General features: G+C 50.0%; 5 protein-coding genes and 1 long non-coding RNA gene across 25 annotated transcripts; 4 read left to right on the top strand and 2 right to left on the bottom strand.

The window, feature by feature from the left end:
* Positions 1–12,531: 12,531 nt before the first annotated feature.
* On the top strand, positions 12,532–306,012 carry PRKAG2 (protein kinase AMP-activated non-catalytic subunit gamma 2). Of its 9 annotated transcripts, none has more exons than XM_043464194.1 (16): positions 12,532–13,134; positions 99,098–99,169; positions 104,591–104,723; positions 201,167–201,378; positions 246,169–246,238; positions 265,771–265,877; positions 280,530–280,611; positions 281,637–281,695; positions 289,315–289,360; positions 291,036–291,090; positions 292,362–292,488; positions 295,215–295,380; positions 295,886–295,923; positions 297,374–297,520; positions 300,591–300,684; positions 304,842–306,012. In XM_043464194.1, exons 1-16 carry the CDS (start codon positions 13,021–13,023, stop codon positions 304,871–304,873), a joined length of 1,554 nt encoding a protein of 517 aa, XP_043320129.1. In that variant the 5' UTR covers positions 12,532–13,020; the 3' UTR covers positions 304,874–306,012. The 9 variants fall into 9 exon arrangements, with proteins under 9 accessions (XP_043320129.1, XP_043320127.1, XP_043320128.1 ...); XM_043464192.1 differs by having other exon boundaries at positions 104,444–104,723; XM_043464193.1 differs by lacking the exon at positions 12,532–13,134 and adding an exon at positions 68,114–68,269.
* A 28,080-nt stretch (positions 306,013–334,092) lies between these two features.
* RHEB (Ras homolog, mTORC1 binding) lies at positions 334,093–386,476 on the top strand. Its single transcript, XM_043464188.1, has 8 exons — positions 334,093–334,495; positions 365,829–365,900; positions 372,109–372,176; positions 377,679–377,761; positions 378,398–378,454; positions 378,562–378,609; positions 379,250–379,331; positions 385,966–386,476. The coding sequence occupies exons 1-8, from the start codon at positions 334,444–334,446 to the stop codon at positions 386,056–386,058; spliced, it is 555 nt and encodes a 184-aa protein (XP_043320123.1). The 5' UTR covers positions 334,093–334,443; the 3' UTR covers positions 386,059–386,476.
* A 17,272-nt stretch (positions 386,477–403,748) lies between these two features.
* CRYGN (crystallin gamma N) lies at positions 403,749–410,032 on the top strand. Its single transcript, XM_043462484.1, has 4 exons — positions 403,749–404,302; positions 406,334–406,582; positions 408,225–408,370; positions 409,782–410,032. Exons 1-4 carry the CDS (start codon positions 404,282–404,284, stop codon positions 409,915–409,917), a joined length of 552 nt encoding a protein of 183 aa, XP_043318419.1. The 5' UTR covers positions 403,749–404,281; the 3' UTR covers positions 409,918–410,032.
* A 14,819-nt stretch (positions 410,033–424,851) lies between these two features.
* LOC122438888 lies at positions 424,852–428,122 on the bottom strand. Its single transcript, XR_006268678.1, has 3 exons — positions 427,994–428,122; positions 426,993–427,042; positions 424,852–425,319 (listed from the first exon to the last, which is right to left on the bottom strand). It is a non-coding gene; the product is annotated as an uncharacterized LOC122438888 (long non-coding RNA).
* On the top strand, positions 427,745–453,276 carry WDR86 (WD repeat domain 86). Of its 10 annotated transcripts, none has more exons than XM_043464187.1 (7): positions 428,340–428,492; positions 428,693–428,979; positions 439,754–439,895; positions 442,843–443,245; positions 449,503–449,638; positions 452,271–452,374; positions 452,653–453,276. In XM_043464187.1, the coding sequence occupies exons 2-7, from the start codon at positions 428,817–428,819 to the stop codon at positions 452,818–452,820; spliced, it is 1,116 nt and encodes a 371-aa protein (XP_043320122.1). In that variant the 5' UTR covers positions 428,340–428,492; positions 428,693–428,816; the 3' UTR covers positions 452,821–453,276. The 10 variants fall into 10 exon arrangements, with proteins under 10 accessions (XP_043320116.1, XP_043320117.1, XP_043320119.1 ...); XM_043464186.1 differs by lacking the exons at positions 428,340–428,492; positions 428,693–428,979 and adding exons at positions 434,045–434,909; positions 451,953–452,089 and having other exon boundaries at positions 452,653–452,959; XM_043464181.1 differs by lacking the exon at positions 428,340–428,492 and adding an exon at positions 427,745–428,054 and having other exon boundaries at positions 452,271–453,276.
* Positions 453,277–456,936: 3,660 nt separating this feature from the next.
* Positions 456,937–488,742, bottom strand: NUB1 (negative regulator of ubiquitin like proteins 1). 3 transcript variants are annotated; one of them, XM_043464174.1, is made up of 15 exons: positions 488,590–488,742; positions 485,489–485,606; positions 478,449–478,616; positions 476,706–476,764; positions 475,672–475,742; positions 472,801–472,983; positions 472,518–472,609; positions 471,195–471,301; positions 465,652–465,838; positions 464,721–464,828; positions 463,926–464,078; positions 460,761–460,907; positions 459,020–459,115; positions 458,198–458,375; positions 456,937–457,974 (listed from the first exon to the last, which is right to left on the bottom strand). In XM_043464174.1, the coding sequence occupies exons 1-15, from the start codon at positions 488,658–488,660 to the stop codon at positions 457,796–457,798; spliced, it is 1,917 nt and encodes a 638-aa protein (XP_043320109.1). In that variant the 5' UTR covers positions 488,661–488,742; the 3' UTR covers positions 456,937–457,795. The 3 variants fall into 3 exon arrangements, with proteins under 3 accessions (XP_043320109.1, XP_043320111.1, XP_043320112.1); XM_043464176.1 differs by having other exon boundaries at positions 459,020–459,094; XM_043464177.1 differs by having other exon boundaries at positions 488,472–488,600.
* Positions 488,743–499,735: the final 10,993 nt, after the last annotated feature.

The following is a 499,735-nucleotide window of genomic DNA, read 5'->3' as shown; positions in this document are numbered from 1 at the left end:
GGCTAATTTTTTTTTTTTTTTTTTTTCCTATAAATAGATAAGACCGGTGAAGGGGCAAAGAGTAGAGACAGATAATCACAGAAAGGGAACCGTAAAGGAAATACAACTGTACAGAAAGCTGTTCACCCGCATTCACAACAAGAAAGACACAGAAAAATACAGAGACACCACTGTCACCCAACAGCTTGGAAAATACCAGAGCTAGAAACTATCCTGTATTGGAGAGGGCCTGGGGAGATGGATGTGTGCACACGCTGCAGGTGGGAGCCGGGATCGGTGGACTGCTGAGAAGGACCAATCTCCTGTCTGTGGAAATGAACAAGGTGCGCACACACACTCGGCCCCAGCAACCCCCATCTGAGGACGAACCCTCACACCAACTGCCAAACGTGTGAAAAGACGGGTGTGCAAGCACTCCAGCCCTGGAAGCAGCCTACGTTTTCATCAGGAGGGGATGGTTTAAACACACATAATGTGATTAAACCATAATTGCGACTAATCGGGTACATTTATACAATGGAATGCCATGAGGCTGTTCCCAAGGATGCCTCAGGGCTCTGTAAGCAGACGTGCACGATGCTCCAGACGTGTTCCTGAGTTAGAAGCAGCACAGAGCTCTCCATCCCACTCGTGGGGGGAACGTCTGCAAGAGCCACCCTGCCACTCCCCACCTTTCCTCTCTCAACATCCCCCCGCCCCCCACACACACCTCTCCCGCCGTCCAGTAGTACACACACCTCTCCCCCCGTCCAGTAGTGGCATCGCTTCCTAGTCCCAAAGAAACTAGAGGTGGTCAGGAAGACCTCCCCCCACTGCTCTGGTCTCAAGGTGGGCTGCCCTCTTGTTGGCAAACAGCACCCCTCCTGCCTGTCCCAGCCTTTCGCTCCCGAAGTTTCTCCTCCTCTTTTCTGCATCCTCAATTCCCGCCCCCTCCCCACTCCCGACAGAGACGGAATCGTGACACTGGCAGAGGAGCACGCTGTGACATTCTCCTTGTCCTTAAGACAAGGCAGCCCCTCTCCTGACCCCCGTTCCTCTCCCCCCACCACCTGTCTCTCTCCTCCCCGGGGAGGGAAGCTCCAGGAACAGTCGTCCACTTTGTGCTGTGTCCACTAACTGGTCCCTCTCGAACCCACTCCACAGGGCTGCAGTCCCGGCCAGTCCGAGCTCTTGTCCAGGCTTCCAGTGGCCTCCGTGTCACCAAACCCTACAGTCATCTTTCTTTCCCCTTAACTTTAAAAAAAAAATTTAAGTATGGTTGACTTATAATGTTGCTAGTTTCAGGGGTACAGAAAGTGATTCAGTGATACACAGACATGCATCTGGGCTTCCCCCGTGAAGCGAGTGGTAAAGAACCTGCCTGCCAATGCAGGAGGCATTAGGAGATGCTGGTTTGATCCCTGAGTCAGGAAGATCCCTTGGAGCCTCGAGGAAATGGTAACCCTCTCCAAGATTCTGGCCTAGAAAATTCCATAGACAGAGGAGCCTGTCAGGCTACAGTCCATGGGGTCGCAAAGAGGCGGACACCCCTGAAGTGACTTAGCACACACACAGACATGCATCTGTTCTTTTTCAAATTCTTTTCCCATTTAGGTTGTTACAGAATGTTGAGCAGAGTTCCCTGAGCTACACAGGAGGCCCTTGTTGGTGACCTGTTTTACACACAGCGGTGTGTGCCCGCGGGCATCTTGCGTCCCCGTCACTCACAGAGCACTGACCGCTCTTCCCCTCCCCGGACGCTCTGTCTAGTGGTCTCTGGATCCACCTCTCCTGGTTGTCTTCCTAATTCTCGACTGCTCCCTCGTGGGCCCTTTGCTGGTTCCTCTGTATCTCCCCAAACCTCTCCCCTGGAGGGCCAGCTATACAATCCTCACCCTTTCTACTGCTGTCTACACTCTTGCCCAAGTGTCTTTCTGCTTCATGGCTTGAAACACCAGTCTTTGGTCGATGACTTTTCAACGCGTGTCTCCAGCCAGATGTTGCCCTGGTGTTTTCCCTCTGGTTTTTCCCCGGGTGTCCTACAGGCATCTCAGATTAATTGCAGCTAAAAGCAGACTCTCCACTTCCCAGCCCTTCCCAGGAGATGGGATCATTCCACTCGCTCAGACACCCCTGAAGTGACTTAGCACACACAGAGACTGTTCTTTTCCCATTCTTTTCCCATTCTTCAGAGCCATAGGGCACGCTTTCTCTGCCAGAACTCACATCTAGCCTGTCCACACATCCTGGGGATTCTGCCTTCAAAAATCTATTCGGAAGCGACGACTCACCACCCTGCTGCTCCCGTCCTGGCCTGAGCCATACATATCTCTGGTCTGAAGGTCAGTGACAGGTCCTCACTGGGCCGCCCGGGTCCCTCCTGCCGCTTGGTACAGCGTGTTCACGTGTCGGCCTGGCTGGTCCTTCTAGTTGGCCCCGTCTTGTCTCGGATACAAGTCTCCGAGCACCAGCCCCCTGTCCTCTTGCCCACGCTGGCCCCCCTGCCCTCCAGAGTCCCTGTAGCATCTTCCACCCCAGCTGCCCACTTCGTTCAACCCCACGGCTGCCAGATTTCTGCTCAGGGGTTCAAGGTCAGAGCCGTAGTCGAGGCTGCCTAGTGGCAGCTGGACCTGGTGGAGTGGGAGCCATGGAGGATGAATACACTATCCAAGACGCCACCCGAGGCAAAACAGTGGGGGAGACGAAGTCCCTCCTACCCTCCAGACTCCTCCACCACCTCCTACTGGCTGAGTCTGGCCAGACACCTGTTGGCCGAAGATCCAGGGCGTGCCCTTCCTGGAAACACAGAGGAGGCTGGAGAGGGAACCTCTAAAAGCAGAGGCAGTGACCCCCCCCTCACAAAACACACCCCCATGGAAAACAGCAAGTCTCCAGGAAGGCTGCAGCATCAGAGTGAAGGAGTGGTTAAAAGGCACAATGCCCTAGATGCATCGGTTCTTAAACTTGGAAAGATAAACCAGAGATTTTGGAACTACGGTTCTGTGCTATGGAGACGTAGGTGCTCCTTGAAGCTCAGCTGGAAAGAGCTGCTCTGTCGGCCTCCAACCACAAGGGTCACGGACAACGTGTTGGCCTCAGGGTACAAGCCCTGGCGCCTTGGCAGTGAGCCCCGCCCGCCCCCAACCCTGCACTACACGCCAGGACCCTGGGTGCCCAGAGAAGCTGGTGCACCCACCTCCGCCAGATGCTGGGAAGCCCTGAGCCATGGGTGAACGAGCTACAACCGCAGGAAAAATGTTCTCTCAGGCTGGTCAAAGAACAATGAGCACTGTAATTATGCTTTATTTTTTGACCTAGAGGGTAAAGGGCCACAGTGAGAAGGGAGAGGAAAAACAAGCCAGTCCTTTGGCACCAAGATGCTGCCGGGAGTGTGTGTTGCAATGATCTAACAGGAGCTGACGCAAGCCCTCGCTCGGCACGGAGTTTTACTTGGAAAATCGCTCTCTCCCATCCTCTCCCAAGACCTCATGCAACTCTCGGGAGTTATATTTAGGAACATTTTTACAAAATGCCGCTCTGACCCACAGGCACAAGGAGGGCTGTGTCAAAACCCCTGTGTCCTTAAGAGTCTGCCAGTCCGTCCAGAGCCCTTGGACCAAGCCTCTTACGGGCTCTGTCTGGGCATCAAAGGGGCACTTATTGATTATGGAATAAAGTGCTACAGGACAGGGACAGGGGTAGAGGCTGGCAAGGTGAAGCATGGGTTTGCCTCTGGGTGTGGCTGGGCCCTCATAGGAGGAACATGTCTAAGAGCCAGATGATAACCGTGGATCGCAGTGGGGTTCAGAGGTCAGCAGGTCTGAACACACCTGGAAATCCAGGCTCCAATCTGGTGCTCTGTTCCACAAATGTGACCAAGCCTAAAAAACTGCAAATACATTTGTTCTGGAATCTTGTTGAAAAGCTATAACTGGCACTCTCTTTCTTTTTTAAGATAACCTTCCAGCATCTTTTCTTTGGCCACACCATGCGGCATGCGGGATCTTAGTTCAACATTCAGGGACAGAACCTGTGCCCCCGGCAGTGGGAGCTCGGAGTCTTAACCATGGGACCACCAGGGAAGTCCCTGTAACTGGCATTCTGGCGGCCAGGGGGCACCAGCTGCAAGTCACATGAAGGGATGGTAACAGCAGTGCTCAGAAGTGTCCCCCTGTACAAGTTCACATTCAGATTTGAACCTGCAATACATGAGGTTTGGGGCCAGTCTAATTCCCCAAGTGATTTCATCTGCTTGGGAAATTATTACAATTGATTTACATTATTTAATCATGTCCAAAATAGATGGGTGAGTTAGAGGTCAGGAAGTCAGTTTTGAGCCTCAGTCAGATAATAGTGGTAAACTGATGCTTTTGACCTGTGGTGCTGGAGGAGAAGCCTCTAGAGAGTCCCTTGGACAGCAAGGAGATCCAACCAGTCCATCCTAAAGGAAATCAATCCTGAATATTCATTGGAAGGATTGATGCTGAAGATGAAACTCTAATACTTTGGCCACCTGATGTGCAGAGTCGACTCATCAGAAAAGATCCTGATGCCAGAAAGATTGAGGGCAAGAGAAGAAGGTGGCAACAGAGGATGAGATGGTTAGACAGCATCACCGACTCAATGGACATGAACCTGAGCAAATTCCGGGAGACAGTGAAGGATGGGGAACCTGGCGGGCTGCAGTCCACCGGGTCGTAAAGAGTCAGACAGGACTTAGCAACTTAACAACAAACATTTCTCAGGATTAATCTGTGTGGTTATGGTGTGTTCAAACCTCAGTACTAGGTTGAGAATGAACGCAAACAGATCTTTAGTCAACTTCGTTGGCCCAGGGAACCCAAACCCACTACGCTGATGGGAGGTAATGCCAGATCACTGGGACAAAAGTCACACAGAAAACTGTAAAGCAGCCATTGGCGGGACCCAAGATTTCATTCCCAACTAATGCTGTTTACGTGTCGATTACCTACAGTCAAGGAAAGGAGCATAATCGCTGGGGTTACCTATCCTTTTATTCAGCAAATAAACCCTTCCCCCCGCATAGCACTGCATGGATGCACAGACCCTGCTTGTTTATCTGCCTGTGTGCAAGCACAGAGCTGGTCAAGACAGCAGGCAACTCTCCAGAGAAAAGACAGGAACAACAAGTCTGCCCTTGGGAGAATATTGCCACACAGTCTACCTTCACCTTAATCCACCGTACTTCTTGGATTCCAGGACTGGGACAGCCTCGTGGTCAGAACATTGCTTTACAATATTTCGTTATGGGTGAAGAGCAATCTGGAACACAGATAACAGAGCAGCTTGCCTGGGTCCTCCCCGGAAAAGCAAAAGGGACCCAGGAAAGGGCTGTCAGGAGAGGTGACGTCACAAGACTGCCCCATCTGCGGTCCTGAGTGCCTGTCTCCTCTTCTCCCCTCGGATGGAGAGTCACAGCTCCTGCACCAGGGAGCGCAATCTGTCACGAGGTCGTCCAATCAGTGGCCAAATTTAAAAGGGAAATAAAAACTGGAATGTGACCCTCAAGTCTGGTTTTCATGATCAGATAACACCCGCACCCCCACCTTGGAATCCCATCAGTGATCAGAGCATTTACAGAGTCCTGATTCCAAACCTTAGGGTTTCACTTTCCCTAGAGTTGCTTTTGCCCAGAACTGAGTCACTGGTGTTCTGGGCTACATAGACCACCATTCTCCCCCCAACTCTATGTCAGAGGCATAGAAGCTGATGCCTGATGCCTAGTTAAGATGCTCAATCACTTGTCCAAGGTCACCCTGAAGGAGGTTCCTCAGTAGTACTCAGTCTTGAGCAAAGCTTTTAAAAAAGGAGGGGCCACATTTTTTAATGTCTTCCCAGAGGATACAGCAAATTAAGACCAATGGACAGAAGTTAAATGGACAGCTAAGCGAAGCTGACAGCAAGTCTCAGTTTCCCTCAGCTGTAAAATGCCGAGGAGAGTTTTCTTGGGGGATTTTAACAGAAATAGGTAAGATAATTAATATGAACCACCTAACACAATGTCTGCTATGTAATAGGTAATCAAAAAGTCCATTCCTTTCTTCCTCCTGACAGTGGAATATAACACCCCTGAATACAGAAATCCATCAAACACAGAAGTCCATCTGTCTACACACCCTTGATCTCCAATATCCCCTTTACTATTACATTACAAGTGTACAGGGCAGTCTTTTTTTTTTTTTAATGTATGTATTTGGCTGCACCAAATACATTTGGGTCTTAGTTGCAGCTTGCGAACTCCTTGCTGGGGCATGTGGGATCTAGTTCCCTGATCAGAGATTGAAGCCAGGCCCCCCGCATTGGGAGCGTGGAGTCTTAGCCACTGAACCCCCCAGGGAAGTCCCTACAGGGCAAACTTGAAATCCATGAGTACGCCATGGATGCTAAGACTTTCTAAGCTGTCAATGCTCTACTGAGATGACTCATCGTTTCCAGAGTCATTTCCATTTACATGGGATATTAATAGACCAAATGGAAAAAAAAAAAAAAAAAGCAGGGGGTGAGAGGCTGGGTAGGGAATAGTTAATCTAGAAAACTAAGCCAAGTGAAATTAAACATCCCGTAAACTCCTTATCCAGGGTTTGTTCTGTGAGGACTTGTACTCGGCGTGTTTCACTTCTCAACTAGAGCGTCGGTGTCCTCAGGGCAGCATTTAAGTGATCTCTGAATGACATGCTGCCCCGGCTGGGGAACAGGTGGCACCATCACGGTGGCCAGTGTGAGGACCTGGAGCCTGGAGGGTACATCAAATGTTCAGGGGATGTCAGTCTGGGGAGTCAGTGGTGGTATAGCAAGTATACCAACACGTGTTAAAACAGGGTTAATAACGTCCTCTCCCATACATAAAACACCCTGGCAATGGCATCTAGTATTAACCAGAGGACCCAGTGAAGTCACTCAGTCACGTCCAACTCTTTGCAACCCCATGGACTGTAGCCCACCAGGCTCCTCCGTCCATGGAATTTTCCAGGCTAGAGTACTGGAGTGGGTTGCCATTTCCTTCTCCAGGGGATCTTCCTGACCCAGGGATCGAACCGAGGTCTCCCGCATTGCAGGCAGACGCTTTACCGTCTGAGCCACCAGGGACACCCCTAATATTAACAGGTGCCATGGATCTGAAACTCTCACTGCGAGCAGCCCAGACAAGTCATGCCCTAAACGGACACATCTTCAAAACACCAGCTTTCCCTGAGAAGCTCTCTCTTAAACCATCTGTGGGGGAAGGACCAGCGGTCTTCTGTTTGCTTGTCTGTTTTAAATTTTCAATTCATCACGCAATACTTCCGAAAAGTTCAGTTAAAAAAGGGACTTCCGCAGACATCGGGAACAGGACACTGTGGCAGAAGGACAGGGAGGAATGGATTGGAAGAGTAGCGCTGAAACATACACATTACCATATGTAAAACAGATAGCCGGCGGGAATTTACTGTATGAGGCAGGGAGCTCAAACCCAGTGCTCTGTGACGACCTAGAGGGGTGGGACGGTATGGGAGGTGGGAGGGAGGGTCAAGAGGGAAGGGACATGTGTATACCTGTGGCTGATCCATGTCAGCGTATGGCAGAAACTAACATAATATTGTAAAGCAATTACTCTCCAATGAAAAATATATATTTACAAAAGGGATTCCTAGAGCAATAAAATTAACCGAGACCTATAAAATACAATTGGGACACAATACATGCCTCCATTAAAGAGGCCTTAGAAATCTTCCACGGGCAATCCCACTCCTTACGGAAGAAAGAAAGTGCCCTGCTCACAGCCACACCACTTCTCAGCGGCAGAGCTGGGGAGGACTCAACTCTTTCTCTTGGGACATGGAAGCTGGTCCCCTGACAGCCCACGGCCCTGGCTAACCTCTGCTTCTCACCCTTCCATCACATGAGGATGAGGCAAATGAGGCTCCTGCCCTGGGTGTGAAATTTAAGGAGGTGCCCCCACATCAGTCATGAAGATAAATAATATTTCAATGTAGTAATTTTTTTTATAGGCAAGTCTATGCTGTGATAACAAATAATTACCAACATCTCAGTGACCCCATGAACTGGCTCCTCTGTCCATGGAATTCTCCAGGCAAGCATACTGGAGTGGGTAGCCTTTCCCTTCTCCAGGGGATCTTCCCAACCCAGGGATCAAACCTGGGTCTCCTGGATTACAGGCAAATTCTATACTGTGTGAACCACGAGGGAAGCCTACAAAATGTCAGTGGCTTAATACAATTGACTCAAGTCAATGTAAGCTGGTTGCCCTCCTCCCTCTTACACGGAACACATGGCCTCCAAGATCACGGCAGGAAGGAAAGGGGAAATGGGGGAGACATACTAACTCTTCACTGCTTGACCCAGTGGTAAAACTACTAATTCTACTTACATTTCTTTGGCCAGAATTAATTACATATTCCTACCCTAACTGCCAGCGCATTAGAAAATGTAGATAATCACATCTATTATGGAGATAATCATAGATATTTGGCGACCACTAAGAGTCTCTCCTTGATTTGGGGGGGGGGGGAAATTATATCTATAAACTTCATGTTATACCACCCCCCAAGTCAGAATTTTACATAGACAGGATCGTTAACAGTGCTAAGCTTGGCAATACTGGACCCTACAGCAAAAGGTAAAATCAGTAATGCTGCCTTTACATAAAATGTTTCTCTTTGGTTCAGCATCCATTTGATTGCATTAATTCTGCAAAGGGAGTCATAGGTCAGGGTGTTCAGAAACAGTTGATGTCAGGGTTATCACAGTGAGGCTGTGGTTTGGGCATGCCACATTTAGCTACCGGCTAAAACAACTTGCAGCCAGGTGAAGGACAGAAGGGGTTCCAGGAGGCACCCCAACACAAATCAATCACTGTGCTCCTTCCATTCTATGTATGATTGATAGAATTTATGATTGATTATACATTTTCACTGATTGGAAGATGTATGATCAACGAATTAATTGCTTTTCAGAAGGAAAAAAAAAAAAAAAGACAGGTAAGGGACTTTTCAGGTCGTCCAGGGATTAAAAATCCACCTTGCAATGCAGGTACTTGGGTCTGATCCCTGGCTGGGGAGCTAAGATCCAACATGCTGTGTGGCAACTAGTGAGGCCGTGCGCCTCCAGCAGAGAAGCCCACAGGCCGCAATGGAAAAAGATCCTGCCTGCCGAAACTAAGACCTGATAGAGCCCCAAATAAATGAACACCTATTTTAAAAATGACTGGTAAGCTTCTTCTGACACCAACTATAAGAAACACCCAGGGACATTCCTGGTGGCAGAGTGGATAAGAACCCACCTGCCAATGCAGGGGACAGGGGTTCCATCCCTGATCCGGGAAGATCCCACATGCCGTGAAGCAACCAAGTGGGAGAGCCATGACTACTGAGCCTACACTCCCAAAGGGGATGCTCTGCAACAAGAGGAGCCACCACAATGAGAAGCCCCTCATACCGCAACGAAGAGTAGCCCCCCCCCCAACCTGCCGCAACTACGGAGTGAGAGTTGGACCATAAAGAAAGCTGAGTGCCGAAGAATTGATGCTTTTAACTGTGGTGTTGGAGAAGACTTTTGGGAGTCCCTTGGACTACAAGGAGATCCAACCAGATCATCCTAAAGGAAATCAGTCCTGAATACTCATTGGAAGGACTGATGCTGAAGCTGAAGCTCTAATACTTTGGCCACCTGATACAAAGAATGGACTCACTGGAAAAGACCCTGATGCTGGGAAAGATTGAAAGCAGGAGGAGAAGGGGACGACAGAGGATGAGATGGTTGGATGGCATCACCGACTCAATGGACATGAGTCTGAGTAAGCTCCGGGAGTTGGTGATCAACAGGGAAGCCCAGAGTGCTGCAGTCCACGGGGTCGCAAAGAGTCGGACATGACTGAGCAACTGATCTGAACTGAACAGAAAGCCCAGGCAAAGCAACTAAGACCCAGTATGGCCAAAAATAAAGCAAAAACAAACAAACAAACAAACCCAGATTAAAAAAAAAAAAGAAAAACACATGTGGAACAACAACAAAAAAGATGGGGGGACTCTTAAAATGTAGGCAATACAGTAAAATGTTTTAAGATTCCCAGGCAGAAAAGTCAACACTCCAACCAAACTCAGAGAGCAAATGAATATTTTATTAATGAGTGATGGGGCAAGCCCACGGACTAGCCCAACAGGATCCTCTGTCCATGGGATTCTTCAGGCAAGAACCCTGGAGTGTGTTGCCATGCCCTCCTCCAGGGGATCTTCCCGACCCAAGAATTGAACCTGCAGCGCCTGCAATGCAGGTGGGTGTTTTTACTGCTGATCGGACCGGGAAGCCCAAAATGCTGGGGCATATTTACTCAAATCAACAGACAAAAGTACCTATTCTAACAATCCAGGCACAGCCCATTAACCATGACAGGCCTCAGGCAAAATGCTCAGTGTGAGAAATAACAGGGCAGCCCTCATTCTGAATGGATCCCAGGAGGGCCCTCCCCAAGGCTCCCAGATTTCCCTCCTGCCCCTCCTTCTCCTTCCAAAACCAGTTCTCAGCAAATGGAGTCATTCCCTTGCCTTGGCCAGTTATTATTGTGACAGGGATTAAAATATTAAACTGAAGAGATGGAATTTAATGACAACTGGAGAATCACCCTGCGTGGGTCCGGGTGGGCTTTATACATCAGGTAGGCTGAAGGCCCACACTTGTCTCTTTCTAAACAGTGTTTCCAGCGTTCAGTGGAATAAGGCAGTCATCTCCCTGAGTTTCCGGAAATCCTCCCCCGCAGCCAGCCGTTCAAAAAAGGTCAAGGCGAGAAACTCCACACCTGATGGCCAAGTGGCTTTTGAACCCAGTTGCGGGCCCCTCCAGGGCACTGCAACCTTCCGTCCAGAAAGCTCCCCAGGTGGCGCTAGTGGTAAAGAACCCGCTTCCCAGTACCGGAGACTCTAAAGACGCGAGTTCGATCCCCGGGTGGGGAAGATCCCCTGGAGACGGGAACGGCAACTCACTCCTGTATTCTTGATTGGAGTGTTCCATGGACAGAGGAGCCTGGGAGGCTACAGTCCATGAGGTCACAAGGAGTTAGACACGACTGAAACCACTTTGCGGCAGCAGTCCAGAAAGCTCGGCTCTGGGACGGAAGGGTCTTCAGCGCCCCCGCTCCACTCTGGACTGGAGAGCCGGGAGGGGAAGGAACCCTCCAGAAGCCCTGAAACGGGCTCAGAACGTCTGAACCAGGCACCACCCAGACTGGGGGTGGGGGGGGGGATTTCACACAAGCGGAGGAACTCGGACTGGACAGGGAAGCAGGAAGATAGGCTGGACGAGGGTACCTTGTAGCTGGTTGGGGGGCACCGCCTGCGGCGCGTCCCTGAAGCGGGCCCACCCTCCTTCCCGGGGGAGACCTGTGCGACCCTCCGCACCTGGACAGGAGGGAAGGCCATCTCCTCACAGCCCCCGGGGCGTCCCCAAAGCGACCTGCGTCCTCACACCACTGATGGCCGGCCGGGAGCAGGAGAGCTGACGTCAGCGTTCAGGGCGCTCGAGAGGCTTTGGGGGCCACCCTGTCCTCAGAGCCGCGAGCAGGAAGGCAGGCGACTCTCTACCGAGGACTCGCCCCACTTCCAGCCGGGGTGGGGGAAGGGTCCGGGGTGCGCCTTGGTTGGGGTGGGAGGGGTCACCCCGCCACCCCCAGAGAACCCCCGGCCGGCCCGGGGCTACGCGTGGGGCTGAGACCGCGGCAGCACGTGGGCGCCTCGCCCCGCGTTTCCAGCCCTCGACCCCCACCATTTCCTCCGCCGTCTTAGCAACCCCGCGTGCCCCGCGGCGCCGGCCTGCGGACTCCGCTCCCGACCCTTACCGCGGGTCCCTTGGTGAACCTGAAACAGCCGGGAGCGGGGCGGTGGGGGGTGGCAGTGAAAACCCGCACTCCGCCCGCGACCCCGAGTCGCACCTGCTCGATGCGATCTCAGCGCGCACGCCGGCGGGCAGGGCCCCAGTTTTCCAGACGCACGTGCTGGTCAGCGCGCATCCCACCGAAACCCCCGCGCTTCCTCCGCCGCCGCCGGGTCTGCGGGGCACGTGTGCGTGTTTCAGAGTGTGTGTGTGGTGGGTCACGACCGACACTGGGGGGGGGGGTGGTCTCCCGGGGTCAGAGTGGGTCCCGCGCCGCCCCGGCCGCAGGGGACCACAGCCCCCCGGGCTACAGCGCGCGGTGGCGAGGGGAGCGCGCGGCACGCCGTGCACTTCCTGTTCGAAGCGCGCCGCCATCCACCGCCCCGCGCCGCCAGCCTGCGTCCGGGCCAGGCCCGGCCCTTCTCGGAGTCCCGGGCCCCGGAGCGACGGAGGCGGGGGGACGGAGCGGGCGCCCAGGCCTCCGCTCCCCGCGGGGCTCCCGCGCGCTCTCCGGCCCGCCGCCAGCAGCCGAGCTCGCCGCCGCGCCGCGGTCCAATTGCGCAGAGTCTCCGCGTTTGCACCTCCTCTTCCCCTCCTCCTCCTCCCTCCCTCGCCCAGAAAGGGGGACGGACCTCGCTCCAGGCTGCGGGCTGGTTTATTCTGCGGCCGAGGCTCACGTTAATATATATAGCGTCTCGCTCTCGCCAGATCTTCCGCTCAGGCTCAGGCAATAGGAGGGCTGCTTCTCAGTGTTTAACTGCACCTGCCTGTCCGATTACCTCTGGGAATCGGGGAGTGGCGGGGAGCCGGGAGGGTGGGAAATGTTGCCTCGCCTTGCCAAAGGAAGAAAACTTTGTCACCCGGCGGGAGCCCGCTGCCACGCGTAGCCCGAGCCAGGACGGCCTCGGGCTTCGGTTCTGCCTCGGACGATCCCGTAGGAGGAAGCGGACACGTGAACCCGGCGGTCCCGCCGACCGCCACCCGCGGCGGGCCCGAGGTCCCTGCCCCACCTCCCTCCCGCGGAAGTCCCCACGCGGTGTCTTCAGGCGGGAGGGGACAGTAAACAGCGCCCGCGGCCGACGGCGGGGGCCGGGCACGGGGAAGGAGAGGACCGAATTCCAGGAACGGGTCACCCGGAATTAACTTCGGCTTAAAGTTATGGGAAGCGCGGCCATGGACACCAAGAAGAAGAAAGATGTTTGCAGCCCCGGCGGGAGCGGCGGCAAGAAAAACAGCAGCCAGAAGCGGCGTTCGCTGCGGGTGCACATTCCGGTGAGTCCGGCCCCACGGGGCCTCCCGCTCGCCGTCCCCCGCGGCGCTCCGAGCCGGCGCGGAAGCGGTTAACGCGGGCGGCCCTGCCGCCGTGCGCGCCCCTCCTGCCGTTCCGGGGACGGCTGACGGCGCGGGGCCGAGCTGCGCCGCCGGGCTGGGGCTCCCTCTCCCGCCCCGCCCGCGTGCCGCCCGAGCCGGGCGACCCACCGTCTGCGGCCGGGCGGGCTGGGCGTAGCCCGGGATCCCGCCGGGTGCGGGTGCGGGGGGCGGTGCGTAGGGTTGTTTTTGTTGAAGGAGGACCGTGTGGATTGCGCTCCGGGGAGGTGGAGCCGCGCGCCGCGGCTGGGGACCGACGGGAGGGGCGGTGGGTGGGGACAGCGGGGGAGGGGGCGGCGGCTGTGTAGCTGCGCCCTTAAACGGACCCCCCCCTCCATCCCGCTCCCCAGCACCCAGCTCCTCATCTTCCCTCGGGTGTCTCTGGACCCGGGGCGGGAGGCTCCTCTGCAGCCGGCCCCAGTGCCTGACCCTGGGAGCACATTTCAGGCATTTGGAGGCTCCAGACCCCCTAAGGCGTGCAGGGCCCTCGCGAACTTCAGCCCTGGTCACGCCGGCCGCCGGGCCGGACTTTGGCGACATCGATCAGTCTGCAGCTTGACTTTGTCCGGCTGGAGGGCGTGGCGGGCTGGGGTCGTGCGCCCACCCTGCGGTTTGCCTGCCCCTGGCCCCCCCGCAGCCTTCCCTAGCCACTCCATGGGTGGGTGGATGGGGGGTTGGTCTGATGCTGAGCCCCGCAGCCCTTACCTGCACCTGAAGGAAGCCCCCAGCTGGGTCACACCCCCAGCCTTCACTAACCGAGTACACATGTGTCCAAACACACACACAAGAGAACTTCGTGGAGGATGTAATGTTGATGATGGGTCACCGGTCTTGGGCACAGGGCTGCCTCCCACCTCACCTTGTTACAGACACCTCCTGGAAGCTAATCCTTCCTGACAGCCCCTGGGGTAGGGTGGGGGAGTGAGGCAGGGGAAGGTGGGGTGCTGGCCAAGCATTTTCTGCTGGGAACTCTCTTGGGCACTTCACTCCGGTGTTTGTTGACTGCGCTTCCTTCCCAGTCCTGTGTGCAAACACTGGCCAGGAAGGTCAGGTACTGGGGGAGCCCCAGACATCTGATGGGTACTTCAGGGAGCAGCCCCAAGTTGGGACAGGTGGCCAGCCCTCCCTGGCAAGGAAGAGCTGAGGGAGCAGGTGACTGGGCCCAAGCTTGCAGTGTGACCACCAGGGTGGTGACCCAAGCTTGCAGGAATAAGCATGCCTTTGAAAAAATAAACATCCTATTTGAAAATGAGATAGTCCTGTTTACATTCCTAACGTGAGATATTTTGAGCCATATTTGTAAATGAAAAGTTAGACACCAGTAGGCGAAGCTTCCCTCTGGTAGTCTTCACTTGATGGAGCCATTTAACCACTCAGCTTCTCCTGTTTGTCAAACAGATAATAGCTTTGCTTTGTCCCCCTTTCAAGTCTGTTGATATAAAATAACTCGCGGGAAAGCTCATACCAGTGCAAACTGTTATATGAATGTGTGGCTATTACACTTAGATCAGAGCATCTACTTTAAAAGAGAGAAAAGAAAATGACAACTAGTGCCCAGGCCATATCCTATTCAGGCTGGTCTCAAATGGGCACACGTGTGTGGGGCGAGCTCCGGAGGGGTGGAGGGCAAAACCCAGAACCCCGAAAAGGACCAAGCAGCCAAGGTGTGACGGCGGAAAAGCCGCCATAGAGTTGGAATCCTCTCACCAGCCCTCCTGCTGCTGGTGATGACTTTGGCTGCTTTAGACGTCGTTCTTGGCCTGATGCAGCCCTTACAGAAAGTACCGTTCACTCAGTTATTCCACAGCACGTGGGCTGCGCTCCTTGATGGTGAGATCCAGGGGGAAAGGAGAGGGCCTCTGTCTGTGCTTTCACAGGGCCTGCATTTACTGTGTGTTTGGGGGCAGGGGCAACCAAGAGGGTGTTGTCACTAACAACTAGTAATTACCTGTGGGTCCCTGTGCTGGGCTGGGTGAGAGTTACATGCCAGCTGGGAGAATGTGGCATTCAGACAGATGTTTGCAGATGACAGGTTGACCGGGGCAGGCGGTACCTGCTTTCAGAGGGGAGAGAAGGGAGAGATGGCAGGGCATTGACATGTTCAAAGAGACTCTGCGCCCAGAGGTGGTAGGCAGGACAGAGAGGTGTCAGGGGCATGGCGGGGGATCACCCCTGCCAGGGAACCAGCTTGAGCCCCCCTCTGGAGTTGGGATGTGTGGGGCTGTTTCCAGATCTAGCAAAGGACCCCTTTTTCATGGACGAAAGGGTTTGAGAAATCAGGGTAATCGGAAATACGTGAAGGTCAGATCAAGGAGAGCCTTTTATCGGCCTTATAAGATTTAGCAAGTAGAAATACTAAATGCCCAGTTAAATTCGAATTTTAAACACTGAACAACTTCTTAGTGTACGAATGTGCCAGGCACCATTTGGGATAAACTTATACTAAAAGAAAAACCGTCCGTTGTTACCCACAGTTCCACTTTAACTGGCCTCCTGTGTCTTCTCTGGGAGTGCTTCCTGGGAGTTAGGCCCAGGAATGAGGATGCCCCCCCTGGAGCCCTTGGGAAGCTCAGTAGAGGCGATGGGTGTCCTTCCTGCTGCGCCCAGAGCCCACCCGGGGTTCCCTGCAGCCTTGCTGGACAGCTCCACTCCACACCACGGCTGCTCACTGTCTCTCCGCCCCTCAAGGACGCCTCTTGAATAGTGGCAGCTCGCTCAGCCTGAGTACAGGCTGGAGTGGGAATGTCGGGGTTGGGATTATGCCCTAAAGGGGCAGCCCTCACCAAGGAGGAATGCAGGTGGGGGAAAAGGTTCTATCTTGGGTTCTGTGGAGGCCTCCAAGGGTCCCAGCAGGACCCAGCCCCGGTTGCCCAGAGTGGTGGACTTAGCAGTCATTCACCTGCTCTTTCTGTCTGGCCTGACTTCCTTGCCTTGCCTCCCCCGTTCCCTGGGATAAACTACTGAATCCAAGTCATTGTCTCACTGTTTTGAGGGGGAATTTCAAGTCAGAGGCTTCCCTGGTGGCTCATACGGTAGAGAATCTGCCTGCAGTGCAGGAGACCGGAGTTCGATCCCTGGGTCGGGAAGATCCCCTGGAGAAGGAAATGGTAATCCACTCCAGTATTCTTGCCTGGAGAATCCCATGGACAGAGGAGCCTGGTGGGCTCCAGTCCATGGGGTCACAAAGAGTTGGACACAACTGAGCGACTTCACTTCCACTTTAAAGTAAGAAGCAATTAAAAGTGATGACGACACCACTTCACGGAGCAGAGTTATGGGGACTGGGCTGGTGTCAAAGGAAGCGATCAAATGCTTGGGTAAAAAACCCAGAGATCAGCATTTGAGGGCTTGAACTGTAGTAATGATAAGAGAAAACAGACAGAGGCAAGATGGAAGATGGTCAGCTGTGGTGGCTGATGGATGGCAAGGGATTGAGCTGGCTTTAGGATTGCAGGATGTTTGGTATCAGGAGCCGGTTCTTGGGGGAAGATTGTGAGTCTGTCACAGCCCAGGTGGACTTGAGCAGCGAATCAAAGGGCATCACTTCTGCCGCCTCCCCCAACACCTGGTGGTCATTGGTGTTCGTTTCCCAGGATGCTCGGGATTCTAAAGAGCGGCTCCTGGAAGATACCGTGGCTCTGGCAGTCCAGTGGTGGGGTCCTTTGGTGGCGGCCAGTGACACTAACTGTGGTGTCCAAAGCAGCTGGGCTATTTTTCTGAAATGGACATGACTGGACTCAGTCTCCAGCCTCACATCTGATGCGTAAACAGAACTATGACCAAGGATGTTGGGGGAGATAATTGCAAACCTCCATCCTAGGCTCTTTAATCTAGATCTTTCTTTTTAATTTATTTTACTTCTTTGTTTTTTACTTTGTAGTTTTTTTTGGCTGCACTGGGTCTTCATTACTGCAGGCAGGCTTTCTCTGGTGATGGTCAGTGGGGGCGTCTCATTGCAGTGGCTTCTCTTGTTGGGGAGCACAGACTCTAGGGCGTGTGAGCGCAGTCGTTGCAGCTCATGGGCTCAGTAGTTGTGGCTTCCAGGCTTAGTTGCTCTGAGTCATGTGGGTTCTTCCCGGCCCAGGTATTAAACCAGTGTCCCCTGCATTGGCAGATGGATGCTTAACTACTGGACCACCAGGGAAGTCTTTTAATTTAGATCCTTAACCCTCTTTTACCCTGCTGTCCTGCCAGCAGCATAGCACATGCTGTGCCCTGAGATAATGGAAAAGAGGAATCAACTTTAGGGGATAGACTAAGGGCTGAGGTGACAGTGGGTGGTGGAGACCCACAGTTACTAACTAAAGTAATTCACTAACTGAATTCTGCTGAAGGGAGAATGGCCCTTGGGCCTGATAGAGGGTGTTGCCTTGCTTGGCTTCGGTCTCGGAGTGGGTCACCTTTGGGGGAGACCCTCTTAGATCTTGTCTGGGCAAAGGGGAGGAGGGAGAGGAGAGGAACGCCTGTGTGCAGGCTCCTCTGGGGCTGCCCTGGGCCTTTAAAAGTAGCAAGACAAGCGTAGCGTTCAGAGTCGTGGTGTGCTGGCACCTCGCCTGGGTTCGCGTTCCTCCGCCTTCATCCCTAATGGAAGGCAGGAGCAGTCATCCAGGTGGTGGGAATGCTTTTAGAAAAGAGCTCATTAGAAGCCTAGCTGTGCCTGGCGACCTGCCAGAACCCTCTGCCCGAGCAGCCATCGCTGGGAGTTACCATGTGCTTTCCTCCTTTCTGTCCGAGAAAAAGAATGTGCCCTGTTAATGCGCAGCCTTACTGTAAGTGGTGACCGCTGGCTGTCTTTTTGACCGTCTTATGGGACCCTGGGACTGTTCACAGGCCAATGATGGGGTAGGAGGCCGGGGGGCAGGGAGGACTTTGGAGAGAAGGACCCACGTGGGGGCCCGTGGGGACACGGAGGCAGCTGGGGGAGGTCAGCCTCGGTCCGAGACAGTGGCCCGATACTTACTGCTGCCAGAGTGCCCAGCCCCTGCATCTCCTGGGAGAGGGGCAGCAGAAATCCGTGTCAGTCCCCAGAGACAGCCTAGAAATAGAGCCAGGAGCAGCTGGCCGGCCTCAGAGGTCATGGAGACCCAGCGTGGCTTGGGCCGGTCGCTGGGGACGTCTTTGCTTGTGGTGTCTCCCGAGGGAAGCCTCGCGCTGCCTGAAGCCCAGTGCCCTTCTCCTTGTAGATGGGCCTGGGACCAGTAGCCTCCATCCAGCCAGATTCTCTCTGCTGGGCAGGGCATGAAGGAGGGGGCCCCGCCCAGGACTGGGAGCTGCCTTCTACCCCGCGCAGGACTGCTCACTGCCCACCTCGCCGCTGGAACTTCCTGGACTAAAGCCTCGGTGAAGGGAAAGCGGGTGCCGTGCGGCAAGGTGCGGGGGTGTGTATCATCTTTGGCCTTGACCTTGGTCAGCGTGTACCACCTTGAGCACGATGGGTTAGGGTTTAGGACAGTGTTTTTCAAAGTGCAGCTCACGGACCAGCCTAAGTCAATCCTCCCAGTGTTTGCTTAAAATGTACATCCTAGGGCTCAGTCCAGAGCTGCTGAATCAGTGTCTCTGGGGCGTGAGACCTGTGGTTCTTTGTTTCTGATAAGTTTTCTGGGTGACTCTCAGGCCTCCAGGGATTTAACAAAGAATTGCTTTCCAACTTCCTCAGTGTGTGGGCTGTGACTCTTGCGTGTGCTGAGTCGTGTCTGACTTTTTTGCGACCCCATGAACTGTAGCCAGGCGCCTCTGTCCATGGGGTTTCCTGGGCAAGAGTCCTGGAGCAGGCTGCCATGTCCTTCTCCAGGCCGGTCGTCCTGACCCAGGGGTTGAACCCACATCTCCTGCATCTCCTGCACTTGGCAGGCAGATTCTTTACCACTTGAGCCACCGGGGAAGCCCCCTGCCCCCATGTTATTCTTTCTATCAGTCTGTCCATCCCCCCATCTAAGTATCTGTGTAGCTATCCATCCATCTCTCTAGCATCTGCACTCTTCCACCTGCCGTTGAGAAGAGAGACTCTTGGCTGCTGGCGGTAGAACAAAGGTAGAGTAGTTCTGGCTCCCAGATAAAGATGAGTGTCCAGACAGGCCCCCAGCCCGAGTACTCGCTGGTGGTCCAGCCTCTTAGACCTCACTGCATTGTTTCCTGACTTTGCCCCTCAGTGGCTTGATGCATTTTGGGCACCCTGAGCACAGGCTCTTACAGGGCCCAGAGCGTGGTTTTGGAGGAGGCAGGGGAGTCAATCATGGAGCCCCCGGAACTGTTCTGTGTGGCTCCGGGGTTTATGAACGAGGCCTGGCTGTCTCTCTGCAGCTCGCAGGGTGTTGGCTGGACTGACTGTGGGGTGGGCTTCATGTAGCGCGTCGGCTGAATGCACAGCTAAGCACAGTCCAGCTCTGGGCCTGTGGGGGGCACGGGTAGGCAGATAACAGACATAGGGGTACCCTTCCCGGAAGATTCCACCCTACAGACTACGCGTGGATCTCCATGGACCAGCTCACCTAGTGACCTAGGCAGAGCACCAAACACGTGGATTTGCAGAATCACACATCCAGTGACTCACAGGCTGGATTCCCTGTCTCATCTTCTTGTCCCCACTTACAGCTTGTCCCCAGCTGAGAACAGGTGCATCCCCCGTCCCATGGTTGGTGACCCTATCGTCACGTCTAGCCTCTGCTGCCCTGGGCCCACTCTTTCCTAGCACCTGTCTGTGGAGGGTTCAAGGTCCTTGTGTAAACCGGGCTCTGAACACTGCCTTGTGGCCTCATGATAAATGTGATCATTGATATCCTGGGTCATTATTGCGCCAAAAGGACATCGTGAGTTCTGTGGTTCCAGCAGCAGCGGCGGCCCCACACATGTGTGTTCAGGGTTGTGTCTTTCCACACATCATAAACTTGATCTGGTTCTCAGCACTTCACCGGTATCTTTCCCTGCCTGTTTCCTCCTCCAGTAAAAATCTAGCAAAACTGTCTTCTATTACTGATCTGCCCCCAGGGGTTTCCCTTTTGACCCAAGTCTGACTCCAGAAAAACTGGAAGCACGTCTTAACTTGCCAAGGGCTTTTCACCTGCTCAGACTTCATTCTGTTTAACTTCAGCACATCAGCTTGTGTCTTCTGAAACCATCCAGACACGTAATTGTGCTCTTCAACGATGCTGTTTCTTTTTTTGTTTGTTTTTTGATGTTCATTTATTTGGCTGCCTCGTGTCTGAGTTGCAGCATGTGGGATCTTGGTTGCAGCAGGCAGGATCTTTTGATGTGGGGCACAGACTCCAGCTGTGGCACGGGGCCTCGATTGTCATCTCTCGGGCTGAGCTGCCCTGAGGCATATGGGGTCTTCGTTCCCCAACTAGGGATCAGACTCACGTCCCCTGAGTTGAAAGGCAGAGTCTTAAACCACTCAGCCACTAGAAAGGTCCCACAGGATGCTGTTTCTTAACTATCTGTTTTTCTTCTACTTTTCCCATCTTGATATATTTAGCTCACTGCCAGCGATGTCTGTTTCTGGGCACTATTTCACTTTTATGGGGTTACTCAGGTCACCAAACAGGCCACAGACCCTGGAAGAGCTGGGTTAGAATGGCCTTCCTTCCCCATTCTCCCCCATCCACTACCCCCTCTCTGACCCAGAACAGTGGGTATCAACACATGTGAATGCCCGTGACTCCCACCTCTTTCCAGACAGTGGCCCAGCCCATCTTGATATCCCTGGACAGCAAACCGAATGTCAGCATGTGGTCAGAGGCTTTAAGATAAGGGACAGACAGTGGCTGATGCTGTGCTGAGCACTGGAGGTGAAGAAGTCCTTCATTTGCTTGGTCAGTCGACCGTGACCTTGCTGTCAGACGGGCGGGGGAGCCTCAGGGGAGAGGCTGCGTCCCCATGGCTCAACCCCAGGGAATTCTTAGAGAGACCCCCACTGTGCGCTGTGTGCAGCTGAGCAGAGGAAATGGTTGAGGGCTTGTCAGCCGGGCTTCCCCTCCAGGGAAGGCTGGTTTAGCCCCGCGTCGGAACGGTTAACCCCAATCTCGCTCATCTCTTTCTTCCTCTGCCTGCTTTGAAAATGATTTGATCCGCATCCTTCCCTTCCTGTTGACAGGAAGCCCTTCTCTGCCAGCTCACGGCTTGTCACACACCCATCAGATATCATCCGGGCTTTGGGGCTCGTGCCAGAGCCTCTGTGTGTTGATATACTCTGACCTGGCAGCAAAGTCGCTGATGAATGGACAACAAAGATCACTTTGCTCTGGGTCACCCCAGGGGTCCAGCCTTTCTTCCAGGTGGCTGAGGCCGGGTCTTAGCTGTGGGAGGCATGCAGCCCTGCCCACCTCCTGCGGGGACCCGTCGGGGGCTCAGTGCAGAGCTCGGCAGGTGGTCCTGCGGGACCTCACTGGTGCTGGGTGGGGGGGGACTGGAGGAAGGATATGATGGGGCCAGAATTTTAGGATGTGGGGGCCAGCTTCTCATTTGGAAGGAAATAGGGGGGTAGGTTGCTGGGAGCATATTTACAACTGGGCACCTTTAGAGCTGGAACTGGGAAACCCGTGAGCCCATTTCTATCTGTTTCCCAGGTCTCGTGCTAGACGTTGAGGATACAGAGGTGAACGGGATCATAGATGACTTGTGTCTCCTGAAAGATGATGTAATCCTAACCTCTGGTAGCAGTGACTGTGACCTGATTTGGAAGTAGGGTCTCTGCAAATGAAATGGCTAAGTTAAGCTGAGGTCAATAGGGCTGGTGTCCTTATAAAAAGAGGAAAATATGGATACAGAGGAGCTTACCCTGGTGGCGCTAGTAGTAAGGAAGTCACTGGTCAAAGCAGGAGACATAAGAGACGCGGGTTCGATCCCTGGGTTGGGAAGATCCCCTGGAGAAGGAAATGGCAACCCACTCCAGTATTCTTGCCTGGGATAATCCCATGGACAAGAGGAGCCTGGCGGGCTACAGTCCATGGGGTTGCAAAGAGTCGGACACGCCTGAAGCGACTTAGCACATGGATACAGAGACACAGAAGGAAGATCATGAGAAGACAGGCAGAGGTTACAGAGATGCTGTCATAAGCCAAGGATCCCTGGGGCTACTGGGGACTGAAGAAGCAAGGGAGGGCCCTCCCCTGGGGTTCCGAGGGAGCGTAGCCCTGCCCACACCTTGATTTCAGCCTCTGGCCTCTGGAACTGAGAGAGAATTTATATACTTTTTAAATGCACATTGTTCGGGAATTTCCCTGGCGGTTCAGTGGTTGAGTTTGCCTTCCAATCTATACTGGGGTGTGGGTTCCATCCCTGGTCGGAGAGATAAGCTTCCACAAGCCTCAGGGCCGAAAAACCAAACCATAAAACAAACAATATTGTAGTAAATTCGGTAAAGACTTTAAAAATAGTCCACGTCCAAAAAAATCTTTTAAAAAAAGTCAAATAGACTTAAAAAAAAAACACCCACCGTTTGTTTGTGGTACATTATGGGGCCCCAGGACCTCATCCAGCAGAGTCCCTGCCTTCACAGCACTGTTGGGGTCAGTGGTCATTGCGCGGTCATCCCCGGGCATTCTTGTCCACAGGATATTGTGAGCACCCCAAAGCACTTTCTTCCTCCTAGCAATTTGGACGGTCCTTGATGGGTAGTGCCATTTGTGATCAATATTACTGATGATCAGATACCCTCTGGGACGACACATTGTCATCAGATTTAGCAATACTGATGGAGCACTTGCTCAGGATGCCAAGTGTGTGCTTGTATATAAGCTGACTCTGCTTATCTCCGAAATAACCCTGTGAAATACTATAACCATCATTATCAGTGTTATTTTCCTTATCACAGAGAAGGCAGTTGAGGCTGTCCACAGCACCCACCTATTCTAGTACAACCTGCCAAGAAAGCTGTGTTGTGTTTAACCTGGGTTTTTGCCATCCCTGCTCTGCCCTGCCCCCGCCCCACGTTGATGCCCGTGAGTGGTCCAGGCAGCCTGGGGTGGGAGGCAAGACTGCCGGGCAGGACAGACACCAGCCCCAGGATGGGCACAGGGAAAATGAAAGATCTGGTCTGCCTTCCACAGGTTTGCCCTTGGGGTTGACCAGGGGTTTATTTGCTCCCTTTTACAGAAAGACATTGAAGCCTGTGATTTACCCGTCTCATCTAGAAAATAATCTGCCATTTATAATTTCATAGATCTTATTTTGTAGTTCTTTCTCATTTTGTCATTTTTTTAATAAGAACTGAATATTAGGATAAACAGCAAAGCAGGAATCAAGACCTTCTGTGCTGGGTATTCTTTCAAACGGCTGCAGGGCTTCTTACTGAGTTACCAAACATTTACCAAAAGCCCTCTGTCTGCCAGGCACTGGGCGGGGCTGAGAGTAAAACTATAACCGGGACGGGCTCAGCCCCCACCTCACAGGCTTAGTGCCTACATCCGGTGCTCCGGGCACAAGTCACCATGCAGGTTCACTTTTGCCAACAAGTACCCCAAATCACAGTGGCTTAAAAAAGCAAGCATTTATCCTTCTCAAACATATATAAATATATAAATAATAATGAATAATGTATGCAATAATCAATGTTAATCTTATTACTATATATTTATATACTATATGTTGTGTAGATATAATTATATAATGTGAAAAGTGAAAGTGAAAGTCACTCAGTCATATCCGACTCTTTGCGACCTCATGGACTATACAGTCCATGAATTCTCCAGGCCAGAATACTAGAGTGGGTAGCCGTTCCCTTCTCCAGGGGATCTCCCCAACCCAGGGATCAAACCCAGGTCTCCCGCATTGCAGGCAGATTCTTTACCAGCTGAGGCACCAGGGAAGCCCAATTACATAATCTAATTATAATTATGTGTAATATAGAATAACATATTGTACTTTTCATACATTATAACAGTAACTGTTAATTAAATATTATTTTATAATATACTTATTACTATATTGAGATTTTAAAGTGTTAGTTGCTCAGTCTTGTTTGACTCTTTGTGACCCTATAGACTGTAGCCCACCAGGCTCCTCTGTCCATGAAATTCTCCAGGCAAGAATACTGGAGTGGGTTGCCATTTCCTACTCCAGGGGATCTTCCCGACCCAGGGATTGAACTCAGCTCTCCTGCATGGCAGGCAGATTTTTTTACCGCCTGAGCCACCAGGGAAGCCCAGGATCTTAAACAGGTTGATGTGTGATAGTATTATTGTTTAATAATATGTTATTAATTGTACAATTGCTAGATAGTATTAATAATATTCTTTGTCATACATACTACAAAGAGGATTGCAATCTAGGGTCTACACTTGGCTTGGACACCAGGATCGTATGGAAACTGCTTCGTCCCCAGGACAAGTGAGCACTCAGGGGCTGTGAGTGAGGTTGAGGAGCCCAGGTCCTCCGGAGGCTGGTATTTGATAGCACCCCCCCCAACCCTCGCCATCGGCTTTCATCACTAAGGAGAGGTGAGCCTCGGGGGAGCTCCTTTGCCCTTGGGGAGAGGCCAGTGCCAGGAGAAGGGAGAGGTAGCTTTTCACCGCTCTTCTTTGCTCGTTAGGTGTATTATGAGATTTCTGAAATGACCTTGGAGCACAGGTAATAGAATACTCTCGGCTCCAAGACAGAGGGAAGTGCCTGGGCAGCAGTATCCACCTGGGTTAGAGGGGGAGCCGGGCAGGGAGACCACCCCAGCAGGCACGGAAGTGGCCCGGAGCTTGCGTGGTGGTCCGGAGCAGAGAGGTCGCTGGTCACTGCTGCGGACCATGGAGGAGGCAGGCCCCAGCGCTCCAGGATGGGCCACGGTGGCAAAGCAGGCAGCAAAACTCAGGTTTTCTCCTGGAGGAATGTCAGGAAGAGAGGAGGCCCTCCGGGCAGGTGGGCCCTCGGCACAGGTGAGGGTGGGGGGCACTTCTGGGGAGCCTGGTCCCAACTGCCTGGCCTGCGGGGAGCTCTGCAGGGGTGTCTGCCCCTCGGGGTAGACAGAAAACGTTTTCAAAGCAGCTCTGTTTTACGCTGGCTCGAGTCAAGGCTGCGGGCAGTGGTGAGCGATCGTAGAGTCCTTTCAGCACAGACCCAGGCTCCAGGCTTGCACTGCTGTCTGCTCTCCTCCTCTGGACATGGTGACCTCGGTCTTCAGGAAAGGCTCAGAGCACAGCTCCGGAGGCTGGGTGTGTGGGCGCTGCATTTATGACCGTAATAAAATATGAAGAAAGATGGAAGAAAGAAAGATGGCGCTAACTCGTGTCCGACTCTTGCAATCCCATGAACTGTAGCCTGCCAGGCTGCTCCATCCCTGAGATTCTCCAGGCCAGAATACTGGAGTGGGTTGCCATTTCCTTCTCCACAGGATCTTCCCAACCCAGGAATTGAACCCAGGTCTCCCACATGGCAGGCAGATGCTTTATCAACTGAGCTACGTGGGATGCCCCAGTAGAATATGAGTTAAAGTCAAATGGAGGCTTCCCTGGTGTTCCAGTGGTAAAGAATCCACCTGCCAATGCAGGGGACCACGGGTTCGATCCCTGGTCTGGAAAGATTCCTCGTGCCACGGAGCAACTAAGCCCATGTGCCACGACCACTGAGCCTGCGCTCTAGAGTCTGTGAGCCCCAGCTGCTGATGTCCATGCTCTGGAGCCTGTGTTTTGCAATGAGAAGCCCGTGCATTGCAGTGAAGAGCAGCCCCCCACTTTCTGCAACTAGAGAAACCCCAGGTGCCACAGTGAAGATCCAGCACAGGCAGAAATAAAATAATAAACCTTTAAAAAAGTGAATTGGACATTTAGGGTTCTATTCCTTGTTTAATGGTGAGCTACCTCTCAGTGATGTCCCTGACCTTCACCTAAAAATTATTTCAGCCAGTGCATCTGTGCTGCTTCTCGCTTTGGTCCTTCTGTGGCAGGGCAAGGAAAGAAAGCCAATGGGGCAGGGGGAGAAGCTGGACGCTGGGGCAGTCACAGCGAACTCCAGCTGAGCCCCTTGGGATGGAGATGGCCCTTCAGGGTTGTCCAGGATCGGGGCCACGTGGGGGCCAGACCCTCATTGCCTTAGCTGGACCACGTGCTCCTTTGAGAGCGGCGTGCACTTGCACCTTCATCTCCCAGCCCCAAGGAACCACTTCGCACAGGGACACCTCTGCCTTGATGTTGGTGATGAGAAACTGCAGACGCCAAACAGCGAAGCCAGAAGGCTGCTGGGAGAAGATGGTGGGTGCAGATATGGAACCTGGCAAGCTCCACCTGGGGGTCAGGACACCCCCTGGGGGCTCCCGGAGTCTCTCCCGCCTCCCCCACCCCCAGAGGAGTCGCTGGCCCTGGAGGGTGTGTGCTCCCATGGGTTGGAATGCGACCACCTTGAAGAAGGTGCTGAGCTGCTGGCCTGCTGGGGTGAATGTGTGTGTCTGTCCTCATCCCCTTGGGCACCCACCGCTGAGGCTCGCCTGGGGATTTTGTGCTTCGATTCCAGAGAGTGTGGAGGGCCTTTGGGGCCCCTTGGGCTTCAGGTGGGGTCAGGGGCTGGGCTCCCCCAGCTCATCCCCGGGTGAAGTGGGATCAGGGTTCTGTGGTCATGGCCCTGGATGCCGTGAGCCACTCTCGGGTGAAGCCTGTCTGTGCTTCTGACTGCCACCCCTGCTGTTGCAGGCGTGGGCTGGAACCCACTGCAGGAAGGAGGGGAGGAGGAGAGCTGGTGATAGAGCCAGGGGAGGGCGGAACGGCCGGGGGTGGGACGGAGGAGCCCAGTGGGGTCACAGGTGGGGCGCAGAATCGGGGGAGGAGAGTGGATTTCTGTAAGTTCTGGTTATGCCCTGTCGCAAAAGAGGAAGGTGAGATGCTTTTTTAGCCTGTTTTTGTTGTGGTTGTGTTTTAAAATTTTTGTTGGAGTATGTTGTCTTAGTCCCTCTTTTCAGTTCAGTTCAGCCGCTCAGTCATGTCCAACTCTTTGCGACCCCATGGACTGCAGCACGCCAGGCCTCCGTGTCCATCACCAAGTCCCAGAGTTTACTCAAACTCATGTCCATCGAGTCAGTGATGCCATCCAGCCGTCTCATCCTCTGTCGTCCCCTTCTCCTCCTGCCTTAAATCTTTCCCAGCATCAGGATCTTTTCCAAGGAGTCAGCTCTTCGCATCAGGTGGCCAGAGTATTGGAGTTTCAGCTTCAACATCAGTCCTTCCAATGAATTTTTTACGTAGTAGTGCATATGTGTAAATCCCAGTCTCCCGGTTCATCCCACCCCTCTTTCCCCTCTTGGGGTCTGTGTGTTTGTTCTCTACGTCTGTGTCTCTATTTCTGCTTTGCAGATAGCCTCCTCTGTCATACAGAGTGAATTAAGTCAGAAAGAGAAAAGCAAATATTGTATAGTAATGCATATACGGAACTTAGAAAAACGGTTCAGATGAACCTGTCAGCCTGTGTTTCTGTCTCCTGGTTCTGCGGGTCTCTCCTAGAGCTGCTAGACGTGCCAGCGTCTGCCTCCTACCTCCCTCTCGAGGCTGGGGTCTCCTCCCAGGCTGCACGTTAATAGTTCTTCTTTAGGGAGGGGAGAAAGCATTTGATGGGGGGAGATGGAGCCTCCTCAGGGGCTGATGGGCCCTCCCGGGGCTAGCATCCTGTGATTTTGTGATGCCTGTGGACACTGCAGATGCCTGACCACCGACCGTCCCTCCCAGCCCTCATCGCCAGCAGCAGGGCTGGGGCCCACTGTGGGAAGAGTCTTGGGCCACGTGGCAGACGGGGGTGTTCCAGCCCCAATCCCGACGTGGACAAGTCCTGTAAGCCCAGAGTCCCTTCTGCTACACGAGATGGCTGTCTAATTGGGCAACAGAGGATGACACGGCTGGATGGCATCACTGACTCGATGGACATGAGTTTGAGCAAGCTCCGGGAGATGGTGAAGGACAGGGAAGCCTGGCATGCTGCAGTCCATGGGGTTGCAAAAAGTTAGACACGACTGAGCAACTGAACAACAGGCCTCAGAAAGCTCGGGGAACCAGCGTCTGCTGAGGAGGGGCAAGACACTGGCCAGCATCTCTCACATGTGCTGAACCCTGGACTGAGGCGGGGTGCATGCATTCCTGGCACGTCAGCCCCCTGTCCTCACCCGGAGCCAAGAGGGGTCGGATGACATTGGTTTGGAAGGCCCAGACCCCAAGGAGCCCAGAGATCTCCTGCAATCCTGAGATGGAGTCTGCCAGCGGGAGGCTGGCACCCCTCACAGATCCGTGCAGCAATAGGTCGACAGCATGGCTCCTGAACAAGAGGGGTTGTGGGTTTGGGGACGTGGGTCCACTCAGCTGGTTAGTGGCTGAGCCAGCGCGGCAGAGAAGAAGCGCCAAGTGTCACAGACCCTCAGCGTCTGCCCGAGTGAGGCCGGCTCAGGGCTGGCCGCCCTTCTGGGCACGAAGCTGGGGTGCCCCTGGGGTCACCCGCTTCCCATCCCAGGGCCTCGCCCCGCGAGCCCTGCCAGCAGCTCGGCGAAGATCCGGAGGAGGGCTTGACTCCACTTTCAAGGTCAAGGTCGCAGTTCGTGGCTGCCCCTTGTTTTCCTTTCCTTGTTTCCAAGGGGAGCCAGTGTCTTCACACCCACTCCACACGCAGCCCTTCCCGGGGAGCGGCTGGAGTCCTGGATGGCGGTGGTCTTGGTCTTGCTGGGGGGCCCCCCTCAACCACCCCACAGTTCAGCTCAGGACCAGCTTTGTCCCTGAGTCCCGAGTGAGCGCTCACTGGTGCCGGGGGGGTGGGGAGGAAGTCTGCACTGGTGCAGCAACCCTGCCCCCCCGCAGCGTCCTCCACACCCTTCTGTAAGCCTCGGGGGTCGGCTTTTCCCGAATCTGTTCCGTGACCGACATGAGAGGTGCTGGCCAGTGTCTGGCCCCTCCTCAGCGGACGCCGGTTCCCCGAGCTTTCTGAGGCCTGTTGTTCAGTCGCTCAGTTGTGTCCGACTCTTTGCCACCCCATGGACTGCAGCATGCCAGGCTTCCCTGTCCATCACCATCTCCCGCAGCTCGCTCAAACTCATGTCCGTTGAGTCCGTGATACCACCCAGCCATCTCATCCTCTGTCATCCTCTTCTCCCCCTGCCTTCAATCTTTCCCAGCATCAGGGTCTTTTCTAACGAGTTGGCTCTTTGCATCAGGTGGCCAAAGTATTGGAGCTTCAGCTTTAGCATCAGTCTTTCCAGTGAGTATCCAGGGTTGATTTCCTCAGCTTCTGAAAACTCCCCTGGACCGGCGGGGGCTGGATCTGCCATTTGTGCCCCAGTCTTGCACGAAGAGGGGTCCTAGAGGGAGATGGAGGCTGGGCTCCTCTCGCACTCCCCCAGGCTCCTTGGGGGGAATTTCTGTTCCATTAGCCATTCCTCAAAGCGCCCAGAGTGTCCCTTATCTCAGACACTCCCTAAAGAGCGTTCTGGCTTCTACCAACCCACCTTTGAAGCTCGAAGCGAACCCATCTCACCTTTAGAAAACTGAAGTCGCAGGACCCCCAGCAGTGTCCCAAAATAGTTACAGCATTGCCCCGCCTCCAGTGGGGGTTGTTGCGGTCCAGGAGCACCGAGGAGGCGGGACTTTGGTGCCTCTATCTCCCCTTCCCCCCCCCCACTCACGGGAAAGGAGCAGGCAGAAGAGGAGGGGAGGGGTCATTTAGAATCTCAACGTTGGGAGGGGCGTGGCTTTTTCAGTGTTCCCTGAGGACCACCTGGTCCAGTCCCAGGAAAGTATCATTAAATACCTAGCCTTTGAAATGGCAGGAGGCGCCCAGGCACACATCCACATAACTGTTGCACTGTCCCCATCTTTCTTGAAGCTACAAGCAAGCGTCTCAACCGCATGCTCACCACGTGTCCTGTGTTGGGCTCCTGGGTGAGTGGACTCGGGTGGAGGTGTGCCCTGGGGGTGTGGCTCACACACCGGGGAGCTTTGGGGTCGACTCCTGGGGAGGGAAGGAGGCAGGATCAGACAGGGGAGGGGCGGAGCAGTCACTCAGGCCACACCCCCAGCTGGAGCTGCGGTGGTCAGTTGTGCAACCGATGAGGGCGGTGGGCCTTGGGTGAGGCAAAGCTTGAAAGTAGCACTGCCAGCAGCCGGGAACGAGCCCCCCACCCCTGAAGAGGGGCCCCAGAGGAGCACCCAGCACAGCAGACCCTCCTTGGAACGGCCATGGGGCCACCTGCTACCCTTCGTCTCCCATGCCTTCCGGCCCAGGGACGAGAAACAAAGGTCAGGGTGGTGCTGAAGGTGGAAGAAGGCATCGTGTCTGCCTCCATGGCCCCATGGAGGTGGCACCTGGTTCGTGTGATTCTCAAGGTCAGCCTGGAAGGGGAAGGACGGAGGAACAGTGACACACAGCTGCTAAGTCACCTCAGTCGTGTCTGACTCTGTGTGACCCCAGAGACGGCAGCCCACCAGGCTCCCCTGTCCCTGGGATTCTCCAGGCAAGAACACTGGAGTGGGTTGCCATTTCCTCCTCCAATGCATGAAAGTGAAAATTGTAAGTGAAGTCGCTCAGTCGTGTCTGACTCTTCCGCGACCCCATGGACTGTAGCCTACCAGGCTCTTCCGTCCATGGGATTTTCCAGGCAAGAGTACTGGAGTGGGGTGCCATTTCCTTCTCCAAGTGACCCATACAGATAGCCGATATTCACTGAGTTAGCCTGCCGGGGCACACTTAGGAGGCGGCTTACCTGAGCCCCGCCTATGAGGCGATGCTGCTGATGTCTCCATTCTCCAGGTGGGGAAATCTTTGCAGCAGGGACCAGCCTTCTAAGCCCAAGCCATCTGGCACCCGAGTCCCCAGGCTGAAAAGCCATGCCCCACAGCCAGCTGACGCCGGGAGGCAAAGAGGGCCCTTGAGGACTTGGACGGCAGGGATGGGGGTGTTTACCTCCAGCCTCTGACAGGCAGATCGTGGACACATGAGTCTGTGGTCTTGCACCTGCAGTAGGTGATGAGGCCACCTTGGGCACAGCTGCCCCGTGACGGGCGGACCCCCAGCGTGGAGCTCTGGGGACCTCAGTGGTCTGCAGGGAGCCAGCAATGAGGGAAGAAGGATCCTGAATGTCACCGGCCAAGGGAGATGACTTTTCCCTCCTCTGTGTCCTCCCGTGGACATGCCTGTGACGCCCCTCTGCCCAGGCCAGGTCCCGAATTTTCTCACCCTCACAGCCTCTGCTTCTGACCTCCCCTCATCCTCAGCACACGCTCTTTCACAGCCATCATCAGTCTTTGGCTCATTGAGACTTGCTGGGGCTTCGGGTTTTTTTCCCCCCCGGGGCTTCCCAGGTGGCGCTAGTTGTAAAGAGCCTGCCTGCCAGTGCAAGAGACACAAGAGACATAGGTCCAGTCCCTGGGTCGGGAAGATCCCCTGGAGGAGGGCATGGCAACCCACTCCAGTATGCTTGCCTGGAGAATCCGATGGACAGAGGAGCCTGGCAGGCTACAGTCCACAGGGTCACAAAGAGTCAGACATAACTGAAGCAACTTAGCACACACACTCATGCGGTGTTTTTTTCTTAATGCTGTCTTCCAAAAATTCTACTGATTGGTGTCTTTGGATTCCCTAAGAGACCATCTATCACAAAAGTCGAAGAAAGTGGACTGATGCGCAAGACTCTCGGCTGCAAAATTGAGTTTCTCTTGCTTTTTCCCTTTTCCTTGTTTTGTCTCCTCCTTTGCATCTCTTTTTTGTGCCTTGTTTTCTTCTGTCTCTCTGTCTTCTGCCTTTTCTCATCCTTTTGTTTCTTTAGAACTGGATTTCACCAGGCTTGAAAAACCTGCTGTCTGACCTAATTCCCTTCCCTGAGGTCGCCGCCCCAGCCGAGAGGCACCAGCCGCGTCCCTGCAGGGACGCTGTCCCTCGTGTTTCTTGTTCTCAGACCGTTAGGTCACCTTGGGATGGAATCATGACGTATGCGCTTCCCAGGCAGTGTGTGAGGTGCTCCGCACCACGACAGTCTTGCTCACGTGCTTTGTCATTTAACTCTTCATCCGCTCCGCCTGGTTCGAGTGATTGCACCCATTTTCACAGCTGTGACGGCTGAGGCTCAGGTAGGCTGAGCAACTTGCACCAAAGGATGTGGCCGGTGAGGGCAAGGCCAGTGTTTGAAGCAGGCGGCTTTGAATCCCAAATCCATGCTTTTTGTCCTGCAGACTTATCTTGCTCGTGCTCCAAGTCCTTATCGGGTGAAGCAAAGACAGACATGCCCTCCCAGAAGCTGTCTAAAGTTCCAGGAGGCCCGCTGCTCCCTGGCGGACAGATGCACCTGTCCCCCATACGTGCTCCGAGGACCCGGCCTTGTAACGATGGTGACAAGGAGCTGGGGTTCTGTGACCTTGGTTTTCCACCAGGAGCCTCCTGGCATCCCTGAACCCAAGTTGCTTTATTTGTAAAATAGCACCTGAGGCTGGTAAAGGGCCTCAGAGGACCTGGCATGTTGCAAACTGGAATGAATCACAGTTATTCCGACGTCATCCTCTCCCTTCTCTGGCTGTGGTGTTGGAGAAGCCCTGAGAACAGGCCAGGGGGCCGGGCTTGGAGTACAGCTCGCGCCAGGCCTGCCCTGCTTGTGGCGGCTGGTTTTCCTTCTTGTGTTATTCCGTTCATCTGACTGCGTTGCAGCATCCTTTTGGTGGCGAAGGCAGGGTGTGAGTCAGTATCCCTGGAACCTGATAAATTCTATCTAAGCAAGCGGACAAGTCTTCTCGGCCCGTCTGCTGGGCGGGGGCGTGGGGGGGCCCGTTCCCGGTCCCCTTCCTTCTGCCTCCCGTCTCCCTCCCGCGTCCCGCTCCCCCCCTGACAGCACAGCCCACGCACGCCTGGTCTTCCTGCTGCTTCCTTGGCGAGCGTGTCCGCCCCGTGGGCAGTGGGTGTGGATGGTGGTGTGTGTGGGTGGTGGCTGTGGACAGTGGTGTGTGTGGGTGGTGGGGTGTGAACAGTGAGGTGTGGACAGTGGTGTGTGTGGGTGGTGGGGTGTGGACGGTGGGGTCTGGGCAGATTCTGCTGTGGTTTGGGGGCCAGAAGCCTCGTGGTTTTGCAGAAGAGCCTGGATTGGGAGCTGGGCAGACAGTCTTGGTTTGAGTTGCATTCATCCCATCTCATGCTTATGTTTTGACGGAGCAGCATGTGGGATTTTAGCTCCCTGACCAGGGATTGAACCTCTGGGGTGTGGACAGTGGGGTGAGGGCAGTGGGGTGTGGATGCTGGGGTGTGGACAGTGTGTGGATGGTGAGGTGTAGACGGTGGTGTGTGTAGATGATAGGGTGGGGACAGTGGGGTGTGGACGGTGGGGTGTGGACGCTGGAGTGTAAACGCTGGGGTGTGGACAGCGAGTGTGTAGATGGTGGGCCTGTGGACAGCAATGTGTGGGGGTGGTGAGGTGTGGATTATGAGTGTGGACGGCGGGGTGTGGACCGTGGGGTATGGGGGTGGTGGGGTGTGGATTATGAGTGTGGATGCTGCGGTGTGGACAGCGAGTGTGTAAATAGTGGGCATGTGGACAGTGGGGTGTGGACAGCAGTGTGTGGGGGTGGTGGGGTGTGGATTATGAGTGTGGACAGTGGTGTGTGGGGGTGGTGGGGTGTGGATTATGGGCGTGGACCGTGGGGTGTGGATCATGAGTGTGGACGGCGGGTTGTGGACCGTGCGGTATGGATTATGAGTGTGGACGGGGTGTGGACGGTGGCTGGGACCCCATTCAGCGGCCTCCCTCTGGGGTGAGCAGAGTCCTGGCCATCACGATCTGGCAGAGAGGCCGTGTCCTGCTGGGACCCTGCCCTTTCTTGCTGAGAGCCCCGCGCATCCCTGGGCTCCGTGGGCTCCTGGGCTCTGGGCTGTCCCTTAAGGCAGCGGTTTGGGAACCACAGGTGGCGGGGCCACGGCACAGACAGTCCTTGTGTGCCGAGAGCAGGAGGAAGGGCGCTGGGAGCCGAGAGAGCTCGGCTGTGCAACCTGAGACCCCCGTGCTACCGGGGGTCTCACTCCACCCGGACGTTAAGGTCCACGCAGCCCGGGGGCTCATGCATTGGGGGTCCGCCTTTGTCCCCCGCAGGCGGGGGAGGCCGGATCCCCCCGCCTGACCCTTGCAGGACTGGCACACGGCCCTGCCTCCACAGGCCCCCGGGGGAGGGTCTGGGGTGGGCGAGGGGCCCAGGCGTGGGGGGCAGGGCTGCGCCTTGGGCTTCCCGGGTGCTGCTGCTGGAGGTCGGGGCACACCCCCCAACCCCAGCCTCACAATCAGCCACCGGGGAGCATGTGCTGGGCCTGGGCCTGGCTTGTGCTGTGGTCTGGGGGCCGGCAGCATCGTGGTGTTGTGGGAGAGCCTGGATTGGGAGAGGGACAGTCTTGATGTGAGTCGCACTCGTCCCTTCTCGTGGTTTTCTTTTGATGGAGCCACGTGTGGAGTTTTTAACTCCCCGAGCTGGGATCGAACCTGTGCCCCCTGCAGTGGATGCTCAGAATCTTAACCCCGGGACCCCCGGAGCCATCCCATCCCTTCTCTTTTCTGTGTCCTGTTTCCCCCGTGGCAAAAGCAGATGATAACATTAGGTTAAGCCGTAGCAAATAGCCAGTCTTTCACCCTTCTTTTTTTAACCGAGAAAATGATCATTTTACAGAAGTCACCCTAACATCTGACCTGTCCACTGTATAAAATTGTTGAAATTTTCATGTGAAAAATGTATCAACTGTTTTCAAACAGCTGGTTTCAGAACTGAATTCTTTTCTTGGCAAACCCCGTCATTGTGATTTTTTCCCCCTGTTGCTGAAGCAGAGGGTTTCTCTTCCTCTTTCTGCAGCCTGGCCACAGCCTCTTTCTCTCCTTCGCCAAGATGCGGGGTCCCGGGCCCAGTGCACGGCGGGCCGGGGCCTTTGTCGGCCTTGGGATGGTCGTCACCTGTTTTTCAGAAGCTGGAGAGAAAAGGTTGTCATGTCTGCATCTCCTAGTGCAAGCTCTGCAGACACGAAGGGCCCACTCCGGAGACACTCGGTGCTCGGGGAGCCCTTTGAGGCAACCGCTCCCCCACCTCCAAAGGGTGGAATTCAGTCTAGTTCAGAGTTGGAACAAGTGGTCCAGAGCCCCTGCCTTCCTGAGTGGCCCGGGCTCCCTCCTCACATCGCATGCCTCCTCCTGGCTGTGACGGATGCTACATGGGGTCCTGAGCTGGGGACCGGGGACCAGCCTGGGGTCCTAGCTTCCTGGGCACGGGGGTCAGGATCTGAGCTGTTTCTCCGATGGCTGATGGCCGAGTGCCTCTCCCACGCCTGTCCCCATTCTCCTACAAGGCAGGAGTGCTTCTAAGGCGATGGCATCACAGGCGAGGCCTCTGGTCTCCAGGTCAGCGTGCGCTCCTGGGACACAGTCTCCATCCTCAACCTGGCTCCTCTGGGCCCCATGCCTCTGTGACCTACTGCATCCCATTGCCTATGATGGAGCGCTCCCCCGCGCCCTGGGACGGGGCTGGGCCCTGGGAGCCGCGGTGGAGGAGGGGGGTCCAACCACTCCCACACCCCCAGGGGCTCCAGTCCCCCACCCGTGTCTTTCAGGAGCCCCCGCTTGGTCTGACCCGGCCCTGGCAGTCTGCAGGCTTTGTGTGGGGTGCCTGGAGTCTGGGCCATCCGTCTACTCCCCTCGGGGACAGTTGCTTAGACAGGGAGGCGCAGGAGACCGGGGAGGCCCTTTTCCGTCAGGCCCCACGTGGGGCCAAGTGGGAGGCTCCTCTGAGCTGCCTCGTGGTCGTCCCGCTGGGGAGAGGGGAGGCTGACCCCTGACCCGGGCGGATGCAGAGGGGTGCGTGGCCCCAGGTCCCCCCATGTCCACACCCCTGGGGGAGCTGAGGATTTCAGGGTAGAGGCAGCAGGTTTGGAGTTGCACTCGGTTCACGGAAGAGAACCAGGCAGAGTGAGACATTTGGATGTGAGTGCGGGGCAGGGGCGACCAGTGAGCGGAGGACGTCCCATCCTTTTTTTCCAGAAGCATCCATGCCTGCTACTATTCGCCCCGGAGCTCTCCCAGCGTCCACAACCCAGCGCTCCAAGCTGTTTCCTCTAGGGCTCCGCAGGACGCCAAGGGTTAATGGTTAATGGCTTGAGAGAATGATGATGAAACCAAAAGCCTGTAATTTTTGCTGAACAGGGGAATACGGAAATTTCCATTTGTAGCTGACTCCAGAGAGAAACATAACATCAACTTCAGAAAAAAAAAAAAAAAAACAGCTTGCCCACAGCTGAGCTGTCGCGATGGCCCGTCCCAGAGCCGGGCGGGGCGGGACCGAGGCAGGGAGCGGCTGTCATTGGCGGAGGCCGCTGCTGGCCAGGGGGGTGGCGAGCGGCTTCCAGAAAAGGGGAAGCCTCTTGGCCAAAGCAGAAGCCACTTGTTTGCCGAGGCTCCGAGCTCACCGGCCTCAAACGGGGAGGGGGAAACTCGTTCTTAGCAAAATGCATGCCCGAGCGCTTTGACGGCAGGAAAACTCACTCGGGCTCCGGAAAGCTGTGGGCTGGCCTTTCACAGGAAGAGGCACCGTGCATTGTCTTCACCAAGCTGAACCCTGGCGCTTGCTAGGTTTCTGTTTCTTTGCTTGGCCTGTGTGTGTTTTCAGTATTTTCCGATGAGGCCATTAGAAACCTGTCAGATGTCAGTTGTTTCGGGGCGGCGGGGGGTGGGAGGGGGGAGATCTCAGATGCAGACTTGCGGGGAAGATAAAGTGTTTGACAGGATGCCTGGCTCTTGTCCCTGGAGGGACCTGAACCGATCTGGTCCTTTCTGGCTTCTTGGGGTAGAAGCAGGTGGCGGTCACACCCTTGGGAGGCTGAGCACCTGGCCTGAGGTTGAACAGCGGTGGCTCCCCGGGGATTCTGTAAGGGTGTCAGTGGCCTCGAGGGTCAGGCCTCACCACGCATCCTCCCTGCTCTCAGCACCAAAGGAGACGGTGACTCACATTGATGGTGTCTCTGTGTTTCGCTGGGCTTCCCTGGGGGCTCAGTGGTAAAGAATCCACCTGCCAATGCAGGAGATGCTGGTTCGATCCCTGGGTCGGGACCATCCCCTGGAGGAGGGCATGGCAACCCAGCCTGGTATTCTTGCCTGGAGAATCCCTTGGAGAGAGCAGCCTGGTGGGCTACAGTCCATGGGGGTCACAGAAGAGTTGAACACGACTGAGCCATTAAACAACCACCATGGTGCTTCGCGGCAGGTAACCAGGCGAGGTAGATAGACGGGGGCGGGTGAAAGGGGCTCTTCAGGGGCAGGACACAGGGTGTTGGGGTGTGGGGAAGGAGCACAAGCCATCTTAAGGGTCTTGGAATCTGACTACCCAAGTTCAAGCCCAGGCTCAGGAGGCCTTTGCTGAGTGCCGTGCCCAGCAAGAGGGTCACTTCCAAGCCTCGACTTGCTGCCTCCAGGTGGAGGAGTGTCCACTTTAGGCAATCTGAGTTCAGGACAATTGACCTTTGGCCCTGGGTTCCTCCTTCCCTTTCCATGATGAAGTAATACCGTATTTGCTAATCATGTCTTCACAATTTAAATAAACGGGTGGATCTGGTCCCTTCTTCCCGGACAGGCTTTCTGATGGTGATGCGGATTCTCAGCCTCACTGGCACGGCCCCCGCCCCCCCTGCCCAGGACCTGCCCACCGCCCGCCAGAGCCTGTGCTCCCAGGGCCGGGTGCCCTGCAGCCCAGCGATGCCCCTCTCTGAGACGGCCACACTGTCCTCTGGGAAACAGCGAGATGCTGGGGGGTGGGCCTGGAGCACATGCCCCAGACCAGAGCACACTCACAATAGTAGGTATTAGGGGCTGAAGCCTGTGTCCCCCAAGTATGTCCACGTCCTCACCGCCTGCGAATGGGGCCTCATTTGGAAACAGAGTTGTGGGCAGGTGGCATTAGTTGTGATGAGCTGAGCAGAGGGAGCCCTTGTTCCAAGATGACTGGTGTCCTTATGAGAAGAGGGGAGAGGCACCCACGGAGGGGATATCCCCTGTGGGGATAGAGGCAGGAGGCTGGACTGACGCAGCCACAAGCCAAGGATGCTGGCCACACCGGAAGCTGGAAGAGGTGAGGAAGGACTGTCCCCCCCAGGTTTTGGGGGTGCTGTTTGTTGTTGAGTCATGTCTGACTCTCTGCAACCCCATAGACTGTAGCCTGCCAGGCTCTCCCATCCCTGGGATTCTCCAGGCAAGAACTCTGGAGTGAGTTGCCATTTCCTTCTCCAATGCATGAAAGTGAAAAGTGAAAGTGAAGTCACTCAGTCGTGTCTGACTCTTAGCGACCCCATGGACTATAGCCCACCAGGCTCCTCCGCCCATGGGATTCTCCAGCCAAGAGTACTGGAGTGGGTTTGCCATTTCCTCCTCCAGCAGATCTTCCTGACCCAGGAATGGAACCTGTGTGTCCTTCATTGCAGGCAGATTCTTTACCACTGAGCCAGCTGTGGGACCTGGGGCGGTATCCCTGCTGACACCTTGACTGTGGACTTGCAGCCTTCAGAACTGGGAGAGGACACATTTCTGTTCCTTGAAGCCACCCCGTTTGTGGTGCTTCTTTAGTGTGGCCCCAGAAGGTGAAGCAACAAGGCTTCCTGCTCTCCGCTCATCTAGACAGACAGAGATTTGGAGAAACAGGCTCGGGGCCCAGACCACGGCCTCCCCCACCAGGCTTTGCAAATCCTGAGATCACTTGGATTCTTGTGGATGGTGGGCGGACGAGTTCAAGGAAAACGGTGCGTTGCCAATTGCCTACACGGCAAGCGCTGGGCAGCCAGGAAGTGTCCCCAGGAAAGCCCATACTGCACAGCTCGGCTCCAGGCCCGGGAGCGGAGATTGGGGGTTGTGGGGGGTGCCCCGGCCTGCCCACCCGCTCAGCGCAGCCGTATCACCCGTCTCCATCAAGGATCCCACAGAGCTTCCTAAACAGTAATTAATTGCCATCCAGAACTCCCCTGAAGAAGCCGCTGGGAAGAGGGCCCGTGGGAGCAGGGAACCAGGGCCCTGGGCCTGTCTGGACCAGCTGTGCGCAGCCCGAGGCCCCTGCCCCGCCTCATCTGCCTGCAGGTGAAGATCAAACAGGATGAGGGTGCAGGCTGAATTCAGACTGACCCTTCAAGTCATTTCTAGATCTCGTTTATGGATCAAAAAATAAAAGAAGGTGTTTGTCCAAGCACTCGTCCGGGAGGCCAACATGCAGCAGGTGTGCCCCTCGGCCTCGGCTCTGCAGCGGGGCTGGAGGTCTGAGGGCTGCGGGCTGCAGCGGGCGGTCAGCACTGGATTGAGGAGAGCAGCCCTGACCGGCCCGGGGTGCAAGTGCTCCCCCCGCAGCCCGTCTTCATCTCTCTGATATGCTCACCTGTACCTCTTCTTCGCATGCCCTGGGACCCAGAGGAAGGAAGCGTTGCGTGGGATGGGGTGGGGCTTAAGAACCACTGAAACAGCATCCCACAGCCCAGGGACTTCCCCGATGTTAAAGCATCTGCCTCGAATGCGGGAGACCCAGGTTCGATACCTTGGTCGGGAAGATCCCCTGGAGAAGGAAATGGCAACCCACTCCAGTACTCTCGCCTGGAGAATCCCATGGACGGAGGAGCCTGGTGGGCTACAGTTCCTGGGGTCACAAAGAGTCGGACACGACCTTGCGGCTTCACTTTCTTTCACTTTCCTGGTGCCCAGGACGGGGAGAGCCTGGCCAGCCCTCCCAGAGCACTCGGCACTTGGCTGCTGGCGTTGACTGACCTCGTCACTTTGGGAGGAGATGGGGTCTGAGTCGTCAGGAGGTGATGGGGCTGGGCCCGGGGGAGGGGGAAAAGGGAGGGGGCCAGTGGAGGCAGAGCCTGAGCAGAGCCCCCTCCATGGGGCCAAAAGGGCCAAACAGGACCGGCCCCTTCCCCCACAGAGGCGGGGGGAGCACCTAGAGGCCACCGTCCCCATGAGGATGTGGCTCAGAAACAGGAACAGAGCTGCCATGCGGCGGGAAGGTCGCCGGGGACAGATTCGCCTGATTTGTGTCCCACCTGGCTGGCCCTTTGCCCTGGCCAGTTAACTCCAGCTGCCCTCGGCCAGAGGGGGAGCCCCAGGGGCTCGGGGGTCCCGTGGATGCTTTGCTAGGAGGAGTGTTCCCGCCAGCCCAGCTCGGTCGACTGCCCGGTATAGCTGGCGTTCCCTGTAGGATGCTGCTGTGAGCCCAGCGTGACACCAGACACCCAGGGGCCCCAGCTCAGGGCCACAGCCTTCCTGCAAGGTCCCTGCGGTTTCCTTTTCCATAACCATTTCAACTCACTTTTTTCCTCGAAGGCATCCCCGCTGTGGGCACGGGCTGTGTACCCAGCTGTCCCCTCCCCAGCCTTTTACCCCCGTGGCCGCCCACTTTTACTGGTATGCGCCTTGATGATTTTGCTGAGAACAATTTTGTTTTTTTATTGGAGTCTGGTTGATTTATAATGTCATGAAAGTTCAGGCCTACAGCAAAGTGATTCAGTTATACATATATGCATGCTTTTTTAGATTCTCTTCCCATAGAGGTCATTACAGAGCCTTGATTCAAGTTCCCTGTGCTACACAGTTCAGTTCAGTTCAGTAGCTCAGTCGTGTCCGACTCTGCAACCCCACGGACTGGAGCACGCCAGGCCTCCCTGTCCATCACCAACTCCCGGAGCCTACTCAAACTCATGTCCATAAAGTCGGTGATGCCATGCAACCATCTCATCCTCTGTCATCCTGGTCATCCCCTCATCCTGTGCTACACAGCAGGTCCTCATTAGTTGTCTGTTTTATATATAGTTCTGTGTGTATGTCAGTGCTAATCTCCCAGTTTATCCTTCACACCTCCTCCTTAAACCTGGTAGCCATAAATTTTTCCCACTTCTGTGACTATGTTCCTATTTTATAAATCTCTCGGTCCATCCATGGTGGGCAGTGGTATTATTTCATTCTTTTTTATGGCTGAGTAGTACTCCATCGCACCACATCTTCTTTACCCATTTTTTTGTTGTTGATGGACACTTAGGTTGCTTCTATGTCCTGGCTACGGTGAATACGGTATATGGTGCTGCTGAATGTTTTTCTGCAGATATATGCCCAGGAGGGGGATTGCTGGATTATACTGAATGAACTAAGTTATACAGACAAAGACAAACGCCATATGATACCACTTATATGTGGAATCTAAAAAAAAAAAAATGGTACAAATGAACTTATTTACAAAACAGAAATAGAATCACAAATGCTGAGAACAATTAAATAAGCAGCCGGGGACTCACGTTTGTGTCATTAAAACACAAAGACCCTTGAAAACGATTTGGCTCTGGTTCCCAACTGTGGGCCTCACATGCTCCAGTCGTGGAAACATCTTAGGAGCAGAGTTGGGAAAAGTATCAATGTGTAAAGTGCATCAGAACATACTGTTTATTGATACCTGTGGTGATTATAAGAGTAGGATTTATTTTACAAAGTTAACTAGAAGGATGCTCACTTAGTTATGCATATACACCCCCCCACACAGGTACATATACAGGCATGTACACGTACATGGATGTACACACGTACATATACAGGTATGTACACACATGTGCTTCCATACATGGGCTGAAATGCCACCTCCCTCCAGCATCCTGAGTTACTTACCCCTCAGGGAATGAGAGGCAGCTTTGCAGAAAAGGCGTATCCAAAACTGCAGCAATTTGCACCTGCACAATTTTTACCCCTGCCAACACAGGAGACACAAGAGATGGGAGTTCAATCCCTGGGTTGGTTGCTGTCTCACATTAGCTCCCTCTGATTGCCCTCAGGGCACTCAGGCCCGGTCCTTACCCTAAGCAATGCCGCCCGCTCCTCTCCGTCCCACCCCCACTTGCTGGTGGCGGATGCGGGCGTCTGGGTTACTTTTCTGCTGGGAGTTGCTTTTAGGCATGTAATCTGTGGCTTTTATTTATTTTTCCTCCAAGTTAGGTTGCCCTCCGAGATTCGAAAACTTCCCCCAGACCCGCCAGCGAGAGGGTTTCCTGGTGTTTGGAAACCTTCTCCACTATGACTCCCTTCCCGGGACGGGTCTCCATTCCCAGCTCTTTTGTCTCTCTGTTTATCTTTTATATTTTGTCCTACCTCCTTTCGAAGACGATGGGCTGCTTTTCTGGGCGCCTGATGTCCTCTGCTGGCGATCAGAAGTTGATTTGTGGAGTTTGCTCAGTGTTCAAATGATCTTTCGATGAATTTGTAGGGGAGAAAGTGGTCTCCCCGTCCTATTCCTCCACCATCTTGGCTGCTCCCCCTATCCCTGGGTTGGGAAGAGCTCCTGGAGAAGGAAACAGCAACCCGCTCCAGTATTTTTGCCTGGAGAATTCCATGGATAGAGGAGCCTGGTGGGCTACAATCCATGGGGCCACAGAAAGTTGGATGCAACCAAGCACACACATACACACAGCAGTGGTTTTTGACCAAAGTCTGTCCTTAATAGAAAGACCCCAAGACTGGCAGAGATGGAAAACCATCATGGTAAAAACCAATCCGTAAGCACGGGTGACCGGTGTCCATCAGGGCGTCACCTGACATTGTCTTGTGGGCGTCCCTGCTCTGTGCCTGAGCTGGGGGCCTGTCTCCAGAGACCCTGCTGGCCCTCCGACCAGAGGACAGCTCTCCTCTTTGCTCTGGTGGCCACATGCGTGGCTCTTGGGAGAACCTGGCCCCAGAGTGAAGGGACAGGGTCCTGATCTGAGACATCGGGGTGCTGCTGGTGGTTCCGAGGAGACGAGCTTGGGGACCCTGCCACTGGGGCTTTGGAAGGACTCTGACCTCTTAGATGAGTCCTTTTGCCCACCACTGTGTTTTGGTGAGTGCCTCTCCACTGTGCCCCCCGACCTTGGTGACTGGTGGATTGGCCCCCTCCTAGAGCTTGGGCCCCACAACAAGAGAAGCCACCGCGATGAGAAGCTCGCGCACTGCCAAGAAAAGGAGCCACTGCTTGCAGCAGCTGAAGAAGGCCCATGCACAGTAATGAAGACCCAGTGCAGCCAAAAGTAAATAAATATTTTTAATCAATTATTTATTTCTGGCTGCCTCACGCGCCCAGCCAGGCATTGAGCCCATACCCTCGGCAGTGAAAGTGCAGGGTCCTAAGCCTTGGACCACCAGGGACTTGGCCAGCAGATAGTGATTGTGGGTTTACCTGCTGCCAGGGACTATTTTCAATGCTCTGGCTGTCAGCAAACAAAACTGTCAGAAGCCCCTAACTCCGGAGCTCCCATTCTAGTGCAGAAAGAGAGATAATCAGTAACAAAAATTCGTGCATTTCAAGCTGTAGACCATGGCCTACTATAGAAATAATGGCAACAACAACAACAATAACTTACTTATTTAGTGCTTACTTTGCGCCACGCACTGTGATATTTTCTCTTCCATCCTATTTTGTCTTTAAAAAACTGGTGTGGGTGTGGCCACTAAAAGTGGGTGTGGCCCACTTTAGATATGATGTAACTTTGTGATCCCCTGATAGGGATGCCACTGGGCTGGCCTCTGGAAACCGCTGAACTCTGGCAGCCTCACCTAGGTGGAGGGCTTCTCGCTCTCATCCGACCTGCCTCTCTATCCACATCCCGCATCTCCTTCAAGTCACAGCTCCTCTCTGATTTCCAGCTACGGACGTCACAGAATGGCAGGCCCAGGAGCTGGAGAGGTGTTAAGAGATGAGATGTTAACTTCATGCAATCTCCCCATCTTACGGAGGAGTAAGCTGAGGCCCAGAGGTCACAGGGAGGCTCTTGAGTAGTGCTGCCTGAACTCCCAGACCCTTCTTTTCCCCATTGTCCCCATCCCATCCCTGGGCATGTCCATCCTACAGAGTGTAATTCTTCAGGGAGACCTGGGGAAATGGAGGGGTTGATTTCTGGGCTCAGTCTTCCCTGACCTCCCTTTACCTGCACCCCCCATCTCCCCCGCCAGCCTACGGACCCCCAGCAAGAGTCAGAGGTCCAGGTTTAGGCCTTGGAATCTGAGTTGTTGAGAAGTTTCCCAGCGATCGTGTCCACGGCCAGATGTAGGGTCGAGGCCTCAGGTTGGAGTGCCTGGGTGGTCACTGCCGCCCCTCCGCTGGCTCTCCGTGGCTACTGTGAGCCTCCCGGGGCCCCTGTCCCCTCCTCTGGATGCCCAGCCCGGCTCTGAGAGCGCCTGTGCCTTTGATCCTGGCCCGACCATGGACAGAGATGTGGCTGGGTGAATTTCCATCTGCTCCTAACCCTGCAGGCTTCCGTCCAGGTGTTTGAATTGGGTCCAGGTCTTCCTGACCTTGATTCTGCAGTCTCCCAGTGAATTTGTTAGTTTGTTTGGTAATAAGCGGTTTCAATTTCCAGCGTCAGCTTTCTTGGGAGGCCCCACCCCAGTGTGGCTGGAGACAGGCTGCGTGACCCCAGGTCTGGAAGAAGAAGAACTCTGTTTCCTCTCTGTGGATGCACACCAGCGAGATAGCAAACTCTGCCCCAGAAATATTAGTGTTTTGATGACATAATTTATTAAACTTTTGGGGACGTGACAACAGGGCCACACAGTTCAAAAACATAGTAACAGCTCAGCCCCCGGATCGCTCAGCCTCTGACGACTTCCAGGCCACGGTCCCTAGGAATGGCAGGCACCCGGATTCTTCTCAGGAACCCCAGAACTCGAGTGAGGGCCCTGCTCAGCCTGTGCTGCCACATGGCATCCCCGGGCACCAGTCCTCTGCACAGGCTCCAAGCAGGCATCTCTCTGCAGGACAGCATCCCCCCATGCTCGGTGACGTTGCAAGTGTAACAGCGTTCCAGCCAGGAGCGTGGGTCCAGTCGTCCCTCTCTTGGCAGGAGGCAGCATCTTGCTTACACCCCTGTTCCCTGGTTGAAGGAATACATAGTGTATGCATGCACTATGCATATTCCTATGAGGGAATACATAGGTGATGCATTTGGTAAACTGCAAAGCAGGGTTAAAACACAAGACATGAGTAAGGTACGATGAAACCTTTTGGAATGGCAAGTGCTGCTATTCTTACACATAACGGGCGCCCGAGTAGAATTTGCTGAATGAGAAGTGAGAAGTAGCAGGTTCGTGGACAAGCCTCGTTCTCTGGGGAAACTGAGGCCCCAAGAGCTAGGGCGGGGGTCATGTCCAGGACTGCAGACAGGGTGCCTTGGCTGCAAACCAGGGTGAGAACTGCCCCCTCCTCCACCCATGGCTTTCCCAGGCCTCCTGCCTCCAGAGGTGTCCACTGGGTTCTTCTTTCTTTATATTTTCTTTATCGCCTCCGGTCTGGCTCATGCCTGAAAAAAAGTCATGATGTGTTTGATTCTTTTTAAAAAACAAGTGTTTTTCTAGGTAGATCTTGGTCCGGGGAGCGCTGGGTGGGGCTCAAGCACAATGTGTCCCGCTCCTGGAGGTTTAGGGAATGACCTGATTAATGTGTCTGGTGGCTGCAAGGCTACGGGCTTGGCGCTCGGAGAACCACTCTCTTTTCTTGGTGACCTTGCCTCCAATTAAGTCAAGCAGGACGTGTCCAGGGACCGCGCCTGCCTGAGACCAGGGAGACAGCCTGCGACTGCTTGGGCCCAGTGCGTGGTGGGGACAGAGGGGGGCTGGCGGGGCCGAGCCTGGCAGAAAGGCTGTGCCCAAGTCCAGGGACCCCGGGCGCTGTTTGGCCACGGAAACCGTGCTGGTTGGGGGTACGGGGTGCCTCGGCCCCGCTGACCCAGCCCAGGGACACCTTGGAGGCAGAGCTGAACTCCAGCCTGTCCTGTGGGTCTGCGGTCAGCGTGTCATGATCATTGCTTCCAGAACTAGAGGAACACTGGTGAGGAGGGAGGCGGGCAGGTGAAGTTCAGGTTCTAGTGTCTCCTACCCTCATAACCCACCACTGCTAACTAGCCCAGGCTTTCAGAGTCCGTCCCGAATTACCATCCTGGTCGTGCCCTCACCGACATCTCTCCTGTCTCCACTTTGCCAGGAGATGCGCCATTAGCGCCTATTTAGTACTGTTGCAGGGAGGTGGTGGGGAGACCAAGAGCTCCGTTTCTGGGAAGGTCTCCCGTTGATCAGCTTTACGCTTTAGCAACCCCTTTCCCCACCCCACCCCCATGCATCTAGCCCAGGGGAAAAAATGCCTCTCTGCCCTGTCCCTCGAGGAGGGGGCCTTCTGAAGGCAAGAGGATCGAGGGACGTTAGCTACAAATAGCTTCATACATTTAGTTCAGTTCAGTCGCTCAGTCGCTCAGTGTCCGATTCGTTGTCACCCCATGGACTGCAGCACGCCAGGCCTCCCTGTCCATCACCAACTCCCGGAGTTTACTCAAACTCATACCCTTGTAGTTGGTGATGCCATCCAATCATCTCATCCTCTGTCGTCCCCTTCTGCTCCCACCTTCCATCTTTCCCAGCCTCAGGGTCTTTTCCAGTGAGTCAGAGTTTCGCATCAGGTAGCCAAAGTACTGGAGTTTCAGCTTCAGCATCAGTCCTTCCAATGAACACCCAGGACTGATTTCCTTTAGGATGGACTGGTTGGATCTCCTTGCAGTCCAAGGGACTCTCAACAGTCTTCTCCGACATCACAGTTCAAAAGTATCAATTATTCGCTGCTCAGCTTTCTTTATATTCCAACTCTCACATCCATACAAGACTACTGGAAAAACCATAGCCTTAACTAGACGGACCTTTGTTGGCAAAGTAATGTCTCTGCTTTTTAATATGCTGTCTAGGTTGGTCATAACTTTTCTTCCAAGGAGCAAACATCTTTTAATTTCGTGGCTTCATACATTAGCAGCATCTTAAAGGGAAACAATCAAGGTGTTAGTGCTTCAAAGTTCACGGCCAACAGGGTGGAAAAAAGTACAGCATTTAGCTCTTTCCAGATCCCTTCTCAACTCTCCTCTCTCTTCCCTCCTCCCAAATTTGCACTTGCCCCTCTTTCCAAAATGGCTCTCGTTGTTTAAAAAAAAAAAAATCATTTGATGCTCTCTGTGTATGTGAATTCTGCGTGGACTGTTTCTGTGTGGCTGTTACCCATGTCTCCACGTCAGCTGTGGAGCATTGCAGATGCTCTGGGAAGCCGGGCTGCGGGTACCACCAGCAGATCAGGAGCCTCGTCTGGGTACCATCAGCTCCTTGCTCCCGGAAGCGGCCTTGTTTTCCCCACTTTTTTCTTCTATAATTACATCTTCCTGCCCACTTTGTTCCTTCCCCCCCCATCACCCCTGAATTGGCTCCCACAAGTAACTGAAGGCCATTTAGAAACATTTGTGGTACTGTTTGAAAAAATTCAACTCTCTCCTTAATTAAAAAACATTCAACATCTCAGCCCCAGTTGGAAGGGGCGTGGACCCTCCTGGAGCTGTGGGAGAGGAGTGGCGAGGCCCTTATGTCACGTCATCCGTCTGTCTTTTTATTGTTGTTGTCGTCGTTCGGTCGCTGAGTCGTGTCCTGCTCTTTGCCACCCCAAGGACTGGAGCGCGCCGGGCTTCCCTGTTCTTCACTATCTCCAGGAGTTTGCTGAAACTCTTGTCCGTTGAGTCGGTAAGGCCATCCCACCATCTCCCCCTCTGTCATCGCCTTCTCCTCCTGCCCTCAGTCTTTCCCAGCAGTGTTGCAATGAACATTAGCATGCATGTATCTTTTGGAATTTTGGTTTTCTGCAGGTATATGCCCAGGAGTGGGATTACTGGATCATATGGTAGCTCCGTGTTTAGGTTTTTGAGGAATCTCATACTGTTTTCCATAGTGGCTGTGCTAATTTACATTCCCACCAACAGTGTAGGAAGCTTTCCTTTTCTCCACACTCTCTTCAGCATTTATTATTTGCAGAATTTTTGATGGCCATTCTGACCAGTGTGAGGTAATACCTCATTGTAGTTTTTATTTGCATTTCTCTAATAATTAGTGATGTTGAGCATCTTTTCATGTGTTTATTGACCATCTGTATGTCTTCTCTGGAGAAATGTCTATTTAGGTCTTCCACATATTTTTTGATTAGGTTGTTTGTTTGTTTGTTTTTTATATTGAACTACGTGAGCTGTTTGTATATTTTGGAGATTAATCTCTTGTCAGTTGCTTCATTTGCAAATATTTTCTCTCATTCTGAGAGTTGTCTTTCCATTTTGTTTATGGTTTCCTTTTACTGCAAATCTACAGGAATCAAGACAATGTGGTACTGGCACAAAAACAGAAATATAGATCAATGGGACAGGATAGAAAGTTAGGAGATAAACCCACACACCTATGTCCATATGATCTATGATTTTGCAACATACAATAGCGAAAAAGTCTCTTCAATAAGTGGTGCTGGGAAAACTGGACAGCTACGTGTAAGAGAATGAAATTAGAACACTCCCTAACACCTACACAAATATAAACTCAAAATGGATTGAAGACCTGTCATGCCAGACACTATAAAACTCTTAGGGGAAAACACAGGCAGAGCATTCTTTGACATAAATTACGGCAAGATCTTTTTTGACCCACCGCCTAGAGTGATGAAAATAAAAACAAAAATAAACAAATGGGACATAATTAAACTTAAAAGCTTTTGTGCAGCAAAGGAGATCATATTTATTTTTAAAGGGACTCTCTCACTCCTGGACCAAAAGTCCTATGTAATTACGAGGTATTGTGGCTGCTGCTGTTGCCGACTGAAGGATCTGGAATTAAATCTATTTTCGCTTCTCCTGTTAGAGTCAGGACAGCCTGATCTCAGGATGTACGTGAAGTGCTGTTTTTAACATTTTACAGGCAAGACTTGGGCACTCCAGTTAGGGCTGCAGATTGAGAACTAAGTTATTATGATATTAAGTGTCTCTCAGGGAGACAAGCATAAGAAACTTTCTGAGAGCTGCTGTTTGGGGTTGAATTGAACCATCTGGTATGTTGGAGCCCTGGCCCCCAGCACCTCAGAACTTGGCCTCGTTTGGAAATATGGTCTTTGTGGATGTAATCAGTCAAGGTGAGGTCACGGTGGAGCAGGGTGGGCCCCTAATCCAATATGAGTGTGTCCTTATAAAAGGGGAGATTTGGAGACAGGGCGGGTGCCGTGTGAGGATGGAAGCAGAGGTGGGGGTGATGCATCCCTAAGCCAAGGACCAGGGAAGGTTTGAGCGGCTCCAGAGGCTAGGAGGAGGCCTGGACCAGCTCCTACCTGAGTCTCAGAAGGAAGTAACCCTGCCGACACCTCAGTCCTGGGTTCCTGCCTTTAGAGCTGGGACAGCTGCGTTTCTGCTGTTTGAAGCCACCATCACAGTCAGTTCTAAAATATTTTCATTTCCCTGCTTAGAAACCCATTATATATATATATATATATATTTGCTCAGTTGTGTCTGACTCTTTGCTTGGTGGACTGTAGCCCACCAGGCTCCTCTGTCCATGGGATTTCCCAGGCAAGAATACTGGAGTGGGTTGACATTTCCTCCTGCAGGGGATTTTCCTGACCCAGGGATCAAACCCGCCTCTCTTGTGTCTCCTGGATTGGCGGGTGGATTCTTTACCACTAGCACCATAGACAGGCCTCAGGGCTTTTGCATGTGCAGTCTCTGCTGGAAAACTCATTCCTGAAAGAATCCACACGATGAAGTAAGGGACAGGTCCAGTCTCTGACTGTAAGGGAAGGAAAATCCTCTCCTTTGCTTCCACAATCACAGCTCGTCTCCCCAAACCCCCTCCCGACCCCTTCCCCCTTCATTTTGGTTTCCTGTTTCTCCTTTGCTCTCTGCTGCAGCTGGTCTGTTCGTTCAGGGCCTCCTTGGGTGGCTCCAGGGTTCTCAGCCGGATGGGCGGTGTGTGCTCTTCTCCCGAGCCTGACCGAGCTGTGTGCTGGGGGAGGTTACGGGCGAGCACACACAGGGGACACAGCTTCCATGGTGAGGAGGCGCCTAAGCATGAGTCATGAGCCCTGGTGCAGGCATGCGTCATCGGCCATGGCTCCCGCGTGCGCGGTGCGCAGAAATGTGCTTCTGTTTAGGCATCCCCAGGTTTCCCCCCGGGAGGGTCTCACCCATCTGCGTGGCCCCCAGCAGCGGATGGGAACGCCTGTTTCTCTTAGGCCTGCTGACACCGTGTGGGTGTGCGTCTTCACTTTTGCCAGTCTGGAAGGTGAGAGATGGTCTCAGCATTGTTGCTGGTGTTGTGGTTTCGTTGACCCTCTTACACCTTCTCTCTCCCTCTAATAAAAAGCTTTGTTGAGATACAGCAAAAATTCACCCGTTTAAAGTGCACAATTCACAAAGTTGTGCAACCACCACAGTCAATTCTAGAATAGTCTCATCTCCCCCAAGAGAAACCCCTTACCCTTTATCTCTTCTCCGTACCCCACTCCATGCCCCCCACCCCCAGCCCTGAGCAACTCTGTCTGTGTAGATTTCTCTCCTCTGGACTTTCACGTAAATGGAAGCATAGAACATGTGATCTCTTGTGACTGGTTTCTTTCCCTTACAATAATGTTTCTGAGGTTCATCCATGTTCTAGTACAGTCGTCCCTCGGTTTCTCTGGGGGGACTAGTTGCAGGACGCCCTTCCAATACCAGAATCTTTGGATGCTCAAGCCCCTTGTATAAAATGGCACAGTGTTGTCATCCAACCGATACTCATCTTCCTGGATACTAGAGATGATACTTATGGTACCTAATATGATGTAAATGAAGATGCAAATTCAGGTTTTGCATTTTGGAACTTGAATTTTTTTCCTAATAATTTTGAGCCGCCACTGGTTTGATTTGTGAATGTGCGACTGATGGATGGGGAGGGCCAACTAGCTGTGTGTGTCTGTATTGCTTTCCTTTTGTGGCTGATCAATATTCCAGTGTGTGGGTGATTGTACATCATTCTGCTTATCCCTCTATCAGCCGAAGGATATTTGAGTTGTTTTCAGCTTTTGGCCTTTAGGGATATTGCTGCCATAGACATTCATGTTTAAGTTTCTGTGCTGCGGTGGTTGTTCAGTTGCTCAGTTGCGACTTGCAGCACGCCAGGCTTCCCTGTCCTTCACCATCTCCTGGAGCTTGCTCAAATTCATGTCCATTGAGTCAGTGATGCCAACCAACCATCTCATCCTCTGCTGTCCCCTTCTCCTCTTGCCCTCAATCTTTCCCAGCATCAGGGTCTTTTCCAGTGAGTTGACTCTTCGCATCAGGTGGCCAGAGTATTATATCTTATTGTAGCTTTGACTTGCATTTCTCTAATGACTAATGTTAAGCATCTTGTCATATGCTATTTAGACATTTGTAAATCTTCCTTGGAGAAATGTCTATTCATATCCTTTGCCAAAGTTGGGATGTCTGTTTATTATTGAATTTAAGAGTTCTTTATATATTCAGGATACAAGTCTCATCAGATATATGATTTGCAAATATTTTCTTTCATTCTGTAGGTTGTCTCTTCACTTTTTTAGTGGTTTTTCTTTTGAAGCAGACAAGTTTTTAATTTTGATGAAGTCCAATTCTGTTTTTTCTTTTGTTACCTATACTTTTAGTATCTTATCTAAGAATCCTCAGAACACCCCAAGTGACTTATGTATTGGTAGTTTCATATTAATGTTTTAATGAAGTCAAAAATCCTGAAGGGAGGGCGAAAGAGTTGAGATAAGGCCATTGTCAGATGTAAGTTTCCTAAATCTGCAGAAATTCCTTTCTTTCCCTCATATTTGCTTTCCCATGTTTTCTAGCATTGTTTCCTCAGGGAGATGGGCTTTTTGGGTCAGTCTTTTTTTTTTTTTCATGCAATAAACTAGATGAGATGGTTGGATGGCATCACTGACTTGATGGACGTGAGTTTCAGCAAACTCTGGGAGATGGTGAAAGACAGAGAAGCCTGGAGTGCTGCAGTCCATGGGATGACAAAGAGTCAGATACGACCGAGCGACTGAACACAAACTCATTCTTTCAGCAAGCCTTTGCTTAGCACTTCCCGTATATCAGGATCTGGATTGGATGCATAAAGTATCAGTGCCGCTTTCTGAGACCCCCACCCACACTTGTTGTCTGGGACTTGACGTTCACCCCCGTGCCGGATCGAGACCCCTGAGATGCAGGTCTTCCTCACAAAAGCGTGGAGACCCGTGGACATGGGGTTGCACTCATTCCAGGCTCAGGCCTCCTCCTGGGCAGCAGGTGCTGGTGGCTCCCTGTTGAAGGAGTTGATGATGCCCAGAGCCCCGGGATCCACTGAGATCCTGCCTCTATTCCAGCGTGAGCTTGAATCCTTGACTCACATCGACCTGCATTGTTACTCCTGTGTTTTCTGGGCAGGATGCCCGGAGAGGGAAGCGGGGTGAAGCTGGTCCGTCACATCTGTTGCAGAACTGGAACCCGGCATAGCCCGAGGTGCGTCCGAGGAACCGCAGCACTGACCTTGTCTGCCCTGGGGTCCCCGGGAGACCCCTGGACGCAGAGCCAAGCAGGGGATGGCGTGGCAGCCGCTCTGGAAAAGGTGACAGCCATCCAGGTTCTACTAAGGCCCTCTCAAGACATTTCTCTTGGAATGTGTGCTCAGAAAAGCTGAGCTTCTATCTAGGAACTGATTTCTTCTCTATGTAAAACAGAACAATCTGTACTCCATTGTGCTTTATTTTTCTTGGTGTACAGCAGTGACTCAGCCTTGGCTGCTCATTAGACTCACCCGTTGTTGTTATTGTTTAATTGCTGAGTCGTGTCTGACTTTTTGCGACCCCATGGACTGTAGCCTACCAGCCTCCTCTGCTCTGTCCATGGAATTCTCCAAGCAAGAATACTGGAGTGGGTTGCCGTTTCCTTCTCCAGGGGATCTCCAGCATTGCAGGTGGATTCTTTACTGTCTGAGCTACCAGGGAAGTCCCGGGACATTTTAAACTCCCAGGACCCAGCTGCAGTAATTTAAATCCATTAAATTAGAAACTCTGAGATTGGACATTGGGGTTTTGTTGTTTGTTAATTGCCCAGGTGACCTGCATCTGGGATTGAGAGCCAGTGGCTACAGGACATTTGGAACCAAAGGTCCCGTTTGACTTTAGTTCTCGCCTGCACACCTGCTTTCTCTGTTTCTCTGGCTTTAGTTTTCCATCCTGGGTTGTTTCTCATCCTGATATCTCTTGGCCAGTGGACAAGGAAGGTGGCCTTTGACTGAAATATGGCCTTTCCTGGCTGTGGGCTCTGCCAAGATGCACATTTGTGATGTTAGCAAAACACTCTGCCGAATGAATGGATGAGTGAATACAGTAATTAAAAAGCAGGAGACTAAATGGAGTTGCAGTGAAGTTTTATCTCCAAAGTGGCATTTTATGAAAAGCAAGTTTGATTTGAGGAAGAGGAAGAGGTACATGGAAAAAATGTAAGAAGAGTCATGTTATGAAAACCCTCAAGGGGCTTCTAGACATCCGCCGTATATTCGACTCCTGGTATTTATGTTTAATTTCATCTTAAAACTTTTATTTTCACTTATAGCAATTATTTTTTTTAAAAAACATTTTTTCTTTGAAGTTGAAGTGCTTGTTCTTTATTTTTTTAATGTCTTTTTGTTGTGGGCCTTTTTTATTTTTATTTTTTTTAAGTCTTTACTGGATTTGTTACAATGTTGCTTTTGTTTTATGTTTTGGTTTTCTGGCCTGAGATATGTATGATCTTAGCTCCCTGACCAGGGATCGAACCTGCACCTCCTGCATGTAAGGTGAAGTCTTAACCACTGGATTGCTAGGGAAGTCCCTATGTTTTCTTGATAAACACAAATCACTGGCTTCCTTCTTATTCAGTGATTGTTGTTGTTCAGTCATGTTGGACTCTTTGAGACCCCACGAACTGCAGCACGCCAGGCTTCCCTGTGCTTCACCCTCTCACGGAGTTTGCTCAAACTCCTGTCCATTAAGTCAGTGATGCCATCCAACCATCTCATCCTCTGTCGTCCCCTTCTCCTCCTGCCCTGAATCTTTCCCAGCTTCAGGGTCTTTTCCAATGAGTCGGCTCTTATCAGGTGGCCAAAGTACTGGAGCTTCAGCTTCAGGATCAGTCCTTCCAATGAATATTCAGGACTGATTTCCTTTAGGATGGACTGGTTGGATCTCCTTGCTGTCGGAGGGATTCTCAAGAGTCTTCTCCAACACCACAGTTCAAAAGCATCAGTTCTTCAGCACTTGGCCTTCTTTATAGTTCAACTCTCACATTGATACATGACTCCTGGAAAAACCATAGCTTTGACTAGATGGACCTTTGTTGGCAAAGTAATGTCTCTGCTTTTTAATACACTGTCTAGGTTGGTCATAGCTTTTCTTCCAAGGAACAAGTGTGTTTTAATTTCATGGCTGCAGTCACTATCCGCAGTGATTTTGGAACCCAAGAAAATAAAGTCTGTCACTGTTTCCATTGTTTCCCCATCTATTTGCCATGAAGTGATGGGACCGGATGCTATGATCTTAGTTTTTTGAAAGTTGTTTTAAGCCAGCTTTTTCACTTTCCTCTTTCACCTTCATCAAGAGGCTGTTTAACTCCTCTTTGTTTTCTGCCATAAGGGTGGTGTCATTTGCGTATCGAAGGTGATTGATATTTCTCCTGGCAATCCTGATTCCAGCTTGTGCTTCATCCAGCCCGGCATTTTGCATGATGTACTCTGCATATAAGTTAAATAAGCAGGGTGACAATATGTAGCCTTGACGTACTCCTTTCCCAATTAGGAACCAGTTCTTTGTTCCATGTCTGGTTGCTTCCTGACCTGCATCCAAGGTTTCTCAGGAGGCAGGTCAGGTGGTCTGGTATTCCCATTTCTTGAAGCATTTTCCACAGTTTTTTGTGATCTACACAGTCAAAGGCTTCAGCTTAGTCAATGAAGCAGAAGTAGATGTTTTTCTGGAATTCTCTTGCTTTTTCGATGATTAGGGTAAATTTTTACATTAGAAATGAAACAGAAAGAGAGGAAGGGAAAGTGTGAGGGGATTTCCTTAGCTACCAAAGAGCTGGGAAATAGAGGAAATGGGTGAAATGAGTGGATCTGGAAGAGGGGAGAGACACAGAGGAGGATGTGGATGGGTATGGAGCCGAAGCCAGGGTGGTGGATACACTGATATGCCCAGGACCTCACAGGGCGGGGGAGGAAGGTGGAGGGCAGCAGGAGAGGCCACCTACCTGTTAGGGTGACCCTCTGTCCTGATTTGCCTGGGACCAAAGGGTTTCTAGAGATGCGGGACTATCTGTTTTAAAACCAGGACAGTTCTTCTGGGCAAACCAATGCTGGTTTGCCCAAACCAAGAGCACCTACTGGTTGCCTGGGTACTAATTTTTGTTTGGTGGCATTGGGGACAGGAAGGGGCAGTGCAGGAAGTGTGACCTGGCTTCCAGTGACCCGGATTTGAAGCTCCAGTGTCTACAGTTCTGGGCATACCTTTACCTAATCTGTTGGTTCTCGGGGAAGGATGCCCCAGACAGAACCGTAGTGGGGAGCGTGGGCTGTGAAGGAATAGGGGTCCAGAGGAAATCCACAGAGAGAGCAGGGCGGGAAGCGTCCTGTTCCGAGGCAGTAGGCTTAGGCCTTTATTTATTTGTTTGTTGTTATTTATATTTTTTGTTTTTTTGTCTGTGCTGCATGGCCTGCAGAATCTTAGTTCCCCAACCGGAGATCCAACCCATGCCTCCCGCAGTGGAAGCACAGAGTTTCAACCACTGGACCACCAGGGAAATCCCAGCTCTTGGGCCTTTTAGACAAAAATTCTGTCTCGAGTGTGTTTTTCCTAGACAAGCCCTTGCTTGAAGGGCGGACTTTGCCTTTTCTCTTTGTGTCCGCCTCACCTGTGTGCCTGGTATACCAAGTGTCCAGCGCGTACTTGTTGAGTTCAACCCAGCCGAGTGGAGGTCTGACATAGACATTAAGCGTTATGAGTAGTTACAAAAGGATCGGCGTAGCCTTACTTAGGATATCCTTGAGGGGCTTCCCTGGTGGCTCAGTGGTAAAGAATCTGCCTATCAACGCAGGAGACACGGGTCCAATCCTTGGTCCAGGAAGATCCCACATGCTATGGAGCAGCTAAGCCTGGTTGCCACAGCTACTGAGTCTGTGCTCTGGAGCCCGGGACCCGCAGCTGCTGAAGCCCGCACGCCCTAGAGTCCACGCTCTGCAACAAGAGAAGCCACCACAATGGAAACCCTGGCACCACAACTTGAGAGTAGTCCTTGGAAAAATCCTGAGCAGCCACAAAGGCCCAACACAGCCAAAAATAAATAATTTTTTAAAAGGTGTCATTGAGGATACAACACATACAAAGTATTAACACGTAGAGAATAGCATGAAATGAATTTGTTGAAGAAAACCAAAGCTGTGTTGTGTTTGGGTTCAGGGCTCGCTCTCAGAGGACCCCTCAATCCAAATGGATTCAGATAGCACAGCAGGGCGAGCAAGCCATGCAAACCACTTGAAAGTACAGTAATTTCTACTGAGGTTTTATAGGAATAGAGAGTAGATGCAGAAAAATAGAGTGTGTCAGCCGAATACCCTAGGGTGACACATGACTCCAGCCTCAGCCGTGAGCAACGGCAGACGCGCATTTCTCTCCCATCTCTGCGTCCAGCACGGGCAGCCATGGCTTCCAGTTTGTTCTGGGAACCCAGGCGGAAGACGCGGTTCCTGTCTGAGTCCTTGTCATCAGAGGGATGAGGGGCTATCAGAACTCCGGACAGCTCCTGAAGCTTCCCTGGGGAGGGACACAGCAGCATTTCTGGGAAAGGCAAGCTGCACGGCTGGCCTGCTGTCCATGGTGGGGGCTCCACAGGGAGGCGGCTGTGATGTTAGCACGGGCTGGTCACAATTTCGAGAGCACTGGCCACGTATTATGAGTTAGCGCTGTCTCCCCTGGGATTCCAGTCTTCTGACGTCACACGCTTGTCTGCAGTCTATTTCGCACACCTGATGTAATGCAACCACTGTAACCCAAGCACATGTGTACCCTCTTAGAATTTGGATGTGGGATTCAGGCACAATGACACGTAGTGGGAGGCCAACTAGGACACAGTACAGCCTGTATTGGGCGCTTTGGCCCTAGCCTGTTACCAAAGCTTCCAGCTCAGAAGTTTTCCCCGTCTTAGAATATTATAAAGATTCAGGATTGAGGGCCATTTACTGCACTGCCCATGAATAACCAAAATCTAAGTGCCTGTTGCTTTGTTGTTGCTGCTCAGTTGCTCAACGGCGTCCGACGCTTTGCGACCCCATGGACCGCAGCACGCCAGATGCCTCTGTCCTCCACTGTCTCCAGGAGTTTGCGCACATTCAGGTCCATTGAGTCGGTGATGCCATCCAACCATTGCATCCTCCGCCGCTTGGTTTGAATTCGGTCAAGTGATTGCCGCTTAGTTTGCATTAAATCAACACTGGATTCCTTCTTACAAGGAAGACGCAGACTTCTGACTTCATATTTCCTTTCTTGGGGACTTTGTGACTAGGAGGGCCCCTGAGCGGTCTTCTCCCTGTGCTTGCTTGCCCATCTTTGCAGTGAGGTGCTGGACTGCACCATAGGCTCTTAATTAGGGTGTGTCTCAGTCCCCCCGTTCTCAGCCCCAGACATTCCGATTCAGCGGTTCTAGAGGGGCCCTGGGCAGCCATGTTTTGAGAAGGCGCCCCTGCAGACCCCGATGTGCCCTCTGGGGTAGGGGCCGTTAGACCAGGGACTTAGCTGGGGGTGGGCTCCACCTCCCTTCCAGCTCCCAGCCATGGGGGAGGGGGTCCTCCGGGCTCAACCTGGGGGTGGGGAGGGGGCCGGACCACAGCATCAGGCTGAGGAAGGCTTGAGAACCAGACCAAGGGTGTCATTTCTTCCCAGCCCCCTCCCCAGCCTTGCGTGTCGCTGAGGCATGAAGTTTCCGGGGAGACAAGGCCTGTGATGGTCTGGAGGCTGAGGCTCCGTCTCCTTGGGCTCTGCTTTCCTGTCTACATGGAGGGGTCTGTGTCCACCACGCACCTGGCACGTGGCGGGGGCAGCGACCGCAGACAGAGGCCAGACTGGGCTTCGTGGTTCATGTCATAGAGCCTGCGAGGGCGGCCCCTGCTGCTGGCTGCCCCCCGTCCCCGCAGCACCCGCGTGTCGTTTGGGTGTCCACATCCTGGTCACTGAGCCTGATGATGACGTTGGGCCCCCGAGATGTGACCTTCTCCCTCCTCGTGAGCAGGGCCGTCTTGCGGTGGGGAGACTGCCATGGGTCTGCCCCAGCCCCACATCACAGGGGGTGGACGGTGAGCTGGGTGGTCGGGACCTCGAGGGTGGTGGTCGGGCTCCTTCCTAGAGAAGGTGGAAGATGAGGAGTCTCTGGAAATGAGAGCAGCTTTAGAAGCTAAGTGTGAGGCAGGAGACAGAAGAATCCGATCAAAGCTGTCATTGTTTGTGCTGTTTGATTCACAGAACCCAGCATTAGGCTACTTCATGTAGAGCCTTTTTCATCAACTATGAGTAGGTGCAGCACTTTGGGGAATTCCGTGAAAGGGTCCCCCCTCCAGGACTTACCTGCCCCAGTATCCCAGACTCCACCTCTGTATTAAATGATGCATGGCCACCCACTCCAGTATTCTTGCCTGTAGAATCCCCATGAACAGAGGAGCCTGGTGGGTCCATGGGGTCACAAAGAGTCGGACATGACTGAGCGACTAAGCACTTAGTAAGTGGTGACTTATCCTCAAGGCCTGAGAAGTGGACTGATGGTAAAGCCAGCGGTGCCAGGCCCGCACACGTGTGGTCGCTGAGTCATCGCTTGGCTCTGAGACTGCAATTGTGTCTTTATAAAGGAAGGGACTCTGGGCCAGGTTAAGTAGGAGGTCACTTAAGGTCGCAGAACCAGAGAGTGGGGAACAGATCCGACTTCGATCCCGAGGCCAGCAGGTCCCCACACCTCCCCTTCCCTCTCCACCCCATCTCCCGTCCATCCCCCTGACCCCGCAGTATAGTACTGACCTCTTTAAATAGCTGAGTTATGTTCTGTTTAGGAAGACAAGGAATTCAGTCAAAAGAGACCACAGGGTGAATGGTTCCATTTATAAGAAGTGTTTAGGGATTTCCCCGGTCATCCAGTGGTTAAGACTGCTCCCAATGCAGAGTGTTCAATCCCTGGTCAGGAAACTGGGTCCTGCATGCTGCAACTTAAAAAAAAAAAAGATACTAAACACGGGAACGAAGATCTGACATGCCGCAACTAAGGCTTGGCACAGTCAAATAAAAAGGAGGGGTGGCACTTGGGTGCCCAGTAATTGACTATTTAAAAAAAAAGAAGTGTTCACAAGTGGCAAGTCCACCGATACCCAATGTAGATCCGTAGTTGCTGTGGGCTGGGGGAGGAGAGGAGTGTGGGAGTGACCCCTAGTAGGCACGAGGCTTCTTTTGGGGTGATGAAAATGCTTTAACATTCATTGTGGTGGTGGTTACACAGGTGTGTGAAAGACTTAAGACCATTTATCGTGCACGTAATTGGCTGAATTGTATGGCATGTGAATTCTATCTTAATAAAGCTGTGAAAAAACGAAAGAGCAAGTGGGTGACTGTCCTGGGGCTGCCGTAACAAAGCATCACAAACCTGGGGGGGCTCGGAACTGCAGACATTTATTGTCTCCCAGATCTGGGGTGGGAAGTCTGCAATCAGGTCATGGGCGGGCCATGCTAGGGGTGGGCAAGACCGTGCTAGGGAACGTCTATTTCAGACGTCAGTCCTAGGTTCACGGCGGTCGTCTTCCCTCTCTACATGTCTGTGTGCATGCATACTCTGTCACTTCAGTCGTGTCTGGCTCTTTGCGACCCCAGGGACCAGCCGGCCAGGCTCCTCTGTCCATGGGGATTCTCCAGGCAGGAATACTGGAGTGGGTAGCCATGCCCTCCTCCAGGGGATCTTCCTGATCCAGGGACCGAACCTACATTTCCTGCAGCTCCTGCATTGCAGGTAGATTATCTTTCGCTGAGCCACCAAGGAAGCCCTACATGTCTGTATCTGTGTTTGAATCCCCCTTTTTATAAGGACACCATCATAGTGAACTCGGGCCCACCCTACGCTCTCACTTTAACTTGATTGCTTCTGTAAAGGCCCTATTTCCTAATAAGGTCCTGGGGGTCAGGGCTCCCACACATCTTTGAGGGGTATGAGACTCAGTTCCATATGATACATTCTGAGAGACTTCTTTTCAGTTCAATTCAGTTCAGTTGCTCAGTCGTGTCTGACTCTTTGCGACCCCATAGACTGCAGCATGCCAGGTCTCCCTGTCCATCACCAACTCACAGAGTTTATTCAAACTCATGTCCATTGAGTCGGTGATGCCATCCAACCATCTCATCCTCTGTCGTCCCCTTCTCCTCTCACCTTCCATCTTTCCCAGCATCAGGGTCTTTTCAAATGAGTCAGTTCTTCGTATCAAGTGGCCAATGTATTGGAGGAGATCAGTCCTTCCAATGAACATTCAGGACTGATTTCCTTTAGGATGGACTGGTTGGATCTTCTTGCAGTCCAAGGGACTCTGAAGAGTCTTCTCCAACACCACAGTTCAAAAGCATCGATTCTTCAGTGCTCAGCTTTCTTTATAGTCCAACTCTCACATCCATACATGATCACTGGAAAAAACATAACCTTATCTAGATGGACCTTTGTTGGCAAAGTAATGTCTCCGCTTTTTAATATGCTGTCTAGGTTGGTCATAACTTTCCTTCCAAGGAGTAAGCATCTTTTAATTTTATGGCTGCAGTCACCATCTGCAGTGATTTTGGAGCCCCCCAAAATAAAGTCAGCCACTGTTTCTTCATCTATTTGCCATGAAGTGATGGAACCGGATGCCATGATCTTTCTTTTCTGAATGTTGAGCTTTAAGTCAACTTTTTCACTCTCCTCTTTCATTTTCATCAAGAGGCTCTTTAGTTCTTCTTCACTTTCTGCCGTAAGGGTGGTGTCATCTGACTTCTTTTAAAAGTGTTAAATGTGTTCTAAGTTTCAGCTCAACTTTTAGTGTTTATTCCATTTTTAGAAAAATTAATTGACAGGGAATCTTTGTAGCCAACAAATCTGGGTACACGAACCTTCCTGTTCCTACATCTTTCATAGGAATGCCTGCAGGCAGGGGCCCGGGGGCGGGGAGACGTAGGATAGCAGCATCTGGTTTAAAAGGATGAGGAAGGACATAGGGAGATGAGCCCAGCTTGTCTCAGAGAAGGCGTGCTCGAGGACCACGGTGACAGAGGGCGCCCTGGACAAAAAAATTGTTTTGTGCCCAAGGTGATTTGTGTTGGTTTCAATTAGTTCAGGAAGACGGGGGCCTATTTAGCACTAGCCTGGCCTTCCACCACCACCTGAGCAGCCCAGACCATCTGTTCAGCAGTGCCTTTGAGACAGTTTGAGGTCACAGGCTTCCAGAACTGGAGCATTTGCCTGAGTCTAGCCAAGCTCAGCCTGTCAGCCCCTTGACTCTGGATGAGCCAAGTGTGCCTTCTGGCTTCAATGGAAGATCTAGTTTCTGGAGCCTTCCTGAGCCTTCCAGAGCCTTGGCAGCACGTCCAAGATGTATTAGTTGCCCAGTGGTGTCCTACTCTTTGCTACCCCGTGGACTGTAGCCCACCAGGGTCCTCTGTCCGTGGGGATTCTCCAAGCAAGAATACTGGAGTTGGTTGCCATTTCCTTCTCCAGTCCAGGGACCAAAGAGGGAGCCTGACCAAATGCCAGGACCCTCCAGGGCCTCTGTTCACTTGCTGCTTCTTAGCTCTCCGCCTCAACCTTGCTCCTTGCATGAAGTACTTCTGTTACGGCTTCCATCCAAAGCAGCCACTTCCTTCTGGACACTATTATGGTGGCCACTGTCCACACTGCATGAGGTGCTGCAACGTTATTCCTTGTCTCCATGACCTTCCTCCTGGCCAGGACTGAGGTCCACGAGACGGGGGAGTCTCGTCTTCTACTTGTCTTGTGTCCCAGAAACCCAGCCTGAGGCTGACATGTGTTTGAGGGTCCCCTGGATACTCATTGTGAGGAGGGGGGAGGGCCTTGGCGAGATGGAGCTAGAGCTGTGGTGGACGGTGGAGACCCCCTGCAGATGGGGGTCCTTTGCGAGCCCATCCTGTGTGTTTAACTGCAGAGGCAGAGAAGAATACGGGGGGCTTCCTTAGTGCCACGCTGCTCCCGTGAAGGTGAGCACGCTGTCCTCCCGGATGGCGGCCCCCCCGCGTCTCAGATCTGAGGAGCTTCCTCCTCGGTCAGCAGTGACCTGGATGAAACATTCAGGTGGAGACTTGCTGTGTTCAGAATCGTGTGGACTCCCCTGGAGCCCTGGGCTCGAGATGCAGGCGGGAGGAGCCTGCAGGAGCCTGGGAGGGAGAGTCTCTGTGGCCGGCGGGGGTGGGGGTGGGCTTCGCGAAGACCCCCGCAAGCCCGAGAGGCCCGTGTCGGCTGTGACGGGCAAACGCCTGAGCCTGTGTCGCCTGTTCACCCCCTAGTCCATCCGCGCTCCTTTCGTGTGCCTCGTCCTTTCTGGCTGCCAGCAGGAATGGCAGATCCTTCCCCGTCTACCCTGCCCTCTGCACCTTGCACACCTGCGCTTGTCTGGACTGAAATTAGGGGAGAGGCCCCTGCGGGGCCGTGTGAACAAACCCGGTGTTCCAGCAGGCGGGGCTGAGCTCCTTCTTGGCAGGTACAGGGGGTCAAAGTCCAGAGCACCCGAGTCCTAGGCCTGGGCCTCTGGGCACCCAGCCACGTGGCCTCGGGCAAGTCCCTGCCCAGTGTGGGCATGCAATTTGGAGCTTGCATGGGGTGCGTATATTAGTCTCTCAGTCGTGTCCGACTCTTTGTGACCCCATGATCTGTGTCCCGCCAGGCTCCTCTGTCCATGGAATGCTCCAGGCAGGAATACTCGAGTGGGTTGTCATTCCAGTCTCCTGGGGATCTTCCCAACCCAGGAATTGAACCTGGGTCTCCTGCTTTGCAGGCATATTCTTTACCAACTGAGCCCACACCAGGGAAGCCCGGAGCTTGCACATGTTCCTCATTACTTGATGGTGGTGACCCTGTGATCCGGCAGGTGATGTGCTCCAGATGCAAGCGCTGTAACACGTGTGTGTGTGTGTGTGTGTGTGTGTGTGTGTGTGTGTGTGGTCAGTGCACTTCCATGGAGGAGGGCCTCAAGCACCCTGCTCGATGTTCACGGCTCAGGGGAGCTTGTGACCCAGGAGCACGTCCCCCTGTGGGGCTCCAGGGGTGAGTCTAAAGACCTACGAGAGTCCAGGACAAGGCTGTGAAAGATGGAGAGACTGTTACCCTTTGGGGTTGGGGTTGGTTTGTTTCTGGTTCCTCTCCATTAAGATCAGGGCATGAGATCCCGCTGATTCCAAATGTCTTTGCAGTTCAAGAGTTCTGGAACTGCTGGTTCTACCTGGATGGAGGTATCAAGGGAGTGGCTGAGTGGCAAAAGGTTCTGAGCCAATTTGGCTGCTTAGGAAACACCTGGGGACTTTGATAACTATCAGTGGCCTCTGGTACTGGAGGTGGATAGGGCCATGTGTTCCCCTACCACCCCCATCCTGGCAGCCTCAGTGCCGGGTGATATGTTACAATGAGAGGAAATCTTTGATCTAAGTTTGCTAAACCCTTACGGATGGTTAGGAACTACCTACTGCAGCTCAGAGGCAGTCCTGCTGCCCTTCAGTAGATTCACTCTGAGCAGAACTCAGAGGTGTCCTTGGGGCGGGACTGGCCGACCCAACAGCAGAGTTCAAGCATCCAAGGCCCAGGATGTGGGCATCGTGGCCTCGAGGGCTGCGTGTGTGTGTGTGTGTGTGTGTGGCAGGGGACTGGCTGGATTCTCTGACTGCGTGTGTGTGTGTGTGTGTGTGTGTGTGTGTGTGTGGCGGGGGACTGGCTGGATTCTCTGACTGCGTGTGTGTGTGTCTGTGTGTGTGTGTGTGTCTGTGTGTGTGTGTGTGGCGGGGGCGGGGGACTGGCTGGATTCTCTGACTGCTTTTCTCCAGGCTGCTGCAGCCCATGCCGGCCTCCTGAGCCAGCCCTTGCCTTGACACCACTCATTTTGCCAGTGAGAAAGAGCTTTAACCCTCCCTGAGCTGATTAATATGTCCTCTGCCATAGATGTCACTAAAGATGTTCCAGGTCCCAAGTGGCCCTCTTCTGCATGTTGATTCCTCATTGGGATATTTTATTTTACTTTTTTTGAAGTAGAGTTTATTTACAGTGTTTCAGGTGTGCAACGAAGTTGTTGTTCAGTTGCTAAGTTGTTTACAACCCTTTGCGACCCCATGGACTCTAACCCACCAGATCCTCCTGTCCATGGGATTTCCCAGGCAAGAATGCTGCAGTGGGTTGCCATTTCTTTCTCCAAGAAAGTGATTCAGATATAGGTAAATACAGGTAGATATATGTATTCTTTTTCAGATTCTTTCCGTTATAGGTTATTACAAGATAACTGAGTATATCATAGTTCCCTGTGCTAAACAGTAGGTCCTTCTTGTTTATCTATTTTATATAAGGTAAGTCTTTCTTGTTTATCTATTTTATATATAGCAGTTTTTATCTGTTCATCCCAAATTCTCAATTTATCCCTCCTTCTTTGGTAACTATTAATTTTAGTGTTCTGTGTCTGTGGGTCTATTTCTGTTTTGTAAATAAGTTTATTTGTACTTTTTTTTTTTAAGGATTCCACCTATAAATGATATCATATATTTGTCTTTCTCTGTCTGACTTACTTTACTCAGTAGGATAATCTCTAGGTCCATTCCACATAGCTGCAAATGGCATTATTTCATTCTTTTTATGGATGAGTAATTCCATGGCATATATATACTGAATCTTCTTTATCCATTCATCTGGTGATGGATGTTTAAGTTGTTTCCATGTCTTGGCTATTGTAAATAGTGCTGCTATGAACGTTGGGGTGCATGTATATTTTCAAATTAGAGCTTTCATCTTTTCTAGATACATGCCAGGAAGCGGGATCGCTGGTTCATATGGTAGCTCTAGTTTTTTGAGAAACCTCCTTACTGTTCTCCATAGTGGCTGCACCAATTGACATTCCCACCAACAGTGTGGGGGGCTTTCCCGGTGGCTGTCGGGAAGATCCCCTGTAGGAGGGCATGGCAACGCACTCCAGTATTCCTGCCTGGAGAATCCCATGGACAGAGGAGCTGGTGGGCTGCAGTCCCTGGGGTTGCAAAGAGTCAGACACGACTGAGTGACTTAGCACACATGCAACAGCGTGGAAGAGTTCCCTTTTCTCCACACCTTCCCCGGCATTTATCATTTAGACATTTTGATGATGGCCAGTCTGATTGGTGTGAGGTGGTACCTCACTGTAGTTTTGACTTGCTTTTCTCAAATGATTAGCAATGTTGAGCATCTTCTCATGTACCTCTTGGCCATCTGTAAGTCTTTTTTAGAGAAATATCTCTTTAGGTCTTCTGCCCATTTTTTGATTGGTCAACTGGGAAGCCACCAAACTCCCCTAACGTATTGCATAGTGAGCAGATGCAGGAGCGCTGGCCACAAGCTGTGTGTAGAAATGGGGTTCCAAAGTCAGATGTCACAGCACTAACATCCCTGCTTGATCTAGAACATCTCAGATGTCATTGCAGGTGGATGGCCAAGCCAGTGCCATTCCAACACCATGCCATACCAGTGGATGGCCAAGCCAACACCAAGCCATCACCATGCCCTGCCAGTGGATGACCAGGCCAGTGCCAAGCCAACACCATGCCTTGTCCCCTCTTCTGGCCCCCCCACTTCCGAGTGAAATACAAGTGTGGTTAGTGCAGCCAGGAGCCAGGCCCTTGGCCGAGGTTGGACCTTTTTTCCTTCTGAAGCATCTGACTGACGGGCTGATTTTTGGTTGTGCCAGGCCTCTGTTGCTGCACAGGCTTTCTCTGGTTGCGGTCAGTGGAGGCTGCCCTTCACGTGGTGCACGGGCTTCTCCTTGCAGTGGCGTGTCCTGTTGGTGGAGTACAGGCTCTAGGCTCGCGGCTTCAGTAGCTGTGGTGCACGGCCTTGGTTGCCCCGCGGCATGTGGGATCTTCCTGGAGCAGGAATCGAACCTGTGTCCTCTGCATTGGCAGAGGGCGTGACACACAGGCCCAGCGCCGGGCAGATCTGGACTCGGGGCTGTGGGTCCCTTTGCTGTTAGGGCAGGGGTTGCCCTCCTGCAGTGGCGCCCGGTCACAGGACTGAGTTTGCACGCAGCGTCTTGAGTTTCAGACTCACAGCCCAAGATGGAGTGGGGCGCGGCAAAGGGCCTGTGTTAGATTACAGAACACTCAGACTCTAACCCTGGGCTGTCTCATCGGGGCTGGGTGGGGGCGCGCTGACGCGTGTGTGACATGTGTCTCCAGCCTTCTGTGTCCCTTACAGGGTGAGGCAATGCTGTGCCTCATTAGCGATTCTCTGGCCGCATCCCTTACGTCGCTTGCTTCTTGGACGTCGCCGCGGTGGTTTCCTCACAGCACCACGTGGCCCTGTCTGAGCAGCCTGGACGAGACGCCCCGCCTCTTCTTGTGCACTCACGTGGCATCTGGGCCTCCTCTTTGCTGCAGATGCGCCTTGTGCCAAAAGCTTTTTTTGCAGTTCAGATTTTCTTTGGGATGGACTCCTCAAAGGGGAATTCCCGACTTGAAGAGTACAAGCTAATTCTGCTTATTTTTAATTGCACATGTCATAGACCTATGCCACAGAAATGCCAGGAGATTCAAATGACCAAAAGTAAACAGATCAAAATGGGGTGGGATGTGAACCTGTCAGGACTGCAGGGAAATACACCGGTCACTGAGTCCCGGTGTTGTCACTGGTTTGTCGGTAACCTTGGCGTCTCAGCCTCCCTGAACTGCATTGTCCTTATTCGTACAATAGGTAGGGTTTTACCCAGTTACCTCTTGTGCAGGTTGAGATAGCTAGCCCTTGAGAAATCAGTTCCAAGAGACAGGCCAGGTCATAACCTATAGATGCTGGCGAAGCCTGTGGGGGATGGTGAGGTCCCCTGATGCCCCTGGGTGACAGGTCAGCCCAGCCCACAAGGTCAGAAGGTTGGATGGCTGGTGGGCCTGGCCCAGCACCCTGGAGACCCTGAGTTTGTCTGGTAGGTCATACGGAACTTGTGTTTGGGGAGGTTTGCTTACTTTTTGTTTTGGTTTGTCCTTTTGGATCTGGTGAGGGTGCTGAGAGTAAAGTTTGGAAAGAAGTGTTTAGGGGGATTGATTTGGGGGCAGTGAATCGTGGGGTGGGGGAATGGGAGACAGGCAGGAATATTCCGGAGACCAGCCGTGGGGCTGACTACAGTCTTCCTGGGTCTTCCGGCCTTGCCAACATGGTCCCCTGGGGCTCCTCCTTCCAGAACGCTGACCTCTACCCTCTCAGGAGAGTAGGTGGAAAACCTCAGAGTCTGAAGAAGTGTGAAGGGTCAGTGGAGATTTTTGGAAGCGAGAATAAACACAGGTGAAGACATTGGCCATGTCTGTTTTGGCACCTTGGCGGCCAGAGCAGAGTGGCCTGTGCCACTCCATCTCTTAATGAATATTCCAGGTTCCTGAGACTCGGGCTGGCTGGTGATCAGAACTGCAGAGAGTTACCCGCGCCCCGTAAGTCATTCACAGGCGCTTGCCTCCAAACGTAGCAAACCTTTGGACATTTTTGGATGGGGTAGCCCATTTTCCTGCCATCGCCAGCTATTCCAAGCAAAGCTAATTAGGCGTTTTTGCCTCAAGCTTGTTTGTATGCTTTGGAATAAAGCACACAGAAAATAAAACAAGCCCAGCTCACCCCGTGAGGCTAGTTCCAGAACCAGCTGGAGAAAATATTGTGATTGGCCGGGTCTCCAGGGGACCCCTCGCCCCCGTGCCTGGGGAGGGGTGGCCGCAAGGCTGGCTCCGAAGTGACCGAAATGGCACCAGCTTTTTGCTAAACCGTGAGTTTACGCTGCCCTCTGGTTCCAGAAAAAAAAAAAAAAAATCCCTCCCACCCCAAGCCGATGCTTATTTTTGTCCAAATGCTTGCTCACCCGTTACCCCTCCAGCAGCCCTGGGAGATGCGGGGAGCAGGCGTGTTCCTTAGACTGTTTTCTCAGAGGAACGGGGCCTGGGCTGCGGTTGCGGAGTGTCCATGCTCAGGTCTGAGATGGCCTGGACGTCCTTCCGGGGACACCAGTGTGACCGCCACCAGGCAGAAGGCTAGTATACTTGTGATCCCTGGAACAGGAGCTCCCCCGGCACACGGGGGAAGCATGGGCGGGTGAGGAGGCAGGAGGAGCCTGGGGAGAATGTGGGCAGGAGCCTCCCCAGTGGTTTCTGTGGGAAGGAGCAGGCGGGGCAGGTGAGCAGGCAAAGGGTTGGTGAGTTTGAATCACTTCAGCTCCGGGTCGGGGGGTACCTCTGGGTGCAGGGGCCGCCCCCTCGTTGTCTGGTACCTGCTGGAGGTGAGAGCCGCGGAAGAGGTGAGGGGTGTGGGCTTGGTGTCTCGCTGGTTTTGACATGAAAGAGGGGAGTGGTTTGCTGACTCTAGGAACTGGTGGAGCCCTGGGAGGGCCATTCCCTCCAGGGTCAGCCAGGCCCCGGACCTCAGAGCATCAGAATGACAGGGAAGCAAGTAGACTCGGTTGATAACCTGGCAGGGACCACATGGCCTGCAGGTTGTGGCTTTGCAGCTGGTCTGGTCAGGGCTGGAGCTCTGGGGTTTCCAATGGGAATTCCACTTGCAGGGCCTTTCGGAAGGGCCTCTGCTCTAAGTAGGGGAAGGGACATTTGGTTCGGCCTGGAGGTGTTTCATCGACTAAGAGGCTCCCCAGGAACAGAGGGAGGATTCAGCATCCGTCTACTTGCCAGAGAGAAATAAAACCGGCATTGTCCGTATCCCGAGGGCAGGACCCCCCCAGGGGCCCAGGTTCCTGGAGCCATGGTGCAGTTCCGCCCCCCACCCCGAAGGGAGACAAGAGCCCTGCAGGGGCTGCGCTGGGAGCGGACCTGGAGCTCAGGGCCACCGACTGCAGCATCCATCGGCAGTTTCCCCCGCCTCCCTCCGTCCACTGCCTGTCTTTTTAAAAGACCTGGCTGAGTCTTCCCTCCCTCTCCCTGGACCAGGGTAGTGAGGAGTCGCCTCCCTGCATGCTCCCCCCACCCCACCCCGACGCCGCGGTGGTCATGACAGTTTGCTGCAGTCCTGTCAATGGGGGGACCTGCCCCACGCCGCCTGTGTCGTGAGCCGCAGCGCGGGCTCCAGCCATCACACCCGCCGCCCGTGCGGCTCCGAGGACTGGGGACACACCCAGCCCGCTCAGTCCCCATCTGTTGCAGACGTGCACCCGGCGGAACCCTAGAAATCGCCCTCGCTGAGGGAGCTGGGAGCCCCCTTCTCTGCCTGTCTCTCTCTCGGGGAACCTTGGGAGCCAGCGAGGCAGCAGGATTTTTTTTTCTCCTGAGCTGGGGGCGCTGTGTCTCCCCCATCGCTTGTCAGCCAGCGCGTCTCCCCGCGGCCGCCGATGAGCACCCGGGAAGGGGAGATCTCCTGGACCGCTCGGGGCTGAGTAAGCAGACCTCCGGAGGAGCTGGCTGTCTGAGTGCGTGCTGGTCATTGCGGTGCCTGGGTGTGCGGCTTTTGCTCTCTCGTGATGCTTTGTCTCCTCTGTATGCAAGACGGATGCTGAATTCTCGCTTTGTTCCTGGGGAGCCTCTTATTCAATTAAACACCTCCAGGCCGAACCAAATGTTCCCTCCCCTACCTGGAGCTGTGTGTTCCCTCCTTACATAACTTTTTCTTGGAGGTTTAGAGAATAACTCGTGAAGGTGGCATGTGAGTGTGTGTGTCTGTGCTGTGGGGGGAGCGGGGGAGGCAAATTCATCTCTGTTCCTCCTCTGAGTTTGGTCCCTCCTCCCCCACCCACCTGAGTTCAGGGTCTCCCCCCTCCCCTCACTCCCCTCCCATCCACCTTAAATCTCCCTGGCTGAAATCTCAGCAGGGTCTGACTTCCCTCCCTGCCCTGAGTCACCGTTTATTGAATCTGTCCCAAAGGGAAAAAGGGTCAGGGATGCTTGGGGACTCTGGGGCACCCGCCCCGTGGTCGCTTGGAAGGCTCTTGACCACATAACTCATGTTGGTCGGTCTCCTGCCCGTGGAAGGTGAGCTGTGAAAACTGTACTTGTTGTTTTAACTTCTGGGAAAGACATTGAAAAAACAGAAAATAGGAGGTGAGGGGGGTGACCAAGAAGGGGGGAGGAAGAGAGGAGGGACAATGTCTTCACCCTGGTCTGAACTAAGACTGGTCTGTTCTCTGCGCGAAGGAGGAGGGGGGAGGCTGAGAACCCCACGCCTGGACTGTGGAGCCACAAGTGGAGCTCCGGGCTGGAAGGGGCTGGTCCGGAGACACGGCCAGCTGGCCGGGCCCTCCACTCGTACTGAGGTGCACTGCTCCGAGGTCGCCACTGCTGTTTTTGTTTGGGGGTCCCCCTTCCCTAAGGCAGAGGCTGCACGAGTTATGTGTGGACAGAACTTGAACTTAGGGTCAGTGATGGCTGGTGACTGGAGAGATGGGTGGGGTGGGGTGGGGGGTGAAACAGAAAGAAGCTTGAGCCCCTGCTTCTGCGTTTATAGCTGAATGGGGAGGAAAGTAGGCGTGGGAGATGATTGGCGACTTGGGGGCTCTGGGGAGTCAAGCCCCAGGTCTCGGCCGATTCTAGGTGATGAGAGGGCTGAGGGGCGGTCTGCACAGTTGGGAGAGTGACTTGGCAGGTGCCCCCTGGGCCTGGGGGTGGGTCCAGGGGGTGCAGACAGAAGGGTTCGGCCAGGAGGTTCCTGTCCAGGGGCAGGGGAGACCCCGGAGCATAAGCGGAGAGGACGCTCAGGTGCTGGTAGGTTTGACCAGGTGAGAGGCCTGCAGGAGTGGAGGGGAGGGAAGGTGGGTTGTGCAGGACGCCTGCTGGGAACGGGGAAGCCGGGAGAAAATGGGAGAGACGGAGGCAGTGAGCTTGAACCAGCCTCCGTGGGCTCTGTCCAGCCTCCTTCACCAGCCCAGGGGGAGGCATCGTAACCCAGACCCTCAGGACCCCCGCGCCCCCTCCCCCATCATCTCCAACTGCTTCCTCAGTTTATATGCAAACTGCCAAGGGCTCCATCAGTCTAAGGGGTGGGGGGAGTACTCTGGTTTTTTTTTTTTTTAACCCAATACTAGGCCTATGAGACACGTTATTCAGCTCCTTTTTATAGAAGAGGAAAGGAAAGGTTAAAAGATTAAGTTCGTGCAGGGAAGATAATTGAAAATCTAGGATGTTTCAGGTTCTTAATCTTCTCTCATCTGAAGTCACAAGGGTGGAACTGGCATCTCTTTATTGAGGAGTTGGGGGGGTGGGGAGAGGAGGGTGTCTGGGAGACTGAGGCTGGGTGGGGGGACCTCATCACAGGCTGTGGGGGTCCTCCTTAAGGCTGGTCCCCTGTCTGGTATTAAAATAAACTTTAGTGAGACAACCTCTTGAATCCTACATGCCAGGCACTGGCCGTTCCGAGATGAGTAAGGCATGTGGTCGTGATATCACCAGTTCATGGTGCTGGGCAGCCAGGGAGCCCTGGAATGGAGGTGTGAATTTGGGGTTCTCACTTCAGCTCAGCTGTTTTAGTTTTCTGGAGTAAACGCACTTTTTAAAATTGAGATATAATGGGCATACAACATCATATTTGTTTCAGGCGCACAGCACAATGATTCAGTTATTTGTCTGTGATGTGAAGTGATCATCACAGTAAGTCTAGTTAACATCCATCACCATTCATACTTACAAGAAGTTGTTTTTCTTGTGATGAGAAATGTCAAGATCTACTCTTAGCAACTTTCAAATATGCAGTGCAGTATTACTCACATATAGGCTCCGTTGTTAACTGTTGGAATCCTTGCATTTTTCCAGTCCCTCACTGCTCTCCTAACAACAGGCCTTCTTCCTTTAATAGTCTTCCAGTCTCTCCTCCGACCAGACGCGCATCCCCTCCTGGGAAGCCCCTGAACCTGCCCTCATACTGCGCCCGTGAGCTAGTATAGATTGATGCCTATACTTTTTGTTTTTTGCCTTATTTTGTGTTAAGTTGTGTTCATATAGTTCTCCTAGGTTGACTTAATTGATAGCACCCTTTGGTCAGCTAGAGATTTTATTAGAAGGATTGTCTTCATCAGTCAGTTCAGTTCAGTCGCTCAGTCGTGTCAGACTCTTTGCGACCCCATGAATCACAGCACACCAGGCCTCCCTGTCCATCACCAACTCCCGGAGTTTACTCAAACTCATGCCCATTGAGTCGGTGATTCCATCCAACCATCCCATCCTCTGTCACCCCTTTCTCCTCCTGCCTTCGATCTTTCCCAGCATCAGGCTCTTTTCAAATGAGTCAGTTCTTCACAGCAGGTGGCCAAAGTATTGGAGCTTCAGCTTTGGTCCTTTCAATGAATATCCAGGACTGATTTCCATTAGGATGGACTGGTTGTCTTCATACCACCTCTTAAACTGCTAATAGCTGTTTACATTTTGGGAAATATTTGTTGACTATGTATTAGGCGCCAGGCACTGTGTTGGACATTTTCATGGATGTTCACGATATTAAATCTCATGACAATCTTGGCCTCATTTTACCCATGAGGAAACTGGAGCTCTGTGAACTTGAATCATTTGCTGAGGTTGCATGGCTAGTACATGGCGTGCCAGGGTCAAACTCAGGCCCTCTGACTCCAGAGTTGCCCCCTCCTCCTTCCGGGGGTGTGTGGGCCCTGTCTCCCACTATGGGGCCCAATCTCGGCTCCCATCATGGGCAGTGACTTAGCAAGAAACTGAGACCGGACCTACAGGCCAAGGACTTGCTGGAGAAGCCAGCTGCCCCTCCTCCTTCAGCCCTGTGTCTGCCTGGACCAGACTTCTTTCCCATGAGCAACTTAAGGCCCCAGAGCCCTCCAGGCAAGGATACTGGAGTGGGTTGCCATTTCCTTCTCAAGGGGATCTTCCTCGCCCAGGGGTCGAACCCACATCTCTTATGTCTCCTGCATTGGCAGGCGGGTTCTTTACCACCATCTGGGAAGCCCAGGCAGGTAATAAATGCTCAATAAACAGCAGGCCCCTCCCTCTAGGTGGCGGTCAGTTGTGGGTGTCCCTACTGAGCCCGGCAGAACATCTCCACAAAAGGCCTAGAAATGACCTGGTTTTCCGAGTTCTGTGGGTCTTCTCGATTGGATTTTTCATCAGGAAGTCGAGGCTGGAGGGCTCTGGGTTCTGTTGTGTTCACGCAGTTCCCTGGTGATTCCTGTCCGGCCCCTTCTCCATCTGTCCTTGGTGACATGGACGCCCAGTCCCTCCCCCTCCCCGCCTGTCCCACATGGACAGTTGACGCCCTCGGGTGGGTCATCTGGGTGTCTGCCCTGAGGGTGACGGTGGCCTGGTTTTCCTTGAATCTTAATTCCTTCCTTGAGTTCCTTTGGCATCTTTCATCCTAAGATACAGCCCAGTGGAAGGTGGGGGGAAGGTCGGATTTTACTCCGCGGGCGAGGTGTGTGTGCTGGCATTTCACTGTCTCGTCTGCTTCTCAGGGCGTCTGCCATCTGCCTGTGCTCGTGGCTCCAGCTCCTTAGAGCCTTGCTGGGCGGGTCCCAGGAAATAGGAGAACAGAGACCCGGGCAGGCGGCCCCACAGCACCCCGCATCTGCAGGCAGCCCATGGAGGGTTAGGGGTCCAGGCCAACCAGGGCCAGGGAATCGGGGGTCAGCGCTGGCCCCCAGCCAGCTCCTCCTCCTCTTCTGGGTCCGGGGCTCCCACGACAGGGTCTCACCGGCTTGAGACCCAGTCACGGAATGGGGGCAACTCAGCAGACTCATACCCCACACAGCAGGCGTCTTTCTGGACAGGCAGCTGCGTTGACTCAGTCATGTTCAGAGTCGCGTTTTCATGACTGGAAGTATACTTGGGGCTGACGCTTATGGGCATTTGGGGTGTTCTGAGATGCCCAGCGTGGAAGGAGGAATAGGGTGGGCTGTGCTGGGGAAAAGGTCATAAAGAGACAGAATGTTCTCCTGACTTAGGGTGTGGATGTGCATGTGTGTGCGCGCATGCTAAGTCACTCCAGTCATCTGACTCTTTGCAGCCCCGTGGCCTGTAGCCCACCAGGCTCCTCTGTCCATGGTATTCTCCAGGCAAGAATACTGGAGTAGGTTGCCATGCCCTCCTCCAGGGGATCTTCCCGACCCAGGGATCGAACACAGGTCTCCTGCAACTCCTGCCTTGCAGGCTGGTTCTTTACCTCTGAGCCCCCGGGGAAGCCTGGGGACAGTGCATGACCCTCCAAATAACTGGGACCAACAAACAGACTCTTCCATGAACCGTATTGGGTATGAGACCCCCTCAGGAGGGGAAAAGGAGGGCAGAACATGAGGGGCGATGCAGCAAGGCCAAAAGGCTCCCTTCTGCATAGAAGCAGGTCTGGCCCTGGGACGGGTCTCTGAGGCTTGGGCTGGTTGAAGTGGAGGCTCCTTTGCTTTACAGAAACCGTGGGCCTCTGCCAGGTAAATCCTGCCCACCTGTTCTTCTGAAAGATGGGAGACGTGGGAAGGCATTTCTAGAAATACTTTCACCAGTAAGGATTAGAAGGGTGATTCCTCTTTATTCAAAAATCAACTATAATTCTTTACCTGCCATTGCTAGTACCAAACCCTTTCCTGGCTCTGTGGTACAGAATCCATCTGCCAGTGCAGGAGTTGCAGGTTCGATCCCAGGGTGGGGAGGGTCCCCTGGAGAAGGAAATGGCAGCCCACTCCAGTATTCTTGCCTAGAGAATCCCATGGACAGAGGAGCCTGGCGTGTTACAGTCCATGGGGTCACAAAGAATCAGACACGACTTAGTGGCTAAACTACAATGCCAACAACATCAAACCCTTCCCTACCCAGCTTTGGCAGCAAACACGCAATTCTCCAAGGTGAGTTTCTGGATAATGGAAACTCCTTCCCAAATAGAGCACTTGAGCAGCCAGGTGAGCCCTTCTGTGTTAGAGTTAGGGCTGAGCTGGAGAAGGGGGGTCTGGAGGTGCCCTTGGAGGGGTGTCTGCATTTTACCAGCGAGCGAGGCAGATGTGCTTTGATGGCTGGGAAGACAAACATGGGAGGGAAACTTCCAGAAACCGATGCTGGCGAGAGACCTCCAATGGGGGTGGGGGTCAGATAGGAGGGGAAGGGTGAGGGTTGGGGGTGGACAGGGCAGCCACGGATCCTGAACAGGGCTGGGGTGATGGCCGGAAGTGCCAGGGGCTTCCTGATACTGCAGAGACTTGAGGCTGGGTGCAGGCGGGAAAGGGCCGGATGGGGCTGGGGGTTCATCCGTTTTGAGTGGGCTTTCTGCTCGGATTCCCTGAGCCCTTGGCCCCTGGTGGGGCTTGGCCCTTCCCGCAGGCCCTGGCCAGGCGTCTCCCCAGCACGCCACCGGCTTGGCTTGGAGCTCGCTGCAGACATCTGTCACCACCCACTCGCTCTGAGTCATCCACACTTATCTGCTTAAAGCACAGAGCCTTGAAATGCGCTTTCCAGGGGAGCCTTCCAGCACAGATCCAACGAAGAAGGAGGGTCCTGGGGAGGGGGAGGGACGTGGGTTAGGGGTCCTGAGAGCCCCTTGCTGCTTTCCTTCCGTGGGGTAGTGTCCAGTCGCCCCTCCCAGCCCCTCCCGGCCCCTCATGGTCTCACTAGCGGCCACCTGGCAGCCCTCCCCGAAGGACTCGCTCCTCTTCCAGGCTGGCTGCCTGCACAGGGGGCACTGGGCCCGCCTGGGGGGCTGTCAACCCCACTCCCACCCCCGGGAGAGGCTCTGAGGGAGGCTTCGGGGGGCTGGGGGAGGAAGGGGGCGACAGCGGCTACTCAGTCTGTTTGTCCTCCTCGCCTCGGCCCGTCTTCACTTCCAGACCCCCAGATTTCAGCCAGAGCCCCAGGTGTCTCTCCAAGTGTGCCCCGCTCCTGCATGGGGTCTCTTGGGGGCTGGCCCCGCCTGCTGAATGTAGGTTCCCCGCAGAGTGGTCTGGGCCCTGAGGACCAGCTTTGCAGGAGAGGAATCTGGGTGCATGAGTTGGAATCAGCATCTCTCCCTCCTGCTCGTTTATCTAAAAAAAAGAGAAGATTCTAGATATTGCCCGAAGTCCAGCCTGGTGCCAAGTCTAGCGGTTCCCTGGCCCTCCCCTCAACTCCCACCCCCATCAGTCTCTAATTTCACTCAGGGAGAAAGATAAGGAAATCACTATCAAAGTGCCAGAACACAAACAAACAAACAGAAGCAAAAAGGCAGAGTATTTTTTCACTGATTCTAAAGGCCTGCGGGTTAATCCAGGGTCCTGTCTGAGCTGGTGGCCATGCCTCCGCTGGATCCTAACTGTCAAAAAACTGACATCTGGTGACACGTCTTGAACGGTGACACCAACCTGACATGGCCCAGGCTCTGACCCCAGAGGTCCTTCTGGGTCTCAGTGACCACCACGGTGACATATCTGGAGTCCAGTGAGTGGAGATGTCAGGTGGAGATAAGCTGGCTGTGGGCATCGCTCTTCACGTGTTTAAATAGCCACGTGTTCTTGGTGCTCGGTGATCCTACACTTCGTACTTGGCAGGCGGGGAAGGTGTGGTTTATGGAGTGGGGAGTGGGGAGTCATGGCCTCAGTCCCAGAGAGCCGCAGAGCACCCCTTCCCCGCTCCAGGGCTCCCCAGCCTCACTCAAGCACTTTTCCTGTCTGTCTGTCTCCATCCCATCCTAGGCCTTCAGGGTTTTCTGCTGAGATTTGTTGCTGTTGTTTGGCTGAGTTGTGTCTGACTCCATGGACTGCAACACGCCAGGCTCCTTTATCCTCCACTATCTCCCAGAGTTTGCTCCAATTCATGTCCATTGAGTCAATGATGTCATCCAACCATCTCATCACCTGCCGTCCCCTTCCTCTCTTCCTCTCAATCTTTCCCCGCATCAGGGTCTTTTCCTAGTCAGCTCTTCCCTTCAGGTGGCCAAAGTGTTGGCGCTTCATTATCAGTCCTTCTGATGAATATTCAGGGTTGATTTCCTTTAGGATTGACTGGTTTGATCTCCTTGCAGTTCAAGGGACTCTCAAGAGTCTTCTCCAACACCACAATTCGAATGCATCAATTCTTTATGCTCAACCTTTTTTTTATGATCCAGCTCTCACATCCATAGGTGACTACTGGAAAAACCTAGAGATTAGCTAATCTTCTGAGATTACCAACTCAGAGAAGGGAGTAGTTTAGTGAGTTATCTCTCCTGGTTATTTGAATGCAGCCTGGACCCAGATAAGGGTCAGTTTTCTCTGATTTCACTGTTTGAGATCCACAGTTAGGATCCAGCTGAGGCACGGCCAGCAGCTCAGATAGGACCCTGGCTCAGCAGAGTCCCCAGGCATTTAGAATTAGTGAAAAATACTCTGGCTTTTTGTTTTTGTTTTCTGGCACTTTCACAATGATCTCCTTATCTTTCTCCCTGAGTGACATTAGAGAAAACTGATCTTTGAAGCACCTGTTTCGGTTTGGGACATCTCGTGCTTGGGGATTTACCCTTTGGGAGAAATGGGCTCTTGGTGTCCAAGGGCTCTTTCCTCCCGGCTCTGTTTGTGGCTGCTGTGTGTTTGAGTGGGTCCTGGAAGGTGGAACGCTGGTCTTTCAGGTCCCAGGTAAGGGAAGAAGGGACAGCCGCACCCTCTCTGATTTGCGTGGCAAGGTGCTTTGGCATCAGGAGGGCCACTGGAACCGGAGACTTTCTGCTAGAAAATAATATAACTGGTCCATAACACAGAGCACAGTGCTTCCTGGAAACTCTACTCCCACTGCCTGGAAAAGCGCATTCCGTCTTCCAGGCTTGGCAACGCGGACATCGTCCCTGGGTTCTGGTGACTGCTTGTCTTGCTTTTTCTCCCCTATGGTATAGGGATGGCTGGTGGTTCACCGGTCACTTTTTGGCCAGCTTTCATGACCTGTGGTTTACATACAGTGAAATTCACCAACTTTAAGTATATAAGTAGGTTGGGGGTCAGTATGCAGTCACACGACTACCAGAGCAATTGTGGGACAGGACATTTCCATCACCCCCTGAAGGACCCCCCAAAGGTCCTTCAGATCCCTCTGCAACCTGCCCCTTCCCACCCAGACTGAGGGTGGTTCTGTGTCTTCCCCATGAATGCCTTACCTGTGTTTCTAGCGCCACCCCCGACACACAGGGGCTACTTAACGGATGTCTAAATGGATGAACACATCAGTGGCTCTAACAGATATTTAACAGTCTCCTCTGAGACTCCTTCTGGTTCCTCCCCCTCGCCCTCAGTTCTGAAAGACGGTCTAGCAGGCTTTCGTTAATAAATAATTTCTGCATTTAGTCATTCCTGATCTCAGCCTTCTGATCAGCATTAGATAATCAGTGTTCCCAGAGCTGATGAAATTCCAGCTAAAGGCCGAGACACGCTGTTCTCATGGCCTGTGCTGTCCCATTCTTCGGAAGACTGGACGCATTGCAGGAGCATCTGTGGCTGCTTTTTGTCACCTCCCATCCTAGACCGGAAGTCACTGACTTACCTCACCCCCCACCTTCCTTGGTTTTGGGGTTTTTTGTTCATAAAGAGGAAGCTAGCACTTGAGCAATTTAGACACATACCCAGAGAGCATCCCCAAAGACTGCTTCAGTTTACAGGGACTTTCAATTTCCCTAACTCATCACCAAGGGGTCAGAGCCCCTTCATCGTGCCTTCCTGAGCTCTCCTTTCTCCTGTAAGTTCGGGATGGATCTTGCCATTGTAAGGGTGCCATTGAATCTGTCCCTTTCCCGTAACCAAAGCTGTGAGGAAGACAATTCCATGGCCTACCCACTGGGTTCAGCGTTAAAAACATTTTGTCCCTAAATATAATAACATTTACCCATAAAATCAGTCATTCATTTTAGAGTAATAGCTAACAGTTTCCAAGTGATTGTCATGCATCATTATAATCTCTTTATTGCTGTTTTGTTGTTTAGTTGCTCAGTCATGTCTGATTCTTTTGTGACCCCATGGACTGTACCCCACCAGGCTCCTCTGTCCATGGGATTTTCCAGGCAAGAATACTGGAGTAGGTTGCCATCTCTCCTCCTGGGGATCTTCCCAACCCAGGGATCGACCCCATGTCTCCTGCATTGGCAGGTGGATCCTTTACCATTGCACCACCTGGGAAGCCACATAGTCCTTTTCTGTGTTACTACAAATGTATTGTGTTTACCTCTTTATGAGTTTGAGTAAGCTCTGGGGGTTGGTGATGGACAGGGAAGCCTGGCGTGCTACAGTCCATGGGGTCGCAGAGAGTCAGACACGACTGAGCGACTGAACTGAACTGATTTATATGCTCACTCATCATTGCACAGGAACCCCTATGACTCCCATTTTAGAGATTAGAAAACTGAGAAATTAGCTGTCGCAAGATTATATAGTTTTCTGGTCATCTGTTGCTATTTCATAAACCGCCCTGATTCTTAAGGCTGTGGTCTGGGATCGCCCGGGTCTCGGGGCCGCCTCATCAGCCCAGCAGTTCTCCTTTGGGGTTCCTCAAATATTTTCAATGCAGTGGCCCTTGGGGCAGAGTTCTCAAGGTTTTTTCACTGCCCCATCTGGTGCCTGGGCCGGTTTCACATCCCTTTCTCCACGCTGCCTCTTCACGTGGCTAGCTCGAACTTCCCCAGAGCACGGTGGTCTCGGCGCAGTGGGACTTATAACACAGCAGCTGGTTTCCCTCAGGGAAGAGTCCAGGGGATCCAGGGATAAACTTCTTATCACCTAACTCAGAAGCCTAACTGACCCAAGTTGTTCTTCTGTGCTTCCATGTTGCACCAAAAATTGTGTGTGCTTAATCGGTCAGTCGTGTCCGACTCTTGGACTCCGTAGACCGTAACCTGCCAGGCTTCTCTGTCCATGGGATTCTCCAGCCGAGAATACTGGAGTGGGTAGCCTATCCCTTCTCCAGTGGATCTTCCCAACCCAGGAATCAAACCGGGGTCTCCTGCATTGCAGGCGGATTATTTACCAACTGAGCTATCAGGGAAGCCCAACATAGATGCAAATAGCATAGGTGCAAATGTAGGTTACTCAGATGCAACTTTTCACTGATCCAGCAAAAGTTCCGCGATCTGACAGCCTTGGCTGTTGGTGATGAGGCTGTGGGGCAAACAGATGCTGTCCTACACCCCAGTTAGGAGAGTGGAATGGTCCAGACCTAAGGAGGCCTGTGACGGTTTCTGTCAGGAATCAGGGATGCCGTACCCTTTGAGCAGCGGTCACATGAACCTAGAACCATGAAGAACATCCAGTTTTCATTGCAACAGCCTGTGATGTCGACAGGGCCTGGTGAAACTAGAGCGTCCCATGCAGACGGACACACCGCAGATACTAGAAAACCCTGCATGCTGACGTTGAAAGATCCCCAGACAGATACAGTGATGGACAAGGTGTGGAGCAGAATATATAATATACCAGGGAGCCCCTTGTATTAGGAGAGGGGACTATACTTGGTATTTACACTTGCATGAAGACACCCTAACTGGGTGTGCAGCTGAAAGTGGTCCCTTTGGACGCACGCTGTGGATGGAGACATGGGTGGAAGAGCCCAGCTTTTCAAGCCTGTGTCACTTTGTTCTGACTTTTGAGTCACTGTGAGTTTTTTTTATCCACACACAAAGAATCAGTCGGATGACATAGCTGTTGCCCTCAGAGTGTTCATAACCTTGACAGAGAGAAAGTTTGTAACAACAGATGGACAGTGCTTGAGTGGGTCGATTTTATTTTCCTATTTTTTAAACCTTTTATCTTGGAGTATAGTTGATAGTATATAACTCGGGATATAGTTGCAACCATGTTTCAATAGTTTCAGGGGTACAACCAAGTGATTCAGTTGTCCAGATACACCTGTCTTTTCTTTTTCAAATTTCTTTTCCCAGTTAGGTTGTTACATAATATTGAGCCAAGTTCCCTGTGCAGTCCTTGTTGATTATCCATTTTAAATATAGCAATGTGTGCATGTCAGTTGAGTGGATTGATTTTATAACCTTTTTTTAAAAAAAATAATTTTGTTTATTTTTTTACAGCTGTGCTGGGTCTTCTTTGCTGCCTGTGGGCTTTCTCTAGCTGTGGTGCGCGGGGACTACTGTCTAGTTGCGGGCTTCTCATTGTGGTGGCTTCTCTTGTTGCAGAGCCGGGCTCTGTGGCATGCGGGCTTCAGTAGTTGCAATTCCCGGGCTCTAGAGTGTAGACTCAGTAGTTGGGGCCCATGGGCTTAGCTGCTCTGCGGCACGTGGGATCTTCTGGACCAGAGATCGAACCTGTGTCTCTTGCATTGATTGGCAGGCAGATTCTTGACCCCTGAGCCACCAGGGAAGCCTGACTGGGTGGGTTTTAAATGCAGCGGGCTGAGAGGTCATTTCCAGTGGGCTGGACTGCCAAGGCCTTGTGAATCTGTCAGACCCACGCTCTTTCTAAAGGAGGAAGAGGCGATGAGTGGGTGAGAGAAGGGCAGGTCAGCCCCAGCCAGACAGCCTGGTGCTGGCCGGCGCCTCTCAAACCCCAGGGTGGAGGAGGCAAGCCACCTCTGCTGGCCCTGACGGTGGCTTCCTGGACTCCAGCGTGAGAATCGCTGGCTTACAATTGTATTCCCATCGAAGTATTTTTAATTGCAAATTGTTACCCACCTCCTGTCCTTCCTACAGGAGCAGCTGGGAGCCTGCAGTCTAGCTGAGGGTCTGCCTGGGGCTCTGCCAAGAGGCCCGTGGTCATCGGTCCACACTGGGACAGGAGCTGGAGTGGTCACTTCATGCCTCGTCCACGGCTCTGAGTCCTTCCTGAAGGCAGGGGGCCAGGTTCCTGGCACATGCCCAGACTCGGGGCCCTGAGCCCGAGGGGATCTCAGGCAAAGAAGATAAATGAGGCGAGGGAAACCTGGAGAAGGAACTGCGAGCTGAGGTCAGGAAGCAGGAGGGCGGGAGGGAGGCGTGCAGACCCACATCCCCTCTCTCAGGCCAAGCCGGCCATGGGGTGCTGGCTTCCTGACTGCTACTTTTTAAAGATGATTTGTATATAATAACCTTGAACTTGTGGGGGTCGTGGGCCCGGTTGGAGGTGGGGGAGGGAGAGAGGAGTCCCAGGCCCGGTGCAGGCCGCAGAGTAACCAGGAGGAAGCGGGTGGAAGTCTGGGTGGTGGCCTCGGTGCCCTGGGATACCAGGTGATGAAAATGACACCTCCCTCCCCAGGCCGGAGGGTCCACAGGAGGTTTCAGCCAGCAGGGTCCCTGCTCGGGGCTGCTCTTCCGCCGGGGCCAGGCACGCAGCGGAGAGGACTAGCCCACATGCTCTTCTAACTGTGTCCTTTGAACCATGAAAGCGGGGCTGCATGCAAACCAAGAGGGGACCACGCGGAGCCTCTGAAGGCCCCCCACAGCTCTGGGTATCCCCCCCCCCAACCTGTGGCACTTCCCACTCTTTGTGGACCTGCCCAGGGATGAACCAGTCAGTTTACAACAGATCTCTGGGAAGCATCAGCTCCCCACGTCATCCTGGAAGGCCAGAGTCCACTCACTTTGGGCCCAAAGACTTGGGACGTGAAGACCTGTGTTTTGCAAGCAGGGGGAGGTGTCCACAAGAACTTATAGGTACAAAAGGCAGAGATACGTCCAGAGGCTTCCAGAACCAAGTGATCAAGAGTGAAAACGGAAGGCCTGGTGATGCCCGGAGACATGCAATCCCAAGGGGTCCTCTGGCTGAGGAACCTGACCCAGAATCTTCCGTGCCTGTCTCAGTGAGAAATAAAGATCCCAAACTATCTAGGAGGGACCGGGGGACAGTCAGCCCCCGACCCCCTGGGTGGCCTGGGGACACATCGCAACACACGAAGATACACTGGGACCAGGTCTTCCTAAGAGATCATGGCTTTTAACCCAGTTCCTAAGATGTGGGAAGCAGGCTGTTTTTTCCCTCCCTTGAAAAAGCAAAGCTGCAAACAACCCCTGTGTTTTGTACCTGACTCCCCGCCGTGGCGGCAGCTGATCTGGAAGTTTCTGCTTCTCTGGTGACTTTGGCCTCACACCCGGCATTTTTCTTCCCTCTCCTCCTTACATAACAAGCCCCCCTCTCTTGAACAGAATGGGTTTGTTGGCAGCAGAAACAGAAACCCCAGCAAATCCCTTGTTTGGCTCCGTTAGCGCCATGGTCTGTATCCTTGAGTCCCCGACTGGGACCCACTGGTTACTCAGCGCCCACGGGGTCTCCAGCCCGGCCCTGGGATCTGTGCCCCCCACTCACTCCCTGCTCCAGACATCCTGAGGCTGCCACCAGCTTCCATCTGGAGCCTGCTGGCCAGAGCCCTCGCTCCAGGGTCCCTACGGCCGGCTTGGCCTGAGAGAGGGGATGTGGGTCTGCACGCCTCCCTCCCGCCCTCCTGCTTCCTGACCTCAGCTCGCAGTTCCTTCTCCAGGTTTCCCTCGCCTCATTTATCTTCTCTGCCCGAGATCCCCTCAGGCTCAGGGCCCCGAGTCTGGGCATGTGCCAGGCAGCTGGCCCCCGGCATTCAGGAAGGACTCAGAGCCGTGGACACAGGATGAAGTGACCACTCCAGGTCCCATCCCAGTGTGGACTGATGACCACGGGCCTCTTGGCAGAGCCCCGGGCAGACCCTCAGCTAGATTGCAGGCTCCCAGCTGCTCCTGTAGGAACGAAAGGAGGTGGGTGATCAAGGCCCAGAGCGGTGTGTGATGGGTTGGCAGGTAGAACCGAGGACATTTCTGCCTGTTTGCTGCTGTTAATTTTTTTTTAATTAAGAGACTTTTGGGTGGCAGTTTTAAAGTTACAGAACAATTGAGCAAAAAGTTCAGAGAGCTCCGTGTACCCCTTTTCCCTCCCTGCCAGCATCCCCTGTTGCTAATATTAGTGGTGCATTTGTTACAATTGATGAGCCTTTATTAATACACTATTATTAACTGAACTGGAGAAGGGAATGGTAACCCACTCCAATAATCTCGCCTGGAAAATCCCATGGACAGAGGATCCAGGAGGGCTACAGTCCATGGGGTTGCAAAGAGTCAGACACGACTGAGCACATTAGCTGAAAGTCATAGTTCACATTGGGCTCGCTCTTGGTTTTGTACATTTTATGAGTTTTGATGAATTTATAGTGACACGGGTTTCCCTGGGGGCTCAGCTGGTAAAGAATCTGCCTGCAGTGCGGGAGACCTGGGTTCGATCCCTGGGTTGGAAGGATCCCCTGGAGAAGGGAAAGGCTACCCACTCCAGTATTCTGGCCTGGAGAATTCCATGGACTACAGTCCATGGGGTCACAAAGAGTCGGACACGACTGAGCGACTTTCACTTTCACTTTCAGGGTTCAGGGCCAAACACGTCCTATCTTGGAGGAAGAAACTGAGGCCAGTGGAGGGAAGTGCCTTTCCAATAAACGCAGCTGGCTGGAAGTGAAATCTATATCCGGGCCTTCCTCAGAGAGGGTGTGGGCTCGGTTCAGCTGCTTTTTTTTTCAACAACAGGAGCTCAATTAGTAAAAAGGACCAAAAAATACATTTTACAAAATAGCTAGCCGCTTGGCCATTTTGAGTGTCATTACTAACCTGCCCTGTGTCGGGGCTTCCCTAGTGGTCCGGCAGCTCAGCCTCCGAGCTCCCCGCGTAGGGGGCCCAGACTCAATCCCTGGTGAAGGAACTAGATCCCACAGGCTGCTGCTAGGAGCCTGTATGCCGCAACTGCAGACCCCACATGCTGCAGTGAAGATCAAAAGTCCCGAGTACCGAAGCTAAGAGCCGGTGCAGCCAAATAAATAAATAAGCAAATCCCCTACCTAAGGTAGGGTCCTCAAACCCTCCGGGGCCGCTGGGTTCCGTGTGTCCCCAACACCCACTGTTCCACCTGAGAACGCTGGTTTCCCATGTGGGGTGGCAGGACGTGTGCCTGGCGCGTGCTTGATGGGGCCCTGGCAGGCCCTGCCCCGGGAGGAAGGGGAAATGGGCAGACACCCTCTGCTGGACCCGCTGGTGTCCACATACCTGCCGCACTAGGCTCTGATGCCAGCGCCTGGAGCCCTTCTCTGCAGAGCGCCTGCCAGCCTTCCGTCGGCCGGAGGACACCGAGGTTTTTGTGGTTCCCGAAAGTTCCAGGAACAGCTGCTCACCCTGACGGCCGTGGCCACAAGTGAAAAGGGATCCCAGAAAGTGATAAAGTCACAGGAAGCCAACAGTGACAAAGAACAACCTGGAACGAGAGCTTTGTCGCTGGATGCCAAGTTGCCAAGAGAGCTTAAGTTAGAGGAGGAAAGTGGAAAGTGAAAGTGTTCGTCGTTCAGGCCTGTCTGACTCTCTGTGACCCCGCCAGACCTCTCTGTCCATGGGATTCCCCGTGGACAAGGCAAGAACAGTGGAGTGGGTGGCCATTCCCTTCTCCGGGGGATCTTCCTGACCCAGGGATCAAACCTGGGTCTCCTGCACTGCAGGCGGATTCTTTACCAGCTGAGCCACCTGGGAAGTCAAGTTAGAGAAGCGACTTGTGTAATAATTATAACTGACACCTACCCGTGCGCAGAACAGCCAAGCCCGTGCCGGGGGGCTCTGCACGGTTACTCTGTGGGACAGCTGATACCTTTTTATGTGACGGAACCATAAACTGGAAGTTGAAAAATCACCTAGAGAGCACGGTGTGATGGAGAACTCTGCTCAAAGTGGCGCGACCAAGGAGGCGGTTCTGGCTGGCTCGTGACTCTTACCACGTGGCTTTGAGTAAACCACTCAGCGCTCCCTGGACACCTGTTTCCCCACCTGTAGTGGAAGGGGCCTGATGGGGAAGATTTCTGACCTTGTCCAACAGCAGCGTCCTATGACTGCATTATTTCCTTGGTTTAGTTTTTTTTTTTTAATTAGGTTTAGACCCTTGGGAGACCTGGGGGGTCTGCAGCAGGCCTGGGTCAGGAGGGTACAGGTGCTGACGGATACCACTCTGGAAGGGCCTGGTGGGTGATTGCCCCCGGGGCCGTAACTGCTGTTCCAGGTCTGGGGTAGCCCGAGGGTGCTGGGGTTGGCAGCACCCACGGTGGGTCAGAGCAGCAGTGCCCACTGCTCAAGGCGCCCGGGTAGGGATGGATGGGGTTGGATGAAAGGAGAGGTGGGGAGGCGCCTGCCGCCCATGACCGTCACCAGATGTGGTTCTCTGTCTCTGTTCTTTGTGCATATTTCTGGCCACAAAGTACAAAAAGAGGTCAGAGGGCTTCAGCCAGGACAGAGGGAAGCAGATGGGGCCATCTTTGTCCACCCTCATGACGTCTAGCAGGACAGGGCTCGGCCACTCTCTGAACTCTGCCCACGCTGCTTCAGAGCTCATGCAACACCCGATTGTTCAGACATTTTTGGTCCACAGTTCGGTAAGACGTGTGTTTTATCCAGAGGTCACGTGTGCCTATGTGTGAATAACCGAAACAAAAATTTTCACAATAAGATGCACTCTTTATTTTATTCTAATTTATATTTTGGCGGTTGTATAATCTACTAAATTGATGTCATGATCCACGATGGGTTGGGACTATCTGTTAGAAAACGGGCTAAATGCTTCTGGAGTGGTCAGTTCAGCTCAGGCTGAAGGTGAGAGCGAACAAATAAAAGCACCCTGTTTGTTATGCTTGCTTAGTACCCAAGGGTGCTTCCTTGTGGTTTTTCTTTTTTTCCGAGTCTTTGGTGTTTGCTGCTTCCTTCGAACTCCTTGTACTTTTCAGTGTATAGCATGGGGTCACGTGGCCGGTGGGGAGACATGGGTTTGAGTGGACGAACCCTTGGGCACCTGTAGAAATGATCAGAAAGAATCTTTTGATAAGCGGTTTTATAAATATAGACGTTGGATGTTCTCAAGATTCTGAGCTTAAAAACTGTGTGGACTTTGGCTCCTGGGCCAAGCCCCGGAGCCACCCTGGGTAGGTGGCTGAGAGCAGAAACTAGGTCTCTAAACCCTGACGCTTGCGTAAGAGCCCCCTGCATGGGGGAGGATGTGTCTCAGAGCCACCAGCAGCGCTGTGACCTTATAAACACGTTCCCTGAGTGCATAGTGTTATTCTCATCCAAATTTTCCATCTTGGGCTTCCCTGGTGGCTCAGCTGGTAAAGAATCCACCTGTAATGTGGGAGCCTTGGGTTCGATCCCTGGATTGGGAAGATCTGCTAGAGAAGGGAAAGGCTACCCACTCCAGTATTCTGGCCTGGAGAAATCCATGGACTCTCTAGTCCATGGGGTCACAAAGAGTTGGACACGACTGAGCGACTTAAAAAAAAAAGAAAGTTGGTCTTGAAGCACAGACCAAAGCCGGTGATATTTCTCCCCGGCAGTGCCCGCACTGCCCGTGGGGAGCAGGCAGGTGGGTGGGGAGGCGGCCGTTGGGGACTCAGGCCCAGAAGCATCCCCTTTTCCCTCGTGGTTGCTATTTTTCTTCCTGGAGAAGACTTAAGTTGTGGGGGGCCCAACGACCCGAGTCACCCAGCTGGCCATGCAGTGGGTGGTACCCACAGAGGGTTCGATGTTCAAGGCTACCACAATCTCGGTTGGTGGTTTGGCATTTTATTTGTGGGTAAAGAAACCCTCCCCAGAAACCCAGCACCTGCCTTTGCAGACCCTATCTTAAGGCTTGTCCTGGTAAAATCATGGAAATTATAGAGTTGAAAAGAGCCCTTGAAATTACAGGCCATCTGTCCTCTGATAGGAGGATTCCCAGCTGGCTCAGTGGTAAAGAACCCGCCTGCCGGTGCAGGAGACACAGGAGATACGGCTGTGATCCCTGGAGCAGGAAGATCCCTTGGAGCAGGGAATGGTAACCCACTCCAGTATTCTTGCCTGGAGAATCCCATGGACAGAGGAGCCTGGCGGGATACAGTCCATGGGGTTGCAAAGAGTCGGACACTACTGAAGTGACTTAGCACACACACAGTGACCCTGATGCTGGGAAAGATTGAGGGCAAAAGGAGAAGGGGACGACAGAGGATGCGATGGGTGGATGGCATCACCAACTCAGTGGCCATGAGTTTGAGCAAACTTGGGAGCTAGTGAAGGACAGAGGAGCTTGGCGTGCTGCAGTCCATGAGGTTGCAAAGAGTTGGACACGACTTAGTGACGGAACAACCACAGTAGTGTATATCTCTTAGTCCTAAATTCCTAATTTATCCCTCCTCCGCTTTCTCCTTTGGGAACCTTAAGTTTGTTTTCTATGCCTGTGAATCTGTTTTGTAAATAAATTCATTTGTATCATTGTTTTGATTCCACATATAAGTGGCTATCATACGATATTTGTCTTTGACTTACTCCCCTTAGTATGATAACCTCTAAGTGCATCCATGTAGCTGCAAATGGCATTATTTCATTGTATGTAAATGTGCCACATCTTCTTTCTCCTCTCTTCTGTCGATGGACACGTAGATTGCTTCTGTGTCTTGACAGCGGTGAACAGTGCTGCAGTGAACATTGGGGTGCATGTATCTTTTCTGTCTTTTCTAGACATGAACCCAAGAGTGGAATTGTTGGATCATATGGTAACTCTATTTTTAGTTTTTTAAGGACCCTCCAGGGTTTTCCAGGGCTTCCCTGATAGCTCAGTGGTAAAGAATCTACCTGCAACGCGGGAGACCCCAGTTCGATTCCTGGGTCGGGAAGATCTGCTGGAGAAGGGATAGGCTACCCACTCGAGTATTCTGGCCTGGAGAATTCCATGGGCGGTATAGTCCATGGGGTCACAGAGTCGGACACGACTGAACGACTTTCACCAGTGTTTTCCATAGTGGCCGCACCAATCACCAACAATATCAGAGGGTTCCCTTCTCTCCATATCCTTGCAGTGGTTACATTGTAGCCTTTTTGCTGATGACCATTCTGACCAGCAGGAGGTGGTATGTCATTGAAGTTTCAGGAAGGACCTCCTGTGGTATCATCTGATCTTGTCTTCACAGCGCTACCCGGTGATACAGAAGGCCCGGTAGCCTCATTTTACAGATTGAAAAATGAAGGCCCTTGGAGGCTAAAATGATTTGCTGCACACCAGAAGTGAGGGGCTTACTGAGGGGAGAATGGGGGACTCTTGACCGCTCTGGTCTAGGGCTTCTGGAGCTCCTTGGTGTTGAGAAGAGTTTGCTGCCTGCTGCTGTTGTGGAGCTGGAGACCACGGGGGGCGGGGTGGGGGCAACTCCCTTGAAGGGGGGCAGGCGGCAGATTTCTGCCTTTCTCATGTCTCAGGGCTTCTTTCTTGGGAGGAAGGCTGCTGCTGCTGCTGCTAAGTCACTTCAATCGTGTCCGACTCTTTGCGACCCCACGGACTGTAACCCACCAGGCTCCTCTGTCCATGGGATTCTCCAGGCAAGAATACTGGAGTAAGCTGCCATTTCCTCCTCCTCCAGGGGATCTTCCCCACCCAGGAATCGAACCCGTGTCTCCTGCGGCTCTTGCATTGCAGGCCGATTCTTTACCAATGAGTCACAAGGGAGCCCTGCCCGCTGTGGGGCTAACACACGCTCCCTTGTTCAGTAGGCGCCAAAGACCCAGGGCAGGGAGGGAGGCCCCAGGCAGCTGCACGGATCTGTGGGGACCACCAGGTGAGGGGAGGAAGGAGGGTGCCCGCAGGAGGAAAAAATCGTGGCTTTCTTTTCTCTTTCACATCGGGAAGTCTCTCAGACTGCAGTCAGAAGCCTTGATGTGCTCTGTGGAAAATAAAGAGTTCTGGAACTTCTCCCAGAGTCAGATTTAGGCTTTCCTTCTCATTTGACCTCTTATCTGCCCTTGTTAGGGTTAGGGTTAGGGTTAGATGCTGAAGCTGAAACTCCAGTACTTTGGCCACCTGATGCGAAGAACTGACTCATTGGGAAAGACCCTGATGCTGGGAAAGATTGAGGGTGGGAGGAGAAGGGGACGACAGAAGATGAGATGGTTGGATGGCATCACCAACTCAATGGACGTGAGTCTGAGTAAACTCCGGGAGTTGGTGATGGATAGGGAAGCCTGGCATGCTGCAGTCCGTGGGGTTGCAAAGAGTCGGACACGACTGAGTGACTGAACTGAACTGCCCTTGTTGCTGAGTTCCAGCCATTCAGGGTTTGTTCCTTATTTTTCTGGAAGTTATGTGACTATTCCCAGAGGCTGTGTGACCCTGGCTGTGGTCACCACCTCCTACATTAGCACCAAGAGATGCCCATTCGGTGGACGGAGGAATGGAGCAAAGTCAGTCTTTGTGGAGAGGCCTCCCTGGAGCCTCCCACCTGAGGGGCTCACCACGGCCTTCATCACAGCCCCGACAGCTCGGGTGCAGATGAGGCTGGTGGTGTGAGCACCGCCTCTATGTGGGTGACAGGAGGTTGGGGGCATAGGCTGGGTAGGGAGCCGGGTACCCGTGGTTCTGGGGAGGCCACTCAATGTTTCCAGAGCTATGCCGAGTGTCTGCTGGGATGCCCCCTGACATTGGTACTAGTGACTCGGGTGCTAAAGATTGAGCGACCTGAGGAATCACTTAAAAGACGAGAGGGTTAGTATTCAGGAAGCAGATGAGTCAGAGCACACACAGTTAGAAAGCCAGAGCCTTTCTGGCGGGAGGAGGGTTTGGAGGAGAATGAAAGTGATGAAGGCGTCCAACTCTTTGCAGCCCCATGGACTGCAGCTCGCCAGGCTCCTCTGTCCATGGAATTCTCCAGGCCAGAATACTGGAGTGGGTAGCCATTCCCTTCTCCAGGGGATCTTCCCAACCCAGGGGTTGAACCCGGGTCTCCTGCATTGCAGGCAGACTCTTTACCATCTGAGCCACCAGGCTGTAGATCCGCGTATATATATGTCTGAGTCCCTTTGCTGTCCGCCTGAAATTATCACAATATTGTTAATTGGCTATACTCCATTATAAAGTAAAAAATTCTAATAAAAACATCAAAAGCCAGAAATGCATCTGGATCGTAACCCGTTCAGCTATGAAGCATCACTAGGGAAGCAAGGGACACCCCCTCAATACCCCCCCCACACACACACACATCGAGTCTGGGGACCCTGCCCTGCGCTGGGAGGACAGTGGAGAATATCTGGTAGTTTGAGAAAAGAAGAAAATTATTTTGACAACAAGCCCTGGAAGATGAGAAGCATTTTATTCTCAATCTAGCAGTAGTCCCTTAAAACTCTCCTGATCCCGCCTGCTGTTTAGCTCCACAGTTAAGAACAGAGCATGTCAGTGCTAACAGGCATCTTCTGAAATTATCTCGTTAAACCCTTCATTTGAGAGCTGGAAGACTGGGTTCAGGCGTGCCCAAGATCCCCGGTTCCCCAGATAGTAAACCACAGGACAGGGCTGGAGCACCCAAGCTCCACCTCTGTGAACAGGTCGTGTTCTTACGTGCCCGAGGGATGCAGGCTTGTCGAGCCCACACAGCGCCCGGGGCCCACTGTCCGCCTGGGTAGCGTCAGATGCCAATGGCGCTCTGTGGCTTCAGGTCTGCTCGGCAGGGAAGGAGCACTAGACTGTCTTCCATGTGTGCCCTCCCCGGGAGGAGTCAAACCGCTGGAAACTGCACGGGAATGTTTGGTGTGACCCTGATGTTTAAAAGCCCTGGCTGGCCCTCAGGTGCAGGCCGCGGCCCCTGACCTTGGCGGCCTTTCTGTTTGTCCTGTGTGTGCACTTTCATCGGGGCTCTTTCCGGGGGAGCCCAGCTGCAACAACAAAGGAGTTTTGTAAGACAAAGCGTCAGAAATGCTGAAAGGGCAGAACTGCATCTGATCGATAACACGCTTGCTGTCAAGGCTCTGAGACATCAGATGGTTGTCAACAGTATGGAAAAAGGTTGGGATAAGAGGCTGGGGGAGTGGGCGAGCTGTAAATGAGACCCCAGACTATACAAAATGGGGTGATTGCATCTGGTGGTGGGACGCTTGATACTTTTCAGTCCTTTGCAACATCAGCATGAATAACTTTTTAAAAATCTTCTGTTGAAGTACACTTGATTTACAGTGTTGTGTTAGGTGAATTGCTTTAGATTAAGATGTAGAAGACCTTAAAGAGACAGTATCACACGCTGCCTTGGGAGTGAACCACTGAACCGTACCAAGTCTCCTCCATCCTTGCTCGTCCCCTGGGACCTCACTGTGCCAGGGACGTGCACTTTGCACGGAAGAGCCCTGTATCATCCCTGAAGAGCCCTGCGTATCTTCTGATACCCAGTTGTTTTGTCCCTGGAGCGGAGTCGTCCCAAGGAGGTGGGAGGGTGTAGGTAGAGCTCTGAGCTGGGAGCGGGTGGACCTGGTTTATAGAACCTGTTTGCCATGGTGCACTTGTCTGCCTTGGGCAAATGGCTTCGCCTTTCTGACCCCTTCATATCTTCATCTGTAGACTGGTGTGAAACCACTTGCCTTTCCTACTTGTCTGGGCTGCTCTGAAGACCATATGAGGCAGAGACTCAAAGTTTTTAAGGATGTGAGAATGAGTGAAAGTGTTAGTTGCTCAGTTGTGTCTGACTCTTTTTGACCCTGTGGACTGTAGCCTGCCAGGCTCTTCTGTCCGTGGTATTTTCCTGGCAGGAATACTGGAGTGGGTTGCCATTTCCTCTTCCAGAAGATCTTCCCAACCCAGGGATCAAACCCGGGGACATACCAATGGCAAATCAACGACAACCCTGCTGCTGAGATCTTTGGCTTTTGCCTGAAATTCTGAAGAAGGGCAGGGATGGGGGATTAATAAATAAGCTACTTTTCAGGTCAGCTCGTATCCTGGGGATTTTCTCAAACCTGCGACTTTCCTCTTTTGTCCTGTCGTTTTTGCGACAGGTGACTTTATCAGCCTGAATCCTGAAAATGCACTTTCCCCAGGGACCCCGCTGGTCCTCTCCAGAGCACATGGTCAGGATCTAAAATACGTGTGCAGCCAGGGACTGTCCCCGAGGGCAGAGCCATCTCTTGGTGGCTCAGTGAACTGGCCACCCCAGTGCCCAGGGAGGGTCTGAGCGCCTGCCAATGGGGAGAAGAAATTCAGAGATGGCCAGGGGTGGCCACAGCAGTGAGACCCAGAGGGTCTCCAGTGGGTGTTTAAATGTTTAGAAGCCCCGGGCAAGCTCCCGGAGCCTGGCCTCCTGGAACTTCACCCAAGCTAAGTGACCAGGTCCCACTCACGCACCGGCCAGCAGGCTCGTCGTAGTCACAGCTGCAGTCGGAGATTTTCCCACACTAGTCTCCGAGGCGCACCCTGTTTCCTGGTAAGCTGGGGGAGGTGAGATTAGAATCGTGGAATGTGGGGCAAGGGAGCCTTCCAGCAAAGCCCGCCACGGGTGCCAAGAGGCTTAGCTATGGGGATGCTCGACCGAGCGAAACTCCCTGCGTGCTGCCGCGGTCGCCCTGTGAGCCTCTCCTGGGCTCACTCATGGGCAGGACGGGTGGTGAGGGGCCCAGCCCGGGGTGGGATGAGACCCCATCCCGGCCTCAGCTGTCTCAAGACCGTCTTGTCCCGAGTCACTTCACTGCCAGGGCCTCGGTCACCGGCATGTGATGGTTCCCTGAGGAGTCAATGGGCATGTGCCCGCCGGGCATCTGGGGACGGCCAGGCTGAACGAATGTCCCAGGGTGATGGTTATTGGAAACCACAGAGGAATGTACTCATTAAAGGGGGAGGTAAGCGCCCACACCTGGTTCCTCTTCCTCCCCCGTGAGCTGTGACCACGAGGCCTGCCCGCCGGCCAGCCGGCCCCTTAACACAGCCGGGCAGCCCCCACGCGTGCTGCCCAGGCAGGGGGTCTTCCGTCCAGGAGGTGATTCGGAGACGCCTGCCCACCCGCTGCACGGGGCAAACGCAGGGCACGGAATCGCAAGATGAAGACTTAGCCCTGGTCCTGGACCCTTCACAGTCCGGTGAGGAATAGACTGATAAATGATCGTAATACAGCGCTGTAAGGCCTGCTGTGAGGTTCAGGGAGCACAGATAAGAGAAGAATGGATTCTCCCTGAGGGTGGGTCCCGGCCGGACCAGAGAAGGCGGCTGCACTGGGCTTTGCAGGCTAGTAGGAGCTCACCCTGTGAGCCAGGATCGGGGCTGGCTGGGTGGTGAGGAGGAAAAGGCTTGGAGCTTCAGAGGCAGTTGTCAGCTCCACGCTAGAGGCTGGCTCGGCCCTGCAGGGGCCCAGGTGAGACAGGGTCTGTTGTCCCAGGAAGGGGGTTGGCTGTTGGCGAAGGGTGACCTTCAGCTGCCATGTTAGAGGGGTTGAGATGGTACTCCAACGTGTCCATACATACACAGCCTGTTTAAAACACCATAAAGAGCCTGTCTGGGTGCCTGATGAAAGGAGACAGGGTATAGAGTGTATCAGAAATCAGGCTGTGGAGGTTGGCAAGTCCCTCCAGGCCTGGATTAGAGGCTGTGGGGCCCGGCAAGATCTCCTGATGGTGAATCACCCGTGGGAAGCCCATGGCTCCTGCCTGGGCGGAATCACCGTGAAGCCTGCCCTGCACCGCAGACCAGCCGACTCAACCCGTGCGGTGGGACCCCGGCTCCCCAGGTGACTCTAATTGCAGCCCGCTTGAGACGCTGAAATGAACCACCCCAGTGCGGGCTGAGTCTGGAGTCTGCTGTGTTCTTAGAGACTGCCAGCATGTCCCGGTGGACTTGCTGTGGGAGTCATTGGCTTGGCTATAGTGGAGTGGAGGCCCTGAGGCTTTAGGGGAGGGGCCCGCATTATGAGGCCACAGTTTTAGGAATCACTGTTCTGGCAGAGGTTTGCAGATCGCTTGAAACTAGCTAAGTTGAAAGATTTGTTGGAGAACAAAGAGCAAACCCAAAGGAGGGCTGGGCAAAAGGAGGTGCAGACCTGGACCCCTCAGCAGAGCCTGGGGAGGGTGGGAGGGCTTAAAAAAGCAAGGGTGCTGTGCTTAGCTGCTCAGTAATGTCCGACTCTTTGTGACCCCAGGGACTGTAGCCCACCAGGCTCCTCTGTCCATAGAGATTCTCCAGGTAAGACTACTGGAGTGGATTGCCATGCCCTCCTCCAGGGGATCTTCCCAACCCAGGGATCAAACCCAGGTCTCCTGCATTGCAGCAGATTCTTTACTGTCTGAGTTACCAGGGAAGCCCAAGAATACTGGAGTGGGTAGCCTATCCCTTCTCCAGGGGATCTTCCTGACCCAGGAATCAAACTGGGGGTCTCCTGAATTGCAGGCAGATTCTTTACCAGCTGAGCTAACAGGGAAACCCCAAAAGCAAGGGTAGGTACACAGAAAACTATAAAATGTTGCTGAAAGAAATCAGAGAAGACGAATAAATGGAGAGACATCCCATGTACGTTAATTGGTAGACTTAATATTGTTAAGATGTCAGTATCACCCAAATTCATCTACAGATTCAATGTCATCCCTATCAGAATCCCTGTTTCAGATATAGAACAGCCATCCTTAAATTTGTATGAACTCTCAAGGGACCCCAAGAAGCCGCACTATCTTAAGAAAAAGAAAGGAGCAGAGTCTCACATTTCCTGATCTTATTACAAGGCTACAGTCATCAGAACAGTGTGGTGCTGGCATGAAGACAGACTTACATGTCTTACATGAGGACATCAGCTTACTCAGAATGGCATGAGATTCAAAATATACGAATTGCTTATTTCTGGAATTTCCCATTAAATGTTTTCGGACCCCAGTTGACCTCAACTAACTTAGAAACCTTGGAAGGTGAGACTGCTGATATGGGGGGAGGAGCTTCTGTAACTCAGAGTGGATCAATGACTTAAACATAGGGGCTAAAGCTATAAAACTCTTAGGAAATGGAGAGAGAAATGGCAACCCGCTCCAGGATTCTTGCTGGGAAATTCCATGGACAGAGGAGCCTGGCAGGCTTCAGTTCATAGGGTCACAAAGAGTCAGAGACGACTTAGCAACTAAATAAGATCATGCTAAAAATATTTTCAGGAGTAAAGGATATTTTCTTACCTCCACTGTTGCTTTAAAAGTAGCATTTTAAAAAGATGAAACTAATATGCCCAAACATTGTTAATAAAAGACAAACTAAAAGTTATTATATGTCTAGGGCTTCTCTGGGAAACAAACATTTATTGGCTTCTAATTTAAAATTGTTAATTTTATCAAATGTGATTTGACTTTGGTTGGCCTTTTATAGTTTACATAAAGTTGATTTTCCTCAGTTCTGTGATTTTGATATTTCCCACATTGAGCAAATAAAAAAGTTTGAATTTATTTAAAAAAAAAAAAACTCTTAGGAAAGAACATAAAGGAAAAGCTTCCTCTATGACGTTGGATTTGGTGATTTCTTGGACATGACACCAAAATGAAAGTGTTAGTCGCTCAGTCGTATCCAGCTCTTTGTGACTCCATGGACTGTCGTCCACCAGGCTCCTCTGTCCATGGAATTCTCCAGGCTAGAATACTGGAGTGGGTTGCCATTTCCTCCTCCAGGGGATCTTCCCAACCCAGGGACCAAACCCAGGTCACGAGGCCAAAAGCAGAGGCAGCAAAGTGAAAATAGAGAAATTGTGCTACATCAGAATTAGAAACTTCTGTGCAACAAAAAACACAATCAACAAAGTGAAAAGGCTACCTATAGAAGGACAAAAAATACTCGCAAATCATATATCTGATAAAAGGGTCATATCTAGATTATGTAAAGAACTCCTATCAACTCGGCCGGCCAGCAGCCTGGTTTAAAAAATGGTCAAAGGACTTCTTGAATAGACATTTTTTCCAGAGAAAATGCACAGATGGCCAACAAGTCTGTGAAAGGATGCTCAACACCAGTAATCATTAGGGAAATGCAAATCAAATCCTCATTGAGATACCATCTCACACCCATTAGGATGGCTAAAACAGCAATAACTAAAACAAAGCAGAAAATAACAAGTGTCCAGTGAGGATGTGGAGAAATTGGCACCCTCATGCACTCTGGGTGGGGGTATAAAATGGTGTGGCTGCTATGGAAAAGTATGGGGGTTCCTCAAGAGTATTAAAAATAGAATTACTGTATAGTCCAGCAATTCCACATCTGGGTGTATACCCGAAAGAACTGAAAGCAGGGTTGCAGAGATATTTGTACACCTGTTGTATTAGTTTGCTAGGGCTGCCGTAACAAAGTGGTACAGACTGGGTGGCTTAAATAGCAGAAATTTATTTTCTCACAATTCTCAAGGACTTCTAAGTCAAGGTCAAGGTGTTGGCAGAGTGAGTGACTTCTGATATCTCTTACCTTGCCCCATAGATGGCCATTCTCTCTCTTGAGTTCTTATGGTCTTCCTTCTGGGTCTGTCCTAATGGTCTCTTCTTCTATGGACACAATCATATTGGATTGAGGTCTTATGGAGGGCCCACCCGTATAGCTTCATGTTATCATAATTCAAAGACTCAACAAGTACAGTCACATTCTGGAGTATTGGGGTGGTGTAACTTCAAACCTATACATTTTGAGGGGCACACAATTCAATCCATAGTTCCTGTGTTCATAGCAGCATTAGTCATGGTAGCCAAAAGGTGGAAGCAACCCAGTTCAGTCACTCAGTCATGTCTGACTCTTTGCCACCTCATGGACTGCAGCACGCCAGGCTTCCCTGTCCATCACCAACTCTCGGAGCTTGCTCAAACTCATGTCCGTCGAGTCGGTGATGCCATCCAACCATCTCATCCTCTGTTGTCCCCTTCTCCTCCTGCCTTCAATCTTTCCTATCATCAGGGTCTTTTCCAATCCCTTAATAGATGAATAGATAAGTAGAATGTGGTCTGTCCATACAATGGAACATTACTCAGCCATTAAAAGGAAGGGAATTTTGTCACATGCTACAACATGGAGAAACCGAGGACATGATGCGAAAGGGAATAAGCCAGTCACAAAAAAGACAAATACTGCACAATTCCACTTCCATGAGGTCCCTAGAGCTGTCACATTTATAGAGACAGAAAGTAGAATGCCAGGGGAGGGGTTGGAGGAGGGGACTGGGGAGTGGTTGTCAAATGCCTATGGAGTTTCACTTTGCTGAGAGGAAAGGGCCTTGGAAGCTGTTTGCGCAGCAATGTGAATGTGCTCAAGTCCTCTGAGTTAGAATGACTAAGATGGCAAATCTTGTGTTTGTTGTTTAGTCGCTAAGTCATGTCCAACTCTTTGCGACCCTATGGACTGTAGCCCGCCAGGCTCCTCCATCCATGGTATTTCCCAGGCAAGAATACTGGAGTGGGTTGCCATTTCCTTCTCCAGGGGATCTTCCCAACCCAGGGATCCAAGCCCCATCTCCTGCATTGGCAGGTGGATTCTTTACTACTGAGCCACGAGGGAAGCCCACATCTTGTGTTACACGTATTTTACTGCAGTTAACAAGGAAAAAAAAAAAAGAAGGTTCGGGATGCGGGCAGTTTCTCCTGGGAGAGGGCTGCCCAGGTGGGGTTTCTGCCTCGAGTGGAGGTGTCCACCAGGCAGAAGACAGGATGGAGGAGGAGACGGTGAGGGTCTCATCGTTTCAGACACGATGAGTCTGTGGCAACTACCCGCGCCCCACAACCCCCCAAAGGATATCTCTCGGGCCACGATGTCATCAGGTTTTTCTGAATGCTTTGCCCCAGCAGCCAGCCCCCAACACACAGCCCTGTCCTCGCCCCAGGAGGACGCACATCCTCGGGCCACGTTCGTGCCAGGAGATGGCGTCTGGCCCATCGGCCACTCCCCAAAGCGTCCACTGGGCTCTCCCTTCCCTCCCCAGCCTTCCTCCTTTGCTCTCTCCCTCCTGCCCTGCGGTCCGGGTGCCTTCTTCCTGCTCCTTCCCTGGGGGGTCGAGAGGGAAGGTGGAGAGCGGGCTGGATCCCCGAGGGGGGCCAGGGCAGGCATCTCCAGTGCCTCCTTCCACCTTCGTGGCCGTCCACCTCCCTCCATGGTGGCTGACATTCGAGGAGGACTCAGCAAGGGGCTGGGGATACACCCAGAGCCCCACATGTGGCCCCAGATGTGGCCAGGTGGGCCCCCGAGGGTCCCGGTCACTGACCACGTGCCCTCTTTCCATCCTAGGACCTGAGTTCCTTTGCCATGCCGCTCCTGGATGGAGACCTGGAGAGTTCAGAAAAGCCTCCATCTCGTAAGGTAAGGCTCCCTTCCTCTCAGCTTCTCCCAGCTCACCGGAGGTGCCGTGGAGGCCGGACTCGCTCAGTTCAAGCCCGAGACAGACTTCTCCTCCCTGTGCCCCTGGCTGCAGCTGAGCCCAGCCTCTCCCTCCAGGCCTCACCCCTTTCTCTGCCCTTCCCTCGGGGCTCCTCCCTGGCCCCTGGATGCCCCAAAGCAGACAGAGGTGATGCTGAAGAGTTAACGTTGAGCTCAGCGCCCCGAGTGCCTGAGATGCTCACGGGCAGAGAAGAGATGGAAAATCAGGGAAAAGCGGGTCATGGAGCCCGGATGTCTCTCCCCTTTGCAGACAGGAGTCCCTCCTCCCGCCCCCGTCCCCTCCTTCCCTCCCCCCACCCCCACCCCCAGCCCTCAAGTCCTTCTCTGCCTTTCGTCCTCTTTCCATCTTTTCCTTTCCTCTCGTTCACCTACCTTCTCCCCTCTCCCACGTGTCAATTTTCCCTGCTCAAGGTCGGTGGAGGGCCGGCAGCCCGAGGCGTGCGTGTCCTGGGATGGGTGGGGTGGCCGTGGCAGGAACGGGGAGGTCGAGGCAGCCTGCGGTGGGGGTGAGTGCGGGGCGGAGGGCTGGCAGGAGGCCCAGCGGTCGTGCCTTTGTGGGGAGCGCTGCAGGCGGTGTCTTGAGAGCAGAGGGTGGTAGACAGACTTTCCCCCAGTCCTCGGGCGGCCTCACAGCCGGGCTGGGTCCAGTCCGGGCTGCCTGGCGCTCACTCCAGTGTGTGCAATGCTGCGTCCGGACCCCATGCAGTGGGACTGGCGGGCAGGCTGTGCAGGGGAGTGTCCCGGCAGGACAGGTCCTGCACCTCCCAGCTCGTCTCTGCATCTTTGTGCCCTGTGACTGAGATCCCCATCTCCTCAGGGAGTTGAACACCTCCTGTGGCTACCAAGCTGAACGTGGATGGGACCCAGGGTGGCTCCTCCTCCACGATCTAGGGGCTGTGGGTGAGCTCCCCTTTCTGGGAGCTCTTGGCTCAAGGACGCCAGCCCCCAGGCTCCCAAGCATCAGTTGAGATGGGAGTTTGTCCGCTCTCCCCACCAGTCCCCCCGCCTGGTTCCCCTGCCCCCAGAGGGGGCAGCTCTTTGTCACAAAAGACATCTCAGGATACACGGGCTTCTATTCCCCTCGACTCTGCACAGTTCTCTGTGCAGCTCCCAGGCCAGCATCGAGAGGAAGGTCAGTGCCTTTGACGTCCCCGGATCGTTCAAGAGCACTGCGGTCACTCTGGGTCAGCCAGGGCGGCCGGGGCCTGGGGAGTCCATGGAATGCCTGGCAATCTGCCACCCCCCACTCCCCCAATGGGTGACCATGAGTTTTTCCTGTCTGTGTCCCTTGATCCTGGGACAAGGAGCCTAGCCCCTCTGTTAATCTTTCCTGGCAGCTTCCCTGAGGTGTGACCTGGGACAGGACCTTCTCTGTGAACCTGTCTCCCCATCGGCAAACCCAGGCTCATGACAGTGCTCACCTCTCTTGTGAAGATGAAACGAGCTCATCCGTAGAGCAGACACCCATGGGTGCCTGGCCCAGAGCAGGTGCTCAAGGGCGGTCTGGGAATGCGGCTGTGATTCCAGACATCCCCCCTCTGGAGCACTGTGGAGGGGTGCACCCACGTCCTGTTTATCTGAGCCGTGGGGAGCATTGCACTCAGCCGGGCCCTAGACTCCTGTCCATCACTGGCTGTGTACCACTCCTCTGGCTCCTCTGCTGAGACCACCAGCCCCCTTTCTGGAGCACGCGGGGGCTCTGGCTGGGACACCCCACCACCAGCTTGCTGGACGCGGCCTCTGCCTGCCAGACCCAGCCTCCCCACCTCCCTGATCCGAGATGGGCACCACGGGAGGGTGTCCCCGGCCTACAGACCCTCCCGTTGAGGTTTTGTTTCACTCAGCCCCCCTTTCTCTGGTGCCCCTTGCCTGTGACCTCCTTCATCCATGCCCGTTTCCCACAAGCTCCGAAGAGGCCCCCAGCAGTCGGCTGTCAGTCACCACCAGGCCAGCCCTGCCCACCCTTCACCTTCACCCCTGCACCTCTCTTCTCCCCTCCTCTGCGTCCTTGGGACACAGCTGAGACCTGAGAGTTGGGGGACTGGGCCCTGCCCCGTGGCCCCCCCTGCAGCCGTGGACAGAGGTGGGCCTGGCAGCCCTACCCACGGCACCCTGAATTCCCATCCATAGCTCTGAGGAGCTGGCAGGCATTCGGGAGGCTCTGGGCCCTTTGTTCATCCAAACCCAGGGAAACGTGCCATTGCGTTAGCAAAGTACCATCTTAGCTGCATCCTGCTTGAAGGCACGGGCTCTGTCCCTAGGGTTCTTACCCCCACCCGCCCTGCAGGACGCAGACCCAGAGGCCAGGTCTGCACCTGCCTTCTCATGGCCACGGCTCAAGACCAGTCCTTACACTCCCCGTGGACAAGGCTGAGCTGGGGCACCATTTTTCACCATGTTGGGGGGAAGGTCTGCTTTCTGGGGCCCCCTCCTCAAGCCGACGGCTGAGGCCTGGTTCTGGCGGCCTGGAATTCTGAGCATAGGATGGAATCCCAGTGTGGAGAATCCTGGGGCTCCACTTGCCCTTCAGATAGGGTTCAGGCCGGCACCCGGGCCCTGTGAGACTGGCCGTCCAGTGGCAGTTGGCCTAGCTTTCCCCTGTGAGCTGTCTGTGGTGGCCCAAGTGAGTGGCTGTTTGTCTGTCCTCACAGCTCCACCTCCTCTTTCCCCAGCCTGGGGACGTCTCTGGCCCTCAGCCTGTCCAGAGCCCATCAGCTCTCAGCACCTTCTCTGGTTTGGGGCCCCGTGACCCACAGTGTCCCCTTTTGCAGACTCTTCCCTTTCTGGTTCACTCCCAGGCCAGCCTCACCTTCCCTGCTGTTCTCCATGGCCTCACGGGGACCCTAACCTTCCCCACATCTTGTTCTCTGCGTGGAACGAACATCAGCCTTGCTCAGCCGTTCCTTCTCCCCAGGCTGAGCTCACTGTGCAGTGTGGAGGGGACATTTGCGGAGTTAATGTGACTCCCTGCCTCTGTCCTCACACTTGACCTTGACTCCTCTTCTGTTTCACATTGCCAGGCTGCTCCTGCTCCTGGCCATTTCTGCTGCTCCCGGGAGGTATGTGGGGCAAGGGGCAAGGCCAGGGGCCTGAGGCCCCACCCACCACTGACCAGCGTTGTGGCCTTCACTCTGTCCCCAGTTGGTGCCTTCTCAGAGCTCTGGGTTCAGGAGTACCCAGGGGGTGATGGTGGCCAGCCTCCAGCATGTCGGCCCTAAATGACTGTGCCAGCCCCTTGCTGCAGAGCCTCCATGATGCCCCCTCTAAGGAGGCTCAGGCTCTCAGACCCCACGTGGAGTGAGTGAGTGAAAGTCGCTCAGCCGTGTGCAACTCTTTGCGACCCCCTGGACTGTATAGTCCTGAATATTCTTTGGAAGGACTGATGCTGAAGCTGAAGTTCCAATACTTTGGCCACCTGATGCAAAGAGCTGACTCATTGGAAAAGACCCTGATGCTGAGAAAGATTGAAGGCAGGAGAAGGGGATGACAGAGGATGAGATGGTTGGATGGTGTCACCGACTCAATGGGCATGAGTTTGAGTAGGCCCCGGGAGTTGCTGATGGACAGGGAGGCCTGGCGTGCTGTAGTCCATGGGGTCGCAGAGAAGCAGACTCGACTGAGCGACTGAACATCAAGCCCAGCTCAGGGCGCCTTCTAGTGGTGGAAGCGCTCACAGGGTCCCGGGCCCGGACAGGCGCCCCAGGTGGACAGAGACACAGAGGCCGCCGTCGTACCTCCCTTCTCAGCACATCTGGGGTCCACCTGCCTTGCAGAGCCCGGGGTCTCAGCCTGCTAGCCAACTCCCGCCAGGCTTGGTCCTTGCCCCAGCACCCAGCGGACAAGTGGTTTTCCTTTCCTGCGGCAGAGCTGGGTGGCCCGAGGCCCTCTGGCTCCTGTGTTGCAGGGGACAGCAGGGGACAGCAGCAGGTCATGTGCAAGGGTGGTTCCCGTGGGTCGGGTCTGGCTGGTGCCCCTTCAGACGGCGCGGGGCAGGCCCCCTCATTCCACCCGGGAGGAGACCCAGGCTTAGCGAGTCTCAGGAACTCCTCCTGCTAGCCCAGCAAGGGGTGAGCGGGTCAGACCCAGGCGCTCAGATGGGAATGAAGTGAAGTTGCTCAGTCGTGTCTGACTCTGCAACCCCGTGGACTGAATAGGCCAGAATACTGGAGTGGGCAGCCTTTCCCTTCAGGGAAAGAATACTGGAGTGGGTAGCCTTTCCCTTCTCCAGGCCAGAATACTGGAGTAGGTAGCCTTTCCCTTCTCCAGGGGATCTTCCCAACCCAGATCTCCCGCAGTGCAGGTGAAATTCTTTACCAGCTGAGCTACGAGGGAAACCACAGAATACTGGAGTGGGTAGTCTATCCCTTGTCCAGGGGATCTTCCCGACCCAGGAATCAAACCGGGGTGTCCTGCGTTGCAGGCGGATTCTTTACCAGCTGAGCTATGAGAGAAGCCTTTCAGATGTGAATGCCAGGTCCTAAACCCACCAGCAGGGCACGTTAGAAATCCCTCCAGTCTATGAGTTGAGTGAGTTGGCTTGAAGACGGAGTCTAGCACTTTTTCAAGCCATGACTGGTGGTGACTTCAAGTCATGGCTCAAGTGAGCCTCAGAGGTTTTCAGCCTCATTAACTTTTTTCCCTAACCTCTGCGGTCACTCCAACGTGGAAGCTGCTTGGAGATGAAAACTTCGTCCCTTCCCACACCAGGACGGAGCCCCGGACCCCCTGACTCTCAGGTCATGGGGGTCTGTGCTCCCTCCTTTGAGGAGGGGCCGGAGAACATTATTGCAGGGAGGTCAGACCTCAAGGACAGACGCGTGTTCTTGAGAAGTGAAGGGCAGGAGGCGGGGCTGCGGATAGGACAGGGGGGAAGAGGCCGTGTTTGAGGCTTCACGGATGCCCTGGCTGTCCTCCCCACCTCCAGGAAGCCCCCTTGCGGAGAGCTGGCTGGAGGCCAGGGGGCTCCCAGGGCAGTGTGGCCCAGCCTGTGGATGGGTCGTCCCTGGGTCCCGTCCTGCCCGCCCCCCGCCCAGGCCGCCCCTTGTCTGTGCGAGAGCCTGGTGGGGCTGTTCCTCAGTCTGGGTGTCCTGGACCCCCCAGCTGGGTGGCAGGGGACAGCGGAGGGGGGCAGGTCCGCACAGGCCGCCATCTGGGCTCCGAGGGACCTCACCCGTCTGTCTGTCTGTCTGTCTGCAGGTGGACAGCCCCTTCGGCTCGGGCAGCCCCTCCAAAGGCTTCTTCACCAGAGGCCCCCAGCCCCGGCCCTCCAGCCCCGTGTCTGCGCCTGTGCGCCCCAAGACCAGCCCCGGCTCCCCCAAAACCGTGTTCCCATTCTCCTACCAGGAGTCCCCACCGCGCTCCCCACGTCGCATGAGCTTCAGCGGGATCTTCCGCTCCTCGTCCAAAGACTCCTCCCCCAGCTCCAACCCATCCACCTCGCCGGGGGGCATCCGGTTCTTCTCTCGCTCCAGAAAAAGTAAGGCATTGATGCTTTGGTTCCAGGTGGGTGCAGGGCTGCGGGGGGAGCCGCTCTGGGCCGCGGGGGACACCGCCGCTGGCTGGTGGCTGTAGCGATGCTGAGCGCGCGTCTGGGTCCGTCCCTCAAGAACAAATTGAGCTCCGAAACAGCGGGGTTCCCTGGGGTCCCTTTCTTCCTGTGCTGACCCCCACCCGTCGGGCGTGGTTTGTGGGGGTTAATGCAGACATTGCCATCTAGTCGGGCTTAAGACAGCCACATGGAATGGTGGAAGTCAGGAGTGGTGTGAAGCTAAGATTCAGCCCCGTACCCTGCTGTGGTCTTTCCCGGGGTGGACCACAAGCCAGAGGGATTTGGGTCTTTGGGACTCACATTTGGGACCACATTTGAGGGATTTGAGGCTTCTTTCTGGCACATCCTAACTTTGTTTTGTGCCCTGGGTAGCTGGGGTTCATCTGTTAGAGAAACAGGGGCAGGAAGTGTGTGTTCAAGAGAGAGTTCTTTAGGCTCATGAGATTTTGTGATCTAAGGATAAACTATTCTCCACTGAGCACAGTTGATTGTAATTGGAAATATTATGGCAAACCATAAAGTTGTTGTTATTGTTTAGTTGCCAAGTTGCGTCAGACTCTTTGTGATCCCCGTGGACTGTAGCCCACTAGGCTCCTCTGTCCGTGGGATTCTCCAGGCAGGAATACTGGAGTGGGTTGCCGTTTCCTTCTCCAGGGGACCTTCCTGACCCAGAGACTGAAGCCGTGTCTCCTGCATTGGCAGGCGGGTTCTTTACCCTGGAGCCACCGCCAAACCATAAAGCAGATGGTTCATTTTCGCCTCTCCTGTGTCTCAGGGCATCTCCCTACTCGTTACGACTCTCCCTGATGACAGAGGAAATTCTTGTTCAGGGAGACGGTGATTTGGGAAACGTGCCTGCCCTTGGGCGTCAGGTCTGGAGTGGTCCTCCTCTGTCTCTGGCTGCATTTGCAAGAGGACCTGTAGGTCGGAGCTGTACTCTGTCCACAAGGCCAGCACCAATGTGGTTTTCCGTCTCTGTGACTCACGAGGAAGGGTGGGGACCTCTTCTTTTGGTGGTTTGGGGTGTTGCTCCTAGCACCCCTCAAGTCATCCCCGTGATGACTGAGCTCGAGTGTAACTGTACAGATGTCCTGTGACGCGGTGATCCTCACGCAGACGATGCGGGCCACGTGCGGTTGGGAACCTACATGTGAAGCCAGAGAGGCAGGTGTGTTCTAGCCCTGATGTCCCAGCGCCCCAGAGCACATCCCCAGTTTCCTCGACAGGGATCCTGAAACTCTCCACTACTCCATCACGCACCGCCTCTCAGAGGAGGGCGGTCAGACCAGACCTTCACCAGCTGTCCTATTTCTCGAATCGGGCCTGGGTTGGTTACAACAGAACAAAGTTGTATTAATTTTGTGGGGGCAGCGATGACAGTGTACCCCAAATCAGGTGGCTTAAACAACAGCAATTTATTCTCTCATGGCTCCAGAGGCCAGACGCCAGAACCAAGCTCTCAGCAGGGCCGTGGTCCCTCTGAAGGGGCTGGGGAAGAGTCTGCTCCAGGCCTTTCTCTCAGCTCCTGGGGTTGCCAGCAGCCCTTGGTGTTCCTTGGCCCGCGGAGGCGACACTCGGCGTCTGCCCCCATCACCCTGGGCATGTGGCCGGCTCCCGCCGGGTGTCTGTCCGTGTCCACGGGCCGCCTCCCTCCTTCTGAGGACCACAGTTGCTTTGTATGATGGGCCACCCGACCCCAGGATGACCTCCCCCAAATCCCTTACATCTGCTGTGACCTCATTTCCGCTTAAGTTCCCTTTTTGAGGTTCCTGGAAAAGACATGAATTTGGCAGGGGGGACACCTGGCGGCTCAGACAGTAAAGAATCCGCCTGCAATGCGGGAGATGTGGGTTCAGTCCCTGGGTTGGGAAGATCCCCTGGAGGAGGGCATGGCAACCCCTCCAGTGTTCTTGCCTGGAGAATCCCCACGGACAGAGGAGCCTGGCGGGCTGTAGTCCACGGGGTCACAAAGAGTCAAACACGACTGAGCGACTAAACTTAGCACACACAGCCATCCCACCCAGCACATGGTGACATCAGAAAAGCCAAGACCTTCAGGTCACCTCACTGGCTGGGGAGTGGAGGACTGACCTGTGGGCATAGGATGGTCATCCTGTTAAGGCCAGGGTCACTTCTGAAGGCAGAAGGGAGCAGCCAAGATGCAGAATCTGGGAGGTCTGGGGGAGCCTGCAGGTGGAGGCATGCCCGACCTTCAGCTCCTGGGCTGCCAGGAGTCCATGCTGCCCATTTCTGGTCAGTGATTTTAAAGACCATTCGGTGTGCTTGGCTAGAAAACGTGCATGCATGGGAGCTAATTTGCTTCAGTTGTGTCCGATTCTTTGCAGCCCCATAGACTGTAGCCCGCCATGTTCCTTTGTCCATGGGATTCTCCCAGCAAGAATACGGGAGTGGGTTGCCGTTTCCTTCTCCAGGGGATCTTCCTGGCCCAGGGATCAAACCCAAGTCTCTTATGTCTCCTGTATTGGCAGGCGGCTTCTTTACCAGTAGCGCCACCTGGGTAGCCCAATAGAAAACACTCGGCTGCAAAGGCGTGTTATTAGCTGCTGCGCACCACGTGTGGCTTGTTAAGGCTTCTCTGCGTCTGGCTGCTGTCTGCGGCCGGGGCGCAGGAAGGTGTAGAGTGACCTGTGTGAAAGTGAAAGTCGCTCAGTCGTGTCCGACTCTTTGTGACCCCAGTGGACTGTACAGTCCAGGCCAGAATACTGGAGTGGGTAGCCTTTGCCTTCTCCAGGGGGATCTTCCCAACCCAGGGGTCAAACCCAGGAGTAGCCGGGGCTGCTGGTAAAAAGACTCTCGTTGATTAGGTCGGGTGCGGGCTCAGCTTCCTTAGAGACACGCTCTGGGGGGCAGGTGTTCGGACCAGGGACAGTAGCCTGTGATGTTGCCCTTGAGGCACAGAGCCCACGACCTTGACCTTCCCCAACCGGAAACCAGCCCTGTCCAGCCCGCTGATGACGCCTGAAGGTCGCGGTCCGTATGCAGGCAGAGCATGTCCTGCTTCACGGGGTCCTCCCCTTGGGCCCTGGTCCCCTGGTTTCCCCATCGCGCTTAGTGTGAGGCTAGCGTGGAGGGCGTACAATCTGTCTACTCTTCCTCCTGCTTGAATCTATGTCCACGTCAAGGTGCCCGGACTGCCCCTCACTCCCACTGCCCCGGAGCTGATTTAGTAACCCTGAATTTGAGAGTAACACCCTCGGCCTGTGTGAAGGGTCTTGTAAGCGGCAGCCCATGGAACGTGCTGTGAAAAGGTGGAAAGATGTCGCGGAGACGCTTTGTCACACGAGGCCCCTGGGAGAAAGTTCCCGTCTCGGTACCAAGAACAGCTGTCCTTCTGAGCAACTGGGTGGCTTTTGTGTGTCACAGACTGTGATGGTATAACTACCCCATTTCCCGTCTGCATTGTCTGCTGGGAATCTTAGAACTGAGTCTGTACCCAGGGCGTTAAGAGAGTGTTTCTAGCCTGGTTTCTGAATCCATTTTTGGCCGCCCCCCCCCTCCCCGCATCCTTTTACTATCCCCTCCAACTTACTTTAAAAAAAAAGAAAACAGTTTATTGGAAGAATTTGAGTGTATTTATTCCGAATTCAAAGAGGAGCTGAATGCTCGCGACTTAGGAAGGGTAAGAACCAGGCTGGTTCTGGGAGGTTCGGCGGCCAGAATTCATGGAGATACAGAGAATTCCTAGTCTTTGCATCTCTCCACTGACCGCTCCAAATGCCTCATCCTAGGATAGCTGATCAGCCCAGTTGGGATCTCTGAACCAATAGGGTACTGTTGAGGGGGGAACTGGGAGGCAGGGTCAAGCAGCTAAAGCAGAGTGACCAGCAGCCCGCCCTGGAGGTGGGCGGAAAGTTCCAGGAGGAGGGGCCCCGTTGGCAGCCAGGATGCACCCACACCACTCTCTGCGTCCACTGCCCAGCCTGTGTGCACACGCAGCCTCCCACGTCCACGAAGATGCCCTCATTGAGCTCAGTCCAGTCACCCCACACACGGCGGTCAGCGTCCCCCTGCTTCCCTGATCGTGTCTGAGCATCACTGCTAAGGATGTGGGTGTGATGGACCAAGCTGTCCACCTCAACGTGATGAGACGCCCGTTTCTCCTCCAGAGCTGTCCGCGCCCTGTCCTTCCGTCCTGTGACTTCCGGGGGAAAGTTAAGATTCTCCACATCAAGAACTGCAGCAGAATTCCTTTGCTGTCTTTCTCTATCGTCTGTTGACCAAAACCTAAAAGTCTGTGTGTTGACACAGGATCTAAAGGTGCAGCAGACTCCCCAGGTGACCCTCAAGCGTGGTAAACATCATTGTTATTCAGAAAAGGGGGGAAGATAGAAGTCCTGCAGAGCCATTTTCAAAGGGAAAGAAAGGAAAAGGATTCAGTGACACATTAAGAGCGAGAGAAGATGGCAGGGGCTTCTCTGGGGGCCCAGTGGCTGAGACTCTGTGGGCTCCATGCTGGGGACCCAGCTTCAATCCCCTGGTCAGGGAGCTAGATCCCAAATGCGGCAACTAAGACCCAGTGCAGCCACATAAGTAAATAAAATATATATATATATATTTTTTAAAGAGAGAGAGCGAGGAAATGCAGACAGTGGCTACAGTTCCGAGTGCTCCGTCTGCTGTCAGGACCAGCGAGGACCTCGGTTGGCTGGCGCGCTCTCCCCAGGAGGAGAGCCAGCGCTTTGCTCTGCCAGGACCCTACCCCTTGGAGGGGTTCTTGAATGCCGTGGCTGTAGCCTTCCCCTGGGCTCCTGGGCCAGTGGCGTGTTGATCTCAGACTTGTCCTGGGGACGCTGGGGTTTTCATCACGCTCAGCCCAGCCCCACGGTTAACTGGCAGCAAGCCTAACTCCCTTGGAGGATCAGGGTCAGCCACCCCCAGCAAAGCAATAACCCACTGTCCGCCTCTTCCTCTAGGAACAGACGACAGCCCGGGACAAAATCCAGCCTGAAACCTTTCTTCGTTTTTTGCACATTAATCACTGAGATACAGGCACACCCTCATTTCTCGCCCGTGTGGCTCTTTGCACTTGTAACAGCAGACTCGAGCTGCTGTCTCTGAACCACATGCCCCATAGGGTAGAGCACGTTTACATCTCGTCTTCAAGTGAATGTCGCTCAGTGGTGTCCGACTCTTTGTGACCCCATGGGCTATACAGTCCATGGAATTCTCCAGGCCAGAATCCTGGAGTGGGTTGCCTTTTCCCTTCTCCAGGGGATCTTCCCAACCCAGGGTTCGAACCCAGGTCTCCCGCATTGTAGGTGGATTTGTTACCAGCTGAGCCACAAGGGAAGCCCCACATCTCGTCTAGTTCCTAAGAAGTCTTACGTGGCCATGAGGCAGTAGAAGCTTCCAGAAAATACCGAAGCTTATCTCCAAAAGGAAAACAAAGATTTCTTACAACTTGGCTGAGGATGGCCTTGCTTTTGAAGGTGAGGAAAGGGAAATGCATGTCCATCTGTTCATGAACTGCAAATAATAAGGTGAAAGTCTTTAAAAAAGAAAGAAAGAAAGAAAGAAAAGCAGGCTGGCATGATCAGCAAGGCAGGACCTCAAGAAGGACTGAATCTCATGTTACTCAACTTCACTCCCTAATCATTGATAGTAATTGTCCTTGTCTGCTGTTCTCATCGTACGTGAGCACTGGGTTTTGTTCTTCCATGTGCATATTTGTTTATTTTACTTATTTGCTTGTTAACACTTCACTGATACATTAGGTGCATCAAAAAACACACACAAAAACTTAAACATTTAAAGGAAAAGATAAAAGTAAGCAGAAGATACAGTTGCCACACTTCTCTTTCCACATCCAGGGCACCATTTGGCATGCACTCTGGGATGCAAACACCCCAGCATGGAGACTTCGGTGTCCCAGGTGTCAACATTCAGGGTTCACTTCCCGGATGTGCAGACAGGAAAAGCAAGATTCTCTAGATTAGGCACTGTAGTGAATATCCTCGGTGTGCTTTCTCTATCGTCTGTTGGCCAAAACCAAACGGCATTTCCACATCAGACAGTTCCTCCTAGTTCAACACACGGCAAACACGGAACCCAGGACAGGACGTGCAGTGGCACAGAACGCGTCTACGCCCTCAGGCTCCCGTGGGACCAACTGACAAGGCTCCGGGGGTGGAACTGGTCATAAATGGGGCACGAAAGCGGGGAACGGCAGAGAAAGGACAGGAGGAAGTTCCAGGCAGGCCAGCAGACCACAGGCTGCGGGGAGACAGAAGGCAACTTTCCTGGGCTGCAGGAGAGACGCTGCGCTCTGAGAGCAGAGCAGAGGTGAGGAGGGCAGGTGACCCACGTGGGGTGACCCAGGGCCGCCTACGCTGGGAGAGACCGAAGGCCAGTGGAGAAGCGAGCATCAGAGGATGAGACGGGTAGACAGCATCACTGAGCGAATAGACGTCTGAGCAAACTCCAGGAGACAGCGAAGGGCAGGGAAGCCTGGTGTGCTGCAGTCCACGGGTCGCAAAGAGTTGGACACGACTTAGCAACTAAACACGTCACCATTAAAGAAAACACAAAAACTTCAAGTTGACCACAGAACAGCTAACAACCCTTACAGGCCTCCATAAAGGGGAGTACAGACCAAACTGATGCTTGGAGAATATCATTAGGGCCGCTTGTGCAGAGAGTGAGACGGGCTCGTAAGGAAATGAGGCCACCGTCCTAGTCCAAGGTGGCTTGGGACCCAGACGAGGAACTCGGAGCAGTGGAAGGGATGGTAGGAACAGAGAGGGGTGGAAAAAGTATTAATGATGAGACTCCCCTGGCAGTCCAGTGGTTAAGACTCTGCTTTCCAATGCAGGGCGTGTGGGTTCGATCCCTGGTTCGAGAGCTAAGATCCCACATTCCTCATGGCCAAAAAACATAAAATAGGAGCAGTACTGTAACAAATTCAATGAAGACTTAAAAAAAAAAAATTAACGGGGTATAGAAAGGATGGAGAAGAAAGAGGGAAATGAAAGCGTGAAAGACGGAACCCAAACCTTGCGCATTCTCGCCACTCAGGGCTTGTTCGCTGACAGTAGTTATCGGTACTGACAATGCGAGACAGCGGCTCCTTGTCCAGGGCTCCCCAGAGCCTCCTCTTCAGGGCTCTCTTAGCTTGGGGCTGCCACAAGCCAAGAAGCCAGAGTGTAGACAGATGCCCACGTCGGTCAGCACCTCCTGGAGCCTGGCGATGTTCGTAACAGCCATGGCCAGCGACAGGAATCACGACGTGTAGAAGATGATGAGGAAGAAGGCAAGCGACTGTGGGGCTACGGTGTGAGCCCCGGAGCTGGGGTCACGCAGCGAGAACATGAGCGAGAGGGTGGACGCCAGGGACAGGAGGAGCAGAACCGACCACCGGAGAATCACATGGGGCAGAGCGACGTACAGAGTGATGGTCCATCACCTGTCAGCCATGGTATGGTTTCCATAGGGACCCTGGGTGGCAACCATCTGCCTAAGGACCAGAGGCCTCGTGGCGGATAAGATGACGGAAGAGCTAGACAGGATCGGGCACCCAGCAGAAGCCGGGGCACCGACCAAGAAACCCTCTGCTTGAGCCAGAAGAAGACGGGCTGTGAGAAGGAGGCGATCTTGGCACAGCAGAAGACCGCAAGACAGGCAGTCAGCCAGAAGGTGAAGCTGTTGATGAAGCTCCAGGAGATTTCGAAAGAAGTTTTGAAACTAACACCAAAGGAGTTTGCGAGGTTGTTATGGAGGGCCACCCTGTGGAAAAGACCCTGATGCTGGGAAAGATTGAGGGCAGGAGAAGAAGGGGATGACAGAGGATGTGATGGTTGGATGGCATCACCGACTCGATGGACATGGGTTTGGGTAAACTCCGGGAGTTGGTGATGGACAGGGAGGCCTGGCGTGCTGCAGTCCATGGGGTCTCAAAGAGTCGGACATGACTGAGCGACTGAACTGAACTGAACCCTGTGCAGAAGGAACTGGGAGGCGGCCAGGCAGGCCACGATCGTGTCACCTGCGGGCAGTGCCCGGCATCGCACGTGTTCCTGGCTCAGCACCGTAACTATGAAGCCATCCTGCAGTGTGGCAGCCAGCGACTCCAGGACAAAGCTGACCTTGGAGATGGGCGTGGGGGAGGGCAGCATCTTCTCCAGGCACTGGGACTCACCCACGGGGAGACACAGCCTCCCTGGTCAGGCCACGCTGTTGAGACTGCAGGCCCAGAGGTGCTCCCCTGGGACTCAGGCAGACATGCAGCAAACGCCCCCCAGCCCCACCAGTCCTCCAGGAATTGAGAAGGGGACCTCTGTGATTTCCCTGGGCAGACAAATCCCTCCCAGCTCAATGATACCCCCGTGTCTGTTTGCATAACCTGTATTTACCTGCTCTTCATCAGAGCCAAATGTAGGGAAATGTAACAGAAGAGAGGCCATGGGGTGATTGAAAATACCCCTGTGTTGTCCTTTATTTCTCACCACACTATTTCTTTCCTAGTATTAGTCACTCAGTTGTGTCTGACACTTTGCGACCCCATGGACTGTAGCCCACCAGGCTCCTCTGTCCATGGAATTCTCCAGGCAAGAAGACTGGAATGGGTTGCCATGCCCTTCTCCAGGGGATCTTCCAGACCCAGGGATCGAACCCAGGTGTCCTCCATTGCAGATTCTTTACCACTGAGCCACCAGAGAAAAGCATTTATTTCTTAACTTTTTCCTTAAAAGTTCACCAGGGAGGGTGACTGGGCGGGGAGGCAGCCGTGTGTGCAGCGGGGGTGGGCTGGGGGTGGCCGATGCAGAGGAGGACCAGGCCTGACCCCCACCCTGGGGCCCTCGGGTGTGGCAAGACGGGGAGGGTGGAAACTAGTCTGTGTGCAAAGTCTGGACCATCTACGCTTCCTTTCACGGCGAGGAACAGTAATCCCTCCCACTTTTGAAAGTCTTCTTTGAGAATGGCCTTCAGAGCCACGTTCATTTTTTAAAATATTGGTGATGGGAAGTCTTTGCCTTTGGAAGATGGATTTCCTTTTTGTAAAGAGATCTCTTTGGGCCGGCAATGTTTGGGGTCAGAAGTTGAGATGAAGCTGCACTGGTAGAAACCCATGAGCCTGGCGCTGGGTGGGGACAGGACACAGGCTCCCGCGGGGCGTGAGGCCAGGGCTCCACCCTCGGCTCCGCTCACGGCTTTGGCTGCAGCAGCTGCTCGTTCTTTCTCCACTCTGGGTGCTCAGTGGCGTCCTTCTGACATGACTTCACCATCCACACAGTGAGGTCCGGGACAGTTAATGGTTTTCCTGCTTTGACTCCAGTGAAGGATCGAGGGTAAGACACTTGTCAGTCGCTCAGTCGTGTCTGACTCTTTGCAGCCCCGTGAACTGCAGCACGCCAGGCTTCCCTGTCCTTCACCATCTCCCAGAGTTTGCTCAAACTCATGTCCATCGAGTCGGTGATGCCATCCAACCATCTCATCCTCTGTCGCCCCTTTCTCCTGCTGCCCTCAATCTTTCCCAGCATCAGGGTCTTTTCCAATGAGTCAGCTCTTTGCATCCATGGCCAAAGCATTGGAGCTTCAGCTTCAGCATTAGTCTTTCCAATGAGTATTCAGGGTTTATTTCCTTTAGAATTGATTGGTTTGATCTCCTTGCAGTCCAAGGGACTCTCAAGAGTCTTCTCCAACATGTTGAAAGCGTCAGTTCTTTGGTGCTCAGCCTTTTCTATACGGTCCAACACTCATATCCATACCTGACGACGGGGAAAATCATAGCTATGACTGTACAGACCTTTGTTGGCAAAGTGACAGACATTAATAGAGAGTATTTCTTCAATGTGGGTCCTGCTTCCTTTTTTCCCTCCCGTTGCGTCCAGTGAGCAGAGTTGGGCCCAGGAGGACTGCAGGACGCCCTGCCTATGCCAGGCGGCTCTATAGGGTTGGCCCCGGACCTGCTAAACACATTGAGGCATTGCTGCCCACACGGGTCTGTCCCTTCCCCTCCAAGGCCGTCTAACCTGTTGGTGTTCGAAACAAGGCCCAGCCCAGCGTTGGGCCTCTGGGCTCAGAAGAGGGTCCTGGCCTGAGCACCAGCGGCGCCTTATCCTGCAGATTAGGTTTTGGGGTAACCGTTTTGCTGAAGAGTGGGTCAGACATCCCAGGAGGGGCAGGAGTCTCTGGCCCTGGCTGTTTACCACCCGGGGCAGGAGCTTGTCCATCTAACTGGCCTGCTCCCACCCCCTAACCCCACTCCCTGCCCCCCCGACTGCCAGGGCACTGCCCACCAAACATGGACTATTCAAACCCAGTCCACTGGCTCTCCTGTCAGCCTGAGGTTCTCAGGGAAACCCTGGGCCCTTTCTTTCCCCAGCGGACGTTTTGGCTCAGAGTCCTGGTCTGTGTCCAGCAGAGGCGGCTCTGTTCCTCATCCTGGGATGCTACAGATGGACGTTAGCAAGCATGTGGGCTGTGGTCACTCTAACACTGCCCTCAGACAACCGGCAGGGACCTGGCTTGGAAGAGAACCCAATGCAAACCACCCAGGGTGAAAACTGCTGACACTGGGAGGAGGAAACGGTTTCCTGGAAAGTGGGCCTCACTTCTCATGTCCACACTACCCTCCCTCGGCATCCCACCCACCACCACTTCCTCCAGGAGGTCTGCTTTTAAAAGAGCCGTCCTGCCAGCCCCCTCCCATCCCAAGAAGAAGGAGGTGGATTGTGACGCGTGCTGTTGTTTGCAAGAGAGGTGCTGGGAAAACGGAGCCTTCAGGTACCACCAGCTGCCTTCCCACCCTCCAGTGAGCTCATGTGAGAGGCAATGTCGGCATCTCAGTTCTTCCAGATGTTGGTCTGGGCTGGGGGCTGCACTTGGATTTCCATCGTGCTGTGACTCACGTGGCATCCCAGAAGGAGATGAAGCTGAGTCTCAACTTGCCGTTGGGCACAGTTCCTGGAGGCGCATGGACACCCTGTAGGCTCTGCACCCGACGAGACACTCAGAGCCGTTATGGCAAGACTCGTCCTCCGAGGCTAGGAAGGTACCTGGTCGTGGCCCTTGTGGTCATGGTCAGCATCAGGCTAGCAGGTCAGGAGTGCGGGAGTCACGTAGAAATTCAAGGCAAGTTAGCAGGCCAGGGCTTAGTTGGGGAACTGGGCAAGATAGCCGATTTCAATCTAGAGACGGTCATCCAGGGTGACGTAAGGCAGAAAGAGAAAAGCAAGCATCCCATATTCACGCATATATGCGGAATCTAGAAAAATGGTGCAGATGAACCTATTTGCAAAGCAGAAATAGAGACACAGGCGTAGAGAACAAGCATGCAGACAGACTCCGTGGGGTGGGGGGAGAGAGGGGGTATGAACTGGGAAGTTGGGCTTGACACATGCACGCTACTCTGCATACAGACTTAGCTGATGAGTGCCCACTGTGTAACGCGGGGAGCCCTACTCAGCGCTCTGCTGTGACGCGGAGTAGACACACGCGTGTCCGTGTAGACGCGTGGCTGAGTCACTCTGCTGCGTCACAGCAGAAGCTAACGCAACACTGTAAAGCAACTAAACTCCAATTTTTAAAAAAACTGATTTCAGACAGGGTTAGATGGATCATAAAGACACAGAGTTTCATTTAACACTTCTAGTAACTGTTGCGGGTTTATCTGTGTCCTCTCAACAGAGATACATTGAAGTTTCACAGCATTTGGGCCTGAGGGTAGGCCAGCTTGCGGCAGGGTCTCTGTGTTCACCCACAGCCCTCGGGGGGCTCCAGCCCCTCCTGGCCCCTCGCTGAGGCCACGTTGGGACCACGCCATGGGGCTTCCATCAGGGGCTGACCGTTCCGGGCAGATGGGAGGTCTCCCGTCTGCAGCTGCAGGGCTGGAGGCACAGAAGGTGGAGGTGATGGGGCCGCAGGAGGCGAGAACACAGATCTGTGGCCCGGGGGAGGGGGACACGGTCAGGCCCCCGCCTTCCTTGTGTGAGACTGTGATGTCAGCAAGAAACCCTTCTGAGGTCACACTGCCGAGAACCCCGGGCTCCGGTCCTGCTGTGGCACCGAGTGGGGCCATCCTGACCCGGGCGGGGGGACGGAAGCAGATGGGCGCTAAGGGCTGGCTTCTTTGCTTCACTACAGGAGAGACCTGGATGCACTTCTAGGCGGAGCAGAGATGCATGGGCCTGTGAGACGGGCCTCCGGGCTTGAGTTGTAGACAATCTGATAACCCAGTGAGGACATGTTGGCTTCCACATCCCTGGCCTCAGGGTGAACCAACGGGATGTAAGCAAAACCCTGCAAGGGATCAAAGCAAAGGTGCCTCCTCCCGCCCACAAAGAGGGATGTCCGTGGGCTGATTCCCTCTCCTCTTTCTTTGTGGTGAGAGGCCACGACTTCTTGGCCGTCTAGGGACCACGGCGGACACAGAGGATGGTGGGCCGCCAGGGGGGCAAGGTCATGGAGCTCGGTACTTTAGATAGTAGATGTCCTGGTAGTTTAGTCTGTTCTACGTTGTGTGTTTCGATTATGATGTCATTAAAGTGCCCTGACTAAGCTACACGTCTCCTTGGTGACAGAGGTAACGTTTGTCCAGATGGCAGTTAAAACAAACTGGAATATTCCAGAATATTCCAGACCCAGGGCTGAGTGGGGATGGAGGCAGATTGGAGCTCAGACAGACTTGAATCCCTCACCCCCGTGGTAAGAGGGGAAATGGGACATATAAGGAGGAGGTAGGGGCGAGATGGTTTGGGGCAAGACGTGGTGAGGGATGAATTCTGCTAAGTGACCACGACTGAGCCAGAGGAGGGGCCAAGTGCAGGTTAGCAAAAAAGCATCATTATGCATGCCAGCACCCTCCCCTCCCCACCCGCCAGCCTTTTACCTCCAAAACGCTCCCTTGACCCGCTAAATAAGCTAGCAAGCTTATCAGGCCACCTTTGGACGATGTCTTAGATCTGAGTTCTGCCTTCTGTAAATTCACTTTTTCTAGGTTTTCTCTGTACCATTCCTTCCATGTCGTTTCTTTCTTTTTTTTTTAAATTGTTCTTTGATGGAGACAAATGAGCTTCTTTTTGGTCTGTTTGTTCATTGATGGCTCCCCAGGTCTTTGTCGCTGCTCTCAGGGTTTCTCCCTAGCTTTCTCTGCTCCCCAGGGGTTGTGTGTGGACGTCTCATCGTGATCCTCCTCCTGTTACAGAGCACGGGCTCCAGGTGTCTGGGCTTCAGCTGTCGTGGCTTGTGGGCTTGGCTGCCCCGAGATAGATGGGAACTTCCCTGCCTAGGGATCGAAGCGGTGTCCCCTGCATTGACAGGCAGATTCTTAAGCACTGGACCACCAGGGAAGTCCTGCCTTCTTTTTTTTTTTTTTTTTCAAGTTTACCTTTGAAAAGCTTCGATGACTTGAGGCTCTGATGGGGTGGCCGTCCCTGCTAAGTGCGGATTTCCCTCGGGGCAGCCGGTCCCCCAGGAAGCACTGAGCAGAGAAAGAAGGTCCACGTTAAATCTCTCCCATATTCGAGACAAGACGGGGTGAATGTGTCCGCCTTTCACCTTTCTCTCCTGAATGTTTCTTGAAATCTGATTTCCCACAGAAAAATGGGCGCGGGGAGCAGCTCTGGGTCCCAGGGCAGGGGGCCCTGGGAACAGCCCTGCAGCCTGCAAAGCTCCTGGGCCTTTCTGGCTTCGTGTCCAAGTGACCGCTAGAGGGGGATAGAGCCCCGTGTGTGAACCAGGGGACGCGGCTGGACCCACTGTTCCTGCCTGCGGGTTTCCTTGTGCTTAGTCACTGTCGTGTCCGATTCTCTGCAGCCCTCCAGGCTCCTCTATCCATGGGGATTCTCCAGGCAAGAATCCTGGAGTGGGTTGCCATGCCCTCCTCCAGGGGATCTTCCCCACCCAGGGATCGAACCCAGGTCTCCCGCATTGGTAGGCGGATTCTTTACCATCTGAGCCACTCCCAGACAGAAAAAAAAGGGCGGACGTTACAGAGCAGGCCAGCGGACCTCACCCCTGACCAGCCTGACCCAGCCTTTTATAGGGGAGCAGTCTCACACTGAATATTCATTTGGTCCTTATTTGATGAGAGCTTGCTGAGATCCTGGGCAGCAGGGACACTACACGGGTGAGGGAGATGCTGAGAGAACTGTTGCTCCAAGAGTGAAACAAGGGGAGAGGAGATGGCTCTTTAAAGCAGGACCTTCAGGAAAACTGATACAGGGGCATCTGAGTGGAGACGGGATGGAGCCAGGCGTGGCTGGGCAGATGCATGAGGCAGGTGTGTGGGGCAGGTAGGGGGGTGTAACAGGTGTGCCTGGCCACGGGGACAGCAATGGAAGTGTCCAGAAGCTGGGGTGGCCTCCGAGCCTACAGGGAGCAGGAAGTGTGGTGGGAACCACGTGGGGAGGGACCGGGGGGGGCAGTTGGGGTTGGGGGCGCAGGCCAGCCCGGGACCCTGCGGAGTGGTCCAGGGGGGTGTCGGTGGGGGATGACTTGCTCCATGGAGGGGCTCGTCTGGCTGTGCAGAGAGAGATGGTGGACACAGGTGGGGTGCCCAGCCGGGGCTGCTGAAATAGACCGGAGGTCAGTGACCACGTCCTCTGAGACCTCCCCTCACCTGGCCTTCTCCAGAAAGCCTCGCCTGACTGTTCTCGCCTGGAGCAGTCTGCCAGGCTCTCAGATAAAACTTAAGTGATATCTTAACTTTCCCCGTCACCCTCGGGCTTGGACCAGCTCTCGGGGAAGGTTCTGGCAAAGGTAGTCCAACTACGATGCGCATTAAGGACGTTCAAGACTGCATCCTCTGGAGTCACTGGCTTGTTTAGTGTATAAATGAGAAGGGGCTGTGGCATCACAACCAGGGGCAAAGGAGTCCCTGGCTGCCCAGTGGTTAGGGCTTCCCCTGCAGGGACACAGTTTCCCTCCCGGGTCAGGCAGTTAAGATCCTATGTGCTTCTGCGCGGCCAAAATAAAATAAAATAAAAGTTAATAGTGATTCCAAAAAGCAAAAACAAAACAGGTGCGACAGGTGCTTTTTTTGGAAGCAGTGGTCTTCCCAGAACCCATGATCGATCGAGCTATGTTAGCTGCTGGGGTGAGACCAGGGCGCTTTTGCTAGCTGCCCCACCCCCACTGAGCAAGAGATGGCATCATGTCCCACGTGGGCAGCTGTCCACCCCGAGTGACCGCGGCTGACGGACTCGGCCCCGCGGGGCACTGGGACATTTATCTCTGTCCTGGGCTGTGCTGTGCTAAGTCACTTCAGCCGTGTCCGACTCTTTGTGACCCCGTGGACACACCAGGCTCCTCTGTCCACGGAACTCTCCAGGCAAGGATACGGAAGGGGGTTGCCATGCCCTCCTCCGGGGGATCTTCCTGACCCAGGGATCAAACCTGCGTCTCCTGAATTGGTAGGCAGGTTCTTTACCACTGTGCCGCCTGGGAAGCCCCCCTAGAAAAATGGTGTTGAAAATCACAGACTTGGACAGCCTCCTACTTTAATAACCCCGAGGGCTTCTCTCAGTCCTGACTGTGGGGTCTGTAGGACAGACAGGCCAAGAGGAGAAGGTGCAGCGTGGACCCCGGGACCCGGGGCTGGTGCAGCCCAGCGGGGAAGCGGGAAGCCTGGGGCGTTCAGTGAGGCCATGAAGCATGGTCACAACCCTGGTCTGAAGCTGCTTTGTTGCAGCCCGCAGTCAGAAAGACATTTTATATCGTAACCCAGCACAGTCACATGGACGGCTAAAAACCATTTCTCATGAAACAATATTTACCCTGGCCTCTGTGCGCTATTTTCGACTCGACTCTCATTGTTGGTGGTACCAGCACGTCGCCTCTGACCCACACGGCGGGGTACCCCAGGGGGCAGGCGTGGGGCTGTGCTTGCACTTTGGGAAGTGCCACCCTAGAGGGTCATAAACAGCAGGATGGACGTGGATCGCCTGCCTGCAGAGCGAGGAGTCTGGCTGGGAACTTCGGGGCCCAGAGGACCAGCAAGGTTGGAAGGACGCGCTGGGGTCTTTGCCAGAGATGCCAGATGCTTGACGTTTGAACTTGTTTCTCAGACCAGCTCACAGCCGCGACCCAGGCCATATGTACTTCAAACACCCTGAATACATTTAGTTTTCTGTTCATAGTTAAAATATGAACGTTCTATTGTGGATGACCCTAATTCTGGGTTATTCACATCTCACTTCTTTAAACCCCGCTCCTGGTGTGTGGGTCTGATCAAAGGATGTACTGAGAGCCGTTTGAAATGCGAATGAGCTTCCCAGGAGGTTTACTGAACTTGTAAAACTTGTGTGCTTCCTTACTCCTCTCCGCTTTGGATCACAGACCGCTCTTCTTTTCTCTCCCAGCAACTGGAGTTTATTTTTCAAATAAAAGTCTGTTTTCCTATAAAATGCCAAGAGTTTTGCACTGTGTGTGGAGGAATGAACTTGGGCTTTTAAGCTTTTAGTTTGGAGCCTCCGAGTCTCCGATTCACATGCCAAGGGCTCAGGGCCCGTGTGCCCCAGTCTAGAGCAGGGTCAGACGTGGGGGATTTGGTCCCTGGCACTTGGGTCTGGGCATCAAGGCTGGTTACCCATCAGAACCTCCACGCCAACACCAATCCTCTCTTGGAGAGGCTGTTTCAGTGACCAGCAGGTTGGAACTTGTCTATCAACCTGGTTTTGATGACGCCATCAAGTTTTTACTTAAAGTTGGTTTGAATAGGACGCTTAAAACTTGTTAACTCAAAACACAGTTCTTCATGGAGGTTTCTTAATGAAATCCTTTGTAAAAAGGCCTATCATAAGTATCCAAAATCACCACAGATGGTGACTGCAGCCATGAAATTAAAAGACTCTTACTCCTTGGAAGAAAATTTATGACCAACCTAGACAGCACATGAAAAAGCAGAGATGTTACTTTGCCAACAAAGGTCCGTCTAGTCAAAGCTATAATTTTCCTGTAGTCATGTATGGATGTGAGAGTTGGACTATAAAGAAAGCTGAGTGCTAAAGAATTGATGAACTGTGGTGTTGGAGAAGACTCTTGAGAGTCCCTTGGACTGCAAGGAGATCTAACCAGTCCATCCTAAAGGAAATCAGTCTTGAATGTTCACTGGAAGGACTGATGCTGAAGCTGAAACTCCAATACTTTGGCCACCTGATGCGAGGAGCTGACTCATTGGAAAAGACCCTGATGCTGGGAAAGATTGAGGGCAGGAGAAGGGGACGACAGAGGATGAGATGGTTGGATGGCATCTCTGACTCAATGGACATGAGTTTGGGCAAACTCCAGGAGTTGGTGATGGACAGGGAGGCCTGGTGTGCTGCAGTCCACGGGGTCGCAAAGAGTCAGACACAACTGAGTGACTGAACTGAACTGATCATAAGTATCAACTTTATTTTTAATTTTATGTAATGCTTGTAATTTTTAAACAGATGCAACTGAATGATGACGTGATTATAAGGGTGAGGGAGGAGCTGAGAAGCCAAGCAAGAGTCGGGGGGGTGGGGCATCCAGGGATTCATGATGACCCCTCTGCGTCCCTGGTGGGAGAGGGACTGGGAGTGACCCCTGTCTGGCAGGGTTGGGGTGCGGGGATGGGGGGTCAGATGCACTGCCCAAGGCCTTGCCCTCCCCCAGCCAGAGGCCAAGGGTCACCCCCCTGAGCACCCAGCAGGGCCGGGCCCAGTGAGGAGTGGGGAGGGGTGCCAAGGGCGAGGTGCCAACCCCCAGAGATGCCTCTGGGTGATGTACGTGCCGAGGCCAGGATGGCAGGGCAGACTGCCCAGGTCTGTCCCCCAGCACCACCGTGAGGAAGCCCCTGTCAGGGCACCAGAGGCCGAGGTTCTTAGTGGAAACTTGGTGTCACCCCCACACACAGGAATCAGTTCTGGAAGGATGTCCTCGTCATCCGCCCAGCCCACGGCTTCCTTCACCGGATCCCCATGTTTGATGCTTGCTGAGCGGGGTCTTCATGCCCACGCCAGGGAGCTGGGAAGGCCCCGGGGGAGAAGATGCCAGGAGACAAAAGGCGCCCTGACCGCTGCCTCGAATCGGCTCAGAGGTGGTCAGCAGAGAGCTTCACCCAACAGCTTGGCTGTGCTGAGTCGCTTCAGTCTTTGTGACCCCATGGACGGTAGCCCGCCAGGCTCCTCTATCCATGGGATTCTCCAGGCACGAATACCAGAGTGGGTTGCCATGCCCTCCTCCAGGGGATCTTCCCAACCCAGGGATCAAACCTGGGCCTCCTGCATTGCAGGCGGATTCTTTACAGCTGAACCCCCGGGGAGTCGCTCAGTTGGGACCCACGGATCGCAGCCTAAATCTCTATCCTCCCAGCCCCGTACCAGGACAGGCAGCCTTCCCCTTCTCACCCATTTCACACGTCAGCTTTCTGGCCCGCCCGCTGACCCGTCCTCTGGCCTCCTGGACCTGACGTTCTTTGCTTCTGCACATTTTCTTCTCCTCTAAGTTGGCAACCCTTTGGGGCTCTTGGTCCCTCCTGGTATAGGCACGATCCCAGGCCTGGGCTCCTCCCTGGGGGTCTGGCAGCCTCCTGGGAGTGGCCTCTGAGCATATACAGGTGAGCGAATACAGGTTTACTCTAGTGCAAACCATGTGCGCTCAGCCGTGCGGCTGAATGCTGTAGACATGGGGGTGAGAGCCGGGGAGGGTCTCGGGGCTCTCGGACCCCGTGGGAGCCACCCTCGGAGATGATGTGGGGAGGGGGTCTTTTAAAGCAAGGTTGGTAAACCAGTCCATCCTAAAGGAAATCAGTCCTGAGTATTCATTGGAAGGACTGATGTTGAAGCTGAAACTCCAATACTTTGGCCACCTGATGCGAAGAGCTGACTCATTGGAAAAGACCCTGAGGCTGGGAAAGATTGAAGGCAAAAGGGGATGACAGAGGATGAAATGGTTGGATGGCATCACCGACTCAATGGGCATGAGTTTGAGTAAACTCTGGGAGTGGGTGATGAACAGGGAGGCCTGGTGTGCTACAGTCCATGGGGTCGCAAAGAGTCGGACACGACTGAGCGACTGAACTGAACTGAACTGGTAAACTCTTCCTATAAAAGGGACGTGAAAGTCACTCAGTCATGTCTGACTCTTTGTGACCCTGTGGACTGTAGCCCTCTGTCCAGGCTCCTCTGTCCATGGAATTCTCCAGGCAAGAATTCCTGGAGTGGGTAGCTTTTCCCTTCCCCAGGGGCTCTTCCCCACCCAGGGATCAAACCTAGGTCTCCCGCATTGCAGGCAGATTCTTTATCATCTGAGCCACAAGGGAATCCCCTTGCTATAAAGGCCAGATGGGAAATGTTTTAGGCCTTGTGGGTCACCAGGTCTGTGCTGCCATGACTCAGCCCCAGATTGAATGTAAACTGTGTCCCGTGAATGCTTATTTACAGAAGCAGGCGGTCAGCAGGGTTGACCCCCGTTTTAACAGATGGCGGCCATCTCGCCCCCTTTTTGACCCCTCAGTGCCTCCCCGATCCACTCGAGTGAAAATCTGGTCTTGCCACGCCCTCCATGCTCTGGCCCTGGGCTGGCACTGACCGCAGCCTGTACTGCCCACCTGGCCTCCTGGCGACTGGGTCCTCAAAGGTGCCTGGCTGTCAAGGACCAGCCCCGCAGCCCGCTCTGGACAGCTCTGAGGCTTGTCCCCACTCCAAGCTTTCTAGGTGGGAGGGCCTGGCTGGGTCTTCGTGGCCTCTGCACTTGGCCCCCGGCCCAGTCCTCCTCCTCCCCTCCTTGTGGATGTTGATCCGGAGAGCGTCCCTAAGGCACACCCGCCGCTGTCCATCTCAGGTGTTGCCCCGCCCTCCGCTCTCGCCCTGATGTCCCGCTTGACAGCGGCCGTTGGAGGGAAGGCAGGGCAGACTGGATGCATGGATGAACAGGTGCACGGGCCTGGAGACGGGGTCCGGGCTCAGGGTGAGGCTGCCCGTGAGCTGGGAGAGGAGGCAGGCCCCGGGACTGCTGGTGGCCACTGGTCCCCACGGCCCTGGCCCCGCTGGTTGTTTACAATCTGAAGCCACACGAGTCCTACCCTGCGCCCCGCTGAGCGAGATCCTCCCTGCCCGATCCCGGGGCTCAGGGCCCCATCCTCGGTCCACCGCCCAGGCGAGAGCCCTCTGGATCCGGGCAGCTGCTTAGGTCCCGATCCCGTGGCTCTGCAGACTTCAGAAAAAAAACGTGACTCATCCTGCCTGCCCGCAAAGAAAGGAAAAGTATGTGTGGCATCCGAGTTTCCTGAAAAGTTCAGCCAGCGCATGGCAGAGCTATGTGGCCGGGCACCCGTGTGGTCCCCGGCGAGAGCGCCCTCTGCTGGCCACCACGCAGAGAAACACGGACCAGCCTGCTTGGGTCGGGCTGCAGGGCACTGCCTTCAATGTTGTCATCTGGGAGAAGCTTCGGGGAAAAAAATCTCCTTTCCCTCAGCAACCTGTAGAGCTCTCCGGTCCTCTCGGCGCTGCTCTGGCGATAATTCTATACCATGCGACACAGTAAAAGGAGATGCCCTCAAACACTGGATTTTTTTGTTTTTAGATAACACTTCTTTTAAATTTATTTATTTTGGCTTCGCCAGGCAGCATGCAAGTTCTTAGTTCCCCAACCAGGGATGGATCCAGTCCTCCTTGCATTGGGAGCATGGAGTTTCAACCTCTGGACCACCAGGGAAGTCCCTACATTCTTGCTCTGACTGCTTCTTTAAAAAAAAAAAAATAGTTCTGTGTATTTATTTTTGGCCCTGCTGGGTCTTCGATGCTGTGAGGGTTTTTTCTCTGATGGAGGCAGGCAGAGGCTGCTCGCTAGTTGTGGTGGCTTCTCTTGGCTGGGGAGCACAGATCAGGGATCAGGGATTGAACCCACGTTCCCTGGTGGCTCAGCTGTTAAAGAATCTGACTGCAGTGCGGGATACCTGGGTTCGATCCCTGGGTTGGGAAGATCCCCTGGAGAAGGGAAAGGCTACCACTCCAGTATTCTGGCCTGGAGAATTCTATGGACCGTGCAGTCCATGGGGTCGCAAAGAGCCGGACATGACTGAGACTTTTGCTTCACTTTCCTGCATTCGCAGGCGAATTCTTTACCACTGAGCCACCAGGGAAGCCCATCTCTGACTATTGGTTAATTTCTCTTTAAAAATCATGTTTTATTTTGAAAATCTCAAACTTATATAAAAGTTACAAGAACAGTAGAAAGCGTTCTCCCACCCCTTTCATCTAGATGCCCCAGTGTTAACGTTTTGTGACCACATTTGCTTATATCCGCTCCCACTTCTCAATCAAATATGTATTTGTGTGTGTGTATATGAAATCTGAACCATCAAGAGCAAGCTGCAGTCACAATGTCCTTGGCCCCTAAATACTTCATGTCTTAAAAACAGGGACATTCTTCCAATTGCAGTTTAACTATCAAAACCAGGAAATTAACATTAATACAACTGTCTTCGCTAAGCTGCAGACTTTATTCTCGGTTCACAGATTGTCTCAGTGATGTTTTCAGAAGAGGAGGCCCACGTCCCACGCTGGTTCGGGTGTCCCGTCTCCTCCATCCCTCTTGATTTGCTGCCCCCAATCTTGTCTTTGTGACATTTTTCAAGACCACACACAGACTGTCCTTCTCTCTGGTTTGTCTGACGTCTTTCCCTCTGGTTTGTCTGATGTCCTTCACTGTGGTTTGTCTGACGTCCTTCACTGTGGTTTGTCTGAAGTTTCCTTGGGATTCAATTCAGGTTGGCTGGCTGGGCACGAGGCTATGCGTCCAGTGTCCTGTGCTGGCCTCATTGTGGGGAGCGTGGGATGCCATGATGATCTGTTCTGGGTGTCACTAACTGATCACTTGGTTAGAGGAGGCATCTACCCCAGTTAAGAAAGTTATTCCTTTCCCCTTTGTAAGCAGTAAAGATTTCATGGAGATCTCCTTTAGAATTATGTAAATATCTTCTTTCTCATCCAGCTTTCACTTGCTGATTTTAGCATCAGTCATTTATTCTGCCTGAATTATTACTGTGGTGGTGGGCGGGCTATTTTCTTACATGATCATTAGTTCTATGTTGGTTGGAATTCCTATGAAGGAAGAAATTTTCCTTTTTGCCTTATGTTTGTAGGCACGTATATATCATGGGCTCATGTTTTAGTCAACAGGTTGCAGTTTGTCCTATCATATTCTGATGTTCAGATTGTCCTGTTGGCCGGCAGGAGCCCCTTCGGGCTGGTCCCTCTGTCCTGGGTCTGTCCCCAGCAGCACACTCTTGTTGTTCAATCACTAAGTCATGTTCATGCACACACTTCTTATTTTCTGCAGCAAAACCGTCCAGCCTCACCTGAACTTTCCCCGCCCCAGCCCTCCAATCAGCCATTTCTCCAGAGAGTCCTTGTTATTTTCAGGTGATGAATAGTATTTAGAAATAAGGGCCGAAGTATGTTCATTGCAACTGTGATATCACAGCTTCTAGGCCTTCTCAACAGACATGCTGGAAATACGCTTAATTTAGGAGAGTACTTAGATAAGATAAAGAAGGTGCATCCACGCATCCACATGGTAGAGTGTTATATCGCTGTAAAAATATATAAACATGGTATCTTTGAGCTGATATAGCAAGAAACATGAATAGAAGATTCTCAGGAGACATGAAAGTGGCCCCTCAACAGCACTTAAACATCAGTAGGAAATCTTTCCCTAAACCCAGGTTGTATTGGGTTGGCCAGAAATTCCATCAGGAATGACAAGGAGCCTCTTTTCACTCACACACATGTCTTCTTTGGAAAAATGTCTTTCATTTTTAACTGGGCTATCTTTTTGTTACAGGAAAACCTGAATGAGCTTTTTGACCAACCCAATAGAATTTACCGTTCTTTTCCTCTAGTATCTACTGTAGTTGACCTCTTCTGTTCTAAAACTTTTTCATCACCCCAGCAGAAACCTCGTACCAGTAACCATTGCTCCACACTCACCCTCCTCCACTCAGCTCCTGGCCACACGGATCTGCTTTTTGTCTATGGATTTGCCTGATCTGGAATTTTTGTTTAAATGGAATCACACAAAATGTGGCCTTCTGTGCCTGGCTTCTCTCACTGAGCATATTGTTTTGAAGATTTGTCCATGGTGTAGAGTATGTCAGAACTCCATTCCTTTTCGTGGCTGGATAATATTCCATCCTGTGGACAGACCACGTGCTGTCTGTCCGTTCTTCCATCAGTAGACGCTTGGGTGGTTTCCTCCTTTTGGCTTGTGTGACTAGTACTGCCATGAACAGTCACGCATACATGTTTTGTTTAGACACCTGTTTTCAGTTCTTTTGCGTAGATACCTAGGAGTGGAATTTCTGGGTCATTTGATTATCCTGGTTAACGTGGTAAGGAATGATGTAACTGTTTTCCACAGTGGCCACACCATTTTACATTCTCATCAGCAACGGATGAGGGTTTTCACTTCTCCATATCCGCTCCAACACTTGTTATTTTCCATCTGTTGCTGTTATTAGTATTATTGCCTTCCTAGTCGATCTGAAGTGGCGTCTCATTGTGGTTTTGATTTGCTGTTCCTTAATGACACTGAGCATCTTTTCACGTACATGTCTTCTTTGGGAAAACGTCTATCGTTTTAACTGGGTTGTCTTTCTGTTGAATTGTAGGAGTTCTTTGTATATTCTGGATACTAGACACTTATCAAATATATGATTTGGAGATATTTTCTCCTTTTCTGTGGGTTTTTTCACTCTCTTAATAGTATCCTTTGATATGCATAAAAATGTCTTAGTATTTATTTATTTGACTGCACTGGGTCTTATTTCCGGCACTCGGGGTCTTTAGATGCAGCTTGGGGACTCTTAGTTGTGACGCGTGGGATCTAGTTCCCTGAGCAGGGATGAAACCCTGGCCCCTGCATTGGGATTGCAGAGTCTTAGCCACTGGACCACCAAGGAAGTCCTAAAAAATTTTTAATTTCGATGACAGCAAGGTTTTGGTGACCAGAATTACTTAATGTGCTGCTCCTTGGTACCTGGCCTGTAGAGACCCTCAGACTTGTTGGCGTGAAGAATGGGGAGCAGGGCCCCAGGAGGTGGCTGCCCCTGACCACAGGTCAGTGATTCCAGGAATGAGCCTCTCCAGGGAGGCTGAGAGGCCAGGCCAGGCCGGTGGACGAGGGCATTGTCGCAGGGTCACCCACCTCGTCAGGAAAGGCTGGCTGAGGGCCTGGTGGTCACTTAAAGCCTTGAGTGAGGGAAGAGAAGAAACAGCAAGTTCTCTGGAGCATCTGTGTCTGGGTTTCATCTTCTGACCCTCGAAGTTTTCCTGCTTGACCGCAGCGAGTCGGGTTTCCTCCCAGCATTTCTGTTTGGTAGAGAGGGCTGCAAGGCCTCCTCCTCTGCCCACGCCGTCCTCCTCACCCTCTGACCCCGGAGGACCCTCGACCAGCTCCAGGTCACCTAAAGGCCAGGAAGCTGGGCTCTAGGACATTGGTGAATGACAAGTTCTCCTAGGTCATCCCCGAGGACAGGGTGGGCTAAAACGAGAGCCGATGGCCTGGGAGAGGTGCTGGTTCCAACACTGTCCCTCATCTTTGTTTTTTTAAGCATTTGCTAAAACAATTGCCTTAAGAGGTGCTTTGCTGATTTTTTTTTTCTGCTGAAAACACTAATTGCTGTTTGTTAGATTTTGTTGTTGTTTTTCTTTTGTTTTCTCCTCTTTACATTTTAGTTTTCAGTGAAGTAGTTCAATCACATGGTTTTTTAAAAAAGAAAAATCAAGGAATGCAAAATGATCGGTATGGAAAGGTCCTAGCCCCACTCCGCCAAAAGCCATAAAAGACCTCTTTAAATTATGTACGTCTTCAACTGTGGTACAGTTTTTTGGTGACAAACCTTGCATGTGGTCTTATCACAGTGGGGGATGAATACTGTCTTTCCCACATCTTCCTCAATTTCCCTCTGTTCTCCTTTTCTTTTTCTTTTTTTAAAATTAATCAATCTTTTCTTTCTATCACCCCCTCAGGAATCTTTTTAGGCATTTTAATCACCCCCTTACAATTTTAATAAAACAGATATACTACATATTATTTGTGTTGCATGAAACTGTGCTTTATATATAAAAAGAGGCTGTCCGCCCACCACCCCAAAGTCAGTTTTCACCACCTTAGAGACAATATTGCCCTCAAGGAGAATGATGCCGTCAGCAGGGTTTGAGGTGAGAGATGTCAGTGATTATGGTAAGATCTGATTCACTGAGGGTGAGGCCCACCTGAATCAGCAAACGATCTAAATTATAAAACATCTTTTTTATATTTGGTTAACCTCGAGAACCAGCATGGAAATGAACTTCCTAGACATCAGAAACATAGGCCTTTGAGCACCCAAACCTGCATCTTTTCAAGTGTTTGGTGCCTCAGACACTTTGCAATTTTCTTATTCAAAAGATACTAATTATCATCTCACTCTTTATCGACGACCTGGGGTCCTTACCAGATTCCCTGGGATGGACGCGTCCTGCTGCCCCTGAGGTGTGAAGACTGTTTGCAGACTTACAGACTGAAGGGCCCTTTTTTTTTTTTTGGTAACTTTTGGCCACGCCGCGTGGCACGTGGGATCTCAGTTCCCTGACCAGGGATGGAACCTGCACCCCCTGCTTGGAAGTGGAGTCTTAGCCGCTGGGGTACCAAGGAAGGACTGAAGGACTTCTGGCCACCCTGCCCCAGGTCCTTCCTTCCGCGTTCCTGCTGCACGCTTTGCGGTGGAATTTTGCCTTGAACAGCAGCACCCAGGCTCTCCCTGATCAAAACGTGCTGCTAAGAAACCGGGGTTCTTTGTGCGTGTTGTTTGAAACGAGTAAATGATCAGGAGGAAGGTCCCTTGGCTCCCCATTCGAGAAATGCAGTGCCTTTGGCTCGTGAGCGGGGGTTCTGTGCGAGCACCTCTGACTCAGTTCAGCTGGAAGAGGAACTGCAGACACGTGGTGCTCCCAGTTCACGTCCAAGTGCTCCACACTGTCCCCCTTGCAGAGCCCGGGCAGCCAGCCCTGCGCCAGCCACTGCGGAGCAGAGGCGGCCTCGGAGACGGGCTCTCCAGGTGAAGCCCTGTGAGCCCCATGGCAGCCCTCTGGATTGGTTTAAGGTCCAGACGATGCTGTTTGGTGTTTAAAACGCTCTGCGGCTGACAGGGTGTTTTTCCTACTTTATCTCATTTGGTTTCCCTATGACATGGGCTCAGGCTGTATTGTGATTTTTTTTTTCTTATGGGAAGAATGAGGGTGAAGAAGCCGAGCAGCTCAGAACTGATGCCGGTAACTGCGTTGCGGTGCGGTGTCTGACCCGAGTCTTGTAAACCTTTCTGTGTATTGTCTCGGGGCATATATGTCACGATTCATAAGGAAATCTTTCATTTTTCAAGCAAATCTCCACCCAGGCCTCATATTCTAAGCTAGTGGTTTCCAGCTGAAGGAAGTGCTGAAGCAGGAGGGGTTCTCCTACGTGATCAAGTTGCTTCAGTCATGTCCGACTCTCTGTGACCCCCTGGACTATAGCCCACCAGGCTTCTCTGTCCTTGGGATTCTCCAGGCAAGAATACTGGAGTGGGTAGCCATGCCCTTCTCCAGGGGATCTTCCTGACCCAGAGATCGTATCTGCCTCTCTTGTGTCTCCTGCACTGGCTGAAGACAGATTCTTTACCACTGCAACACTTTTCAAATTTCTCCTGAAAGCCCCGGATTCCAGAAAATGGAGATGGTGCTTGGTTGCCTGGGAGACAAGGGCCCGGGTAGGCCGCACTGTGGCTTTCTGCCGAGCCTGTGAGTTCACAGGTCTTCACCCCTGCACAAGGGTTTTACACATTCTGGTAGCCTTCTGACCTCCCTAAGACATAACTTAGAGGAAGAAGTAAACAGAAAAGCCAGACCCTCGACCTCTCGACCCTGTGGAATCTAGTGTTTGCAAGCCCTTGCTCTGTGGCCTTGGGTCCGGGCTTCACCCCGGGGCCAATTTGAAAGCTGGAGTCAGAGCAGATCGCATCAGCTCTTGTCTTTGGAACCATCAGAGCCTTTGGCCTGGTGAGAGACCCCTGGGGCACTACAGGGCCCACAAGAAGGGATTCAGTGAGGCACGCGCTGGGTTCTTCCGTGGAGCATTAGAGTTTAAGAACACCTGGGGATTCCCTCCTGTTGGGGTGCTGTACTTTGGCGTGCTAAAAATCATGACTGCCGTTGGTTTTTGCTTTTTTCTATCCTTTCCGGTATTTGTTTAAATCAAGCTGCCCCTGATGTCACTGGGTTTAGACGCCACTGACGTGACTTGAACTATTCCAAGTCGAGGTGCTTTGTCTTTGCCGGAAAAATCACCCTCTCGTCGCTCAGAGTTCCAGGAGGAGCCGGGAGGCGTGCGTGACAGTGGGCGTGTGGGGCGACATGTAGGCATCTGAGTCGGGGCAGGGACCGTCGCCCGGGAGCCTCGGCCTCACAAACAGCTCTGGGGACGAGGAGAGGAAGCCCCGGGGAGGTGACACACAGTCTCACTCAGAGTCAAGTGCCGCGGTGACCTTTAGAACTTTCCATGAAATCTGACACGGTATTTTGCAACCAGCCGGAGAGCGCCAGCAGCTCTGTGCTCCCTGGTGTGCGGCCCGCCTGCCGTCTGAGGGGGCCCCCCCACCAGAGCCTCTTACATAACTGGGGTTTGGTTTGGCCTGCGGCCTCTCAGGGGTCCTGTGCTTTTCAGGTACCGTCACGTGACCCGCAAAGCTTCCGAGTGCATTGGCAGTGGGTCCGTCTTCCTTTCCTTTTCCAGCATCGAACCCAGAAGAGGCAGCCTGGTGGGGTGGGGTGGGTGGCTGGGGGTCCCAAATGCCATGAGATGAAAGTGAAAAGGTGAAGTCGCTCACTCGTGTCCGACGCTTTGCCACCCCATGGACTATACAGTCCATGGGATTCTCCAGGCCAGAATACTGAAGTGGGTAGCCTTTCCCTTCTCCAGGGCATCTTCCCAACCCAGGGATCGAACCCAGGTCTCACGGGGGGAGCAAACTGGCGGGATGCCAGCCCAGCTGTGCCGCTGGTCCCTAGGGGGGATCTTGGTCTACACGGGGTGCACCTGCCTGCCAGCAGCCCTCCTCAGCCCTGCAGGCCTGGACTGGGGGCCCAAGATGAGGGTGTGTCTGGACACGGGGGTGACAAGCAGGACAGGTCTGCACGGGGTCTCAGCCCCCCACCTCAGCCTCGCATCCAGGCCTCCAGTGACCGTCTCGGTGAAACGGAGTCAACGTGCTCCACCCAGCTATCGGCTGCTGACCTGGGAGGCCCGTTCCCACAGCACAGGGGACAGGGGCCGAACCAGGAGGCAGCTCTGTCCCAGTAAAGGGGTCCACCCTGGGCTTCCAGCTGGAGCTCCGGCAGGACTTGTCAACTGTCCGTGTGGACACTGTGGACGATGCTCAGCACCCTTTGGCCCTCTACCCGCCTGCCCCAGCGTGTGCATTAGGAGGCCCTGACTGCAGACAGTAGCCGTGGAGACAGGCCCACTGTCCCCCACCCCCATCAGAAGGCCAGGCCGGCCAGGCTCCCCGAGGAGCTGTCCACCCTCCCCTGGATTTCTGGCTGTCCCCTAATAATAACAGTAAGGAAAAATGAGAAATGTTCAAGGCTGAACCTCCCTCGGCAGTGGCGCCTTCTCTGAGTGCTGAGTGGTGTGCTTCTCTCCCGGAGTTTGCTCAAACTCATGTCCATCAAGTCAGTGATGCCATCCAACCATCTCATCCTCGGTCACCCCCTTCTCTTCCTGCCTTCAATCTTCCCCAACATCAGTGTTATTTCCAGTGAGTTGGCTCTTCACATCAGGTGGCCGAAGTATTGGAGCTTCAGCTTCAACATTGGACCTTCCAATGGATGTTCAGGGTTGATTTCCTTTAGGATGGACTGGTTGGATCTCCTTGCTGTCCAAGGGACTCTTAAGAGTCTGGTCCAGCACCACAGTTTGAAAACTGTCCTCATTACAGTTTGAAAGTCTCCTATTCCAGGCTTCCCAGTATAGCACCAAGCAAGAGAGTGATTTGTATAATATACTCCAGCAATACATTTTAAACACAGTTTCCGGGACTTCCCTGGTGATCCGGTGGTTAAGATCCCACACTTCTGCTTCAGGAAGAGTGGGTTTGATCACCGGTCAGGAAACAAAGGTATCCAAGTGCCACATGGTGGGGCCAAACAAAATAAAACACAGTTCCATCGTGGAACCCACTAGTTCCTTCTTTTTCAGCCCTTCCCTTTAAAAAATCCCCCAAGTGTGGAAAGCATTCCATGAGGATGTGTTCTTGCCGGCTGAGTCACAATCCCATGAAGGGCTTCACCTCTCGTTCATTTGGGACCATCGGCGGCGGAAACCATGACGAAGGGGTGTTTGGTCTTCCTGACAGTGGCCGCAGCTCCCAGCCCCGAGGTCAGAGGTCCTGAAGGAAGGGTCCTTGTCACTCAACCTGCAGCCTGAGTGTCGCCTCACCCTGTGTGGTCTGCACGCATCTCAGTTGTGCAAAGGTGTTGTCCCAAGCTAAGGAATTTCAGGCAAATATGAATCAAACAGGGAGACGCAGTGCTAAGAGAGCCAATTGTAAAATGTCTGGGAATTCTGCAAGCCCATCCGTGCCCCACCGGTGCCCTGAAATGGACCAAGGCGGGAGGTTTGCACCACAGCAAGTGGCAGACCCTGCAGTTTAGTCCTCCCTGCCCCCCACCCCACCCCAGGGCTGCCTGATCAGCATTTCCCGCACGCCCTGTGTCTCCACCCTGGAAGTCCAGTGTCGCCTGCTGCCTTCTTCTCTGCTCTTGGGTGAAGCTGACCCTGGGAAGAGCATTTTGAGTGAGGTCAAAGGTACATGTCGGTGAAGTCCGGGTCTCGCTGGGGCCTTGTATCTGTCGTCAAGGTCGTGGTGTCTGGCATCATTTGTTTTGTTATTGTTGTTCAGTCACTCAGTTGTGTCTGACTCCTTGTGACCCCATGGACTGCAGCACGCCAGGCTTCCCAATCCTTCCTCATCTCCCAGGCTTGTCTTAGAGCTGCATTTAACCCTGCTCCTCAGCTCCATCCATCCAGAGCTCCCCAGGGTCCGTCCTGTGGGACAGAGAACTGTTCTGGGCCTCAAACGACTTTTTGCTCGATCAGGCCAGTTCTACTGTGTCTTTTCAGAATATTCTGTAGCCATCTCAGTCACAGAACCGTGACCCTGAAGGACCCGGGGATTCTTTCCTCCACCCTGCCTGCACTGCATGCCCGGACTCTCCTCTCCGAAGGCATCAGATGCTCCTATGGGACGAATCCAGAGTTGTGGAGCCCAGAGCTGGGCAGCAGCAGTGGGCTCTGGCCCTGCAGAGACTTACTCAACTTTATGTGTTTATTTTTTCTTGGCGTATAGTGGCTTTACAGCGTCGTGTTGGTTTCTGCTGTATAGCCCAGTGAGTCAGCTCTGTGTGTACATGGATCTCCTCTTTTTCTCATTTCCCCCCCCGTTTAGGTCACCACAGAGCACGGGGTAGCGTTCCCTGTGCTACAGGAGTTTCTCATTAGTTATCTGTTTTATGTTGTTCAGTCGCTCAGTCGTGTCCGACTCTGAGACCCCGTGGGCTGCAGCACGCCAGGCTCCTCTGTCCTTCACCATCTCCCAGAGCTTGCTCAAACTCATGTCCATTGAGTCGGTGATGCCATCCAACCATCTCATCCTCTGCCGCCCCTCTCTCCTCCTGCCTTCAGTCTTTCCCAGCATCAGGGTCTTTTCCAGTGAGTCCATTCTTTGTATCAGGTGGCCAAAGTATTAGAGCTTCAGCTTCAGCATCAGTCCTTCCAATGAGTATTCAGGACTGATTTCCTTTAGGATGGACTGGTTGACTCTCCTTGCTGTCCAAGGGACTCTCAAGAGTCTTCTCCAGCACCACAGTTCAGAAGCATCATCTTTCCGGCGCTCAGCCTTCTTTAGTATCGATAGGGTATAGATCTCAGTCGCAATCTCCCAGTCCGTTCCATGCCCTCTTGCCCCCTTGGAGCCCATACGCTTGTTCTCTGTATCTGTGTCTCTCTTTCTGCTTTGCAAATAAGTTCATCTCTACCATTTTTCTAGATTCCACATGTATGTGTTAATATACAACATGTGTTTTTCTGACTTCACTCTGTATGAGAGTCTCTGGGTCCATCCACATCTCTGCAGATAGCACAGTAAGAGTTATTCAACTTTCAGTAAAATGGTGTTAGTAATACTTGCCCCATAGGTTTCTGGGGATGATGAAATAAATTCATATTCAGCACTCCAGCTGACATATGGTAGGCACTCCCCAAACAGTATTTATTATCTTACTAATTAAAATATAATTCTTAGAGGACAGGAATGTCTTTGAATTTTTCATAGCACTAATCCCCTCCATCAGTATCTGTCCTGCTCATTTGGTAGAGGTTTAATAACTACTTGGTGAGTGAACGGCTGTATAAACTATGTACAGAATCATTGTACGTGCCCAGGTTGCTGTTTATTTCCCTCACGAATTTAAACTCATTCTTCCCTTTTAGTCGCTAGACTTTGAAGTGTTTTCTCCTTCTACATAGTCTCTCATATAGTATAAGAGTCTTGCATTGTTTTAGACAAAGCCTTTCATTTTTCTTTTAATCAAATATGTGTCTTTCTTACTAGAATTCTTGTTTAGCAATCTTTTCTAAGGAAACTCTGCTTTGTTTCATTTTTAAACCAGAAGAACATTTCCATTTTTTTTTTAAATGCTGAATTGATTTTTTAATTTTTCAAAATACTTTATTTGTTTGGCTGCACTGTGTCTTACTTACAACACATGGGATCTTTAGTTGAGGCATGTGGGGTCCAGTTCCCTGACCAGGGATAGAACCTGGGCTCCCTGCATAGGGAGTGCAGAGTCTTAGCCACCGGACCACCAGGGAAGTCCTTGAATTGATATTTTTAAAAAGTGAAAGTTGCTCGGTTGTGTCCGACTCTTTGCAACCCCATGGACTATACATAGAGTCCATGGAATTCTCCAGGCCAGAATACTGGAGTGGGTAGCCTTTCCCTTCTCCAGAGGATCTTCCCAACCCAGGGATTGAACCCAGGTCTCCTGCAATGCAGGCAGATTCTTTACAAGCTGAGCTACCAGGGAAAAGTTAGATTTCCTCTTTTAAAAAGAGAAAATCTAAATATGAAACTTCGAAACCTACCTTCTTAGACTTTTTCAGAGCTTAAGTTTGGGCTACCATATTTAACACAGATAACAATCCACTACTCCACTGAAGAACCCAAGTGGAGGTGGGTTTTGCGACTTGTTCTGTGACTTGTAGGTTCCTCCACAGGTGCAATGCTGGCCCAGCCTCTCCTCTCTTCTCCAGACCCCCCAGCCCTCAAGGCCAACTCAAGCTCTGCTTTCCAAGCAGGGTCATGTGATGGCCCCTGTCTGTCTATCCATTTGTGCTGATGACACTGTCCATTCTGGCCACTGGCCATTGAGCACATTTCGCTATTTTATGCAGTTAGTATTATAATTTTATAATAATAGAATTATTGTCTCTCCAAGTCATTTTCACATAGCTTGAGGGCAAGACCTATTTCCTCCATTCCTTCAATGCATGCTGCTGCAAAGATTTGATCACTGGATCTCCATCAGTCTCAGCAGAAGGAAAACGCAGGACCAGGAGCCATTAGATGTTCAGACTTCTGGAAGGAGATGAATTCCTAACATGAGCAGGTCTCGCCTAGGTTTGAGGAGGAAGCTGGGACCAGAGACGAGGAGTGACTTTCTCAGGGTCACAAAGCTAATTAGTGGCAGGTCCCTTTAGTCTAGTGAAGGTATCAGCAAAAGGAATTGAACATTTTTTCCCTGTCTTTTTAAAGTTTTATTTTTAGTTGCAAAACACATGCACACTAGAAGTTTCTTGTTTTTATTAGGGCAGGGGTTTGGCTTAGGGGTCAAGGAAGTTGGAATTCTAACCACTGGTTACAGGACTTGGAGCAAATCATACCCCCTTTCGGAGCCTCGGTTTCCCCATCAGTCATGGGAGGCAGTTGGATCGCATACTCTCTAAAGTCCCCTTGGGTTCTGTCATTCTGCAGTTCTTAGCAAGTCCACAGCTCAAACTGGACATGAGCTTGAGACCCTCCTGGTGGGTCCCCGGAGACCCCGTGTCCCCTCCTCAAAGGCGGTCCTTGCTTCTTTCATCTCAGGGAGCCGCGAGGGGAAATAGATTCAGGGACTTCCAGCCCCGGGGACCTGCGGCTTCTTCAGCGAGAAGCAGCCGAGCCTGCTGACCCCGGGGAGCCCTGGAACACATGAATCAAAATAGTTGTATGATGTCATGTCATGATGGGAATGCGCTGTGGCCAACCGGTGCCAGGAATTGTCTGGACCGGGTGGTTTCCTTTTACAGTCTTTTTAAAGGGACCTCGGCAGACCCGCACATGACCGGCCGGCCTTGCCCTCCTCTGATTGCCTAGCTCGTCTTCCCTCCCTTTTTTTTTTCGTTTTCAGGAGGAAAAAGCCCCGAGCGCCTGAGTGTGTGGCTGACCTTAACTATATAAACAGACCTGCCTGGGCTTCCGGGGCAGCTTCTTGCCTACTTAAGGGCAGCGGCTGCTCCAGCTTTGCCGCGGCCCCAGCGGGTGGGTGCAGAGGTGAGGACCACCCGGCCTGTCTGGCGGCTGCTGGCCCCGCGGGCGACCCCTCCGGCGTTGGCTGGGGGACCCCAGGCTGTGGCTGTAGCACGCAGGTCGTGTCTCTGAGCTCCCGGGCCCCACGCCTGCCGGCCCATGCAGCGCCCCTCCTGGCCCCCAGGCACCCGGGGCTGACGCTGCCCCCTGCGAGTCCTGGCATGCTCACCCGGCCCGGCTCCCCATGAAGCGGTTTGGCAGCCTCAGAGGCAACAGAAAGCACAAGGACCCAAGCCGGAGCACCGCGAGGCGGCAGTCGGAGCCCCATGGCCTTTGCGGTAGGACACTTCCCTTTGCCCAGTCCTCTGCTGGTCGCCAGGGCCAGTGTGTGTGTGTGTGTGTGTGTGTGTGTGTGTGTGCGCACACACAGCCACCCAGGTGACAGCTGTGTGCGGGTGTGACTGTCAGGCAGAGGGGACAGATGGGGATGTGTGTCCTTACAGACAGTCCTGCCCCCTTGCTGTCCTGAGCTGCTCAGCAGTGCTTTCCCCCAGGCTGTCTTCACTAACTGGCCCTGATGAGGTTGAGTGATCAATGGGACTGGCGTTCATTTCGGCAAAAGCAGCGGCCTGGGGAAAAGTAAGAATGGACCGGAACTGTTGTTGGCGGCTGTGAAGTACTAGATGTGCGTGTGTAGAGAAAACTATCCCCGAGATCACAGAGGATGCCTTTCCCTCGCCTCCTTGGCCCCACGGCTGTCATCGGGTGGTCAAAGGTTAACGTGGGAGGGAAGGGTTAACGCTTGCCTTGATTTTTGTCCCCGGGGCTGGGGGTGGGGTGGGAGGGAGAAGCTCCTTGTGTGATCTCTCTGGCTTCTGGGACCTTCTGCAGCCTCTCCAGGCTCTACAGGGGGCCGGGACCAGTGTGCCTGGCGCGTGGGGTCAACCATCTACACTTCAGTCGTTACAGTGACCTTCGGGTTTGAGGGAGGCACCCTGTCTGGCTCGAGTTGGGCAGGTGGGTTTCAAAGCAGCCAGGGCTTCCCCGAGGCTGCCCGCTCAAAAGTAGGTGGTGGACTTCCTCAGAATTGGGGGTTTGCCTGCCCTGGAGGCTGCTGCTTGTGGAACACAGGATATTTCTGAACACTCCATCCTAAGACAGAATAGCAGCCCCACTCACACAGCCCAGTGGTAACCAAGATGGGGAAGCTGACAGGTGCACTAAATTGTGTTCTTTGGGTAGAAGGCAACATGGTAAGTGGCCAAAAATAATCGTTTTGTGTAGTAGGGAAATGACTTTGGCAAAACTTCTTGGCAGTACATGGAAACTGGAATATAGGCTTGCATGCATGTTCAGTCTCTTCAGCTCTGACTCTTGCAACCCCATGGACTGTAGCCCACCAGGCTCCTCTGTCCACGGGATTCTCCAGGCAAGATTACTGGAGCAGGCTGCCTTGCCCTGCTCCAGGGGATCTTTCCAAACCAGGGATCGAAGTTGGGTCTGCCTGCATCTCCTGCATTGCAGGCAGATTCTTTACTGACTGAGCCAACTGGGAAGCCTGGAATATAGGCATACCTCATTCCATTGCATTTTTTTTTTTTTAATTAAAGGTTTGTGGCTCCCCTGTGTTGTCAGATGATGACTAGCATTTTTTTTAAGCAGTGAAGTATTTTAATTAAGGGATGTACATTGTTTTCTAGACATAATGCTGTTGCACACTTAGTAGACTACATTATTGTGTGATCATATATGCACTTGGAAACTGAAAATCCATGTGGCTCCCTTCACCATTCTGATATTCACTTTATTGCAGTGGGTTGGAAACTGAACTTTCAGTATCTCCAAGGCAGTGCCTGTAGTAAGAAAAGAAAAAGGTAAACATAAAACCTACTGACATCGCTTGCTACACCCAGTTTACAATTACTTCCGGAAGCTTCTAATGGGCCTGGTGTGCCACTGATAACCCTGGGGAGGATAAGTAAAGGAGACAGCAGCTCTGAAATTCAGGGAGTTTTCAATCTTGTGAAGGAATTAGAGAGCAGTGCCTAGCCTGACATGGCAGGGGAGGAGGTGGGGGATGACAGACACCCTGGGCTTAGTTGCCATCATTCAGTTGCTCAGTCATGTCTGACTCTGCGACCCCATGGACTGCAGCACACCAGGCTTCCCTGTCCATCAGCAACTCCCGGAGCTTGCTCAAACTCATGTCCATCGCGTCGGTGATGCCATCCAACCATCTCATCCTCTGTCGTCCCCTTCTTCTCCTGCCCTTAGTCTTTCCCAGCAACAGGCTCTTTTCCAATGAATTGGCTCTTTGCATCAGGTGACCAAAGTACTGGAGCTTCATCTTCAGGCTTAATTAGATGTGGTTTGAAAAGAAGACTCTTCTTTTAAATAATAAAGTGATAAACATTCATTTACTATAGAGCTAAGTCTAAACCTGTTATTTAACTAAAAGTCTGGTTTTGCTCATGGGCATGGGTGGGCCCATTAGCAAAAAAAGAAAAAAAAATGCCTGTTATTTGCCAGACAGTGGTTTCTCCCTTGTGTTTTAAATCTGTCATCCTGTTTGTTCTGCTTCCGAAATCAAAAATAATATTTGCATGTTGACCAGGCTTTACAAGTGCTCACATGCAAATACCGGCTCTGACCGCAGGGTCAGGAAAATCAGAGTGTCTTCTAGAACCTTCCTCTGGGTTGTGGGATAGGGCCCATGTATCCAGTTTTCCTTTTGTCGGAGTCCCAGTGTGAGAGCAGCTGAGCCGGGGTAGGCAGCAGGTGCTGGCCCCTCAGTCACGTGTGGTGTGGGTACATCAGAGGAAAATAAAACAAAACAGAATGTGGACCGAGCATCCTCCCAGCTCCCTGCGGGCCGCCTACCCCTTCCCCAAGACCAGACTGAACCACTCCTATCTGAAACCATCCCAACTGCCTATTCAGTGACCTCCGGGCTTCTCAGGGACAAGGACCACGTCCCCAAGGAAGCTCTCCATCCATCTTCCAACCCTGATGCCTTGAAGCATCATAGGTTCTCACTAGAGAATTGCTGGTCATGGGATGGATTGAAATGGGGTCACTCCACGGATACTCCTGGTTCTCCAGCAGCGTTGTTTCCGGATTTTGCTTTCTTTTAATTCCCTTCCAGCCGATCCCTTTCCTCCCTGCAGTTATCCTTATGTGGGTGCGTAGTCGCTCCGTCGTATCCAACTCTGTGCGAACCCATGGACTGTAGCCTGCCAGGCTCCTCTGTCCATGGAATTCTCCAGGCAAGAATCCTGGAGTGGGTTGTCATTTCCTCCTCCAGGGGATTTTCTGGACCCAGGGATCGAACCCCCATCTCCTGTGTCTCAGATTCTTTTCCTGCTGAGCCACTGGCGAAACCCTGGAGTTTAAGAATTTCAGAGAACTCTTCTTTCTTCTTTTAAGAAAGCTTCCATGAGGGCTGTGAGAATGTCTGTCTTTCACCCACCCTCCGTCTTCCCCAGATCAAGGGAACGTAGGTGGGGCCGATTCTGTGTGCTCTTTGGCCGCTTCTGTGGCCCCGTCAGTCTTTTCTGGGAGCCACTCCCTGTATCCTCGGTTCCAGTTCAAGGTGGGGTCGCTCCTCACACACGTGCATCTCCCTTGTTACACACAATTGCACACACACACACAGCCATTCTTGTCGCTCTTTTCTTTCTTTCTTTTTTTTCCTTCTAATTTTAGCTGGGCTGGGTCTTTGTTGAGGCACATGGGTTGTTGTGCATGCGTGGGCTTAATTGTAAGCCCATGTAGTTGTAATGCATGGGCTTAGTTGTCCTGCAACATATGGGATCTTTGTTCCCTGACCAAGAAATCGAACCCACGTCACCTGCATTAGAAGGCAGATTTCTTAACCACTGGACCACCAGGGAAGTCCCCTCCTAGGCTCTTGAGCAGCCAGAACAACCACAGGAGGGAAATCAAGGCTCGGCAGATCGGAGGTTACTTAATCCATGTATGTTTGCCCCTGGCTGGCATGTTTGTTTCGAAGCATGTGGCTCTGGTTGGAGTTTTAAATACTTCAAGCCTTGGAGTTTAAACACTTCAACAAAATGCCCCAGAAAGTTCCGATTTACGAGAAGCTTACCCCTTTTGGCCCAGAGCTTAGGGCCCACCCAGCCCCCCACCCCACTACAAAGCTCAGTAGGCGCCTCCTACTCCAGGTGTCAAACTCTGTAGGCGAATCCAGCGATGGTTTGGACTTAAGCCTTCAATTTCGGCCTCTTTGGTCAACAGGGATCCAGATGACATGGACAAAGTGCGTGTAGCAATAGTAATAAAAATGTAAAAGGCAGATTAGGAAGGGATTTTGCTCATCAGTTCAGAAAGCTGACTGTAGCAACTTTTCTACCATCTCTAGTGAGAGGCGAGTAATTAAACAAAAGCCACCTGGAGCCTTAAGAGGACCCTTCTGAGGGCCAGCACTAGAGCCGGGAAGCCCCTGGGTGCGTCAGGAGGGTGTGTGCCCACGCGGCTGGAGTCCAAGGGACACTGGAGACCAGAGCCCCCGACAAGTCTTGTTTTGCACTGAGCCTCCTCCTCCGTTTAGCCCTCCTTGTGATGAATGTGCAACCACTTCTGGAACGAAGCTCCAAGGTTCCTCCTGCCCGAGTTCACACATCATCCCAACGCTGCCTGTCCCAGTCTCTCATCCCCTGTTAATGCCAGCGGACCCCGCAGCGGGCTGTGCCACTGCAGGGACTGTGGGTCATCTTTGCCTCAGCAGCGGGTACGGCTGTTGTCCTGCCTCCCCTCAGTGTGTCCCCACCCCGGGACCCTCTGCTCCCTGCCCGGCCCCTTGTCATCTCCGTGCTGCTTCTGGCTACCTGCCTGCCCACCCGGATTCCGGTGTCCAGATTGGGGTGGCTTTGAGAGAGCCTAGTATTGTTTCGGTCACTCATTTGAATATATGAATTTAGTTATTTTATGATGGAACATTTCAAGCATCCACAGAAGGAGGGAGAATGGAGGAACAGTGTCCATTTTCAGGCTCAGTGGTGAGAAGCGCCCTGCCAGTCCCATGGACAGAGGAGCCTGGCGGGCTACAGTCCACGGGGTCGCAGACAGTTGGGCACGACTAGCGATGAACACTTCCACTTTTGCTTCACTTTCTGCCAGTCCCACCAGCATCTGAGCGGCTCGGTGCCAACACTGGGGGTGCAGACACCAGTGCACCCTCCCGGGGCAAACCACCAAGGTGGTTCTTTAAACTGTGATAAAATAGACAGGGAATGAGGATGGTTAGGTAGCATCACTGACTCAGTGGACTTGAGTTTGAGCCTAACTCTGAGAGATAGTGGAGAACAGAGGATCCTGGCGTGCTGCAGTCCCCAGGGTCACAAAGGGTCAGACACAACTTAACGACTCAACCACTACAACAAAACAGACGGAATGTAAGACTTAGCACCTTACCCATTTTTACCCATACTCTTCACTGGACTTAAGCTCATTCATACTGTTGAGCAGACCATCACCACCTGCATCTCCAGAACTTCCCAGCGTCTCCAACCAAACCTCTGTCCCTTTTAACAGCTGTCCATTCTGTCTGCCCCCCTAGTCCTGGAACTCCCCCTCAACTTCTCCTTCCTGCCTCTCTCAAATGACCGCTCCGGGTGCCTCATGAGTGGAATCACGTGGTGTTCCTCCCTTGTGTCTGGCTTGTTCGACGGCTGAGCGAGTGTTCCTTTGCGATGCCGGGTCGTGGTGAGCGCTGTGGAGGAAAAGGCAGGACAGGGGGTCAGGGGACAGGAGGAGGCGCCGTGCGGACCCCCGGGGCAGGTCCCTCCAGACAGATGGAAGGCCCAGGCCCTGGGGAGGGAGACCCTTGGGTCCACGGGCACCGAGGGGCCAATGTGACTGGTTGGCAGGAAGCGGGGTGAAGCCCTTAGTTGGGGCCCCAGCAGGAGGGGAGGACAAAGGCAGGTGAGGGGTGAGGGGGCGTGAGATGAAGCCCCGGGGGTCTTGAGCCAGCGCTGCTGGGCTCTGGGGGCTGGGGCCTTGCCCAAGGCCATGGAACGGTGAGGGCAGAGCTGGGGTTATGAGCCTATGTCCCCACCCCTCCACAGGACCAATGCCCACCCAGAGCGGCTGGCCCTGGCTCCCAGCCTCTCTGCCGAACCTGTGCCCACACAGGAGACCCTGGAGAACCTGCAGCTCGTCTGCAAGGAGGGGGTTGGGGTATCAGACCCTGTAATGTCTGGCAGAGGCGTTTGGGATTCAGGATCGGTCATCCGGGCTAGAAGTCAGAGGAGGCTGGCTCACCGCCTCCCGCCCATCGTCCCCACCCCAAGCCCAGCTGGAAGGGTTCATCTTCCTTGGCCCAGTTTTCCTCTGCGTGGCCATCACCACGCTGCATGGCCGTCACCACACTGCGTGGCGGCCCTGGCCCGGCCTCCAAGGATGACAGGTGGAAGGAGAGGCCCAGGCATGGGGCTTCGCGGGGAAATCTTGGTTAAGCACTTCCGGCTTCATCCGCCCCCAGGGGCTGCCCTGGATCACTGGCGAGTGGGCCAGTCACCACCTGACAGGCGGGCACAGAGCGGCGGGGTGTGCGTGTCCTCACTGCACGCCTGTTTCCCAGTTGTGTCCCCCTCCCCGGGGTGGAGGTGAGGATGGAGGAGACAGTGGCAGCCAGCCTTCATCTCAGTGCCCCTCCCTTCCCCAGCCCCCAGCGGGACAGACTAGGAACATTCTAGAACCAAAGCCCGAGTGATGATGGAGACGGTGAAGTGGGTGCTTGCGGGCCGCCTAGAGGAGGCATGGTTCCGGGGACTCCTGCTTCTGGGCAGAGAGCCTTGACACCAGACACGGCGAGTCTGTGATTCCAGGACTGAGGGTGTGTGTGAAGACCAGGGGACCCGATCGCAGAGCCTGGTGGAGTGAACAGAGGAATAAGGGAGAAGGAAGCAAGGTGGGAGGGGGTGGACCTCACAAAGTGACCCCGCACGGTGATGGAGACGCCTCAGGGCTGGAAAGCCTGGCCGGGGTCAGACGACACCTGCTCTGTCACCTAGACCCTCCCGCTGGGACCTGGTCCAGGGTAAGTCTAAGGGCCCAGGGGGCTCGGCACCCAAGAGAGCATCATGTGGGGCTTCCAGCATCCAGAGCAGATTGAGAACCTGGGACATTTAAAGAGGAGGTGATTTCTGTCCTCAACTCATTTGTTGAGGTTGTTCAGTCACTGAGTCGTGCCTGATTCTTTGCAGCCCCAGGGACTGCAGCACACCAGGCTTCCCTGTCCTTCACCATCTCCGGGAGTTTGCTCAAACTCATCCCTATTGAATCAGTGATACCGTCCAACAATCTCATCCTCTCTCGTCCCCTTCTCCTGCCCTCAATCTTTCCCAGCATCAGGGTCTTTTCCAATGAGTCAGCTCTTCCCATCAGGTGGCCAAAGTTTTGGAACTTCAGCTTCAGCATCAGTCCTTCCAATGAACATTCAGGGTTGATTTCCTTTAGGATTGACTGGTTGGATCTCCATGCAGTCTAAGGGACTCTCAAGAGTCTTCTCCAGCACCACAATTCAAAAGCATCAATTCTTCAGTGCTCAGTTTTCTTTATGGTCCAACTATCACATCCATACATGACTCCTGGAAAAACTGTAGCTTTGACTAGATGGACCTTTGTCAGCAAAGTGGTATCTTTGCTTTTTAATATAGGTTTGTCATAGCTTTCCTTCCAAGGAGCAAGTGTCTTTTAATTTCAAGGCTACAGTCACTGTCTGTAGTGATTTTGGAGCCCAAGAAAATAAAATCTGTCACTGCTTCCACTGTTTTCCTCAACTCCTAGTTTGTCTTTAATGATCGAGAAGGAAAACACACATGGTCCAGACCCTCTCGAGAACCCGAGCACCAGGACGCCTCTGGGACTGCTGCTGCCCTTGGCCCTGGCCTGCTGGCCTCCATGGGTGTCTCCTGACCGTGGTGGTGGGCAGGGGGTAATCCCCAGGGGGGAGTGTGTCCCCTCCCAGGGAGGCCCCAGCTTAGGCCTGTGTGTGGCCTGTGGAGTCCAGGGTGATTGGTGTCCCCGGAGCTGTGCGGGGAGGTGGGGTGTGGTCCTCCAGCAAACCCAGGCTGGAAGCAGGGACATGCCACCCGCCTGGGCACCAGGGCCAAGGGCACTGCTGAGACACGTGGAGGGCTCAGAGGGCATTTTGGTGACTCAGATGATGACAAGCCTCTGCCGAAAGAGGTAGCACAAACCAGCTAATACTAGAGACTTCACAGATGCACAGCAGATGCATGAGAAAACTGCCAGGGCTCATCCTCGCCTGCGTTCAGCTGTCCTGCCGCTTTCATGTCCATGATCCAAATCCCTGGGCTTCGCTGCTGGCTCAGTGGCGAAGAATCCGCCTGCCAATGCAGGAGATACGGGTTCGATTCCTGATCCGGGAAGATCCCATGTGCAGCGGAGCAGCTAAGCCCGTGGGCCACAGCTACTGAGCCTGTGCTCTGGCGCCCGGGAGCCGTCACTACTGAAGCCTGAGTGCCCTGGAGCCTCTGCTCCAAAACTGGAGGAGCCACTGCAATGAGAAGCCCAACCACGGCATCAAAGAATAGGCCCCGCTCACCGCCACTAGAGAAAAGCCCGAACAGCAGTGAAGACCCAGCACAGCCAAAAAGAAAGAAAGAAAGAATTTGTTTAAGAGTCCAAATGCCCCCAACCCAAGCGCCTGCCTCCTAGAGACGTGTGGCTTTTGGGGGAGATGAGGCTGAGAGAAGGAGGACAAGCCGCTGCCCGCTGAGTTCCGAGCCCCAGGCCTCAGGCCTCGGGTTGTCTGCCTCCCTCTGCGCTCATTCCTGGGAAATCAGTCAAGTGCACCTGTGCTTGTGCAAGGGTTTCTGAGAAATGCCCTGTTAGTCAGAATCAAGTGCGTGTTTTTCCTTGCAGCTTTTCTGTAGACAAAAGATTTCATCTGGATGGGTATGGGGAGCCCTTCTCACATCTGCCAGTGCAGAGCAGAGAAAGGAAAAGACCTGGTGTAGAGAATGGGGAGGTGTATTTTCATTTTTTGTTCATTAACTAGTTGGCTGCTCTGGGTCTTTGTTGCTGCTCATGGGCTTTCTGTAGTTGCGATGAGCAGGGGCTACTCTCTAGTTGTGATGCCTAGGCTTCTCATTGTGGTGTCTTCTCTTGTTGCAGAGCACAGTCTCCAGGGCGTTGGGCTTAGTAGTTGTGGCACATGGGTTTAGTTGCCCCTTGGCATGTGGAATCTTCCGGGATCAGGGATTGAACCCATATCCGCTGCATCGGCAGGTGAATTCTTAACCACTTGGACCACCAGGGAAGTCCCAAGACGATGGGGAGGCATATATTTAAATGTCGGTTTCATTGTTACTCAGGTACCGTGAGGCTGACAGGTCAGGAGTGGACGCCACGGAAAGGCCGTTGGTCACTCCCAGTTCCCAAGAGGAGGGGGCACAGCCTCCCCACCCCCATGCCCTGCAGGACCATGCAGGGAAGCTCCAGGGTCAGTGGAGGGGGTCGAAGAAGCCAGGGGAAAGGGTGGACGGGAGCCTTCATTGTGGTTTCCGCGGGAAAGACAAGGCCAGGCAGAGCAAGCAGGGTTGGGATGGACTAGCTGAATCATTTCAGCAGGTGCTGGGGTCTGGGGGCTGTCTGTAGTCTGGGACCTGCCCCTGGGATGATCAGGCAGGGGGAAGTGCCTCCTAGAGCATAAGCACGAGCTGCAGGAGGGCGCCTCCCAGTAGGACTGTGGATTTGCTTGTTTGCATACGAAAGGCAGTTTCCCTGCAAGGGAGGGGCGGGGTAACCCCGGGAGGGGCAGGGCTCCCCCGGCAGCCAGGCCCCAGATGCCAGACCAGAGAGAACACAGGAAATAAGAAAATGCGGTCAGTACAGGATGCTGCTACCCCCATAGTTCTCACCTGTTCTCTTTGCCCATAATTTCAAAGTGTTTCTGCTTGCACTGGGGGGCGACCTGCCTGCCCTGAGACCCCAGCCCCCAGCACGAGGGGAAGAGGGGCTGGTGTCCCCAGGTCCAAATGCCCCGGACTCCTAGTCTGGCACACCCAGCAGCTCAGGTCCCCGAGGAACAGGGTGAAGGGCTGTCTGTGCCTGGCGGGTCTCCTTCGGGTCCCCCATCCCATCTCCAGACCTCAGAAAATGCCCGTGAGTGACTGCAGACCAGCTTACGGATGCCGCCTACTCCTCCCCACCCCCCCACCCCCCACCACACTGGTCATCAGGGCCGGTCCATCAAACAACCACGTGCCCACCCTCAGTGTGGCCGACGGACGCACGGCAAGTGGGTTCTGAACACACACGCTGCTGGGGATGCTCTGTGGTCACTTCTGCGTGGAGTCTGGGAGTCCCTAATTGTGGTTGTGTTTCTGGATGAAAGTGATGGGAAGGTGTGGCCAGGCCAGCACAAGCGTGCGCTGGGGTCTCAGCATCACCGGTGAGCCTTGGGGGGCCCGCAAGTCACCCCATGTGGGGGTCACCCTGGAGCAGAGCCCCACTCACGATCTGACGCCCTGCCCAGGGTCTGCCCACCCCCAACACTGTCCCGTGTGTCCTCTCTGCCTGGTTCTGCACCCACCTGGGCCTCAGACGTGAGCATCAGACCCTCGGGGCTCCCACCTCCTGCTCTATGTCTGTGGCTGTCTCTGACGTTAAGGTTGAATTCACCGAACACGTCTATAAAGCTCCTACCTTGCATGTGGGTGTAGCTGCTGGGGACCGTGGGGAACAGGATAGGTGCTGAGCAAACACGCGTCCGTGGTAATTAAAGTGCATAATGAAATATTAAAGAGTAAGCTGAGATGTCAGGAGGATCGGTTTCGGTGTGCAGGAAGGCTGCTGTAGACAAGAACAGGCTCTGAAGCATTAGATCGCAGCCAGTGGGGAGGGGAGGGGAGGGAAGAGGGGGCAGAAGGGATCCAGGTGGGAGAAGCCGTGTGCAAAGGTCCAGGGCAGGTCTGGCCTGGCACGTGGAGTGCCCCAAAGGGGTTCCCAGAGCCCAGGAGGACTCGGAGGGTCTCCGACACCTGGAAGGCCATCCTCAGCGGGTACCTCTCAGCCCAGCATCGCTCTCGGACGTTCGGGGAAAGTGGTGGCCGTCACCGCCAACTGACCGCCCTGCTTCTGATGTCCCTGCTGAGATCAGAGTGGCCGTCGCCGAGGCAGGCCCACCTTTGCAGAATCTACCTGACTCGTGACTGGTTTGTCGGCAGGACAGGGAAGGGAGCAGATCCACTCCCAGAAAAGCAGGTTTTCTCTCAAACAAGGCGCAATGGCCCTCTGCTGCAGGTTCTCCCGTGCAGCCCTGGCAACTCCTAACACACCTCTGCTTCTCCAGTCTGCCCTCGTTGCAGGCTTCTCTGGGTCACGTGGCTGAGAGGGGCCTTCTGGCTCCACGATTATCTTCAGAAGATAAAAGAAAGAGAACCCCACCAATTGTACTTTTCCTGCAGCTTCTCCTCTAGTTCCACAGCCCTGGAGATATCCTCCTACAGTCGTGCCTGGGCTCTCCAGAACCTGCCTTGAGAAAACTCAGCCCAGAGCCTGATGAACCTGGCTGGGCTGTTCTCGTTAAACTCCTGGGCCGCAGAGACTGTCTCATTCTCTCTGCTTGTGACAGAATCTCTGATCGTCACTCTGATTCCTGCTCCCCGTCTTCCTCAGTCGCAGGACCTCGGTTTCATTTCATGCCATTGCGTGTGGCTCAGTAGGGCAGGTGACAGTGATTCAGTGAGCTATATGGGCAAGTGTTGTTTTCATTTAGAAAAACTCTTAAAAAGGGGGAGAACTGGGAACTTCCCTGGCTGTCCAATGGTTATGATTCCGAGCTTCCACTGAAGGGGGCGAAGGTTCAATTCCCTGGTCAGAGAGCTAAGATCTCACAAGCTGCTAGGTAGGACAAAAAAAAAAAAGAGGGAGGAGAAGTAAATTCCCTTTCGTTCCTTTTACCTCCCTCCTGCCTTGAATGTAGATGTGAGGGTTGGAGCTCTGCAGCCATCTAGGATCATAAGGTGACTGCTGAGGATGCAAGGAATAAGGTTAGTGGAAAATAAAGATAGAAGCCTGGGTTAACATTGTGAAGCTGCCATACTAGCTATGGACTGCCTGTCTTTCAGACATCTTTTTTATGTGAGAGAAGAATAAACCTCTTTCTTGCTGAAGCCTCTCTTATTTTGGATTTTGCTGTTAAATAAGGACAAGCTTAACCGAAACTGATACAGCCTAAGATGGAACTTGATCCATACCAGGCCCTCGGCAGCTACTTGAGGACCAGGCAGGAGATCTGTGTGGGTGTGGCTCCTTCAGACCCAAGATACCGAGGCCCAGGTGGGTGAGGGCTGCCGAGACAAGGAAGAGGACGTGTCTCTGTGGTCATCCCATGGACCTCTGTCCAGCTCCATTTCCCCTAGAGCTGTGTGTTCACTGCACTGCAAGAGGACTCTCTATAAGGAAACGCTGATATTCTAAATTTAGGCTAAAAAAATTAGGCCTGTGGGTGCTTTATACAAATGGGCCGTTTCTTTAAATTGCTGTGTCCCTTTCTGTGGACATATTTCATCTTTTAAAATATGATTTCGTTTGAGACGGTCCCACTGCAGAGAGAGATGGATGAGCTATTCCAGCTGAAGGTATAAAGGCAAATTCACACCCAGCTTTTGGGCCACCATGGTGAGCTTGAGAGTAGCCATGAAGTCTGGACTCTGTACCAACATGGCTTTTTAAAAGAAAATTTTTACAGTTAACCGTAGACTTTTTTTTTTAATGTGTACTCATTTATTTTTTTTTGGCTGTGCTGAATCTTCGTTGCTGTGTGGGCTTTTCTCCAGTTGTGGCAAGCAGAGGCCACCTCTGGCTGCGGTGCGGGGGCTTCTCACTGCAGTGGCTTCTCTTGTTGCAGAGCACAGGCTCACAGGCTTCAGTGGTTGCCTCACTACCTGTGGGGCACGGGCTTAGCTGCTCTGTGGAATCTTCCCAGACCAGGGTTCGAACCCATGTCCCTTGCATTAGCAAGCAGATTTTTATCCACTAGGGAAATCCAACCATAAGCTTTTTAAAATCAGAATACAGTTGGCATTCAGCACTATATAACTTCAGGGTGGACAGCATACATCATGAAATTACACAGTAAGTTTAATGAACATCCATCATCGCGAATAGACACAAAATAAAAAAAAAATTTCCATGTGATAAAAACTTTCACGATTTCCTCCCTTAACGACTATCATATATAACATCCAGCAGTGTTAATTATATCTTCTTTTTTTTAAATTTATTTTTTAATGGAAGGGTAATTGCTTTATAGAATTTTGTTGTTTTCTGTCAAACCGCAGCATGAATCAGCCATAGGTATGCATATATCCCCTCCCAACCTCTCTCCCATCTCCCTCCCCATCCCACCCCTCTAGGTTGATACAGAGACCCTGTGTGAGTTTCCTGAAATGAGTTATATTTTTCTCATAACTGAAAGTTTATACCTTGTGGCCATCTTCATCCAACCCCCCTCCCTGGGTTTCCACCCTCGCCTCTGGTAGCCACCTCTCTGATCTCTTTCTGTGAGCTTGTTTGTTGTGGTTGTTTTTAAGTGTTTACTTATTATTTATTTATTTGACAGCCTTGAGTCTTACTTGAGGCTGTGGGATCTAGTCCCCTGACCAGGGGTTGAACCCAGGCCGCCTGCGTTGGGAGAGTGGAGCCTTGGCCTCTGGACCACCAGGGAAGTCCTCATTTCTTTGGTTTTTCTGTTGTTCAGTCGTTCAGTCACGTGTGACTCTTGGCGACCCAACAGACCTCGGTCAGCAAAGTAATGTCTCTGCCTTTTAATGCACTGTCTAGGTTTGTCGTCGCTTTTCTTGCAAGGAGCAAGCGTCTTTTGATTTTGGTTTAGAGGTATAATTGCCTACAGCACTGTGTTAAGTCCAATGTAGAGATTCACCACTTCTGTACATTTTTAGGGGAACCCCCCAGGCCACCCCGGCCTTGGCCTTCCTTGCTGTGCTGTGTCTCTGGGGCCCATCAGTGGATAAGCCAGACGCCCGCAAGTTAGCCCCTCTGATAAGTGTTATTTATTACACATGTGTCAGGCTGGTCTGAGAACGACGTGAAGATATTGGAGGAGGCTCACTGGCTTGCACGTAGGCAGAGGTGAGGGACGCTTGCCTGGAGGGGGCCCCCAGGACGGGCACTGGGGCTAAACACTCAGGGGCTCAGGTGTGAGCCGGTGGTGGGGTGTGGCGGGCGGGTGGCATCTGCTCTGGATGTAGGGGTGAGGCTGGATTGGTGGAGACTGGGGTGGGGGGGTCTTGCCTAGTCAAGGAAACATCTAGAAAGAGAGGATGGGGCCAGACTTTAGAAAAACCTAGAATGCCAGGCTGGAGGGTGAGCTGGGAACAGGGGCCCCCTGGGAGGGGGTGTGAGCAGGGGCGTCGTGTCAGGGGGGGTTGGGGAAGGGGCTGGTGAGCTGAGACTCCACCAAGGGGAGCTTGTCCCTAGGGAGCAGAGCCCTCCGGGGCCTCCGCTGCAGCTCCTCCTAGCCTCCCCAGGGGCTGCAGGGATGTTGAGCCCTGAGGCAGCCCCCCCACCTGAATGCACTCGTGGGCAGCCCTGTAGCTCTGAGCCTGGCCTCTTGCAGGCGGGTGTCTCCCGGTGCCGGCCAGGTGCAGACCCAAGTCGCCCACCTGGAGAATCGGACCTGAGCAGCATCTAGGGGAGAGCGGAAGGCCACGTGGGAAGGGGCTGCCCTGGCCTGGAGGGTTGGGACGTCCCCGTCGTGAGTTATCTGTGTTGATGTCCCTTGCGTAGCTGCCTTGACATTTCATGTTCAGTCACTCTGTTGGGGCAGGAGGCGGGGTGCAGTCCTGCCCAGGGAGAGACGGGCACCTGGCGCCTCAGCCACCTCCAGGCATCACGCCCCTCCCGCTGCTGACTGTGTGGGGGGAGCACAACCTCCCTGCTCCCCTGCAGGGCCAGCAGAGCATCCCCTTCTCCCCCACCCCCCAAGGCTGCCCCCTACCCCCCGCCACCGGCCGTGACTCCTGGAGGAGACTGAGCCCAGAGTCCCCTCTGTTCTACCTGCGTCTCATTCCTGGGTGACTCAGCCACTCACGGAACAGCCGGAGCCGATCTAAAGGGACAACAGAAGTGGCCGAGCCTAGAGGTGGCCTCTGAGCAGCTGTGGCCACAACCCTGGGGAGGTGCCCCAGAGAGAGGGGGGAGCGCCGTGCCTTCAGGCTGGCGCCGGTGGACCGAGCACCCCCAGGTGTGCTGAGCCTGGGGAATTACCCTCCCCTCCGCAAGCCTTCCAGGGTCTCCCTTCTGCAGGATCACCCCCAGCAGGGCCCCAGTGGTGGGCGTGCAGCACTTTGGAGTCCACCCGTCCTGATATCTACACTTGAATTCCTCCAGCACCGAGTGCCTTTGACACCACGTTGTTGATTCTTGACTAACAATGCAGCAAACCTGTAAAACCTTGTTCATGTAAATTTTGCTACATGTATGCCTGCTCAGTCGTGTCCGACTCTTTGCGACCCTGTGGACTGCAGCCCGCCAGGCTCCTCTGTCTGTGGGATTCTCCAGGCAAGAATACTGGAGTGGGTTGCCGTGCGCTCCTCCAGGGAATCTTCCCCACCCAGGGATCGAACCTGGTCTCTTGCATCTCCTGCGCTGGCAGGCGGGTTCTTTACCAACTGTGCTGCTACCGCAGACGCTTACAGAATCATGTCCATCGTAGGTGGTGAATTTGCACAGTCCACACATACTCGTGTAACCAACGTTCAGACTAAGGGACAGAACATCACCAGCCCCCCCAGAAGCTTCTGCAAGGTCCCCACAGGCACGCCCCAACCCCAAGATGAGCCTTGTCCAACTTTGACCTTTATGTGATGGGTCCGCACAAGGTTTCTCTCTGTCTGGCTTCTTGCACCTGAACGCCAATGATGCGGCCCCGCCCACAGCGTGGCTGAAGTTCATTCACTTCGTTGCTGGGTCCCTGCTCCATCCTCTGCGTAGACCACGCCTCCTCCACCCCCGCCTGCCGGTGGGCGGATGCTGGTCTCCAGTCTGGGGCTCTGATAGTTCCCGCTGCTGCTGTGCCCCTTCTTGTATGTCCTCCTGCCTTTCTGTTGGACACATGCCAGGTCTGCGGCAGGAGAGCACGTGTACGTGCGGTCTGGTGCACCAGCCTCCTCTGCTCATCGCCCAGCTCCACGCCTGGGCAGGTGTTCTCCTCCCCTGGTACCTGAGCTGCAGCATCCCCAGGAGGCCCCCTGGGGTCCCCTGAAGGCTAGTGCCCGGCGCCCCACACCCTGATCCGCTTCCCCAGCAGCGGGGACTCAGGCCCAGCTTGTTGACCGCACACGGTGAAGGCAGGGCAGGCCGGGACCTGGTGGATCGGGAGGAGTTGTGGTCTCTGAGGCCCCTTTCTTCCTGGGGCCCAGCGTTCGGGGTTTATTTGTGACTGAGAACTGTAGCAGGACCTGACTTGTAACCACCAGCTGTTGCTATGGCAACTCTTCACTTACACCACTAAAAATAGATCCTCTTCATCCCTGGGATAGAAAAAAATCAAAGAAAATCGAAGTAGGGGAGGGCCTGTCTGCTCAGCTGCGGGCCCCCAGACGCATTTTGAGGTGCAGCAATGTAGCTCTTGGGGTCCCTTTAACTGCCCACCTAAGAGCAGAAAGTGCTGGGGGTTCGGGGGTGGCAGGTCCACCCTGCTGGCCTTCTCCAGGCGGTGGGGACACTGGCGTCGCCCCTGCCCTGACCTTGTCTGTCTTCTCCTTTGTAGGCTGAACCACAGAAGTTAATCCGTAATTATAAAGTCATTTCTCTTGGGCTTTACTCGCTGTCTTAATCTTTAATCTCAATTTTTCTATGGGATTGTAAATATTTTTCAGGGTCAAGGACTTAATTAGTAGGGTGGTATGAGAACTCGAAATGCTGTCCTATGAGAAACAGTTGAAAGAACTGGACATGTTGGCACGGGCAGAGGGACCTTGGGAGGACCGGGTGGAAACAGTCTTCAGATATTTGTCTTGGTGTCAAGGGACTTCCTTGTTCCTCTCATGCCCCAGGAACACAGAACTCAGCTCCACAGACGAAGAAATATCCCCCCCGTGAAAATATGTATCTTTCTTTCTATTGCATTTTTTAAAACCATGAAAGTAAAAGGACAGTTCAAAGCGTTTCTGAGCTGGGGAAAGTCTCCATAACGACAAGCCTGCATAGCACGCAAGTGGCTTTGTGGGTCTCTAAGGGGCACAAGGCTCTGGGGTGGGGGGTGTTGCTCCGGGCGGGGGTGCCCAGTGTGGATAGGGTGGGGCCCAAGTTAGCTGCACTCTGTCAGCCTGCTGGGGTGGCCGTCCTCGAAGGAGGCTGTGGACACTCAGGGTGTCGTCCGGGGCTCCCTGCCCTGCACCCCGTCGGTGCTCAGCTGCGTGCCTTGTTACCGCTGGGAGCGTTCCAGCTGAGGGTGAGGTTTCAGATGGGATGGGAGGTTTATGGAGACGCTGAGGTCCTAGCTACGCGATTCTGGTGGGAGTGGAGCACAGATGTGGGTGAGAATGAGTGATCAGCTGGAAATGTGGCATGGTGGTGCAGAGAGTAGCCCCCGGTGCATGGGCTGAGGCCAGGCAGGGGCACTCAGGAGCCTGGGCTTGGGCCACTGCTAGGGAGACCACCCCCCAACTCTGCTCCAGTGGAGCCCTGACGATGGCAGGCGGTGATATAGCCACTCCTTTTTCTTCAGTCTTTGATTGTAGCCAAGATAGCCTAAAATGCACCATCTTAACGTGTCTGGTTCAGTGGAATTAAGCACTTTCACACTGACGTGCGACCATCACCACCATCCATCCCGAACCTTGTCACCTTGCAAAACTGACCCTTCGTCCCCAGTTAAACAGCAGCTCCCGTCCCCTGCCCGACCACCGTTTTTTCTGTCTTCATGAATTTTTGACTGTTCTTGGAAACTGGTGTGGGCTTCCTCAGTGGCGCTAATGGTAACGAATTGAGATGCAGGAGACGCAGGACTCGGGGTCAGTCCCTGGGTGGAGAAGATCCCCTGGAGGAGGGCATGGCAACCCACTCTGGTATTTGTGCCTAGAGAATCCATGGACAGAGGAGCCTGGCAGGCTGCAATCCGTGGGGTCACAGAGTCGGACATGACTGATGGAGCATGAGCTCAGTATCCTCATGTAGTGTTTGAACTTTTGTGACTGGTGGTGTATCGTGTGTCAGAACGGCCTTCCTTTTTTACGACTGAATAGTATCCCATTGTATGTAACTGCTGCGGGCCCTGACCCATTCATCTGCTGTGGACGTGGTCTCTCCCCGCCTTGATGGCTAGCCCCTCGAGACGCTGACGGCCTGTTCCTCTCACCCTGGACGAGCTCACTTCACCTACTGGTGAACCCTCCTGGGGCTGCACGTGGGCCCACGCTGAGAGGGCCTCATGCCTCCCCTGATGGGCGATGAGGAGGTACTGCTGGGGATCAGCCCCCAGGAGACCTTAGGGGCAGCCCCGTGCCATGTGATCGGAGGACAGCGAGCACCCCCAAGGCCCCTCATCTGATTTTCTCAAGGTACCAGCTTTGGTCCCCTAGGGCTCAAATGGTAAAGAATCTGCCTGCAATGCAGGAGACGTTGGACCCAACCCAGATTTGTTCCCTGGGTCAGGAAGATCCCCTGAAGAAGGAAGTGGCAACCCACTCCAGTATTCTTGCCTGGTGAACTCCGTGGGCAGAGGAGCCTGGCGGGCTACAGTCCATGGGGTCGCAAAGAACCGGACACAACTGAGCGACTAAATTTCACTTTTCACTTTGGCCCCAGCATCACCCTCCGTCCCATCGACCCTCCCAGAGGCTCTGCCTTGTCAGCCTGTGCTATTTGGCGCCAGCACCCATGCAGGATTTGGCTTATCAACACTGAGCGATGGTGATGGGTGAGGACTGGTTATTCAGGCGAGGAACTGTGCAGTGGTCGGGAATGCTGGGCCGGGGAGCTGGTCTGAGGACACAGGGCTCTTAGAAAAGATGGCGGAGAGGGCCCAAGAAGCCAGGAGAACTTCCGGGAAGAGGCAGTGGGCCTTGGAGACCTGCCTGGTGTTGTCACAGGAGAGTGGGGACCAGCCCAGCCTTCTGAGGGGAGAGGAGCATGGTGGCCTCCTCAGTTAATCCCGAGGCTTGCTGCTGCTGCTAAGTCACTTCAGTCGTGTCCAACTCTATGCGACCCCATAGACGGCAGCCCACCAGCCTCCCCCGTCCCTGGGATTCTCCAGGCAAGAACACTGGAGTGGGTTGCCATTTTCTTCTTCAATACATGAAAGTGAAAAGTGAAAGTGAAGTTGTTCAGTCATGTCCGACTTCTAGCGACCCGACCCCATGGACTGCAGCCTACCAGGCTCCTCCGTCCATGGGATTTTCCAGGCAAGGGTACTGGAGTGGGTATCCTGAGGCTTGAGCCAGTTTTAACAGACCCAGAGCCAAAAACGTAGACTACTGTCCTTTCTCCAGCCTTCCCCGAAGCTGCCTGTGGCTTCTTACCAGGGCGAGCACATTGTCAAAAAGGTGAGAATTAGGCTCTTCAGAGGTGAGTGGACATTGACTCTGAGCTGACGCGAACCCCAGGAGACCCAGAGCACTGCTGTGTCCCACCCACGCCCGGCCGGAGCTTAGGGGAGGATGAGGGCCGGGTGACCAACAGAGAATTTCTGCCACTCCCTCATGGAGGGTGAAAGCCTTTCCCCTCGGCAGACCTCAGTTTCCTGGTTTCTGGAGGCGGAGACCTGGGAGAGGCGGGAAGGGAGGGTGTGGGGCTGAGGCTGCTGGAGGCTCAGAAGCAGGAGCTGTTGGAAGGTTCAGAGGCGTTTGGGGAAGTGAGGAATGTTCTGTAATCAGAACCAGTGGCCCGCGTCTATCTAATCAGCGTGGGTGCGTGTTAGCAGCACATCCAGAATAAGAATGTGCCCATGATGGGCCAGCCTAGGGGCGGTCCTGGTGTTGAACTGCTGGCTGACGGGGGACCCGAGGTGCCCGCTCTCTGTCCCCGACCCTCACTGGCATAGAACCGCGAGAGCATCTGTCTGTCCCCACCAGAACCTTGCTGCTTTCAAGAGGACGAATGGAATCCCTCTGTCCCTCTCCCCACTTCCTATCTGTCATTCATTTATGAGCCCCTAAGAGGGGCCGCTGGGAGGGAGAGCCTGCGAGTGACTGACAATATATGCCCGTCCCGGGCAGGTGTGATGCCCAGGGCAGAAAAGGTGCCCTGGTGTCTGGGGGAGGAATAGACGGGCCGGTGCAAGCAGAAGGAACAGTTTTCAAGCAGTCCTACCACCTTGTTGGCCCCGTCGAGCGCAGGTCTTTAGGCCGCCCGGCCACAGGTAGGGAGCAGCATTTAGCTTTGCTCAGACAGGACTCGTGCCAAGGACAGTCTCGGGGCCCCTGGCCAAGATGCACAGCCTTTGTGCTGTGCCCACAGGAAACTGAAATTGTTAGTCGCTCAGTCGTGTCCGACTGTCTGCAACCCAATGGACTGTAGCCCTCCAGGCTCCTCTGTCCATGGGATTTCTCAGGCAAGAATACTGGAGTGGGTTGCCATTTCCTCCTCCAGGAGATCTCCCCGACCCAGGGATGGAACCCGGATCTCCTGCATTGTGGGTTTGTTGATAGATCTCAGAGCAGAAGGAATCTAAAAGGCCTTCATCCCAGCCTCCAGCTTTCTAGGAGGTGCAAGATCAGTGCACCTGGTTTACAGATGAGGTACCTGGAGCTCAGATTATTTGCACAAACACCAAGCAACTAAATATGCCAGAGTCCCCAGAACAGTTTCAACCTCTAGAATGATATTGTTTTGTTTAAATACATATGCAACTGAATAGTTAATACATGTGCAAGTTTTGTTGTTATTCAATTGCTATCATGTCCGACTCTTTGTGACCCTCTGGACTGAGGTATGCCAGACTCCTCTGTCCTCCACTATCTCCCAGAGTTTGCTCAAACATGATGTCCATTGAGTCGGTGATGCCATCCAACCGTCTTATTCTCTGTCATCCCTTCTCCTCCTGCCTTCAATCATCCCCAGCATCAGGGCCTTTTCCAATGAGTCGGCTCTTGTCATCAGGTGGCCAAAGCATTGGAGCTTCAGCATCAGTCCTTCCAATGAATATTCAGGGTTGATCTCCTTTAGGATTGACTGCTTTGATCTCCTTGCAGTCCGAGGGACTCTCCAGAGTCTTCTCCAGCACCACAGTTTGAAAGCATCAACTCTTCAGTACTGAACCTTATTCAGAAAGCGCAAAGGCGTATGGTAAAAAAGTAAGCATTCTTCCACCCTGGACCTGGTCCCTCTGCCCAGAGCCAACAGTTGCTTCATGTCCTTCAGAGACAGTCTATGCATTGTTGAGTTTTTGTGTTTTTGCTTCATTTCCAATCCCTTGGTTTTAACCCCTCGGCAGTTCACACTGGCAGTCCTTGGTGGCACACCAGGAGATGCCTTGTTCATTTCCGTGGTTGTGGGGTGCTCTGTTATGCCCTGAACCGGTCCTCCATCGATGGAACCGTTCTCAATCCTTTGTGGTAAAAAACAAAAACAAACAAACAAAAAAAAAACCTTGCAACAAATATTCTCATGCATGTGTGTAAATATATCTGTGATAGAAACTCCTAGAAGTGGAGTTTCTTCCCTGGTGATCCAGCAGTTAAGACTCCAAGCTTCCACTGCAGGGGGCTGCAGGTTTGGTTCCCTGGCCAGGGAGTCAAGATCTCACATGCCGCCAAAAAAGAAAAGAAAGAAATGCCCAGGAGTTTGTTGGGTCAAGAGTGCATGGATTCCTACTGTGAGAGTTCTTGCTGTTTGCCCTGCGTATTCTCTGCAAGCGCGCCTTCTGCCGACATCCTCCGCACACGCGAAGATGAGTGCTCCCTGATCTTTGTCGTCATGGTGATTCCAGAACTGAGCTACAATAGATAACCTTGGTGCCAGGATGGGGGCAGAGACACCACATGCTGCGGGGCCAACCCCTCACGGGAATCATAAGTGTTTCCGGGTGTCACAGCGGAGTTGCCCCTCCCTGTCCTGCTACAGCTCCTGGGCTACTGACATATTTCCACACATGTTGCCCCCACAGATCTGCTCAGCACCCCACTCCCTCCCCCCCACAAAGGAGGTGGTCCAGGGATTCCATCTGTTGACTTTGACCTGAAACACTGCAGTCCTGGAAACACCGTGAGCTGAAGGCGGCACCCCCGATGTCAAGGGCAGACGCAGGAGGCTGCCCACGAGCCGGTCACACAGTCTGCCACCTGCAGGAAACTTCGCTGCTCCACCTGCCATTGTGGGTCACCTGGGATCTTCCCAAAGGCATGGACACCGAGGGCTGCTAGAAAACTCTACAACCCAGCCTCAGGGGCTCAACCTTCCCCTCCTACCTCCACTGTTCTTTAACCCGGGCTGCTGGCCGCCTCGAATGCCCTACCGTCCTCTATGTGCCTGGGGGTTCAGGGACTCCCCCCCAGATGATGCTGCCTGAGTCCAACCCAGCCCCCCACTTTGGCACTTTTGGCTCCCCCCAGAAGCCACGCCTCCCCGTACCCTCAGTGTTCCTGCCGGCCACCTATGGTGCTCCTGTGCTAGGGCTTCCTCTAAGGTGTCCTCATCACTGGTGTCCTCCTCTGTGGCTCCCACTCATCTGCTAGATCCTTGTCCACCTCTCTTCAGCCCTGAGACCTTTGGGCAAATGTTCATGGAGTAAATAAACAAGGGCTCCTTCTGCTCCAGGAAAATACATCCTGCTGTGGATCCCAGGTCCCTGTCCTCCAGCTTGGGCTCAAGGAACTTGGGGGACTCTGGAGATTTGAAAGTTTCTAGTCTGTTCTGTGGAATGTTGGTCCTGCATCAACACAATCCCCTCTGGTTACATCCTTCATCTCAAGGCCCCCCGAGACCTCGAGCCACTCAGCCCCACCCTGGCCTCCCTGCCACATGTCCCTACTGGGGAGTTGGTGCCCAGTTCAGTGGTTTTATATGCATGAATCTTCCTTAACTTATGACAGGGTATATTCCAATAAACACACCAAAAATCAAAGTGCATTTAATACTCCTGCCACACCTCACAGCTTAGCCCAGCTCATCCTACACGTGCTCAGAGCACTCACAGTGGCCAATAGGTGGGCAGAATCCTCTAACACAGAACCTAATTTGTAATACAGTATTGAATATCTCATGAAATGTATTGGATGCTGTACTAAAAAGGGAAAGCAGAATGGCTCTCTGGGTCCAGAAGTGTCCTCCATGTATCTTGGTTTCACCTGTTGACCGAGGGGCTGACTGGGAGCTGCCCTGCCCAGCATCACGAGAGAGGAGTGGACCACAAAACACTGTCCAGGAAAAGGGCAAAGTTAAAAACTTAACATACAGTTTCTACTGCGTGTGTATTGCTTTCACACCATCACGAAGTCAAAAAATCGTGAATCGAACCAGCGTTAAGTCGGAGATTGTCTGTATTCACGGCTATGTATCCAGCACTGCAGTCCATTTTAGAACATTTTTCATCACCGCGTGAAGAGAGCTTGGGCGCCTTAGCCAGCACCCTGCCCCGCAGCCCTCAGCACTACCAACCTTACTTCCCATCTCCATGGATTCCCCTCTTCTGGTCATTTCGTGTAAATGGAACCATCTCCACGTGGCCTCGGCGACTGCCTTCTTTCATGCACTTTTCAAACTTTTTCACTTTTTCCGCAAGGCCAGCCTTGAAGGTAGGGCCGGTCAAGGCTGGGCATGACCAGCCAACGTCCCCCGAACTTAGCTCCCTGGGAGAAGGAGGGGCACCGGGGAAACCAGAGTTTTCTACGAGAGCAAAATGAGAAGGTCCAGTCCCATCACTTCATGGCAAATAGATGGGGAAACAGTGGAAACAGTGGCAGATTTTATTTTGGGGGGCTGCAAATGGTTACTGCAGCCATGAAATTAAAAGACGCTTACTCCTTGGAAGGAAAGTTATGACCAGCTGAGAGAGCATATTAAAAAGCAGAGACATTACTTTGTCAACAAAGGTCTGTCTAGTCAAGGCTATGGTTTTTCCAGTGGTCATGTATGGATGTGAAAGTTGGACTATAAAGAAAGCTGAGCACCAAAGAATTGATGCTTTTGAACTGGAGTGTTCGAGAAGACTCTTGAGAGTCCCTTGGACTGCAAGGAGATCCAACCAGTCCATCCTAAAGGAAATCAGTCCTGGGTGTTCATTGGAAGGACTGAGGTTGAAGCTGAAACACCAATACTGTGGCCACCTAATGCGAAGAGCTGACTCGTTGGAAAAGACTCTGATGCTGGGAAAGATTGAAGGCAGGAAGAGAAGGGGACGACAGAGAATGAGATGGTTGGACAGCATCACTGACTCAATGGACATGAATTTGGGTGGACTCCGGGAGTTGGTGATGGACAGGGAAGCCTGGCATGCTACAGTCCACGGGGTCACAAGGAGTCAGACACAACTGAGTGACTGAACTGAACTGAAAGTGGGAAGGAGACCTCTCTGCCCTGCTACCTCAGTTGGGTCTGAGTCCACACTGGTTATACCGGAATCTAGGGATCCAAGAGATACCCAGCTAGTAAAAATAGGTATTCAAAGCCGTTGGTGCTCCAGCCTCTAGGCCTGACCGTAGGAGGCATGCCAGCAGGGTTTTGTAACATGGGTGATATTAACAGGCAGCTCTCCACCAAGCGCTCCCGCCAGCGCTTGAGGAATTCCGCGAGGGTGACAGGTGGGCACGCGGAGTCAAGGGGCGATGCAGGGATGAGGGGGCGGCCCAAGAGTCAGGCCTTGAAGGGGCAGCAGGGCCAGTCAGCAGAGGAGGGGAAGACTTCATGGCTCCGCTGCGTGTGGTGTTTCTGCAGGGTTGCCATGGAGACCAGGGAGCGGGGGGCTCCAGAGGAATGGTCAGGCCAGACCACATCTATGAGAGCAATTGAAGCAAACACAGTTGCTTGTCAGTGAGTGATGATGGGCCACCAGCCTGTGGCTGGGTATACTGCACACTCGTCCACCCTCGGACAAACTCAGCTTGTTCTTGGGTCTTAGAGGTGCCCACCCCGCTGTGTCCAGGCCCACCAGGGCAGATTGCTCCAGATGCCCGCTTCTGGCTATGTGCTGTGGAGTGTGCAGCATGACAGTAGCACCACTTCTGCTGGCGCTGGCGGTCTCCCTGGGCCCCCGGACAGGAGGGGGTGCCCTTGGGAGCCAGGTACAAAGGTTACCTCCAGCTGCATGGCCACACGACATCGCTCTGCTGGCCGCTAGTGCCGGCCCTGGCTTCAGCTGGTGCTCAGTCCTAAAGAGGAAGCCTTTCCTGAAAGAGATGAGAGGGTGGAGGGGGCAGGAAGGGTGCATTTCTGAGCCAAGGAGGCAGGGCGGGGGAGGGGGGTCAATCAGAGAGATGCCAGCTCTGCAGGGCAGGGGCTGATTGGGTGTGAGGGGGTACAGGGCTGAGTCTGGGGCTCCGTTCCTGTGCCCGGCGGGGTCGAGGCTGAGGCCTGGGGAGGCAGGAGGCCCAGGAAGGGGACTAGGAGTGAGCGGATGCCTGCCAAGGAGCCAGGACCAGGGGATGGCAAGGGCCCTGAATTGTGGGCACACAGGGACACGGCCCCCCTCGGCTGCCACCCCGCCCGGGACACTGGGCCCTCCCAGGTGCTCTGAGCTGTTTGTTCTCCGGCTGGTATGTTTCCAGTTGTGTCTCTTTAATGATTGGATCCTGTGCTGAGAACAACAAAAACCAGATTCCGCTTCTCTTAGTCTGGACAACAGGGACCAAGAGGACGTGGAGCAGGCTTTTCATTCAAAAGGCGACCTCAGCGAGCAGGGAGGAAGGGGGCAGCGGGCAAAGGGAGGGAGGGGCCGCACAAGAGCATCACCGTGGTCACCAGGTGGGCTTGGAAGGTGACCCCGGGGGATGTCAACCCCCGCCCCCCGCACTTCAGGGCTGTGGACTAAACCGCGCTGGTGGCTTTAGGGGGCCCTGTCTGTGTGGGGGCCTGTCCACGACAGCTGCCCTGGAGTCAGAGGTGGCCCGGCAGGGGGACGCCTGCGTCCACACACCCCACCTCACCAGGAGAGGCAGCCTTGGGGGCTGTCCTCGTCCCCTTCAGCCAGTCTCTTCCCGGCTTCTGTCACTGCTGTCCCCTTCTGGACCAGATTCCTGGATCTTTCTTACCAGCACACATCTTCTAGAGCCTGACCCAGCTTTGCTTTAAAAATGGACACTCTGAATGCTTGACTTGAGCGTGTCAGGTCTGTTCTGAGTTATCTGTTTTAGGAAAATTGCTTTCCACGAATTGCAGAAAGGACCCAGTTTGTATCACACACATACACATACACACACACACACACACACACACACTTAGGAAAATTGCTTTCCACGAATTGCAGAAAGGACCCAGTTTGTATCACACACACACACACACACACACACACACACTTAGGAAAATTGCTTTCCACGAATTGCAGAAAGGACCCAGTTTGTATCACACACATACACACACACACACACACACACACACACACTTAGGAAAATTGCTTTCCACGAATTGCAGAAAGGACCCAGTTTGTACACACACACACACACACACACACACACACACTTAGGAAAATTGCTTTCCACGAATTGCAGAAAGGACCCAGTTTGTATCACACACATACACACACACACACACACACACACACACACACACACAGTGTGGGCTCACGCTGAAGGCCCGCGGCGTCGGTCTGTCAGACAGAACCTCCCCCTTTGGGGCTTGGGGCCTGTTAGCTGCAGAAAGCCTCACTGCCTGGCTTGAACAATAACAATACTCGTCTCGAGACAGGAAGGCCTGGGTGTGGCCGTGTTCTTTCTCTGTCTACTTGGTCGGTGGCTACCTTCCCTGGAGGTCACCGGTACTGCCAGCAGCGGTGTCGCTGACCTGGGAGGAGGGAAAGGAGAAAAAGGGGGACCCCCACCCCCCACCTGAGGATGAGGCCCAGCCTCACCCTCACCCTGGACCAGGAGGAGTTGCCAGGCCCTCCCCCACTCCCAGGGGGTCAGCCAAGCCGGCCGTCCTGGGTGGGGTGCTCTGGAGCTGGAGAGTCAGCGGGGGGGGGTCGGGGGTAGGGGGTGGCGGGCAGTGGCCCCTAAGAGGCCCTTGGGCAGAGCAAGTCCAGCCAGCTGGGGGCACTCTGAGCGGTGGCCCAGGCTGATGCCGTGACCCTCTCCCGGAAGTCATCCCAAGGGTGCCAGCTCTGTCACAGGCGAGATGGAGGGTGCCCAGGAGGCCTGTGAGGCCCAGCACCCCCACCCCTTGCCACTCCTGGGTGGAGACAACGCGGAGCCCCAGGCCCACAGAGGGTCTGGTCTCCAGGACACAGGTGATGGCGCGGACAGCGGGACCCGTCCCGCAGGCAGAGGCCAGCTGGGAAGCGGGGGCCTTGATGTACTCAAGGAGCAGATGGAATTCCGTGTACCAGGGAGGCCTCGGGTGACCTCCCGGGAAGGATAAAGCGAGGGAGCGGGAGCCAGCCCAGAGCCGTGGGCGGTTCACAGGACTGACCCCGTGGGCCGAGGGGTGGGGAGACGGGGTCGTGAGAGCCCCAGAGGGCTGCCTGGTTCCGAGGAGGCTCTGGCCAGGGGAACAACGGGTGCTGCTGCGTCAAGTCCCGCGTCCCATCCCATGGGGTCAGGCCTCCCTCCGTGCCTGCTGCGGCCCGGAGCGGCCAGCGGGAGCTGCAGGGGCTCGGCTTCTGTGTGGAGTGGGCTCCTGTGGTCCCCGGCAGGAGGCTTGAGCCCCGCATCCTCCTGCCCACGGTGACAGCCTGTAGGGGAAGCTGGGCCCCGGCTGAGCCTGGGGACGGGGTGCAGAGTCCTCTCTGAGCCGGGGAGCTCTGCCGTCTGGCACTGACTGCTCCCCCGAAGACCCCCGTGGGCAGGGGCGATGTTCTGGGTGTCTCCGTACCCTCCATTTCCCAAGTTCAGGGCCTTCTGCTTAATAGGCCTTGGGGACTAGTCATTGAGGGGAGGGACCCACAACGTCCCTGTGCCCGGAGACAGCAGGAGTCCCCTATGGATGAGAAACCCCTTGGTCACCCGGTGGGCTGGGAGCTCGGAAGGTGGAAGGGAACAGGGCAGCCCTTCAGACTCTAGCAGCTGATGCAGAAAAGAGAGAGGATGCGAGTTCTTAAACAGAGGTGTGGAGGGAAGGGATGCAGGCCCATGCTCGGCTCAGTGGGCGAAAACTGGAGAATCCCACTGGGACGTCAGGCTTTGGACTCCGTGCGAGGGGGTCCCGTTGGGCTTGGCGTCAGTTGGCCTTCCTACCAGCCAGCCTAGAAATGAGATCTCCCTTGTTGAAATGGACCCCAGAATGTATTAAAAGGTATTGAGGGACTCCTCTGGCACTCCAGTGATTAAGACGCCACACTTCCAACTGGGGAGGGGGAGTGCATATTTGATCTCTGGCCAGGGAACTAAGATCCCACATGCCATGAGGCTAAAAATAAAAGAAGGTATTGAGTAGCTCACAGAATCCCCGGCATGCAAAGAACAAGGCTAGATCTTTCCAAGAAGTGCCCAGAGTCCAGAGCAGGGACACTGGACTCCCACACGGACCTAAATGCAGATACGGTGACCGTCTGCCAGGCCCTGGGCACACCATTGCTGAGGACTGGGTTGTGTCCTTCCCCACTCCCCCCTCCAAGTTCATGTGTTAAAGCTTTAATGGAGTGGTATTTGAAGACAGGGCTTCCCAGGTGGCTCAGTGGTAAAGAATTCGCTGGCTAATGCAGGAGATGGGGGCTCCGTCCCTGGGTCGGGAAGATCCCCTGGAGAAGAAAATGGCAACCCACTCCAGTACTCCTGCCTGGGAAATTGCATGGACAGAGGAGCCTGGTGGGCTACAGTCCACGGGGTTACAAAGCATCAGACACGACTTAGTGTCTAGATGACAACAAAATTTGAAGATAAGGCCCTTAGGAGATAATGAAGGTTAAATGAGCCCGTGGCATGAGAACCTAATCCCATAGGGTTGGTGGCCTTATAACAAGAGGAAGAGAGAGATTTCTCTCACCAGAACTTGACTGTGTTGGTACCTGATCTTGGACTCTCCAGTCTCAAGAACTGTGAGAAAATAAAGTTCTGGTGTTTAACCCACACAGTCTGGGGTGTGGTGTGAGGGCAGCCTGAGCAGACTAAGTCAGCCCCTGCCGTCTCTGTGAGCCAGGGGGTCCCACTCTGCACTTAGCTCTGTGCAACTGAGCCTAGCCCAGAACATCCAGCCATCATTCTGGGTCCCCCAGGGGCTGGAGAAGGGAGTCTTTGAGCCCTTTCCATCCATTCTAGAGACCAAGCACAGGGAAGATGTAACAGATGCTGGGTGGGCAAAAGAACTGACAGGTGCCCACCCAGCATCAGGGCAGTGAGTTTGAGTGAGGTCCCCAGCAAGGTTGAGACCCAAGGTTGCCCAGAGACATAGTCTCAGGATGGGTGATTGACTTTGTAGGCTATAAAACCTCACTGTCTTCTAGCACACCAAGAACAGATCTATTTCTTGGTTCAAGAGCTAAGGCTCTCTCATCTGTGAGGCACAGATATCAGGTCCATACGTGGACCAGCGTGTGTACACCAACACTCTACCAGCTGGGCGACAGGGGGACCCAGTCCCTTAGCTGCAGAGGGATTGCAAGAATGATAGGCAGCGGGACTGGACCCCCGCCACCCTCCCCGCAGACCGAGGGTGGAAGAGCATTTGTGCCCTTGGATGAACATTTTCCCTCCATTCTCTTCTCTTGGAGTTTCTCCAAAAAAGTTTCTTCTTACTAAATTAGAGTAAGATATTATTTATGTCTCCCTGCAGGTGATTCAGGTCACTTTGAGTGGAATTACGGGTGCTCCCAAATTCTTAAGCCATATAATCTGTCTCTTGGTTAGCGCTCATCGGTGGTTAATTACATCTTCTCTTTATGTTTTTCAAAACTTAAATTTATAAGGGCAACATCGTCCCTTCTTCTGTTTCCCCAGATTGTTATGGGGCAAGTCACTGCTGCTCTAGCTTACTGCCAACACTTATTTCTAGAAAAGGTTATAGTTGCTGAGGGTGTAGTTGCTGTCCTTCCCGCTACCCACCCCCCGGTCAGTATGTGCCCTCACCTGCCCCGTAGAGGTTCACATCTTTGAATCAGTTGCTTGCCTCAGGTCTGCATGTTTTCTGGAGTGTTTAGAAACTTTTCCTTAGGGAAATTCAGACCACTGGCTGATAGAATCTCAGGGCTTCCCTGGTAGCTCAGCTGGTAAAGAATCCGCCTACAATGCAGGAGACCCCGGTTCACTTTCTTGGGGCGGGAAGATCCCCTGGAGAAGAGATAGGCTACCCCCTCCAGTATTCTCAGGCTTCCCTGGTGGCTCAGCTGGTAAAGAATCTGCCTGCAATGCGGGAGAGCTGGGTTTGATCCCTGGGTTGGGAAGATCCCTTGGAGAAGGGACCGGCTACCCACTCCAGGATTCTGGTCTGGAGAATTCCATGGACTATATATAGTCCATGGGGTCGCAGAGAGTCAGACATGACTGAGCTTATTAATCCCTAAACAAATAAGTAAATGTTAGTCGCTCAGTCGTGTATGACTCTTTGAGACCCCATGGACTGTATCCTGCCAGGCACCTCTTTCCATGGAGTTCTCCAGGCAAGAATACTCAAGCGGACTGCCATTCCCTTCTCGAAGGGATCTTCCTGACCCAGGGAAGGAACCCCCGTCTCCTGCATTGCAGGTGGATTCTTTACCATCTGGGCCACCTGCCTTGCAAAATGAATTTCTGTGGAGCCACATGGCAGGCTGGGTTGTCAAAGCTTCAGGGTCCACATCGACCCTAACGGGAACCCTGTCCCCCGCCTGCCTTTGTAACTGACAGTGTGTAGGACTGGGCTGTGTTCGGGTCGTGCTTGGTGGGCTCTGGTGTTTTGAGCCCTGAACTGATGAGACCAGGGTTGGTGGGTTCAGTCCCATCTGCACAAGGGGGGCTTGCTCTGTCCAACCCCTGCTTGTCTAATGAACGCCCTGGGTCACAAAGGGGGCTGGAATGACCGGGCATTCTTACCAGACCAAGGTCTTTATCCGTTGCCTTGGGAAATGTATTCAATGTCCAACAGTAAACATTTCCACTTGGATTCCCCTTTGATCTCTGAGTTAAAGGACAAGGGAACCTTGGGTTTGGTGCCACCTCTGACCACTGGGGGTTAATATCAACCTGCTTGTGTACTGTTTGTCTCTCTGTTGGTCAGTGGCCCTAAACAGAATCGCATATGTCTCTATGTTCACACCAAGAGATGGCTGGGCTCATGGGTTCAGGTGAAGCCTCTCTCAGAAGCCCTTACAAAATATCCAGCTTGGTCTCCATTTTCCTTGGGGCTTGGAAGCCAAACAGAAGTGAAGGATGTTAATAATAGCATTAGGTGTTTAATGAGCATTTACTGTGTATCAGGCACTTTTCTTACACTGTTTTATTTATTCCTCACAACACCACCATCTTATCTATATTCAGATGGAGACGTGAGCTGAGAAATAAGAGACTTGTTCACATTACCCAGCTGGTGAATGGCAGAGCAGGGACCAAGGCCAGGGTTCTCTCCCCACACTTGGTAAACCCTTCTCTGTCGACGAGCATCCTCTAGGGGATGGATGGGAAACTACAGATTCTTGGACTTGACCCCCTTCAGTGGTGATATACTTGGTCTGGAGTAGGGTCTGGGAGTTTGCAGTCTTTAAATTTTTTATTTATTTACTTTTGGCTGTGCTGGGTCTTCGTTGCTGCCTGGGCTTTTCTCTAGTTGCAGCGAGCGAAGGTTGCTCTCTAGCTTCGGTGCACGGGCTTGCCATTGCAGGGGCTTCTCTTGTTGGGGAGCACGGGCTCTAGCGCACACAGGCTTCAGTAGTTACAGCTTCCAGGCTCTAGAACACAGGCTCAGTACTTGTGACCCACAGGCTTAGTTGCTCCGAGGCATGTGGGATCTTCCCGGATCAGGAATTGAACCCATAGCTCCTGCCTTAGCAGGCAGATTCTTTACCACTGAGCCACCAGAGAAGCCCGGGGGCTTGTATTTTTTGACAAGACTTCTAGGTGATTCCAGTGTGGGCGTGAGAGTGATGACACTCCTGTACCATCTTCGTGAGTTGATAGTTGCGGACGGTGGCTGATGGGAAAATGAAATGTCAGGATTCGTATGTTTAAATTCTTCCGCACCAAAAGGTAAAGAAACAATACTTCAGTACACACGTGCGGGAGACAGGCACTGCGGCCTTTAAAAAAACCTGCTGTTTCACAACCTGGCTTGCAAGCCAGGGGTGTGTCCTATGAGACCAGCATTAAAGGATCCAGGCTGACTTGGTGGAGGGATCAGGGCAAAAGACAACAAAGTCCACAGTTCCCTCCACTCCCAGAAGAGGTTTAAGGCATTTAGATTTGCCAGCCAGCCTGTCTGGTTTCTGAACTGTCGGGTTCAGAACTCTTTCTTCACTGACCACCCTCCCCACCCGCCACCCCAACCCTCTTGAGACTTTTGCACTTGAGTCTTCCTCCTCCAGGTTCAACACGTTCTGTTATCCCGCCTTGATTTAATTATCCAGCCACAGAAAGAAGAAACTGGAAACCTCTTCAGCTCTAGCAGGGTGAAGAGTGTTTGCAGAGGGCGCACCCAAAGCCGCCTGCACCCCTCCTCCAAGGCATGAACACAGGGAGGCCCCAGGAATACAACGTGCTTTGGTTGCTGGGAATCTGCTGCAAATACCCTGTACCCAAATGCGTGATGGAACACGTAAATGCAGGTAGAACGAATTTGCGGGGCTAGAGTGTTTTTCTCCTCTGACTCATCAAACTGTACGGAAATCGCCACAAAAGATGAAAGATTGAGGAGCATGTTGTCTCATCTGCCATTGGCAGTCAGACCCTAGCTAAGCGTGTGGTCGACTCTAGTTTTAAACAGTCACCATAAAGCCCCTTTCTAAGGCTTCCCAGATGGCTCTGGTGGTAAAGAACCCACCTGCCAATTCAGGAGACACAAGAGATGCGGGTTCAATCCCTGGGTGGAGAAGATCCCCAGAGAAGGAACTGGCAACCCACTCCAGTATCCTTGCCTGGAGAATCCCTTGGACAGTGGAGCCTGGTGGGCTACAGTCCATGGGATTGTAAAGAGTCGGACACAACTGGGCGACTGAACACACACACGAGCCCCTTTTGGGATAGGAGCCTCCTGCAGCCGGCAGCCCTAGGAACCATCTCCAGTCAGGCCAGCAGCTGTGCATGAAGCCGGGTCCCAGGTGGCTGGTCCCACCCTGGTCTTCCTAGCTGCCTGTCACCTGAGAGGCAGCCGAGCCCCTGGGTGAGGCTCAGCGTCACCCTGGGGCGCAGCACCAGGAAGTCCCCAGGCTGCTGCTGCCAGCCCCGGGTCCCTCAGGGAAGATGGGGATTCTGGGGGCGGGGGCTGCCAGACCCAGCCAGTGCCTCTCACTCCACCCACACATGGCCTGCGTCCCAAGTTCAGGGTCACCACCTGGGTGAGGCAAGGAGGAGTCCTTGGATGGGAAGATTTCTAGAATGCAGATGAGAATCCACAGACAGGCCAGCAGCTCTCATGAAGATTGTGTCTGATGTTTTCATCTCCTCTCAGGCACCTCAATAAGTAGTCTTGGATTTCTGTTTCAACATTTCTTGTAATGGGTTGTTTGTTCATTTAACAAAGATTTATTAACCGTCTGCAGGTTATTTACCCTCCCTGTGCCTCAGTTTCATCATCTATAAAACAGGTATAACTAGCTCATCAGTTTGGGGGGTTCAGTGAATTGTCTTAAAGTATTTCAATATGTTGCTCCATTGACTATCAATGTAAATATCTTCTGGAGTGCATATACCAACATGCTCAATAATTACTAACTGGGAAATTTTTAAATATTTGTATTTATTTATTTAGTTGACTGCATCAGGTCTTAGTTGTGGCATGCAGGAGCTAGCTCCTTGACCAGGGATTGAACCCTGGCCTCCTGCACTGGGAGCAGGGAGTGTTAGCCACTGAACCACCAGGGAAATCCCACTAACTGGGAAATGGGTGTTAAAATGCCATTATTATTTTTACTCTCTCTGGCTTGGGTTCATCCTTCTAGCCTCATGACTGCTCTTTGGGGCTCCAAGGTAAGCACTTTTCCTCCTGAAAGCCCCTCTGAAATGGAAAGTTCCCCCCCCCACCACACACACACACACATTCATTGTCCCTTGTCCTGGTCCCCAGGGCCCAGAATCGAGTGTCTCTTGCCTGCTGGGCTTGGCTCAGAGCAGAGAAGTGCTGTTTGCAGATCTCCTGTGGGGCTCTGGGTTTAACCAGTGCCCACGACTCTGAGGGCTGCCTGGTGGCTCACGGGGAACACGAGTTATTGGCGTCACTGAGAAGGTCCCATAGATGTGGTTCTGAGCCATTGCTGGACCAGTAACTGCACTAGGCCAGTTACTTTCTCATGCTGTTTCCTAGTAGAATTTCCTGTGGTATTCAGACATTTCACCTCTCTTCTGCCCACCACCAGCATTTCCTGGATAATTTTGATGGTGTTGTTTAGTCACTTAGTCACTGAGTCGTGTCTGAATCTTTTTGCGACCCCATGGACTGTATGTAGCCTACCAGGCTCCTCTGTCCCTGAAATTTCCTAGGCAAGAATACTGGTGCGTGCATGCCAAGTCGCTTCAGTTGTGTTGGACTCTTTGCAATCTTACGGATCATAACCTGCCAGGCTTCTCTGTCCATGGGATTCTCTAGGCATGAATACTGGAGTGGGCTGCCATGCTCTCCTCCAGGGGGTCTTCCTGACCTGGGGATCAAACTTGTGTCTCTAACATCTCCTGCGTTGGCAGGAGGGTTTTTTTACCACTGAGCCACCAGGAAAGCCCAGTCTTGGTGTAAAAAGAGGGAAATGCGTCCAGTGGGAAGAGTGTCTTCTCACCAACTCTGTGCAGAGGCAGAAATGTGACCCCTGTGCTCCCATACCTGGCCCGGTTCCTCGCCTGGCTAACTCAGTACCTTAAAATCTGTCATTGCAAATGCACTCCCCTGCTGAAAAGAGATGATCACAGATTGAAAACATTAATGCCCCTCAGAAGATAATTCTATTCTCCGATTTCTATTTTCACAACTCTCCTTAGTGGCAGACAGGGCTCAGATCAACACAGGAGGACCCAGAAGCTATGGAACGCCTCCCTGAGTGGTTTTGCCAAGGGTGAGCCTGGCTGCCAGCAGTTAGTAGAATTCTGAGTACATTAATTAGGCCTCACTGGGCCCCGTTGAAGAAAGCAAGAATAAGAACATTCGTCCTACTTTCCCTTCACAATATTGAATAGTGGTTGGCTCCATGGAGAGTGGATAGAAAAACAAAACAACTCCAATTGAGTTTGGAGCCAGGTAGTCCTGGGTCCAGGCCAGCTCTGCCCAGTGACCTTGAGTAAGCAATGCCGTCTCTCCGCACTGTGATTTCTCAACTTTACAGCACAGGGAGCGCCACGCCCCGCAACAGGTGATGGCCAGGGTCTTGACCCTGGGGCGTGTTCACGGTGCCTTGCCAAGGTCGGAGCTCTGCCCGTTGTTCCTCCACGCCCTTACCCCACCCTTTCAGGGCGTGATGAGAGTTTCCTGACTTAGTATGACCCTGCTGGCTCTTGGGGCTTCTCGTGCGCTCCGGCCTGAGCTGCCTGATGCAGAAAGTGGGGTCTTATTGATAGATCTCCAGCAAGGGTGTTGAACCCATGCCCGCTGCACCGGGAGCGCAGAGTCTTGATCACTGGACACCCAGGGAAGCCTCTGAGCCTGGGCTCTGCGTTGGCCCCTGGCCGGCCTCCCTGGAGCCCTCTGTGGCCCCGGTCTCTGGCTGGCCTTGTCCAGCCTGCCTCCTGGTCTGGGGCTTGGTCCTCTGTGTGCCCTGCGTTTCCCGGTGTGGGGTGGGGGCGGGGTGCGCAGAAACCTCTTCCAGACCCTGACCCGTCCCTTGGGCTCCCAGGGGCGAAGTTGCGAGATGGAGAGGGGTGACGGAGGGATGTGCTTGTTCCGGTCACTTCTTAGCAGCCCCTCCACCGGGCCGAGAACGGCTGGCCTTGGGGTGTCTGCTGCTGACCGCAGAGGCAGCAGCCCCACCCCCCTTCCACCTCCACCTCCCTCACTTCCCACTGCCTCCCTGTACCCCTCTGCCTTCCTCACCCCCCTCCGTCCTGCTCACCACCACCCCCACCCCCTGCCTCCCCCGTCCCCCCTCCCCCACTCCTTCCCCCTCCTCTTTTCCCCCTTCCCCTCCCCTGTTCCCCCTCTGCCTCCCGAAGCACTGGGGATCCTTGGGAAGCCAGCATGTGGGCCGGGGGGTGTGAGTGAGTTTCTCGGAAGGTCACTCTGGTTCCAGGAAGCCGCGGCGCTTTTCCAGCCACTGGTCTGCACAAGGGACCCTGGACACGGGGCAGCAGCAGCTCCCCTGCTATACCCACCCCCCCCCACCCCAGGCTGCCTGCAGACCACCACCCAGGGTTGGCCCATCAAGGTCGAGTGGACACCCCATTACCGCCCGGACAAAGCCCCTCCAGTCCGGGGCACATCCAAGAGAGGGGGCCTGGGTTTCAGGGACACGACCCTGTCACCCAGCCACTGCTGCGACTCCCGCTGAGCGTTCTGGGTGACTGAACGACCCTGGCCCCTCCCGGAGTGGTTCCTTGCGAGATGGGGTGACTGAGAGTTGGGGCTCCTGGCGGCTCCCAGTGGGGAGGGATCCCTCTGGGCATCCTGGGGTGGAGGCAAGCCTGGCCTGACAGCCCTGCCGTACCTGTAGGTGAACACCTCGAGGCTGCACTCAGCACCTGTTCCTTGCTCTCCCAGCTGAGAGGCCGAGGGAGCCCGTGGCCTCAGGGTCTGGTCTGAGCAGCGGAAGCAATTGCCAGAGCATAGGTTGGAGGCCGCCCGCAGGGAGCGTGGGCTTGAGCTGATGTTGCTGCCACAGCTAGCGCCCAGGCCAGGCAGGTCTGCATCTTTCTTGTGAATGCATTCGTTGGAAGCAAGTGGGGAAGACGGCAACAAATGACATATGGGTCCGCAGTTTGCCTTCCAGGGTGTGTCTTTGCGAAGCATATGGTGGGCTGCTGCACATGCTCTGGCCCCCGTCCTCCCCGTGGTGGCTTCCTGGGACTTGTCTTCACCATCCACCACTGACCCTCATGGGACTGATGCTCTGGCCCTTTCAGAACCAGTTTCATGGCCTGAGGAGACTCGCGAAGGGGATGTTTTGAGACTCTCACTGGTTAAAAGCAATGGGCTTTTCAGGTGTCTCAATGGTAAAGAATCCACCTGTCAATACAGGAGATGCAGGATATGTGGGTTCAGTCGCTGGGTGGGGAAGATCCCCTGGAGAAGGGAATGGCTACCCACTCCAGTGTTCTTGCCTGGAGAGTCCCATGGACAGAGGAGCCTGGCAGGCTGCAGGCCATGGGGTCACAAGGAGTCGGACATGACTGAGCACACACACACACTGGTCAAAGGCAGGGCGAGGTGGGAGCCTGACTTCTGGTCCAGGGCTGTGAACAGGTTCTCTGGCTCCCTCACCTCCGACTCAGAAGGCTTGGTGCCTGAGGACCAGGAGGCAGGAGAGGCCAGGGACTCAGAGCCTCGATGAGGGGTCAGATGGCATAGGTTGACTGCGGCTCTGAATCCCACCTGCTTGGACCCTCAGGGAAGCCATGTGACCCCCCACTCCCTGCCACCGCTGCACCCTATTTCCTCATCTCTCAGGGGCCACAAAACCTCCCTCAAGGGCTGTGGTGAGATTAAATCTGTTTGCAAATCGCCCTAACCGATGCCTGGTACGAAGAGCCACTGAATACAAGGCTGGGGAGTTACACTTTCTCATCAGTGAGTTTTCAAAAGAACTGAAGCTTACCCTTCGAGGACACCATTCTAACAGCGTCTTTCTGGAACATGCATCCCTAACCATCGAGGCAGGAAAATTCCCTTCTCACTGTAATAAACCTGCTTTTTTTTGGGGAGGGGGGGGTGGGTAGGGGGGCTTGCTGGGTCTTTGCTGGGGTTCGATAGTTGCGGCATGCAGGATTAATTGCCCCATGGCATGTAGGATCTTATTGCCCCGACTACGGATTGAACCCACATCTCCTGCATTGGTAGGCCGGGTCGACTTAAAACATCACAATCTAAAAGTTGAGAGTTAATGTTTTATTCAGTGGGAATTTTTAGGGCTTCAAGCCTGGGAGATAGCATCTCAAATGATCCAGAAAGAACAGCTCTGAGGAGGCGAGGGGAGGAGTCAGGTTATGTAGAAGTATTGCAACAAGGGGCAGGTAGTCTGAACATCAAAAGAGTATTGTTAACTAAAGGAAGTCAGATATCCCAAGTTGAGCAGTTTAGCACTTTGCTATGTATGGGAAAATGCAAGAGTCTGGGCTTACTGAAATCATTCCTTTCATATGTATATCAGCTATCCTGGGCAGAATCCTGTTTTTTTGCATCCTGAAGTCCCTTACAGCTCCCCCTAGGGAGTGGCTGCAGCCTGCTGGCTGCTAGATCACTTCCTGAGTGCCCCTAGGGCTCACGAGCTCACATTGGTGGTGGTGGTGGTTTAGTCCCTAAGTCGTGTCCAACTCTTGCGACCCCATGGGCAGAGGAGCCTGACAGGCTACAGTCCATGGGATTCTCCAGGCAAGAATACTGGAGTGGGTTGCCATTTCCTTCTCCAAGCTCACATTGGAGGGCTGCAGTTGCTGATGGCTGTGGCATCCTTGTTTACTATCATGTCATAGGCAGGAAATGTTCCGTTTCTCTTTAATGGATTCTCAACCACTGGACCACAGGCAAGCCCCTGTAATGAACCTTCTTTTCATGCCTCAGCAGCACCACTGTGAGTGGCCGTGGCCGAGCCTGCTCCTGGCCTGGGTCTCCTGTGGGCAGCTCCCCTCCAACCTCCCTGGGCCCCTCTGGTTTCTTCCCCTCATATACCACAGCCAGGACACCAGCTGGAACAGGCCAGGTGGCAGCTGGTATCGAGAGCAAACCACCACACAGGCCCAAGGATGCGACTGCACCAGGCGCTCTGTGGCATCGTAGCCCGCCATCATGTCTGTGGTTGCAGAAAGGTGGGGGGCCAAGGGTGTGGCTGCCAGGGAGGCCACTAAGTCACACCCTGTCCCTGGTCCCCTACTGATGGCCTGGGTCATTCTCTGTGGAGTTTGCTCTGTCGGTTATGTCCCTGGGGGTCATCAGGAATGCCAGACTTGTCTTGACCGGGCCTTGGTGGCTAGAAGTTGCTGGTGAGCAGGGGCTCCCATTGTCAGATCCAAACTTGTTTGGGCAGGTTTTCCCTGTGATGGGGAGCTGTGGTATTCACCAGCACTGGGTGAATATTTTGGTATCTCACCTTCCTCCAAGGAAGATGCCGTCCGTGTCTGACCTGCTGACAAGGCGGTTCCTGGGACCTTGTTTCATCTTTACTCTCATCAGTAGGGCTCAGGAGACCCAGACTCTAGGCTTGAAGTCCTGTCCTGAATGACACTGATCTTGGGAATTAGGGGGAAGACCTGGGCTTCTCAAGTGACGCTAGAGGTGAAGAGCCTGCCTGCTAATGCAGGAGACGTAAGAGACGAAGGTTCGATCCTTAGATCGGGAAGATCCCCTGGAGGAGGGCATGGCAACCCACTCTAGCATTCTTGCCTGGAGAATCCCATGGACAGAGGAGCCTGGTGGGCTATAGTCCATAGGGTCGCAAAGAGTCAGACATGACTGAAGAGACTTGGCATGCATGCATTCGTCCTGAACCTGGTGTGTGGTGGTATCTAGTGAAGAGGCAATAGGGGAGGCGGCGTGTGAGGCCAGCCCAGTCCTCACACCCCTGTGGGCCTGGTGCTGACTTAGAGCATGCCCTAGGGGAGCAGGCAAATCCTCAGCTCTTGCTGTAACTCTAGACCAGCCCCGGAGCCTGGGCACCCAGAGCCCAAAATTCACTTGGATCCTTAGAAGCTCCAGGAGGACCTTAGAGAGCTGATCTTTTGGCCCACGGACTGTTTTCTCTCTGGGCCCTTGTAAAAACCGACCGCACAGACTCTCACATCTCCTATCTCTGTGAAGTGCCTGTTTCCCTTCCTGCTGCCCACAGCTGCTCCGTTGGCCAGGCACAGCTGCGTGCCATGGCCCCTTACGTAAGATCAGGAGCTGGCCTGGCGGGGACACGTGCCTGCTAAGTCAGGCTCCCAGCTTAGGGGTCACAGACAACTCCCCCACCCTATTCTCGTCCCTCCTGGGCAGGGAGTCACCGCCTCTCCAGCGAGAGCACAGCGCAGTGTGAGAAAGCTGCAGAGCAATCTCTGGTGCGTCCACAAGAGCTTGTTAGGTCCCTCTGTGTATCAGCTCAGCAGCCCCCCACCACCTGTCTCCCTAAGGAGAGTCTGCTGCAGACAGCTTGGCTGTGGCAGGAACTGCACCCAGCAGTACCCAGGGCCAGCGCCCCTTGATGGATGGTCCCCAGAGCCAGTGCCCTGTGATGGATGGTGCTGGCAGACGATGCCGCTGTGTTCAGTCTGCTGGATTAATCCCGTGGGGCTCAGTGGTGGACAGCCAACTTTACCGGCAGGATCAACTTTGGATTCTTGTTCACCTCTGTGTGCGCGTGTGTATGTTTTATGACCAGGGTGAGCAAAGGGAACAAATGGCAGTAATCCTTTGTTTCCTTGGTGTTACTTAAAAGGAAGTGGGCTCTTCTCTTATCAGCGGGAATGAAAAGGGAACCTGCCATCCTCCTCGGACTCTGATACCCGAGCTTGATAACAGAGCATTTCATCATGTGTTTCAGACGCCCAGGCCCCTGGTCAGGGCAGCCGAAAGTTCAGCCTGACCACTTTTACATCTTATCAGAACCTTGAGAAAGCCTCTTTAGCCTGCTCGTCATCAGAAATGCGTTTGGCTGTCAGTTCAGCTGTGTATCTGACAGGAGATAGTGGCTGATACTCAAAAAAAAAGCTCTCATTCAGCTAAGGGTTTTCTGTTTGCTGCGGCTGAGGCTGCCAGGGGAGGACTGTCAAGCACTAACTTTTGAGGACTTGCTCCACCCGCTGGGTCCGAGGTTTGGGTTCAGAAGCTGGTCCCCACCACGTCCCAGCCCGACCTCTGCCGTGCCTTCCTGCCCGCCAACATCTCTCTCTCTAGCTCTGTGTCTCTCTTTTCTCTCTCTCTTTCACTCTCTCTACTTCTCTCTCTCTGTCTCCCTTTCTTTCTCTGCCTGTCCCTCTCTCTGTGTCTCTCCTTCTCTCTCTCTTTTTCTCTCTCTGTCTCTCTCTCTGTATGTCTCCTTCTCTGTCTTCCTGTCTCTCTCTCTCCAAGTCTTGGCACCCCTGCATACAGAGGGATAGCTTAGGGCTCCCTTAGATGCGATGCCCAGCACGTTGCAGAAGTTCCACAAACGCTCCAGTGCTAGTCTCCTTCTCACTTCTCTCCTGGGGGATTATTGTGTGTGAATAAAAACCTCAGATAAAGGCAAGCAGAACCCCCAGTGAATGTGCACGTGCCTTTGCTGAACACATGTATGCTATTCAGATGATGCTATTCCTAAGCGTCCCAACATAGAGACTCCGCGGGTGCCCAGAGCTGTCAGGATGATGAAGGCGCTGCAGTGAGCCCAAGGACGGAGCATCCTGCAGCCACGTGCGGCGAGTGTGGTTCACACATTGCACACACACGTGAGGAAGAGGAGCCTGGTGTCAAAGAACATAGACACAACAGGCGGGACTCCTGGATGATGTTTGAATCAATATAGGGATCTCCCTTGGAGGTGGGTGGTGCCTCCGAGGCACCGGGAGTCAGTACCGTCCTGCACCTTACCTGAGAGCTGCTTCACTTTGTGCCAGTTCGTCCAGTTGTTTGCTCAAAATTGGTGCATTTTTCTCTATTGTTGCTCAGTCACCAAGTCATGTCCGACTCTTTGCAACCCCATGGACTGCAGCATGCCAGGCTTCTCTGTCCTTCACTGTCTCCCAGAGTTTACTCAAACTCACGTCCATTGAGTCTGTGATGCCCTCCAACCATCGCATCCTCTGTCCCCTTCTCCTCCTGCCCTCAATCTTTCCCAGCATCAGAGTCTTTTCCAATGAGTTGACTCTTTGCATCAGGTGGCCAAGGTATCGGAGCTTCAGCATCAGTCCTTTTCTGTATTAGGCTCCAATAAAGCACTTCTCAAACCACGAGCAGCAAGATGCTGGGGGAGGAGGGACACTATCGAGTTCATTTCATTGATTAAACAGATGGAGGAGAGTGGCGGAGCCATGGAGACTTGGGGCCCCACCCAGGAGCAGAATTGTTGCTGTCCAGGAAGGAGATTTGAGTGGGGTCAGGGCAATGCTGATTCATGTAAGTTTCAAACTCACTGGAAGAGCAGACGGGGATGCTCTGTGAACAGACTTTCTTGCTGAGAGCAGCTGCACCGTGTTATTCATGATGGCAGAGAAGAGCCATCTTTTCCCTTCCCCTTCTGTGCCTCTGGGCCCCGCTGACGAGTGAGTCAGAGAACTCAAAACGGCATTAAAGAAGGTTGAGCGGCTCTCAGCCTCTGACGCGGCTGGAAGGGAGGGTGGGCTGGGTGGGGCCTTTCTGCCTGGTGTTCCATCCCTTCATTTCCCTTTCTCTTTCTCTTTGGGCAAGGTGGTGTGTGCTGCCCTGGAGGGAGAGGTGAGTGGTGCTCAGGACAGGTGAAAGCTGGGAGGCCCCGTTGTGCCTTTGACAGCTGGGCCTCAGCCTTACTCTGTTCCGGTTCTCCAGCTGTAACCTCCAGCTTCTGGCCTTGGGGGGCTCGCCAGGAGCCCTAAACTTGGGCCCCTCCCAGGATACCTCTGGTCTCCGGTCCTCCCCTCCTTGGCGTCTTCCTACTCCCCTGGTCACGCCCCTCAGGCCTTCGCATGATCATTATTAATTCATTCTGTTGTCCTATTCAGGGCTTCCCTGGTGGCTCAGTTGGTAAAGAATCCTCCTGCAATGCGGGAGACCTGGGTTTGATCCCTGGGGTGGGAAGATCCCCTGGAGAAGGGAAAGGCTACCCACTCCAGTCTTCTGGCCTGGGGAATTCCATGGACTCTATAGTCCATGGGGTTGCAAAGAGTCGGACATGACTGAGCAACTTTCACTTCACTCACTGTCTTATTTATCTATTTGGCTGTGCTGGGTCTTAGTTGCGGCATGCGAACTCTTAGTTGTGGCATGTGGTCTCTAGTTCCTCAACCCAGGGATCAAACCTGGGCCCTCCCGCATTGGGAGCTCAGAGTCTCAGCCACTGAACCACCAGGGAAGTCCCCCATGCAGCCGTCTTATCAGCCAATAATGGGGATATTTTAACTCGGGGTTCTCGAGACTGTGAATGCTCCATCCTAAGGACTACATTACTAGCAGGTGATTGATGAACTTGAGAATTGCATTTGTCTGGGCAGAGTGGATATGGCTTGCCCTTGGCAGGCTTACTTGCAGATGAGGAGAGACCTCAGACCTACAGAAGAGATAAGTTACTAATAGATGGGGGTGGCTCCTTCCCTTTTGAAGGACCAGCCCTGGGGTTATTGGGAGTATGGAAGATGAGCTTGGGCTTGCTCCACAAAGTTGACTTTTTCTGAAAATCGGACCATTGATCTTTGCTTCTGTCTTTAAAAGGCATGCAGTGGAATAGCACCATCCAGCAGAACTGTGTGTAAAGATGAAAGTGCCCCATATCTGTGCTGTCCAATGTGGTAGGCACGGGCCATGTGTGGCCAGGGAACACCAGCAATGTGGACGGGGTTGCTGTAACAAGACCACCAACCGGGCGGCTTAAAGCAATAGACAATTCTGTCTCGGTTCTGGAGGCTGGACGTCTAAAATCAGCGTGTGAGAAGGTGCGCTCCTTCTCATGGGCCCTGCAGGAGAATCGGTCCCAGGTCTGCCCCCCGGCCTTTGGCATCCTTGGTGCTCCATGGCTTGCGGCTGCCTCCCTCGTATCTCTCTCTGTCTCCATCCTCACGTGGCCTTCCTCTCCTGTGTCTGTGTCCAGATTTTCCTCTTGGCTTCCCTGTGGCTCAGACGGTAAAGAATCTGCCTGCAGTGCAAGAGACCGGGGTTCGATCCCTGGGTTAGAAAGATCCCCTGGAGAAGGGAATGGCAACCCACTCCAGTATTCTTGCCTGGAGAATCCCATGGACAGAGGAGCCTGGCCGGCTACAGTCTATGGGGTCGCAGAGAGTCGGACACGGCTGAGCAACTTCACTTCACTTATAATAACCTCATGTTAACTTGATTCTCTCTGTAAAGACCACAGTGTGCTGAGTGCTTAGTCGTTAGTGACAGACGACAGTCCCCCTCCACTAGCCTGCTCCTTCCTTACCCCCCTTCCCCAGTTGATCTAACCCTAATCATTCTCAAACACCAGCCTTGTCCAAGAATCACCCCCCACCACCACCATCATGCCTACAGCTCTTTGCTCTGCTGTGTTCCAGGCTCCTTATCTTACTTCATTTATCTGTGAACACCCTCTGTTTTCCCAAAAAGGATTTATGCACACTTCATCGTATGCTTCCTTTGCACTGTGCCTTAATGGGCTCATACTTTTCTGTCTCCTCAGCCCATTCCATTATATGAAGCACAGGATCTGTGGCTCATACCTTTATATCCCTGTCCAAACACTTCACTCCCTGATGGCTCAGCCAGTAAAGAATCTCCTGCAGTGCAAGAGACACAGAAGATGCAGGTTCAATCCTTGGGTTAGAAAGATCCCCCAGAGGAGGAAATGGCAACCCACTCCAGCATTCTTGCCTGGAGAATTCCATGGACAGAGGAGCCTAGCGGGCGACATACAGTCTATAGGGTCACAAAGAGTCAGACACGACTGAGTGACTAGCCCAGTAAATGCTTATCATCTCATCAATTGATTATTTCAAAGCAAGAACAGCTGAAAGGCCCCTTTGCCTTGTCTTAAGTGAAAAGTAAACATCTCCTGCGGGATGGGGAAAGCTCTTTATACCAGCCTCCTTCACAATAAAGGCTGCAAAGGAAATGTTGCTGGCTAGGGAATATTTCTACCCCAGGGAATCAGAGGCACCAGGCTCCCCACGGTAACCCTAGCTCCTCCCTCTCGCAGGGGGTTGAGACTGTACCCTTGACCGTATCCACCCAGGTCAATCTCGCTGACATCTGTTGGGAGATCAGCCAGCAGCAGCCTCGCCCAAAGGAGGAAGGCAACCTTTGTGGCGGAGGGGGGCACCCAGGCAGGAACTCTGCCCAGAGATCTTAACTGCTGCTGAGCCCTCGTGACAACTGTTCATGTGGCTTCTCAGGCATGTCCTACTAACATGAGGGTGAACTTTTTACAGCTGACACCTCAGCCATCAAGGGGGGACAGTTCCACCTGAGGGGGAAGAGGAGATCAAGGTCAGGGGAAAAGGGGTGGCCTCGAACATCCCCAGGGCATTTAGGGGTACTGCTCAGGGTTGCTGGGAAGGCTGCTGGCTTGCCGATCATTTCCTTCTAACTGAAACTCTTGTTGCTCTTCAGTCACTCAGTCATGCCCGACTCTTTGTGACCCCACGGACTGCTGCATACCAGGCTTCACGATCTCCTGGAGTTTGCTGAAACCCATGTCCGTTGAGTCAGTGATGCCATCCAACCATCTCATCCTCTGTCGTCCCCTTCTCCTCCTGCACTCAATCTTTCCCAGCATCAGGGTCTTTTCAAATGAGTCAGCTCATAGCATCAGGTGGCCACAGTATTGGAGTTTCAGCTTCAACATCAGTCCTTCCAGTGAACACTCAGGACTGATTTCCTTTAGGATGAACTGGTTTTATCTCCTTGCAGTCCAAGGGACTCTCAAGAGTCTTCTCCAACACCACAGTTCAAAAGCATTGCTTCTTCGGCACTCAGCCTTCTTTATGGTCCAACTCTCACATCCGTACATGACTACTGGAAAAACCATAGCTTTGAGTATATGGACCTTTGTTGACAAAGGTGATGTGTCTGCTTTTTAACTGAAACTCTACCGAGACCATTTAAGCTTGGTCATCATTGCACTGGAGTGAGTTTTCACAGGGACATACGCTGCATCTCTGGGTGCCCGGGGACAGGGAGGAGGCCAAGGTCCAGACGTGCACAGGCTCTCATCTCAGAGATGATAGCTCGGGGACAGGAATCTGCTCGGGTTCACCTGGACCCTTTGCACTGCCCCAGCCCCTCTATTCCTTGGGCCTTTGTGTGAAGAAGGTAGGGAGGCCAGGCAGAGAGCAGGTCCAGTGTGCTGCCATGTCAGTAGCTCTGATGTTCCCGTCTGTCAGGACCCACACCTGCCTTGGCCTCGTCTACCCCCGGCTCCATTCCTTGCTTTGCTGTGCCCATGGGGAGTGGTGCTCCCTGGTGGGAGGCATCCCATCCAGATGTTCAGGTGTGATCTGCCCATTTCCCTGATGGATAAACGGAGGCTCAGTTTACGCGGGAGCAGCCCTGTGGGTGACAGAGCTAGAGTGCGCACTGAGGTTCCCGCAGAATGAGTGGGAAGAGGGCAGGGGCCGTGTTCCCCACCAGGATGTTTGAAGCCCCCGGCACAGGGGCCAGCTGGACTCCAGTGAGCACATGTGTGAGCGAACCCACAGAACCACCCACGTCACCCACGCCCGCCGGGGAAGGCATGTCGTCTCGGGGCGTCTCCCAGGCGATCCACACCGGGCCTCTGCCTGATCCTCCCCGGGAAGTTGGTGGGTGTTTTCTGGAATAGTGTTCTCGGGGTGGGGGGAGGAAAGAGAGGCGGGGGACTCCCAGAGGGAACGGGCTTAGTGAGTGCGGTCACGTTGGAGGGAGCGGGTTGAGCCGTCACACGGCGGGAAGCAGGTGACCGGTGCTCGAATTTACACAACATGGAGTCAGCGGACTGTGCCCAGCTGCGGGCTCCGTGCCCGGGGGACACACCCCCTCCCGCCCTCCCCAGTTATGTCACCGTGGCCGCCTCCCCGGGTGTCATGTAAATGTCACATTACCCTTGGCAGGGCTGCCCAGATAGCACATCGGAAACTTGGCTGTGGGAGACAAGGGCTGTCTGACGCCGCTCTGGCCTCACTCCCACTGCCAGCCCGGTGACCCGTTCTGGGTCCTGTGACCACGGCCCTCCCCACCCCACACACACACCCAGAGCCCCGAAGGAAGGGATGGGCCCTGGCATGGGCTAATAAGACAGATTCTGACCGGGAGGGACAGTGGGACGTCCCCACGGTATCTTTGGGAGCCGCGTGTGCGTCACATGCCCCGAATCCCTGTTCTGGGCCCTTGTGTCCCACGTGTGGGGGCGCGTGGAAGCCAGACTGTTGGTTCCAAGGGGCTGCTGACTCCACGGAAAAGGGCTGTCAGAGACTCAGGAGGGAAAGCAGGGCAGTAGCAACCCTGGGCAGCGGGGAGAATTTTACAAGAAAGCCGTGTGTGGCCTGGCCATGCCCTGGAATATTGTGTGTGTGCTGTGTGCTCAGTCGTGTCCGACTCTTTGCGATCGCATGGACCGTAGCCCACCAGGCTCCCCTGTTCACGAGATTCTCCAGGCAAGAATACTGGAGTGGGTGGCCATTTCCTTCTCCGCCCTGGTATATTATTCAGCCTTGAAAAGGAATAAAATTCTGTCATAAAATTATGACAAGGAGGGACCTTGAGAGCGTTGCACACAGGGAGAGAAGCTGGCAGAAAAGGACAGACGCTGGACGATCCCACATGCACAGGGACCCAGAGGAGACAGATTCGTAGACACAGGAAGTGGACGGTGGGAGTGAGGCTTCGGGGAGGGAAGCAGGAGACAGCGTCTCACGGGGACAGAGTCTCAGCTTCGGGAGATGAAAAGGTCAGGACCCTGGGTGGCGATGAAGGTTGTACAACAGTGTGGGTGTTTTAACCCCGCCGAGCTGAATGCTTCAAAACAGTTCGGATGGTAGACTTTCTGTCTTATGTATTTTACCACAATGAAATTGATTTTTTTAGAAAAGATGAGAAAGTTCTGATCAACAGGTTAGCTTTTTCAGAAAGTCCTCCTAACGTATCTGTCAGCTGTCCGTGAGCATTCGTGCACTTGGCACTTGGGTTTCTAAACAAAGCAAAACCGCAGTCTCTACAAATGCAAGACAGAATAAGGTGAGCTCCGGCTGGGTGGGGACACGAGACCCCTATGCAGGCCTGGAGGGTCTGTGTGGACGGAGCCGGCGAGGGGGCAGCTGGCAGGAGAGACCTGGGCCTGGAAGGAAAGGTGCGCGTTCTCACTCCCGCGGTAGCGTCTCTGGGCCTGCAGCCACCTGGCGAGGGGGCCTCCCCTAGCCCCTCTGCTCCAGACCCCTGTGCAATCCTAGGAGAGCCCCAGGGCCTCCTGCTCTGGCCCTGGACTTTGCTGGGAGCTCAGTCCTGCCCGGAGCCCCAGGAAGAGACGTGATTTGCAGGTCTGCGATGCGGCTCTGGGCGAGGCTCGTGTCTGCCCGGGGGGCACGGAGTGTGAGGCCTGCCCCTCCCGCCGGCTCTGCGGGCCTCTCCTCCCCTTTCGTGGCCTGGCCTTCCCAGCAGCCTGGAGGGCGCGGACTGGAGTGCAGGGGCTCCAGGGCCGAGGCCTGGCTCTCCCTGCTCAGCAGCGGTGGCTCCGGCCTGTCTCCTGAGATGACCTTCAGGGCAGAGGGACAGGATTCCAGCTGCTGATTTTAGTTGAGCAGGTCTCGGGCCCCCGGCTGAGGTGGTGCTTCTGTGGGAATGCTTAGGGGTGCCCCTCAGAACCCACCTGTGTCCTGCAGGGCCCATGGGGAATGGCCCCGCTAGCCCAGGCCACACAGCTGGTGTTGAGTCGCTCTGTCGTGTCCGACTCTGCGACCCCATGGACTGTGGCCCGCCAGGCTCCTCTGTCCATGGGATTCTCCAGGTAAGAATACTGGAGTGGGGTGCCATGTCCTTCTCCAGGGGATCTTCCTGACCCAGGGATCGAACCGTGTCTCCTGCATTGGTCGACAGCTCCTTTACCACTGAGTCACGCTCAACTCACGTTAGAGCACTTTTGTGAACCGTCAGGTTTGTTGACTTGGAGTTTACATACAGTAAAATTCACCCTTTTTAGTGTACAGTTCTGTGAGTTTTGTCAAACATATACAATTATATAATCACCACCATCCGTAAAGAGAGGTTCCCCCATTGACTCAAGTGATAAAGAATCTGCCAGCATTGCAGGAGACACAGGAGATGTGGGTTCGATTCCTGGGTCAGGAATATCCCCTGGAGGAGGAAATGGCAACCCACTCCAGCATTCTTGCCTGGAAAATCCCGTCAATGGAGGAGCCTAGTGGGCTACAGCGCATGAGGTCGCAAAGAGTTGGACATGACTGAGCACACATTCACATACCATCATTAAGATAGGGAACAATCCCATCGCCCCCAGATACTCCCTCGGGCCCCTCTATAATCAGCTTCTCCCCCCACCATCCTCAACCCCTAGCAACCTATAATTTTTTTCAGTCCCCTGTAATTGTCCTTTTTCCAGAATGTCATATAAATGAAAAATTCCAGAATATAGCCTTTGGGAGTGTGGCTTTTATTTAGCAAAATGCATTTGTGAATCATCTACATTATTGCATATATCAGTGGTTCTTTCCTTTTTATTACGGCAAGTCCCTACATGGGAACAAGTCTCATTCTCTGAGAGCGTGTTCATAAATCCAATTTGTCTGTAAGTCCAGCAAAGTTAGCCTAGGTACCCAACTAACACAATCGGCTGTATATGACTGTACTGTAATAGATTTCTAGTACTTTGTACACAAATAATACATAAACAAAGAAAATAAAACACTTTTAATCATACACTGCAGTACCTTGAAAAGTACAGTAGTCCAGGACAGCAGCTGGCATACAGGGGCTGGCACTGCGTGAACAGGTAAGAAGAGTGACTGACGGGAGAAGGAGGGGAGCTGGGAGTTGGTAGAAGGGACGGATCGTCAGGAATGAGACGGAGGACGAGCTGCAGTGTTGCTCACACCTGAAGCTGGTGGTCCAGGTTCTGGTTCCTTGCTAGAACCAGACGCACATTCACAGTGTTTAAAGTTTGCAGCCTGAAGGTTCACGCGGAGGGGGCTCACTGTACTGAGCAGTGTTTCATGGCATGGACGCACTAGTTTGTTTGTTGATTCACCAGTTGGAGGACATTTGGGTGGTTTCCATGTGGGGACTCTGAGTAGAGCCACTACAAACATTTGCATCAGGCTTTTGTGTGAATACAGTTCACGTTCATGGGGTTCTCGCAGCAAGAAGACTGGGGTGGGTTGACTCTGGGAAAGACTGAAGGCAAAAGGAGAAGAGGGTGGCAGAGGCTGAGATGGTTGGACGGCATCACCAACTCAATGGACGTAAGTTTGAGCGAGCTCCAGGAGTTGGTGATGGACAGGGAAGCCTGGTGGGCTGCAGTCCATGGGATCGCAAAGAGTCAGACACGATTTAGCCACTGAATAGTCAATTTGTGTGACTGTAAGTTTTCCTTTATCCGATGAGTGGTGTTGCTAGACGATATGGTCAATGTACATTCAACTTCGTAAGCAGCTCTCAGACCCCTTCCCAGCCCGGCTGCACCATGCTGCAGTCCCACCAGCCCCTGAGAGCTCCCATCACCCCACACCCTCACCAGCACTTAGTATCACCAGTTTTTAAAAACATTTCCAGCTAGTCTGATGGGGTGTAGGGGTTTCTCACTGGGGTTTTAGGGTGCCAGTCCCTGAGGTTGAGCATCTTTTATTGCGCTTGCCATCTGTATACCTTACTTGGGTATAAGTGTCTGCATCATCTCCTGGCCACTTTTTTTTAAATTGAATTATTTGTTCTCGTATTATGGAATTTTGAGAGCTGTTTATATATTCTGGATACGAGTCTTTCATCCCATGTATGTTTTGCAACTACCTTCTCCCTGTCACTTTTTTTTTTATTATTTTCTTAACAGTATCTTTTTTTTCATCCACTCAACGGATATGAGTTTGAGCAAACTCTGAGAGATAGTGAAGGACAGGGAAGCCTGGCGTGCTGAAGTCCATGGGGTCAGAAGGAGTTGGACTGAGTGACTGAACAACAACAATGTCTTTTCTTTTAACATTTTATTTTGTAATAAATAATGTTTTAATTTGCCATTTCCTTACAGCCAATTAGGAGAAGGAAATGGCAACCCACTCCAGTATTCTTGCCTGGGAAATCCCATGGACAGAGGAGCCTGGTGGGCCACAGTCTATGGGGTCTCAAAGAGTCAGATACGACTGAAGCAACTAGGCATAGCCGATTAACAATGTTGTGATCGTTTTAGGTGAACAACAAAGGGATTCAGCCATAGGTAATACATGTGTCCATTGTCCCCCAAACTCCCCTCCCATCCAGGCTGTAGGTCCTTGTTGGTTGCCCATGTTAAACATAGCAGTGTGTACCTGTCCATCCCAGACTCCCTACCTATCCCTTACCCTCATCCTTCCCCAGGCAACATAAGTTCATTCTTTAAGTCTTAACAGTATCTTCATAGAAGCTTAAGTTTCAAATTGAGATGAATCCAGTGGATTCACTTGTTCTTATATGGACTGTGCTTGTTGAGCATTTTGTTGAACAAGGTGGGGGTGACACATGAGTCCTGCGAGTATTTACTGAGGAGAGACTACGTGCCGGGTGCCTTGCACGCTGGGGCCTGGACGACCAGCAAGACTCGGACAGCGGTGGGTATCGCAGGTCAGACGCAGAAGGTGAGGAATGCTAGGCTCCCCGGAAAAGGCGGCCCCTCTTCCAGCTGGCTCTGATGGGGTTGTTCCCTCTCTTCTGAAAGCACAGAGGAAACTCAGGAGTGATGCTGTGAGCTTTTACTGGGGCCTGAACTCCCAGGGCTGTTCTTGTGCTGCTGTTGTCTGAGGCTCTGGGTTGTCTTTCTTTATCTATGTGTTTTTTTACGTATTTATTTGGCTACACCATGTCTTAGTGGCCTCACGCGTGACCTTTTAGTTGCGTCACGGTGGGATCTCATTCCCTGACCAAGGATCGAACCTGGGGCCCTTGCACTGGGAGCACGGAGTCTTAGCTACCGTACCCGCAGGGACGCCCCTGGGTTGTCTTTAGAAGGACGCAGCCAGAACGTGTGTTTCCATTTGAGATGCCTGGTTTCCTTCTAGAAGCAGCTTTCTTTCTTCATCTCTTCCTCCTCCGTGGAGAGCCACCCCCCACCCCCGCTTTAGTTAATCCCTGGGCAGAGGTGGGGTGGGGGGTGAGGGGTTGGTGGGAGGTGGGGGGAGTGGGATGCTCTCCGCCCCTCGCTCCGGGGGGTGCATGAGGAGGGCAGGGAGTTCAGGCCGGCTCCATAGACACAGCCCGGGTGGCAGAGGCTCGGCCTGGGTGCCCGCCCGGCCCGAGGCCACCCTGGCCTGGCATGCCCGCTGGCCAGCCTGAGTGGCACCTCGCACCCTGAAGGCCCGGCGGGTGGTGTCAGGTGATGTGTTGAGTCAACAGAGTCTCAGGAGAGCCCTGCTCGGAGTCCTGAGGCCGCGACCGCTGCCAGCACCCGGGGAGGGGTGGGGATGCCCCCACTGGCCGGCAGCCACCTGGCCTGTCAGGCGCCCAGCAGAGGGAGGCCAGAGCCGACGGCACAACCCCCACCCCCCACTAACCCACTCCGGGCCAGGCCCCGGCCTCCTCCGCCTGCTGTGCTGGGCGAGGTTTTCCAGAGAGGTGTTTTGCAAACTGCTTCTGGGCCCACTGGCCACCCAACAGCCTGGCAGGCCGGTACACTCTGGGTGCGTGGAGGGCTGCATGTCTGGACGCGACCTCAGGCACCTTGGGGAGGGGATGGGGATGCGGCGCCCTTCCTAGACCCCACGGCCCACTCCATACTGAGTCCAGCGTGTGGAAGAGGGGATCAGATTCTGGCTAAACAGCCCAGGATCCACCCAAAATGGGGCAGCCAAGTGCAACACGAGGGGCCACGTTCCACGAGCTCTGGGCTCCTGCAGTCCACGCCGGTGGGGGGCTGCTGGCATCAAGGGTTCTCAATGGTTCCTACAGATAAACCGCAGAAAGTGCAAGAATAACTCAAGGGACAATTTCAGATTTTATAGAGTCTGCCCTGGGAGCTTCCGAGTGGCAGGTTTCCCCATTAGCTGGAATAATAAAGAGGTGATGGACAGTGGACAATCAGGAATTCCAAGAAGGGGCTGGAGGCAGGGCAGGGGAAGCCTTGGGGGGTTGGTGTCCCAGTCAGCAGTGAGGGGCCACCTGCATGCAGAGGCTCTGCTGCTGGAGGCCCCTCTTGGAGAGGCTACGTCCGGGGTGGGGCAGTCCTGCCCCTGCCTTTACATAGGGTCGTCCCAGTTCACAGGGCCAATGCCAAGTGTGCCCACGTCCCAGATCCACCGATTTCCATCACAGCCAGGTCTGCCAGTACCAGGCAGGCTGGCTTTGCCAGGACAATCTGCCTGGACAAGGGTGTTACACACAGGCAGCCCTGCGAGGTCAAGGTTACGAAGCCTTGTCTGAACTGACATAGAAATCCGGTCCTGACCTCAGGGCACGCCTGAGCAGGGCGGGGCCCTAGGAGGGCTCCTGCCCGGAAATACTCTGGTCCCACCTGTGACTAGTGTCACAAAGCCTTGCCCTACATTGTCAAACCCTCAGTAAACTGGGTTTCAGAAACTGTCTTATATGGAAACTGGATTGCTGTAGAATCTCTCCCTCTTGTTTTTACTAGTATGTATTTATTGTGGCCGCGCTGGTTCTTCGTTGCTGTGCAGGCTTTCTCTAGTTGCAGAGACCTAGGGCTACTCTCTAGTTGCAGAGTGTGGGCTTCTCATCTCGGCGGCGTCTCTTGTTGCAGAGCACAGGCTCTAGGGTGGTCGGGCTTCAGTAGTTGCGGCTCCCCGGCTCTAGAGCTCAGGCCCAGTCGTTGTAGCTCATGGACTTAGTTGCTCCCCAGCATGTGGGATCTTCCCGCACCAGGGATGGAACCTGTGTCTCCTTCACTGGCAGGTGGGTTCTTTACCACTGAGCCACCGGGGAAGCCCTAGAATGTCTCCCTCTTACAAAGCAGCTGAGAGTTTTTTGTTTTTCTTTTTTCACCTCCCTTCCGGGAGAATTGCCTTTGAGCTTCAGCATCAAAAGGCACATAGGCTCTTATCTTATTGCAATAGTGAAGTCGCTGGGGTTACACTTGGGGGCCACGAAGCAGGACGCAGGCCTCCAGAGGAACTTGAAGAGGACATAGCTCCTCTAAAGACAGTCAGATGCCAGAGGTCAGCTCACCCTGCTGGGGCCGAGCCAGAATCACCTCTTTGAGTGCCCATGCCCTCCCCAACCACTGTTTCTGTTTTGTTTTCTTTTGCTGGTTCACCCATGCCAAAAGTCAACACGCTAGAGCCAACCACTTAATAACCAGGTCCAGAATCCTGTCGGGTGTACAAGTCCCTGTGAAACTGCAGCTCTTCCTGCGTTCCTTCTAGGAGAATAAGAACCTTAGAAAATGTCCTAAAAGAGTTGGTTTTCTTAAAGAATTTTTCACCTACTGCTTTATCATCAAAAACGATAAACTGACTCCAGAACAACTTGGGTCTCCAACAGACTTTGAATAGTTTCTGTTATAAAAAGCTTATAAAACAGGCTCTTTGCATCTATAAGCAAAGCTTGTAGCCCCAAACATTATTCCAAACTAATATATGAATTGAGAGGAAGCTCCAGCAGGGCCAGAGCCAAAGCCATCAGGTATAAAGTTATCCAGGCCCATTTCTAGAGAGAGTGTGTCATTCACTCAGTCGTGTCCAACTCTTTGTGATCCCACAGACTGTAGTCCGCCAGGCTCCTCTGTCCATGGGATTCTCCAAGGGATCATCCACACCCAGGGATCCAAGCTGTGTCTCCTGCGTTGCAGGCAGAGTCTTTACCATCTGAGCCACCAGGGGAAAGAGTCCAGAAACTCTGTCTTTGGCTGCAGGAGGAGTAATTTCCATCAGAGGTCAGGCAGGGAGCCTGGAATTCAGGAGGAAGAGAGTTTGCTGTCAAAGAAGGGGGCTGTGAGAGAGAGGGCTGAACCTGGTGCCACGTGGCCACCAAGAATGGGAACTAGAGTTACTTTAGAAGTCTCTTATCTGTAAAATGAGGAAGCTGGTTTGAATGAATGGTTCAAAACTTGTCTGGCCACCTGAATCACCTGAGGAACTTCCGAAATGCAGGTTCCCAAGCTCCACCTTGGACTGTGGTAAAGAACATGCCTGCCAGTGAAGGAGATGTGGGTTCGATCCCGGGTCAGGAAGATCCCCTGGAGAAGAGAATGGCAACCCACTCCAGTTTTCTTGCCTGGAGAATCCCATGGACAGAGGAGACTGGTGGGTTACAGGCCACAGGGTTGCAGAGAGTCGGACACGACTGAGCGGCTAAACATACAGGCTTCACCTTGTACCCACTCAACAGAATCTTTAGGCTCTGAGATGGGGTATTTTCCGAGCTGCTGGGTGATCCTGCTCGGTAAAGTTTGAGAACTGTGGGCTGAAATCATCTCAACTGGCTAGATGACTCAGATGCCCTGCCCAGGGTGTTAGGTCAAACTCTGGGGATGGAGACTGAGGACTGCAAAGACCAGTGGTTTTGAGAAAAGTCTTCCCATGGGAAAGGGAGGCAGAAAGGTACCCAGAGTTCAGTGAGAAAGTTACAGGGACTCTTTACGGGTATTCTGCCTAAAGCCTGAGAGCACATCACTGCCAGGCTGGGACAAACCAGGACCACACACATGCTGGCGGGGTGGGGGAGCTAATCCATCCTCCTGAGCAAACAGGAGCACCTGCTTCTTCTTTTTTTAAATATGTATTTATCTGGCTGTTGCACCAGATCTTAGAGTCTTAGTTACAGCACACAGGATCTTCCGTCATCAGTCACGGCACGAGGGATCTCTAGTTGTGCTGTGCAAACTCTAGTTGCAGCAGGTGGGATCTAGTTCCCTGACCAGGAATGGAACCTGGGCCGCCTGCATTGGCCCCACAGAGTCTTAGCCAGTGGACCACCAGGGAGGTCCCAAGAGCACCTGCTTCTGCACCGAGGGAGACCCCAGCCCACTGAGGCCAGAGAGTCTGGTTCCCCCTCACAGACTGTTCAAGCCCCAGAAAGTCCAGCTGCCACTGGAAGGGCCATGGCTGATCCCTTGAAGTCAGAAAGGACCAAGGAATATCCTATCAATGCTCAGACCTCAGGTCGGTCTGTGCCCAGAATGCACTGGGGTCTCAGGTTTGGGCCCAGGTTTCCTGATGACCCAGCTTCGTGTTTCGACACGGAGTTCACACACCTTTGTGTTTCCAATCTCTCATGGGTTACTCTGGGAGACCCCGCAGGGAGCAGAGAGGGGAGATTACCTTTCCTTCCAGAGTCCCCACCTCAGGGTATCCTCCCACCCCTGTAGCTATCCTGCCCCGTCGAGTCAGTTGGTGGCTCTGGGCTATATTTCACCCCATCAGGCACCGAGTGGGCACAGGCCATCTGGACGGCCAGAGTGGAGGCCTGTGATCCAGGGATTTGCAGAAGCAGGACAGGTACCCGTCCGTGGGCCTTGGTGCCTCTACCTGGACCGTGACTGCTTGTCTGGAGTGTTGTAGGCTTGCCTCCCAGAAGGGCCTGGCTCAAGGCAGCCACTCCCCTCCTTCCCCACCGCATCCTCTCTGTGCCTGAGTGGCAGATGCTCGGGCCGAGGCTGGTGAGGCCTAGAACAGCACCTGCAGATGAGCTCCAGGGAACCGGCCCTGCTTCTGTGGCTCTTCTTCTGCTTCTGGTGTCTCATGGACGTCAGCCCTAGGTGGAGGGGAGAACCCTGATGGACGTGTGTGCCCTGTACTCGAGGACCACTCCCCACAGGGGAGACTGGACCCCAGCATGTGCTCAGCCTGCTTGTCTTCCTTCTATTACCCGGGGCCTTCTGTCCCCTCTGATGTCCTTATCCGTGGCCTGGCTCCTTAGCAGCAGGGGTCCCTGCATCTCCCTGGCCGGGGCAACTGGTTTGACACATACCGTTCATGTCACCATCCCCCCATGACCCTCATCACCATCCCTCCAAAGTCAGGAACAACTGGACTTCCCTAGTGGCCCAACAGTAAAGAACCCGCCTGCCAGTGCAAGACCAGGGTTCAATCCCTGGTCCAGGAAGAGCCCACATGCTCTAGTTAAGCCCACAAGCCATAACTCGAGAAGCCACCGCAACAGGAGGCCCATGTTGTGCAACAGAGTAGTCCTGGATGCCACAACTGAGAAAACGCACACAGCAACGAAAACCCAGCCCCGCCAACAACAAATAAATAAATGAAAGTAGTACTATGATAACTGAATAAATTTTTTTTAAATGTTAGGAAGAACTAACATTGTTGTTGTCCCTCATCTCTGGGATGGGTCGTTAGTTATTTTAAAGGCCACATGTTAGCAAACCGCCACGCGAGGTAAATCAAAAACGTGCTTCTCACTCCAGGCTGTTGGGACAATGGTCAGCAAGGACATTTAAGATCAGGAAGAAAACAAATTTTTTCATTTTGGTATTATATGTTTCTGGGTATTTCAGACCATATGCATGAGGAAATTTGGTGCTGCCCTGCAGGGGAAGGGGAACACCACGTGTAGGGGGGTGGGGGAGAGGCACACCACACAGTCATCTGGTCAACCTGGCTTTTTTTTTTTTTTAAACCAAGCAGGGGGTTGGCTAGTGAGTGGTGAAACTAGGCCTAGAACTTGAGGCTCCCGAAATCCAGGGCTCTCCTCTGCACCCTTCTGCTGCCCTTGTTCACTTCCTTCCAGCGGCCCTGCCATTCTCCTGTCTCCCCTCCTCTCCAGGCGCAGCTCAGGCCGGCGTGGCCCGGCCCCGTGAAGTCACCACCAGCTCGTGGCTCCCTGGTGTCTGGTGTGGCTGCCAGGCGTCGCCTCTGTTCACTCACTGGGCCTATTCACTGGCCCTGGCTGCGGCCCCGGGAGACGCAGGGGCATTGTTCAGTCTCGGAGGTGATGGCAGGGCGAACAAAGTCCTCGAGGGCCGGGGGAGGGCGGGAGCGCCTTCCCAGAAGAGCAGGACGGGGGAGCCTGTCGGGGCTTCTCAGTTATGTCATCACAGCCCTGTCCCGTCTGGGCCCCTTTGAAAGCCGCCTCATGGGGTCCGATCCGCTTCCTTCTCGAGTCGAGCCCTGCCCGGTGTTTCCGTGGGGCCTCCCCGCCCCTCCAGCCTCCTCCCTGAGCTCCCCCTGCTCTGGGCTTTCGGGCGCTTGACTCTCGGCGCTCACCGCGTGGTACTGTTGCCATGCGTTTGGGTTTGGGGCCTGTCCCGTTTCTTCCAACCAGGCTGGAAGGTGGGACTCGTCCCGCTGCACCTTGACCTGGCCCAGAGCCACTGGCCATTCAGACACGGGCTTCTCCTGGAAGTCCGAGCTTGGCAGTTTATCTTACGATTTAGAAAATAAATCTGTCTGTTTGATGGTAATGGAGAATTGTGTCAGCATCGCCCCATTTTCCTCTTTATGAATGGTGTCACCAATATTCAAAAAAGGGGGAAAAAAGTTAGGAGTATCATTCTTACCCACCCTCTTCCTTCCTTCCGTTAGACAGTTTTCCCCTCACTGGTGAAAGTGAGTGAAAGTGTTAGCTGTTCAGTGGTGTCCGACTCTTTGCATCCCCATGGACTGTAGCCCGCCAGGCTCCTCTGTCCCTGGGATTCTCCAGGCAAGGATACTGGAGTGGGTTGCCATTTCCTCCTCCAGGGGATCTTCCCAACCCAGGGATGGAAACCAGGTCTCCTGCATTATAGGCGGATACTCTACTATCTGAGCCACCAGGAGAAGGGGCATAAATGTGATCAGAAGACTCTCTCTGTTGAAATTCTCTCTGCTCTTTCTGGCTGGCACGGAAGAGAAAACCTCTTTGAAGGAGCCCATCCCCACCCCACAAGGCCGCCCCGCTCCCCTCCGACAGCAATCCCACCTTCCCTCCATGCACTCAAGCTTCCCAAGCTCCCCCTCCTCTTAGCCTCTGAAACCCCACTTTCTGGAAGGGTGATTCACGCCCCCAAAGTGTGATTCTAAGTCTTTGTGTTCTTTCTCTGGATGATTTCCCAGTGTCATTGTAGCAAAATGGGACCTCTGCCATTCACTCACACCAGTGAGTGATTTCTCTAGTCCCCAGTTTCTTCACCTGGGAAGTAGGGTCGTCAACCCGCCCCCTCTCTCTTGGGGATGGGGGAGCAAAGGAAGCAAGAGTGTATCCAGTACTTTGTGACCGGTAAGATGGTATCGTAAGACTCTACCCTGAGAGGTACAGCAGGTTGCGGTGCAGAGAAGGTGCATGTTTGGGGTTCTAGCAGAGTTCTTGCCCTGTGTCCTAAGCTACACACATTCCTAACCCGCACATCATGTTACCTGTCTCCTCCCCCACGACTCCTGCTCCCAGCTCTGAAGTCCAGGTATCATCCTGTATCCCCCACAGGACTCACCTCCTCTGGGAAGGGAGGAGAGCCCTCAGGAAGGCCAGGTGGAAGGTGGACGACGAACCTCTTGACGTTAGAAAGAGTTCCATGAGAGAAGCTTTCTTGAGGGCCACGAGTTCCCTTCAGTTCCCCTGTTTCCACCTCCGGATGGCAAGTCTGCCATCTTCTCCTCAGCGTGGGCAGCTCCGCACGGCTGTGTCGAGGGCGCGTCCTCTGAATGTCCCTCTTGTCCTCTGTGGGGACCCTGTCACATTCATCCCATGCTCACGTGGGACAAGCCCCAGGGGACACAGAAGCCACCATCTAGGCTTTAAGGAGCGCCTTCTAACTCCTTACACTTGAGAAGGGAACACGTTGTCTCAAAGAACTAGCCAGGAGTTCCGCCAGCCCTGAAAGTCCCCCTGCAGTGGGCGGGGGAGGCTTATCCTGAGGACTGGATAAGCCCAGTCCAGTCTAAGCGGGACAGCATCTCAGGGAGAGAAGGGGAAGTGGGGGGCGTTGGGGAAGCCTGGAGGGAGTGGTCCTGCCCTCCATCCTTTCCATGGAGACCCCCCATCAGTTCTCCAGCACACACCCCAGAGTGCAGGAGACACCCCAGAGAGACACAGGAAGGGCCTTGTGTCCAGGGGCCTGGGCCGGAGTGGGGAGCAGGGACCGTGACACTTCTCAATGGACCACCGTGGCCCTGGGAGCCGGTCCACCCCAGGCCACATCGCTGCAGCCAGTGAAGGACACGCCACCACCCCTGGGGCCCGAGGGCGTCCACACACAGGACAGCACAGGGGCTTCCTTCTCCCGGTCGGTCCACCTGGACCCTGTCTCCTCGCGGACTGTGGATGATACCCACATCCACAGTGGGTATCCTGCTTTCCCTGGAGCTCCTCCCTGGTCAGCCTGGGGACTGCTTGGCATGGTGGCTCCTGGGACAAGGGGGTCCCTGGAAAGTGACCTGGTTACTCCCAGTGCTCCCGTCTAGGAAGTATGGGAGGGAAGGCTTGAGCCTTGGCCCCGCCCCCTCTGGTCTCCCTGCCTGTTGGGTGAGGACACTGACCACGCACCTGCCCCCCGCCTGGACTAGCACGGGCAGATGATGAATGGGGGCGGGAGGAGCAAGTTACTCATGCTTCCCAGGTGGCCCGCCTGCCGGTGCAGGAGACACGATTCAACCCCTGGGTCGGGAAGATCCCCTGGAGGAGGAAATGGCAATCTCCTCTCCTGTTCTTGCCTGGAGAATCCTATGGACAGAGGAGCCTGGCGGGCTGCGGTCCGCGGGGTCACAGAGCTGGACATGACAGAGCAACTGAGCACGCACGAGAAGCTCACCTGCTTTCACCTGGTTTGGTTTGGCGTGAAGCAGCCTGTTGTTCACCTGTAGGCCCGGAACAGATGAGATGGGCTGAGGCTCATAGGGCCGCAGAGTCAGGAGTGGGGGTGGGAGGAATCGGGAGGTGGTCTGGGGGGTGAGGACGGAAGCAGAAGGAACACAGGTGCCCAGGGCTGGCGAGCGGAGGAGTCTGGACGGGGTACAGAGCAGCACAGGGTAGGCTCGTGGCTTGTAGGCCGATCCGTCTTTGTCAAGGTCAGAGGGAGCAAGAGGGTGGCCCCTGGCCCATGTTTACTGACGTCTTTGGCTTGCATGCCTGTTGTATTTTTGAATAATTTAAAAATTGTATTCAGTTACCTATAAATGTGAGAGACTGGACCCAAATCCAGAGTCCCCCTCTCTTGGAAACAAATCAATATCAGGCAGCATTATTGTATTGTTTCCTGGAGCTTCCATAACAAAGTAGCCCAAACTGGGTGGCGTAAATCCACAGGAGTTTATTCTCTCGTAATTCCGGAGGCTGGAAGTCTGAACCAACGTGTCAGCAGGACCACACCCCCTCTGAGACTCTGAATAGCCTCCCACCTTGCTGCCTCTAGCTTCCTTTTTCCAGTTTTATTGATAAATGATTGATGTGCATCACTGTGTATGTTTAAGGCATACAGCATGATACTTTGAATTTCTCGTGTTGTGAAATGATGATCACAGTGGGTGAGCTAACATCCCCCCTCTCTACAGAAACAGGAAAAAGAAATGAAAAAGGAGAAGAGCTTTCTGCTTGTGATGAGAGAGCTCTTAGGAGTTCTCCTGACGTTCCTGCGTGTCATACAGCCGTGTTAACTACGGCCATCATTTTGTACATTGCGTCCCTGGCAGTTAGTTATCTGATGACTGGGAGTCTGGGCCTTTTGACCACCCTCCTCCAGTCTTCTAGCGTCTGATGGTTGCTGGCAGTGCTTGTCATGCCTCGGCTCATGGAGACGTCACCCCAGTGTCTGCCTCCGTCGTCACGTGGCCGTCTCCTCTGTGAGTGTTTGTGTCTTCTCCCCTTATAAGGGCACTACACATGGGGTTGAGAGTCCAGCCTGTTTCAGTATAATCTCAGCTCGATTCTGTCTACAAAGATCTATTTCCAAATAAGGTCACATTCGTAGGTACCGGGGGTTCGGACTTTAACATATCTGTTTGGGGGACTCCGTTCAGCCGTAACTATGATCTTACAGTGTAATCAGACAGGTGTGAGTGACAACCGCCTGCCTCAGACAGGCCTCCAGGATTGCACAAGTCCTCTGGACGTGGACAGCCTCTCACTCTGGGCAGATTCGTGTCCGGGTCTCCTGCCAGTTCCTTGTCCCCCGCATCCCACCCACCCCACTTCTTCCTGGTTCCAGTCCTATCCAAGTCCTCACTCCGCAAGACCTCTCCTTCCCAAAGCCACCCCAGCGATCCTCTTCACAGTGATTCTAGCTCTTTGCACAGCCACAGTGGCGGTTTTCACATCACACATTTTGACAATAACAGAGTGTCTGGTCTGGTCCTTGGTGTAGTTATGTGACTTCTGACCTTCATCTCTGCTGAATATGAACTTCCTCATGTCTTATCCCAAGGACTACGGGCTCCACTCCACATGCTCTCGGCACCATGCTTTGTAGGGGAGGGAGGGGAGATCCCATAGTCTTGGACTAAACTTGAAAATCACGTCCGGTAAGTGTGTGTACGTCTTATCACCCGACAACTTCTGAACTGTCCCTGTCACAGCAAGGGGGACTCTGCCCACGACTCAGGTTGGGTGGGGCGGGGATTTCTGGACACAATCAATTCTAAGGGATTAGAAGTATTGTAGGCAAGCTTGTCCCCAACATTCAGAATTGAATCATTTAGATTCTTGCCGTGTGAGACTCTCAGCACTTGCAGCTGGGAGCCCTTTCCTCCATGTCAGCAAATCGCTCATGCCCTTTGTGGTTCCTCTTCTACCCCAGGCCTCTCTTCCTCTCCGTCGACACCCACCCAAGTGGCCAAGCAGCACACGTTCCCTCTCGAGTCCTACAAGCACGAGCCTGAGCGACTGGAAAATCGCATCTATGCCTCCTCTTCGCCTCTGGACACAGGCCAGAGGTTCAGCCCGTCCTCCTTCCAGAGTGCAGCCAGGCCTCCGTCAGCATCGCCGACACATCCTTCTCCCTCCAAATCTGTAAGTCTGGGCCTCCTCCTGGGGGCCAGGCCATCGGGCGTGGGAGGGAGGGCAGAGTCTGGATATAGCTGAAGCTAAGGCTGGGCACTCCTGACATCTTGGGTGTATTTTATCATAAATCACAAACGAAGAAAAAAGTAGCAAGAGCACCATTGCTGTTGTTGTTCGGTTGCTAAGTTGTGTTTGACTCTTTGTGACCCCATGGGCTGTATCACACCAGGCTTCCCTGTCCTTCACCATCTCCTGGAGCTTGCTCAGACTTGTCCATTGAGTAGTTGATGCTACCCAACCATCTCATCCTCTGTCGTCCCCTTCTCCTTCTGCCTTCAGTCTTTCTCAGCATCAGGGTCTTTTCCAGTGAGTCGGCTCTTTGCATCAGATAGCCAAGGTATTGGAGCTTCAGCTTCAGCATCAGTCCTTCCAATGAATATTCAGGGTTGATTTCCTTTAGGATTGCCTGGTTTGATCTCCTTGCAGTTCAAGGGACTCTCATAAGAGCACAATAGGCAAGTGGAAATCAAATGAACAGTAGCTTCTGGAACATGGCCAGGAAAACTTTTTTGCTCTTTTAGCTTCTTTTTAAAAATCAGTTGTTAAAAGCTTTATTTGAATTTGTCGTGATTGGGATACTAAAGTAAAAAGTCCTAGGCAAAGCAAAAAAAATAGTTTTTTTATAGAAATTTTATTCTAGCTTTTTAAGATTTAGAGTCTGACATCATTTGACTTGGGAAGCAGTCTTGGAAAGGTGAGCCTTTCAAAGCAGAGTGGGTTGGTGAAACAGGTGTCTTTGCATCCTTCAGAGGATCAGAACTAGTGGATATGAATGGAGGAGCTGGCTTAATGGCAGCACTTAAACACTCTGCATTTTAACACCGTGGGCCTGAAGTGTGGGGACCACCATCACCGCTTCTAGTTCATGTTGGGACCACAGACATGAACTATCATTCCTATACCTAACAAGGATATAAAAACCGTATCACTGAAGTCTTTGCGTATGGATGTAACCAGTCTGTTCGGTGTGGTGTTAATTTCCAGCAGCTGCTATAACAAAGGGGCACAAACTGGGGGGCTTGAAACAACATGAAGCCATCATCTCATGTTCTGGAGGCTGGGAGCCTGAAATCAAGGTTTTGGCAGGACCGTGTGCTCACCGAAGTCTCAGGGGGCAGCAGGGGGGAGCCTTCCTTGTCTGCCCAGCTTCCAGGAGCCCCAGGGTTTTCTTGGTTTGTGGCAGCTTTCTTCCCGTCTATGCTTGCATCTTCACATGCTGTCTTTCTTCGAACTCTGTTTGTGTCCAGATTTTCCTCTTATAGGAACTTCACTCATATTGGATTAGGGTCCAACCTGGTGCCTCAGACGGCAAAGAACCTGCCAGCATTGCAGGAGACGTGGGTTCGATCCCTGGATTGGAAAGGTCCCCCAGAGACAGGAATGCCAACTCACTGCAGTATTCTTGCCTGGAGAATCCCATGAACAGAAGAGCCTGGTGGGCTACAGTCCATGGGTCTTTGGGCTATAGCCCAAAGAGTCAGACACAACTGAACAACTGATACTACCTCACTATGACTGCTTTATACATAGATAGATATATCCTTGGCTACGCCAGGTCTTAGTTGGGGGATGTGGGATCTAGTTCCCTGACCAGGAATTGAACCCAGGTCACCTGCGTTGGGAGTGCAGACTCTTAACCACTGAACCGCCAGGGAAGTCCCTAGAATTTTCTTTTTTTAATATTTATTTCTTTATTTTTGTCTGTGCTGGGTCTTTGTTGCTGCACGAGGGCTTTCTCTAGTTGCTGTGAGAGGAGGCTGCTCTTCGTTGTGGTGTGTCGGCTTCTCATTGCGGTGACTTCTCTCGTTGTGGAGTGCGGTCTCTAGAGTTCTGTAGTTGCAGCACACGGCCTTTAGTTGCCCCGAGGCATGTGGGATCTTCCTGGGATTGAACCCGTGTCCTCTGCATCGGCAGGCAGGTTCTTAACAGCTGGACCACCAGAGAAGCCCGGCTTTTTAAAAACTATTTATGTATTTGGCTGCCCCGAGCCTTTGTTGTGGCATGTAAAATATAGTTTCCTGATCAGGAGTTGAACCCAGCCCCCCGACATTAGGAGCACAGAGTCTTAGCCACTGGACCACCAGGGAAATCCCAGGATGACCTCTTCGTAACTTAATTACCTCTGAAAAGACCCGATTTCCAAACAAGGTGGCATTTCGTGGGTATCGTTGGTCAGGACCTCACAAAGCTTTTGGGGGGACACCATCTAATCATAACAGTTGCTGCCTTTGGGAAGAAAGAAGATGTGTTAGTCTGGCAGAGAACCTACCATGAGTCTTCTCCTTGTTTGTCCAATGATTACTTTATTAGATGTAAGCTTAGCAGAGTATTGTTTTAAGTGCTGAGGGATATAATGTAAGGTATTGTCTCTGCCCTCTAGGGCTTACAGTCTTACTGGGAACAGAATAACACTCAGATAAAGCAGTTAAATCAAAGCGGCAAGTAGATTGGGTGGGGATCAGGTGGGAAACAAATAGTCCACACTGCAGGGGGGTGGGAAGGGGGAAATACGATGAGGGTAAGGAAGGAAGACTTGGGTGACTGTAGGGTTCAAATCAGCAGGAGAGGTGGAGATAGGGCCTTCTGGAAGGAGTGTGACTGTAGCTTGGGGTAGGAGCTGGCAGGGAAACTGTGGGGGTGCTGTCTGGGGGGCGCTGGTGATCTGGTGGAGCTTGGAGACGGGAAGACCAGGAGGCCCCTTAGCACTCAGGGCCCAGAAGGAAGGTCATCTGTGAACTTGGGTGTGAATGAGAAGAGATCTTGAGGTTCCTGTTGTCCCGGGCATTTAGCGAAGAGACTTGGTCATAGAGATTCAAGAACAAATGTGTCCAGAAAAAAGGGATCATGAGGTAACTGAACGTTATCAAAAGCAGGGAGCTACTACTCCCCTTGGGCTGGAGGGATGGGAGGGGACCCCGTCAGGTGGGAGGTGGGACCAGCGTGTCTGCCTGGCAGGAAGGAGCTGGGGCCGCAGAGGAGGAGCAGCCCCTGGCCTGAGCTGCCGTTGAAGGCAGAGGGATAGGAAGCCTGGCATCTCCGTGGCTTCCTGCCCTCCACCGTGTGCCCAGCCTGCCGAGAGGCTGGCGGGCCCGGAGACCTGACAGGGAGCCAGGAGGGGACCAGAAAAGGGAGCCAAGAGTGACCGCCAGAGAGGCCGGGACGGAGGAAGTCTGTTCAAAGCATCGGCTTCTTCTCCCAGACCCGGGATGACTGACAGGACAGCCCCACGGGAGAAGAGACGCTGGTTTGAAGAGGAGGTGGTTGTTTGGGCTTTAGATCATTTGAAGTGATGGTGCAGGCTCAGACACGGGGTTTTTCCACGATTTCAGAAGTTCTGTGCGCAGAACGAGCCCACAGCCTTTCCCAGCTTAAATGAGAGAGAATTCAGAGGACGTTCTAAGTCTGCTTTCAGTACCCCTTCCCTGTCCCCTGATTGTGAGTATATATTTTTTTAACCTTTTTTATTTTTTAAACTATGGTAATATGATAACACATTTACAGGAAACTTGGTAAATACACAGCAAAGTTACATATAGTTTCACAATATACTACAATTGTTAAGTAAAGATGCTTAGTTGCAGTTTCAATATCAAACTCTCAGAAATTAATAGAATGAATGTACAAAGAAGTAGCAGCGCTTCCAAGGTGGCTTAGATGGCAAAGAATCTGTCTGCAATGCAGGAGACCTGGGTTCAATGCCTGGGTTGGGTAGATCCCCTGGAGAAGGGAATGACTACCCACCCCAGTATTCTTGCCTGGGAAATCCCATGGACAGAGGAGCCTAGTGAAAGTCACTCAGTCATACCCGACTCTTTTAAACTCCATGGACTGTACAGTCCATGGAATTCTCCAGGCCAGAATCCTGGAGTGGGTAGACTTTCCCTTCTTCAGGGGATCTTCCCAACCCAGGAATCAAACTGGGGTCTCCGCATTGCCCACGGATTCTTTACCAGCTGAGCCACAAGGGAAACCCAAGAACACTGGAGTGGGTAGCCTATCCCTTCTCCAGCAGATCTTCCTGACCCAGGAATTGAACCAGGGTCTCCTGCATTGCAGGCAGATTCTTTACCAACTGAGCTACGCGGGAAGCCCCATATGTATATTTTACCACATTAAAAAAAAAAAAATGATCCAGTCAGCAGTACAATGTTTATAAAGTTTGAGCTTCAGAAATTCAGGGTGATCACCCGAGATTTCCCACTTGTGTTTTGAAATGATATGTTTCAAATTGGAAGACAATGTTCCACTGGCTATGAACATTAAACAGGAGCCTTAATCATGTTTAAGTTTTATCACCCAAGGCCTCCAGGGGCTCCTTCAAGCATACTGGTCACAGCCCCTGCAGCTGTGTTTGGCCCTGGTCTCTGCTTTCAGCAGCCCTTGGCAGGAGGGCTGGTGATGGATTCGGGTTCATCTAAATGTTTCTTTATAATTGGATTATGTTGAATGTCCTCTTGTGCTAAATTCCTTAGAAACTTGGCTGATTTCATGCATTTGGTTACCGGCAGAATCTTCATAGAGGAATGTGAGTTGCTTAAAGGCTTCTATTCGCCTGAAAGTATTTAGATATAATTTATCTCTGCCTTTTGGGATAAAAAGACGCTTGCTGTAAACATCGACCATGAAGATCACTTTTATAAACTTTGTTCCCATGAATTTTATTCTAAAATTAGAAAGGGGATGAGGGCAATGAATTCGTCTTTGTAGAAGTACTCATTTTATCGTTTATTTACTCAGCAACTATTTATTAAGCAACTGTTGGGTGCCAGACACTGGGCTCGGGAAGGCTGATGGGTTGACAAGTGTGTGAGTAGCTCTCATGAGGCAGGGATGGTGTTCTCTTCATCTATTAGCAGCACTTTATGCTTGGGAGGGGTTTGATAAATAGCTCAGAGCTCACTGAACAAAGGGTTTCTCTGGTAGCTCAGCTGGTAAAGAATCTGCCTACAATACCGGAGACCTGGGTTCTATCCCTGGGTTGGGAAGCTCCCCTGCAGAAGGGATAGGCTACCCACTCCAGTATTCTTGGGCTTCCCTGGTGGCTCAGCTGGTAAAGAATCTGCCTGCAATGCGGGAGAGCTGGGTTCGATCCCTGGGTTGGGAAGATCCCCTGGAGAAGGGAATGGCTACTCACTCCAGTATTCTGGCCTGGAGAAGTCCATGGGCAGAGGAGCTTGGCGGGCTCAGTCTGTAGAGTCACAAAGAGTCAGACACAACTGAGTGACTTTCACTGAACAAAAGGACGGAGATTTTATCTCTGTTTAGTCTCTCCGTCATGTCCAACTTTTTGTGACCCCATGGACTGTAGCCCGCCAGGCTCCTCTGTCCATAGGATTTCCCAGGCAGGAATACTGGAACGGATTGCTGGTTCCTTCTCCAGGGGATCTTCTCGACCCAGGGATCAAACTTGTGCCTCCTACATTGCAGGTGGATTCTTTACCACTGAGCCACCTGGGAAGCCCAACTGGGGGAAGGGGGTATAGACAGATAAATAGTTATAATAGAATTTGATAGAAACTGTGCATGGGAGAAAATTCCTAGTCCAGTCTTAGGGAGTGGAAAAGCCAATCCCGGAGGAAGGAAGTGGAAATTTTCTTCAGAAGCAGAGAGCAACAATTAACTCTGCATCTTGATGTCCCCGTGGTTGGGTGTGGAAATGAGACCGGATGTGGGTACAGCAGGAGTTCAGATGAGATGCTGTGTGAAATGATCTGGGCCTGGTGGCAGCTGACGGTGGAAAGGGGAGGGGACTGGTGTTAAAATGTAGAGAGCTATTTAAGAGGTCAGGTTGAAATGGATTTGGTGTGCAGCGATTGATTAGTTGAGGGGACAAAAGAGAAGAATCAAGGATGCGTCCAAAGATTTTGCCTTGGGAAACTGGATGGATGGCAGTTGCATTTTCTGGGATAGGGAACAGAGGAGGAGACAGGCTGTGTGCAGGTGTGTACGTGTATAAGTGCACACACACGTGTGTTAGCTGGTGGTGGTACAACAAGGTCCCCAGGGGATAATTAAATGGAGGTGTCCAAAGGGCCACTGGATGTGTGAATCTGGATCTAGAAATTAAGATTTCTGCTTATTTGTTTTTATTTATTTATCTGTTGGCTGTACCACACAGCTTGCAAGATCTCAGTTCCCTGACCAGGGATTGAACCTGGCCCCTGCAGTGAAAGCCCTAAGCACTAGGCAACCAGGGAACTCTCCTGGAAATTAAGATTTTTTTAATCATCAGAATGTAAATAGTAACTTATGCCATGATAATAGATGAAATAATCCAGAGAGATGTATCACAGATGAGAAGAGAGCCAGAAAAACGTGGGTATTTGAAGGACAAACAAAGGAAAGGATTCTGAATTGCCTGGAAGATAGGCAGAAAACCAGGCAAACACAGCATTATGGAAGAACAAGGACTGTGTTTCGTGGTGTATCACGCATTTGGAGGGCATGGTCAGTGACGGTCCTGGTCGTGGGACATAAGGACTGAGGTCATCTGTAACCTTGGCAGGAGTACTTCCAATGGCAAGGTCAGGAGCGGACACCGTGTGATGTGGGTGAACGATTAAGAGCTGAAGACATGGAGGCCTTAGTGTAGAAAACTCTTTCCAGGATCCTGGCTTCGAAGGGGAGGAGACGGGGCTACAGCTGGAAGAATGAAGGTGATGGTTTGTTCCCTTAAAGGGGAATAGATTTAAACACCAAGAGGGATAGGGTTAGTAGGAAGCGAGCAGTTAAAGATAGAAGGAGGGACTTCCCTGGTGGTCCAGTGGTTAAGACTTCCAATGCAGGAGGTGTGGGTTTGATTCCTGATCAGAGAACTAAGATGTCACATACCAAAGCATGGCTTAAAAAAAAAAAAAAAGAAGGGGAAAAGCAAGCATGCCGTCTGTGCTTGTGAAGGAAACAGGTGAATTTTCTTAGGAGGTGGGAACATGTGACGGGGTATTTGTCTTGAACCAAAGGAAGAATCAGGAATCCCTGGTGCCTCAGTGGTAAAGAACCCACCTGCCAGTGCAGGAGACTCAGGTTCCACCCCTGGGTGGGGAAGATCCCCTGGAGGAGGGCATGGCTTCAGTATTCTTGCCTGGAGAATCCCATGGACAGAGGAGCCTGGTGGGCTACAGTCCATGAGGTCGCAAAGAGTCAGACACGACTTAGCGACTAAACCATCCACCAAAGGAAGAGACGTCTTTTAGGGGGTAGAAAATTTGATGTGCAGGCGTTATAGTGATCGGTACTTACCCAATTTCCTTTCTGCAGCAGTCACTCCATGCGCCCCCTGTTTTCTTCTATGGAATTTCACCCTTGACTTGTGTCTCGAATCAGAGTCCCTAGAAGCAGAGCCTGAGACGGGGCTTCAGGTGCAAGCCTGTTTATTCATTACAGAGAGCTCTCAGAAGAAAAGTCTAAGGAGCCGGGAAGGGAAGGGGCAAAGCAACGGTGTGGCTTCAGATGAAGCTGAGCCTCGGCTGTTTGACAGGGGAGCTCTGTGGTGTGAACTGCCCCTGGAGGTGCTCTGCCTCGAGGCGAGGAAGCTGGGCTTTTATAGCTTTTTTTAAAAAATATTTATTTTTATTTATTTGGCCGTGCCAGGTCTTAGTTGTGGAACATGGGCTCTTAAGTTGCAGCATGTGGGGTCTAGTTCCCTGACCAGGGATTGAACCCAGGCCCTTTGCACTGGGAGTGTGGAGTCTTAGTCACTGGACCACCAGGGAAGTCCCCCTCTTTAGTGGAATGGTTGCCGTCAGCTCTGGGATACCCTGGGTGAGGAAAATGCACCTGCCAGCTGGGATGATGCTTACAGGACAGTCCTGTAAGGAGGCTGCAGGTTTGGGCCATTAGCAGCAGCCCCCTGCCGCAGCCTGGAGTCCCAGCCTGCCAGGGCCAAGGACCCCAGGACACCTGCTGCAGCCTGGAGTCTCTGATTCCCTCTTCTCCTGCCTGCTCGATTCCCGTGGCCAGCAAGGTTGGGTCCTGCATCCGCTTGCCCACCGCTGCATAACAAACCTCCCCCACGCTTAAGACAACAGCCATTGATTTAGCTCACCATCCTGTGGGTCAGCAGTTGGGGCCGGGCGTCCTTCTGGCCCCGACTGCTTACTCACCCATCTGTGGTCATTTAGCAGGTCACTTGGGGACTGGCTGGACCAGAGTGGCCTCGGCCAGAACAGCTTGTGTCTGTTCCTTGCGGTCTCCTCCTCCAGTCGGGTAGACTGGGCGTGCTCTCATGACCTTGATGGGGCTCCCCACGACAGGGAGGTCCATCCAAGGCTTCCTGAGGCTGGACTCAGAATCGGGGCTCTGTAGCCCCTCCCATCCTGGGGTAGAACCTATGTCCTCTCCCCTTGGGTCTGGGCCTGTGGATTCCTTTGGCCGACAGAGCACATCAGAAGTGACCATCGCACGGCAGGGGAAGTGGACACAGGGTGCGGGCCAGTTCTGAAATCTACCTTCTTTCTTATCCCTTGATTCCAGCAGCTGGGTCTGCAGGTGAACACGTGACATGCTTGAGTCTAAAGGCTCATGTATCTATATTTAAGGAGTCTAATTTAGATGCCGTACCTCGCTGAGAGTCACTTCCTGTTAAGCAGACTGCTGCAGTTTGTGTTCCTGGAGAAACAGAGGCTCTACGGTAGAGATTCCTGTGCAGGATGTTTATCGGGCTGTCCTCTGAGGATTGACACCTGTGGGAGGAAGGAGGGAGGAGGATGGGCAGAGAGAGAAGCTACAATGCGGTGCCGTCTCAACACAGTCCTCCCCAGACCTCGGGGAGCACCTCCCAGTGACCCCAAGTTGGACCGAAGGAGCCAGACCTTTACACGCTCATCACCGGCCGTTAGATGGCAGCTGTCCTGGAAGAGGCTCGACCCCAGGCAAGGCAGCCCTCTCTAGCCAAGGACTGTCCTTGCTAATAGTTGAGGGTTGCCTGTTGGCAGGTTCCCAGCATCCAGGGGAAAATCCTTCATTGTTGCAAGGGGACCAGAGTGGTAGAGGCGACCCTAGAGCAACACAGATTTGAACTGCACGGGTCCACCTGGATGCAGACTGTTGCCGACCCAAGGTTGGCTGAATCCTTGGATGCGTGACCACAGATATGGAGGAACCAGGGAGAGCTGACAGTAAGTTACACTGGGTTTCCCACCACGTGAAGGCTCAGCACCCCTAACCCTCAACTGTGCGTCACAGCCTCTGGTACATGGACTTATTCCCTGTTTTTCCAATTTATTTCTATATTTCTTATATAATTTTATTTATGTATTTGTGGTGGTGCTGGGTTTTCGGTGCTGGGCACAGGCCTTCTTCCAGTTGCAGCGAGCAGGGGCTGCTCTTCATTGTGGTGCGGGCTCCTCACTGCAGTGGTTTCCCCTGTTGCAGAGCACGGACTCACTAATTGTGGCCCACAGGCTCAGCTGTTGCATGGCGTGCGTATTTCTCCTTATGATATAGTTAGTGTGTATATCATAAGGCATGTAACTAAACTGAAGAAAGGGGTTCAGGATGACTGGTTGGGACTGAATCAGAGAGGTTTCCTTAGGCCCAGAGGGAAAGGGACTACAGCCCCCAGCTAACAACCATCACCAACATCCCAGCAGCGGGCGTAAGCCACCGTGGAAGTGGATCATCCGGCCCCGGCCAAGCCTTCCGATGAGACCACAGCCCCAGCCCATACCTGCACCAGGACCACCCACTGAGCTGCTCTTGAACTCCTGACCCGCAGAAGCCATCAGACATCACATACTAGTCTGCTAGGGCTGCTGTAGCAAACTGCCACAGACTGGGTGACTTACACTACAGAGATTTATTTCTCCCATTCTGGAGGCCGGAAGTCCAAGTTCAGGGCGGGTTTGGTTTCTCCTGACGGTTCTCTCCTTGGACACAGATGACCGCTGTCTCACTGGGTCCTCACCTGGCCTCTCCTCCATACACACACACCCCTGGCATCTCTTCCTTCTTACAGAGACCCCAGTCCTATTGGATCAGGGGCCTATCCTTACAACATCATTTGACTGTAATTACATCTTTAAAAGTCCTATCTCCAAATAAAAGCCTGTTGAGGGTTAGAGGTTCAACATATGAATTTGGAGAGCAGAGGGAAAACAATTCAGTCCATAACAGATATTAAAATATTATTGTTGTTTTAAGCCACTGAGTTTTGGGGTGATCTGTTACATATCAAAACGTATCTAATACTTGTTTGATCATGTATGTGGGAAGGAAACAACTCAGTAGATTCAGAAAAGATAACAAACTCAGGAACTTTGGGTTCTTTTTAAAAACTGGTCATTCTCCCCACAAATCACTCTCCAAGGTCCCTTGTTTTTCTAGTGTGACTATTTGGAAAGAAATTGCTAGCCAGTTTTCAAGATTGCTATTTGGAATAATTGGCCCCTTTTTAAAAATAGACAGCCCTTTAAACATCTGAAACTATTTCAGATCACTTGACATCAAGGAGTAAAGATTTTCTATGTACTACTTTGTTTTATATTCCCGTCCTCCATGTAAAATAGCAAGTTATAACCTAATAAGGTCTTGACGTTAAGACTGTCTGCCCAGGAATGGGAAACTAACAGTTTCATCATCTGTTACTCACAACAGATTAGATAATTTAAAAATAGTTTGAAAAAATTCACATTGGGTCAAGGAGCAGGAGCCGCAGAGAGACCTGATTCCCGATGGGGTTGGTTATCATGGGAGCTGGAGCTCAGACAAGTGCAGCCTGTGTGTTGAAGAGGCAGGCGGGGAACATCTCTTCTCCCAGCTGTCAGGAGAAGGTACCATAACTGGCATTGCTCCCGGGCTCCTGCACTGCTGGAATCACGACTGGATGAGCAGAAAGAAGTAAGTAAGAGAGACGTGCTTGGCTGAGAACTTGGTGCGTTTCCTGAGCTGTGGCCTGAGTCTGCGGGATCCTCATTTTCTCTGTTCCCCCAAGATAGCTGCAAGGAGAAGGAGATGACAGAGGACGAGACGGTTGGATGGCATCACCGACTCAATGGACATGAGTCTGAGCAAACTGCAAGAGATAGTGAAGGACAAAGAAGCCTAGTGTGCTGCAGTCCACGGGGTCGTAAAGGGTCAGACACGACTGAGCAGCTGAACAGCTAGGGTAGCTGAGCTCCAAGGAGAAGATGGTGGATCTTCTTACCTCAACGTTTTTTTTTTAATATTTATTTATTTAGCTGCTTCGGGCCTTAGTTGCAGTACATGGAAACGTCATTGCATCATGCGGGATCTTTTCTTGTGGTGCACAGACTCTAGTTGTGGTGAATGGGCTCAGGAGTCTCAGTGCTCAGGCTTAGTGGCTCCATGGCCTGTGGGATCCCAGTTCCTCCATCAGGGATTGAACCCATGTCTCCTGCATTGCAAGGCAAATTCTTAACCACTGGACCACCAGGGAAGTCCCTCAGCATTTTTTTTTTTTTTACAGCTTGATAAATGCCCGCTGTGTCACCTCCCCAGGGACCCACGAAGGAACTCATTCCTTCACCAGTTATATCCTCAGACCTTACCATGTGCCTGGCCCTGAGCACTCAAAAATGGCTGAGATAATTCCTGCTCTCGAGAATCTCCCAACAAGAAATTAAGTCCTGCAGAATCAGGACCCCGAGCTGAAGCACTGAGGGGCACCTCCCACTTCTTTACTCTTGGGTCACAACCTAACAGGCGGCAGATCGGCTTCGAAAGACTCACAGGTCCCACGACCTTGCACGTGGCAGTGCTGTGGTCCCAGAGACACAAGTGTGGGGTAAAAAATGTAAATTTCCGGTGGTGGATTATCTGACTGTCTTGACCGATGGAGCCAACCCTTCTCGTGGTTAAATCTGCCATCAAGACAGTGGCCACCTTAGGGTGCACCCTGGGGGAGCAACCCTGCCTTCAACCTGGCAGAGGCAGTAGTTAAAATGTTGGGATGTTCACTGGAGTTTATCACAGGAATCTACAAAAAGTACCTGTACCCAGGGGCAGAGTCCGTCATGGTCATCTTTTGCCCTCACATGGGATGGTATGAGGAGCATCACCTGAATAACAGACTAGACATCTCTCTGCTGAAGAAAGGGTCTCCCGTCACTGATTTCACGAAGCCGGGGGCAGAAGCCAGCTTGCAGAGGGTGGCTGAGTGGGTATGAGATGACAGAGGATAGACAGAGAATGTGGACCACTTTGTCAGGAAGTTTGGTGTGAAGAGGAGTCATGAGTAAGGACTGTGCTGGAGGGGACATCTAGAAGGGCATTTCTTTTAAAAGACAGGTGTGTCTTGAGCATGGACATACGCTGGTGAAAGGAGTTACAAGTTGCTGAATTTTCATGGCTTCTCTCCCCATGTTTCTGTTATAGAGGAATGTAGGGCTTACCTCACAGGATCATGACAAAGATCAACCGAGATAATCTGGGTAAAGTGACCCAGAGACTCCTGAGCTAGCCTTGAATTATAACCAAGGCAACTGGGTTCCAAAACCCACATTCTTACTGTCTTATCACTAAGAAGTCTCAGAGTTTGCAGCCTTGTCCACCACACACTGACTCAGCATCGTAGCCTACATCCCTCACTCGGGGATGGGCACCCTCTGGCCCATGGGCAAACCTGTTTTTGTCATGAACGTTTTATTAGTATGTGACCACAGTTATTCATCTACGCATATTCTCTAGCTGTTGTCATCAACAGCAGAGGTGAGTAATTGCAGTGGAGACTGGGTGGCCTGCAAAATATTTACTTCCTGGCCTTTTTTCAGGAAAAATAAAAGCCAGCTTCTGACTAGTCTGTGCCAGAGGTTCCCTTTGCTGCCACTCAGTTTGTTGCTAAGATATCCCATGCAGAGTGGCAGAACGAGACTGGTCTCCAGAAAGGCAAGAGAGAGGCCGTGGATCTTTGCCCCCACCAGATGCGTGGGGTATGTCCCTCTGGGGAGAGCGGGTGGGTTAGTCACCAGTTCCGCCCGCAAGAGGCCCAGAAATTAGAATGGTCAAAAAGATGGCAAACCAGTAAATAGTCCTGTAGAGCTAGGACTGAAGGGTTTGAATTTTCCTGCCCCTCGGAGCACTATAACATGATGCAATCTGCTTTTGTACTGAACTGGGGATATTTGGAATAGTGTAAGCTAAAGATGGAAGGGCCCTTATTCTTCCCCTTAATCTCCTTGAGTTAAGAAATGATCAAATTTGACACAAGCAGCACACGTGAGCATCATAGACTCTTCTTTTTTATGATTTTATTTTTTGGTGGCCCGTGGGATGTTAGTTCTCTGATCAGGGATCGAACCCGCACCGCCTGCCTTGGAAGCAGAGTCTCAACCACTGGCCTGCCAGGGAAGTCCCGAGCATCATTAACTTCTCATTGGCCACGCTGGCAGTGGTTTTCAGAGGAGTTCGTTGGTCAGGCTTGCATTTTAATAGAAGGATGACTCCAGTGATGAGCTGGAGGTTGGATTTCATGGGAGAAAGACAAAGCAAGCTGATCTGTCAAGAAAGTGCTACAAGAGTTCAGTGAGAGATGGCCAAGCACTGAATTCAGGCCACAGGAGTAGAGATTTGGGGGAAGGGATTAATTATAAAAGAATCTAACGTGGCGTGTGGAAGGAAGGGTCTAGGGTGACTCTCCAGGTTTTGGCATGAAAGGATGGATGGCCATGTCATCAAATTAGGAAGAGGAAATAGATCTGGGGATGAAGGACAAGTTCCATCTGGGTCACTCTCTCTTTGATTCATTTGGAACATCAGATAGAGTTATCAGGGGCCTGGATATAGAGTCTGGGGTGGAGAAGGAGAGGTTAGAAAAACGATCCTCTTTGTTCAATTTATTCACCATTTATTAAGTCGAAGGACTCAAGACTCTGAACATCTTTACCTGTGTAACTGCTGGTGCCAGGAAGAAAACATAGTTTCATCCCATAAGGGAACTTCACCAACACAGTTGTGCAAAAATGCATTTTAAGGGCTGAGTATTCAATGGTGGAAAAATTACTGTACCTAATCATGCATTCTCAACGGGCCTGTCTTGATTTGCATTTAGATGGGAATTCCTTTAGCTCAGGACCAAGACTGTCCCTAACTCACAGTATTTAGAAAAGCATTAACTTTAGCTGGTAAAGTACCATTGGTACAACAGTAACACAAACCATAACACCAATATTAACAGTGTGCCTTTAATGACTCAGTAGGAATTGGCTGCTGGAATGATGGGAAGGTTTAGCCCAAGCCTTCCTTGGCGTCTCTGAGAATGGAGTGCCTGCCCAGTTAGTGAATGATGCCCAAATTCTCCAGCAGGGCTGGAGTAAACCTGTTTCAAGGGGGTGTGTGTTGTAACATTTTTTCCACTATTTTTTTTTTTTTTGGCTGCTCCACTTGCATGGTGTGTGGGATCTTAGCTTCCCAACTAGGGATCGAACCCAAACCCCCTGCAGTGGAAGCATAGAGTCTTAACCACTGGACCGTCAGGGAAGTCCCTCCACTGTTTCCCATGAGGCTTTGCATGGAACTCTAAACCAAGAATAATATCTGCTCATCTTGAGCATGATGAAATCAGAGGATATTTTATTTACAGAATGGGAAATTGAAGCAAGTAGTTCAATAAAAAGTCCTCTGAGGAACCACAGAGGGTAAGTTCAAATACGATTTTTACATCTGGGCTAATGCTTTCCTCTCCACACAGTGTCTCAAAAGCAAGTTAAAAGTCCATTACTTGTGATGTTTTCATTCGCAAATTGGTAGGACTATTCAGTGATCTTGGTTTGGCCTGATTAAGCCATTCTGTGTACTATCTTTGCTTTTAATTTTAAAAATTAGGTGCATCTGGAGAATTATTCTCCCTTAAAATACCATTCCTCTAAGAAGAAGCATTCTGGAAATTGTTGCATAACAAGATAAATGTACTTGACACTACAAACTGTGAACTTAGAGATGGTTAAGGTAAATTTTATGTGTATTTTACCACAATTAGGATAATTTTGTATAAAAGCATTCCTCTAATGATATAAAGAGAAGCATAAAGAAGAAAACAAAAACTTCCTGTAGTCCTACCACTTCGAGACAGTTAAATGGTAGCATAGCAGTCTTTGCTTGGCTTGTGTTGTTTCTTTATACATAGATAGAAAAATAGACTGTGCAGCAACTTAGCTTTTCACTTAATATTATATTAATATTAATTAATATTATAGTCAGGCCCCTGTCTTTGGTTTCCATAGTTAGGTTGTTAAGATAATGACATTTTTAAAAGTCTCCTGCTTGTAAAACTTGATGGTTCCACAACATTTGTTGTTGTTGTCCAGTTGCTAAGTCACGTTTGACTCTTTGCAACCCCATGGACTGTAGCACACCAGGGTTCCCTGTCCTTCACCATCTCCCAGAGTTTGCTCACATTTCATGTCCATTGAGTCACTGATGCTATCCAACCATTTCATCCTCTGTTGTCCCCTTCTCCTCCTGCCTTCAGTCTTTCCCAGCATCAGGGTCTTCTCCAGTGGGTTGGCTCTTCCCATCAGCTGGCCGAAGTATTGAGCTTCGGCTTCAGCATCAGTCCTTCCAATCAATCAATATTCAGGGTTGATTTCCTTTGGGATTGACTTGTTTGATCTCCTTGCTGTCCAAGAAGAGTCTTAAGAGTCTTCTCTAGAACCACAGTTTGAAAGCATCAATTCTTCAGCACTCAGTCTTCTTCATGGTGCAACTCTCACATCCGTACATGACTACTGGTGCACAACACTAGCATGTTTGAATTATGAAGTACACTGCTGGGTCTGGTATAGTAAACAGCAAATGTCACAGATAGCCTGGAGCACGTGTATAACACACCAAAGCCCTCAGACAGAGACCGCACTGATATTTGTATACAAAGCAATGCAATTTCAATAGTTACTAGTGATCAGATTTTTTTAAGACACTGAATGTGTGCATGCTCAGACACTCAGTCGTGTCTGTCTCTTTTGTGACCCCATGGACTGTAGCCCTCCAGACTCCTCTGTCCCTGGGATTTCCCAGGTGAGAATACTAGAGTGGGTTGCCATTTCCTTCTCCAGGGAATCTCCCCAACCCAGGGATCGAACCCGGGCCTCTTGCATATCCTGTGTTTGCAGGCAGGTTCTTTACCACTGTGCCACCTGGGAAGCCCAAAACACTGAATATGTATATAGAATACTTCAGTGTCTGGAGGTCAGAAGAGTTTCAAGCTATTTGCCTGCCTGAGACTCAGCAGCTAGTTTGAGGGTCAGGTGAGCAGGGGGATGAAAGGAACATGTTTTACCTTAAGATCTGTCCTCATTCCATGTTCCTGAGTCTGGCCTTCCACATTTCTTATGTCCAGCAATGAAGACTGGTTTTGGGGATCCCCAAATACCAGTTCATGTGTTCGTTACTCACATTTCGTGGCCCTAGAATTGGGTCATAATATCAATATGGTTTTATCTTTTCAGGATGTAAGAATGATTTGCAAAGATAATTTCTCACTGGTTATGTTTATCGTGGTAGAGCATAGCTGGTGGAAAAATATCTACTTAATTCTTTCAGGGTTTTTCCTTGGAGGCCCCTCCATGAGGCTGTATGTGGCACTCCGTGCTGAAATAATCAAGGAAATGGTTTTCAAACAAGAGACCTGGCCTTAGGGGTTCAAAACCTTGTGCTGGGGAAAGGAAGGGAAGGCTAGGGAGTTTGAGTTGGACGGGTACACGCTGCTATATTTAAAATGGATAACCAACAAGGACCTGCTGTGTAGCACAGGGAACTCTGCTCAATGTTAAGTGGCGGCCTGAGTGGGAAGGGAGTTTGGGGGAGAATGGATACGTGTGTATGTATAGCTGAGTCCCTTTGCTGTGTACCTGAATCTATTACAGCATTGTTAATCGGCTATACCCCAATCCAAGAGAAAAAGTGTTTTAAAAAGACCCTACACTCTTGTGCGGTCAGGACACGGTTCCACGGATGGGACTGTGTTGTCGCTCTGCCTGTCCACTCGTTCCTCTCACAAATGGGCGATTAAAGAAAATGTCTGTTTCCCACTTGGCCTCAACCACCAAGTGCATCCAGTTGTGCGCCTTGGATCTGCAGACGTGGTCAGTGACCGTGCAGGGACCCCTGTGTTAAGGTATCTGAGTGACAAGAGGAAAGCCTTAACGTCAGCACAAATCCTCGTCCCCTGCCTTTTTATAAGGGGGTGAAAGCAAACATAAAGGCTTTTAGAGGCAGTAGCCGCAGGACTTAGCGTGTGGTCAGCATTTAGCTTGCTGGCCTGACTTTAAATGGAAGGGTGTACACACCACAGCCTCCCCTGAACAAAGCAAAGCCAGTTTAAATTTATTTTTTCTGAGAAACACAGGGAGGAGGCAGCAAGAGCAGTAGAGCAGGGACTATCCTGCCTGGACAAAGCAAACACAAATAATGAAAGAAGGTCTATTCAGAACAAAATTAGAGGGAAAGAGCCTGCTTTAAATAAACCACCAAGACCAGCGCGAGAAGATCAACTTGTGCTGATATTTATAAATATGTTCGGTTGAGCTCGTAGAATCAGGTCAGATTTTATTTCCATTCAAACAGCACTGGAGGGACTTCCCTGGTGGTCCAGTGGCTAAAGAATCCACCTTCTGATGCAGTGGACACGGGTTCCATCCGCCACAACGACTAAGCCCGGGCACCACAACGAGAGTCCTTGTATAACAACAAAAGAGCCCGCAACAAAGATCTCTTGTGCCATAACTAAGATTCCAGGCAGCAAAATAAATAAATATTAAAATAAAAACCAGCACTGTAACAGGTTGGCTTAGACCCAGGTTGCTTGCTGGGTCACCAAGTCCCTTCACTACTTGAGTCAAAAGTCAAGCAGAGCCTCATGCAATTAATTGTGGAACTAGGAATCCTTTAACCATCCTATCTCGTTCTCTTCCCCTCCAGCCTTATTGAATTAAATTCTGGATTGGCTTAGAAGATCAGCAGAACCCATTAGGAGATTCTGTGTCTTATTTCCAGCTTGGTCCTTTAATACAGAAGGGCAGCAGTCGAAATAATATAAACCAGCTCCCTATTCGTCTACACCAGAAAAGACATTGATGGAATGATCACAGCAATGTTCTAGATGTTTAGTGATGCTAGCTGTAGGTTAGTTAAAAAGCATCTTTCTCAGGAAATTCCCTGGCGGTCCAGTGGACTCCGCACTCTCACTGCCCAGGTTTGATCCTTGATTGGGAAACTAAAATCCCACAAGCTGCATGGTATGGCCAAAAATATTTTTAAATAAAAATAAATTAAAAAAATTTTTTTAAAAAGCATCACATGTTCCTCTCCAAGACATTGGCATCCCTTTACTCAGATCCTTATAAATGGGTCTGGTCCTTCAAAGATTTCTGCTCAGCTAAATATATTGTTGACCTAAGGATACTTGCATGAGAAATAAACTGTTTTTCTCATTGACATGTATTAATAGCATATTTTGTGTTGTCCTCTGTTTCAATTTTTTAGTTTTTTTTTTTTTTTAATATTGATATATTTGGCTGTACCAGGCTTTGGTTGGGGCATGCATGCTCTTGCAGCATGTGGGGTCTTTAGCTGCAGCATGTGGGATCTAGTTCCCTGACCAGGGGTTGAACCCGGGGCCCCCTGCATTGGGACCACAGAGTCTTAGCCACCAGACCACAAGAGAAGTCCCTGTCCTCTGTTTAAAACTGCTAGTTAGTTCGTTTTTCTTGATTCATCAGACAGCACATCATTTATATTTCTCTGTGGTCATGATAAACAATGATGTACTTATCATTTTTTAAACTTAACCACAAAAATGAAGCACAATATGGTACTACCAAGATTATAGGTTTAGCCTGAGTTTTCAGTCATCATAGTTTATTCACTGAAAAAAAAAAAATCCCAGGGTTTAAAAAGCACATCATCATTGGCAGGTAGCTGTTAACCAGATTTATAAAGTTGGGTTTGTCTGTTGGACCATATCACAGAGAACTGGCGCACTGTATTTTCATCAAATGTGGGTAATATGTTGGGATGGTCTGACATGAAGTGTAGGTAGTATGGGGATGTGGTAGTCATTTCTCAAGTTCTTGTTAAATGCTGGTGTCGCTGCCTTATGTATGGTTAACACGCATATTCATTGCAGCCCTCTGAGGTAGGTACAGTTCTGAGTCCCATTTTACAGATGGGGACACTGAGGCACTGGTGGCTGCATGTTGTGGGACCTACGCAGTGACACGGGAAAGAGTATTAGTCGCTCAGTCGTTTCTGACTTTTTGTGGCCCCATGAACAGATGCCCACCAGGATCCTCTGTCTGTGGAATTCTCCGGGCAAGAATACTGGAGTGGGTTGCCATGCCATTCTCCAGGGGATCGTCCCCACCCGGGGATCGAGCCCAGGTCTCCTGCACTGCAGACCGATTCTTTACTGGGCCCTTGCTCAGAAGGGCCCACTCCTGGTGCAGTGCTCTGTCGTGTCATCTTGAGATGCTCGATTCTGGTTTTGCCCTGCGCCTGGCCAACAGTGCAGCCAGTGCTGGACTTTAAACCACGTTCACGTGTGAGAGCCGGGCTTAGGCTCCAGTGTCCGCTCCGGAACGCACCCTCCTGGCCCGGGCTCACCCGCCTCTCGGGGGACGTTGTGTCCAGCAGAGGCTGTCTGGGTGTCTTCTCCACTCTGCACCCCAGCAGTTCTCCGTGGAGCGCGTGAGGGTGCAGCCATGAAGAGTGAGGGCTTCCAGACAGCGAACGCCTCCCGGGAGGAATCAGCGGGTTGTCTCATCCTCACGGGGCTGATTCCTTCCCATGGCAAGTCAAGGGTGCCCTGAGATGGGGCCTCTGACTCCTCGGGCTTTGAGCCCTTGACGAGCATAAAACTGCGGCTGTTCTTTTCTAAAGAAAGCCCCAGGACACAGCACATGAGGAGAAAAAGAAAATATCATGACCTGTTCACGTATTTCCTGAGTAATGCCTACAATTTGGGCAGCTCTCCTGAGATTAAATGTGGGAACAATTTCCTTTTCAAGAGTGGATCAACAGCAGTAACACAGCCCGAGTGTCTCTGACCTCCCCCGCCCACTACCACTACCATTGATTTTTCTCAGTTCCCTGTCTCTGACACGGTCACAGTCATCAGACCAAGGGCAGGGAGAGTTTGGGGGAGAAGCAACAGGCACAGCGGGCGGCCCCTTCACGCTACAGATGCCGGGAGTGAGTTCCTCTTGGTTCATCTGTGGATCGTCCTTCTGCTTGAAAACCTAAGGCGCTGCGTGTGTCCTCGTGTTCTCGGTGGCAGTCATGTTTGAGCCGTCCTTTCCTCTGCCCCCTCCCAAGCCCATGTCACCGTGTCTGCAAAGAGCCTTTCCCAGCACCCAGAAAGCAGGAGCTTTGACCCATCAAGTTTAGGGAACGAAGAACAGGGCAAGAAGGTTCTGAGCTGCTGGGGATAATGAAGCTTTTTTTTTTTTTTTAATCTTGTAAATTATTGTTTAAAGCAATAAATAAAAAGCTTTGAACAGTATTCAGGACCACTGAAGGAGAGCAGTGCTAATCAAAACTTAATTTTCAACTTGCATGCTTTTTTTACATATTTTATTGGCGTGTAGTTGCTTTCCAATGTTGTGTTCGTTTTGCTGGACAGTGTCGTGAATCAGTTATAGGTATACGTATATCCCCTCTTTTTTAGGCTTCCTTCCTGTTCAGGGCCCCCCAGAGCACTGCGTAGAGTTCCCTGTGCTCTACGCTAGGTTCTCATTAGTCGCCTATGTTATATACAGTATCAATCGTGAGTGTATATATGTCAACTCCAATCTCCCAGTTCGTTGCATCACCCCCCTTTCCCCTCATGGTGTCCATAGTTTGTTCTTTATGTCTGTGTCTCTCTTTCTGCTTTGCAGAAACCTGTACCATTTTTCCAGAGTTATAAACAGAACAGTGTACTAATAAGACTAAGCCACTAAGCCACCCAGGCACCAAAGAGGTATTGGCAGAGGCCTTGATAAATAAGCTTGTAACTCCCTGGAGCTTTTGAATGAAATTTACAGCCATGCTGCTCGTCTTTTGTGATCCACTCCACTTTCCTTTATTGGCTTTCTTTCACTTCCATAAAGCCTTCATGGTGGTATTTGAAGCCTTCTTCTGATGAATCCTCCTAGTTTTAATTGTCACCCTTCTTGAAAAACTCACCTTCAACTGAAACAGGGGACTTGGGGACTCTGGCTAAAAGACTCAGGGACCTCTGAAGGCTAGGGTGTAAATTTGTTTGAAAGTTACCATACAGACATCTCAGATTGTCACCCTCACAAGAAGATAAGTCTGCTTTCTGAATGCCTGCCGAGGAGTACAGGCTCTGAAAACAGAGATTAAGTAAAAGCCTATACACAGACTGGTGAGCTCCCCCCAAGCCCCCAACCTAGCTCTTGAGAGCATCCCTATTAGATATGAATCCATGGAAAACCAGACTTGGAGGCAACTCTCAGCTGTGAAAGACAAAGACAAAAAGCAAACAGAATAAAAGGAACTTGGAGAAAGCAATTAAAGGGAGGAAAAGGTACTATAGCCATGAAACAAGATCAGGATGCTATAAAAAAAAGCGGGGGGTCCATAATCAAGAGTCCTAGGAAAATAAAAATATGCAAATAGATATGCATGGATATTTATATGGGCTTCCTTGGTGGCTCATATGGTAAAGAATCTGTCTACAGTGCAGGAGACCTGGGTTTGATACCTGCACTGGAAGGTAAAGTTGAGCACATCTCCCAGAAAGTAGACAAAAGGCAGACATTAAAAATTATTTTATAAAAAAAAGAAAATGAGAGCATCTGTCCAGGAGGTTCAACCTCTAAACACTAGGAGCCCAGAGAGGAAGAACCAGCGAGACAGGAGGAGAATCAGAGGAGAAAAAGTCCTCACCCATGAGGAAAGAGCCCGACTTTCCAGACTAATGCCCAATACAAAATGAAACAAAATAGAAATAAAGGGAAAAAGAGGGAAAAGAAAGAAGACCTACACCAAGACACAGCATCATGACATTTCAGAAACGACAGGGACAAAGACAGGATAAATCTTCCAGAGAGGAGGTGCAAACAAAGTTTCAGTTCAGTTCAGTTGCTCAGTTGTGTCTGACTGTTTGCGACCCCATGGTCTGCAGCACACCAGGCTTCCCTGTCCATCACCAACTTCTGGAGCTTGCTCAAACTCATGTCCATCGAGTCAGTGATGCCATCCAACCATCTCATCCTCTGTCGTCCCCTTCTCCTCCCACCTTCAATCTTTCCCAGCATCAGGGTCTTTCCCAGTGAGTCAGTTCTTCGCATCAGGTGGCTAAAGTATTGGGAGTTTCAGCTTCAGCATCAGTCCTTCCAATGAAAAGGCAAGCAAACTTTAGTTTAAAAAAAAAAACAGAATTGTGACTCAGAATGGTGTTAGACTTTAGAACAGCAGAAGCTAGCAGGCAGTGGGGTGGTACTTTCAAAATGGAGGGGAAGTGATTGCAAATTTGGTAATTTGGCAGGGCATCCAATTGAAAACCATTATCAGGTTCCCCCAGAATTACCTCCCCATGTACTTTTCCTCAGAAAGATACTCGAGCATCTGGTCCCTCATATGTGCATGCATGTGCAGTTGCTCAGTTGTGTCCAACTCTTTGCAACCCCATGGACTGTAGCCCACCAAGCTCCTCTGTCCATGGGATTAACTAGGCAAGAATACTGGAGTGGGTAGCCATTTCCTACTTCAGGGGATTTATCATTCCTATCGGGCGTAAATTAAGACCCAGACATCAGGAAAGATGTCCTTCCCATCAGAGGAAGGGAAGTACCTGTGGGACCACCATGTGGAGATTTTGATGGGGAAACTGGAGAGCCTGGAAAGGTGCCTCCAAGAAAAGAACAAAACCACAGATCAGCTAAACGTGTCTGATCACAGTAGTAGCCAGAGGTTACAGAGCTTATCATATCGGTGAGTGAGAGTAACTAAATTATTTATGTTCTGTTAATTATCCAGAACTCTTTTTATAAGGCCCATTTAAAAACTGAATGTGATTCAAACTATAGCAGTCGACACTGAAATAGCTAAAAATGCTTTGCAGTTTAAATATACATATATGTTGAAAAGCTGGAGAAGGAACTGGCAACCCACTCCAGTACTCTTGCCTGGAGAATCCCATGGACAGAGGAACCTGGCAGGCTACAATCCTGCCCTGGAGTGCGCAGGTCCTAGAGTGTGCAGACTTCAGCAGTTGCCGCACGTGGGCTCAGGAGCTGCGGCTCCGGGTCTCTAGGGCACAGGCTATTAATAGTTGTGGAGCACGGACTTAGTTGCTCTGCAGCAGGAGGGATCATCCCAGATCAGGGGTCGAACCCACGTCTCCTGCGTTGGCAAGTGGATTCTCTACCACTGAGCCAGCAGGGAAGCCCCTCATAAATACATTTTTAATCAAAAAAAAAAAAAGTGAGAAGAGTGGCATTGCTTTGCATTACTGTGAACCTTTGTAATGTCTGGTTCAGAGACAGTGGGATTCTCATACCTGCTTCTGCATCCATCCTCCTACCATGTGTTGTTTTTGTGGAAGTACATGAAAAAAACCCAGCCTCACACAGGTATATAGTTGGAAAAGAGAGGAGCATTTTTATTTCTTTCTTTATTTGGCTGCTCCAGGTCTTAGTTTTGGCATGCGAACTTGTACTGGTGGCATATGGGATCGGTTCCTGACCAGGGATCGAACCCAGTCGCCCTGCATTGGGAGCAGAGTCTTAGCCACTGGACCAGCAGCGAAGTCTGAGAGGAGGAAATTGCGAGTAGTCTTCTTGACTAGTCTTCTTGACTAGTAGTCAAGACTACAACTTGACTAGTAGTCGTTTCTTAAAGATTAGTTGCAATGTGGAATCGGAAACCATATTAATGAATTTTCATCGTCTATTTCACAGAGTCTCTGTTCTATCACATTAAAATCTGCCCTTCTGTCTTACACTTTGAGTGAATCTTTAACCCATGAATGATTTTGTAACATCATTCATTGGTCATTTGGAAAATATCTGGTCAACGATTTATGCAGATCATCCAGATGTTGGCATGTTTCATTCGATAATACCCAAAAAAGCAAAATCACGTTTATTAATGACCACCTGTGTTCCCCAGAAGACGTCCCACTAAGTAAGTGGGAAGCTGTCAAGCTCACTGTGGCAGATACGGCTTCTCCAGAATGCCCATTTTTCACTTGAAAACTCAAATGTATCATCGGCAACAAATCCCATCAGTTGTTTTCCTTGAAGTGACAGACTCACCTCGTTCAGTTTGGACAAAACATCTTCCAGACACCCAAGTCTGAGAACTCATGGTTTTTCGGGTTTTCAGTGTTTTATTTTAAAAGGCAGCTCAGGCCCACAAGAGCCTTTGCTCGAGAGCACTACCGTATGCAGCATGTGACAGAAGTATTCTATGTGTACTTCTTGTTTCATTACTCAGAATACTAAAGACATGTACTCAGAATACTAAAGACATTACTCAGAATACTAAGACATGTACTCGAGGGTCGAGAGTTAATCAGAATACACTTTGCTGTACCATCAAGGACATTCTTAGGAGAAAAGGCTTTTGCCCCGGAGCGGAAGTTTGGTTAACTTTGCTGCTGACTTGCTGTGGACGCGGGGGCTAGGGTCTCCCAGTGACTGATGGGAGGGGGCACACACAGTGATAGCTGAAAATCACATGATGCCCTAGGGTTACCATGAGACGGTGTGTCCTTGGGGGCTCTCTGAAAATGTTGCTTGACCCTCAGGAGTCCTCTGACCACACTGTAAGATGGTTGTAGGCTCTGCTGTAATCCACGGGTCCCTAGGATGGCTAAATGACAGACTGCTGAGCCTCAGAGGGTTTATGAGCGTAACCTCATCCCCAATTCTGGTCCCAGTCCTAACATACAAACCATCCCCTAGAGAGAACGTTCTCTCAACCCCCCTCTTCCCAGCAGGAAAATAGGGAACCATTACCACTCTTAAGTTCTTGATGTTCAGGGAAAATGTAGAAGTACCAAGTAGTCATTATTCTTTACTAGTGTCTGTCTGTCTGTCTGCATTTCCTCCCAGATATGCAGATCTAGCTACCTGAATATTCCTTTGAAAAGCACCAATCAGCATCTCAAGGCAGTTTGGTGTGCACTAGGTGTTCTGTGGGCTTCCCTGGGGGCTCAGATGGTAGAGAATCCTCCTGTGATGCAGGAGACCCAGGTTCAGTCTCTGGGTTGGGAAGATCCCCTGGAGGAGGGAATGGCAACCCACTCCAGTATTCCTGCCTGGAGAATCTCATGGACAGAGGAGCCTGGTGGGCTACAGTCCATGGGGTCGCAAAGAATCAGACACAACTGAGTGACTAACACTTTCAATTTTACTTTCTTTTTAGAGTTTCTGTATTACTTTTACCATATTACTTTCAACTTAAAAATGAATGAGTTGAAAGCATTTTTCCCCTAGTTCTTCCCAACACTGCCCACTTTTCTCTTGGGTGGAAGGAAATTTGACCATTGTTCAGTTCAGTTCAGTTCAGTTCAGTCGCTCAGTCATGTCTGACTCCTTATGACCCCATTGACTGCAGCATGCCAGGCCTCCCTGTCCATCACCAACTCCCAGAGTTTACTCAAACTCATGTCCATTGAGTCGGTCATGCCATCCAACTGTCTCATCCTCTGCCATCCCCTTCTCCTCCCACTTTCTATCTTTCCCGGCATCAGAGTCTTTTCCAATGAGTCAGTTCTTCCCATCAGGTGGCCAAAGTATTGGAGTTTCAGCTTCAACATCAGTTGTTCCAATGAATATTCAGGACTGATTTCCTTTAGGATGACCTGGTTGGATCTCCTTGCTGTCCAAGGGATTCTCAAGAGTCTTTTCCAATACCGCAGTTCAAAAGCATCAATTCTTCAGTGCTCAGCTTTCTTTATAGTCCAACTTTCACATCCATTCATGACTACGGAAAAACCATAGCTTTGACTAGACGGACCTTTGTTGGCAAAATAATGTCTCTGCTTTTTAATATGCTGTCTAGGTTGGTCATAACTTTTCTTCCAAGGAGCAAGCGTATTTTAATTTCATGGCTGCAGTCACCATCTGTAGTGATTTTGGAGCCCAAGAAAATAAAGTCTGTCACTGTTTCCATTGTTTCCCCATTTAGTTGCCATGAAGTGATGGGACAGGATGCCTTGATCTTAGTTTTCTGAATGTTGAGCTTTAAGCCAACTTTTTCACTCTTCTCTTTCACTTTCATCAAGAGGCTCTTTAGTTCCTCTTCACTTTCTGCCATAAGAGAGGTGTCATCTGCATATCTGAGGTTATTGATATTTCTCCTGGCAATCTTGATTCCAGCCTGTGCTTCATCCAGCCCGCCATTTCACATGATGTACTCTGCATATAAGTTAAATAAGCAGGGTGACAATAAACAGCCTTTACATACTCCTTTCCCTATTTGGAACCAATCTGTTGTTCCATGTCCAATTCTAACTGTTGCTTCTTGACCTGAATACAGATTTCTCAGGAGGCAGGTAAGGTGGTCTGGTATTCCCATCTCTTTCAGAATTTTCCACAGTTTGTTGTGATCCACACAGTCAAAGACTTTGGCATAATCAATAAAACAGAAGTAGATGTTTTTCTGGAACTCTTTAGCTTTCTCGATAATCCAACGGATGTTGGCAATTTGATCTCTGGTTCCTCTGCCTTTTCTAAATCCAGCTTGAATATCTGGAATTTCATGATTCATGTACTATTGAAGCCTGGCTTGGAGAATTTTGAGCATTACTTTGCTAGTGTGTGAGATGAGTACAATTGTGCGGTAGTTTGAGCATTCTGTGACATTGCCTTTCTTTGGGATTGGAATGAAAACTGACCTTTTCTAGTCCTGTGGCCACTGCTGAGTTTTCCAAATTTGCTGGCATATTGAGTGCGGCACTTTCACAGCATCATCTTTTAGGATTTGAAATAGCTCAACTGGAATTCCATCACCTCCACTAGCTTTGTTCATAGTGATGCTTCCGAAGGCCTACTTGACTTCACATTCCAGGATGTCTGGCTCTAGCTGAGTGATCACACCATCGTGATTATATGGGTCATGAAGATCTTTTTTGTACAGTTTTTCTGTGTATTCTTGCCACCTCTTCTTAATATCTTCTGCTTCTTTTAGGTCCATACCATTTCTGTCCTTTATTGAGCCCATCTCTGCATGAAATGTTCCCTTGTATCTCTAGTTTTCTTGAAGAGATCTCTAGTCTTTCCCATTCTATTGTTTTCCTCTATTTCTCTGCACTGATCACGGAGAAAGACTTTCTTGTCTCTCCTTGCTATTCTTTGGAATTCTGTAGTCAGATGGGTATATCTTTCCTTTTCTCCTTTGCCTTTCGCTTCTCTTCTTTTCACAGCTATTTGTAAGGCCTCCTCAGACAGCCATTTTGCCTTTTTACATTTCTTTTTTCTTGGAGATGGTCTTGATCACTGCCTCCCGTACAATGTCATGAACCTCCGTCCATAGTTCTTCAGGCACTCTGTCTATCAGATCTAATCACTTGAATCTATTTGTCACTTCCAGTATATAATCATAAGGGATTTGGTTTAGGTCATACCTAAATGGTCTAGTGGTTTTCCCTACTTCTTCAATTTAAGTCTGAATTTGGTAATAAAGGAGTTCATGATCTGAGTCATAGTCAGCTCCCAGTCTTGTTTTTGCTGATTGTATAGAGCTTCTCCGTCATTATTAGTGACAAACTTAACATTTCCTGTAACTACGCTCCCATCCATATGACTAAATCTTTCAAACAAGAGGTGTCAGAAGGTATAAGCATCTTTTTTCATTATCTAGTCTATGACCATGTGTGCGTACATGTCAAGTCACTTTAGTCATGTCCGACTCTGTGTGACCCTATGGACTGTAGCCCGCCAAGCCCTCCTGTCCATGGGATTCTCCAGGCAAGAATACTGGAGTGGGTTGCCATACCCTCCTCCAGGGGATCTTCCCTACCCAGGAATCGAACCCTCATCTCCTATGTCTCCTGCATTGGCAGGCAGGTTCTTTATCACTAGCGCCACCTGGAAACTATGATAGAAAATCTTGGCCCAGTACTCAACATACGTATAGATAATTAAGACAGATTTCTTGAAATGATAACTACCCTCACCAACCTGCAATGCAAAGTGATATTTCTATATTATTTCATTTTAAACTAATGTAGTCCTGACTTCATTAAACTGCCTTCACGAGTGATGAATGGGTCCCAGTTTACCATTTTAAAACCTCTAGTTTAGCCTTGCATCCTTATCTCACATTCAATAATATTGAAAAAGAGAGGAAAAAGAAAAAAAAGAGGCTTGCATTCTCAGCACCTGCTTTGGCCTGTTCCAGGTGGAGTAGATGTGCTTGTGGGGCCATTCCCAGGGGCAGCTTCTTTTTGATCCTTCTGACTCCTCTTATCGCTTCAGTAAGAGGACCTCATCTCCCCCACTGAAAGTCTCACTTTGTGTTGTGAACACCAGCCGCGGGTCTCTGGCTCTCCGTACCAACCCCTCGTCCCCCTGGACCAGTTTTCCCACAGTGCAGGGGGAGCCACTGTGTCATGGCAGATGACTTCAGGGCAGTATGAGAGTGAACAGTTTTCACAGCAATATATTTGTGAATCGGGAGGAGGGGGGAATATCGAGAATATCTAAACTTATGGCTTCATGGAATTTCGGCTAGTTTTTTTTAAGTCAGTTTAAGTAATTATCCAGGGACTTCCCTGGCGGTCCAGTGGTTAAGATGCTTCCAGTGCAGGGAGTTCAGGTTCAAACCCTGGTCCAGGTACTAAGAGGCTACATGCCACACAGCCAAACATAAATAAATAAATGTGTAGTTTGTGTGGGGACACGACAGAAATCACAAAAATGGCACCAGAGCTGTGCTGTGGGTCACACAGCTGATGAATTAAACCACCCACTCCTCCTTTCCTGCAGAGCCGCATACCCACAGCTACCCTACTCACATCCTGAAAGGCGCTTCTTGGCCAGGCAATCAACATCTGAGGTTTAACAGCTTCATCCCAGCATTTTCCCTCCTTCTTACTTCAAATAGGCTCATCCTGCCAATTTCCCCCGATATTCTAGTCTCTTTTCTATTTATTCCCTATCCACTGAAATTCCAAGCCCAAACTATTTTTATCTCTGTGCTACTCCTCAGACTTGCTGAATTTCTTCATTGTACAGACATCTGAAATTTTCCTGCTGGTTCCCCTCCTCCCCTATCCAACCCTCTCCACTCCACGCAGATATTAAAATCTTTTCATAGCACCAAGAACAGTTTGAGGAGATTGACATTCACTCCTTAGAGCCTACATTTGAAATCTGATTTCACCCCTTAGCTTCTCATGGTCTCTACTGATCTTTCTTTAACTTCTCTGCAAGGACACCCCACCCTCTACAAAGACCTCCTATACAGTACAGGGAACTATACACCATGTCTTGTAATAACTTATAATAGGAAAGAATCTAAAGAAGAACCTATGTGTGTGTGTGTGTGTGTGTGTGTGTGTGTATAACTAAATCACTTTGCTCTATACCTGAAACTGACCCAACATTGTAAATCATCTGTGAAAGTGAAAGTATTAGTTGCTCAATTGTGTCCGACTCTTTGCGACCCCGTGGACTGTAGCCTGCCAGGCTCCTCTGTCCGTGGGATTCTCCAGGCAAGAATACTGGAGTGGGTGGCCATTCCCTTCTCCAGGGGATCTTCCTGGCCCAGGGATTGAACCCGGGTCTCCTGCATTGCAGGTGGATTATTTACCATCTGAGCAATGGGGGAGCCCCTGATAAACACTCTACTCCACTGAATACTGTTGGCCTGCTCTATCCTGCAGGTCTTTCCCTTCAGGGCACTTGTGCCCTGCCGCGGCCGTTCTCTGAGATGCTCTCCTTTCCCTGCTTCCGTCAACATCCGCCTCAGTGCATCCCTTTAGGGACTTCCCTGGTGACCCAGTGGCTAAGGTTCCGAGTTTCCAATGCAAGGTGCCTGGGTTCGACCCCTAGTTGGGGAACTAAGGTAGATCTTAGATCCCACATGCCGCATGGCGTGCCCCCTCCCAAGTAGCATCTCTTTAAGAAGACTGCCTCTCAAGTATTTCCTTCCTTCTTAGTATTTGTGTCCACTAAGCAGTTGCTAAAGTACTCTGTAAGGTTTTTACACTTTTACATATGCAGAAATATACAGTGAACAGTTAGAAATAATCTTTACTGAATTAGAATATCATCTCCTGAGGGCAGGGCCTGTATCCAAATATCACCTAGAATGTTTTGGCTGCAAAGGAACAGAAAATTCCAACTCAGACTGAGTTGGAGGACAAAGACATCTATTGCCTCGTATTACAGATCCAGAGGTGGGACAGGCCCCAGGCAAGGTGCGACACAGGCCAGCTCAGTGATGTCGCCAAGGACCGAAGCACTTTCTCCCAGCACTGGCTTCCTCTGCAGACTGGTCCTCAGTAGCAGTCAGGGTTCCAGGCTGTCTGTGGCAGGAATAGGGGTGGATGGGGACATGAACATGTGCGTGTGGGTGCTGGTCTCTCCAACCTTAAGTCCTTTCCTTTAGTCCGGGATTGAGTCACCATCATGACTCATATAAGGAAACGGTATACACTGTGACAAATTAGTGGGGTGTTCTGGACACCAACTAGGCAACCAACAGTACCCACTACAGTTTAGTACAATCCACCACACACTGAGGGCTACACATTGCCAACAATTGAGGCTAAGCTGGGGAATACACACACATACACATATATACACATATATATTCATGCGTGTCATTACATATGTAATACTTAAATCTTACATGTATACATGTATAGGTTACATACATAATGTCATGCAGAATAACAGAAATGTCTTTTTTCAATAAAGAAACATAAGATGATATATTTAGGTAAGAATCAGTGTATGAATAATACACTTTACAAATAATAACAATTTACAGTGTTGTTCTGCTATAGCAAAGTCATTCACTTATATATACATATACACTCCTTTTCATTTTCTTTTCCACTATGGTTTATCACAGGATATTGAATAGAGTTCCATGTGCTATACATGGACCTTGTTGTTTATCCATTCTATATATAATAGTTGGCATCTGTTAATCCCAAACTCCCAATCCTTCCCTCCCTCATCTCCCCTCCCTCTGGAAACCACAAGTCTGTTCTCTATGCGTATGAGTCTATTCCTGTTTCATAGATAGGTTCATTTGTGTCATATTTTAGACTTTATATACAAGCGATTGTCATATGATATTTATCTTTCTCTGACTTATTTCACTTAGTATGATAATCTCTAGGTCCATCCATGTTTGCGGCAAATGGCAGTGTTTCTTTTTTATGGCTGAGAAGTGCATGCACACATGCTCAGTCGCTTCGGTCATGTCCAACTCTTTGTGACTCCATAAACCGTAGCCTGTCAAGCTCCTCTGTCCATGACATTCTCCAGACAAGAATAGTGGAGTGGGTTGCCATGCCCTCCTCCAGGGATCTTCCCAACCCAGGGATCAAACCCATGTCTCCAGCATCTGCATTGCAGTCAGATTCTTTACCGCTGAGCCACCGAGGAAGCCGATGGCTGAGAAGTATTCCATGGTGTATATATATGTATATGTGTGTGTGTGTGTGTATACTACAACTTCTTCATCCTTTCGTATGTTGATGGACATTTAGATTGTTTCCATGTCTTGGCTACTGTGATGTGGTTAGCTGATTTTAGATAAAGGTGCTAAGGCAGTTCAATGGGGAAAATAAAGTCTTTTTAGTAAGCATTGTGGAACAACTGGAGATCCGTATGGGAAAAAAAAATTTAATCTTACCACACATCATAATACAAAATTAAACTAAAACAGATCATTGACCTAACGTCAAAGTCAAAATGTAAAGTTTCAAAAAAAAAGATGTAAAGTCTCTAGGAGGAAACACTAGAGAAAATCGTCACAGTGTTGGAGGAGGCAAAGATTTCTTAAATAGGACATGAAAAGCATGAATCATAAAAGGATGGATTGGATCTCATCAAAATTTTAAATTTTGCTCTTTGAAAAATATGGTAGGAACATGAAAACACAAGCCACAGAATGGAATGAAGTGTTCACAATGCATGTATCTGACAAAGAACTTGAATCCTAACTATATTTTTAAAAACTTGTTGCATCATCTGTGGGTCAGAAGGTCAGGCGCAGCTTAGTTGAATCACCTGCCTCCAGGTCTTTTATGAAACTTCAGTCAAGACGTCAGCCAGGGCTGAGGTGTCATCTGAAGGCTTGCTGGGGAAGGAGCGCATCTACTAGTACAAGAGAAGCCATAGTCTTAGGTAGCCTCATCATGGACATGATAGCCCATCACCTTGCTGTGTTCTATGAGAAGCAAGCCACTAGATCCAGTTCACACTCATGAAGAAGAAGGACCAGGGTCTTTCCAACAGTTCCAGAAACATTAGGCACTGTGACACATGTTATCTTTTTATCTATTTTTAATACTCTTCTGTTTTCACTCTTAGTAAATAAGCTTGTAAAATCATATACTTGAATCAGCTTTAAACTATCATTATGCCATTATTTTTTATTATCTGAGTGAAATTATTGAGGCAGGTATTGCATGAACAGTCCTAATATAATTAAACAGATGTACTATGCAAAAAAGAGTCTCTATGCCACATTCACACAACCCAACATGGACCCAAAAAATCCAATTTGAAAAATGGGCAAAAGATTTGTAGAGTCACTTCACAAAAGAAGATCTATGAATGCCCAATAAACAAGATATAAGTAGTCCTGAAGGAAATGCAAATTAAAACCACAATGTAAGAAACCATTATACACCCACTAGAATAACTAAAAATAAAAAAATATTTTAAGGCTAACCATATGCCCAGTTATTCTACTCTCTACTGTTAATTTAAGAGATGTGAAAATGTGTCCACACAAAGACTTGACCATGTATCTTCATAGCATTTTTATTCACTATGGTCAAAATTTAGAAGTTTCCCAAATGTCCATCAAACAAGTGAATGGTGATGCAAAATATGGCACATCCGTACATACAATGGAATACTACTCAGCAGTAAAAAAAGAAGAAACTACTGATACACTGAACAGTGTGAATGAATCTCAAAAGCATCATGCTAAGTGAAATAAGCCAGGTGCACAAGAGTGTGTACTCTATGATTCCATGTCTATAAAATTCTAGAAAATACCTATAGTAACAAAAAGCAGATCACTAGTTGCCTGAAACTGTGGACAAAAATAGGGTTGAACCACAAAGGAGCACCAGGAAACTTTGGTGGGGGGTAATAAAAACGTGTTGTATCTTGATTGTAGTAGTGGTTTCAGCTTGACACAGTTGAACATGGATGCAGTTTATCACCGGTAAATTATGTCACAGTAAAAAGGAGATGGAAAAGTCTTTCTCAAAAGCTTGACACCCTGAGGTCCTACACGTGTATTTAGCTGGCTCTGTGTAGCCGGTTCACCCTCATCGGCTACACAGCACCAAAGAGAGTGAAAAAGATCACACAGTTCCCCGGGGTCGAGCGGAGAGGGTGCCGCAGAGCAGGAACAGGTCCCTTTAACTTTCCTCTTGATCCCTTAACATACACCAAAACGGAACAAAAGTGGAAGTAGTCTCAATCACTTCTGTAACTTTCCACCAGTGTCTGGCCAGAGTTTCCATAAAAAGGGGACACAAAGAGCTGGAAAAACGATTAACAGTAGTCTGTTCTCAGAAGGGTTAATAATTGTAGGGGAGAGAGCAGAGAACAGTGAAGAAAGACTTAATATCATTTGAGGGATTGCTTTATAAGAGGAATATAAGTTTCTATTTGTTTTGAAATAGAGATTTCAAAGCTTACGGCTTGATGCAGTAAGAACCGAAAGGTTAATTGAATTGGCTGAGCAATACTTATTTTTTTAATTTGCTAATTATGGGATATTATGGGATAATAAGAGTTGTCAACGTAATAGAAGGTGTTTAGTTCCCCAGTAAGTCCTGTTAAACACAAACTTGATAAGATTACAATTAGCAAAAAAAAGAAAATTAATTTGGATTTATTTGTGAAAGGAGAAAGAAATGCATATTCTAGACCCTGAGTAATGAGTTCCACAGATCCAGAATTTGAAGAGTAGACAGATTAAACCTATATATGTTTAGGGTTCTTACTTCATATCTTTGATATCATCATATCATCTTCATATCATATCATCTTACTTACATCATATCTTTGATGTGAATTTCTCATCACACCAGATATTTAACTGACTCACCTTTTGTGGTTCTTGGCACATAGCAGATGGTAAATACTTGCTGAATGACTATCTTCAAAATCTTAACATAGTCTATTTTTTGGAAATTAGAAGAAAATTTAACAGAAGCCAGACAAAAAGGATTTTTTTTTTTTTGGTTTAGTCTGTTTTCTTCATCTCTTTGTTTGTTAAATATTTATTTTTATTTATTTATTTGGCTGCACCAGGTCTTAGTTGCACCATATGGGGTCTTCATTGCAACAGATGGGGTCTAGTTCCCTGACCAGGGATCAGACATGGGCCGTCTGTATTGAGAGTGCAGAGTTTTAGCCACTGGACCATCAGGAAGTCCCTCTTCATCTCTTATTTAATGATACCTCCTTTGAAACAGTTTTGAGCTGACTTGTTGAACTGTAGAAATTGGTTACCATGCTCTCTGAAATGACTCTGTGAAATAAATGCTCTTTAAAGGAAATCAAATAAATGTTAGGAAGGAACTAACTTTATACCATCTGAAATTGTTATTTAGAAAACTGTTGAAAGGAACAAAACCTTTCTCCCAAATATAATGATTAAAATCGGTCAGAAGGATTAATAGTTATGGTGTTAAATATCTTATATTTTAAGATATAAATAGTTTCAGTTTTTATTTTATATGTCAGTTTTTTATTTAATGTATCAGTTTTTATTTTTATTTTACAAGTAAATATCTTATATTTTAAGATATAAATAATTTGAGTTTTTACTCAGTTTTTAATAGTTAAGTAGTTTCAGTTTTTATCAAATTTCTACAGCACTTTAAAAAATCAATTGTTCTTACTCAAGAGAAACTAAAATTGTAGAGAGATGGTAAGAGCTGGCAAAGCTCTCCAGCGGTATCCAAACCAGGATGTGCTGTCCAGGACCTCTAGTCCTCAGACAATCTATTAAAATAAAAATGCTGTTCCTGTTTCTTAGCACAGTCACTTTCTTTTAGTCAAAATACCAGCTCCAACGCCCAAGGGGAAGTGGGTGTAATTATTTCTAAACAGAAATGAGGTCCCGGAGAAGCAAGAGTGAGTGGAAGTAAATCACCTCTGAGCCCATTTATGCTGTTAAAATCATCTGCTCACCCACCGTGTTTTCAATTGATTTGCTAATAACGAACAATTCATTTCACCCAAGTATTTTTGCAATGCCTACTATGTGTCAGGCACAGGCGATATAAAATCAAACAGGGTCATTTTTTCCCCTTCAAAGAGTTTATGGGATTTAGGGGAGGACAGAAAAGTGAATCCCAGTCTCATGCTAGGTGCCTTATAGAAGCCTGTGGGTTCAGAGAAGCAATTCACCAGGTAAGCTGTTAGAAGAGGTCAAGAAGCAAGAAAGTCTACCTGGTGAAACCTGAGCCACCTTCTTAAGACTCATTCTTTTCTTTTGTTAATAGGCAAACCTTGAATTTATTTTAGATCACTTTTTTTCCAAAGAAAAACTCCTAATGGAAATTTTCTTAAATTAAGATCCCAGAGAAAAATAGAACCAAATGATAAAACCTCTGAGGAGTATGAGGGTTGATATATACATATATATATATATATATATATATATATGTATATATATATGTATGTATTTTGGCCCTGCCCCACACCTTGCAGAGTCTTATTAGTTCCCCGACCAGGGATCAAACCCTGGGCCCAGGTAGTGAAAGCACAGAGTCTCCTAAGCACGGGACCACTGTTTTCATTTTTTAATATTTATTTATTTGACTGCACTGGGTCTTAGTTGCAGCATGTGGGATCGAACCCCAGCCCTCTGCATTGGGAGTGCAAAGTCTTAGCCACTGCACCACCAGCGAAGATCCAAAAAGTATATACTTTTAGCATCTTTTTTTTTTCCTGGACTAGTTCTTAATATGACTAAAAAGTTTTTCTCATCATTAAGACTCATAAAGGAGTGAGCAGGAACTAGCCTAGTGGCAGAAGTAGGAAAGGGGGGCAGAATATTCAAGCCTTGGGGCTCCAGTGTAGGGGACGCAGAGGAGCTTGGCCAGAGAAGGTGAAGAAATAAAATGACCAGGTCCTGCTCAGGGCTGGGGAGTTGCACTACATCCCTAAAGGGTCCTGAGAGTCACTGGGTGGTTCTAAAGAGAGTAACAAGAACAAGTCTGTGTTTAAAATGAGCCCTGGCTCCAGGGTAGGGAAGGGACTAGAAAAGGATGAGATGGGAGAAACCAGAGCTGAGGAGTGTGATGGAGACAGAGACACCTGGGACAGCCTCCAAGCATGCTGAGACAAAGTGAGAGGACCCAGGGACCATTTGAGATGGATGAGTTTGAATTGCCTGTAGAAGATTAAAACGCAGATGACCAGGAGGCAGTCTGGAGCTCAGGAGAACTGAGGGCTTGTGGCTGAGGCTTGAAGGCCAGCAGCACAGGAGTAGGGGTGAGGCCTGGCTAGGGAGCGCAGAGTGGGAAGTAGAAGAGGGTTCACTGCATCTCCCGCCCGCACTGGTGGGAGCTAACTATCCCCCCTTTGCTTCCACACGGAGGACGTCTTTGCCGAAAAGCAGAACTCACGGAAGACAGCAGGGGAGAAACATCGAAGCTGCTAAATTATTCAAGAGCTCCTTATCCAGTATTTAAGGTTGATTGATTTCTTGCAGTAGCTATTTAGGACTTTTTTTTAAAAGGCAAAGTGAACTCACATCCAACCTCATTGCATACAGGAAAGCTTTTTTGGCCGTTGTTTTATGATTAAGTTTCCAGGCTGGTGTTTGCCCTTCCAACAATCATTCAAAACACTGGGCACAGTTATGCAAGATGGTCCTTAATAACTTAGCATTTTGCAGCAACCAAAAAGTCACACTTGTAAGGGCTCCACGTTTCTCAGTCATCCTTTCAGTAAAGTTCACCTCCACTCCCTCCCATTGCACTGAAGTCCAGTAAGCCCAGACTGGCCGCAGAAGCGGATGGTAGAAATACCACAAATCTACATGAGGTCTACGGAGGGAAACCGGTGCCTCCCTAGCACGAGAGGCACCAGGTATGACGTCGCATCAGTCCGAGCCCCTTTTCTTTGCATGCGCAACATGGCCCGAGCCCTCCCTCTCAGCTCTCCTCCACCCCTGGCTTCCCTGCCAGCCTGAAATAGCTAAAATTAAGTCTGGCGTGTAAGTCTGTTGAGACTTTAAGAAAACATCACCATTGAAAGGGCAGCCGACGACCACCAACTTCAGATGATCTGTCCGAACCCATCCATCACTCATTTCAGTCTGTCAACATGTCCGTGCACATCTGAAAAGCGTCTGGGGCCTTCAACTCCCTGAAATTGACCTTGTGTGTCATAAAACAGAGTCATCTGCCTCCTTTGGTATCCTCTAACTGCATGACTTTCAAAGGAAGAAAGCGTGAGGTGTCTTACAAAGTGAAAAAATAACCTGTGGAAGTAAATTCAGCCTCACTCGCGTATTCGATAGAGACATTTTTATTTTCGTCTACTCCTGTACCCCCACTATCAAGTGCAGTAAAAGTAAGAGACTCACATTAATTTGTCTCCATCTCTATTCTCCACACATGTCGACAGGCACAGGACTTTTGGGTCTGAGGACCAGTTTTGCAGAGTTCACAGCATCCAGAAATTCGTACTCCCACTGGCTGTGCAGTTCTGCCTCCCAGTAAACAATTTGTCAGGATTTCAGGGAAATTGATGACACTCCTACTGAATATCAATGAGGGATTTTTTTTTTAAGTATGCCAAACAGCCTGCAGGAAATTGAAATGTAGACTTTTCCAAAATCAGGACGATTGACATCTCCACTAGGTACTACCAAACTTTTTTTTTAATTAAATTTATTTTGAGATCATTGTGGATTCACGTGCAGTTGTAACAGATAATACAGAGATCCTGCGTGCCCGTCACCTAGTGTCCCCCAGTGTAACATCTTGCAAAGTCTACAGGACAGGAGAAATCGGAACCTTCGTACAATCCTGGTGAAAATGTAAAAAGGTGCAGTCACTGTGGAAAACGGTTTGGTGGTTTCTCAAAATGTTAAATATAGAGTTGCCTATGACCCAGAAATTCCATTCCCAGATCTACACCTAACAGAAATGAACATGTACATCCACACAAACCATGGTACATGAGTGTCTATAGAAGCAATATTCATATTATCACCCAAATATCCAGCAAGTAATGAATGGATAAATAAAAGGTAGTCTATCCATTCGATGGAATATGATTCAGCAATAAAAAGAAATTAAGTGTTGATAAAAATCTTACAACATGGATGAATCTTGAATGCATTATGCTGAGTGGAAGAAGTCAGAGACAAACACATATTATATGATTCCATTTATGTGAAATGTCCAGAATAGGCTAATCTAGAGAGTCAGAAAAGAGATGAGTGGTTGCCTAGGACTGGGCGTGGGGGTTAAGGAGGTTAAAGACAGTAATGGGTACAGGGTTTGCCTTTGGGTTAATGAAAGTGTTGTAAACAGATGCTTGCACAACCCTGCGCATGTACTGAATCATATTTTATGGTACGTGACTCATGTCTCAAAAGATTTTTATAACATTTTCTTCCTTTTATACTTATTTATTCATTTGAGTTTTGGTTGGGGTTTTTGTTGCTGCACGCACGCTTTCTCTAGTTGTGGCAAGTGGGGGCTACCCTAAAGTTGTGGGGCTCGGGCTTCTCATTGCAGTGGCTTCTCTTGTTGTGGAGCACAGGCTGTAAGCACTTGGGCTCAGTAGTTGCAACTTGCTGGCTCTAGGGTGCTCGGGCTTCCGTAGTTGCGCGCAGATCACGGGCTCAGTAGTTTGGGCTGAAGAACTTAAGTTGCTCCCCGGCATGTGGAATCTTCCTGGACCAGGGATCAAACCCATGTCCCCTGTATTGGCAGGCAGATTCTTATCTACTGTACCACCAGGGAAGTCCTCAATAAAGATTTTTTTCTAAATGAACCCCAATTGTCATTTCCTCCACACAATTAAATCAGCTTGGCTTGACTTGTGGCAGAAAATATAATATGATATCACAAGCAGATCTCAGATATGCAGATAACACCACCCTTATGGCAGAAACTGAAGAACTAAAGAGCCTCTTGAAAGTGAAAGAGGAGAGTGAAAAAGTTAGCTTAAAGCTCAGCATTCAAAAAACAAAGATCTGCATCCAGTCCCATCATTTCATGGCAAATAGATGAGAAACAGTGGAAACAGTGGCAGACTTTATATTTGGGGGCTCCAAAATCACTGCAGATGGTGACTGCAGCCATGAAATAACAAGACACTTACTCCTTGGAAGGAAAGTTATGACCAACCTAGACAGCATATTAAAAAGCAGAGATATTACTTTGTCAGCAAAGGTCCGTCTAGTCAAAGCTATGGTTTTTCCAGTTGTCATGTATGGATGTGAGAGTTGGACTATAAAGAAAGCTGAGCGCTGAAGAATTGACGCTTTTGAACTGTGGTGCTGGAGAAGACTCTTGAGAGTCCCTTGGACTGCAAGGAGATCCAACCAGTCCATCCTAAAGGAAATCAGTCCTGGGTGTTCACTGGAAGGACTGATGCTGAAGCTGAAACTCTAATACTTTGGCCACCTGATGCAAAGAGCTGACTCATTTGAAAAGAACCTGATGCTGGCAAAGATTGGAGGCAGGAGGAGAAGGGGACGACAGAGCATGAGATGGTTGGATGGCATCACCGACTCAATGGACATGAGTTTGGGTAAACTCTGGGAGTTGGTGATGGACAGGGAGGCCTGGCGTGCTGCAGTCAATGGGGTCGCAAAGAGTCGGACATGACTGAGCAACTGAACTGACTTACTGATGCAAGCAGGATATTGACTTTGATACAGTTAAGAATCAGAACAGTTCTATCATCACTTTTATGGCCACAGGTACCTCTGTTCCTCCACCCCAATCCCTGACCCCTAGCATTTACTAATCTGTTCTCCATTTCTGTCATTTTGTCATTTCAAGAACATTATACAAATGGAATCGTACAGTATATAATCTTTGAAAGTGACAGTGAAGTAGATCAGTCGTGTCCAACTCTTTGCGACCCCATGGATGGTAGCCTACCACGCTCCTCCGTCCATGGGATCTTCCAGGCAAGAGTACTGGAGTGGGTTGCCATTTCCTTCTCCAGAGGATCTCCCCGACCCAGGGATTGAACCCAGGTCTCCCGCATTGTAGGCAGATGCTTTTACCATCTGAGCCACCAGGGAAGCCTTTAAGAACTGGCTTTTTTCACTGAGATACTTGCCTGGACATTCATGCAAGTGGCTGTATGTATCAATAGTTGATTGCTTTTTATTGCTGAGTAGTACTCCACTGTATAGATGTAACATTGTTGAACCACATCTGTTATTTCCAGTTTTGGCTGAGACAAATGATGCTGTTTTGAACATGCATACATAGGTTTTTGTGTAAACATGTTTTGTTTCCCCCAGGATAAATGCCCAAGAATGTCATTGATGTATCTAACATATGACAGTTGGGAGGTTATTTCCTTAAGGAACTGCCAAATTGTTTCCCATAGTGGTATGATTTTGCATCCCCACAGCAACACATAAGAGATTCTGTTTCTCTGAATCCTCACTGGCATTTGGTGTGACCACCATTTTTATTTTGACCAGTCTTAACAGGTGTGAGGTGATAGCTTATTGTGGTTTTGATTAGCATTTCCCTAATGGCTAATGATGCTGGCCTTAACTTTCATGTGCTTTTTTGCCATCTATACATCTTTTTCAGTGAAATGTCTCTTTGTATCTTTTGCCTATGTTCTGACTGGATTGTTTTCTTTTTCTGCTATTGCTTTTTGAGAGTTCTTTACATATTCCAAATACTGGTCATTTGTTGGCTTTGTGGTCTGAAAATCTTTTTCTCCCACTCTGTAGCTTGTCTTTTTATCCTCTCAACAGGCTCTGTCACGGGGCAAACATTTTAAATTTTAATGAGGTCCAATTCATTAATTTTTTATTTTACGGCTCATGCTTTTGATGTCAGATCTAACTGTTTATCAATAGGTCCCAAAGGCTTTCTCCTATTTTTTTCCTAAAAGTTTCATAGTACTACATATTTATAAGTCCTTGATCCAATTTTAGCTCATTTTTGTATAAGGTGTGAGGCTTACATTAGGGTTTTTTGCCTGTTGATGTCCAATTGCTCCAGCATCATTGTCTTTGCATCTTTATCATACATCGATTTGCAGTATTTATGTGGATCTATTTCTGGATTCTCTACTTGTTTCTATTGATCATTGTGTCTATCTCCCTGCCAAAACCACACAGTCTTGATTACCGTAGCGCTGTGGTAAGCTTTATTTTTTGTACTAATAATTATCTGTTTGGCTGCACTGGGTCTGTGCTGCATACTTGGGCTCTCTGATCTTTGCTGTGGCTTGTGAAATCTTTAGTTGTGGTGTGCAAACTCAGTTGCAGCATGTGGGGCCTAGCTCCCTGACCAGGGATTGAACCTGGAACCCCCTGGATTGGAAACCAAGAGTCTTAGCCACTGGACCACTAGGGAAGACCCTGTTGGGTCTTTAATATCCATAGAGTGACTCTTCCCACTTCAATTCTTCTCTTTCAGGCCTATTTTAGCTTTGCCTTTCTGTGTAAATTTTAGAAGCTTGGCTTGTCTATGAAAAACCTGGTTGGGATTTTGATGGGTATTGCATTCAACCTGGAGATCAGTCTGGAGAGAGAAAGGATGTCTTTACTGTGCTGAGTTTTCCGATCCATGAAGTACCTCTCCACTTATTTCAGTATTCTTTTATCCACACATTGTAATTTTCAGTATACAGATCTTGTGACATGTTCTCCCAAGTGAATACCTAAGTATTTAATTTTCTTTGTGGTGATCGTAAATAATGTTGGTTTTTCTTTTAATATTTATTTATTTGGCTGCACTGGGTCCTAGCTGTGGCACGAGGGATCTTCAATCTCCCGTGTGGCAACATGTCGGGTGTTTAGTTGGGACATGTTGTGGGGGATTTAGTTCCCTGGCCCGGGATCTAGTTCTACCTGCATTGGGAATGCAGAGTCTTAGCTACTGGGCCACCAGGGACGTCCCAATAATATTACTTTTAATACCAGTTTCCCCATGTTCATTGTCAGCATACACAAATATGATTGACTTTTATGTATTGATCTTGTATCCTGTAACCTTGCTGAACTCATTAGTTCCAGTTTTGGTGTTTTGGGGGTTTTGTGGGAGGTTTTTTAATTAGTAGATTCCTTGGGACTTTCTATGCAGACAATCATACCTGCAAGTAGGGATGGTTTTATTTCTTTCTTTCCAACTTGTATGTCTTTTATTTTTCCTTGCCGTATTGCAGTGGCTGGAACTTCCGGTACTATGTTGAATAAGAACAGTGTGAAAGCAGACATCCTTATCTTCTTCTGAACTTAGAGAGGAAGCATTCAGTCTTTTGCTGTTAAGCATGACCCAGCAAAGGGTTTTTACCACCTCTTACAAAATTATTTTTCTTTTCCTCCCCCCACATTTTTAAAGGCAAAGATTAAGACTAAGAGATTGGTAGGACATAGGGGGATCCACTGGTTAAGACATCATACTTCCAATGCAGGGGGTGTAGGTTCAATTCCTGGTCAGGGAACTAAGATCCCACATGCTACAGGGTGTGGCAAGAAAACAAAAAAAGACTTAAATTGGCCCAACTGAGATGACAGAGCAAAAAGAAGGCATAAAGATATGAGTACTTCCTCCTCCAGGCTAGGCTTGCAATAATGACAGAACCAAGTTCCTTGGGGGGGTGGGGGTGGAGCCTTAATCAGCGTTGGCGAGCTAATCTCTTTATCACGGTGCTTGCACTCTGCAGTGAGCTAAGGGCCCTGCACCTGGGGCAGTCATTGCCTGTAACACAGGAGAGGGGTGCCTGTCGCCTATTTGGCTACCCTGCTCTTCCAGGAAGCTCTCGGCTGCCAGGCCCCGCTGCCTGCCAACCTAAGCTGGCGATCGGAGAGTCTCAGATACCCAGATCCAGGGTAACAGAAGTGGCCAGAGCCAGATTTAGAATTTTATGTACTTTTTGGCACTGGCTCCCCAAAGAAGAGAATGAGCTACCAAGAGAGGAAGCAAGAGTTTCATGGCCGGGTAAAACTGATAGCAACAGTGCATCTACAATACGTGTATCCCCGGGGAACAAAAATTTTAATAGGGGGAAAAGGGATGGGCTTTTTTGCTGTCTCCGACTCCTCGCTACCCCATGGACTGCACGCCGGACGTAGGGCTAAAATTTAAAAGAAAAGCAAGCAAGCACGCCCTCATTCACACCGCCCTCCGCCCCCGTCTGCGATGTCATCTCCCCTGGGGTCTCGCAGGCTCCATCACCGTCTCCCGGGCACATCGCCCCGCCCACCGCACCCCCACCTGGCTCCGCACCCCTCGGGCCCCACCCCCGGGCCGGCCGAGACCACACCTGCGCAGGTTAAACCTGCGGGGACGCGCTTCCGTGGGTGGCTGGGGGAAGGTGAGCGGGTGTGAGCAAGGGGGTGGGAGGACAGGCCGAGGATGAGAAGAACAGCCTCGGCGAAAGGCGGGTCGGCGGCCCCGGCGGCCGGAGCGGGGCGCCCCCACCGCCCTGGCGTGGACCAGCCCCGGTCCCCCGGGGTCCTCTTCCCACGGTTCCCTCTCGCCGGTCCGTACCAACGCGCGGGGAGCGGAGGGGGCGGGGAGCAGGAGCGGGCCGTCCCACTCGGGATGGCGGGGCGGCAGGTCAGGCCACGGCCGGCCTGGGGCGGGGAGCGGGGGACTGGGCCGGGGAGGGGGAACTGGGCCGCGCCGCCGGTTCCCTGCCGGGCCCCGCGAGCTGGGCAGCGCTCTGCCACCCCCGACCCACCCCAGTCCTGCCAGCTGCGCTGGAGGCCCCCTTCTCGGGGCGACCCCGCGCCGAGCGAGGCCGGAGCGCCCGGCGGGGCAGCAGAGCCCACCCGCGGCCCCGCCCCCGCCCACTCCCGCGCCCACCCAGGCCGCGCCCCCGCGCCCCCGCGCCCCCGCGCCGCCGTACAGCGGCCCCGCGGCCCCCTGCGTTCCGGCCCCGCCCCTGTCCCCGCCCCTGCGGCCTAGGCCCCGCCCCGAGGCACTGCCGTTGTGCTGCGGCCCCGCCCCGGCCCCGCCCCCGCCGCCGTACCGCGTCCCGCCCCCGCCCCTGACCCCGCCCCTGCGGTCTCGGCCCCGCCCCTGCTGCCCGCCCCGTGCGGCCCGCCCCCGCTGCCGTACCGCGGCCCTGCGGCCCCCAGCGTCCGGGCTTCGCGTCAAGGCCCCGCCCCTGCGGCCCCGCCCTCGCGACCTCTCCGCGGTACCGCGGCCCTGCGGCCCGGCCTCGCGGCCCGGCCCCGCCCCCGGCCCCGCCCCTGCGGCCCCGCCCCCGCCCCCGCGGCCCCGCCGCCGTACCGCGGCCCTGCGGCCCCCCGCGGCCCCGCCGCGCCCCAGTCTCCCTGCACCCCCGCCCTCCGCCCCCGCGCGCCCCCGCCCGCGCGGCCGGGGACGAGCGCCGCCGAGCGCATGCTGATCCGTGTCGTCCTCCTCCTCCTCAGGCGGCGCTGGCGGCGGCCCCGGGACCCGCGGAAGCCGGCATGCTGGAGAAATTCGAGTTGGAAGAAGAAGGTGAGTGCCCCCCCGCCCACCGCCCGCCGCTGGATCGCGCCTCCGCCGGGGGCCGGGAGGGGCCGGGGCGCGGGGACAGCCGGGTCCCCGTCCCGGAGGCCGCGGGTCCCCGCTGCCCACCGCCCGTCCAGCCTCGGCGGGGGCCGGCGAGGGAGACGCGGGGCCGGCGGAGCGCGTCTGCAGCGGCCGCGGTGCCTCTCAGAGGCGTAATCGAGCTGGCTCCAAGGGGAGCCCGCAGCCCGGCCCTCGGAACGGATGGTCGGTCCTTTTGTCCTTACGAGCTGGACTCGGCTGAGAGCAAGGTGACATGCAGTCGTGATTGTTTGTAATGCCACGGTACGCAGGGAAGTCGCCCCAAATTATGTGTATGGTCCGTACCTTTAAATAACACACACGGCTTCCCTATCTGTACTTGTGAAAATACCACCAGCAGGGTGTGTCTTCTTGTCTTAATAGGGAAAGTTCAATAGGAAAACCGGAGGCGGCTCAGCGAATGGGGTCTGAGTTCAGGTGACCCTGTCATTCCATCGTTTCTGTCGCCTCTTCTCTCACTCACTTTTTCATCTTCCTGGCTCCTTTTCGCCTTTCTTCTTCTTACTTGGATGTGATTTCGAAGCTGTGAAAATGTGAGGGGATGGATTTTTTTTTCCTTTGGCAAAAATGAATATTTAACATGGAATATGGTCAGCTCTTACCTGAATTCTTATTTTGAAACTGAAAATTTGGAGGGGATACGCTTGTTCTTTGGTAAAATTAGTTTTTAAAATGGAATATGATGAACTCAGAGTTGAAAAAGAACTTTGTATAGGATGTTGGACAATTTGAGGAATGTAAAAGACCTCCACACTGCCTTGTGTTCTTCCATTATTCATTTAGTGACTTCTCTTTTTTTCCAAGAGTATTGATGGAATAAAGCTCCGGGAACAAAGCATGTGCCATGTGGATGCCGTGGCTTGTGCCAACTTTAATACTTCCGTTCATTTACAGTCAGGCAATTACTTAAATAAGCATGCTCAGCCAATATGAGAACGTTCAATTGACAGTATTAGGCCAGGGCCTAATTTTTTAGGCCTAAGTTTATTTTTCCTTTTAGAGTTCCTGCATTTCACAGACCTGTTAGCCAGAAGATAGTGTATTCATAGTAATTATCATCAAAAGTCTGCAGCCATATTTACTATTAACAAGCAGTTACATGATGCATTTCAGAATTTTACTGGGACTTAATTTTCATTCTATCTTACTGAAAAATAGTCCAGTGTCTTAAGTCAAATCCACCTAACTATTCCTCGTTTTTATTGTATTGCACGTCAAATTTTGGGCATTGTCCAAAGGGCACTGCCCCCCCCCCCCCATTAAGATTTTGAATGTCGAGATCCTAAGAGTTTTCTTTGTCCCTGATTTTAGTAACAATGGGAGTCCATTACATTTTCATCATTTTGCGATTTACATGGGGGCAAAAGGAAAGGCAAGTTGATGCTATTAGAGAGGTGCTCATAGTTAGGGGCTTCCCAGGTGATTCACTGGTAAAGAACCTGCCTGCCAATACAGGATATCTGGGTTCAGTCCCTGAGTCGGGATGATCTCCTGGAGGAGGAAATGGCAACCCACTCCAGTATTCTTGCTGAGATAATCCCACGGACAGAGGAGCCTGGCGGGCGACAGTCCATGGGGGTCGCAAAGAGACTGATCAACTGAGCACACATGCACCCCCACATAGTTATCGTTAAAAGCATAAGGCCCAGCTTCAGATCCGTATCTTAACTTATTAAGCTGTGTGACCTTGGGCAAGTTACTTAACCTCCCTGTGCCTTAGTCTTCCCATTCATAAGGAGCTAATATCAGAGTGTTTTGAGGATTAAATGAGATAGTCCATATAATGCTATTTAGTACACTGTAAATTCACAGGAAGCACTGTGTAAATGTTGCTGTTAATTTTAAGCACCATTTACTATTGTACTGAACTCATATACTTTGTAAGTTTTTATCAATGAATCTTCCATAGAGATTCTTCTCAACACAGGTTAGGTTTTTTTTTCCTTACTTGAGATTTATTAATTATGTTACATTTTTCAAAGCAGATATATAAGCCTTTTCTCTTTTGCATTGTTTCTGCCAATGGAGTGAATGTAAAATGTTAAACCTAAGCATCTAAGGAAAGGAATTTCCCATTTTCACCCATCTGCTTTTATCTATATTTCTGTCATTACTTTAAAGCATGCTGAACCCCACAAATAACCCTGTCAAACTTTTCTAGATTCTTAAGGAGGCAAAATGTTAAATAGCAGTTTCTTGGAAGCTGTCAGCCAAGCTGGAAGGGATAGTGTTGGCGTGGTCGTCTCAAACGCTGCTTTGTTTCTTTTGAACTTCAGATTGCTTATTCATCCAAAATACAGAAAAATTGAGTATCAAGCAGAATCTTAACGTTTATATGGGGGGAAAGTAAGTCCTAACACACATTACACCTTTCAGTATCCTGTGAGCTGACTTGTTAGCAGCCTACATAATACATGGCTGTTGAGTAGATCCTCATTTAATCTTCCAGCTCCCTTTCTATTCACCTAATGTCATCCTTTGTGCATTATGATCTGGAGGCTTTCCTTAGATGGAGATACATTTGGGATACACGGAGACACTTGATTACTAGTGTTTTCGTTACCAAGTATTTTTCTCTTTCCTAATAGATTATAACAGATACTCTGTTAGAAACAAAATTGGCAACATTAGTGAAGCTGGAGTCATCTCTTAAAACATTCTTTGCTTCTGGGAAGAAAGAACAAATTGGACCTCATTCTCCCCTGTGTGGTTGTTCAGCTCCTCTTTTGCCTGGGTTCTGACCCCAGCTGCCCACCCATTTCTTACGTTCATGCCCTGACAGAGGGACCTTTCCAGAGCATGAATTGACAGCCCCATTCCTTTACGGGAAAAATCTTTACCACTTTTCTGTGTCTATATATAGAATACACGCAGACTTTTCATCTGCAGCCTCACCGCCTCCTCCCAGCCATGCACATGAGAGACTGGAGAGCTTGCTCTCTCTGGAGAGAGCTTTTCAAAAGGCAGATTCTGGTTCTCTGTGTCGGGGAGTGGGGGGTGGGCCTGGGAGTCTGCATTTCTGCCAAGCTCACAAGTGTGGCTGTTGCTGCCTCAGACGGAGTAATCAGGCTATAGAACCAGCCTCAGCAATCTCGTTCTGTCAAGAACTAGATGGGCTCCATCTCAGTCTCTGTCATAACTCCTTAACCCGCCCCCCCTCCCCAACCAGGCTGCCGCAGAGCAGCAACACGGTCCCACTGGCCGGGCTGGTGTTCCAGCCAAACTTTGTTTACAGAAAGAGGCCAAGTTGGGCCCACAAGCAGAGTTGGCCAGCCCCCTGTTCTGTGACTCCTCGCAGTCCCAGTGACTCAGGGTTTGCATCCTTTGGAGGGTGAGACCTTCTCTCGCTATGTTCTCCAGCTGCCAGCGTTACCACTGTGTACATCCTGTTTCATACCACCACCATCACAGCTCAGCCCAGGTCTCACCCTCTTAGAGTCCCTCCCTAAAGCCCTTCTGTGCGCATGCTTAGTCACTCAGTCGTGTCCGACTCTGCAACCCCGTGGACTATAACCCACCAGGCTCTTCCGTCCACGGCATTCTCCAGGCAGGAGTATTGGAGGGGGTAGCCATTCCCTTCTCCAGGGGATCTTCCCAGCCCAGGGACCGAAGCCGGGTCTCCTGCATTGCAGGCAGATTCTTCGCTGTCTGAGCCACCAGGGAAAACCAGAGCCCTTCTGTACTTCTCCACAATCCCTCCTCCCCTTCCCAGCCCGTGACACCGTGGTGCACCGTGGGCGCTCAGCGGTATTCTGGCGACTACACCCAGGGTTTATGGTTCCTTTATGGGAGCAGTGGGAGGATGGGATGATTCAGTATCTGCAAAGTGATGAGAGCGGCGCCTAGCGCTCAGCAGTCACATTATGTGTTCGCTTTTCAAATGTTATATTACATCAGTCATACCTGTTTGCTTTTATCAAGGTTAAATGTCTAGAACTTATTTAACGACAAGACCAAGCACCGCCGTAAGCACCTGAGCCCTCGAATGCTTTCTCCAGTAAATGATGTTGTTGCTGTCCAGTGGCTCAGTTGTGTCCGACTCTTTGCCACCCCATGGACTGCAGCACGCCAGGCTTCCCTGTCCTTCACCATCTCCCAGAGCTTGCCAAACTCATGTCCGTTGAGTCTGTGATGCCATTCAACCATCCCATCCTCTGTCGTCCCCTTCTCCTCCTGCCCTCAATCTTTCCCGTCTTCGGGGTCTTTTCCAATGAATCAGCTCTTCAAATCAGGTGGCCAGAGTATTGGAGCTTCAGTTTCAGCAGCAGTCCTTCCAATGAATATTCAGGGTTGAAATGTATCCATGATTAATAACCCTATGATTCTGGTACCACGTCAAGAATGTTATAGCCCCTGGAAACTATCTGTGTTATCTCCTCGCCCTCTTCTCACCGTTCCAGCTGTCGCAGCCTTTCCAGTTATTTCAGGCTTTCAGTAGCTCACTCTGTGGGTTCGTCCCACCGTCTCACTTCTGTCCACTCGCCTCCCCTCTGTTCCCTCACTGTCTGCCTGCTTCCTTCACAGTCCTCTGTCTAAGCTATTCCTTCTTCACCTGCAAGGAATTCCTCAAAGGATAGTATTTTCAAGACTTGCCTCCAAACTCATTTTCCTAGCAAGACTGATCAACCCTAGTCTTCACGATGAAAACTAGGTAAGAAGTGGACGTGGAAAGTAAAAGCGAGAGGGAAAGTACTATTTTTCAGTCAGGAGTCTGGTAACCTGAGACCCCATTCTGTAATGAGGCAGCTGTGTTCTTGGCTGATCCGAGTCTCTCCAGGTGTTGTTTGTCTGTCTCGTTGTCATTGTCACTGCTGTGGGTTTTCTCTGTAGAATGAAGCCCAGCACTTGGAAACTTGTGCTTTTCCTTCCAGCCTGAAAATATGACCTAGAGCAACGAGCAGGTGCTCTGCAGAAACCAGAAATGTACATTCACTCAAACTCGCTCATTCTCAACTGAAGGATGTTGCTGTGATGCAGATGTCACTGTGATGTGAGCAGAGATTGGCTCTTGTTGGGGGACAAAAAAAATCTTAGATATAATAGTGGTTTCTGGCTCTCCAAAGGGCCCCTGAATGGATATACAATGTGTTTTCAGTATTCAAGTTTCATGGGGGTAAGACGGGGCGGGGCGGGGGGAGGGGCGTGAGTAATGAGAAGCACTGCTCTGACTTTTCTTAAGGAAGTCCTCCTGTGCATTTATAACCCCTCATCACTTAGCCTTGATAGCAGATCTCCCAGGAGGCTTGGCTGCATCCACTCGGTTCGCTGACTGTGGTGTGAGGGGTGCTGACCTCTGGTGGTGACAGGTTGATGATCACAGCTCAGTCGCTGGCCGATCGCCTCGTAGTATCAGAAGGCTCTGATGACCTACCATTCAGACTCTGCCCTTCCCTACTGAGCCTGCCACTTACCTTCCACAAGAGAGTGACTGTATCTTGATTATAAAAATAGTTACAGCTGTAAGAAACATTCACAGTGAAACATTTTCTCTTCTGGCTGGCCCCATATTTGAAAGTTTGCTATATTTAGTAGATTTTAGGTGTACATTTTAAAGTCTCTGAAGTCAGGCTATAACTTCACATTTGATGGTATCTTAGATTTGATGAGGTAGAGGAGCGGAGGTTTTGTTGTCTGAAATGTTAAGACCCCCGACGCCTTTAAACAAGAGGGGAGTTCACAGCAGGGTTTGGGGATCTAAAAGCGGGACTGGCCACCAGGCTTCACAAGTAACTGGGGAGTCACCAGGAGCCGAGGCGGGGCTGAGTCATCTCCGGGATGAAAGGATCGCCATGACCTTCCCTCTCAGGACTGGCTCTGTCTGCTCCATGGTGGGCGCCCAGCAGCCCCAGCCAACAGCTGGCCGGAGTCCAGGCCGGTGAGTCAGACCGTGTGCTCGCTGGCCGGGTGGTTCCATCCTACAGCTCTGCAGTGGGGGCGGAAGAACCCTTGCGAAGTTGTCATACCAGGACCCCGGGGACTTTCCATCTTACCTGTGAAATGAAAAGTGGAAGAATGTTTGTGTCCTTTTTCTGGTTTATAGTAACTGGTGTGTACTAGGTATATTAAGACACTGTTGTAAATCTTTTACGTTGATCTCATCTAAACCTCAGAGCAACTCTAAGAGGTAAATATTTTTATCATCCCTGTTTTATAGAGGGGAACACTAAGAGGGTGAGAGGTTAAGTAAGATACCTCAGGGGATGTATCTGGGAAGGTGGGGTCACCAGGTTTCAAACACGGTCGTTAGGCTCACTGCACGGGCTCCGAGCCAGCCTGCATTCCCAACAGGAAGTAGTCCCTTACCCGGAAACCCACTTTCCACGCCCTCACCTCCCATCTCTTCTTCAGCCCCTTTCCACCTCTTCACCCAGGCTCCCCAAGGTGGTCCTTTGTGGCTCTGTTCTGCAACCTCCAGCAGACACTTAGTCCTCTTCTCATCTTGAGCTCTTAGTAGCCGTCCCCAGAGACAACCTCCGCCCCCTTCGCCCATGGAACACTCCGGCTGCGCTCCTTGTCCCTGTCTCCTTGGTGGTTTTCCTCTTTTTCCTTTTTTGGTTCTGTTCTGTTTTGTAGTAGCAGGTGGAGTGAGGTCTGACTCACACGGACATTAGATATGGGACTTGCTCCTGGCTCTGCCCAAAGCCCCCCTTGTCTTCTCCTCCTGTCCTCTCCCCTAGACAGTCCTACTCACTCCCAGGGCTGTAATTACCCCCTGCCTGTTGCCCAGTGTTCTAATCCCGTGTATTTAATTACAGGATGCTTTAATAACCGGTGACGCTCCCGCAGTTATCTCCAGCCACATCTCTCCCAAGTATCCAGTTGCCTATTGGATGTCTCCACGTGAGGCACCACCACCTCTCTCACCCAGCCTCCCGCTCCCCTCTTCTGTTTTCTCCCCCAGCCTGATTCAGTAAATGGGCACCGTGTCCCCCTGGTTTTTTTATTTTGTATTTTAACAAGAATGATGTTGAGCTCTGCCTCTCTCACCCACCCTCCCCACATCCAAGCCGTCCCTTCTCTCCCTGTCACCTCCTGAATCCCTCCCGTCTGTCACTCTGCCATCGTCACCTCTCTGCCGACTGTTAAACAGCCTGATCACCCAGCATCCACTCTGGCCCCCTTCAGTTAACTTCACATGCTGCAGTTAGCGATACTTTCTAAAAACATGTGTCTAATGGCATCATTTCCACACTTAAAAGCTTTCTCTGGCTTCCTCTGCCTTTGGGCAGGAGTCCGGTCTTCTCCCCATGTTCTCTGCCCCTCCGTTCTGCCTGCCTCACCTCACACCGCCCTTCTCCAGGCCTCCTGCACGTTCCTCAGCTTTGTTCTCTGCGCCTTCTGGACTTCAGGCGGGCTGTCCCCTCTCCCTGGATGGTTCTTCCCTGTCCTCTGAGCCACCCGCTGGCTTTCTTCAGGTCTCAGCCTAAATGTCACTCCCTCAGGAAGGGCGACTTTCTGGAATCCCCAGACCAGCCTTCACACCTTATATCACAACCCCACCTGGTTGATTGGGCTGTTCAGGAGAAATGTATTTGTTCATGTTTCCTTGCCGTCATGTAAGCCGTGTGAGGACGGGGCTGAAAACTTGCTATTTGCCAGACCTCAGAGGTATCATGATAAACAAGACCTAGTTTCAGTAAGTATTTGTCACATACGTGAACTCATCGTTTTTGGAGCTTTAACCTTTACTCTGGCACGTGGGCTCAGTGTACTTCAGTGGTTAATGTTACTTCTTATGAGGAAATAAAGGCATTTCTATTAAAGGCAGTGAGAGGAAGCCCCCTTGCCAGGCTGATGTGTGCTAATCCAAGAGCAGTGACTAGGCAGAGGTGAGATGACCTGGGTGTACCTCCCAGGTGTGCCGAGACTCCCGCTCCTGAACGTGAGGTCAGAGTGGACTCTGTCATGAACAGCTTCAGAGGCAGTCACGGTGGATGGAAATGTGATAACTTACTCCCATAACCTGGTGTCCGAGGAAAAAGTCTCTTAGATCTTTCTTTTGTGGCTGTGACTGCACTTGTGCTGGTGTTAGGGGAGAAGTCAAGCTTCACTCAGATGCTCAAAGGAGAAGGTCCTTTGGGGAGGAAGCTAATTTGGGAAAGTTTTGGTCAAATTTTAGTCACATCTTAAATCTGTTCACTTGCTGCTTCTGCCCCAGTTAGAGCTATTTCCTGTGTATCTGAATTTACGTCACATCATTGAGGTTCTGAACTTTGTAGTACCTGATTCATGTTGTTTTAGGTTATACTTTGGTCATTTGTTTCTAATAGTAAGTTGTTGTTCAGTTGCTCAGTCATGTCCGACTCTTTGCGACCTCATGGACTGCAGCATGCTAAGCTTCCCAGTCCTTCACTATCTCCTGGAGCTTGTTCAAACTCACGTCCATCGAGTCGGTGATGCCATCCAACCAACTCATCCTCTGTTGTCCCCTTCTCCCCCTGCCCTCAATCTTTCCCAGCTTCAGGGTCTTTTCTAATGAGTCAGCTCTTTGCATCAGATGGACAAAGCATTGGAGCTTTAGCTTCAGCATCAGTCCTTCCAATGAATATTCAGGGTTGATTTCCTTTCGGATTGATTGGTTTGATCTCCTTGCTTTCCAAGGGACTCTCAAGAGTCTTCTCCAACACCACAGTTAGAAAGCATCAAGTTGCTACCAGTAGATTGTTTGTCATAGACCACGTGTTGTGGAATGTGTACTTGTTTCAGTAAGACCTCAGGAAGACAGATGTCCCTTCGTTTGGCTCTTCCTTTCATAGTGACTCCTTGAGCTTTGATTCTTACGCATGTGGCCTGTCCCCTCCCCCTTTAAGTTGCACGTGTAATTAGTGTCAAGTAATCAAGAGCATGAGTCAGACCCAGGTTGGAGTCCCACTTCTTCAACTTAAGAGCTATGAGACCTTAGGCAAGTTATTTCAAGCTTCAGTTTTTCCTTGTGTAAGCAGGAAGTAATCATAGCACCCAGCTAAATAGGATTATCCATGCATTAAATAACCTGAATGTAATGGTACCTGCCCTGTTGTACAGTCTCCACAAATATACTACGGTGATGCCCCTGGAAAGGACCAGAAAGGCAAACGAGCCAAAAGGTAGAATCAGGCCACCATCAGAGCTTCATCCGGTGACTGCCGCTGGCCCAGCGACGACTTCGGGGTCAGACGTCTCCGCATGTGACTATCATATGAGTACCATCCAGTCAGCAGCGCCTGTGATCTATCCCATCCCTCAGAATCACTCTGCAGGAAAGATGGTGTCCTCCCCATTTTACAAACGAAGAGATCCAGGCCAAGGGGATGAAGGAACTTGCGGAGCACCCCACAGAATGTGATGGCAGTTCTGACACAGATCTGCTCTAGACGTGCCCCGTTCGTTTTTCTACACAGGCTCCCACAAGCACCCGAAGTTCCTGTAGCCCCCGCTAGAGAGGCGCGTGCTCCCTGACGTACTGATGTACCTGACGTACTGACGTACCAACGAACTGACGTACCGGACGTATTGACGTACCCACGTATGTACTGATGTGCCTGACGTACTGACGTACCCAGGCCTGTGGGCTCAGCAGGGAACCATGTGTCCTCCCTGCCTGACTCTGCAAGTCACTTGTCGCATTTAGGGGTGAAATTGTGACTCTGGGCAGCACTTCCGCATGCTGTAGAAGGATGCTGCGCTGTGTTAGAGGCGACATGAGGACCCATTGTGTCGCTAAACCCCAGAGACGCGCACGCGTTTACAGATGTGTTAAAGCGCGGTACCTGAAATATGTCAAGGCGTCTCCGAACCACGTTCTAATCCAGATATCAAACCGAAGCACGCTGGTGGGGACAGGGTGACAAGCCTGTCTGAGCCGTACCTGACCAGTTCACTGCGCTGAGTCCCACACTGTGGTTCAGGGTGGTTTGTTGAATATGTTCATGTCTCTCTCCTCCCTGCCCCAGAAATGCTATGGAAATGTCAGCAATCCATGAAATCGAATACAGAAAATAGTCTTGCTCAACAAAAGCTAAAGCTTAATTCTTGGGAAAAGACCAATAAAATGGATAAACCTGTGTCAAGTCTGTTCAAGAAAAAAATAAAAATAAAAAAGAGTGAAAATGCCCGGTGTTAGAAATGAGGACTTGTTAATAATAAATGCAGAGATTTAGAAAATCACATTGAAAGAAATCTGAATATATCAAATTATATCAATACATTCAAGAATCTTTTCAGTTACTTTTGAGTAAGTTTCACCAGTTTGTATTTTCCTGGTCGATTATCCCTTTTATCAATCACCATAAAAGAAGTTAAAAGCTAATTATACTCTTCACATGGGTGAACTGTATAGATATGAATTATCTCAATAAAGAGTTTTTTTGTTTCCAGGAATTAAAGGGCGTTACCCTTTTAGGGCTCAGGAAGGGACAGCAGGGTCCGTGCTCCTTCTGTGGAGCTCGCTTGATCCGAACATCAGAACCAGACGGTAGCACACAAAGCAGAAAACAAACGATTCGCCTGGCATTTAAAGTACGGGCAGGACTCCCATAAAAACATCAGCAGAGTGAGCTGTGCAGTCTGCGGTGACCAAACAAGGTCTTGTCCTACAAATGCAGGATTGCAGTTTATTAAGAAATCCACCAAGGAATTAATGTCAGCAGATAAAAGGAGAGAAACCTCTGGTCATCTCAGTAGATACTGTAATAGCAGCTGATAAAATTCAACCTATGTTGCATTAACAAAATCCTAAAGAAATAAGCTGGAGAAAGCAGGAAACTCCTTCGGGTTGCAGGAGCTGGCTGGGGTGGCCCCAGGTTGTTTCTGGATCACCAGTCTCAAAGGGTTCTTTAATCTCCTGGCTGGCTCCTGCTGGGGGCTGGATCCTTATGTGCCAACCTTGGTCCTCACTGTTGCTTCAGCTCAGAAGTTGGGCTCTGTTTCCTGAGAAGGAAGAAACATTGGCTGTGGTAGATGTTTGAGCCATGTAGTTCCAAGAATTTTCAAGTGGATGGGAATCAGTCATTTCAAAGTCACAGCCTTGTTTGTGACATTCCTTAGGCATTTATTGCAACTAACCTTTAAATTTTATTTTCTTTTATTATTTATTGTCTATTTTGTTTATATTACTGTTTATTTTATTTGTTGCAACTAACTGATTGCGGAAACTTTGTGCCTTTACTTACATATACTTTTCATACTGTTTTAATAACTCTTTGCCCCCTTGTCTGGAAGAGCATCTGTATCTCTGTCTTCAGTGGACCCTTTTGCCCCCAGCACACACAAAGCCAAGCATTGAAAGGGAAAAACAAAAACTAACACACTTCATTTATTCTGCTACCTTGTAAGTCCTGCAAAATTACGTTTGAACTTTGACTTTGTTAATATCCATGTATCTAAGCATTTCAGGAAAATGTCCACAAGAGTTTAATCTTTTGCATATACTTTAAACTTTCATATTTCCCTTTCTGCTTATTTCTTGCTCAGCTATTTTAAATGGTTTTTGCTTATTTCTTGCTCAAATATTTTAAATGATTTTCTAAAAAGAAAAGATAGGACTTCCCTGTAGCTCAAACGGTAAAGAATCTGCCTGCGATGCAGGAGACCAGGGTTTGATCCCTGGGTTGGGAAGTTCCTCTGGAGAAGAGAATGGCAATCCATTCCAGTATTCTTGCCTGGAGAATTCCATTGACAGAGAATCCTGGTTGCAAAGAGTCAGACACAACTAAGCAACTAACACACACAGAAAGCAAAGATACTGTATGAATATAGTAAACTTACATTTCCAAATGTATAATAAAGTATAAAGGACAAATGTTAAAATGACTAACCTATTGATAGTCTTTTTCTTTGTGGAATTACAATGAAAGATCTTACATTAAGTTAAAATTAATAGGAATTGGAAATAAGGAGTCGGTTTTTTAATTTGGGTTTTTTTGTTGTTGTTGTTGTTGTTTAGTGCTATCTGGGTGATGTGTAAATTTTGTTTTAAAGTGCTTCTCATCCTACACCCTTGGGGCTTCCCTGGTGGCTCAGACAGTAAAGAATCTGCAGTGCAGGAGACCCAGGTTCAGTCCCTGGGTTGGAAGATCCCCTGAAGAAGGGAATAGCTACCCACTCCAGTATTCTTGACTGGGAAATTCCATGGACAGAGGAGCCTGGTGGGCTACAGTCCGTGGGGTCACAAAAGAGTCAGACACGACTGAAGTGACCTAACACTTGCTTGCAGCCTTACAGCCTCAGCTCTTGAAGATGGGGGTTGGATCCTTACCGTGACCCCTGCCCTTCCCTGGGGTGCCTGTCAGCTCCATACCAGTTAGCAGGTATGAGCTTGTCCTGACCCACTTGAGGAACTTGCTGCCTCTGAAGCTGCCACCCACCGCGGATGTCTAACTGGTACAAAAGTCATCATGACTGTGTGAGGGCGTTACTCACAAAGCCCCGGTGGGGGCATTGGTTGTGGAGGGGGTGCTGGTGGCTTGAGGGTCTTTGAGGAAGGCGCTCTGGGCCTGTGAACTGAACTAGGAAGGCGGAGGAGGCTCCTGAGGCCACTGTGACCCAGTGCCGCATGCCTGGTGGCCGAGAACAAGGGCCCTTCATCCTCCTGCAGTCAGGAGGCCAGATGTCTGAGCCCAGGAGTCAGCAGGACCAGCACCTTCTGGGGGCTCCAGGAGACTACGCCCCAGGCCTTCCTCCTGCCTTCGGTCTTTGCTCGCCCTCCTCGGCACCGGGCAGTGTCACTCTGATCTCTGCCTCCACCCGACGTGGTCTTCTCTATGTGTGTCGTCTCTCTCCTGTAAGGACGTGGGTAGCTGCATTTAGGGTACAACCTCGTAATGCACCGTGGTGGTGGTATTGTTGTAGTTCAGTCTCTCATTCGTGTCTGACTCTTTGCGACCCTGTGGACCGCAGCATGCCAGGTTTCCCTGTCCATCACCATCTCCCAGAGTTTGCTCAAATTCATATCCATTGAGTCGGTGATGCCATCCATCCATCTCATCCTCTGTTGTCCCCTTCTCCTCCTGCCTTCAATCTTTCCCAGCATCAGGGTCTTTTCCAGTGAGTCAGCTCTTCACATCAGGTGGCCATAGGGAGCTTCAGCTTCAGCATCAGTCCTTCCAGTGAATATTCAGGACTGATTTCCTTTAGGATGGACTGGTTGGATCCCCTTGCAGTCCAAGGCACTCTCAGGAGTCTTCTCCAACACTACAGTTCAAAAGCATCAATTCTTCAGTGCTCAGCCTTCTTTATGGTCCACCTCTCACATCCATACATGACTACTGGAAAAACCATAGCTTTGACTAGACGGACCTTTGTGGGCAAAGTGATAATCTGCTTTTGAATATGTTGTCTAGGTTTGTCATAGCTTTTGACCTCACCTCAAGATGCTTACCTTAAGTACACCTGCAGAGAGCCTTGTTTCCAGAAGGGTCTTGTTCTGTCATTCCAGAGGAACACCATTCAGAAAGGCAGGTAGGATTGCAGTGGCCCCTACCTGGGGCAGCGCACTGGGCAGAGGCAGGCACAAGGACGAGGTCCCAGAGCCGAGAAACTGCCTTTGAAAGGAAGTGTGGATGGGATCCTAGGGTGTGAAATTCCTAGGGGATGTAGTGGCGGCTGAGTGGCATGGCTGTGCTGGGAAGTGAGGACGTGTCAAGGGTGTTGTGTAATCAGATCTGCTTTCAGGGAGGGACATAGCATGTAGAATTGTTCCCATGTAAGCTTAGATGTCGCAGTTTCCAGACTGTTCTGCTAACCTTCATAGGTAAACAGTTCCAACATATACTTTTCCTAGACGGCAGTAGTCTTCAGTCGCTCCCTTGGACAATGGCTTTGGGTTAGCGTGTGATGGAATGTGTAACGTCCATCCATTCACGACGGGCAGCTTTCACAGACTACGACTGGGGTGCCAGTGAAACACCCTCTAGTTACACTCTTCCCCAGGGACCCTAGGATGCTGTCTTAACCCCGGTTACCTGTTGAGTGACGAGAGCTTGAACCGGCCTTCTCAGGAATTTTAGTAGCGTATTCCAGACAGCCTCATGTGGTTGAATGGTTTGGGGGGTTTGGTTTGGGTTTTTTTTTTTTATTTTTTGGTTTAACTCCAGTTGACTCTTTATTTCCTGTTTCAGTGCATTTCTTCCTGCAGGTACAATTGGAGACTTCATCATAATAGAAATAAAATAAACGGTGCCCTATTCAGAAAGTTTTACCAAAGGTGGAGAAGCAGTGACATTTCCTAGTATTATACTTTATTCTCCTAACTTTAAAGGCTAACATTTTTGTTAGCAATATTATTACATCATTAGTAATCCAGCCTTTGTAACAAACCAAAATTCAATTTACTATCATCTGTTTTACATATTTAACATTTTGCTTTACTTGGTCAAGCTTTTTACATTACAAAAAAAAGGTTACAGACCTGCCTCGAAACCCAGAAGTGCAGGCTAAGCATGAGAAAAACATCAGACGAATTCCAATCGGAGAACCTCATCCTAAGTACCTTCCCAGTGGCCCTCAGAATTACCAGGGCTGGCAGGTCAGGGTCTGCGGAGCCTAAGGAGACAGGGCTGCCCGTGAGGTGCTGTCCCGGAGGGGTGACAATTAAGGCAGTTGAACAGTCGTGACAAACACACCCCACTGCTGTTAGATGTTAGTGATTGAAGGCACACCACCCACCCACCAGGGAAATGAGGGGGTCCCTCTCACAGCGAGACCCTGAGGGCCCAGCTCCCCACATCCCGCTGGCATGGGGGCTGCAGCTGTGAGCAGGGACCCCGCAGGGCGGCTGGCAGGGAGTCACAGCCCCGGTGGGCTCCGGGAATATGGGCCGCGCCCCGAGCAGCCCTGTCCTCGAGAGGGACCCTGCCGCCCCGAGCACTGGTCCTAACAAGCTGTTGGATTGTGACTCAGAGAATGAGAGTCCACACTGAGATTAAAGTGTGAGTTTTTAACCATGCGTCAGTCATCACTGTGATTCGTTGGTCATGACAGACACACCAGCGCATCCTTTAGGGGAATGATATCTCAGGAAATTGCTGCTGTTCAGTCGCTCAGTCATGTCTGACTCTTTACAGCCCGTGGACGGCAGCACGCCAGGCTCCCTTGTCCTTCACCATCTCCCGGAGCTTGCTCAAACTCATGTCCATTGAGTCGGTGATGCCACCCAACCATCTCATCCTCTGTCGTCACCTTCTCCTCCTGCCTTCAATCTTTCCCAGCATCAGGGTCTTTTCCAGTGAGTCAGCTCTTTGCATCAGGTGGCCAAAGTACTGGAGCTTCAGCTTCAGTCCTTCCAATGAATATTCAGGACTGATTTCCTTTAGGATGGACTGGTTGGATCTCCTTGCTGTCCAAGGGACTCTCAAGAGTCTTCTCCAACACCACAGTTCAAAAGCATCAGTTCTTTGGTGCTCAGCTTTCTTTATGTTCCAACTCTCACATCCACACATGACTACTGGAATAAACAGCTTTGACTACATGGACCTCAGATGATCCGTTTGGGGAAACCAGATGTGGGGGATACAAGGAGCTGCTGTGTCTTTACAGCTTTACTATAAATCTAAAGCTATTCAAAGTAAAATGTTTATTTAAATATTTTTTAAAATCAGACAAATTAAAATGGTACCCTAAAATATGTTTAGCACACAAAACTTATAGTTTTGGGAGCTGATGCCATGGGTAACTCCCCTGCATCCAAGTTCTTTTATCTGAACGCCTCTACCTGAGGGTATTCTTTGGCAGCTGGACTTGTGGGTTCGAGGCAGGAGCAATACCCTAGGGTGACCCCTATCCGAAGCAGGCAGGGTGGTCCTGATACAGAGGCATGCACAGCCTCTCCGGGGTCCCCAGTAGCTGCAACTGCATGGAGCTGTGACCTGCCAACTAGAGCTCCTCTTTTTTTTTAATTATTTTTTTTAATATTTATTATTTATTGATTTGGCTGCACCAGGACTTCATTGTGGCATGCAGGATTTTCTGTCTCTGTTGCTGCTTGAGAACTCTTAGTTGCAGCAGGTGGGATCTAGTTTCCTGACTGGTGATCGAACCTGGGCCCCCTGCATTAGGAGCGGCGTGGAGTCTTAGCCCCTGGACCACCAAGAAGGTCACTGGAGCTCCCCTTTTAAAAAAAAAAAACAACAACTAATTTACTTACTTTAATTGGAGGCTAATTACTTTACAATATTGTAGTGGTTTCTGCCATACATTGACATAAATCAGCCATGGGTTTACCTGTGTCCCCATCCTGAACACCCCTCCCACCTCCCTCCTTGCCCCATCCCTCAGGGTCATCCCTGAGTGCCCTGTCTCATGCATTGAACCTAGACTGGCGATCTATCTCACATATGGTAATATACACGCTTCAGTGCTATTCTCTCAAATCATCCCACCCTCGCCTTCTCCCACGGAGTCCAAGAGTCTGTTCTTTACATCTGTGTCTCGTTTGCTGTCTCACATATAGGGTCATCATTACCATCTTTCTAAATTCTGTATGTATGTGTTAATATACTATATTAGTGTTTTTCTTTCTGACTCTTTTCCTTTCATCTCACTTCCCCTGGTCTCATGGGTCAGCTGTGGGAGAACCCACACTAAGACCATCTGCAATAAATAGGTATTAATGGATTTAATTAACACAGTAAATGGGTAAGATTCTGACCATTCAAAGAAATTAGCATCCAGGAAGAGAAAGACTACTGGAGCTGTGCAGATCACACCCGGTTCGCCCAGTGAGGAGCCATGGGACGTACAGAGTCATCACGCAGCCTGCTCTTCCTGACTCGGGTCGCTCCCGCCCGCAGCCTCATGCAGTCCAGCACCTCACCCATCGGGGGACGCACATCCCAGAGCCCTCGCTGCCCCCGACAGCTCACGTGCTGGGAGGACACCCCAGGTGTCTGCACACCGGGACGGCCAAGCAGACAGCAGCTCCTCGACACGGATTGAAACCCCACTCCCGTCACTTCCTAACTTCTGACTCCACCCCAGTTGCTGAGTCGGCTCACATATGGAGCAAATCCAGGCACATCATTCAAGGTTGTCACGTAAATTGCAAGAGGTCACTTCCTGTAATACCTGGGATCGCAGCACAGAAACAAGCACTCAGTCAGTGCCCTTGTGGAGAAGATGGCATTTGAAGTGGGGCAAGGAAGTGGAGAGCAGGACGTTTTCATTACGGCAGAAGGAGCGACTGCCAGAACGTGAGATTAAGGGCTGCAGGGAGCTTGGCCGAGAGAGCTGTGTGCCTGGACAGGACAGGAAACGGGCAAGCAAGGTCACGGAGCAGCCGGGCCCGGGAGCCTGAACACCAGCCAGAGTCGGCTGACTTTATTCCACGAGCAGAAAGGGAGAGTGGGAGAAGGGGGCTGCGCTGGAGGTGATGGGAAAGACGGGCGTTGGAATTACGGGTTACAGTGCCCCGAAGAGAGGTCAGAATGGGAAACAGAGGCTTGGCAGTAGTTCACTAAACAGCTTATCATGAAATTGGCAAACCAGCCAGCATGGACTCTGTTCACCACAGTCGGAAATAGAATGACGGGCTTCTTGACACAGTCAGGGAAGTTGGTTCCTGTCATGCCATTTTACACTTTCAACTCTCGTCTTGGTAATTCTGTTGTCATCGTTTAGTGACTCAGTCATGTCCGGTGCTTTTGTGACCCCATGGACTGTAGCGCACCAGGCTCCTCTGTCCATGGAATTTCCCAGGCAAAATACTGGAGAGGTGTGCCATTTCCTTCTGCAGGGTATCTTCCCGACCCAGGGATCAAACCCATGTCCCCTGCATTGGCAGGCAAATTCTTCACCACTGAGCCATGAGGGAAGTCCCATCTTTCTAATTAGTACGCATAATAAAGTGAAATCTTGGGCTGAATGAACCACAAGCTGAAGTCAAGATTGCTGAGAGAAATATCAACAACCCCAGATAGGCAGATGACACCACCCTAAGGTAGAAATCAAAGAGGAACTAAAGAGCATCTTGATGAAGGTGAAAGAGGAGAATGAAAAAGCTGGCTTAACATTCAGCATTTACAAAGCTAAGATCATGGTATCCAGTCCCAACATTTCATGGCAAACAGATGGGGAAAAAAATGGAAACATTGACACAATTTATTTTCTTGGGCTCCAAAATCACTGCGGATGTTGACTGCAGCCATGAAATTAAAAGATGTTTGCTTCTTGGAAGAAAAACTGTGACAAACCCAGATAGCATATTAAAAAGCAGAAACATCACTTTGCCAACAAAGCTCCATCTAGTCAAAGCTATATATTTTTCATTAGTCATGTACAGATGTGAGAGTTGGACCGTAAAGAAGGCTGAGAGCCAAAGAGTTGATGCTTTTGAACTGTGGTGCTGGAGAAGACTCTTGAGAATCCCTTGGACAGTAAGGAGATTAAACCATGTCAATCCTAAAGGAAATCAGTCCTGAATATTCATTGGAAGGACTGAAGCTGAAGCTCCAGTACTTTGGCCACGTGATGCAAAGAACTGATTCACTGGAAAAGACCCTGATGCTGGGAAAGATTGAAGACAGGAGGAGAAGGAGACGACAGAGGATGAGATGGTTGGATGGCATCACCGACTCGATGGACATGAGTTTGAGCAAGCTCTGGGGGAGAGTGAAGGATAGTGAAGCTTGGTGTGCTGCAGTCCATGGGGTCGCAGGCAGACACGACTTAGCCACCGAACAACAATAATAAAGCAGTTTTTTTTCCTCCCTGGATACCATCCAGGTAATCTAAATCTTCCCCAAATGCAGAGGTCGGTGTGGGCTGCAAGGTGTTGGAGGTGTGTCCCGTGAGTGGACCAGGAGGTAGGAGTGAGGTCCTTGCAGGCAGTGGGCCCTGGGCCGCCAGCCACAGCCACAGCTTTGGAGTCCAGCACCTTGTCACTCCTTTTGCCAGTTGTCAGTTAGCTTCTACAGGAATTGAAATAATAGAGATGACGTTATGCATATTTGTTCGTTAATGCATATTTGTTCATGCAGTTACTGTTTCCAGATCTCCTTATGTAGATCCTTATTTCCATTTCGTTTTTATGTAAGTGATGCCTTTAACTTTTTCAGATTTCCAGGTGTTCCTTGCTAGTATGTAGAAATACAATAGCATGTGTCTTTTTTGGTTTTTTACTTACTCATCCATCTGTGACCTGCTAAACTTTTTTTCTTTTTATTTTAGATCTGGGAGATTTTTTCTAATTCTTTGGTGTTTTCTATGCAGAAAATCAGATAGTCCACCAGATAAAGACAGTTTTGCTTTTTCCTTTTCAGCCCAGAGGCTTCATCTCTTCCCTTGCCTTCTTGCATCAGCAAGCACAGCAGGGTTGAGTGGCATGTGCTTCTCGCTCTTAGAGGGAAAAATATTTCTTATTTTCCATTAAATGTGTTAGCAATAGGTTTTTCATGTGTACTCTTAAACTGATAGAGGAAGTTCTTTTTTATTTATTACTGATACTAGCCTTGTTTTCTCCTTTTCAGCAGAAGACTCAGAAAGTGGCGTTTACATGCGATTCATGAGGTCACACAAGTGTTACGACATCGTTCCAACCAGCTCCAAGCTTGTCGTCTTTGACACCACATTGCAAGTGAGTGAGCCCCGTTTCCCTGAGTCCGAGCTGTGTTATTTCGGTGGCTGCCCTGTCAGGTAATTTGGACCCAGTCCTTTCCGCATGTCGGGGCCTGTGCTGAGGTTTACCGTCTGAATTCTCAGTCGTCATCGCAGTCTCCTAAGGAATGCACTGTTTAACAGATAAGGAAACTCATTATCTAGAGTTTACTCATTTTTTAGAATTTGAGAACTTGGTCCACAGACCCGGGGAGTCATGAGGTGGAATGAGAACTCAGGTCTCTCTGATGTGTGTCTACCTCAGCCCCTCCTCGGCACATCCTGATGGCCTGTGTTAGTTACTGAGCAAAATCAAGTTGAAAAAACTTCAGTTATAAAGAAAAAATTACTCAGGTGGATAATCTCTTAAGAGAAAACTGTCGATCTCTTTCAGCAGAAAATTTGAACCCGATTATTATGGTATTAAAATTGTGCTTACTGCAACTCGTTTTATACCCTTATGACTTACAATTGTATGTGAAAAGCTCCAAATAATACATTCAGTATAATCAGATTACATCCAGTGTAATAAGTAAGATATGTGTGCATACACATGTATACATGTGTGCATGTAAGTTTATGCATAAGTCTTTACCAAGAGGATTATGTTTACTTGGGTTCCCCAAAAGTAGCCTCCGAGCCAGGAATTCACGGGCTGTCGGCGCTTTATTGAGGGCTTCCTCCCGGGGAGACCCAAGGGGCTGGAGGAGAGCAGGGAGGGGCCAAGGCCCTACAGGGGCAGCTCTCAGGTAAAGCCCACCGCTCCTTCCCTCGGTGGGACCCCAGTGGGCGAGCACATTCACCCCGGCTGCTCGGCTCCTCATCCAGCATGGTCCTGGGAGCCCTGCCCAGCCCTCTGGTCTGTGGGCCCCCAGGGACACCCTGTGGCTCTCCCGCCAGGATGCCTGGGCTCTGGGGGACCACTCTGCCTGCGTTCAGCCTCAGTGCCCAGAATTCTCAGGAATGTGAAAATCGCTTTGTCCTTAATTTCATTTTCCAATTGTTTCTCATTTTTTTGTAAATTGGCCTGATACCCTGTGACTTTGCCGAACTCACCTGGGCCCAGGCACCCTTCGAGGCCCCTTCTCCAGCTCTTGATTCCTTGACTCAAGGAGGACAGAGTGGTATCCAGAGGTGGGATCTTAAGGAAGCAGACAGTAACTTCAGGAAACCTTCTCTACCCCTGTAACTACAGACTGAAGTAGTAAAGTACCTGGAAATTCTGAATTCCCAAAATGAAGAACTAGATCACCCCGTCCCACCCTCACTCGTCTGCCAAAGGCCGGATGGGAGGTTTTTCAGCAACAGAAAAGCAAGTGATCCCAGGTTTCATTCTTACTCAGCTTTTCCCTCATGAAGTGGACTCTTTTCTGAATGTAGAATTTAGCCAGAGTGAGTGATACATGAAAAATGTGATGCTTTATGGATCTTCAGAGGTCACTAATCCAGTAACTGTCACTCCCTTGATTAATAGAGGCTGCCTGAACCTCATTTCCTGGAAGTCACGAATCCTGTGGGCTCCACGCTTCCAAGGAGCTAAAACAGGTTACCATGGAAATGGGGGTGACACTCTGCACTGGTGACAACAAAGTGAATTATGTGTTTGAAAGGCTAAGCAGACCGTTGTCTAGACGCAGTCTGCATGGTGGCCGTGGACATGTCCCGAGGGCGAGGGAAGCAGGCTGGGGGGCTGCAGCGTGTCCGTCCCCGAGACCACATGACGGTCATCCTGCTTGAAAGGTCGCAGCCTGGACAGCTCCCAGTGTGCCTGTGGTAGGGCAGCATGGCGCCGTCGAGATGGGCAGAAGTTTGTCCAGGATGTGTTTCAGTTAAAAAAAAAAGTGTATTCCGATCAAGTCATTCTGAGGGTATCAAAGACACTGCTGGTCTGGGGAGCCAGGGTCAGCTGTCCACACGTGAACTGAAAAGGGGGTCACAAAAAACAGAGGCGACTAGAGAGGCCTGAGAAGGGCGTGGGTGTAGGGCCCCCCTCCTGCACCCGTGCCCTCGGCCTCTGTGAGGCTGCGGGCCTCCTGCGGGTTGGGATGTGATGCCCCCCATGTCTCGTGTCCGCGGACATGGAGCGCCGGGCTCCTGGTGCCCTGGAAGCAAAGTGCACGTCTCAGAGTCCCGTTCTCTGTGGCAGCTCCTCGGGCCGACTGGTTCTCCCTCGAGGTCAGTGTCATCACAAGCCCCTGACGGTGGTGTGACTAAGGTGGGGGTGCTGCCCGGCTCCCCCCTACTCCCTGGAGGGCAGGAGCCTCCCTTAGACGATTCCAGGGCTGGAGGTGCGGACGGGCCAGCACTCGGGCTAGACAGACCTGATGCCACCCTCTTGGGGTGGGCGCTGGCCTTGCACGATGGTCCCCCGGCTTTCAGCTGAGTTATTCTTCCCCTACCAGGCCCTGTAGGAAGCCAGGAGCCATTTCTCAAAAGGAAAATAATGACCTGCAGAAGAAGGTGTGGGTTTTTTCTGCAATCTTTTTCCCGCCCCCAAACCAGTGACTGTGACTTGCCTGTTGGTGCCTGGTGGCCATTCATCCAGCGGCCCCAGCTCTGCCTCTGGGGGTCGCAGGCCTGGGTGGACAAGGGGCCCACCCTGCTGCAGAGCCATGCCCTGCTCTGGGCCCTCTGAAGACTGCTGTCACTGGTCACTCAGTGCACGGGTCAAAGCAGCACTCAGTCAGGGGCGTGTCCTTCCGAAGGCCCAAGAGGGTGGCGGGGAGCAGGGGGCAGGTGGAGTCTCACAGGGTGAGACTCCCTGATCCCCCCGACCTGATCCCTCAGGCTTGCAGACATCACTCTGAGGCGTCTGTAAAGCATTGCTCCTCCCTGCCCATCAGACCAGCCAGCCCGGTGTCATCTATGTCACCATGCGTGACACGAGGCCTGGGGGCAGGTCAGCATCTCTGCAGATGGTGGAGTCAGTGTGGGAGTGGGCTGCGCGCGCCGAGGCGGCCCGCGCCTCGGGGGCCGAGTACATCGGTCCAGAGAGAGTGCATGTGCAGGCGGCAGCTGCAGGGCCCAAGATGCTCGACCTGGAGTTGCAGGAATCCAGCTGCATGGGCAGGTTCCCTCGAGTGTGATGGTCAGCACCTCCATCTCTGCGCTTCCCCAGGATACCCTGCTGCCCCTGGCTTGCCAGCCTGTGGTTTCAAGGGGTGGCCTGCCTGGCCATAACATCCCACACCTTGTGGGTCCGAGAGCCAGCGTAGGGTCCCCAGTGCTCCATTCGAAGACGGGGGTAGCCAGTGTGGCATGCAGACCCCTGAGCTCCGGGGCTTGACCTTGGCTGAGACTCTGTCCCCTGGCGACCATTCGCCCCACTTGACTGCAGCCACAGTGGCGTTGGGGGTGCTCGGAAGTGGCGTCTGTTCAAGGCCAGTGCCTGGTGACCCTGAAAGGTCTGTGCTCAGCCGTCCTGGAGAAGCAGCAGTCCTGGGTAGGGCACCCTGCTCAGGGGACCCTGCCCTCTGACTGAGTACGGGACTCGGGTCTGAGAATGGTGGGCGGATGGGACCACACGTTGATGACTAAAGGCGGGGTTTTGGCCCCTGGGCTGAGAGTTTTTCTGGCTGTGTTTATCAGGGAACATTTCAGAGGCCAGGCATCTGCCTCGTGCCCAGGGATGCTGTAACCGGTCAGCCATTACCAAGGGCCCGCGGGTCAGAACACTCTCACCCTAGCCGGGCGCCTGCTGCCTCGTCCTTGGCAACTCAGCGCAGCCCTGTCCTCCCCCAGAGGACCCTCACCCCACGCGCATCAGCGAGGTTCACACGGGTACGCCCCCTGCAGAGTGCCACTAGCACGCAGCTTCTCAGGGTGGAGGGTCCCAGCACGCAGACCCGGGGAGGGTGTGACCTCTGGGCCCTGCTGGGGAAGGGGGCTGGGGGCTGGGCGCACGGGCGCACGTGCCGAAATCTCCGTAAGCCCATGGGTTCACTCTTCCTCCTCAGAGCACCAGGGTTCTGGCATCTCGACATTCCACAATGCCCTACATTCAAGGCCGTCAACTCGGAAAGCTTTCAAGCCTTCCCAGCGGCTGCCCTGGACATCACGTCCACACTGCCGGTAACTCCACCAAATCCCATGTTCCCACACTCACTTCCCGGGTTTCTGCAGATACGAAGTGGTGAAGCCTTGCCCCAGTCCCCACGTGTGAGCCCCTCGCTGGGGCAGGCTGGGGTCTGACACAGGTCTCGGGGCGGCAGGGGGTGGCTGCAGTGGTCTGGGGAATGAGTGACCCCAGGTGTGCAGGGCATCAGCCCAGGAAAACCTGTTCCTGGGCCTCCAAGCCAAAACAGGCGGTTCTGACACCAGCCCTGTCGCTGTGCTGGGTTCTGGGGTTGAGCCAAGTCAGCGCCCAGGCTTTCACGTCTGAGACGCGGGGAGGCGGTGACCTCTGGGGTGGTGACGCTCCATCCCCTGCAGAATTAACACCATGTGTTTGATTTGGGAAATCTCAGCCCAGTAGCTGCAAGGGAAGGGCTCTTTGGGGGCTGCCGTGGAGGCTGTGTGGTTCTCAGTGACCACAAGTCCCCTGTGTGAGCCCCAGCCCTGGCAGGACTCTGCCCACACCAGAACCCACGTTCCTCTCGCTGCGGTGACTGCATCCCTGGCTCCGGCTCTCCTCTGGCACCTGCAGGCTGGGGCGGGGGCGCCACAGTCACGGGGGACCCTGGTTTCCTCCCAGGGCTCCCTGCCTGGGACCATGGGGTCTGGGCCCCACTGACCCAGAGCTCAGCACTGTGTTCAGGCCCCAAGATAGGAGCCCAATCCCAAACCCTCGGTCCCCAAAACCCTCCCTGGTGCATTTCTGATCCACTGGGGTCCAGTCAGGACACAGAAACCACAGCAGTCGTTGAATAGAAAGCTAACATATATTGGCATTAATTGGATGTAAGTTATCTGCGTAACTGACAGGGTAAATGCTGACCTCTAAACCATCCTTGATGAAGGTGAAAAAGGAGAGTGAAAAGCCTGGCTTAAAACTCAACACTTAAAATACAAAGATCATGGCATTGAGTTCCAACACTTCATGGCAAATAGATGGGTAAAAAGTGGAAACAGTAACAGACTTTATTTTGGGGGGCTCTGAAATCACTGCAGACAGTGACTGTAGCCACAAAATTAAAAGATGCTTGCTCCTTGGAAGAAAAGTTATGACAAACCTAGACAGTGTATTGAAAAGCAGAGACATCACTTTGCCAACAAAGGTCCGTCTAGTCAAAGCTATGGTTTTTCCAGTATTCATGTACGGATGTGAGAGTTGGACCATAAAGAAGGCTGAGCACCAAAGAATTGATGCTTTTGAACTATGGTGCGGAAGAAGACTCTTGAGAGTCCCTTGGGGAGCAAAGAAATCAAACCAGTCCATCCTAAAGGAAATCAACCCTGAGTATTCATTGGAAGAACTGATGCTGAAGCTCCAGTACTCTGGCCACCTGATGGGAAGAGGTGACTCATTGGAAAAGACCCTAATGCTGGGAAAGATTGAGGGCAGGAAGAGAAGGGGACGACAGAGGGTGAGATGATTGGATGGCATCTCTGACTCAATGGGCATGAGTTTGAACAAACTCCGGGAGATGGTGAAGGACAGGAAAGCCTGGAGTCACAAAAAGTCGGACACGACTTAAGGATTGAACAACAACACTGGGAGAGCCCCACTTGCCTACTTTAGAGACAAGAAAGATAAGGGTTCAACCTGTTCCCAAAATTCATGCTGCAGGGGCTAATAAAGAGGAAGAGAGATGTTTCAGCTCATTTTGTGCTTTTTCATCATCAAGGACAATGATCTTCAAAATGGAAGAAATGCAATAAATGGTGATTAGAAGACGCTAAGTCCAGGGTAGGTGTGGAGACGTAGGAGGGTGCTTGTTTGCTTTCTGGCCCCAACTTGTGCAGTGGTGCCAGAGGACTTGTGGAGACCAGGTGAGCAGGTCTGAGGCCTGATGCCTGAGGCCAGAGGTGAAAGGCAAAACAAGATTCCTCAAAAACAGTGGGACACGTGGTGTCCATCCCAAGTAAGGTGTTTGAATGAATCATTAATAAAAGTAGTAGTCTCTAGAAACCTGTTGTGGCCTGACCCCAGAAAGTCAGGGCGAGGAACCCAATTTCCTCTTTGGATTGTTTGTAGCTGTTGTAATACCATGAAGGAAAGGCCAATCTGGGAGCTGACAGAGCCTGGCGCAGCGTCCTGATGGATAAGATACAGAAGCATATTTAGGCAGCTCGGGGAATTAATGGCTCGTTATGGACAGAGGATGAGATGGTTGGATGGCATCACTGATTCAATGCACATGAGTTTGAGCAAGCTCCGGGAGTTGGTGATGGACAGGGAGGCCTGGCATGCTGCAGTCCATGGGGTCGCAAAGAGTTGGACACAGCTGAGCAACTCAACTGAACTGATGTACCTTAAAGGAACATCAGTGAAATCTCGGTCTCCCTGGAGTGAGGCTCCTGGTTGTTTTGGATTCCTCTCAGGGACCAGGCCATCTGTCACTCCAGCCAACCCTGCCTCCTGCAGGCTCAGTGGGCAGCACCCTGCCTCAGGAACCAGCAGGGGACGAGCAGGTGGGTAAGCGCCCCTTCCTCTCCTGCTCTGGGGGGACAGTTCTCAGAAGACCCCCAGGGGAATGGAGCCCCGTCAGGCCAGCTCGCCCACCCACCCCCCTCTTCCCTGCAGGCCTGTGTCACTCCTGGGATTGTCTTCTCAGATAAGCCACGGGTGGGCCCCTCTACTTTCTGGGAGGACTTAGCTAAGAAATTGTTGGATGCCTTAAGGTTCTTTCCCTCTAAGCCCATCAGCGTTTGGAGCAGTGACTTGAGTATTGATTTCATTGGTGGCATCATCTAATTAACAGATGACTTGAAACCGAGAGAGACAGAGAAAATAATGACCACTATCCAGAAAAATTCCTCAATGAGCTAGATGATCCCTGGGACTAATTAATAAGTCCCTGCTGTCCAGAATGGTGGGAATTAGAGCGTATCGGTATTCCAGAAAAGACTTAAGTGGTCAGAACCGCGATGTGAGGTTGACCCGACCCGGGGAGGCCCACACAGCAGCTGGCGGACTGCTCGCAGGAAGTACAGGCAGTGGGCTTTACGTGTCGTGTCGTCTAGAGGTGGTGCAAAAAGGCTTCCGTACAAACAGCAGCCTCTGTTCCTCCTCGGCCCCTCGTCGTATTCCCAGAAACAGCAGTTCAGCTGTCGGGCCTGGCATCACCGCCACCTCAGCGCGAGTCGCTCACTTTCAGGCACTTTTCTCCTTTCTAACTTGGCAGCTGGGTGCTTCGTTCCTCGTGTGGCTTCCTGCCTCCCCTCACTGCCGCCCCCCCCACACACAATTAACCATGTCTCGGGGTGTTTTCACGCATCTGACTGAGTCGTGTTGTACCGTGGTTACATTTCCTATTTGTTCAGTTCAGTGTTATTCCTGGAGCTCGGAACCCTTCCGCTTTTAATTTTCTTTGATCATCTAAGGCTTTTCCCACCGTCTGACCTCTCAGTAGGATTTCCTGTGCAGTCAGCCCAGGCCCGCAGGCTTGCAGCCCCGCGCAGACCCACCCCTGCTGCTTTTGCATCTCCTTCTCGGCCGTCATCATCACCCGAGACCCTCACAGCTTCACGCCGTCAGTGCCCCCATCCTCTCCTGATAACCTGAACGCAGGCTTTTCTGCGCTCCTGATTTATCTCCTCTGTTTTGGTGGAGCACTTTCCCCCGGAGCTTCCTGCCTCGGTCCACTAGGGCTGCGTGACAAAAGCCTGCAGACCGGCGGGCTTTGTTTCTCCTGGCTTCCAGTCCTCTTGGCTGGTGAGGCCTGTCTTCCCGGCTTGCGGACAGTTGCCTGGGGAGCAAGACCACTCTCAGTCTTCCTCATGAGGACAGTGACCCCACCCTGATGACCTCCTCTAACCCTGTTCAGCTTCGTCACACTAGGGGTCGCTGTTGTTCAGGCGCTAAGTCCTGTCTGACTCTTTGAGACCCCAGGGACTGTAGGCCGCCAGGCTCCTCTGTCCATGGGATTCTCCAGGCAAGAATACTGGAGTGGGTTGTGATTCCCTTCACCAAGGGATCTTCCCGACCCAAGGGTCGAACCCGTGTCTCTTGTATTGGCAGGTGGATTCTTTACCACTGAGCCACCAGGGAAGCCAGGTCATATTAGGGTTCAGTTCAGTTCAGTCCCTCAGTCGTGTCCGACTCTTTGCGACCCCATGGACTGCAGCACACCAGGCCTCCCTGTCCATCACCAACTCCCGGAGTTTACTCAAACTCATGTCCATTGAGTCGGTGATGCCATCCAACCATCTCATCCTCTGTCGTCCCCTTCTCCTGCCTTCAATCTTTCCCAGCATCAGGGTCTTTTCAAATGAGTCATATTGGGGTTAGGAGGATTCAAACGTCGGTACACTTCCCAAGAAAAGATACATGAGAAAGTAGTTACTTGAAAAATTAAACATTCCATACACTCAATCTGTAGACTATGTACAGAATTCCATAATGTGTATTTCGGATGTTGAAGGCTTTGTTCCACTGCTTCTAGCTGCCTGTGTTGCTGAAGAGAAAGCAGTTGTGCTTTCTACTTCTTTAATCTCCATCTTGGATGTGTGATTTCTTTTCCCCCTCTGACGCTTTTGGGGTTTTCTCCTTATCTCTGGGGCTCCTGAATTCCGTGCCTCGCGCCTGGTTGTGGGGTTTTCCGCTCGTGAGCCTGCGCCCGATGGGCCGTCGGGCCTGACCTGTCACCCCCGTCTGTGTTCATCGTGCTGTTTCTTCCGAGGTCACCTTCCTGCTCTTCCCTTTCTTCTGGAACTTCAGCCAGGAGATCGTGGGCCCTGAATTGCTCTTTAGCATTCTTACTACATCCCCTTTTTGTTCTGTTTCCTCACCCTCTAGTGAGACGGATGTCAGACTAGACCTTGTGCAGCGTCAGTGTTGGGGGCTGTACGGGGTGGTGCCCAGTTAGACGGGGAGCGCCCGCAGCTGGAGGAGCACGCTGTTCACACGGGGCTTCCGCCTGGCGCGTCTCCCTCAGGAGTCGGGCCAGCTGTCTTTTCCACTGGAAGCGCCCAAGTGTTCGTCTTTGTGCCTTTTATTTCTGACGCAGTTTCTCCAGAAAAAAATAGTCCTTTGATGGTTGATGCGGTTATGATCTGATTTGAAACAATCTCCCTGCTTGTTTTCAGACGCGCCCAGGCATCCGGATCCTCCAGTCGTGGGCTTCCCTCCACACTTGACTCTCCCCCCGGTGCCTGACTCTCTCCCCCACGCCTATTAAAATACAGATTTTTTAATTGGTATCCATTTAAGTAAATTGCTCATCAGGTAAAAAGAAAGAAATTTTTCAAAGGTACTCAAGGCCCCTGACGTTTTTCCCCAAAGACTGGAACTCGGTCGTGCCCGTCCGCTTGTGTCCTGTCTCCGTTTGGTGGTTGGTGACACCCTGTGCCTTCTCTAATTGTGAAGTTTTCTCAGTACAGTGTCAAAGGACTCCGCACACGCGGTGCTAAGGAAGCAGGTTTAGAAGGTCTCCTGATGGTGCAGAAGCTGCAGCCAAGCCAGAGGAGGGACAGGCAGGGCTGCTGACCGGCCACACCAACACACACCCCCTCTCAGGGGCTGAGAGCAGATCCTGTCCACTCCAGGGGGTTCTGGCCGGTCTCTGGAGGGGCGAGTTGTGGCCCCCACCCTCTGACGTGTTGACATGTCAACATGTCTGTGTGGCTGAAGTTAAGACAATAAATCTTTCTCTGCTTCTGGTCTGGTTTATAGAGACTGGAAAATTAAAAACTTTTTTCCTTTTTGACTCTTAACTGCTGAGCATCTTCAGAGCAGGTCTGGTTCGTTCAGTCACTTGTGGGAGCTCCCTGGTGGCCTAATGGTCAGGAATCCGGGCTTTCACCGCCGAAGGTCCAAGTTCAGTCCTTGGTGGGGGAACTGAGATTCAGCAAGCCATGTGGCATGGCCAAAAAATAAAAACAAAAACCCATGCACTTGTGAGGAAAACGTTGTCTGTTAGCCCCTTGTGTGGCTGAGAATGTCGGGACTCAGAGAGGGCGGAGGACCTGAGCCAAGGAAAAGCCAAGGTCAGCCTGGTTGGTCCTGCAGCTTCGCTCCCCCTGAAGGCAGCGGGAGGCGCTCTGCTTCACTCCCAGCATTTTCCTCAGTGTCTGGCTTCCCGGGTGGCTCGGTTGGTAAAGAATCCGCCTGCAATGCGGGAGACCCCAGTTCGATTCCTGGGTCAGGAGGATCTGCTGGAGAAGAGATAGGTTACCCACTCCAGTATTCTTGGGCTTCCCTGGTGGCTCAGCTGGGAAGAATCCACCTGCAATGCGGGAGACCTGGGCTCAGTCCCTGGGTTGGGAATATCCCCCAGAGAAGGGAAAGGCTGCCCACTCCAGTATTCTGGCCTGGAGAATTCCATAGAAGGTATAGTCCATGGGGTTGCAAAGAGTCGGACACGACAGTGACTTTCACTTCACTGGCTGTCTTAGCCTCCCGTGCAGAAGTGAAGGCACTTCTCACCTCGAATCCCTAACGTCCCCTTTGCCCCTGGATGTTGGCTTCCCTGCATTTGTCCCTCTCATGGCATCAGCAGTGCACCCTCAGGTCAGCACACGTCACAGCCCTGCCATCCGAGGCGCCAGCCTGAGCGTCCTCGCTGTGTGTGAGAGTCGGTGCCGTGTGGGCGTCTCCTTGGGTTTGTGTGCAGAGCCCTTGAGAGCCCTTTGGTAACCTCCGAGCATTTAGGGGCCATTTAACAGTTTGTGGGCTTCCCTTGTAGCTCAGCTGGTAAAGAATCCGCCTGTAGTGCAGGAGACCTGGGTTTGATCCCTGGGTCGGGAAGATTCCCTGGAGAAGGGAAAGGCTACCCACTCCAGCATTCTTACCAGGAGAGTTCCATGGACCGAGGAGCCTGGTGGGCTGCAGTCCATGGGGTCACAAAGAGTCGGACACGGCTGAGCGACTTCACTTTCACTTTCACTTTTCTTCACCTCTGATGTGCTGGGTGCGGTTTTCTTTGTATGTTTCCTGCCCTCATTTTATTTGGCTCTTTTTGATAGATTAGTTTTCTATTGAAATTCACTGATTTGAAGATGATTGGAAAAATGCCTTTGGAAAAAATTCCAGAAAGATTATGGAGCTCACTCGGTGTCTTTTCTCTCAATAATTGTGGCTCCTTGAATCCTGCCTGTGTGGTGCCCGCCAGCGCTTTCCCATCAGGGTTTGCATACGGTCTGTCCAACTTGTGTAGTTGTTTTCAGCCATTTCCCCACGGCCAAACCAGAACTTTAATGGCTGTGGTCACTGTCTTACGTGAATGATCCTCATGAATGATTTGTATACTGGTTTTTCTGTGCTAAACCTCTTATTTTGGAGAAAACAATGAGCAGTTTGTGGTTTTAAAAGTGCCCCCACTCCCTGCCTACTCCAGCCAGTTAGAAAAACAGGCTAAGCAGATATTTAATGTGTTTCAGAATCTGTGTGTCCGTGACTTTGCCCCATATCCTTTGATGATGTTTTCTAGGCCCGCCATCAAGGATTCCCAGATTCCCATGGTCCAGGTAGAAACAGACCATTCACCCCCACTCACCACCCCTGGCTGCCGTTTAGTTCCACACCCTGTGAATGTGTTGTGACCCTTGATACAAGCTGTGGTTCTAAAACCATCTTACCAGTTTGTGGATGCCGTTCAGTTCCCGCTTGACCCTCATGCCCTTGGATTGGCTCTTCTCATCTCCTCTCCCCCGTCCCCTGCCCATTTGTCCAGCAGGTTGATGGAATCCCTGCCGTACTGAGGACAGTGCCAGACTCGGCCAGGACAAGGGTGGGAAACGGCCAGCGAGAGTCCCCCTTAGCTCCAGCCGTCCTTCGGCTCCTGTTGTGATGAGCCAGGCAGCTCCACTAATCACTCTTGTTCAGTAAATAAAGGCAGAAACTGGTGCCAACCCATTACTCTTCCTCTGACATGAAGCTTTCGGTTCCTGTAATCCTCCCATTTCTTTTCGCTGTTACGTTAACAAGGGGTTGGGGAATATAGTGGATGAAAAAAGAGCCTTTTTCTTTCTTGGTTATAAAGATAACTATAACACAGAATAAAAAAATTTTTTAAGACATACACTTTCACTGCTTCAACTCCTTAGTATAGAAGTTTAAATTTTTTTTGCCTCTCTTTGAGCTTTTCTGTTTAAATACATGTTTTATGTAATTATAATGCATAATTTTATAGTCTGCATTTTCACTGCCATAAACCTTTTTTTTTTCCCCCCACTTCAACACAGTCTTCACACTTATACTGTTTGGTACTTTTTTTTCTCATTGGTATGCCAGTATTTAACAAGTTTGCGGGAGGCAGATCTTTTTTCAGTTTTCTGTAGTAGAAATAATGCCACACTGAACATCGCCGACTCAAGAATCCTACTCCTAAAATTTTTGTGTAACTAATTTGACAGAGGAAAAACGGGTACACAAACAGTATTTTCGTGATTCTTGATGCAAGCTGTTGGTCAGAAACTATTCTAACAATTCATGATGCCACCAGTGGTTTTACAGCCACGCCTGTGTTAGGTGCTGTAAATTAAAAATATTGGCTTATTTAGCAGCTTTAAATGATGTTTTTAATTTGCTTTAATTTTCATTTCTTTGATTATCAGTAAAATTGAGCCATTTTCCAGATGCCCTTTGCTCTCTGTATTTAGAGGTCATTGTCGGCACCTCCACCACCTTCTCTCCCTGCCATCGTATCTGGGAGGGTGTTTGTCCTGGGGGCTCAGAGAGGTTCTGCATGTGAACTACTCTGAACAAGACCCAACCCACGATGGGCATACGGTGGTGGGTGTCCATCTCAAAACTGTATAACAGTATGTGTATGTTATGTCCTTCATTCCTTCTCTTTCTCACCCTCAGGGGGATGAAGGAGGTAGGCTTGATGTTTTGTTATTAAATGTATGAAAAACAGATTTTCATTTCAAGTACTTTGATACAACTTCAGTGTTTTCAAATGAATTAATAACCACCTATAAAAGAGATTAAACTCTGAAGTTTAATATGTGATTTTAATTATATGAGGTCTGTATGTATTCAAGACACTTTAGATACAGGAAAAAAATCTTTGAGGTTAATTGCCTTGTTTGTTTCAAAAAATAATCTCCAGTCCCTATATACCTTGCAATATAATACAGAAGCATATTGCTTATGTTAATACATTCAGTTATTTTTAACTTATCAAATTTACAAAACTCAATGTTGAAGATAACTGGTAAGATTAGGTTGAATATTTTAATAGGTTGGTGCAGACATAATTAGCATTTTCAGTCCGTGAATTTTAAATCATTATAACTAGGCTCAAACACATCTTTATTAATCAAAATAGAAACCACTACAATTGACACATTTTTGCCAGTGAGAAGTTTATTCATGTAGCATAACAACCCATGCTTTCGGATTTGACAAACTCCAGGAAAGCATTTTCTGCCTCCTGCTGATTGAAGAATCGCTTTCCCTGCAAAAAGTTGTTGAGGTGCTTGAAGAAGTAGTGATCAGTTGGTGAGAGGTCAGGTGAATATGGCGGTTTGAGGCAAAATGTTGTAGCCCGATTCCTTCAACTTGTGAGGTGTTGGTTGTGCGACATCAGTCCGAGTCTGTCGTGGAGAAGAACCGGCCCTTCCTGGTGACCGGTGCCGGCTGCGGGCCCTGCAGCTCTCAGTGACTCTCATCATCATCATTTTGCCGAGCATGCTTCTCAGATGTGATGGTTTCTCCAGGATTCAGAAAGCTGTAGTGGACCAGATGGGCAGCAGACCAACCAAACACTGACCGTGACCTTCTTTTGGTGCAAGTTTGGCTTTGGGACATGCTTTGGAGCTTCTTCTCGGTTTCGTCACTGAGCTGGTCACTGCCGGTTGTCGTATGCAGTCCACTTTTCATCACACATCACAATCCGATCGAGAAACGGTTCGTTGTTGTTGCATTGAACAGGAGAAGATGACACTTCAGAACGATTTTTTTGATTTTTGGTCAGCACATGAGGCACCCACTTACGGAGTTTTTTCATCTTTCCGATTTGTGTCAAATGCTGAATGACCACAAAATGGTCAGCATTGAGTTCTTTCATAACTTCTCGCGTAGTTGTAAGAGGATCAGCTTCGATGATTGCTCTAATGGGTTGCTGTCAACTTCCAGTGGCCGGCCACCGCGCTTCTCATCTTCCAGGCTCTCGTCTCCTTTGCAAAACTTCTTGAAACCACACTGCACTGTATGTTCATTAGCACTTCCTGGGCCAAATGCATTGTTGATGTTGTGAGTTGTCTCCGCTGCTTTACAACCTATTTTGAACTCAGATATTCAAGAAATTGCTCGAACTGGCTTTTTGTCTAACATCATTTCCATAGTCTAAAATAAACATAAAAATGCGCAGCAAGTAGTAAGTCATTAGCAAAAAAACATAAAGTGAGAAAGGCGCATTAAAGTGACGTATAACGTAACCACATTTAAGAATGTATTCCAATATCAAATGGCAAATTTCAACAACGCAAAACCACAATTACTTTTGCACCAACCTACTAGTTGAAGGTATTTTTCTCCCTGACTATGTATGACTAAAAATGTGTGTTGTTTCTCTTGTCTTAGGTTAAAAAGGCCTTCTTTGCCTTAGTCGCCAATGGTGTTCGAGCAGCACCTCTGTGGGAGAGTAAAAAACAAAGTTTTGTAGGTAAGCGGTGCGGGCCTGGGGAGAAATCTGAACACCTGAGGTGTTCGAATCCAGCCTCGTAAACACATTACCAAGTTAAAAAAAGACCGTTGCTTTTTACATCCTGTGAGGTGGAGCTGCTAGTAAATTCAAAACATTTATGAACCTGTACTGGGTTTCTTTTCATCCAGCACCTTTTTGGCTCCAAAGGTTCCTCTGGGCCTTTCGCGGTCCCGTGAGCCCCAGGAACGGGGTCCCCGGCCCGAGGCCCGCCCTCTGCTGGGTTCCCGCTGCAGGGCACCCCCGTTTCCTCCTGGGTGAACGTCTTTGTGACACGGTAGAGGAAATGATGGAGACGTGGTTGATGCCTTTGCTAAATCATTGTCACACTATTAAAATTACCGCTGACTCACAGTATCTAGGCTCCACAATGTGTCATCTTAGGAATCGCAGTGGACTCTGGGTGTTGCCCCCTCTCAGCAGGCACTGCGTGGTCTGGAAATGACTCGCTGTGTCCTTCTCCCCTCGGGCTGCAGCTTCGTCGGGGAAGTGCTCCTTGTCTTCATCCCTGTAGTCCTGGTGTCCGGCACACAGTGGGCCCTTCATAAATCATGCCTGAGAAAGCCATTGTTTTTAGAAGGATTCTCAGAAAACCATCCACGTGCTACCAAAAGTGCCATGACTCTAGAGCTTATGGTACACTTGATCTTATCTTAAAGTATCCAAAATTATTTGTGTGCAGATGCAAGTCTTTCGTGATGTTTTTGTAACATTCAGAAAGTTTTCTCTCAATGAATTGCCAAATATTGTGATTAATTCCATTAAATACTATGAGGCTTTACCTTCAGTTAAATTTGTATATCTTAGTTTGGGGTAGATAATTAACAGGTTAATAGTTTTAAATAATTTATTAAGGTGTGCTGTAATCATTATAGTATAATTTAGAAGATTTTCTAGTAAATAAATACTTCAGGTTTGCTTATCACCTGAAATTTTCCTTTAATGTTTCCATAGTTTTATGTTTAACATGTAATTCTTTCTTCCAGGAATGCTAACAATTACAGATTTCATTAATATACTACATAGATACTATAAATCACCCATGGTAAGTGCCAGAAATCATTATGTCAAGTAAGTGGAGCTATGTATGTCTATGCATGTATATAGAACTGTTCGTGTATGTGTGTTTTAAGATTTTGTGTGTTTTTCTTTTTTGGTACTGGGCTGACAGTGCTGGTGGTCAGTTTTTCCAGATACACACACACACATATACATGGGGCCTGCCAGATAGCTCAGTTGGTAAAGAATCTGCCTGCAATGCAGGAGACCCCGGTTTGATTCTTGAGTTGGGGAGATCCGCTGGAGAAGGGATAGGCTACCCACTCCAGGATTCTTGGGTTTCCCTTGTGGCTCAGCTGGTAAAGAATTCTGCCTGCAATGCAGGAGACCTGGGTTTCATCCCTGGGTTGGGAAGATCCACTGGAGAAGGGACTTGGTTACCCACTCCAGTATTCTGGTCTGGAGGATTCCATGGACTGTATGGTCCATGGGGTCACAAAGAGTCAGACACGACTGAGCCACTTTCACTTTCACATATATATATGCAGGAAACCTCGATGTAAATCAGTCTGATGTTTGAAGCTTGAAGAAAGTAGTCTCAGGAAGCATAGAAACACAGCCTCTTTCAGCTTTCAGAAATCCTCAGATTAATGGGATTCTGTGTACTTATTTATTGCCTGTGTGCTAAGTAACTTCAGTCGCGTCCGACTCTTTGCGATCCTGTGGAGTGTAGCCCGCCAGGCTCCTCTGTCCATGGAATTCTCCAGACAAGAACACTGGAGTGGGTTGCCGTGCCCTCCTCTGGGGGATCTTCCTGATCCAGGGATTGAACCAGGGTCTCCTGGTCTTCTGCATTGCAGGCGGATTCTTTCCCGTCTGAGCCACCAGGGAAGCCCCCGATGACTGCATAGACTATCGTCTGTTGTTTGTCTAGTTGCTCAGTTGTGTCCAGCTCTCTCATCACCCCATGGACTGTAGCCCGCCAGGCTCCTCTGTTCACAGCATTTTCCAGGCAAGGATACTGGAGTAGGTTGCCATTTCCTTCCCCATTCCCGACCCAGGGATTGAACCCTGTGTCTCCTGCATTGGCAGGCAGATTCTTTACCACTGAGTCACCAGGAAAGCCTCTACTATAAATTTCACTAGATTTGTGCTCTTTAATGGCATTATGGGCATGCTGTGGCATTGAGATCCACCTGGACACGTGAATGAAGGAGGCCACTCGTACGCCTTTGGACCGGACGGCTGTGCCCAGTGAAGCCTCGCATTATATGAGCTGACACAGGGTTTACCTTCCAAGCCTGTGGATGTTCATGCAGTTTATTGCAGTTATTCCCAAAATTCTACAACAAGGACTATATGGACACGGTGGTTTTAACAAAGTAAAAATTAAAGTTAGAGAAATTCACTTTTGACATCTTTCTACTGGCTAATTTTAGTGACAGAATTCCCTGGTCCAGTCCCACTGTTTTATAAGAGCATAGTTGGAAACCCACATGTGGCCTTTATCTAACTCTGTGATTTTCATGATTCTCCAAACTTGTTTGGTTTTTGCTGTTTTTCTTGCTTTATTTCATTGGCTGAGCCCTCCAGTACAGCGCTGACATCATGAAAGCAGACCTCCTTGCCTTTTGTGCCCTCCTAGAGGGAGAGTGTTTGGTATTTCACAGTTACTTTGGTGACAGCTGTTGTTCTTTCATAGATGCCCTTTATCACGTTGAGGATGTTGCTTCGTTTTCAGGTTTGCCAGAAGTGTTTCTCATGAACGGATGCGGAATTGGGTCAGATGCGTTCTGCAGCTGTTGAGATTATTGTATTCTTTTTCTCCATTCTCTTAGACACCATTTCTTCGAGTATTTTTCTGTCCCCTCCTCCACAAGGATGCTAGTTACTCAACTAACACTCTTATTTTGTAGCATTTTCCCCAGTATTTCCTCTCTGGACTTCAGATATATTTTATTTCTATGTCTTCATTTCCACGGTTCCTTTCCTCCACAATGTCTTACCTACTATTTTTGTTTTTTCCTTTTAGGTAGTATGTTTTCTGTCCTGGGAGTTCCATATGGATCTTTTTTATATTTTCCATTTCTCTCTCCCTGTAATGTTTATATTTTCCTTTAAATCCTTGAATGTATTATGTCAGTTGTTATATATCTGATATATATGTATCAGAATCTGTTTCTATCATCTCTCTTCTGGGTCTGATTCTAGTGACTGGTTTTTCTCCTGTCATGGGTCGCATTTCTGCTTCTTACAAATTACTAATTCCTAATGAATGCTGAATATTATATATCATATATTATAATATTGTGAATATTATAATTATAACATTGTGTGGTTGAATATCTGTATTGTCTTCCTTTAAAGAGTATTGGACTTTGGGCAGGCAGTTAAATTACCTGAAGATCCTTTATTAAAAGCAATTTTGTTGAGATATACTTTGTGTATCTTATATTTCACCCATTTAGAATATGCAGTCCAGTGGTTTTTAGTATATCACAGAGTTGTGCAGTCATCACTACAGTCAATTTTAGAACATTCTTATTACCCCAAAAAGAAACTTCACACCTCTTAGCTGTGACACGCCACCAGTCCACCATGACCTCCAACCCTAGGCAACCACTAAGCTACTTTGTAGATCTGCCTATACTGGACACCTCATGTAAATGGGATCACACAATATGTGGTCCTTTGTGACCAACTTCTTTCTCATAACATAGTGTTTTCAAGATTCCTCCATGTTGTAGCATATATCAGTACTGCATTTCTTTTTGTTGCCAAATAATACTCCATGTTATGGCTATATCACATTTTACTTATCCATTCATCAGTTAATAGACATTTAAATGGTTTCCACTTTTCAGCTATTAGGAATACCGCTGCTATGAACAGACACATCCAGGTGTTTTTGTGGATATGTGTTTTCATTTCTTTTGGGTATAGACCTCAGTTTAGTTCAATCGCTCAGTCATGTCCAATTCTTTGCGACCCCATGAACTGCAGCACGCCAGGCTTCCCTGTCCATCACCAACTCCCAGAGCTTGTTCAAACTCATGTCCATTGAGTCGGTGATGCCATCCAACCATCTCATCCTCTGTCATCCCCTTCTCCTGCCTTCAGTCTTTCCCAGCATAAGGGTCTTTTCTAATGAGTCAGCTCTTCGCATCAGGTGGCCAAAGTATTGGAGCTTCAGCTTTAGCATCAGTCCTTCCAATGAATATTCAGGACTGATCTCCTTTAGGGTGGACTGGTTTGATCTCCTTGCAGTCCAAGGGACTCTCAAGAGTCTTCTCCAACACCACAGTTTAAAAGCATCAATTCTTCAGTGCTCAGCTTTCTTTATAGTCCAACTCTCACATCCATACATGACCACTGGAAAAACCATAGCTTTGACTAGACGGACCTTTGTTGGCAAAGTAATGTCTCTGCCTTTTAATATGCTGTCTAGGTTGGTCATAACTTTTCTTCCAGGGACCAAGCGTCTTGTAATTGCATGGCTGCAGTCACCATAGGCAGTGATGTTGGAGCCCAGAAAAGGGTATAGACCTAGAAGCGGAATTCCTGGGTCACACTGTCATCTGTGTTTAGCTATTTTCCACAGTGGCTGCAGCATTGCACCTTCCCACAAGCCGTGTGTAGTATGCCAGTTTCTCCACACCCTCGCTGACACCTGCGACTGTTTCTCTCTGATGACAGCCATCCTAGTGTGTGTGAGTTGATACCTAGTTGTTGTTTTGCGTTGCATTTCCCTGATGGCTAATGATGTTGAGTATCTTTTCACGTGCTTCTTTCAAGGCTGGCTTTTAAGCTTTGTCAGAGTGTTAATCATTCCTCTGGCTGGTTTAGCTCTACCAATACTTCAGGGGTCTCTGTGGATTTCCCTGGTTGTTCGGCAAGGACTTTCCACTCTGCGGTTGGAAGGCAAATGTCCTTCAGGGTACGTCTGCCAGGGCTCACAGAGCATCATCCCTTGTGCATGCCTGCCTAGCGTTCCGTCAGAGACTCAAGGAGCTCTGTGCAGCCTTCTCTTTTTCTGGACCCCCAGCCCGCTTTGTCTAGTGGTCCGTCCTGCAAGTCCCACGTGGCTCCTTCTGTCTAGACTTTGATTTCTGTCTCCTCAGCTCAGTGTGACTTGCTCTGCTAGGGGTCAGCTGCCCGCATCAAGGTCTCGCTGCCTCTAAAGCAGGGCATGGCGGTCACAGCGCTGCCTGCCTCCCTTCTCTCGGGGACGGCCGACCTGCCCCGCCTGTTGTCTCATGTCTGAAAGCAGCTCCACATATTTTTTCCCCCATTTCTGGTCATTTGTAGCAGGAGACGTAAGTGTGGTCTCATCTATTGCATCAGGGCCAGTAGAGCTCTATGACTATCTCAGGCATACCTTTTGGCATGATTTTTGTTGTCTTGTGGTTGCTGTATGCATTTCAGTATCAATTTTCACTTAACCGCAGTCCATTTAGAGTTAATATTGGTGTTATGTAGAAAGTATACTTCCATTTAATCTGCCCCTCGCATTTTTATTTTAAACAAAATGAGTAAAAGGGAAAAAAAATTAGTTTTTTATATTTACCCACATAGGTACCATTTTCTGTTCTTTTCTGTGGATCTGAGTCACCATCTGTTTTTATTGCATTTGTGTGGTCCACATCAGTGATGAATTATCTTAGTTTCTGTTTGTCCAACAATGTCATTATTTCATCTTTTTTCTTTTTTAATCTTGATTTTGGAAGGACAGCTTTGCTGTTTTATAGAGACTGAGCTAACTGATTTTGTTTGTTTTCTTTAGCTCTTTGAGGATGTAGTTTTGTTGCCCTTTGCCCCCAGTGCTTTTGATAAGAAGTCAGTGGAAATGGCTCTCCTTGTCTCCTCTTTGTAAGGCACCAGTTCTGCCTGACTCAAGGCTCTCTCTTTAACTTTGGATTTCAGCTGTTGACTCCAGTGCATCTTTGTATTCATCCTGTTCCGGGTATGTTGAGTTTCCATGATCTTCTAAGTTGCTTTTCTACCTATTTTGGGGGCTGCTGTTTTCTTCAAAAAAAATTTTTTTTAATCTCATTCTCTCTCTCTTCTCTCCTTCTGGGACTTGTATTCCTTGTATGTTAGACCACTTGATCCTGTCCTCTAGGTCTCAGTCTTTAGCACCAGGGATCTTCAGATAGTATCTGTTGATCCATCTTAAACTCACTAATTCTACCTGGGGTGACCTCCAATCTTACTATCAAACCTTATTTCTTTGGGATGCTTCTTTTCAGTGGGACGGGGACTGTGACTGTGAATGATTTTGTAGCTTCTCTGGAAGATTTTCCAGGCTGGTTTTTCACCAACTGGAAACAGCAATTTTAAGTTATCATTTTTATGTCTGTTATAGAAGAACTGTTCCTGATGATGAGAGCCACGGCCGCTAGTTTTCCTATTAACCACTGTAGTTACGCAAGTGGAGGTCCCGGATAGCCTGTTTTTCAAAGCCCAGTTTTGTTCTCAAGCAGTGGTCAGCGGCTTCTTCCCCGCCGTCCCCAGAGCCGGCCGGGGTGTTGCTCACGCCGGGCAGTGGTGGTCCCTCTTGCTTCTCCTCTCCTGCCAGCCTGTCCACTCAGGTCCTCCTCTCTCTCCCTCCCCCGGACTCTCCTGCCCTCCTCCCCCCGTGGCTTCTCTTCTTTGGAGATCTGAATCCACTCCCTCCACTGGCATTCTCCTTCAGGCCCTTGGTCCTTGCCGGTTGACACTGTGGTCTTCCAGAACCCTCCTCAGGCACCCCCTCCGCCAGGGTGAGCTCCCTGTTGTCCCCCTGGAGCGGATGAGTCCCCATTTCAGTGCCCCCCAAGAATTACCCAAGTGGCACTTTTCATGTTGTGTTCTGATTTCGCCGAGGGCAGGGTGTCTCGGCTGGGAATGATTTTGCCTCCCCCAGGGACATTACGTCTCCTGGCTGGGGAAAGGGTGGGCTGGTCCGACTGGTGTGGAGTGGGCAGAGGCCAAGGATGCTACCGAACACAGCACACAAGACGCCCTAAAACATCCGTCGTGCCAAAGTCAAGAAGCGCTGTCATTGGGGCATCTGAGGTTCTTGTTAGGTCGTTCTTAGAGGTAGCGACTCTGTCTTACGCATGTTTATACATTATACACACACACACCTTCCCATCGTACTGGGGGGTACTGGGGCCAAACACCCCCAGTTCATAATAGATTGCTGTGTTAGCCGAGCATGTCCACGCTGATGACCGCAGCTAGAGCCCCAAGGGGTTGTGCAGGCAGAAAGCAGGGAGGCCCCTCCTCTGCTGGGCTGAGGCTTCACCTCAGAACCGCCTGGGACAGACCAGGATGTTCTGCTTTCAACTGTGAAAGCCAGAGGCTCATCTTCCTCGTTTAGGAAGCTGATTCCTTCCTCATCCTCCTCTGTGTCCTGGATGCTATCAGTGACCTAGCATCAACATCGGGAGGTGGGGGGCTTCTTATTTATCCATCTGTCTCTATCTCCCCTCCTTCATTCTCCTCTAAACCTTTTAATTCTTCTCCCAGTGGCCCCCTCCGTCCCCACAGTCACCATTTCGAGACCCAACCTCCACAACGCTTGGTCTTGCATCTGACTCTGGTGCCGTCTCATGGGCCCTCTGCTTAAACCATCATAACTGCCCTGGCCTCTTCCCCCCGAAACGGAGCCCGCCCCGGCTTGTCAGTCCCCTGACCCCCAGCTCCGACCCCCACCCCGTCCGTCTCCTTTCTGTGTTTCAGGAACGTGAAGAAGTCCTTTTCTTCTCCGGGGCCCTTACTTGGGTTTGTCTTCTGGGTTGACGAGAAGTCCACCCAGCAGGCAGAGCCTGGCTGAAATCTGCCTCCTGAAGGTCTCCAGGTCTGACCTCTGACCTCTGCTCATCCTTGTATCCCCACGATAAGCCTTGTAGAGTCTGCTTCCCCTCCGGTCGGTGGCGGCTCTGCTCAGGACTGTCTCAGTGTCGCCAGGCTGGGTTGGGAGCTCAGAAAGAGGCCAGGCGTTCCTGCGGCAGGGCTCGAGGAGCCCCCCCGGGTAGCGAGCGCTGCAGGAGGCGGCGCCCCAGGCTCCCTCTCATAGACCTCACAGAGGCTAGTGTGGACGGCCTCCCACCCCGCTGTTCAGGGAGGGACGCAGACTCAGAAGCCTTAAGTACTTTGACCGAAAGCAGCAGCCAAGATGCGGTGCTGTGCGTGCTGACGGCTCCCGGTGATGGGCTGCTATCAAACCTGCTCTACCTTGGCGAAGACGCCCGCCTGGTCCAGCATAACCCGATCCAGCAACTTAACTAGCACGTTTTAACCAACTGCCCTTTTTAAACTAGAGAGGCTAAAAATCTTATAGATCCTAAGGAGTGTGTGTTTATATATGTTTAAAATTTGTAGTTAGTATAAGTTATATACTAACTATATAGTATAAGTTATAAATTTTAAAGTGTATCACAGATTTTCAAGTTAAACTAATAATATTGTGTTGGTTTATGTTTTAAATTTACACATTTGTCTTCAAAGAAATGCAGAGCACACTTTATGTCTCTCATTTATATTTCTGTTTCTGAACTACCTCGCTTGTTCCCCTCTGTTGAATTAAGAGACTCAGCAGTAGTTGTGAAATAGTAGTTTCTTTTTTTCCTTGTCTTGTATATGTTAACATTTGCAAATAAAAATTTTCCTTATTTCTAGGTACAGATTTATGAATTAGAGGAACATAAGATTGAAACATGGAGGGGTAAGCAATATTGAGTGTTAAAAAAATCTTTTTAATAACAGGAAAAAAATGTTCTACTTATACGTAAAATGTTTTAGTTTCACAGATCCTCTTCTCTCCACTGTATAATCTACTATGTTAATTAAAACATTGTTTTCTATCTTAATTTTGATACTGTTGTGTGCCATATTACTATAAGTGTTATCCATTCTGTTCAGTACACATGTACAGAGGGCCTGCAGCAAGTCTTTATATGAGGCTGGGATGTAAATGAATAAGGAGCAGTGCCCGAGTCTCCGCCCTTCAGTGGGGCCACCATTCACCACTGAGTATTACCTCCCAGTAATACTTTGTCTTTGGATAGAAAACGCACAAAAGGAATGCTTGAAATTAACTAAAGCAAGGATCTGTTCCTACTTAAATTTGACCATTATTTCTCTCCAAATTATGGAGAAACATAGAACAAATGAACCTTAAACTAGATGATTTGAATTAAATCACAAGAAAATAACTTCAAGATGACTTTCTTTTGCAACATTGGATTTCATCCTCTGTAATCACAGTACCCTTTTCTGAAATGGAGCGATTTTTAAAATTGTAATTTCAGGGCTGTGAAATCGTTGTCTTTAATGAGACCCGTCTTGCTGGGTTGGTACAGCGAGGCCAAAGGGGCAGTCATCAGGAATGGCAGCTAGGAGCCAGGGGTGGGCATCATTAAGGAGGGATCCTTTGTAGGTGTTCAGGGAGGAACCTGGATGGAAACAGAGGGACCCGCTGAAGGTAGTTTTTTAATTTAAACCTGAAATTTAGCTTTGTACTTCCCGTTATCTGCTTGGTTTGAAAAGCAACCTTTAGACTGGCTGCAAAATCTGAACATCCGTTAGAATTCTCTAAAGGGCTGGGCCGCTTTTAATCCTGCACGGAAGTTTCATTGAGTGATATATTTGATTTACGGTGGCTTTATCACGCCAAACCAAAGTAAGTCAACATGGAATCCACATGTTAGCCTATTATGCAGTGAATATATATTTTAATAGCAGGACAGATACTTCTTAATAAATTCTACTGTTTAATGTTAGACCAAGGTTTAAGTATATTTATGTTTTGTGTATTATATGGCATTTGGTAGTAGTAATAATGTCAAGATTTTCTTGAATGCCTCCTCTATAGAAACCTCAGTAAAGCAAATGAATTACAGTTTATCTTTACAAAGATGATTTCTGCATACTAGAAAGATCCCCGGATATGGTAGATCTGAGCTTTGGTGTGGAAAATAAAACCTAGTAACATTTGAAGAACAAAGTTTGTTACAGCTTTTATCTTTTAACTTATGAAAATTAGTTTTAGGGGATATCACACTAAGCTTCATTTCTTGAAGGTGATCATGACTTGGTAATATTCTAGTGACCTCTGCTGGTATTGCTCTTTTACTAGATGTCTTGACTTTTCAGGTTTTTACAATATCTATGGTAATATTGTTTTTAAATACTTTTCCACAAAGGCACCATCTGAAAAACAGTGTGGAACTTGTTTAAAATAACCGTGACTATCATTAACACAATAGTTTTCAGTAAGTTAATTCAGTTTGGGTTTTTAATCCTTCTAATCATTGTCTGTAAATGGAAGGATATATTAACTTAATAATTACAAATAGCAACTATGTTACTAATTACATATTTTCTTTCTATAAATACAGAGCTTTATTTACAAGAAACATTTAAGCCTTTAGTGAATATATCTCCAGATGCAAGGTAAACGTGTCAAGTTTTTCTCCTTTGAAAACATTCATTCATTCAGATTCATCTGTTTTGTGACCATGGGTAACAGGTTATTTTTGTCTAGATGGGGGCCAGCCTTTAGAATTAAGTTCAGTAAACTTAAGAGACAATGGAAATCACTGCCACTGTCAGTCCAGAGGGTTGGTGATGGACTAGAAGGTGGTTGTACTAAGCAGCTCGAGAATCCAGATGACCTGCAACAGAAGCCAAGTGGGGAGCTGTTCAGTTATTAGAGCTGCCGATCCCTGAGCTGTCCTCCCAGCCTCGCAGACCAGCCTTTGAAGGGTGTCGTGCCGGGAATGTGCGTTACGGCAGCACCGGTCCAGAGGTGGTCAGAGGCAGGGCTGCCCTCAGTCGTCCTGCTGGACGTCCCACTGTTCCAGATCCAGGAGCTTCCCAAAATTAAAGACAGACATCAAACCACAGGTCAAGGAAGTTGGCAACACATGTGGAACCAACCAGGCCTCCTGGAGCGGCTCTGAGACGTCTCTATGTTCGTATAAAAGCATTCTTAAAACTAGTGTTCTAGTGAGGAGAGCGTGGGCTTCCCTCGTGGCTCAGACGGTAAAGAACCTGCCTGCCGATGCAGGAGACCCAGGTTTGGTCCCTGGGTCGGGAAGGTCCCCTGGAGAAGGGAATGGCAACCCACTCCAGTATTCTTGCCTGGAGAATCCCCATGGACAGAGGAGCCTAGCGGGCTACGGTCCATGGGATTGGAAAGAATAGGACACGACTGAGCACACACACACACACACACACACACAGTGAGAAAAGGTGGAATGTTGATTTTTATTTGCAAGACCTAAAAAAGCAGCTCCACCCAGCACCCACTCCTTCTCTGCAGTCACAGGAGAGGCCAGAGCAGGAAGTGGCCAGTGAGTGAAGTCAGGGCAGCCACGCCAAGCCCACCACAGCACACTCTGTTGCCAAGGTTGTCCATTAGCTTCCCTGGGGGTAGCTTCTGTCCTTTCTCAAAAGCATCAACCCTGCTATTATAAAAACTGCTCTCCTAGAGGTTTGTCGCTTACATTTGGGTTTGAGGTTTTATATTAACACCAGTTGTGGAAGATCAAAAATTTTGCTGAAGTCTGCAGTCTAAAACTTTTCCAGAACACTTTAATGTCTATCAACCTCTTAATAATTGTTACTGAAAGGCATGGAAGATACGTTGAAAGCAGGGGTGGTCCACAGGTTTCTCATTCTTCTTTAAAGCCTCCTAACAACTGTAATGGCTTTTCCTGCAGCCTCTTCGATGCTGTGCACTCGTTGATCAAAAATAAAATCCACAGATTGCCAGTTATTGACCCCATCAGTGGGAATGCACTTTATATACTTACCCACAAAAGAATCCTCAAGTTCCTCCAGCTTTTTGTAAGTAGTTTTTAGTGTTTCTAAAGACGTAGTTGCATCTGCTTTAACTAATTTACCTCAAGTAAACTGACTCCCTGTTACCCTCATAGAAGAAATTTGTTAGTTTTGAGGTCTCCGTATCTAAACTTCCGTTTCTCAGTTCACTGCTATTCGAGTTGCACATTCTCAAAGTTGATTCCAGTTAAAAAGCAATCCCCTTTTAGCACAAGTATCAAAATAGTAAAAACACTTGGGATTCTCTATTTAAATAAGAATATTTTTATCGCTTGAAATGAGGGGACGTAAAGCAATTTGCAGGTCAGTCTAATTAAGGATAGACTTAAGATAACGAGCCAGATTGCCTTATTAAGCTTTATTGGTATCATGGTTTTGGAAATATATTCAAAAAGTCTTGTCCCCCGGATTATCTTATTATTATAAGTGCAGCAGTGATGGAAAAACCCAAAACAAATAAAATTTTGACCAAGAGAATACCATGTTGGTCCAAATGAGGGCTATATTTTCTGTAGGTTTTGCCAACTGTGTTTGAAATAAGATGGCTTCATAATCAGCAAAAACGTAGAACCTCTTTGCTTCGCAGTGTTAAAAAGAGGCTCAGGGGACCAGAATGTTTACAGAAGGGCTTTAATCTTTTTTTCTCTCTGATTACATGCACTGAAATTGAGGTTATAAGTAATTGGTCAGCTGGAACCAGTAGGTGGCCTCATTCATGGTTCAGAAGAGATCATATTAAGAATCATTCTTTAAAGAAGGTGAAACCTGCATGAGGTTAGCGTTGCTGTCTTCCCTCCAGCTTCAGAGAAGGAAGTCATGTAGCATCTGGTGTGACACGCAAGAGCTCAGCTGCTCTTGGGACCTGCCCCCCACCCCCCAAACCCCTCGCCAGACAGCAGCACAGAGAGTTTACTTAAGACTGGGAGGGGAAACGCCTTGTCCATCAGACCAGCCCTGTGTTCTAGTAAGTTTGTGTAAATGCAACCCTCTTCATGCTTAAATGCATAGAAAAAGTAGGAAGGAGAAGAGCTAATTTACACACACAAAAAAAACACGTAAAGTTTGGTAGAGACAGTCCAGGGAAGAACTACAGAGGCATAGATTTTGATGGTCAGACTCCCCATCTGCCGTGGGCTGGATGCAGTCCCCTGGCTCTGAGCTCCAGCAGGACCCCGAGCAGGGGCTGGGCCAGGCCCTTCGCCCACGCACCCCTCGGAGTCATCATTTAAAAAGAATACCAATCATGAGCACCGAACACCACTAAGCACTGACGCTGTGTCAGGCACTTCACATGATAAACCTGATCCCCGCCACCACCCTTCTCAGGTAGGTATTTTTACTCATCTGATTCGTAAGCGATACAGTTCAGCGAGGTGGTGTGGCTTCGCCACGGTAGCCCTCGCTGTCCCCGGGCCCCTCGGGAGGTGGCTCGGGTCCTAGCGCTCAGGGCGCCTGGCTCACAGACCCAGACCCCCGGTGGCCGAGCTCCAGCCCGCTTCCACGGCCGCGCTGTCGAGGAAGAGCCACCCACAGTTGGAGACAGGCCTTGGGCAGTTTTTCTCTTCTGCACAAAGGAGAGGAGGTTGCCTCTGCCAGTCCTGCCTTCTATTTGGGCCAATATGGTCATTACAATCAAGCTGTTAGAATGTCCAGCTAGGAATTTCCAGATAAAAAATGAAGAATTCTAAAGCCTGATTCTTACTGACTTGAAAGCACTCTCTCAGAAGCAGTAGCATTGCCCCTAGAGACATTTGCCCATTAGCCCGAGTGGACAGTGTGGATCAGGGGTTAGTGATCCTGCATCAAGATGGGCTAGGTGACCTAATAGGCCTTTCTTTTTTTTTTTCTCTAAATTTCTAGGATTCTCATGATTTGAATATTGATGAACTCTTTGACTTGAACATTTTGTTTCTTCTAATTGTTCATCTTTTCCTGATAATTATAAGGTACACCAGGAGGACGGAATCAACTGTGCCCTTTATAAAAGGTGGATTTTTGAAACCATAGAACCTTGTTTTGTTTTAGTCAAACGTGACCCTAGGCTTCTCTCTTCTGATTTCTCCCTCCTCCTCTAAAACAGCCCATGAAAAGAAAAGTTAACTTTTAAATGTTCTAATTCTGTTCGGTTGGCTTGTTCTTGTTCCTTGTAGACAAAAATTGAAGTCCTCCAAAGGAGAATTCGGGATGTTAGAGGTGGGATGGGGTGACAACTGGCTTAGCCGCTCAGCTAGCCACCATCCAACACTTCGGGTTTGGAAGCGTGTGGCTTCTTAGTAACTGTTACTTAAAGATGACAGCAGGACCACGAATTTAACAGGAATAATTTTAAAAGGTTCTTGGTGGCTGATGGGCCTTAGTATCCAAACAGACTTGTTCCCTTCTGTCCACTTTCCCAGTGAATGAAGAGGAGAAAATGTTAGTGGCAGCATTTTACTTAGTACTTAAATAGAAGCTTAGACATACAATCTGGCTTGAACAAAAGACACAGTCCTTATATGTAACATTTTCGTATTAATTTACTAAGTACTTAAATAGAAACTTAGACATACAGGCTGGTTTGAACAAAGACACAGTCCTTATATGTAACATTTTCATATTAATTCAGATTTCCGAGTAGATTTCTAGAAAAGACTAACTAATTTGTTGCACATAGTTTTTCATCAAGTGTGGACATGTGAACATTAACAGGGTGTGTCTTGGCTCTAGAGCATCTGTACTATCTTCCTGTCTAGATGTCTGATATGCCAAAGCCTGCCTTCATGAAGCAGAACCTGGAGGCACTTGGAATCGGGACCTACCATAACATCGCCTTCATACACCCGGACACTCCCATCATTAAAGCCTTGAACGTTTTCGTGGAAAGACGAGTGTCAGCCTTGCCCGTGGTGGACGAGTCAGGTCTGTGTACTAAGCCATACCTGTTGTCTCCTTAGGGTAAAGTGTGTGTGTTAGTCGCTCAGTCGTGTCCGACTCTTTGCGACCCCATGGACAGTAGCCCGCCAGGCTCCTCTGTCCTTAGAATTCTCCAGGCAAGAATACTGGAGTGGGTTGCCATTTCCTCCTTCAGAGGATCTTCCTGACCCACAGATCAAACCTGGGTCTCCTGCATTGCAGACAGATTCTTTACCGTCTGAGCCACTAGGGAAGCCCCGCTTAGAATAAAATTATTGTTAAATGACCTGGCATATCAGATAAGTGGGGAAAAGGAAAACTTAGATTAGGGAGCACTCAGCTTAATAAGAATCATATTTTCCATTAAGATGTGATTTCATATCTGTTTTTAAACAGACAAGTTTATTTTGTTTAGCAGTATTTAATTCCTAGTGATTATCTAGTTAAAATTGATATTAAATGCTATTTTTTTGTTTCTAAGACTTTTTCTAACATATATTTTTATTTTTAGGAAAAGTTGTAGATATTTATTCCAAATTTGATGTAATTGTAAGTATTTTTAATTTTGTTAAACCTGTCGTCTAGAATGCCCATGAAGCATATTCATTACTCTGTTTTTGTGATTTTTCCTAACTTAATAATTCCTGGCTTATTAGAGGATGAGGATCTTATCAGAGAATTCCATAGACTCCCCCATAATAATTGTACTTATATTGGTATTTTATTCATTGATTTAGCAGTGAATAACATACTAGCAGCATTTTATAATTCTTTTTCAGATCAGCCATGACTTATCTGTTACTATAGCATGTGTGTATATTAAGTGGTCATGTTTCTGTGTGGGAGACAATAATTCATTCTGCCAACAGGCGTGGGCCTAATACACACCTGGATCCCTGGGCACACATATACCCCACCACTTGCTGATTGGCAACAGCTGTTCTAAAGAGGACAGCAAACCTATTACATAGCGTTATATAAAGATCTTCTTTAATCCCTGGTTTATTCTTCTTTAACCCCTGGTTTAAATTTACTAGATTGATTTTGGTGCTACATCCTTCCACTTGGTGCTTTCCCCCCACCCGACTCATTTAAATGCATTTTCTTAGACTTTTACATTAATTCGAAGAAAGGGAACTGAAACTTTGATAGCCCCAAACATGCATATCTTTTTTTTTTCTTTTTTTTGCCACAATATTGACTGCAGCATTTAAGTATTCTTTTGTAGCTGTCTCAAACCCTTATGTTTCATCCTATTCCGTTTAACATAATAGACACCATAAAACAGGCTTACTGGAATCTGGTTGGGTGGGACCCCTGTAAGCTTAATCAGAGCCTTAAGAACCATTCAGATCTACAGGACTTCCTCCACGAGTACTTGGTCCTGACGGCTCCCCACCCCCAAGCCTTCCTAGCAGAAACCTTCTTCCCCAGCCCTGGGGACTTCTCACCCTTGGCAAATGTTAGTCCACCTCTCAAAAGACTTTATACATCAGGGAACAACCTGTAGAGTAAGAGGGAGAGGGATAAATCGGAGTTTGGGATTAGCAGATACAAATTACTATACATAAAATAGAAGAAGATCCTACTATAGAGCACAGGAAACTATGCTTAAGATCTGGTAATAACCTAAATGAAAAAATACGTATCTGTGACTAATTCACTTTGCTGTATGCCAAAGAGTAACACTACCTTGTAAGTCAACTATATTTCAATTAGAAAAAAAAAAAGAACCCTACTGGGTAAGAATGGGGGACTCTTCCATAGGTCACACAGTCAGAATTTAACACAATTGCTTCATAGTAAAAGTATACCTTACAAGCTTTACTGTTGATAAGATGATGAAATAACAGTACCGATGGCATGCGTTAAGCTGGTACCATGGTACTAAATTAAGATGAACATTAATGTTTTTTTAAAAATCAGGTTGCTTTGAACTTACTTTGGTCATTAATGTGAATGGAAACAAAGGATATAACTCACTGCTACTTGATTACAGAACCTTGCTGCTGAAAAAACGTACAACAATCTAGACATCACAGTGACGCAGGCCCTACAGCATCGGTCGCAGTATTTCGAGGGTGTAGTGAAGTGCAGTAAGCTGGAGATACTGGAGACCATCGTGGACAGAATCGTGAGGGCGGAGGTGAGGCGGCTATGCGCACACACACACACGTCCCTCCCACCTCCCTCCTTCCTTCCCTCCACCAGCACTAACTAGGAAGCAGGGCCCCAGGGATTCGGAGTCACAGGAGCAGCCCCTGAGGCAGCCTTCCAGTCCAGTCACATGGCAGTCTCTTGCTGTAGAGTGTATCGCGTGTCTTGGCGCTTAGTAGGTCATCTGTGAATGGCCACTGAATTAAATTTATAAGTCCTGATGTCATAGCCGAATCAAATAATTGGGTAGGCTACTTTCATGGTTTTAAAACTTAAGAAAACAGAAGTCCCAAGAGCTTTAAGTTTCATTAGGGTGTTAGTGAATTTAAAGCTATAGATGTAATTATATGGTTTTAACAAAGTAAGTCAATAAAACTGTGTTCTGATCTTTTACTAAGTTAGAGTAATTGTCTTCCTATCAGTGTGTCTTTTCCTGATTTAAACCGTAAATGGTCAGTCCATCTCCTGACCCTCAGCCTCATGTCCCCTTTTATTTTACTGCTTGTAAGATTTTTTAGTATACTTTGCATAACACTCTAAATAAAAGATGCACAGGATCACCCCCATAGTGTATCGAATACATTAAACCCATCCTCAGATAATTTCTTTCCTTTCTTGTTAGGGATAGGGAATTACCCTCTTTATCAGTCTTTAGGACTGAAGCATGGATGCGACTGTGTTCCTCCTAACCCCTAACTGGGCAAAAGCCGTTCATCAGTCTGCTCGGATTTATATTTAAATGCAAGGATGCAGTCCCAGAAGAAAAGTACCTGAGTGTTTCTAGGCTCGTGGCAGGTGACCTCAGCCTGCGTTCTGACTCTTCCCTGCGAAGTGGTGTGGAGTCTGGAATCCCTGCTCAGGAGCCGGTGACACCCAAGCCCACCAGCCCTGCCCGTGTCACACGTGTGAAGAGCCCCACTGCCATCTCGGGGCTGGTGTGAAGAGCCCCGCTGCCGTCTCGGGGCCGGTGTGAAGAGCCCCGCTGCCACCTCGGGGCTGATGCCCCAGCTTCAGCCGCCAGGCTTTACCCTGTTTCCCTAGCCTCAACATGAAGGCTTTCCTTTTTCTACTTGACTTTAATACCCATTACTAGTTTTCCAAAGGGCTTTAAGTGGCTTAGGAGTACATCTAAGCTTCCTATTGTTCTTTTATGTGCCTTTTGAAGATCATAAGAAATCCCTGCGTAATTATAAGGACAATGGACCACATCCATCTGAGGGACTCCTTTATAATGATTAAGGATCATGTTAAGGGAGGATGCTCTTGATATGGAAAAACAATATATTGCCAAGAAGAAAGGCCAATATAAAGTGTAATCCTTTGTGTGAACATAACACTCACATGCATAGAAAAGAGTCTAGAAGGACTTGCACCTCAGTATTGACACGGCTGTTTCTGGGGACGTGAGGACGTGGGGAATGCCAGCACTCCTGCGTATTCCCACGCCCCTGTTTAAGCGTGTGTTACTGTCACATAAAAGAAGAAAGTGATTGGCTTGTCCTGGAAGTTCATCGGGTGAGCAACACAAATTTCACTGTAATATGAAATAGGTCATTGAGGAAAATAAAGACATAATTAAAGTTTTCTTGTTACCCATCTTGACTTTTTTCCTCATTAATTATTTTCCACCAAAATATGTTAAAGCTGAAAACTGGGGACAAAGACCAGTTTTTAGCTTCAACATATTTTGTTAGTAGAAGGGTGTACATCAGCGATGAATATATCAGCGATGATTTGCCTAAATTATTTATATAATGAATATCACACTAGCTTTTAGAAAAGGAACATCTGTAAGTTTAGACTCACCAACAAATAAAATACTTTTGGTGCAACTAATTCTAGGTGAAATGGTTTCCCCTTGACCTTTAGTAGTTCAAAAGAGAGTCATTTATCATTATTAAAAATTAACAACCGTGTCTAGTATAGAATATAAAGCATTCTCTGACCCTAACTGTCAAGCATCAATTTATGATCACAGTTAATAGATAACTGTGTTATATCACAGGGTGATTGAAGAACCTAAGTTGTTCTAGAGGCGCTTTTAAAAGAAATGTACGATTAGCATGATTAAGATGACAGAGTAATTTCCTTTTTAACCTAAAAGCAAGCTATGATGTCAGAAGCGTCACCAACACAGTATCATTCGAGACAGACTTTGAAAAGGATTCCCCTCCTCCCTCCATCTCCTTCCTGTGCGCCCCACCCCTGATTCTGCACCAGCCAGGGTTTCTGTGGTCAATATGAGGAAGAGAATCTCCAAGCTGGCCACCGGCATGTGGTTGCCTCAGGCCTGAATCCTAAAGCTCATACATCAGAGAAGCTCTATGCTCTCTCTCTCTTTCCTAAGGACACTTTGTTACAGTAATACCTCAAACATTGTCCACTTATAAAAAGGCTTTCAAGTAGAAAACAGGACATGAATGTAATTTATTTCACTGTATTATAGTTGATTATCCTGTTATTCTTAATATATGAACTTCATAGAGAAAAGAGAAAAAATAATCTTAAGCATAGTGACCTTTTAGTTTTGCTGTTTATTGGGACTTCTCTGCCATGTAAAACAGTTATCTGATAGTTACTAGAAACCAAAGTACAATGGTAAAAAAATCTAAAACCATTCAAGAGATTATAGCTACATGAAATACCTACTACTACACTTCATGTTTTGAGTTGTATCTTTCATGTATTAATATTTTGAAAATAGAAAGCTCAGCCAGACATAGCCAGCCAGTGTTTCTTGTGTGCATGAGGGCTCATTTGCTTCTGTCATGTCCAACTCTTTGCAATGCTTTGGACTGTAGCCCTCCAGGCTCCTCTGTCCATGGGGATTCTCTGAGCAAGAATACTGGAGTGGGTTGCCATGCCTTCCTCCAGAGGATCTTTCTGACCCAGGGATCAAACCCAGGTCTCCTGCATCGCAGGCAGATTCTGTATTGTCTGAGCCACTAGAGGTTGTTACTCACTGTATAGTACATGAAAGATTTTCTTTCTAAGGTTCACTTTAAAACTTGACTTATTTCAGCTTTCACATGTGGGGCCTCCTCTTCTCTCGTTTGCAGGTCCATCGGCTGGTGGTCGTCAATGAAGCCGATAGTATTGTGGGAATTATTTCCCTGTCCGATATCCTGCAGGCCCTGATACTCACCCCCGCAGGTATAAATGCTAGTGTCTGACCTTCACCGTAAGTATATGGCAGGGGGTGGGGGCGCGCAGTAAGCCCTTCCCTAGCACCTGCCAGCCGCAGCCTTCTCTACAGTACCTCATCAAGCATTTTCATTTTTGTTGTGGTTTTGAAGTTTCACTGTCCTACTTGAGAGAGAAAAGTTTATGGAAAAGTATTCTGACTTAGGAGCATCCTATCGATACCCAGTCCTTGGGTAATCAAGGACTCATTGCCATGTTCATCATAACCTTTTCCTTTAAAAAGAGTTCCTCGGTTTCACTTTATTTTTAGGGCTGCTAACTGGAAATGAGGAAAGAAATTCTTTGGGATCCACCTATTGAAACCATCCTTGGGTTCAGGCCCTGGGTTGGGAAGATCCCCTGGAGAAAAAAATGGCAACCCACTCTAGTATTCTTGCCTGGAGAATCCCATGGACGGAGGAGACTGGCAGGCTACAGTCCATGGGCTCACAAAGAATTGGACACGAATGAGTGACTAACACTTTCACTTTCACCCTTCGAAAAAAACTTACTAGTAGTGGCTATATCAAACAAATGAGCTGCACAAACTTTTCCATTAATAGTGTATTAATAGTTAATTACATTAACTGCCAAATGACATTTGGTGACTAAAGTCATTTTCTGCCAGATTCACTCTAAGCAAACCCACAGGTCACAGTCGGGAGCCTGCAAGACTGGGGAGGGGGCTTTAAAAGAGAGAAGTTGGTGTTTCTTCCATACCACATGTTTACTAGATGGGTCCTAAAACCACCACCCCCGCCTCTACCCGCCCCCGCCCCCCATCCCACCGTACTAAGCATTTACAGGTAGCCCAGCCTCAGGCCTTGTGAGGCCTGACCTCACAGGCCAAGACCTGAGAGTAAATGATATGCCCTTTGAACTCTTAAGTTAAACATTAAAATTTGCATTTACTAGGGTATTGATTTTCCTTTAGTTCAGAAATTAATCAGACTAGCTACAACCAGTTTTTACAATTGGCCCGTGACCTGAAGTGGCCCGTGACCTGAAGATACCCGCCCTAAAGGAACCCCCACCACCAGCAGGAAGCAGACCCCACTAAGCGAGAAGGGCGGGGGCGGGGGCATGGCCCCAGGGGACGGGGCTCTCGGAGCTGCAGCGGCACCTGGCCGGTGTCGGAGAAGTCCAGGGGGCCCAGCCTACGTCTGCCAAGTCGCACCTCTCGAGATGGGGCTTGCCGCAGTCATTTTCAAATCTCGGACATTACAGAACTTCATTTTAAGGACGAGTTTCAGGACAGCGTTAGAGGCCAACCTCTGCACACACCACATGCGATCAGCCTCCAAGTCCAGCCACCACCGTGCAGCTGACCCCTCACCCATGTCACTGCTCATCCCCCTTTCCTTCTGGAAACCAGTCCTCTGTTCTCCATGTGTTTTTGTCATTATTTCATTAGTTTTGGCTCAGGGTTTTTGGGGTTTTTTTTTTCCTTAAGATTCCACATATGAATGAGATCCTATGGTGTTTATCTTTTCCTGTCTTATTTCATGCTGAAATAAGGGAAAGATCCATCCACATTGTCAAAAATGGCAGGATTTCATTTTTTTTCCAGCTCATGATAATCTCTACAGTCATGAAATTAGAAAAGGACTAAAAGAATGTGAGATTGTCCATAGCATTACTTACAGTAACCTAACACTGGGAATAACCCAGACATCTTTGAGCGCAAGAATGGACAGACTGCATTCTGTCTGTTGGTGGAATGGGTGGATGCTGAACGCACAGCTGTACCTGACAGTGGACGAACCTCACAGACAAACCATAGAGCGAGGAAGCAGGGCCAGAGTGTGGTTCCACTGGTGTACAGCTGACCCTTGGACACTACGGGTCCACTTCTACGTGGAATTTTTTCAGTAGTAAAGACTGCAGTCCCACACAGCCCATGGCTGGTTGAATCCACAGAGGCGGAACCAAGGATGCGAGGGGAATCGTGGGTACAGAGGCCAAGCTGTATGCAGTGCCCGGCCCCTGTGTTCACGGGTCAGCTCTACAGCACCTCCATGCACGTTAGGGAAAGGACTCCTCCACTGAGGCTCATCCCCACGGCCACGTCACTTGGCACCTTGAGAAAAAGACACCCCTTTTCTAGCCGGCTGGCCCTGGGCCAAGGCACACAGCTTGCTGGGCAGAGTCAGACCAAACGTCAGCTCGCTTCTGTCCCCGAGGCCAAGATTCTTTGTGCATCACAAATTCACAGTAAGCAATTCTTGATCCTCTCTGTGCCTTGGCGTCAGAAACCAGAAGAATGAGAATGTTCATCTGGGCAAGTTTAAATTTCCATCCAGATTGGATTTTTTTAAAAATTCTAAGTCACTCATGCAAGTCAGCATTAGTGAGAATGCAAGAAGGAAACCTGGGCCACAGCTGGATTTGAAATGTATGTTAACACAGAAATAGCATTATGAAGACAGGGATAGTCAAATTAAGAGTTCTTTCTAGTACAGTGGATGTAACATTGTTTATTTAAGGACGGTGCCCTGTGCTCCCAGTAACTGGATTATCCGTGAGCCTTGGGGGCAGAGCTCTCCTGGAATGGAGGGAGCACCTCCTTCAGACCAGAGGTTCCCACACACCGGTCACAGTGTGGTGGGAGTGTCAAACCAGAGGTCCCGCTTGGGCAGCCAACTCCGCGCTCCGCCTGCTCTCCCCCTGAGCTGTAAAGATTGTGGGCCAGCTCGAGGCTCCCCTGTGCAGCCTCCACCCCTTCTACAGAATGAGCAGCCAACACAGGCCTCCTGTTCCTCCAGAGATCTGTACCCTGATTGAAACCACACCGCGAGGCTCCACGCCCAGGATGAGCACTGTGCGGTGGATGTTTAGGGGATAATGAGTAAGAGATGCTTTTGAAAGCATCACTATTATGTGAAGAAAAGGGCAGTTCAGTTCAGTTGCTCAGTGGTGTCCAACTCTGCCACCCCATGGACTGCAGCACACCAGGCCTCCCTGTCCATCACCAACTCCCAGAGCTTGCTCAAACTCATGTCCATCGAGTTGGTGATGCCATCCAACCATCTCATCCTCTGTTGTCCCCTTCTCCTCCCGCCTTCCATCTTTCCCAGCATCAGGGTCTTTTCCAATGAGTCAGTTCTTAACATCAGGTGGCCAAAGTATTGGAATTTCAGCTTCAGCATCAGTCCTTCCAATGAACATTCAGGACTGATCTCCTTTAGGATGGACTGGTTGGATCTCCTTGCAGTCCAAGGGATTCTCAAGTCTTCTCCAATACTACAGTTCAAAAGCATCAATTCTTTGGTGCTCAGCTTTCTTTATGGTCCAATTCTCACATCCATACATAGCTACTGGAAAAACCATAGCTTTGACTAGACGGACCTTTGTTGGCAAAATAATGTCTCTGCTTTTACCAGTAGTTATTCTTTTCACTGGATAATGGACACAGTTCCCCATTAAGGATACTGATTTGATATATAACATTTTCTCTTGTTGAAAAAAGTTTTAGCTATAGTTCATTGTCCGGCTTATCTCAGGTGTTTCAAGCGAACTTAAGTATCTACACATTACACATGCAACCAGTGAGCCAACAGCCCAATCGCGGTAGCTACAATCTTTTAACCCCTTATTTTTATAGATTGTTAATCTCTTTCAAAGTGAACTGTCTTCTAGTGTCTGATGAGAGAACAGAGAAGCTGTTGTAATGACAAAATAAAAACAGCTGCCCCCTCCCAACCCATTTAGAAATATCCTGGCCAGATGAGAGTAGGTGTTAGGGGCAGGTACTGTCAACATGTTACAATGTGGTTTTTTTTTCACATTTTTTGTAAGTATATACAACAGAAGTACTCTGCACCTTTGCTAAAACTTAAATACACATTTCTTTTTAAAATTTTTAGCAGCAAAACCCTCTTCTTTTCAAATTAAACCTTGCACAGTTAGAGTTACAATATGCAGTATGGATTAAAGGCATGCTGCAGCCATGGGGGGGCAGGGGGTGGAGCCCGGACCCACCTGCTCATCACCCACAACTCATGAGGCTCTGCAGGTGAGGGTAGGAGCCATGGGGTGGAGAACCACCTCTGTGCGCACCTAGGACCGGTGCAGCGGCAACATACTTTTACATTGCTTTGAAACCTCCATTTCCTATCTCCTGGCAGGTGCCAAACAGAAGGAAACGGAAGCCGAGTGACCCCCGTGAGCGGAGGAGCCCTCGCAGGAGAACTTGAACAAAGATGCTGGGTCACGCTTTGCCTCATGAACACGGACCGCGATGAACACAGCAAAAATGACTGAGAACATGTGGTATCAGGGTTTAGCGATGGGTTGTTTTTTTTTTTTTTCCCAGTGATGTTGACACGAAGCATAAAAAGAGAAAGATTGTATGTGTTTGAAGATTTCAAGCTTGCATTAAAAGACTGTTCTCAGACCGCCGTCTGAAAGATTTCAAATGCTGTATGTCATTAAAGTGCACTGTGTCCTGCGTTTTTATTCTTTTTCATGTTAAAGAAGTCACTGGTATCTTAACAGGCAGCATGACATAAGGCGAGTGTGTGGCCTATTGAGAACTAGTGCCTTATGTCGGAACAGCGGCCCATCATCCCCGCTGCCCGCGGCGGCCGGAACGTGTCCTGGCGAAGCGGCACTGCTGGAGTGTGAACGTCTCTGAACCTGTACCAAATCAGTTTGTCTTCATTCAGTTTGTTGACTAGCTGTAATCTGAATATAAATAATTTACTTTATATAAAATTTTAATGATGGTCTTACGTTTAAGTGTTCCATTCTGAACCATAGTGTAAAACAAGGCTGACTTACAGCAGCTTTATTTATTTTTTACTTCCATGCAATTTTTTTACACATCTTTTTGGTGGGTAAACTTCACCGTACCCATGAATAAACCATTGATTGCTACTTTAAAAGGGCAGATTTCTCGTCATTTCAGTTCGGACCTGGAAAGGATAAGACTTCTCAGAGAGCCACTGTTGGGTTTTAAAAGCTGACATTTCTAACAGCATGTGTGGGAACCTGCTCTGCAGGGCTGCAAACAAAGTGCCCGGAAGATGTCTATTTTTTTTCTTGTGTTTTGACATGAAAATCATGTCTGTATGACTGCTGATGTGATTGTTTTGTAAATTTTACTGTGGCATATACAGTATTGTCATATGGTTGAGGAGAAACACAATGTTTCCTAGTGTAAGTGCTCTGAAAATGTTGACGCTGTGTGTGTGTGTGTGTGTGTGTGTACACACACGAGTATAGTTTGGTTTTTTGTTTTTGGGTTTTATTTTTTTTTTTGCAGATTGAAAACTTAAAATAAATCTTACTATCTGCCGTCTTGTTAAAGAAGTTCTTTAAAATACTTTGTATTTCAACACACATTAATTAAAATCCTACATGCAATTTCCCACTTAGATCTTTCTCCCCAAATAAAGGAGAACATGCATTCTCCTATTCTTTTTTACATCAACAGGAAAAAAAACCTTAATGATTTGATTCGTAAACTTTCTCTCTCTCCATTATTAAATAAAACATTTCATTTAAAATTTCCATGCATATTTTATTATGCTAGGGATCAGTTTTTTCATCTAACAGGCCAAATATGAAAGATTTTGCCTGTTTTCCCCATAGAAACAGTAGTGTTTGTGATTTAGGTTAATGGTAAATCTTGGAGAACAATGAAATATCAGAGAAAGTTAAAAAAAAATACTGGGTAATAAACCTGACCAAGAAGATATGCTAAGAACTATAAAACACTGATAAAGGAAATTGAAGGTGATTCAAAAAAATGGAAATAAATCCCATGCTCTTAGACTGGAAGAATTGACGTTGTTAAAATGGCCGTGTTACCCAAAGCAGTCTATAGATTTAATGCAATCCCTATCAAGTTACTCATGACATTTTTTACTAGAACAAATAATACTAAAATTTATATGGAAATATAAAAGACCCAGAATTGCCAAAGCAATACCAAGCAAAAAACAAAGCTAGAGGCATAACCCTCACAGACTTCAGACACTACTACAAAGCTACAGTAATCAGAACAGTCTGGTATTGGCAAAAACAAAAACAAAAACCAGACATATGAATCAGAGGAAGAGAATAGAGAGTCCACTAATAAATCCACACACTTACAGTCTTCAACAGAGGAAGCAAGAATACACAATGGAAAAAAGACAGTCGTTTCAACGAGTGGTGCTGGGAAAGCTGGACAGCTGTATGTAGATCAATGACGTTCAAACACACCACACAAAACACAGAAATAAACCCAAAATGACTTAATTACAAGACATGACACCATAAAACTAGAACATGGGCCAAGCATTCTCTGACATAAATAGTACCAAATTTTTTTTTTAGGTCAGTCTCTCAAGACACAAGTAAAAGCAAAAATAAAGGGGACCTAATCAAACATTAAAAGACACTTACTCCTTGGAAGGAAAGTTATGACTAACCTAGATAGCATATTAAAAAGCAGAGACATTACTTTGCCAACAAATGTCCATCTGGTCAAGGCTATGGCTTTTCCAGTGGTCATGTATGGATGTGAGCGTTGGACTATGAAGAAAGCTGAGCGCTGAAAAATGGATGCTTTTGAACTATGGTGTTGGAGAAGACTCTTGAGAGTCCCTTGGACTGCAAGGAGATCCAACCAGTCCATCCTAAAGGAGATCAGTCCTGGGTGTTCATTGGAAGGACTGATGCTGAAGCTGAAACTCCAATACTTTGGCCACCTCATGCGAAGAGTTGACTCATTGGAAAAGACCCTGATGCTGGGAGGGATTGGGGGCAGGAGGAGAAGGGGACGACAGAGGATGAGATGGCTGGATGGTATCACCGACTCAATGGGCATGAGTTTGAGCAAGCTCTGGGAGTTGATGATGGACAGGGAGGCCTGGTGTGCTGTGATTCATGGGGTCGCAAAGAGTCGGACATGACTGAGCGACTGAACTGAACTGAACTGAACTGAATCAAACATACAAGCTTTTGCATGGCAAAGGAAACCATAAACGAAAAGCCTACAGACTGGGAGAGAATATTTACCAACAATGTGATCAAAAAAGGCCTAATTTCCAAAATATACAAACAGCTCATATAATTCAATAACAATCAAAAAATGGGCAGACAACCTAAACAGACATTTCTCCAAAGAGGACATACAGATGGTATGAAAAGATGCTAACCATCACTAATTATTAGAGAAATGCAAATCAAAACTACAGTGAGGTATTGCCTCACCCAAGTCAGAATGGTCATCATCCAAAAGTACAAAAAATGCCTGAGAGGGTGTAGAGACAAAGGAACTCAAACTGTCCGTGGGGATGCAATTGGTGCAGGCACTATGGAGAACAGTATGGAGGATCATTAACTAAAAATAGGGTTGCCATATGATCTTGCAGTCCCCACTCCTGGGCATATAGCCAGAAACTCTAATTAGAAAAGATGCATGTATCCCAGTGTTCATAGCAGCACTATTTCAATAGCCAAGACACAGGAAGCAGCGTAAACATTCATCAACAGATGAATGGATAACGACGTGGTACAACAGAATATCACTCAGTCAAAAAAAAAAAAATTATGCCATTTGCAGCAGCATGGATGAACCTAGAGATTATCATGTAAGTCAGACAGAGATGGACAAATATGATACCACTTACTGTGGAATCTTTAAAAAAAAAAAAAAGGTACAAATGAACTTATTTACGTCACAGAAACAGACTCACAGACATAGAAAATAAGTGCATGATTACCAAAAGGTAAAGGGGGAGGGGTGGTGGAATTAGGAGTTTGGGATGAACAGATACACTACTATATATAAAATAGGTAAACAACAAGGACCTACTATATAGCACAGGGAACTATATTCAATATCTTGTAACAACCTACAATGGAAAAAAACATAAAATATAGATCTGTATGGGTGTATATACATATATATATATAACTGAATTACTTTGCTGTATACCTAAAACTAACATTATAAATTTATAAACTATACTTCAATTGGAGCTTCCCTGATGGCTCAGACAGTAAAGCATCTGCCCGCAATGCAGGAGACCCAGGTTTGATCCCAGGGTCAGGGAGATCCCCTGGAGAAGGAAATGGCAACCCACTCCAGTACTCCGGTATGGAAAATCCCATGGACGGAGGAGCCTGGTGGGCTATAGTCCATGGGGTCACAAAGAGTCAGACACGACTGAGTGACTTCACTTTCACTTTCTTTGCATACTTCAGTTAAAAAAGGAGAATACTTGGAGAAAGGGGAAAAGTCACAAAGCTGCTAGAACCCAGTTTTGAAACTCAAAGTATCTATCCTCAATCTGCCCTTGCTTGTGCAACACACGCAAATGTGCACAGACGGCACATGGTGTGTAGGAGGCATGTTCTGTGTCCTCTGCTTCAGAAGACAGTTTGGGTTCTTAAAAGAACCATGTCTCTTCCCACGAGGCACACTCGTGTCCTGTAGGTCTCCGACCCACCCCCGAGTGTAGTTTTTTTGTTTGAGGGTTTTGCGTTGTGTGATCGGGCCAAGCACATCAGGGTGTGAAGCCTAAGGAAGCAGCCCCGTCTAGTGGTCAGGTTACAAGTAACCAAGTTCCATTATCCTTCGGTTTCCATCTAAGTATTATTTGTTCCCAGCAAATGTTCAAGACTGGGTTACAGTAAACATGTTTCTGGGTGTCCTTCTAGAAACAAGGAAAAGTGGGACTTGAAGGCCAGGTGAAAGAAGGATTCTAAGGGGAAACATCTAAACAATTTGAGAGATGGAGCTCACCTTGGAAACCCTTGTACCAAGATGCTGACAGCACCTCCAGAGATTGGTATGAACAAAAGTGACTACTGTGAAAGCAACAGCATGTCGGAAACACCATGTCTGTTCCAGAAATGGAGGGCACCATTCTACTTTGTCTTCTGATCTCTAAGAAAAACCTACAGACATGTTGAGCTGATAACATTTCTCATGACTGTCTTAGAGAAACACCTTTGCATGGACAGACTGTCCACTTAGACCAGTGGTTCTCAATCCAGAGAGATGTCCATCCTAGAAGACATCTGGCAAAGTGCAGATGTTGTGGCTGTCACCACTGGGAGTAGAGAGAAGGACTGCGTGTCACAAAACACCTCTCTGCACACGACAGCCGCCATGACGAAGAGTATCCAGCCCAAGATGTCTGTAGTATTGAAGCTAGAAACTCTGCCCTAAAAAATCAGTATTTTCTTGGTATTTTGATTATATTTTTGAAATATAATCCTAACTGAATCCACCTGTCTTTGGAAGAAAAACCCAGCAGGTAGCCTTTCTGGGAGAGGAGACAACCGAAATAATACACAGGCGAATTCCATGGGTCCACATGACCCTCATCACAATTTCATTCTGAAGCATTTTCACCAAAAAAAAGGGAATGTTTCTTTGCGTAATAGCAAGCACTCTAAGGGGAAAAGTGTTACCCATAGGGAAATGCTTGGAAAGTCAACTGTGCTCAGTTATCTTATTTTCATAAAGAAATGTAGAATAGGCTCCAAAATTGTTTATCATGTAAAAAATTTTACATGTGAAAATGTTAAAAAAAAAAAGTTTTTTTTCACCTGCACAGCTGACAGAGTAAGTTCATGTGTGAAGCACACTTAAGGCAACTTCACCTGAAATTCCGTCTCAGTGTGAGTCACGCCATCTTACTTCTTGGGCTAAACACACTGCATAGAACAATCACTCAGCTCTCAAAGCAAACTGAGGTTCCAACCTGCAGGGAGAAAATCAGACCCAGTTCTCTCTAGACATCTCTGCGCAGGAAGGGGGCCGACCTCCACACCTCACAGGTCAGGACCTGAAAACTCACTGAGACACCAGGCCTGACTCTTAATTCTGTGTCTCCCTCCCTGAAACACCTGCATCCCCATCGCCAGGTTTCCTTGGCAACCAGAGCCCTAGGAATACCGGGTTCTGGCACGCTGAAGACAGAGGCCTGGGGTCAGGGTCCTTCCTACCCGCCAAGGTCAGGACTCAAGCATCCTGCCCCTCTTGCTTCTCCCGGCCCTCAGGACACAGGACGGCAGAGAACATGGACCAGCGCTCCCAGGGGCCCCAACACTTGTTGGCCACAGGCCGGGGGTTCCCCCTTGCTCATTCCAGTGACCCACTGGTCCTGGGAGCACTTGAAAGAGAAATGCATTCCACCATCTAGGGGCAAAGCCGTCCCCTCCCAGCTGGGGCCTGTTCCCTCCACCTCCTCCTGGCTCCAGGGCCCAGGGTCCAACACCCGAGGCCTCAGTCTCCCACATCGGCGCACCTGAGGCTCTGGCCACCCTCTCAACTCGCTGCCCACGTCCAGGCCGCCCGATTCGTGGGCTCGGCGGCCGGGGGCGGGGGGTGCAGGGGCTCCCTGTCGGGAGTGGCACCCTCACTCCATCACCGCCCGGAAGCCCCCACCCACACCCCGCCCCCTGCGCACAGACACGCCTCCGGTCACGTCCCACGAAGACATCACACAACGGCAGCATTCCTGACAGTTTCCGGGCGCAGTCAGGTCCATAAACCCAAAAAGGTGACCCTTCCGACATTCATCCATCACAATGATCACACTGCCATCTTCACCCAAACCTCTGTTCACCTCATTTCACTGCTCAGAAACCATCAGCCCCCTACCCTCACCCCCCACAGCCTGCAGGGTCCAGCTGGGCCTCCTTGGTGCCGATGGGGCCCCTCCCACACCTGTCCACCTGGAGACGGCAGGCTCCTCTCTCCAGGCACTCACCAAACGCTGCCTCCTCCGTGAAACCTCCCAGGACTCTCCCCACCCGCCAACAGCCACCTTCTGCCTCCCGCCTCACTTGACCCAGGATACGCTGAGAGCTCTGCATCTGAGTTTCTGCAGTGTCCTGCCTCCTTTCCAGAAAGCAGGGAGCAGGCTTGGGCCCACCTGAGGTCCACAGGCTGCTATAAAAATCCCTCAGGGCTCCGAGTCCTGTTCCCCCTCTGCGGAGATAAATACATGTTATAAATACATAAACCCACTGAGAGGGATAAATACATGTGTACACAGGGCTAGGAGGAAGGGCGCTCCCAAAAGCTCAAGGACTATGTAAAGTCAGATCCAGATGCTATTGCGGTCGCCACAGTGGTTGCCTGGGTCCCTGGGAAGGTAACAACACCCTATTTGTCTCTCCGTTCACTTATCCTGGCGAGTCACTGGCACCTGGGAGGTGCTTCCTGAATGTTCCTCCGATGTTTGATGAATGGTTGGCAAAGGCCGGTACTCGACTAGGATCGTGGGCTGGTGTTGTGCTCTGCTCACAAAAGCTCTTCTCTCTAAACTGCGGGTTTCCTTGGTAAAGTTAGAGAGATGCCATAGAAGATGGAGCGCCATCCCCACACACTCAGAGGCAGCCCTCCCCTCTGCCTTGACAGTGAAAATCACTCAGTCATGTCCGACTCTTTGCGACCCCATGGACAATACAGTCCATGGAGTTCTCCAAGCCAGAATACTGGAGTGGGTTGCCGTTCCCGTCTCCAGGGGATCTTCCCAACCCAGGGATCGAACCCGGGTCTCCTGCATTGCAGGCAGATTCTTTATCAGCTGAGCCACCAGGGAAGCCCCCTCCCCTGCCTTAAGCTGCAGAATTTGAGGGCCGACATGGAGAAGGAAATGGCAACCCACTCCAGTATTCTTGCCTGGAGAATCCCATGGACAGAGGAGCCTGGTGGGCTACAGTCCCTGGGGTTGCAAGGAGTTGGACATGACTTAGCGACTAAACCACCACCACCTCTGTGGGGCTTCCAGAAGAAGCTGCGGAAGGAAGGATCCCAAAGATAAGGGCCTTCCTCCCTTTCCATCACTAAGGGCACCTCCTTATCAGAGGGGTGGGTGTGGATGCTCGTGTACCCCCAGACAGCACCCAAGGTCAGAGGAGAGAGCTGCCCTCTGGGGACAGGGTACCAGAGGCCACAGCGGTCAGGGGCATGGAACACAATGGACCCGAGTGAAGGAGAATGAGGAAAGGACACCACACCCGCTCAGACAGGAAAATGAGACTGTCCTCAGGAGCTGGGAGTGGATGGAACAGACCAGAAGGAGGTGAGTTTAGGGCCAGCCCCCTCCCCTCCAGAGAAGGTGCAGAGGATCCAGTGACCCTCTGGCAAACTGGGAGCAGCCACTTGGTGATATTTTGAGAATTCGAGGCACCATCTTTCTTTGCCCCTTTTCTGTTTGGCCAGCTCAAACAATTTCCAGAAACCAAAAGGCACTGTTTAAGGAACAGCTGCAGATGAGTCCCAATAGGAAGTGTGGTGTGGAAGGAGGGACCGGGCAGCAGAGCGGCCCCCGGTTTGCAGGTTTCCAGGAAGCCGGCCTGGGGAGAGGGCCACGTCATCCCTGGTACTTTGCAGGACCACGGCGAAGAGGAGAGGCGCTTCGTCCTGATCGACAGAGCGGCAGCATTAATTCATTTACTTGGCAACAGCTGCGCTGGGCACGGGGCACTTGCCTGGGCCACACCCGTGACCGACATCCTTCTGGTCTGTTCCATCCACTCCCAGCTCCTGAGGACAGTCTCGTTTTCCTGTCTGAGCGGTTGCTGGTGTCCTTTCCTCATTCTCCTTCACTCGGGGCCACTGTGTTCCCTGCTCCTGGCCCACTGTGCCCTCCAGTACCCTGTCCCGTGAGGGCAACAAATCCCTTGGACCCTCCTGGGGGCGGGAGGTGGTGAAAGGAAGGAGAGCAGCATTGGGGGTCTTAGGGTTCTTGTTCTAGCTGCTTTCTCTCCCTGGAACCCCCACCCCAGATTCCAGCTCACCGGATTCCCTCATGGCTTCAGTTGTGCTGACATCTCACCCTCTTTGGCGAGGCCTGTTTTGACCACGTTCTATTAATAATTATGAGCAATACAAATAATAACGCAAAGCACATCAGCGACAGGAGAGCCAGCAAGGAGCTTACATGTTTCTCCTATGAGCACAGTCCCCACACACCATCGGAAGCCGGTCTGCATCAACACAGAAAAATTCACGGGCCCAAGTTCATACTGCTTCAGATTCTAGGATGTTGAGGTTGGATAACAGTCTTGTCTAGTTCCAAAGCCCGTGCCCTGAAACCCGGTTCTCAACAGCTGTCGTGGGGGAACTACGTTCCCCAGGAGGGTCTGCTGAAGTCCTCACCTTCAGGACCTGCAAATAGGACCTCACTGGGAAGCAGAGTCTTTGCAGATGTCACCAAGTGGAGCAGGGCGGGCCCTAATCCTATCCTATGGCTGGTGACATCATGAGACATGACACACAGACAGACGCATCGACAGGCCAGGCCAGGTGACCTCAGACTGATGCGTGCGACAGAGCTAGGTGCTTAGTCATGTGTTTGAAATGTTCCATACTAGTTGTTCTTAAAAATTTACAAGATGTTTTATGAAATTAAAGTTATCTTTCCTTTTAAAGTAGTTTTATCTTAACCTAGACATATTAAAATTAAAGTAAGTGATAGGAGATATATAGCTGAGAATTAAAAAGCAGACAAAGCAGACACGCAATTTTTCAGTGACAGAGATTCATTCGATTTCCCGGTACTTTGACATGCCTTCATTAGAAGCAGGCCATGCATGCTACTTCCTGTTATTAGTACATTCAAAGTTGTCACTCAAAAGTAACCATGTTATTGATTCCAGACAACTTAACACAAGGTGATGAATAATTTAGGTTTGTTCATTATACACGTGCACCTGAAAGTTCTATTTATTATGCTATAAATGCATTGATCCCAATGCTCTTTTTTGAAATAGGTTTTAAGAAGCAGAAACAGTTTTTAAAAGAGAACAGAACGTACTTTCCTCTATTATTTGCAAATTGTCTTTGAGAAGAATGCTCCCACCTCTGTGAAACAGAAATGAAGGTGTAAGATCACGGGGAGCACGCCTTGTAGGGAAGTGAAATGATGGGAAACGGCCGCCCGCCCCGCCCCCAAGTTCATCAGCAACCTCCAACCCTCCTGATGGTTCATGATTATTTTCAGGTGGGGGGTCACTGACCAGGGAAGCAACCCTCCTCCTCCCTCAGCCCAGGGCCTAGGGCCCTGTGAGCCTCCCAGGGGTGGCTAGCCCACAGCCTCACAGCCCCCGCTGTCTGACTCTCCTGACTCCCTGCCCTCCTGGTCCAGCCTAGATCCCACCCAGACACCACCAACGCGATGCCCTTCTCCTGAAAGACCGCAGCTCTGGATGGCCACACGCACCGTCTTGGCTGGCCTCACCCATCACTTCTTCATTTGCTTAGATTTCCATCCCCTGTCATTAATTCAGCTCCCAAACTCTCAGCAAGAAGGACTTGTCTTTTCACACAGAGTTCAGAAACATGCCATAACCCATTTGTTTCCTTGTCCTTAGGGTCAGCTCTCCTCAGCTGGCCATCCTCCTGCTCAAACTGGACCAGTGACTTTTCTAGGTCCACTGTCCAGCCAGATGCTTGTCCGTTTTATTAGTTCTTCCCCAAACCAACATCTTCCTTTGTTGGTAATATTTAATTTTTGCTTTGTATATTTTTAATTCCAGCTTTTGATTTTTCCTTCCTTCTGATTTCCTTGAGTTTATTGTGTTCTTATTCTAAGTTGTTATCCTAAACTCATTAATATTCAGCCTTTTTTGCTGTTCTAATGTAAGCATTTAAGGTTAAAAATTTCCCTTTTATGGCATCCCATAAGCCTTGATTTTAGCGGTTTTTGTAGCATGTCTATTATCAGTTTAAATATTTTCTAATTTCCTTTTTTATTTCTTTTTGAACCATGATGTATATAGAAGTCTGTTTCCTGTTCCCCAAATGTGTGGGGTTCTCTCTGCTTTTGTTGCTGACTTCCAACTTAACTGCACTGTGATCAAAGAATATGGCCAATGAGAGAAATTCTTGAACATTTGTTGACTTGTTTCATGACATGAGACATGGCTTCATAAATGGCTTGAATGTATTTCTTTTCATTTGTTGAGAGCAATGTCTGATAAATGGGCATTATACAAGTTTGTTAATTCTGCTCCTCAAATCTTTCCTCTCCAAAAAAAAGCACTTTCCTATCCTGATTTTTAACAACTATTTCACCTACCAATTACTGAAAGGTATCAAAATATCCTATACGATTTCCTTCTCTCCTTGTAGTTTTGTCAAGTTTTGCTTAATATATTTTGCATGAATAAAATGTTATTGCTTATAGAAGTTTGGAATCATGATATGTTTCTAAGTATTTAAACCTTTTATAATTATTTAGAGACTCTCTTTTCACAGTAATTTTTTTGCTTTAAAACCTTTTTTTTAATCAATGCAGCTTCACAAGTTTTCGTTTGGTCAATGTTTGGTATATCCTTTGTAACATTTACTTTCAATTTTTTGTATATTCTAGATATTTCTCTTGTAATCATCACATGGATAGATTTTTTTAAAATCCATTCTGTCAATTTTTGTCTTCAGAACATTTTATACCCATTTGTTGTAATTACTGATATATTTGGTTTTGGTTTTATGTTTTCTATTTGCATGGCCTTATTTTATGTGTCCCTTTCCCTATTTTATTTTCTCTCATTCCACTCCATTTCTTATCCCATTTTCTCCTTCTACTATTTGGAATTTTTGCATATTTCAGCACTCTCTCAGATAAATAGGAATTTTTAAGACATTTAATTATCATACGATTATCTCAACTGAACATAATTAACAAAATCCCTTACTATCACATAATACCCTCTGTTCTCAAACATCGCCAAAGCAACATACATTTAGTATGTTCAAATCAGGATGTAAACAAGATCCATATGTTGGAGTTGGCTTATTTCTCTCTCCACTTTTTTAATCTGTATGTGCGTGTTCAGTCTCTTCAGTCGTGTCCAACTCTTTGAGACACTATGGACTGTGGCCTGCCAGGCTCCTCTGTCCATGGAATTCTCCAGGCAGAATACTGGAGTGGGTTGCCATGTCCTCCTCCAGGGGATCCTCCTGACCCAGGAATCAAACCTGCGTCTCCTGCATTGCAGGAGGATTCTTTACCCACTTGAGCCACCTGGGAAGCCCATTTTAATCTGTAAGAGTTTCTCTACCCCGCTCCCTTTTTCCAGGTCACTTGGTTGTTGAAGGAATCAGGAGGCTTATCCCATAGATATCTGCACACTCTGGATTGCTGAGGCTTCACTGATGGATTGCTGATGCTTCATTTAACATGTTCTTCTAACCTGACTTGGGGCATCTTCAGACTCAGGTTTAATTTTTAAGCAAACACATTTCAAAGATGGGACTTGTACTTTCTACTACAAGTCAATCAGACGTTGTGTGTTTCCTGACATGATGCGATTCAGCATACAAGTCAGAAAGCAAATGCCACTCAGAAATAATAGGGTCAAAAAGCCTCAGAAATATTACACGGATGCTCCAGTCTGGCATAAATACAAAAAAATTCACATTCCAGAATCTTTAGTCTTATTTTAGACCATCCATTTTCATCTTCCATTTATTTGAAAATAATTAAATGAGAATCATATTAATGGGGCTTCCCTGGTGGCTCAGTGGTCAAGAATCCACCTTCCAATGCAGGAGACATGGGTTTGATTCCTGATCAAGGAAGATCCCACATGCTGTGGAGCAACTAAGCCTGTGAGCCGCAACTATCAAGCCTGTGCTCTGGAGCCAGGGAGCCGCAACCACTGAAGCCTGCGCACTCCAGGGCCCGAGCTCCAAAACGAGAGAAGAGGAGCCCCTGCACACACACACCACAACTAGTCACCCCTGCTCACCGCGAGAGGGGAGCCCACACAGCGACGAGGACCCAGTGCAGCCAAAAAATCAACACATAATTTTTTTAAAAAAGAATCATATTTGAAAAGAAATATCTCTTTTGTGAAATAGGATCAAAATGTTCCTATGTGTTCTGTGAAGGGGAAAAGTATGACCACATAATGCTAAGACTTATCAGTCCATCTTACCAAAGGTCCACCGAGCCAAGGCTACGGTTTTTCCAGTGGTCATGTATGGATGTGAGAGTTGGACTGCAAAGAAAGCTGAGCGCCAAAGAATTGATGCTTTTGAACTGTGGTGTTGGAGAAGACTCTTGAGAGTCCCTTGGACAGCAAGGAGATCCAACCAGTCCATCCCAAAGGAGATCAGTTCTGAATATTCATTGGAAGGACTGATGCTGAAGCTGAAACTCCAATACTTTGGCCACCTGATGCAAAGAACCGACTCATTGGAAGAGACCCTGATGCTGGGAAAGATTGAAGACAGGAGGAGAAGGGGACGACAGAAGATGAGATAGTTGGATGGCATCACCGACCTGATGGACATGAGTTTGAGCAAGCTCCGGGAGTTGGTGATGGACAGAGAGGCCTGGCGTGCTGCAGTCCGTGGGGTCGCAAAGAGTTGGACACAACTGAGCGACTGAACTGAACTGATCAGTCCAGCAGCGAGCATAAACTCCTACTTTTTGCTCTTTGGAGGTAGGAAAATTTAAACATTTTAAAAGATGACACAAAAATGACTAAAATACATATATCTTATTATAATTTGGTAAAATGGGTTTTAAGTGCCATTTTGAACAATGCACACTATTAAAGAAATATCAAGTTTTGCCCTTAAATTTTATCCAATATATGCTGAAAATTTGGGTGACTTAAGAAATTTTTTTCAGCTATGTTGAATAGAATCAGCTTACCTATCATACTGCTTTGGCTATTTACAGTTCTTTTCTTTCCATTTTATGAGACAGCTGAGAGATGAGTATTGAGAGCAGTTGAAAAGAATTCTGTTCTGATAAACTGTTTTTCAAAGCTGGTTTTTACATATACTCTTTCCAATCAATGCTCTCTTTGCTTTGCTCTCATGAAACTCTCCCTCAAAATGGATCTATATTGACAGGGACAGAAGAAGGAAATAAATGAAAGTTATCATTCTCTCCACCCCTTTCTACTCTATTCCTGAATATCTCAACTGGGGCTGAAACACCTCCCTTCTGACCCCAGGCTTCAACCTTAACATAAATGTGTCTAAGAAGGAAGAATATAGGAAACCCCAGGGGCTTGTGCTGTTTCCATTAATCACTCAAAGAGTTCTTCCCTTTATCTGGCAGCCTTTGGTTGTACAGATCTATCCAGTGATGGTGAGTAATCCTGACTGCCTCCACTATTTACTCAATTTACAAAAATTACTTGAATGGGGGAAGGGAAATCACAAGTGAAAAAACAAAACTGCAAAGCTAAAGTTACAAAATGACAATTATCATAATTTGCTGAATGAAACTCTACTTACACAATCTGAAACTTGAAAAGTCACAAGTTAACCATAATTTCTAAGATAAACCCTCCACTTTTCCAGAATTTATGTACGCCTGCCCCCTGATATTTTTCAAGACCACATTCCTTGATATTTTTCAGGGACTGAAAAGACATATTTTTCAAGATCTGGCCCCTCAGCCTCTCCCTCTGTAAGTATTATGATTAAATACTGACAACAGGCAACTCTGTTCCAAGTTCACTCAAGGACATGAGAGCTGCTCCTGAGAACCAGTCAGTTAAGACGCAAAGGGCTTGCCTTTCGTCCTGGGCTCCTCAGAAAAGCTCCAGGCAGGCTGATCACCTTGGTGACAGGTTCCACTGACAGTGAGACAGAGGGAGACGTCCACCGCGCACACCGGCTCCGGGAGACAGCGCCGCTCGCCTCTGACTGAGCGGGACCCTGAGGGGCCTTCCCGGGACAGGCCGGCCCATCCCCTCTGCCGGAACACCTCTCTGAAGGACCGGCCTAACAGGACCTGATGCTCATGGCTTCAGTTGTTCCACAGGTGTGAAAACCCCACCAAATGAAGACGTTAACTACTTGAGGACCAGGAGCACCCAGCTCCCAGCTCTCTGGAGCCCAAGGACTGATCCTGTTAACCCTTGTGACACCACCCTGTGTGACCTCCCCATCAGCCAGTCAGAAGCTTGTGTATGAACTGATCCCAGACTCTAAGACCCTCCTTCCTCACCCGGCTTTTATTTATTTTTTAAAATCATTTAGTTGGCTGCACCAGGTCTTAGTTGCAGCGTGCAAGACCTTCTGTAGCTGCATCCTGAAGAAATGCAGCCTGTGAGCTCTTCCTTGCAGCGTGTGGGATCTAGTTCCCTGACCAGGGATCCAACCCGAGCTCCCTCCATCAGGAGTTTTAATCCTAACCGCAGGACCGCCAGGGAAGTCCCTCAGTTCACTTCAGTTCAGTCGCTCAGTCGTGTCCGACTCTTCGTGACCCCGTGAACCACAGCACACCAGGCCTCCCCGTCCATCACCAACTCCCGGAGTCCACCCAAACCCATGTCCATTGAGTCGGTGATGCCATCCAACCATCTCATGCTCCGTCATCCCCTTCTCCTCCCGCTTTCAATCTTTCCCAGCATCAGGGTCTTTTCAAATGAGTCAGCTGTTCGCATCAGGTGGCCAAAGTATTGGAGTTTCAGCTTCAACATCAGTCCCTCACTTGGCTTTAAAAAAAAATGCTTTGCTGAAATCTTTCGGGGAGCTCTGGGCTTTTTAGGGCACGAGCCATCCGTCTCCTCGCCTGGCCCTACAGTAAACCTCTCTCTACTCCAGCCTGCAATGCTTTGGCGTTTGTTCTCACACTCCCACTCGGGTTCTGCTGCCCCCTAAGTTGCACCCTTTCTACCTGTGGCACCCCTCTCTGCTGCGTGGTCTTCAGCGGCTTATGGCTCCTGTTTCCCTGTGTCTTTCGGCTTCTACCCTGCTTCCAACTTGACACATCTTACGTGCAAGCCCCGAGCAGCTGGGACCACTGAGCCAATCAACAGTACAGCTCACCCTTCGGAGCAGAGCCCTGAGCAGGCCACCCTTGGCTCACGTGCTTGTCCTGACCCAGCCAGTGCCAGACCAAAACCATCCCGTCACAGACCATGCCACCCTGTGAAGGAAGAAACCCTCCAGCAGGGCCCTGTGGGTGTGAAAAGCCTTCCAAGGTTTCCCCAGAAAGCAGCTGTGGAATTAAACCAGTGAGCATCCTGCTGGCCTGCTCAGGAGAGTTGAAAATAAAACTATCCTGTTCAGACTCGATGTTCTAACGTAATGACTTTGATCTAATATTAGCTCAAGTTACTAATGAGTTCCTACATTTCAGCAAATGCTGAGACAAAGCTATACTCCAAATCAGGATGGGCTATTTCAGTTCAGGATTTAGGTACTGTTAGGTGAAGTTCTGTAAGGTAACACTGTTGTTCAACTGGGGCACAAAGCTTATTCCCAAAATTCTCCTACTTGAATATTTTTACTGTTTAGTATATGGTATACTAAATGACACATTTTCTTGAACTCTTGACAGCTGGCTAATTTTATGCTTGCATTAATCTTAAAAACTATAATTCTCATGGAAGGAAATTCACAGCCAAATTTTCTCACACACCATCAATTCAAGCTTCTTTCTTGTCATTTATCTGGGCACATCACCTTTTCAACTTTTTTTATTTATTTTTTAACTTCCAACCCATTTTGTAAGTTTCCTCTCTGACCCTGACCTTGGTCATGCTGACCATCCCCCTAACAAAGGAAACTTCTGAACCAAGCCTGGCGCTGCCCATCTCAGGGAAGACCTCTGTCTAGCACGCTCCAGTCAGATCTCTTTCTTCCTCTAGCCAAGTGCTGCCTCTAAGGGTTTTCATTGGTTTGTCTCCAGCTGGCTGTTCCCCTCTCCTCTTAACTACTGTAGCTGGTTTTCTTTTCTTCCCAGCCACCTTCTTCAAGGTCAAGCAAAAGAGCCCTCCCAGCTTTAGAAGTTCTGGGATGGGAACCTTTTCAGCTCATGGAAGCATTCGATACTCCTTTCATGTTTGTGTTTTGGTTGACTCGCTTTAATTTCAAAAGACTTATGTAGCTAATCTCTCCTCCATCAAAATCAAAGGAAAGTTGGCCTTTCCTTGGAGATGAAATCTTTAACAAAAACCACATTAAAGAACAAGTAACACGATATGAACTGATATTATGAAAGAATTCAGAGAAAAGTAGATATCATAGAATAATTTGAAAATAAGGCTATGAGGAAAGTTTATATTCAATGCCATCTCATATACTGCATGAGAGAATACACACTGAAGAAAGAATCAAGTATTTAATCCAGTCCCAAAAGAGAAAAGAAGGAATGCAAAGTAAAGGGCAAGAAGACAGGCAAAGCCTCCCCAAGCGTTAGTTGGGGAGCCTCACCCGGCCCATTGCTGGACTCTGGAGGCACAGGGAGGTTGCGTGGCTTGCTTGGGGCTGTGCAGATTTTATGAGGCAGAGCAGGAGTTCAAACCCTGGGGTATTTACTCAAAACAGAAGTCCTTGCCTTGTTGATAGGCCATTTCTGGAATAAAACTGACATACCAATGTGTTTTTTTTTTCAAGATGATTTCAGATACAGACATCTCTTGCTAAGGTAGGAGAGTCTGAACCAACTGTATCTTGTCCTCAAGCAAATAAACACCACACTTCATGGTGAAATGTGTACTGCTTATTCCCCAAGGTCAAGAACAAGACAAGGGTATCTGCTCTCTCCACTTCTATTCAGGATCATAGTGCAATAAGACAAGAAAATTATATAAAGCATCCGAAATGAAAAACAACCAGTAAAAACTATGATCATCAACACAGAAAAGCTAATGGACTTCTACAAAAAGATCTACTAAAACTAGTGAGTTTAGCAATGTTTTAGGATAAGAAATCAGTAGTCAAAAATCAACTGTATTCCTGTATACAAGCAACAGGCAATCAAAAATAGAAAAATTTAAATCCCATTTATGTGTGCCCAGTCACTTAGTCACATCTGCCTCTTCACGACCCCATGGACTGTAGCCTGCCAAGCTGCTCTGTCCATGGAATTTTCCAGGCAAGAATACTGGAGTGGGTTCCATGTGCTCCTCCAGGGGATCCTCCTGATCCAGGGATCAAACCCACATCTCTTGCATCTCCTACATTGGCAGGCAGGTTCTTTACCACTAGTGCCACCTGGGAAGCCCCCTATAGGGATGTTATGAAGGTTTTAAAAGCTCAATGAGTTAATGCCCATAAAATGCTTAGGCCACAGTCTGACATGTAGTATATTAAGTACTACATGTGTGCATGCTTAGTCGTGTCTGACTGTTTGGAACTCCATGGACTACAGTAGCCCGCCAGGATCCTCTGTCCACAGGATTCTTCAGACAAGAATACTGGAGTGGATTGCCATTTCCTACTCCAAATCCCATTTATAATAGCATCAAAATAAGAAATACTTAGAATAAATCTGATAAAAGATATATATAGCCCATACACTGAAAAGTACTAAATACTGCTGAGAAATGAATGAAGACTCAAACAAGGGGAGTGATACACCTTGCTGATGGGTCAGAAGACTCAATACTGCTAAAATGTAAGTCCTCCCAAAATTGATTATGGATTCAAAACAATGCCAACCAAAATTCCAACAGGCGTGTTTGTAGAAATTGACAAACTGATTCTGAAATGCACATGAAAAGACAAAGATCTTAGATTAGTCACAGCAACATTGAAAAAGAAGAACAAGGTTAGAGGGATAAAACTACTGTATATCAAGATTCATTTCATCCATAATGGCCACTATAAAATATAAATCAGTAGATGTGAAAAGAAACAAACAAACAAAAATGACCTATGATCAAGAGAAAAGTCATTCAATAAAAGCAGACCTACGGGACTTCACTGGTGGCACAGTGGATAGAATCCGCCTTGCAATGCAGGGGACAGGGGTTCGATCCCTCTCTGGGAAGATTCCATACGCCTCAGACCAACTAAGACCATGTGCCACAGCTACTGAGCCTGTGCTCTAGAGCCCTGGAGCTGCAGCTGCTGAGCCCAGGGCTGCAGCTACTAAAGCCAGGATACCTAAGGACTATCCTCTGCAACAAGAGAAGCCGCCGCAATGAGAAGCCCGCACACCACAGTGAAGAGTAGCCCCTGCTCGCCGCAACTAGAGAAAGCCCATGCGAAGCAATGCAGACCCAGCACAGCCAAAAGTACATAATTTTTTTTTTAAAAAAGCAGACCTATGGCAAATAGATGGGGAAATAGTGCCAAGAGTGGCAGACTTTATTTTTTGGGCTCCAAATTCATTGCAGATAGTGACTGTAGCCATGAAATTAAAAGATGCTTACTCCTTGGAAGGAAAGTTATGACCAACCTAGACAGCATATTAAAAAGCAGAGACATTACCAACAAAGGTCCATCTAGTCAAGGCTATGGTTTTTCTAGTGGTCATGTATGGATGTAAGAGTTGGACTATAAAGAAAGCTGAGCACCGAAGAATTGATGCTTTTGAACTGTGGTGTTGGAGAAGACTCTTGAGAGTCCCTTGGGCTGCAAGGAGATCAAACCAGTCCATCCTAAAGGAAATCAGTCCTGACTGTTCATTGGAAGGACTGATGTTGAAGCTGAAACTCCAATACTTTGGTCATCTGATGCAAACAGCTGACTGATTTGAAAAGACCCTGATGCTGGGAAAGATGGAAGGCAGGAGAAGGAGGGGACGACAGAGGATGAGATGGTTGCAAGGCATCACCAACTCAATGGACATGTGTTTGGGCAAACTCCGGGAGTTGGTGATGGACAGGGAGGCCTGGCGTGCCGCAGTCCATGAGGTGGCAAAGAGTTGGACACGACTGAGCGACTGGACTGAACTGATGAGTGATTCAGACATTACAATTAGCAAAGATTTAAAAATAACTGTGATAAGTATGTTAAAGAACCTACAGAAAACAGGTATATGTTGGGGAGAGATAGGAGAACTTCAGGACAGAGGTGAAAATTATAAGAGGATCAAATGGAAATCCTAGAACTGAAGAATATGTTACCCCAAATTTTTTAAATTATTAAATTAGAAATCAGAAAAAAAAAATAGAGGAAAGAACAAACAGAGGCTTAGTGACTGGTAGAAAACTATCAAATTGCTTAATATGTGTGAAACTGGAGTCCCAGAGTAAGAGAGAGTATAGGGCAAAAAAATACTTGAAGAAACGTTGGCTGGGAAGTTTTCCAAATTGGATCAGAAACAGTAACTCACAAATCTAAGAAGCTGAGTAAACCTTAAACAGCATTAAAGCAGAGAAAATTACACACAAACATATCACAGTAAAACTCTAAACACCAAAAATAAAGACAAAATCTAAAAAGGAGATGGGTAGCAAGGAACATAGGACATAAAGGAATTAACAAGATGATAGCTGATTTCTCAACAGAAAAAATAGAGGCTAGCAGAAAATGGAACATCTTTAAATAGTAAAACACACACAGAGACACATACACACACATACCACTGTCTACCTAAAATTGTATATCCAGCAAAAAAAAAAAAAAAACCTTTCAAAAATGTAGAGGGATAAAATAATATGAGGGAGATCTTTGTAATGATGGGACAGCTCTGTATTTTGATTGTGGTTTTGGTAACACAAATCCACAAATGTACTAAAATTGAACAGAACCACACACACACACGTGGATGTAAAATTGGTGTACTCTGAGTTCTGTGGATCATACAATTTCAATTTCCTGGTTTTGAAATCATGCTACATTTATGTAGGATTTTCCATCATGAGAGTGTTACACAGGACCTCTCTGTACTATTTTTTCCGGTTCAGTTCTGTCGCTCAGCTGTGTCCGACTCATTCTGACCCCATGGACTGCAGCACGCCATGCCTCCCTGTCCATCACCAACTCCCGCAGCCTACTCAAACTCATGTCCATCAAGTCGGTGATACCATCCAACCGTCTCCTTCCCTATGGTCCCCTTCTCCTCCTGCCCTCAATCTTTCCCAGCATCAGGGTCTTTTCCAATGAGTCGATTCTTTGCAGCAGGTGGCCAAAATACTGGAGTTTCAGCTTCAGCATCAGTCCCTCCAATGAATATTCAGGACTGATTTCCTTTAGGATGGACTGGTTAGATCTCCTTGCAGTCCAAGGGACTCTCAAGAGTCTTCTCCAACACCACAGTTCAAAAGCATCAATTCTTCCATACTCAGCTTTCATTATAGTCCAACTCTCACATCCATACATGACCACTGGAAAAACCACAGCTTTGACTAGATGGACCTTTGTTGGTAATGTCTCTGCTTTTTAATATGCTGTCTAGGTCATAGAGGTCAAAGCTGGTCATAGCTTTTCTTCCAAGGAGCAAGCGTCTTTTTATTTCATGGTTGCAGTCACCATCTGCAGCGATTTTGGAGCCCCCCAAAAGAAGCATCTCAGTATTTCCATCATTTCCCCATCTATTTGCCATGAAGTGATGGGACCGGATGCCATGATCTTAGTTTTCTGAATATTGAGTTTTAAGCCAACTTTTCCACTCTCCTCTTTCACTTTCGTCAAGAGGCTTTTTAGTTCCTCTTCACTTTCAGGGTGGTGTCATCTGCATATCTGAGGTTATTGATATTTCTCCTGGCAATCTTGATTCTAGCTTGTGCTTCATCCAGCCCAGCATTTCTCATGATGTCCTCTGCATATAAGTTAAGGAAGCTGTTAATCAATAATTATTTCAAAATAAAAAGTTAAAGAGAGACTTTCCTGGTGGTACAGTGGGTAAGAATCTGCCTGCCAATGCAGGAGACATGGGTTTGATCCCTGGTCTGGAGAGGTACCACTGGCTGTGGAGCAACTAAACCTGCAAGTGGCTACTACTGAGCCTGGGTGCTGCGGTTACCGATGCCTGCATGCCGAGAGCCTGCGCTCTGCAACAAGAGAACCACAGCAACGAGAAAAGTAGCCCCCACTCGCCGCAAACAGAGAAAGCTCTTGAAAAGCAGTGGAGACCCGGCAGCCAAAAAAACTATTTAATTAAAAATAGGGAAAAAATCCATTTAAAAAAAGTTAAAAGAAACAAAGACAACCTTCAGATAAATAAATGCTGAATTTGTTGCCAGGAGACTACAAGAAATGCTAAAAGAAATTCTTCAGGCAGGAGGCAACTAAGGGAAAGCATAACTTGACTCACCAGTCCCTGAAGGCTGCATACAGTGACCCCCTTCCAAAGAGCGCAGCATGGAAGGGGAGAAAGAGGATCTCATCTGTGTGGAAGCCAACAGTTGCCACCTCGGACAGGCAATCCAGGACAGCATCCACAGTGGCAGGTCACATGGGTACGATCCACCCTTGATGAGATGAAAATGGCATGTCACCTCTGCGGTCCTCCTCCCAAAACCTGCACAGCCCCGTTCATGTCTGAGATAAACATCAAACGAATCCCAACTGAGGAACAAGCTACAAAATCATGCCTGAAAGCATGCCTCATACTTTCAAGGTCATCAAAAACAAGAAAAGTCTGAGAAATGGCCATGTCCAAGGGGAGCCTAAGGAAGCATGACAATTCATTGTAACAGGGTGTCCTGGAAAAAGTGCATTAGGGGACAACTGGGAAATCTGAATAATGTATGAAATTTAGTCAGGAAGAGTTAACTAACCTGTATTGATCATTGTAACAAATAGTACCACACTAATGTGAGCTATTGATAATGGGGGAGAGGGAGGAGACTGAGCCTAGAATATGTGGGAATCCTCTACATTATCTTCCCAATTACCCTGTTCATCTAAAAGATAAAGTTTACTTTAAAAAAAAAAAAAGACAAGATATAGTAACCAATTGCATCATATGAACTTTATTTAGATTCTGATTTAAACAAACTGTAAAAGAAAATGATGTATTAAGAGACTTTGGAATAGTCTGGCTGTTTGGTGGTACTAAGGATTTCTTAATGGGCTTCTTTGTTTTTCAGGGTGAAAATGGCATTTTTTTTTTTAAGAGTCATCTTTCAGGGACTTTCTTGGTGGTCCAGTGGTTTGAACTCTGCACTTTCACTGTGGGCCTGGATTCAGTCCCCGGTGGAGGAATTAAGATCACACACACACACACACACACACACACATACACACACAAAGTCATCTTTCAGAGAAAATACTTAAATGAATTTGAAATGGTATGACACGGAGGACTGACTTCAAAATAATCCACATGTGTGGGAAAATAGTTGACAGGAAATAGGAGTGTCATGACTCAGTAAATACTGAATGAAGCAGGGGATGGGTGGCCTGGGGTTCATTGCACTAATCTCTCTACTTTTGTACATGCTTGAAATTTTCCAAAGGGGAAAAAAAGTTGCAGAAAAATTTGTAAAATCTTAGTGTTTTGGATGCTCAGTTTTTTTAACATCTCACTATTTGTTAAGGGATATTTACTACATTATTAGCTAATATCAAGGTGCAATTATGCTAAGTCATCATTAATGATAATGGATATGAATTCATATTTCTAATGCTCTTGTCAATTTTTGCACGAATTTAGTTGCTAAGTCGTATCTAACCCTTTGCAACCCCATGGATTATAGCCCACCAGGCAACTCTGTCCATGGGATTTCCCGGGCAGGAATACTGAAGTGGGTTTCCATTTCTTCTCCAAGGGAAGTTCCCAACTCAGGGATCGAACCCAGGTCTCTTGCATTGACAGGCGGATTCTTTACCACTGCATCACCAGGGAAGCCCCTTGTCAATTTTTACCTTTTTGGAATAATGATCATTTTTTGGTAAGATATTAGGTTAGTAAGATTTGGTAAGATTAGGTTACCATGTTTACCTTTAACATTGTTGGCAAAGAGCCCACACAAGGAAGAAGTGCAGCCTGTTATTTTTCTTAGTGTATACTTACATTGCATTTTTATTCTCATCAATAATTCATGGGCTTTTTGAGTGGAAAACTTTTTTTAAAATTTTTTAAAATTTATTTATTTTAGTTGGAGGCTAATTACTTTACAATGTTGTAGTGGTTTTTGCCATACATTGACATGAATCAGCCACAGGTGTACATGTCGTCCCCATCCTGAACCCCTCTCCCACATCCCTCCCCATCCCATCCCTCCCCTCTGGGTCATCCCAGTGCACCAGCCCTAAACACCCTGTCTCATGCATCAAACCTGGACTGGCGATCTGTTTCATATACAATAATATACATGTTTCAATGCTATTCTCTCAGATCATCCCACCCTCGACTTCTCCCACAGAGTCCAAAAGACTGTTCTATATATCTGTGTCTCTTTTGCTGTCTCACATATAGGGTTATCATTACCATCTTTCTAAACTCCATATATATGTGTTAGTATACTGTACTGGTGTTTTTCTTTCTGACTTACTTCACTACGTATAATAGGCTCCAGTTTCATCAACCTGATTAGAACTAATTCAAATGTATTCTTTTTAATGGCTGAGTAATATTCCATTGTGTGTATGTACCACAACTTTCTTATCCATTCGTCTGCCGATGGACATCTAGGTTGCTTCCATGTCCTGGCTATTACAAACAGTGCTGCGATGAACATTGGGGTACACATGTCTCTTTCAATTCTGGTTTCCTCGGTGTGTATGCCCAACAGTGGGATTTCTGGGTCATATGGCAGTTCTATTTCCAGTTTTTTAAGGAATCTCCACACTGTTCTCCATAGTGGCTGTACTAGTTTGCATTCCCACCAACAGTGTAAGAGAATGGAAAACTTTTAAGGCCCATGACCACTCTGTGAGATTCAGTTTAGCAGAACTGAGGTAATACGTTCTGTAGTTCCTCAGAACTAGACATGTGAAAAGGAATCCATTACAATATTCTATACACTGAACAGTGAGGGCAACACGGATGGCCCCTCCCCATTGTGGAAACACCACTAGGACACCTCTCATCCCAGTCACAACACGTTGCCATGAATATGCCATGGTCAATTCATATATTACATAGGTTTTTTTGTTCAGTCACTAAGTCATGTCCCCATGGATTGCAGCACACCAGGCTCCCCTGTCCTTCACTATCTCCTGGAGTTTGCTCAGATTCATGTTCAATGAGTCAATGATGCTATCTAACCATCTCATCCTCTGTCACCCCCTTCTCCTGCCCTCAATCTTGCCCAGCATCAGGGTCTTTTCTAATGAGTCAGCTGTTTGTATCAGGCGGCCAAAGTATCGGAGCTTCAGCATCAGTCCTTCCAATGAATATTCAGGGTTGAGCTCCTTTAGGATTAACTGGTTGGATCTCCTTGCAGTTCAAGGGTCTCTCAAGAGTCTTCTCCAGCACAATCTGAAAGCATCAGTTCTTCCACGCTCAATTATTTTATTTATAAATAAAAACGTTAAAAAAAAAAAACCCTATAAGAAGTTTTTTTTTTTCTCCCTGCACAATAATGTTAGAAACTCTCCAGGTCCCAAAATGCTGGATAAAGCCCAACACTGAGAACACTTCACACAGGAGGAGGAACCAGTGGTGAATGGTCCCTCAAACCATAATTATAACGTTCAGTGGCTTATAAGCACTGTGACTAAATTCCACATCTAAGGTACACGTGAAGAGCATAAGTAGTCATAATCAAAGCCTTGCTGGCCAAGCCATCACATTTTATTGCAAGGACCTGGCCTCCTGCTCTCCCGGAGCTTGCCCGGGTACTGCTGTGCCAGCTCTTAGGAGCATGGTGTTCCCCTTCTGTCATCGTGCCCGATGACCACACAGGGACCCTCAGGACTTGCTCTGCAGGACAGCTAGCACCCCGCCTAGGGAAACACTCCCAGAAGGTGCACGCTGGCTTGGGGTGTTGGGAAGGAGGTCAGTTTCATCCACAGCGCGGCAGAAACTAGAGTCAAACTTTAAAAGAAAGTCTGCTGAGAACTTGAGGACTGGTGATGGTTTCTTTTTTCAGGGCTGCTGTTAACAAAGTACTGTAAACTGAGGCTTATTTTCTCACAGTTCTGATGTCCAGAAGTATAAACGCCCCCCAACTTCAGAGGGAAGCAGGGCTCGAGCCCTCTGAAGTCTCCAGGGAGGGGCATCACTCCAGCCTGCCTCCATCGTCACATCGGTGGGTGGGTGTGTCTGTGTGCTCGTCTCATCTTCTCTCTGAGGAAAGGATTGGATTGGATTAGGGCCCACCCTCCTCCAGTCTGCTGCTGCTAAGTTGCTGCAGTGGCGTCTGACTCTTTGCCATCCCATGGACTGTGGCCTGCCAGGCTCCTCTGTCCATGGGATTCTCCAGGCAACAATAGTGGAGTGGGTTGCCATTTCCTGCTCCAGGGGATCTTCCCCACCCAGGGATCAAACCTGTGTCTCCTGCGGCTCCTGAGCTGCAGGTGGATACTTTACCACCGAGCCATCATGGAAGCCCACTCCAGTTTGACCTCATCTTAACTAATTATATCATCAACAGCTGTATCCAAATAAGATTACATTTTGAGAGGGTTAGGACTTTGACATATCTTTGTGGGGGACTTGTTCTGAGATAGGCTGGGACCCTGGACCCTCTCCTGCAATGCCTGCACCTGGACAGATGTCTCCTCATCTCCTCTCCCCACTCCTTCGGCAACAGAACACAAAGAAACTACAGGGGACTAAAGATAGTTGCATATTAAAAAGCGGACAGCATATTAAAAAGCAGAGACATTACTTTGCCAACAATGGTCCGTCTAGTCAAAGCTATGGTTTTTCCAGTAGTCACACATGGATGTGAGAGTTGGACTGTAAAGAAAGCTGAGCACCGAAGAATTGGTGCTTTTGAACTGTGGTGTCGGAGAAGACTCTTGAGAGTCCCTTGGACTGCAAGGAGATCAAACCAGTCCATCCCAAAGGAAATCAGTCCTGAATATTCACTGGAAGGACTGATGCTGAATCTGAAGCTCCAATACTCTGGCTACCTGATTCGAAGAACCAACTCATTGGAAAAGACCCTGACGCTGGGAAAGACTGGAGGCAGGAGAAGGGGACCACAGAGGATGAGATGGTTTGGATGGCATCACCAACTCATTGGATGTGAGTTTGAGTAAATTCCGGGAGTTGGTGATGGACAGGGAGGTCTGGTGTGCTGCAGTCCATGGGGTGGCAAAGAATCGGACCTGACTAAGCGACTGAACTGAAAGATAGCTGCACCTGTGCACTGTAGGGGAGAATTATCAACAGTAAGAGAGAGGCCAAAACCCAGTGGTTGCTTCTGAGTGTCAGGAGGAAAAAAAGGTGATCCCTGCACCCATCATCACCACGGGGATGGGCAGACCACCAAGCCACCCCTCCCCCACAAGCAAGGGCACTTGTTGCTTTCTCTCTCTCCTTCCTGCTGCAGCAGGAGCCCCATTAAGGCCCTGCCTGCATTTCCCATCTGGTCTCTTATATGGTCTGGCAGCCGTCAAGTATTTCCAAGTGAATTCATACATCAGTCCCAAATATTTCAGGTCATCTGAGTCATTTCTTAAACCAAGGAAATTCTCCCCATTCTGGAATAAAGGAATCTTCAGAACTCCGGGATCTGGTCTTAAAGGGCTTTAACACAACTGGAATATTTCGTGAATGAATTTGTCATTTACAACTGCACTTCTTGGTCTGGACTCCTAAGTCTGGACTTCTCAGGCTAGGGCGGTGCTTTCAAACTTTTGGGGGCAACACATAGAAAGAAATACATATTACAATGGAATGCAGTACACATTACATATATACATAGCATATATAAATATATGCACACACACAACAAAAGTGTCATGAAACAGTACTCACCTTTACTATGTAAGGAACTATTTTCTATTCTGTTCTTCTATTAAAAAAAAAAAACAAAAAAAACACTAAGCTGATTTCACAACCTGCCGGGGAGTCTGGTACCATTAGTTCAAAATAATGTAGTGGGTACTGGCTTAGTCACACCACAATCTATGACTTCGTGGACCGTAGCCTGTCAGGCTCTTCTGTTCACGGAATTTCCCAGGCAAAAATACTGGAGCAGGTTGACATCTCCTACTCCAGGGAACTTCCTGACCCAGGGACAGAACCCGGTAGCTCTTGCTTCCACAAGCAGATTCTTTACCACTATGCCACCTGGAAAAAATACTGCAGGAGAGGCATTCAATTCACAGGACAAAAATTATACATTTTCCTGGCGAGTCCATTTTAAGGCCTGAATTGTTTAAATATTTCAACTAATTACAGGGCAGAATGCAAAAATCAATTAACATAAAAGACAACTTGAAAGGTTTTCTCCTGTCCAGCTGGTGGCCTGGGGCTTCAACTGTAAGACCCTACCCCCTCAGGACCTGAAGGTGCACTCGCCCTCTCCAGTGAGTACTTAGAGGGACAGTGGAAGGATTCTGCCCCAACGTCAGTGTTTTAAACCCAACACCGCGACAGTTTAGGGACTGTCACCTCCAAATCTTCCTAACCCAGGAATCCTGCCCTTGCCGCTCAGTTTCCTGGGGGCTTCTCCTCGGTGCTCACTGGGCGAGGCCAGGACCAGAGGTCGGTGGTCCCCCTTAACCAGGCAGGTCAACACTGCCAAACAGCCCGAGGATGACAGAGGGGCTGTGGTACGAGTAGCAGGTATCTGCTTCTTCAGCAACCTCCATGGACAAGTACACCTAGCATGATAGAAGGCTCTAATCGCATCCTGTTTTCTTGGGCCCGGTTTTCATCTTCTTGTCGCATGATCCAGGCCTCCTGAGCTGGTGTCCCTCCCTGCAGCTCCAAGACTGGTGCTACCCCCAGACACCCTTCACCAGCACCACTGAAAACGGGGTTGTCAGGGCACCTCTGGAGGGAAGTACAGCAGCGTCCCTTCTTCAGCGGAGAGGTCAGCCCACGCCAGAGCGCCGGCTCACTGGAAGGACAGTTCTGGTGAGTTCTCAGCCAACAACGGCGGGTGTTTTAAGTCTGCCTTACTTTCAATTAGCCACGCAGGCGTTGACAGTTAAAAGCTGCGTCGACCCGGCGCTGTTCCTTTCCCGTGAGGTGTGCGGGCTCCGCAAACGCCAGGGTTAAGACCAGAACTGAGGAGATGCATGAGAACTGAGGAGAAAGCTTTTTTCATGAAACGCGTTCACATTTTCAATGAACGCATACTCCATTCTTCCCATGGTCCTTCACCCATGGCTGATGCTTCGTCATCACCTACATCCTCCACCTAGACTCACGAAAGCCAATGCAGCAGTTTTAAAACAAAAACAAATAAACACACACGAGGAATGTACCGGGCAACCAACAGCCCAGCAAGGCACCAGCTACGCGCCTCGTGCCTTTTAAGGGTTCAGCGACCCACCAATCACCGCGCCTCCCACGCGTCGCCACGCCCCCTTCCCGCGATCTAACCAATCCCTGGGGAGGTAGCTTCTCTCCGCCCCTCCCACCTGCCTCCAGCCCTTCCGAAGTTCGAAGCCTTCAAACTTCACCCGCGCCCAGCCGCGAGCTCCCAGTCGGAGTTTATTTTTAGCTCCCGGGCCAAGCAGCCCCCGCCTCCGGGCCCGCCTCTTCACCGCCCGCCCCCCCAATGGGAGAAGGAGTTTCCGTCGCGTCAGCGCGCGGGCGGATGGGAACTGTCCAATCAGCGCTCGGGGAGAGCTGGCGTCATTAAAAAGCGGCGGAAGACGGTGGGCGGGTCATGACGCAGCGAGTTTCAGTCGTGACTTTTCCAGGGGCATCTCGGCGTCCCCTCTTTTTCCCTTTAAAGTAAAACGCCTCCCGACGCACACCCCGTGCGTTTGGGGCAGGGGGCGGTGGCCGCGGGAGGGCGGTGCTGACGCGAGCCGCCTGCGGCGTCGCGCGGTCACGTGGGCGTGTTTGGGGGCGGGGCCGCGCGGCGGTTCCGGGCGGTTGGGCGCGCGAGCGAGGAGCTGAGGCAGCCGCGCCCGCCCGCCCCGCCCCGCCCCTGGATGCCGCTGTGCCCCGGCGCGGCCGCCGCCGATCGCAGCGCAGGAGCCGCCGCCGCCGCCGCGGTTGATGTGGTTGACCCGGGGCTGAGGAGGCCGCCAAGATGCCGCAGTCCAAGTCCCGGAAGATCGCGATCCTGGGCTACCGGTCTGTGGGTGAGTGGCGGGCGCCGCGCGGCCTCCTCGCACCCCGGGCCCCGGGCCTCGCCCGGGGCCCGGCCAAGTTTGGGGCCGGCGCGGCCATGTGGCGGCCGCGCGTTTCGTAACCGGCCGCCCGCCGCCGCCACCTCCATCTTGGAGCGGAGGCCGGCGGCGCGGCCGGGCCCGCGGGGCAGCGAGACGGACGCGTGTGGGAGGCCGCGGGCGGACGGGCGCTCGGGTCGGGTCGGGCCGGGCCGGCGGTGCGGGTTGGCCGCCGCGCCGCCCGCCGCAGGGCCCTCCACAGCCCCGGAGTCGCACCTGTCCCCCCTCCCCGCGGCGAGCAGTCCGTGATTGTTGCTGGTGGCCTTTTCCACCCCAAATTAAAACCCGTGGGGCTTCAACAAAGGACGTCGCACCTTAGCCGTAATTTTTCTGTCTTGTGAAGTTTCAACATTTTAAAGCACACCCGGGAGCTCAAAGGACGTTTGGCTGCTGAGGGCCAGTTTCCTAGGAAGAAACTCAAAAGAGCCCCCCCCCCCCCAATCTCCCGCTTCGGAAGCCCCCCGAGATCCTGCCAGCGACCGAAGTAGGAGGGCAGAGAAACGGAAATTTCTGCCCTCTTGGTGTCCTGTTTTTTCCTTTGGGGGGAAAAAATAAGGTCAGATACTTGTAACTAGAATGTCGAAGTAATTCAAAAGTATCCCTCCCCACCCCCCTGCCAAAGGTTGACATATATTTGAAACTGAGAGTGGCTGTCGCTTTTTCCACCCCGAGCAGAGGTGGTCTGGGGTGGGAGGTGGTGGACAGAATGCCGGAAAACGAGGGAGAAAACAGAACCGTTGAACTTAACCATGCTTCAGGGTGAGGTTTTTATTGTCTTTGAGAACCGGAAGTCTGGAAAAATTACTTTTATCTTTCTGTGTTGTTTTTAAGAAGCAGCTGTCCAAGGAAAAGGGCGCACTTGACCACAATGGGGTAGGGGTGGCGAGGGCAGGGATTCGGAGTCTGTGGTGACTGCAGAAGGAGGTGATACAAATTGCCCTGGGAAAAGCTGGTAACTGCCTGCTCATTGGCCGAACTCCCCGACTTCGCTTTCCCTTCTGCTTCTTCACCCCCATTTTCCACGGTCGGTGCCAGGGTCTGTGCTCTTTGACCAAGATCAGCTGCAGCGTGCTTACTCATCCTTTTATCATCTCTCTTTGTCAAAGTGCTTGGGGGGGGCGGATATCAAAATGAGAGGCTGAGAGACTCTTGTGTACAGATAAGGGGCGCCAGGAGCCCTGGGGGTAACTCCTGTGAGATGCGGTAATCCTGTGGGGGGGAAGGAGAGGTGACAGTCTTAACAACCGCAGCCGTCAAGTCACCGGGCGTCAGATGGAGGCTCTTCAAGTCTCTAACAGCCCTGAATGCCCATATGGAACCACCGCATCCCACCTTTATCAACAGTCTGTATCTCAGAGTACTTGCTTCTCTGTTCTCTTTCTTTTCCTCTGCATTGTGAAGAGTGGGACTCGGACACATCCTGTCTCTTGAATGAGTTATATTTCCTCAGGGTGCCCACTAGTTAAAGGTACCAGTGTCTGAATAATCAAGTTACAGGTGACATGAATTACCTGGGCTGCCTGCTTTCAACTGAAGAGAATGTCCCAAACGTCCTGGCTTATTTACCCCTTGAAATTCTTGAGATGGTGATTCCAGTCGCCAGTAATCTAGTCTAGCATTTTATCAGTGTGTGTTAAAGAAGTTCTTTAGGTCCCGTTGAAACCAATTGTGTCCTACCTGCCTTCTAATCACATCCTCTTGAAGACCCAGAGGTGACACATCACCCATTTGCTTTCACTTCACATTTATGTTAAACCACTCTTCCTGAAATGTTGCGCTGGATTAGCCTCCAGGGGCACCCAGAGTAGGTCCAGTCCCTGTTTTCCTTGCCTTCCTACTGCTAAACCCTGCTCCATTGTCTCCATGTTTATTTTCATACGTGGTGATGATTCAAGTGAAATGTGTTTTGCACAGGTTCAGTGACTGCCAGTCTTTGCATTTGATTTTACAGTTGTTTACCTTTGTTAGGAACCAGGACTTCTTGTAGTTTGTGGGCTCTTTTGTTTTGCCAGCATCAGAAACGGAGATAGCTCCCTGATTCCACATCCTAGCCACTCGGCAGAGAATTACTCACACTTGTGAGTTCACTGACATGTCTGCTTGCCAATGATGCTAGGGTAGAGAAATCTGAGTACCTGTGTTCCTAGGTTGTGTTACTGTGATGCTAAACTGTAGTGTCATATTGACTGGGGGTAAAAGAGTCTAAGCCAGAAACTGTATCTTTCTTAGAATGTTCTCTTGACTAAATATCGTATGCCAGTTTGACTCGTAAAATATTTGTCATTTTGAGTTTATTTTAAAAGTTTGCCTTCAGATGAAATTACTAAGTGCAATGACTGTTTTACTACTCGGTGTTCAAATTTTGTATTTTTTTAAAACACTGAAAAAACTTACTGGTGAGAAAAACAGAATTCTCAGATCATTTACACAACTTTTTTTTTTCCTGAAGGACTTTTCCTGTTATTTACAGTGTTAAGCTTTTAAGGACACGTCACCTGTAGCACAGGCTGGCTTGCAGGGAGTGCTTTGTATGAATTGTTTTGGTGGTAGCCAAATGTGCCAGCTCCCTGACGTCCATTGTTCTAATACAAATGAGTAGTCCCATGATAGGAGGTAACTGAATGAGTAGTCCTGTGATAGGAGGTAACTATACTTAATCTGGCTAAAGTTATAGTGTCAGGTTAACAACTATCTTCAAATAAAATCTGGCACATTTTTCACAGGAATGTTCTACAGAGAGGTTTGATAATTGAGTTTACCATTAGACCACAACAATCAAAAGATTGTCATATATTACTCTCGGAGGTTAACAAACAGGATGGGATCAAAGGAGTATGAAAGATCTTAAGAGAGAACATGAAAAAATTCTGTGGTGTGGTAAAAGGCATTTCAGTAAAAGTAACTCAAATTATTACCCTCCTTATAAAAATGTTTTAAGTAGTAAGGAACATGCATCCTTTGATTTGGCTACTTCATAGGGAAAGATATCATTAAATTTGTTCCCAATAGAATATCATCCAATTGTATGCTGATTTACTGTATATTTTTAAATTACCCTATCCTTTTCTAACACATTGCATTGAGGAATTGTAAAGTTAGACAGTGTTTGCCACGTATAAATGTATTAGTATATGAAATTGTATGTTCACGTGCTTCATAACATTGCAAAGTTGTGTACTTGTGGGTGAGGATAGTCCTGTGGTGACCACCTTGTGTGAAGCTTGAAGTTAACTTTTCTTTCAGTGCCATTCATTGTTCTGTGCAAGAAATATTCAGAGCTTGCATTTTCAATTTTGACTTTCCAGTGCTTAATAGAATATTTGTAGACTTTTTCTTTTCTTGGCTGTGCAGGGTCTTTGTCGCTTTGCGTGCGTATTTTCTCTAGTTGCAGTGAGCAGGGGCTTCTCTTGTTGTGGACCACAGACTCTAGATGTTTGATCTTCAGTAGTTGTGACTTGGGACTTAGTTGCTCCATGGCATGTGGAGTCTTCCCTGGCTAGGAATTGAACCTATGTCCCCTGCGTTGGCCAGGTTGATTCTTATCCTCTATACTACCAGGGAAGCCCCTAGATTTTTTTTTTTAAGTATAGTTGATGTATCATATTTATATAAGTTACAGGTGTACAGTAGAGTGGTTCACAATTTTAAAGGCTATTCTCTGTTTACGGTTGCTATAAAATATTGCCTATATATTCCTCCTGTTGTACAGTGTATTGAGCTTATTTTGCACATAATAGTTTGTACCTCTTAATCTCATGCTCCTATATTGCCTCATCTAAACATCAGTTCTGTATATCTGTGAATCTGCTTTTTTTGTTATATCAAATGTTAATGTGATGTCCCTGCGAGTTACGGCAATCCGTGCCTCCCTTCATCCCTCCAAAAGATACTCCGTACTCAGCAGCAGTCCCCTCCCAACTTCTCCTCACCTCACCCCCTGGCATCACTAATCTTTCTGATTCTACAAATTTACCTATTCTGGACATTTCATATAAATGGAGTCATGTATACATGGCCTTGCGTGCCTAGCATTTTTCATTTAACATAAATATTTCTAAGGTTCATCCGTGTTGAAGCAGGTATCAGTAATTCATTCCTTTTGGTTGCCAAATAATAATCCATTATTTGAATATACCACATTCTATTTATACGTTCGTTAACTGATGGGCATGTGGGCTGTTTCTACATTTGGGCTAATACAGATAATGCTGTTACGAGCATTCCTGTTAAATATTTTTTGTATGTGTAATTTTTGTGTAGACATGATTTCTCTTCTTTTGGGTATACCTCTAGGAGTATAATTGTAATTGCTGGGTCATATGGTAATTGTATGTTTAACATTTTGAAGAATTATCAAACTGCTTTTCAACCAGTTTACATGCCAGCTAACAATTGAAATTGGTTTCAGTTTCTCCACATCCTCACCAACACTTCTAATCATCTATCTTTTTATTTAATTTTTATATTTTCATTATCTTTTAATTTTTAAAATTTTTTTATTGCCGTATAGTTGACTCACAGGGCTTCCCTGGCGGCTTGCAATGCAAGAGACCTGGATTCAATCCCTGTGTCGGGAAGATCCCCTGGAGAAGGGAATGCCAGCCCACTCCAGTATTCTTGCCTGGAGACTCGCATGGACAGAGGAGCCTGAAGGGCTACAGTCTATGAGGTCACACAGAGTCAGACACAACTGAGCGACTTCACTTCTTTCACTTTTCATAGTTGACTTACAATGTTGTGTTTCTGGTGTACAGTGAACATTGACTTATACTTACCTATATATTCATATTCTTTTCCATTATGTTTTACTACAGGATATTGAACATAGGTCCCCATGCTACATAGCATGTGTGTGTGCGCTCAGTTGTGTCCGACTCTGACCCCATGGACCATAGGCCACCAGGCTCCTCTGTCCATGGGATTTTCAAGGCAAGAATACTGGAGGGGTTTGCCATTTCCTTCCCCAGGCGTGCTATATAGTAGGAACTTGTGTATTTTATATTTAATATGTAATAGTTTGTATCTGCTAATCCAAAACTCATGATTTATCCCTTCCCCACACCACTTTACCCCTTTTTAATGGTAAATTTGTCTGTGAGTGTGTTTCTGTTTCATAAATAACTTCATTTGTGTCATATTTACGATTCCACATATAAGTGATATCCTAGAGTATTTGTATTTCTTTGTCTGGCTTAACTTCATTTAGTATGATAATCTGTAAGTCTCTCCATGTTGCTGCAAGTGCCATTATTTCATTCTTTTTATGGCTGAGCAGTATTCCACTGCATATATGTATCGCAACTTCTTTATTCATCTATTAATGGACGTTTAGAATTCTTCCATGTTTTCGCTACTGTAAATAGTGCTGCTATGGACGTTGGGGTACATGTATCTTTTTGAATTAGAGTTTTTGTCTTTGGGGGTATATGCCCAGGAGTGTGATTGCAGGATCATACGGCAGCCCTATTTCTAGTTTTTTAAGGAACCTCCATTCCTACCAACAATGTAGGAAGCTTCCCTTTTCTCCACACCATCGTTTGTTATTTGTAGATTTGATGTCCAATCTGATGGGTGTGGGTGATGCCTCATTGTAAAGTTGATCTGCACTTCTCTAATAATTAACTAAATGCAGAGTTTCAGAGAATAGCAGTGTGAGATAAGAAAGTCTTCTTAATGCAAAGAAATAGAGGAAAACAATAGAATGGGAAAGACTAGAGATCTCTTCAAGAAAATTGGAGATACCAAGGGAACATTTGATGCAAAAATAAAGATCAGAAACATCAAGGACCTAACAGAGGCAGAAAAGATTAAGAAGAGGTGGCAAGAATACACAGAAGAACTATACAAAAAAGGCCTTGATGACCTGGATAACTTATGATGGTGTGGTCACTCGCCCAGAGCCAGACATCCTGGAATGTGAAGTCAAGTGGGCCTTAGGAAGCATCACTACGAACAAAGCTAGTGGAGGTGATGGAATTCCAGCTGAGTTATTTCAAATCCTAAAAGATGGTGCTGTTAAAGTGCCAGCAAATTTGGAAAACTCAGCAGTGGCCATAGGACTGTAAAAGGTCAAATTTCATTCCAGTCCCAAAGAAGGGCAATCCAAAGAATGTTCAAACTGCCCTACACTTGTGCTCATTTCACATGCTAGCAAGGTAATGCTCAAAATCCTTCAAGCTAGGCTTCAGCATTACTTCCAGATATTCAAGGTGGGTTTGGAAAAGGTAGAGGAGCCATTGCCAACATCCATTGGATCATAGAAAAAAGCAAGGAAATTCCAGAAAAACATCTGTTTCATTGACTATGCCCCATGGACATGAATTTGAGCAACCTCCGGAAGATAGTGGAGGACAGGAAAGCCTGGCATGCTGCAGTCTGTGGGTTTGCAAAGAGTTGGACACTTCTAGTGACTGAACACTAATTAACTAGCTCATCCGTATTTCTTGTACTAGCCATCCTTATGAGTTTGTGAAGAGTCATATACAATTTGCAAATAATTTCTTCCATTCTGTGGGTTCTTTTCACTTACTTGAAGTTGGCCTTCCTTTGAAGCAAAAAGTTCTCAATTTTGACAAAGTCAATTTTATTTATATTTTTATTTTGTCACTTGTACTTTTGTTGTCATATTTTTTATCTCTTATATTTGGGTCTATTATCTATTCAGAGCTAAATTTTGTGGTGGGAGATAGGAGTAAAACTTGATTCTTTTGTATGTAGATACCAAGTTGTCCCACCACCTTTGTTAAAAGACTGTTCTTTATTGGATTGTATCGACGTCCTTGTCAAAACCAAGTGATCCATCTCAAAATGGAAGTACTGTTTGCAATGGAGAAGAAAGCCCCTCCCCTTTATCCCTCTTCCCTCTGAAAAAAGAGGCAGAAGGTAGTAATAGAAACTGATTTCACATCAAATAATAAATTACAAAAAAGAAAAACCCCAAGTGATCATACACATATGGTTTCTTTTTCTGGATTATTCCTTTGATCTGTTTGTTGGTCCTTGTACCAGTATCATACTATTTTGATTACTGTTTTTTTATGGTAAGTTTCAAAATAGGGAAGTGTGAACCCTCTAACTTAATCCTTTTTCAAGATTAACTTCTGAGTTCCTTGTATCTCCATAGGGATTTTAGGACTGGCTTATCAATTTCTGGAAGACAAAGACAAGTGGGGTTTTGTTTTACAAATGTGCAAGTGTCTTCAATACCTGGTTTAAAAACACTTGAATTCTCTTATCTGCTTCTGAGTTCCTTCCACTGCAATATTTAACTTTAATAAAGCATATAAGAGAAATCCAACCTGCCAGATAGGTACTTGGGAAACGGAGGAGTGTTTTAATACTGTGACATTAAATTACTAATACAATACTTTTTTGGGTGATTGTGGCTGTTCTCTGATACTTGAGCTTCCCAGGTGGCACAGTGGTAATGCCTGCCAGTGCAAGAGACATGGGTTCAATCCCTGAGTCGAGTAGATCCCCTGGAATAGGAAATGACAACCTGACTGGAAAATTCCACGGACAGAGGAGCCTGGTGGGCTATAGGCCGTGGGGTCGCGAAGAGTCGGACACAGCTGAGCACCTGCGCATGCGCACACACAACACACACTCTGATACTCACGAAGACCCCGTAAGCGGTAGTTTCTTAGAAGTTAGTTGTAATATCTGAAATCATATGAAGTGTTTTGTTTTGTTTTGTTTTGTTTTTTTACTCTGTTCCATTGAACTCCATTGACGTGATTGCACTTTGTGTGGATCTTCTACTCATACCTGATTTGGGAACACGGTACCTTGTTATTGTTCAGTCGCTCAGTCGTGTCCAACTCTTTGTGACCCCATGGACTGCAGCACACCAGGCTTCTCTGTTCTTCACCATCTCATGGAGCTTGCTCAAACTCATTTCCATTAAGTCAGTGATGTCATCCAACCATCTCATCCTCTGTTATCCCCTTCTCCTCCCACTTTCAATCTTTCCCAGCATCAGGGTCTTTTCAAACGAGTCAGCTCTTTGAATCAGGTGGCCTAAGTATTGGGAGCTTCAGCTTCAGCATCAGTCCTTCCAACGAATCTTCAGGATTGATTTCCTTTAGGATGGACTCGGATCTCCTTGCAGTCCAAGGGGCTCTCAAGAGTCTTCTCCAGCACCACAGTTCACAAGCATCAGTGCTTTGGCGTTCAGCCTTCTTTATGGTCTAACTCTCACACCTATACATGACTACTGGAAAAACCATAGCTTTGACTAGACATACCTTTGTAGGCAAAGTAGTGTCTGCTTTTTAATGTGCTGTCTAGGTTTTCTGCCAAGAAGCAAGTGTCTTTTAATTTCATGGCTGCAGTCAGCATGTGCAGTGATTTTGGAGCCCAAGAAAATAAAGTCTCTCTCTGTTTCCATTGTTTCCCCATCTATTTGCCATAAAGTGATGGGACCAGATGCCATGATCATTGTTTTTTGAATGTTGAGTTTTAAGCCAGCTTTTTCACTCTCCTCTTTCACTTTCATCAAGAGGCTCTTTAGTTCCTCTTTGCTTTCTGCCATAAGGGTGGTGTCATCTGCTATCTGAGGTTATTGATATTTCTCCCAGCAATCTTGATTCCAGCTTGTGCTTCATCCAGCCTGGCATTTCTCATGATGAACTCTGCATAAGTTAAATAAGCAGGGTGACAATATACAGCCTTGACGTACTCATTTCCCAATTTGGAGCCAGTCTGTTGTTCCATGTCTGATTCTAAGTGTTGCTTGTTGACCTGCATACAGATTTCTCGGGAGGCAGGTAAGGTGGTCTGGTAGTCCCATCTCCTTAAGAATTTTCCACAGTTTGTTGTGATCCACAAGTCAAAGGCTTTGGCATAGTCAGTAAAGCAGAAGTAGAGGTTTTTCTGGAATTTTCTTTTTTTCTATGATCCAGCGAATGTTGGCAATTTGATCTCTGGTTCCTCTGCCTTTTCTAAATTCTTCTTGAATATCTTGAAGGTCTCAGTTCACATACTGTTGAAGCCTGGCTTGGAGGATTTTGAGCATTACTTTGCTAACATGTGGGATGAGCTCAGTTGTACAGTAGTTTGAACATTCTTTGACTTTGTGATTCTTTGGGATTGGATTGAAAACTGACCTTTTCCAGTCCTGTGGCCACTGCTGAGTTTTCCATATTTGCTGGCATGTTGAGTGCAGCACTTCAACAACATCCTTTTACAGTTTGAAATAGCTCAGCTGAAATTCCATCACCCCCGCTAGTTTTGTTTGTAGTGATGCTTCCTAAGGTCCACTTGACTTCACACTCTTAAGATGTCTGGCTCTAGGTGAGCGATCACACCATAGTGGTTATCTGGGTCCTTAAGATTCGGTCAATTGGAAATACTGGTTCACTGTTTTGCAGATCTTGCCACGTTTCGATACATTTCAATATAAAATTATTTCTTTAAATGACATCTTGTAAATCACCACCCATCTCCTCAGAAAAATTAAATATTGGGAAGATGTTAAGATCACCTGGAGTGATGTAGATTTTCCAGAATTCCTCTTGAAAGTTCAAATTTGATGGTTGGCAAAATGCTACCAGTTTTTCATAAAATGAGAGTCTCATTTCTTTGATTTCCAAGAAGGTGTCTGCCAGAGACCCACATCTGGAACAGCAATAGCTTGTTGGTCATTCTTACAGGTAAAAATGGCATCCACGATCAAGCTGCCTGTTTCAGACCACTTCCCACACCCTCACACGAGTGCTTTTCCCCAGGCGACGCCGTGCTCGAGTGTGTAGCAGCCACACTATATGCAAACATCCCATTCAGCATGTAGAATATTCAAAAGACATGGATTAAAGGTCAAGATTTAATAAAATTAATTATTTGTACTGCTTCCTCAAGGACTCTGTTAAGTAAAAATGGCCTTTTTTGTACTGTGCGCGCATAGTGGTGCAGAACACAGTGGCCGTCCTTTAGTCTGTGACCCGCGCCCTGACTCTGCAAAGGGGCACCGAGCTGGCAGTCTTAGCACCATTGCCCGTGTATCGTCAGTGCGTGTGGGAACCGTGGAGAAGGCAGGTCATACAGTGAGTCCTCGGCGGGGGAACAGGGCCCTCCTCAGAGCACGCCCGTGTGTGTGTGTGGAAGTCTCAGTCGTGTCCGACCCTTTGCACCCCCATGGACTGTAGCCCGTCAGGCTCTTCTGTCCATGGAATTCTCCAGGCCAGAATGCTGGAGCAGGTAGCCCTTCCCTTCTCCAGAGGATCTTCCCAACACAGGAATTGGACTGGGGTCTCCTGCATTGCAGGCGGATTCTTTACCAGCTGAGCTGCCAGGGAAGACCCTTAAGTCCAATATTTTTAAGTCCAACAGAGTTGGCCTAGGTGCCCAGCTAACACAGTTGGATATACAGTACTGTTCTGTACTAGGTTTGTAATACTCTTCACACAAATAATACATAAAAAACAACAAAAACATTCTTACTCTTACAGTACCTTGAAAAGTACAGTAGTAGCGGTGGTACAGTACAGCGGCTGCGTTCCCGTCTGTGAACGTTCGTGTAGGGGACTTACTGTGAGATAGTTTGACTTCCGAGCCCCCTGAGAGTGTCTCCGGGGACCCCCAGCCTTGTGCAGAAGAGGCCCTGCAGCATCGGCAGAGACCAGGCTGGTGAGCTGGGAAAGAACTTGGCATGCTGAGAAGGAAGGAAGTGGGGGTGGCTGGGCTTCGCGAGGTGGGAGGGGGAAGCAGGGTTGGAAAGGTAGGCAGGAGCTGACCAGGCAGGGAACGGGAGGGCACCTTCCTGTGTGGCGTGCAGTGAATTACTAGAGCCTGCGGAGAGCTAGGCTGTCTAAGTGCCATGTGACTTGGCCTCTAATGGTGGTGCAGTTAGGGTGAATGCTTGGTTCTCAACCTGGTACCAGTGAAGCTCCCAAAAGAGAAATAAGAATTGCCGTGGTGGTGGCGGCACCCCCAAGACCTATATGCTAACTATGTGCTTTTCAAGTCCAGATATCACCACCTTTATCACGCAATATGAAATGGCCATCTGTACCTGTGATTATGAAGTCAGAAAGGTGCAACATTTTCCTTAGCTTAAGGTCTGGAAGAGAGCTAGTAACTTTAACACTGTCCACGAGTGGATTGTACTTATTTACTTAAATAAATCAGAACTGAACTGGGACGTGATTGTGCAAGATAAAGCATTATGAAATCTTTAGTGCTCACAGTTGAGAGAACCTTTATTCTTAGTTCTAATTTATTTTGAAGTACCAAATTAAATCTTAGAGTACTCATAGTCTGTCTTAAACTGATAACTGTCAGAATGCAGACTGTTGAGTACCTTTGACATGAAGTGCGTGATTGATTTAGAAATATAATTTAATATCTGAAACACAAAGGTCCCAGGATGCTATTTTAGTGTTCTAATAGTCTTAAATATATATTGGGCTTCTGACAAAAGAGTTCCACATAGGGCATCAGAATTTGAAGTCTAAATTGGTGTTAGTTTAGAACAGAAATGCAGAAAATCTTGTACTGTGCTTTGTAGGCAAGTGAGAGCAAGGCAATTTAAGGATACCAATATAGTTAACTCCTCTGTGTCCTTGGTTGGTTGGTGTCCTAGCCATGATGGAATTGAGTTCCCCCTTACCTACCTGCTCCCCTCCCCCATATTTCTTTTTGTTGTGCTTTCATGCTTGCAGAAAGACTCCTCTGGGACTTTTGAAACAGAAATAAATATTCTAGCAAGTCATGTTAGGATCCTACTTTTTGCAAGACTCAAAGTTGAATGTTAGCTCCATGATGGCATAGTGAATAATTTGTGAACATGGAGATGAAAATACTGGCTTTTACAGTTCATATAGTTTTAGGAGACGAAAACGCTTTTCTTGGACTAGTATGTCTTGAGTATAAATGCATCTGGCCAGTATTTTGCTCGTTTTCAAATCTAAATCACTTTCAGAATTTATTTTAAAGAGGAGATTTTATAAATACAGGTTCTTTTTAGTCTTGTTCATGATTTAAGTGAGTGAATAAACAACGTAGCTGGCAAAATTCAACCATGGTGGCTGAATTCAAGATGGAGGAGGGTTCAAAATGACCTTGCCAGACTGGACATGTGTGCTAAGTCGCTTCAGTCGTGTCTGCCTCTTTGTGACCCCGTGGACTTCAGCCTGCCAGGCTCCTCAATCCATGGGATTCTCCAGGCAAGAATACTGGAGTGGGTTGCCATTTCCTCCTCCAGAGGATCTTCCTGACCCAGGGATTGAACCCACATCTCTTACGTTTCCAGCATGGCAGTCGGGTTCTTTACCACTCGCACCACCTGGCTCTCCATGGCAGGGATGGAAGTGGGAAAGCTCATTTCTAATCCATCTGTGCTGTGCTTAGTCGCTCAGTCGTATCCAACTCTCTGCGACCCCCTGTAGCCTACCAGGCTCCTGTGTCCGTGGGGATTCTCCAGGGAAGAATGCTGGAATGGGTTGCTGTTTGCTTCTCCAGGAGATATTCCCAACCCAGGGATCGAACTCAAGTCTCCCACATTGTAGGCAGATTGTTTACCGTCTGAGCCACTAGGGAAGCAAGCCCTCTAATCATCTGCTGGCTAAAAATTTGAGTATGACCCTGAGTACCCTCAGGAGCAGGAGCACCTGATGCAGAGGAGAGCTGTGCAAAAGTTTAGAGCAGGGCATCACTGGAGTGGCTACTGAAGGAAAGGTGAAGTCTTGTGTTTACATCTCAGAAGAAATCTCCTGTGCACATCCAGGCTGAGAGACCTGGGTTCATTTTCTGAGCAGTGCAGGTGACCGGTTCTCGTCATGAACTCGTGAGACTTAACATTTAGTTGTTCTCAGTTCTGGTGCCCACTTAGAGTGGTGGTTCTTAAACTTGGACTTCAGGAGTTTAGCCTGAGACTGTGTGAACATTTTCTGGGGAAAGAGTCCAGGGTTTAATCAGCTCCCCAGAGGATTTCAGTCCCCCTAAAGATTGAACTACTGAAATGACTGGTTGATGAGGACAGTGTGTGGGTTAAGTGTACCACATGTTATTCAAATGTTCATTAAATGTTTGAGTCAACTATGTCCCTTCCATGGACCAAGCACTGTGTTCTGAGTCCCCAAGACTGGGGAAGTCCTGACCTCTGCTGCCGGGGAACTTCAGTCTAGTGAGGGAGCCGCAGCAAACAGATGTATCACTGCCGCTAATAATCATTGGCTGGTATTCTTAAAACGTTTACTGGTATGGGATGCCTTAACCTCCAGGAGGTAGCTCAGGAATAATGAGGACCTGATTGGTGTTAAGACACGGGGTCAACACAGATGTTTAAAGAACTTTTGAAGAAATAATCTATCAGTAACCATTTATGCTGATTGATAGATAGGCTCTATTTCATGTCTTGATTCATTTTCCTCACTTTTTTGTTATTACTAGTTTTAATCAGTCTTAAGCTCCATGTGGTTGTTACGAGATTGTGTTATGATTTAGGAATTTCTCTCGTTTGCTTTTCTGCAGCTCTTTCCCACCCTGACCCCCAACCTTCTCCCCAGTTTTGGCCCCGGATCTAGCAAAATTTATTGTTCATTGTTGCCAAACATTTAATTGACTGCAGTTTTTCGGTTCTATTCCCTTGCTTTCCAACTTGGCTTTATCTATAAATCATTCCATAGAGATGAATATCCTGTTCTTGAAATCTTGAGGGAAGCAGTTCCATGGCGTTTCTCAGCAGCAGTTTCTTTTCTTCCTTTTAGTTCAGTAGCCCTGACAGGTAACAAAACTCTTCATTTATGCAACTCAGATCTTCATATTATGGTATTAAATACAGACTTATTTCTCTTAGTTTCCTCAGAGGCACGTGTCTGGTAGCATGTATGCTCTGTGTGGCTCAGTCGTGTCAGACTCTCTGCGTCCCCCTGGACTGTAGCCCACCAGGCTCCTCTGTCCATGGGATTCTCCAGGCAAGAATACTGCAGTGGGTTGCCATTTTCTTCTCCAAGGGATCTTCCCAACCCAGGGATCAAACCCACGTCTCTTATGTCTTCTGCATTGACAGGGGATTCTTTAGCATTAGCTTCACTTGACAATAGTAAGCACCCAGTAAGCATTTGAATGAGGAATAATTTTATGAACCAGTTTTACATTCTCTTTGTTGTGATAACTGCACCTTAATTTTTTTCTCTCCTAACACCCAGTTTTTGAAAATTAATAAGGAAGTGTGAGAAACAATAAGGTGATGTCAGTCCTGCTTAATTCATAGGAACAAGTGACGTAATTCACCTGAAAATGTTTTGTAAATTCCTTAACACGGTGTCTCACTTCGCTTCTGGTGAACAATTAAAATCTGGATTATCTGCATCACATGCCCTCACGTGCCCCTCTGTGTGCTGGAGATGTGGGGATGAGTGTGCCTGTTAGACTCCAGAGAGCACTTGTACAGAGCACACCGGAACTCCTTAGACACTGTTTTTAAAAATGAGAACGGTGAGGTCAGGGTTTGTATTTTTCAAAAGGCTTCCTTGGTGACCCTGATATGTATACATCTCACCTTGCCCCCTCAAGAGAGCAACAATAAACCAATGCTACTATTGACAGAACTACACCTTTTTTTTTTTTTTTTTTACTAAAATGGGTGTCTACTTTAATAAGCATGTAATTGATATTGTGTATTGTGTGAGGAACACATTGTTAAACAAGCCTTCATACAGTTCATTGTTATTCTAGCCTTTTTAATAGCGATGATACATACACTCAGGTTGCCGTCCCCGTTTACAGCCGCGGCTGATCCTGCAGTCTTTCTCTGCTGTTTGCAGACCTGGTCCCCTTTGTCCGTGTCCTCCTGTCAGTGGCTCCCAGAGAAGCTCCTTCCCTGGTACCTCTTCGTGTCTTGGCCCTGCAGCACTTGTGGCCAGCAGGGTGCTGCAGAGATGACCATGAGCCAGTGTGAGGCTTCAAGCCATAAGAAGTTGGCAGCTTCCAGCAGTTCTGGGGGGGACACTCAGGAGAGGACCCGTTGGGAGGGAGAAGGTCCAGCCCTCCCTACTGAGTCGCCCACAGCCACCCACCTGTTGAGGGAGCCAGCCAAGCCCAGCCTTGCTTGTAGAATCTGGAGCAAATGAAATGGATGTTGGTTTCAGCCACTAAGTTTTGAGGTGTTTGTTGTGCAGTGAGTGATAACTGAAACAGTAATTTTCTGCAGTAGTGTGTGTGTGTGTTTTTTAATTGATATTTTTTCATGTGAGTGTGAGAATTTAGCTTCAGTTACTGTTACTGTATATAATTTTCTTAGCCAAGTTAATAGAGATAATTATTAGAATGTTGGCTAGGATTAAATGAATGTCTAGAATACGTGGTTAGGTAATAAGTCCTCAGTAACTGTCATTATTATTACATACCAGATATTCAACATGTATTTTAATTTAATCCTTACAACCATCTCTAAAGTAGGTACTATTATTGTCTCTATTTTACAGTGAGGAAACAGACCAGGAGAACTGCCTACTGTCACTTACCTCATAGTCACCATCCTATCCTGCTTGGTGAAAAAAAGTCAGTGTATTGTCTTCCATTTGTTGTACATTTTTAAAAATCAAGTTTTGTCTTCCTCTGTCCGACTTCAGTTAGCATAATATCCTCCAAGACAAATACTCTATGATGTATCTCTTATTTGTGGAATCTTAAAAAATACAACAAAGTAATAAATATAACAAAGAAGAAGCCAACTCATAGATAAAGAGAACAAACTAGTGGTTACCAGTGGGGAGAGGGAAGTGGAGGGGCAAAGTAGAGCTGGGAGATTAAGAGGTACAAACTAGTAGGTATAAAAAGGGGAATATAGGCAATATTTTATAGTAACTGTAAATGGAGCATTCCCTTTAAAATAGTGAATCACTGTATTATACATCTCTAACTTCTGTAATATTATACATCAATAAAAAAGAGGCCAAATTTTGTTGAGGTTTAATTTATGTATAATAAAGTATCCATTTTAAGTGTAAAGTTAGGTGTGAGTTTTGGTAGATTTATTCACCTGTTTAAAACCACTGCTGCAGTCAGAATAAGAAACATTTTCATCATCCCCCGTAGTTCCCTCATAACTCACGCCACTCCCAGGCAAACAGTGATCTGCTTTCCGTTACTGTCAGTTAGTTTTTCTTGTTCTGAAATTCACATAAATAGAATCATGCAATGAATACTCTTTGTCTAACTTCTTTCAATGAGTATGTTTTTGAGAGCTATTCATGTGGTAACATGTGTAAGTTTCTTCTTACTGCCAAGTAGTAGTCTGTTGTATGGACACACCTTGATCTGTTTCTCCAATCACTTGTTTCCAGTCTTGCACTGCTAAGAATAAAGCTTTGATGAGCATTTATTGTGTCTTTGTCAACATGCAGTCATTTCTCTTTGGTGATTATCTTGGAATGAGGTTAGGGTCACATATGTGTTGAGTTTATAGTTTTCTGAGCAACTACCAGTTTCAGCTGCCGTTTTACACGCCCACCAGCAACAGATGAGACCCATCCTCATTGCTGCTTGCTATCGTCAGTTCTTTTAACTTTGGCCATCCTGATGTGGTTTTGCTGTTATGCCATGAAAATTTGAATTTCGCGATGACTACTGACTTTGGACATCTTCTCATACATCTTGTGGTCATTTGTATATCTTCTTTTGTGAAACGTCCGTTCAAGTGTTTTGCCTTTGTTATTGGGTTCTTTTTATTGAGGTATATATTCTGAACAAAGTTCTTTTTCATATATATATAATACTTTCTCCTAGTCCATGGCTTCCTTTTCATTTTCTTGTGTTTCAAAGAACAGAAATTTGTAATTTTGGTAAAGCCCAATTGATCAGTTTCTTTGTTTATGGGTTAGTCATTTTTTTTAATCACATAAGGAGTCTTGGCCTACCTGAAGATCCTATTTTCTCATTTTCTTATGTTTACTTCTAGAAGTTTAATAGTTTTAGCTCATAAGTGTAGGTCTGTGATTCATTTCTAGCTAATTTTTGTGCATAAGGTGAGGGTTAGAATTCTTTTTTAAACTTGAAGTACAGTTAGATGCCGTAAAATTTATCCGTTTGGTGTGTGGCTGTTTCAGCAAACACAGTTATGTAACCACGTGACATGGAGCAGTTTTCTCTCAGTCCCCAGGAGGCCCATGTGCCCCTCATAGTCAGCCCTTGCCCCCCTTGTTTGCTGTCCCTGTAGTTTTGTCTTTTCCAGAATGTAATATAAATGGAATCCATTTGAAGTTTATCCATGTTGTTGGGTCTGTCAGTCTAATCCTTCTCTATTGCCGAGTTGTGTTCCTTTGTGTGAATTTCATATAATTGTTTATCCAATCACCTGTTGAAGGACTTTTGGTTTGTTTCCACTTTGGGGCAGTTACGAGCAAAGTTGTTAATGGGTAATGCTTGCAACTTTTTGCGTGACCTTAGTTTTCATTTATCTTGTATAAATGCCTTAAGAATGGGACTGTTGGGTCATCTGATAAATATATGTTTTATTTTTTTATTTATTTATTTTTGTATGTTTTATTTTTTAAAAACCTTTTCCAAAGTGACTGTACCATTTTGCATCCCTTCCAGACAGATCAGTTGCTCCACATCCTCTCCAGTACTGGCGTTGTCAGTATTTTTTATGGTAGGCATTTTTAATTAGACATTTTAATCACTGTGATTATATTTGCATTTTCCTAATGAATAATGATAAGCATCATTTCATGAGCTTACTTGCCATTTGAACATTTTCTTTGTTAAAGTGTTCAGATCTGTTGTTCATCCACTTAATTGGGTTGTTTTCTTACTGGTAAATTTTGAGAGTTTTTTACATACCCTGATTCATGCCCTTTGTCAAATAGTATGTTTTGCACCTGTTTTCTCCAGGTCTGTGGCTTCTTTTCCCACTCCCTTAACAAGATTTATCACTGACCATTTTTCATTTTGACGAAGTCCACTATATCCTTTTTTTGTTTATAGATTGCACTTTTGAAATCTTGACTCAAAGTCACAAGGATTTTTCTCCTATGCTGTCTTCTGGAAGTTTCATAGTTTAGGTTTTACAGTTTGGTCTGTGATCCATTTTCTCATCCTAGAATTTGATATGAGATGCAGCAGGTTCTTTCTGTTACAATATTGACATCCAGTTGTGGCAGCACACTTCTCTGGAAAAGGTTCTTCTCCCTTGAATTGCCTTGCACCTTAATCCAAAATTAGCTGAACATTTATACATCTGGGTTTATTTCCAGGGCCTGTATTTTGTTACATTCATCTGTATATTGTCTTTATGCCAGCCAATACCACACTGAAGTTTTTGTTTACCTTACAGATTAATTTTCTCTTTTTTTACCCCCTTTTTTGGTTTGTAATAAGTACTTACTTTGAAGCAGGTGAAAATCTGCATTTTTCATTTCTAGTGCATTTTTCAGAATTTCATCCTGATCTTCCTGGTCTTTCACCTTCTCACATCCCTCTTATGACTGGAAATTCTCCAGTTTTTTTTTTTTTTTAAAGAGGATTAAGTGGAAAATCTTTGGTGGTTCCTTTTTTAAAAAAAAAAAAAAGATAGTAACAGCAACAACACTCTCCAGTCCTATGGAGGGTGGGTGGGTGTACTTTTCACATGGGTGCTTTTCTCTCTATTAAGGTTACAGGATCCTTGTAGGTGGCAATCAGGCGTATCACACTGAAGTCTTCTTTAGATTGTCATAGAATCTTACTATGGTGATCATAATTTGGGAAAATCTTTATTGACTTTGGAATGCTATACTAGAGTTCAGTAATCATTTATAGGTGATTACTATAATCACCTATGCTTTGTAGTTGTAATTTCAAGTAATCATCATACACGTGAGCGTTTAGGGCCCAGCAGCATACTGGGGCTCACACCATAATCTGAATTCAAATCCTGAGCCTTAACCCACAGTGCTGTTTCTACTCATTGTCTCCTTGTTGCCAGGATGTACTGTGATTTTCAGTTACTAGTGCACTCATCAACCCCTGCCCCCCGAGACTGCGGTTAAGAGATGATGTTTCTCAGAGTAAGAGGAGTCCTGTAAGTGGGAAAAGATGATTTTTCAGTGGTGAATGCTTTTTGCCTTGTAGATATAACCACAGTTACTCCATTATTTCCTTGAAATGTATTTTATGTGAACTAGAAATGTATTTCAAAAGATGTTACCTAGGGTTTTTTAAACAAGGTGTTTGTGAAAAAGAAGTTTTTTCATAATCCCTTGATCGTGTTTAACCTGTTTTTTCCTAAGTCTTTGTTTATGTTGGCCGTGCTGGGTCTGCATTGCCGCATGGACTTCTCTCTAGCTGCAGCGAGGGCTCCCCACATGGTGGCTTCTCTCATTGCAGAGCGCGGGCTCTAGGCACGTGGGCTCAGTAGTTGCGGTACATGGGCTCAGTTCCTCACGCCTGTAGGGTCTTCCTGCTTCAGGGGTCAAACCTGTGTCTTCTGCATTGGCAGGAGGATTCTTTACCCCTGAGCCACCAGGGAAGCCCCTTTTCCACAAGTTTTTAAAAGTAGAAGTGATGCCTTGGATAATCTCTGGAAACTCTTGGCATATTTTTGTTAGTCTTTGGAGTCTTTGTAAGATTAATCTCAGCTATTCCAGTTGCTCTGATGGCTGTTTTTTCTCAGCAGTGAGGGTTTTTGTGTGATTAGGAATTTGGGATTGCAGGTTGGTTTAAGAGTTGTTCTCCTCTTACTTCCTCTGCCATCCATCTTTACCACTCCTTTCTTCAGGGTTTTTCTTTAGCCTTCATCCGGCCCCTGTCCACGACCCTCTCGTGAGGCGCTTGTTTGGTTCCTGGTTCAGTTCAGTTTAGTTGCTCAGTCGTGTCCAACTCTTTGCAACCCCATGGACTGCAGCACTCCAGGCTTCCCTGTCCTTCACCAACTCCAGGAGCTTGCTCAAACTCATGTCCATTGAGTCGGTGATGCCATCCAACCGCCTTATCCTCCCTCAGTTGTCCCCTTCTCCTGCCTTCAATCTTTCCCAGGATCAGGGTCTTTTCCAATGAATCAGTTCTTCACATCAGGTGGCCAAAGCATTGGAGTTTCAGCTTCAGTATCAGTCCTTCCAATGAATATTCACGACTAATTTCCTTTAGGATTGACTGGTTTGATCTCCTTGCAGTCGAGGGGACTCTCAAGAGTCATCTTCAACACCACAGTTCAAGAACATCGATTCTTCGATACTCAGCTTTCTTTATAGACCAGCTCTCATATCCATACGTGACTACTGGGAAAACCATAGCTTTGACTAGACAGACCTTTGTAGGCAAAGTAATGTCTCTGCTTTTAGTATGCTATCTAGGTTGGTCATAGCTTTTCTTCCAAGGAGCAAGTGTCTTTTAATTTCATGGCTGCAATCACCATCTGCAGTGATTTTGGAGCCCAAGCAAATAAAGTCTGTTACTGGTTCCTGGTACGGAATCTGTGACTGTGTCCTGTCCTGTCCCTTTGCCACCCCCATCCCAAACATATGAAAAATATGGACTCCACCACCCCATGCTTGGTGGGCAGCTTTCTTTTAAATTTCTGGCTCGGATCTTCTGAGGATCATTCAAGACAGCTACTAGAAGGCATCACTTTTACAAAGCTTCTTTTACAAAGACCTAAGTTCCTTGAGAAATTTTGCTTCCAGGTTCTGTCAGTTATGAGTGGGTGTAGAGTCAAGTGATAAATAGTGTTTCTTAAAGTGGAGAAGACTCCTATCACTCTAAAATTGAAATTTATTAAATAAAAGAGTAGTGATCTGAGTGATCTTCAAAATAAGATACTTAAATTTTCACTTCTAACTGCAGTAATATTGCAATCAGTTAGGATGCTTTTGACTGCAAAGTAATTTATCTTGTGCTGGCTTAAAGAATAAGAAAAGGGTGCATGTGCGTGCTAGGTGGCTTCAGTTGTATCTGACTCTTTGCGACCCCATGAACTGTAGCCTGGTAGTCCGTTAGGCTCCTCTGTCCATGGGATTCTCCAGGGAAGAATACTGGAGTGGGTTGCTATTCCCTTCTCCAGGGTTTCTTCCTGACCCAGGGATCGAACCTTCATCTCTTATGTCCCCTGCATTGGCAGCTGGGTTCTTCATCACTAGCGCCACCTGGGAAGTCCAAGGAAAGGGTATTCTTTCACATAAATGAAAGACTGGCCGTTGATTGAGTGAGTGGTCAGTCAGCTGAAGAACAGAGTTTCTTCCATCTCTCTTTCTGCCATCCTTGACCTTGATCCAGTGGTTCTTAAACTTGTGGCCCGTTAGAATCACTCAGAGAGCTTTTTAAAATCCCCACCCCCAACTGTGCCTTTACTAATTTGATCAGAATTGCTTGGGGGTGAGGCCCTGCCAATAGTTTTTGGAATTCCCTAGGTAATTCTGGAGTGCAGCTAAGATTGAGAACCAGAGCTCTAAACTTTAGAGCTTGGTTTGGAGATCAGTATCACCAGGGAGCTTGGTAGAAATGGAAAATCCCACACCCCACCCTAGATCGAATAGATTAACAATCTACACTTTAACATGGTCCCTGGGAGAACTCCTTGTTCTTCAACATTAGGGAAACCCTGCTGATTTTTATATTTCAAACAAGCTGGAATTCCCGGAGGAGTTAGCAAAATACTGACACATGGGCCCACCCCAGGAAATTCTGATTCATAGGAGTCCTGACATGTTACCTAGATCCTGGGTTTTGCTGTTGCATCCCATAGGATTCAAGGCATTCATTTGTCCTGTTATTTCCTGTAAATTGGCAGTTAAATCTAACATTTGGGTTAGATTTAGGTGGTTTTTTTTTCTTTTTCGTTTCCCAACCTTCTTAAAATTGCTTCCAGGTTAAAGGTCTCTGTTTGCATCAGGAGACCCATAATACCTGGTTATTTTTCTTTTTGTGGCATTAATAGCTGCTCCTTATTGTTGCTTAGATCCATTCATTCATTAGTTTAAAAAATCATGGTAAATGTTGATTTTATCCTTTTGTTTACAAGGAACAGATGCATATTTTCTCTAAATTTACTGCATTTGTTGTGCTTATCTTTTTTTTTTTTTTTTTTTAATGTACTTCTCACTGTTAGAACTTACATACCCCAGAAAGGTTTCTGTCTGTTTGGTGATGGATCCGATCCCAGTGCCTACAAACGTGCCTGGAATGTGTGTGCCCTATGCTCAGTCGTGTCTGACTCTTACAGCCCGCTTAAGAGCTGCTTAATAGATATTTGAGTAAGTTAATGAATTAACCCATAGTCAGGACTTTGAAAACTCGGGCTTCAGAATAGAACGAAATGTTATCAAGCTTGACATCGTAGAAAATACAACTGTTTGGACGCAGAACTGGGAGGAAAAAAGGTGCTTGTACAGGTTGAGGGGCACACCTCCTTATTTTAAAAAGTGGCTAGTCCAGCACTTCTGTCTCTAACTGATGAGACTGGAAATCAAGGTTTCAGTGCCAGTTGTTGTACTTGGTCGCTCAGTTGTGTCCAACTCTGCGACCCCCGTGGGCTGCAGCATGCCAAGTTCCTCTGTCCTCCACTACCTCCTGGAGCTTGCTCAAACGCATGTCCATTGAGTCACTGATGCCATCCAGCCATCTCATCCTCTGTTGCCCCCTTTTCCTCCTGCCTTCAATCTTTCCCAGCGTCAGAGTCTTTTTCCATTGAGTCGGCTCTTCACATCAGGTGGCCTAAGTGTTGGAGCTTCACTTTCAGCGTCAATCCTTCCAGTGAATACTCAGGGTTGATTTCCTTTAGGATGGACTGGGTCGCTCCGCGTTCAGTCGAGGGGTCCTCAGGGGTCTTCTCCCGCACCGCAGCATGAACGCTGCGGCAGTGGCACCATCCGGCTCTGGGGAGTGGGCAGGGGAGCAGAGCGTCTGCAGCTGGGTGGCCGCGCAGCCCTGGTCCTGCAGAGATGGACGTGCAGCAGTCCCAGCCTGGCCCAGGCCAGGGGGCGCTTGGAATTGTTCTGAGTTGCAGGCTTCCCAGTGCCTTGATTTCTTTTGTAAAAGGAAACCACTGCTTCTCTTCCTTCATTGCTTCCACAGCTTTAGCCTCTGTTTCCCTGACTTTTAACTAAAAGCTCCTGACACCAGAGGCTCCACACTTTTTGTCGGGTATTGTGGTCAGGTGATGACAGGACATACAAGTCGCACGCGTCCCCACGGTTGTGTTTCCCTTGGGTTAGTGGGCAGAGCGTTAAGTCCCAGATCTTTTGTGTCTCGCGCACTCATCTCTGGTTCAGCAGGCAGCACCCGACAGCTGCAGCGCCCAGCCAAGTCTCTCTCCAACCCTGAGAACAGAAGGGGAACATAACTTAGAATATACTGCCTGGGATTTTTAAACAGACTTAATAAGTATTTCAGAGGCATGTGAAAAACCAGATGGATTGGAGCAAACCAGTGGAGAAACGAAGAGTGAGTTTAGAAGTGTTCGAGGAAGATGGTGTGGAGGAGACCAGGAGAGGATGGGGTCTAGAGCCAGGGGCTGGAATTACTTTGTGGAGAGGAGGGTGTGCTAACCGCACACCTTAGCCTCGAGGTGACAGTGTGAAGAGGGCAGGGCAGGGGCTGCCTTGCACAGCCCAGTGCTCCCTGCTCACTGTCAGATGTGCGCGGAGCCGAGACGAGGGTGAATGGAAAACCGTGGGGTCACGGCTGTTACCTTTAAGGCTCAGCCCTAGCTGGTAGTCACGGGTGTATCCTAGTTCCCAGCACAGTATGTGTGTGCTTTAAATGCTTCTGATCTCAGCTGCTGGGAAGAACTGGAGGATTTGGGAAGACCCTTCAGGCTGAAGGAGGTAGTTGATTTGGAATGGTCAGATTTGAACTTGTTGCCTGGTGGGGGGTGGGGGGGCGGGTATTAAACTTCAGGGTGCAACAATTGAGTGGGGGGGTTGTTAATATTCCCATCTGGGGCGGGAGGACTTACTTCCTGGTGGTCCAGTGGTGAAGAATCCACCTTCCAATGCAGGGGATTCAGGTTTGATCTCTAGTCGGGGAGCTAAGACCCCACATGGCACGGGGCAACTAAGCCCCTGAGGCTGCAACCAAGATGCCACTTGCAGCAACCTGATGCAGCTAAAAATAAATATATAAAAAAATATATATATATACTCCTATCCAGGAGGTTTGGATGGGCTCAAGAATTTGCATTTGTAGCAAGTTACCCTGTGACACTGCCAGAACCACACTTGACTGCTTTGCTAGGGAAGGGACACCCCAGAAAGGATTCCTAAAGAGGGGACCGGGGGAGAGGGGCACAGCTGGAGAGTGTTGCCAGCCTACACAGCTGCAGCTGAGCTCAACAGGCTCAGGAAAAGGCCAAAGATTAGATTGAGATCAGAGGATTTATCAGCGAGCCCAGAGAAAGGAAATCAGTGGCTTCTGATAAAAGAGCATTGCATCGTAGTGCATAGTGATTTATCTTGGGGCTTAAACTGTAGGGAAGGAGGCGAGCCGTGGTAGAGATTGGAGATTCAAGAGAATCAGAGAGTCACGTGTGTCTAACTTTTTTTGGCTTCAACCTGTAGTAAGAAACACATTTTACCCCAGTCATAAGTGTTTTTTAACTGTTAGTTTCATGGCGACTTTATTATTTGCAGTCCACGCTGATGTGCCTGTTTCTTTAAAAACAGTGCTGGTCACAGCTTTGTTGAATATATTGATTTCATGATCTAGTGGGGTTATGACCCCTAGTTGGACAACATTGCTTTCAGAGATGGGCTGGATTACGTGATGGGAGTCAGAAGGTGAGGGCGCTGGGAAGTGCAGATGTTGGAGGTGGAGTTATCTGGGTGTTTCATGGCGTGGAGATGGTTATTGGTGGCAGGCCCAGTGAGCTTGGACAGCTTACGTGCATGGTCATCAAAGTCCTGTACGTTGAGTTTAAGGACTCAGGGGGACAGTGAAAGCAGTTCTTGGCATGAGTTGTGTCCCAGATCCATGACTTCGGTCCTCATGGACCGTTCTTCCAAGGACTTGATAGCCTAGCAGATTGAAACCTACTCCTCCCCATTTTATCCCTGTGATCTCGTGACTGCTATTCCAGAGGATGCTGGTTTAGAGTCAGGGAGGGGATAGAGAAGGATACCTGTGTTTTTCTTTTTGGAGAATAAACATGGAAAGTCATTCAAAATTAATCTGAACTACTAAACGTTTGTATAAATAGCACCCATTTTGTAACAGTCATGAAGTGTGAGATTCAGTTAACAACCTTGAAGGTTTATCTTCTGTTGTGAAAATACTGGGTGAAAAAACTTAGTTTGCTGAATCACTGTTGCAAAATACATATAAATATGGCAGTGCTATTTTTAATCTGGTTAAAAAGTTCAGAAGAAACTTTTTAAAAATAATTTTTATGATTTTTAAAACTGAGGTCGTTCTTAGTTTGGAGAGAAACTATTTGGAAGATAGTTGTGGATAGTATTGAAATATGTTATTTTCAAACCTTTTAAAGATAATACAGTTATAAAATGAGTGATTTATGTCTCTGTATTGATAAACCCTCATCTGGGCACGTGCTGCTTTTCCTTTTCTCTCAGATCACGCCTGTATTGTTTTCATACAACGTTTCTCCGTAGAGTTGATCTGGAGTTGAGATTCTCTTCAGATTTAAAACTTAATGCACGTTCTGAGAGCCTGACCATTGTTGAACCATCTTCAGGAAATAACTAGTGTTTCAGAATCTGAATTGGATAAGGACAAAAGCCAAAGTAAATTTTTGAACTTATTATGGGGGGAGACTTTGAAAGGTGATCAAGTAAAGAACATAGTTTGCTGTAGATTAGCGAAGTCTCTTGTGGCTGCTGCAAGCAGACTGCTTGTGAACTTGACCGAGGATCTGAATGGCCTGTTTGGAGGATGAGGTTGGTGAGGGCACCTCTCAAAGCCAGGAGTGACTAGAACCAGGACTGAGAGCCCTGAGTAGTGGGATTTACTTACTGAGAATAGTTGTTGTTTAGTGCTGACTTGCAAAGACTTTAGCCCTAGTTATCTTATAGTTCTACTTTTGAATGGAAACAGTAAACCACTGTGTCAGGTCTGCAAATAGCACCTTCCTGTTCCTTCTTAATATAAGTATTTAATGATCTCTGCTTAGGGGAGAGTCCCAAGGATGAAAGACCCAAGGGAGACCTAGCTTTTCCTCAGTCCCACTTCTGCTCATGAATAATCCCCTTTTCCAGTGACCATTCTGAGTGGAGTCCGGCTTGCTCCCTGGGGAGCTGGGGTTTCAACTCTCGTGTCCCAGTTACTCCCGAAAAGCAGAGTTTGCCGTCAGCCTGCCTGTGATCTGAGTTGAACTACGTTGTCTGCTTTTGTCAGAATAATTACTTGCCTTTTCCAGTTAAATGTTCATTTAGCCTAGTAACTCATGCCCTTTATAAAGATATAAGTAGGGAATTTTCACTGGATATGTGCCAATAATTATATTTTTTCAGTGTGGTCCACTGTTTATCTATACCTATGTTTTTGCACTTTACTCATGCTGTCTTATCTATTGTGAGTAAAAAAAGTGAAGAAGCGTTAGTCGCTCAGTCGCGTCCAGCTCTTTGCGACCCCATGGATCGTAGGCCATCAGTCTCCTCTGTCCATGGGATTCTCCAGGCAGGAATACTGGAGTGGGTTGCCATTTCCTTCTCCAGGGGATCTTCCCAGCCCAGGGACTGAAACCCGGTCTCCTGCATCGCAGGCAGATTCTTTACTGTGTGAGCCCCCAGGAAAGCCCTTCCTGTGTGTGACTCCTTCCTTTGGTCGTCACTTCAGAAGTTGACTCAGTAATTTCTGAGGCTGTTCCCCACCCCACCCCACCCCTGCAAGTAAGGCTGTTGAGACTTATCTGGTGCCAGCACATTATGGTTTATTACTATCTAATCCAGTGTTTCCTACTGGTTTCCCTCTTTGGGGAAGCTTAACATGTATAGCATAGCATACCTTCTTTCTTTCACTGATTTTAATCTAATTCTACTTTTAAAAAGCTATAAAAATCATTTTTAATTCCTTTTTTAAAAATTCTTCAAAATTTTTCAGCCTTGCTAACTTATAAAAGAAGTGTTTGGTTTTTTCCTTCTTGCTGCTTTCATTGCATAAAAGAGTTTTGTTATATTTTGAGCTAAATGTCCCTTTAAGGGGAGGCCAGGTGTTACCATCTCCCTCATCAAAATTTTCTCAAAGTCAAAACATTTCCTCCATGGACATATGCTTTCCTCTTAAAATACAAAATCACAAATGAGCTAAGGCTGTGTATGTCCCTTGAGGAAAAACAAAGCCAAAGAAAAAAACAAACATACAGAAACGCAGGGCAGTGGACACATAGTGCGATACAGTAGAGCACGGTTTCTTTTGACCGCAGCGCGTCTGAAGTGTGTGGCATTGCTGGATGACCACCGCAGCTCTGTGCCACAGGCCGGCCGGTACTCGGACACCAACACAGACTAGACGTGTGTTTCTTACTAGGTTGGTGCAAACATAATTGCAATTTCAGATCATGAATTTTAAATCATTATAACTAGGCTCAAACACATCTTTATTAATCAAAATGGGAACCATTACTATCAACACATTTTTGCCAATGAGAGCTAAGTTTGTTTATTCCTGTGGCGTGAAAACCTGTCCTTCAGGATTTGATGAACTCGTGGAAAGCATTTTCTGCCTCCTGTTGGTTGTGGAAGTGTTTTCCCTACAAAAAGTTGTCAAGATGCTTGAAGAAGTGGTAGTCGGTTGGCGAGAGGTCAGGTGAGTATGGCAGATGAGGCAAAACTTCATAGCCCGGTTTGTTCCACTTCTGAGGTGTTGGTTGTGCGGTCGGGCGGTGTCCTGGAGAAGAACCGGGCCTGTCCTGGTGACCAGGGCCGGCTGCAGGCCGTGCAGCTGTCAGCGCATCTCACCGATTTGCCGAGCGTGCTTCTCAGATGTAATGGTTTCTCCGGGATTCAGAAAGCTGTAGTGGACCAGACGGGCAGCAGATCACCAGTGACCATGACCTTTTCTGGTGCAAGTTTGGCTTTGGGACGTGCTTTGGAGCTTCTCAGTCCAACCACTGAGCTGGTCACTGCCGGCTGTTGTATAAAATCCCCTTTTCATCACACATTACAACCCAATAGAGAAGTGGTTCGTTGTTGTTGCATAGACTTAAGACAACACTTTAAAATGACAATTTTTTGAATTTTGGTCTGCTCGTGTGGCACCCACTTACTGAGCTTTTTCACCTTTCCAGTTTGTTTCGAATGCCAAATGACCATAGAATGGTCAACGTTGAGTTCTTCAGAAACTTCTCATGTAGTTTGTAAGAGGATCAGTTTCAGTGATTGCTCTGCATTGGTCCTTGTCACCTTCCGATTGCTGGCAACTGTGCTCCTCATCTTCCAGGCTCTCGTCTCCTTTGCGAAACTTCTTGAACCACCACTGCACTGTATGTTTGTTAGCAGTTCCTAGGCCAGATGCATTGTTGATGGCAAGTTGTCGCCACTGCTTTAAGACCCGTTTTGAATAAGAAACCGCTTGAATTTGCTTTTTGTCTAACATCATTTCCCTAGTCTAAAATAAATATGAAATAAACAGCACATAATAAGTCATTAGTAAAAAAGCATAAAGCAAGAAACACACGTTAAAATGATGTATAACATAACCATATTTATTTAAGAATGTATTCCAGTATCAAATGGCAGATTCCAGCAGTGCAAAACTTCAATTGTTTTTGGACCAACCCGATAATTTCTGTTGACCTGTTTCCTAGTCATGAATATAAATTGACGTCTTTTGTGGTATTAGTGTGAGCCCCTCAAAGGTCTGAGCACGTGTGTCTGCAGTGTGTCAGGCACTGCGCTTGTCTTGGTAGACTGATTAGTGAAAGAAGATCCTTTCAGACAGCTTTTAAGCACAAAAAAGAAAGAAAACAAGACAGCTGAGACAGTGACTGGCAAGGAGTGGGTGCCATCTCCAGTTGGGCGGTCTTAGAGAGGGATGTTTGAACTCAGGCCAGAATAACAATAAAGTGTGTACAGTCAGAGATGGGGGTGGGGCGGCCGGGACAAAGGCATGAAGGCGGCAGGAACTTGGTGAACATGGAAGGATATGACTGGAGCTTGGGGGTGCGGGTGGATATAAAGATGGTAGGATATGACCTAGCTTCCCTGGTGGCTCAGACGGTGGAGCGTCTGCCTGAACCGCGGGAGACCTGGGTTCCTTCCCTGGGTCGGGAAGATCCCCTGGAGAAGGAAATGGCAACCCACTCCAGTACTCTGGCCTGGAAAAGCCCGTAGACCAAAGGAGCCTGGTAGGCTACAGTCCATGGGGTCTCAAAAAGTTGGACATGACCGAGTGACTTCACTCCTTGGAGGTGGGGGTGGGCGCAGCAGGTGCGGTAGGGATCCCTGGTGGACAGAGCCTGGGACCGTGGGCTGTGGTTTCGAGGCAGGGCTTATTCTGATGGCAGTGAGGGTTTTAAGCAGGGCAGTAACATTTAATTTTCAGAAGCTCTTGTAGACTGCTTTGTAGAGAACAGTCTCAGTTTTTAGCCATCCTAAAGATTCTCTGAACTGTGCTTACTGCACATGCATCCAGAGAGGCCTGCCAGCTTGGGGCTTTTCTCGTCATCTCCCACAGCCCCGACTTTGAAGCTCGTCTGTTTATTAGTTGGAGTGTGTGGGGACTGCCTTTGGTGTGAAAGTTTGAGCCACACCTCTCTGTGGTCTGGAGGGAGGTGGGTACCACCCAAACCCCAGAAGTGTGAAACTCGTCTTGCCAAACTTCTCTCCCTGGCCCTCCCTGCGCATCCTTTGAGGTGGAAGTTCCATGAGATACAGCAGGGCCCGTAAGGTGGGTGCTTAATAACGCTCTAAAAATGTGAGAGAAGGAAGGGTTTGCGGTGAAATTAGGGAGGGGCCACTTCCTATTTCCTGCCAATGAAATCAGTCTGCCCTCCATATGCAGGTTCCACATCCAGGGGTTCAGTCAACCTTGGATGGAAAATATTGGGTTGGGGGGCAAATTTCAGAAAGTTCCACAGAGCAGAACTTGAATTTGTTACACACTGACAACGATTTACATGGAATTTACTCTGTATTACTGGGCATTACAGGTAATCTAGAGACGCATGTCAGTTTCAGGTATACAGCAAAGTGGTTCAGTTTTTTATATATATATATTTTTATCATATTCTTTTCCATTGTAGTCTGTTACAGGATATTGGATATAATTCCCTGTGCTGCACAGTGGGACCTTATTGTTTACAGTTTATATCTGCTAGTCTCAAACTCCTAGTAGATCCCCCCCCCCCCCACCTTCCCCCTTCGGTAACCATAAATTTGTTTTCTGTGTCGGTGAGTCTGTTTCTGTTTTGTAAGTTCATTGATACTGTACCATTTTACATGAGGGACTTGTGTATCTTTGAGTTTTGGTGTCTGAGGGGAGTCCTAGGACCAATCCCCTGGGATTCAGCAGGACAGCTATAATGTGGCCTTGCCCTCTTTCTTCACAGGGTACCCTGTTCTCAAGTCCCCCAGTAGAAATTTACTGACAGTAGAGGGGTGAGAACTTAAGGCTGGTTCTTGATTTGTTAACGTACAGGCGCAATTATTACTGGTGATTTTGTGAAGTCAGAATATTTCTTAATTTTCTTCTGTGTGCCAGGCATTGCGAGGCCTTCAATGTTGAATGATTGAGAGAGAATTTCTACCTTCAAAAAGTTTTTAAAATAGACTTTTATGACATATTTTCAGATGTGTATGTGTTAGTCGCTCAGTCATGTCCAATTCTGTGCGATCCCATGGACTGTAACCCACTAGGCTACTCTGCCCATGGGATTCTCTAGGCAAGAATACTGGAGTGGGTTGCCATTCCCTTCTCCAGGAGATCTTCCCAACCCAGGGATTGAACCCGGGTCTCCTGCATTGCAGGCAGATTCTTTACCAGGGAAGCCCATTTTCAGATTATCCTCTTTAAAAACTATACTTGATAACACTTACAACATCCATAAATTAACTCAAAGAAACTAATCATGCTGTATTAATTTTATGTTCAAAATTAATAACCAGATTTCAGGGACACCAGAGGAAATTAGCTTAGACCTTATTTAAAGGTTTGTTTACTTTTAACAAACTGTGTGATATGCTTATTGGTTAGTACTGTTTGTTAATATCACAGACGTGTTTAATTCATAGTAGCTTCATTGTTTAAATTCCTGTTGTATATATGGAATATATTTCCTCTTAGACTATTTTTGGTAAAATAGTAAAATTGAAGTTTTGTGGGTTTTTTTTTTACCTTAATGTGGCAATCCATACTGAGCTGTTGCTCTCTTTTATAGGGAAATCCTCGTTGACGATTCAGTTTGTTGAAGGCCAATTTGTTGACTCCTACGATCCAACCATAGAAAATAGTAAGTATTGCTTTCAGGGCTTTGTAAGCTGAGAAGCCTGCTTTTTGCTTATCAGCAGCCACTGTGTCTTCCTGGGGGCTTGGACTGCAGAGGGTACTCAGTTAAACCTATGGATCTCCAACCGGAGCCCAGAGAAGCTGCCACAGCTTTACCCATTCACAGGGAATCAGTTTTACTTCACACTGAGTGAGTGATGTCCAGATCCCATTATCTCGAAGTTGTTACTCATTTCCATAGGATCCAGTTCCACATTGGAACCTCCCATTAGAGATGCTGCTGTAAGTGAAGAGTATGCAGTCTTTTCTTTCCTCTTCTCAACGGTAGCCCTTTCTAGTGATTCCCAGCTTGAAAGGATGAAGACACTCCAGATCCTTTGTACCTTACTCTTGTAGACGCGCTAGTCCCCACAGCCCCTTCTAGCTCTAAAGACTTGAGAGGAGGCTGTGAAGAGTGAGCTGTTTCAGGATTGGAAAGAGCCCTTGCAGCGTTTTCTGACAAGTTGCATCCAGAGCTCGTTGGCATTTCAGGCCATGTGCAGAAAAAAGCCCCCAAGACCAGAAACAGCCTCAGCCTTTACTTTGTCCAGTATCAGTCTGTGGTTTCAGAATCTTCTGAAGGATTCTAGGCCCATGACACAAGCCTAGATTGCAGGAAACAGGGAAGAGAACCTGAAGCACTTGCATCCTGGGAAGCTGGTGTTTTGGACGCTGGTCTTACTCCTTGCTGTCTTAGAACTCTAGGTAGACACTGGAACCAAGTCTTAAGTTTCTTAACACCCAGACTTACCTAGCATCTCCGCAGGAGCTTACAGATTTAAACCTGAGATTGTCAGAGTCTGATTGGCATGTTAGACATGAAGCCGACTTAACAGCCGGGTTCATGACTCTTAACAGCTGGATTTGTAGACTTCTCCTGCCCACAACTGCTAGAGAGAAACTTTAAAAAAAAGGCTCACGACAGGTTTGATAGATGATGGCCTGCATGTCACAAAGGCCTCACTACCTGTTTGTACGGCTCTTGAGCAAAGAATGATTTTTACATTTTTTTAATATTTGAAAAAGCCAAAAGAAGAATAATGTCGGTGACATGTGAGTGTTGCATGAAATTCAGATTTCAGGATCCATAAAGTTTTATCAGAACATGGCCCTGCCAAGACAGTGTGCTCCGCTGTCTCTGGCCGTCTTAGCTCTATGATCGCAGAGCTGTTGAGTGGCTGCCTCAGAGACCATCTGGCCCGAAGAGCCTGAAATAGTTACTGTCTGGCCCCTTTCAGACAGAGTTTGCCAGCCTCTGGCTTAAAATACTCAACTGTCCTTCGCGTCCCAGCGTGCTGGTGGCAGGGAAGGAAGCCTGTCGGTTGCTGAGCTGACTCTGGGCAGATCCGAGTTTGAGGTAACCCCTGCCAGTCTCTGGAAGGAGGTGTCCTGACTGCGTCCTGTGTTGATGTGTTTAGCTGGCATCGACTAGTGTGCCAGTGTGAGGAGCAGATTCATCTGAGTGCTACATGCACAAGCTTGGTTGCCTCAACGTCAGAATAAGGACAGAATAACCCATGACGTTGTCCTTAATATTTGCTATACATAGCAGTTTCGCAGTTTGTCCTTAAAGAGATAAGACTCATTTGGGAATTTTATCCATAGATGACAGTTTTCATGGCAAGCTCTGCCCTAAAAGTGCTTCCTCTAATTGTGCCATTTAAAATTGAGTTGGAAGGAAAGTCATGTTGTATATAAATACATTTTCTTTGTATGTAAGTAATGGAACTGATGGAAGTGGGACTTTCTTACCTTGATGCTATCTCAAAACCAGAATATAATCCTGCCTTGAAGGCTGTCAGCATCGTCTTTAATCACATTTTTAATATTTTCCTAACAGTGTTCCATAATAAAGATTGAATTCTCAGTATTTATTAAATCTTTTGGCAAGAGCAGAAATGATTGTCAGAGTATGAGTCCCTTTAAAGTTCATGAGATGGGACCTCCCTGGTGGGCCAGTGGTTAAGAGTTCTCCTGCCAGCACAGGGGACACAGGTTCGATCTCTGGTCCGGGAAGATTTCACATGCCACAGAGCAACTACTGAGCCCTTGCTCTAGAGCCCACGCTCCGCAACAAAAGAATCCCAAGCACTGCAACCAGAGAGCAGCTCCTGCCCACCACAGCTCGAGAAAGCCCATGCAACAGTGAGGACCCAGCACAGCCAAAAATAAATACATAATAAAAAAATTTTTTAAGTTTATGAGGCATACACAGACATGTTCCGTATGTGAGGCTTCTGACCAACTAACAGTGAGAAACCCTCCACCTTTTCCCCCACAATGTAGCGGAAGAAAATTGTTCAGAGAAAATAAGGAATGAGCAAGGAAATGGTTGCCATAAACTTGTTGGTAGCATCATAAGTGAATGTGTGGTTTTATGGTTTTAAAAAACAGTACTCTAAATCTGGGAACCGCTACACCTAACTTTATAATCTAGTCCAGGTTGTTGCTAGCAAACATTCAGTAGTAACAGATCTCTGAAGTATCACTGCAAAAGCAAAAATTCTGGGACTCGGTCATCTTTTAACAGGGGTTTAAGAAAACAGCATCAATAAAACCATGGTAATATTTTCTAGTTTGAGGAAATTTCTAGACCAAATACTGCTCTGCCATTGTGCTTTCCTATATACTGTAGTGTTACTCCCACAACTCAATTCAAACTAGATTGATACGATGAAATGTAACGGTGGTGGTTGTTCAGTTGCTCAGTCGTATCCAACTGTTTGTGACCCCATGGACTGCAGCACGCCAGGTTTCCCTGTCCTTCACTATCTCCCGGAGTTTCCTCAAACTCATGTCCATTGAATGGGTGACGCCATCCAACTGTCTCGACCTCTGTCGTCCCCTTCTCCTGCCTTCAGTCTTTCCCAGCATCAGGATCTTTTCCAAGGAGTCAGTTCTTTGCATCCCGTGGTCAAAATATTGGAGTTTCAGCATCAGTCCTTCCAGGGAATATTCAGGATTGATTTCTTTTAGGATTGACTGTTTGGATCTCCTTGCAGTCCAAGGGGCTCTCAAGAGTCTTCTCCAACACCACAGTTCAAAAGCATCAATTCTTCAGTGCTCAGCTTTCTTTATAGTCCAACTCTCACATCCATACATGACTACTGGAAAAACCATAGCTTTGACTAGATGGACCTTTGTCGGCAAAGCAATGTCTCTGCTTTTTAATAAGCTGTCTAGGTTGGTCATAGCTTTCTTTCCAAGGAGCAAACATCTTTTAATTTCATGGCTGCCGTCACACCTCAATTCAAACTAAATTGATATGATGAAATCTCACAGTGGTAGTTTATAATTTAAAGGAAAAATAGCAGCAGTTCACAGTTTCTGCCATCTGGAGGTAGCACTGTTGGTGAGTTAGTACAGCTCCTCACCGAAAGTTGGGAGATTCTCCTTAGGCATTGTACCACATCACCGCGCGTTGCATGATGGGTAACTTGTCCAGCAGACTATGAATTAGGAGTTCTCAGCACACATTAGTAACACAGATCTTACTTTGTGAGTACCTCATTTTAGAAATCTTTATTAATATGCTGCTTATTTGCTTATTAGGTTTAACTTTAGCTCGTAAGCAGCTGTTCATCTTGCTTGTGGCAGTTTCACGGTTTGAGGTTGGAAATTGGAGGAATTTCTCTAGTGATTAGAAAAGGGAGGGAGAGAGGAGAGCCCAGGTAGAGGCTCGCAGGAGCCGGCTGCCTTTCCCTTTGCACCAGGAGGTCGTGTCGAGTCTTCCTGGCTGTGGAACCCACAGGCGTGCCTCTCATTGCACTTCCCTTTTTTCTGTAGTAACAAGAAGAGGCAGTGTTCCCGCGGCAGATGGAAGGTCTTCAGTTTCATTTCACTGCTGTGTGTAGGAGGGTTTACATCCTCTTCCTGGGGAATGAAATGCTAAAACACTTATTAATATCTTGTTTCTTTTCTGTCTCTCCCCTCACTGGCCAGTACTTCCCCTGTTCCTTGGTTGAATCTCCTGTCTTTCTGACCCGGCTTCGCAGGTGCCCCCGGCGCTTAGACCCTTGCTCTCTCATGACCCTGTCTCTCCCCTCAGCTCAGCTGTTTCAGCTGCCCCCACTGCCCCCTGGATATTTCCTGGGCTTTCACGCTGAACATAACTAAACACAGCCGCACCACGCCCGCACCTCCTCCAGGCCTTCTCTTTGCTGATGGCTGGTGACTTGGGCCTGGAGTTGCTCAGGCAGAAGCTCAGGCGTCATCCTGATCTGCATTCTCTCACACCTGCTTCCAGTCCATGAGAAAACCCTCTGGCTGGCCTGTGCCTTGCGTCTAGAATCCGCCGTTTCTCAGCCCTCCAGGCCAGGCCCCCGTCCTTCTTAGATCATGATAGTCTAGATGGCGTCTCCCGGCGTCCCTCATCCATTTTCGTCCATCTCATTACTCATGGCATAGCCAGAGTGATCACACCAGGTTACTCACCACGTCCTAGCGTGTTCATTACCTTGCCCCTCTCCCCAACCCCACCCTCACTGTTCCCGCAGTCTCAGTGGCTTAGTCTTTCTCACTTTTCCTTGACTTTCTTTCTTTTTCACTTGCAGTTTCAGCTCTGCCTGGATGCTTCTCATAGAGAAGCTAATTGTGTGTGTCTGTCTCTCCATCTGCTTCTCCCTCCTTTTCCTGGGGTGTCAGCCCACCGAGGTCAGAGACAGCAGTATCTTGAACACTTGAAACAGTGCTGGCGGTGAACACCGGTCCCCAGGAAAGAGTTCCTGAGCAGTGAATGTTCTGTCTCGGTGATCTTTTCTGGGTTTCTTGCTCACCAGTGTCCCTGCAGAGCTGCCATCGGGTCTCAGATGTGCTTCTGGTCTCACCTGACTGTGATGGGGAGGGGGCACGTCTTCACACAGGCACACCATGACTGCCCCCGGCTGACAGGCATCAGGAGCAGAGTCAGTCCGCTGTGCACCCCAAATTCAAGCTTACAGCGTGGGGGAGGAGTACAGTAGCGTTTTTCTCTTAGAAGTGATGAAAGCAGTTTATCTTGGGTACTCCCTGTCTTCATATATTCTGATTCAGTTTTCATCTAGTGTGACAATTTCACTGAAGTGATGGTTTTCAAAAAGAGCACAGGAATGATAAAGTGTGGCAGTTGGCTTGAGTGGTCTGCTCTGTGATTCTCACTTTCCTGATTCTAGCCCCACCCTGGTCACATCAGAAAAACTTGGTGCTAGGAAGAGTCTCTTTGATGGTCGCATCTGTTGGGGGCCAGCCTTTCTCTCCCTGGAGAATTCATCATTGAGCTAAGATCTCTCCTCCTCGTCACAGCTTTCTCTCAGGATTTTCATCGGTTACTTTTTACTTTCTCGTTCGTCTGTGGAACAGAATGGCAGAAGTGGGTCCTCTCTCAGTGGAGCAAGGAGTAGGTTCTGTTGGCCAGCTCCAGTCAGGTGGGGGGCCAGCCAGGAGATTGAAGACTCAGGCTGAGTCAAGATGCTGGGCCTGGGGTGTGCAGAAGAAATCTGTTCCATTTGTTTACCAGGGGTTCATATCCTATTACTATTAATAGTTCTCTCCTCTTTCATCTCTGTTTGTTTGCCGTCTTTCTCCTTAGAATTATGAACTTTCCCTAAGTGATTTGAGTCTGATTCCCACCCACCCCCCTGATAGGGAAAAACCAGTTGTGACAAATTGCTTCCAACCTTAAGCCAAGTCAGAGTGGTGACTTCACAAAGAACATCTATTCTGTGCCATTCTATTTCTCGGTAAAATTGTTAATTTTTTATGCACTGGAAGTTCTTAGCGCTTCAGTTAATATTAGCTCTATGTGTTCTGACACCAGACTTGCTATAAATTAGTGAAAAGTTGTGTGCTTTGGGTTCATTCTAGACCTCAGACTTTATATGTTGCACTTTTTCACAAGAGGACTGTCCACAGAGCATTCATACACCTTTTTATAAGATACGAAGTGTTGTCTGCTTTCAGTTTCTTTGACTAAAACCAATCAGGCAAACCTTGAACTATTTTCAGTCGCCACTGCTTAGTTAAATAATGGAAGAAGGGAAGAGTCTATTAACTCAGACATTCTTTTTTGTTTTCTGGGATTGTTTTATGAGATTATCAAGGACTCTGCTTAATTGCTTGTCATTGTTCAAGCTTTCAGTGATCGAAAGTTCATTTTTTTCTAGCTAACAAATATTTTAATTCCTTTTTCACTGTAGCTTTCACAAAATTGATCACAGTCAATGGACAGGAGTATCACCTTCAACTTGTAGACACGGCTGGGCAGGTAAGTGTGTCAGAATCCCGTGCAGCGTGCCTGGTGTGCCGGCCCTGCCATTCGTAGGCACAAGGACGACGCCGAGAAAGCCCTGTGATCATGTGTGTTTGGACATCAGTAGGCTGTCTGCTGTGTCTTTTCAAAGAGACTTATGGGAGTTTTTTCAAATAGCTTGTTTTTCTACTTCAGAATTTGTTTTAAATATATTCATGGTGGCGTTGTAAAGGTTTATATTTATTACAGGATAGTTTTCTATTTTCTAAACATTGATTCCATATCAGAGGATCACATCAGTGCTTTTCCTCCCTTTGAAATACGTCTCCTTCTACATTAAGAACAAAAGTAGATCTTTTCCAGGGGAAAAGGCATGGGAAAGGTATAAGGCAGAAATAAGCTGGTTGTATGGATTTATTATATGATTACAAGATTAAAGAGTGTCAGTTTTATTTGCTAGACAGTAATTGCCAAAAGTAAGTAACCCCTCCCCCAAAAGATATTCACAGGTTAATGTGACAGTGATGGTGGCGAGTGGGTCGCTGGCACCAGTGGTAAAGAACCCGCCTGCCAGTGCGAGAGACATAAGAGATGGGAGTTGGATCCCTGGGGCAGGAAGATCCCCTGGAGGAGGGCATGGCAACCCACTCCAGTATTCTGACCTGGAGAATCCCATGGACAGAGGATTCTGGCAGGCTGCAGTCCATGTTGCGAAGAGTTAGGCGTAACTGAAGCGACTTAGCATGCATGCAAAAGATAAAAGAAATGAAGAGAACGTCAAAGGAACAAAGAGAACACTTCGACAGCTCATTTTCCCCCTTACTTGTCACCCAGTCCCACTTTGGTTAAAAACCGCTTTGTTCAGCTGAACTTAGGACTGTTGACCGAAGGCTGGGACCTGTAAAGACGCTGGGTCCCACCTTGTGTCTGAGAACCAACAGGGGATCAGACTGCAGGCAAGTGAGAGTCAGGTAGACTGGTCTGCCATGTTCAATGGAGGCTTTTTTCCTGGACCTGGGAAAACTGGGATAGACCTAGAGGGATGTGGCCTGCCTTCTGGGTTTGGAATGAATTCCCTCTGCTTTATATTTTGAAGTGAACAAAGAAGGAAAGTGTAACCACTCCCCCACCCTGCCCCCCGGCCAGTGAAGCAAGAGAATAGCTGTATTGAGTCATTTTGGCGGTGCAGGGAATCCTGGAGTTTCCTTTCTGGAAGCTTCAAATACAGCAAATGTTTGTGTCAGAGAGCTGTAACACCCAGCTCGTTCTCTCAACGTCCGTGTAGATTTGCTGGGCTTTCGTCTTCAGACCTCATGGGGTTTTCTTACAGCGGAGCCATTCTAGGCTTTCAGTCAGTGGGGTCCCTGCCCAATCCAGAGTGGGAGCCTACTGGAACAACAGAAATCTCCACCAGTGACCGACCTCATAGACGACTGACCATAGATGACTGATCACGTGGCTTCGAAACCAGTGTAGAAAGCCCCTGGGATAGGCCCTTATTCTGGGTGTGTTCTACGAGGTTTTGTTTTGCTCTAAAGCATAAACGTACACTTTGCTGTTAATTGTTTTAATGAGCGGGTGATACAAAGAATGGCCCTGAAAGGACCAGAGCTCTCAGGGACTGTGTCCGGTGTGAGTGTGACAGGAGCGTGGGCTAAGTTCTGAGCCCTGCTGTCTTGCTCCTTTGGATTGTGTTACCACCGGCTCAGAATATATAGAGAATTTCTGCACAGAATATACCCAGATTAGGTGCTTTGAATAACTTGTTCTCGTTGCAGCTAATAGTTCCTGAAGGCTGTATTCATACTTGGGAGACCATTAAAGGCTGTGCTGGTGTTTATATACCATTCAGGATGGTACAGCACAGGCAGTATTTCTTGCACCATGGTCCCACCCTCATTCTGTAGAAACTAGATGACGTGGCACTTATATTTACTGCTCTAGGAGCTGTTTTTAAATCGGATTCCTATGGGCTGGCTCTGGGGTTAAGACCATGGTAGCAAGGAAGAATGATTAAAGGGCAGTTTCCTTAGAAGCAGTTTGTAGTAAATTTGTTCACTCATGCATTTGAGGAGTAAAATTACGTGTAATCAATTACTGTATAGCAGTATATGATAGCAAGTACTGTTTATGTAGTAGTTTATTTTATGCAGCTGATTTAATTGCCCAGCTAGAGATGGTGATGAACATGGTAAATACAAGTTGGTTATTTTTAGTTTGCATGAAATATTTTGTTTTGGTCTAATTTAAGTAAACTCATGACAAGTGAGTCAGAGACAGTCAATTTTAATGTCAAATTCCCACTCCCCCCCCCCCTTTTTTTGTCTTTTAAGGTCATCTAAAAATAATAATACCATGTACATGTTAGTAGAAATAAAATAACGCAAAAAGGTAAATAGTGAAACTCAAATCTTTCTACTATAGCTGTCTTAGCTTCCTTCTGCCAGCAGTAACCCATTGTAAGTTTTTAGTAAATACTTCCAAGTTCTTTTATACATGAACATGCGAATATATTTCATTTTAAGTTTTTTTCTTTTATTTTCTACACAAAAAGTAATGTGTTTCTGTATCTCCATCATGGAGATTATTTTGTATCAGTACAGACAGCCTGCCCCGCCCCGCCAGGGCTGCATAATAGCCCATTATTTGGATATATCATTTGTTGTTTAGTCAGTAAGTCGAGTCTCTTTGCGACTCCATGGACTGTAGTCCACCAGGCTCCTCTATCCGTGGGATTTCCCAGGCAAAGAAGACTGGAGTGGGTCACCATTTCCTTCTCCAGGAGATCTCCCTTACCCAGGGACTGAATCCACATCTGCATTGGCAGACAGGTTCTTTACCACTGAGCTGCCACAGAAGCCCAGGATACAGCATAATTTTAACTATTGATCAGCAATTAGGTTGTTTCCTGTCAGGCCGCCACCAGCAGTGCTGCAGTCAATATCTTGTGTTGTTTTAGAAAGATGGTTATATCTGGCATATATATAAGAAGATTTCCTGGGTGGGGGGCTACTGGACCCACAGGGTCACCTGCTTGGCAGCAGTCAACAGGACTACCTATTTCCCTGTAGCCTCACCAACACGGTGTGTGGCCAATTTTTTTTATGTTTGCCAGTCTGCTGGGTGAAAAATAGTATCCCAGTGTCATTTTAATTATCTTTCTTATTAAGGAATTTGATCTTATTTTCCTGTGTTTGAGGACATTTGTATTTCCGTTCTGTGAATTACCTTGTCTATTCATGTACGTCACCCTTGTCTTTTGGGAGGATGGTCTTTGCTTGCTGATTTTAAAGATCCCTTAATATGTGAAGAAAAACAAAAAAAGAAATATGTGAAGAAAATTAGCATTTAGTATATGAGCTGAGCTTTGAGGTTTTGTTTTCAGTCTTCCTTTTGTTTGAAAGACTTTTAGCCATGAAGAACTTCTTCATTTGCATAGAGTTGAGTTGATTAATCCCTTTTTAACCAAGACTGTTATTGTTGTTTCTTCATTCTCCCATCCACTGTGTACACAGTGTCAGTTTTCATCTTCAAATCTTTCATTCCTCTGGAATACACTTTTGCTGAGGTGTGAGTTAGAGATCCAACTTAGTCATTTACCCCCAGGTGGCTCTGCATTTGTTCGCTGTACAGCTTGCTGAGGGTTACCTTTCATCCTTAACTGATTTGAAATGCCAGTGTTACATGCCTACTTCCTGGATCTGTTTGGGTCTTTACAGACTTCCCAGTCTGCTCCATTCATGAGATGTAGTCCTGCTCTGTTTTAATCTCTAGCTTTATAGTTTCCATCCACCTGCTGTGCAGTTGCTATTCTTTCTCAGGAAGTATATTTGTCATCAGGAGTATGTTACATTCATGTATAATTTAGGATTAATTAATAGATATCCTTACGAGTCTGCATATTCTTGCTGAAGTCTGTGGCACACTCTTTGGCTGATTTAAGTCTTTTTATCTTTTAGGACTATTTTAAGATTTTCTTCAGCTGGACCGTATATTACACTTCTATTTTCTTAGATTTTATTCCTAGGAATTTTGTCTTCTTTGGTCATTGTTAAAGCTGAGGGTCTTTTTCCTCCGTTTTACTTTCACTAGTTTTTTCACACTGCCTCTTGAATATGATTATTATTTTCTTTTTTCCCTCACCTTTGCTTCAGGGAAAATATAATTTTTAACTTTGAGTCTGCTGTAGCTGAACTCTCGACTAAAAGCATTTGAAATTTTGTTTTAATCTGCGTAGAAAGATCTGTCATTCCATTAATAATTTGATTTTCAACATCAACACTAAAGTGAATTAAACTTAATCATAATTGTACTAATAATTAATGGTTTTACTTTGCATACATAGTAAGCTCTGTGATGTTGAAATGCTATTTCCTGATTAATATCAGAGCATTGATAGTTCTCTTTTTTTTAAAGACACATTAGCATGGGGCAGTGATTCAGGGTCATCGTCATAACCACACTGGAACTGCACAGTTAACAGACAGTTACTTGATGTGAGGCTGGCTTGGTGTGATTCTCCTACAGTAGAGCTTGGGATGGGATGGTATAGTAACAGCTGTATTTCAGCTGAGCAGGAAATGTTTGTACCAGACAGTGGCACCCTTGAATCCTGCACTGATGTTAGGCACTTCCGTGTGCTTTAAATAATTGTGTACGCAAAGCTCCAGGGTGCTTCAGAAAGCTTTACAAAACTGGTCCTAATGGGCGGTGGCATAAGGTGTGCCTTTAATTCCTAAAGTTGCTCAGTAAATAGCTCATTCAATCCTAAAACGTCTGAGTATGCTGACTTGGGTCTGGTGTGTTGTTTTCTCAGTCATCCTCTTTTTTCCAAGTGCTGGTAGCAACCCACTAATGACCCATGGACTGGGCCCAGGCCATTGTGACTCATGTGTGGGAAATAGGTGAAAATACACATTTATGGGATAAACTAGAGCACTCGTAAATTTTCTGCGAGGCCTAAGGGACTCTGGGCTTTATATCTGTAAAAAATGTGGTGGTGCTTTTCCTCGACACAGGATCATGGAACCTGTCTTTTCATTCCTTCTCTCTCACAAACTGCAGTAGACGTTAGTCGTCCGTAGAAAGTCTTAGACTAGCCTGAGCTATTTATTGGCTTAAAGCATATTATTGCCCTCAAACCAGCCTTAAATCTTGGGTGTATAAAAGCTATGTCTCTAAAATAATAATCTACTTTGTTTGCTTTGATTTCTTTGACCATGTGATAGTCCAGATTGCTTGTTACCCTATATAAAGACTATGTTGTTGTTTAGTTGTTTAGTGGTGTCTGGCTGTTTTGTGACTCCATGGACTGTAGCTGGCCAGGCTCCTTTGTCCATGGGATTCTCCAGGCAAGAATACTGGAGCGGGTAGCCATTTCCTTCTCCAGGGGATCTTCCCAACTCAGGGATCGAATCCAGGTCTCCTGAGTTGCAGGCAGATTCTTTAATCACTGAGCCACCAGGGAAGCCCCATGTGAAGACTTTGCTCAAATGTAATTATTTTTTTCTTCCACAGGATGAATATTCCATCTTTCCTCAGACATACTCCATAGATATTAATGGTTATATTCTTGTGTATTCTGTTACATCAATCAAAAGGTAAGGCGTACTTCTTCTTGCTTGAGTTTCTTTGCCATGCTTAGGTGACATTAATCCTTCTGAGGGATTATGCTGGAATTGGCAGTAGTAACAATCAGACTTTAATGGTTCTTAGTGGTTGTCTGGTGGAGCAAACAGGTTGTTAAGGGAAAAAATTATCCCATTCAATATTCTCTTGCACCAGTGGAATAAAAAACTATGTCTTTACCTCAGACTGCCCAGACTAGTGAATGAACATGATCTGAGCTTTCCTGCTAATTAAAATGGGAAATACTTAATTGACTTATTTTTCTGTGTTTTTACCTTATTAGTGTGGAGCATGGGCTGATTGCTAAGGAACATTCTACAAATGTTTTATTCAGAGATTAAATCAGCCCAGTTGTAAACGTTCCCATTTAAGTATCTTGCCTATTCTACCTTGAATATTCTCAGTAAGGGCTACGAGTGTTGAATACATACGCATATGAAAAAGAATGCTAGGAAAAAATAAAGGAATTCCTTGTGTTCAGTTTGATTTATATTAAAAATGGTGAGTCTATGACATTTTCTATTGTTCACAATATAAGTATCGATAACAACCATTTTAGAATGTCACCACTAAAATGGGTGTCTGATTTCATGCTTTTTGTTTTATAGTTTTGAAGTGATCAAAGTTATCCATGGCAAATTGTTGGATATGGTGGGGAAAGTACAGTAAGTAGCGACCGTTTATCTCTTTTTTTAGATGTACTAGTATCATCCGAACAATCAAATCGGGCACTGACCAGTGTACTTTGGCTTTTTTCCCCTTGTGTTAACAGAATACCTATTATGTTGGTTGGGAATAAGAAAGACCTACATATGGAAAGGTATGTAGCTTCTAAATACTGCTGTATAAAGTGATGTAGTCACTGAGGTTCTGTTTTTAATTGTTCTTAAAGCCAGAATATTTTTAGCTATAGCATTTCTGTTTTCAGAAGTATGGAGAAACAAAACTGCAGTAAAAAATCTTACCCATCGTGGAAAATGTTTCCTCTAAAAAAGAGGGCACACGCTGTAGAAAATTATCTTCAGATGCTTTTACCATTTTGCACAAAGCAGACTAAAAATACAATGGTAGTGCTGGTTTAGTCAACACAGTTTCTGAGCACCAGGCTGAGGACCCTGTTCCTGGGGAGCTCAGCATCTGGAGGAAGACCCAGATCGGAAGACCCAGCCCGTGGGCAGCAGGAGGGCCCCATGGGCCCTTTCAGAATTGCCTGTCTCGGGGGGCTTACAGCCGAGCAGCTGAGAAAGTAGTCGATTGTTGCGGAGGCCGGAGTCCTGTTCTCCAAACCATAGGGGATTTGCAGGAGCTGGGCGGCCCCATCAGGCCCCACCCCAGCTCAGGGTGGCCGAGACTCTGCGCGCACTCTGGATGAGACTGAGCTGCTGCCTCATCAGTCAGTTACACATACCTTACGTGATAAAGGGCAAAGCACTTCAACCAGAGTTTTCTGTTTCTGTTAGGGTGATCAGTTATGAAGAAGGGAAGGCGTTAGCAGAGTCTTGGAATGCAGCATTTTTGGAATCTTCTGCTAAAGAAAATCAGGTACGTGGTTTTTAAAACTCACGTTGCCCCGTATCCCCTCAGTGGTGGGCCTGTGTGTTGCTGAATCAGCGTCTCCCTGCCGTCTTCATCACTCCTGTTCAGTCTTCCTCCTCCTACCACCTCGAGTATCCAGCTCTGGGTTGCTTTAGGAAGATAAAAAGCTGTTGATACTTTAAATTCAGTCAGTGTTCTAAGTATGGTGGGACCTAGAATATTTGTATGATAAATAGAAATTAATTAATATAAAGGCAGTACTTCCTCTGCCAACATGTAATCTTATTTTTGTTTCATGCTAAAGGCTGGTACAGAACTAAGTCCAGGTGTAGAAAAGAAACAAGAATGATTTGAAATCACTTTGGCAATAATTTTGTTCTTGTACCTCCTCCCTTTTTGTGTTGGGTAAACTGAGTTAGATGTATGTATTGTTTTTAAACATAGAAACCAGTAAGAACCAGTCCACAAGCATGTTTCACCAGTGTCAGCCCTGCAGGCAGATGCTTCTTTACAGGCATGTGTGAGGAGGGATGTCAGTTCTATGTCAGCAGGCTTCCCGTGTCCCCTTTTTCCTTTTCCTTCCTTTAGACCCAGAGCGGCCCGGCTTGCCTCCTGCCTCCACGTGCTCACCAGTGTTTCTTTTCGCTGCAGATCAGATGCTGTCACTCACATAAAAACTGTCAGTGGGTTGCCCGTCGTCTGTCGAACAAGCCCCAAAGCGCTCAGTGTGGTGATGAGTGCAGGGTGTGACTCACACTCTTGCAGTTACTTCCACCGCATCCTGTGCTTGGCAGACCCACCAGGCCCCTCCCACTCCCCTCAACACCATGGAGCTTGCAGATGCCTCCCCTGTGTCCTCATGTCTCTCTAGCGAGAAACGCTCTTTCTCTGATTGGCTGCATACTTAGTCTTTTCAACATGTCATCTTGTCTGATCCTCAGATAAAATGAATTGGCTTGCATTTTTGTGAGAAACTACAGTTCTGGGGTGGGGAGTGGGGCTTGTGGTCGAGGACAGTGGGCTGTCCTTCCCCAGCTCCGCCCCCTCTCCCCACCAAGACCCCTGCCCTTGGATCCACTACTCAAATCCCACCTCCTCCTTGGCCCTCAGGAGTCCTCCAGCCAAAATTAGTGTCTTCTTTCTGATCCCCTTTGTTTGATCCTGAGATTCAAGGACAGTATCACTGAACTTCGTGTTCTCCACAGTGTCCAGCCACTGATTTTGTACATACAGTAGTTTTGTTTCTAGTAGGTGCCTGATCAACCCAGGGATCCCCTGACAGGCAGATCTGTTTGTCCCCGTGTCACCAGGTGAGGGAACTTAACTATGCGGTTGCCTCCTGGGTTGTAGATAGCAAGACATTTATCTGCAGTTGTTTAGTTCCTGAGTGCAGACCCTGGTGGCTCAGACGGTAGAGAATCTGCCTGCAATCCAGGAGACCCGGGTTCGATCCCTGAGTTGGAAAGATCCCTTGGAGAAGGGAATAGCAACCTACTCCAGTATTCTTGCCTAGCAGTTCAATGGACAGAGGAGCCTGGCTGGCTACAGTCTGCAGAGTTGGACACGACTGAGCAACTAACACACATATCCAGACAGTGAGAATCCAGTTGGGATAGTAAGAGATACCTGTATTATCTCTAATTGAGTTAAACCAAACATTGTCTTATCTACCCTTAAGATCATCTAGTTGATCTGTCTCATTTTAGAAGTGAGGCATTTAAGATCCAAGAGGTGAATAACCTTTTAAGATCACTCTGTACTGCAGGTGGTGTAAGAACTTGGACTAAATTTTGAATTTAACCCAGATCTAGTCCTCTCTCCTCTCTACCTTGCTTTCTGATAGATGAGAAGACCTGTGCCTGACCAAAGTGTCATAGAGATGAAATTTTTCCTGAGGGGGAGATGGAGACTGTTCTGTATTTAAATATCTCTGTGAACCTTGAATGGATCTGGTCTAAAATGGCTAGTGTGAAAGACGTTTCCAGTCAGTTGGAGAGATTTGAGTACATTTTGGAAATGATTGTCTTAGGTGTAGTGATGGTGTTGGGATTAGGAGAGACTATCCTTACTCTTAGAAAATGCAAACCAGAGTATTTAGCAGCCAAGTTTCATAATGCCTACAACTTAGTTTCAGATGAAATAGATGGGTAGAGGGATAGAGGGAAAGCAAGCAGATACAGCACAGATGTTAACATTTGTTGAACTCAGGAGCAGAGCCCAGTGGTTACAGTTGACCCCATTTTTCTTTGTGCCTGAAAATTTACATTATCAAGATTTGAAGGGGTTAGATAGTATACAGGTTATAAAATAAAGAAATCTTGGGCATGTGATATACAGCATGGTGGCTATGCAGTATATTTGAAAACTGCTAAGAAAAGAGTGGATCCTAAAAGTTCTCATCACAAGAAAAAACAAATTGTGACTGTGAACCAGACTTAGTGCAGTGATCCTTTCCCAATACGTTCTTACATCGAGTCATGATGTTGTACACCTGTAATGTATGTTTTGTGACAGCTGTATCTCATTTAAACATGTTTTGGGGTGAGGAGTGCGGTTGAATGGCCCTCTGCTTTCTTTGGCCTGTTTACTGACTTCCCTCTGTTTTGGTTCTTTGGTGAAAATCTGAGGATCCAAGAGCAGTTATGCTTTCCAGCTTGACGATTACACAGGCGTCAGCTGCTGTCCCATTCTTCTGTGGGTGCCCGTGGTCCCTCTGCTGTGTGTTCGTGTGTGTGCTGTTCTGGACGCGTCTGGCAGTTCCTTTATTACGCTTGCCAGCAGCCTCAAAGGTGTAGATACTTCATGGACCCTGCCTGCATGTAATCAAGAGGAATTGCCTAGTAAGCCTCAGGCTCATTTATCTTCTGAGAGTGACCTAGGGTTGTGGTCACTGAGAGTGGCCTAGTTGGCTTAGGATTTGTTACTGAACTACGTTTTGGTATGAGGATGCAGGCCTGTCCTGTCTAGTTTATGTTATATAGCTTAAGATTCTTAATACAGTTCTGGATAGATTTACTCTAACCTTTCAGCTTCATTTAGAAGATAGTAGACTGCTTTTTTGGTGTCTGGAGGAAAGATGGAATTGTGCTCAAGGCGTAAAGTTAAAATGAAAAAATTCCATCAGCTGAAACTCTAAAAGAAGACAAGGGTGCAGTATGGTGGCCTCAGACATCCCAGATAAGCTCAAGGGTCAGATGAACCAACTCACCGTTGCCTTGGTTGCTTGATCATCTTCATCAGATCAATAAACGCCTTATCAGACGTGAACTAATCCGTTAAGGTAGAAAGATTCTTGCCCCCCAGTTAGGTACATACAGGGATGGGATGCGTATCCTTGGAAAGCCGCAGTCCTCAGAGTTGTGCGGACTCTTCTCAACCCTCAGTCATGGCTCCTGGGACCTTGTCTCATCTTGTTGTCGAATCTGCTCCCATCAGGTGGGGAGAAACCAAGTCCCTCCGACCTCTACGTGAGAGGTGTAGGTGATTCTGGTCCACACAGGTACTACATACTGGAATGCTTACTACTCTTGGTCTGTGTGTAGGAAGAGATACCTAGTGTGTAGGAAGAGATACTCTAGTAAGAGATACCTCATCAGTAGTCACAAAATTAGAGACCAGTCTGTGTAAACTGCTCGAATATTTTATTGATAAGTTTTCAAGGGTAGCTTCATACTACTTACCAAAAATCCAGTATTTTAAAATAAACTGTCCCCAGTGGAATTGAGCCAGATTTGTTGATAACAAAATACATGGTGGTTTAAAAAAAAGAAAAATTATCAACTCAGTGTGAATACTGCACTTTGACTATTACTGAACTATGAGATGTGTTTGCAGTTTTGGCTTATTTTCTGTGGAGGCCTTCACAAACTGTATTCCAGCAGTCTGATGAAAGAGAATGCACTTTGGCAGAGTCAGACCACACAGGTAATCAAGGCGAGTGCTAAGATTTATCCAGAAAGCCAGATTCCAGGCACACTGTACTCTTTGTAAGACTTTGGCATGCGTCTTTCCACACATTTTTCTTTGCATTTTTCTTCAGTTCAGTCGCTCAGTCGTGTCCGACTCTTTGTGACCCCATGAATCGCAGCACGCCAGGCCTTCTTGTCTATCACCAACTCCCGGAGTTTACTCAAACCCATGTCCATCGAGTCGGTGGTGCCATCCAGCCATCTCATCCTCTGTCGTCCCCTTGTCCTGCCCCCAATCCCTCCCAGCATCAGGGTCTTTTCAAATGAGTCAACTCTTCGTATGAGGTGGCCAAAGTATTGGAGCTTCAGCTTCAGCATCAGTCCTTCCAATAAACATCCAGGACTGATCTCCTTTAGGATGGACTGGTTGGATCTCCTTGCAGTCCAAGGGACTCTCAAGAGTCTTCTCCAACACCACAGTTCAGAAGCATCAATTTTTTGGCGCTCAGCTTTCTTCATAGTCCAACTCTCACATCCATACATGACCACTGGAAAAACCATAGCCTTGACTAGACGGACCTTTGTTGGCAAAGTAATGTCTCTGCTTTTTAATATGCTATCTAGGGTGGTCATAACTTCCAAACAGTAGGCGTCTTTTAATTTCATGGCTGCAGTCACCATCTGCAGTGATTCTGGGGCCCAAAAAAATAAAGTCTGACACTGTTTCCACTGTTTCCCTGTCTATTTCGCATGAAGTGACGGGACCAGATGCCATGATCTTAGTTTTCTGAACGTTGAGCTTTAAGCCAACTTTTTCACTCTTTCACTTTCATCAAGAGGCTTTTTAGTTCCTCTTCACTTTCTGCCATAAGGGTGGTGTCATCTGCATATCTGAGGTTATTGATATTTCTCCCGGCAATCTTGATTCCAGCTTGTGCTTCCTCCAGCCCAGCGTTTCTCATGATATACTCTACATGTAAGTTAAATAAGCAGGGTGACAATATACAGCCTTGACGTACTCCTTTTCCTATTTGGAACCAGTCTGTTGTTCCATGTCCAGTTCTGTTTCTTCCTGACCTGCATATAGGTTTCTCAAGATTCAGGTCAGGTGTTCCTGGTATGCCCATCTCTTTCAGAATTTTCCACAGTTTATTGGGATCTACACAGTCAAAGGCTTTGACATAGTCAATAAAGCAGAAATAGATGTTTTTCTGGAACTCTCTTGCTTTTTCGATGATCCAACGGATGTTGGCAATTTGATCTCTGGTTCCTCTGCCTTTTCTAAAACCAGCTTGAGCATCTGGAAGTTCACGGTTCACGTATTGCTGAAGCCTGTCTTGGAGAATTTTGAGCATCACTTTATTAGCATGTGAGATGAGTGCAATTGTGTGGTAGTTTGAGCATTCTTTGGGATTGGAATGAAAACTGACCTTTTCCAGTCCTGTGGCATTTTTCTTAGGATGAAATAAATAAATAACATGCCAGCTTAGTCATGGCAAAGGAAGGGGAATGGATAATGTGGAAAGAGGGGTGCCTGCTGAAGCCAGTGGCCTTGATTAGACTAGAGTGCTGGGCCTGGGGCTGGCTGGGGCTCGCCTGGGGCTGCCTCTGTCATTCCATCCTAGGAAGGAGCAAGCCAGAGTGGATGAGCCCAGACTCAAGGGCATGGTCATTGGTGGACGAGTTCGCTTATGGGTGCTGCTTCTGTGTAGAACGCAGTCGTCAGCCGAGGGTGAGAACGGGGCAGAGGTTCAGAGACCCCGGTGGAAGGAGGCGCCACCCCTTCATCCCGGGGAGTGACTGGACCAGGGAAGTGTGGGTGGGCGCTGGGACTCGGGGCCCTGGGGGAGTGTCCCCCGGCTATGTCCGCCGTGTGGGTGCAAGCGGACGGATGGCAGGGCGGGGAGCAGAAGGACAGTGACTGCCTGGGGCCTCTGCCTGCCCGGGAGGGAGGGCAGGGAAGTGTGGTTGGATTGAGAAAGCGGGCTGAGGGGTGCTGGCCGGCAGGATACTGAGTGGAGCTGAAAAGCAAGATGGGGGGCTGGTGCCTGGTAATGACAGGATGTAGGTGCTACCCCGCGAGGCTTTTGAAAACAGGTGTTTCGGGGTTATCACAGTGACTGCCCCAAAATGACGGGGACTGACGGCTGCCCCAAGTGATGGCTTCCCGCCCTGAGGGACAGGGGCTCCTTGTGAAGGGGCGGGCCCTGGGGCTGGGAGGCGCCATCAGGAGAGAGGGGCCGGGGTGCTGCCACCCCAGAGGCGGGGTGACTGTGACGGGGTTTGGAGAGGACAGCCTCAGAGTCAGAGCTGAGGGGTTTAAGGAGGTGGGAGGGGAGAGGGTGTGAAGGGCGGGGTGTGGTGCGAGGTGGGAGGAGCCCCTGCCCTGCTCCAGTCCAGAGCCCCGGGGGTGAGGGGGTGAGGGGTGCGGAGACGGGGCTCTTAAGGTCAGAGGGGAGCGGGCCGGAGCTCGGGGGTCACGGATGAAAACGGGGGTCTCCGGGGCAGGTGGAAGCCCTGGTTCCTGCGGCGCTGGGGCACCTCCCGCCCGTGGCCTCCACCCCTGAGCTCCGAGCGCAGGACTGGGCAGCAGGCCGCCTCCTGTCCGGTGGCGGAGACCGCCTTTGTCCTGGTGTGTCTCGGTCGCCGAGGCCTGTCTGACTCTCTGCAACCCGTGTTGGTCACGGCTCCACTTTAAAACTAACACCAGTTGGTTTTCTCTGTGTTTTCAGACTGCTGTTGACGTTTTTAGAAGGATAATTTTGGAGGCAGAAAAAATCGATGGGGCCGCTTCACAAGGAAAGTCTTCCTGCTCGGTGATGTGATTCTCCTGCAGAACCTGGACTCTGGGGCCCAGTCCCGCCTGAGGAAGCCAACTGCCCGTCATCCTTCACGATAAACTGCTTCATTTCTCTTCTGTTAACCTGAAAGATTTCATTTGGGTCAGAGATTCTCCCCCACCCCCTCCTTTCAGATTATGTTCAACTCTGACTCTGTCCAAATGAGTTCACTTCCATTTTCAAATTTTGAGCAATCATATTTTCAATTTATATATTGTATTTCTTAATAATATTATGACCAAGAATTTTATCGCATTAATTTTTCAGTGTAGTTTGTTGTTTAAAATAATGTAATCATCCAAATGATACATATTGTTACACTACTATTAACTAGGCTTCGATATATCAGTGTTTATTTCATTGTGTTAAATGTATACTTGTAAATAAAATAGCTGCAAACCTTCATCTTTGTGCTTCTCAGTGTGGCTTGTAAAGAAGAGAGCTGTCCTCCTGAGGGCACCTCTCGCAGCCTCCCGGGAGCCTCTGGGTTGGATTGCAAGGAGCTGCTGGGGGCTGTGGCCACAGACAGAGGCGAGCGGCCCACCTGGCGGCCATGGGCAGTGGGGTAGAGTGCCCGAATTTGGGGGGTCTCTAATTGACTGAAGTCAAGTGGCCTTGGGGGAGATGTGTGAGGGGAGTTGTTCCCCAGTAATGACTGTGTCCCCCATACCCCACAAAGTTCCCCTCTTGGGTGGAGTGTTTCTCGCAGGTGGGACTACGGGCTTCCTGAGGGCCTTCTGGGCTCCCTCTGGCTTGTCTCTGAGGAGACGCAGGGAGACACTTTTGTACTTAGCTTGATGTCCATGGCAGACAGGATCTTAGTTAGGAAATAGACTGACCTGTCACCATCCCAAACCTCCAGGAGTGTGAAGGACAGGAAAGATTGCCTGGTGAGTCTTCTGTGTTCACGAACCTCCCGCAGACCCGGGCCATGGATCTCCTGCTCTGAAAGCAGCAGCTTGGAAGGACAACCAGAGATGGAAATTGCCTGGTGTCCGTCACCTCAACTCTAGCTTAGTTGACTGATGTGTTAAATGCTGCCCTCCCAGGTAAAATTTCATAGGGCCATTTCTAACATTTAAGGAAATGTTACTGATTCTGTTGATCAAATATAATTTTGCTTTGTAACTGACTTTTTAATGAAAAAGTTATGTTTTTAGAATATGCCGTTATTTTGGATCTTTGAAGTGTTTTTGCCTCATCATTCCAGGATGAAATTTGAGCCTTAGAAGAACTTCATCAAGTATTTTTTATTTAAATAAAGATACGTTTTAGCAATGTAGTATCATTACTTATTAACAGGGTTTGTTCTTAGGTGTAATATTATGTGTCAGTGCTCTCACTGGATGTGGAAGAAAAAGAAAAGTGAAAATGTTAGTCGCTCAGTCATTTCCAGCTCTTTACAACCCCATGGATGGTAGCCTAACCAGCCAGGCTCCTCTGTCCTTGGGATTCTCCAGGCAAGAATACTGAAGTGGGGGGCCATTTCCTTCAGGGGATCTTCCCGACTCAGGGATGGAACCTGCGTCTCTCGCACCTCCTGTGTTGGGGGGCGGGTTCTTTGCCAACTGAGGCACCAGACGGGCCACATTAAACTTGGATCCAGTTCATCCAGGCAACCTTTCTCGTCTGATAAGTTATTTCTGTGTAAATGGAAGCTTGGAGCAGTGTATTCATGTTTTTTGTTCAGTCACTCAGTCGTGTCCAACTGTTTGTGACTGTGGCCTGCCAGGCTCCTCTGTCCATGGGATTCTCACCATCGCCACCTGAGTCTCCTTGGCTGTCTCCTCCATTAACCTCTCTGTGGGCCCTTTTTCCTTCTTGATTTGCTGTTTCCTCCAGTTCAGTCACTCGGTCGTGTCTGATGTCTGACTCTTTGCGACCCCATGGACTGCAGCACACCAGGCTTCCCTGTCCATCACCAACTCCCGAAGTTTACTCAAACCTCAGGTCCATTGAGTCAGTGATGCCATCCAACCATCTCATCCTCTGTTGTCCCCTTCTCCCGCCTTCAATCTTTCCCAGCATCAGGGTCTTTTCCAATGAGTCAGGTCTTTGCATCAGGTGGCCAGAGTATTGGAGTTTCAGCTTCAATATCAGTCCTTCAAATGAATATTCAGGACTGATTTCCTCTAGGATCTCCTTGCAGTCCAAGGGACTCTCAAGAGTCTTCTCCAACACCACAGTTCAAAAGCATCAATTCTTCAGCGCTCAGCTTTCTTTATAGTCCAACTCTCACATCCATACATAACTACTGGAATAAACCACATCGTTGACTAGACGGACCTTTGTTGGCAAAGTAATGTCTGCATTTAGTATGCTGTCTAGGTTGGTCATAACTTTTCTTGCAAGGAGCAAGTGTCTTTTAATTTCATGGCTGCAGTCACCATCTGCAGTGATTTTGCAGCCCCCCAAAATAAAGTCTGTCACTGTTTCCTGAAGACCAGAATTCATTTCTTCCACCCTCACCTCTGTGGGCTCCAGGCTTGTCTTCTTTTAGATGTCTCATAGGCACGATCTCACATTTATCATGCCCCAAATTGAATTCTTTGATTTTCCTATAAAATGGTCTTCCACTGGACCCTGTTTCGGGAAAAGGCACCACTAGGTGCTGCAGCTAGGCTTTGGGAGCATTCCTCGGCCAATCTGTCAACAAACCCTAAAGGCACTGCCTTCAGAAATCTTACATTTTCCCTACTTTTTCCATCTTCACTGCATACTATCCTCCTCTAATGGCACACCCTCCAAAGCATTTATACTGCAGCCCATGTCAACTTGTTTACACATTGTTTATGTTACTCCCTTGCTTAAAATCCTTTAATAATAAGTGTGCCTATTCAGGGCCTCGGGCATCTCATTTTCCAACTTTTCTTGTGAAAAAAATTAAGAGCTTCCTTGTTTACATTTGCTGTGATTCAGTTGGTAAAGAATCTCTGCCATGTGGGAGACCCGGGTTCGATCCCTGGGTTGGGAAGATCCCCTGGAGAAGGGAAAGGCTACCCACTCCAGTATTCTGGCCTGGAGAATTCCATGGGCTGTATAGTCCATGGGGTCTCAGAGTTGTACACGACTGAGCAACTTTCACTTTCACAGCATCAAATAAGTTGCCACTGATTGTTTTTGACAAACACCCCTGGGGAAAAGGGAGTCGGGTCAAAGACAAGCCTTGCAGAGGGGGTTTTCCAGGGAACTGCAGATGATGACATTCTGGGCTGAGAAATCAGCAATCCCAACCTGACCCTTCCTGCAGCTGCTTAAGGAGGCGCCTGGCAGTGGGGCAAGTGGCCATGCCTCGAGGAGCTCGCTGGGCTGGGAATCGGCTGGTTTCCCTAAACAGCCCAGGACTGGTGCAAGCTTTTCATCTCCAGACCTATGAAAAAGCTGATACTTTCGGACAATGTGTTGCCAGGGTTTTCACTGATTTCTGAAGGTTCTTCCTGCATGCTCCCAATGGTGACCTGGAGCCTGCAGGCAGCTGTTTGTTGAGTGGATGAGTAGCAGACGCCTCCCATGCGCTGCCTTCTACACAGGTTCCCTGGAATTTGGCCTGTGTCTGCTGCAATGTGGAGGAACCCCTCACCATTCACACAGTACTCTGGGATGGGCTTTAATCAACCTCAGGTCCACCCCTTATCTCACAAGGAAGGAGTGACGGTCTTCTCTGGTGGAGCAGTGGTGAAAAATCCACCTGCCAATGCAGGAGACGCAGGAGAGTTCAATCCCTGGCTCGGGATGATGCCCTGGAGAAAGGGAATGGTAACCCACTCCGGCATCCTTGCCTGGGAAATCCCATGGACAGAGGAGCTTGGCGGGCTATAGTCCATGGGGTCACAAAAGAGTTGGACACGACTGAGCAACTAAACAACAGGGAAAGAGTGATGCTCTCTTAACAAGATGTCAGAGGACCACAATAAGCACTGCCTTTAGGTGACCATCTAAATGGAAAAAAGGTTTAATGATTCTTGGAGAAGTCTGGACTTCTGAGAAAACCCTTCCAGCTCCTGTGGGCTCCGGCCGCACGTGAGCGGCTTGCTGGCGGAAGGTCTCCGGCTGCCCTGGTTACTCCGTTGACCGAGACTGTTGTGTGGGTGAATAGAGGCTGCCACAACGGCCATGTCAGCAGGAAACGGGGACATATTCAGAAACGTTCTCAGAAAATTCTAAACTTGAATTTTCATCTTCACCCCACCCCTTCATCTCCCCAGGAGGGGAGAGTTACACATCAGGTCAAAAACCTTGACATGAGTAAAGTTTTTGTGTCCCGTCCTTATTACCCTTTTTACCTCTGGCAGCTTCCTAGCCTGACCCAGGGAAGTCTGCTCTGCAGTTAGGGCTGCATGGACGCTGACAGCTAACTTAACATCTGTTATCAGAGGAGGGGCTGGATTCCTGACAGACCCCCACCCTCCTGCGCATAAGTCAGTTCATTGTTGTTTGCACTATACCACGTGTGAATGCGACCCCAACACACAGGGAACCCCCAAATGAGTGGAGCGTCAGACGGAGACTTGGCAGTCGTGGTCCCAACTCTGCAGCTAATGTCTGTGTCTCTGGGCAACTGCTTTATGGCCTCTGGTCTTGATTTCTGTACCAAGAAGACCTCTCTGCCTCAGACTGTTGTCATGGCTACAGGTATGAAAACCTTGGCTGTTTCCAAAGCCCAGCACCAGTGCTGACCACTGTCCTTCAGATAACGAGCTGATCAGACCTCTGGGCTTGAGCTCTCCCACCTCGGCAGGGCCTCCACTGCTGCTGGAGCTCCGAGGTTCCCAACCGGGCGACTCCCGCCACAGTCGATGACTCCGAACTCCAGCCGTATTGCCGCCCCTGGGCTGCACATCCCAAAAGGGCAAGATGGAAAGTCACAAATTTCTCTACAAGCAAGTTTACCAGGAAGTTTCCTGCCAGTCCAGCCCGAGGTATCAAGAACACAAGATGATAAGACACATGAGTCCGCCGGAGTTCACAGGTTACGCGCACTGGAGGTCCGTCTGGTCACAGCACTCAGTCCGAACACACCCCACGGACCCCTGTGGTTGCTCGGTGGATGAGCCCTGGTCGGGGGACAGAGAGTGCATTCCCTCGGACTCTTAAATGGAGACATCAGTCCTTCCCCTGAGGTCGTCTCACACCTCCAGGTTCCTCCAGCTCCCACATTCTGCTACAACCTGGGAAATGCACTTGGCTCATCTTTTTTTTTTTCTGCCTTTTTTTGGCTGCGCAGCTCGGCTTCCTGGGATCTTAGTTCCCCAACCAGGGATTGAATCCAGGCCCTCAGTAGTGTCGTCCTAACCTCAGGCCCGCCAGGGAATTCCTGGGTCATCTTTTTTTTTTTTTTTTTTGGTTTAATGGATACAGACATGAGTTTGGAACCATCAACATTAAGTTCCTCGTTTTATTGTTTAGTTGCTAAGTTCTGTTTGACTCTTTTGCAACACCATGGACTGACTTGCAACATGCATGCAACTGACATGCAACACCAGGCTTCTCTGCCCACGGAATTTTCCAGGCAAGAATGCTGGACCTAGCTCATCTTTTCCTTTAAACATATCTTTTGTTTTTATGCCTTTTATTTGTTTTTTTCTGACTGCTCCACGTGTCATATGGGATCTTAGTCCTCCCACCAGGGATCAAAATCTCACCCCCTGCGTTGGAAGTGAAAGTGAAAGTCGCTCAGTCGTGTCCGACTCTTTGCGACCCCATGGACGATACAGTCCATGGAATTCTCCAGGCCTGAAGACTGGAGTGGGTTGCCTTTCCCTTCTCCAGGGGATCTTCCCAACCAGGGGATCAAACCTAGGTCTCCTGCACTGCAGGCAGATTCTTTACCAGCTGAGCCACCAGGGAAGCCCCACTGGAAGTAGAGTCTTAACCGCTGGACCGCCAAGGAATTCCCCGGCTCATCTTTTTAAGGCATGAATAGGATTCTGGAAACATCATGGCCTCAGGAGTCAAGACCTTTCACCCAGTTCTTGCTGCTGCCCAAGAAAGGCCTGGGCAGAGCTTTGATTTATTACTTCCAAAAGCAAAGTGGCCCTGCCTGGCAGCCACGCCCACAGGGAGGGCCGTCTGCTGCAAGTCGCTGGCTTCCTGGTGTTCTTATCATTTTCATTTCTCCCCCTGCTCCCATCATTAACAGACCAACGAAGAATCCAAGTAAACCCACACGGTCATCTGGCTTTTCCGTGTGGTGTGGCTGTGAGGGTGACATGCCCTGAACTTTACCCTAAAAGGCTTAAGCGGAGGGCCAGCCTGGTGTTGACAGCTGGCGCAGCTGGAAAGGTTACATTCCTCGGCTCTGACGTGTGCATTGTTATTATCCCAGAGCAGAAATCATTCAGAGGCACAGCCTTTTCTGTGCCTGTAACTGGAGCACCGTCGCGTGAAATTGTAAAATGACCAGCGGAAGAGCTCTGGGTCGTCACTGACGCCCCTGCGATGCCTGCGGGGGCAGCTCCTCCGCTGACTGCTGGTTCTCAAACCCTGACCCGTTCCAGAGCTGCCTGGAAGCCTCGGGAAAACACACGGGGCTGGGGGGCGGGGGGCTCACCCCCAGTGTGCTCAGCTGTGTCTGACTCTTTTGCGACCCCCTGGACTAGAGCCCGCCAGGCTCCTCTGTCCGTGGGATTCTCCAGGAAGAATACTGGAGGGGGTTGCCATTTCTCCTCCAGGGGATCTTCCCATCCCAGGGATTGAACCTGTGTCTCATGTCCCCTGCATTGGCAACAGGATTCTTTACCACAAGTGCCACCTGGGAAGCCTCATTTGTTTTTTTATTTGACTGTGTCAGGGTCTTCGCTGCATCACGGGGAATCTCCCATCGTGGAACACGGCAGGTGTGGCACCTGGGCTCCAGGGCCTGCAGGCTTCAACAGCTGAGGTGCACGGGCTTAGCTGCTCCACAGCATGTGGGAATCTTAGTTCCCTGGCCAGGGATCAAACCCCTGTCCCTGCCTCGAAAGGCAGATTCTCAACCACTGGACCACCAGGGAAACCACCCCCACCACCCCCCCGCCCCAGGAGTTTCTGATTCTCTGAAGACATCTGGATTTCTGGCAAGTTCCAGGGCTGCTGCTCCTGCTGGTGGTGGTCCAGGGACCACATTTTGAGAACCACTGACCTAGGCAATGATACCTCAGATTAAGTGGGAGTTGTATGACTGCAGGACTTCAGAGTATGCAGGCTGACCAACCGGCCCAGCTTGCCTGGTCCTTGAGGGGTGTTGAGCTCTGACCTCCAAAGAGCTGTGTTGTAGTCCTGATCCCCAGCCCCTGTGCGCGTGACCTTATCTGGAAAGAGAGCCTCCGCAGATGTAATGAGAGTAGGGTTGGTTAACGACCAGCGTCTTTATGAAAAGAGGAAATCTGGATTCAGAGAGACAGATAGACACGAGGAAGAATGCTGTGTGAAGACAGAGGCAGAGACTGGAGTGACACAGCCACGTGCCAAGGGGGTGTCACCACCCCCAGAAGCCAGGAGAACGTGGAACAGATTCTCCTCGGAGCCTCCAGAAAGGAACTGAGCCTGCCAACATCTAGATTTCAGACCTCTGGAACTGGGAGAGAATACATCTCTGTTGTTTTCAGCCACTCCATTTCTGGTACTCATTGTGGCCGCCCTCACGGGTCCTGCAAGGCTGGACTTTGAAAACCAGGACAGTCCCTGCCAAACCGGAAAGAGCTGGTTGTTGTAAGCACAAGGAAATTAAGTGGCCTGGGCTCTCAGGCTTACAGCAGGGAACTGATGCTCAGAGAGGCTGTGACTGCTCTCCGGGCCCGCTCGGGCCGGGCTCACACAGCACCACAGACCCGGCCGCCCATCACCGCAGAGGTTTCTCTCTCCCCTTTGGAGGCTGGGACGTCCAAGATCAAGGCCCTGGCAGCCTGGGTGCCAGGACAGGCCTGCTTCCTGGCTCACAGACACAGTCCTCGTGTGGTCCAAGGGGAGAGGGAGGTCTCCGGGGTCTTTATAAGGCATTACTCTCACGACTGCCCCAGTGGTCCAGTTGGTAAAGAATCTGCCTGCAATGCAGGAGACCCATGTTCGATCCCCGGGTCGGGAAGATCCCCTACTGAAGGAAATGGCAACCCACTCCAGTATTCTTGCCTGAGAAAATCCCATGGACAGAGGAGCCTGGTGGGCTACAGTCTGTGGGATCTCAAAGAGTCGACACAACTGAGCCATTAACTTTCACTTTCATGACTAGTACCTCCTGAAGACCCCATGTCCTTGTGTGCTAAGTCGCTCAGTCCTGTCCAACTCTGCGACCCCACAGCCTCTGAAGCCCACCAGGCTCCTCTGTCCCTGGATTCTCCCAGCGAGAACACTGGAGTGGGCTGCAGTGCCCGCCTCCATCCCAATCCTCACATCTAGAAAAGCACTATCTCCCTTCACGGTGACATCAGCTCCTCGTGACTAGCAGAAAACCTTTTGCAAAGTAAGCGCTTGATCGCATTGAACTCCCCCTTCACCAAAATCACATATATGGACCTCCCCCCATGACCCCCTTGGAGCAGTCTGTCAGAGGTATCTGAGGTGCTGTCTCCTGGGCTACCGTCCTCATTTTGCCCCAAATAAAACTTAACTCACGACTCACGCTGTGCCTCTTTTTAGTCAACACCCACCTCCTAACACCACCACCCTGGGAATTAGGATTTCAACCTATGAATTTGGGGGACACAAACATTCAGTCTATGACCCCAGGCTGCCCAGTGTCACCTCACGTCTGTGTGAGAACCAAGACTAGGACCACAGGGTCTCTAAGGGTCTCCCATGCCCCCTCCACCCCAGACGCTTCACACACACACATGTGAACACATGTGTGCACTGCTGGGCTGCACCCCGAGGCCTACAAGGCTTGGGTTTGCCCAGCTTCAAGGCCGAAGAACGAGCCTGGAGCCAGCAACAGAGACGGCTGTTTCATGGACGGGGAAGCTTACACGTTGGAGGCAAGGTCCTGAAGTGACAGCCGACGGACAGCGGACACGACATGGTGGCAGGCTTTGCTTCCGGTGGGGAAGGCGAGTCACAGGGCAACCATCACATTGACTCATCAGTTACCCGGGAAACAAGCAGAGGGGCAGCCTCCCACCACCCCTCTGATGAGAACAATCGCCAGCTGGGGCCCAGGGTAAAGACGCAGGAGGGGGCGTCGGGTGAGCAGGGTGTAGGTGAAGGCGGCCTTGGTCGGATACAGGGTGGACGGAGAACAAGAGAAAAGCCACCATCCCGAGTGGCCTGACCACAGAGGACACGCAGGAGAGTGTGACCCTCAGGGCGACCTCAAGGTGGGGCGAGGGGTGCTTCACGCAGGTTCAGACTCAGTCTGAGGTTGAGACCTAGACTTCCCATTCCTGATGCTGCTGAGTTGGGGGCGGCAGGGCGGGGTGGGGGGGCACACTGCCTGCTCTAAGTAAACCCCTGGGGAGGATGCAGCCCCTGCAATAAAGAAGTGGTCCTGGGCCGACTGCTGGGAAAGACAGGGACCCTCTGTCTTGACCTTCCTCTGCCGCTGGCTCAACAATCCGCCTTCCTCCCCCCCTTTCCCCCCCCCATCTGCAAAATGAACATGCGTTTGAACTCAATTGGTTGTTTCCAGTGATGCCTGTTTCTCGGGTTGCATCCAGGCGTTCCACGACAAAATGAGAAGTTCCCAACTTTCAGACAGAAAACAAAACAAAATATTTTTTCAGTCTCGAGGGGGTACTTCCTAACAATTTTTCTTACCCAGGTAGCCCCTGCAGCTGGTTGTCCGTGCCCATGTGACTTAACCCCAAAGACACATCCGTGCGGCATGTGTGTCGGGTGAGCCGGGTGCCGGACCAGGCGGAGAGCAGCCCCCCTCCGCGGGCCGGATTTGCTCCGTCGCCCCCTAGAGTCCGAGCGAGGCGCGGCCCCGAGCCCTTGTTGCTACATTTCTGGACCAGCCGCAGCCTCCAGCGGGGTACGGGAGAGTGGAAGTGGGGGCGGGGTACAGGTCGGGGAGTGGGGCGGAGGCCCTGCCCGCAGTCCTCGAACTAGTGACCCGCAGGCTTTTCCGTGGTTTCTTCTCTCATCTTCCGCGCGATGCCTTCTCGGGTTTTCGGAGTGAAGGGCGATCCGAAAGCGGGGCGGCAGTGGGGGCGGGGGTGATGCGAGGAGAACAGGGAGGGGAGGGGGTGTCCCCAGGAGAGGGAGGGGGCGCTCTGCCTGGTGCTCGGCCTGTCAACATCTCAAAGCTCCTCAGGGGTGCGGGTGGGGGGACAGATGGCACCGGTGTCTTGGGCTCCAAGTCCAAGTGCACGCGCCCGTCTGCCCTTCCGCTCGCGCGGGACCCCGGCGGGGGCGCATCGGGCCTGCGTCTCCCTCTCCGGCTCTCCACCCACCCCGCTCCCCGCACCTGGTGGGTGCCTGGCCACCCACAGCTCCCGTGTTACCTCTCCGGGGGCTCCAGGGGTTCCTGGAGGTGGCACCCCCTCGAGGTGCCAAAAGTGCCGGTCGCCTGGCCTCTCAGGGGACAGACATGCATCTCCATCCCTCCTGTCTGCGGGGGTGCTCTGCGAGGAGCCACCTAGGCCGGAGCTCCCTAATCAGAGAAGCCCCGTGAACGCTCTGTTTGGGAACGACTGATCTGCCCGATGGGCGCCCCCCGCTTCCTTTTCTGGGATGCCGTGAGCAAGGCCAAGGAAACAGGAACTATGGGGGAAACCATCTGACTGCTGATTTAACTCCCGCCCACCCCCACCCTGGCCTGGGAGATGCTGTTGCCTGAAGGGAAGCAGACAGCACTCACTTCCCACCGTGGGAAAACACTCCCGCCTTGGGAGGGGGAAAGGCCCACCCGACCAGCAGTGCCCGGAGGCTGGCCTCCTTTCATCTTTTTGGGCTCATATGAGGGCACCCCTGGGGGGAGAGGGCAGAAGGGAAAGCAGGTTCAGAGAGAAGGACTCAGATTCAACCCTTGCGGGAAAGGATCCAGGGCCACACGCAGATGTCAGATAAACTCAGATTTGAATATCAGCAGTGAAAAGAGGTTATCATGGCAGATAAAACATTTAAAAATTGTAAATAGCCCTGCAGGGCAGCAGGGACTGCTCCAGGGGAGCCGAGGGTCAGAGAAGACCCCTGTCCCGCCCACCAGCTCTTTTCTAGCCATCCCCTGCTGGGGCACGGGGCTGTGTTTGGCTCAGCTCCTCTGCTGGGTGGTCGCACAGGTGTATATATGTTTTGTACGTTGGCCAATGACTGTACATAGTGTATGAAAGTTACTTAAGCTCCTGTTGTGCATTTCTGTTCCCAGACAGGATGTGAGTGTTCTAAGAAGTTGTCGTGAATAAAATGCAAATGGCCACTGAGGGGGGGGGGGGGAATTGTAAATAGCTGCTATGAACTCTGGTGCTCCTGCTGAGTCGCTTAAGTCATATCTGACTCTTTGTGACCCTCATGGACTGTAGCCCTCCAGGCTCCTCTGTCCATGGGATTCTCCAGCAACATGCTGGAGGGGGTTGCCACGCCCTGCTCCAGGAGATCATCCCCACCCAGGGATCGAACTCACATCTCCTGCGTCTCTTACATTGCAGGCGGAGTCTTTACCACTGAGCCACGGGGGAAGCCCCTATGAACTCTATATGACAGTAAAACTGAAATTTTAGGTGGATGGCCTATAGTGAGAGGGTATAAATTACCAAAAATGACCCAGGAATAAAAATAGAATGCCTCCATGGAACTAAAACTGTTAAAAGAATTGAATCCATAGTCAAAAAAATCTAGCAACATAAAAAGCATTAGGCCTAAAAAAAGAAAAAAAAAAGAAGCACTAGGCCTAGACTGTTTTAAAGGCCAGTTTTAGCAAAACCTCCAAAGAACAAACCCTCCAGAGAATGGAAATAGACAGTTTCCCATCATCTTTATCTGCATATCTGAGGTTGTTGATATTTCTCCCAGTAATCTTGATTCCAGATTGTGATTCATCCAGCCCAGCATTTCACATGTTTTCTGCATAGAAATTAAATAAGCAGGGTGACAATATACAGCCTTGACATACTCCTTTCCCTATTTGTAACCAGTCCATTGTTCCATGTCCAGTTCTAACTGTTGCTTCTTGACCTGCATACAGATTTCTCAGGAGGCAGGTAAGGTGGTCTGGTATTCCCATCTCTTTAAGAGTTTCCCACAGTTTGTTGTGATCCACTCATAGCCTTTAGTGTAGTCAATGAAGCAGAAGTAGATGTTTTTCTGGAATTCCCTTGCTTTCTCTGTGATCCAGGGAATGTTGGCAATTTGATCTCTGGCTCCTCTGCCTGTTCTAAACCCAGCTTGTAAGTCTGGAAGTTCTCAGTTCACGTACTGCTGAAGTCTAGCTTGAAGGATTTTTGAGCATAACCTTACTAGTAGTATATGAAATGAGCTCAATTGTACAGTTGTTTGAACATTCTTTGGCATTTGCCTTTCTTTGGGATTGGAATGAAAACTGACCTTTTCGAGTCCTGTGGCCACTGCTGACTTTTCCAAAATTTGCTGGCATATTGAGTGCAGCACTTTAACAGCATCATCTTTTAGGATTTGAAATGGCTCAGCTGGAATTCCATCATCTCCACTAGCTTTGTTCATAGTGATGTTTCCTAAGGCCCACTTGGCTTCACATTCCAGGATGTCAGGCTCTAGGTCAATGATCACACCGTTGTGGTTACCTGGGTCATGAAGATGTTTTTGTATAGTTCTGTGTTTTCTTGCCACCTCTTCTTAATCTCTTCTGCTTCTGTTAGGTCCTTACCGTTTGTCCTTTATTGTGCCCATCCTTACATGAACTGTTCCTTGATACCGCCAATTTTCTTGATGAGATCTCTAGTCTTTCCCATTCTATTGTTTTCCTCTACCTTTTTAAATTGTTCTTTGAGGAAAGCCTTCTTATCTCTCCTAGCTATTCTCTGGAACTCTGCATTCAGTTGGGTATATTTTTCCCCCTTCCCCCTTGTTTTTCACTTCTCTTCTTTCCTCAGTTATTCATAAGGCCTCCTCAGGCAACTACTCTGCCTTCTTGCATTTTTTTCTCTTGGGGATGCTTTTGGTCACTGCCTCCTAGACAATGTCACGAACCTCTGTCCGTAGTTCTTCAGGCACTCTGTCTATCAGATCTATTCCCTTGAATCTATTTGTCACTTCCACTGTATAATCAGGAGGGTTTGATTTAGGTCCTACCTGAATGGTCTCCTGGCTTTCTCTACTTTCTTCAAATTAAGCCTGAATTTTGCAATAAGGAGCTGATGGTCTGGGCCAGAGTCAGCTCCCGGTCTTGTCTTTGCTGACGGGATAGAGCTTCTCCATCTTCCCTGTGCATGCGTGCTAAGTCCCTTCAGTGCCTGACTCTTTTCGACACTGTGGAGTGCAGCCTGCCAGGCTTCTCTGTCCGTGGGATTCTCCAGGCAAGAATACTGGAGTGGGTACCTATTCTATTCTCCAAGGGATCTTCACGACCCGGGGATCAAAGCCAGATCTCCAGAATTGCAGGCAGATTCTTTACCATCTGAGCCACCAGGGAAACCCATTCCAGCCTCTCTACTGGCCGGTTTCCCTGGGAAAGGGAGGTGTAGTTGTTGTAACCACCTCTAGGGGTCAGGTTTCAGCACCTTTCACTTTCTTTATGGGCTCAATATTTGAGGATAGGATTGGGTGTGGGAGGGACAAGGGGATTCTTCTAGGACCTAGGCTTCCAGCCTTTGCGCTCCCACCCTTTCCTTCCCTGCCGCAATCTGATGCTCCCCCTGGAGACCTCTGGCCCCTCTTGTGGGAGGAAGATGTCTTCTGGTCTCCCAGAAGTGGATTTGAACTAGGGCAGAGCAGGGCACCCGGGTCGGTAGGGCGGGACACTGAGCAAGCCCTAGGATGTTTCACCCCTCCACCAGGCAGGTTCAGGCTCCCGCTGGTCCATAGAGAGGCTGCCTTAGCAGAGCACAGGTTCTGGCTAAAGGAGGTCCCTCCGTGCCTGTCCAGCGGGACCCCGGCCAGTGGTCTTAAGCCACAGATGGGGAAAGTTCTTTATAATCCACGCACACCACCAAGGGATAGAGAATAGGTTAGATGGCAGGTTAAAACACGCATGGACACAAGGGAATAGATAACAGGGTAACATACAGATGCGAAAAGGATAGGATAACAGGCTGATAGACAGACCAACCACAAAGGAATAGGTAATGGGTTTAGGTTAACACGCACACACACACCAGTCAGGAAGGACTCGGGCAAGGTGGACAAAGGATGAGAATAAGCAGTAAACAGCAGAGCAGACGCAGACGTGCCAACATACTGATGGATGATGTTGAGCAGCGAAACACAAACCCACGGGTCGGGGGGCCTCTCCTGCATCCCATGTAGCTGAAGGTATGCTCACGCTTGTCCCAACAATTTCACTAACGGTGTGAACCTCGAAGGGGGCAAGAATGGTCCTTGGGATCATTTGGAAATTTGAAGGTGCTTGTCAGAATGACAGAGGAAGGGAAGCCTTCAGTTGGCAGGGCCCAGGGGTATTTGATACCCTGTAACCGGCAGTGAGCAATTGTCCCATTGTTGTTTAGTTGCTAAGCTGTGTCCGATTCTCTTGTGGCTCCACGGACTGTAGCCCACCAGGCTCCTCTGTTCATGGGATTTCCAAGTCCAGATTACTAGAGTGGGTTGTCATTCCCTTCTCCAGGGGCTCTTCCTGACCCAGGGATCGAACCCATGTCTCCTGCATTGAAGGCAGATACTTTACGGCTGAGCCACCAGGGAAACCCCAGTTGTCCCATTGTTTTACCCATAAACACAGTATTCGTAGGACTTCCCTGGTGATCTAGTGGCTAGGACTCCGGGCTTTCACTGCAGGGGGCTCGGGTTCAATCCCTGGTCAGGAAACTAAAGATCCTGCATGCCATTCACTGCTCAGCCAAAATTAAAAAAATAAAAAAAGAAAGAGGTCAGTGGTTGCTGGGAGTTGGGGCACAGTGGGGAAGAGCAATGAATAAGCAGAGCCCAGAGGATTTTTAGGGCAATGAAAATATTCCATATTTAAGATGCTATGATGATAAATACATATCAAATACATATCAAATGTATAATATACATTTGTCAAAACTTGACACCAAGAGTGAATTATATTGTAAACTATGGACTTCAGGTGGTAATGATGTGTCAGTATAGGTTCATCAGTTACAAGAAATGTACCATTCGGGCTAGGACACTGATGGTGGAAGAAGCTGTATATGTGGGGCTGGGCAGGATGTGGGAACTCTCTATACTTTTAGTCAATTTTGCTGTGAACCTAAAACTGCTATAAAAAATGAAGCCTATGTTTAAAAAAATAATAAAGGGTTTAATTTTCCCAGTTGAATACAAGGGAAGAGACTTCCCTTCCTTTCTCTTCAAGAATTCCTTTCTCTTTTTCTCATGTATATGCATCAGTTTGACGGCTAAATAAGCCTCTTGCCAGCCTAATACTCTGAAGGTTTTTCCTCTAGCAGCTGGGAGCTATCTCTTTGAAACAATAACATCCCACCTCCCAGTTTCCTGGGAGGAGAAGGGCTTAACTTCAGCCATCACCTTATTCTGAATTGCAAAGCCTATCTCTGGGCATACAGATACAGAAAATTAGCAATTTTACCTTGAGCACATGTACATGAACATAATGAGAAAGTCTGCCTGACTGTATGAAGGCTGAGATGTCCCTGTCTTTGTAGTCACTGCCGCAGATTGCCTGGGAGGCATCACTCTTTGGTTTAATGTCGATAATAAGACTGTTCTTCTCTTTAACCTATATGGACGGGCTTTCTGGGTTGGGAGAGCTTGCTTTTAATTATATTCCACAACAGGGCCCGTATCCAAAGGCAAATGTTAGAATGTGTGGTTTGGCCAGTGTGGATGCCTGTTGGGGGGCAAGGGGCAGGCCTGGGCCCCCTGGGGGGCCTGACTTTGGATGCAAGGTGACATGCGGGTTGTAGCATATGTACTACATGTGACAGCCTCCCAGAGCAGGGGCAGGGCCCCCCTGAACCCCCAGAATCCATGACCTCTTTTTCCTGAACCTGAAGTGTCTCATCCGTGAGATGGCGGTAACACCTGCCCTCCCGAGAACAGCTCAAACGGCGCCCACACGCACTCCTCGCCACGCTGTGCCCTGGGAAGCCCCCGAGGTGTCCCCTGCTCCAAACGATGTCTCTTTCCTTCGAGCTCCAGGCTGGCCCGTCACCCCGGCTAGCGGCCCCGCGTTGTTTCCTGTGCTCCCATCTCATCTTCCCAGCCATTGAGGGCTGCGCATCTTGTGCCGCAGTGTTGATGGTTTGTCTCCGAGCCTCTGTCATGGGCCAAGAACTTCCACGCCCTAGAAAGCCCCCAGCGGAGGCAGGGCTGTGTGTTTCTGTAAACCCGTCCTTGCCATCCGGGGTGGTCTGGATGCCGAACCCTGCGGCCCATTGGCAAGGGGTGGGGGGTTCAAGTTGGGGCAGGTGACACCTCGACAGATTGAGGGTGAGCATTGACCGGGGGTGGGAGAGGACAGGATTCCAGGAGCAAGACAGAAGTGGAGGCTTCAGGACCACCACCAGACATGGAGATGTGTGTGTGTTGGGGGGTGGGGGGGCAGACCAGTGTGCTGCTGGAGCAGAAAAGATCCAGTGGGGCTGGGAGCTAAGACCACAGTGTAACGGAGCAGGACCCTAAGGGGCCTTCCTGGGACAGACCCCCTCCTCCTCCCACGTCCCCTGCCTGCTTCTTATTTATAGAAAAGCTGTTGTCTCCCAGGCCTCGGCTGAGTCACAAAAGCCTGGCTCAAGAATTCATGACTGGGGGACTTCCCTGGTGGTCCAGTGGCTAAGAAGTCGCCTTCCAATGCAGGGGGGCACAGGTTCAATCCCTGGTCAGGGAACTAAGAGCCCACATGCCCAACCAGAAAACGCCTATGGGTACAGCTGAAGAGCTGGCACAGCCAAAAATAAATAAATTAACTTTAATTAAGACCCTGATGCTGGGAAAGATTGAGGGCAGGAGGAGAAGGGGGCAACAGAAGATGAGATGGTTGGATAGCATCACTGACTCAGTGAACATCAGTTTGTGCAAACTCCGGGAGATAGTTAAGGACAAGGAATCCTGGCGTGCTGCAGTTCGTGGGGTCTCAAACAGTCGGACACGACTTAGTGACTGAATAACAAATTAATTAACAACAAAAAAAAGAATTAGTGATTGGAATGATGTGAACATGTAGTGATAAAAACGGATAGTAGTTGGGCCAGGAGAACTGGTGAGAATTTGAAGAGTACAGTCACAGAATCTTCAGTTCCTCCCTGAAGTAGCTGGGTAACAATGTTTGTGCACGTTTCCTGAGTTGTTTTACAGATGCTAAACTAAAATCCCCACCAAATGGAAGAAGTTAATTACCTGATGACCGTGAGCACTGTAGCCCCCAGACCTACTGGAGCCTCGGGATTGATCATGTTAACCCCTGTGACACTGCCCCATTGCCTCACCATCAACCAATCAGAGACTTGTCCCAGGGCTGATAGCTCACACCCTGTGACTCTCCTCCTCACCTTGCTTTAAAAACACTTGAAACCCACCCGGGATTTGCAGCCTTTTGAGCATGAGTCGCCTGGTTCTCCTTTGCAAGAAACCTTTCTCTGTGCCAAACTCCAACCCCGGGTTCGTTTCGCCTCACTGTGGGTGGGGTGCACAAATCTGGCTTGGGCAAGAGAAGAAGGTAGGGGGCAGGCAGGGACTGTCATCTCTGCCCTCTGGAGCCTGGGGTCCATCCTTCACCCAGAGAACGACTCAGTAACAGGCTTAGCCCGGTCCGGGTGGGAGAGGGGAGTGGCCGTCTTTCTGTCCGGGAAGGCTCAGGGCTCGATGAGGGGGAGGGTGGAGGAGGGGAGCCTGGAGACCCCCGCCCCAGTGGCGGGGCGGGGCAGCGGGGGTGTGTGGTCCTTACTCAGCAGGGCTAGCAGGCAGGCTGAGCCCGAGAGACAGTCGGCCTTGGGGGCCGAGCCGGGCTCCGTGACCCCCGTGAGCACTGGGGAGACCCCCCAGACGGGGGCGGGGCGAGTCCCACCGGCCGGGCGGCCCCTCGCGGGCTTAGCACGCCCGACAGCACTAACCAGCCGGCCCAGCAAATCTTTTGTCGGGGCGGCGCTGAGCCAGCAGGGCGCCGCCCGCTATATCTGGGGCCCCCTGCACGCCCGCGGACCCGCACTCCAGGCGCCCAAGGTGCACCATGGCGCAGCGCTCCGGGAAGGTGAGTGCCCGAGGTAACCGCCGGCCCCGGGGCGGGGCCCAGAACCCCCTTCCGTGGCTCTTGATGCTCTGGATGGGGGCTGGGGGTGGAGGGTGGCAAATTGCTGCTTCGTGCGTGCCCTTTGCATCTGACAACCCCAGGGTAGCCTGGCCCTGGCTGAGGGCCTCTGTGATGTGGGGGTTAGGAAGTACCCCCATCACCTCTTCTAGCCCCTCCAGCAAGTGCTGGCCCTGGGGCCCCAACCTCCACCACCAACCAGGAGCAGGCCAGGGTGGTGAGCTGTGAAGGGTGCCTAGGTTGCGGTGGGGGACCCTTGCCTTGCCTTGCAGGCCCTGGGCCCCTGCTTCTTTCCCTGAGGCTGTTCTAATGTGGCTTCTCCTTCCTCAGAATCTGCCCAGGGGCACTTGGGACTAGTTATCTGCACAACCATTCAGACCTGAGGGGGCCTCCGAATTCTGTGGGTGACAAGTTGTCCTTGAATATCTGGGGGTGGGGAGAGCCCTCAAAGAGACTTGTGCAGGAAGGAGGGTAAACTTGGACCTCCCCCCCTCTTCGCTAGCTCCCTGTCTTTTGGTCTCCAGGGGCTACATTCAAGGTTAGTGAGTATTACTGCATCCGTCTGCGCGGGCTAGGTTATGCCTCAGTAACAAACAGCCCCAAGAGCTCCCCTCCACCACGGTCCACGCACCCTCTGTGCTGCAGAGCGACACCCTGACAGCAGCAGAGGCAGAGGGAGAGAGGAGAAATGAGGAGTTTTCAGAGCTTCCGAGTCCCCCACACGTCCCTTTGGCCAAAGCCTGTGGCTTCACTTAACGCCAAGGGGCCCAGAGAGGCAGTTTGTACCATCAGTGACAGCACACATACATGATGACTGCCGTCACTCCGCCCAGGTAGCGTTACTTTGCCAGGCCCCTTCTAGGAGCCCAAAGTATTAGTTGCTCAGTTGTATCTGACTCTTTGTGACCCTGTGGACTGTAGCCCACCAGGCTCCTCTGTCCATGGGATTCTCCAGGCAAGAATATTGGAGTGGGTTGTCATTCCCTTCTTCAGGGGACCTTCCCCACCCAGGGATCAAACCCAGGTCTTCTGCATTGCAGAGGCAGACTCTTTACCATCTGACTCACCAGGGAAGCCCCTGAAGAGCTATCGAATGGTTGGAATGTTAGGTTCCTCGGCAGAAAGGGAGTGAGTTTGAGGTTGATATGGTTCATGTTTTTGTTTTGTTTTTTTTTTTTGAAGTACAATTGACTGACAAGATTGGCTTAGTTTCTGGTGTATGACGCAGTGACTGGATATTTTTATCCCTTACCAGATGATCATCAATAGGTCTAGTTATCATCTGGTTCACGGTGTTCAGTTTGAGGACACCCTTCAGCGCTACATCACCATGGCACACGGTGTCTGAACTGACCACTGGGTTAGAAAAGCTCCAGATCTAACACATGCATGTCACCCGGAGGGGTGGCCTAGGGCACAAAGGGACGGGGCTACATTGAAAAAACCTGCTTTTGAGCCGTTAATCCCGCGCTGGGCCCTGACTTGGCTCTGTTGGATTCAGTCTGTCTGGTGAAGCAGATGGATGCCAGAAACCTGACTTTCTGAAAACTGAGTATTTGGTTATAATGGCGAGTCCTGAGTGAAGTGTTTTCTCTTGGAAGTGTTTCCTTGGATGTTGTGTTTTAAAGATGAACAAAAATTGAGTTTAAAAACTGCAGTGGCAGTTTGAAAAGAGCCAGTTTTCACAGGGGCCCCTGGACAGAGGGGAAGTGCCTGTCTCCTCAGATCTTCTGAGATTTGTCTGCTCAACCATGGGCCCCTGGGGTGGGGATGGCCGGGCACTGTGGCTGACCTCAACCTAACATCCATGTGTTCTTTCACCCAATCAAGAGACAGGGTTGAGCACCTAGTGTATGCAGCAGATCTGGGCCTGGGGACTCAGGGTTCAGTGGGGCTGTTGGGCCCCACGTATCCATTCCCGGAACTGAAAGGAGAGGCGCGCCCGACCCTTGCCCTCTCACCTGGCTCCTCTAGATCACGCTCTATGAGGGCAAGCACTTCACTGGCAGGAAGCTGGAGGTCTTCGGGGACTGTGACAACTTCCAGGATCGAGGCTTCATGAACCGGGTGAACTCGGTCCGTGTGGAGAGTGGGGCCTGGGTCTGCTTCGACCACCCCGACTTCCGGGGCCAGCAGTTCATCCTGGAGCGCGGCGACTACCCCGACTTCTACCGCTGGAACGGCCACAACGACCACATGGGCTCCTGTCGGCCCGTGAGGATGGTGAGTGGGCCGGGGTCCTCCACCTGGCCGGCTGAGGGGCTTCCTGCTGGAGTGATCCAGGGCTCCATGAGTCTGCTCAAGACATGGAACAGGTATTGGGAGGGGGGTGACCCTCCCAGCTTTAGGAACGGGTGAGACCATGGGATCTTTAAGACGGCGAGATGTCCCCACACAGACCTAGCCCCTCCCGCGCATGGGGACCAAATCGGAGAGCCCCTGGGAGTTTTCATGCCCGCGTTTTCAGCCGTGTATCAGCTTCAATTTCCTATGCCAAAATCTTGCTGAGTTTTCCACTTAAAATGCTATTGGAAACATCAGAAGTTTGGATTTGCAACCAGATGGGGGAAGCATTCAGCTAAAGTAAGGCTCATGTGGGCCTGGTGTGTCCACCAGCCAGGTCACCTTGTAGCGCTTTTCGGGAGCCTTCGATGGAGCGGCCGATGGAAGAAGCTTAGGTATCCTTGGCCAGGCAGCGGGAACTAAGGGACAGGACCCAGCAGACAGCCGCCACTTCACAGGGCGGATGATGAGGGGCGTCACTCCTCCTCGGCAAAAGACTGTATGTGTCTGGTTGTCCCTAGTGTGGGGACTGGGCATTCCTATTCCTTACGAGTCGCCCAAGTTCAAGTCCTAACCAGCCTGCTGTGAGCTCTGGAAGCTAGGGCGGGACACAGCTGGTTCCAGACAGCCAGGTGAGCTGCTCATGGGGCATCTCAGGCCTTGTGTCTGCAGGAGCGCCTCCCTGGACAAGCATCTGAGGACCCCCAGGGGAGGGGCCTCCTGAATGGAAACCCCTCAACCTCTCTCTTTTCTACATGGGCTGCAAACCCAGCTGGGTTTCGGTCTCTCAGATTATAAGAATACTTTCCTACGCTTCCCATCAGGTCACAGACATTTGGAAAAAAGGAATTGCCATGGCTGGCCCTGGGTCTTGCATAATGCTATTTGTATGAAAACTATCCCGGGTATCTTTTGAATGCTGTTCTCATAAAGAGCTGTCTTTGGGGCCAGCTCTGGCGTAGACCCAGCCCCTGCTGGCGCCAGAGCCCAAGGGGAGCTGGCCTGCCTCCGGCTTTTGGAAATACAGGGGACTCTTAAGAGGGTATGTCCTCGGCCCAGTGAGTCAGCAGGGATTTCAGCAAATGAGATCTCTTATTTGTTTTAGATTTTTGGCTTCATGTTTTAATAAAAGGTTCTGTTACAGTTTGTAAAATATTATCCTTTAAAAGCTGCCCGTGGCCTGCAGCCCGGGGCGGGGTTGAGGGGGTGATGGGCACAGGAATGCGGTGGTGTGTCTGGGCAGGAGGAAGCCCAATGCCCCAAGCCGGTCCGAGGGCGGCCGCTGTTCCAGGCGGGCTGGCCCTCTCTGGATCCTGGGTTCTTTAGTTGAACAAAGGGGAGAGTAGACTGATTTGAGGCCCTGAATCTTTTTAAAGAAATAGATGCCTTTCATCCAAACAAATCTTATCTGCAAGTTCTGGGCTGAGGGGCGGGTGTTGGGCCTGGGAGGGGGCACTCACTAGCTCTCCAGCCCAGGAGCTCTTGGGTGCCCCCCGGGGCCCTGGGTGAGTTTCCGCTCCCACCCACACGTGGGCACTCCCTTCACCCTCTTCCCTTCCTCACTCTCGGTGGGGACCCGCAGCACGGGGAACACTTCCGCCTAGAAATCTTCGAGGGCTGCAACTTCACGGGCCAGTGCCTGGAGTTCGAGGAAGACTGTCCCTTCCTTCAGAGTCGGGGCTGGACCAAGAACTGTGTCAATGCCATCAAGGCGTACGGGGACGGAGCGTGAGTAGAACCCACCTGGCTGCCGCCCACAAGTCCCCGCCTGCCAGGGTGGGTCAGACCCCCCAGCAGAGGGGCAGCCTGTCCCCTGCCCCGAGACCCTTTCCCTCCCTCCCCCAGCCACCTCCCTGGCCCAGGAAGGCCAGGTTGAGGAGACACGGGGCTCCAGAGGGCCCCCGCCCACCCTCCCTGCAAAGGGCAGGGGGCCCTTTGCAGATAGTCATTCTTTAGGATTGGGCTGGGCTCTGGTTTGCTTGAGCCGGGGGAAGCCTGTTCTGGGCAGGGTGACCCTGCCCACTTGCCCACCCTTCACTGACCCTGCACTGGACCTCTCTCCTACCAAGCGCCCAGCCCCCCTAGGCGGGCCTCCCTGAGGAGATGCACCTCACTTCTGGTGGACCACGTGGCTGACTGTGGTCCTTCCACCAGCCGAGGCAGGCTGTGCGCCCACTGTGCACGCCCATCGGGCCAAGTTTCACGGCCCCTGTGTGCACCCAAGCTGGCCATCTCCTCCCCATCTACCTGGCTGGGTGAACGGTGTGTCCCCATTTTACAAAGCAGCAAGCTGAGGCCCAGAAAGTTATCCCTACCCTGCAGTGAGTGGCCCTGCCAGGATGACAGCCAGGCCTTTGGCTCCAAGTCAGACTGTCCCTGCTCCGGAGCCTGGGGTCTCCCCAGACCTCAGCCCCAGCCCCCAGGAGAAGAGCCCCAAGACATGGGTCCCAGGAGCCTGGCTCTTGTCACAGCGTCTATGGGATCCCTTAAGGCACAGGGTCAGGATGCCAGGGACTGAAGGAAGACGCTCCCCACCTTTCCTGGCATAACTGATGTAGGCTGCTGGGTCCTGGGCTCTGACCCAAAGGTCCTTCAGAAATTCCAGGTTTGCCCCAAGCTGATGGCACCTGGGGTTCTGGGGGTAGAATTCCAAAACAACCATTTGCTGGCTAAATTGTATTTTGTGAAGCCAGAGTCATACCTTTGGGTAGAAGGTGTCCTGAGCCCTGAGCCCCAACTTCCACCCACCCCCGGGAGTCCCAGGGGCTTGTTTAGAAAAGAAGACAGGGAGGTAGGAGCTAAGATTTGACTATAGGGACTTCAGGCCCCTCTTTACTTAAGAGGGGGCGAGGCTCAGAGGGGTGAGGGGGTCACTGGAGGCTGCCCGTGAGGGATGCTACCTCCGGCTCTGGGCTCTGCTCGTTACCCATGGAGCTTTCATCCTTTGTCTCCTGTGACTTCAATTTGAAAAAGAGACATGTAAACCCGTGGCCAAGACAAGCTGCCTGATGACGCCCCAGGATATGTAGTCTGGGCAGGGAGGGGCGTGGGGTGGCGGCTGTGGGTCAGGGGGATTGTGGGGCTTCAAGTACAGGATCTGGTCAGCCCCGGCCCCTGACCCCTGCCCCCCTCCACCCAGGTGGGTTCTCTACGAGGAGCCCAACTACCGGGGCCGCATGTACCTGGTGGAGAGGGGCGACTTCCGCAGCTTCTCCGACTGGGAGGCCCACAGCGCGCGCGTCCAGTCCCTCCGCAGGGTGGCCAACTTCTTCTAACTGCCCACCCACCCACCTGCCCACCGAGGTCTGGCCGCAACCAGGAGCCACTCCCCCAAGGAGAAGGCCAGTCCCCTCTGCCCACCCCAGGACCGTGGGGAATAAACATCCTAAAAGCCAAGCGCTGAGTGACTTCTCTGCCCTTTGTGACCAAGGGACAGTGTTGGGATAGGTGGGTGGGTGGGGGCGCCCCAGGCTCTGGAGGAACCGACCACAAAGGGGTGGAGGGGGACATGGTGAGGCATCTGCTGGGAGAAGTCAGGGCTGGAGGGGACCTGCAGGTCGTGGAGTCCAACCATGTTGTTTCACACGTGAAAAGTCAATGACCCACATAGGGAGGCACCACCTTGGATCTAGGATGGGAAGAGGTGTTTCCACCACCCGAAATGCTGCCCCGGCCAGCCAGGGGAGAAGGGGAGGGTATGATGGGGTGGAGGAGGGGACGGGGGTGGGGGGCAAGGATGGAGGGTGTGATGGGGTGGGGGAGGGGGCAGGGGGAGGGAGGTCGTGATGGGGGAGGGGTAAGGATGGAGGAGGTGATGGGGTTGGGGAGGGGACTGGGCGGGGAAGTGGGGAAGGCGGGCAGGGGGAGCTGCCAGGCAGCATGGTCTGCTCCACTCCACCACCAAAGCCTGACCCAGGGCCCCTGAGTCGGCATCTCGGGGAGAATCTTGGCCTCAGGGATCTCATAGGGGAGGACCTTCTGAAAGGATGGCTGGACCGCAGGGGCACATCACCCCTCACAGCCCATATGGAGAGAGAAATTGAGGGGCTTGGAAGAATGGGGGATTGCTGCCTGATCAGGTGGGCTCTGAGGAGGGGAGGGGGAGGATACAGGAGGCGCCTTCAGGGCTGAAAGGCCAGGGAGCATCCACTCCCCCACCCCTGACTCTCACAGCGCTGCTCAACCCAGGACCCCCGCTCTCTTCACCCCAAGGAGAATTCACGGAGTTTCTCTGTACCGTGGGCCCTCTCCAGGGCAGTGGGCCCACCTTGGTGGGGTGGGCTTGATGGGAGGGGCATTCACACACACACATCCCCCCCAGGGGACTGGGAAGGAGGAACCTGGCCTGGGAGGGAGTGGGGTTTCCAGGAATAAGAGACCACCATGGCCTCCCTGATGGCTCAGTGGTAAAGAATCTGCCTGCCAACCCAGGAGACACGCGTTTCATCCCTGATCCGGGAAGATCCCACACGCCTCGGAGCAACAAAGCTCCCCTAAGTGCCGCAGCTATTGAGCCTGTGCGTTGAAGCCCAGGAGCCAAGGCTCCTGAGCCCCCGTGCCGAAACGACGGAAGCCCGAGCTCCGCAACAAGAGAAGCCGCCGCAAGGAGAAGCCCGCACACCGCAACCAGATAAAATCTGTGTGCAGCGACGGAGGCCAGCACAGCCAAAAATAAATCAATCAACCGTAAAAAAAGGAGCTCCCGACCCCTCCCCAGCCACACTTCAGTGTCCAGCCAACCCCCGTACCCCTCCCCCGCCACCTCAGTGACCCAGGTAACGTGGTCTCCTGCCCACAGCTGACCGCTAGAGTCCTGCGCTCTCTCCATCCAAACCAAGCACTTGAAGAAACTACCATGAAACTCACCGCAAACCAGTGCAAGACCCTGAGCCCACAACGCCTCGCCTCCTGTGAGTCGAGAAGAGGGTTTGCCGAAAGCCATGCTCTTGTGTTCTCGGCTGGCTTGTTGGGGGAGGCGGTCTCTCTGGTCAAGCTCAGCCACGCTTGTCTCCAGGTGTGGGAGGCCCTGCCTGAAGCCAGGCCCCTGTGCCTGCTCAGCTGGTCTTTCCTGCAACTGTCTGACCCCTAGAGCTCCACATCAGGCCTAGGAGAGGAGGGGTCAGCAGTCCAGCTGGCCCCCAGCCTGCAGGACCTCACACTCCTTTCCCCAATGTTGATGCTTCCATTGAAGTTTTTATTTTATGCACTGACTTGATGCCGGGCTCTGTATGAGTGGAATCTGTGTCATTTTACTTACGTACGAAAGTGAAGTCACTCATTCGTGTCCGACTCTGTGACCCCGTGGACTGTAGCCTATGAGGTTCCTCCATCCATGGAATTTTCCAGGCAAGAGTACTGGAGTGGGTTGCTGTTTCCTTCTCCAGGGGATCTTCCCGACCCAGGGACTGACCCCAGGTCTCCAGCATTGCAAGCAGACAATTTTACTGCTTGAGCCACCAGGGAAACTTACGTACAATAACACCACGATTGTGATAAGCTTATTATCGCTGCTGCAAAGGAGAGCTGGACACAGACAGGTTAGGCAACTTGCCCAAGGTCACACAGCAGTCAGGGTTCAAACTGGGCCTGGCTGATAACTTTTGCTCCTTATCACTGCACCAGACTGCACACATATTTGCATATGTGGGTGTATTTCACAAGAGTTAAGGTAACAGTAGTCCACCCAGCAGCAATCACACACGCAGAACCATAGTCCCTGCGTCACCTCATTCAAACTCCCAGTGACCCGTGAGGAAGGGGGTCAGAAGAAGCAGGATCTGGCGCGAATTGGGAGCAAAGTGTGTCAAGTCGGCGCAGGGCTAGGATAATGGAAACTGTTCTCTCATAGCTCCAGAGGCCAGAAGTCCGAGATCAAGGTGCTGGCACCTCCAGCATGCAGGTGGCTGTCTTCTCCCCTGTGTCCTCACACGGCCTTTTCTCTGTGTTCCCTGTGTCCAAATCTCTTCCTAGAAGGACACCAGTCATATTGGATTAGAATCCAACCTAACAACCTCATTTTCACATAGTCACCTCTTTAAAGACCCTGTATCTCCAAATGCAGTCACATTCTGAGGTTCTGGGGCTTCCCAGGTGGCGCTAGTGGTAAAGAACCCACTTGCCAACGCAGGAGACCTGACTTGGCTTTGATCCCTGGCTGGAGAAGATCCCCTGGAGGAAGGCCTGGCAACCCACTCCAGTATTCTGTCCTGGAGAATCCCACGCACAGAGGAGCCTGGCAGTCTACAGTCCATGGCGTCGCAGAGTCAGATAAAACAGAAGCTACTTAGCACGTACGCACATTTGAGGTTCCCATATGAGTTTGGGAGAGACATGTGGCAGCCCGTAACATGAGCCAAACAGCCTCTCTGGACCTCAGTCTCCTGCTCTATGACATGAGCTCGATCACGTCTGTTGTTCTAGCTGTATGTTCGCGTGGGTGCTCAGTCGCTCAATCGTGTCCTACTCTGCAACCCCATGGACCATAGCCCACCAGGCTCCTCTGTCCATGGGATTTCACAGGCAAGAATACTGGAGTGGGTTGCCATTTGCTCCTCCCGGGGATCTTCCCGACCCAGGGATGGAACCCCCGTCTCCTGTGTCTCCTTGCATTGGCAGGCAGATTCTTTACCACCAAACCACCCGGGAAGCCCTGTTCTAGCTGTTTACGCAGCTATAAAAGTCAAACAAGTAACTCTGAGAAGGTGCCGTGTGAATACTGGTTACTAGCTGTAAGGGACGCACTTAAGGTCATCCAGGACCCCGGCAGAGCAAGGGTTAAGGGCCAGCTCGGGGTCTCCACCCTGATCTTCTCTTGGTCCCTCACTAGGCTGTGTCCTGGACAAGTCACTGCTCTGTGCCTCAGTTTCTCCAGCTGTATGGTGGGAATAATCCCTTCCCAGGGAATTAAGGGAGACTTGCCCATGGCCGAGGAGCTCGGTCCAGTCCGGGGAGCCTGGCGAGGGGCCAGGCCTCGCAGCCCTTCCGGAGTTCCAGAGGTTTCTCTGAACTCATCCTGCTCCCCAGCACCTCTTTAACTGGTGATTTCGGGCCTCAGCGATAGGCCTGTGCTCCTGGGTGACCTCCCGTTCCCCCGGCCCTCTGCTGCCTCATGTGCCCGCCAATCTGCTTCTCAGTCTCAGGAAGAAAAACAGGATTCCCAGCAAAGTGCTTGTGGGCAGGCCTGTAATTTGTCTGAAGTCAGGCCAGGGGGCCGGTGGACCGAGGGCCAGCGCCTTCTGAAGAGTCACACACGCCTCACATACTTGCGTCTCCGCTCTGTGGCTTGGAGAGCGGGGCTCTCACCCGGCCGTCTCTCGTCCGCAGCCCTCCGGCCCCCCACGCCCCCTGACCACCAGGAACCGCCTGTGCTGTGTAGCAGGCCTGTCTGACTCCTGGAAAACATCCCCTCTGAAATCCCCACCGACGCTCCCCCCCCCCCCCCCCCCCCCCCCCCCCCCCCCCCCCCCCCCCCCCCCCCCCCCCCCCCCCCCCCCCCCCCCCCCCGCTTCCATCCCGGTAAGTCCCAGGATCCTCTGCGCCCCTGGAGACCACCCCCACCATGTTCCCTGAGACCTCCTCCCGTCTCTACCTCCAGGGCCCTACAGATCTGTGTTCCCCTCAAGAAAGCACAGAGATTTATAATTTAAAAAAAAAAAACCTGTTGAATGAGAGGATTTAAATATGTAGCTCAAAAAACAAAAAATGTAGTTCCTCAGTTTCTGTTTGGGAAGATGAGAAGGTTCTGGATGGTGGTGGTGGTGATGGTTGCCCCCCGAAAAACGTCAAGGTGTTTAATGCCCGGGGCACTGGAAAACGGTTCAGAGGGGTGAGTCTTCTGTCCTTAACGTGTTACCCCAATGAAGACACACGGTCTTTCTCGTTCTGGGGGCGCTGGGGGCTGTCGGGAGGTAATCTGCACATAGAAGAGACTCCCGGATTTTGGCGGACGCCATGGTTCCACCTGCCCACCCCTCCTGGCACCTGAGGAGTCTCTCAGTCGGTCTCCCGGTCCCCCTCCAACACACACCACGGAACCGGAAGTGCGGAAGGGGACGGCCGGGGTGAGGGCCTGGGCTGAACCCCCCCACCCCCGCCCCCCACACACACCCAGTACCCGGCGGCGGCTACTGACAGAACCGGAAGTGCGGAAGGGGACGGCCGGGGTGAGGGCCTGGGCTGAACCCCCACTGCCTGAGTCCTGTCCCTGCCCGGCCACCCCCATCTGCGGAGCCCCATGACCCCAGAGGGAGTGAGTGCGCTGAGGCCTGCAAGCCCAGACCTGTAAAACGAGCTTTGTGTAAACAGGCTCCTGGCCTCCCTGCTGACTGCGGCTGAAAGCCCTACTCTTTGGAATCAGTGATTGAAAACATCCGAAGAGTAGAGCGGACAGACGTGGAGCCTCGGCCTGGCCTTACCGAGGGGGGCCGGGCGGTGGCTGCCCTGGACGGGCCTGTGGGTTTGGAGCAGGCTTTGCTGGACGCTGAGAACAGCCCCTTGGTCAGGGCGGGTCACGGGGAGCTGGCTGAGCGGGAGATGAGAACCCTGCTCCTGGCCAGGCGGCCAGCCCCCAGGCTACCAGTGCCTGGGAGAGCGACCATTTTACTGAAAAAAAAACGAGATGGGAAAGGAATGTGAAGGCATCTTTGGGCTTTTGGAAAAGGTAAGACAGTGGTGAGGCCAGGGTCAGGTGAGCGTCCACAGTATTCTGTGCAGCAAGTTCTGCCCGAGTGAGAACGGAAATGCGTCCTGTGATGCTGAGTCTGAAAGATAAACCCATTTCCCAGGAGGAGCTCAGTGATGCCTGGGACTCGGGCCAGAGAGGAATTTCTTCCCACTGGGTCCTCAGGACCCGTGCTGAACATCACAGGCTGCCTTTTCAACAGATCCCCCCCACAAAGAAAAGAGCAAGTTTCTTTGGATTCTTTGCTAATCACATCCCACAGGGTTAGGCCAGTGGCATTACGCCAAAGTAAGCTTTCCATGGGGGGAGAAGATTTAACATCACTTGTTTACATAGGAACTTTTAGCAAATTCTATGAGAATCTGGGCCACTGAAGCAGGGCCTGGCCATCCTTGTTGTTCAGCTGTTAGTCGTGTCGGACTCTTTCCGACTCAAGAACTGCAGGACACCAGGCTCCTCTGTCCTCCACTATCTCCCAGTTTGCTCAAACTCATGTCCATTGAGTCAGTGATGCCATCCAACCATCTCATCCTCTGTCGTACCCTTCTCCTCCCAACCTCGATCTTTTCCAGCTCAGGGGCTTTTCAAATGAGTCAGTTCTTCACATCAGATAGCCAAAGTATTGGAGTTTCAGCTTCAGCATCAGTCCTTCTAATGAATATTCAGGACTGATTTCCTTTAGGATGGACTGGTTGGATCTCCTTGCTATCCAAAGGACTCTCAAGAGTCTTCTCCAATACCACAGTTCAAAAGCATTAATTCTTCGACTGAGATAAGCATACCTTAAAAATATTCTTCGTTTCGTAAGTAGTATAGGATTTTGGTGTCTGATTTATCACTTAGTTCATAGGTTATGGAATATTCAGACGGTATCTTGATGGGGAGTGAACATGAGTCACGCTCTTGGACTCAGAGGCCAGCCGCCCTATCACACCACTTCGGGCATGGTACACTGGCGGGGCGGGTGGGGTGTCAGTTGGATTGTCCCCCTGTTGGGAGTGGGGCAGCGCTCAGGTGGTACCCACGGGGTGGTCCCTGGGGCCTTTCTCCTCAGCGACCACGGAGACAAGGGTGTTTGTGTGTGAGCCCTGGGCAGCCACGGGTTGGGGGCAGTGAGCGACTTGGGTCCGTGACAGTTGCTGTGGGTCCAATGAGGCGGCAGTCACAGGGTACTGCTCCCAACCAAGTGAAACTCAAGGTGGGGATTGGACTGTCTCTTCTTGGGAATGATTTCTGGTGCCAAGTCACCCCGGGAGAGGAGGAGGCCGGAGCCAAGTGCACTCACAGCCTCATCCAGACATGCATTCCTCAAGTCCTGGCTGCCAAGAAGCCGGCTTTTCCCGAGTGCTTGACCTTCTTTAACCTGGGTGTTCATCTCTCTTTCACTTGCTCTCCTTCCAGTAAATCCCCCTTTCTTGCTTAAACCCACGAAACTCAGTTTCTTTTGCAGCAGCCGAAGAATGCCGACCTCCCCCTCCCAGTCGACCCCTCCTTTCTGCTCCCAGGAAAATAAAGGCAGGTGTGGAGTTAGCGGTCCCCTGGACCTGGCCTCCACCTGAAAGGACCTGAAATTCATGTAAATACTGTTTGTAGGATTAGCAGCTCCGGTACGAATTACCCTTGGCTTCAGAATCCACATGGAGAACAAGCAAATACATGGTTTTGTGGGCAGCTAGAAATCTTCTGGAATGAGTGAAAACAGATGTTGCTAAACCAGGCTCCCCCATTGTCCCTCCAAGTCACACACAGACACACATGCATGCACGCTCTCTAACCAGGGTTCCTCGCTGTGGCAGATGAGGCAGAAGAGAAGAGGCGCCGGCGTGCAGAGGCTCTGAGGTCTCTGCCCCGAGGGTGGCTGTCGGCTTGCTTGTCTCATCCCCAGAGAAATTCTGGGCCAGCGGCATCAACGGACCCTCTTCTGAATATTCAGGCAAAGGCACTCTTGCTAGATCTCCACCCAGGGTCTCTCTGGGGAAATTCCGTGGGACTGGACAGGAAGGTTGACCCATGAGCCTCCTGTGCATTGGCACAGAGGTGGGCTTACTCCTTTCAAGCCACTGACTCTCTGTCATTTGACAGACAAGTCCTTAGACTTGGCGTGAACAGAGCTGGAATCTCAGATCTCTCCACTCACTAGCTGAGCCACTTTGCTTAACCGCTCGAGGCCCCAGTTTCCTCATCAGTAAAACCGGGAAGATAATACTTACCTTGAGTTGTTGTTATGGAAGCCAAAAGTTATTGAAGTGAAAAAGTGTTAGTCTCTCAGTTGTGTCTGACTCTTTGCCACCCCATGGACTGTAGCCTGCCAGGCTCCTCTGTCCATGAGGTTCTCCAGGCAAGATTACTGGAGTGGGTTGCCATGCCTTTCTCCAGGGGATCTTCAAAACCCAGGGATCCAAGCGGGGTCGCCTGCATTGCCGGCAGATTCTTTACCATCTGAGCCACCAGGGAAGTATAATTGTACCTGCCTCGAGATTGCCACTTGATTACAGTGAAATCATATAAAAATTCCAAAACATAGGAATTTTTGTTTCATGCTATGGGTGTGTGTGTGTGTGTGCATGCGTGTGTGTGTGTAAAATCTGTAAGAAAGCTTCTACCCTTGGCAATGGTCACTTTCATATTGGCCGGTGAATACAGAGACCTGGCTTTATCTCTTGATAATCTGTTGCAGACAAGATGCTGGTGAAGAGTGTGAGTGATGTGTTAGTTTCAGGTAACTATTAATACTTGCAAGGAGTTGGCAGAGTTGGCCTGAAACCAGAGATGGCTGCCACCTGCACTGGGAAAAATGAGGACGCTTAGGAAGGTGTGTGTGTCAGATATTTCTCCCTGAGGCTGAAATCTGGAATGTAGGGAAAGACTCTCTGCCCACCCCCACCCCTACCCCACCCCCCGTCCCCTCCACCCTCCTTCCTCGCTTAACAGCAAACAGAAGCCTAGTGATTCCACTTGAAGAAGAATTGTGAGATGTTTAATTGTTACATAATGGGAGGGACCCTGTGCTGGGGGCCAGAGAGGGTAGAAAGGATCAGACCAGGGCCCTGAAGGAAGGAGAGATGGACCCCTTGGAACAATAGGAATAGGTGAGCCCAGTTCCTAACAATAACAATAGGAATAGGTGGGCCCTGCAGGCCCACCGCCCCCTACCCCCTGCTCCCCCACCAACAGAGTGGATGCTGAGGCAGCATTTGCTCAGCTAAACTCGGACAATTCGGGTGTTTCCAGTTTGTGAAAACTGCAAATAAAGCTGCTATGAAAATTCACGTGTAAGTCTTCATATGGACGGATGCTTTCATCCTCCTGGGTAAAGGAGAATGGATGAGTCATGTGGTAGGTGTATGTTTTACTCTCTAGGAAATTGCCAAACTGTTTTCCAAAGTGATTGTACTGTTTTATATTCTTATCAGATGTGCAGGCATGCCTCTGAGATACGGGTTCAGCTCCAGAGCACAGCAATAAAGTGACTATGTCAATACAACACGTCACACAAATGTGGGGTTCTCCCACTACACGTAAAAGTTATGTTTATACCATAGTGTCCTGTGTGCAACAGCATTATGTTTTTAAAAAGTGGTGGTGGATTAGTCCTAAGTTGTGTCCGACTCTTGTGACACCATGGACGGTAGCCCACCAGGCTCCTCTTTCCATGGAATTCTCCAGGCAAGAATACTGGAGTGGGTTGCCATTTCTTTCTCCGAGGGATCTTCCGGACCCAGGCTCTTTACCGACTGAGCTACGTGGGAAGACCCTTTTAAAAAGTACACACCTTAATTTTAAAATGCTTAAATATACTTTATTGCTGAAAAGTGCTAACAACCATCTGAGCCTTCAGCAAGACCTCCTAATAACATCAAAGGTCACTTATCACAAATCAGCGTAATAAATACAATGTGCCCTACCTACGAATCTTCAAGTTGTGAATTTTAGAAGATGTGAATGTGGAGCTTATGAACGAAGACCTGATGGAATTGGAGGTCCAGGGAAAGGACGAAAAGAGGCAAGAGGTTCACAACGCCGGAGATGGCAGGGAGGTTTTCTTTCTTCGAGGAGGCGCTGTTAGGTTTTGAGGTGCAGAACTACACGAGGATTGCCGCAGCCATGCAGAAAGCAGTCCAGTGCTACTGTGTTGTCGATGATGGGAAGAAAAGAGCTACTACCCAGCCATCAGCGGATCTTTGTTTCAAGAGGGTCGATAGCTTTGGATCCAGCAAGAGCCTGTGGCATTGATGTCAGGTGTGAGTGACTTTGCAGCTTGCCCTCCGTCTCCTGTTGCAGACGATCCTTCAGCTCTGCCAACTCCCAGCTCCCCTCCTTCTCCCGTCAGTCACTCTTCTTGCCTGTTCACGCGGTGCCAGCCCCCGTATGCCAGCTGCTGTCCTGGACTACTGTACTTTTCAGGGCACTGACCAGTAAGATTAAAAACAGTTTTCTTCTTTTGTGTGTTTTTGTCTTTTTAAAGTGTTATTTGTGTGTAAAGTATTATAGACCTCTTATCGTCAGCACCGTATAGCTGACTGTGTTAGTTGGGTACCTAGGCTCACTTTGCTGGACTTAGGAACAAACCGAACTCACAAACATGCTCTCGGAATGGAACTCATTTGTAGGTAGGGGGCTTAGTGTAGGATAACAATGAAAAAAAAAAGGAAATATTTTAAGAATTACCAAAATATGACACAAAGACATAAAGTGAGCAGCTGCTGTTGGGAAAAGGGAGCCGATAGACTTGCCTGACACAGGGTTGCCTTGAAACTTTTAAGTTTGTGAAAAGCAGTATCTTCAAAGTGCAGTGAAGGGCAATAGAACAAAGTGTGCCTGTGCATGAAAGTTCATATTCTGGCCAACAAGAATTCTTGGTATGAATAGGCTTGTTCATTTTAACGATTCTATGTGTGCAGTGGCATCTCATTGTGGCTTTAATTTTCATTTCTCTAATGACTCGTGATGTTGAGCATCTTTTCATGTGTTTATTGGTACTCTTCTTTGGAGAAATGTTGTTCAAATCCTTTCCTCATTTTTAAGTTGGATTATTTGTATTTTTATTGTTGAGTTGCAAGATTTTTTAAAAAGTATATTCTGAATATGAAACCCTTATCAGAGATATGATTTGCAAATATTTTCTCCCATTCTATGGACTGATTTCTCACTTTCGTGATAGTATATTTTGAAGCTGCTGCTGCTACTGCAGCCAAGTCGCTTCAGTCGCGTCCGACCCTGTGCAACCCCATAGACGGCAGCCCACCAGGCTCCCCCGTCCCTGGGATTCTCCAGGCAAGAATACTGGAGTGGGTTACTATTGCCTTCTCCAATATATTTTGAAGCACAGAAGTTCTAAATTTTGATGAAGTCCAATTAAAAAAAAATGTTTGCTTACATTTTCAATGTCATGTCTAAGACATTATTCCCAAATCCAAGGTCATGGAAATTTACACCAATGTTTTCTTCTAAGAGTTTTATAGTTTTATCTCTTATGTTTTAGGCCTTTGATCCATTTTGAATTAATTTTTGTATATAGTGTGAGGTAGGAGGTCCAAATTCATTCTTTTGTGTGTGGCTGTCTAGTTGTCCTGGGCTTCCCAGGTGGCGCTAGTGGTAAGGAACCCCCCTGCTGTGGCAGGAGACTTAAGAGATGTGCGTTTGATCCCTCGGTTGGGAAGATTCCCCCAGAGAAGGACATGGCAACCCACTCCAGTATCCTTGCCTGGCAAATCTCCATGATCAGAGGAGCCTGGTGGGCTATAGTCCATAGGGTCACAGAGTTGGACATGACTGAAGTGACTTAGCATGCATGCATACCTCTATTTGTCCTGGCACCATTTTTTAAAAGGATTGCTCTTTCTCTCATTGAATTGAATTTCTCTCAAGACTTGAAATTGAATTTCGACCCTGTTGAAAATGAATTGACCATACTTGTATAAATTTATTTCTGGTCTCTCAATTCTATTTCATTGGTCTGTATGTCTGTCCTTGTGCCGTAAATGTTAGTTGCTCAGTCATGTCTGACTCTTTGTGACCCCATGAACTGTAGTCTGTCAGTGTGAGGCAAGCAGAAGTAACGCCATGGCAGGCAGCTTAGATTAGGAGTAGGCCTTCCTACTTCTGGGTGGTAAGATTATCAGGCCACCTGGATACAACCAATTAGCTTTCGCTTAACACTGACCGCTGTTTGCCAATTAGGAAATTAGGAACAGGGCAGAAACCCCTGGGAAAGTCCCGCGAGCGCGAAAGTTTTGACCAATGAAATTGCTTTGCAAACTTGTAACCAATCTGCTTAAACCAACTACCAACGGCGTGTGCTCACCCTATAAATTTGTGTAACAGCTTGGGCTCGGGGCTCTCTGACCCTGCACCACTGCGTTGGTTGCGGCAGAGGCCCTGGCTCGAGTCAGTAATGAACTTCCGTTTTTGCGAATTGCATTGTCTTGGAAGCCTTCTCTCTTCCTGTTCGGGGATTTGGACATCGGGTATAACAGTCAGGTTCCTCTGTCCATGGAATTCTCCAGGCAAGAATACTGGAGTGGGTTGCTATGCCCTTCTCCAGGGGATCTTCCCGACCCAGGGACTGAACCCAGGTCTCCTGGATTGCAGGCAGATTCTTTACCATCTGAGCCAGCAGGAAGCCCATCCATATGCCATCAGTTCAGTTCAGTTCAGTCGCTCAGTCGTGTCTGACTCTTTTTGACCCACGGACTGCAGCATGCCAGGCTTCCCTGTCCATCACCAACTCCCGGAGTTTACTCAAACTCATGTCCATCGAGTCTGTCATGCCATCCAACCATCTCATCCTCTGTCACCCCCTTCTTCTCCTGCCTTCAATGTTTCCCAGCATCATGGTCTTTTCCAATGAATCAGTTCTTTTCATCAGGTGGCCAAAGTATTGGAGCTGCAGCATCAGTCCTTCCAATGAATATTCAGGACTGATTTCCTTTAGGATGGACTGGTTTGATCTCCTTGCTGTCCAAAGGACTCTCAAGACTGAATGTTAAGTCAACATTGAATTCCTGGAGTAAATCTCACTTGCTCTGAATGTTGTATGGTTTTTTATATATTGCTAAAGTTTATTGTAGAACTTTTGCATCTATGCTCATGATGACTACTGATATGTAATTTTATTTTCTTACAATGTCTTTGATTTTGATATCAGAGTAATACTAGCCTCACAGAATGAACTGATAAGTACCCCTTCCTCTTCAATTTTCTAGAAGCATTTGTAGACAATTGGTCTTTTCTTCCTTAAATACTTGGAACAATTTCCCAGTGAAGCCATCTGGACCTCAAGTTTTCTTTGAGGAAAGGTTTTAACTACAAATTCCGTTTTTAAAATAGACACACGCTATTCAGATGATATTTTATTCTTGGTGGAGCTTGTGTCTTTTGCGTTTCTTATGTATGGAATTTGGTGAGTTTCTTGGATCTGTGGATTTGTAATTCTCATCAAATTTGGAAATGTGCAGCCATTATTTCTTCAAATATTTTTTCTCCTCCCTTCTTCCCTCTTCTTCAAGGGCTCCTTGCTGTTGTTGGTCAGTCCTTAATTCGTATTTGACTCTTTGTGACCCCATGGACTGTAGCCCGCCAAGCTCCACCATCCATGGGATTCTCTAGGCAAGAGTACTGTAGTAGGTTGCCATTTTCTTCTCCAGGGGATCTTCCTGACCCAGGGACCAATATATAAGGCTGCCTAAAGTTGTCCTACAGATTATTGATGATTTTTCCATTTTTTGAATTCTTTTTCTCTGCTTTTTGTTTTGGATAGTTTCCATGGCTACATCTTCAAGTCTGCTAATAGTTTATTCTGAAATGCCTACTCTGTTGTTAACTCCATCCAATGTTGCTGTTGTTTAATTTCAGACATTGCTTTTGTCTCTAGATGTACAGTTGGGACACCGTGCTTCTACATCACCTTTTGAAAACCTGGAACACAGTTGCAATAACTGTTTTCATGTCCTTGTTGCACCACTCAGCCCCGTGGGGTGTGGGTTGGGTACAACCCCTTTCCTGCCTTGAGTAGTTACCTCCCATGCCTGAGTGGCTCTGTCTCCAGTTGGGGATGGAAGAGGGGCCTTTCGTAGATATCCAGGGGTCTCTGCTCTCTGGGACTCTATCCAGTCAGCTCTAAGCACTTCATTCATCCTGGACGCTCAGCTGTTTCTGAAACTCAGGGAGTCCACTGGGCTCAGTCCAAGCTCCCCCTTTCCTGTTCTGAGGTCTGGAAATTCTCCCAGAGCAGTAAGTGGTCCTCTCGCAGAACTCCCCTCATCTGTCCCTGTCTCTCAGGAATTACTATCCTTTATTGCCAGGTGCCCAGTGTCTTGCAAACTGTTTGATGTTTGGTTTTTGGTTGTTTTGGGCTTCCCAGGTAACACAGTGGTAAAGAATCCGCTTGCCAACACAGGAGGTACAGGAGACACAGGAGAGGTGGGTTCGATCCCTGGGTCTAGAAGATCCCTTAGAGGAGAAAATGGCAATCCACCCCAGTATTCTTGCCTGGAAAATCCCATGGTCAGAGGAGCCTGGAGGGCCACAGTCCATGGGGCCATGAAGAGTCGAACATGATGTAGCACGCATGCATGCACGCACTGCTGCTCGTTGTTCCAGGTAGCAGGCGGGAGACTAAACTCCATCCCTGTTACTCTGTGTCAGCCAGACTTGAAGTCAAAGCTAGTGAATTCTGAAAACTCTTTAAAAACTGTCTTCCCTTTGTCTTGTTAGCCCCTGATATTTCTCTGAAGCTGCCAGGAATAGTCTGTGGGGGAGATAAAGTGAAATTTGGAGGGCTGGGATGTCTTCCAGCTGGCTTTAAAACTTCAGCATAGGCATGTCTTTGCTAACACAGTCCTGGTGAGACACCCAGGAAAGAACCAAACATTCCAGTACCGGATGTGGAGTGAGCTTAGAGAGCCCTGTGTTTGTCGGGTCTCTGAACCTCCCTCGGGGCCCGTCTCTGAGTGGCAGCTCTCTTACCCAGAAGGCCTGACTCCTGACTTCTCAGGCCAGCAGTTAGAAGCTGTGGCCAAGAGTGGCCTTGTACAAAGGAGATTTTCTTGGCGTGAGAAAATCGGGCTTTTTTTTTTCGGGCTTCTAGGCCTGCTTCTTTTAAAATCTTGACCCTTTCTGGAAGGGACAGTGACCTCTTGGAACAGATTGGATGCATGTCGCCCTGGGAGTGATGGGGGTGGGGATTGGAGTCCGGTGGTCCAGCTCAGCACCCCTTGTCCAGAGACTAGGGACTCTCTGCTGTCTCTTGCTGGTCCCATCCTTCTCTGGACTCTGGCAACACTCCCAGCTTAGGACACATGTATATACGGCATTCTGAGGGTGTTTGGGCTTCCCAGGTGATTCAGAGGTAGAGAATCCACCTACCCAGGACACGCAGATTTGATCCCTGATCCAGGAACATCGCCTGGAGGAGGAAAGGGCAACCCACTCCAGCATTCTTGCCTGGAAAATCCCATGGACGGAGGAGCCCAGCGGACTACAGTCCATAGGGTTGCAAAGAGTCAGATACAACAGAGCACGCAATGCAAGTGTTTGTGGCCATGTTTTATTCTCCAAATAATTTTAATTCTCTGGCTAACATTAATTATAATAGTAATACTGAGGCTTCACAAAAGCCTCTTCTTTTTTTTTTTCAATGATACAGTATGTTTTGTGTTTTCGTATGGTAAAATACCCGCAATGAAAGTTACCATTGTGACTACTTTAAATTGTTCAAAGTACCTTCACATTGTCATGCAACTGTCACCACTCTTCACACACTTTTTCACCACCCTGTATCCAAACCCAGTGCCCATCTGCCTTTCCTGATGCCCGCAGAGGCCCCTGAAGTCATTATTTCTCACAGGTGGGATTGTGGCTCTTTGTGTGGCATGTATCTGAACACCCCCAGCACAGAGTGGCCTCCTCCATTGTTCTTAGTGCCAGGAGTGCCCTGCCAATCTTCAGGAAATCGTCCTGTTTCTTCCATCAGGGCTCTGGGTCCTCAGAGGGGTCTCTGGAAGACAGTTAAGGACATGATGTTTCAGGGGAATTAGGCATTGGTTTTTCCAGTAGACATGTATGGATGTGAGAGTTGGACTATAAAGGCTGAGCACCAAAGAATTGATACTTTAGAACTGTAGTGCTGGAGAAGGCTCTTGAGAGTCCCTTGGACTGCAAGGAGATCAAACTAGTCCATCCTAAAGGAAATCAACACTTGAATATTCATTGGAAGGGTTAATGCTGAAGTCTCCAATACTTTGGCCACCTGATGCGAAGAACTGACTCATTGGAAAAGACCCTGATGCTGGGAAAGATTGAAGGCAGGAGGAGACGGGGACAACAGAGGATGAGGTGGTTGGATGGCATCATCAACTCAATGGATTTGAGTTTGGGTAAACTCTGGGAGTTGGCGATGGACAGGGAAGCCTGGCGTGTTGCAGTCCATGGGGTTGCAAAGAGTCGGACACCACTGAGCAACTGAACTGAACTGAAGGCGTTGTTTCCCAACTTTGCCACCTTCTCGCACTCCTATTAGATTTGGGCAAAGTTCACCAAAGCAGAGTTGGTAATGCTTGACCTGGGAAGAGAAGCCGACTCAGGACAGCCTCTTTACTGCATGTGCACACACCCAGACACCCCACCCCATCTCACACACATGGTCTCCCCACACCCATAAGGAAGTAGACAGGCTCACTTACCCGCCCCTGCCCCCCCCCCCCCACCGGAGGCACCACTTCGTGCCAAACCAACACTGGGGGAAGAGAAATAAAGGAAAAGGGCAAGAAGAACAAAAACTGCCTCAGCTTGGACAGAAGAAGATAGTGGAGGTGAGCAGTACTGGACCTTGGCCAGTGGACGTTTCGTTGACATTGTCAGCCCTTATGAATGGGCTCTGTGTACTGGGAGCTGGCGGGGGGGCAGGTTTGTGTTGGTGGTGGCTGAGGAACTGAAACTATGCCTCCCACCTTGCTCACTAATATTATGTGGCCCCCTGATAGTTGAACTTTTCTCAAACCCTAGTAGACGGGCTCCTTGAGGGTGTGGCTGTGGTCATCTCACACTGCCTTGGACCTCCCCACTTCTTGAACACCCCCTCCTCCGGTGTCCAAGAGAACAGATGCCTCTGCAGACCATTTGGGTCTCCCCTGACTCTTTTCCTTTGTCTTCTTACTCTTTATTTATTTTGCTTTGGCTGTGCCTGGTCTGATTGCAGCCCTCAGGATCTTTGTTGAGGCATGTGGGATCTGGTTCTCTGCTGCTGTTGTTCAGTCACTAAGTTGTGTCCAACTCTTTGCAACCTCATGAACTACAGCACGCCAGTCTCCCCTGTCTTTCATCATCTCCTGAAGTTTGTTCAAACTCAAGTCCATTGGGTCAGTGATGCTATCCAACCATCTTATCCTCTGTCACCTCCTCCTTCTCCTGCCTTCAATCTTTCCCAGCATCAGGGTCTTTCCCAGTGAGTCAGTTCTTCACATCAGGTGGCCAGAGTATTGGAGCTTCAGCTTCAGCATCAGTCCTTCCAGTGCTGGGGCGCCCGGCATTGGGAGTGTGGAGTCTCAACCACTAGACCGCCAGGGAAATCTCTGTCTTCTTGTTCTTCACCTCATCTTCCCCAAGGGCTGCAGCTCCCAGGCATGCCCATGACTCCTGCCCTCTCTCCCCAGCCTCACCGGTAGGCCATACCTGTACAGCCAGATGCCATTAGTCTTGGAGTCTGCATGTTGCAATGGCCCCTGGAAGGACACGGGTCCCAGAGTGAACTCGTGAGCAGCTGGTAGAAGCATCTCTGAACCTGTGTCATTGGTCACCTTCTACCGGGTCTCTCTGCACAGTGAGGAACCCCCAGAGTCCTTCCCTCCTCCCGGTGGGCATCTCCTTTCTGAAGAGTCCACCTTGGGAACATCCTTGCCCTTTCCACCTTCCTCTCTCCTGATGGTGCCCAGCAGCCTCCTGCCTCCTCTTTTCAACCCACCCCATCAGTTTTCCAACAATTTCAAATCCCATTCCAAAGCCCCCTCCCAGACCCTTCACTAGCCCCTGTCTCTTAGGAAGTAAACTCCGTCTCCTTAAGCCGAGCTGCATGGTGATTCAGAAATCTGGGGAAAGAAAGAACGGGTTTCCTCCGGTTTTGACCACTCGGAGAATAAATGGCCCAGTGCGCCATGGGATCCCATTCTGGGGTTTTCTTTCGGAGTCTGGACACGGTGAATCATTGGAAGAAGGTCGGGAGGTTGTGATGAGTATTGGGTTTTCAAAAGCACCCCACTCCCCGCCCCGCGTCCCCCAAATCACACAAACACAAATCCGATCTGAAATTTTCCTGGCTAGATTCTCTAAAGGGACCCGGAGAGTTCGAGAAATCCTGCTACCTCTAGGACCTGGAGGATTCGAGTAGGGGGGTGACCCTCCCCGCCCCCCGCGGAGTAGGCGCCGGAACTGCCTAAGGGGAACCAGCAGAGTGGCGCTGAAGGGGGCTGCGCTGGCCCGGGTTGACGCGGAGACAGGGGATCCCGGCCGAGACCTCGGGGGATCGTCAGAGGCTGCCGATCGATCCTGGGAGCGCTGGACACTCCCCGTCCCCTTGCGGGACTTCCTTAGGATTCGGAGTTTGCACGCGATTCCCCAGCGAGGGCGGACTAAGGGCGCTCTCCGAGGAGGACGGACCCCAGGTCCCCCAAGAGTACCTCTGCAGGGTCCTTAGGGTCCTCGAGGAGCCTGGAGGGAAACGACTTGCCGCGGGCCTGAGTGAGCTCCCCGCGTGCGCGTCTCCCCAACCCTGACCCTGCAGTCCACCCCCTTCTCGTCGTCCCGGCCTTTGGTCCAAGCAAGGGCGGCGAGGGCGGGAGCCTCGAGGCGCGGGCCGGGCAGCCCGGACGATCGCACACGGAGCGGTCCGCAGCGTCCCCGGGGGCGGGCGCGGGGACCGCGGGCTAAGGTCGGTCCTGAGAGATCAGGAGCGGCGGTCGGGGTGGGTGCTGCGGAAGGGCAGGCCCGAGAAGTGGGAGGGGACAGGTTGAGGGGTGGTCTCTGAGGAGGAGCCTGGCTGGACTGTATTGTTCGCCACTCTGCCGCCCGGAGCGCGCGGCGCTGGCCGCGGAGGGCGCGCGGGACGCTTCACTCCCAGGGTTCACGGGTCCCGGGCGCCCCGCGCTCTCCAGCGCTCCCTGAGACAACCGTGCGCAGGTGGGTGCGGTCTCCCCCGGGGGGCGCGGGGCGGGAGTCTTTCCGCGCCGGTGGGGCTGCGGCTGCTTCACCCGTTACGGAGACTCCCGAGGGGGCCCGCCCTCTGGGGCGCAGCCCCCGGAGGGTCAGCGGGCCGGGAGGCCGGGTGGGCGCACGGTAGCGAGGGTCCCCCGCCTCACCCGCGACGGGTGCCTCCGCAGGAGCCGGGAGCCGGTGGCCCCGCGATGGCCTCGGGACACAGCCGCAGGGAACCGCCGCGAAGACACCGAGGGGCCCCTCCCTAGCGGCGCGCAGCCTCCTCCGAGGTCCCCCTCCACCCGCGGGATGGGGGGTGGAGGGTCTGCCCTGAGGGTCTGCGCCGACCACCGCGGGGGCATCAACTGGCTCAGCCTGAGCCCCGACGGACAGCGCCTGCTGACGGGCAGCGAGGACGGCACGGCCCGGCTCTGGAGCACCGCGGACGGCACGTGCTGCGCCCTCCTGCAAGGTAGACCCGCCCGGCCGACCGCTAGCTCTGCCCTCCTGTCTGCCGCTCGCCAGCCTCTGACCTGTCCGCAGACCCCTTCCCCCAAGTCCAGCGCGCGCCCACCGTGGACCCTCGTGGAAGAGCCCCCCGGGAGGGGGGTTAGGGTGGGCGTGCAGAGAGGCCGCGATCCCGGCCAGCGAGCCGAGGGGCGCAGTGTCGAGTCAGCAGGTGGGTGAAACCACTTCCATCACCGCAGTGGGGACAAGCGGAAAGAAACCGCACCTCCGCCCCTTGAGCTGAGCGTCGCCCTGCCTCCTCTCTCGCTGGTCTTGCGACCTGTGGCCGGACGTTTCCTGTCCCCGAGCCTTTGGATACAACAGGGGCTGGGTCGGCGACCTGGGCACTGCGGCGGAGGGGCTGCTGTTCGCACGGTGTTGTTCTCTTAACCCATTTGTGCAGACAGGGAGACTGAGGCACGGAGTTAATTAAGTAGCATGCAGGCGGTTTACGCAGCCCCACTCCGCGGGGGGAGGGGGGTCAGAGTCGAAAACCCCCTCCCTCATTCGGCCGCCCGGCCCTGCTCTCTCTAGCTTCTTGGTCTCATCAGCAATTTGGACAGGCCCTGAAACAGCAGGAGGTACACATCGGCCTAAGCATTGCTTCATAAAAGAGCCCTGAGGGTACGCCCGTACCGATTTATATTTGTGTACTTCCTGGAGGGGGGGGTGGATGTCCCCCCACCCCAGGGACTTGTCACAGGCCTGCAGCGCGGACTGCCAGGCCCCTCCCCTCTGAGTGGCCCCTGCAGCCCCTGGCAGAGGCACCAGGCTGCCTGCCGGCGCGCAGTTGTTTGTCACCGCCGATTTTTCCACCACAATCAGCAAATCCTGGGTGGCCTGCTCGACCTCCCGCTTGGCCTCCCGCTTCCTGTAGGCACGGGGAGGAAATTAGCTTCAGGACTGGCTGCTCCTGACCCTGCTGGTTTCAAACAAGAGCAGTGAGGGTAAATGTTTCAAAGCTCCGGAGGGGTGCAGTCTGGGGCTGCCTGCTCTTTGGGAGGCGGTGTGGATAGTGGGGAGTTGGCCACCACTCACAGACAGTCACACACTTGGCCAGACATAGATCTGTTAGAAAATTTAAATCCAGTTGGTATTGTTTCCCAAGCGTGATACTTTTATCCGGAGGGCTTTCAGAAACGCAGATTCCCACGTCTGGGTTTCACAGAGCCCTTGGGGTGGGACTCTAGAATTGGCATTTCTCTATTTTCTTTTTGATGGTGTTAGCCTTCCTAGGTGGCTCTAGTGGTAAAGAACCCACCTGCCAAGGCAGAAGACATGGATTCCGTCCCTGGGTCAGGAAGATCCCCTGGAGGAGGGAATGGCACCCCACTCCAGTATTCTTGCCTGGGAAATCCCATGGACAGAGGGCCTGGCGGGCTACAGTCAGTGGGGTCGAAGAGAGTCAGATACGACTGAGGCAACTTGGCGCACACTCAGCCCGGGTCTTCCTTGCTCCTTGCCGGCTTTTCTCTAGTTGCAGGGATCAGGGGCTACTCTCCGGGTGTGGTTCTCAGGCTTCGTGCTGCTGCGGCTTCTCTTGTTGGGGAGCAGGGTCTCTAGAGTACAGGGGCTTCAGTGGTGGCCCTGTGACATGCGGGATCCTCCCGGACCAGGGATCAAAGCCGTGGCCCCTGCATTGACCGGTGGATTCCTTACTGCTGGGGCCACCAGGGAAGCCCCAGAACTGGCATGTCTAACACACTGCAAGGTGGCGCTGATGGTCAGCTGGCCTGGGGAGCCCTTGTAGGAGCTCAGGTAATAGGCCAGTCTCTGCTCCAGGAAGCTCCGATCCTTTCCAGAGTGATTCTGGGCTCGTGGGCTTTGCCTCCAGGGCCCACCGTCCTTGCCCAGCCCTGCCCTGCCCTCCTCACCCAGCTCTGTCCTGGTGGGCCCCCCGCACACCCTCTTTAGTGGCCCTCCCGGCGGTTCATCCCCACAGGACACCAGCACTGCTTGTTAATGAGGTCACCTGGACTCTCCGACTGGGGGCTAGTTGGAGGATCCCACTCGACAGGAAAACACTGTCAAATGAGAAGACTGCTGCCAAGATCCTTTCCATCACGATCGAGTCTTCTGTTATAAAGGTTCGCACTTCAAGAATTGTCAGGGACAGAGGGGACTTTCCTTTTCCCACAATTGCGCTCATTGGCTTCACTTGTAAGAGACTCATTTTGAGTTTGTGATGATCCTTGTGCCCACCCCTCACCATGGAAAGCAAGCACTTGCCAGCTCCACCCCCTACTGTAGGATTTTTTTTGGATCAGTGAAGTATTAATAAGATGTTGTGATATTTTAGTTTCCTATATTTTATCAACACTCTTCTCAGTACATATTTTCTTCTGTTATCAACACTCACAATTGTGAGGTGGTTAGAATTGACACCAATTTCTTTATTTATTGGCTTTGAGGCGAGGCTTATGGGACCCTACTTGCCCAACCTGGGACTGAACCCACACCCTGGGCAGCAGAAGCTCGGCGTCTCAACTGCTGGACCCCCAGGGAATTCCATTTATTAATTTTTAAAATTTTTATTGAAACATAGTTGGTTTACGATGTTGTGCTAATTTCTTCTGTACAGTAAATTGACTCTGTAGTACATATATAGACTTAAATATATTCCTTCTCATTTTCTTTTCCATTATAGCTTGTCATAGAATGTTGACTGTAGTTTCCTGTGCTACAACATGACCTTGTTGTTTAGCCATCTTGTATATAATAGTTTGCCTCCCCAATCCCAAACTTCCATTCCTTTGCTCCTCTACCTGCTCTCCCCTTTGGCAAACACAAGTTTGTTCTCTATGTCTGTGAGTCTGTTTTTGGTTTCATAGATATGTTGATTTGTGTTGTATTTTAGATTCCACATATATGCGATTGTATATTGTGCTTGCTTAGTCTGATAATCTCTAGGTCCATCTATGCTGCTGCCAATGACATTATTTCATTCTTCTTTTTTTTTTTTTTCATTCTTCTTTTTAAAAAAAATTTCTTGGCCGTGCCCCGTGGCATGTGGGATCTTAACTCTCTTGAAAGAAAGTGAAAGTGAAAGTTGCTCAGTCATGTCCGACTCTTTGCGACTCCGTGAACTTGGAATTTTCCAGGCCAGAATACTGGAGTGGGTAGTCATTCCCTTCTCCAGGGGATCTTCCCAACCCAGGGATTGAACCCAGATCTCTCGCATTGCAGGCGGATTCTTTACCAGCCGAGACACCAGGGAAGCCCAGGGTAGCCCCCCTATCAGGATCGAATCCACCCCCTCTGCAATGGAAGTTCAGGGTCTTAACCACTGGACCTCCAGGGAAGTCCTAAATTTCATTCTTTTTATGGCTGAGTAATATTCCGTTGTATGTATGTACCACACCTTCACCCATTCATCTGTCGATGGACACTTAGGTTGTGCCCTTGTCTTGGCTGTTGTGAATACGGCTGCCATGATGACACCAGTTTGTTGATGAGACAGACGGGAGGTGCAGATATTTACCAACATGCTACACGTTCTGTGTTTTCTGCACACTCACCTCGCGAGGCAGGGGCTGTTGTCAATATCCTCGATGCACAGTGTGGTTGCAGAGCTTGTCCAGGGCCACACGGCGGGATGGGGAGGCTTCTCGCCCTTGGCCCTACTCTTGCCAGGACAGAGCTGTAGGACAGCTGTGCCCTCCCGGGGCCGCGCGGCTGGTCAGCGATCCAGGCTCTTTCCACTCCTGTCCTGGAAGCTGCCGCATCGGGGTGGGGACCAGCTCCCTGCACAGCCCTGGGCCCACTGAAGGCAGAGAAGGGGCAGCCTGCTAGGGCACCCTCCTGGGTCTGTTGGGCAGAGCAGCCTGGGTTGGCAGCTCCTGCCTTGTGTTTCCTTCCGCAGACAAGCTCATGGCGGCAGAAGCCATTGGGGGCCAGAGGCTGTTCTGTGAATCCTGCAGGGTTTAGGGAGCCTGTGCCAAGGGGTGGGAAGAGAGGAAGGGCCGGGCAGTACCTGGTGGCAGAGGCTCAGTGGGCACACTGTCACCCATGGGGACGCCTGGAGACTAGGCTGCAAGATCAGTCCCCCAAGCTTCCCTCCCGCAGCAGCTCTGCCCCCGAGAAACTGTGAACCCCTGAACTGGCTTTCAAATGCAATTGGTGAGCTCCTAGTGAGAGAGAAGGTTTAATTGCCTTCTGTAAAGGGAGGAATTGTTTTTACTGTAACTCTTCCCCTTTGCCTCTTCTTCTTTAGCCTTTGGGTACCTACTTCTTTGGGGCACTTCACGGGATCAGTGGGACCAACAGCGTTTCCCCCAGGGGCGGTTCCTTTCCTGCCCTGTTCTCACTTAAATAAGGGACCCAGCCTGAGGTTCCAGCCCTCGATGGCTGTTCCCCTGCAAGCTGCCTTCTAACAGCACCTTCTCACGTGATGGGGGTGGTGACTGTTTTCTGTTCCGTATAGACAAACAGCACACTCCCATCTACTGGAAGCCTGGTGGCCGCCTGCCCATTTAGATGACCCCTACTTGCTACCAGGGAGCAGAAAGGACCATCGACGGTCCAGAGCCTGAGCTCTGGAGCCAGGCAGCTTGGGCTTGAATCCGGTTACATAACTTCTCCAGCCTAAGTTGCTTTATCTGTGAATTGGGGATGATAAGAATAGTTACCTAACCTCAGAGGGTCGTGGTGGGCACCAAGCCAGTGAATATAGAGCTCCTAGCTCCTTGCATTTGCTGACTTAACCTTCATGCACAAAATGAGAAGCAGCATCCCTTGGGCCCTGAACTGTGCTGGCTCCAAAGCTCTTCCGCATTTGCTTCTCACAACCCTGTATCATCCCATTTTGCAGATGAGGAAACTGAGGCTAACCCGCCCTCTGTGCTCCTCCCTCTGAGTCCCCTCACCTGCCTGTCGGTTTGACCGCACTGGGTGCCTATGTCGAATTCAAAGGTGCCAGAGACTCGGACCCAACCCGGGGAGTTTGCAGATTAAATTGCTTAACTGAGGGGCTATGTCCTTGAACTTCAGACAAGCAGGAACTCGGTGAGTTGGGCCAGTCAGGGTTCACGTCTCGTCCCAGGTGGGCCGGGAACTGAGACAAGTTTTAATTGTTATTAAAAAAAACACGTAACATAAAGTTTGCCATCTTAACCATCTTTAATGTCCAGTTCAGAGATACTAAACTTCAAAAATGTCATGCAACCATCACCCCCACCACCTCCAGGACTTTTTCATGGTCCCCACTGAACAATAACTCCCCTTCTCCCTTCCCAGCCCCTGGCTCCCACCATTCTGCTTCTCCTCTGGGAACCTGACTCCCGTGGGTTCCCTGTGTAAGTGGGATTTGTCTTTTTATGATATTATTTTATACATATTACTTTGTCGTTTGTGACAGGCACGTTTCCCTCCACTCAGTGTCCCCAAGGCTGTGACACGGGGCAGAATGTCCCTCCTTTTGAAAGCCAAACCCTCTTCCCTCGTGTGGATCTAATTCGTCTTCCTTATCCTTCATCCGTCCACGGACACTTGAGCTGCTTCCACTGACTTTGTGAGTGATGCTGCTGTGAACCTGGGTGTGCAAATCTCTCTCCCAGGCCCTGCTTTCCCTTCTTCTGGGTGCAAACCCACAAGTGGGATTGCTGAGTCATCTCATATGTGTTTTTAAAAGGGCATGTAGGAGCCCAGGGAAGACGCTCAGACAGAAACAAAATCGTTCGTAGCTTTGTCCTGGCCAGGAAGCGTTCCGTAAAAAAAGCAGCCCTGGGTTTTCAGCACAGATGGGAAGGAAGCCCACACTGGTGATTCATTCTCCAGCCCTGTGGAGACCACCGTCCTCGGGAGGAGAGCTCCCCCATGGGAGCGGATCAAGGAGAATGGGATGGAGGCAGACAGCAGTTTGGTCGAGGTTGAGGGACCAGAGAGGCTGGGACTGAGGTAGGGCCCTGAGGTGGCAACAGAGACCAGCATGGGAGTGGGAGTCTGGGGGGCGTGTGGCCCCAGTTGGGGTCCCCCGTGGTTTTGTCAGACCCCGTCCATTCTGGCCAGAGCCTCCGTGCTCGGGCAGCAGCAGGAAACCAGTGGCCCTCCCAAATGGTTACTCATGGAGAGTTTCATGAAGGGACTTAGGAAAATGTGGGCAGAGGGTGGGAAACTGCAGAACCTGGGTCTCAGCAGGGCTGACAGTCCCCAGGCCTGAAGGGGGCGGAGGGCGGTCACTAAGGCCCGGAAACGGCCGTGGCCACGGAGGGGGCTTCATCCAGGGAGGTGTGAGCCTGGTTTGCGGGCCTTGGGGGACACGTCCTGAACTAGAGGCCCCTCCAGGAGTTCCCGACTGTCTGGGCCCTGAGTGCAGCGGGGGGCGGAGGGATAGGAAACCCCCAGAGAGGGGGACAGGCAGCCCACAGGGGGTCAGGGAGCCCCCGGGGGTGGGGGGCTGCAAAGAGCAGCCTGGAGAAGAGCAGGGGGCCCCACGGCGCAGACGGAAGACTCCAAGGGCAGCAAAGCTTGTCATGCTGAGCTGAAGGCGAACTCAGCTGGGCCATGCCCACCCCGGGCCCCTCTGCCCCTGCAGACCCTGGCCTCTGGCAGGGTGAGCCACTCCTGCCCACGGAGGGGTTACTTCGACTCTGAACCCCCAGCAAGTCCAAGGGTGTGTGAGCTGGGAGGCCGGGAGGGCCAACTACCTTGGCAGGAAACCCTGAGCCTCAGCATATTCTCTTGAACAAAATAACCGCATTTTATCTGCATTCTGCAGCCCTTCAAAAATATTTATTTTTCGTTTGGCTTTCTTGCTTATTCTGCACAATTCCGACAGCTCGTGGCCGAGGCTCTGTGGTCCCCGGGGACGCGAGGGCCCCTCCCGCCTGCTTCCTCGGTGACCCTGCTGGGGTGATGGGGTCCCGTTGTTGCTCTGTGGCTTCTCGTCTGTGGGTTACAGTCAGGGGCTTGCTCACAGCCCTCAGGGCCCCAGTACAGCAAGGACTCCAAGCCCGGAGGGCTCCCTTGGGTGTGAGATGGGCGTCTGGTGCCAGAGAAGGGGCGTGTGCATAGAAGAGCCTTGACCAATGCAGGGACCCCCGCCAGCCCGGCCAGGCCCCCGAGAGGGTGGAGGGTCAGCCTGGCCCACCTTCAGAGATGAGCTTTTCCACACTGAAAAACTTCTTTTCGTTGTTAGCTCGTTTCTTCAAGCCTTTGTTTGTACTTCTGTTGATTTGCAGTCAAGTGTCCATCCTTGTTTCAACTTCTGCAAATCAGAGGGTCTGATTTGCAGACCCTCTCACAGTCTTGGCCAATGACTACAGTTCCATCGAGCTGAGGTGCCAACCTTGGGGTTTCAGTGCTTCCCTTGGTCTGTTGGTGGGTCCACTTGCACTCTGCTTTCCTGCTGTCAGATGCTGCTGAGACGGGAGGGAAGGAGCTTAGATTTTGGACTGCGTGCCTTAGTCTTAGTCTGGACTGGGAGTGGTCCCTGGGGGAGACTCTCCTAGCCTTGGTGGGCTTTGGGGGACCCCTGTCTCAGTGCAGAGTGCTCCCAACCCCTCCTGACGGCAGATCTGGTCTCGGGGAGAGTGCGTTGACAATCCTCAAATATTATATAAACATTCTGGGGTTGGCAGAAAGCTGGGCTGTGTTTTGCCAAACACATTTTGCCCTCAACTTTTAAACTGCCATGCACTTTGATGGAGACAATCTCATGTTTACTTAATTCACAAACGTTGATTTCCTAGAGGCCTGGGATATGCTATCCAAGAAAATGTTTATTTCTTACTTAAAAAAAAAATTATCTTTCTTAGAACCCAGGAAGTTGGGTTCTTTCAAGAGTAACTAAGCTTGAACCCCAGGCTAAAAAAAAAAAGTGAGAATCAGTTCGAAACTGCTCAGGAGGTTCTAAATCCTTGTCTAATTGATACCAGACATTGAGAGGAAATTTTTAAAATCCGATCAAAATCTTTAATGTCATAAATACACCCCTCACATCGTTCTTGTTTTGAGTTCATCACTCGCCTTGTCTGTGACATAGGTCTGAGGTCTCACATTCCTTTGATTCCATTGATTTTTCTGGTCTCTAAATTCTCCTCCAGTAGAGTCAGCTTCAGTTTACTGTTGGACGTGGTTATATTCGAGATGGAAACACTTCTTTTTTTCTTCTTTTAAACTTTTACTTTGTATTGGGGTATAGCCAATCGGGAAAGACTGAGGGCAGGAGGAGAAGGAGACGACAGAGGATGAGATGGTTGGATGGCATCACCGACTCAATGGACATGAGTTTAGGTGGACTCCAGGAGTTGGTGATGGACAGGGAGGCCTGGCGTGCTGCGGTTCATGGGGTCACAAAGAGTCGGATACGACTGAGCGACTGAACTGAACTGAACTGATAGCCAGTAAGGGCTTCCCTGGTGACTCAGATGGTAAAGAATCCGCCTGCAATGAGGGAGACCTGGGTTCCATCCCCTGAATCAGGAAGATCGCCTGGAGAAGGGAAGGACTACCCACTTCAGTGTTCTGGCCTGGAGAATTCCATGGACAGAGGAGCCTGGTGGGCTACAGTCCACGGGGTCGCAAAGAGTCAAACAAGGTTGCAGCGAGTTAGCACGCATGCATAGCTGATAAATAAACCATGTTGTGAAAGTTTCATTTGAACCTCAGAGGGATTCAGCCATGTATATACATGCAAACCTTACCTGGAAAACAGGGTCTTTGGTGTCCAGGGATCGAGGGTCCCCGGGGCTGCATAATAAGGCTCGAGGCGTAAAGATCAGCCCCACAGACGGGGTGAGAGCCGACAGATCAGACCACTGCCCCCTGAGGGGATGGCCAGTGCACTTGGCGAGACCCTGCGCTGCATGGCCCTCGCTCCGTCCCAGACCGCCACCCTCACCCCGCCTGCTTCATCTACCATCTCTGCCGGGCGTCTGAGTCCTGGCTCCGGGGCCCCTCCTGCTTGGTTTGTGCTGCCTCCTTGCCCAGACACTGCCTCTTCTCCGGACAGACACCGCAGAGACCCTTCCTCACCCACCACACCCGGCGTCTGCTCTGCTGACCCTCATCATGCACTGTCCCTGCACCCGTCACACTTGGCCAACTGTCTCTCCTTCTGGGCTGGCTGTTCTCCTGGAAGGCAAGTTGTTGTTCAGTCACTCAGTCGTGTCCGACTCTGCGACCCCATGGACCGCAGCATGCCAGGCCTCCCCATCCTCCACTATCTCCCGGAGCTTGCTCAAACTCATGTCCATCGAGTCGGTGATGCCATCCAACCATCTCATCCTCTGTCGTCCCCTTCTCCTCCCACCTTCAATCTTTCCCAGCATCAGGGTCTTTTCCGATGAGTCAGTTCTTTGCATCAGGTGGCCAAAGTATTGGAGTTTCAGCTTTAGCATCAGTCGTTCTAATGAATATTCAGGACTGATTTCCTTTAGGATGGACTGGTTGGATCTCCTTGCAGTCTGAGTGACTCTCAAATGTCTTCTCTAATACCATGGTTCAAAAGCATCAATTCTTCAGTGCTCAGCTTTCTTTATGGTCCAACTCTCACGTCCATACAGACTACTGGAAAAACCATAGCTTTGACTACATGGACCTTTGTTGGCAAAGTCTTTGCAGGGGATGTGTCTTGCTTATCCCTGTATCTGTTTCCTGTGGGTGCTGTGACTGATGATCCCACTGGGTTTCCTTGAAACAAGTTTATTCTGGCACAAGTTTGGAGGTCCAAAATCAGTGTCACTGGGACGAAATCCAGGTTTCCTCTAAGACCTTCAGGGAAGACCGCAGTTACCTTTCCAGCTTCTGGTGGCTGCTGCATCCCTTGGCTTGTGGCCGCATCGCTCCAGACTTCCAGGCCAGCAGCCACACGTCTCTGCTCCTTCTTCACCATGCCTTCTCTATGTCCTGGGCCCTCCCTCTTCCTCCTTATGAGGATGCTTGTGAAGGCGTGTAGGGCCCATCCTGATATCCAGGATCATCGCCCCATCTCAAGGTCCTCCTTAATGAGTTGCATCTGTAAATGTGCCTTTTTCCAAGAAAGGTAACCTTTCTAGGTGCCAGCAATTAGGAACCAGCTCTCTTTGGGGCCAGTGTTCTGCCTAGCAGGGTCTCTCCCCAAATGTGAGGACGGCTCACAGCTAGTGTTTAGACACCCTGCACGGCTGTCCCCTGACTCGGGCAGCGGCACTGTCCGCATTTCAGGTGAGGAAATGGAGGCACAGAGAGGGGAATAACTTGCCCACAGGCAGCAGCAGCACCAGGCTGATCACCTGGGCATTCTGGTTCCAAAGACCACGCCCCTGGCCTCTATACTTCCTGCCTCTGTAACATGGGGCTCCTTGAATGACCGAGTGAATACAAACAGCTGAAATTTGAAGAAAAGGAGGGACTTCCCTGGTGGTCCAGTGACTAAGACTCTGCACTCCCAGTGCTGGAGGTCCATCGCTGATCAGGGAACAAGATCCCACGTGCTGCAACTAAGGCCTGGCACAGCCAAGTAAATAATTAAATAAATATTTTCTTTAAAAAAGACCAAAAGAAGATGGTTAAGAAGGAGGAGGGGCGGAGAGAAGGGAGGAAGGATTCCGGGGCAGGCTGAGTGCTCCCTGAATTGCTCCTGGCTCCCCACGATTCCTGAGAGTCTCCCAGAGTTACAGCATCGTTTCGAAGCGCTGGTCCTTTCTGGACTCAGCCCAAACACTGCCCGCAAGCTGCTTTCTTTCCTTCCTCCGTGTCTCAAACATGCTCAGGGAGCAGGCCTGCCCCGCGGTGCTCACCTGTCCTCCGCTCGTCTGCAGGACACGAGAGCTACGTGACCTTCTGCCAGCTGGAGGACGAGGCCGCCTTTACCTGCAGCGCCGACTGCACCATCAGGAAGTGGGATGTGCTGACCGGGCAGTGTCTGCAGGTGTTCCGGGGACACACGTCCATCGTGAACAGGTCAGCGGGGCCCGGGGGGTGAGGACGGGGGACCGAGATGTAGGCTGTGGGCCCCCTGCCCTGGAGGAGCTCAGCTTCGGTGGGGAGGCGGCCAGGAGCACAGGGCAGTGGAAGCCCCAGGACAGAGGTGTCCCCGGGCGTGACAAGTGCCAACTGCCCAGGGCTGCAGGCGTGTGTGTGTTGGGGGTTGGGGGTCGGGGGTGCAGATTGGGAGGTGGAGGTGCGGGCAGAGAGGCATCGCCAACCCTTAGACTAGTGCCTGGACATCCTCGCGGGCCCTACAGCACAACCGCCCCCAGCTGGGTGCAGGGAAAAGGCCTTGGAGGCTACAGCGCCTACCGATGGGAGCAGATTCCAGAGGAAACGGCTTAAGTGGTGCCTGCTGCTGGACCAGGCGCTTGGAGGAGGAACAGAATGGGGCTTGTTCTGCAGAGGGCATTGAGGGTATTTTTCAACCTCTCCTTTCCCTGTTGCTGTTGAACATATCCCAGCCACTCCTCCTCACGGAGGTTTGAGTTTTTCCAAAAACGTATCAAGTTTGGGTCTGAGCTGAGCCATGCAAATTCCTTGCTGATCAGATTGGTTGGACAGTATTTCTGTAACTTGAGGCCATTTCAACGCCCCCACCCCCCCCACCAAGGGACTCCATGGTAGGAGCAGGAGTCTGGGCACCTGCCCCTGGGCCCTCCTGACCTCAGGGCCCGAGAAGGGCACCTGTCTGGGGAGTTAACTAGGCGAGGAACGTGCAGGCAGGCGCCGTGGGGGCCGTGGTTGCAGGGCTTTGTGAAGCCTGGGGCGGGGTGGGACCCATCTGGCCGGCTGGTCCTGCACATGGGGGGTGGAAATGGTGGGCCGGCCTGGTCATTAACTGCCCCCCCGATGGACGGATGCTCCCGCAGGGCAGGAGAGACACTGAAGTGTCACACTGACTCGGGATGGCGCTGAGCGGGGAGGGACCCCAGTGGGGACCCCGGGAGAGCGCCAGCCCCCTTACATGTTCATGCAGCTGAGCTCTGATCCCCCTCCCCCAAGCCTCCACCCCACTTAGCCAGAGCAGGTGGGGCCTGGGGACCTGGGAGGCCAGGATGAGGCAGGCAGGGGTGGAGGAGGGCTGGGATGAGGACCCGGGTCTCAGCTCCTGCCAGCCTCTGCCCAGCATTCTGTCCTACTTATTTATTTAAAAATATATATATATATATATATTTTGGTTTCAAACCTCATTCCCCAACCAGGGATCGAACCTGGGCTCTGGGCAATGAGTGTTTGGAGTCCTAACCACTGGGCTGCAGGGAATTCCCAGCAGCGGTCTATCTCGAGAAAGCAGTCTGTGACTGAGGAAGAGTGTGGGCCTGGGGGGCGACTCCTTTGGTGAGGCTGGGTGCAGCTGGGAGGGCCGACAGAGGAGGGGGCAGGTGGAGAGGGTCCCATCTCAGAGGACCAGCCGGCCCTCAGATTGTAACCAACGGCTCCTCAGAAGTGAAGGTGAAAGTCGCTCAGTCGTGTCCAACTCTGCGACCCCGTGGACTATACAGTCCATGGAATTCTCCAGGCCAGAATACTGGACTGGGTAGCCTTTCCCTTCTCCAGGGGATCTTCCCGACCGAGGAATTGAACCAAGGTCTCCTGCATTGCAGGTGACTCCTCAGAAGTAAATCTGCCCAGAAATTATGCTCTGCTGAGCGCACATGTTCACGCGCAAGCACATGCAAGCACTCAAGCACAGACACACACCCCCAGAGACTCCTTTTGAGCAGTTGGCTGTTCTGAACATCTCCGGGTGTGTATTTGCATTGTTACGTAGCTGTGCTCACAAACGTTCGGTGTCCCTGGGTGAGGACGTGGACTTCGCTTTTCATGGTTTCAGAGCAGGGCCATGTGTGTGAGCTTCTGGGGACACCGGCCCGGCCCGGCGTCCCTGCCGTTACAGGCCACGCAGGCAGGACTTGGGCCCCCCCCGGGATGTCACCCAGGGTGCCAGATCGTCACTTTCCTTTAGAAGCACCCACGCGGTGAAAAACGCACCTCCCGGCATTAGGGAAGAAGCTGGCACCTATTGAGAGTGTGCGGGCTGCTTCCTTAATGACTCTTGGGAGGGAGGACCGTCCTGGGGGAGAGGCGGGCGGAGGGTCCTCTCCGCTCCGAGTCCATCTCTCCACCTGCCTGTGCTCGGCTCACAGGCGAGACCTTTTTATGGTTTTAACTTTTACATTTTTTCGGCAGCACTGCCCAGCATGCGGGGTCTTAGTTCCCTGACTGGGGATGGAACCCGTGCTCCCTGCAGTGGAAGCTCGGGGTCCTAACATGGGACCACCAGGGAAGTCCCCGGGCGAGACCTTTTAAAAGAGGGGGCGTGAGATGATCAGCCCATGTACCTGGTAGACGGGAGGCCCCCATTTGCTGCAACTACAGAAAAGCCCGCAGCAACGAAGGGTCAGCACAGCCAATAAACAAACGAACTTTTTCACAAAGAGGGGTCACAAGGTTCCTCTGACTCTGTGATGGGGGCGTCCTGACCCCTCTGTCCCCACACAGACGACACACCCCATTCCAGCTTCAGGCGGCTGCCTCTGGGGATGAGTGTGTAAATTAGGCTCCACTCTCATGCCCTTTGAAGTTGCATACAGAGCTCTGGTGTATTTTCTGCGGAGAAATTCTTAGCGTACATCAGAACGAGAATAAGAATCAGGAATATTTACTGCTTGGGAGGCTCTGCTCCCCTGTGGCCTCCCCCGGCCGCCTCACTGTCCCTTGAAAAGGCGGTTCGAGATTCCCTGGCCTTTGAGATTTTCTCCAACGCGTGTCTCCCAATCGCTGGGAGCATTTCTGGCTTCTCATCCATCTCCTGGGCTCATTGAACACGTCAGACACCAGCCACAGGGGACCCCGTGCCGGCCTGCCGGGCAGCCCTTTGCCGCCTGACCCCCGACCCTTCCCGTCTCACCACCAGGATCCTGGTCGCCAACAAGCAGCTCTTCAGTGGCTCCTACGACAGGACGGCCCGCGCCTGGAGCGTGGACAGGGGGCAGGTGGCCCGGGAGTTCCGGGGTCACCGCAACTGTGTGCTGACCCTGGCCTACGCCGGGGCGCCCTGCGTGGAGGAGGCCGTGGCCGGGGGCCTCCTGGTGACGGGCAGCACGGACGGCACGGCCAAGGTGTGGCAGGTGGCCAGCGGCTGCTGCCATCAGACGCTGCGGGGCCACACGGGCGCCGTGCTCTGCCTGGTGCTGGACGCGCCAGGCCACACGGCCTTCACGGGCAGCACGGATGCCACCGTCCGCGCCTGGGACATCCTGAGCGGCCAGCAGCTGCGCGTGTTCCGGGAGCACCAGGGCTCCGTCATCTGTCTGGAGGTGAGACCTGCCTGACTGCTGGGGCCCCCCCTGCACCTTCCCTGGGTCATGCTCCGAGCTGCAGCCCCACCCTGTGTATGAGTCAGCTCAGGCTGTGTAACAAAGTGACCACAGATGGGGCAGCTGGAACAACAGACATTGGTTGGCTCACTGCTCTGGAGGCTGGAAGTCCAAGAGCAGGATGTGGGCAGGGTTGGTTTCTTCCAAGGCCTCTCCTCCACTTGTAGATGGCCCTTCTGTATCCTCATGTGGTCTTCCCTCTGCATCTGCGTTTCCTCTTCTTCTAAGGACAGTAGTCACACTGGCCGAGGTTCCACCCTAGTGCCCTCATTTTAGCTTAATTACCTCTTTTAAAGTTACTGTTGTTGCTCAGTTGTTCTCAACTCTTTGCAACCCCATGGACTGCAGCATGCCAGGCTTCCCTGTCCCTCACCATCTCCCAGAGCCAGCTGAAACTCATGTCCATTGAGTCTGTGATGCCATCCAACCATCTCACCCTCTGTTGTCCCCTTCTCCTCCTGCCTTCAGTCTTTTCCAGCATCAGGGTCTTTTCTAATGAGTTGGTACTTCGCATCAGGTGGCCAAAGTATTGGAGTTTCAGCATCAGTCCTTCCAATAAATGTTCAGGGTGCTTTTTTTATTTTTACATCTATCTTGGCCATGCCCCGTGATGTATGGGATTCTAGTTCCCCAATCAGAGATCAAACTTGCATCCCCTGCAGTGGAAGTGTGTAGCCCCAACCAGTGGACCACCGGCAGGTCCTAATTGCCTCTTTAAAGATCCATTTCCAAATACGTCACATTCACAGGAACAGGGTGAGGGCTGTTGTCCACACATGAATTTTTGTTTCCTTCCTTGTGAGATGAGGATCAGGTCTACCCACAAACTGTGGTCTCTGCATGCGTGCATGCTCAGTCACTTCAGTCATGTCCGACTCTGTGACCCCATGGACTGTAGCCCACCAGGCTCCTCTCTCCATGGGATTCTCCAGGCAAGAATACTGGAGTGGGTGGCCATGGCCTCCTCCAGGGGTCTTCCCCCCTTGGGGCTTACACTTGTGTCTGCCTGCGTCTCCTACATCACAGGGGTATTCTTTACCCACTGAGCCACCTGGGAAGCCCAACTGTGGTCCATAATTCCTAAATCCAGAAGTTCCCAAAAGAAATGAAGTTTTTTCCTTAGACTTGGCATTAAAACTCACTTGGTGGCAAAGCCTGGCCTGAACAGACATGAGATTGGCGGTAGGTCAGTTTGTCCCACTTCCTGGGAATACATGCATATACTTTGCTGTGGAAACACGAGGGTGTTCCTCGAGTCCAAAAGCTCCCGAAACACCTTGGTCCCTGTGGTCTGGATCAGGGATCGCGGACCTGGAGCTGTGCCTCCCCTGGGCTGTCATGAGGATTTCCTGAGTCAATGCAGACACGGTGCCTGACATGGAGCCTGTTCTTGACCCCCGTCAGCCCGTGATACTTGCTCTGAAGCATCTGAGAAAGCACTGGCTGCACTTAGCAAGCGCGTCTGCTGGATGTGGCCCCTCCCTCTGTCAAGATATCAGGGTCTGGGTGATCCTGGTACCGGTTGTGGCCACGGCCTCTTCCCTTCTCCAGGCCGGTTCCCACACCCAAGATGAGCAGGTTGGGGTTCAGGGCTTGGTAACACTGAGGCTCTAGGAACAACCAGGGCAGCGATGGGGGTGCCCTCGAGGTGACAGAAAGCAGTGGAGAGCCGGGCCAGGAGGCCCGTTTTTGGGTTCTGGGGGTGAAGGGCAGCCCTGGGACCCCAGGACCAGTGGAGTAGAGAAGGTCTCTGCTCTACGTGGACAGAATGACCTCTGACCCTGGTGAACCCCAGAGTGGCCATGTGTCTTTGGTTGTATTAATACAAACGGTGTCTTTCTAACTCACATCCTGCTTGAGGAAGAACTTGGTGATGGGGGCGTGGGTGCTGAGTTGAGAGTTGGCTGCCTGGTATCTTTTTTTAATTAAAAAAATTTTATTGGAGTACAGCCCCCTGGGGGGCTGCTGTGTGTACCCTGTGCCTGGTCAGGTCCTTCTGTGTGTGGAGATACACTTGTGGGCCGCCTTTTCAGAGGCTAGGAGAACAGATGAACCTGCCTCTGAGCCATGGGCCTGCATGCATGTGGTACCTATCATAGCATCCTCCACCCACAGCCCACTCGGAACCTTCTGGGGTCAGAGGCGAGGCCCGAGAAATCGGCCAAGCCCCGCGGGGCCTCTGCCTTTCCCCTTCACTAGGGGACGTGTGTCCAGGGTCAAGCAGGCTGGCCCCAGAGGGTTCCAGAAGCCAGATCGGGGTGGAACCAGGTGTGCACGGGCCTCTGATGGAGAAGGTGGGCCAGAGCAGAGGCCAGGGATCACTTCCAGGTACCAAATTCAAGGTCAAGCCTGCCGACCACCAAGAGGGGCTGCTCCCTTACCCTCACTCTTCCCAGAAGCTCCCAGGGTCTGGACTCAGGCAGGTGGTCCTTGTGAAGAAAGAGAAAGGGGAGAGTCTTTCCTGTCCCTTCATGTGTTATGCTTTTTAAATGTTTAGTTGTGAAACATTTGAAACATGAAGCGTAGCAGACACTAAAACAGATTCTATGTAGCCACCTCTGAAATGAGATATTAACATTGTGTCATGCTTAGTTGATGTGTTTTTTAAATACTTTATTCTTTTTATATTTAACTTTTAAAAATGTAATACAAAAGTGCACAAAATAGATTACAATACTTCATCTTTTTAAAGAAATATTTCAAAGACAGTCAGGGAGGGACAGGAAAGATGCTGTCAGGCGTGGGGCAGTCCAGGGGTGCTGGGGTGCCTGCCCGACCGTCCGTGGCATCGCTAGGGGTGCTCTGTTCTTTTTCTGCAAAAGCCCCCTGGCAGGGGGTGTTTGGGGGCAGAGGGTGCTATTGCCTTTTAGGTGTACGTTCCAGCTTCTGGGTTCGACCAGGGTGCCGACATGATTGAATTGATCCTCACGATGGAGATTAATTTTTCTCATTTGGTACACGAGGAGACGGAGGCTCAGCGCACTTGCCCAGGGTCTCCCAGCTGGTAAGGATAGAGACAGGATTTGAACCCAGGACTGAACGTGAAACCTGGGCATTTAACAGGCAGCTTGTCAGGGCGTGTTGGGCTCACACGATGCTCTGCCCCTGGCCCTGCGCACCGCCTGGCCCAGGGGCTTCTCTCCTGCTGCTCCAGTACGAGGCCTGTCGTGAGCCGAGGCGAGGGTGAGGCCTGCCTCCAACCCCAGGGTCATGGGCGCGGACCCCCAGGCCTGCGGGCCTCGACCTGCCCTCTGTCTGGGCGATCACCCCGCAGGGAGACGGCCCGCTGTCCTCGGAGCGGCCTTGGCTGCCGTGAGTCTCGCGAGACCGGCCTTTGCGACTGGCCCTCTCAGGTTCCTCCTGCTTTCTCCATCTGCCGGAGCCTCCCTGGTCTCCCCCGCTGCCCCCCATGGGGGTCCTTTCGGGAAACCAGGCCAGGCGAGCCATGAGGCGTCCACCCACTTATCAACCTCTGGGTTCAGGGTTTGTGCTGTGAAAGAGTGCTGCTTGCCGGTTCCTTTTTTTCTTTAATTAATCATGTGTTTATTCTCAGTTCGGCCTTTGATGCTCCGCGCGGGCTTTCTCACTGCGCTGAGCCCGGCTGCTCTTCCGTTGTGGTCCATGGGCTCCTCATTGCGGTGGCTTCTCTTGCTGTGGGGCACAGGCTCTGGGGCGCGAGCGCTCAGGAGTTGTGGCTTATGGGCTTAGTTAGAGAAGGGGACGGCAGAGGACGCGATGGCTGGATGGCATCACCGACTCGACGGACGTGAGTTCGAGCAAGCTCCAGGAGATAGTGAAGGACAGGGAGGCCTGGCGTGCTGCCGTGCATGGGGTCGCAAGGAGTCGGACACGACTGAGCAACTGAACTGAACTGATGGGCTTAGTTGCTCCACGGCAAGTGGAACCTTCCCGGACCAGGGATCAAATCCGTGTGCCCTGCGTTGGCAGGTGGATGCCCATGCACTGCGCCACCAGGGAAGTCCCTGCTTGGCGGTTCTGGGGCACATGCGCCAGGCCCTGCAGCATTAGGGCCCTTGCTTTGAGCAGGAGGCATCCTCCCTTCTCTGCGGCCTCTGTGGACGCTCTGTGCCTCCTTCGTGGACTGGAGGGGACAGAGGTGTGGAGGCCACAGGGCCCAGATGCACCACTGGGGTCTCCGCCTCACACACTCCCCTTGAGAGGTCTGGGAGCCCCAGTGGGCAGCCTGGAGAGTGTGGTCACTGGAGGTCTGGGGCTGCCTCTGGGAGGGACACAGTGGGGGACAGTCAGGAAACACTGGGGCCAGTGGCGATCGGCCTGGGGGCAGGAGGCAGATGGTGCTGGGCAGCGCGAGGAGGGACCCTGGAGGGTGGAGCTCCCATAAAGAATGAGGGGGATCCACTGGGGGGCACCTCCTGGGCAGAGAGGACTTGTAAAGGGGAGGACGGTGTGTGTCCAGGGTCCTCTAGGTACAGTGAGGACACAGGAGCCTGGGGAAGCCGGCCACATCCCAGACTCCATGTACAGGGCTAGGGGGGGCCCCCGAAAGGCCGAGAGCAGGTGGGGGCTCCAAGCAGGAGCCCTGCCCCCATCAATGGTGGCACAGATGGAGGGAGGACTCGAGTGAGGTTCTGGATCCCGCTGAAGCACTCAGGCCCGCAGATGTCACCCTTGGCCCTGTCCTCGGGGAGTGGATGCCAGTAAGAGAAGCCAGAAGCCAGGCTCCATTGACTGGGCCAGTCATAACCCCAGTAGGACTGCAGGGCAGGGCCTGGGAGGCACAGGCCAGGCTGGTCGCCCACCTGATCCACAGGAAACCCCCTGCAGCCTCTGTCTTAGCGATTTGCCCAAGGCCTACTCTGGCCTGTGCGGTGGCTGGGATGGAAGTGGAGCTGGGCCAGAGTCCTATCCTCCGTGACTTAAACCAGGAGATAATAAGGGGACACTGAGTCAGGAGTGGGCGGTGGCGGAGTCGAGAGTGTGTGCTGAGCTGGGAGGACTCTGGACCACTGCCCCCCACTCTAGGCCCACCACCCATTGCCCCCGGAGAAGGGCCTGCTCTTTCCCGAGCCTCCGGGGCTCCAGGCCCTGGCAGTATGGTGCCCAGCTCTCTCGAGGCCTTGTCGCCTGCCCCCCTCCTCCTGGGCCCTGCCGAGTAGGGGAGACCTGGCGCCATAGCCAGCTGATGGCAGCTGGGGACCCGCCCGCCCGCCTGATTCTCCCTCGTGAGTCAGAAGGTGCTGTGCTGGCTGCAAGCTCTGGGGGCTTCATGGAGCCTTCCCTCGGGGGAAATTCACAGGGCTGTTTCAATAGTCTTTGGGCTTCCCTCGGCCTAGGACAATGTCTCTCCTGCTGGGGGTGGGAGGCAGGGGGTGCCTCCTCATGTCCCCCTGCCCTTGTCTCCCTGGCCTGTTCCTCACCTCCTGCAGCACCCACCAGGGGTGTGAATGCCACTCCAGCGGGTGGGGCACACAGGAACCGGGGAAGCCTGTCTCCAAGGGCAGGGGGCCAGGACCCCGTGATGGCCCCTGGGTGTCCAGCTCTGGCCCCTGGGTGTCCAGCTCTGGTCCCAGCAGAGGGCCACCTCACACCTACCACGGCCAGCCAGGTTATTTCTAGACCTTTCTCTCTCCTGCGTGCCCTCCCTGGAGCAGAAGTCCAGCGTAAATGCCCTGCCCTGGGAGCCCTTTTCTCAGCTGGGATGATCCCAGGACCTGCAGTAGCTACAGGTGGATTCCTAGGCTGCTCTTCAGTAGGAAACTGCTAACGAGAAACGCCTGGCGGTGATGGCAGGAGTGGTAGCCTACATTTCCTGGCCCCTGCAGTTAGGGTGCTGAGCGCTGCGTGGTTGGGTCTGAGCCCCACGAGGAGGGGGCTGGCGTGGTCCTCACTGTGGGTGAAGCTGCTGAGAGTAGTCAGTGCCTTGGCAAAGGGCCAAGGGCCAGTGAGGATCTGCAGCCAGGTCTGCCTGACGCCTGCAAGCCTGCCTGACCCCCACTGCCCTGCAGAGGGGGTGGGGGGTGGGCAGCATGACCTCAGGCGCCAGAGCGGGCGGCTGGGTGGGACCCCCGGGCAGGGGCATTTCTGGCCCGTCCACAGTTTCTCCACTAAGAGCTGCACGTGCCCCTCCCCGGTTACACAGAGAGGTTTGGAGGGGCTTCTGAGCCGGCCCGCTGTGTCCGGGGCCAACCGTACCCCCTCCCCGTCCCCCTCCGCAGCTGGTAAACCAGCACGTGTACTCGGGCAGCGCCGACAGGACGGTCAAGTGCTGGCTGGCAGACACCGGCGAGCGCGTGCGCACGTTCACGGCCCACAGACACAGCGTGAGCGCCCTCAAGTACCACGCGGGCACCTGTAAGTGACCCCGCGTCCTGGAGCCCCAGCCTGCCTGTCCCCCGCACGTCCGCGCTCACCCGGGCCCCTCTGCTTACGCTCACTCCGCTCTACCCTCCGTGAGCCTCAGCTGCGGCTCCGTTTGGGTGGCGGCCAGGAGCGGCAGCCGTGCCTCCTCTGTGCACGTGTTTGTTCCTCCAGCCAAAGGAGTTCCAAGTAAGGGTGTGGGGGCCCCTCCCCGGGTGTGGGGGCCCCTCCCCACCTTTACCCACTAGGACCTACAGCGACCTGCGTGTTCAGAGAACCTCAGGTTAAGAGTGGGTGTCAAGGACACATTCTAATTCTTGAGTGAGACAGTGACGCTGCTCAACTCCAGCCAGAGGGAGTTGAGGGGCACCTGGATTTAGCTTCACTTGACATTAGGTTTGACTACAGATAAGAGAAAATCCAGATAACAGGGAATTTAAATGAGATAGTGGTTTATTCTTCTCTCAGGTAGAAGAATTTTAGAGACTGGTGATCTAGGCTGAAATGGATGGCTTCACAAAGTTGTTAGACACCCAGATTCCTTTTTTCACTTTGCTTCATCATCCTTAGTTTGTATCATCTATCTTTAAGGGCGGAGTGGGTGGCTCGTGGTTCAAGAGAGCTGCTGGTGGGCCAGCCATCATATGTTTTAGGCAGGCAGGAAGAAGAGGAGGAGAGGGCAAAAGGATGTGTCTTCTAGATGAGTAGACCCCTTTAAAGATCTTTACTGGAAATTCCACCCAAAGACTTCTTGCATACATCTCTCTGACCACTGCCTACAAAAGAGACAGAATAATAAAACCTCTTACTGGGGATACTGCTGTCAGGACTAATCAGGGTTATTTTGGAAGAAAAGAAGGGTAGTCAGCAAGCGCTCTGTCCCCCAGATCTCAAACCCACACGTCTGGGCTTTCCTGGCTCTGTCCAAGTGGCTTGCCATATTTACAGCCCAGACACACCCAGAAGACAGGCATTGTGCTGGGAAAGCAAAACGCACAACCTACTGCACCTCCCTGGGAGTGGGGGCCCCCGTTCCTGGACATTTTTTTCCTAAAATGACCGACCCTCAGTGTTATATTTTCCCACCAGCACCCTGCTTTCCCCAGTTATTCTCTCTCTCTCTCTCACACACACACACACAAGCAGCAACAGTCAGAAGCCAGCCCCACGCGGAGCTGAGCCTGAGAACCGTCCTTCTAGCGCGGGAATGAGAGAGCAGACTGGGGCAGAGGAGGAGTCACAGTGGAAAATTCAAGTGGACTTCACAGCACAGGTGTTAGATGAAGATAGAACGGATTTCCAAAAATAGTGCCCAAGATGCCCTCAGGACTTAGGTGTCCGATGCAGAAAGATAATTTTTCCCTCCCGTTTTTGTGTCCAAGGCTCTAAGTGTGACTATGGCTCTGCTCCTGCCAGGGTCTCTAATTTACAGAGAAGAACGTTGCTCAGAGCGCCTCCCTGTGGCAGCAGCTGGAATGAAACCTGCCGCTGCAGCAGATCCCATAGACCCTATTTGCTCGCGGCCGGCGGTTAAGGAACTTGGCCCTTGGTCTTTGCCATCAGGCTGCAGGATAATCAGACCAAATTCCAGACCCTCTTCCCACACTCAGGATGCCCAGTAACCAAGTGCCCTGGTGGAAGGGAAGGCGGGAAAGGAGCTGAAAAGGCCGGCCCAAACAAAACTTCCCTTTCAGGAGCACATTTCACTAGTAGCTTTAGCAGAAAACCTGGGAATGGGCAGGTGATGCAGGAAGCGGGATAAGGAGTAGACAGCCCAAGAACAGGGGGCCCCCCGAGGGTGCTTCCTGCGGCTCACTCAGGCCGCTGGGTGGCTGTAGCAGGTGGTCTGGGTACCACACTCAGGGGCACTTCCTGCTGCAGCACTGAGGTCCTCTGGCCGAGGACGACTAGGTGTTGATGGAAAAGGAGCCCGGTACCTTTGTTCCCGGGTGGGACAACTCAGACACGGGCCACCCCTCCTCTCAAGCACGCCAGCAGCCACCGACCTGCTCACTAACACACCTTCCTGGGGAGTCCTTCCTTCCTGTTTCTCTCCGCGCTTCTTGGAATGCCCTGCCAGATGAACTGTTTGCATTCAAATCCTAGTGTCAGGGTCAGCTTCTGGGAGAACCCAGGCTAAGGTAGTAAGTGGACAGGGAGGGGAGTTCCTCTGGCCAGCGCTCCCAGTGGGATTCCTGACCGCCACCAGCATCCCTAGAAGCTGGTTAGACCGGAGGGTTCTCAGGCCCCGCCCCAGACCTCCTTAAATCAGAAACTCAGGTGGGCCCAGCCATTTCTGTCTCAATAGGACAGGGCAGGCTGACCCGAAGCCCAAGGGCGGTGGGGCCGTCGCAGCCCTGCAGAGCCGGCTGCGGCCCACACGGGGCGCCTCGGGACCCCGGCTCCCCACGCTGACCTTGAGGGAACGTACTAAAGATCGTGAAGGTGCCGCCTCCTTCCTTTCAAGGGGCTTGGGCTGTTTGCCATTTGCAATTACGACCTCCCTGGGAGGCGAGAGGATGGGGCCGGGAGAGGGTCCCTGTTACTCTCTCCGCCCGTCCACGTCCCCCACACCCCGCCCCGTGGAGCCCCGAGGGGACGTGAACCGTGAACCGTGTGTTCACAGTGTTCACGGGCAGCGGGGACGCCCGCGCGCGCGCCTTCGACGCCCAGTCCGGAGCACTGCGGAGGGTGTTCCGCGGCCACGCCTTCGTCATCAACTGCATCCAGGTAGGCGCTCCGCCCTCTCCCGGGGCCGCGGCTGGTTGGCAGTGGTTGGTGGAGCGCCCTCGGAAGGGAAGGGCTGAGGGCCCCCGACCCCCACCTCCCGGGCAGCCGCGCGCCCCCGCGGGCAGAGCCTCCTTGGGCCGAGGCCGCCCAGGGCTGAGCCGTCCGCTTGCGTCGGCCGGGGCGGGTCCGCGTCCAGGCGACCCCGGAGCGGCGGGGAGGAGCCGGGTGGGGCGGCGGGGTGCCCCCCGCTGCCGGCCGCCCACGCCCCGCGCCCGCAGGTGCACGGCCAGGTGCTCTACACCGCCTCGCACGACGGCGCGCTGCGCCTCTGGGACGTTCGCGGCCTCCCGCCGCCGCGCGCCGCCGCCCCCAAGCGCAGCCTCTCGCGCCTCTTCAGCAACAAGGTGGGCTGCGCCGCCGCCGCCGCGCCGCTGCAGCCGGCCTGAGACGCCCCGACGGCGCCCCAGACACCGACCCGCGAGGAGCGCGGCGCTCCCGCCCGTCCCCGGGGCCCCGACCGGCGCGGCGGGTGCTGCTTCGCCCTCGCGCCGGCGGCCTTCCGAAGCCCTCGCCGAGCCGCCCGCCCCTCCGTCCGTCCCTCCCGGGACCCTCCCGCGACTCTCAGGGTCTCCAGCCGCCCGGGTCCCGGGCGCCCGAGGTCCCGGGAAGCCAAGTCTTTTCCTGCTGAGCGAGACGGACGCTTCAAAAAAGGCACGGACTGGGATTTTCCCCTGGCGGTCCCTTGTTTCTGACTGGGCGCTTTCACGGTAGGAACCCTGGGTTCAATCCCCGGTCGGGGAGCTAAAATAACACGAGCCGCGCCCAAGACAAAACCCCACGGACTGTCGTTATCTTGGCAGATTGTCCGCTTGTGAAGGATGAAATACAGGTCCTTGAAAGTGCCTTGTGGTGCATCGCCTTTTGTTCCGCACAACTGAGTCCGGCTCCCTCTCAGAGGAGAGGAGAGGAGAGTGCCTGCGAAGCTGGGGCCTGGCCCACCCCCGGGGGTGGAGTCCTCTGCCCTTCCGTGTCACTGCAGTGTCCCTGAGTGAGGGGGTGGCAGGAGGGAGGCCAGGGGGCCAGGAGTCAGCCCCTCGGCCTGCCTGGGTGACGCCGGGGACCTGCTGTTCCTCCCGCCGGCACAGAGGCGGCCCCTTCTCTCAGGTGTGGACAAGGCGGGCCCTGGGGGTGTGCAGAGGAGGCCGCTGGAGTACCTGCCAAGAGGGGGTGAAGGGAGAAGTGGGGCTCAGGCTCTAAGAGACCCTGAGAGGAGCCGCCCTCAGCAGCCCCCGCCCACCGGTAGGGGCCCTCTTCCAGCCCCTCTGCTGGGGCCCACATTCTGCATCCACAGTGCCCTCCAGGCCCGGCCCTGGCTGGCCGCCCGTGCTGGAAGAGGAAACGCTGCAGAAGACAGTGCCCAGGTCCATGCCTGGTGGGTAAGGACCCTGACCCTCTGGCCGCATGAACAGATAACAGTACTGACTCTAGGTGCAGTAGAAAGCGCTGTGGTACCTCTGTGACTGTGCTCTGGGCCACACCCTCCAACTCTGGGAAGCCAGGGGCCTCTCCAGGAGAACAGGCTGGCTGGTGAGAAGAACCCGCAGAGGCAGCATCACCCTGCCTTCTTCAGGTGGGATGCGGCACCCAGGAGAGGTGCCTGCCGGGTCTGGGAGCGCTCACTTCCTAGTGGTTCTCCAGGGCCCTAGGCTGCAGCCTCCAAGGACAGGCTCACCCAGTCCTGAGGGGCTTTCCGGGAAGCTGAAGTTCCTTCCAGGGAGGGCGGACAGAGAGAACCCCCTTGAGTACCTGCGCTGATGTTTATAGTCACCTTGGACTGCATTGCTAACAGAGGCAGCGTGAGTGACCAGATGCTCACTCCTTGGTGCTCACAGCTGATGCTGCTTTCCTGCTTGGACAGTGCACGCACGGCGTCTTATGCATCTTCCCCCACTCTGCCCCAAGAAACAGCCCCTGGGCGCAAATCCTACAGTGGGCTGCTGCATTTGTTTTTCTCCAGCCTGCCTCTGCAAGAGAAACAGTAAGAAATGGAAAACTATTTTGCATGTATACAGCATGATATATTTGAGTAAACTGTATTTCAGTAATTTTTTGTGTGTGTGCTGTCTGGTTTGGGCATCAGGGTGATGGTGGCCTCATCGAATGAGTTTGGAGGTATTCCTTCCTCTGCAAGAACAGTTTGGAATAGTCTCAGAAGGACTGGTGTTAACTCGTCTCTAAACATTTGGTAGAACTCGCCTGTGAAAACATCTTGTCATGGACTTTGGTTTGTTCAGTCAGTTCAGTTGCTCAGTCATGTCCAACTCTGCGACCCCATGGACTGCAGCATACCAAGCTTCCCTGTCCATCACCAACTCCTGGAGCTTACTCGAACTCATGTCCATTCAATTGGTGATGCCAAAAACATTTGGTTGGGTGTTTTTAAACCACAGTTTTAGTACTTGTAATCAGTCTGTTCGTACTTTGTTTCTTCCTGGTTCAGTCTTGGGAAATTGTACCTGAGAATTTGTGCAGTTCTTCTGGGTTGTCCATTTTATTGCCGTGCAGTTGCTTGGCGTAGTCTCTTACCGTCCTTTGTACTTGTGTAACTTTTCCCTTTTCATTTCTAATTTTACTGATTTGGGTCCTCTCCCCTTTCTTCTTGATGAATCTGGCTAAAGGTTCATCAATTTTATTGAGTAATTTTCATTTCAAGCAACCTGAGAGGGCTTTGCTAGATGTTGAGGAAGCTATAAAGACCAGATAACCACAGGTTGTTTCTTTGCCTTTGGTAATATATTCTTGTCTCTGATAAATCCCTTTAGTTGGTGGGGGAAGAACAGGAAGTACTTACAGGATATATGGGCAGGAAAACAGGGACCGGACGTGGTGGTGTCACCAGCGCCGAGAGCAGGCAGAACTTCATGTAAGTGATGGGATCGGATCTGACCGCGGGCAGCACGCTCTGGCCAGTGTCCCACAGCCTCCAGCTGACCCCCTTGGCCTCACAGGCCTGTGCATCCCACTCCTGCTTAGAGCCCTCCACGGCCCCACTAGGCACCACTCACGTCTAGACCCCTGCCTGCCTTTCAGGGTACCCTGTAGCTGGACTCAGCAGTCTTTCCAACCTGTCTCACACCCTGCTGTGGGCCTAGGACAGCCCCTGTGATTCCATGAACATGGCGCACAGCCTGTTCCAGCCCCACTGGAATCTCATCTGTCCCAGATCCGCAGTGTCCTTTCCCTCTGACTCTCCAAGAAGAACCACCAGCCCCCCGAGAGCCCGTCTCCTCTGTGATTTCAGGCTCAGCACCCCTCCTCCTGTTTAACAGCTTTTTCATCACAAACGTCCTTTGCTCTCTCTTGCATCCCAGAGCAGGGAGCGATGTTCAGTCACCGCCTGTCAGGTGTCATGCGACCAGCTGGAGACACAGCCAGGACTAACGCCTGTCTCTCAGCGCGTGCAGATGGGCAGCCCTGCTGGCGGACAGTGCACACCCGTGCTGTCCCGAGCATGGGCGTCTCTGTGTCTCTTCACAGGCGACTGGAGCTCGAGACCTGCCAGTGTGGCTTGGCTCCACTAGCCTTTTCCATGATCATTAAGCAGCAACTGGGGAAATGAGAAGCTACACCCGGCCATGCCCAGGGCAGTGACCTGTGAGCCAAATGCCACAACCCAGGCCCCAAATCCAAGCCTCACTCGGTCTTACATGAGGCTGGGACCCTCATGCAAGACTCAAGGCCTTGGTCCTCAGGCAAGGGAGCACCCCCACCACCTCCACTCCCTCCCCGTCCCAGGGCCTCTGTACACTTGACCTTTTAGTAACCGTCATTGATGATCCTCATGGGAAGTCAATGGAAGCTGACATCTCGAATCTAAATGGAGCTCTAGACCAATGGAAGCTGACATCTTGAATCTAAATGAAACTCTAAACCACCCAGATATTGTCATCAAACAGTTTGGGAATTTGAGTAACTTACTGCAAAGGTAGGCTGACAATTTTGGAATGTATCTTCCATGTTTTATTTTCACCTGTATCATCCATTTTTGAAAGAATGACAAAAAAAGATTTCCACCCGCTCACACTGGCCTGCTGTCCAAGCTTTATGAAGATGATTTCTGAAAAAGCGGAAGCACTTCAGCCAGCCCCTCAACGGCAACCGTGTGACCCATTTGCCCTCAGTCACGGAGCTTCCAACAGGGCAGGAAGAGTCTTGGGAACACACCTGGCACGTGTTTCTTTTAACACAGGCTTCTCCCAGCTGTGTCCTGGTGCTGGAGAGGGTCTTCATTTAATAACACGTTGACAGAGGAAGGCATGGTCAAGTGAGAACGGTTACTTGAGCCGTTAAGAGGCTAATAACTATATACCTTTAGAAAGATCTTCTGTATTATAACCCCCCACACAAAGACATGAAGAAAATATATCTTAAATCTCTGATAGGCATCTCAGCCAGCAATGGATTTACGATGACAGCACTGCGTCTAAGAATGCTAATTAAAAGTAAGTTGCTTTGGCTGGCATTTAAGACTTTCCTGCTTAATAAAAGATTTTATATCTGTAAAGAATTCTGAATACATATACATTCTGAATTTCCACCTGGAATTTCAAGTGCCTACTTTGCTAAGCATTAGTCGCTCAGTCGTGTCCTCTTTGTGACACCACGGCCTGTATGTCGCCTGCCAGGCTCCTCTGTTCATGGGATTCTCCGGGCGAGAATACTGGAGTGGGTTGCCATGCCCTTCTCCAGGGAATTTTCCCGATCTAGGGATTGAACCTGGGTCTCCCGCATCGCAGGCAAATTCTTTACTGTCTGAGCCACTGGGGAACTTCTACTTCACTAAGCTAAGCACAAAAAACACTGCTGTTTCAGGCTGAAGGCCTCTGCATGGTCTGGTGCGGCTGCTACAGCCGACGCCTTGTCTCTAAAAGGCCCCCAAAGCGCTTAGCTCAGTTGAGGATCGAAGGGACACGTTCAGGATGCAGCAGAGGGTGAAGCAGGAGGCAGGGCTGCGCCGTGGGAAGGAGCAGCCAACCGAGCAGTGGGTTCCCGAGGGCAGGCGCACAGGGCGTGGGGAAGAGTGGGAGGCACGGCCAGCTTTCCCTCCCCAGCCGCTCCCCCTGCAGCCCTCCCCGGAGACACACGAGCAGAACCTGAAGGCAGCGGGCGACAGCAAGGTCAGAGGCGGCTCAGGTCCCGAGGCCACCGCTGGGGAGCCCGGGATGACCTGTCCCACCCCGTCCCACCCCCCGCCGTCTCTCACTCTCTACATCCCTGTTCCCTGCCTGCCCCTCCCACAGCCGAGGAAGCAGCGCTCTGCAACAAAATCAGTAAAAAGGAAGAGGAAGAAGACCTGCATTACACCTTCAAAACGATAGAATATTTATAAGCAGAAACTTAAAAGTTATTTCTGTTCATCACTTAGTTTTTCTTTGCTGCTGACTTTATGTTCTCTACATAGGATAAGTACTCTGCAATAATAATCTCTTCGTCTTCCAGAGTTGAGTCAAGGTAGTCTTCTTCATGTTCTGGGATGTCTTCCAGGATCTCATTGACAGCCTCTGTCTCCATGTCTTCGTCTGTTGAGGCACTGGAGGTGCCTGCAGTAAAAAAACGTGGGCAACGAGAACTCAGGGAGAAGAAAAGAAAGGAGCGTCCAGGGAGAGACTGAGCTGACCCTCAGCTGCACCTTCACTGGCCACAGTGCCGAGCGGCCCACGGGGCGGACGTCTGGGGACGCCCTGCTCAGCCCCGCTCAGCCCCTGATGAGGCACCTCCTCCACCCGCTGGCTCCCACTCTGTGTTCTGAGACCCCGGACCCACCTGCAGAGTCGGACGGGGATGTGGACGGCGTGGACGAAGAGTCTTCCGCCGAGAGCTGCAGGTCGGGAGGAAGTCTTCCTCCGTTGTGGACCAGGGTCTGCGCCGCCAGCTGGACGTTACCCCTGAACACCCTCAGGGCCGCCTTGGCCGCGACCGCATCAAAGCCCATGTACACCAGCTGGGGGAGCAGGGAGGAGGCGGCTCTGCAGAGGGCCTGCCCCACAGAGCGGACGCGCCCCCCACAGCGCCCCCCATGCGGGGCCAGGGGAGTTTGATCCTGGTGGCAGGGGTGGGGAGGGGCTAAGTTTAAAACCCACCGCACGCCTGGACCGCTGGCTTCCTGCATTAACGTGTGCATGGGGCAGCTTGGGAAGGAAGGAGGGGGACCTGGGCCAACCGTGTCGGGGCAGTCACCTCGGAAAGGCAGCCAGCTCGAGTCAGAGGACGTGCCGTCCGTCCACCTAGTGACCAGGATCGTTGGTTAAGTGTTGCCGGCAGGCTAATGGGACGGGGGCTAAACTGGACAGCATCACCACAGTGATACCCTTGCAGGTCACAGGCAGGGAGATGGGCGGTCAGACGGGTCAATGCACAAAGAAGCGTGTGTACAGAAGAGGAGAAAGCCCGAAGGACACCTTCGCGTTGCTTCCTGGGTGTCCCGCTCTGAAGGGAAGGCCGTGCTCTGCTCCCCTGGGGTGGGCCTGGTCACACCTGGAGCCCGGGGAGCCAAGGACTCGGCCCTGCCGGGCCACCAGCCTCGTCGCCCCAGCCAGTTCCAGCGAGTCTGTCCCTGCAGAAGGGGCGCACTGCACTTTGACTTACTTGGTCAATGTTTTCCCGAGAAGGACTTTGTTGACGGTTGTTGCTTTCCGGAGCTGAATCATTTAACCACCACATCTGAGGATTACGGAGAAGAATCTAAAAACACACAGGAACACCCTTTGCTCATCACTAACATCTGCTCAGTCCCTCGGGCACAGACTGCGTGCCTGTCACGTGCTGAGCAGACACAGCTTAGGACGCGCAGACAGGTGCAGGAAGTGTGGCAGACGGGGCCCAGGTGCAGAGGAAAGGGACCCGCGACCAGGCGGGGGCTGGGGACGAGGCTGCTGTTCAGAGAAGGCTCCTGCCAACGGCCCGTCTGAGTCGAGGTCTGAAGGATGGACAAGACTATTCAGGCAAAAAGGTCTCATCTGAGGAAGCAGGAAAGGGTTTGAGAGTGGGCAGGAGGATCCCAAACAGAAACAGACATTTTGTTAGAGCTTAGCCTTAGGGATGACAAGGTCGTCAAAAGCTACAAACGGAAAGCTATCCGAGCGGTCTACGGTAGCCTGCCAATGTCATTTCTCTCTGGAAGATGACATGCTCTAGGTTTAAAGCGTCATGGAGAAGAGCAAAGGTCTTCAGACCTGGATTTCTGTCACATGATACTTACTCTCAACCTCATAAAGCTCTTTTGGGGAATTTCCCTTTTAACCTAAATAGTTCTACATTGAACAAGTGTATTTATGTCCTACATGTATAATTAAAGGAAAAGACCCTGATGCTGGAAAAATTGAAGGCAGGACGAGAAGGGGATGACAGAGGATGAGATGGTTGGATGGCATCACCAGCTCGATGGACATAAGTTTGAGCAAGCTCCGGGAGTTGGTGATGGACAGAGAGGCCTGGCGTGCTACAGTCCATGGGGTCACAAAGAGTTGGACACGACTGAGCCACTGGACTGAACTGACAGCATAATTAAAAACTGGTTTTGAGACCCATCAGTCACTCCACGTATTCGGAATATTTTTTATTTCTCTGAGAAGTCAGAGAAATGAAAGTGCTTCAGCCCTTCAAGCTGCCCCCACTTCTCCTCCACCTGCCGGGCCCCCTCCCATGATCCCCACCCCCCAGCCTGCCGCCCTGCTCCCCTAAGATGCCGGGGGTCCCACACGGTTGCTCTGACCCTGCTGTGCTCTCCATCCGTCTGTGGGCTCCCCAAGGGCAGGTGGGGCTTCACCCCACTTCACCTTTGAGAATCAGCACAGTGCCTGCCCTCACTAAGTACCCGTCTGCTCCGTGAACACAAATCAGGAAGGATATGGACCCAGGTAGAGTTATACCACTCATCCAGGCCCCAAGCTTCTGAGTCACTGCTGAGGAATTCTGTAAAAGGCCCCGTTGCCAACATGTACTACTGACTACATAATAAAATCAGATACTCAAAACATTTTAATTCAAAAAAACTACACTGAAACTTCAACCACCTCTCTCTTCTTCCATGTCACTGTGAAGCTCCTTCTGTTGCAACCAGAAACCTCACCCTGTTCCCGCCCTGGGAGCCCTGCCGCATCAGGGACGCGCCCCCAGCTGGGTGGGGTACCATTCTGGCTCGGCCACTGGGTGCGCGAGCGAGAGCTCTGACCCTCGGATCCAGACCAGGAATGAGGAGCCAGGCCACAGCGGCAGGGCTCCCGGTGTCATGGAGGACCTGAGAGCCACTCAGATGAGCAAGTGGAGGAGACAGCACCTGGGCCGGGAGCCAGGCTGCTCTGAGAGGCCAGAGGCCAGGGAGGGTTACCTTCTGGGCCTCCTCCAAGTTCCCGCCGGCCTGATGGAGTGCCTGCTTGGCTGCTCGCGTGGAGTAGCCCATTCCTTTCAAATGGTTAATGTTCTCCAGGCGGCGTCTTTTCTTCTCTCTTTCCTCCTTCTTTATTTGGTCCAGCTCCTTTTGGAAAACAGCAAAGTCGCGTTAGGGATTGTGATTTTGTAGATCAGTGTCTTCTCCTCTTCCCACCTCAGTCCTAAGCGGGAGAGTTCTGAGTTTGTTTTAAAAACAAGTGTCATTTTATTTTTATACATGTATTAAAAAAAATTTTTTTTTTGCAAGTATTTATTTTTTTGGCCAAACTGTGGGGCTTGTGGGATCTTAGTTCCTCAACCAGGGACTGAACCCAGCACTGGCAGTGAAAGTGCAGAGTTCTAACCAGTGGACTGCCAGGGAATTCCCACAAGTATCATTTTGAAAGGATTTCTGCTGCTTGAAAAAAATAAAATGAGTTCAAAAACCACTAACTGAATCCAGCCTCATCATTTTGCCAATAAGAAGACAGAAATCTCTCAATAAGACAGTTGGGTGACCTGGTCAAGGTCATCACTGACCGCAGAGCTGGGAGATTGACTGTTGTACATTCTAGATGTGGTTGGTCCTTGGCCCAACGTGGGGAGGACAACACAGAAAACAGCCTTTTTTTCTCCTCTGACGTATCTGTTCCTACCTCCATGGCTCAGTCCAAGCACAAGGGTCCCGTCTACATTCTCAGAGCAGGATCACAGCTTCACCACTCAGGAAAAGAAGGGAATCCTCGCCCCAGACCAAGCATTCCCAGCTGGCAGCAGGACCAGGAGGATAGAGTGACTGCCCCAAACGTTTCCAGAGATGAAGACCACCCCTGCCTGTTTTCTCCTGGTTACACCATCGGAGAACCTGCCTGTGAACAACGGGGCCAAGGACAGCACTGCGGCTCTGCAGAGCCGCACCCCCACTGCACCTAGACACTGCCCGCACCCCACCACGTCCTCCAATGCCTCCTCCAGGCTGTCGCCCCCACTCCAAGGCCTTCTGCACAGGCCTGTCAGCTCTCCCACCTACTCAGAACCCGCAGTGGCCCCCCCTCGAGCCCAAAGAGGCAGCCCGGGCTCCCAGACTGCAGCTCCGCCTCCAAGCTGACCTCTCCTGCTTCCCCACAAAACCCACCCGGGCCAGTAGAAGTATTCTTATTGCTCACATTTCAACTTGCATTCACACATACACACCGTGTTAAATGCCTTTACCCTGTTTCATCCTCTGCTTTCAAGTTCAGCTTCTTCCATTTATATTTCAAAGGCTAAGAAGCATGAGGAACCTTCAAGCAGAGGAAGACGCTGCCGGCCAGCCAGTAGACATGGGCCTCGGGCATCATCTCTCTCAGAGCTGACACAAAGCTGGGGCCTTTCAAAGGAAATCCTTTTCCCTTAGTTACAAATGTCTAAGTCAGTTCTCTTTTAGCCACAGATACACGATATTCCTCCTTACACTAGGATTAGGAAAATAAACCAAGGAAATGACGAGTATTGCACTGCAATATTCTGGAGACACAGTCAAGTCAAACGTTACAAGAGAGACCTGGGTTCTAACGTCAGGGCTACGTCCAGGCAAACGAGTGCACGCCTCGTGGGAAGGCTGCCACGCCGCCTCTCGCAGGCCCTTCACGCATCAGCGCTGTGACCTCGGTTTCATCAGTCTGCTGCTTTTGCCAGATGAGAAGCTGGCCTGAACTCAGGGCCACGGAGCCCAAGAAAGTCAAACTTCTAGGCATCACATATTACCCTCAACTCAGTGAGATGCTCAAACCCAGAGCTTCAGGAGCCGAGAGGACGGCAGATTCACCGGAGCTCACATTCTGTGGGCCTCGGGGCAGCTCTTCCCACCAGCTACCCTAGTGCGCCCAAGGGTGTGGGAGGCTAACCAGCTCCCCGCGGAGGCCCTGACCAGCCTAAGTGACGGAGACAGGCACAAACAGGTCTTGGCATGCCCCTGGCCACGGCAACTGGCTCCAGGGTGGCCGGTTGGTGAGCAGCTCAGGAGGTCGCCCTGGGGGCCGCCCTGCTGTGACAGAATGACCCTGCTAACACGGAGGAGGTGGAGACAGGACAGGGCGAAGCGCCCCTAAAACTGGCCAGAAACCCAGCCCACCTCTGGCTCTTCACATTTAAGCAGGCCAGTACGCTTCTCCCGCATCCTCTTCACTGGGGTTTAAGCCAGTCTGAATTTGTTGCCTTCAACCAAAAGCATCCTAACTACATATTCAGTGGGTGGAAGAGTAAGCAAGGTAAACTGTTACATATATACACTGCTGTTTTTATTTTCTCCAAGGGCTTATAGTTTAATTCATTAAATGCACCTCCGACAGGACACCACTATTTAAAAAAACAATTTGTTTTTGCTACTTACAAAAAGTTAGGAAGTGAAGTGGTAACTTTTACCACTTTTTATCTCTTGGCTTTTCAGAACCTTCTGTAAGAACTCAGAACGCTGTTCTCACGTGGGAATTAGAAAGTACAGGAGAAATCCAAAGCCTCAGTTCAGGTTTTGCCCCCGATGTGACCCATGACCCCAGAAAAGTCCACCCCTGAGCCTGGCGTTTTCCTCATTTGTAAAACCAGCATATTAGACATAGTAAAACTCCTTCCAACTCCCCAAATCCTAAAGTCTCTTTTTTTAAACTGTACTTATTTCTAATTGTTTTAAATGATTATAATTTTGAATCTTTGCTTTCATAACATATTGTTAATTGCTCATATGATTTGACTCATTTTTCTAGGCAAGAATGACATCCTGAACTGTAACAATGACCCCATGGAAAACACAGCCCCCTTTAAAATGGTTTCCAGAAACACACTATGCAAATAAGAGAGAGAGAGAGAAGACTGCTTGACTGTCGTCATTAAGACCATACCATGAGCTATCTGCCACCACAGCAAGAGTAAAACGAAGGACACTGTACTGTCTGAAAACTGATGGAAGAAAAAAGACCAATTTCTCCCCTGACGTCCCAGTCTGAAGAGCTAAAGACTTCCTTGTCACTAAGCCTGCTGTGGAACTGTCTGTGTCTGTCCTTTCACACCCGAGAGCTCAGGCACTCTGGGTCACACCTACCCAAAGGCTCCGGCCTCACCAAGTGCTGCCAAGACCATGTTACCGTACCTCTCTGCGGTTGGTGATGTGGACGGCAGCGTGGTCCACGTTCCCGTCACACGCCCTCAGGCCAAGCCGAGCTTCCTGGGCACTAAATCCCAACTGCATCAGATTGTGAACTTTTGATGGATCAATATATAGCTCTTTGAAGAGCTGACATGCCTACGGACAGAGAAAACATAAAAAACCATTAGCAACATTAAAGCTGAACACAAAGCTAACACTTAAAGGAAACTGGGTTGTACCCAATGTGAATTACGGTTTAGATAAAAACTTAAACTGGATCTACTGTCAACCAGTTTTGAGTACAGACACCCTTTCGGCTCACGGGACTTATACGCAGGGTAACATGAGAAAACAGGCCAAGGAATGTGGGAGGGGCTGGGACCCATTCCCTCCTCTTTTTTTGGTAATAAAGTCCCCTAAAATGGAGCTGTGTGCAGCCAATGGCCTTGTAGCAGAAATGACCAGGTTGCCTCGCTGGAAGCTCGGCCTGGACTCTCCTGCGCCCCCTGCTGGCCGTAAGAGGCTCTGACAGGAGCCGCCCTGGCGGCCACACCAGCAGCTCGCCGGCTCCCCTCCACAGCCAGCTGAGGACTGGTAACTGGGAGCCAGCAGCAGCCACTGCCTCGGTAAGGCTTCCTTATTACAGCATCCTGCCCGCACTCTCACAGACACGAGTATGCTCACGGCGTACGTGGAGGAGAGGGAAGCGGAGGGAGACGCGCATCCCTCGCGAGTCACACACCACTAAAACACAAAGCAGATGAAGGCAGTTCCGAATTTGGAGCCCTCTTTTCTTACCTTGTTGAGATATTCATAAGCCTCCTCACCATTTCCACTGTGGTAATTTCGGATGCCTTGAAGCAAGTAAAGTCTTAAAAACAGGACTTTCTCTTTTCCACAATTTCCCTAAAATTATTGGGAGAAAAAAAGGATAAAACTATCTAATTTTTCAGTACAGGTTTATAATACATTTATAACTCCCTTCATCTCTACAGGGGCAAAATGGCATTACTAAACTGTTTCTATCTTCCCTGGCAAAAGTACAGCTCGCAGGGGACAAGGGCACTAATGCTGTCCCAAACAGAACCCCTATCTCCAGGCACACAGGCCAGGGGCCCCGCTGGGCAGGATGAAGTATGCAGAATCCCAAAGCAGGGATATCTTGTGTTGCCCTGTGACTCCCAAGCAGAATCCTGATAACCCGTGGAAATCACCTGAGAAAAGTCCTTATGTAAAGCCCAGCTCTGGAGCCGCGACTCACTCATGTGAGCTGATCCTGTTCAAAGTGTCTGTTTTCTGCATTTAAATCTTTCATAAGACTCTACTTAATACAGCCACCAGTTCTCTCGGTCAGGGTGATCCATGGGGTCCTGTGACTAGAAAACTCTGTCACTTCTGGGCTAAATGCTGCACAGACCAAAGTCACAGGCTAACTTTTAAAATGCTTATCAATCCCCTTAAAATATAGCTTAAGGGGACTTCCCTGGAGTTCTAGTGGTCTAGGACTCCGTGCTGCCAATGCCAGGGGCATGGGATGGGTCCCTGGTTGGGGAATTAAGATCCCATATGCCCCATGGCATGGCCAAATGATACAAAAATAAAATAAAAGAGCTCGCTGCATACTACTATCACTTAATCACCTGTGGCAGCAGTCTAAACACTTTAACAGAATAAACTCAAATTCTAGAAAAGGGCTTAGTAATACCTAAAACGAAGTACAGCAACGTACTTTTATGTGGACCAGTCTCTGGTGATTTTCTCCATAACACTTTCTGAAGCACTCCTGGGCCAACTTTAGTTTCTTCTCCGCGTCGTCCAGGCACTCCAGCTGTCCCAAGCGGAAGTAGCACCACACTATGTCCAGCTGGAGCACCGCGTAGTTGTCCACCGTGTCCAGCAGCTCTCTGCAGCACTCGCTGCCAGAGAGACAGGCTTTCAAAACTCTTTTCTGTGAATTACTGGAATTTTTTCCCCCAGTTGTTGGTGTATTTCCAAAGACTAAGACAGAGATCCCAATGTTTGTGAAGGGAACTCTACGTATAATCTGAATTCTTCAATGAGGAAAGAAAGCAGTGAGGGTTCAGAAACAGAAGCTCAATACCATCTGCCTCGGGAAGGGGAGAGAAAGACAGACGGACACACACCCCCTCACTATGTGGGGAAAGAGGCCTGGAAGGAAGTGGAAGGGCCACTGGGTCAGAACCCCTCAGCAAACATGGGGAGACCATGCTTCAAAGCAGTGGTTTCCAACTCTGACTGCAAGTCAGAATTGCCAGGATGTGAGGAGTTTTTGTTTCCTTTTCCATTTGTTTTTATCTTAAAAAAAAAGAACAACAAAAAACTGATGCTGGGACCCCACTAGATCAATTATAACAGAACCTCTGGAGGTGGGGCCTGGTTGTTGTATTTCTAAAATCCTCCTCCTGTTGTGTTGTTTAGTTGCTCAGTCATGTCTGACTCTTTGCGATCCCATGGACTGTAGCCCACCAGGCTCCTCTGTCCATGGGATTTCCCAGGCAAGAATACTGGGGTGGGTTGCTATTCCCTTTCTCCAGTGGATCTCCCCGAGCCAGAAACTGAACTTGCACCTCCTGTCTCCTGCGTTGGCAAGTGGGTTCTTTACCACTGAGCCACCGGGGAAGCCCAAATCCCCCTAAGTGATTCTAATATACAGCCAAAGTGAGAATCAAGGCTTTAGAAAGCACACCAAAAAAAAAAAAATCCCCTTACTATGAATGCCTCAACTGATGAAGACTGACAAAGGCGTTCATGTCCGGTCACATTAAGGTGGGAGAAAAGCAATCCTGAAAAATGCCAGGCTCTGAATGCCTCACTGATCTTGGGGCCCAGAGCTGAACCCAGCTACAAAGGGAGCAGACAGACAAGGTAATGGAGGGCTGATGAAGATGGACTTTGAGGTTATTTATTTTGACTTCAGACTGTGATTATGTTAGAAATTCATAATACAAATCTAGATCTCAAGTTTGAACCCTCTTTGGCAAGAAAGTAAAACATATGGAACCATGCACTACATTCACTACATTCACAAAACTGTAGAGATCTCATCTGTTTTTGTTGATCTACTAAAAATGAGACTGCTTCACATCTTGCCCATCAAAATCTGCTTGAGAAAAATGAAAAAACAAAAGCACTCTGTCATTTATGTTTTAAAAAAAGCAGAAGTCTCCTAAGTGGAATGCGTGCACTGGGTACACTGGGTACACTGGATAATCCACTGGGGCATAAGAATAACCGCTCAGGGCAGGATTTTCTCATTTTCTTGTGGTTGCTTTGCTGGATCTTTCATCTTTGTGAATGTTCTGTAACATACACACCATATCTTTTGCACACATGCCTACACACATAGCTATTTGACCAGGTGAGGGCACCTTCTCTGAGTCTCTGCTTTGCCTGAGAACTTGTGGTTGAGGGGAGAGGAAGAAGTTCATGGGCCCTGAGTAGTCTAACCTTCCACTCCAGGTGAGACTGATCTACCTGTAGACACCTTGCATTTCTGGGATGGAAGCCTACCCCACCATCCTCAGGAAAGCAGCTGGCATTTAGCACGGCTTTCAAAGTCCTACCCGTGTGAAGAGGCTCACTCATGTCTAACACGCACCCAGAGCAAGGACAGAAAGTGGCTCCCTCCTTTCAGTTAAAAATAAAATCGCCCATACAAGTCTGACCCAGGACGGAGTGTTTGTGCAGCCAAAACCAAAAACAAAACAGGCACAGGACTCATGTGAAGGAGGTCACTTCATTCTTTCAGTTTTAAAAAAAATAACACGTTTTATTCACATAGAGGCCTTATTATAAAAGAGATGATATCACCTTATATAATAATTTTGAAATTGTTAGGACTACATTTGAACTTGACCATGTCACTCAGAGAGAAATGTAATGCCTTGGTATAAAATGTAATGCCTAGAGTATGTTTTATTGATTTTGCTTTAGTAGCCTTAATAGTCAACAGCCAGTAAATTTTCATGTTAAAAACATTAAAATCAATGTATAACATTGATTTAAATACTGAGCCTCGCTTTAGAAAAATTAAATCACATTTGGGCTTAAAGTCAGTTATTTAATAGAAATCTACTATATTTGCCTGAGAAGTTTCACACTTTTACATGAAGATAATAATTTCGAGAAAGGTAAGCTAAAGCTTGGAAGTGAAAATGTTAGTCGCTCAGTCGTCTCCAACTCTTTTTGTGACCCCGTGGACTGTAGCCCACCAGGCTCCTCTGTCCACGGGATTCTCCAGGCAAGAAGACTGGCGTGGGTAGCCACGCCCCTCTCCAGGGGACCTTCCCGGCCCGGGGATGGACCTAGGTCTTCCGCATCGCAGGCGGGTTCTTTACCATATGAGCCACCAGGGGAGCTTAGCATCTGCTTTTTTTTAAAAAAACAGAAAGTTGGCTAAAAAGTCATTTACAGTTTTGTTACTGGCAGCAAGGAACTGGATTGTGTGCAGTTTTTTTCGTGTTTCTTGTGCTTGGGTTCAGAGTGTGTGTGTGTGTTAGTCGCTCAGTCGTGTCCGACTCTGCAACTCCATGGACCATAGCCCACCAGGCTCATCTCTCCATGGAATTCTCCAGGCAAGAATACTGGAGTGGGTTGCCATTTCCTTCTCCAGGGGATCTTCCCAACCCAGGGATCGAACCCGGGTCTCCTGCATTGCAGGCAGATGCTTTACTGTCTGAGCTAGTTAAGTACCATTAATCGTTACTTGGGATGCAGTTAAAATGTTATCTAAGGCAGTGGTGTGATGCCTTGTTAGGTGGGACCAGAGCAGTCTGGAGGGCAAAACTAGTCCTTCTGAGGCCACGCCCTACTGAATTCTCTACTGGCGGGGGGAGTCCCCTCATAGGTGTGTGCTGACGTCGCCCAGCAGAAGACCCCGGGGTGCCCTCTGCACTCGCCCATGTCCTCCCTCGGGCAGCTCCATCCTCCCTGAGCTCCAGCTCCTGCACAAGGGGGAGGCCGGGAGGCCCTGCCTGGGTTTCTCCTCCCCACACTGAGGTCTGGCAACTCCAGGCAGTGAGCTGAAACAATCCACAGACTCCCCTGCATTTGCTTCCCCACTTCAGGGACCACTGTCCTACATCGCCAGCCAACCACTGTTTGTATACAGTTTGCCCCGTGTTTCAGTTGAGGCGGGGGAGAGTAAACCAGTCCCTGTCACTCCATCCTGGCCAAGAGCAGAACTCCCCGTTCTAGTTTAAAACACCGGAGAGAAGCTGCTCTCGGTCCGGCTATGTACCACACCCCGAGATGAGCGACAGAAAGCTGGGAGAGAACTCGAGCTACTTGGAGAAGGCAGGAAGACATCACGGGGGAAAGGAAACAGGTGACGTCTCTTCCATCTCCATGCTGCCCTGCGTTAAGAGTGGGTCCCCTTGGTGAAGAGGGGGAACTCGCACAGAAATTATGCTAGTAAGCTGGCCTGAATAAACAGATTCCCCAGAAAATAACATTTTCTACTTAAAAAGGCACTGATAATTATTATTGGATTATTATATCTACTACTTACTGAACATGTGAATGTACTATGAACTGAAGAGAGTTGTTATTGTTTTTCAAGGGTTCCCTGAGACCTGAAAATGATTTCAAGGGTTTTTCCAGGGTAAAAAAAAAAAAAAACAGAAAGGCTCATACAGACACATCAAGATCGACCGTGTCTTGATAACTGCTGAAGATGAAGGAAAAGTCTATGGGAATTCATTACATTAATCGCTGTTTTTGTATACGTTTGAGATTTTCTGTAACAGAAAGTTAGAAACAATTGTGGAAGGGAATAAAAAATTGTATCTGAATTTAATGACCTAACTTACAGCCTGCACCACCTGTAGCAGAAGAGAAGAACACTGACGCTCAGATAAAAGCAGAGACAAAGAGGCAGGGGAAGAAAATGGCAGAGGCACCAAGCCCTTGTTCTGGCTATTCCCTGCCTCCCAAATACTTTATTTTTTTTCATTTATTTTTATTAGTTGGAGGCTAATTAAAGTATTGTAGTGGATATTATCATACATTGACATGAATCAGCCATGGAGTTACATGTATTCCCCATCCCGATCCCCCCTCCCACCTCCCTCTCCACCCAATCCCTCTGGGTCTTCCCAGTGCACCAGGCCCGAGCACTTGTCTCATGCATCCAACCTGGGCTGGTGATCTGTTTCACTATAGATAACATACATGTTTCGATGCTGTTCTCTCGAAACATCCCACCCTCACCTTCTCCCACACTTCAAATACTTTAGAAAATAAATCCCCCTTTCTGCCTACGTTTAAGCTGGTTCACTTAAAACGCAAGGTGCTGGCTGCACAGCTGGCAACCTAAATGCACTAACATTTATCTTCTTGAAGTATACTGTATATATTGGGAATTTCTCAAAATGGAAAAGAAAATAACACTAAAGCCATTACCTTTTGACCGCTGCAAACATCAAGTCTATCTCTCAAATGTTTCATCTGCCTGGATCATAGCATCTCAGTATTATTTCCCATTAAGAGGCACCAGAGCCTTTGAGAAAGGACTGGGGCAGGAGTCAGCCAGGGTGAGTCTGGACCAGCTTCAGGCAGCAGAGAGCAGCCTACAAAGACCGCCAGCATCAGGGCAAAGGGCTGCAGGACACGTGCCCACTGCAGATGGCCAACATAAGCACTGAGGTGTGAAACACACCAAACGTCACAGTCCATGAGCTCAGGCTGACACTTTAAAAAACAAAAAGGCGGGCAAGCCTCACCAGTGATGTCATCTTTAAGAAAATAAGGAGAAAAAACCAAGCATTTTGTTCTGTCTTTCTGTACAAACTACCTCAGGAGAACCAAGCGACTGAGGAAAATTATTTCTCAAATGAATTCCAGCAATAAACTCATAAGGAATAATGAGCTATCACCATTCTGAGCCCCCATGAAATAATGGATTTGGAGAATGATCACCAACATATATACCAAAACCATCAGGTGAAAAGCTGACGGGGACTGCAGAGTCCGTCGTAGTTTAGGCGGGGAACACATCGTAAAAAACAGACATGAAATCCTACTGCTTGTTGTAAAAAAAATTAGCACATAAGTTTATAAAATTCTTTAGCGATCAATTAGAAATACAATGGGGAGAAACAGTTCGCCAGTCAGTCTACATCATAACTATTCTTTTACATTAACCATCTTGGGGGAAAACCTGAAGTCTGAAGTGCACAGGGGTGGGGAAGGTGCTATGTGTAACTGCCACCCTCCTTCAAACTGGCATCCACCAAGGACAAAAGTGCCTACCAGAAATATTTGTCAGCGTCCAACAGACATGGCAAGGCTATTCCATATTCTTTTCTTTTCAGGAAAGCTCTGCCCTTCTCATGATATCCCATAGCTAACATAAGGGCCTAGGGAAAAATAAGGATTTTAAAAAAACATCACTTTAAACTATAATAAAACAAATTATATTAAAAGCATATGAAGTCTAAAGAAATCAAAGAATGTGAAAGCAAACGAACAAAAAAACCCAAGATCACAACTGAATCTAAAAGCCAAAATTAAGGAAGACAGAATAAAAGCTTCATCTCATTTAAACACTGAAGCAAGAACTCCATTTAATGAGGCTGTCCCTTTGTTTCCACCAGTTTACTTCCATATCTGCTGATCTGGGTCAATTTCTAGGATCCATAAGACTAAACAAATTAAAAAAACAGCCAGTAATGACTGTATCCTTTTTAGAAAGAACATTCATTCATTCATTTCACTTTCTGTTCTTAATTGGGTTTTTCTCTGAAGAATCTGTCAACTGTAGCATTTCTGAAACAATTTTTGTAAGACAATCCAAATTTCCTTAAAATTTATTAATATTTTTAGATTTGAATTTTTATATAAATATGTAAAGGTTTCCCATAAAGATCTAAACATTATCATTTAATATGAGAATATAATACTTGCAGTGGGAAAATAATTACCATAAAAAAATCAACTGAATGGGAGTTACCAAGTTCTCTTATTAAAATTTAACTTTAAACAATGTAATCCATACAGTGAAACCTAGTCAAAAATGTCCTTTAAAGACCGAAAAATTAAAATCAACTTGACCCCCAGTCACTAAAGCTTTTCATGTAAGAAACTACTGGATTCCAGCTTAGAGACTGATCTCACGGGCCAAGTTGCAGATGCGGCTAGAAAGACCCCCTTGGATACCTCAAAGGTAAAGCCGCGTCCCCTTACTCCAATTAGAGAGCGGGGCCGCGGGGCCAGAGGGAAGAGGCGGAAGAACCATCTGTCACGCTTTTCCCAGCTATGCAGCCCCTGGCCCCCATTCTGATCCATCCCCTAGGGAAGGTGACCTTCGAGGAAAATAAACTACACCACGACAAGCACTGCCACAGGAAGCCACTGCTCCAGGACAGGGAGGTCCTGCCACTCTGCACTGAACTCACCGGGCGGGCCAGCCGGATGAGATGCTCATCGTACGTAGGTTACATTCTCCATTTATCAACTGGAGACAGAAAGCTGTTTCTAGTCCTTTACGTAACATTCCAAGACAAAATAAGTAGAACCCACTTCTGTTCTGACAGCAAATCAAAGAGCAAGCCACACGTTTCTTACAGAACTTACCTTTCTCTCCGATGGAGGAATTCTGATCGATCTGCCCGTCTGGTTAGCTATGTCTAAGTATGGTGTGGCTTCCGGATCCACCACCATCTCAGCTGCAGAAACCCAAGAGGAACTCCATTAGTTCAAGGTTAGAAAGCAGTGATGGGGACATAAAAAATGTGAGACTGTTGGGAAAGAAAGGCCAATGAGAAATGTGATACCCCCAACTCTCCACCCCTGAGGCCAGCCCATTCTCGCAGCCCCCTTCGAGGACTTGAATGGAAAAGTCTGAAGCTCTGTGTACCTCTCTCCGCAAGGATCTCCAGTCCTCTCTTAGTCCTCTGAATTCTTTTCTCTTCTAGTTTGGCTTCATTTTGCTTTTCTTCTTCAACCTGGAAGTTTTTTCTCACGTCCTCTTCAGACTGTTTTAATTCCAGAACCATAGCTTTCACATTGTGGGTCACTCCCTGCTCCTTAAGTGTTTCCCCTGTCACAATCAGAAGTGCATGTTATAAACAGAGTCATTAAATGCACTGGGTAACAGGCCATTTACTCTGTCACATGGAATTCTTCAGCCTGCGTTAGCACTTGCAAACCACCATGCCACGATTGGTAAGAATGTGTTTAAATCTGGTTGTTTAACTGCGTTAACTGTTAAGCATGGGTTAAAATCAGTCAGTGAAAATGACCTGACTACATTAATCCTTTTCAATATTCTTTATTCCCATCCTAAAATCAAACTAAAGCAATCACTTTCTGAGAATCTACTGTAGAGAGGGCACTCTGCTAGGCAACATAAGAGGAAAATGAGGAAGTCCTGCAGGTGAATTCTCCCACCTCCAGCTAGAGACATAATCCAGTTCTCAGCCATGGGCCAGGAGCCAGAGTGCTGGAGCGCACTGGGAGAGGAGACTGACTGGAGTGGTAAAAACGAACACCCTGGGTTCCATCCCTTCTTAACCCTGCGGCCCTGAATAAACCACTTATTGTCCATGTTCTCAGACCAAGATGACAGTAAAGACAGAGGGGAAAAGTCAATGAAACAGGATGAAAGAGAATATTAACAAAATCAAAAGCTGGCTCTATAAAAAAAATTAAACATACAAACCTATCAAAAACAAAGTCAAAATGCAAATAAACAAAATGAAAAAGTTTAAATACAGATCACAAACATCATAAAATAATGAAATAATATTATGAACTACAAACATAAATTTGAACATTTCTGGAAAACTCTAGTTGAACATACCTTCATACACATACATACATACTTACATACACATATTTAGAAACTCAACAACCATTCTAACATTTATACTGAAAAATAAAGATCCATCAGTGGAAAAATTACCTTGATAAAGAAGAGCCACGAGGGATACTCACCTTACTGGGTTTTTAAACTACAACAAAGCCACAATAATTAAAGAACACACAAACAACTCTATGGTTCTGGCTCAGGAATAAACCTACAGGTAAATGAAAAGGAGAGCAAGCACAGAAGCACAGCCCTAATAAGGGGACACCCAAAAAATAAGCATGTTTACTGAAGACACATTCAGTAGGAGATACTGGGAGAAAAATAAAGCTGGAACCTAGCTTTTACATACAGAGGGAGACTGAATAGATTAAAGACTTCATATAAAAAATCGTAGAAGACTATCCACGTGGTCCTGTGGTTGGGGAAAGAACTTCTTAAAACACCAACAATGAAGTGAAAACCTGATGGATTTGATAACATCAGAATCAAAGATTTCTCCACAACGAAGGATACCACAAACAGAACCAACATCGAGATAAGAGGCCAGTGAAATGATCTCTGAAGCAGGCCACAGGAATGGCTGGCAAGAATTGAACATTTCTCAGTTCAGAAACTGGCCGGAAAGGGAAACCAGGGCTGGGCTGGGAAGGCTGTATTCCAACCAGGCTGGGATGTGGACCTCACTCTCTGGAGGCCACGGGAACCTACTGGAAACCAAACAGACATAGCACCTGCCTGAACTGCTCCAGAAGTTAACTGGGCTCCCCAGTCCATTCATGTCCCCTTCATATCCACTGCCCTACTGCAGACAAAGTGACCTCTGAAACACAAATGTAATTGTGGGTCACTCCCAAGCATCAATGGCTTTCTCCCTCCCTAGAGAGAAACACTAATATGAATGAGATTTGAACCCAGGCTTTCTCAGCTGTACTAGTGGCATTGTGAGCGGGATAAGTCTTTTAATACTTATTTTTATTTATTTATTAGCTGTGCCGGGTCTTAGCTGCGGCATGTGAGCTCTCCGTTTTGGCACGTGGGATCTAGTTGCCCGATCAGGGACTGAACTCAGGCCCCCTGCATGGGAAGCACAGAGTCTTAGCCACTGGACCACTAGGGAAGTCCCTGGATAAGAGCTCTTCTGCACCATCCCTGGTCTCCTCCCATTAACTGTTAGGAGTACAGCCTCCTCTGGCCCCCTGCTACCAAGTCATGACAACCAAAAATGTCTCTATGCATGTGTGCTAAGTTGCTTCAGTCCTGTCCGACTCTTTGTGACTCTATGGACTGTAGCCCACCAGGTTCCTCTGTCCATGGAATTCTCCAGGCAAGAGTACTGGAGTGGGCTGCCATTTCCTTCTCCATGGATCTTCCTGACCCAGGGATCAAACCTGTGTCTCTGACATCTCCTGCACTGGCACTGGCAGGCAGGTTCCTTACCACCAGCACCACCTGTCTCCAGACATTGCCAAATGTCCCCTGCGTGGCAAAATCACCCTTGGTTAAGAACCACCACTATTAGCTTTAACATGTGGCCTCTGCCTGCTCCGCCATCCTTAAGAAGCACTAGTCTCTCCTCACCGTCCACACTCAAAGACAAGCCAGACCTCCTCAATCCCTCAAGGTCACACGACAGAGCTCTGCCTGAGGCTCTCTGAGGGAGCGCTCCCCACCACGGCCCCTGCCGTGCTCAGGTAGAGAAGTGCTATTTCCCTTGCAGCACACCCAGACTTCGGTCCTGCAGCATTCCATCAGACCTGCACTGAGCATCAAACTCTGAAATAACTGGTTTTACATTATATATATGATAAAGCTCCCCAAATTTTTGAACAGAGGAAGAGTGAGGGGGAAAATGATACCAAGTCACTATTTCTCTAGTAACTTGATTTTAGAAATTCTGCATAGTGTGCTGTAACATACCTAGTTGAAGTTGTTTCTTATTTATGACAATTTTGATGTAATTTTCTTGAAATCCGAAGGTTTCAGCTATTCTGTAAAATAAACCAGAGAATTAAAGATGACCCAATTTGTTATGTATTTACCCACTAAACAGATTTTTACCGTGACAGCTATTTTAGACATTCTTCTCAGAAACACCCAGTATTCCAAATTCCTGATGCACAAACATTACTTCAGATAGAGCGAGCTTACTAGATGGGTATTTGAAACTGTGTCAGAGACCATGTGCTTCTGTAAACTATCTGCTTTACTGCTTGGTTCCTCGTGAAGCACAGACCACTGGTGCTGTGGATCCATTTGAATAGGAGGGCCTGAGCTGCAGGAGAGGACAATGCCCATCCCTGACACCTCCTGTGGTCTCCCTGCAGGAGCCCCTAGTGGGCCAGTTGTTCATACCATCTTCCGCTCACTGTGTGCCGAGTGGACAAGGCTTCCTGAACTCAGCCCTAACGGCCCTGATGCAGACCAAAGAAGAAAATGAGGAAAATCAGCTGGGGAAACACAGACTGGCTAGCCCTGGAGGCAATCAAACACTTACCACTGAGAAATGTTCAAGGAGATCAAACAACTGACCAGGTCTCAAAAGTCAGATTTTCACTAGAATGTGACGGGCTGGTATTTTTTTTTCTTTTTACAGATGGGCCAACAGCCTGAAACTGGCCAAACTACTTCACTGAACATCACAGCAAGCCATTAGTGCATTAAGGCATAAAATTCAAAACTAATGATCTGGCCAGTACCAGGCTGCCTCCTATTTCTATCACTCACTGATTCAAACATGGACCAAGTGCACGCATCCAGGGTTCCCACCTGCTCTCAAGTCACACCGGGAAGTAAAGGAGACTGGTACGCATCCTGGCTTTGCCCTTAAACGCCAGTGTGAGCCTGAAAGCCTGAAAGCCTCAGTGTCGCCTGCACCGGGAGAAGAGACTCACGCCTGCCTCATGGGGAGGACCAAACGAGCGCCCCTGGGCCACAGGCACACGGATACTTACTTAGATCTCAGTTCTCTGCCAGTGATGTGCAGGTGGGTCTCCAGCAAATTCTTCCTGTCCTGCATAAAAGTAAGACAGAATGCATCTGAACTTGACGCTTTTGGGGACTGTTTCTCTGCCCATAAAACCAGACAAGCTGCTATCAGATGATGTAAAAACACACAGGTCTCTCTGGCTAAGGACTAAAATGATGCATGCCTGGCAGGAAGCTACTGAACAAACCCTGCCCCTGTGACCTGGAAGTCCTCGCGGGGGCAGCAGTGTTGGCCACAGGCAGGGCTTCCGCCTCTGGGGAGCAGTCAGCTGCTGGGGGCGGGGCAGGCCCTGTTCTGCTCCAGGGCGCTGCCTCTGCTCCACGAGGACCCACCCCACAACCTCGGCACTAGGACCACCCCGGCGAGCGCTCGCCACACCCACCGAGGAGGGAGCGGCAGGACAGCTTTTGGCATCTTTCCTTCCCTGACGGCTGGGCTTCAGAAGGAAATATGGAATCACTAGGGCCACCAAGGATGAGACCGTGCAAATCATCTGCTGGGATTCCACACTCACCAATCAGCTTTCTGACCAGTGGTCTGCTTTCCCAGGCACCTGGTACGAGCAGAGCAGTCTATACACATACTGCCTTTTAAACTCATGAACTGGCATTCTGAGATAGATACATATATAATGTCCTTTTTCTCATCAAGTTCTTTATTCTTCCTAGAAATTTTTAACAGCTTTATAGGGATGTAACTTGCACATCTTAAAGTTCCCTGTTTAAAGTATAAGAGTCGAAGGTTTCTTGTATGTTTACAGAGTTGTACGACTGTTATCATAATAAAATTTCAGAGCATTTCGCCACCTCTTCACCAAACATACCCTATCCTCCTAATCCCTCCCGTGCCCCACCCCAGACAACCACGAACATATGTTCTATCTCTATGGATTTGCCTATTCTAGATATTTCTTATAAATGGAACTACAAAGTATGTGGTCTTTTGTATCTGGCTTCTTTCAAAATGTTTCTGAGTATCGCAGAGTATCAGTACTTTGCTCCTTTCATGGCTAAATGACTCATTTTATGGGTGCACCCCATTTATCCAACAGGCATTAGGGCTGTTTCCACCTTGAGGCCACTGTGAACTGAGCTGCTACAAATGCTCTGGTACAGTACAGTTTTCACTTCTCTTGAAGTGTAACAGCTGGGTCATAGGGTAACTCTGATACACACTTGTTCTCATCCCTTCTGAGACTAATGAACACTGATCGGCCCTAAGAGGCAGCCCCCGTGGGTGCCCTGCCTCGCTAACACTTCTGGACTTCACTGCTGACCCGCGCCCGGGACACGAGGTGGGTCCGGTCACGGCAGCCCCGCCCGGGCCCTCAGCTGACCGCGCTCCGGTGTCCACCGGCAAAGAAAGAGAAAGATGAGTTCCTGGGTGATGTTCCCTACTGTCTGCAATTTCAGAAAACCCGAAGTAATCTTTTATTCCCCATTTTTGCTTAATGTTTGTTCAAACTCTAGAAGAGATAAGAATGTGATGCATAGCTCTGTGATGCCTGGAGCCCAGGCTACCTTGTAGATGTGCCAGCTTTAAGAATCCATAAAATTAACTTTTAGATTTATTAATATTCACTATGTTAAGTAACTTAAAAGAATTTTATCTTTGGATTATAACTTCAAAAACAAAGCACTCATTACTTATCTAATCACGTCACTAAGGTAACAGCATGAATAACTGTAAATCTGGGGAACCCACTCACTTTTTTTAGCCGTGCAGGTAGAAAGACTTCAATTGTGGCAATTCCCGTCGTTTTATAGTGCTCATTTCCTGCGCCACGCTCGATTGCTTTGCAACGTATTTCTTCCATTATCTTTTCTACTTCATTTTCACAACATTCTAGCTTGTCAGAGTACTTCTTAGCAAGGTCCTATGAAGAAAAATTGAAAAACAAAAAACACACATTGGTATAGTACCAACTCAAAGAAAATCAAAACACATAACAGTGCACATAAGAATCTAAGGCAAAAAAACTGATGAGTGGTGTTCACCCCAATTACAGTGAAATTTAGACAATGGCTTGACATCTTGAGAGGCATAGAGTTTAGAGAGGATCCAGGAAAAAATAAAAACAAAGGATAGGAAAACAGGCCCCCTAGAGAAAGTGAAAATAGTTGGGATTACACTGGGGGAAAAGAAAGGTAGGCTGCAACTTATGTGACTGCAGTATACATCAATACAAAATTATCTTAACGAATACCGAACTGTTTACCACTGCAGAATGTGGGCAAAAAAACAAAACAAAGCAGAAAACCTTCTAACTTTTCTAATTTGTGAGAACAACTCAGGTTAGATGATGGTCTAAGTATGTATTTATATTAAGGGAGATGTTCTTGATATATAAAAGTTAGAAAACAGACCAGAATAGCTTTTTAAAAAATTAATATAAATTGGAAAACACAGAAGCCTTTTCAATAAAATACTTTTAAAAAACTTTCTATAATTCTCTAGAAAACATAAACATAATTACCTTGTAAAGGTTTTTCCCCCCTTCTGACACCAATCAATTCTGATACAAACTGGATATCCTACAATTCAATTCAACTCTGTTCAACAACGAACGATGGAGTTAATTAATCAGAGGCAGACGCCACAGGCTAAGGGCTCAATCCAATAGGTCTGCCCTCGTTTCAGGCAGCAGGTAAGCAAGTCCCCAGGTTACCCACACTTCTGTCTGACTGGGCTGTGCAGTTGAGGGTTCCTATAAGCCCCGCCCCTTCAGGTTTGGTAATTTGCTAGAACAAACTCCACAGAACTCAGGAAAATGCTCCCCTTATTTTTATAAGTCATTATAAAGAGAACGTATGAACACCCACATGGAGATGCACGCATGGCAGAGCCTGGAAGGGTCCGGAGCACAGGACCAGAGGACTTTGGTCCCTGTGGGTGTGCTCCTCTCTGGCCAACAGGCGTGTCTGCCCATCTGGAAGTTCCCGTGATCCGTCATTTAAGGGTTTTTACCGAGGCTTCATTATACGGACATGATCACTGTTGACCAGAGTGATCTCCTCTGCCCTCTGGCCTCCCCAGAGGCTGGAGGAGGGTGGGGCTGAAAGTTCCATGCTTCTAATCAAAGTTTGGTCTTGTAGGCAAGTAGCCCCATCCTGAAAGCCCCCATCACCCTGGTGCTGTACTTAGTCGCTCAGTGGTGTCCGACTCTTTGTGACCCCGTGGACTGTAGCTCGCCAGGCTCCTCTGTCCACAGGGATTCTCCAGGCAAGAACACTGGAGTGGTTTGCCATGCCCTCCTCCAGGGGATCTTCCCAACCCAGGGATGGAACCGAGGTCTCCTGCACTACAGGCAGATTTTATGCCAGCTGAGATACCAGGGAAGCCCATTAACAGCGGTACTTACATCTAATAAACATTAGCCAGGTGCTGGACACATATTCTCTCAGACACTCACAGCAATCTAATGATGGAGGTACCACAGCCCCCATTTCGTAAGTGATGAGAGTGGGACCAGAGCTCTCCTGCGACTCGCTGAGGCCCAAGGCAGCAGCAGAGCCGTGCGTGCATGCCTCAGCCTCAGAGCCCAGACTCCCTCCTCTGTTCGGAGCCCAGCTAAGCAACCAGGGAGTTCCTTCTGGGCAGGAGAGCACAGGCCGGGTCACCAGGGTACCTGTGCTTGCCTGATTCAACTGTGTGATGTTCCTGTGGGACGGGGCCTTCTCGAGGATGATAACTATAGCCCTAATAAAACAGGCTTCGCCTTCAATTATGAGCTATCTTCAAGTGCACTGGCTCCCACGTCAGCATTTCCTTACTCCTCAGCCTTTCTTTTAAGTTGTCAGGGTCTGTTAAAGATATTTATACAAGAGGAAAGGCAAATTTAAAGGAATCCTTCAGTGAATCCCTTTGTAAATTAGAAAATAAAAAAAAGTGAAGAGCAGTCTACATTCGACATCTCCAACCCCTCTGAATCTCCACTCTCCGCTGGTTGGCTTCCACACGGACACTCTGAAGTTCTTGTCAAAATCACTCAGTGTCTCCACCTCACCAAGAAAGTGAAACTAAAGTGGCTCAGTCATGTCTGACTCTTTGCGACCCCATGGACCGTAGCCTACCAGGATCCTCCGTCCATGGGATTTTCCAGGCAAGAGTACTGGAGTGGGTTGCCACTGCCTTCTCCAGGGGATCTTCCCGACCCAGGGATCGAAGCCGGGTCTCCGGCAGATGCTTTACCGTCTGAGCCACGAGGGGAGTCCACCACCAAGCCCCTCCTCAATTACCTGAACTTGACTTGTCAGCAGCCTTGGACACAGAGGACTCCTCTTCCTCCTCACTTGGTTTCTACACCCTCTCCTCCATCCTTCCACCTGGACTGCTCCTTCGCTGCCCCTTCCGCCTGGCTCCTCTCATCTCTCCAAACTCTAAACACCAAAGTGACCCAGGACTCAGCCTCTAGACACCTTTCCTTCCTCTACTAGTTTGCTTAGTAATGTCAGCCAGGCTCACTGCTTCATACCACATCTATACACCACCAACTCTCTCCAGGACACCTCTGGCTGAGACCTCAACCTTGAACTCTCAGACTTATTTTGCCCAAAACTAAGCACTTGGTCTGGTGATGGAAGTAAAGTCCAATGCTGTAAAGAGCAATATTGCATAGGAACCTGGAATATTGGGTCCACGAATCAAGGTAAATTGGAAGTGGTCAAACAGATGGCAACAGTGAACATCGACATTTTAGGAATCAGTGAACTGAGATGGATTGGAATGGGCGGATTTAACTCTGATGACCATCATATCTACTACTGTGGGCAGGTATCCCTTAGAAGAAATGGAGTAGCCCTCATAGTCAACATAAGAGTCTGAAATTAAGTACTTGTATGCAATCTCAAAAACAACAGAATGATCTCTGTTCATTTCCAAGGCAAACCATTCAATATCACAGTAATCCAAGTCTATGCCCCGACCAGTAATGCTGAAGAAGGTGAAGCTGGACAGTTCTATGATGACCTACAAGACCTTTTAGAACTAACACCCAAAAAAGATGTCCTATTCATTATAGGGGACTGGAATGCAAAAGCAGGAAGTCAAGAGATACCTGGATAACAGGGAAATTTGGTCTTGGAGTACAGAATGAAGCAGGGCAAAGGCTAATAGAATTTTGCCAAGAGAACGCACTGGTCATAGCAAACACCCTCTTCCAACAACATAAGAGAAGATTCTACACATGGACATCACCAGATGGTAAATACAGAAATCTGATTATATTCTTTGCAGCCAAAGATGAAGAAGCTCTATATAGTCAGGAAAAACAAGACCAGGAGCTGACTGTGGCTCAGATCATGAACTCCTTATTTCCACATTCAGACTTCAAGAAAGTAGGGAAAACCACTAGACTATTCAGGTATGATCTAAATCAAATACCTTACAATTATACAGTGGAAGTGACAAACAGATTCAAGAGATTAGATCTGATAGAGTGCCTGACAGGAGGCAGTGATCAAGACCATCCCCAAAAAAAAGAAATGCAAAAAGGCAAAATGGTTGTCTGAGGAGGCCTTACAAATAGCTGTGAAAAGAAGAGAAGTGAAAGGCAAAGGAGAAAAGGAAAGATATTCCCATTTGAATGCAGAGATCCAAAGAATAGCCAGGAGAGATAAGAAAGCCTTCCTCAGCGATCAGTGCAAAGAAATAGAGGAAAACAATAGAATGGGAAAGACTAGAGATCTCTTCAAGAAAATTAGAGATACCAAGGGAACATTTCATGCAAAGATGGACACAGTAAAGGACAGAAATGGTATGGACCTAACAGAAGCAGAAGATATTAAGAAGAAATGGCAAGAATACACTGAAGAACTATACAAAAATAATCTTCATGACCTGGATAACCACAATGGTGTGATCACTTACCTAGAGTCAGACATCCTGGAATGTGAAGTCAAGTGGGCCTTAGGAAGCATCACTACAAACAAAGCTAGTGGAGATGATAGAATTCCAGTTGAGCTATTTCAAATCCTAAAAGATTATGCTGTTAAAGTGTTGCACTTAATATGCCATCAAATTTGGAAAACTCAGCAGTGGCCACAGGACTAGAAAAGGTCAGTTTTCATTCTAATTCCAAAGAAAGGCAATGCCAAAGAATGTTCAAACTACCGCACAATTGCACTCATCTCAAACACTAGCAAAATAATGCTCAAAATTCTCCAAGCCAGGCTTCAGCAGTATGTGAACTGAGAACTTCTAGATGTTCAAGCTGGATTTAGAAAAGGCAGAGGAACCAGAGATCAAATTGCCAACATCCACTGGATCATCGAAAAAGCAGGAGGATTCCAGAAAAACATCTACTTCTGCTTTATTGATTACACCAAAGCCTTTGACTGTGTGGATCACAACAAACTATGGAAAATTCTTAAAGAGATGGGAATACCAGACCACCTGACCTGCTTCCTGAGAAATCTGTATGCAGGTCAAGAAGCAACAGTTAGAACTGGACATGGAACAACAGACTAGTTCCAAATCGGGAAAGGAGTACATCGAGGCTGTGTATTGTCACCCTGCTTATTTAACTTATATGCAGAGGACATCATGCAAAATACCAGGCTGGATGAGGCACAAGCTGGAATCAGGATTGCCGGGAGAAATATCAATAACCTCAGATATGCAGATGACACCACCCTTATGGCAGAAATCGAAGAAGAACTAAAGAGCCTCTTGAAAGTGAACGAGGAGAATGAAAAAGTTGGCTTAAAGCTCAACATTCAGAAAACTAAGATCATGGCATTTGGTCCCATGACTTCATGACAAATAGATGGGGAAACAATGGAAACAGTGACAGATTTTATTGTTCTGGGCTTCAAAATCACTGCAGATGGTGACTGCTGCTGCTAAGTTGCTTAGTCATGTCCGACTCTCAGCGACCCCATGGACTACAGCCCACAGGCTCCCCCGTCCATGGGATTTTCCAGACAAGAGCATTAGAGTGGGGTGCCATTGCCTTCTCTGCAGATGGTGAGTGCAGCCATGAAATTAAAAGATGCTTGCTCCTTGGGAAAAAAGCTATGATCAACCTAGACAGCCTATTAAAAAGCAGAGACATTACTTTGCCAACAAAGGTCCGTCTAGTCAAAGCTATGGTTTTTCCAATAGGCGTGTATGGATGTGAGAGCTGGAAAGAAAGCTGAGCGCCAAAGAATTGATGCTTTTGAACTGTGGAGTTGGAGAAGACTCTTGAGAGTCCTGTGGACTGCAAGGAGATTCAACCAGTCCACCCTAAAGAAAATCAGTCCTGGGTGTTCACTGGAAGGACTGATGCTGAAACTCCAATACTCTGGCCACCTGATGCGAAGAACAGACTCACTAGAAAAGACCCCGATGCTGGGAAAGACTGAAGGCGGGAGGAGAAGGGGACGACAGAGGATGAGATGGTTGGATGGCATCATTCACTTGATAGACATGAGTTTGAGCAAGCTCCGGGAGTTGGTGATGGACAGGGAAGCCTGGCGTGCTGCAGTCCATGGGGTCACAAAGAGTTGGACACGACTGAGCGACTGAACTGAAATGAGCACTTGGTCTTCCTCCCCACCTCCTTTGGGCTGTCCTACTTCAGTCCATGGCAACTGTACTCCACCAGCGGCTCAAACTGGGTGAGTCAACCCTCTTCCCTCTCTCATTCTCCACATCCAATCTGCCTGCAAAACCTGCTGGCTCTACTTGAAAATACAACCACAGTCCAATCACTGCTTGCTACGTCCACGGTGACTCTCCTGGTACCAAATCACTGCTGTTTCTAAATGAGCATACTGCAGCAGCAGCTGATGGTTTCCCTTCTTTTGCCCCTTACATCAACCTCACCACTAGGGAATTCCAAGGGTGTTAGAAGCTCTGTGCCAGGAGCTGTGGACAGAAGTCACAGCCCCACCTAGTTCCTAAGTCAAGAGATTGTAACAAGCAAATTCAGAAGAAAAGGCCTAAACTAAAAAAAAAAACACCAACAAAAAAAAAAAACGGGAGTCCTGTCAGGAACAGGAGAAAGAGAACTCCAAGACCCTGACACAGCGGTCACCTCCCGAGCGCATCACTGTGTCACAGCACAGGACAATGCGATGCCCTCCTAACAACCCTTACTCCCTGACAGAGGTTACACTGTTTACCACAATACACTCAGACTGAGAAAACAAGAGGAGTATGTTCTAGGACATTCCAACATAGTAAGATTTCCCTCAGAAATTATTATAATGTTCCTCAGCTTAGAAAGGCAAGCCAACCTCAGTTTCTAGAAATTTCACTTAGGAAAAGTGAGGCCGTTTTTGATGAGAGCATAAAAAACTGAGGTACGATTATTAGGAAAATGTATTTTGGAAAAATGAACAGATAGCCAACAGTGTAAACAAAGCTAGGGAGGGAAACTGTTCCACAGCTGAGCACGCTAACCAGGAGGGCAGAGAACGGTCCAGAACACCAGCCTGGAACACGTCACACACAACCTTCTGCCTCTGGCACTGCCCCACCAGCATGGACGCCCAGATTAACAATCTTAGGTGACACTGTGAAGCATTAGAAATGGCACATGCCAAAATAACCAGATAAACATTCTCATTTAAATAAAATCTTCTTAAACAAAAATAAGCTTGCTAACTGCTAGTAAAATATGGGAACCTGTTTATCACCATTGTTTCTGGTTATGCTGAAAGCCTACCTGTTTGTGTCTGGCAATTTCTGGGGACTTCAGAATCTAACTTACCAAGGAGACTTACAACACTGCTAATTATTAACATCTTAAAAGAGAAATACCTTCAATGCCAAACCAACTTCTTTATTTTCATCTGTATATGGAGGTTTCCAAAGTTGGATTTTGTCTTCCCTTAAAAATTGGGTCAATTTTGATTGGAGATATTTCTTTTGTGCCATCCTTGAAAACAAAACAGTACATCAATGATACTCCGCACTACAATTCAAAGTGTCTTATAAGTTACCTGACACACTGTTGAGTAAGCAAGAGGTCTCCTCCACTCCTCCCTATCCAGTTTAAAGCACTTTAGACCAGGTTTTCACTAGCTTCAAACTTCTCTAAAAGATATGTGTATTACATACAAACTGAAATATGTATCAGATATCCAATTATATATGTTACATAAGAATACTTGTTTCAAAGTTGCTAATATGTAGTAAGTAAGTAATTTTTCTATTTCTGGGTGTGTTGTGTGTTTTAGATAGCTAAGTCATCTCCAAATCCTTTGCGACTCCATGGACTGTAGCCCACCAGGCTCCTCCGTCCATGGGATTTCCCAGGCAAAGAACACTGGGGTGAGTTGCCATTTCCTTCTCCAGGGGAATCTTCTCGACCCAGGGACTGAACCCACATCTCCTGCATTGGCAGGTGGATTCTTTACCACTGAGCCACCAGGGAAGCCCCTTCTATTTCTTAACCTGCTATCACTCTCTAAGAGGAAAGATAAAATAAGAAAGATAAATCCTTAAAGTAGCAAACTTAAACAACTCAACACAGTGGCTCTGTGGTAAAGAATTTACCAACATACAGTGGCTCTGTATGTTGGCTATTTTAACACAAAAGAGCAATCACCTTGGCAGGTAAATATGAAGAAAAGCTAGCTTGAACCATGAACTATCAATAATATACATCTTCTATACCTGAACTTTTAAAATTGAAAATTCAGGGATTTTTTTGTTGGTCCAGAGTTATGACTCCGTGATCCCAATGCAGGGGGCCTGGGTTCCACCCCTGGTCAGGGAACCACAGCCCACATGCCACAACAAAGTATCTGCACGCCACAACTAAGGCCTGGCCCCACCAAAATAAACAAATATTTTTAAAAGTAATAGAATTAAGTTAAAAATTTAGTGTTTACAGTGCTAAAAAAGTCTTGCATGATATTTTCTGATAGAAGCATAAAAGCAGATCTACACGTCCTATTCAAATCAATACTGGCTGGGTCACCATTTTACACATGAAAAACCATAGCCCAAGTTTGTAAAATGACTCGCTCAAGGATGAAAGATTAGGCAGCACCATAACTAGTCCTGGGACTCGTGCCCACAACGCTGGATCACTGCATTCTACCATCTCTCACAAAGTCCCTGCTGCTTCTCTGCCCTGGGGTCACCCAGCAGTGGAGTCTTTCACGCCTCCGTCACTAGCACTAGCATCTCAAAGGTGGGCGAGGCTGCCAGACAGTCAAACAGCTGATGGGATAGTGCAGCCAAGTCAGATGAGTAGTGAGCAAAGTCAAAGGTTATTAGCCCCTGAAGGACGGAGACACATTCCAGAGAGCGAAAAAGCAGGTAAGAGTTAACACAACCTAGATGAGCAACTTTCTTTTTCCTATTCAGGGCCTTTATACTACACTCCCCAAAACTCAATTCACCTGATTTCTAAATCAAGTTTGACAACTTCCGTAAGCAAGTGCTTCAAAAAGAAAGTTCAAATCCACTTTATATCAATTTGGGGACAAGAAAGAGGGTAATCAGGATGGGAGGAGAAAGGAAAAAGGAGAAAACACATCAAAGAGGGGGATGTGTGCATCCAGGTAAGCTAAGAAAGAACCCCAGATTTTCAAGCACTAATAAACTGCCTCTCACACATACAACTGGATTGTAGTCCGCCAGACCCCTCTGTCCGTGTAATATTCCGGGCAAGAATACTGGAGTGGGTTGCCATTTCCTCCTCCAGGGGATTTTTCTGACCCAGGGATCAAACCCACATCTCCTGCATCGGCAGGCGGATTCTTTACCACAGAGCCACCGGGGAAGCCCCGCTCATAAATATTCAGAAATTTCCAATTAAGTATCACTTGTGAGCGGGAGGTAACCATTTCATGGGCCATTCACGGAAGTCAAGCTATTTTAGAAGGCACAGTGCTCTGTATAATCCAAGTAACTACAAGCGGAAGTCTCAAAGGGTTTCCTAAACCTAGTGTGTGGTCCACCCTCCACCCACCAGCAAATACACAGCAAGGAGGGTCTCCAGACCTTGAAAAAAAGATTAAACCATTGTCTTGAAACTTACAAAACTTCACTCATGGGTAACAGAAAAAAACCAGGATATGTATTTTAACTCAAATCAAAAGGGGAAATGGTTTAATAAATCAGTTTTCAATGTTAACTGGAAAACTGAAAGTTTCAGGCGTGCCGCACAATGTTCGGTGTCACAAGATGTTCGGTGTCACAGCCCCCGCCAAAAAGCAGAAATTCATTAATACCACTGCTCTAAACCGAAAGTGAAGGGGCATAAATAATTCCTGTAACATTTCACTTTCATTTCTTAAATAAATCGATCTACGCTGCCTTTATCCAGAGGTTTTCAAACATATATACACACACACACACACATATGTATACTTATTCAAAACACAGTACTTTTTCTCTAAGACTATTACAAGAATCTTCTATTAAAAAATAAGAGTGTGGGAAGACGTTGAGAAACATACAGAATCAGATCGTCACGGCTGGAGAAAATAAACCGCGTTTTCTCATTAAACAGCAAAGAAAATCTGTCTTTGATTGCAAATAAATCCCAAATGGCATATTTGGAAAAACAATGTTACGACTCAAGCTTTTTTATGGCTAGTGAGTAATTTTAACATATACATATGTTTCTCTGCCTCCCTCCAAAAGCAACATTTCAATCTTTCGTTTTAAATACACACCACCCGCGTCAGCCCAGAGCAAACCCAGGGCCGGGCGAAGGGCCCGGCGCGTCCACAAGCCCCGACCCGCCGCCCCCGGTCCTGGCCGAGCCTCCGCGCAGGGCGCCCACCTCCCGCCGCTGCCCGGGCGGGGTCGGCGTCGGGGTCACGCCCGGGGGGAACTGGGGCGACAGGCGGCGCGGCTGAGACCCGGGTCAGGGACCGGACGCTCGGCCGCCAACTCCTCACCTGCGCCACAGCCTCGGCAGCCGCGACCCGCCGAGTGCCCGGATGCGGCGGCGGCCGCCGTTTGTTTTCATTCCGGGTGAGGCCGGCCCCGCCCCCGCCGCCGAGGCCGCCGCCGCCGCCGCCGCCGGGCCGCCCCGCCCCGCCCCCGCGCGGCCGAGGAGCAGGGGTGTGGGCGGGGCTAAGAGGGGGCCGGGCGGGGTTGTAGGTAGGCTGTGGGTGGGGATAAGGCGGGGGGGCGGGGCACAGATGGGGCGGAGCTGGGGCGAGGGCGGAAGGGCGGGACAAGGATGGGGCGGAGGTGGGCCGAGGGGCGGGGCGAGGGGCGAGGTGGGAGGGCGGAGTAAGGATGGGGCGGAGCTGGGCCGAGGGGCGGGGCTAGAGCCTGGCGGGGGTCAGATGTGGGAGGGGCAGAGGGGAGGGCGAGAAGGAGCCTGGGTGCAGACCGCCCGGGGGACTTGCCGGGGGGGCCGGGGGGGGGGGTCGGGGGCGGGGCTGGCGGGAAGAACACCGCCCCAGAGCTGTGGGAAGACTCAGCCCGCAACCCTGGGGACCGCGGGCCGCGCCCTTGAGGGCCAAGGCGGTGTTGGGCGGGACCGCTGGCCCGGCCCAGTTTACCTGACTTCTGAGGAAATTGAGCTTGGCTTCGTTCCTCCAGAATCCTCGAAAGAGGCTAGAGCACCTTGCACCAAGCCCCTTCTCCCCCCACGGCGGGAAAGTCTGGACTTAGTGCAGCTGGGTCCGCCCCCGTCCCCCCCCACCCCGCCCCGGACTGGGCCTAACGTGAAGACCCCTCTAAAAGTCCAGCTTTTCATCCCGCCGTGCATCACCCGGCCCGGGCCTCCGCTTTGGTGAACTTCCTGGCCCCTTGCCCTCGTACTTCTCTGCTGGGTTAGCTGGCCCTACTGACCCTGTCTCCACATGCTATTGCTGACAGGACCTGTGATGATCTGCCCGTTCCCGAAGCGCTCTGCCCACCCCCGTACTCAGTCATCTAACCCTCTGGCCTGGCCTGTGTCCGGTGTCTAGGTGAGGACATAAGACAGGGGTGTCTAGAACTAACGGAGCGCAGAGCCCGCTGGTTGAGCACAGTCGTAGCATAGCTTCCAGAGATAGTTAGATCCGCCTTTGGTAGGACCAGACCGGAGAATGGGAAGACAAGATAGAGCCCACAACTGACCCCAGAAACTTCTTGCTTGGATGAGACTGTTGGTCCTTCCGTTCCAAACCCAAGGCCCGAGCTTGCTTGAGCAGCACATTAACCAATCCAAGGCCCATCCTGGGACCTGCTCTAGCACTGTCCTGGGCCCTGCATGGGGCAACTGGCTTCAGCCCTGGGGATCTAGGCAAGCTGCGCAGCCTCCACCTCAACCGGGAAAATAATATCAGTGTCCCACCCTCCCCTTAGCCTGAGCACAAAAATTTCCTGAAACAAACTTTGGGTCTAGAATCACCCTAGGAGCTGCAGACTGTCTGAAAGAGGCTTTGCAAACTCTCTGACACCCTCTACAAGGAGAGAGAGGCACAACCCCTTCTCCTGGTGCCCTTCTGCCCCCTGGGGGAAGAAGCCTTGGGTGGGATGTGTGCCTAAGTCCATTTTAGGGGAGAGAAATGTGTGCAAGATCAAACCAGTCAATCCTAGAGGAAATCAACCCTGAATATTCATTGAAAGGACTAATCCTGAAGCTGAAGTTTCAATATTTTGGTGACCTGATGGGAAGAGCCAACTCATTGGAAAAGACCCTGATGCTGGGAAAGGTTTCAGGCAGGAGGAGAAAGGGGCAACAGAGGATAACATGGTTGGGTGGCATCACCCACTCAATGGAGGTGAGTTTGAGCAAACTCTGCGAGTTGATGATGGACAGGGAAGCCTGGCGTGCTGCAGTCCATGGGGTCACAAAGAGTCGGAAACGACTGAGTGACTGAACAACATGTTCCCAAAGAGGCCCTGTGTGCCCGTTTTCCTGGCCCCTGCGGGGAGGACTCTGTCCACACCCAGAGCAACTTCTGTTCCCCTTTTTTCCTCCTCTGACCTGCAGATGTTGTCCACTGGCCCAGCAGTGCTTATTAGGAAGCTGGCTGATTTCTGTGTCTTTCTGAATAAGAGTCTTGTGGCTCTGCAGCCTCCTTTGAGTACACAAACACTTAGAAATCTTTGAAATGAAAGTTCTTTACCTTGGGCCAAATCAACTTCTTAGTTAAGGCAAAAGACAAACAGCAAAATAGGGGGAAATGTCGCCTTCCATTTCAAAACCATGCTTGAAGAACTCTCACAATTTGGTAAGAAAAAGACCAAAGCAGAAAACTGGGCAAAAGCTACTAAAATATGATTCACTGAAAAGGAAACAGAAATGCTTTGTAAATATGCAAAAAATTACTCATCTCGTTCATATTGAGACACTAAATATAAATTAAAACTACACCCAGGGACTTCCCTTGTGGTCCAGTGGTTAGAACTTGCCTTTCAGTGCAGGGAATATGGGGGTTGATCACTGATCAGGGAACTAAGATCCCATGTGACATGCAGGAACTAAGCCCACATGCAGCAACAAAGAACCAATGCAGCCAAAAATTTAAAAAATAAATACAATTTTAGAAATTATACCAAAATTTCACTTTTTACCTCTCAGACTGAAAAAGATGGATAACGTGCTATGATGACAAGGCTATGTAGAAATAGCAATCTTTATACCTTCCTTGTGGAAGGTTATGTTGGTACAACTCTTAAGAGGGCAGTTAGCTGAGACTGGTGGCTCAGATGGTAAAGAATCTGTCTACCAAGGCAAGAGACACAGATTTGATTCCTGTATCGGGAAGATCCCCTGGAGGAGGAAATGGCAATCCACTCCAGTATTCTTGCCTGGAAAATCCCATGGACGGGGGAGCCTGGCTGGCTACAGTCTATGGGATCACAAGAGTTGGACATGACTGAGCATAGAGCACGAACACATAGCATATCTATCAAAATGAAAATGCGTATTCTCTTTGACCCAATAATTCAACTTTCATTGTTCTGACTATTCTTTACTAATCTGCCTCCTTTCTGTTATTCCTCATACTGACATTTAGTGACTTCAACTGAAATTTCTTGAGATGAAGAATTCTTAAATTGTGTTTGCATTTTGGTTACTGTAGGTTTTGTGGTGATAAAGAATCAGGGCACTTCTGCATAACTGGTCTTACTTCTGATGGAATAAAACCAGAAAATCAAAAAAGAAAAAAAAAAAAAAAAAACCAGAAAATCCTTAAACATTCTTTGAATGACCATGAGATTTAACACTAAATGTTATCAATTCTTCCTAGAAAAACCAAAAAAACAGGAAGTTTTGGCAGTTCAGCTTTATTTATAGTTGTTTGGACCAGAACAATATACATGCATTGGGTTAAATTGTGTAGTTAACTAATTTTTTTTTATAAATGGGAAGATGGATTTTAAAAGAAGATAACTTCATTCTTGATTTTTTCTATTTATAAATGGAAATTTCTGAGTGGTTATAAACTAGAATTTGGGGGGAATTTCAGTGATGATTCACACTTTGGTCTTGTAGGTTTTCCGTTTCACTGCTATTTGGAGATGTGGTCTTTTTATTCAGCATCTTGGCTGGATGAGAAGAAAGCAGAAGGAGCAGAGAAAACAAGCAGGTAGACAGGGAGCTTTGTTCCCATCCGATTGGGAATACATAATTTCATTCATCCTTAGAAATGATAGGAGCTGTAAAAAGGTATGGAGAGATCAGATAAGAGAGTTACCCTGATGCTCAGGAAACATGGGCTAGGAAGATGAATCTCAGGTCCTATTAGAAAGTGTAAAACAGTATTATAATTAAAAGACCCTCCAACCAGCCACTGTTCGCCATCCTCCAGTGAATACCATGGTCATGCAGTATCACATAGGAAGATCAGCATGTCTTCTTTAAGTTCTGGGGGTCAAATCTATCCCAGTTTTTCAGGATACAGTTCAAAGGAGTAAGGCTGGAATTGTTAACTCCCATCTGTAAGAGAGAAAAAAGCAACATCCAGTGCCTCTGCTCTTTTCCACCAAAAGCGTCCCTCCCTGCTCTAGATGGGGGTGGAGACAGGTCTTCCACCTAAGCTTCCTTCCCTGGCCAGAGTTAACCTGTCCCTTACCAGCACAGCTGTCCCATCATCATCCCTCCCCATTCTACCACCGAGGTGGGGTGGAGATGCATCAGGAGTAGACCTGATGGTATCCCACCCAGACTGATGTCCAATTCCTCACCATTAAAACTTTTGCCTGCCTCTGATGTCACCCAGGGTGCAATCGGAGTAACCTTCCAGATTGCTTCCCGAGCTAAGACTGCCAGGAGAAACATTCATCTCCTGGGTGCCTGGGTATGGTCCTGACTATATTCCTGACCACAGTAAGACTGGTAAATCGTAAGGGGATCAACATAAAACCAAGAGGTCCCTTCTGAGCATCACCACACCTGTATAAGTGATAGTAAAAGAGTTGGTGAAGGCCCGGCCAGTGAGGAAGAAAAAGTGATTTTTGTCTTCGAGTTATTAGGGCCAGTCCTTCCAGTTCATTTCTACAGATTCAACAGAAAGAATATCTAAGGAGTTGAGACAAAAGCTACCAGAGCCTCTAGTCCACTAAGAGCTAGTGTTACCAAAGGAAGAAGCTGTACTTCCAATCTGAGTAACTTTTAGCCTGAAAGATGCTCTTGGAGCTAGAGCTCCACCTAGCTTCAGAACGTGCTCCTGTTGTAAATTTCAACTAGGCTAGGCGCTTCCTGACTACCAGTCGAAGCTTGGGATCTGAATCAAAGTGCACAGTGACAGCATAGATCACAAGTCCCTTGAAAGTTTATGACTCAGCAGATTAGGTTAGTAGTTTCAATTTCCAATGCTGTTACGAAATGGTCAAAGAGACCAGGAAATGTTGACTGAGAAAGGAAAGTTCAGTCCACATGCTTTGCCCATTTCTGGCCGCTCCACTCGCAGGGATGCTGGATGCCTCGTGGCATCGGCAGGTTGGTATAAACCCCCAACAAGGCTCCCCTTTTGGGGCTGCCTTCAGTCATTACAAGGCATCACAGAACCTCAAAGCAGGGCTCAACGCTCGCTTCGTGGTCAATTCCACGTCTCTTTGATGCTCCTCTCACACAGACAGGCACACTGTAGAGTTAGTAAAGTACAGCAGAAAATGGGTGTAATAGGAGGACAAAGAACTAGAGCGTCAAGCATACCTACCTGTCTTAAAGATCCTGGATGAGCCCCCAAGATGAAAGGTTGTGGCTGCAAGCTGTGAGCTATGCCAGGATTTGTGACCTCTGGAGGAGAGGATTTCGATCCGGGGCCAGAGTCGAGGCTTGACTACTCAAAGCTTTTGTGTAATAAAGTTTTATTAAAGTATAAAAGGGACAGAGGAAGCTTCTGATGTAGATATCAGAAGGGGACAGAAAGAGTGCCCCCTTTGCTAGTTTTCAACAAGGAGTTATATCTCTGTTAGCAAGTTGCTAATCAGATAAAGTGAAAGTGAAAGTCGCTCAGTTGTGTTCGACTCTTTGTGACCCCATGAATTATACAGTTCATGGATTTCTCCAAACCAGAATACTGGAGTGGGTAGCCTTTCCCTTCTCCAGGGGATCTTCCCGAACCCACATTGCAGGTGGATTCTTTACCAGCTGAGCCACAAGGGAAGACCAAGAATACTGGAGTGGGTAGACTATCTCTTCTCCAGGGATCTTTCCAACCCAGGAATCGAAGCGGGGTCTCCTACATTACAGGAGATATCATTGCAATTGCAATGATAAAGAATCACCTCAAAACTGAGAGAGCTACATCAGGCCCCTCTCCCACAACATGCACTTTGAGATACCATTGGCACAAGGTAAGTCATTCCCAGCCATAAAACAATTGACATGAATCTTAAAGAAAGGCAATTTTCCAAGCAAATGCATAGTTCCATTAACACAGCTTAAGAGAACATTTCTATGAGGGAAAGTGCATTGGTTAGCTCAAGGTTTGAAAAAAGTTAAGTTCAGGCAGAAGCAGGTGTTGTCATGACAACACAGAATTTAAAAGAAGCCTCCTTTTAATTTTGTATGGAGAAGTAAAAACAACAACAACAAAAAAAAATGTCTGCCACTTGCAGTTTATTTCCTCTGCCTGGAGACCTCTAGCCTTCCTACCTGTTACCCTCTCATACCCTTCCACCTGGTCAGATGCACACAGCTATTTCAGAGCTCTAACTATAGGTAACTAATAGCCACGCAGAGTTCTTATCTATAACTAAGCAGATTCTGCCCTTTAAGGTAGAGGTTCATATGTCTTGCCTCCCACCCTGCAGAAAACCAGATTTACCTCCATTTTCCATTCATTCAGCATTCCTTGCCTTTCCTCCATATGAATCTGTGCTTCTTGGAACCATATAACATCTGCCTAGTTCTCTCATGAGTTCAATAAAATCTTCAACATATGTTCATTTTTATATCTGAATTGAGTCATGATTTTACTTTTTTCTGAAACTTACCTTTTAACACTTTTTATGCCAATGATAAAAGATGGCAGCAGCACGTCCAGGCATTGTTTGTGGTCCAGATGAAAAGAAAGGGGAAGGGCTAAGAATGAAAAGTATGTCAACTAACTGTCCATTTTTGTCTGGAAAACCATAGCTTATCCAGAAGCCTCACCCCTAGGCTTTCTCTCACTTTTGACTGATTAGAAAAAAAAATGTCTCCTAGTCACTCCTAGGAGACTGTGGTGCTGGAGAAGACTCTTGAGAGTCTCATGGACAGCAAGGAGATCAAACCATCAACCCTGAATATTCATTGGAAGGACTAATGCTGAAGCTGAAGTTCCAATACTTTGACCACCTGATGCGAAGAGCCAACTCACTGGAAAAGACCCTGATGCTGGGAAAGACTGATGGCAAGAGGAGAAGCAGGTGGCTGAGAGTGAGATGGTTAGATGGTATCATTGACTCAATGGACGTGAATTTGAGCAAACTCTGGGAGATTGTGAAGGACTGGGAAGCCTGGTGTGCTGCAGTCTACAAGGTTGCAAAAAGTTGGACATGACTTAGTGGCTGAATGACATCGCTTACTCGTAGAATCTAATATATGACACAAATGAACCGATCTGTGAAACAGAAGTGGAGACAATGAGAATAGACTGGTGGTTGCCAAGGGGGAGGGGGTGGGAGAGGGTTAGATTGGGAGTTAGGGACTAACAGATGTAAACTGGAATATATGGCATGGATAAACAATAAAGTCCTCCTGCATAGCATAGGGAACTATACTCAATATCCTATGGTAAACCATAATGGAAAAGAATATGTGTATATGTGTATAACTGAGTCAGTTTGCTGGACAGCAATAATACAGCATTGCATACTATACTTCAATGAAATGAATGGATTCAACTATCCTTCACTGTAAAATAAATTTTAAAAAGAAATCTAGACTTCGTAGTCTAGGAGATCTGAAAGCTTTTCTTATTTCATTTGCAAAAGAGTGTCCAGATAGAAGGGGCATAAATAACACCAATCTGATGACCACTTGCAGGAAGGACTAGAGAGAGGGGTCTGGAGGGCATCGCAATGATTCAGGTAGGAAGAGATATAAACGTGGCTTAGAGTAGTAGTTCATGGACTACTCCTGGATGCAAATGCTTTGGATGGGGAAACATACAGTGTTTGATGACTACCTGGACAAAAGAAGATAAAGGAGCAAGTCAAGTTCTACGTTTTTAAAGTTTTTTCCCTCATGTAATTTCACATGTAGGCAATGTAACTGAATTCATGGACTCTGATGACGTTGTTCAGCAGCTTTTATCCAGTCCCATGGCTTTAAATAGCATCTTAACCTTGATGGCTTTTGTGCCAGTGTTTTTAGTTGCAGAGCACACAATCAATTCTAGGGATAGAATATTCTAGGAGGGGGTTATTGCAGTGTATTTGTTAGCTCTTAAGACCTTCAAGAGGGTCAAAGAACAAGACTTGAATGCTGAACAGCATCAGGAATAAAGCAATCTGGGATGTCACAACAAGGAAAATGCCCAGTGAAACCACAGAATTGTTCTACCAGGATCACCCCTATCAGCGCCACCTGCCACTTAGCCTCTCTGGCACTGGACAGCAAAAGTGCCACCCCGGTCACTCTGGAAGAACCTCATGTATGTGCTGCCCTGCTGGAAGCTTCAAGCTCCCTGCACACACTCTTACCTTATGCTGTTCTGCCCAAGCCTCCCATGGATATGTCTGCTGTGAGTCTTGGGTCACCTTCAGAAAGTCTAGCTGCAAGAGAGTCTAGTAGATGCCATCTTTCATTTCCAGATGCTGGGAAAGAGTGAAGGCAAAAGGAGAAGGGAAAGGCAGAGGATGAGAAGCTTTGATAGCAACCAACTCAATGGACATGAATTTGAGCAAATTCTGGGAGATAGTGAAGGACAGGGAAGCCTGGCATGCTGCAGTCCATAGGGTCACAAAGAGTCAGAGACAACTTAGTGACTAAATAACAAAACAACCTAGCCTGAGCAGACCAGCTAAAAGGGTGGCGAGGGAAGGAAGTGATGCTTGGGCAGAGATCCAAAGGATGAGCAGAGGTTAATTGAGCAGGGGTTAACCAAACAGAGAAGGAGGTATCTTATAGACAACATTACCGAGCAAGAGCTCGTGTGCCCGTCTCACAATGGGTGTTTGTCACAAAGGATAGGATTATTTGCAGAGCACCATGCTCAAAAGAACCAAACTCCCCAGTGGCATTCAGGCAACAGTTTGTAAAGACAGTGTTAAGGGCTGTCTTTACAGTGTTGAGGGTCATAGAATGCAGGATCAGTTCATGGACATTCTTCCGGTTGGTTGGTAGTGAGGTATCAGGGTGATGCTGCAAATCTCAATCATCAACCTCCTGGTTCCAACCAGTCTGGGATCTGGTGCTTGCAGTCAGCATGTGGTCACGACCCTCCACTGGGTGGGGATCTTAGTTTCTGCAAAAGAACTCAAAAGATAGGCATCTGATTGTTATCTCTGTTCCATCCAGAGGAACTTAGAGTTCTGTGACTCTACTGTCCTGTTCCTTAACTGCTTGAGCCTCCTCTTTGGAACTTGACGAAAGAAGGCCTAGGAAACTAAAGCTTTTTTCTCCCTATAAACAAGAAATGGGGGACACAGAGGGGCTTTTGTACCAGGGGAGGCCCTGCAGAGTCCTACTCAGTTTCAATCCCCTCTTTTTCTTTAATACTCTTCCATCCTGAAGGGGAATGAGATAGGAAAAGGAATAAAGTTTCAGATAGAGAGATTAGTCATTCACTCAGTAAGGGAACTTGGTTTTAGGAGGACTCAGTTTCAACAAGGAGATTAGCCTGTGGCCAGAGGAAACCCCATGAAGGACACAGTGTGGTCAGAAGAAAGAGAGAACAAAGGGAACGTAATATCAGGCACAGCTGGAGAAACGAGCCAAGCCTTGTGGAGCATGGCCTGCTTGCCCCTTGGGAGCAAGAATCTGCTGATATGTGAGAACCAGTGTGTGGTAGGAATGCAGAAAAGCCAGCCAAACCCAGAGACAGCTAGAGAGCAGTCCTTCCAGGGGTTGTGAAGATGGGTGATGGAACATGGGCAGGAGAGAGGGGTCACGTTTCTGGATGGCTGGACAGCAGTGCCAGCCACTGAATGAAGGCCCTGGAAGAGAACCAGGCCTGTTTCTGTTTTGTTTTTTGGAGGGAGAGTTTTGGAAGGACTCAAAAGTTCAATTTTGGAGATAATAAAGTTTGGAGATGTGTTTGAGACAGGCAAGAGGGACATCTGGGAAGAATATAAATAAAAGAGGAGTGATCTTGGCTGGAGATACAACCCTATGAGACATCTGCGCTCATGCACAGACACTGAAGACATAGCCATGGATGCCAAAGAAAGCCTAAGACTCAGTGAACAGAGCCCAGAGAGATGAAACCGTGCAGGGGTCACCGAGTGGTTCAGAGCTCTGAAAATGACAGGTCCACCTTTTGTAGGAATAAGGAGAATGAGGCTTTTTTTTTTTTTTTTTCTAATTGAAGTATAGTTGATTTGGGTTTCCCAGGTGGTGCTAGTGGTAAAGAACACGACTGCCAATGCAGGAGACATAAGAGATGTGGATTTGATCCCTGGGTCGGGAAGATCCCCTGGAGAAGAGAATGGCAACCTACTGCAGTGTTCTCGCCTGGAGAATCCCATAGACAAAGGACTCTGGCAGGTACAGTCCATAGAGTCGCAAAGAGTTGGATACGAGTGAAGTGACTTAGCACGCAAGCACACATAGTTAATTTACATAGTTGTGTTAATTTCAGGTGTACTGCAAGTGATTCAGTTGTATATTTATGTTATATATATATTCTTTTTCATATTCTTTTCCACTAGAGGTTATTACAAGATATTGAATATAGTTTCCTAGCGTATACAGTAGGTCCTTGTTGTTTATCTATTTTATATACAGTAAGTGTGTGCTTGTTAATCCAAACTTGTAATTTATCCCTTCTTCCCCTTCGGTAACCATAAGTTTGCTTTCCATGTCTGTGAGTCTATTTTTGTTTTTTAAATAAGTTCATATGTATAAATTTTTGAGATTTCACATATAAATGATATCATTTGATATGTCTTTGTCTGACTTACTTCACTTCGTATGATAATCTCTAGGTCCATCCATGATACTGCAAATGGCATTATTTCATTCTTTTTTATGACTGAGTAATTGTCCATTATGGCTCTCTCTTTCCCTCTATCTCTGTATATATACATAGCATCTTCTTTATCCATTCATCTGTCAATGAACACTGAACACTTAGGCTGTTCCATGTCTTGACTTATTGTAAATAGCACTGCTGTGAACATTGGGGTGGATGTATCATTTCTAATTAAAGTTACAGCTATATTTCCAGGAATGGGATTTCAGGATCATATGGTAACCATAGTTTTAGTTTTTTAAGGAAATGTCATACTCTTTTCCATAGTGGTTGCACCAATTTACATTCCCACCAGCCGTGTAGGAGGGTTCCCTTTTCTCTACACCCTCGCTAGTATTTGTTATTTGTAGACTTTTTGATCGTGGCCATTCTGACTGGTGTGAGGTGATACCTCGTTGTAGTTTTGATTTGTATTTCTCTAATAATTAATGAAGAAAGCTGAGCGCTGAAGAATTGATGCTTTTGAACT

Source organism: Cervus canadensis, chromosome 3, assembly GCF_019320065.1.
Source record: "Cervus canadensis isolate Bull #8, Minnesota chromosome 3, ASM1932006v1, whole genome shotgun sequence".
NCBI classification, from domain to species: domain Eukaryota; kingdom Metazoa; phylum Chordata; class Mammalia; order Artiodactyla; family Cervidae; genus Cervus; species Cervus canadensis.
This window is presented reverse-complemented; position numbering and strand designations above follow the sequence as displayed.

What these genes read in the sequence shown, in the direction of transcription:
- PRKAG2 (XM_043464190.1), top strand. Translation starts at nt 68,129, where the DNA reads ATGCGGGGAGCAGGCGTGTTCCTTAGACTGTTTTCTCAGAGGAACGGG. An exon ending in AAAAGCCTCCATCTCGTAAG is followed by an intron (nt 99,170 to 104,443) that starts GTAAGGCTCCCT and finishes GTCTGTCTGCAG; the next exon opens with GTGGACAGCCCCTTCGGCTC. An exon ending in CCTGATACTCACCCCCGCAG is followed by an intron (nt 300,685 to 304,841) that starts GTATAAATGCTA and finishes ATCTCCTGGCAG; the next exon opens with GTGCCAAACAGAAGGAAACG.
- WDR86 (XM_043464178.1), top strand. Translation starts at nt 434,854, where the DNA reads ATGGAGGCAGACAGCAGTTTGGTCGAGGTTGAGGGACCAGAGAGGCTG. An exon ending in CACACGTCCATCGTGAACAG is followed by an intron (nt 439,896 to 442,842) that starts GTCAGCGGGGCC and finishes TCTCACCACCAG; the next exon opens with GATCCTGGTCGCCAACAAGC. An exon ending in ACGTACTAAAGATCGTGAAG is followed by an intron (nt 452,090 to 452,270) that starts GTGCCGCCTCCT and finishes GTGTGTTCACAG; the next exon opens with TGTTCACGGGCAGCGGGGAC.
- NUB1 (XM_043464174.1), bottom strand. Translation starts at nt 488,660, where the DNA reads ATGAAAACAAACGGCGGCCGCCGCCGCATCCGGGCACTCGGCGGGTCG. An exon ending in AAGTTGGTTTGGCATTGAAG is followed by an intron (nt 478,617 to 485,488) that starts GTATTTCTCTTT and finishes TTTTCTTCATAG; the next exon opens with GACCTTGCTAAGAAGTACTC. An exon ending in GGAGATCCTTGCGGAGAGAG is followed by an intron (nt 472,610 to 472,800) that starts GTACACAGAGCT and finishes GGGTTTCTGCAG; the next exon opens with CTGAGATGGTGGTGGATCCG.
- CRYGN (XM_043462484.1), top strand. Translation starts at nt 404,282, where the DNA reads ATGGCGCAGCGCTCCGGGAAG. An exon ending in CCTGTCGGCCCGTGAGGATG is followed by an intron (nt 406,583 to 408,224) that starts GTGAGTGGGCCG and finishes GGGGACCCGCAG; the next exon opens with CACGGGGAACACTTCCGCCT. An exon ending in AAGGCGTACGGGGACGGAGC is followed by an intron (nt 408,371 to 409,781) that starts GTGAGTAGAACC and finishes CCCTCCACCCAG; the next exon opens with GTGGGTTCTCTACGAGGAGC.
- RHEB (XM_043464188.1), top strand. Translation starts at nt 334,444, where the DNA reads ATGCCGCAGTCCAAGTCCCGGAAGATCGCGATCCTGGGCTACCGGTCT. An exon ending in GATATGGTGGGGAAAGTACA is followed by an intron (nt 378,455 to 378,561) that starts GTAAGTAGCGAC and finishes TTGTGTTAACAG; the next exon opens with AATACCTATTATGTTGGTTG. An exon ending in CTTCTGCTAAAGAAAATCAG is followed by an intron (nt 379,332 to 385,965) that starts GTACGTGGTTTT and finishes CTGTGTTTTCAG; the next exon opens with ACTGCTGTTGACGTTTTTAG.